Raw genomic sequence first — 576,716 nt, 5'->3', positions numbered from 1 at the left:
CTGCATGATTTTTAAACAAAATCGATAACTTTTCGATTGTCGACAGTCGATAGCAGTGAGAATTCGGCTCTTAGTGAAGTCAAAGTCAAAATCAAAATCAAATCATTTATCCCCGGTTTCTGGGTACATTTATATTGAATTTCAATAGCGTTTTTTATATGAATTTTAACGCTATCGAATAGATAAACTACTGCTAAATGTTCCTCAGAAACCGGGGGCTATTCATATATGTCAAATATTGACAGGTATGATAGTCGTTAAAATGACTGAATCTACCACTAGCTCGAAAAAGGGGGTAGAGCCTTATGAGAAGAGATAGTAAGAAACCCAGTGCCACTCTTTTCAATCGCTAAAAGATTTACAATTATCTAACGTATTGTAATTTACTTATCTTAAATCTATAAAAATGTAGGTCACATCGCAGGTAGCAACAACATAACCACAATATTATCAAGTTTGAGTCATACAAACAAACACGGTCGTCCTTCGCCGCCATGACACATGGTACATGGAACATAAATACCCCATACACACTATGTACACAGATGTGCGCAAATATGTGGCGAATATATATTATTTCTTTTTATTATGTCATCTTTACTTGTAGCCCAAGGTCTTGTAACGTGATTTTTTCTATAGTGAATCTAAGTAGAATGTGTTCGTTAGTTTCGCGAAAATGTTTACCATTATTGATTGCTCGACTGATTTTTGTAAACTGTTTTAGGTACTGTTTCTTAAACATACATGTCATACATGTATACTTATTTTTGGACGTTTTAATAGTAACTAGTCACAAAAAAGCCAATTAAATATCTTTACATTTACTATTTAAACCATGATATTTTACGTTTCTCCCTTATTCCCTTACCTTTTCCTCAGATATGGCTACCGGACTCCATACTCATTAATTCTTACCAAAAGAGATTTCTCCTTTTTCTTCTTATCGTATGGTTCGTGGTCAACCTATTGTCAAAGTTGTTCAAGCCTCCCAAAGGCCTTTGACTTTGAATTCAAAGGGTATAATAATATCTGTCTAACTATGCGTTCTTGTGCATTTCTTTCGACGCAGCGTTTCATTTAATAATCAATTTTAATTTTCAATTCTCCAGATTTAACCAAAATTCCTTAAGTTTAAGTTTCAAATGATAGTGAAATCCACAAAACAAAAGAAGTATTGTACCTATGATGATGAAACGACAAACAATAAAAAAAACTCTATAAATAATGAAGCAAATCAACATAATATATGACTTAATTACAGCTTCTACTTCAAGTCACGTTCAATCTCATCCAAATTGGTTGGTTTTCAACTTGTTTTCGCGAGGTTTGGCCTTGGGGCGGCTTAAATAGGCGCCGGCCCATATACGCTGTGTTTATAAATTTCCTGTTTTTGATGCTGCAGTAGGGGCCCGCTAACGGGTTATGTGTTCTCTAGGTCAAGCTGATACTGTTGCTAAGTATATGATTTATAACGTGGAGCGTCCGATAATATGCTAAGTGGTATTGGGAATTGCGTTGGACAGCTTAGGGTGAGATGGACACAGGTTTGGGGAATGTGGTAAAGACAAAGTAAGGTTTACACTCAGTACATGCTGATGATGTGAAAGTTAGAACATACTGAGTACTTTATAAATATAAATACTATACTATAGTAGCGCCACTGAATTATTACCGATTTGACACATGACAAATTGACAATATTAGTGAAGTGACTGAACCAGTAACCCTAATATCATTTTGGAACAGTTTGTTTTTAAATATTCTAGTATAGAGTGTAATTAAATAAAATCAAAACTAATAATAGTTAAAGACACAAGTTCTTCATAAGGTGGAGTATCCTTGATGAAATAAAATAAATATCCATATTCCTTATTCCTATATTCCATCAATATTCCTTGAAATAAAAATCATACCTACTCCAATGAATTCGGACCGAATACTATTAAGCACATCACTATGAAAACTAGACGCACGAATCCGCACGATGTAACTTTGTACAAGCGCGCCAAAGAACAAAAAATAAATGTTTTCATATTATTTACAAACTATTTTAAGTTTTGAAACAGTGTTTATTGGAAAATTACTTAATTCTGACATTTTGACATAAAGTTTTATATTAAAGAGGTATTCTAAATCATTCTGCAAATGTGTCGCTCGTGCAAGGTTATATCGATTAATTTAAAGAATAATCTGTCAAATCGGTAATTACTCAGCGGCCGTACTATAATAGGACAATAATTATTAACCCACTTACTTCTGTCCAAGTTTTTGTCTGCTTGAATAGACGTCCCGTAATGAAAAGTGCTTGTAGTAATCCAGATTATAAACTATCTGTGCATCAAAAGTCGAAATCTGCTCTTTTATTTTCATGTAATTGAGCAACACACATCCAAACTGGCGCAGTTTTAATTTCAGAGATATAGTAATCTCTATAAAAACTGAAAAATAATTAGTCTCAGGACCTACAAAAAAATCCAACTATCATTTCAACTCAGTTTATCGTAGATTTAGCTATAAAAAGCAAGTTACAGTAAAACCTAAAGTAATGAAAACACGCATCCCCAAGCGCAGTATTTTTGCAGTACTTTTTTACCTTTTTACCCACTCTTTTAACTTGTCCAACTTTTAATTAGCGTAGATGTAAAACGTTTCGCTTCCTGTCCTCTTGTCTCTGAAGAAAATTTAATTTCCTGTAGCTGCGGGAAACAGGGAAAACGTTCGCATTTTTAGGGAAATTTATTTTTTACGGAACCGTGTTTGGACCTTCGAATTCAGTGCTGATAATGGTTTATTTTGTATATTTTTTGTAAGTTAAGGGACAAATATAGGTACATTTTAAGCGATGTTGAATTAATATTACGGGAAGAAGATATTGTGAGAATAGGTTTAGTAGTAAAATAAAAATGGATTTATTATAAACTGTAGCTGTAGACGAGATCAAAGGCTTGTGCATGCTATCAGTATAAAGTAAAGAAATACAAAATATTGACTGCCTCCGTGGCGCAATTGTGTAGGTCACCACGCCGATACCACTGCGTCGGGAGGTCGTGGGTTCAATTCCCACACGGAACAATTATATTTGTGCGATCCACAAATAATTGTTTCGGGTCTTGTTGTGTTTTGTGTCCGTTGTTTGTATGTTTGTAAAAGTCCCCGCGACACAAGAGCAACAATTAGGGCGGAAGGTGTCTTTTTAAAAAAATTATAAAAGTGATAGTCAATGTTAATGGATGGCTGTTCGTTGTTAACAACTATCAATTCAATTTCAATGAAATTTTCTAATCAAGCAGTTTATAAATTGGATTAATAATATATGATACTTAGTATCCTTTTCACGCGAGTAAAGCAAGGTATAAAAGCTAGTTTTCAAACTAAATCTAGGAACTGATTTAAGTACTTATTTAATACAAGACTACTTTCTAACTACAAAGTACTTCCTGTCAGTTAGTTAACGGGTAACTAAGTTATAATAACTGTCATTTGTGAACATAATATTATAACCGGGTAGTAATCAGAGTTCAGAGGAGTTGGGTTACACTTATTCCTGAATAGAGAAATTTCATTATTTAAAAGAAATCAGTCGTTTCAGAAGGTATTTACCCAAACTCAAAACTTGTATAGAATTGTAAATAATATTTATAGATAACGAAATTTCGTAGAAGATGGCAAAATCAACGGATAATAGGCAAATTAATTATTAAAATAGTTTCCTGCCATTATCTAACTTATAATACAAAAAATCCTATGAAACTTAAAGCTCTAAGATACATTGTAATACCTATTAAATATATTTCAGACTCTCAGAAAATGCCTTTGATAATAATTTAAGCATATGATGAATACTCAAAATACCCCTAATACCTCCATTACAGGTATCAAACTCACATACTTAGCAATTAAATTAACCATACTTTACACTTAACGTTCACATTAAGACATTAATACAATAAGCATAAGGTAATTACCAAGTTGAATCGAGAAACAACTCGAATTCTAAGCACAAACTCGTAACAAGATCTATTAAACTCGCTCGTACACTCGATTTGACTATAAGAGTCGGGAACGACGTATAAAGCTTGCTGCACACATATCTATACTGCTATTATAAAGAGAGCGAGCAGTTTGTAGGTTAACGTATAAGACCTCTTGATGAGGGAATGAGATGTAGTCGATTCTCTACTACTATCGACTACCGACAACCGGCTAGCTATCGAGAAATTTTACTAAAAAATCTGTTTAACGCCTCTATCGGGCTCCGTAAGAACTATTTTGGCAGTACATTTTAAATGTCAAACTGTCGATACTCGATGGTTCCAATTGTAGAGAATCGTGCTTCTGTTCTCGTACGTTATGACGTGTCGTTGATCACATTGGTCAAAAAATACAGTGTTAATATATTTTCAATTGTATACATGCACTCCGTCCTCTAAACAATAGTTTAAAAAGTAATTGTCAATTCAAAGCGCATTTCGAGTCGCGCCAAGTCTCTCCTCGTGGCCGAGCTCGAGAGCTCTGTTTAGAGAAATGTCGCGCGTTTATTACAAATTATGATTCGGCGAAAGTTTTACTAAGCGTGTTACGAGACGGGCTAAGGGACGAGCAGAGAGCGATTTACCATCTAACTTGGTATTAACACTGGTAATACTGAATTACTCGGGATTTGTTAACAGATTTTATACGTCTTTGCAATGTTTTTCCATTAAACAAATACACACTAAAAGACAGAGAGCACGAAACAGGGTAATTATGGACAATGCCAGATAGTTGTAGTGTATCTGTTTGTCTTACACTTATATAAATTTTGTATGATATGGTTGAACATAGAGCTCTTTTCACCTAGTATGTACGTAAGTCCTTAATTAATGGCCTGGATATATTTTTAAGAGTCTGCTAGACACCGTGTCCGTATAGTCAGCGTCAAAAGTGTATAGTCACTTCATATTTTTAAAAAGCATTTTTACAATGAACTGAGTGAATTTATTACACGTACATTAAAATAACATTCACGTATAGTTCGCCGACAAATAGCAATTAAAACATATTTTCATACAAAAAATTACCATAAAAAATTCAAAAGTGTAACATATATTTTCCGCTGACTGTACACATAATGACCAACATTATACCTGTAAGGAAATACAAGTATGATTATATAATGTAAGTACAAGTTTTTACAAACAAACAAGTTTTATTACCATCGTAAAAACTTACTTAATATTCTAATACTAATTAACGCTATTCAAACATGAAAACCGCAAGTTAGGGTGAATACAGATTAGCACGTACTATTGTAACAGATACACGAACATTCTCTTTGAATTGGCAAATATTTTGCACAAAAATTTTGTACTAACTAAAGCTCCTGGTAAGATGTTTTTTGAAAATGGTAGTTTGATGGCAAGTCTGCGACTATACTCTGGCAAAATTTCATTAAAATCGGTTAAGAAGTTTATTTAAAGAAGCGTATTGAACAGATTGGAAGATTTACAGACGCTATCTTACTTTTCAAATAAAGATAGGTTGCTTAACTGAAAAATATCGTTTCGAATTAACTAAATTTACTTTATCCATCAGAAAATTATAGAACTTTATAAGAAACCAGCATATAAATGTAACATAACAATATTTTAATAATTAAATATACTACAAACGCTGTCCGGCCGTCACTCACACCGGAGCGCAACGTAAAGTCGTCGCGGCCCATTTGGCTCCATGATACGCGAGCACGCGCAACTTACTGCGTAAATGGCCCCTCGCTATCTGCGCCTCAGTTTACTTCGCGGTAAACTTTTAATCTGTCGGTTAAGACACGTTTAAGTTGTCAACTAATTATAACATGTTTATATTCTGATGTGCGAGCGTTTGAGTTATTGAGGGGGTTTAGGGGAATTAGGTATTTAGTACCATTTTGTGGTGGTAATTACTAAATATCTAAGGTTAATTTAGAAATTAACTTGAATACTACTTGTTTATCTCTCAAGCTACGTTTAATTTCAAAAGTACTTAATATAAAAGTTGCCTTCAAAGTATGTATACATAAAATAAACTCTTACTATGGCCTTATGGGAGTAGGCAGACACCAAAGAACGCAACTTGCAACGATATTTACAAGTTACTTACTCAGTTTTCTTTACTCACATTTACACATGAAGCTGGGATATCTTCTATATAATTAATTATTTTATCTACAGACCGCTGAGAAAAGACTCGTGCTCTGATAAACGTTCTTCCTAGTAACAGAAAGCCTAGACATCAAGATCAAAAAGTTCAAAGATCGATGTCAAAAGCCGGTCAATACAAACATACATACAAATAATCGTATGTAACGTGTCGTAACACGTGATACATCACGAGACACGGTGTGATAGACAGCCGTTGTTGTACTACTTGTACAGTCATAGGCAAAGATGGGGGTACACTGCCATAATTCAGCCTCTAGTTTTTCAAAAGAAATAATAAAATCTGTGCTGTTCTTCACCTTCTTGATAGTGTTTCAATTACTCAATCGAATGCAACATTACTCAATTTTATCTGATCATCCTCAAATATATTATAGTCGCTATACACGTAAAATGGCAAAAACAACATGATATATTCAAGTTTATTTGGTAGAGTGATTTAACATTCACCCAACTGTTTATTAAAATTATAAAAAAATTCAATAAATAAATTACGGAGGTCCTGTATAATAAAATGTATGGATGTGAGTGAGGCTAAGGAAGTTTGTAAGGGTCGTACCAAGTAGGATTCTCTGGTCTCTACCTACGCCTATGGAAAAAAGGCGTGATATTATGTATGTATGTAATAAAACAGCAGTCATACAATATTCTTATAATACATGTAAAATGTTATTAAATATTGCATGCCGTGTGACGGCCAAATATGTGAAACTGTATTATAAATAAGAACTCTGAACCATGTTTGTTGCAATAAATAATTTTGAATTTGAAAATTTTCATTTGAATTTGAATTCTTAGTACGATTTTTAGATTATTACACAAAAGTGCGTATAGTTATCCCAATCGTTACATATCTTAGCTGGCCACTGTACATACATAATTTTATTGCAATATCGCTTACATATTATGTATAATATGATAATTGTATCAATCACATGTGTCCGTATATCTATGTATCTGTGTTGTCACGTGGAGATGTAAACTAACTGGACCGACTGGTTTGTAAAACAATAAAATATATCGCTTTATATGATAATTTATTGATAGTGTTTTTGTAAAGGGATTTTTTTGATGGAGTCTATTTTTAATTTATGCTTTTGTTATCTCATTTGCTGATTGAAATCTTTCGTTTGAAGCTTTTTGTTTCCTTATACTATAACTAACAATGCTCGGGACCTCCTGATAATTTGAAGTAGTTTAATATGTCTGTGTGACCCTGGTTTAAAACTGTATCAATGCTGAATTTCATCAAATCGGTTTTTGTAGTTTAGCCGTAAAAGCACAGCAGACTTAATATTAATTTTGAAGAAACTGGTATTTTGAATTTGTTAAATTAAAATTATTGTAATATTTTTGCATAATTATTGTGGCGTTTGTAATATATTTCGGTAAAACACAAACTATGAAATTCGTAAACACAAAGTCATAATTATCTCTTTTATATTGTCAGAAAAATCCACCAAAACCAAATAAAATGCTCTCCTAATGATGCAATATAATTTTATTAACCATTAAAACCTCTAAATAGTTCTTAAAATCGACCACATCTTTAGTAAAAGTCAAAACAATAGCAATTCTTAAAATTTAAACCCCACATAATGAAAAAGGAATGCAAATTTTTCGAAACCAACTGGTCCTTTTCCATCCCTTACATTCCAAAAATCTATTTCCAAATAAAGACTTAACACTTGAAGTTTTACGACAATTACGACTTTTACGAGTATTCCGAGTTTTACGAGTTATTTGGCTAATAAATATGAATGTTTATTAGTAACAAATGTTGTATTGATGGAAGATGGCGACGGTACTTTTGACTGACAAGTAGAAGTGAATCATTTGTATTTCAAGAGATTTTACGAGCATGAAGATATGTTTTTATTTAGATGCGAACTCAGTTATTTCAAATGTTATAGTATTCTATCTATTTATTTCAGTATCCTACTACTTTTAGCTTACTATACTATCACCAAACCATTAATCATAAAAAAAATATATATTTACTTACTCATAACTCAATATTAGGACTAGGGTCTCCATCCAAATAAGAGAGGAGTTAACTTTTCATTCCACTAGGCTGACCAAGTATGAGTTGGGGCTGCGCCAGTTAAAATCAAAAACACTGCTCATTGCTTCTACATTCTTTAATATTAATTAAAGTTTGATTTGCCGCTTGTTTCATTACAAATTATCAGACAAAACCCTCAAACATCACTAGTATGTGTGTCGACCACACACAATACGGAAATAGCTATCGTATATCGTATCCCGGGTGTCCCGCACCAGTTTTATTACTCATAAACGTAGAAGCGACAAACAAACTACAAAGTCTACACTTATTTATAGATTATAACACCATATAACACTATATTTTTATAGAAAACTATACTAACTATACGTGTTTTGCCATATAAATAAAAAAAAAATGGTTACTTAGAGACATGAAAAATAGATGTTGGCCGATTCTTAGACCTACTCAATATGCTCACTAAATTTCGTGAGAATCGGTCAAGCCGTTTCGGAGGAGTATGGCAACGAAAACTGTGACGCGAGAGTTTTATATACTTATTACATTATAAAATATATCATACTTTTCTACTAATATTGACATAGTAAGGTGGGTAACCCAAGTAAGACCTATATCCTAATAACCAAACTCCAATCTACTATTGAGAACGATTCTAATATAAACTAGAAAATACCAATATTTTACTTTGCCTGACCCATTAATCGAACCAAAGACCTCAGGATCGGCAGTCCGATACACTATCGACCATAGAGGCAATTTATAAACAAAAATATAACTATTGAAGTCACACAAATACATTTATAAAAACCTTAAAAATACAATGTTAAATCAAAACTACTAAAATGTCGACAGATCATTAGTAACTGACTTATTACTAATTCACATTCAAACGTGTGGGTTTTAATAATATACTTACATAGTGTTTATAACGGGGTATTACCTCACACGTTATACCCCTGGGGTAAAAGTATTACCCCTTTGTGCCACGCTTGCTTGTAATGTTATTATGAAGTGCGTTTTGTTTTGGAAACTAAATTATAATAAAGCTAAATATTAAAAGTTTTTGTAAACATATTTCCCAAAAGCATCAATTTTGAAAACTTGCAAGCATGCTACAAAATGTCCTACCCCGAAACCGGGCATAAGTCATGTTGATCCTGAAAAAACAATATAGATGAACTTAAGCCTAACCATTAGACTCAGTCAAATACTAGCTAATTCTGCCTATGGGACCTCCATAACCCAGTTAACTGGATACCCGATACCCTACAGTAAGACTGGTTGTCAGACTTTCAAGTCCTGACTAGTAGGCTATTAACGACTGTCAAAGATCTTTGTAAATAACAGCCGGGATCCAAAATTTCCGACACGAAGAAACTCTCGATACGTATAAGATGGTCACCCATCCACAGAACTACCTCGGCTATAGTTTTCAGTTTAAAACTTAAATAGAAAACTATAATACAACAAAGGCCGCTAATACATTATCTAATACACAAACTATGTTCTATCAAATCAACCACATTACATAAAACATAGCCTACATATTAAATATCATGTACATATGGTATATAATATACTCATAACAATGGTTGCTCTTATATCTATTACTCATGCTTGTATTGTAAACACATGTGGTTTATGCCAAATGTACTTATTAATTGCTGTTTTATTTATATTATGTGTTATGTAAAATGTTTTGGTATGTTATGTGCTTTGTTTTTATGGGTATATAAGCAAATATTAAATGAGTATGTGCTGCTAACATGCTGGCATCTGTGTTTAAAACTAGCCTGTTTAGATGACTAAAACTTTCCTAGGGATAGGCAGAGTAAAGAACATCGTACAGCAATTTATAATGTTGGTAGATGTTATCTTCTTTAAGCAAAGTTATATTAAGATTTAAAAAATATTTTTTCCCGTTTTTGTATCATTTTTTACTGGTATTCTGCTCGTATTGGTCGTGCCGTGATGATATATAGCCTATAACAGCCTTCCTCGATAAATGGGCTATCTAACACTAAAATAATTTTTCAAATTGGACCACAAACAAACAAACAAACTCTTCAGGTTTATATAGATTATATGGGAGCTCATAATCAAGAGAAGTTTTCTCGACTATATTCATAGAGGCAACTTTAAATAGTAAACGCTTTAATACCCTCAGGTATACCTCACATTCTTCTTCTTCTAAGAAGAAAAAAGTACTTCACATTAAATCTAATTTTAGCGTACGAAGATTTGGACCTTAGCAGACATAATGCCAACTCTCAGACAAGACAAAATCTCAAAAGACACCAAAAAACTTTTTCTTGAAAATACCTATACTTTTCCCTAATCAATCTTGAAATAAAATCGAAGCAGCTACATCAAAATCGCACCATATCCCATTACATTAATTATCATTAACCACCTATTACTGTGCCACAGCTGATGTTCCAAGGACATAAAGCGACGTCACTGGATGAGCCTTCTACAACACTTCCTGTAAACAGAGCGTGGTATGTTGGTATCCAAACAAAGCGTACATAGCATCACACCACGCGTCACGTAACACCATGGATCGGGTGTCTGTTCTCTGTATCACAGTCACGCCTAATGATGCATCAAATAACCATCATATCTATACGTGACACAGATATTTAGTGTACTGGATATGACATGCCTTTAGACCCGGTCCCCTATTAGGACTCTAGCAGGGAAACGATAGATTGAGGATGAGGATTGTGCTTTTAACTGATGACCGTAATAAGACTTTAGCACGAAAAAGGATTGATTGAGCTTGCTGATGCTTTATCTGAGAAATTTGAGTTGTTCAAAGTTTAAGTTCAAAAAAATCCAAGTAAAGAAAGTCATGTTCAGTTTGACTTTGAATGAAAAAGTGTAGAGATTTGATACTTCCGATGGTGTGGTTAGTACAGAAATTTGATAAGTCAATGGTTGCTAGATGAGCAGTAAAAAAATATGTTAAATCGTCTAAAACTGATTAAAATTGGCTCACATCGCAAAAACCGCGGAAAGCCGTGACCATATTTAAAGCTGAAATCTATGAACACAGTTTTCTAAAATTACAATTTTCGAGATATAATTTTCATTGTCTGTCAAAAACATCAAACTCATTTCTAAAATAAAGTGTTCAGCTTATGGCTAAAAAACTGAACTTGTGTTATCTAGCTAACTTGATATCTTCGGTACACACCATTGACATAACATGTGGATTCATTCCTATATCGGCTGGCCTTGGGCCACACTCAATAATACTCCACACAAACATACATTTACCAAAATAACAACCCTTATAGCCCCATATATAGAGTCCAAATTCCTTTAACACACAGCAAAGGACATTGTTCAACCCAAACACGTGCTGGCCATTGTAAAGAATAAAAAATTCTAATTCTATTCTTAAATGCAATACTATAGTGACTATTTTCCTGTATCCAATCAGCTGGAACACATTTGTAAGCAATTTTAAACTCAATGGCGCGTGAAATAAGGCTGCATTTCCATTGTTTGGGTGGAGTAAACAATATTTTTGCAAATATCTCGAGGCCACGCTTCCTGGTTACAAACAAATTAACAAACATATATAATCTATGTATGTATTAATTACTCGTGATAAGTTGTAATGATGTCCTTATGACCCATATTCGGCTTCAGTGAATAATTTGATGAAAATAAGCTTCTGCGCCAGAGTTGTTTTTTAGAAATTAAGTCTTTTATTGCCACTTACTAATAGGAGGGTAATTTCACAAGGTTGGTGAAAGTTCAAGTTTAAGATTGAGAACGTTATCTTCCCTTAAAGGAATGGAGCTCGAAGATCCGAAGTTATAAAATCTGAACAGAAGAATTTCTTTGCAGGAAACTCAGGAATCATTTTTGATCGAAACATCTGTGCATTGTACCTATTCAGATAATCGTCAAATTGTTCCTAAACTATACTCTTTTACTTATTTTTACAGTTTTAAGGGAAAAACTTTATAAATATTCTTTCACGGATAAAATTAGTGCATAGGTGATACATTTCACCTCAAAAAATACTTTTTTTGAGAACAATGGCCATCGAGGTAGAATCACACCCAATATAAGTTAATAATATTATATCACCTAATTCTTTTTTCCCTTAACACGCTCCTTAAGGTCACGATGTAGTTTATTTCGGGTTAACCTTGAACAAACACGTTTAGTCGTCAGATAAGGAACGATGCCACGAGTAGATTGTTTTTATTATGAAATAGTTTAAACAGGGGCTCGGGAATGACTTAGTAGAATTACGAGTATTATTCTTCTTCATATCGTATGGTTAGTAATCAACCTAGAGTCAAAGTTGTTCAAGCCGCCCGAAAGGCCTTTGACATGGCTTACGAGTATTATTGACTAAGGTAAGATGGCTGAAAAATTATTTTGCATAATTTTACATACATACAAATTATCACCCCTTTTTCCCACAGGGGTAGGCAGAGATAAAAAAAAAACGCCACTTTGTATGATACTTATATTAATACATACATACGTAATTACGACTATTCCGAGCTCCAATGCAACAAAGGTTCTATTATTTACTATACTTAGTCTATCAGCTAACCTATATTTTATGAAACTGGTTTAATTTTTATAAAACAACTTGACTTTTAAATCCATGTAAAAATTAAATTATGCTGCATCCGGTGAGACTGGAAGCCGGCTCCAACAAAGTTTGGAAGAAAGGTAAGGCTAAAAAAACTTAGTATATTGAATTAGATATTAATTTCTAAAAATCTCTTAATTAATTCCACACTCATCAAAACAGACAAAACTTGTTTAACATGATATTCATCACACATCCCCTAACATAGTCCAAACAACCCCTATCCTACCCACTTATAACTTTGATGAACCTCAGATGACCCAATTAATTACGCCATCATCGTTACGTTAAACTTCTCATTCAATCAAAACTTGTCGATAGGGTTAACTAAAAATATTCTATTATTGACCCAATTTAATAACCACACTTGCTAGTACGAATGTGTAAGTATGTTTGTTTGTCTTCCTTTTATGTGGAAATTGCTGAATCGATTTGGATAAAATTTGACAGCTTGATAGATTATATTCAAGAAGAGCGTTTTTTTTTTCGTAACACAAATCTGCAGGCATAAACTAGCACTTACAATAGAATATAGAAATTTGTTTAGTTACGAACGCTTAACTCAGAAACGACTAGTCCGATTTGTATGACTATTTTGGTAGCTGTAAGTCACAATGTGCAGTGTTAGTTATTTCTAAAATTTTATGCACAATTTAATGCAAGTATTAATAGTAATTTTCAACTGATTCGGAAAAAAATAAATAAAATGATTTTACTAAAAAGAGATATTTTAAGCGGGTTTTTACTTACATCATCTACTCAATATAAAGTATGTATCCATTATATTTATACAAAGTAATCCCTAAAATGAGAATGACGGAACCCAAATCTAAGTAAGATAATCTCATGAATTAATTAATTAATTTGCGCACCCGCGCCTCTACCGCTAACGCCATCTCTTGAACAAATTAAGAGACTATTAACGCACATAATTATAGGAGGTTTGAAAACTTTTATACAAAAATATTCATGGTGTGTTTTGTTAAAAGTTAGTTAATTTTAGGGAAATAAGTTTTGTTAGATGTGTAGAGAATGAGATAAAAAGTTAGTTTAAATTTTAATAATAGCAATGCAAAATTTTACTGAAAATCGTGTTATTTGAGTTGAATTTGTTTAGATTTCAAATGATTATTTCTAAACAAATGGACGCTGATCGTGCTGTTTTTAGACTCTGTTTTTTGGTTTAGATTATGGATTTCTATGGACCCTGTAGATAGAATAAGAAATGTATGAATTCAATCACGAAGTTTTGGGTTCCATTCCTCAATTAAGTAAAGTGCGATTCGCACAGAATTGCACCAGCACTTAAAAAAATATTGTATGTACGTTTTCTAGCTATCTTATTTTTCAGCAAAGTCTAACACATAACCAAACAGTTTAAAAAATCTTAAATACTTTTCCCAACTTCTAAATTAAACTATCTATCAAACATATTCCGACTAATGGAGCCCTTTGTTATAATAACTGCATCAACCATTAACAAACTATTATAAATCTGTCGCTACTTCATTATAAGTGAAACATTATGAACATCAACAAATAGGTACCTACTCGCTAAGTTACAACATATGTTATTTGTTACATTGTTCTTATAAACTGTTAGTAATAATGGCTTGTGAGAAAAGGGCTAGATAAATATTTAGGTAATTTGATTGTTGGTTTTAATAAGTGGCAGGAAACGACTGGATTATAAGTTTTGTAGTTTTGTCGTGGTTTAAACCTGAACGTACGAACCATACATCTATACTAATATTATAAAGCTAAAGAGTTTGTTTGTTTGATTGTTTGTTTGTTTGTTTGTTTGTTTGAACGCGCTAATCTCAGGAACTACTGGTCCGATTTGAAAGATTCGTTCAGTGTTAGATAGTCCTTTTATCGGGGACGGCTATAGGCTATATATCATCACGCTACGACCAATAGGAGCAGAGTACCAGAAAAAATGTTACAAAAACGGAGAAAATTATGACCCATTCTCTCTTATGTGACGCAAGCGAACTTGCTCGGGTCAGCTAGTAAACGATATAATGTTTACTTTTGTCCCCAATATTACTGGTAAGGATTGTATTTATGAAAGATATTATTATGTAACTTATGACATTCCGATAAGAAAGTTCTTTAGTCGTGAAAAAGAGATGTTCAAAATATTATTAAGAGTCATGCGTTTATCTTGATTTTGCTTGACGTTCGGCACAGTTCACATTAGCAGCATCCACAGGTTGATGTCGTATGAGCAGATCTGTTAAGAAAAACGCAAACGAGGCCACGACACAATACGTCATTGTATAATATGATATTACTAAAGGGTACCTAGGGATTCATTTTCTTTACAATCTTTTTAACCAAACAGTGTAGGTCTGTTTGTACACAAACCAGTCTCAGTAGCAACAAAGTTGCGATATTCTCAGCGCCAGGATACAGCGGTCACCGGCCACTTCCTGCACTGAACTTTCTACAAACACACACACACACACAAACACACACACCATGTCGTTAACACGCCCATATCACTGCATGTGTCGTTTGTAATGCTCCAACCTGCTGTATCTTACATCCTTTGAAATTTTACCTAAGACCATAAGTTTTACATAAGATTTCAATACCCATGCCAATTCCAAAATAACTTTCTAGTTTGTTGTTGATTTCTTTCCTATACCTAGCAAAATTTCAGTTGATTGTAATTTTTCAATGATTGCGATTGCCTTCCAAATTGCTTATTGTTAATTGCCAATAAAATACATCGAAATTTGATCTTTAAATTACATCCGTTGTTATCAAACTGATGAGACATAGATAAAATAAATAAATAAATATTATTGGACAACTCACACACGGTCATTTGATTCCAAACTAAGCAGAGCTTGTACTATGGTAACCAAATAACTGATAAACATACTTATATACTTCTAAATACATAATTATATAGATACATTAACATCCAGGCTCAGAACAAATACTCGTGCTCATCACACAAAGATTTGTCCCGGGTGGGATTCGAACCCACCACACGCGGCAAAAAAAGATAAATAAATCTTTTAAACCTTTTGATCAGGCAGGACAGGCAGAGTGTTAATGAAAAGTAATAATTCGTTTGGATATAACGTATATACAATCATTTATATTTCAGCCAGTGCAAAGTCACATATAGATATTCAATAAATTAAAAATATATTTCTAAAGATCGAAATCGAATATTCTCCTTACACTCAGAACTTCAAGATTTTCCTTATTTTTCTAATTGACGAACAACATAGACTATCATAATATCATTCAATAGCATGATATCATTTCTCTTAGCAACTTCACCCACGTGCCAACCGTATCATTCTACAATAGCATACAAAAATAGCATGCAACATTTCCACATACAAACATAAAGCGTTTATTTACATATGAAATAACGACTCCTGAACGTCTGCCCATCCCGCTTTGTGGTGATAGACATACGATACAAACGTTATATACATATATATGTGTATATACAGGGTGTGGCGTAAATAATGGATAATCCTTTACCAGCGGATGGGCGACAACCCAACTGATCTAAATATCAAAATTTACCTCTGGCACAAGTATCATAGTTTTTGAGATTTACGACATTTTGTGTGTTTTTTAAGAAAGCGATTTAAGCTCGTTCTTTTTAATGCTGTGATCACAATTTAAGGCTCTTTTTAAATCCGTTTTTTGCAAATAAATCCTGAATAGATGTGCTATTGAATCTACAATCTTGTTTTGTTATTACTACATGTTTTTTATTTAAATTATGCATTCAAAGTTGAATATTATAATCTTTCACAACATTTGTGCAACTTTGAACACTTGTGGTGAAAAAAAAATGTATGGTGGCTTTACTGCCCACGCCATAAATAATTTCTAAATATTATTAGAATTCTAAATTGGTATAACATGCAGCATTAATCCCGATTATTGTCAAAATATTACAAAGAACTTAAATTATTAACACTTTTGCCGGTCGACTAATTTAATTTTTTCACGCTAAGCGCGTTCTAGATTCAATAGCACATCTATTCAGGATTGAATTGCAAAACACGGATTTAAAAAAAGTCTTAATTTGTGATCACAGCACAAAAAAGTGCGAGCGTAAATCGCTTTCTTAAACACACATAATGGCCAACATTTTTTGCAAATAAATCCTAAATTGATGTGCTATTGAACCTAATATCTTGTTTTGTTATTACTACTTGTCTTTTATTTAAACTATGCATTCAAAGTTAAATTTTATAATTTTTCAACACCTTTGTGCAACTTTGAGCACTTGTGTGCAGTGTTGAAAAAAAAAAGAAATACAAAACATAAATACTATTCAAATAATAAAGATAATTAGAAATCTAAAGAAAACTACTTTGTTGACAAAAAAAACATTTTTCATCAAATTGTAATACATTATTTTGAAATAGACTTGGTAGAAGCAGCACAGTTCCAATCTTTTTTATCATCTTAATAATCTTTAATAGTGTAATAACCCTATAGACATGAATATTTGAAAGCAAACTTAGCTTAAACGCGCTGATAAAATAAAATTTGTCGACCGGCAAAAGTGTTAATAAATGTGTAATATTTTGACAATAATCGGGATTAATGCTGCATGTTATACCAATTTAGAATTCTTATAAAATTTAGAAATTTTTTATGGCGTGGGCAGTATAGCCACCATACATTTTTTTTTCACCACAAGTGCTCAAAGTTGCACAAATGTTGTGAAAAATTATAAAATTCAACTTTGAATGCATAATTTAAATAAAAAACATGTAGTAATAACAAAACAAGATTGTAGATTCAATAGCACATCTATTCAGGATTTATTTGCAAAAAACGGATTTAAAAAGAGCCTTAAATTGTGATCACAGCATTAAAAAGAACGAGCTTAAAGCGCTTTCTTAAAAAACACACAAAATGTCGAAAATCTCAAAAACTATGATACTTGTGCCAGAGGTAAATTTTGATATTTAGATCAGTTGGGTTGTCGCCCATCCGCTGGTAAAGGATTATCCATTATTTACGCCACACCCTGTATATCTTGTAAACATTGCATAATGCCACGTGTGACCTTGTACGATATAGTATCAGTACATATGTACATTGTACAGACAAACACACATTTATGTATTGTGTTGCTGTAAAAACTGTATTTTTGTAAAGTCTAGACTTGACTAATATCTTCAAATTACTTAAGATTTCTTTCTTTTTTTCATTTTTCTTGCTTCACCTTTCGTTAGCTTTTAGTTTCGTTTGCCTAACAACTAAACGAAAGGACGCTTCTATTATTTTAAATTTATATAAGACTGCAAGGCTAATTAGATAATTTTTTAACAGTTACCATAAATGTCTATCAGTACAAGCATAGTTATACAAAATTATTAAGATAGTAGATCGGACTTTTTTCCGAATCTCCATATTAAATTGTCCCAGAATGGAACACCAAGGTTTCCCTCAGACTCCACTTGTCACTATTCTTGATAAATCTGGCCATCCAAGTGGGTGTCCATGTCACCACACTGACGATTTTTCGGCCAATTTCTAGTTAGAGTATTTATTATATTTTGGAAGAAAAAAAAAAGAAAATCTTACTATAACTAGAAATTACTCTTCTTGCCATATTTCAAACTTTTACAGTAACATACCATAAGTATCTGTGTACAATACAAGTATGTACGTGTGTGTAAAGAATAATCCAGAATGAGTAATTCTAATTATATGAATTACTTCTATAAAAATATACTTCTTGATTGTTTCATTCAATTCGTTTAATAAAATGGGTCACAGTTAATTGAGTTGTTATAAATTACTTAATTTAATTATTTAATTGTGCTAATTATATTATTTGCAACAGGAAACTGCTGAAATTGGCTGAAATGAAAATAAGGAAGGTAATTTTCTATTTGTAGCGCAAATATAGGTCACTAAGAGGTAGCAATAATACCTTTATTTAACATGATAAATACTAAAATCAAGCCAAACATTTCCCACAGCTGGGTACAGGTATTCTCCTACAGTAAGAGAGGGGTCTTGAGCCCACCATGCTAAAAAAGCTTTTAGGCATGTTCCCCCACGACGATGTCCTTCACCATTGCATCACACCATAATTTAGTTATGTTTAATACCTAGGTTTTCAACTTTCGATTACTTGCGTACAAAATGAAAGCTTAAATTAGTCATTATCTATTCATTAATCCTATATTTAGGGTCCAATCAATGCCTGCACGCATAAAATTTGTTAAACACATTTATTAAAGGAACGCACAGACCACAACCCGCACTTGGCCAGTGTGGTGGACTCAAGGCCTAACCCCTCATTTGGCACGAGACTCTTGCCCAGCAGTGGGACACTAATGGGTTAAAAAACGGCTATAGACTACAAGCTCGGTTATTACTAAGTTTATTAGCCCTATATGTGTCCCACAGGTGGGCCTAGGTTACTACTACTATGAGGCGCCCATAGCCAGTTGCGCTCACCGGTCGGTAAACGATCTGTGGGTTAAGCAACCATTGGCGCGGTCATTCCATAGATGGGTGACCGCATAGTGGTATTTGAACTGGGCGTCTCCGTGCTTCGGAGGGCACGTAAAAAGTCGGTCCACAAAGATAACCGTCGTTAAGCCACGTCAAAGGCTTCTCGGGCGGCTTGAACAACTTTGACACTAGGTTGACCACTAACCATACGACAAACAAACTACTACTATGTATTATAATGTATGTAAGTATGTATGCACGAGTAGATAGAGTCAATTAAGTGACACGTGCTGCCAACTACCCGTCGTTATTGTGTTGTTATATTGTTGCTATTGATATCATTGTACAGGGTGCTTCAATATGACTACCTACTGCGGTGACAATTATTGTTGTATGTCAGTTCGATAAGTCATTTAGTCATTTGGAGAAAGTCGATTGCAATAAAGTACGCTGAAATAATGTGAATTAGATTTGATTATGTGTAATAACTGACTAGCCATTCAACCATTTCACATATGTTTTGAATCAGAATACAAAAATCTGATCAGAAAAAAAGAATAGATATTTACTACTTTAACAAAAACTTATTCATATTTTACCCAAAAATTCGGAATATCAGTCAATTATTTAAGGCGAATTTCAGAAATCAGATTTGAAAAGTAAGTTACATGCTTGACCATTATTATTTTTTGAAAACTTGAACACTAAACACTGTAATTCATATTTAATTCTAGAGTACTGAATATTAGTAAATGAATTAAGGTGAATTTCAAAAAGTTACCTTAACTGAAAACACCCTGTATATGAGACTATACTACTGCGCTACGTAATGATATCATTAGATTATACTACAGATACAGCTGGCTCTGCCTGATTACTTGCAACCGGTCATGTATGACCACTTGTGATATTATCTAACTAGCTGCATTAATGTACACAATTGTGTTACCAACCCTTTGGGAATAAGAGAAGATAAATATAATAAAAACCACTAAATATTTGGCCGAGAGTTTTTAGCCTTAGCTGTTCCCACTCTATGTAAATAAAGTACAACAAATTCTTCTGATTGACACGGGAAAAGTCTACAACACACTTAATAGTCTAACTTTGAAATAAATTGCAAATCCTTACAACTGAACTAATTCACTATACCATATTTAGATTATACTTACACATATTATATTGTAAGATAAACAAATATAATAAACACTACATTACTATTTTATACAGTAAATACTCTATATACTAGGCCAGCCCACTGATAAGAGCTTCACTGATAACCCTCACTGACGCATATAGCCTTGAGACCGGTGTCTACTAGACATAACATTGCGACATCACGTCTAGTAGACAAGCAGAGGTGAGACTACTTAATCAGTCACAGGTTCATGATTAAAGGACTTTACGTGACTTATATACGTCTATTAGTTAACTTAAAAACAACATTATTTGATCGACTTATTACAGACAAATTTTTAGATCAGTGTTAGCCCTCTGAAGCATAGAGCTCAGCTCAAATAAAAAGCGACCATCTATGTATAGACAATCCGCGCGAGGGCTTGCTTAACCCATTGGTGGTTTACTAACCGGTGAGCCCGTTGTTGAGCCTTATAGGAACACTAGCTGACCCGCGCAACTTCGCTTGCGTCACATAAGAGAGAATTTTACCCGTTTTTGTAACATTTTTCAATGGTACTCTGCTCCTATTGGTCGTAGCGTGGTGATATATAGCCTATAACCTTCCTCGATAAATGGGCTATCTAACACTGAAGAATTTTTCAAATCGGACCAGTAGTTCCTGAGATTAGCACGTTCAAACAAACAAACAAACAAACAAACAAACTCTTCAGCTTTATAATATTAGTATAGATGAGTTTCACCTGAATAATAAAAAATAATTAACAAAAGTTACTTTAAAGCCGTATTTCCTAAATGAGATAAGAAGAGAAAAAACCTAAATCCAATCTTGTGAGCTTGCACACGCTACGCGTCCAGTACATTGAATGAAGTAATAAATTCGCTATTGTTTTTAGAGCATAATATATAAATACAACAAGTAATAAATATTTATTTTTAAACTGTTTACTTCTAGTAGTTTAAAATTGTAGTCACAATACAAATACAAACTATATCGCACTGTTTAATTGAGGAAAAGGAAACCGTTATCAATTAATTACAACTACTGCGCAAATTGGTTTTGCGTGGTTAAGCAATGCAGTTCAGGTTTGTTAAAAGATTGGTGACCAGGGTTTAATTTAAAAAAATGGGAAATTATAATGTATTTAGATTAAAACCATGTTGTTTACTTGAGTAACAAATGACAGTGAAATTTCAGGCTCGATTACTATTTTAGACACAGCTTAGTCGATTTTGTACATAGTAATTTTATTGTTTGAAGTAAACGAATAAAAAGTACTTGTTTAATTTAAATGATCTAAAATCTTTACTAGATTTACATAACTAAGCAATAACTGTAGTACGTTTCTATAGCAAGACAACTTAGTAGAGAGTCTTGGCATACTTAATATTGATTGTAATTAATATGCTGTGTATATCCAAAATGAAGTAGAGCCACTGTCAGTTAGTTTCTTAAGATTGCCGGTCACTAAGTTCCTAAATATATGCCTCCGACAGATGCGAGTCTTTTGTACAAAGTTCTCTACTTAGTTTTTGACTACCTATATACAATTCTGTATACGTCTTATTACGTCACTAAATCTCATTCTTCCGGGAATCAACACTTGTTTTTCTAAATCGGTGCGATTGAGAAAAACCATGATGTGCGTTAGGGCGGAAGACATAAAAATCAATGATGCTATAAATTATATCTGCTTTCACCCATCGGGAAAGTTGGCGTGATTGTACTTTGTTTTTATATCGCATGTAACATTTGATACAATAAGAGTTTTTGTGAGGAATTAGATGATTTATTATTCAGTTGTGCCAGTGTTTTCTCTTTACATAAATGGTTTATATCGACTTTAAAAATATAAAAATCTTGGTTAAGTTTCTCATTAGGTCTATTAGTTTGTGATCTCAAGGAAAAAACAATACTTTGCTGCTATGTTTCATTGTTTCGTTTTGTTTTCGTGATATTGTATATTTGTGTCAGATTTTTGTGCTAATAGTTTATTTGCACTTTTTGTACAATACTTGAGTCAGTGACTGTAGTCGGATTAATTTGTCCAAAACGTCGGGTAATAAATAAGATATCGTAACCTTTAAAATATTTACTGCGCAGAAGACTCATCTTAATTTTAAGCCGCGATTGTTTAAAAACGATCGAGGCGAATGATCTATAGTGACATTAATTTTCATCATTACAATTCCTACATGTATAGACCCTTTTTTAACTTGATTACTCTATCACAAGGTTAATTGCGACAGAAATCATATTACCCCAGTAATCGTGTCATCATCAGCGAGAGCAACTGGCTAGAGGGTAAGACTACACTTGTTCATCTTGTCTTAACCAATGTCTGTAGAAAACACCAGGAAACGGAACCAGTAGAGGAAGCAACTGCATAACTGTACATAATAACTAATGGTACATACTGACTGTTACGAGGCGTATTGTAACAATCGCATTGAGCATGAAACGTTACGTGTTACCAAGGGGTACCGTGATATATCCCAGGTAACTGGGCTGTGGAGGTCCGATAGGCAGTCGCTCCATGTAGAATACTGGTATTCAGCTGCAGCTGGTGAGATTGGAAGCCGACTTCAACATAGTTGGAAGAAAGGTTAGACTGATGATGATGATGAAGAGTTATGTCGTGTGTATATCCGTTTTAAACAGTCATATCACTCGCGTCAGCGCCTTACTGTGAACTGGTCAGTATCTATATACTTTTTAGCCTTCCTGAGTGTCCCGCTGCTGAGCAAAAGCCTCCTTTTCTTTCAAATCATTGTCAGTCATCCTCAAATGCGTCCAGGTCATCCCGCCATCTCCGTTTGTATCTTCTGCGAAGGTCATTCCGTAGTAGTCCGTTGAGTGCAATATTAGCCCACCTTTTCGAAGACATGTGGTTAACTTGGCTGGTCCAAACCCATTTTAACCTGGCAGTATTCCCCCCTACATTGGCTACCTGAATTATAGAGCGTAGTACGAAGTTTTGAACATACCTTTATAATTACAATAGTAGAATGAATAGTTACACGTTTCCACCGCACATACATTAACATAAAGTGCAGTACATTACATTATATAAGCGAGTGTTATATGCGCATTATGTATATGAAGTATTGTCTCAATGCATACACGTTTAAGATAATACTTATAAAGGACGATGCGTGAAATAGTCTTATCTGTTCGTGTATTAATTATTTTTGTTGCGTCAGAATATCTATTGGTTGTCCACGTGTTCGTTACTGCATAGGATATGAAAATGAGTCATTTTTATTACTGTAACAATGCGAAGTGCATTTCTTCTTTTAGAACATTAAGTAGGGTTAACGATGTAGGTACTGGTTTAAATATATACTTTCTCTTTTTATGGACAGCTTTACAAATACACTGTATGTTTTTGCTCAATTTGAACATTAAAACATATAAGTACAATTTGAACCTAAGCATGACGAATACAAATACATGTACCAAATATAATAAATCCTTCTAAATTCCAGAAAGATCTATTCAAAGACTATTATACCTGCATCAAGACTCAAGTCATGCACATAATAAGTTAAAATTTTACTAATATAATAAAAACATTAATTTTGCTTATAGCATTTCCTAATTAGACTCCTTTAATAAATGTATAACACAACTATTATCCCGGTACAATTTCAATAAATATCTACAAGACAATTTCACAACTAATCAACACCGTTACACACGTATACACGGCACCTAATATCATATGTGAGGCGAATAGGACTACTTCCTAATTGGTTATATTTACCAGAGAGCCGACCACCCCGGCTTGTGCGTGTGTGTGTGTGTGTGTGTGTGTGTGTGTCTGTCTGTCTGTGTGTTTGATATAAACATGTCGGTGGGCGGGCATGTCAACTGAAAGTTATTACTACGCGTGGTACCGGACTGATGGGGACACAAGTGATTTTGGAAAATTCAATTAGTTTAATAAAGCCTGAATATTTATCATTGTTGCAGACTTAAACTTCTTTTTTCGGTGACAATAGGAACAAATACTGTAACTGTGCGTCTTGCTATGGCTTTGTCTGTAATTTTCTTAAATCATTTCTTGATTTAGCTTGAATCGATTTTGTTTAGTACCCACATAATCAATACAAATAATAACTAGACCCAACACTGATTGTAAGTCAATTGAATAATACAAATCTCAAACTTTTAATTCGCTTGGAAAGTATACCTTTGCAAAATACTACTAAATACAGCTTTTTCATTAATTTATTTGAGCAATCAGTAATAAATTATTGGCTAAAAATATAGACATTTTTTCTTGCGTTTTTCTTCAAATATGTATTACTTTTGTATACCACTGTACCAAACTCTTGATGCAACTATGGAAACGTTTTTTATGGTGTTAGAAGATAAATATACGATGAGCCGTATGTGCCTGCCATCGTGGTGGCTTTATACCGTCACGACTAAATCATACGCTACTAAATATAGTGCTACAATAAATATATCGGTTTGCGTGCATTAACGCAACCTGTACGGGAAGTGGGTTACATTTAGACATCACTTATGGAATCGTGGCTCAGAAACAACAGCCGTGCGGATCGATCTCTGAGGTTAAGCTACACTTGTCTAGATAGTCCCGTGGATGGGTCAATATTGGAAGCCGACATAATTGGAAGAAAGTGTTGGCTGATTTACGTTCGCTTTGCATGGTTATTACACCTTCTTTTGTTTGACATTTTATCACAGACTGGGCCGTGGTCCGAGGCTCGCTATACACCTAGAAAGAACGCCCGAAAGTGAATTAAGAGATGTCTGGCATAGATACATTTTGTATTAACCAAAGATGAAGGATTACTGGGCACTCTTTTGAATCGCTTAATCATTTACAATATGGTTGATGCAATAATCACGCGAGGAGCTGCCGACAATCAGCGATGAAGACTAAACATCAATTATATAGTAAAGGAAACAAATATAGCTGCGTTTCTTACAGTCACACTAACGAAACCACCGTCAATTTTCCTTCTCCCAAACATTGTAACGAGAAAAACTACCTTTATTCTAACATTCGCTGACACTGCGGATATAATTCACGTGGAAATATAAAACAGTAGGACAGACGACAGAGGGGGACGAGGGGAGGGGGGACGTGGGGGGGACAAAGTTATCCTATCGGGATACTTCACTCGCGCCTCCCTTAAGAAATGAACTACAGGGCTGGCACTTAACTAGATGAGTTTTTAATTCTCTCCTTTGTAACGCAGGCCTAAAAAGAAGACAAAAGGAATTGTGACGATGAAGCCTAGAGACGAATTTGAAAATGTTTTTGGAGTCTGATTGTGTCTGTTTCAATTAATATACTCAAGGGATCTTCGTACGTAATTATGTGTTTTTTTAAGCCATTACTGTCCAACAACTACGCAAGGGTCTCCCTTCAGAGGCCTTGAGTCCACCAGGCTGATTATGTATTTAATGTATATTAATTCACAGCATGATGTGTGATGTTTTAACAATAGTCATGCCTTCTTCGTCATCAGAGTAATCGAAGGAAACAAAAATACGCCATTTGCAATAAATTTACAAAATTTTGCTTCATTCATATTTGTAAATCTAGTCATACGTTCCTGCCCAATGGAACATGCGCCTAATCTTTAAATAAGTTCCAATATGTACTTACCAATACCTTTACTTTAAACAGTATCCTAACCTAATCAAATATAATCATCTTTCTAAAACAAACGACAGCCCTAACACAAAAATGGCAAGAAAAGTACACGACAGAAGTTTTTATGTGTTTGTAAGAAACACACGATTTTTTGTACGAGCCCAGTAATTTATACACTTACTTGTTTATTTTTATTATTGTTCGTAATTTTTGAAGCCGCCAGTGGAGCCACCGACGGCTTGGCGAACAAACTTGCCGAGCTATTTTTCAGGGAAGATGGTACAAAGTTTCAGCTGAAAAAGGGAGCTCTTTCACCTGGAAATTGTGAAATACATCCGGGACTCCCTCGCTGTTCTGTTTTATGTGTTTTTGTATTAATTTGTCGTAAAATAAAGTTGAAAATAGCGTAGAAATTTTACTTTTATATTATTGAATGCCTACAGAAGCTGGTTTTGAGCTATTTTTAAATATCTTTTCACTTTTTGGTGAATTTTTGAGTCAGCTATTCTGTTAAAACATTTTTTTAACATAAAAAAAGGTATTTATTTTATCGATTGGAACTCTGTTAGATAAGTTATTTACAAGTTAATTTTACATTCAAGTTCATTTTGGTTGCTACATAATAACTTATTCCCCCATTGACTCCCTCCCCTAACTCACTTAAAAAAAACTTTTAAAAGTTCTCTGCAATATACAAATTTATTTATATCGCTAGAACTCTTAACTCAACCCAATCACTTAAGAAACAATCAAAGAACAATAAGAACGGCCATCAAAACTATAATCAAAATCCCGTTATGTATTGTATTATTGAAATCATTGGTATCATCGCGCTAGTTACACAACGAGTACCGGTTGTTATCTGCACACAAAGGGCACGGTCGCGGGGCGGAGTGCGTATGTAACTGTACTGTAAAGGTCACGGGTACCGTGCTCGGCTGAGGCAAATAAGAATTGTATTGTTGGTATAAATTGTGTGGATTTGATTGAGAAAGTGATTTTATTGACATTGGACCAATGCACATTGTGTGACTTCAATTTTATTCATTAAAGGAAATATTGGATAATCTACAAATATCTTAGATTTTGGTAATTGTAATAGTTTGGAAGTTTCAGTGGTTTCCGTAAAAAATATCGGAGTAACAAAATAATGTATAAAGTAGCTTTTGTATTTTCCCTTCAGTTGAAAACTTGACTTATTATATCAAGGATAATATTTTTCTACTTGTACATCGCAGGGCCACTTACTACGATACATAATCTGGCCATTCCTAGCTTCTGCTATTACAAAAGCAAAATAACAACTTTGATTCTAGATTGACCACTAGTCATACGATAAATAAATGAAGTTCTTTTACCACGTCATATACATATTAAGCTAGTGCTTACTTATACTGTTGAAAGTCCAGCTACCAGGTTACACATAGAAGTAGGCTAATATTTCATCAGTATTTGAGCGTCATGTGAGCGCAGTGCGAGTCAGCGTAATTGCTACCTACACCGGCTATACCAAATAACATTAAAACTACTATATTATGTTATATCAAGAGTTTAGTATTAGGGCTGCCATGATACTTAGATTATTAGAAAATATATTACTATCTTTCTAAGTACCTAAAGCACAGTCCACTACGTTGGCCCCAATATTTTGTTTGTTACCTATTCCATTGATGCGGCCTGATATTTTTTTTAACTTCGAAGGTAGGTTATAGGCATAAGTGTAGCAAAATACACCCATTTCTGGTTTGCCCTTTATATTGACAACACTATGACTAAATAGTTACTATGCATGTAACTGGATTTACTGGATATTTTAAATCAAGTTTTGGAATACGTAGAAATGAGAACAATTTCAACAAAAATTGTAAAATTACAATCCTTGCCTAGCCCCGGTGATGGACCAGAGAGCTCGTAATCCGCAGTCGCATACAAGATCGCTTGAACCAGTGGGTAGTAGGGATGTTTTCTGAAAATAACGAGGGGTTAGCTTAGCAAGGGGTCAAGCGTAGATTACGATTGACTCAGCATTTTTCTAAAAACTGTTGCAGGCAAGTTCCCAAGTATCCCTTGCCCTTACAGCAATTGACAAAATATCGAAATATCGAGTCCATGTAGATACTTACTAACCTTTTTTAACCCAGTTGCAGGGTTTGAGATTGAAAAACACAAAACTCCAGGATTATTTTCTCTGCCGAGTTAATTTAAGCTTAAGTTTGCACATTTTCTTTTTTTTTCAAATTTTCATATTACATTACAAAGTAACTTGTTACTTTGTCAAGAACTTATATGAACGACTGGTTCTTTTTCTCGCATTGCAACAAGTAAGTTATTTGAAAAGTTCATCTTTGTCAACAAACTTATTACTAGCAGGCTACTCTTGGCTACCGCCGTAGTCCAAAACACAGGACATGCTATCTACATGCATTTCTACTGGAGACAGAAGTTAATTAACTTGAAATGCCTTTTTTTTCGTCAGGAAGATGCATTACTGCATGTCCCGCTCTAGGGTGAAAGCGGGAGTTCGTCGGGCTCTCCCGCCGACTAAGCGTTCCGGGTTTAAATAGGGCATACCGACTAAAAACCTGACGGTGTTTCTTCAACAGTCACCATAAAGTGGCCAGGACGGCGGACGCGGTATTTCCAATCGGATACTCCGCGTCTTATATAATGCCCTAAAATCATTAGGCCAGCCCTATACAAGATTTACGCGTCTGCTAGGTCGCACTTTCTTCGACGCCGGCGCCGCCAATCATTAGAAAGGTAGCCGATACTGATGTATTGCCCAACGTACACCCTCCCCCTCCCCTCACGCCCCTTCACTGGCGCTATGCCCCGGGCACGGTGCGCACGCGCCGCTCGACCTGCGCCTATTGATGTGATTGCTATTGCCCTTTTAATGGCGGACTATGGTGTATTATGGTGTATTGTTCATTGTAAGGTTGTACGGTATAAGGTTGTTATGAATTGAGTATAAGTATTTTATCATTTTATTTTAAAATGTTTTGATGTGTACTCTCTTTCAAGAATTACCCAGAATTGAGACTATGAAGGGTGTAAAAATATGTATATTTAAGTTCTATCATGAAAAATGTAATTTCTCCTTTGAAACGAACTGGGCTTAGGTTTTAAATAGAATTGTACAAGTTTTAGCCTCTAGTTGATTTCATAGGCAGAATGTTATTTTCCTTACTGGATACTGGTTACCTAAAATAATGAAGGGTATCAGAAAAATAATAAATCCTATCACTTGGATACCAGTATCCTACAAGGATCATTTTTCTTCGTATGATACTGGTGGTAACTCTGGTATCATACACAGCCGAAGGGGTTTTAGCCTAGTATTCAACTGGGTATACATAGTAGGAACTTGAGTAGATAAGCTACAATAAAACTTTGACATAGCAACAGAGGTACTTCAAAAAGATAATGAAGTTTGTAATCTTATATCTTTTTTTTTCTTAGCCTGTTTGAGTGTCCCACTGCTGGGCAAAGACGTCCTTATATTATACCTGTCTAAAAATAAATCAGGAGGCGAACGCAGTAGTACTCGGTAATAAACCTGCTATACTTCAAAATCTCAGATAAATATTTAATTGCGATAATGCATTACTCGCATAAAATACCTGTTATCAATATGAATATTCATAAAACGTTTAATTAATTAGAAACACAGATAAACCTGTAATAAATTAGAAAATAAAACATTACGAAAAGCGGAACATCGAAATAATATACGAAACATAACATTTTAACTGAAAAAGCCGCTTTCAGGAATATTATCCCGAAAAAACATTACTCATTTGTTGAAAGATGTATAAACATTTAAGTAAAACTGTCTGTTTGTGTTGACGAAAACATAAATAGCTGTGTTACTTTAGGCTTAAGCTTCGAATTTTACCTTTAGGGAATGTTTTACGGACATTACCGTATGATAATAAAATTTTAATACTTTAAAGCTTCATATAAACACAATTACTGAATATGCATATTTTAATATACCTACAATCATCAGTCTTTCTCAAAGTTTCGTTTTTATGTAGGTAAGTCATAGACAGGTATATGATTAATGACAAACATTAAAATGTAACATTTTAGTGTTATTTAAGTATCGCCACTTAGAGTTTTCTTTTAATAATATTGGTTTTTGAATACAAGAGATGCATAAAGCCATGATCCATCAAGGCGGCTTAGTTTCCCTTTTCAATAATTCCTAGAAAACACCTTTGTAAGTATTGATAATACATACATAATATCGACTTGACGTATCAATTAATTCCTCTCTATTTATATCAGAATAAGATCTTAACAGAGCATTTATTTACACGATAACACTATATAATATTTACAATGACATTTTAAATTATTTACAGCAACAATAAACTAACTAATACAAATAGATAAAAAATTGACCTTAATAACCTACTTGTCAAATATTACTTTGTAATAAAACACCTTAATTATAAAAAAAACTTTTAATTACATATTATTTTCATGTTCTGTAGATAACGACAATTCCAGAAAAAAGTTACAATTGGTATAACAATAACCAGAAATAAACATATATGTACCGGTTACCCTCCGAAACATTCACCTAATTGCATTTGTTCCGGCTTGTGTCAACGTGCCCAATTTCCTATACAGAAAACAGCTTTCCGATTAAATGTTTGAACGCCTGACAAATTTGTTATAGCAATATGTAGTAATGAAATTTACTTCTATGTGTTTTCCGCACACGTTTCCGCAAATTGATGATTTTAATTTATTCTACGGTGCTGATTTAGTAACATAATTATTTTGATGTGAAATATTAAATAGAATATATTGAAAATTTTAGTTGAGAATTCACTGATAATGCGTGGCAATAAATTGTCTATTATTTTGTCAAAGTAATGGCCTAACATAAATTACAAATAATTTATTAAATTGACCTAAAAACCAGTATTAGCCGCTGTCCATTTTTGCGATTATAGAGACTAAATTGATTGATTGATCATAAAACTAAAATTACACAGTAAACTGTTACACACCGGTTCTGTGAGTTAGAAACGAGATTGAAATGGTGGAAAATTGTAAAATTACGCGTACCGCTTATAATTAAGTGATTGGCTAGTCGGGACCGGTACAACTCTCTTTTACTTGGAAAATAACAAGTTGTATTACCGGGTTTATTAGGCTCTTGTAGATAGTTGCACACACCTGTCTGTACATATTATGTCAGGTGATAAGTATTAGGTGCAGAACTTAGATAATGATGCTACCATCAGACTCGCAGTCTAGCATCATAGCATCTAGCATCTTAAAGGACAAAAATGTATGTGAGGCGTAGAAGACTAAATAAATTATGAAACCAAAAGAGAGTCCCTTTTGGTTTCATAATTTCTTTAGCGACCAAGTAGGTAATGGAAAGACAGACTGATTACATACGAGTAAGGACTTGATTCTTAAGAATCTTTGAGAATCCAATTTACTGATTTTGATTCATAAATTTAAGAATATAGTAAAGTTACTTTTATAATGACACGAAGCTAGCACTAACCAGCAGCCATTAAGCTATTGTGGAGATATCTTAGTAAGAATTTGGTTAATACGAGTCAAAGACGACTTTTAAACGCAAAATTCAAGCATTAGGTTTGCCACAGGGCAGACGGAAGCAGCTAGACCACTTTAACCATGGTTTACATAAGGTTTACACCGAATTTCACATATAAAACTCAATCTCAAAAATTCGTGACGTTACATAAAAACACATTAAAAATATGAATCCACATTTTCGTAATACAAACAGACAAATAGGGGTTGTAATCATATATGTATTTATTTTGCGCGCCGCCCGCCGAGGGGCATTGTAATTGCATTCCTGGTGTAATAGATGAGGCCGGGGTTCGAATATAACTTGCTAACAGCAACTGTTATGTGCCGGGACAAAATATAGATATCTTTTTATTAAATTCTTGCTCTATCGGTGTGATTAGTGGGCTCTTTGTAGAGAAATGACCAGTCAAGTGTAGGTTGTACGTACTGATCTCTAAGCAGTAAAAATATTAAAAAGTTCTGCTATTTTTGTCTAATTTTTTACTAAGTTTAATAATGCTTAATCAATTGCTTTCTTTTCCTAGTTGGTAACAGATTAACAGAAGTAAAATGTTGTTCAAGCCTGTAACTTTTGTTGACCATACTGTCACTAAACTGGGATTTAAGTCATTTACCAACTCTATCAATAGCTTTCTTTCGGGAAAAAGTTGTTCAGTATCCACATATTACAGCCGCAATTAACAACACACTATTTAAATAACTCAAATCAGTACGATCAAAACATGAAATAGCATTTAACTTACTCTCTAACTTAACTAAGAGACCCATAGCAAAAAGTCATTTCATTCGAGTAATACTTATAATAACATAACGAAGTAAAAGCTCTCTACTAATACAATAAAAGGCTGAACGTTTGTCAGTCGATCACTCCCTCAAGACGGAGCGACTTATCCCGGAAAATGTCTCCGAGGCTCCATGGGACTGGCCGAATTTATCGACGACCGGCCCAGATAGATAGTAACAATATACGAATAAAACTAGTTAAACTGCTATTTTGAATTAGACAGACTATTACTAATTTTATATGCTTCCTGATTTACGTTTTCAAATTTCATCTTCTATTCAATCGTATAGGACGTTAATTTAAAAAAAACATCCCAAATTCAACTATTTCCTTGCCAAGATATATGTCACTTCAGCGAAAGCCGTGAAAGCTTAACAAAACCAATGATTTTCGTCTTTAGGCATGTCTTCCGATTACTTCCGAAGACTTCACATTACTCTACACACAACCTGTTTCGCGATTAACCATGTTTGTCCCATGCAATAGGGGGCGAGCCTATTGCCAATCACCAAACTACTATTTCGTAATCACACTTTTTCCGGTCTGTAAATCGAACAAGAGACCTCGTGGTCACCACTAGTCAGTAGTAGACACTACGGACCACGCCACAAAGTCACTTTTTTAACATGAAACAATAACAAAGTTAAATCAAACCAAACGCTTAGCTAAACAAAAGTTTATTATCCCAACTAATAACCACATTCACATAATAACAACTAGAATAGCTGCAAAAAAGTCAAAAACACCATGAAACAAAGCCACTGTTCTAATAAAACACGTTTAAAACGATTGCGAACCATTTAGCAAAGCCACAAGGTCGAAAAACATATAAAACTTTATAATAAGCGGCCGTTGCACGATATTATAACACTATATTATTGTTAAACAAAGTCTGTTTGTTTGCACGCGAAAACCTCAAAAACTGCTAAATTCATTTTTGTAAAACTTTCAGAGATTAACGGCGACAATAAGTGTGATTGATGAAGAAGGTTTCGGTTGACATTTAAAGGCTCTTTTATATTTTCCCGTACAATACTGATCACCCGAGTGTACCTATAAAAATTAACCCTGTGTTCTAGGAAAGTTGTAATTTCTTTACCTAGATGCAATTCAATTCAGTTAATTAGTAATTTGATTACCAAACAGACAGACAAATTTACTTTAGTATTTATAGATATCTAGTATGAACTATAGATAAAAACACTTGTTTTCTTGTATAAAACATTCATATAAATCAATATATTTATTGCGTTATTTTGATACGTCTGTTATTATGTATCATAAATATCACTGTTGAATACGTTATTGTGCGTATAAAACTCATATTTCGTTGTTTTAGTGGTGTGAATTATGTACTACGGCTTTTTATATAATGAAGAACATTGTTTATTTCGCTACTTGATATTATTTGATATTTAGTAATAGACTAGTAGGATTACTATAAAATGGAAGTCTTATCGACTTCTTAGTAAATTAGATGTTTTATTTTGTTTCAACGGCATAGAAATACTAACATTACTTCATGTATTTATATCACAAATATAAAATAGAATCTATAAACCTGAGCAGCAGCTTAGCAATAAGAGTTACAATAATTTGAAGATTTCTTGCTAGAGCACATATACTACACTACACGGTGAAGAAAAACATCGTGTGATAACTATGCTCTGATGGTGCACTATATAATGTCCTCCTAGCCGATATACGGCTACGGCGGTCAGTTTCATTGAAACTGGCCATCTGTGCAGGACTTTGTTTATAGTGTCCAAGTGTGTGCACAATACACAGGTACACTCTCTATTCCATCACTCTCATAGTTTTGTGGGACGGATAACCGACACGACCAGTGAGAGGTCAGGCGCAGGACCGACGGCTTTACGTGCTCTCCGAGGCACGGAGGTCTTCGACCTCAACTTCCCAACTCCGGGCAATCTCTAAGAAATTCTTAACAGAAAATCTCAGAAAAGACTTTTTGGCCCGACCCAGGATTCGAACCCGAGACCTCTCGCACGGCAGCCGCATATACTACCGACCGCGCCACAGAGGCAGTTGCACTATGACTATGACATAGAGTTTAACTGTAGCACGATTCTCTATCTTTGTCTATAAAGGGCTAGTGATCCGGAATTTTGTAGAAAATCCGATCAGTGCCTCTACCGGGCGCCGCAGGAACAATTTTTGCAAGACATTTTAAATGTCAAGCTTCTGATACTCAATAATACTGACTGTAGAAATTCGAGCAACTGAAGACCTGGGGGCCTATCATGTATCTCAGTTGACAACTATTTCAAAGCCACCATGATGTATATTGCTTTCTCCGTTAGATTGTAGTGATTAACACGTTACGTCAATGCAGCAATGTACAGTATAGTGCCCATAAATTTGACGTACACTAGTTGTCAACTGAGATACGTGATAAGCCCGCTGATTTCAAATTCTAAAAGGAATCCTAAACGGAACATGAGACAAGAGTAACTTTAAATGACTAATAATACGTATAAATCACACAAGCCCTAATCCTTATTACCACCGCACGTTATCTACTAACTAACCCAATTTTCCAAATACCTTGCCAATTACCTCTAAAACTCTACAATAACTAAATCGTTCATTATTATAACTGGATTATAGACAAACAAATGGCCAGCTATCCTCTGAGGTTTAATTAAGTGAGCAATGGCGCTGTAACCCAAATTACTAGTGAAACGGCCGCAGTATGGGCTATACGTTAAATAATGACCGCTATTAATTAAGCCTGAGACCAGAAACTAGCCAATAACACGAATCTTCTGTGGTTAATATACGGGAGAGAAGTTGATGCGGCTACGTTAGCCTGAATCGTATTATTTAAATGGTGCTGAAATTTTTCGACGCCGAGAATAAAATCTTAATACCCCGATTACGATTTGGTAAGAAGGTAAAAAGAACTAACAAAGAAAGAGCGCTGCTACTTTTAGGTTTACTTTAACTTGAAATGAGCTTAAAGCAACATTCAAACATATTAAGTAATAATTATAATTATCCTGACAGTCATAACCAGTCTCACTGCCTACGGCTTCACCTGCAGTGTACTACAAGACTTTGAAATAGAGCCAATTCACAAGCAGTCCAATATGAATCCTTTCCCGCGCGTACATGTTTCCCATCCGTATGTTTACAGAAGGCGATCAACCTTTTCATCCCCACTGCCCCCACAATTCCCGACTATAACAGATGGACTTCCTATTTAACATCCACTGCCGTTTTAACACCAACTATTTCTCTAACCTCCACAGCACACCAGCAATGTAATGCAAACAAATAAATAAATCGACAAACTAAAGTAATATAAATTATAGCGCAATTTGACAAATGGCCGCCGAATATAACATAATGGTTAACAATTTATTAAATTTTGAATCCCCAAGTTTCGGGTGGATATAGAAATGCCTCCCAAGGTACCCTATAACGACTTCCTTACACCCCCAAACCCCTAAATGTGGCTTAATAATAGATATTTCGTTTCAGTTTCAAGGCTACCCTGTAATTGTTAGAACCGCGAAACAATTTTCGTATCGTCAAATTTGCGATGTTATTTCTGTTTATTTCATTAAGTTCGTTAGTATAATTGTCTTTGTTTTGACTATCTCTTTGATCCTTTAGTAAGAGTGGAAATAAAAGGGTTATTTTCAGACAATTTGGACTCGTTTAGAATGCCAACTCAAAGGTTAATGACCGGGAAAACGTTTTCTTTTAGCTCTTACAAAAAGTAACAGGGTACGTTCATGTTTGGTATTTTATTTGGGGAAATGGGAAAATGCTTTAAAACATAGTAAAACCCGACAATACTTTTTGCTAATTATTCACCGATTTCTAGACTTACAGCGCCATGTCTACTTAACTTAGTTATAAGAGTTATAACATAATTAACTTGGAATATATTTACTTCAAAGCCATGTAAAATAATGTCCCGAGTTCCTATTAAGTAAGTTTCAAAATTATTAAGAGTAATGTTGATTACTCATTAGTATTTCTATAATTACAATCATGATTGTAATCAGGAAACATATATTTATCTTGATCATTTCGAACCCTGTCTTCATTTTTCAATCTACTTCCAAAGAATTCTAGAAATCTATTATCCGTTGCTAGTACTGCCCTGTCTATTGACTACAAAAACAACGATTCACAGATCAATACACTCAACTACTTACAATTACAAGTAATTACATCACATCAATACAAACAGGAGGTATGTCAACAAATAATTACGTATTTCACACATGACACAAGTTCCGTGAACCAATTTGAACGGCTAACTTATTTAGCAGAGGGACGGGCGTCATTACCTCCGTGCTGAGGGACCCGGCCCTCTCGGCCCTCTCATATTTCTATGCATGAATGAAATGCAGCCGTAATAACTGTTGCTGAACACCTTTTAATTATTTTGCTGTGGATGTAAGGATTAATAATATAGGTCTTCATCTTCTGCTGTCATGTACCGCGATTTCCTACACTTGGTTCGATCAAGTTAAAATTACTGTCAATGGCTACTCGGTTACCTTTATTCATGGAGCTAAAAATCGCCTCTGTTTTGTACATTTAATTATATATTCTCAAATCAGTTAGTTAGTTTAATCATATATTATCTTTATATTTCCAAAATAAGTATTTTTCATTTCAGTAGCTGGAAATACGCAAGCTTGCTTTGATACTCTTTTCCAAAATGTCTATTGAAAAAGAGGAAATTACTTATTAATATAAAATTGCTTTAAACCATCGATCGACTGAATACATTCTTAAAACTTATTATTTCCTTAATCCTTCATTGTGGTAGGTCGTCGAAAATAACGATTCAAGAAAATATTAACGTAAAAGTAGGTACTCCAGCAACTAACAAGACATCAAATATGACAGTCAAATATACCAATAACCCTTTCTTCCCTTTGATTATTCCTCTCTCCTCGAGATGAAAAGCCTTGCAATCTTACCTTTGACTTGCAAAGAGCACAAATGATTCGAGGGTCAACTAAAGCACACTAAACCCGGCCTTCAAAGAAACCTTATAACGTCAAATGCCCATTTAGGAAATACTTACATAGATTTCCACGAAATAGAAATAATATTTGAGTAAGAATATTTTTTGGAAAAGGGTCGGGAAAGTACTTGATAATCTTTGTTGGGGTAGGGTCCCGATTTGATGTATCTACTTAATCAATGTAGGCGTACAGTACCGCAGATAATGACTTTTAATGCTATGTTAATCTGATCTTCTTATCGTATGGTTAGTGATCAACCTATAGTCAAAGTTGTTCAAGCTACCCGAAGGCCTATAACATGGCTTAACGACTATTATCTTTATAGACAACCACCGGGATCGACTTTATACGTGCCCTCCGAAGCACAGTGACGCCCGGTTCAAATACGACTATGCAGTTACCCGTCTATGAAATGACCACGCCAAGGGTTCTATGTTGTTATGAATTCAAAGTTTTCTTAACTTAAACATTGCTCCAATAATACTTTACCAGATATACAAATCCGGATTCACAAGATAAGCAAAAACTCCAAAATCGCAAGAAGTATTCCCATCAAAAATAGTCACCATCTGGTTAAATCCAATCGCTTCCTCATTTCAAAAACTTGAAGGTTTAAACAGAACAAACAAACAACTGAAACATTAATTTCAAACATGAGAAACTCGTTTATTTGCGAATCGATAAATAAATACACTTCAAGACTTCGCTCTGGGAAAATCGTCAAGTGTTTCTCGTTAAAATAAAAGGGAGGAAAAAAACGTTTTCAAGATTGACAAAGGGCGTTGGGAACGGCCACCCCTCACCACCGTTTCTCGGGATAAAAATCTATTTACGTCAGAAGATTTTTCCCTTTTCCTATCAAGTTTTTTGTTCGGTACGTTTGATGTGTCGGACCTTTGGCCGTTGACGGCTTTCTGCAGCTTTGTGTTTCCGTTCAAATCCCACAATTGTTGGAAAAGTGGTTTGTTTATTGACAGTGGACTTAACAATACGTGTCTAGGTATTTGTTGTTGCGAACCAAGTAACTAAGTGGAACTGTCGCAAAGCTGAATCAGTGAAACATCAGTTCGTATACTAGATTATCTTTTGAACAAAATACGCATTGAAAATAATTTCTTATTTGCAAAGGACAACAAATATAAAAACTTAAACCCAAATTACGACCTGATTAAAAATAATTAAAGTATAATATCATTACTAAACAGAAGTTGGTTGGGTATCGGCTATGTACCTAAGACCATTTTCGACCCGACACGTGCAATCTTTAAAAAGAAAACCTTTCATCAAACAGCCATTAAAATCAAGCAAAACATTCAATTACAGACAAAAGAAACCGTTCAATACAAAACCAACGGAGCAAAAACAAAACGCATCTCCAACCAGTTACGTTTCGTTGTTCAAAATGGCCGCTTTTATAAACAAACGAATATAGTCCTTTTGAAGACGAATGTAATGAATATATACATGTTCTTTCATGTCGCCTCGCTTCAAACGATAAACGAGTATTTATTATGGCGTGACGTCATCAGAGACAGGTCAGTTGAAAACAAATTGATCTATCTATACGTGGACGGAATGGAAGTTTGTTAGAAATAGTTTATTTGCATTCACTTAGGAGTCAGTGTAAAATATCACTATGTTTCATGAGTGCGTTTCAGTATGTGTGTTGGCAGTACGTTGCCGTGTATGAAATACTTTCAAACAAGGGCTTAGGTTCTATTCTGGGGTCATTCAGATTAATGTCGGTAGTGTAGAATCTTAAAGACTATATAATAAGACTTGGCTATAAATAAATTATTAGAATATGAAAATAAATATTTTTGGTGTTTCTATAAATAAAAATAAGTAGAATTCCGGAAAGTTTTTTTTGTAAGAAATTGTATCTTTTTCAGACATTCTATGAATAGAAGATTTAATGCCAGAAGCAAGAACTCGTGGGCGCAAAGATTTTCACTAGAGATTATTCATTTTCCATTTTCTAGGTATTTTATTCAAATATTTGTTGGAGACAAATAACGGAATATTATTTTTGTCGCTATATTCTATGCTAAAGGGTAAAAAATAGCCACTCCATTTACATTTTATTTTACTCCCACTCAAAGGATCACTATAGATTCGCCACATTCTGTAGTAAAATCTTTGTCTAACCTTTTAGTGATATATGTACATAAACATATATCACTAAATTAAACAAAAAATTACAACAATTTTATGATAACATTCGAAGTTAAAACAATCGCATAACTTTTCTTATACATATATCACAATAGTAGATACATGATAGCACTAATAATGATGGTCAGTAAATATACCCACGGAATAAGTACCAATCGGTTAATTTATCGAATGGTTCGAGTTGTTATCATCCATGTACTTACCGAAATTTTATCTATCGGATAAGTTATCCAACTATACAACCAATTATACAACCCTCACTTGGCCAGCGTGGTGGACTCAAGGCCTAACCCCTCCCACATTACGGGAGGAGACCCTTGCCCAGTAGTGGGACATCAATGGGTTATTTTTTTTTTTAAGTTATCCAATACTTACTTATTAGTTATGACACTACAGCACTTGCAGAAGTCTCCTGTTTTCGATAGCAACCATTATCCCTATCCAAAGTACAGTCATCCAAGTAAAAGTTCATCGTGTTATTCGAAATGTTATTTATTTGTGTTGGGGCCGACACTCGCGTTATTTATACCTTTCCATTCATATCCCTTAGTTCTGTGGATCTCTACTTACTGTCATAATAACGCCTTTTACATTTGAACGGTTGTGCTTCTGTGTTATGATATTTAGTTGGATTTCGTAAAAAAATCGTGAATGGCTTTAAAAACCAGCTTAATTTACAGACTACAGCAGATTTAACGAAGGTTAGAAATTGGGTTCGAGAGAAATTTGACGTAATCTTTTCTTAAAAGAATCAGTAATTTTTAACAATCAGATAAGCTTATTGCTACGTACTTACATGCCGTAAAATCGATTTCAAAGTGGCAATGCACAACGGTGAACAATTTGCAATACACAGCAATAGAAATAGCAAACAAATTGTAGACCCAGTTCCGCTTTCATACCTTCAATCAACCCTGGGTGAATAGCCAATAATTCTATACAAAAGACTGTCCATCCGACCCGAAGCCTTAAAGGTTTTCACTTCGTCTTTACATATAAATAAGTCAATTTAAAAAAATATATCCTCGTCCCTTCGCTTTTCGGATTCGTTTCATTTTCAACATGTCAATCTTGAATTCTATATTCATTCGTATTCTTCGGTAGCTTCACATTTCGTTCGTAAATCGCAGGCTGTATTGAAATCGGGTTGCTATCAGATTTCGTCAGGTCCCGGTAATGTGCCTCCATTCACGATGCAAAGATTTCACGAAATATCTGGAATATACGACGATTTTTCTTCGACATTGACAAATGTGTGGGGTGGGCACGTGTATTGGTTTACCGGGATATTTTGTTTTTGTTATGTAATGGAGCTATTTTTTAAACAAATGCTTCACTGATGCTGCAATCTTTCTTACAGCTGCTGAATAATAGCCGCGTTTGTTTAATGTCAATAAATTCTCGGAATCTCTAGCTAGATTATCGTGATGCATTGGTACAAGGATTTTAAAACGCTACTCCGACTAGTTACCAAATGGATCGACTATCCGTTTGGTAAGCTCTATGTTGTTAATTAGTTTGATAGTTGTTAGTTATTTCTAAATACCGTTTAGGGAATACAAAACTTTTGTGAATTAGGAAAATGGTCTATATAGTAGTATATAGTAAGTCTAAAGCCTAGAAAGGTAGGTAGGTAAGTTGTAGGTGAGACTTCGGGTACCTACAACGCGAATACTTAGACCATGTTGGTTATTAGTCCCTTTCTTCAATATTACTCAGTGATTCTTATATCTCATTGAGTGGACTCTGGGTATTTTATTATACTTTTTTGTTTTATTATAGGTACTCTTCGGTGGTATAAACTTTTTGTCCTAGAAATCCATCCTTAGATCATACCCAAATCAAAGAAAGTAGGTAGATGGTATCCCAACTAGCACACAAGCTGCTTATACAGTCGTTATACAGCCTGATAGTTGCATAAGAGTCGTTCAAATGCTGTACAATTCTCTATAAGTTGTATACTAGCTATTTAAAAAACCCTTTAACAGCTAGGCGGGACAGTAGCCGTTTAGTAGGAAACTAATGACTTATAGTGATATATGAGCATGTAATTGCATCGCTAGACAGCCTAGGGAAGTATAACTGAGTTAATGGAATCTTCTATAACACCGTTAACTGTATAAGGGGACTTTAGGAGATAAAGGAGTTTAAACGGAGTTATGCGTTGCGCGTATAGCACTCAAGAGCGTAAATAAGCTTTTTGTAATGCCTTAGGTTTTATAACAGATTTTTTTAGGGCTAGTGTATTACTCATCTATAAAAGAGTTGCGTAGGTCTTTAATAGCGCCTTGAGCGTTATATCAGATATTTATATGGCTTCTGTACGGCAAATAGATGTATAAGGTATCATTCGAAACATTTTTACAGCCATGGGGATTACAGAATTATGTTAAGCACCTAAAGCGCTATAACAGAGTAATATACCTTTATACTAAAGCTTAAAATTATTATCATAATATATTTACATAGGTGCACTGGTGGTTCAGTCTGTCAACTGTTTTTAAAGAATAAATAAAATAAAATAAAATAAAATAAAATAAAATAAAATAAAATAAAATAAAATAAAATAAAATAAATTAAAATGAAATGAAATGAAACGAAACGAAACGAAACGAAACGAAACGAAACGAAACGAAACGAAACGAAACGAAACGAAACGAAACGAAACGAAACGAAACGAAACGAAACGAAACGAAACGAAACGAAACGAAACGAAACGAAACGAAACGAAACGAAACGAAACGAAACGAAACGAAACGAAACGAAACGAAACGAAACGAAACGAAACGAAACGAAACGAAACGAAACGAAACGAAACGAAACGAAACGAAACGAAACGAAACGAAACGAAACGAAACGAAACGAAACGAAACGAAACGAAACGAAACGAAACGAAACGAAACGAAACGAAACGAAACGAAACGAAACGAAACGAAACGAAACGAAACGAAACGAAACGAAACGAAACGAAACGAAACGAAACGAAACGAAACGAAACGAAACGAAACGAAACGAAACGAAACGAAACGAAACGAAACGAAACGAAACGAAACGAAACGAAACGAAACGAAACGAAACGAAACGAAACGAAACGAAACGAAACGAAACGAAACGAAACGAAACGAAACGAAACGAAACGAAACGAAACGAAACGAAACGAAACGAAACGAAACGAAACGAAACGAAACGAAACGAAACGAAACGAAACGAAACGAAACGAAACGAAACGAAACGAAACGAAACGAAACGAAACGAAACGAAACGAAACGAAACGAAACGAAACGAAACGAAACGAAACGAAACGAAACGAAACGAAACGAAACGAAACGAAACGAAACGAAACGAAACGAAACGAAACGAAACGAAACGAAACAAAATAAAATAAAAAAAAATAAAATAAAATAAAATAAAATAAAATAGAATAAAATAAAATAAAAAAAATTACAAATGATTTTCAAACTATTTTAATATTCAACGACTGACCCCTAAAAGTACGAGTAAAATGCTGGTGTACGACCAAAACAGTTATATTGAAGCACTCCTATGCCACAACTGCAGAACCTTGAGGTCTACAACAGCAAACACTAGAGCCTTTGTACAGCTTAAGGCGCTAGAGCAGATGTAACCAACTCTGAGAGCTGCTTGATCGAGACGCCATTATAGCATTTGGTAAACATATTTTTTGAGGTTATTACAGTCTTTTGAAGATCATATAAATCTATAGCCTGGTAACGTTAACATAATTAAAATCATTTTTTATTACCTATAACCCTAATTAAATTATCGGTAACCCTCAAAGTCTTATTTATGTTCAAAATACAATTTCCAAATCCACATATCTATATAATTTTTGCACTTAAAACTGAATATTTTGAGGGCGCATGAAAATATTGACGATAATATACATATATATTGTCAGCAAACTGGAACTCGCACTTTCATATCACGTACACAAAGAAATAAAAGCGATAGACTACTTGTTATTATAGTAATCCAATCCGTAAAAATAAAATGTCTCCTCATTTGTCACTGATGATTCATTTTAAAAAAATATATTAAGTTTACACCATAATAAACCGACTATATTACTAATTTAGAGCGTTAGCATTTATAACCGTTACACAGTAGCGCTAAAATAAGGTAAAGGTGGTATAATCGCGCTGCAAGAGCTTTTTCGAACGCTCGTGGCGCTAACCACCTCTGTACAACAGCTGGTAAGCGCCACGAAGCTGCGAAAAAGCTCTTGTAGCGCGATTATACCACCTTCATCTTATTTTAGCGCTCCTGTATTACTACTATACTACGTACTATTATAATTACTATTTACGACCACTGTAGATCCAATGTCGAGCTATAAGCTGGACAGTATGGGCCTATTTGACGCTACAAGAGATCTGTAGCCGCTTATAGAACCACTATACTTCTTACTAAGGAGCCTAAGGCGTTATAAAAAACCTTTAACCGGCCATTGTGCAGCTTGTTATAGCGCTTGTGTGCTAGTTGGGATATGCCTGTCTTCGAAACAAACCTTATGAAATATCCTTCTGAAACAGTAGATAATATTTCATAGAGCTGCTGTAGCACACACCCTAGTCAGGTAGGTGTATGACATCACGTCCGGCGGCCATCAAGCGAGCACGTGACGTCACCGCCGCCATGACTTGTACGCGCCATGGATTCACAAATTGATGTGAAGGGAAGCTGTGGATAATCGAGTGTCGCTGGATTATTGAGAGTAATGCTCGACGTGGCGCTTTTTATAATGTAACCTTTTATTCAGCTGGAGGAAGGGGGTGTAGTGTAGGACACTGTTGTTGATATGTCGTAAAAAGCTGCAAGTGAAAAGAATTAGAAGGTTCATTTGGTTTCTTCAAGCTCCTGCCCGAAAGGTAAATGTGGGATCACGGAAAAAAACAAGCCTATGATGTCTTTGCCTGAGGGACTGCATAGTAACACATAATACGCAAGCTTCACAGGAAATTAGCGACTTATGTAGATGTTTGCTCGGAGAAACCTCGGTTAACAAACCCACACACACTTACTTATTTGATATTTTACATATAAAATTGAAAAGACCGATTTATGAAACACTTTTTTGTTTCCGAAGACGGATTCACTGAAAAGAATTGAAGTCTTACAAAAGTACACTTTGATTTAACCTAAAATCCACACCACATCTCTATCCTAGCTTTACTCGTCGTCATAAAAACGGTATATCAATCTTATAAGGCGGAATAAATCTGATACATGTGTAGTGAGTACCTCGGAGGTGAGTGCAAGTTTCCCATAAAGATCCGTTATGTGTCCGTTATTCATGGAAGCGCGGGTCCCGGGAGAGGCCGGGAGAGGTCCGGAGAGGTCCGGAGAGGTAGGGATCATTCATAATTGCCCCGTTGCTGATTTTATCGCACTCGGTTTACTGTTCTCTATCACGATGTTTGTATGTTCGCGTTAACTCACGATACTCTGCTACAAGTTAAACAAAAACTCATAGTCACAAGTCTCCTAGACAATGTAATGACTGCATTACTTTTTAAAGCATACCTAATTATCTTTGTTTGATCCAGCACCACGCTCTTGTACAAGCTAAGATAAAAAATAACCTAGATACTTATAAAAATTAGCACTCGCTTTAGCGGCCAGACAGACCGAAAAATCTTAACTTACACAGACATAATTACATGAAAATTCGAATACCTACGAATGACGATTACATAAAATTCTTCGTATAGCTAAAACTATAATTGATAACATAAGCGGCAATTAGGGAATGGGAAAATCTATTACAGTTTGAACGTCATTTGTACAAATAAATGTAACAACAATTGTACAGTCAATCTGGGTAACTTTGAATCATTTGGGTAACATTGACAGTGGGAATAAACCAACACAATTGATAAAAGATTGCAAAACTAAAATAAACTTTTATCATTTGTGTCGGTTTCATATGAAAAAATAATCGGAACTAGTTCATATTTCCACTGTCAATGTTACCCAAATGATTCAAAGTTACCCAGATTGACCTTAATCAAATTTTCTCGTAAGACAATGGACACGTGCATCGACACGTACCCGCCAGCGTTTTCTAACCTGGCCAGCAATTATACAACATAAGCAATTACTGATAAACGCGGCTACACTCCACCGGTGCCACCGATCTGCGCTCACTTACTATCGATAGCCGATAGTTTATAGATAACGAGCCCTGATTGTGAACCTACAGTTACACACTTTGTATGTCACTTGTATTCTTAGTGCTAATTGGAAAGCTTGTACGACATTTTACTGTTCTACTTACTATAATTCCATTTAGTAATGAGTAATGTGTAGTATTATTGACCTGCCTACAATTATAGGCCATTTGAAAGGTCTTAGTGGGCCAATAATACCAGGTGTTATCTTACTTACCTTTGCTTACTTGGCAACTTCAAATTGACAGTATATATAACTTCGGTTTAAAACAGTTCAAAGTTCTTCTGAAAGCAAGATCTGCAAGAAGTGCAACCGAGAAACTCTGGCTTATACTATATTTTATTCTGGGTTTGGAAAATCACTATTGTTTTAAGCCGTTTCCACTGATTAACATAGATTTAAATCCTGGAACATTAATTAACATTATCAATCCGAAAGTTGACGATGGATGTAACTTGTTACTCTTTCACAAAATCTCGCGAGCAGATTTCGATGGGCTTTCACAAACAGCTAGATCTTTTATATACAACCGTCGTGTCCGTATAATATGCTTATAATCTAACTACGCTATCAAAATGTAAAACTGAAATTCTTTAGGACATATTTTAGTCCTAGCCCTAATGGGACGTAAAGTTTTATACGAGAGATACGTATCAACAATATTATAGCCCAAGGCCTTTCAGCTACGGTCACTGATAAGATGATATCGTGTGACTTGGACTAAAACCTCGGGACTATTCGGGACTACTGGTGAGATGGTCGTATGGATGAAATGATAGCCATTTCTTAACATGAAGAAACATTTTTAAAAAAGCTCTTTTTTTCGTTTTGTATTCTTTTATCGACTCTGAGAAACACGCAGAGAAAATTAAGCATATCAGCGTATTGACATTTTATCACCACAGCTCTAATATAACTGTTGAAACTGTAATATGACTGTTGAAAAACTATTTTACAAGGGACTCTTACAGCAGGTGTGAATAAACATTATAAGATACCTAACTTGCTTCCTCCTTACTTTTACACTACGTAAAAAGTAATCTAATATATAAAATTCTCGCGTCACAATTTTCGTTGCCATACTCCTCTGAAACGGCTTGACCGATTCTCATGAAATTTTGTGAGCATATTGAGTAGGACTGAGAATCGGCCAACATCTATTTTTCATGCCCCTAAGTGACACTTCTTTATTATGGCAAAACAACGTTTGCCGGGTCAGCTGGTTAACTATAACTTTCACACATTGTCCAATAAACCCTTTTAAAATAATCACCCTCATAAGTGCATTTAATCTAACAAATCGCCACAACCGTCCACCCTGTTTTAGGCAAGAGGCGTGAAGACCGCGCTGACCCCCGGTACTGGCCGCGTCAACAAGACAGATGGGCTGACAGACACACAGACGGACAGAACACATCAATAATGTCTGACAGCTGTGGGTATGTTTTCAATTTAATTGCATGTTTACGTTTAAACTGGACTTAACATAGAGCTCATTGTAAAATGGTAGATTAAGCCAATGATTTTACATGTCGTGAAAATAGTCGTAGAACTTTATAAGGAAAATGTTGTTGTTTGCAAGTTAAAAGTAAGATTATTAGCCAAACCAAAACAGATTTAAGATCATGCTTAGTCTCTAACACTAATACGAATTAAAGGAGATCGTCCATTTTTGGCCCACAAAAAATAATGATATTTGGAGCAATAGTTAGTACGGCGCAAAAGTTGTAGGATGGGTTTGAACCAAGTTATTCAAGTTTGAAGATTCAATATTTTCAAACATATCATTTCTGAAAGTGCTGGGGTCACATAAAATTATGATTGATATTGCTATGATTCATGATTCACGATTCATACTTACCCCATTTTAACCCGTGTTACAAATAAGTTATTTCCCTTTAATACAAGTAAAAAAATAAAAACACAATAAATCCTATTCAAAAAGTTTCATTATTATTTCTAATACAATTTCGTGTTCTACATGATTGTTACTAAAACTAAAACATTCACAAAGTGTCATTATTTTTATAGCAATAAAGTTCACTTTCGTTTGACGATCTCTCCGGGAGGGGTGTCCACCTTTTCCGATGTTATTTCGTAGTGAGTGTCCAATCTGTAAGAGAAATAATACTTTGTAAGTAAAACCTTGAAGGAATAGGAATATTTTATAGACGGAAAATGTTTGTCTTGGTCTTTTCGATCACACCATAGTAAAATCTTAGAATAAAAAAAAGAAGCGTATAAGAGATTCTAAGGGGAGATACGGCCTATAGTGCCTAGCTGTAGAATTTTGAAGGATTGAACGTTCAGATAGTGATAATAATTAATCCTTAAATAGGTGAACTAAAAATATACTAAATTTCAAATGCATTTCCTAAACTCGGCCACTAAAAAGGATTTCTATTTCAGAAATAGGATTTCTTTGGTTAGAAGTTCAACTATTTAATATCTTCAAGACATTGTCAGTTCTGAAAATCAGGAACTTTCAAACGAATTCAGCAAAGACCTCACATGTACCAAATACATAGGCAGATTAAATCGACAGTCGATGAACCCACGGCAAAGAGCCTTGAACAGATTTTACTTGCTAAACTGCATTATCATACAACTATTTATACTTCTGATAACCGAATATAAGCTTCGAACTTTGCGATTTTTCGAAGGAAGACTGATGACTGACTTCACGTATTTTTAATGCGCTCGGAAATCTTACTGTTCCTAAAGTATACAATATTATATATAGGATATAAATAACATAATACTTTGGCGTTATTTAACTTTCGTTTCAATGGTATATAAGTTTTATACATATTTAAGCAGTAAAAAAAGTCCGACGAATTGAAAACCTACTCCTTTTTTTAAGTCGGTTCAAACCAGGTAGAAAATTGATTGATAAAGTAAGTCGATGTTGGTAAAGAAATGTAATCTTTTAAAAAACAACTTCGCAGTTTAAAGGTCTTCTAGAGCGTACCTTAATTCCGAAAGATTTGGTGCTATAGGCAAAAGAGGTATTATACTCAGGCCATTTCAAACGTGCGAACTAAGTCATGTCATTTTATCGGAGTCTCTCGCACTTACACATTGTCACATTCCTATGATTCTTTTGATTATGACGAAGTTCGCACGTTTGTAACGGCCTGAGCATAGTACAAGTAGCTAAAAAATAGACATTTAATTAAAGGTTACTGGTCCGAACCCTCAATACAAAGTTACCCACAACGGAATTCTAATGACACTTCAGTGGGTTTCAAAATATGTTAAGAACGGTTGGTTGCTGCAACCAAAAATATTCGAGCGGTGTCGAACAAGACACTTGACAAAATACAATACTCATCTTGAAAATTACAAAATATGGCTTCATAATAGGCATGTTACAAAGTTGCAATAAAAATTTAAAAGCCTCAATACCTTATTTGTTAGCAGGCGCTTCTACCGAGTTACAACGGCCGTTACATGATGTTCCGAAAGCTTTGCATAATTATTATAAAAAATCAGTTTTACTGGCGAAATATCTACGAAAAAAAGACATAAATCAAGAAACTCTGAGTGATATAGTTTATGGTTTTATGAATAAAGTTATTGTTAAATTATAATCTATTCTAGGGTTTTATCCAAAGAATCTGTACAATACTTCCTCTTATAAAAAGCGTCACATTTTCCTCTAAAAGTTAACGACCGATAAATCCGAAGGTAGAATACTAATAAATAAATTCGCATGCATAATAACCTCTATGGTTTTACATACCTATACCATAGACAAAACTAGACGTATTTACAATTCATGAGACTGTATAAATAGGTTAAATTCACTAAAGAAGTTGTTACATTATTTATTATGGCCTCTTTGGGTCTTCGATCATGAATTTCAGTGGGGATGAGGACCTAGAGGTCATTGAACCCAGGTCTTGAAGTAGTGTAGTTCACTTTTCATGACCCGGTAATCGATGGAGTCAAAGAAAGTGATATTTCTACTGAACAGTTATATTTGTGTGGTCGGTGTGGCCCTTATTTCCTTATTCTTTTTATAGTTAAAAGTTTAGGCAAGACTTATATTTAAGGCCCATTTACATGATGCCATTTTATTGCACAGAATAGAGTTATAATTGAATGCAATTATTTAAAGGCAATAATTGACCTTCAAGAATTGTAAGCAATTGTTTACACGTTGATAGTCGTAAAAAAATTGAATACAATAATTGAATGCAAATCTAGACAAGAAATAATCGCAAGTGTCTTTTGTTTACATACCATGCGATTATGTTTAGGCGACTATTGCTTTCAAGTCTTGACTTGTCTAAACATTGACTTGTAAGTACGTGTACCATTTACTGGCGACTTGCTTCAATTATTGTACGTATTTGCATTGGCAAATTTTTATTCAATTGTTGAACGTATTAGAGCAAAGGTGTTTCTTCAAAAACATGAGTCAAAAAGTGTTAAAATTCGGTTCTGCTGATTTAATTAAGTTTATTGAGATTTATCGCAGTCATGATTGTTTATGGGATACTGAAAATCTGAACTATAAGAATCGTGATGCACGTAATGCGGCACTAGCCGCATTTGCGCAGGAATTTGGAGTTGAAGGTTTCGGACCGAAGGAAATTACAAATGAAATCAAAAATTTAAGGACGCAGTATCATGGGGAAAGGAAAAAGATTAAAGATTCTATGGGAACTGGTTCCGGTACTGCTGATGTTTTTATATCTAAACTGTCTTGGTATAACCTAATGGATTCGTTTTTAAAGAAAAGTTCTGAACACAGACAAACAACATCAAATATGGTATGTATTTATGTAATTTTGTGAAGTACAGCTAGGTGCAATAGTGTACAATAAAGCATTCCTTAATTTTATCGTATAGGTACCTTAAATAATTAAAAAATGGCATTGTCTTGCCATGGTACAGCACCACCATGGTTAAAATAATGACAATAATTATCACGGATTCTTAAAGCTTCTCTTGTACTATGCCTATTATTCTGTGAAGTTATATTTTCAAAAGCCCCGCTTGAAAAATGTTCTCTCCAAGTACCAAGACGACCTCCACTTCTTGGACATTCTTCATCAATAAAACCTGGTGGTGTATAAGACGCTGGTGAGGTTTTCCTTAGCCAGTTGTGTAATGCGCATGATGTTTTCACTATAACGTCTACTTTGTCTATACTTGTAGTAATTGGCTTTTCGAACACTCGAAATCGGGCTGTTAATATTCCAAAAGCATTTTCTACGATTCTCCTACATCTACACAATCTATAATTATAAATTTTTTGTTCTCTTGTTAAGTCGTTACGACGAAGATATGGTTTCATCAAATAAGGTTTTAAGGGAAACGCTTCATCGCCAACAAGTACTGAATTACTTGGCCAATGTATTGTGTTTTCTTCGATGGCCTTCTTTAATGTGCAATTATTAAATATTCCACCATCAGAGTTTCTACCCTTTGCACCCACGTCAATATACGTGAAACAATAATCGTGATCTACACAAGCTAGTAATACAATACTAAATGTACTTTTATAATTAAAAAAGTCTGAGCCTGTGCAGGGAGGACATTTTACATTTATATGCTTCCCATCAATGGCGCCATTGCAATTGGGAAAATTCCATCTCAATAAAAAACCTTCTTGAATTTTATTCCAGTCCTCTTCACATCTCGGTACCTGTAAAATAATATATGTTTTCAGGATGAAGCTTTCTTCATATCGATAATACAGAAAATAACCCTAATATTCCGAATTCAGATGTACAAGTCCTCCACGCTCCATCTCCGATGCCCAAAAAAACGACCAAAAAGACTTCTGGTTATATAGAATCGGCTTTAAATAAGTTAGATAATATTGAAAAACGGACGAGACTAGAGAAAACTGATGATGATTTAGATAATTTTGGCAAATATGTTGCATCTTCATTGCGTATATTAAATACCGAAAATAGTATACATGCTCAAGACGAAATACAAGCAGTATTGTCTAAATTTAAACTACTGGATCACAAAGAAAAGGAACGAAAGAACTCTACTCCTATGCCAGAATCTCCATACTCAAAACAAGGCAGTAAAGATACGTGGTGGAACTCATAATTTTTCTATTTTGTAACTGATCAATTACTTTGTAAAACTAGTAAAATTATTATATTCTAAAGACAGCTACTTTTAGTACATACCTTTATATAATCTTCTAATGCTAAATAAATAGCTTCGATAACTTCAACCAAGAAAGTACTTATAGTACACTTAGGTACCCTGAATAACTGTGAAAGTGTACCAAGTGAATCTCCAGTTGCCAAATATTTTAATGTTATTTCTAATTTTATTCGAGCAGGAATAGCATTACGCATTGTACTATTTTGCCTTTGTATAGAAGAACCAACTTTATCTAACAAATAATAAAACTGGGTTCTGTTCACACGAAACATGTTCTTGAAGTCATCTTCATTTTCTATTTGCAACTCCAAAATATCTCTCCTTGCTATCCATTTTTTGATCCAACACCTTTTTTTACGTTTTTTTCTCAAAATTTCCTGCCTTAGAAGAGCAGCAACGATTAATACACCCTCACTCACTGCACTCATGTTTACAAATGAGAGAATATAATTGAATCCAAAAATTGCTAAGAAATTATTGTATGTATTGTTTATACCAAGAAAATTCTGGCAGGGAAATATTGCCCAAAAAAGCAATAATGTTGTATGTAGTTTAGACAATGCGAGTCATTTATTGCTTTGATATTATTGTATGCAACAGGCAAGAAACTTGCATCGTGTAAATGGGCCTTTACTTATAATACTTATGTACTACTTACACAGGTAGATTATATATCTACCGTTCTGTCAAAAATTCACAATAATTATATTAGTATACTTTTGTATGCATATTTTAAAGTTCTAAACCATCTACAGGAAAATAAGTTCCTGTATAAAACCACTGCAAAATCCTAAAACGGAAAATCGACCTTAGTCAATCCATTTAAGTGGCTAAAGACAGAAAAAAATGAAAATCCAAAAATGAATTTCAAATTTCAAAAATTTTACTCAGACTTCCTAATACGAGTATGATACTTTTCCAAAAAGAGATCTCTCCGGCGGGGAATCGAACCCCGGTCTCCCGCGTGACAGGCGGGGATACTGACCACTATACTACCGAAGATGATGAGCAGTGAGCCAAAATTAGCAATCGCTATTCGAATACGAGAGTTTTATCAAAAGTCTTATCATCGTTAAGTTATAGATACTTACTAAGTCTTTTTATACTCCGGATTATGACTTGATGATATTATAAGTTTATTACGCAGTTTCTAAAGTATTTGTTACTTAATATTATCTTTTACTTGTTTTCGATATCTTACAAACTTAATACTATGTATGAAAAATAAAAAATCTCTATACATACTAATATTACAGTCGCGGAATTTAGATGGCCTGTTGCATACAATTTGGTAAGATGACAGCCACAGACAAAATTAACTTATATTTTCAAAATTGATACTAGGTACCTAATTTATAATACGGACCTATGCTGACGCTTTAATCTCTAGTAAGTTAAGCAATTTTCAAGAAAACAATCTGTGGTTTCACCGCAATATACTCCTAATAATTACTTAACAAAATCAATACCAATCATGAAAAGAAAAAACCTAATCAAATAACGTTTCCTTTGAAGTCTTATAGAGGATAATTTGTAGCAAAATATACGTCACGGTAAAAACAAGATGTCGTCCCGTTCATTACAATTACGTAATAAGTGGAGGCTGGAACAATACGTGTGTGTATCGTAACAATGGCTACGGCTAATGCCAAGTTAATCTAATAACGATTAGGGAAGAAATGGGGAGAGCTAATAGTATGTGGCTGACTGTTTGCAATTTGCCGCTGAGTGTTTGCAGTTCGGTATTGACTAGTGTCGAATTAATAGCATAGTGTAGGGGCAAACTTGTACTTAGCAGATTTTAATGAAAAAAAGTATCTATGGCATGGGTATTGAAATGTCTACATATTAACGAAAAATCTATTAAAATTGTAAATTTTACTTTATTCAATAAAAACATGACGTAGATAAAATAGAAAGGTAATTATTGTTGCTACAAAACTCCAAAAAGAGATCTCTCCGGCGGGGAATCGAACCCCGGTCTCCCGCGTGACAGGCGGGGATACTGACCACTATACTACCGAAGATGATGAAGAGAGTGGCAAAATTTGCTATCTGTAGAAAATACGATAACTTTATCACAGTTTTAAGTGTATTAAAATCTTCGCAAAACACATGTATAATCTCTATGATATGTTAATCCATACATAATCGCTACATGATATTATTAATGCTAATCTTATATGCCGCTCTTAAGCCAAAACGACTGAACCGAGTTAGATAAAATCTTAAAGGGGTCTAACTTATACCCAGGGTAAGGTTATGCCACTATTTTCACCACAAAAACTGAGTTATTTCTATCTTCATTATATTTTGCTACAAATTATCTGCTTTCTTCGTAATTAGCCTTAAAATTGGACAGTATACAGAAGCAACCATGCTACTATATAGCTATGTTTAGTGAGAGCTGTACGACAACGAAACGACTTGTAATTGTTTTTTACAACATCAAGTACGCTAATGGTTAGTTAATCCAATAAAAAATACATTTGGAAACGACTGTGAGGTTCTTTGCATGCAACGACACGGACACGACACGACATTTTAAAAAGGATCGCCCAAAATTGTTGTCAAATAGAGTTTTCATAGCTTGAATATAGACTGGCTATGCAACATATACAATAAAAGCAAATATGTATAGGTGCATAGCTATTAATAGTTTCTATACAAATATAAGATAACAAGTAGCAAAATCTGTGATCTACACTTTTAGAAGTAAATGGTTAGGTACGTCTTTTTAATAAGCTCTAAATGCCTTTTTTATCCAAATTACATACAAGCTAGTTATATGTAAATTGAATTGTGAAAACTACATATTTTCAGCTGAAAGTTAAGACGACAGTTTTAATAATACAATTTAATATTATATTAACGAAATGTAGATTATTTTGGAACAGACGTCTAGTCGTTTCGTCCCATATAAAAGGTCCTTCGTTACCTAAAAACATCGCAATATTTATCTTAATTCCCTATTCCTTTCACAACCTTATATCCTCTCGCTATACCCAACAGTTTACTTCAACATCACCTCTATGGTACTTGTTATAAGGGTGATAATCGCATGTGCGAATATTTCTTCAGTATTCATGTTATGTTAGGGTGGCGACACAGTGTTTGTTTCTTAGTGATTTGTGACGTCATTCCTTATTGACTTTTATCGCGAATTGCTTTTTAGATGTATGAGAGGATGTGACTGCTCTCTCCATTTAATTATAACGATTAATATTCTCAAAACATACGATTCGAAGAGAGCATTGGGTAGTAGATTAGGTTAACGTAAAATATTAAACTTGTACTCGTAAAATGTTCATCTAAAAGCTCAGGCTATGTATTTTTTTTTCGTAAATAATGTTATAATGATAATTATTACCGCCTAAAACATGTACTAAAAGTGTGACGTCACTACACCATATTTTACATTTCACAAAGGGTAGTTGATTTGAATTCCCTAATGTAAAAATACTTAACCTAATAAAACAATACTTTTTAATACATAACCTAATCTATGGGTTTTAGAAAATACCCAAACGTGGGCGTCAGGGGTAGCGCATAGTATGATCTATAGTTGCCGGCAAATTTATCATCGTTGATGTAAAAAATAAAAGTTTCATACACATTTAAACGGCTATAACTTATCTTCAATAAAGGATAGGCACTACAGACTGTAAGACACTTACTTCCCTCTCCTTACTTCTACGATTACAACAGTTTAAAGTCCTTTCCTACACACAAACTATCGTCACTTAATCATGTTTAATATATCTATCGACCGTTGCCCCAAGTCTATTGATCTCTACCAAAGAATTCTATTTCTTTCAACATTTTTTCCTCAAACTCTCAATTCTGGAGCTAACCTACTCATCTCCATTCCCTTTCCTTCAGGATTCCAACATCGATAAGCTGCTGAGGTCAACGTCCTCAAATAACCTGACCCAAACCCCCTGGGACAGACACACGGACACTGATCACACCACTCACATCACTCAAAATACAATGACCATTCTTAAACAATTTAAATACATGTAAAGCAAAATACATACATATTTTCGTTGTATAATTCGCGTCGTTTTATACGGGATACGAACCTGGGACCGCGAGGTTAGGGGACGATCACCTATGGCATTGACTCGGTAAGGTAATTTCTGGAAATGATTTTTAAATTTGATGGGGGATGTTGATACATAAATGTATGTATTGTAATGTATGGATGAGAAAATTTTCATCTGACGAAAGAAATATTTATGAGATATCCTTTTAACTTGAAAGAGCGTTTACGGATGGTTTCTGAACGTAAAGATCAATATTGGTTAGCAATTTTACTAATATTATAAATGCGAAAGTTTATGAGAATGAATTATGTACGTTTATTACTCTTTAACGAAAAAACTACCGGACGGATTTTATCGAACTTTGGTGCACTGATAGCTTATAACCTATTCTAAGATATATAGGATACCTTTTACCCCAGGAAACCTTTTCACGCGGGCAAAAGCTAGTTTAATATAAAACAAAGCTTAGGAGAATCTCACTCGTTCTTCTTTCCTTCATTTCAATTGACAGTCGGACATCGTTTGGAAAACTATATGGTAATTTAAAGCATGTTATAAAAGTAAAAACCTAGAGCGAAATAACGGAGAAAAAACTGGTTATAATCTTGTTAAAACCATGGTGTATACGAAAACAAGTGAGGCTCTCAAGTAAAACGCTGAAGACACAAACATATGGGTCCTGAGGGAACATAAAAAATAACTTTCAAGGAGACAATCCCACGGTTTAGCTTTTACGAAGGGCTGCTTCACGCGCTTGTGTTAGTAATAAGTATATCTACTTTATTATAACCAAGGTTTTTAACCGACTTCTAAAAGAGAAGAAGTTTCTCAATTCTACTGTAATTTTTTTGTCGTGAGTTAGATGGAAACGAAATAAATGAGCTCTAAAATCTGTACGACAATTCTAGTTTTTGAAACAGGTACAAATTTCATTCGAAACTGCGGTTGAACTAGTTTTCCATTTATCTAAAGAAAAACCCAATGTGTTAGTAAAATTGTCGAGCGCGTATCAATTTCATTTCACAAAAGTTACAAAAATTACCAATTCGAAATTCTGTAGGTACATGTTATTTTAGAACGACTAACAATAAAGAGCGTGGAAATATTCTAGTTCTTATTATTCTGATGGCATCTTTAATTAAAATATTAAATCATAATGGTTTTATGGTTTGGATAACTGAATAAATATTATAAGAGATCTAGGTCACTGTCTATGAGATGAAATCTTATCCTGATATCCTGCCTTACCCCTGACCAATACAGAGGGTGAATATTATTAACACTGTTATGCCTAAACCTGCAAAAGTAACTCACGTCGATGAAAATACACATGCTTACGTTCAATACGCACGAAAATTATTTCTATAATAAGAAAAAGAGAAAAAGTATGTAGACAAAAAAAAACTTCATTTACAAGCTTTAGCTACGTAATTTTCTTACCTTAAAAACCTTTTTAAAACATAAATAAAAAGAAATTTTAATATAAAGACGTTTCTCCTTTTATAACTTTATTACAAAAAACTCTTTTCAATTGAAACCCCAATACGAATCAAGTTAAAAAACATGTTGTCGAATAAAGCCCAATACACACCGGCACAATAGCGTCGCATTCACGCAAAGAATCCTTTTAACTTAACAATCAAAATCCTATTTTAGCTTCTGCGATCAACCACAAACGCGAGTACATACAATCAATTATCAATCGTGCACGTGTGCCATACCACGATACTTTTGCGAGAAAAACACACAAATTTGACCCTTAAACCAATAGATTTATAAGTAAAACTGTCGTTTTTGGTGTGTATAAGATGGCTTCCATTCGGAAATTAGGGCAGGGAGTGAATGGTAGTCATTGTCGCAACTTCCCCTTTTGATTAAAACGCGTTTGCTGAGTGCGACTCGAGGACGTATTGTAGGACTCTTCGGTTCGTCGACGATAATTTAATGGACTTCCGTGTCAATGTGTTACAAAACATCTCCGAGTTGAGAAGGTTTTGTCTCTCACATAATTGGTGGTTTAAACGTATTCATTAAAATGTTTCCGAGTTTGAAAGCGATGGAATTACGGAGCCTGTTACAAGATACAATTATGTCCGCATTGAATTGGATCCCCCAGAATTATGTAGACGAATTTGTGACCGAATAGATACTTATTTACAAGTAAAAGGGGCTCTAAGTTACAACCACCAATTTGGAGAATTTCAAACAACTTTGTTACAGTCAATTCCTTAATTTCAGATACTTAGATCATTAACGGAAAGTTGAATCGGAATTTCGATAATTCGAAATATCTGGCGAGCCGCTTTGAACTTTTTAGCTAAATTACTCTTTAGCATCGCGGGCATTCTATCGTATTTTCATAACCTAGTTCATGTCCCATACACTCGTAAGGACAGTTAAGGGACTCTACATTATATAAATCGGCGGTAGAAGCTGACCCCTTACAAAACTACCCCTTACAAAACTTGAGGATATCAAACCAAAGAATCTATTAACATATTCACACAATGACGTCAAATTAAACACCCCAACTATTAACTACACTCAACATTCAATAGCTTGAAGTTTTACCCTCTATTATGTGGAGAACAAGGCAAATGGTAAAATGTGGTAACAGTTCTGTCTTACCATACGATGAAAACAGACGTGAAAAACATGAATACGCAAGCAAATATAAAATCACGCCTTGTTCCCATAATGGTATAAAGATACGAAAATAATGCCACTAAGTACGATTCGTACATACTTCTTTTACAGTCAAAAACTATACAGACTAAAATCTAAATCTATTTATTCCACTACATTAACTTTTGAAAAGCAATAAAAACCCTCTCTCAAAAAGACAACTGAAATGTACGAAAATAACGTAAAGAATAACGTATTTTCGGTACAAAAAGAAATAATTTCGAAATGTTAGCAAATGAAAAAACTTGTCGGGCCCGTCATCCATCATAGCTGTAACATTGTAACGAACAAAACCTTTTAGTGGTACGAGCCGCGGTACGAGCCGCCGCAGCGGGACCGCCGACATGTCGTGTGCAATCAGCCTTATTGCACGATACCCATCGTATTAAAATAAATTTTAACCTACATGTGTTTGTAGCCTAATTTTCAAGAATCTAATTTATTTACGTATTGTGGTGAACCTAAACTCCACCTAAACTCCTTCTACTCTATGGTAGATGCCATATATTAATCATATAACGATTTGGCATTCTCTGTCAATAAATATATCAAACACGTAATGCTCGTATTTTATTAATACATAATATTGGCGACGAGGAAAAACTGAACCTAAATGGAAAAGCTACGTAAAAAACGGAGCACCCTACGTGGGATGCTCACCAGACTCGATACCTACATCGAGCAGAGGGCGACGATGTCTGACGAGGACATCACCGCTCGCTCCGCAGCCTTGAAGGACACCATAACAGCACTGCGAGAGTTACAAGAGAAGATAGAAAACAAAACCATAGATGATAACGATGAAACAGCGTATTTACACGAACAAAATTACGGCTACGAATTCGAAGAACTTCACACTATTTTAGTATCAAAACTTTTAACAAAAAAAACCATTATTCAAGGTCAGCGACAGGAAGACCAACATAGAATATACCAATACCATAAGATTATACCAAAAATACAATTTAATCCTTTACATGAATCAGAAACGTTCAATAACTTTAAAAAACGTCTGGAAGTGTACTTTAGACTTAATGAAATTACTGAGCCCCACATGAAGACAAATATTCTTCTGTCTACATTATCACCAGAACTCCATGAAAAATTATGTGATTTAATAGCACCAGACGAACCATTGAATAAGACATTTAACGAAATTACTGAAACACTTGACGACTACTTAGACCCAAAACCTAGCAAATGGGTTCTACAACATAAATTTATATCGAGAACTCAAAAATCGGATGAAACAGTAGCGCAATACGCCGCAGATTTAAAAAAGCTCACTACCAACTGCGAATTTAAATGTCAACACTGCCAGAAAAACATTTCAGAAAGCTTTTTATCTCTTCAACTCATAAGAGGATTGAAAGATAGCGACGCACGTACAAAAATTTTACAAGACCGAACAGTATGTACATTTAAACACCTGACACAGATTGCAACATCTATTGAAATGAGTAAAGCAGAAAATACATCAATGCTTCCGAATGAACAACCAAGTAGTGACAATATCAATAAAATTTCCACTGATTCCTACAATAATCCAAAAAAATCTCCTTTTAGAGGAATCACACCAAGAGATTTAAAAGGGAAATGTTTCCGCTGTGGTTTAAATCACGAAACCAAGAAATGTAGCGCTATAAACATAACATGCTATAAATGCAAGAAGGTCGGACACTTAGCTAGTGTGTGTCTACAACGGCGCTCAGATGCGAAGCCCAGTAAGACTACACCGGATATAAATCAATTAAACGACTCAGCGATAAGCGATGATGATGAATGGAATGATATTAATGTTATATCTGGTGAAACATCCGAAAAATACATGATAACGGTACACATTGAACATGCTAAGATGAAAATGGAATTTGACACTGGAGCCACACTTACTTCTATGTCATTACGAGACTACAGAAAATTGAAAATCGGCAAAAGAATCTGTAAAACTAATATAAAACTCAAAACATACACCGGCGAAGTAATCGAACCTGCAGGTGTTGCATACGTTCAATGCAGATGCCAAGGAAAAGAATTCCACGGTAAATTATACCTCATCAACAACAACGTTGACCCCGTTTTTGGCCGGAGTTGGATGAAAGAACTCGAAACTCTAAATTTAGCAGACATAAAAACCTTACAGCAATCCGAAAATCTAGAATTAGACCAGCTCTTGGAACTTTACAAGACATCAGTATTTCGATCCGACTTAGGCGAAATACCCAATTACAGAGGACACTTAAATCTACAAGAAAACACAAGACCAATTTTTATCAAACCACGTAGAATACCGTACGCTTTAAAAACCAAAGTGGATGAAGAGATCGAGCGACTATGCAAACAGGGTGTCATCACGAAAGTCGACCACTCTGATTGGGGTACTCCAGTGGTACCAGTTGTCAAACCGAATGGGAGTATCCGATTGTGCGCTGATTATAAAGTTACACTAAATAAAGTCATACAAGATGAACAATATCCAATACCTATGATAGAAGATATATTTGCAGAGATGAACGGAGGTAAACTATTCTGTACACTCGACATCACCCAGGCATATCTCAACATGACAATGGATGAAGAAAGCGCAATGCTACAAACACTAAGTACGCATCGAGGCACTTTTAAGGTGAACCGCCTAATGTTCGGCGTTAAGGTCGCGCCGAGCCTTTGGCAGAAATTTATGGATAAACTCCTTCAAGATCTCGAAGGTGTAAAATGTTTCTTTGATGACATCATCATTCAAGGCATCAACAAAGAACAATTACTACAGAGACTTAAGCTCGTGTTAGACAAACTAAAAGAAAGTAACTTACGAGTAAACAAAAATAAGTGCCACTTTTTCAAAACAAGCATCGACTATTTGGGACACACTATCGACAAAGAAGGTCTACACAAAAACAGAGAAAAGATTAACGCAATAATTAAAACAGAACGCCCAGTCAACACCGCAGAATTGAGGACATTTCTTGGAATGGCAAATTTTTACAACAAATTTATACCCAACCTATCATCGATCACGAATCCACTGAACAACTTACTCAAGAAAGAATCTAGTTTTCGATGGTCTACAGAATGCGAACAGAGCTTTATACACATTAAAAAAGAAATTCTAAGCGAAAGAGTACTTATACATTTTGATCCCAAGAGGCCCTTGGTTCTTGCAACAGACGCATCTCTCCACTCCACTGGGAATCGGAGCAGTACTATCACATAGACTCCCAGATGGATCAGAAAGACCGATAGCATTCGCTTCCAGAACACTATCGGATAGCGAGAAGAAGTACAGCCAAATTGACAAAGAAGCTACTGCTATATACTGGGGATTGAAGAAGTTCTTTTATTATTGTTACGGTAGAAAATTTATCCTAGTGACAGACCATAAACCACTGACAATAATTTTCCACCCACATCAAACGTTACCAGCAATGAGTACAATGCGATTATTCCACTACGCTCATTTCTTATCTGGATTTGACTACAACATTGAATACAGAACTTCGCCTAACAACTCAAATGCAGATTACCTATCCAGGTTCCCAGTAGAAAACACAAAGGCAAACAAAATGGACCAGAATTACAGCTTTCAACTTCAACAAATACATACCATTGATGTCAACCCAAATATCATAGCGAAAGAGACAAGTATTGATTCCGATTATACACCATTAGTACTCGCATTACAAACTGGCCGATCACTTAAAACGCTCGGTTACAATGATAATGAATTTACTTTACAAGATGGATGTATACTAAGAGGAACGCGAGTCTTAATCCCAAAAACATTACGCGAACGAGTGCTGGACGAACTACACCTCGGTCACCCGGGCATTGTGAAAATGAAGCTACTGGCCCGCAGTTTTGTATACTGGAAAGGAATTGACAATGATATCGAAACAAAAGTTAAGTCCTGTAGAACATGTAGATTACAACAAAATGAACCAGAGAAAGCACCACTACACCACTGGGAACACCCAAAGGGCCCCTGGCAAAGGCTTCATATTGATTTTGCCGGACCTGTTTACGGATACTATCTTTTAATAGTTGTAGACGCATTTTCGAAATGGACAGAGATTATACCTACTAAATCAACGACAAGCTCTTGGTGCATCCAAAAATTGAAAGAACTATTTTGCACCTATGGAACACCTCTACTCCTTGTCTCAGACAATGGCCGACAATTCGTATCGGGAGAGTTCGAAAAATTTCTAAAAGACTGTATGATTTCGCACAAAACCTCTGCTCCATACCACCCTGCAACCAATGGACAAGCTGAACGATACGTACAAACAGTCAAGAGAATCTTACGAAGCTTAGAGGGAGAAAGGGGTAATCTTCAAGAGAAACTTGTTATGGTAAAAACTCGCCTCAGACGGACACCAAACTTGAATGGTCAGACACCTTATCAGTTAATGTTTGGAAGAGAAGTTCGAACAGCATTACACTGCATGTTTCTAAACACCCATAAGGAAACTACATCAAAACATCAAGAGATCAAGGTCAGACAGTTGGAAGTCGGCGAACGTGTACAGGCCCGTGACTACACGAGTGCTTCGCACCGTTGGCAGTTTGGTACTATCACAAGACGTCTAGGCCGACTTCATTACGAGATCCGCACCGACAACGGCGATGTCTGGCGCCGACACCTCAACCAGGTGTTGGCTGCATCTTATATTCAGAACAGCTAAGAGGTTAGGAGGGGAGAAATGTGGTGAACCTAAACTCCACCTAAACTCCTTCTACTCTATGGTAGATGCCATATATTAATCATATAACGATTTGGCATTCTCTGTCAATAAATATATCAAACACGTAATGCTCGTATTTTATTAATACATAATACGTATGAAATTAAATAATAAGATAACGACGTTTTTAATACTTTTTATAATGTTGATTAAGGTGATGTTGTCCTAAAAATATTAATGTGATCTTTCACTGCTCGAGATAAAAGCTATTATCTGATATCCTAAGTTTCAGAAATGATATTGGGTATATACTTATAAATCAGTTTTATAAAAAATTTAAACAAACTCATATGGCGCAGTATAAGCTTAGTTCTTTATATATTGTGGTCTTAAATACACTTAGATAATATAGAATAGAATATTTATATACCTATCCCTCCTTTTGCTCAAAATTCCTTCTCAAACGAATACACACAACAATTAAATCGTAATTAATTAGAGACGTCCTATAATCTACACCACTGTATAACGAGCCCTTCACTTTGATGTCGAAGGGCTAGATTAATTTATTTATTGTCCCGCTATTTAGTTTCACTCCCAAGATGGCAGGATCCTGTAATTGTTTATAAGCTCTCAAAGGTTTAATTCATGGATAGATTACGAACAAACCCTTGAAACTTAAGACTTGGTTTTCTGTTCGAAACAGGCTATTGAAAATATCTTTATGTAATGATAACATTTTACGTAGGTAAATAAGTTTTAGCCGTGAACATCTATGTTTTCATTTGCAGCCACCATCAAATTAAAAGGGTAAAAGATTTTTTTCATCTTTTCTTTCATTTAACTCCAAATCTAAACTTTTTTACAAAAACCATCTTTTGGCCGCGACTGAGTCTGAATAAAATTGTGTAAAAGGTATCCATTGTTAATCACCATTAAAAGTTGTTATTTGTAAATCCGGCCCAGCAATCCCAGTTATCACTCGTCCCATACAAACAAAGTAAACCTCTTTACATTATATACAAACAGCATTCAAAAGGCATTACAATAAAGCGTTTATAAATAGTACATTCGTATGCAAGCGAATCCTCCTATTTAATGGACACCATTTATAATACGAAGCGAAATAGCGCAAAACATAACATTGAATGGCCGACAGTGCACATCGAAATGCACAAAGCACTTTCCATGCAGGGTTGTATCACGGAATAAAACGGTGCGAGCGTTGACCTCTGCGCACCTGGGCCACTCGCGTACTGCAGGGCTGCCATTAGCATGTGCAGGGGACATAAATCGCACGAGAATTGCACTTGAGATCGAGAGATTTAATGGAAAAGTAAAGAGAAAGCTCTAACAATGTTTACTACACCATAGAATGCTTAACCTAAAAACTCATAACAAAAATTGAAAATGTAAAATGTCGTTCAGTTGAGAGACAGAGAATTGACGTCACTTTCATGAAATTCAACTGCGAATGGCTTAAATTGTGAGCACATAAAACAAAATGCAGAAATTACTTTTATCTGTTCGCGGTTATTGCACTTTCATTACACATGACTCAAGGTAAATTTTAGGGTGATATTTAAAGCTTTACTATTGAGAGCTATGATGTAACTGACATTATTTTCACAATTAAAGTATGGCTAATGACTTTTAAGATTTTATAAGCTTCTACCAGCGAGTTGAAACTACGTAAAAAATATATATTGGGGTAAAAGGTATCCTATGTGTAAATCTAGGTAATAAACTCTCTGTGTACCAAATTTCATCTAGCTTGGTGTGATTGTGCAAGAAACATAAATCCAAACATCAAAACTTTTACATGTTTATATAGATAGTAAGATTTGAAAAAATATCCTCGTTTAGCCAGCCCTATCAGTCCACAAGTGTCCAAGTTATCAACAAAGCCGTGTCCATAATAAAACGCATTGATTATCAGCTAGTTGCGTGCGGCCCCTTCAGATTAATTCATCCTTTGTGTCATTCAAATCCGACCGCTTTGTGAGACAAAGGGTGTTGACTCCTCGGTCGTAGTTCAATGACTTACTTTATACAGCGTGTTGCTTTCAACTTCATGTTCCATTTGCGTAATTCGTGCTAAATAAAAAAGTAATCTCAGGTACCTACCATTTTAATAGAGAATTGCTGTAACATTTTTGACGTTCGAGGAGCAGAAGATAGTGGGTAGAGTAAGTACCTACCTGGGCAAGTATAACGAAAAGTCCCTAATAAAAAGATTACATTCTTAGAGCGAGTGTAATTTTCTAAAGAAAATCTTTTCCGGTTTACCTGAAACTCTTAGGCCCTATTCCTCTGCGTTTCGAACGGGCACTAATTAGAACACGCTCTTCGACGTAAAATACAATCTAAGATTATGTGCATAGTTCATGTGCATAACATAAATATGTTTCTAATCAAAATCAGTGTACGTTAAATTACAATATAAGACATAAAACTGAATAATGTATTATTACGAGCACCTGAAAATAAGTAAATAAATAACAGTCCTTTCAAATAAATCCTCCCTATATGTCATGTCCACAATCCATAAAGTCTTATTGATACCACACTTTATAAACGCACACCTATTGACAACCGCTTCCATTGTTAATTTGCACGTGGCAACTCCATTTCATTTTCCCATGGCAACCCTTTATTTGCAGTCGCTTTATTCAGCCAGAAGCCATTATAAGTTATTCAATCGTAATAATAACAGGTTTATGTAATAATATACTTGTTTTTGTTAATAATTGATGCGAAGTTTCAAAAGGCCGTTTTGTTATAATGCAAATTGATTTCAATGTATTTACCGTTATGTTAATAAAGGATTTTTTCAACTTTCCCACCTGAGGGTGGTTATTTAACTATAGATAGAGGCGTTGAATACGTTATCGTAAATAATCACGGTATTTTATATCTTATTAATCTGGTTTCTATACTGGACACAGGCCCGCAAGGGATTAAACCACTATAAAAATAACTTAAATACTATGTAGTTTTAAAGGTACCTAGTAAATAAAATAAATTATAATAATATAATAGTAATCAATGTTCAAACCTGAGGTTCCTCAAGCGGCAGTCAGATATGATACTGATTCGGGACCTGGAGTCACCTACGTCCAGGGTCGGCAGACCTCTGCTTGGACGGGACCTAGATTAGAAGATATAATTAGAATATACCAGCCTAAAATAACGTTCTTGCTTGTTCACTTTTTCGCAAAAGCCTTCTAATTTTATGAGGATACCAGTAAAATTTGTATAAGGTTTTGATGAAACTTCAAACTCGTTTTCTATTTGTAGACTTCTTATATCTGCTTCATATACACTTAAACACACTATCATACACTTAGGGACTACATAAGTCGGAGACTGCAATCAAGTATATAGCTGTCCTAGAAAGGTGTAAGGATTGCTCACCCAATCCTGATGAGGCTCTTGCTCTTGTCAGTGAATCTACGTGGCCGGGGGCGTTCCACTGTGGAGTCACCGGCGCCGTGCAACGAACCGTCCACTGGAGTGGTAGTCTTCAACGCGCTGAACGTGGACACCTTCGCACAAATAATAATTAAATAAATAAGCATTATTGTTTCGCTGAAAACTTATAAAAATGTTAATGTCACAAAGCCAAAATTTACCTAAGGGAATCAAACAATAGTACGCAAAAACCCTGCTACGTCAAAGATTCTGGTGACGACCCGGATTCGGACCCGAGACATCTTGCTCGGCAGTCGCTTACACTACCGAAGTACCGACCGTGCCACAGAGGCAGTCGATTGACTTGTATATTTTTAAGTAATCCGAGTTATTTAACATTCCGAAATTTCCCCTTTCTACCGTTATCTAAAGTCGTAGTTCTCGTTACCTTAGAAAGCTCCTCAGTGCTATAATCAGTGACCTTCTGGAGCACTTCACTCTCAGTGCCGATGTTCTCTTCTGACGCAGTTTGTGTACTCTCGCTTGAATCCTACACAAATGATGAACAAGTTAGCAAACAAAGGGTTGATATGATTTTTAAATAAGTATCTCGATTTTTGTATGATATTTCTTCGTAACTCTAAATAGCGAAACGTGTTTGTATCTACTACACGTATCTAATACACGCACATTACTCATTATTTACATTGCTAACGAATGTGCCTATGAATTATGATGTTAGCTATCTATTTGTATGAGGTTTTTAGTGTTTACAAATAACTCCGTATGTCTATATAAATAATATGTAATAATTGTTAAATGGTTTCACATACATAACTAGGGCGCACTTCCATGTCCGTGTGACGCCGCAGCTCCATTGGTACGTTTATTTTTCCGGGGAACCTGCAAAATTAGCGTGAACGTTGAAAACGCGAAAGGTTAAATTATTAGTCCCAGTGTAGTTTCCATAACAAGTCCTTCATATACTAGGCAAAATTAAAGCTTTAGGGGCATCAGAAAAAAAAGGATAAAAAGGTAGTTTTTAAGAAAAGACGACATCTCATCTCTCCCCTCCCCTTTCCTGCTATGTAGATATCTAATGTTGGCAGTTTTCCTAACTTTTTTTTTTAATTCTCGCGTGGCAGCGTGCACACAACAACTATACTCAGGTCGCTAATAAGATGCAAACTACATCATAATCAAAAGACTATGACAATGTCTAAGTGCGAGCAAGAGACTCCGATAAAATGACATGACTTAGTTCGCACGTTTATAAAGGCCCTAGTATAGTTGTAGTAAGAGGGAGGTAAGGAAAGGTCTTTACCAATACTCCGAAGGTATTTCTTCCACGTGCGGCAGATCTAGGGATCTGGAACTAGACCACTTTTGCAGGCCTTCTTCTCTGGTTTCCTCGATGACTGCAAGGTCGTGTCGCGTCCAGGTGTCCTTGGGCGACGGGTCAGGTATCTGGTCTGGTATCCAAGACTCCCGACGTCGTGGTATGCAGCATGGAGGAAACGCGCTTGGATCCTCCCCGGGATCATGGCGGTAGAAATGCCTTTCGAAAATTTTTAAGTATCTTTGTTGAGTGAAATTTGAAATCTAGAGGGATTTGATATAGTGGGAGCTTCGTTAACCAATTAAGCAGATTCCAAACAAAAAACATTTTCATTTTTTTTAATAATAAGCTCCTACTGTGATCACCAAGAGACAGGAACGCCGATATATAAAGCGGCAAAAATGGCTGTTCCTATATAATTTGTAGATACTAAAAAAGTTAGCTGTAAAATACTTATCATTCTGAACCTGAATTTTGTCTATACGGTCAAAAACTAACAAGAATATCTTATTTAATATCTTTAAATTACCAGTCAATAAGTTTGAGCCAAGCTTGTGCAGTGCAGTGTGCAGTGAAGATAGCATTCTGTCTATCCATGTATTTGTTGTAGCAAATCTCGAGCGCTATCTCCAGGATTTCCTCCCTGATGTCAAACACCACCAAATCCACTTCCTCCCTTTGAAATATTTCAGCCCTGGACCACAAAGCGTAAGTTGATGTATTTACGCTAAAAGTACTAGAGGATGTATTAAAAATGCTTTGGCCAAATTCGGAACTAGATTGCAGCATCATATTCTAGGCCATTAACTCAAAACCTTGCTGAGTTATATACTAAAACACGTAAATTACTCTATCTATTGGTGAAAATGGCATGAAAATACGTTGAGCAGTTTTATAGTTCAACGTGACTAGACAGATAAACGCTTTTCTTAGTGGATGACACATCTAGAAGCTGTATGTTTGTCAAGATGAGTGACAGATGAGTTACTAATTCGAACTATGAACTACCAAACTTGTTTCCAACGACTAGTGGTTACGAGGAGTGGTCGAATTTCAGTAAGGATTTCTAGTAGTGCCTAAACCTGAAACTTGTGACATAATAGCTGTTAGCAGAATATCAGATTCTTTTAGGCCATAAAATATCTGTCTTTGCTAAACACCAGTTCTCTTTGACTTTGCCCTGAGGGTGGGATTCGGCAGGCAGCAGCAGACAAACTGTAGCTCTCAATAGACGGCGAACGCGCGTGCAGGTTACAATAGATATTATCTAAGTATTTTTTGGAAGACCGAAACCTACATACGACTGCAACTGTCGCCTGACAGATTAAATATTTCGTCGGTGCCGATATCGTTACCGGCGCCATTCTAGCTGACATTGCCGTTGCTATCTGCCGCTGCCATCTGCGGTCTTCTGCTGAATCATATAAAAACCTCACAAAAGATATTACCAGGTGCGTTCGGGAACATCTTTTGGCAAAGCGTTCAAAGTCCTCTGGTCATCCGAGATGTTAAGCTTCCGTCCTCTTCGTGATAACTTATATTTGCTTGAGCCACCATTCGCCATAGTGGAGGCTGTTAAATAATTATTAGCAAAACGATTTCCTTTTTGCTGAATTCGATAAAATAAAGTCAAAAAGATATAAACGACGCACACAACATTTTGATGTTTGGATACTTTTTAAAATACGGTCTCTTTTGTAAAATACCAAAATATCATAAAGCAGAAATGCATCAGACTGTTTGTAAATCAAAAAGGTTTATTACCTTTATTGAAACTGAAAACATACCATTTTTCCAATTTGTTTTACTTTCAAAATGAGATACCTGCGAACAATTCATAATTTCAGTTTATACAAGCTATGAATTGTCTAAGTTGACTATATTTCTGAGTACATACGTAGACTTTCGACTCCTTCCACTTCAGTAATTTTGCCATCAGGTATGGTGAGTTGGTCAGGCGAGCACACGAACAGTTGGTGGATGGAACGTGATCATTTAACAGGCACCTGGCGTTTACTGCAAATCGGCCAGATCCCTGATGTGCTTTTATGTCAACCCCTATTTTGCCATAGAAGCTTGTGGAAGACGAGAGGGTAAGTCAGTATATCGGAAGTACCTTCCTCGTTCTCGTTTCGCTCTCTGATTATCTGATGTAAATAATAATTAATAATTATCAGATAGAGAAGTACTTGCAACCCTTTTAATTTAAATACGCAATTCGTCATGTGTTATCTTGCTTTATCTAATCTGTCAGTAAGAGGATTATTCACCTAGGCAATAATTGGAATCAACATGTAGAAACGGATAAATTAATAATAATAAAATATTAATTTATTCACTGTTTCCCTGCAAAAAAATATTTTAAAAGCAAGAAATACGGAAACTAAAAGTGGCCAGAAACAAAACCCAACCATAAACACTTTTGATGGATGACAGTTTTTTGAAAAAGTGACAAAAACCGAGCGTACATTACTACAAGAAATCTCCGAACTAATTTTTACATTGAAAATATTCAAAGTGCAGAAATATGAGCATTTACAGCTATTAGAAAAGTGTACTCTATATCGAACGCTAAATAATGAGTGTATATTTTCTTCGTTTACTATTTGTTAACGTTTGATATCAAACATGTATACTTTGAAGGGTATCTTTCCCGAACCAAGTGAGTGTCGTTACATTTGATTTTCATACATCAGTGTAGTCATGGCCATCAGTTTTATTTGTTGTGACAACGTTACTAAGTTCTTTAACAATTCTTGCACAAGTAGCATAGTTACCAAAGCCACATAACTTGAATTTTGAACTGTCAATGTTTAATAGTCTGTTTCCAAATTTTACAAAAAATTTGTTTACACAATGAAGTTATGCATAAAATGTACGACTGCTTTTCATTATGCGTGATCGGCTATTAAAATTAATTTTGATATATTAACTTTACAGAGAAAGAGCAGAAAAAGAACTTTATCAGAGAAAACATGAAACAGCTAAAGTTTATTCAAAATAAATCACCTAAAGAACCCAAATATACAACGAAAAACGTCCACCCCCCACGGTTGACCAACCCAATAGCAGCAGGCAGCTCCTTAGGGCAGGTGAAGTCTACACCTTCAAACAAAAGTGGAAAAATGTCACCCAACCTGGGCAAAGGAAGTAGTACAAACACTAGGAAAAAATATCCAGATATACGAATAAAAAAAGGTGACATGGCTGAGTTTTTAAAAAGGAAGGAATTAAGACAGTCTAAGATAGAAGATGTCTGTGATGATGATGATGTGAAGTCTACAGAGTCTTCTGGACGTTTGCGTGATATTGGATGCCAAACAATAGAGTCCAATCTGTCACAGAAGTTGGCAGAGGGTGCAAAACTGACAATGTTGTACCCTAAAAAGGAGGGTGATGATACTGATGCTAAGATGAAGGCTAGTGGAGACAGTGGTCACCACAACAGAAGTCCTCCTCCTTCACAAACTCCACGCCGGGCTGGGGATGATCTACAGGACATGGAAAGAAACCGCAGCCGGTTAAATGCTATTCTTGAAAGGAAAGATAAGGACCCTTACTTACCATCAGGTAATATTTGTGTTGTGCCATTCCTGTTGCTTTAATTATGTGAGAAGAGATTATAGAATTAATACTGATGCTCTTGCTATTGTTGTTATTTACTTTGACACTATCTATTGCAGGTTACCAAAAAGGTGTGGTGCCAAAATACCTGCGTGAGCGCAAGGACCAGGGCCCGAAGGAGGCAGAGGGGGCAAAAGCAGATGACACCCATGCTGTGTGTCCTCCCGGACATGTCACACTGCCTGACACTGAGCGGAAGGAGACACTCAGAATGCTTAGGAATAGTCAGTATCTCATGTTTTTTTTTATTCTATTAATATGTGTCAGTCTCCTCCTGGGCAAAGACATTGGACTTCTTTAATGTATCTACTGGCCATTTTGTTCAATCCTACCATTGCCATCATTGGTCATGTGGTACGTAGTCACTTAATATCCATACTTATTATTCTCCTTAATTGATTAGAAGAAAAACTGGTCATTCCAGAATTTTAACAGAGTGTAAAGTCCTATACTACAACTTTTTAATGTCACGTCTTTCTCGGGACCATACTTTTCATAAAAATTTCAGGACTAACTAAGTTCTACTTAATTTTTCTAATAGAATCAACTGATTTAGAGCCTAGTCACAGGTGTCTGGATAGAGTTAGGTATCAGATGTTTAAAAAACTTCACAACTCATATTTTGTCCATTGTGTTTTCTGTATACAGGTTTTGCAGAACTAGTAAGTGAACTAAACAAACTGCCTGTCAAAACGGACACTCTAAAGATGCGAAACAGAAAGATGGAGCTTGAAAAGCAACTAGCAAAACTTGAAGAGGGTATCAAAGTGTTCTCCCGACCCAAGGTGTTTGTCAAAATAGGGGAGTGAGTGCCTTGCTAGACAATCGTTAGTAAATTGATGGTAAAATGCTAGGTAGTTGTGCAATCATATTTTGAAGCTGCACAACTAATCAGACACAGATAGCTGTCTTTCATAGTAAAAAAATTGAAAGTGAGCAAGGTGACATCTTTGTTCCTAAAATTTCTGTACATCAGAAAAGGTGTTAGTATGTTCCACAACTAGTCATGCTGTTTCGAAATGTGAGTGCACAGTGGTAGAGAATAAGTTCCGTCCAAGCCAATACTAAATTATATGTCACCTCAATATGAGGGTGCTAAATTATTGTGATCTCGCTCACTTAAGATAATCCGAATTGTTGTATGTTAGTATTAATTATATTATTGTATGTTATTCTGTTATTGTAACTAATATAATTTTTGTATGATTTACAGTGTTTCTATAACGATTTTGGTGATATAAATACAATTATTTGTGTTTTTAGTTATATTTCTTTGACAAATAAAATAGGTTGTTTTAGATAGAAATTATATTTCTAGTTGCAACTAGGTTACATAATTGTAGTCTTTTTATTTGAATTATACATTAATTAAACTGTTACAATGTTGATTTTAATCATATTTAAAAGCATAAACATTGTAATGCTAATGGAAGCCAATGTATTAACAAACTTGACTTTAAAGTCTACATAAGGCACCAACATGTTGTTTAACAATAACTTAAAAAAAACAACTTATAATAAATATTATTGTGAGAAAAACTCCACATTGAATGCAAGTTTAGTCACAGCATAATATGGTAAATTGAGAAAAACATTACACAAACAGCTTTATAACTCAATATAATTTTATTTGGTGCTCATGACTAGCTTACAAAGCTATTATTTATATAATGCAACAACAGTATCACATATTAGTTAAAATTCCTACATGTTGGCTGCAATACCTACTATTAGCATTCTGCCTGCCTATTAGCAGTAGGCAAAAACATAATTATATGTTAGCTTATATTAGTGTTCAACTAAATGCATGAATATCATTGTTTTGCATGTAACCAAAACAAAAGCTGTTTGAATGTGGGAATACTTGGCAGTCTTTTACTGTGTTTCCAAACTCTTTAGCCAATTAATTATGAGTTCAACACTAAGTGTGATTGGGCCATTTGGTACATTATTGACACTTGTGAAAGAAATAAGGCAGATAACTTGATGAAGGTCACTCATTTCCAGAGGTAACCCTTGATACTATAGGGACAGAACACTTCATGCAGCCAACAATATTCAACTATTTATCACTATAGTTCCTTGTATGCTATAGTTTCCTAACATGCTGGAACAGGTGCTTGTTAAAGATGATAGGGCCCTTTCGGAACAGCTCCTCATCATCACTGTGCCACCGGTAGAATGAGAAGTCAGGGAAGAAGAACTTTATCTCCCTTTCTGCTGATGATGGTGAATCTGAAAACACAGAAGAATAAAATAGAATATCTAGATGGAAAGACTTGCTGTGTACCTTACAGCTGCAATAGTGTTGGGAAGATTGGTAAAAAGATATCTACTGTCTCATAGTGACAGTTTCTTAGCCTGTATTTAAATTGAGGTGCACTCAATTTTTTTTAGAATCATAGTGATGATTTTGACATAGAAGGTACTTGCTGAATCATGGTATCAACATGATTTTCAAAGCCTGTTGAAGCAACTAGTTTGGTCATGAAGTATTAAAAGTTTGAAGTTGTTTCGAAAGTCAACTTCATAAAATCTCCTTACCTGAGCCATGAGCCACATTCCGAGTATCAGACAGACCAAACATGCCTCTCAAACAGTGAGGTTCTGTAAACTGTCCCTTGTATACACTGGTGGGGCCAAGCATCTGTCGCCATACTTCTATTGCATTGGTGTGTCCTATCACATGCAAGTCTATTGAACCACTGGAATCAAGAAAAAAATATTGTATTAAAATCTGAATAAAGTTATTTGTAGATACCTACAATATAATTTTGATTGAGATAAGTGTAAAACAAAATTGTAGCCGTCTTGATCAATCTAGGAAACAAGACTGCATGATTATGTGCTTCTAGATGTAGACAAATCACATGCTTTCTGATCTTACCTGGCCATAAATGTAACTAAACGGTTATAAAAGAATTTCCCAACATGTTCTTCGTAAAATTTACTTGCAGTTTCTTTATCCAGAGAAACCCTTTTCGTTTTCACAACAACAAATTTATTTTTTATAACATTTCTGATGTAAGATAGAGCGACTGGATTCTTGATGGCATGGGGTTTGATTATAGCCAATGTTAGTTCTAGTTTCTGCATTATGTCCAATTAACTACTGCAACCGCGCCAACTTACAGTTTCATTCATAATTAATTACTTTTCGTAATTGATAATTATGTAAACAAAGACACATTTCTGAATTTCCGCTTTTCCTGGACGAATGACTTTGACAGAAGAAAAGGAAGTGAAATGAATAATAGACAAAATTGCTAAACTATAGAGCAGATTTTAATCTTTCCTAAATTATAATGTCCTGTGTCCAACGTTTTGTTAATATAAATAAATAAGTTATACCATCCAGAAGGGCTTTATAAATATTCTTCTAACCTCGAATAAATTTACTTTAAAACTGCATTTCTATTCCAAGTGCTGAGGTCTAACCTGTTTCTAAACTCTGTGGTCTCGCGTCACACAACAACAACATTGGAGGTTATAAAATTGTTTCGATAATATTGCACAAATAAACCCAGCAAATATGCCTGAATTAGAGAAAAGGAAAGCGGATGAATTATCCGTCGTACCATCGAAACGAACTCGTACTGAAATATCTGTTGTCGGTACGAGAGAAAAAGCTGTGGTTACTTCCTCAGTAAGTAGATTATTCTGGCCGTATTCATTATAATTTTAACTTCGTAACTTGAAAAATACTATGTATAATCTTTCAGGTGCCTCGGACGTCGAATCTGTATGCTCCTATTATGTTATTAGAGGGTCACTTGGGGGAAATATTTACCGCTAAGTTTCATCCTGAGGGCAAACACTTGGCTTCTGCTGGATTCGACAGACAAATATGTAAGTATTTAGGTGACTTAATGCAAAGCAAGTCGATAAAATAACAAACATGAAGATGTAGTAATAGGATTTTTTTTTCTAAGTAGGTATGAAGCGAAGCTCAGGACAAAATACATACAGCCCAACATACTGGTAGGTCCAGGATGTTTGGCTGCTTCAAAAAATAAGCATTCATAGTCATGAATTGGCTGAATGTTAATTAAGTTTAATCTTTTAATTTTTCAGTTTTATGGAATGTGTATGGTCAATGTGAAAATGTGATGGTGATGAAAGGCCACACGGGTGCCATTATGGAGCTGTGCTTCTCACCGGATGGCTCACACTTGTACACCGGTGCCACAGACAATACAGTCGCAGTATGGGACGTGCCAACTGGGACTCGTATCAAGAAGTTAAAGGGACATGCTAATTTTGTTAATTCAGTGTCAGGTAAGTCGCCTAGTTTTATCTTGCTAAAATGAATACCTGACTGTTATAAACTGAAAATTAAAGCAGTAAGTAATTATAAACAGTAGGTTGGTAAGATTTGAAAATGGTTATTGAAAGCCAAGGAAAAAAGTATGTAAATAATTAAGATGGCATTTAAAAATTGATGTGCCTGTAAATTTTAATTAAGTGACGAAATGAATTGTTATTCTTTAATGGAAGCTATGAGTAATGTTTTAAAGTTGTATTACACCAGTTAAAGACCTTACCCCTTAGAAGGGGGGTCTCCTCTCGAAATGAGAGGGGCAGCCACACAAAGATGGATCACAATGGCTTGTATATTTCAGGTGCAAGAAGAGGTCCCGAACTCCTGGTCTCAGCGTCAGATGACAACACAATTAAGCTATGGGATGCAAGGAAACGTAACCCAATAGCCTCATTCGACAGTTCATTCCCAGTTACGTCAGTCTTGTTCAATGATACCGCAGAGAAGATCATATCGGGCGGCATTGATAATGTTATTAAAGTGTGGGATATTAGAAATAATCAGATTGCGTACAAGATTAAAGGACATACTGATACAGTTACAGGTAAATACATATAGTTAAAAGAAATATGTTATGAACACTACAAGTCTTGGTAACTAAGGAAGATTTAATAAAAATTATTTGCACATAGTCATTCTAGGTGCACATTTTATGTATTTAATTAATATAAAACTATGCTGGTAGTGTTTGCATTGTGTGCATTTGTGCTTCAGATCAAGATGTAATTAGACTGCTATGAAAGATTAGGTTTTTGCAATGCCTGAAACCAACATAATCTTTGTTCCAAAGCAGAAAGATGTGCTTACTGGTAACATCGCGCCTTTAGTATTGGAAGATATAGACAGAAGTGTATTGAATGCACCTGCATTCCGTTTACAATATAAGTCTTAACAAGAGCTTTCTATACCAGGCATATAACCAAACTGATATACTGTTGAGAATGAAAGAAAAAGCAGTCAGCTACTATTAATATTGTTATACTCATCTAGCAAAATTAAAATTTCAGGAATGTCCCTATCATACGACGGTTCCTACCTGTTATCAAACTCCATGGACAACACGCTGAGGATATGGGACGTGCGGCCTTTCGCGCCCTCAGAGCGATGTGTCAAGCTCATGTCAGGGCACCAACACAACTTTGAGAAGAATCTGCTAAGATGCTCATGGTCGCAGGATGGTTCTAAGGTACTTTTCATGCAAAATTATTTTTCTTTTCATATAACTTTAGAGGTGAAGTAGGTTGTAGGAACCCAGGGAATAAAAATCCGACGCGGCATATCGGAATAGTGGCATTGGTAGTAATTTTGGTTACAGGAGCCTTGTCAGTGCGATTGCCTGACATAGTATGTAAGGCATTCTCCCCAACAAAATAAGGTTTGATACCTATAATTATTAATGTTGGCATTGGCAAAGAATACACGATCAGCTACCGTATTTGCCCGTACTCGGTCCACCAACATGCCGCGCTCCTGCTATATAAGGCCAATAAACTGTGTTTCATGCTGTAATCTCTCATTTACAACCAAAGCAACAATTCTGAATCAATCACTTTCATCAAAATGAAAAGTATCTGACTAAAAAACTGTTCATAATAAACACTTGTGATTCCAGGTGGCAGCGGGGTCATCAGATCGTTTCCTCTACGTGTGGGACACGACATCGCGGCGCGTGCTGTACAAGCTGCCCGGCCACAACGGCTCTGTCAACGACGTAGACTTCCATCGTACCGAGCCCATCGTCCTCTCCGCCTCTAGTGACAAACAACTGTACCTCGGAGAAATTGACAATTAATTTGTGATATATTATGTACTGTAATTTATAAGACAATTTTCGCTAAGAAATTTTTAAGACCATATGCGTTTTCTTATTGATGAAGATTGTGCCTATCAATAAACCTAGTACTACATTTTTAGGCTATTGTTTGCCTGACTGACGTCGATATACACAATGTTTTATGGCACATTGTACAGCGTCACAGACGCACGACCGCGTAAAAATGCAGATTAGTCTATGATAATTTGGAAAAAAACGTTGCAACCTGAGAATAATGATTCTGCAGAAGGGCAATGCTAGTTTTCCTAAAGTTGATGAGTAAATCGACAGAAAAAAGTGTTTGAAAAAAAAATAAAGCTCTGATTTCGATTTATTTATAAAACAAGTTTTTTTTACTACAACTGTTAATAAAACAGTAATAATTATTACAAATATTTTAAATATTTGTAGTCCGATTGTGATTATTGTGGTTGCCATGTGTCTGGTCATAAAATATACTCAGAAATTTTTAAAATACATAAAAATAAAAAACTTGTACATAATAAGTCCTTATATTATCTAGAGGAATATCACAGTCCATTTTTAGTACAGATATAAAACAATGTTCTTCAACTCAGACTGTAATTTAATAAATAATAATAGATAAAACAACACAATTGCTTAGTAAATAACAACAATTTATTATTACTTAATCCTTATCATACAATTGCCTTTATTACTCAGTTAAAAATCTTAATTAAATCAGTTCATATTAAGGTTTATACTTAAGTTATATAATATTTATAAGTTAGGCCTTAGCTAGGAAAAAATATCAAAGACTATACTCCAACAATATAGTACAGGGCCTTGTGTGCAAGGTTTGTTGAGGTATATTTAAACATTCAAAACATCTGTGACCTGCAGGCTTAAACAGCAGATAGTAGAGTGACAAGACTGAGGCCAGATTTTGCATCACCAGTGGACAAATTACACATTACTGTGTGAAGTGAGTAGAAGATCCAGTGCTATTTAGTTATACACTGATTACTTGTCATCATTGAACCACTTTTAAAGAATTATGTTACATGTGAGACAACACAAAATTGATTTTTGTCAAACATTGACACGTGATGTTATTATTACTGAATCTATGATGAAATATTTTTTTTCACAATTGTTAATAAATTATACTACAGTGACACAATTTTCCACTTACGATAAGACCAGTTTGTATAAGTTATAATCTTTGATTAAAGTCCTATCAGAATCCTCTATAAGCACATAATTCCTGAGGTGGTGGCAACTCAGGAACAAAACCTAACTCAAATTTGTCACTTTTAAATGCTTCCATGTCAGCTTCAGTCAATTCTTCCACTTTGCTATAAACTCCAGGATCATTTGTAATAATTTCTTTGTTAGCTTGTCCAAAGATTGACGCAGGACTCTCAGTCTTCTGCCAGATGTTTGCTTGGCCAAATGGTGAACTATTCTGTGATTGAGCAAAGGGAGATGTTGATGGGGGCTGACCAAATGGTGATGAGTTTTGGGGTGGGCCAAATGGTGAACTGCTGGGTGCCTGTCCAAAAGGTGAACTATTTGGTGCCTGGCCAAATGGCGAACTGTTTTGATTTTGACTAAATGGTGAGGCATCTTTAACTGGTTGAGCCCCAAATATACTTTGATTAGCTGAAGAAAATATACTAGATGCATCAGTCTGTTTGGTATTTTGGACAGCAGTTGCAAATATTGACTGAGCTGATGCATCTTGATTTTGTGCAAATGCATTGGAACTTTGATTCTGTCCAAAAATATTAGAACTAGCCGCTTTTGCAAATAAATCTTTTGCAGGGTCAGGTTGTGTGTTAAATATACTCTGTTGTCCTTGGCTAAATATTGATGCAGCTGTATTTTGTTGTGGATTCTGCACTGCACTACGGAATATAGATGATGCAGGATCACTGGCACCACTGAATGTGTTCTGTGCTGCATTAGAGAATGGAGAAGCAACTAATTCTCCTTTGTAAAGACTTCGTAAAATTTTGATTATATTGATGTTTGGTTGCAGGAGCTGTTCATATTTCTGCCTTGTCTCTTTGAAGAGATTGTTCATGTAGGTAACCTGAAAAAAGTTAGAAATAATATGAGTACCTTTACTACAATGAAACAAAATGTTGCTTTTATCTCCAACATTAATAATTTAAGAACTTAACAATTGTTATTTCTAAATGACTACTTACAGCTTGTTCAATGTTATTATTATTTTTCGCTTCATAGATGAACAGTCTTGCTTCTTCTGGTGACAAATCACTGATGCCAGGGAATATAGGCTTCTCTTTAAACGGTGAGTAGCAGGAGAGTATCCACTGACCCCCTCGCAGGGCGGACTGCACGTCTGCTTGCACCTGGTTCACCAGTTGTTCGTCTGTACATCCTGATGGAGCCTGAGCCGGCGCTGCTTGCTGTTGCGGGCTCGCTAACAATTAGAAAAGGATATTTAAATGTACATTCATTTTCAATAACTTAGGCTCTATAATGAATAATAAGCATATAATTTGTGAAAACAAACTTACCGTGATAAGAGTACTTCGATCCGTAAATGTGTTCAAAGCGGCAATTCTGCCCGAACCGGCAGTTACCTTGTTGGAAAAATTTGCAAACTACCATTTTGTAATTATACGACACACCAAGCAAAATTCGTCGTTAATTAATTGGTTTTTTGTTTGATATTTATGTATTATGTTCTGAAGCAGAAAATTCAAATATTCAGATTAACTTAGGAAAATAATGACAATTGACAGTAACACAGTATTAATAAAATTACTGTCACTTTAAAAAGTATATAATGACACTAATTGGCTCGTTCAAGAACTAGAAACCACCGTTATTTAAATTTTTGTTGTTAAAATTCCAGGATATCGTCGGGGACTTTCGACGATTATCTCATAACAGATACTACATTATTATGTACGGAACAGCTATTGCAACATTTCGTATAGAATTTTCATTAGCCTGTCTGTAACTTTTACAATACCTTCATAAAATGGTAGTTTAACTTAACACTGTAGCCTGAAACAGACAAAATAAAAATCACAAACTTAAGTACATTCCTACATATCACAAAAGGACACAAATTGTGATCTTTGAGTCTCTTTTACCTCCTCTCAGCTCTTATCTCTACTTATCTCAATCCCATATACCTCCCTCCTCAGGCAATCAAATCAATTAACCCAAGTGTCAAAGTGACAGAAATTATTTTCAAAACTTTTGTCAATCTGTGTTTTCTGTTGTCTTGTCTTCTTGTCTTATTTCCTAGTTTACAAAAGTTGAAATGAGTCATTGCACAGTGCATTTGCTACCGGTGAAATTATAGCTTTGATAAAGAAAACGAATAGGAATGTGTTAACTGTTTTAAAGGCACGTTTCACGCTGGCAAGGAAATACACAGCCGATGAGAAAATAAAATATAGTTGATTGGTAAACAATATTTTTGAGGAGTTAAAGTGCATCCTATAATTTGAAAAAATGATTGAGAAAAGGTTAGTATCACATGACTCGCAATAGTAGGGGAGACGTGTTTAAAAAAGCAGTAAGCAGTACAGGTTTCATGCGATCGTTAGAGTTTAATTATAGACTTACATTACCCACCATTCTAAAATGGTTGTAAACATTATATACAACCGTCTCATTACTAATATGCTCTTTGTTTGTGTACTAGAAGTTGCATACCGATGATGCAGAATTCAATATATCTGAATGTGAACATAATTTTTGATGCTATACACATTTTTTCATAATCACTTGTATAAATGTTTTAATAAGCAAATTATGCACTTTAAGATAAAAAAACAAAGACACTTATTGTAAGTAAAACTTAAGTTAGTACTCTGGTACTCTTAAATAGTTGATAAGAAAATTGATAAAGTTTGTAGAAAGTATTTTTTTTATATTCTATTGTTTTTGCCATATTTCGAGAATCAAAAAGCAAGTTTGATAACAAAGACAATTTGCACAAGACAACTTTTTATATAATTTGGCAATTTTAACCAAACATATCAGAATGATCTTCATGATTTTCTGTATACATTTATTTAATGATGATAATTTGGCAATAAACAACAGATATACAAACTCATTTGACAGTATTTGAGATATATAACAATGTAAAAAATGTATATTTTGTTTAAACAATGTTGATTACATTGCCAAAGTAACATAATCTGAATTGTAGAGTATGTTTATGTGAATTGCACATAATAATTAGTTAAGTTTTATCAACACTTTATTTCGAGACTTTCTTGGAAATATTATATAACTTGTGTTCCAATAAAGATGTGTTGTGCAAACAATAATTACTTTAGTTCTATTATGTTCTTTATTTTGTATTTGGGCAGGGACACATTAATATATATACTTAATTATAACTAGGTAATGAGATGAACTACTGAATCTGGATGGATTTTAATGTAATTTAACACAAATAGTTTGTATCCTGGTTAGACACATCCAATATTATGATCAGTTCAACAACAGTAAATAGAACATTAACACTTATTTAATCATCATCATCATCATCATTGGCCTGTGTCCATCTATTGCAGATGATTCAGGTGGCGTCAGATAGAGGAATAAATTTTACAAAGTAACATCTTCGTTGGTGACTTAAAAGACCCATATTTTTATTTAATATGTACATAAGTAAAACATATTACTGTTATGAATATCAAAAAAGTGGTCCCTAAAAATTATTTGTTTCTTTATATACCTACAGACCTATCTGATTTCATTAATTTCCTTTTTATAAAGGTCTGTAAACATGGGCACTATCCTTTTATGATCTCATACAACTACATGGCGACCATAACACAATCAACATTTTCCTTATTTACTTGTCATTACTAATAATCATTTTGAAAACAAATAAGCCTTCTATTTGTTGCTTATTTTAGTTAAACTTACCTTTGTAATGTGGGCTTCATCGAACATCACCACCATTTTTGTAAACGTTTACAATTAGACGACTTCGACGGTCACCACTTATTCTTAAAATGAATATCTCACAACACAAAAATTCCAAGTAGTTATAAACTGTCCATATTAAAACTAAATAATATATTTGTTATTACAAATTATATTAAGCAATGAAAATTTTCTAACGTCAGACATCCCAAATACATACTTTCCTTTCATTCATTTCATTATTCCTGATTCGCACCTCTCACTTATAAGAGTGAGATGGAAAGATCTAATTATGTTTATTATTATTTGTAAAAATAGTTTTTGGGAATTACCTTTGTCTATTGTTGGACAGCTGTCAAAGACAATATAGGGGATTTTCCCTTCTGTCTGTATCAATTGTTGCCAGGGTAAAAAGAAGATTTTCAGCAGTTTTTTTTTTTTAATGCTAATTACCAGAACAAAATGAATGTCTTCTTAATATGTTGAACACGTGATGATAGGTTTCTTTTGTTTTATTTCAGAAAACCGAAAATGGACCAAAGCCATATCTACCTTATGCAAATATTATTTGTAGCTGGCATTACTTTTGGTGAGTATTACAAATACACAATACATATTAATATATTTGCTATCCACACTGTCATATTATCCATTTAAATCCTATAAATATTGTCAAATTGTGTCCTAAGAGAAATATGGCTGTAGTACCACTGTTATATGTTTAAAGTTTTTTACTTACCTGTATATATAATATAGAAATATATAATGATATAATATAAACCCATCCATACATTTTATCACGCCTTCCCATAGGGGTAGACAGAGAAGACAGAATACCACTCCGTACAATCCTTAGAAACTTCCTTCACCTTATTCACGTCTTTTCATAAAGGAGATAAATATTTATTAAATGAAATGATGTTAATTTTAAACTAGCAACATCAAACAGTGACATTAGTGACCCCAGCGTCTTATCACTAAGTGGCTTACAAGTTTTTACATGTCAGCCAAATGGTTTGCAATGGTCTGCTTACTTTGTTTATATTATAAACTAGCTGACCCGCGCAACTTCGCTTGCGTCACCTAAGATAATGGGTCAAAATTTTCCCCGTTTTTGTAACATTTTTTATTGCTACTCTGCTCTTAATAGTCGTAGCGTGATGATATATAGCCTATAGCCTTCCACGATAAATGGACTATCTAACGCTGAAAGAATTTTTCGAATGGGACCAGTAGTTCCTAAGATTAGCGCGTTGAAACAAACAAACGAACTCTTCAGCTTTATAATATTACTATAGATTGTAAACATCAATGCTTAGGGCACGGATAACAAGTAAACAGTTAAATTAATCAGTTCTAAGTATTGTGACACATAAGTATAGAGCTTTATTTCTATGGTCATTTATTTAGTTTTAGATAAATAATATTATAGCTTTGTTGATGTTAACACATTATTCGTTACGTTCGGTTCGGCAATATCGAACAGTAAAACCGACACGACTCACTTTTTCGTCTTGTGCCGATCGGGTTCATCTACACACATTTGGTTTTGACGCCCGGCGAGGCCGATTAATGCTGAACCGAATACGTTTGCTACACAACGTTTCTCATTCCTAAGAAATGCTAAAATCTTGTTTAGATCACCTTACTCTGTAGATCGTAAGGTGATCTAAACAAGATTTTAGCATTTCTTAGGAATGAGAAACGTTACATTCTCGGGAAGAAATCAGTTTAAAAATAGCTTTTAAATCTCTTTGAATTGAGGAAGAATTTATCGCATACTTAAAAGCTCTTAACAAATAATTCCTTTTTAAACACCTTATTATAATTGGTATCTGGTACACCCCAAGGTAGACTGGTAGAAAGTGACCCGGTAAGAAGTCCGCCTTTCATACAGTGTTGAATATGAAATTTAAATAATTAATTAAATAAAGACTAGGCAATGAAATAATTGCTTACCACAGTCTTATTGCCCAGATATTCCTAATTTATATTGGAAATATAAATTAATTAAATATTAATTACTATTTGACTATTTAAACTAATTTACTATTTAATATAAAAGAACAGTTGTTACCTAACTATAAGTGTGTCGTTTTAAAATGCCAATTATCGTAAGTGGTCTTGAGTCTTGTACTTTAATCGGTTTTCAAACAAAGATTTATTGTGACTGAAGCATTTTTATGTGTTTCAAGCTTTTGACGTGTTTCTTAGAAGTTTTTTTCATATAAACAACTTATTGTTAAATACATATCGGTGTAAAGTTACGAAAACAGTTAACATAAAAGAACGTTAGGCATTAGGCCTACTATGTTTCGTTACAATTTCGACACTGGACTTTCGCGAATGAATGTAGGTTTAGATGATTCAAATTTTTTTCAAACTTAGCTTGGAAATAATGAAAAAATGGTAAGAACCAAACGAAATAGTGTGCAAAATATTCTATACCGCCATGTCCTGCTTATTATAAATGCAAGAGTAAGGATGGATTATGTATATTTGTTAATAAACAAGACCTATATTTAACATAGATTGCCACAAAGGATTTTTTTTACCTCGAGAAACAACGCGACTTTTCAGTTTATTTTTAAGTATTTTTATTATTTACACAAGACTATTTCGTCACATTGCTGTCTACCGGGAACATTAAAAAAAACGCTGGCAGCATTGCCACGTCGCATTATATGATCATGGGAAGTTTCGACCAGGCGATTAGCCAACTCTTTGAACAGTAAGTTGGTGCCCCATGGTCCCTGCGTCTCAATCCCCAACCCCTCGCCGCTTGATGTTTATAGTTAGTTAATGTTTTGCGAGCAGTACTTACTACTTAGTTTATTTGAAGCTTATTATGTTTGTTAAACAAAGCAGTCCTGTATGCGTCGCCATAGCAGCATGTTGTCTATAAGGCTTATCGTTATAATAGCGTTCCTCTTGTTCATAGGCTCGCAGAGCTTGGACTTTAGTAAGAAGAACCAGTGGATATTCAGCGTGGGTGAGTGTTTTAAATTAATTATATTGTCCCCTTGTCCCGGATTTCTTTTCTCTTTTTTAAAGATATCTCTAGCACTAAGAATTGCTCTTGTGTCGCGGGGACTTTTACATACAAACTAAGGTCACAAAGTACACAGTCCCGAAACAACAATTTGTGGATCGCACAAATAATTGTCTAATGTGGTAATCAAACCCACGACCTCCCGACGCAAAGGCAGTGGCGTGGCGACAGCATTAAACACTGCGCCACGTCTATTAAAAAGTTATACGACCACGTCTGTTAAAAAGTTAAATTATAAATTAATGAATACCTTCCAGCTCGCTACGTCCTCTACATCCTCACAATCCAGGGTACGAAGTCTCTGAGCTTAGTTCTGTACGACATGGTGCACCACCAGCGCGGCTTCGACCACGACCTCCTGGCGAAGGTCAACAGGCACCAGCTCATGATGTACGGGGCCTCCATCGTACTCCTACTCCTCAATGACCAGAAGCTTTACGCCGAAGACTTTCCGTTCATCTTCATCGCGTATCTTGTTGTCAAGTATCCTGAAGTGGTGAGTGGTTTGTTTTTAGTAGCTTTTTTTACCCATTACGGTCTCACTGCTGGGGAAGCGTCTTCTCCCAAACGAGGGAGGGGTTATGCCTTGAGTCCACCATGCTGGGCAAGTGCGAGTTGGGGACTTGGCGGGCCCTCAATAAATGTACTAACATTTTAGGCATGCAAGGTTTCATCTCAATGTTTTTCTTCAACATGTTACTGAACAAGTGTTAATTATTTCTAATACACACATAATTTCGGAAAGGCGTTGGTGTGTTGCCTCGGATTCGAACCGTCGACCGGTGTCTTGCGTGGAAAGTGCCAACTTGTACCACTCGGGTATCACTGCTCTAGCCGTATGGTTAGTGACCAATAAAACTCTTTTAAGCTGTCCGTAGGCCAGTAACTTAACAACTAGTATCCTAATGGACAACTATCAGTATCGACTTTTAACTTACCTACGTAACGCCCAACTATGTAATGTTCGCGCTGAGACTGTAATTGTTAGCTCACTGATCGTTTACCGACACAGGAGCGCATTTAGCTATGACCGTCTCAATATACTTAAAAGTGTAAATCTATTATAGGAGAAACCTACTACCAAAGCAACAGTGACCTACGGCAACGGAATGGCACTTAGTTTCATCGAAGGCTACTTAGTACACATTCTACCGTCAGATGGAGCTGACCTCGTCGGCTTGCAGGAGAACATCAAACGCTTCGAGGCGAGGGACGGCGTCGTGTTCCCTGTCAAGAAAATGTTCCTTATTATTACTAAGTCTATGCATTGTCCCCCCGATTTGAAGGAGTTTAATGATAAAAGCCATAGAGAAGATGTTGCGAGGTTGGAAGCCTGTCAGGTCAGTTCATTGCTTTTTATGATATATTTTTTATGGTACAACGCGTTTTTTTAGTTTTAGAATTGCTAAGTGACCAGAAAAGAATTGTCTGTGAGAAGTGTACTAATTTTACAGAATGTTACATTATGTTTTTTGTTTAGATGTTTAAACTGCAATAGCTTATTATTGTTTGAAAAGTTTTCTTAGAGATTTCCAATCAGAATCCTCAAAAGAGTTGGCATAGGCTGGTTTTTGTGTCACTCGGACCGCCAGTAAAGTTCGCTCCACGCAGATGATCTGTAAGCTGTTCAAAAATAATGCGGATTACGGTCGGTCGTCCTTACGGACTCCGCCGGTTCAAGCGTACCTCCGCACTATGCAGCTAGCCGGAATGCGACCAGCCGTCTCAGTTAAATTTTAGTTCTTATTCGCAATGCGATGCTGTCAATCTGAGCGCCGCAACCTGGCTGACGGCCCGCCGGACGGGTGCATACACACTACCACGGCGGTTTGGAATCGCACCTTCCGGTTGGGGTCGCGTCCTGCGGTTGGCAGGACAGCTGACCGCATATCTGCTTGTATATTATGACGTCACATAATTTCCAGGTGTACTTATAGCGTGCTGAACTATGTAGTTCGGTCACGTCGTATGTTTGGACGAAGTGTACATTATATTGCAGCTCGAGGAGTCAGAGTGTGACGTGTTGCAGTCGTTCGAGCAAGTGGTGAAGGACGTGGCGGGCGTGAAGCGACGCCACTACAAGAACAGCGCCTACAAGATCACGCGGCCCGCGCGCCGCCCCGTGTACGTCGCCGCCGAGTGCGCCACGCCCATACACACGCTCTACCGCGTCATCAAGAACAGGGACCTGTATGAAGGTACAATCACTCACTCACTCACTCACTCACTCACTCACAAGATCACGCGGCCCGCGCGCCGCCCCGTGTACGTCGCCGCCGAGTGCGCCACGCCCATACACACGCTCTACCGCGTCATCAAGAACAGGGACCTGTATGAAGGTACAATCACTCACTCACTCACTCACTCACTCACAAGATCACGCGGCCCGCGCGCCGCCCCGTGTACGTCGCCGCCGAGTGCGCCACGCCCATACACACGCTCTACCGCGTCATCAAGAACAGGGACCTGTATGAAGGTACAATCACTCACTCACTCACTCACTCACTCACAAGATCACGCGGCCCGCGCGCCGCCCCGTGTACGTCGCCGCCGAGTGCGCCACGCCCATACACACGCTCTACCGCGTCATCAAGAACAGGGACCTGTATGAAGGTACAATCACTCACTCACTCACTCACTCACTCACTCACTCACCGACTCACTCACTCACCGACTCACTCACTCACTCACCGACTCACTCACTCACTCACTCACTCACTCACTCACTCACCGAGTCACTCACTCACTCACTCACCGACTCACTCACTCACTCACCGAGTCACTCACTCACTCACTCACTCACTCACTCACCGACTCACTCACTCACTCACTCATTCACTCACTCACTCACTCACTCACTCACTCACTCACTCACTCACTCACTCACTCACCGACTCACTCACTCACCGACTCACTCACCGACTCACTCACCGACTCACTCACTCACTCACCGACTCACTCACTCACTCACTCACTCACCGACTCACTCACTCACTCACCGAGTCACTCACTCACTCACTCACTCACTCACTCACCGACTCACTCACTCACTCACTCATTCACTCACTCACTCACTCACTCACTCACTCACTCACTCACCGACTCACTCACTCACCGACTCACTCACCGACTCACTCACCGACTCACTCACTCACTCACCGACTCACTCACTCACTCACTCACTCACTCACTCACTCACTCACTCACTCACGCACTCACCGACTCACTCACTCACCGACTCACCGACTCACCGACTCATTAAGAACTGTCTGATTAAATTATTTGTACTTCTTAATAAATACTTAATTGTCACGTAAGAAGCGAGTCCGTGGCGATGTAAGAATGAGGATTGCGAGTTGGAATGTAGGAACGATGACTGGAAGAGGTAGAGAGCTTGCCGATGTTTTAAACAGGAGGCGAATAAATGTAGCATGTTTGCAAGAGACGAAGTGGAAAGGCACGAAAGCTAGAGAGATTGGAGAAGGATATAAATTTTATTATACTGGAAGTGATGGTAAAAGGAATGGAGTGGGTGTGGTGTTAGATAGAAAACTGAAAGAATGCGTGACGGATGTAAAGAGAGTGAATGATCGAATTATGTTAGTTAAAGTTATGATAAAAGATGTAGTGCTAAATGTTATGAGTGTATATGCGCCTCAAGTGGGATGTGATGAAGTAGTGAAAGATAAGTTTTGGCAGGAATTTGATATGGTAGTAATGAGTATCCCACAGAGTGAAGAAGTCTACATAGGAGGTGATTTTAATGGACATGTAGGGAGAGCGAATGTAGGGTATGAAAGAATACATGGGGGGTGGGGTTTTGGTCAACGGAACCGTGAAGGGGAAACACTGCTAGAAGCTGCTTCTGCTTTTGATCTGGCCATAGCAAACACCTTTTTTCAAAAATTGGACCAACATCTAATCACTTACAAAAGTGGTCCGCATAGCACCCAGATCGACTACTTCTTGCTCAGAAGGAATAGCTTCAGCACGGCCAAGGACTGCAAAGTCATACCTGGGGAGCCACTTGTGTCCCAACATAGGTTAATGCTCCTAAAGATATGTATAAAACTGAAAACAGCGAAAAGTAGACCAAAACCTCTACAGAAAACGAAATGGTTTATGATAGAAAAGAAAGAATGTGCGGATGAATTCCAGAAGGGAGTGACAGAAAAGATGATAGGCATGGAAGATGATATACGGAAGAAATCCGCTAATGAATGCTGGAATGAAATGGCTTCTTGTGTAAGGAGTGTGGCGAAGAATGTTTTTGGTGAGAGCAAAGGGAAAAGAATGATTGATAAAGATACATGGTGGTGGAATGAAGAGGTACAAAGGGCACTGAAAGAGAAGAAGGATGCATTTAAAGACTGGAAAAGTGTGGACATATGTAACCCCATTATGAGAGAGGAAAAACGCAAGGTGTATAATGAAAGTAAGAAACAAGCTAAGAAAGCTGTGGCTATTGCAAGGGGCAAAGTCCAAGACAACCTATATAAATCCTTAGAAACTCCCCAAGGACAAAAGCAATTATACCGGTTAGCTAAAGCTAGAGAAATTAATGGAAGGGACATTACGAAAATAAAATGCATTAAAGATGAGAGTGGAAAAGTTTTAACTGCCGATGACGATATAAAAGGACGCTGGAAGATGTATTTTGAAAAGTTAATGAATGAAGAGAATGATTGGAGCAAGAAAATAGAAGAAGTACCGAGGAACTTAGGAATGATAAGGGAAGTAAGTATAGATGAAGTAAGAAAGGCTGTAATGAGCATGAAAAACGGCAGAGCAGTTGGTCCAGATGGCATACCATCTGAAGTATGGAAGTTTCTGAAAGAGGATGGATGTAAGTGGCTGACTTTATTCTTCAACAAGTTGTTACAGGAAGAGATTATACCAGATGAGTGGTGCAACAGTACACTGGTGCCTATTTACAAAAACAAAGGGGATGCACAAGAATGTAACAACTACCGAGGAATAAAGCTCATGTCACATAGTATGAAAATTTGGGAGAAAGTGATAGAAAAAAGAATAAGAGAAGAGTGCGAGGTAACCCAAAACCAATTTGGTTTTATGCCAGGACGGGGCACAACAGACGCAATATTCGCATTACGCCAGTTGTGCGAAAATTTTAAACATGCGCATAAAAACCTGCACATGGTCTTCATCGACCTTGAAAAAGCCTATGACCGAGTGCCTCGTAAAGTTTTGTGGTGGGCTTTGAGAAAGAAGAATCTGCCTGAGAAGTATGTAAGGATTGTATGTTCGATGTATGAAAGTGCTAGTACTCACGTCCGGTCCGAAGCTGGGTTAACTGACAAGTTCAGTGTGGCTGTAGGCTTGCACCAAGGGTCGGCTTTAAGCCCATTTCTGTTTCTTCTTGTCTTGGACGCTTTAACCGCCGAAATCCAAGGAGAGGCACCTTGGTGCATGTTGTTCGCCGACGACATTGTACTTGTTGGAGAAGATGCAGCCGGAGTACAGAGCAGACTCGAGCAATGGCGGGAGAGGTTGGAGAAGGTTGGACTAAAGATCAGCCGAACTAAGACCGAGCACCTCTACTGCGACTTTGGTGGTCCCTCAAACTTCTCCCCCATTGCTCTAAATGGCGTTTCCCTGCCAGTATGCTCCGATTTTAAGTACCTTGGCTCCCTCATTTAGAGCGACGGCGAAATTGACCGAGACGTGAATAATAGGATAAATGCTGGCTGGATGAAATGGCGACAGGTCTCTGGTACAGCGTGTGACCCCAAAATGCCTCTTAAGCTCAAGGGGAAAATCTACAAAACGGTTATCAGACCTGTTGTCATGTACGGATCTGAGTGTTGGGCAATGAAAAAGACGAATGAAAGAAAGATGCATACAAATGAAATGAGAATGCTAAGGTGGATGTGCGGTGTGACAAGAGTGGATAGGATAAGGAATGAGTACATTCGAGGAAGTTTAAAAGTTGCGGCAGTCACAGAAAAGCTAGAGAGTAGGAGGCTATCATGGTATGGACATGTCATGAGAAGAGAAGTAAGCCATGTTACGAGACGAGTGATGAATATGAATGTAAGCGGACATGTAAGTAGAGGAAGACCAAAAAAGAGATGGATGGATTGTGTGAAAGAGGATATGAACAAGAAAGGGGTGAATACAGAGTTGACGGCTGAAAGGGATGAGTGGAAGAGGAAAACATGTTGTGCCGACCCCACCTAGCGTGGGACAATGGTATAGAACATATATAATAAATACTTAATTGTTGTTTTAGAACTGTCAGACGTGAACGTCGAGGACATCGTATCAGACTTCATATCAACGTTGGACAACGTGTTGACCAAGAGTCCCGAGCTGAGGGGCAAGTGCGAACTCGTCTACTTTGATGGTAAGTAATATACCTATATAGGGTCCTCCCAGAATAGCTGGTGATATTTTGGAAGGCAATACTGCTTACGAATATGATCACGTTACCGCGAAAAAAAAATTTTGCAAATGCAACAAACATACGTTTGAGTCAAATGCTTAGTTTGCCAGATGTTAAGTTTGGAGTCAGATGACCGTATGTGAGTTATCCAATCTCACTTTAACAATATGTAATCAATTAATCATGTTACAGACACAAAGAATTTGAACCTAGCCGACGTGTTGCTCGATAGGATCAGAGAGTTAGAGCCCAACTTTGAAGAGCTGGCGAACAAGAGATACTGATCACTTATCTAACTTAACATTCGTATTAAACTACAGTAACACTGGACTTTATTGGAGCTTTATTCTGTTCGCGTTTGAAAATAGTAAATTTTTGTGCTTTCGCACTGTCCTCGATGTTTGGCATGCCGTTTTAATCTACATGTCTTAGGAGTTAAGGTTTATTTTAAACTGATTTATTTATCAGTATCTTCCCCGCCACTCCGCTGCTTTGCGTCAGGCGCATTGTTTAATCTTTTTGCCTAACCCTAGGCTTTATTCTTTATCTAACCAATCTTTTCCTCTTTTCCCTTCTATTTTCTACAAACTTTTTCATCGTATGCCGAACAGCTATTTATACTGCTGGTTAAGAATTTTTAAATAACCTCCCAGAGACGTAATCTTGTAAATGCTAAATAGCGTAAGTAACATGTGATTATAAAAGTTCCGGCGCCAGAGAGCACCACTAGCGCAACACGTGATGAAAGTTGATAATTGCATTTTATGTTTTAAATTGGTAATTTAATTTTATTGGTATTATACAGGGTGTAAATGACAGCTAACCGAAAACTTTACTGGTAAGTTTGTGACACTGTATGCGCGAAATTTACTCCAACGATATTTCTCGGAAATGATTGGTTCCCGAGTTAGTCATTTTTGAGCGTTCAATGTATAGTGAACAACGCGATGTATCTCCGCGCATGCCTACGAGATTTCTGGCGGCGGCGGCGCGCTGAGCGACGACATGTCGCGACGCGTCTTAGGTACATACGCGTACCACCACGTCTATGCGCTCACTAGTATGCAACGCTATCATTAGATAATAAATCTTATGTATCGTTTATGGTATCGTAAGTAGGCCCGTATGTTACAATAGCTCATAGTAAAATTGTAAGTAGGTAGGTACCTACTTGGCTTACGTGAAATCAAACAATAATAGCAAAACGTAACCAATAATAAGGAAGTGCTAAAACAAATTGTTATCAATGTCTATCAACACGCAAATACCTGGTGTATGGCGAGAGTTTGAGTACCTTTGGATCCGGACGTACAGGTGCAGAGCACGCCGTGCACTTCCACGTGCTTCACCATACATAACACATCAACATTTCTTCCTATTTACGAACACAACTGCACTTTGAAAACAATAACAACAAAAATAATAACAATAAAAACACTAACAACTCAAAACCGGAACAATAACAAGTAATAATAAACAGCAGTTCACACACGACACGACGAATAGGACATAACGAACGACACCGGTGAAGAGCTTCCGTCTTCCGCGAGCGAATTGCTCGAACTATCGATCAAAGAGAGCCGCCGGCGCGGGCGCCTCTCCGCTCACTCGCGCCGCCCCTCGCCCGCGCCACCCGCTCCCTCCGCGCCGTCCGCCCGCGCGCCGCCGATTTGGTGACGAGCGACGAGTTAGGATCCCAGCGAGAGATTAGATTCAATAAAATATTGATGTGGCATTACTATTTTTACTTGTCACAGTTGTTACTGGTTGCATTGTAGTTTTATTCAAATACCAAATAACATTACAAACATTATTGATGTAAGTTTAAAAAACTTTGATATTTATAACATAAAATCAGCTTAAAGTAAATAAAATAAACACGAAACGTTTATTTAATTAAACCATAAAAAATGTAGGTACATAACAATGATAACAATCAATATCCATTAATATTCTTATCAGAGAAACTAACTTATCATAATTCATAATCCCCGGAGAATTAGTTACTTAGCATCCATTTTGCCGCATCCCATCTATGTAACATCCACGCGCGGTCGCGGCGTCACGCGTCACTACGGCCATCTACTTTTCGAGTCGCACCGCGCTTGTATGAAGTATGAATGAGCGTGTAAATATCGAATAGAATTTTGCAAGAACAAATGGAACAAAGCGACAATACATGTTAAATTGTTTATTAGAGATTTTTATAGCGCTAAAGAATATCAATAGGATTTTTTGTTGTTCTGTATGTATTTGTACGTGTAATAATAAAATATCACACATTTTAAATCTTATGAATTTACCTTTTATCGGAGAGCGGGATAATTATGTAATTTTCATTTTTAACATAGAACAAATACTAAGTAACGCTGCATACTAGTGAGTGTGAGGTTGACAGCTGTGTGCGTAATCGTGTCTGTGTGGCGCGCGTAGGTAAGCGGCGTGACGTCGACCGTCCCGGCGCGGTGTCGTTGGCCGAACAGCTGATAGCGAATTTATACGTTGTTTTAATCCATTGCTGTTTTTTGTGAAAAACAGTAATATGACGGTTTTTTTTTCATATTGATGTTGCATTGTGTAGTATTAACGAAATAATACCAGAAAAAATAAAAAAAAACGCATAAAAAATCGGAAAAATCAAGAAAAAACCGATGAAAATTTTCTACGCCATAAGCACCAGAATCGTGTCTAAAGTCATTTTTTTTTCGTTTTCGGTAGGCTGTCGTTTACACCCTGTATAATTGGTTTAGCTTTCCGCCCGCGGTTTCGCCCGCGTGGAATTCTACTTCGTTCGGGGAGGAATTTCGAAAAATCCTCTCTTAGTGCTTCTCTCCTAAGGATCATACAAAATTTCAACTTTCTACGCTTGTGCTGCCTTGCGCTTGATGCTGCTACGGCTGTGCGTTGTCCATCAGTTAAAGTACATCGCAATAGAACCTTGACTGGTTTGATTCACTGTTGGACATTAATATATCATTATGTTATTGAGTTTGTGAATAAGAAATGGGTGTAGAATATATAATTTTTAATTCTGACTGATTGAAAAACTATTCAAATATCTTTAAAAATTGACAAATGGGAATTAATAAATAAAATATAATTAAGTACATACGTACAGTTTATACTTTGTTGTTGTAAGATAAGTGTTTTAAGAACAGAATGACAAGAACATCGGAGTGATTTTACTGCAATTGATCATTATTGTTCTACTTTCGATCTCCACCAGTAAGAGATATTATAGTAAAACTAAGTCTTATAGTGCCATAGGCATTTTTGTCTGTTTGTAGACGTTATTGCCTACCATTCATATTTGCTACTATAAGTACCGGTTTCACCATTCCTGGATAAATAGCAGATAAGGTGGAATTTTGACTTTTCTTTTTATACATTTGTCAAAACTTCCAATTTGACAATTTACAGTTTATTCAGCAGGTTATCTGACACTTATTACGCAGTTGCGCCCACCGGTCGGTAAACGATCTGTGGGTTAAGCAAACCTTGCCTTCATAGTAGTATTTGAACTGGACGTCTCCGTGCTTCGGAAGGCGCGTAGAAAGTCGGTCCCGTTTGTTGTCAATTAAGATAACAGTCGTTTAGACAGAAGGCCTTTGGGTGGTTTGAACAACTTTGACCACTAACCGTAAGATAATAATAATAATACAGTAAATCTGGGTAACTTTGATTCATTTGGGTAACATTGACAGTGGGAACATGAACTACTTAGTTTCGATTATTTTTTCACATCAAACCAACACAATTGATAAAAGTTTGCAAACTAAAATAAACTTTTAGTTCTAGTAGTACTGTCAATGTTCCCAAATGAATTAAAGTTACCCAAATTGACGTTTATTTTTCACTATGAAACTGGTCTTAAAAAAGGCAATATCAATCATGGTAGGCGGTATCTTAAGTACACGATGCTTAAGTACACGATGACTGCTAAAAGTGCTTTAATCTTAAGAAAATCATTTAATGAATATATTGTATTTCAAAATTTATATGTTTTATATAGTTTTTAATATATTGACAATCAAAGCAATAATGATAACTTAGGAACATTGAAGAGTTCGAGAGATTTAAGCGTTCAGGTTTGTGGTGCCGTCGCAATAGGGAACATGCAAATACGATATTTATGAAAATTTTATGATTAAAATGTTAAAAAAATATAAAAGAAGGACTACTTCAACATTTTTATTTTAAATTATGTTGATTTTTAACAATAATTACGAATTAAAATTACGTAAAACGAAACGCATTTCAAAACACCAATCAGCGTTCAGTGACGTCACTCTTGCTATGTCAACTTTACTTTGCGTGGGAAATTGATTATTAGCAGTGAATATTATTTACGTTTTTAATAAAAATGGAAGTTGGGTTTACCAAAGCAGACTCCAGGAATTTACCAAAAGTTAGTGTCGACATGGTAGTAACTTTTTTTGTCGTGAGTCCAGAGTTTTCAAGTGTGGAAATGAAGGGGACTAAATTACTACGGTATGCATGAATCATAGTTTTTAAACTTTGTTTGCATTTTATTCAGCGATTTCTAAACATAGCAGTTATATTTTAGCTCAACGAGAGAATCTTACGGCGATAACGCAATCGGTTATGTGCAAATTAAAAGAGATGGAGAACTGTCAAATTAAAAATATATTATTGAGAAGTTTTGTAAATACTTAGGTACAGTACCAGCAATAATAACAAGTATTCGCCAACTTACGTCAAAGTGGTCTTCACAGCAACGAATAATAGTCTTTGGAGAATAATAGTCATTCCTCTTTGCAGCTTGAAACCACTTTCTTCTCAGTTTTGGGTCAGAAGGCTCAGTCAAAAACAATTTATTTGGAAACTTTGTTGAAGTAGATGGACACATTGGCACAAAACATAAGTCAACACGACTTTTTATCGGAATTTTATGGGTATTATTGTGATCACCTGATGTTGATGGATACTCCATTTTAAATTATTACAAAAAAATAAGTAGAAAGTCGAGAAAATTTGCAATTTATGATAACCGACGTAGGCAAGCACGACCAGTGACAGATAGGAGTGACGTCATCGTGAGTGTAGGTCTGTTTTGGCGCGAAAATTTAAACGATCCGTTTAAAACCGCATTTTTTTACGATAAATTAGATTGTTTTAATTTTTTAATATGGTTATGACCTATTTTACATGGAATTCTATAAAATGAAATCAAAACTAACAATATTGCATGTTCCCTATTGCTCTCCGGCCGCCATCTTGGAAAATAGGGGTGCCAGGGGGGCCAGGGAACAAGAGTGGCGACCCCACAAACTCAAACCTAACCTTCTATTGACCCCCGCTACGCATTAAAAAAGAAATAGCGTTCCATAAATAAGGAAAGCAAATGCTTAAAAAAAATAACATGTCAATAGGCTACTGTTATTGTGTCTTCTTATTAATATGACGTAATTAATGTTATACCAATGGTACAAATACCTACGTCGTTAGTTTTAAGAATTAATTGGGTTTATTACTTAAGTAAATTTATATTTTTAATTTGTTTCTACTTGATCTTGTTTCGGAACATTATGTTATAGTTATAAAGCCACTACGTGATTTATATTATATTTTGCGAATCGGTATAGTCCGACAACTTCGTGGAGAGCCTTCGCATGCACAGTTTATGTAGATTATAACTGATAATTTAGTGTATTTCCAAAATAAAGTATCTGTATCAAACGGGGCACTGTCCATTACTGTCTGTGGGTCACTGTTGATTTTTAAAATCCTAAATTTTGTAAACCACAGTTAGCAGCGATCATTGCATACAAGACTCTACTAAATTGTTGGACTATAGTATTGCGCTACGGCAATAAGATTTTTTACGGGGTACTAAAACTATGTTTTCAACTCAGATAATATAATTATGGACACGTTTCACTTCTTCAATTTAAACAAAAGGTGTCATAAATGAAAGTAATTATATTGGGGGCTAATTACTGAACGCATCCGTTATCTTAACGTGTCTGAATATAGCAACAAGCCGCTGAGGAAAAAGGCAAAATCACAAGAGGAGTATACAAGGAGGGCAGGTGACGAAGGCAGATCGTCGTTATTCCGTCCCCATCACTCGCACTGCTTGTCTACGTGTCATGTATGTATCTACGTTTTCCTCTGCGCAGTGGCTTGTTACTCTATTCAGACACACAAAGTTAAATGGCGCGTTGAAGGTTAATAAAGTGTTGTGTAAAATTAAGTATGGCTCACAAATGAGACTTTTCAGAATATTTTTTGTTTTATTTTAATAAGTGGTACCTAAGAATATTTTTTCAAACACCAGAAATATAATACATAAATGATGATTTTAATTTTGAATTTTATGAATCAAGAACTACTTATTTGAAATCATTTGAAGTTTATTTGCAGTCGAATTAGGTTTATTTTGTTATTTTTTACTATTCTAAAAAATTTACATGCATGTGTAATTATAGTACTTAATTGTGATCAGTAATACGCATTTTGTACTTTTATATCGAAATAGTTATGTACTTAAAGTACACTTATTAATAAAATCATCAAAAAAAAATGCTGCTTTTTATTGACCCTTTACCTACATGTATCAATGAGAGAACATTACTCGAACACTTATGTCGTTTACACGGTCTTCTACAACACAGGTAGTAAAAGTATGACTAGAACTTTTATGTAGCTACTAGCTATAGAATTAGCTATTTCATGAATAAGTGGAAATATCGAACCATAACAAATTAATGTCGTAAGATGTGTAGTTGTGTAGGTACATACGAAATTCGAACCTATCAGTATAAGTTGAACGTTTTGTTACACGTAACTGAGTGTTACGTGTAACAAAACGTTCAACTTAAAAGACACGGTTTCAAAGTATTCTCAGTGTCAAAATGTCACTGTCAGTTTAAGAACCTTATCTGTCAAAACATTCTCACGTGTGTGCATTGTGCGGTGCCGTGTGTTTATTTTTTAATTATTCAATGAAACTTATAATAAATAATAATGGGTAAGCGTAAATATGAGAATGAGGACACGGAGGGCGAGAAAAAGGCTAAAACAAGTGAATCAGTGGATGAAGATACCGTAGACACTGAACAACCTCAAAATGATACGATACCGAATAAAGATGAGAGACATTCATCGAAAAGAGGCGGTTTTGATGTTAAACACTTCCGCAAGGAGCTAGCAGCAAAGCAGGGACAGACCATGGGTAAGACAGATCCAAATAGTTTTCGTAAAATGCCCGGTAAATAGCAATAGGCTCGGCCCCCTATTACATGCGAATAACATGGGACGAAACTTGGGTGTATGTTAATAAACTTCTGCCTACTCCTTCGGGTATAACAGGCGGTATTACGTATGTATGTATTAATACTTTAATAAAATCGAGTATTTTTTTACATCAAGTTTCGTAACAAGTTTTTTAAGCATTGTTTTAATGCTTCGCTGTCGATAAAGAGAGGCCCAAACACTCAGTATCAGTCTTTCAATATAATATAAGTGTATGTTATTGCTTCATATAAGTTTGATACACTTGATGGTAATTTTGATGTAAACACAAGGGTTTTTATTTATTCTATAATGAAGAAGAAATAACATCTTTTGTTTGTAACTATTTCAGTGCTCACACAATTCCTGCAAGTCTGCCTGAATCCGGACAATCAAACGGATTATCTGCTAGAGTACCTCAAAAGCGGGGGCAACTCTCATGAAATCCTCCGCCAGATCAACCCGGAGAGTAAGAAGAACCTCACACTGGCCACTCCCGTGTTCCATATATTTCATCTAATTATTGTCAAAGTACAATCCTCATTACCACACATGATCACAATCACGGAAGAAGCATGCCGATACTTCCTAAACACATTTATGTCGACCGTCGAAATCATGATCAGTGAGAACTCCGGTCCTCGGCACAGAAAAATAGTCCTTAAACTATTAACTTCAATGGTCACTTTGAATTCAGATTTGGGTATTGAAGTGTTGAACCAAGCACCCTTGACTCCCAAACATCTGCAGCATGTGGTAGAAAAACCAAATTTTAAAGAGAAAGACAATGTTAGAACATCATTTGTACATTTTATGACATCTTTCTTAGTAGAAGGACATTTACCGTTAATCAAAGCATTGTTAGAAAAGCAAGGTTTACTTGCATTAGTTATCCCTGGCTTGATAAGTGATGAAGCTGAAGCCACATTGATATTCTTGAACATCTTGAAAAAGAATGTTATTGATAATGCTTTGATTTCTAAAAGTCTTAAGTTAAAGACGTTCAGTCATCAAGTATTACATAATTTGTTCAAAGTGTTCTCGTGGAAGGGTCCTCCAGAACTGAGTCAGGACGCTAGGAGTGAGGCAAGACCAGAGATCATGGGCCTACTATCAGAAATAATACTTACTTTATTCACATCACATAGACTAGGTCTTTATTTTGTTGATAAATCTTTAGGAACTGTTGATGCGAATAAGAATCAGAATTTGTATAAAGCTTTGCTCACATTGAAGAGACCTTGGGAGAATGAATATGAGTGTGATGTGATGCTGAATATTATGTACAAGTGTCCAGACTTACACCGAGCATTGTTCAGTGTTATAGAACAGAGCTTTGAGCCACAACACTCTCCAATATGGGAGAGAACAGCAGACTTCACAGTGAAGCTGCTAAACAAGTTGAAACCAGAAGAAATGGTGTCCAGGATGTCCAATCTCAATGCCACTCAAGTTGCAAACTTTGTGAGATTCATCACACTACCTGTACCATTGTTAAAATTCATTAATTTGAATTTGGGAAAAGACCAAACAATTTCCTTGTACTGTGTCAAGGTTTTAGTCAAAATGTTGCAGTCACTGAGAAGATACTTACAAATATTAGATAACAGTGAAACATTGAGTGCAGATTTACGTAACAAATTGGATTATTTTATCCCAAAACATTTGCCTGCGCCGACCGCTGTAGTGGCATTGATTGACAATGTGATATCTCGGAAAACTGACAAAGAGACCACTAAAGATTATAGACTTCCTGAAATTAATGATACAGATGCTCTGACATCGTTAGTTGATTTATTATTGCTCTACAATGACATAAACCCGGCTTATTTCGAGACGTTAGAGGGTAGTATAGATATGAAGCAAATATTGGACTTCTCAACAACTCTTACAACTGGTCATGTAGCCCTTTTAAAGTTCAAAGTAGTATCTTTATGGCTAACACTAGACAGTTCCGCTGTCTCACTAAAGAATACTATGTTTAAAGATCTATTTCTCATCATGCTGGACGTTTATATGACTGATGATGACGACACGTGGATAGAAGCGAAAGATACCTTGCGCATGTTCTTCAAAAATACCGCCATATTTGAAGGCGATGAGGACGAAATACATCTTATTTTGTACACATTAAGAAACTGTAAAGTTAATCCACCATCTTTAATTGGAGACATAGTAGAGTATGTTCTGGAAAATATAAACGATTTGACAGATTATGTGAGAAATCAATTGGTCCACTTTGAAATTTCTTCAGAGAATAGTGAAGATAATTTGAAAAAACTGTTTAATGACTTAATGGAGGACAGAAATACGGAGGACAGTATATTTTTGGAGAGTAAAATGCCGTCTCCTTTTATCGTAGGTTGTATGCAATACTTACAGTCAAACAAGGAGGCTAAGAAGAGCCTGAAACAATTTCTGTCACTGTACATTGCGAATTTACTACATAGCAACTATTCCCCAGAGCTAACAGAAGTGTTAATAGGAGATTCAAAACTCGACGCAAGGAATTACGTCACTAGTTGGATGTCTACTCCTGTGCCGTTGCCAGAAACTATTACAGAACGAGATAAAGTACTCGAAGGCATGTCGAAATCTATAGTCGATAATAGTGAAGTACCTCTTACAGAAATATTTCCTTTCTTAGAAGAAGTTACTGAAGATGGTGATCTGACTATTGATAATGTTTTATACAAAATTGATGTGACGAATAGCGTAGACAGTTCGGAATTATTAATTTGGGCTAAATATTTGATCTACTGTACCATAAGGCTGACAAATATGAGTCAGTTGAAGCCAGAACAGCAGAAAAAGATAACTAGTTACTTCCAATGTCTTATTGCAACTGGTAACAAGCATTTACGAGTTGATGTGTGCCGATCGATAATACTTACGCTGTTTAAAAACCCATATTTCCTTAAAATCTATAAGCCTTTGAACACAGGCAAAGATGCATCAAGTTTGCACGCTACCGAATTTTTATTGGACGTTATAACTCGACATAAGGATATGGTACAATATTTGAATAATAAACATAAACTCCTAAAGTCGTATCAACAGAAGAATTATAATGAAATCGTGAAAGCGTTTATCAAGATAAATAAAAGGAAAAATGTCGATAGTGAATATACTATTAACGTTTTACAAGTAGTAGGACTGTCTAATGAAGATGATTTGAAGATATTTAACCTTATATTCGCGGCAGAAATCGATGCTTGCCTAAAAGACGACAAGGAACCGAGTCTCGTCCTAGAACTACTAAAGTTTCTGATTGAGAAATATTCCGAAACTGTTACTCTGGAATTGCAGCCAAATATTTTGAAAAAGATAATGACTTTGTACTATGATTTGCTGTCTAACAAAGATATGAACCCGAATTTGACTAATTTAGAGAATGCGTTGACGAAATACTTTGAAAACAAACCTCATCAAGTTTCACGCGTGTCCAATGAAGATTTCCAAAAAGTGTTCCAAGTGAATACGCTAAGGAAGTCTACAGCCAATCTCGCCTCAGTATTACTAAAGTTCAATGTGAAATTCTGTAAGATTTTCAAAGAAGAAATCGCGAGACCAGAGATCTTAGGGCAAAGGGAACTTACTTTACCTCTTGGTAATGCAATAATTACGCATAACCAGTTTTTAATAGACAATAAAGAATTTCTACATACAGTATTTAACGAGTACAAATCTAATATAATAAAAGTGCTTGAAAAGCCTCATAAAGCAGGACAAATCTACGTCTCTTGTTGGCAGTTTATCAGAAAACTTGTTATCGAATGTATGGATGTACAAGAAGCTGCTAAATTCTTTAACAAAGGTCATAAGTTCGAAGCTGTTGAAGAGAGCCACGTACAAATATTACAGAGTCTGTTTTTGAAATTGTGTATTAGTGAAAATGCAGCGAAGAAAGACCACTTGATTAACTACTTCCTTTCTATGTTACACTTGGCGATCATTGCACTGAAAGAGGCTAAAACAGATGTACTCAACGTGATTATAACAAACATTCACAACGTAATAAATGTTTCTAAAATAGTCCCCTTATTTAATACAGAGCAGAAACAGGAGTTTAATAGAGTAACGGAGAGTGCAATATGGCAGAATTTCTGCAAGGCTACACTTAAGGATTCCTTGAAAATTAAGACTGCTGATCAAGGCAATACTCTGGGACCTCAGCTGTTATCGTTACTCACGGATTTAGTCAAGCTTTTCTACACTGACAGTCACGATGATATAACAACATTATTTGACATGGTAACATCCCATTCAGAATTCTTAAACGTAATGTTGAGTTATCATAGCTCAGAGATCAAATCACGATTGATAGAATTCCTGTTCACTTTGATTATAAAGAACAAATCAGTGATGAAATCTCAACAGATACCAGTATACTTGAGCGCGTACCACGCTACAAGAAACCCTTGTGATAGGCTGATCGTAGCCATCTTACATCACTACGAAACAAACGGTTTACCAGTCAATGAATACAAACCTTACGTGTTTGGAGACTCAGCTGCTAACTTTTACGCTGTGAGGAAAAACAGATCGTCTTCTTTATGGTCCCATCCAACTCCCAATCAAGTCTTAAATTTATTTGATAAAGAGGTAATAGAGCGTACTGTAAGAAACTTCCCCGTGACACAAAAGTTCGACTACCGTTATGAGCTGAAGAAGAATATCGGAGTAGCGAGTGAAGTAAAGGACTCTGTTAGATCTATCCTTGATGAGATGTTGGACGATGGTGTACTCAAATCCCGTGTTAGCAAAGACAATGAGGCTTTAATCAAGAATTTGATAGTAAAATCAAAGTATGAAGAAACAGTGTCCGAGTTTAAAGGTGTAGATTTGTTAGGGACGTCTAATTTGGATAATGACGAAGGGATTTATGACCCGATGTTCCTGTTCCCTCTGTTGAGTCACTTGCTGGCGCCAGGGTCAGTGGCCTCGTGCTTCAAGATGTTGAGGAGTGGGCTCCTGTCTGTGCCGGTGATGGCGCTCAGCTCACACTGCCCTATGATGAGAGCTGCTGCGTATCACGTGTTACACAGATTCTGCATGCTACTGGAAACTGAGACGTAAGTTGATTTTAATTTGAAATATTAATTTATGTAAGTTAAAAAAAGACAACTCCTGTCACTGAAGATTGCTCTTGAGTGACGGGGACTTTTACAAACATGCGACAAATGACACAAAGTACAAACAGACGCGAAAGAACTGTCTGTGGATCAAACAAATATTTGTTCCGAGTGGGAATCAAACCCACGACCTCCTGACAGGTAGTGGCGTAGCCGGTGGCGGCCACCTTAACCACTGCGCCACAGCGAACATAAAAATAAATGCTTATTACGCGGTGGACAAAACATAAGCGCATTCTATATTTCTATTATAAATTCATAATTACTCTGCTATCAATGTGGTAACTAACCATTTCTACTTTCCTTTTTTTTCAGGAGACACAAGAACGACAAGCTGTTTCTAACAGACTTCATCAGCACACTGCGCCAAAGTTTGACAACAGCTATCAACAATTCAGAAGAATACGAACATAAGGATCTTAAAAACCCTCGCCTTCCTGCCGTAGACGCGTTATACCTTGCAAGAGCTCTCATGGTATCAACTGCACCTTTCGATCCTCTATACAAGCCAGTGAACAATTTCCTAATAGCTAAGCAATTCGTAGACTGTTCCCTAGTGCCAGACTTCCTCAGTCTTTTCCACGACAGTGACGTGGAATCAGTAGAACGCAGGCTCTGGATCCTTGAAGTCATAAAAGACGGGACCAAAACCATGACAGACATAAACGTGGTCTTCAAAACGATGTGTTTGAAAATGATTATGGACTTTTATTCTTCGGTATTAAGTGATAGAAGGACGAAAGAGAAAATCTTGAATGCACTTAGTTCTGTAGTTTCTGTTCCTAGAGCTTTTGAGATATTAGTTGAAGGACATGGGTTAATATCGTGGCTTCATTCCGTAGTCAGACAGACGAGCGATAGAGTGTTAGTCAAAAGTATATTTGGGTTCATTAAAAATATGGTCTACAGCACCATGGTGGGTGCTTTCTCGAGAAACGTTACAGCGAAGAACGGGACAGTCCATGAATTTATAGAACTAAGGACTAACAAAGATGTCGAACAAGAAATTTTGGTAATACATTACGATTTACTAAAACACATCGATGATTTAGACCTGGAAGATGTATGTGAATATTTGAAAATATATAAGTTGGTGTCGAAAAGGGCTATTAAAAGTTTATCGAAGAAACAAATGTTGTGTTTGGTGAATAAATTGGGTGTTTTACTAAAAGATTGTGAAGTAATCCGGTTGGTTATCAAAGCGTTACTAACTAACGACAGTGCTATACTCAAAAGTAGGAATATGGAGTCTACTTTCGATAATGAAAGTAAGTGTAATTTGTTAAATACATTGACAGAGGTTGTTCAAGTATATGTTGCGTAGATCATATAGATTATTCTTGTTAATAGGTTAAGAAGAAATTAAATATTTCTAATAATTATATTGAGTATTTATTTCCCTACATAACCTAATTGTGAGTTACGAGTAAATGAATATGACGATTGTTTAAAAATTTGAAGTAGTAATAAAAAGTATAAAAAAAACTAACTTCCGAATTCTGAGTACATTTAGCGGTAGTTTATCTATTCAATAGCGTTTGTATTGTATAAGTTTTAACGCTATTGAATAGATAAACTGCCGCTAAATGTACCTCGGAAACCGGGGGTAAGAAGACGTAATTCTCATCATAAAGCCTTAAGGAAAGAAAACCCTTCGAATACAAGTTGGTTAATAATGCAAGTATCCAAAGTTAGCTACTAATAAATTTTCATTACACAGTCGCTCCACTTAACCGTTTAAAAATAACTGAAACAGGTACCTACTTACTTCATTTTATCATCGTGTAGGCAGCACGCAAGTATCTCGCGTGTAGTGATGTTTATTAGTCCAGTAGTGACCGTGTAAAGATCGCGTGTTGTACACAACTGTCCAGGACGAATACCTACATATTACCTGTTATCTGATCGACTGGGTATATTTATGCGTCGATTTTAACACCGATACAAACACTTACATGTTAGATGATTGTAATTGCTATTAGGTTTTTTAGGTTCTGAAGGTCCATTTAGGGTCTCTAAGTGTCTGATCCAGCGGAGTTAACATAAAAGCTACAACGCTGTACTCCTGCATAGTGCTCATTAATTTGCCATGTACGTGTACACCGTGCACGTAACTTAGTTGACAACTAGTCAACAATATACATGATATGCATACAGGTGATAGTGAGACATTACATTTTAGAGCTCTATTCCCCGGTCGCGCAGTGTCATTACTATATTATTCTAATTTATGTTGCCATATTTCAATTACAAGTTAGTAGATTGATACTGTAACCAGCAGCGTAATTTTCAAAACAGACAGATCTATCGAGTTTCTAGTTTGAAATGTAATGCGAAATTGGTTTCTACAGCGCCCGCTAGAAGCGCTTACCAAATTTTCATAGAAATTTTTCGAGGTAGAGAATCGTAGTACAGTACCTATATCATAGAGTAACATAAATGTAGGTAACGCCAAACAGGCGATGGCCGGCATTGCCATCAGGTTGCGGTAGAAAAGGGTGTTTAAAGACAGAACCCTATTCCATTACCAAATTCTATATCGTCATTATTTTACAGAACCTGATAGATAAAATACATGGTAGGTTCTATCCACCTACTGATCCTATATCTATATAGCATCTGGATACTATCCTACCTATCAGTACCTACCTACATGCTTCATACTTCATGTACCAGAAACTAGCGAGGTCCTACTTAAACATATATAAAAGTACCTTTCACCTTATAATGTAATTAGGTATCGTAAATTTAAACATTTGTTTGACATCTGTATAAGCAGGCTTACATTATGAATTGATTGTAAGCCGTTGTCATGTCAAGTAATTATAATTGTTCTGTTCCAACTTGATTTATTGAGTTGTTAAGTAAATAAATCAACATTAATTGATTGTGAATGATCAATATTGATTGTGTTTCTCGAGATATAAAATATAAGTTTAAAATATAAGTGACTTATTTATGCATTAAACTTTATTACTTAATTAAATTATTCTTTCATTTTATCAGTTATTCTTAAAGTTAAATATTCTAAACTCATCGAGAATAGTGAAGGACTAGCCGCAAATGATTTTGAATTCATCATCTTACTTGAGTCTTGGGTCCCAATAAAGTGACTAATAGGCGTTAAAGCCTGCGACATATCGATCACCCTTACATACCTATCCTGACTGTACCCTATAATCAAATTCATCAATAATTTACAGGTGTACTTACAATTTATCGTCACAATAAGAAATGGTTTATTTATGCGACATTTTTGTTGGTTAAAGCTAAATTATATGGATGGTTGATCGATTTCATATATATTTCAGTATGCCATGTAAGAAAAATACTTTTTATGGAGATTTTATCGTGCCAAACGCTTGGGATTTCGTTCTGGAATGAAACAGGGACCGATCCTTAGGTCCACCACTCTGGACGCACCACCAAGTAGGTACGGATTGAGACGGAATTTTGTACTTAGTAATTTGGAGCAACAGTTTAAAAAGAGCACATTGTTATTGTGAAATAGGTACCTACCATGTTCCCAGCTACAATACGAAATCTACAACAAAATTAAATGTGGCATCTTTTTTGTGTCAAGGTTGCCCACATTATATTGATTACAGAAATACCCAGCCAAATAGTACCCAGCCAGAAGGTCACTCTTTGAATCTGTAATCAATTGCCTTCCAAAATGTATTTAATTTACATAATACAAGATTAAATTCGGATCACAATATGTAATTCGAGTGCGGGTGTGCACGCACATTTTATTCGCGATTTAGTATGTCACGTGGGAGTCGGTATGTTCCCACGACTGAGTTTGACATATAAAATAAAATATGTATGTATGAACTTGTAATAAAATCTTTTCTCTACACTAAAACCTCGATATTTGGGCACCTCACGAGCTCACAGAAAGAAACCATAGGTACATAGTACATACTATAATGCGAAAAGACTTTTTCCCCGACCTAATATTATGTAGTGACAGATAGCCTGAGTATTGCCTTAATCGTATAATTGAAGAATTGGAGAAGGTGTTTCTATAGCCTGTAGAGTAAGTTGCAGTAAAAAAATGTGTTCTAAGTACAAACGAAGTTAGGAAAATTTCGAAATTATATTTCGACCTTAATATTCGAGTTTGTCATAATTGTATATTAGGGACATAATGATGATTGTATCGTAGTTCGTAAAGCATAATCTGTGCAATTTCTAGACTGGTTGTAAAAAATATTTTATTTAACAATTAACGCTATAGTAACTCAGAATAAAGTAAAGATTTTTTTTCCTCAAAATTGTTTTGCTGAAAGTGGCTTTCAATGCTGGATAATACTGGCGTAGTTGCAGGCCATAGGTAGTATACGATATTCTTTGTGATACTGATAGGTATAGTACCTATATGGTGGTATTCAATATCTGTAGGAATGCGAGTTTTTTGTTAGGTTTAAATGAAACTAAAACTAGGTGTGGTTTTAAGTGACAAAATCTTTTAAAATGTTGTCATGGTGATATACCTACTTTAACCTTATTTATAGAGCTTCAGGTAAATGTTTTGTAAGTAAAATAAGTAATGTGGAATACATAGCGTCTGATAATTTTGTCAAAAAACTGTCCGTAGGTGTATATTTTAGAAAAAGTTTCGTTATGCTAAAAATTGTAACCTGAATTTTCAAACTGCATTTGTTTACGTCAAATTGTCCATTCATTTAGCCTTTGACTTGTGCACAGTTGATTGATAGTAAAGCGCAGTATTAAGGATATAAATAAAAAAAGACTTTCCTTCAAAAATCAGCAGTAAAAGTTAAACAAACCCGTAGGTCTATATCTTTTCTCTTATTTTATGGTAGATATTATTTTTCTCGGCGTGTTGTGTGGGCCGTGTCGCATTATAAGCGGCTTAGCTCTGAGCTATGTTAGGCGCAACGCATATCGGTATAATTAGACTTATTTTGTATTTTAAGACATTTTACATCTTCCTGATTTCAAATGTTGAAATACTTTATTTTACAAGAAGCTCAGAGTAGCCCTGCATCTCACAACTCTTTGTTGCGTGTGGGAATCGATTCCACGGCATTTGCCTGGTAGTTAGAAGCATCTTATTACCTAAAGTGCCAATTACATAGCCTCTGTATGTTTGTAAAACGCGACAGATAAACTATTTATTGAATTTAAACCTTTTCAATAGTGATGGAATGTCTTCAGTGCCGCTAATTATTACTTACCTACCAGTAACGCAAAAGAATATCTCTATGTATACGAATAATAGTAATCTGAAAAGATTGTTTGAACGCCCTAATCTCGAGAACTACCTAAATAGTCCATTTAGTGAGGAAAGCCAAAAGGTACATAATCAGGCTATGAATAAAATGAGAAGAGCGGAAATAAAAAATGTCGTGACAACGGGAAAACTGAACTCCACACGGTTATAAGCTTGTATTAATTTAAACAGAAAACTATATCATTGCACTGGGCATATGCCCTAACATTACCTTAGTTCATACCCACTAATAAGATTTAACGAATAAGTGAGAATGTCTCAACTGTGTCGTATTTGGAGTAATCCAGCTATTAAAGGCGTGGTATGTCGTAGACTGGACCTGTTGGCCGCGCGTTTGTTTGAGCACATGTCAGATTACTGTCACCTGCCGACACGGGGCGAACGGCTCGGAAATATTACCACAGATTATTGTATTTTATGTGGGTAGTAAAATAAATTTGTGTTGATGGATGCAGATTAGGTATAATGATTACAGATTTTCTTTTTGTTTTATTTAATCGAATGCTTGCTGAAATCTGAATTAATTCAAATCTCAGCATCAGTTGTAGCGTTTTCTAAGGAATCTCTTTGTAGTTTTCATGAAGCAAATCCTAGCAGGTTAATAATACAACACTGCTATCACATTGAACGTGACTTTATACTGAAAATGTCAAAAACATTTCGCAACATAAATTCAAAATGGTCATATTGTTTGATATCACTGATCGTCTAAGGGTCTAAGTTTATTTTAAGTGGGTTGCTGAAGAAATCTTATTTTATGCAGCTAGTTGTTAGAATAACCATTTCTATAAACAAAATATAGATACTTATTTTCCGAACGTAGTAGTACCAAACGAATATACATACAAACTCATAAGGTACCATGTGTTGTGTTCAAAAGTCCCTTTCGTACCTTCGTTTCAACTCAAACCGTTGAAACGGAAAGCGTTATCAAGATCCATCTTCAGAATACACAGTATCGTTATTATTCGTTACGTAGTGAGGTACTCGCATAAATAATTTAATTTGTACGTATACAGACTCGAGGACTTTATCTGACGGTGGTTATTTCAGTAGGGAGACCATGAGGAACTGAATTTTAATATTAAATTGCTAAACGGATCAAGAATTTTAAGGCTTTTCTATTGAAAACAATATGATGTAGGTACAAACCGCGATAGTTCCAAAATTTGAAATGGCTTGAATATGGTCAATTACTGCATGATAAGAATGAAACACTCCACGACCTTTCACTTCCACTATGGTAGTTGGCCACTTTAACGCAGTTCTAAAAATGTGCAGTTTCTACTCTCTAGAATACTAAAATGAGAAAATTGACCGCAGTCAATTAATTCTGTTGCTTTTTTGTTATTCTCACCATTAATGAGTCCAGGATTTTGTTAAGCGTAATCGATCGAAAATACATTCTAGGTGTATGCCGTCAATGTGTCATACTTCTGACACTAAAGTAGAGTAGTAATGAAAATTTCACTGGCATATTGAAGGGAATTTTTTTTTGCGAATCGTAGATCCTTCGTTAGAGCTCCATTAAAGTCTTTCCATGCAAAATCCATTGTAAAACAGATTCATAGCCACACATTCATTCCCGATTCGTTTCTCATTAGTTCCTTTGTGTCTGTCCGCCATTTTGCAAGATGGCGTCTTTATTCACCGCGGTCTTGTAACAATCGCGCGCTATCGCCACTCAAAGACTTTTATCAAAAAATAAATAAGTAATTGACGGAATCGCTTGCTTTACTGTCCGATTGTTGTTTTTAATTTAGCGAAAGATGCGGTGGTTTAGTTTAATTAAATAAAATAAACGTTTGCTGCTAAATTAATGTTAGTTTGCTGTAACGACAACCTGTATTAGGTAATTATTATTTTTCGCTCATCAGCTTGTTACTATTTCCAGACGCACAACTTTAATAGGCACGATTCGGACCTATATAAATTGGATTGCAAGTCCTACATATGAACTAGCTTACTAGCTAGCCTCCTAGCTTTTACCCGCGACTTCGTACGCCACCTGAATTTTCCCATGGGAATGCGTCATTTTCTCGAAGTAAAAAGTAGCCTATGACCTTTCTCGGGTATGAATATATCTCCATACCAAATTTTATGCAAATTGGTTCTGTAGTTTAGGCGTGATTGAGTAACAGACAGACAGTTACTTTCGCATTTATAATATTAGTATGGATGAAATAAACAGCATTTGAAATGTTGAAAAGGGTACCTATTCTGCGACAAGTTTTAAACATATAAATTTAATCGCTATCTTCACTGCTCATCATGTCTGTACGCGGGATATTTCTGCACATATCAATGTAAAGTCATCGCAATTAATCGACATTATACTTTCAAAGAACTTTACACTTTAGACTCACGTACTTCAACGCATTACTTGTTAAGTCATTCTTTAATCACTGCATAACCAATATATGTACTTGCCTACGTATACCTACGCTATAACCTTCCTATTTTAATAAGTATAAGTAAATTTTGCAGGTGTATTTGTTGGCTACTAAATATTTTATTCAAATGTTAATATTTTTATTTATTTATTTAATGCTAATTTTATTTCTAGACTGATATATCTGACTATCACCGTACATACTTCCTTTAACAGGAAATTACTATATAAAAGAAAGTTCCAAAATAAATTTGACGACCGTAACTTACAAAAAAAATCGCCAACCCATACCGGTTCAACACCTCTTGAGACTCTCCTCTCATTTCAGGAAAAACACCCTTAGTATCGAGTTAATTTAATAAAACAGTTTACTTTTCATTCAAATCAATAGTTAAAAAAACCACAGATAATCCCACGGGCACAATCTTTACTAAATATCGACCACTCATAGCGTAATAATCGGCTGGACTCGAACTGATACAATGATGGTGAAATGAAGCGGGCTGTCGTCCACCCGTCAGCTGCAAGTGCAGTGTAATGGAGTTCGTTCGTGCTGCCTTTATTGCATGCCACAGAACAACTTGTCCCACTGTATTGTAAGGTACTTGTGAACTAAACTGATCTTAATTACAGTCAAATAGTCACATATGCTTTTTTAATAAACTGTTTAGAATTATTTCAAAATCGATATAGTATTTTAAATTGATCGTTTCGGAAAAGATGTTGCTCGTGAGAAGGAACGGCAAGTAATGGTAAGAAACTCACGGCTTGCTCTTTTTTATTGTGAATATTTTCATTTAACAACGTTTGACTTATTTTTTACTTTCTACTACCAATTGTACCGGGACAAATCTTTGTGTGATGAGCACGAGTATTTGTTCCGAGCCTGGTTGTCAATTTATCTAAATAAGTATATATTTAAAAGTATATAAGTATGTTTATCAGTTATTTGGTTACCATAGTACAATTTTTGCTTAGTTTGGAATCAAATGACCGTGTGTGAGTTGTCCAACAATATTTATTTATTTATTTATTGTGTAATTACCGTATTCATTTAACCAAGGAACCAAAAAAGCACTCACACCTAATAAAAAATAACGATATTCAAGAGTTATTTATATAAATTGAGTAATTAAATAATTAAAATAACATATTTTTTATGATAAATTAAAAATTACCCAAATTTAGTCTTGAACAGTTGTGAACAGGAATGTGAAGTCTTAAATTGGAACATATCTGGCGTTGTGGATTCAAAGCCTAAAACCTCAATTTTTTTAAAGAGTCGGGAGACAGTTAATTTGGCCTGTGGAAAAAGGAGGCTATACGTAAAAAAATGAAGAATAACCTTTATTTTACCTGATTCAGAATACTCTTTCGCCAATCGATTCTGCTCTTTTGTCAATCGTTAAAATGAGAGCAATCGAACTACACCTTAACTCGTGCTTTCATCACAGACAACAGGCAGCAGTCTGAAATGTAATAAATTCTAGCTTTCTACCGCCTGACGTTTACAACTCAATACTAACAAGTAATTTGTTGTTCGATCTGTCAAGTTGCTCTGAATCAGCTGAGCCCACGACCGGCCAGACTTGTGTAATAGGAAGTGAGTTGACTGCGTGAAGCATAAATTGTAGTCTAGATTCTTAGATTTGTTAGTAAAAGTCATACTTAGGGATAGTCTAGATTCTTGTGGAATTTACAAATAGTATACAGTATTTAGTAGTTTCTGAGATAAAAGATCATTTTAACCCATAAATGTTGTGCTGGGCAAGGGTCTTCTCCCGGAACGAGAGAAGGAAGCTATGGGTCCGAAGTTTGTAAGATTATGTTGCAAACAAAAATTACATTCAACTTTCTGATTACTTTCATTTTTACATATCATTATACATAGGTATGTCTACTGTCTGAAGTGTTTGTTACGTGTGAGTGTTGTATCTGTAAAGCGATGCCACAACAAAAGTTCGGTGAATAATCTATCTATTGCAGTAAGTGAGTGTTATAACACACGTGCGGGGAATTTAAACTGCGACTGATATAGGTGCCACATAACAGTATGTACTAAGCCTACAAAATCAGTTCAAATACTACGCTCGCATTTTCAAAAGAAAATACGTTGTTCAACAAAATTATGTATTAAAAATGTTCCTTTGTTGCTGTCTTCAAATAAACCATTAAATTGCAAAAAAACAAACTCTTTAACATTTCACAAACTGCCACCGGACATTACAATCTTCATAAAAGTCATACAATAAAACTTAACTACGTGAAAAGCGTCGAAAAGCTGCACTTTTTTGCCAAAGTCAACCTTCATACTGCATCTCTTTTCACCTTTCACAAACTACTTAAGTGTGAAAAGAACAGTAAACTTTCTTGCGAAGTCGAGTTTGTGTTCCCCCGACATTCGCCGGAGACGCACGAACGCGCACGATCGTAAAAAGTTATATTTTTTAAATTTCGTGTAAAAATGTCACGTAGTTATTCGGTTTGATAAAAAATAGTGTTGTGTTTGTGGTCAAAGTGTGGTGTTTTGTGAAATAAGTTTTGGTGTTGATGGTGAAAAAGTACTGTAAGTATTGATAAAAACAGATCTAGTATAGAAAACTCGCTTAACTGTATAGAATTTATTGTTTTTTGATATAATAAAGTTCACGCCAAATAACATTATGAAAAAAATAACCATTTTGGATGTGCAACCCTGATTAACGGATGAAAAAAAAATGCAACTTTAAAACATAGTTTTGATCATACTTTTTATTGATACTTTTGATTTTCGTGTGATATTAAAAAGACCCTGTTTTTCATTGTTGTTTTTGAGCACAATTAACTTAGAAGATGACTTTTAATAACTTTATTAACTTCTAGTTTTATCGCTCTATGTAATGGGAGAGTTTTAAGTATTGATTAATCAAGTAACAGCATAAAAAGTATCTTCATATTTACAGTGATAAAGTTGTTTATCCTCCGACCATCCAATAAAATTGCCGCACACTAACATTAACAGTATTAACTTAGCAATAGAAAAATTTCTAGTGTTTTCCTGTTTATATATACCAATAATACCATTTATATTTATTGTATTGCAAAAAATAAATAAAAGTATCCGTTCAAGCAAAACTAAGTCTCTTTTTCAAGCGGTTTTTCCACAACAGCACGCTAGAGGCTAAGTCACGATTTTGTCATAATGCGCTTTGTTGTGGTAGAATACATGCTGACAGGTGCATTTTAATATACGATTTTAAAATAATACTCGCTTCTGCTCGCGACTTTGTTCGATTGAAAAGACTTTACAGGGTAAAAAGTATCTTGTGTTAATCCAAGTTGTAGACTATCTGTCTGGCGATTGAAAAGAGTAGCCGTAAGTTCAGTGCGACTTTCATTCATCAGTCAGATACACTGCACGCTACAGAGACGGAAAGATTTTAAAAATATAATCTTCTTCTTATCGTATGGTTAGTTGTCAACCTAGTGGCATAGTTGTTCAAGCCACCCAAAAGGTCTTTGCCATGGCTTAACGACATGTTATCTTAGTAAACTATAACCAGGAACGACTTTTTACGTGCCTTCCGAAACACGAAGACGGCCAGCTCAAGTACCTCTATGCATTCACCCATCTATATAATGACCGCGAATCCTTAACCCGCAGATCGTTTGCTGACCGGTGAGCGTAACTGAATCTTGGCGCCTTAAAAAATCATAACATATGTATGACATTTAGAACAAAATAAAGCCATGAACACAATTGTCGTGAGGACCAGCTCGTGACACAGCCTGTATCGATCGTGTGCAGTATTGTTTATAGTGGACTGTCTCACAAGTCGTTTGGGGTGAATAAAGGTCACGGTACAAGGTGTTATGTTTCGTGATGGGAATTTGAAGCTATAAGATGCAGTGGACTTGCTTTGTTTCGATGACGATGATTCAACGCCATTACTTTTCACTATCTATTATTAAATAGGGCAGTCGAATTGTGAATGTCCTCCTTTTTTTAAGTCGGTTAAAAACAGGGACTCCTCGTCGCGTCTTTCTGTCTGTTGTGTGTGAACTAAAACTCAACCGAACGTATTTTCATGTGGGTTTCACCAAAAGACCCGTTCCTGGGGAAGGTTAGATTGCATAATTTGTCAATGTTTTATAAACTGTAAAACTGATGCGGTACGGGTGGGCCGCTAGTTTATTAAATTTTCTCGTTTCTCTTTCGTTTGCTTGAGTTTTCGGCAAAAGTCCCACAGATCGTATGGAGACAAGCTGACGGAAGCTACCTCAGCGAGTTGGACTGTTTGTGAAGTATGTAAATAGTTTCTATGAAGTAGAAGATCAAAACAATTATTAGTATACAACGCTATCTTCTGAGAATACAGGGCACCTGACTTCAGCACGCACTTTCCCCGCGGCATGTATAATCACATGTTTGAAGGCTTAGTGCACGAATAACATTCTTTACATAAAGTATGGCTACTGCTTAAATCTGCTTTCCAAGTTGATCTTTAGTCAAAATTATCTTAGTTTCTGTCCGAGGATATATGTTTAATTATGGTCAATTTCTTGCAAATGGACTCAGGAGTTTCAAGAATAGAGATCTTGAAATATGGATAGGTCGAATACTGGCTGTATTAGAGGTATCAAAAACATATGCTTCATGTAAGATTTAACAATAACATTAAACCAATTAACAATTTTACACTATCACGACTTGTACACATAAAATAAAAAATCATAATTAATGCAACAGATCTTAAGGGAATAAAAATGAAAGGTTTCGTTACTTTAGTATCAATTTTGCAGATTTTAGTACAGAGTCTAGATTAGTCAGATATCAAAAGAGATTAACTATTTAATTTTCCGTTATCCTCGTGAACAGAGTCACAGTTACAGCTAGTAAATATTAATCTACAACATATAATAAAGTAAGTTGTGCGTGTGTCATTTTAACTACGATGGCGGCGCCACTCGTACTGTGGATAATTTCACGGCAATCAGCTCTGCCGACCCCTCAGGGGATAGCGTGAAAATACAGGGATGTCAGACAATATTTTTATACTATACGTTAGATTTTTTTGTGATAAAGTAGGTGACTTGAAGGACTACCAATAAAAGTCCTCAATCCGCATTTGACCAGCATGGTGGACTCAAGGCCTAACCCTTCCCTCATTCCGGGAGGATAAAATTAATAATTATGTTATTGATCTTATTATATAAAGTTAGGACAAGTGCGTTGACACTTGCGAGTGGTCAAGGGGTATCGTTACAGTATGAGGTGCATTGGCATGTGACCGCGTAATCGATACGTAGACAGTGCGACCGACCGTAGTGTTGTCTTGAGGTGTTGTGCTAATTTAATACAAGTGAAGGACTTCTACTGATCTTGGAGGAATTGCTTGTATGAAATCTTAGATTAAAGGATTTTTTTATCAACTATTTACTGTACAACTGCTGGACAAGCGTTTCCTCCAGAAGGAGGGAGGTATTACGCCTTAAGTCCACCACGCTGGCCAAGTGCGGGTTGGGGACATTGCTCGACCTCAAGAAAAGTTTTAAATAAATCTTAGGCATGCAAGATTTTATTATGATGTTTCAGAGCTTAGAAGATTAAGGCATTATTTGAACAATTAGTGTAGTCCAATATTTCATTCCCTTGGGCACGACATGAAATGAGCCTTTTTAAAAGGACGATTTTCGAAAAAGTAGCCTATGTTTGATTTCTGATCTTTAACTATATTTCATTTAAATCGATTGAGGGGCTTAGCCAAACCAAGACAATCTCTTTTTTAAAGATACTTACTAAACAGAAATACCACACATCGTCATTTATCGTCTACTATTTAAAAAAAACTTTAAACACCGGATACCAAACAAAGTTAACACCAAAAATTATCAGAAAAAAATGACAACAAAAATCCTAAAACTGTAGGCTTCGACCATTGAATAATATTTCAAATTCCCAGGAGCTTCATTAGTAAATACCGAAAGATCTTTTACACCGATATTTCTTACCACCGGCTTACACCACGGCTGTATCATAAAAACGTTATCGACTTGGTATTTAGTAATCATGGTGGATATGATCAGCTCACAGATATTTACCCGACTGCGCGAGGCAAAGGAGGCCAAAGTCATTCATAATGTTAACTTGAGGCGCTCATAGCCGGTTGTTAAACGGCCTATGGGTTAAGCAACACTGGGTGGTCATTCTATAGATAGGTGATCGGTTAGTGGTATTTGAACTGAGCTTCTGTGTGCTTCAGAGGGCACGTAAAAGTCGGTTTCAACATTTGTAAATCATTAAGCCATGTCATAGGCCTTTCGGGCGGCTTGAACAGCTTTGACACTAGGCTTACCTCTAACCATACGATAAAATGCTAATAAATAAACCGATACTCCTTACCACCGGCTTATAACACGGTTGTATCATAAAAACCATTATCGATATAGTATTAAGAAATCATGGCGGATTACGATCAACTCAGAGATATTTTACGACTGTTAACTTTATGGAATTTTAAACGACAAATCTGAATTTAGTTGCGTTTTAAAGTTTTTTTTGTGATTGTTGACTAAGTTGAAAGTAAAGGCATGTTTTCCTAAACTCCTATTTTTTTATCCATTACTGTCCCATTGGGCAACGGTTTCCTCCCGGAATGAGAAAGGGCCTATTTAATTTACTTACATTTTTTTTTAATGTAAAAGTGTTTTCCTTTTTCCTTTTATCATGTAAAAAGTTCTTTTAATATTCTTTTTGCATAATGTAATATATGTATGTCATTTTACGTTGCAAGCTCAGAATAATCTTTTTTTTTTATTAATTTAGGTCAAATGTTGACACTAATGAAAGTATCACTAGCTCGGAAACGGTTTATAGATACAAGCTTATCACACAAACATTTTTTTCTGGGTCTAACCTATAATAGTGACCACTTTGACTGCCTCCGTGGCGGAGTGGTTAAGGTCTCTACGGCAATACCATTGCGTCGAAAGGACGTGAGTTCGATTCCCACACGAAACAATTGTTTGTGCGATCCACAAATAGTTATTTCGGGGTCTGGTTGTACTTTGTTTACAGTATCTTACAATCAAAATGTCTACTACATAAAGAACATTTTAGACGTACTTAGAGCAAAAATACCGTAAATTATTTACAAGTCTTCAATGTTTTGCACAATTTGTCACCCCAATACCCTCAATAATTGGAATGAGAAGTTAAATTGGAGTTATCTATAGTTTTTGTATAATTTCACAGAACAATAGAGCAGGTAATGACTGTAGATGTCAGTTGTATTAAAGGAGAGAGGCAGCGTTTCTAGGTAAGTCGGATATCGTGTCATTGGATGATGAAGAGAGGGGAAATAGAAAATTTTTACGGCAAGTAACTTGTATTTTGTAAAATTATCTTTCTGTGACTTCTTTATTACTAGAGTAAAAAATGGGGTGGCAATAATATTCCTATAAATTTGATTTCTTTATTTTTTCGGAATAATCTAATAAGAAGACAATATCTAGGTATAATTTTTTTTATAAATCTATTGATATCTACTAGTATGATAATAATTCTCTCCAGCCATGGTAACAAATTCGACACTGGTGGAGGCGGTTTGAATAGCTTAATTTCTCTATTATTATGAAAATGTGAAATTACTATCATAAAGAAATACGCTTCTGCTTCGATTACTAACACTGTATACGTCTGAACTGAAATGGCCTAAACTACTTTTTTTTTCATGTTGAAAGCTTACCGAAATTGAAGAAAAATAATTACAGGAATTATATAAACTGGCATTCTCTGTACTTTTACTGCTACTATGAAACCGAGGCATGCTTTTATGTGCCTATTAACCAAAATATTAACCCTTAAACAAGGCATGATTTAATGTGTATTTACCAAAATATATCAAACCTGAAGTTATTTCATTACAGGTTACCATGTCAAGATCCCATTAATTCACAGTGTCGTGAAAATCGCGACGTGGTGCGTGCGAGTTGCGTCGCGATTTTATTGCGGTGTCTCGTACCATCGTGTACCGCGCTGTACCACGTGGAGATTGTGTAAGGTACAATATTGATTGTGTAGTAACTGAAGTAATTGTTAGTTTGATTGGCAGGTTAAATAGCGTGGTGAGGGGTTTTACGCTGATGTTTTTCTGCAGTTAGTTAACGAAGCCTTGTTACGAGAATTAGTTTGGAGTTTGGATGTCGATAGCTGTATCAGATGTATCCAAATGGAGCTTTTGTTGCCGAGTATTACTTAAGTAGATAATAATGCAATAATAAGAAAAAAGTGATATATTTTTAAAATAGGTACGTTTGGTAATAAAATTGGTTAGGTCAAAAAAAGATCAAATTTAATTAAGATCAAAATCAAATAATTTACTTGAAAAAAACGAATCGGTCAAATGCTGACACTTATGATAGTCGATGATACAGAGAGTTGGCAAACCAATGAGAAGAGCTGGCAAGAAACTCCTGGCCACTCTTTAATACTTTACAATAGATTTCATTATATACAATAACTAGCTGACCCGCGCAACTTCGTTTGCGTGAAAAAATATTGAAATGTTTTTTGGTTTCTGTGACTCTTCTTTGATCGCCCCCCCTATCAGTTTTTGGAAAAAATATTTAAGTAATGTACAGATTTTTTTTTGTCTTATATGTATAGATCAAAGTCGTAGTACCTACTTTTTAATATTATTTATTTTTTATGTACCGTTTTTTTATATTTTTTGATTTTTTTTATGTACTTACCTACTTTTGTTATATACATCTAACTATTATTAGGGTCGCTGCCCCCGCCGCCGCGGCCGGCCCGTACCGTGCCGCAATACTAATATCGTGATATCTCTTAAACTATATGTCTAAATAACACACTGTAAACTGCAAAAATAATCTAAATTAAATGCTCGTGATGATGAACTTACTTATTTTGATAAGGATATATGTATTATTGGTTATATCACCAGTTAAACATCACCCAACGAATTAAATGTTTTTTTAATACAGAAAAGTAGTTTTTGTGACTTAAATAAAAAAGCTGGATATATGTCATCGCGGACTTTTTTGTAGAACTAATAAAGACCAATGTTTTTGCTATACATTGTTCTTACTTGTATCCAACGGTATAAGCGGCGCACGCACAAATGCAATCTTCAATTAGATTTTTTTTCTGACTTCTTGGACATAAATCGCTATAACTCAGCTAATATAGTTTCAATGTATTTCAATTATATATAAAAACCTGTCGGAGAAAATACTCTTTCTATTAGTGAAAACCGCATCAAAATCCGTTGCGTAGTTTTAAAGTTTTATGCATACGAAGGGACTACAGACAAAATGGGCGACTTTGTTTTATACTATGTAGTGATGATACATTCCATTTACGTATACGCAAATGGTAGTCGTTATAAGTTTAAATTTTATTAATCGCTAGCTCGGAGAGCGAAAACGAGCCTTATGAGAAAAGGTAGCAAGAAACTCACAGTCATTTTTTCAAGGAAACTCTCAAGCAAATTCAATAAGCTAATTTTTCACTTCTGGTGTTGCGGACATTCGCATCGGCAAAGATCCGAATCATACATTCGCGAATTTCGAAAATCGTCAATCGGCATACGCCACAAGCCTTACTCAAGTATACAACTCAACGAAAAGCTCATTACAATAATTGCCCTAAAATATATTATTTCTATTTATAGAGGCAGTTGTTTCGATTGACATCGCGTGTTGTTTATATCGATCGTAAGCCGTTACGATAGCCTTCACGATACGAGTACTACACTACACCGGGGAATATACACAAACGATAATGATTAAAAGTAATATATAAGACAAGATAATTCAATTTAACAGCCTAGCTTTTTTTCTTACCAGTTGATTGTCAAGTAGTGTGAAAGGTTTATTTTAATTAATTTATATTTTTTGTATCATGTTACGTCTGTTACACCCGAACGTGTAGGCAGAGGTGTATAAAATGCACCCACGTTTCGCCATTAGCAATGTTATTCCCATTTAATAAATTACCCAACTCCGGGTTATTATTGAGATTTCCTTACACATATAAATAAATAATGAAAAAATACTATTTGTATGTTATGCCGCCGTCTGTACATATTATGTCTGTGAATCTCAACTTTAAAAAAGATTACTTGCTAAAGCTATAGTTAATCAACCGAACACCCACAGATTTCATTTAACTTGCAACTTCTTCCCGTTGTAAGTGATTGCTTACACAATAAAAAATTAAAAAACAGGGACTCCCTAAATTATAATAACTCAAACTTTACTTGTTACCTAATAGACCAATATCTCTGAAAGCACTTAACTGATTTAAAAAATTCTTTTACTGATAAAAACCTACATTGTCCTTGCATATCATAAAATACTTTTTATCCTCAAAAATAACCCTAATATACCAAAAAAAACCTTAAAAACAACTACAGTCGAGAGCAGTAGTTAGTGAAATAAAACCCACTATACAACAATGTAGCTATTCCCAGCTCCCTTACATTTTTATTCATCCTATAAATATCCACGTATCAGGTTGTTTAAGGCAATGTCTGAGAACAGTCGCGCAATCGTTCATGTGTAATTGGCCTAATAGTCGCGAGTGCGCGCCGCCCTTAAATTACGACCAGCGAGCGGCATTCTTGCACTAAATTATTTATTTAAAAATAACTTGTTTACTTTTCATATGGAAAACAGGATTTATTAATAAAATTACAATACATTTAGTTTATACCTAAGATTCTGAGACAACAAGGATTTATGTTCAAACAGTTAGTTAGGTTAGGTGCCTAGGTGGTCACCAGGCTGCTACCACTGCATCAAGAGGTCGTCGGTTTGATTTCCAATATTTTTGCAGTACACAAATAGTTGTTTCGGAACTGGTTATATTTTGTTTATATTTTAGTAAAAGTCCGCGCGACACAAGAGCAATTCTTAGTGCGGGAGTTATCTTTAAAAAATAAAATTCATCCCCTTAAAAGCAATTATTTTAGCCTATGTTTAACCCTTTAGTCTTCAACTACCTCCTTGTTAAATATCATAGATATCAGCGAAACAATTTATCTGCAAAAACGTTGTATAATCTCAAAAGTATTTGCACAACTTACAATACATACTAGTCGATATTTCCGCTAAACTACAGACCTAGTAAAACAGTTAATCTGAACATAAATCTTGTATCGTCAAATAAATATCAGTTTACGGTTAATCGCCCCGTATATCGCCGTATCGGTCTGTAATGTGCCCCGCCCGGGTTCGAACCCACGCCCAGTCTCGTTGTTCACGTTAATTGAACCGATGGAGATAAAAATCTGTTATCTGAAGTATTGTGATTTAATCTACTATTGTTTTGTGAACTGTTGTTATATTTTTATTGAAGATTTCTATTAAACATAATGTGGTTACATCATATCTTGACTGCCTCCGCGGCGCAGTGGTTAGGTCGCCTCGCCCGCCGCGCCGCTACGATTGCGTCGTGGGTTTGATTCCCGCTCGGAACCGTTAGTTATTTATTTGTGAAATCCACAAATTATTATGTATGTCCGGTCTGGTTGTACATAATTGTGGCCGTTGTTTGTATGTTTGTAAAAGTCCCCGCTATACAAAAGCTATTCTTAGCGCGGGAGTTGACTTTAAAAAGTGATTGTGAACACCTTGAGCTAGCGCCATAGTTTTAATTTGTAATTGATATCTGATGACCTGTCTGATAAATAAAAAGTCTGATAAATAAAAAGTTTATGAAGGAATTGTGAAAATTCCTTTTATAATCTAGCCGATTTTATTTATGTGGTTTTAGCCGACACTTATTAAAGAAAGAAGATTATTTGACCGGTCCTTAAAAAACAGTCAAGAATTTTCGACAGATTCAAAGAACTTATAAGGTCACTCGCCACATTTGCCACAATCTACTAATCTTATGAAATCCTCATTGATTGTCGAAGACACCTGAGCTTCGAAGCCTTGTGAGTGCTGAACTTGATACAAGGATAAAGCCGCAAAAAGCTTCATATTACATTGTACAATAACGTGATCGGTTTGGAGAAATTAAGAATCTATACTAATATAATAATCTATACTAATATAATAAAGCTGAAGAGTTTGTGTGTTTGAACGCAGTAATCTCGGGAACCGCTGGTCCAATTTGAAAAAGTCTTTCAGAGTTAGATAGCCCATTTATCGAGGATGGCTTTAGGCTATATATCATTACGCTACGACCAATGTGACGCAAGCGAAGTTGCGCAAGTCGGCTAGTGCCTTATAATTTTTAAAATAAAAATATGATTAAAATGGCATCATAAAATATATCCGCATCGCCGTCCTTGCAACGTGCCCAGAAGACTGGCAGCATTGCCATGTTGAATGCCAATGCTTATTCTTCGTCCTAAGGAAAGGTCAGTCCTCAAGTTATGTGTCACGCTGATGTTTGATTATATGTCTTAAAATTATATTATATAGGTTTTTCGAGGAACTCATGGCTAAGTAACAACTGCCGCGCGGATCATTATCTAAGGTTAAGCTACTCTGGCCGAAGTTGGTCTATGGATGGGTGATCATATTATACATACAAAGTTACTTCGTGTTTCGGAAGGCTCGTTAAATTATTAATCGTATTGGATGATTAGCAAGAAACAACCTAGGACTGAGGGAGGACTTTTGGAGCCGACCAACTGTGGCTCGGAATATGTTAGAAAAGTAATGTTAAGTGGCCAATTTAATGACAAAGTCGTCGCTACATCATTTTAATTAACTCAAAACGGAATGAGCCCTTTACATTCTATTCAAGCAAGTGGAAGCTCAATTCAATTACAGCTAGACAGCTACCTAGCTACGGAACTTCCGGGTTTTGGTTTCCTTTGAGTCTGTATAAAGCTTAGGACTTTGATGCCCATCTATTGCAGCATAGATGTCTACATCCTCTACTTCCTAACTCCGGGTAATTTACTTAGCATTTCTTGACTAAAAACAGAAGAAAACTATGTAGATTCAGATTCGAACTCTAGACCTCTGCGCGGTAGTCGTATTCATTACCAACCGCACCTCAGAGGCGAGGGAGTTTTCTTGTTCTTTTTATCGTATAGTTAGTGGTCAACCTAGCGTTAAAGTTGTTCAAGCCGACTAACAGGCCTTTGACGTGGCTTAATGACTGTGATCTTAATTGTCAATATCTGGGACCAACATTTTAGGTGCCCTTTGAAGCACGGCGACGTCACTCATCTACGGAATGACCGAGCCAAGGTTTGCTTAACCCAGAGATTGTAATCCCACCGGGAAGCGCAACTAGCAATGAGCGCCCAAAGAATAGAAAATGGGATGTAAAACAAACTAGTGTCATAAAGTTCTCTAGATCTAATCTTATAAAAACACGGTCCCCGTCCGTCTACCGCGGCTTCTGCGAAGAAAAGTCCCATATCTTTGAGAAATCAATGAAACGTAATATTCCACGGTAATCTCCATACGTCTAGGAATGAAAGAAAGCGTGTCAATTACTCAAGTGGTCACTGGTTCGAGTCCAGTGCGAGGCAGACTTGGAGCTATGTAGCTAGAGGCGACATTCCGATTGCAGTATTTATCTAAGAGCCACAGTTAATTGGATTCTAGTTAGAAACTTGATACTGTTAATTGCTGAACTGAACTTTTGAATTAAATCGATTGAAAAACTCTAGGATAAGTTTAATTATGTTGGATTATAATGTCCGATAAACTAGATATACGTTTAATTATCGATTCAAGACCTAATGATCCTCTAATTAACTTATGAATTGTTGAATGAATTATTTAATACTTTTACTTTTTATACACCTAGATAGCTGACAGCTACTAACTGGATAAAAAAATAAGTTATTATTGCAATTTTTTGCCTTTTAAGGAGTGGTAAAAATACGCTTAGTGGCGCTTAGGGCTCTTAATACCACTAAAGTTTATAGGTAGACTGGTAACAGTCATATTTTTTAACGTTCTGTGAATTCGTAAGCTCTCGCAATCTATGTTGAAATCTAAAAGCAAAAATATGTTTCAATGCGTATATGAATACATATAAAACTGCTTGTCTTCATGTAAATAATTAAATAACTATTAGTAGTAGTAAGAAGTCGTAAAAACTATACACTTACTTCCACTAAACACAGAAACATATATACATTTCTATATAATTTTCCATATAAGTAAGTACACAAGTGGATAGTGGCCGATCGGTTTGAATGGAAGGCATGCGACGCGCGGGCGCAGGTCAACGACCGCGTGCAATTCGTCAACGCGCCGTGTCACTGCACCCTCCCATGTTCGCGAAAACTTCACACACGCGAATATTTATTAAATTGTACACGAAACTTGTTGCAATAACTAAATTAATATTATCAATCTGATTGTGAATTTGTGTGGATTTTTGTAGTCTATTAGGCTATGCCCCTTAAAAGAACATGCACTAATTTAAACAGAAATACAGCTTGTGTGGTCCTGTAAGAAGAATCTAGACTTTAATTATTTTATATGTTTAAAAAGTTGTATTGACTATCCATACTAATATTATAAATGCGGAAGTAACTCTGTCTGTCTGTCTGTCTGCTACTCAATCGCGCCTAAACTACTGAATCAATTTGCATGAAATTTGGTATGGAGATATTTTGATAAATGAGAAAGGACATAGGCTATATATTATCACGCTACGACCAAAAGGAGTACCAGTAATTAATGTTGCAAAAACGGGGAAATATGTCACCCATTCTCTCTTATTGGACGCAAGCGAAGTTGCGCGGGTCAGCTAGTATACTATTTTGGAAACTATATTATTTGTCGTGAATTGAAATAACTTATTCCGGAATATTTGTCGTGCAGCATGTAGTATGAGAATTTCACAATGGAGACAAACTACAATCAAACTTAATATAATAATACAAGATTACATTAACTGTAAAGCTATTTAATCACTTATGTTTCACATGGTAGTGTGTACTTAAACCTTTTAAAACATTCAATAGGTTATACAAATATTGATTATTTAATAAACTACGAACGTGACTTATGAAAGGGAAATATTCGTACGTGATCAACAATAAAGAACTTAGGATATTGATTATATTATTTTATGAGTAATGTGTAGTTTACCGGCTGTCATTTCAAAGCTATTTGTCAGTCGTTAACAGTAGTCAGAAACTTGAAAGTCTGACAGCCAATCTTACTGATCGTGTTATAACCCAGGTAACTGGGTTGTGGAGGTCCGATAGGCAGTCGCTCTATGTAAAATACTGATATTCAGGTGCATCTTATGAGACTGGAAGCAAACTCCATAGTAACAACATAGTTGGAAGAAAGTGACTTCTAACATGTCGTACTCGTATGGCAAACTACAGTCGAATGAAGATAGGTTTTGTCTCAATTCACCCAAAAGCAATTACTTTAACATAACCCAAATGATTTGCACAAAAAACTTGTAAAGCAAGTGCTGACTTATTGATTGTGAGTTTTTACGGTTCCGTATATAAAGGGTAAAAGATCCTATTACTGAGTCCCTGCTATCTGTCTGTCTGTGCGTCTGTCCGTCTATCTGTTTGTACGTCGGTCTGTTTGTCTGTCCGTCTGTCTGATGGTATGTCTGTCCGTTTCTCATCAAGCTGTATCTCATAGACCGTAATAGCTAGGAAGCTGACATTTTCACAAATTATGTATATGCGTTGCCCCTATAACAATAAATTCTAATAAAAAAATAAACAACAAACGTAGGTTTTTTTTGGTACGGAACCCTTCGTGCGTGTCCGACTCGAACTTGGCTGATTTTTAAATAATTTCTCAGAACTCCGTATTGAGTATCGAGTCAATTCGAGTCTCGCATTCCACCGTATGTATTAAATACTTAATTGAGACATAATCGGCTATAATTAGGACAAGTATAGCCTATATCAAAAGTGGCTAAACATACGTCGGTGAGTCAACAGTTTAATTCCTGCACGTAACGCAATATTAGTTTTATACTCGATCGATGTATATTTTTTATAAGTATTAATTCTTACGTGTTCAATGTAATAAGCCAGCTAACTCTATCTTTTTTTAATAACAATTGAAAAAGAAAACGGCATTTGACTGCCTCCATGGCGCTGTGGTTTAGGTCATGCTGTTGCCTACATTTGCCTATACCTTTGTCACTATCATTGCCTATATTTTGTGTATAACAGGCGTAATATTATGTATACCTATAATAATAAATTAAGTCATATTATAATTGATTCAGTCATTATGAATATGCAATAGTCTCCTGTGGTTCCGCAAACAACAAAAGCCAACTTATTTTTATATATCTTTTTTATATATCTGGGAATCAAACTCATTAATGAATTCGTACATTACCACTAAACCGTGTAGGCAGTGACACAATTTCACCGTCTATTCAGCGAGTTACACATAAATAATCATTCAGATTGAGTCGGCTCTATAAATCTGTCAGCTGAGCTCACGACTAGTCTATAGCCTTATATGACTAGTCTATAAAATAGCCAATTAAGAGTTAAATTTTGAAACCTGCTTCTAATGATTGCTAAAGTGACAAATGTATACTGTTATTACATTATATCAGTGGTTTAGGTCGCCACGCCGTTACCATTGCTTCGGGAGATTGTGGGTTCGATTCCCTCACGGAACAATTATTTGTGCTGTCCACAAATAATTGTTTCGGGTCTGGTTGTGGTGGTTTGTTGTTTGTATGTTTGTAAAAGTCCCCGCGACACAAAAACAACTCTTAGTGCGGGAGGTATTTAAAAAGATAATACTTATTATTTAATTGTATTTTTATAGCTTGCAAGCTGAGGATCTGATCTGAGGAAAAGGATCTTTGAAGCCTACCATGCACAAATGTTTGATGTTTAAACCATAAATATTGATGGACAACCGTTTAAACCTATTTACTACAACCTCTCACGGCTTTCTTATACCCTCTCACTGCACGAAGCATTTATTTAAAGGATTTCTTATGAAAAACCAGTCGAATACATCCATTGTTTAAACCTTCCTTGAATTACTGACCATTACCACTCAGAAAAACGACTCTAACATACAATTACGATCATAACATATCCATTGCGGGCTATGTATGATGGGAAGAGTGCTGCAGTAGTAGTTAAGAAGTATTGTATATGAAATTTAACGATACTGTGATGTTATGGTTAGTGTTGTTGTATAGGTTTAGCCTGGGGGTACGCTTTCTCGTTTGTGGAGACGAGTGTAGTCTTAAGTCTGTAGAATGAAAGAAGTTTTAAAGAAATGCTTTGTAGTATATTTTAGAGGGCAATAAATGAGAAACAGTAGATTTTGTAAAAGATCCTGGGCCTGCTTAACTCCTAGTAGATATGGCCTAATCATAGTACCTAGTAAAATGGTCGGCAAAACTGAAAATATCTGTAATTCATGTAACTCCTTGTTATATCTGTTTTATACCATAATTTCTTAAAAACTACTGTACCTATATAGGTAAAAGTAAAGTAGTTATTATAATGTTTAGTCATAAGTAGATAGTAAAGGGTATGAGTGTACACCATTATAATTGGAAATGATACGCCTCTAGCTAATTTTGCCGAGTAATTTTATATCAAGAACTAGATAATTATGAAAGCGACGAGGTGTCTACACTTTTATATCATAATTATAATATATACATGTATAATAGTTATCATAAATTCCTATTTAATACATTTATTGAGAGTATGCAAAGTCCCCAACTCGTACTTGGCCAGCGTGGTGGACTCAAGGCCAAACCTTTCCCTCGTTCGGGAGGAGAACCTTGGCCAGCAATGGGGTAGAACTGAGTTTAAAAAAGGCTGTCTGTCTGCTAAACCACTAAACGGATTTTTATACAAAGCTTTTTTATTGTTATAAAAGCTACCCCAATATCACTAAAATGGTGGGTAAAATTCTGATTCATGAAGAAATACTTATAAATGTAAACGATAAGCGCATCTACAGTATTTATGTAGGAACTGTTTATTCATGTAAATGGTCAGCGATCCTAGCTATTTATCGTTAAATTTAAATGTCAAACCCTTGTTGTGAACGTGTCAAGGTCTTCTTCACCTAATAGAAAGATGCACATCGGGTCCCATGCGGGCTGAAAAGTCCAAAGGTTACAATAACTTATTTTAACTTATGCTTTAAGGATACAACACTTAGTAGCTACATCAGTCTGCCCGTGACCTCGTCCAATGCAACTCGGTCGAAACGTCGGGTTAGGCTTGTTACAAAGAGATAAAGACATGTATAACCCGTGGACATTGGTGTGGGTTACACGTTTACATAATTGGTATGATTATTACTATAGTGTTAAGTTTGAACTTGTAACTGTTTTATGTCCCAAATAAATAAATAAATAATATCTTCGGTTCAGCATTAGTCGACTTAGCTAGATCAATAAATAAATTATCGTAGCATTTTAAGCTCGCTATATCTTGTACCTTATACCATTCCCTAATAGCTTATTAAGGCCGTAGCTCTGATATTCCCCGGCGGCGGTCGACAGGAATGTATTAATACAAGCGGATCTCCCGTCGTCTCCCGTCTTTGTGCTGTCTCGCCCTGTCACGGGGGACGCGACAATTGCACACACACTTCCTACTCTTGTACACCGTGATACGATAAGCTAGGTACTGTTATCATGTTTGTTTAATTGCATGGCTTTCCGCTATCGCAGGGGCTCCCAAACTTTTCTTAGTCCGGGACCACTTTTGTATTAGTCTTGTTAGCAGGGACTACTATGTAAGTACGAGTAGTAGTAGTAGTATATTAAAAATAAAGTGTAATAATCAACCTGAACATTTTTAAAACATTCGCGGACCATATTTTGCCTTCCTGGGACCACTGGTGGTCCGTGGATCATTGGTTGGGTACCACTGCGCTATGGGTAGTTTTTCTTGTATTGTCTACCAATTTAGCGAAAAGTACTAAAGTAGTATCAAAGCTCTCATCTCATTTTCTGGGATTAGATGTCGTATTGTTTCTTTACTTTTATCAATCAAAAAAAGCAAATAATATTGAAAATTGTGAATTTAAAATTGAAGCAGAACATCCGTACCTATCTTGTTTTACAACTCAAATTCAAAATTCAAAGTGCATCAGAGAACTAACTCCTATAAAATTCCAGAAAAAGAAAAGTGCATAACTGTGGGTTTGTAATTGCTTTAGAAATAGTACCTAGCGCGATTTTCTGTCATCCATACCATCGAGTGGTAAGCGTTACATTAAAAATAACTTGAAAAAGTGCTTGCGGTAGTCGCTAGATTTATTTTTCGTGAAAAACTCGCCAGTTTATTTTCTCGATAGAAGTAGGAAATTGCTCTCAGATATTGCTACAAGAATTCCTTACAAACAAACCGGTCACATTGACATGACATGTTGTAGACCGCGGCGTTACTTATGACGAGATAACTAGACCACATGTAGGCTTTCTACGCACTATCTAGTACCTCACCTATTAGCTAGGAGACTTGTTTGTTAAAGGTTTGCCGGCGTAGGGTGATTATACTGTGATTTTATGAGCTTCCGCAGATAAAAAAGTTGTGTGTGAAACGAGGGTTTGTTATTTTTCTTTGTTGAAGTAGAATAGGTACAGTTTAAGAGATTTGATGTGTTACAAGCAAACGAACGTAGTGAATAACGTAGTGTTTATTATTGGACAGACTGTAATACAATACATACGTAAGTCGTCCATACATACATAAAATCACGCCTATTGTACAGGGAGGTGTGCAACACTTGCTACGATCCCGACAAACTTCTTTTGATTTATTTACATCCATAGATACTTAGATTATTTATATGTATCGTCACACCTGTTGTTCTATTGGAGGTTGGCAGAAATGATCACATCCAAAGCATTATTTCATACATAAAATCACGCATTCTTGCCATAAGGGTAGGTAGAGACCAGATAAATATTATTATCACTTCATTTACATTACATTTTCAACTCAGAAATTAAATGGTGGTGGTATTTACTCTCAAATCTTCCTTGAAATAAAACCCTACGATTTGTCTTACATAAAGCAAATTGTCACTATGATCACCGGCTATGTAATATTAAAGAGATGGGTGCGCACATACACTGCACAGCGAAACGCACCCAACCTCCGAGCCGTTCACGTGCGATAGAAAGTACGCACAATTATATCTCGACACCTGCTTACACACTAACAATATTGTGCGCTTTATGAAGAACTTATTAGTGACATGATGACGTTTAAATAGCATTAAAAGCTGTCATTTTAAAAAGTATCAGGGGGGCTATCACGTATCTCAGTTGACAGCCATTTGAAAGCCACTATGCTGTCCATTGTTTTCTCCCTTAGATTATAGTGATTAGTACGTTACATCAAAGCAGCAATGTACTGAATAGTGACCATAGATTTGACGTATACTAGCTGTCAACTGAGATACGTGATAAGCCCGCAGATTTGTTCAACAATTTGTAGATCATTATGCGATTATTGTTGTTTGGTTTGCTTTCTTACTCTTTCTTTCCTGGGGTAGATTGCCTAATGGTATTATTACGTTGCCTAGAAGCTGAAGAAAATGTAATTCTAAAGAGGATTATTTGTTTCAAAGACAAAAAGGAGACTTTAATTTTATACTTAATTTCTTTCTTAAGACAAAAAAAAATACTTTAAATGATAACTTCTAAGGCTACCTTTGCCCAAATATCCTATGCAGCATACAACTTTGAAAATTCAAGATTTCAATCCAAACCTAGCAAAGAACCAACTAGTAAGGTAGCAGTCTTTCAGCGCACTTAAATAATAGCGATATTATGTGATGTCTCACGAGAGTCTTTAAAGTATCTAAGAATTGGACCTCTCAAAAGAGGTTTTAATAAAATACAAAAACGCATACCTCAATAATAAGTGTTAATAACATTAGGTCGGTAATAACCGGGGAACCGAACCCACAATTTGGGAGTCAATTACATAATAATACCCACTAAAGAATGGCTCAAATGTGTTTAGTCATGGCACGTAATGTTAATGGTACGAAGATAAGGGAATTGACTTAATAATTTAATTTAAATCTATTAGTTTATAATGGATTCATTGTTATTGTTATCTTGCATTAATATATTACGGAAACTATTTTAAGAGAACATATTACTATAATAAATTATGTTATTTAAACTTCGTTTTGTTTTACAATTTTTTTTTAAATTTCTCATTGAATATGGAGCTACTACTGCTATGTTTGAGTTATAAATGAGATCTTAAACATAATATCATAAGTAGTTCAATCTTAACGATACTTTTCACCCCAGAAAATTGTTTTACGCGGACGAAGTCGCGGGCGGATGCTAGTTTTGTATTTATTTGCCATGGCATACGTTAAAATTTTATCGCTTTAAACTAATAGATCTGCTTGCAGCTTATTTTTTTGTATTTTAACTGTTTTTCTATTATAATAAATTAAATGATTTGTCATACAAACGCGAAATACCAACCGGCTGTCCTGTACAACAAGATGTAAGGATGTGTATGAAGGAAAGGTAGTTTACAAGTATTGTACCAACTGTTCTCTGGTCTCTGCCTACCCCTATAGGAAAAGGCGTGATTTTATGAATGTATGTACCAATGTGAGACTACAAACTAAAAGTTAATAAACAACACCTAACCGAGGCGTAACTGCAATTAATAAAATACCACTATATCAGAGCTTTCATAATAGTCTTGTACATTTACATATAAATTGCTCACGTAACTAGATACCTAGGTATCAAGTCACTGGTGTGACCTAACTGGCTGTAAGATACATTGTAACTAAAAGGTTTGGACAGCGCAATATACTGTCGTATTTCCAGCCTGATTTTTTTTGTTGTTATACTGCCTCTGTAGCGCTGCCGATAGAGTATTCGATTTCTAACAACGAGATTCCGGGTTCAATTCTCCGGTCGGACAAAGTGCTTTTGGTCTTTTTCTAATTTATGTTAGTTTATTTTTAATAGTAATCCGAAGTTTGGTCTCTTCTCGTCTCATCGTATGGTTAGTGGTCAACCTAGCGTCAAAGTTGTTCAAGCCGCCGGAAGGCCTTTGACGTGGCTTAACGACTGTTATCTTAATTGACAACAACCGGGACCGACTTTTTACGTGCCCTCCGAAGCACGGAGACGCCCTGTTCAAATACCACTATGCGGTCACCCATCTATGGAATGACCGCGCCAAGGTTTGCTTAAGCCACAGATCGATTACCGACTGGTGAGCGCAACTGGTTACGGGCGAAGTTTGGTAACATGGCCGGTATATTCTTTTTTTCCCTATAACTATGGCAATAGGCTTTGTATTACATGGGATTGACATTGTTAATGACAAAGCGCGGAAGTATTTCATACCCCTTCGGGTATAAAAGGCGTGATATTATGTATGTATGTATCTACAGCCACGATCACTACTCATTCTTGTACTACAAGTTAGAAAAAGATTTTCTTCATAACTTACCAGTTTCCACTATCAGCTCATGACCTCGGGGCATCATAAAAGTACTTTTGCGTATAAAACAGCGATGTGCGAGCGTACGAGAATATTGCTAACAACTAGATAGGTAATGTTAAACGCCTCGGGTTATATTAAATGCTTTTTACTGGAGTTTTCTTTTATTATGATAGAACTTTACGAAACAAAGTTAACTATCCAAGCATCTTAATGTTATCCAAGTCAACTCGTTTGAAACCTAATTAGCTTTGTCAACAACCATGTAACAAGCCAAATGATTCGGTTATCTCCGGCCAGCGTGGTGGACAAGTGCAAGGCCTAAACTCTCCCTTTTTTGGGACATTTTATTAAGAAAATGCTTTAGAAATATAACAAAGTAAATCGACTCGACTACTAGCCATTCTACTTGACTAATTTTTTGTTGTTCAGACACGTTTAGTTACTAATTACTAGATATTTGACTGAGTTACTAGGTTTAGTGCGAACTAGGATTTTATTTGACGAATTTACTTTGTCATAAAAACAAATAAATCTTATAAATTGGAAATAAAAACATGTTCACAACACGTTTCAGAACAGATTTATGCAATTATGAAATGCAAAAAATTCTAATTAGGCTAACATAAATGACTTGCAATGATAATAACACAGACATGCATAAACACAATTTTATTGTAAGTCATTACAGCTGCAAAATCACTTTATATTAATGACAATAACACAGAAATTAACACGATTCTTGCCCATTACAGCTGCATAATCACTTTATATTCTGCTTTCCCTTCGCAGTTAAGACCGTGAAGATCATATCTTTAAAGCTTGAACTCAGTGGATATGCGAATTGAACGACACACATGACGCGTGAGAATATCTTGTAATTAGACAGTCTACACACTGTGGAGGAAAATTTAATTGTTTTAGCACTGATAAGACAAGTAAAATGGACTTTTACATGTGTACATACATGCATAAATAAAATCACGCCGTCTTCCCATAGGGGAAATAATAAAATTCCCTTTCCTCATTCACATCCATACATTTTGTCATACAGGACCGTCGGTAACGAGTACGACGAAACAAAAAAGAATTAGAGAAATAGTATAATAACGTGCATAGAATGCTTCTGCTTCAGTCGCAATTATAGCCTAGGTACCACGATTGCTGAATAATCAGTCCTGGGTTCGATACTAGCCTTATATGACGTCATTCTTAGCTATTCCGTAAGACAATTCCTTCAGCAGCTCGCGTTTGGAATACTACTGGTTTAAAGCAGAAGAAAAAAGCTGCGGAAAAATCGTGAGAACCTAAGAAAAAAAAGCAGTGCAATAATCACACGCTATAAAAAGTTTTATGCATCTTCAATTAATAATAAAAACTGTATCGTTTACCATAATAATGTGTTTGGAACTTTAACAAGCCTAACAGATTCATGTGAAGCTGCGCACAATAGTGGTTAGATATCTCGGAGATACACGTGCACTTGTAATAAGCAGGTAGTAGGTACCGATGTGTGTCGTTAACAGTTGTGCGTACAACTTAATATGAAGCTATGAGAGTATGCGGGTAAGAGATTTCATTATTACGGTGTAATTTTAGTATGTATTAGAAATAATGATCATTTGCTTCAACGGTGAAGGAAAACATCGTGATGAATCAATGAATCAGTGAAACAGTTGTTAAAATTCGCCGTATTCCTGTTCCATGAATCCAAATGTATTACAAAATATGAATAATGAATTTATTACAAATAGCAGATGCATAATTTTGATACTTTGTAGTTACAGTTAGCACGAAATAATGTAAAATATACGAAAAATTAACACAAATGATCCAACTTTAAAACAAGCAAGTAATTTTTAAAAGGCACATCTCCACTTACCGAGCCACATACTTAAGCCCTTTTCTAAAGTACATATTCACTTAAACTTCAAAACTTAAATTAGAACTTGAAACTTCACTCTTTACTCAACTACTCAATTCAATTACCCTCAAAAACAAACAGAGAAAACCACCGTACAATCACGGCGGCCATTTTACTACCACGTGGTCAAGATGGCGCGCCTAAACATCAATTAAAAGGGCTATAAAGTAAATATGTATTAGTTGTGGTAATTTGCGCGTTAGACACGCCGGCGGAGGCTTTACGCTTGTTAGTTGAAAGTGTTATGTGGGTTTTGTGGACCTTTAGGGCGAGGTACCGACTTGGCAGAGAGTTTGCTGGCTGATTGTATGCGAGTTTAAGGGTAAAATTGAGACAATGTAGTGATTATTTATTAAATTACTATATGATAATATGCTTTTTTAGACTTTCTTGAATAGTAATACGAACTATGAAGCAGAAAAGATTTTGCCAGTGACTTATGCCGTGAGAAAAGATTTTCCAGGGTGAAAATTTTTAAAATCCGTCCATCAGTAAAATATTTGGTAGTAGTTCAGAAGAAGTCTTTGTTTTCAAAGCCATTAAAAAGATAATAATATTCGTATGATATAATTTATAAACGAATTTTCATCTTAACTACAAAATCCAAGATCAATATCAACAGTTAAATCTTTCATTTCATGTAGTAGTCATATTGTACTGGCGTACTGTTAGCCTAACGAGAACGTGTCCTTACACTATTAGGTAATAGCCGTGTCGCATTTGATCTATGGATCGCGTGAGAGACTTTTGGCGCCATTCATGGAAATGTTTCTAGGTGGCCCGTAATATAACTGTTGTATAACTGATTGTCTGTCTGCCATTAGAAATCTTCTTATCTAGCTTAACACTAGAAAGATGGTCTGCGTAAAATTTACGCATGCGTTTGCGAAATATCTCTTTAATATCTCAAATGCATCGCTGTGCGTTTCGGACATTTCACTGGTCACTGGGGGCTACTGTGTGGCGCGCGTGTCAATAAGGTAAGTTGCACTGATTTTGAAATATAACGACGGGCGTGAGTCAATTTTACGCATTAGTATCTTTTTGCTACTATAAAATATGATTATCTTTCTAGGGTTAATAAGATAAACTCTATGTTACCTCCAATAGGTAAGCAAATATGTTTACTTTCGCAAGCTATTTGAAACTTTGAAACACTCAGCTTAATTACCACTAACTGGCTATCCATTCATCCATGGAATGTTCACGTCACAGCTTGCTTAACCTACTTATTTCTTGATCGATTTAGTTTAAGTAAATAAACATAAAGGATTATTACTCCACAGATATAACCTTCCAAAATACATAATATAATTAATAACTAATTCATAAGCAGTGATAGCCGAGTGGTTTAAGTTGGCACGCAAGTGGTCGCAGGTTCGAATCCGAGGCAACAATGACTTTTAAAAGTTATGTGTGTATTAGAAATAGTTATCACTTGCTCTAACGGTGAAGGAAAACATCGCGAGGAAACGAGGAGACCCCTGTCCCTGGCCCTGCTGTGGGACAGGAAGGCTTTAAAAAAAACTATTTCATATGTCCTGCTTCGTTTAAAGAAGACCTGTCCAATGATAAGGAACAATCTTGTATACTAAACTATATAGATATACAAACTGCATGTTTGGCGCAGTGGTTTAAGTGGTCACCTCGCCGCAACAACCGTAGCGCCGCGTGTGGTGGGTTCGAATCCAACCCGGGACAAATCTTTGTGTGATGAGCACGAGTATTTGTTCTGAGCCTGGATGTCAATTTATCTATATAAGTATGTATTTAGTAATATACATATAAGTATGTTTATCAGTTATTTGGTTACCATAGTACAAGCTCTGCTTAGTTTGGAATCAAATGACCGTGTGTGAGTTGTCCAATGATATTTATTTATTTATTTAAACTACTGGACAAATTGGGTTTGTAAATCCCATATTCAAATAATACTGCCTATAAGCCTTTAAACAGATAATAGAAAAAGGAAATGCATACTTTACACAAACTTTCAAAATGAAAGCTCAAACAAAACCCTCTAATACAGTCTACACACAGAATCAATAAGGTTCTTTGTTTTACTTCACATACATACACAACATGTACTAAACACATACTCACACCTCGCTCTCACTCTTATAGACCTCATAGTCCAACAACTTAGTAGAAAGCCTTGGCATGCACGTTCTAACAGCTTACGCCTGAAAAACATCCTATTGTAAAAAGTAAATGTTAGAAGTAAGTAAACTTTCGCATTTATAATATTAACTAGCTGACCCGCGCAACTTCGCTTGCGTCACATAAAAGAGAATGCGTGAATGTTTTCCCCGTTTTTGTAACATTTTTTACTGGTACTCTTCTCCTATTGGTCGCAGCGTGATGATATATAGCCTATAGCCTTCCTCGATAAATGGGCTATCTAACACTGAAAGAATTTTACAAATCGGACCAGTAGTTCCTGAGATTAGCGCGTTCAAACACACAAACAAACAAACTCTTCAGCTTTATAATATGAGTATAGACTAGCTGACCCGCGCAACTTCGCTTGCGTCACCTAAAAGAATGGGTCAAAATTTTCCCCGTTATTGTAACATTTTTCGTTGCTACTCCGCTCCTAATGACCGTAGCGTGATGTTATATAGCCTATAGCCTTCCTCGATAAATGGGCTATCTAACACTGAAATAATTTTTCAAATCGGACCAGTAGTTCCTGAGATTAGCGCGTTCAAACAAACAAACAAACAAACTCTTCAGCTTTATTATATTAGTATAGATATAGATTAGGATAATGCTGTGTATCTCCAAAATAAACTAGCTGTATCAAACAGGCCACCGTCCAACTACAAAAGTCTGCGGATCACTGTTCTAAGTTCTGAATTTTGTACATCACCGCCAGTTGTAACGTGTTTTTGGACTATAATACAACAGTTACTTATGTTGTTTGTGTAATGACAGCTGTCAGATGTGTGCGCACGCGTCTCACACCGTTAGGAGGTTTGAAATTAGGTTGCAAATATCAAATGGCTAAGTTTTTGATTATAATTTTGACGAGGTTGTATGTGGCCGCTGTTTGTATGTTTGGAAAAGTTTTTAAGATACAATATATGGTTATTCTTGGGGAAGAAGATATCTTTACTAATATTATAAAATTGTAAAGTTTGTTTGTTTGGTTGAGCGCTCTAATCTCAGGAACTATTGGTACGAATTGACAAAATATTTTAGTGTTGGATAGCCTATTTATTGAGGAAGTCTATAGACAATATAACATACTGATACCAATAACATCACGCTACGACCAATAGGAGCAGAGTACCAGTAAAGTTGCGCGGGTCAACTAGTACATACATATTTGTTGATAGCACAAGTAATGTTATTTGCTTCGTGAAGGATTCGAATGCACGACTCTCTAGAGCTGTGGTAGTCGTACAATAAGAACCTACTTCATTTTCATGTACTTGCGTTAGTGCAGGAAAGAGATTTTATTCCTTTACTATAACTTGAACTTTTTACTCGTAGACTTTACGTTCTACTGCACATAATCTTATTTTTTATTTTACCATTCTTAAATTAGCGTTAAACCGCATTATTCTAAGTAGTTTTTTTAACACAGCACCCAAAAATACCACACCATTGGCAAAACTTCTTTGTTATAAACTTTAGTGCTACACGAATAAGATTCAATTTCAATTGTCAAATAAATAAGTAAGTTTGTATTGAAATTTCGCGAAGGAACTCTCTGACATCTCTATAGTGTATACAGTCGTTTTGTTTGTTTGTTAGTCGTGATAAATGTGCATACTTTATGTTTGTATGCATGAGAATGGCTCAGTATGGTACATTATCTTATCCTCGAGATCTGAGCGGACATACTTTTTCGATTTAAGTTGTGTCTGCAAGATGGGAGAGGACCACCCTTTAATATATGACTGAGTTTTTTAAAGTTTTGTTATCAATTTAGTAGCTTTAATAACTATATTTTCTAAATAGAGTATTAAAGTTTGTGAAATCTATTGATAAGTAAGATCTCTCTGAAATCAGGATGCCTTGACTTCTTTTGTTATGTTTTGACGAAGACGATTACATAATATTAATAAATCGTTATATGTTTTATTTAAGCTGACGGATGAATAAAGATACCTTAATCACAAATTATAATCAAACAGTATATTGTAGTACAATCGTACAGTCATAAACTCCTATTTTTCCATAAATGTCCAATCATACGGTACAGGCAACAGCCAACTTAGTATTGAATAAGGATGAAGCAAAGTAAGGAGTAGAACCAAATCTTGTAGCCAACATTCTGCTTATAGAAAAAGCTTTAATATACGTATTTATTTATAAATAAATGTAGTAAAAAGCCCTTTTACACACAACAATGACATCCGCAACACGATTAACACACACAATTACGACACTAGTCACACAGTGCAATCAGAAAGCGTGGCAAATCATACTGTTTTATGAGAGAGGTCCCATCGAACACGTGGAAAACCTGTTGTAATTTAGTTTAGTCTAGGTTCATTGGCTATTTCAATAAATAAAATGAACAACTGACCCCCGGTTTTTGAGTACATTTAGTGGTAATTTATCTATTCTAAAGCGTTTTTTTTATATGAGTTTAAACGCTAATGAATAGATAAACTAACCCTTAATGTTGTTAGAGTGATAACTTTAATAAAATGTATGTTTTATGTATTCTAAGTTGACGAAAGGCATATCAAAATGATAATAATCAATGTATAAATCACAAACCTCGCACATCCCGAGGCCGTACTCCTTGGTAAGTGCAAGCAAGGGTCCTTAGAATAAGTAAATATTATTTCTTATACATAACTTAAAAAAGACATTCTATTAATGAATATAAGATGCTAGAAAATAGTTTCCATAAGTGTTGGTATAATGCTAAATATTTATTTTATATTTGAACATTAGATAACATAGTGATATATGGCGGAAACGGTTAATTAATGATACAGCTCAGACAATATATGTATGTGAATAATAAACTATAACTAGTAATTTTATAAATTTAGTTTTACTATAAATGGTTGTCTAGACTTTTAATAATATACACATTCCAATATTATTTTATATTTGTATAAAATTGCATATTAATAGCTTATTTATTTTTTGATTTAAACATCTTCGATTTGTCTATAAACATAGTTTATAACTTTATAGAAATGACGCCTACAATATTTACTATTAATCACTGTGTCAAATCGGTGATGTCTTGCAAAAAGGTCAGGTGCGTAGTACTCGTAACTGGCGTATGACAAGATGTATGGATGTGAATGAGGCAAGAGATGTTTGTGAGGATCGTACCAAGTGGCGTTCTTTGGTCTCTGCCTACCCATATGGGAAAATGGCGTGATTTTATGTATGTATCACTGTGACATGCAAAGTATCCATACTAATATTATAAATGCGAAAGTAACTCTGTCTGTCTGTCTGTTACTCAATCACGCCTAAACTAATGAACCAATTTGCATGAAATTTGGTATAGAGATATTTTGATACCCAAGAAAAGACATCTACTTTTTGCCCCGGGAAAATGACACATTCCCATGGGAAAATTCAGATGGCGAACGAAGTCGCGGATAAAAGCTAGTAATAACATAATAGACTATGGCGATACAACTTCAATCGTGAGAAAGAGATGGCGATATAGGTTTAACATTATTCTTATTTATTAAGCGATCCGAATCCAGTCTAGATCGAGGTTAAATACACAAATTATAATAGTACAAATTTAGAGTACGCAATTTATTACATTTGTACCTGTAAATAGATCCAGATTATCCCATAAATACGGAATAATTATTGCAATAAGTAACTTGTCAATATAAGTAATTTAAATACATTAACAACACGTGCGAAACGATGTAATGTTATCATAAAGTTTTCTGTAAAAAAAGGTTTTAATCTCGCCACTTTGAGTGGGAGAGTTTGCACCTCGCTCAAGATATAATGAATGGAAGTAATGACTTGCCCATACTTTGGTATTTTGTATCCTGTGGTAAAGAATTATTTCTTAAGTGACGAAATAAATATTTCTATAAGGTAAAAATACAAGCAAGCTTTATAAAAATTATGGATCGTGATTTTATGCAAATTATATTACAAGAATTTTAATTGATTTTTAATGATTATCTGTAAATTAGCTTTTCATATTAATATTCATGAAGCATTTGGCTGCCTTAGTTTGTGCAAACATCTAAAACTTCATTGTAACTGATACCAGAGACACATCATTTTTATTTAAAATACTATTTTATTTTCGTATATACCCTGTGGCCTGTGTAAATGACAATGTAATGAACACAAATCTTAAATTAGGGTAAATTTTCCGTCGTCAGAATGACTACATTTGATGGTCAACTGTGGCATTTCGATAGGCTCCGTACATTATCTATCTTATGTATGATAGATAATATACATATGTACAAATAATAATCAATTATTCGACAAGAGCAAAGTTTACAAAATCTATACAAAATGGAATGTTGTCACTGTATTGTGGCTTAGTCCTAATTTACCGGTCGTTCTTTATCCAGAGAGGAATTTAAGTAGTGTTCAAATTAATTGCGATGAGTGACATGTTTTCTTTTTAATTTATTTATTACATGGTAACACTTAAGCTTTAATGTTCTTAGTCTTTGACAGAGATTAGTGTTTATGGTATTTAATTGGTTTTTTATTGCTTCCTAGATTAGATTAGTTTTATTGTCGGTAAAGGAGTTGAATCAGGGAAATACGTAGTTCAGTGTAATGCCTTTCTTTATGGGGATAGGCAGGTGCTACGATAATCTGAGTGATTTAAATTGCTAAGATTATTCTTACCTCTTTCAGTTATAGTAATTGTGGTAGAAAGATCATTGTGTTGTTGTTTCTTGTGTAAGTTAAAGGATCTTTTAAAAAAATAGAATCATTGTATAGTTATAATATTATGTTGGTTAGTTGTAAAATACAATTTCAGAAGTTAACTTTTAAGTAAGTAATTTGGAATTACACGTTTTTTATTTTTTTTATTTTATCGTGTTTTGTATGTATATTGAGGTATGAATAGCAATGCTTTTATTTATGAATAAGCTACATTTAAACTCAATAATAGGACAGAGTATATAAGAAGTTAAGTAACGCCTTATCTTAGCAGTGGGACAGCTATAAAAATCTATAAAATATGAATGAATCCACCAAAAGAAATCGCGTTAAAATCTATAAAACCTGTTGAATCCGACAATAAATCGATTGTTTGGTAGATTACGGTGTTTTAGTAGAAATTCTCGGCCACCATCGTATCACAATGGCTAATACTTTCTAATATAAAATATCTATGGAATATCGACAGTCTGTGGGCGAAATGTCATAAATTTAACAATATAGATGGCGTTAAATGCGTTTATATGGAAATTGTGGAAAGGTATTCATAAACTTAGAGTATTTACTTGAGTTTACGTTTATAGTGATTCTGCTCCCGTAGTGCGTAGCGTGATGGTAGATCATATATAATACTAGCTGACCCGCGCAACTTCGCTTGCGTCGCATAAGAGAGAATGGGTCAGAATTTTCCATGTTTTTGTAACACTTTTTACTGTTACCTACTCTGCTCCTATTGGTCGTAGCGTGATGATATAAAATATGCTTTTTTTTCACAAAAAATATTCTCAAAATTATTTATATCTCTTAGTATAACTAAGTCGCGCTAAGGCATATCTGCCATTAAAACAGTTGCCATGGCAACGGAATTTTGTTAATTCAATGTCATTATAATATTGATTTTTCGCGACTTCGTTGAATTTTCTGAATTTTCCAGGGAAATGCGTCATTTTCCCGGGGTAAAAAGTAGCCTATGTCCTTTCTCGGGTATCAAAATATCTCCATACCAAATTTCATGCAAATTGGTTCAGTAGTTTAGACGTGATTGAGTAGCAGACAGACAGACAGACAGACAGAGTTACTTTCGCATTTATAATATTAGTATGGATTTTGTAATTGACTTTCGTATAGGTACATAGAAATATTTTTTCAAATCTGATTGGTAGAGCCACAGGCAAGCAAAATAGATGTTTAGCTGTTTTGTGAATATGGAAAAGTAATATCAAATACGACATAATGTAATTACTAAGATGCATGATTGATTTAAATAATGGTAGTGTAATCATTTGGTCTGCAAGCTAAACACGACACACAACTTTGTTAGAATAAAGTAAACTCATTGGTGACAAATAATGGAAGTTTACGACTTTTCTTCTCTTAAACACAAATAATTGCAGCCTGTTTTATTTAACATATTTAATGTTAAGTAACTTGACTTCATTAAGGATCATTCACATAAAATTTGATTATAATTTTAGAAATTATCAATGCTTAATATATTAAAGAATATAAATTGCCAAAAGATTTATAATAACAGCTTTGTTTTCACATAATAAATTGTAAACTCTATAAATAACATCAAAAAGTGATACTTTCTATAGAAAGTATTATAATAAAACAATAATAATATATTAAGTTTGAGATCATCGTATCGGTAGAAAAACTAGCCGGTCTTCGTTATTTATGAATATAACCTACTGACCTTAGCTAGATGTATAAATCTTGTCTTAATACCGAAATATGCTTATTTAATAGAAACAGCTTCATAAGAAAAATCTGAAAAAACAGCATTTCGTTATCATATTATCAAAATTATAATTATAACAGGTTAGTTTGGCAATGCTCAGTTTATTGTAGAAGCATTTTTAGAAAACTTCCCACTAACCATTTGATAAGAAGAAATTAATACATATGCATTTCACCTCTTTTTTTTAATACAAGAGGTGGATAATTAGAACATTAATTTTGCCAATAATATTTAAAGTTCTGTGTAAAGGTAAGCCGACAACATACCGAACTCATAACTTACACAATTTAATGCTTACGTAGGTAGTCCAAATTACACCCTGTTTTCCAAAAAAACATTTTACTCAAAGTTAAAGCTTGAATACAACTCACTCGATACAGATTCCAAACCCCCACTCCGACCCACAAATACACATAAAGTTTTAAAAACACTCTATTTATTTAGTTATCAAGTTACAAATCGCCGCGCCGCGCCGGTGGTCGGGTGTCAAAGTAAAAACCTCTTTGGTTACGTTTGTCTATGGTTTCTATGCCACCGTGTTTATTAACTGTCAGATTGATTAGACTAAACCGACAAGATCCCCTTAAAGATTAAAGATCTTGTTTACTGTTTATTTTTGAGTAAAGTCAAAGAATTTAAGCCGTTAATAGTGGGTAAAGTTTAGTAAAAAGTATCTGTTACGGTGAAACCACATACCGTCTAAGTTTCTAAAGAAACCTGTAAAGTGTAAATTAAGTTGCGTTTGCTTGATTTAATTTCATTATTCAAACAAATTACTTAAATTTCAAATTACAGCGTTTTACAAAGTTAGCAATAATAATATAACTAATAGGTAGGTACACGAGTTTTTAAAAACATTTGAATATATTTGCATAAGTGCAACCTCTTTCGATAACAATTTGTCAATATCATTGGCCATTCGTGTTCGAAAAAATATATTGATGCCATTAAGATTTCTTTCTTTTTATTTATTTCTTTGTTAAATTATGGCTTTTGCATTATTTTTTTGACATATAACGGCCTGTATTATGTTTTATTTATTGTTTTATAATATTACGCAAACTCTTTAGAATATAACTTTTTTATGATACATCTAACGAACCAAATCGCGCGCTGTCAATAAAATAATTTGGACATTTTAATAATATTAGTAATTATCAGGGCTGTTATCATTTTTAGTATCTTATCTTATCTTATCTTAGGGGTGGGGGTGCCAGTTAATGACTGGCTGACACTTCGACCATTCCTGATCCTTTGTGTCACCCCCTCCTTTGCTGCTCTAGACGTTGGGGGGCAGGGCAAAACTTATCAGTTTTGCTATGCACCCCACCGGAAGCAGCCTGTAGTCTTCTGGTTTAGGGTAACCGCATCCTAGAAGATCCATTCTTTTCCTTCCTAAAGCATCACACTCGCACAGTATGTGTTTCATGGTTTCTGCTTCTTCATTGCAGTGCCTGCATTTGGGGTCATCTATGGCACCTATTTTGTTTAACATGTAGTTCGTGCCGTAGTGTCCTGTGAAAGCACCAAGTATTTTCTTGATGCTGTCTTTGCTGAGGTTTATTAGGTTATTACTCCAGCTTTTGTTGACGTTATTTATGAACAGTTTCGAATGGGTTAGTCCAGATATGGCTTTCCATTCTTTCAGATGCTGGTCCCTGGTGAAGTTGGTTATTGCCAGTTTGACTGTCGCATCAGGTAGTCCAATTATTGGTTCTGGACCTATTGGGAGTGATTCTGATCCTTTCCGTGCAAGTTCATCAGCTTTCTCATTCCCATCTATGCCCGCATGGCCTGGTACCCAAACTAGCCTAACGTTGTTTGTACGACCTACCTTGTTCAGGTTCTTTATGCAATTCAGTACAAGTCCCGAATTGACCTTAAAACAGCAGAGAGCTTTAATAGCTGCTTGACTGTCGCTGAGTATATAAATGTCGCGATTTTTTGTATCTCGTTTTATAATCTCTTGGGTGCATTCGATGATTGCGTGTACTTCTGCTTGGAAGACTGAAGCATATCTGCCTAGGCTAGTGCTTATGCTGCAGTCCTCCGAGTGAACGCCTGCTCCTGTGCCGTTCTGCATTTTGGAGCCATCGGTGTACCATATCTGTCTCGATTTGGTTTGTGTGTAGAGACCTTGACTCCATTCTTCTCTCGTCGGAATCGTCATCTTAAAGTTTCTGTGAGTGACTAGTATTGTCTGTATTTTGTCAGAGTTCATATCTAGCATCTCTTTTAGATGAGGTTTTATGCCCATGTTTGTATGGTTGCACGTCATCATCTTCCTTGTCCCGAGGTTTGCATCTTTGAGTCTTTTCAACGCATTGATTGCCTCTCTTTGGACTGTAAGGTGCAATGGAGTGATTCCAAGTAAGGTTTCCATTGCCGCCGTTGGTGTTGTTCTGAAGGCACCTGTTATAGACATGCAGGCAACCCTTTGGATTGTGCTGAGCGCTTTCTTGCATGTCTCTTTATTGGTTCTTGGCCACCATACTACACTTCCATACTTGATGATGGGTAGGATCATCATTGTGTAGATCCAGTATAGTACCTTTGGTTGGAGTCCCCATGTTTTGCCATAGGCCCTCCTGAGCATGCCAAAAATTCTTAAGGATTTATTGGTTATATGCTCCTGGTGTTTTTTCCAGGTCAGATCTTTGTCCAGTATGAGTCCTAAGTATTTGACCTGTGTCGACCATTGTAATTCTTCTCCTGCCATCTTTAGGCTTTTGAAGTTTTTGAGGTCTCTTTTCCTAGTAAAGTACATCGTGGTGGTTTTACTAGGGTTGATGGATAGGTGGTTTTCTCTGCTCCATCTTTCTGCTATTTTGATCGCTTCTTGTGACAACTGCGAGACGATCGTCGGAATTTTTCCGTTGACCATAATGGCTAGGTCATCTGCGTAACCTACCGTGTAGAATGGTCCTGTGTTCAGTTCTTTCATTAGCGAATCGACCACTAGGCTCCACAGCAGAGGCGACAGCACCCCTCCCTGTGGGCAGCCTCTGGTTGTTTTGATGTGGATTGTATCGCCAGCTAACGTGGAACTGATAACTCTGTTTTGCAGCATATTCCCGATCCATCTGCAGATGGTTGGGTTCACGCCATGTTTTAAAGCAGCATCTTGGATAGCTTCGAAGGTGGTTCTGTCAAAGGCCCCTTCTATATCTATGAAGGTGGCCACGCATATTTCTTTGCTTTCCAGTGCTGCCTCTGCTCGTTCTATCACTAGATGAAGAGCTGTTTCGGTCGATTTCCCTTGTTGATAAGCACATTGCCTATCGTGGAGTGGATTGTTTCTTAAAGGTCCGTCTCTTATATGTTTGTCAATCAGCTTTTCGATCGTTTTAAGTAGAAACGATGTAAGGCTGATGGGTCGATATGACCTAACATCTTCGTAGTTTGTTTTTCCCGGTTTAGGCAGGTATACTACTTTCACTTTTGACCATAGTTTTGGTATATGGCCATAGGCTAGGCATGCTCTGTAAATACGCACCAAGTGTGGTATTAACACATTGCTGCCTTTTTGTAGGAGTATGGGGTATATACCATCTGGTCCTGGTGATTTGTAGGGCTTAAAGCTGTCAATTGCCCATTTCAGAAGGTTCCCATCTACTATTTTCCTGGCTGTGTTCCATTCAGCCCTTGACGTCTTGATGAGATTTTCTTCGCTATGCGTTATATCTTCATCTGTCATTATGTTGATGATAGTTGAGCCTGGGAAATGTTCGGTAGCCATAATGCGTAGCGTTTCTTCCCCAGATTCTGTGAGTTTCCCGTCTTTGTTTTTGATACTGGTGAGCGGGCTCTCTTTGGCCAGCGATAGTGCTTTGGTCAGTCTCATGCTTTCTGGAAGCGAGCTAATTAGGCCGCAATGATCGGTCCAGGATTTGCGCTTGCTTTTCCTTACAGCTTTGTGATATTCAGTTAGCTTTTTTGAATAGTCACTGTAGTCATTTCGGGCCTTAGCTCTATTAAAGGCGATTCTGGTTTCGCGTTTTAGAGCCTCCAGTTCCTTGTTCCACCAAGGGACTTTTTTGGGTTTGATTTCTTTTGCCGGGCAGTTATCCGTCCAGGCCTGTGTGATCGTTTTCGATAACCGGTCTGCTTCAAGTTCTATATCCAGGGTAGAATTGAGCTTGCACTTCGGGTCACCTAGCAAGATCTTTAGATCTTTGCTATAGTTAACCCAGTCCGTGTGTTTGGGATTCCTTCTGATCGTAGCTGTGTCTACGCGAGTCGTCCCATAGTTAAAGCATATATATCTATGATCTGAAAGCGAGATTTCATTTGATACATGCCAGTTAGCGATATGATTGCTAGCAGTGTTAGTGGCTAGGGTTATATCTATTACCTCACCTCTCCGCGCATTGACGAAGGTAGGGCTGTTTCCTCGGTTGAGTAATTGTAAAGGAGAACTTACCAGATATTCCAGTACTTTTTCTCCCCTTCTATTGGTGTCCGAGCTGCCCCAGATCACGTGGTGAGCATTTGCATCGCATCCAATAATGATGTCCATCTTGTGCTGGATGCTGTGGTTAACCAGACCTTCAAGTTGTGTTGGGATCGGGTTAGGTTCCTCATAGGGAAGGTAGACAGCGGCAGAGATGATGGTCTTGCTGCTATCTTTTCCCCCTGTGTTGATCTTGACTGCCGTCAGATCCCTGTAGCAGAAGTCGTGCAGAGGCCATGCATTTACGCCATTCCTGGTGTATATGCACGTTCTCACACCGTTATTAGTGTTTCTGGAGTTCCATATTGTTCCTCCAGTGTCGTCTAATCCTTTGATTTCCCCTTTATATATGTAGGGTTCTTGTATGAGAGCAATGTCGAATTTGCCTCCTTTTAGGGCTCGTGCCAGAAGGGCCGTAGCCGCCTTGTTGTGCTGTAGGTTGATTTGAACGTACCTTAAACCCTCCATGTTGATGGATCATTTTTAGTAAGTTTTATATCAGAATATTTGGTTTCCCAATAATAGACATATAATCTACAAAAGACTCCTGAACACCATATACTTAGTAATTATGTACGAGTAACACCATTTTTTTTCTATTATATAAAAAATAGAGATCAGAAAAAAGTTTTTAAGACGCATCAAATACTACCTTATTTTACAATCTTTTATTCATAGACACTAGACAAATAACTGCACAATCAATGATAGCTCGCAATAACAAACAAACACATAATAAATCTAGCTCTGAACATACGTAGTTTCGAACTGAGACTGTAGATTACACACATTACGACTCGTATACGATCTGTTACAGTTATAAACACTACTGCTCACTACACGCCGATTGTAGGGGACATGGTAGTAATCACCAGTGACATTGTAAGCTTTGAATCAATATTTAATAGATTGCTACGGTGCAGTTTAATAATGGTTTTCGCCTTATAAAAATGTTTGGTTTGTCTTTAAGTTATATTTTTACATCTGAACTACTAAAACAATGTTAAATTTACCTAATTTTTATTCTACTACTGGACAAGGTTAAGTATTTTTTTTCGAAAATCATCTTTATAGTACTTTTTTTATATTACCTAAATTCTTTTAAGTGCAAAAATTCGCGAAAAAAGCTTAAAAAAACAATTATTTAATGTATAAATATTATTAATGGGTTCGTTATAAAACGTTAGAAAACGAACACAATCTAAATCATACAGAAATTCCGTCCCTAAATTAAAACTCTCTTGTCAGAACAGCAAGCGAAACCTTTCAAACTGCAGGCATATTAATTATTCGTATGAATTAATTAGGCTTTAGTATTAATTACTTCATTAATACGACGGTACAACGGCGGTGATACGCAGCAGGCGACGGACGATGTGTTTATTCGATCCCCGGTCACGACTTTAAGGCCGTGTTACATATGAACCGAAGTGTTGTAAGGCCGTAACAAATTAGTGATCAGAACGTGTAACTTGGTTTCTTGAAAGTTCTTTCTCGGTCTCTTTGAGCCTATTTTCTTTGATTGACAAGTGATATAATTTGTTTAAAATATTGCTTTGTTTTTATATATTTAGTGATACGTTGGTACCTCCTACGTAAGCCATTGCTATAGATAAGAAAATACCTAATGAAGGGCAAGTAGAGCTTGTGAAGAGTCACATAGAGTCACTTTGAAATAAGTTGCTGGTACTTGCTATTGCCCACTAGATGTTGTTACTACTGCTCTACACATATAATCATACGAGGTAGAGCAACTAGCAAGTAGAGTTTCTATATCTAGAGCCGCAGTCGCTTCTCATAAGTTGTGAGCACTTACTACTGTTCACTAGATATTGTATCTATATTCTACACATATAATAACACGATTGAAAACAAGTAGAGCTTCAGTAGAGTCACTTAAAAATAAGTTGCAAGCACTTGCTGCCCAGTAGATATTGTAACTAATACTCTCCACATGATGTAGAACAAGTAGAGGTGTTGTAGAGTCATGTAAAGTCACTTGGGCACGTGCGACACGTGACGATGTCCACGATACAGTATCAGTCGAGAACATCCTGTACTTTGGATGAGATATTGAGATGCTTGGGTATTGAATTTCATCTGAGCTTTTACCATTTTTAAAGTAATATTGTTACAACACACACATTAAGTAATATTACGCCTGTTATACCCGTAGGTGATGGCAAGGTTTGAAATACACCTTCGTTTCGCCATTAACAATGTAAGACACATGTAGCATAGTCGAGCTTATAGCCATATACTGGGCACGTTATCTAACCCCAGGTTACTATTGAGCATAGTCTTATATAAATGACAAACAGACCAATAACACTTTGTCTCGGTAATGGAATCCAGGACTTTGTGATTTCTGATACACTGCCGACTTTATTAATCTCCGAAATGTATAACTTTTGAACACCTAAATTGGATAATTCTCTTTATAATATGTTGTAACTGTCGGGACAATTTTTGTATGGCATCGATGGTAACAAAATTCTATTGGAAATGGAATCAACAGGATAAAGTTTTGCTATACCCGCCACCTGGACGAAGCCGGGCTCGTCCACTAGAGGTTGTATAAAAAAATCTATTTCCATATAAAGCTAGTCTTTGAGACATTAAACAGTAGTCGTTTCCTCGGTCGATAGATGAAAGACGCCGCGCCACTCCTGCGCATACATACGACGATTATTGACTACCAACTAGTTGCGGCACACGACTTTACCTGCACACCTGTGAGGATGTAGAAGTTCCTCCTAAACATGGTTATTACTTTCTATAATAAAGATATCAGTAAAAGTAAAAACTTTTAAACTTAGTTCTTTAAATTTAATGATAATGAAATAATTTGATGTCGATGAATGTCGGTTATGTCATATTTATAATATGATGTATCTCATGAATAATGAGCATTTTTTGGCAGATATAACCAGGATGTATATTTATTATTATTTATGCTTATTATTAAAAACGTTATGTATGATTTCTAGCAAAAACAATGCGCCTCAGTAATGAGCCCCAAATATTATTTAACAGAAGCATGCGGTAGATGCCTTAATAAAAAATAAAAAAGAAGAAAAAAGTTAATAAAAAATAGCTACTAAAAACCTATTGTTAGGGTCCCTCTCTCCATTCAATTCAGATACCCAAGAGTGGCCAGTAATGGGTTTAAAGTTTGTCACTTAAGTCTTAATAAAAGGACGAAAGCACCGAATTCTTAATTTTAACTACGATTTAAGTTTAATAGATATTACAAAAAATGCTCTATTTTGAATCATATTTCGTACACACAAATTCACAAACAGCAACTTAATACGGGTTATAAATACTCCGCCCCGCGGTTTTACTCGCCCGCATACTATTACACAAAAAGTTACAATTTCACGTTATATTTTATGGTTAGACCGTGCGGTTGAACCTGCGATAAATGAAAGAAAAAAGTTCTTATGGTAATGCTTCGTTTCGTATCATGAGAAAACTTAAATATATGTAAGGTTTAGATAAATCTTGCTTCAAATGTGTTGTAGAAATAGGCTACACTATAGGTCTAAGTTCCAATTATTATACTGTGTGCAGATTTTTTAAGTTATCTTAACGACATTATCGACGGCGAGATCTTCTCATTGTGTATCTATATACTATTAAATAAAAATGAATTGCTGTTCGTTAGTCTCGCTAAAACTCGAGAACGGCTGGACCGATTTGGCTAATTTTGGTCCTGAATTATTTGCGGAAGTCCAGAGAAGGAGTAAAAGGTGAATAAATTTGAAAATGCGCGATATTAAATACAAACAAGAAAGCGTGAGCGGAGCTGCGCGGGTCAGCTAGTAGTAAATATTTACTTATTAGATTCATTTAGTGTTAAATTTAAAAATAAATATGCCTGTAACTATGAATGAAGATAAAGTAAATAATATAAGATGCTTGACAATTGACATATAGAGATAGTAGCTTGAAGGCCCCTGTGGCGCAAGAGTATTTTACATCAAATATATTCGAAACAAATACTTGTGAGATTCACATACACTCTGAATATACTTTAAGTCTATTGATAGACCGATTTTAGTTCATGACGCGATATTGTTTTGATTATATTATTCTTTAAACTACAGCTGTCTTTCAAAAGACTATTTTTAGATGAAATCTTCACATAATCTTTCGTATAATACCTATATAACCTAAGCTCCAATCTAATATATAAAATTCTCGCGTCACAGTTTTCGTTGCCATACTCCTCCGAAACGGCTTGACCGATTCTCATGAAATTTTGTGAGCATATTAAGAAGGTCTGAGAATCGGCCAACTTCTATTTTTCATAACCCTAAGTGACACTATTTTTTTTATTATTTGGCAAAACGACGTTTGCCGGGTCAGCTAGTAAATGTATAAAATAAAGTATTGTGTACATAAAGTATCAGCACATTGAACTCTCCGAATCAGTATGCGCTCGGTAACTGCAGCGGTAGAGACGTAGAGTCGTTATTATCAGCTATTACTCGCAAGCCTGTGACTCTATCGCTAAGGAATTTTGTACACCACATGAATTATCACTTTGCGAATAAAGCCTTATTTCCTACCGAAACAGTTTAAAGGTAATATTTTAGATTATGTAAGCCAAAGTACGTTAAATTCCTAAAGTAGTTTTCTGCTTTAGGAATAAATGTTAAAAGGAACCTGTAAATTTTCTTTTTGCAATCTTGGTTTAGTTCCTTTATCCAATAAAAGTGTTACGCTATTTTTTAATTTTATCAGTTTTGTGATAAGAGACGACAATATCAGCTGAAATTACGTCAAAGTTTATTCGAACTCGAGACCTCTTGGTCAGCAGTTGGATAAAAAACTAATTGCGTCTAACATTGTTAATGGCGAATATTATCAGACTTTCTTCCAACTATGTTGGAATCGGCTTCCAGTCTCACCAGATGCAGCTGAATACCAGTGTTTTCCATGAAGCGACGGCCTATCTGACCTACACAACCCATTTACCTGGATTATAACACGATACCCTTTGGTAAGACTGGTTGTCAGATTTTCAAGCTTCTGAATATTATCAAATATCTTTGATAGCTGACCCGCGCAACTTCGCTTGCGTCATATCTATACTAATATTATAAAGCTGAAGAGTTTGTTTGTTTGTTTGTTTGTTTGAACGCGCTAATCTCAAGAACTACTGGCCCGATTTGAAAAATTCTTTCAGTGTTGGATAGTACATTTTTCGAGGAAGGCTTTAGGCTATATATCATCACGCTACGACCAATAGGAGCAGAGTACCAGTGCAAAATGTTACAAAAATAGGCTACCTAACACTGAAAGAATTTTTCAAATCGGACCAGTAGTTCCTGAGATTAGCGCGTTCAAACAAACAAACAAACAAACAAACTCTTCAGCCTTATAATATTAGTATAGATAATGGGTCATAATTTTCCCCGTTTTTGCAACATTTTTGACTGGTTCTCTGCTCCTATTGGTCGTAGCGTGATGATATATAGCCTATAGCCTTCCTCGATAAATGGACTATCTACCACTGAAATAATTTTTCAAATCGGACCAGTAGTTCCTGAGATTAGTGCGTTCAAACAAACAAACAAACAAACTCTTCAGCTTTATAATATTAGTATAGATAATGACAGCCACAATTTAACGCCACGAAACGGGTAAATTTCATACACCTCTGCATAAACTTACAGATATAACAAGCGTGTTATTACTGTATATGTAAATATAGCTCAGCAGCCAACAATTTATCAATATAATTTATTCTACCGCATAAATTGAAAAACTGTTGCCAGTGTGGTGTCACGAGTGGTTATCGTGAGTGATTTAGTGACAGAGGTGGTGGTCACCGGTGGTCATCGGTGGTCATTATGATAACTGTTCGTGGTCGCAGTTTTTTGCCGGTGCCTGTCAACGGTGGCTATTACCGTTCTTGTCTGCCTAGTGGTATTCAAATTGCTTTAGACTTTAGAATAGCTGTGACTTTTATGTGTGATTCTATTGAAAATTGTTGCAATTTATCTTAGTTTAAACTAAAATAGATTCGATGTAATGGTAGGTGGGTGTATGTGATTCCAAACCTTTGAGTTCAATAATGTTTAATTGTTAAAAGATACTCAGCAGAAGCTAAGAATATTTGTTATCATTCTTGATAACTGGATATCACCCACATTAAGAGATAATTACTTTTTCGATAACCACTAAGCCTAGCATAAAGCAAATGTTTTCTTAAATTGAAAACAACTTAAAATCCTAAAGTACTATAGTAATTAGTTCCTATTTAATCTCTGTTTCCTAACTTTACCTTGAATAACTCGACGATTCAGCGCGTCTGCCTGTGGTTGTAAGCTGCCGGCATACAGCTTAGATTCCCGTTTAATATTATATAATAAATATGCAACGCAAAAGTATAAGATTTATTTAACGTCACAGCTAGTTTAGTAACGATTTACGAGTCAAGTGTACATTAATAACGTCTATCTGTCATAGTGATAACATCATTGATTAGCAGTCTACACTACAGGGTGTTAGGCACGTGGTGGTCTAAACGATATCATATCACGTATCTCAGTTGAAAACTAGTGTACGTCAAATTGATGGCCACTTTTAAGTACATTGCTGCTTTGACGTAACGTGTTAATCACTGTAATCTAAGGGAGAAAACAATATGCAGCATAGTAGCTTTATAATAGTTGTCAACTGAGATGTGTGATAAAACGATGGTCGAGACTGTGACCGACAAGTTGGTACCAGTCAACTTGAATCAAGACTCGCCGTTTCGGAGATATGATACAGTCCTAAAATTGAGCATTTTCGTACTAGACCGGGCAGACTACATAAATGCATAATTTCAATATATTTGCTCAAAGTCGTGTAGCGCACTTGGCAAATTATTTGAAAGGGCATAAACTGAAGAAGATATAAGGACAGTAGAATCTAAGGAACCTACTGGTTTTTTTATGTGCTGAATATACAGTTTATTAAGGAGGAAGCAATAGAACGCCACGTTATGGCTTTAGGGCAGCAATAAAAATGAAAACTGAAAACGGAAAATCTAAAATCCACACGGACGAATTCGCAGGCGACCTCTAGTATTATAATATACTGCAAAGATCCGTTTTATTACAGTTTTAATAGCTTTATAATTTATTTTGAAATTTCTTATTTATTATTTATTACTACCATGCACACTGCACAGTCATTAACACTAACATGCAACGTTGAGATGTATGAATGAAAATGAAGGGAAATAAATCTGTATTTATCGTAACAAGTAAATTATCATAATCACTGTCAGCATGACAACAAAGCACGATATTATATACATATATTTTAAGTCATAAAATCGTTTAAATATAGCAAAAGATTACTTTGAAACTACCATCATATTCGTATTTGCAAGTAATCTGCAATGCATTTGATTACAGATAATTTAACGTCAATTTTTCAAATTAAAACTCTTACAATGTACTGTTTATAGAATGTTTATAACCGTCATACGTTGCCCCCTGTCTCTACATGTAGAGCCTACAAGACTCGATTGTCTCAGGCCTTCATAAAATTACAAATCAACTTTTTTGCCGAAAGCTTTCGCCCGTCATCAAAGTTGTATACATTAATCATACCTGTATTTCTGTCTCAGGTGTACAGGGGAGAGCGTACGAGTGTGAGAGAGACGGAGAATGAAGGAGGTGCGTGTCCGCAGCCGCCGCGTCAGTCGGTAAAAGCCTTCGGAAGGAGACGCTACGTAGAGTGGTAGAGTCGATTATTTTAACAGTTTTTCATGAGTGTTACAAAGTGATAAGTGGTTGGTGCTTGTGTTTGTGTGTTATGGTACATATATGTGTGTATTGTGTACAATAAGAGTGAAGTTTTGTGTACAGTTGAAACAGTCGTGTCGCTTCGGTGCTCATTGGATTTGCTCGAGGTCTGTATTTTTGTTTGGTTAATTTATTATTGTTGTTTTTAGCCTTGTAGAGTCCGATGCGTATTTATTCGAGATCGTGAGGTTGTATTTCTTATTGATAGCCTAACAAATATGCCAGTGCGTGTACTTCGTAGAATTCTTCGGCTCTACATGTGACTCTACACCAAGGTTTTCCTTATTCGAAGAGCTTGTATGTATAACAATCGATGTTTTTTTACCCCAGTAACTAATAATCAATGGAAAAACCGCCTTTTATACGTTTTTGGAGCTACGAATATGTTTTGCAAAGTGACCTCATAAATTAAATTTTATGATGTCATAAATTAAATACGTGTTTATTTTCTATATTTTATTATAATTTTACTTTAAAATTAAATAATAACAAGACATTTCGATTTAATATTAAAATACAAAAAATATCAACCAATATATCATTATTTTATTACTGCGAAAGTAGCTCTTTTTATGGGTCATAAAAGTGTATCAATTTTATGGCTAAACGCCTAAACCAATTTAGATGAAATTGGGCAAGGTTATAAATTATGTATTTAAGAATAACACAGACATCATTTGGCTGCAAAATACTTAGAAAATAAGACAAAATCAATGTTAGAAACTAATATACTAAAACAGAACTAAAAAAAAACAATGACATGACAATTTCATTCAAAAACATGTCACAAAAAAGTTATAGAGTATAATTGAAACGCTCTACTAAGAATCCAATTAAAATCAGATTACATACTCAAAATATTTGAAGCGCAAAAGCCTCACATGAACGTTATTATAAATATTTTAGATCATTAATCATTGGCTCTCTTAGAGATAACATCGTTACTGACAATAGATCGTTAAGTCTTAAGAAATACCTTTAGAAAAGAACGCATGCAAAAACGACTCTACGTAGAGTTTATCGTCGAAGTTATAATCTTTGAATTGATATTTAGAGATTTATTGAGGCGTTTTATTTATTGGTCTGTCATTTTTTAAGTTCTGTTTTGATCATGGTAATTAAATTATATTTTTTGGATTTGATATGTTGACCAGTTGTTCAAGTTTTAAGATGTCTGTATAGAGTAAGATTCAAGTGTTTTTTCTCCAATAAAATCTGAAAGATTAACTTTACGAGTCAAAACAATAATGATGTTTTATATATGTTTCCATATATGCCTTAAAGACCTGAGTATATTATGTATATTTTTGCTTCACAATAAATTCTTATAACTATCTAACTCTATCGAATAAAGCTTTTATTACTTGGGACTTAATACAAACATCTGACAAACGGTTCTACCTCAATTATTGCTCTACAGAATATATAAACTATGATTTAAAAGGGAATAACACATCTGCCTAAGCCTTAAGGCTAAAACAGACATGATATTATGTTATTTAAATTACAAACGCGAGCCGTGAGACAGCTCTACATGTACTAGGCTCTACAATGCGTCTTTGTAGATGTTATCTAAGAAAAGACATCAACGCGATCGCTATTATAAAGTTGCGCGCAACCAGTTTTCTTAGTGAGAGATTATAAGATTTCTAAAAGATTTTGTTATTTTTTCCAATGTTACTGTATTGTTGGTAGAGTATTTGTTTTTATGAACAAATATGTCTAACTTTGGTAAAGGAAATTTCACATTTAGTTTAAGCATAGGATGATGTAAGGTTAAGATTTTATTGTGATTTTGTAATTGTTTATTGAGTACTGTTTTTGAAAATTTTAACGCGCACGAGAGAATTTAAAATTCATTTATTTCTATGCTATTTTTCATCATAAACAATACACCTATTGTAGTTTATCAGGTTTATTACGTACATAGTTTCAGGACGCTACTATATAATTTCGAAAACCTTATAACACTGCCTAACACGGGACTCCGGGACACTTAAATACGTGTATAAGTGGCCCTTTGTATGTATAAGTAATTAGTAACATAACATAATACACCGTTATAAACACTAAAATAGATATATTACTTATGTATGAGTTGCACAATTACATGGAATTAATTCCTTTATTTAATAATTCATCACTTCATACATATTCATACATCTAGACTGGGAACTGTATGAACTATTATTTTCATGCAAATTGTTTATCCCGCGTGGGAATCAAACCTCGTCCCGTGCAACGTGAAAACCGCACACGATACACCCTCCATTTAAATATTATAAAGCCTTTAAACCGGAAACGGATATTATAACAATTGGCAGGATTATATTTCTACGGCCATTTTAATGAACGCTTGTAAATAATGAAAATCGTATGAATGCTCAAAGTAAGGTTATTATATTTTTTTCCTTTTAATTTTTACACTTGTTATGCATAATAGAAAAGGTGAAATACCTAGAAGTTTAGTATAAATAATTAGGCAAAACATTTTTGATGAATTTGATATAAATGAAATACAAAAATACAACGTGATAAAGCCCAAACCTGTTGCGACTCATTGCTATAGTGTAATAAAATTTATACGAAACAAAACGGCGCTAAACTGCACAAAAACCTTAAGCTTCAGTTATGAAAACATAAATTAAACTTTAATTGCGACTCTGATAACATACTTAGTAACTAAACCTTTAATAAAATAATCCCAACATAATGAAGTTGTTAATACTTTCAAACCTCGTAAACAAGGATAAATATGGCCTAAGTTATATTTAGAAGTACAAGCGTTTAAGTTAAAGGTTAGTACACACATATTTCAAGCTTGTTTTAAAACAACTACGACACAATTCTCTTATGAATAGAACACACGTCTCTAATGAGTATGAGGACTAATAGACTATTGGGAGTATTTTTTTAACATACAATCAACAGAAAGCAATACTTTCGTTTAAAACTAGCAACCAATCAGGATTCGCATAAAATAGGTAATATAAACGTACATAATAAGGCTGTACCCTTGTTGAATTAAAATTAAAAGATGAAGAATTAGGAGATAGCACTCTATATGCAAATTTACAAAGTTTTCTTTCTGACTTTATAATAGTAAAAAGCAGTTTTTATTCATATAAAATATTATAAGACAAATTCAGAGATATTATTATTTGCCTTTGTAAGATATTCATTCTTATCAGTAAAACATTTCAAATCTCTATAAAGTTACATCTTCAAGATAGCAAATACTATAAACGATTAAACTCGAGAAATCACTAGCACATCACCCATCATTGCAGCTGCAAAAAACTAAGCTAAGAAACACGGTACGTCTTTTGACTTTAAAATACCATACTAAAATATATATCGTCATAATAATCTTTTACATGAAGCTATGAAAACGTCAATGTCATCAATAAATGCGATAACAACACTGAATATAAACCTTTTTAAAACACAAAGAAAAACCAACCTTATGACGAAAATGTTACGTTTTAATTTTCCATAACTATTAATACAATATCGACCTAAGTTATAAGATGCTTTGAGATAAGTTGTCTTATCTCGTTATATAAATAAAATTTAAGTGTCTGACTGTGATTTCAATATAGCTAGTTATCTTGTATTGTTTTTTGAATAATGTTGTCTGTTTGTGTGTTTGTCTGCTTGTCCGTAGCAATCTTTAGAACGGCGTATCCGATTTTCACGGGGGATTCACTGGAAAATAGTTATTTGTAAGGCTACCTATGGGCTGCATTTTAAATCAGAAATATTGAGCCTTGGTTTTACTACTTCTGTATATTATTATGATAGCTTGACAGGAGGAATTTTTACATAATAATATATTATTAATATGTTTGCTGTTATTTTATCTATCGAATAGGTTATTGGGCACTATCCAATATCCACAAGCTATCAACCTAGCCTATATAGATAGCCTATATAGAAGGTAAAATTATATTATAAAACAGAGAATGGAAGTGATATAATCAGTACAAAAGTTCCCTCCTCATACGTTTCACTTTCATAGTTAATAATATATGCTTACCCGATGATGATCAAATTTCGCAAAGAGATAGTGTAAAACTCAGGGTCACACATAGGCATACTTTGTTAAACTCAACGCATACTATAAAGTTGAAAATCCAATGATAATTTTTGAGCACTTAGTATTCGCATCGGGTTCTGTGAAATTGATATGAAACTAAACACTCATTGTAATTTAAACCTTAAATGAATAGCGTTAAGGTTTAAATGCCTTTGTGACTAGTTAGTCGAGATATTTTTGTTGTTGCAACGTAAGGTGGTATCAGATGGTTATGTTTCACGTTAGTAATATGTAAGTGATAGGTTTAAGATAATACCTTGTTGCTTGTAAACGACGTTTTTTGATACTAAATATATCTTGTGTTGAAAGTATTATGAAAATTTTTAACACGTAGAGTATTTTCCATTTTCTATGTTCAGGTTCGAAGTAATTGCTAAAAATACACTTTTTTGTGGATTGTTTGTCAAATTATTGTAATTAGTTGTAATTCTTACGTAGGAAACAGGCTTTTTTGATATGATAAAGAAATCGCAACGAACTGAATATTCTCCGTTTTTGCAACTGTTCCGTTCTTACTATACCCAAAATCACACCAATAAATGATTTAATTTTTAAGCGGTTTTTATTATCATGTACTTCAGTTAAGTAACCTTCGTTGTTTAATTTAAAAGAACTACTCTATTTTACGGCCATTCTTAAAGCATTTCCTATCCAGCCCCGAATTAGACAACACCTTAAAATATGTCAGTATAACCATAGGTTTACTGAAACAACGAATATTTATATTGTAGAGTTTTGAACTACAAATACTGCTATTATGAATACATATTTAAAGAGCGTTTCATAAATAACACTAAATTACTTTTACATAAATATGAATGAAAAAGAAAATGAAAGTGCCATTAGCGTAGGTAGAGTAAAGGAAGAGAGTTTACGTCACTTGACGGATGTTGCGTCGACTCTACCACTCTACCGCGAGGAAGGAAGCAATAACTCTGTTTTATACAAGTACACGCGCTTTAATTTATAATGCATACTACACTTTTACAGCGACTCTACTTGTTAGTACAAATATTTTTATAAGAAGGTTTTGTGTTACGTCATATCATTTCATAGAGTTAAATTTTGTTAGTTACTTACATAGTTTTATTAAAGTTTGATCCTGAACTGACTAATGTGGACTCAATATAGTCATATATTTGCTAATTTTAAGGTGGTACTGGACACAGCTGCACAGGCGAAAAATGTAATTGTGCGAGCTACATGTTATTTCATTCAACTCTCTCTCGCACTTGAAAATTCCTATGATTATTTTAGTTATGACGTAATTGATACGAACGTAATATCCTGAAAATAAAAGGCCAGATTCACTAAAAACCTAGAATTAAAAATAATTTAAAGTAAAGTTTACGTATTTTCTTCAAACATACAAACGTACAACCGCTCTACATTCATTATATCAGCGGAATGAATATATCTGCTCTGGAATGTGCCTCGACAATAGAAAGTGTGTAACTCATTTACATTACTACCACATAATAAACTAAATTAAATAATGGCACTTGTCAAAAGATACAACCATTATGTTAAATCAAAGTAAAATAGTGATTTGAGCGTGCATGATTTGGGTTCGATACCCAAACGTGTCAATATTATGAAATCGATTGCACTGCCACTGTGGTCTAGGTCATAGGCTATATAAAGTGCTGTTGGTATCTTCTCATTTATATTGGATCAACAGTCCTCCCAGGTAACTGTATATACAGCCATAGGCCCGCCCCCTATAGCATGGGACTTTCATTATAAATGGCAAAATGCAGATGAATATTATATTTATTTATTTATTTCAAACTCTATATACAGGGCTGTATAAAGGCGGACTTAATGCCAGGGGCATTTTATGCCAGTCTACCTTGGGGTGATGCAGAGATTTTTATGAAGGTGTTAAAAAGAGGAAGGAGAGTGAGTTGAGAAAGGGTGTACAAAAAAATAATAATAGGTGTAGACAATATGAGGTGTAAATAAATAATAATATAAAGTATATACACACAAAATAAAAAATACAATTATACATACATACATATTAGCTACATATATATATAATAGGTATATATAAGAATATATACCTATTATACGCCTCTGCCTACACCGTATAATATTATATACACCAGATAACGCAAAATTTACCTATCTTTGAATTGGTGGTATTATTAAATTCAGTTCTTATATTATTTTGAACTACTATACTATCATCTAATGTGTGGATTGTAAAGTCTTCAAAACACACAGTGATCGTATCGTAGATCGTACTATCAGAATAAAAAAATAAAATAAATCAATATTATTGGACAACTCACACACGATCATTTGATTCCAAACTAAGCAGAGCTTGTACTATGGCAACCAAATAACTGATAAACATACTTATATACTTCTAAATACATACTTAAATAGATACATTAACATCCAGGCTCAGAACAAATACTCGTGCTCATCACACGAAGATTTGTCCCGGGTGGGATTCGAACCCACCACACGCGGCGCTACAGTTGATGCGGCGAGGTGACCGCTTAAACCACTGCGCCAAACGTGCAGTTTGAATGTTCGAGTGAACTCTACATAGCGACTCTACAATTGATTTGAAAGTGTGACGCTGACGCTGCACTTTTAAGTACCGCTATGATGCAACAACGGCACTTTCTGTACTGATGTTATCTCGTGCATATTTAACGTGTGGTAGAGACATCATTGACTTATGTGTGTAGCTCTATCAATAGCGATAATAGAGTTTTAACATACCTTAAGGCTGCAAGATTGCGTGATTTGTCTTCATCCGCTTAACATAATATTTTTTACCTCTTACTTTTCGTAAATTTTTTCAATAAAACTTATGACTAAATACTTAAAAAAGTGTGTTTAGCAAGTATTTGATAACACTTATAATGATCATAACATATAGGGTCAGTTTAAATGGTTGCGGATTCGTGTTTGATAACCTATCCTATGGATAAAGTGACAGCAATATATGAAAACAACTAACGAAAGTGTTGTTTGTTCCTAAAACCATCGTTAGTACATATTATAGGACTTTAATTACAATTTATCAATTAAAAAACTACACTTATCCTAACCTACATTATTATTACACACTACAATCCCTAATAACTGCCAATATCTACAACAACAAACACTAAAATAGCAAATCAATACATGTTGAACCACACTACAGTCTCGTTACTTCAGTACCAAAGTAGCCAATGAGGCCTTATTCGAGTGAAGTGCACCGACCACCGCCCACGCGCTCACACTGTAACCACTATTTACACAACACTCCAGAAACATCGTAATACAGACTAGTAGTTTATTACTTTTATAGTGCCGTTTGTTTAAGACTATTGTTAGGAGACTATGTTAGGCTCGTTTTACCAACAGGTCTCAAGGCGTTAGAGCATTGTTAGCAGTAAAAAAAACTCATCGGCTGTCCTAAGAAATGGTTTAGTTTAATATCTTGAGGTATTTTCGAATTACCACACTACGAATACACGTACACATTACAGTATGTGTAATGTGTACGTGTATTCGTAGTCACTCATGACGAATTACGCATTTTAATTCAGCTCCTTTTGATGACTACAAGTTAAGTTCCATATAATAAGAGTGAAGTCCTATAGCTTCCACTGTAGCATTTTGCCCGAAACGGGAAATAAATTCAAGACCTTGTTGCAGTGGCATACACTACTTAAACAAACACTAGACTGACATATTTATAAGCCTCAAATATCAGAGATAGATTTTGAAAAAACATAAGATTAAACCTTGTTTATTAAATTTAGCTGAGATCCATGCAAAATTCTTTTGTTTTTAAATACCTTACTCGTTCTTATGTAACTTGTCACAAATAAATCAAGTTTTTATCGCCAATAAAGATATCTCAATCGTATAGCACATATTTGGAATATACCAACAATTTAAAAGCAAGGTTGGACATAAAAATATTTCTATAGATATAATGACTATAACTTAACAGGAAATTCAACATAAAGATAGAATATTATTACAATAAAATATTATAAAAGTTTTGTTTTTTAAAACAGAATACATAAACAATATTTTAACATAGTTTTCATGAAATGTGTGTGGTCCATAATCTATACTAATAATTAATAATAATATAATAATAATAATATTATAAAGCTGAAGAGTTTGTTTATTTGATTGTTTGTTTGTTTGAACGCGCTAATCTCGGGAACTACTCGTCCGATTTGAAAAATTATTTTAGTATTAGATAGACCATTTATCGAGGAAGGCTATATATAGGCTTTATATCATCACGCTACGACTAATATGAGCAGAGTACCAGTGAAAAATGTTACACAAACGGGGAAAATTATGATTATCTTAAGTGACGCAAGCGAAGTTGCGCGGGTCAGCTAGTTTTAACATATTTTTCATGAAATGTGTGTGGTCCATAATGTATTTAAATGTTGTAAGTTCTTGTTAATACCATTTAATATATAAAATATGGTTTAAATACTTTACTGACTTACTGTTTTGATTACGTAACACGAAAATATTTGGACCAATTTGGTTTAATATCAAGGGCAAGTTAATAAATTCAGTTTAATACCAAAGGCAAGTTGCCAGATTTGGAAATTACAGTAACTGCTTTAGTTCAAGTTACTTGATCATGAGTATGTTTTGTGTCTCTTGAAGCACATTTTATGGCTTTAAAACACTCGATAAGATCGTATATTTGTTATAAGGTATAGTATCTTATGCTGTAACAATATCCTAGTAAAATAACTAACATAATTACGACTTATACGATTTCAGAAAATCGCAGTCTTTAACCTAAGCTAGGCGTTGAATATAAACCCGGAAAACCGTATCATATTAAACCCTTTATTCCGAAAAACGAGAATAGTAAAATATTTAAAAAGATGCCTATCTTAAAGATAAATACTATGATAATTTTAGAAGAACATTGTTTTAACGTTTAATCATTATTTAACCACACCATTCTTAACTTTCTGTACATTGAATCGATCTCTACCACACACAAGTCATGCAAACAGGACATGTAGAGCGCGAGGTCGAGAGGGAAGCAGGTGCTCTACCAGCTGGCCTGTGCCCTTTACATCCCCTCCAGAGCCTCGACGAGCACTCCTGCCCTTTGAGCACCACTCTATGTAGAGTATGTAGAGACACGGTGTAGGCATTCCTGTTGGAACAAAACTACAATATTATCGCGTCGTTGGGTATTTTTATGGACTGGCCTGTTTTCTTTTATGTTATAAAAAGAGAAAATAATTGCATAATAATTGTTTATCATCGGTTCGTTATAAACACAGACCGCCTCTCTCATCATTCCTTTCATATTCCTCTGTGCACTCCGGGCCACGGTTAACAGTTGCACTCAACAAATTCTATCTATACATGTATCGACACATATTATTATAATATAACAGTAAAAATGGCGTATCTGTACTATATTTACAAAATAATCAATGAGGGTTATATTGGGAAGGAACAGTAATAGAACACAAATCAACAAAAAATATTATCTGCTTGTCTGTATGTCTGTTTGTACATGCTAATGTCCGGAAGTACTAGATGGATTTGAATGAAACTTTTTTGTTGCATGACTATTAAGTCTAGTCAACATATAGGCTACCATTTATTTTGAGGAACCGGAAAATTACAACGCGGGCGCAGTCGTGGGCGTCCGCTAGATATTATAGTAACAAAACATAAATACAAGAATGAAACTTAAGGAAAATTCAATTAGTAATGTTCTCTACTTTTTGTCGACTTCAAGATCCTGTTCTTTATGTTAGCAAATACGCTATTACACGCTTATTTAATTTTTAATAAGTATTGCAAACACTACGGCTTGGGAACCTGTTTCTAAGTATGACTGTGTAATAAATAGTAATAACACAGAGTAACCACTAATTTACAAAAAAAAACCCTATTTTTTGTAAATTAGCGGTGAATTAAATTGTAATTTAAATAAATAAATAATTGAATCAAAGCAGTATCAAATTTATCCTCTGTACAGTGGTTAAGGTAAGGAAGTACTAGTATTGCTGTAGTTACCTGTTTTGAGTCTGTTTGTACTTTGTAAAAGTCCCTGCGACACAGGAGCAATTCTAGAGCAGGAATAATTTTTTAAAAAATATTGCGTTAAAAGACTCTACATAAATAACAACGATGTTTTTAAAAAAGGTCTGACAAACATGACGAGATTCAATAATATGGATAATATAATATTTAGAGTTTCAGCGATTTTACTTTTGCCTATCCCTGTTTAAACCAAGCATATGATATTTTGTATTTGAGGAGATAAAAATGACAGTCTCTACATACCTGTAAGGTAGTTTTATACGATCAAGCAATACAATAGGATTTCTTTCAACACTGTTGTTACCACACAAAGATTACAGACGAACATAACTCTATCTAACTGATTACGATCTAGAGTCGACTCTATTGTTTGGTCAATCGCCTCTACATACAGTTATGTACAAAATTTATAAAAACTACACATTTTTTTTTGCCTTAAGTTTCTACTATTAACTTACTTAGTCATTATTTTTTGAATAGGCAATAAAATCTATACAAATAAAATTGCTTAAATGGGCCACTAATCTAGGTTTGCGAATAATGCTGGATAAAAGCTATTTTACAGTATTAATAAAGCCTATCATAATTTTAATACTTTGTCGATTCGGACTAGTCATTTTAGAGATTAACGGTTTAAAACCAACATACAATCTTTGTAGTGTTATAAGATCAGTTTGGCTAAAACATTTTTGGTAGAGTTCGTCACATTAATACGTATCTTCTACAAACACTGCCTACGCAATCGTTTTCACTATTCATTTCACAGCAAACTGACTATTCTAAATTACACCTTATGTGTATAAGTTTAAGGTAAAAAATAAATAGTAGAGTTAATATTAGCTCTATAATTTCAAAACCCCATTGTGTAGAGTTTGTTCGTTGAAGCCGTCTGTTTGATTTGGAGAGAGCTCTCAGCTCTACTATCATATGTGCTTGCTCTACGTTTGGTAATGACAATAACTGTACTACTGTGCAGTATTTAACATAGAGTCTAGACCGATGCTTTTATAATTGTTATAATAATAAAAAAGTTTATATTTAATAAGTGTCCTCAAAAAATTAAAACGTTCTTAATCAATAAATACAGTCCGAATGTTTGCAGCTTACGAATACATGTTTATATAAAAATAATTGTAAATATTCCGCCTGATAAGCCTAACGATACCTAGCTTGGAATTTCTGCCTATTAGCAACAAAAAAATACCGAGTAATTGTGAAACATTGTCCTGTACAATTACGATAGTTTATGTTTTCTTATAAATTGCCTTAAATATGATGATGGCTGGCGCGTTACAATCTACACAACTTTTGCTCGGTTCACCAGCTATTTAATACATTTGATCTAAATATAGTAAATACCACTTATCAATTAGTACTTAACAAACTGCTCTATCAGCTCTACAAACGACAAGCGTGATATAAACCTCAGATAACCATCAACTATACAAGTTTGACATTTAACGTTCAATACAGAAACACGTCAGTTTCACAGTGACAAGTCAAACTGGTGTCAGTACAGTCATGAGCAAGAACATGTACTGTATGCAGCAATTAACTGCAAATTTTTGTACTCTCAACATAAATATATCCCGAAAGAACTGGTATAAATTCGCTTTCGGTTTTCGATTCAGAGATATATATGTGTGTATGTAATATGCGTTCTCTGGTCTCTACCTTAATATCTATACTAATATTATAAAGCTGAAGAGTTTTTTTGTTTTAACGCGCTAATCTCAGGAACTACTGGTCCGATTTGAAAAATTCATTCAGTGTTAGATAGCCCATTTATCGGGGAGGGCTATATAACATCACGCTACGACCAATAGGAGCAGAGCACCAATAAAAAATGTTACAAAAACGGGGAAAAATTTCACCCATTCTCTCTTATGTGACGCAAGCGAAGTTGCGCGGGTCAGCTAGTTCAGTATGATATGGAAAAAAGCGTGATTTTATGTATGTAAAACGTACTTGACGCGACTAGCTCCAATTACTTGAAACAGAAATCATTCTATGGAATAGATAAAATACTACGCTTTATTGATTCCAACAATAGCATTAATAGCGACAAGTCTATGCTTATTTTTATTAATAACAGTAAAATGCATTACCCAAAAGCAACAACATGGCAGTCATAGTCATAGTCATAGGCATAGGCATAGGCATCAGGCATAGTTTTAAACACATGAGGCGTATTTTCCCCGTGACTGTAGTCAGAGATATTTATTACTCGTATCGTATAGTTACGTGGAACGCTTTCCCTCAATATTTACGAGTGTCACTGTCGATATCGATGCCGATGTCGATGCGGAAGGTTCAAGTACTTTCTCATATATAACTATGTGACTTCATGCTATGTAATTAATAGAATTTGCTAGAACCAGTTGGTTTTAAAACTTTCCAGGTTTGTTGCAAATATAACGTAAGGTTCATATAGTATAGTTTTTTAAAGTCTGGATATGATTTTTTAGTCCTAACTGAATTGAAGTCTTACAAATGTATTAATAATATATATAATATAATAGTATTGAAAATTGACTACGATAATATGTAAGGAAATCGTCAGGAAAATATTTTTACCCGAAATCAGGACCAGTTTTGTCAGCAAAAAGGCATTTCTAGTTGCAATGCTCCACATATAAATAACCTGTTTAGCTCTCATTTATGCCTTTTAAATGGGAATTTTTGTATATGGTTTTTTTTTTACATCTTACTGAATATAATTAACTTACATTATAATGAACCCCACCCTTTCTGCCCACGTCAATCATTTGCTTAAAACCATCTCAAATTACAACACCGTTACGCTTTTCTCAATCCCACTGACTACTATAAAAGCTCTACATTTGTACCTCCTACACGCACCGATCATTTGTTTTCAACTAAATTGTAAACGCCCGCTGTGAGCCGTCATTGTTCATGCAATTAATTAAAACAAAGCCTTCTCAGACTCTACCTAGAGTTGTAGAGCATGTAGAGTCGCTGCAGGGCTCTCGTTGAGCCTTTGTGTTCACATTGTCCAGTTTTATTTAACGCGATATCATACTGAGTTATGAGAGCCGGATTATTATTCATTGTTATTGGTAGAGTCGTAATGGATGAGAGTTTATGTTGTGGTTTAACAAAGGATTTGTATGGGATTGCTGCAATAAGTCTGTTGGTTCGTAAACTTAAAACAGGTTTAGAGCTGTTACAGGTTATAGGATTGCCAAAGAGTTAATGTAATTTTATAACTAAGCGATATATAAAAGCACAGTAGTAAAAATAAGTATCTATATTGGTATAATAAGGGCTGAAATTCGTTCGTTCGTCGTTGACTAACTTAATTTGACAGATAATTTTGACAGATATTCAAAATTACTCGTTATTTTATACCAGACGGTTACATCAAAATGTCATGTAGTGATCACATCTAAATTATACGGACTAATACGACTATATTTTAGCGCCTTTAACCACAAAAACTATTTTTGCGGCACATTTTCAAAGTCAAACTCTCAGTACTCCTTAGTACCGACTGTAGAGAATCGCGCTATTGTGGTATCAGTCTAAGGCAACTACAAACGCATTATATAGAAATAACCACGAACTACAGCAGTTGTAAATAAATCTTTCGAGCAAACACCGTCTCTAATGACGGTGGATGCTCGAGAGATACATGTAATGATGTAAATAATGAAATCATTACATATTTCTATTACGATACCGGACGTGACGTAGGTATAGGTACGCGTCGTTGTCTGTATGTAGTGGAACTAATCGTTGTTATTATAGATAAATTAATAGTTTGGAGGTTGAATGACAAGGTCATAGTAGACTATACTGGCTAGACTTTTTAGGCAAGACTTAGGTTCGGCCTAAATAGAAGTCAAATGATTGTCAGCCAAAAGAGTCATTTCATTTGGGGAGTTCATTACTTGTCTTATATAATATGTAATAATAAAAAGTCGCAAACTTATTAGCGTATGCTGCAGCTAAAATTTCATAAAATGAAAGCGCCTAAATAGTATACTTATAGATTTTTTATAATATGTTTGGTTCGGTTTCCATGGTTACAGAATTATCAGGGTCAATAGTCTGCCCCCAAATGTTGACGGTAAAAATAAGTACAAATATTGATTCGGAACCTTTTATTTTAAAGAAGTTACAACTCATATGTATTATCAAACCTGTAAAAATATTTCTATCATTGTGGATAACATTCTTTTCAATCTAGTTAAGTTAGTAGTTTATATCTATTCAATAGTTTTTTTAACTATATGAGTTTAAACGCTATTGAATAGATAAACGTCCTCTAAATGTACCTCAGAAACCGGGGGTAAGACAAGGTCTTTGAACTTTGGCACTTAAGTAATACTACCTACGCATAGTCGGTAGAGCAGTTCAACCAAATCATGAAGTCTTAGCGTCATTTAATATTGAATAGACAAACTACCGCTAGACGTACTCAGAAACCGGGCATACTCCTTGCGATGCACACGAATATATTCCTCAACGGAATTATTCGTACAATAGCGTGGTACGAGGGCTGGAACAAAGGCGGTGTCATAAGCCTTGATCGGCGCGATGGAGCGGGGTCACGGGTTAATTGCGCCCTACGCTAGCCGCCGGAGCCCAGAGCCCGGAGCCCGGAGCCGCCCGGAGACGCCCGGAGACGCCCGCCGGTTATCGCACTGAACATCTCACATAACGCTATGGGAAATAGCGAAATGTTTTGTTTAAGTACTTGGTGAAATTTGCGGGCATAGACAGAATGAACACAAAGAATTGCGTATACCACTTCTGAAATAGTTAAACCACTTGTGAATGATCACTGGATAACTTATCAGGAAGAATATTGGCAGTTGTTTTCGTAAAGTTGCTGCCACTTTATCTGTCAGTTAAACTATTCAATACTTATCCGAAAGTTGTGAAATTAGTCCTTAGAATTGTAAATTAACTTATTTCGATTGCATAAAAGACTTACGCCTTAAATCCTAATATTTGGTAGTAACTTGTACTACTACTAGTAACATCAAAAAGAAGTTGAAAAACAGTCAAACAAAGTGTATAGAGTCATAAAGATTTTGTCAATTAAGAACAACAATTACAGACAACCTCCGATGGCTAAGAAAAAAATCAAAGACTATGCAGTAAAATTTTATATGTGGCTTCATTAAGCTTTAGAGCGACGCGTATTACCGCCACAAAACTCCTAACAACCACAACACTTTCTCCAGCAATATAAATAACACAATAAGTATGAAAAAGTGTTATAAATCAGTAAAACAATGCCGTCCGCCCACAGCTGATTTACATATTAGTGGTATTGGTGGTGTACCGTTATCGTGGTCACTGGTCAGTGTGGTCGCGTGTGGTCATCGCATGCACACACTCTGTGGTTTGTAAATTAGAAACAATTTGGGAAAAATTTTGTTTTTTTTATTTCATCGTATGGTTAGTGGTTAACCTAGTGTCAGAATTCAAGCCGCCAGAAAGGCTTTGACATTGTTTAACGACTGTTATCTTTATAAACATCAACTAATACTTACTTCATGTGGACCGGCAACAGGTCCAAAGTCAAATGATACATGCCAAAAATATGGTAAAACTATTATACTGTCCCATTGTTGGGAAAAGGTGTCCCTCAAAACGGCAAAAAAATAATCTAGTATGGTAAGGTGGGCGCTAGAAATTGTGCTTGATAGGAAGTATATTAAAGACATTGATGTTTTTGTAACATTTTTTACTGGTACTCTGCTCCTATTGGTCGTAACGTGATGATATATAGCCTATAGCCTTCCTCTATTAATGGGTTATCTAACTCTGAAATATTTTTTCAAATCGGACCAGTAGGTCTTGAGATTAGCGCATTCAAACAAACGAACTCTTCAGCTTTATAATATTAGTATACATAGGGAAACTACAATCTAATTAATTAATAATTAACTAATTAGATTGTAGTTTCCCTATCTATCTAAGACTATCATGACTACCGTTACGGATGTTTTAAGTATCTATTAAAGCACTAACTTGTAATAGTCTAGCACTAATTTTTTACCGACTAGTGCGTAGCTAACATAGAAATTGAAACATTAAGCTAAAATTAAACCAGCTTATAGTTAATAGTCTAAACTTGGTTATTTACGAGCCAAAGTAGGTAAACGAGAATAAATTAGCGCTAAAGTCTAGGTAATAAATCAGTCTTAATACTAGACGTTGATAAAGATAGATATTCAAATTAGTTTGATAAGAAATTCTTGTTATTTATCTGAATGATTTGTAGATAGAATGATCTTACATGTCGTTTTATATAAAAAAGTAAATTTCATTTTGTTTCGATTTGATGTTAATCTTTGCATTAATGGTATTAACTTTACTTGTTACTTTATCTCTAGACAAACGTATGGCTAATATTGGATATTATATAAAATCAATTAAAACAAATAAAATTTTAAGGTTCTTATGATAGTTTTGAATAGTTGTACATTGCCACGCAGGACTAATCAATGATCAAAAACCATCCTAGGTCCGTATACTCAGATAGTCACGTAATTAGGTTCTTATGTAGTTAAAATTAAACCCATGGTAGGACAGTGGCCACAATTCTTCTCCCTGAATTACACATGATTTTATCGTGGTTTTTGCCTCTGCGGAGGCCAGTAAAAAGATAGTTTGAGACCCGAGAAAGGACATAATATAATAGTTTGGCTTCCCTAAAATACCACAGGAACGTGAGCAATGCGGGTAGAAAGCCATATAACTATAGTCCACAGCTAGTAAGATATATACCTATAAACCTATTTATATTATTTTAATAACACCTTACAAAAACAGGTGCTTAATATCTCGCAAGTATAAAGAAACTCACTCACTCAAAACACTGACCACAAAAAGCTTTTCCATTTACCAATCACTGCTTCAACGATGCCCTTAAATCGAGTCAACTGAACCGAACAAACCGAATCTCAACGGGGTCAGTAGTTTGGTATGTAAATGTAACAAACAGACTTTCTTCCACATTGGCTGTATGATGGACGGTCGTAGTACGTAAGTAATTATAAAATATTCGACTCATTAATATCTGCTCTACATTCCGAAGTACGATCAACCCGGTTTCGTGTGTTTCAAATGGTAGGGCTGCCAATGATTAAGATAGAATGTTTATTATCTTACGCTGTAAGTATATTATTTAGGGTAAATAAATTTTTGAAACTAAAATAATAAGTTTGTTTTTTAAATGAGGTTAAATTCACTTGAATCGGGGTAATTTCGAAATAACTAATACACATAAAATAAAATCTGAACTTGTTTAAATACAGAAATCCAAAACAGATTGGTCACGAGCACGACATCATTTTCAAATAAATATCTAACCTTTTAAACTGGAAAATAAGTTAAAATTACCTATAACAATAAAATTTTAAATGAAGTTATCAAGCAAGCATTTCTGGCAATAAAAGCTAACTTTAGGAATATTATAACAACCTTCCAGGTGTGCTAAAATAATATAAATACGTTTCGCTTTACAACTGTTGTATGGCAACCCTGGGTGTAAAAATCCACCGCCTTATAATTAACGAGTCGGACATCGAACCGGCGATATTTTACATCCGAACATTCTAACATGACTCTCAAAATATGTATTAACTTTTTATATGATTCTCCTACCTGCTTCCATTTAATTATTACTATTTCTAAGAATATACTTTTTTGATATAGCTTGTAGTTAGCTGCATTTGATTGTCTATGAATAAATTGTAAGGCTAAGCTATAGATGTCGCGGTCATTTTGAAGATGGGTGACTACATTGGAATAGGTATTTAAGCTTGGATAGAATTGTTCTTTTAATGACTATTAAAAAATAAATTGAACTATATTAATAAAAATTTAATTAGGTTTAGGTTAATAAATAATCTACATTTGACATTAAGGTAAACAAAAAAGAATATTATGCTAGTTTGATTGATTCATATTTATTTGTACTTTTATAACAAGTGTTTAAATCTGAAAATAAAACGCAAAATTTTATGCTTTATGGTCTTCGGTTTAAGTTGCCATTAAAAAAACGGAAATATAAATTAAAACTAATTTAAACACAATCGTAATCGATACCAGACCTAAAAATACATAAAAATGTGACCAATTAAGTTGTAAAATATTTATTTTATTTGTTTCGGTCGAGGGCACGGCAGACATCTTTATGTGACGAAACTAATATCTTAATATTAAAAGTAATTTACGATTGTCTATTGTGTATATTTAAATGTGTTTTTAATACGCCATTTTTACGACATTTTTAAGGCATTTATTTATGTATTTTTTAGTTTTATTGCTTTACGGGTAACAAGATAATAATGTCAGAGGTCGTGTTACTTAAGATATGTCAATAAATTAAACTAATAAGTATGATATTACTATGTAAAATTATCTTGTAAGAAAATTCTTAGGGACTATTTTACTTAACATAATTTTGGATACATAGCCGATTCAAGATTAATTTCGGAAAAAAACGTCGTAAGTATATTTTGTTAATTTTGGCCCCATAGCCAGTTGCGCACACCCGTCGGTAAACGATCTGTGGGTTAAGCAAACCTTGGCGCGGTCATTCTATAGATAGGTGACCGCATAGTGGTATTTGAACTGGGCGTCTCCGTGCTCCGGAAGGCACGTATCCACGTCAAAGGCCTTCTGGCGGCTTGAACAACTTTGACACCAGGTTGACCACTAACCATACGATAAGAAGAATAAGCAGAAGTTAATTTTACGTAACAATCCATCGTAAAATTTTGGAAAACTTTACATACACATACAACACGATTAAATAGAAATGTCTGAATTTAGTACAATACTAAAACAATAACGATATAGGTACAAACTACAAAGCATGTATAAACTAGGCCAAATGCAGGCTGCATTCTTTCATGAACTGATAACTTGCTTCTCTTTAAACTTTCGCGTTGCATATCTATACTAATATTATAAAACTGAAGAGTTTGTTTGTTTGTTTGAACGCGCTAATCTCAGTAACTACTGGTCCGATTCGAAAAATTATTTCAGTGTTAGACACCTAGCCCATTTATCGAGGAAGGCTATAGGCTATATAATCTGTATATCATCACGCTACGACTATTGAAAGCAGAGTAGCAATAAAAAATGTTACAAAAACAGGGAAAAATTTCACCCATTCTCTCTTATTGGACGCAAGCGAAGTTGCGCGGGTCAGCTAGTTTATTATAAAATAGTTAAATATACGAGAAAAATATTGGCGTGTTTAAAATTTTAGCGCTAGTTACACAGGCCGTGATCACAAGCTGACTATTTTAAAACCTGTAAATTATAAAGACGTATTCAAAAACACATTTGTTTAAGTCAGCTTAGTATTATCCAGTTATTAATTCATAACCATGCTCCTTAAGTGTGAATGGCGGCGTTTTAAAAGTACAATTCATCCTACATATATATTACTAGCTGACCCGCGCAACTTCGCTTGCGTCACATAAGAGAGAATGGGTCAAAATTATTCCCGTTTTTGTAACATTTTTTACTGGTACTCTGCTCCTATTGGTCGTAGCGTGATGATATATAGCCTATAACCTTCCTCGATAAATGGGCTATCTAACACTGAAAGAATTTTAATGGGACCAGTAGTTCCTGAGATTAGCGCGTTCAAACAAACAAACAAACTCTTCAGCTTTATAATATTAGTATAGATTTATAGTTTAAAAACCTCTCTTAAAAAGACATACTCAATAAATTATTTATTTGTGTATGTCAGCTTAGTGTTATCGAGTTATTAATTCATCGCCACGCTCGTACGGTCGTGGAACGCTTAACAAAACAAATTTTTGCATAAGTATTTCAAATCGTAAATTCCAATCGAGTTTCAATAAAAATTCCGTTGGTATACCTCGCAGTTATAATAATCTATATCTAAACTAATATTACACATTATACACGCCAAAGATTTTTAATGTTTTTAACGCAATTACGCCGAAACTACTCAACGGATTTTGATGAATCCTAATTATTTTGTAGTTTAAGTTCCAGAAGAAGACAAACTAGTAATAAGTCCTATGTAGGCAAGATTTATTTAGATTGATATGAACGTAGCTATTTCAAACAGGCTACCGTCAGATGCATAGGAAGGTTTTATACATCCACGAAGCTTGCATACAAGGCTCTCTACAAAATTGCTAGATTATACCTCTATCTTTTACCACTTTATAAGCCACTAGCTGACCCGCGCAACTTCGCTTGCGTCACATAAGAGAGAATGGGTCCCGTTTTTATAACATTTTTCACTGGTACTCTGCTACTATTGGTAGTAGCGTGATGATATATAGCCTATAACCTTCCTCGATAAATGGACTATCTAACACTGAAAGAATTTTTCAAATCGGACCAGTAGTTCCTGAGATTAGCGCGTTCAAACAAATATTCTAGTTCAAACAAATAGATATAACTATAGTTCACGCGGACTGAGTCGTGAGCAAGAGTCTCTAGGCTATAAATATTTATCGATATAAAAGTTTTCGTGAATATTCTAAATATTTCTGTCAAATGTCAATAAATTGTTTCATTTTATGATCTATTTTGAATTGACTTGAAAGTTTTGTAGTTTGACTTCATTTAGATTCAGAAATAATAAAATAGTGTCATTGGACAGAAGTGTCAATCTGTAAAGAATTCTAGATTGATTAGTTTGAAATCTGTTTTATAACACCCGAACTTGTTTATTTGCATTTAAATATCAATGCTTTTTTATTTGATTTGAGATAAGTTATGATCGTCGATATCTATAGCCTAGTTTTCATTCAACTAACAGAAAATTAGGCATGAATACTTATGTGTTCTTTTATATCTATCTATACATACATTGTTACCATTTAATAATAATATTCTTATCTAAATTAAAAATAACAATTCGTCTTTCCCTAACTAAACTAAATGAATAAGTAAAATCATACGCATACAATTTCTTAACGAATAATCAATTTATTTCAAAACGTCTCTACATAAGCTTTACAGAAGTTTAAAAATACAAACTCTAGGTAGAGTTAAAATAAACAAATATCCAGACATTTGTAGTGGCGAGTGTCGGGGCTTGCTGCGGGAGTCTCTACAAACAGTGAATACAATACGCGGTTAATGGTAGAGCAAATAGAGTGAAATGTAGAGCTTGTGGTTATGTGTAGATGATCGCTTTGTTGATGCTCTCGCTTGTCGTAATATATGGGAAATGGCTCATCTCTGTTTGTTTGAACTCTACGTTGTAGAAAAAGGCTTGGTTTATATCAGACGCCAGTTAGCTTGGCTATCAGATGGCTTCCTAGATGGAATTTTGCTGACAGTTGTTTTACATACTTTTTTTTTTATTGAAATAAAAGTAATTTTTACATATGTGGTAACTGATAATTTTACTCGCCAAGCTTTCAAGCTTGTTGGCAAGAATCTTAACATATATATGAAACTAAAAATTAATACCTACCTACTTAACATTCAAACATAATAAAGTATCTAAAATATAATATAAAATATTTGATGTGATATTATCGAGCAGATAGGTTTTTTTTCACCCATTTCTGTCCCACTGCTGGGCAAGGGTCTCCTCCCGAACAAGGGAGGGGTAAGGCCTTGCGGGCAAAGTGCGGTTGGGGACTTTGCATGGCCTCAAGAAATTTGTTAATAAATTTTTAGGCATGCATCACGATGTTTTGCTTCACCATAGTGCAAGTTATATTATTTCTAATACACACATAACTTCGAGAAGGCATTGATGTGTTGTCTCGGGTTCGAACCATCGACCACTTGGAACCACTTTCTTGACCAGGTGGCAGCTGAAACTTGCCCTTACATTGACAATTATTATGATCGTGATACCGGTGTTTCTATAAGTTTGCATTTGTCGATGTCCGTTGTGCAGTGTTTTATAAATAAGGTTACCAAGTCGTGCCTTTGCCGCTGTGCGTGGTTCGGTTCCCACACGATAAATTATGTATTTGTGTGACCTACAAATAGGTTTTTGGGGTCTAGTCGGACCAACCTAAATTATTCCGTCAACACAAGTATTCTTCTAAAACGAATAATTATAATCGCACTTACTTTTTTGTTTATTCAACATTTTTTTTTCTTTCCTGTGCCTATATTTGTTACAAAAAGCACTAAGACGGTTTTTACGAGCTATCAAATGCCTTCAAGGCCTCAAAGTAGCCACACCTAAACAATATTTAACAACCGAAAATCACAATGGACTAAAAACCCATAACAGCCGCACCTTAAGTAAAAAAAAAACGGCCAAGTGTGAGTCGGACTCACGCACGGAGGGTTTCGTACAAAAAAAATCACGGTTATTGTATGGGGACCCACCTGTATATTCATATATTTTTAAATTTTTAGTATTAGTTATTATAGGTGCAACGAAAATTCATAATTTGAGAAAATTATAGCTTCTTAGCTATTACTGTTTATGCAATACAGCTTGATGATATACGGACAGAAGAACAGTCAGAGGAGAAGAATAGAATAGGGTCCCATTTTTACCCTTTGGGTACGGAACCCTACAAAACGAAACATTTTATAATGTCAAACGAGTTGTGTGTCAAACACGTCGGTAACGGTGGCGAGATGAAGTGTTAGCTATTGTTCTCTCGCCGTATGAGAGTTGAGACTGTTCTCAACACGCGTATTGTGAACTTGACTTATTAACCACTAGTGCTATGTTTAGGTTAGTTGATGATTGTAAGAAGAGTGTTTTATTCTGAAGGGTGACCAACAATTAAATTTTTTGGAGTTTCTGAAGCAGGGTCTTGATTTTAGTTCAATACCTCAAATGATGGTAAAGCAAAAAATTATTTCAGTGGCCGTTCGGTAGCTTTTATGTACCTATTAATATTAAATAAATTCTTAAAGTTCAGTTTAACTGTAGTAATTTTGTAGATACATGAAAAAATAATTAAAGGAGAACACAATGCTGAAATAAACATTTTTCCATAGATCGTTGTAATTAGTCTTTGTATTACACTCCTACGAGAATAAGGAATTGCAAAGCTTGAGCATATGCAAAAAGATTTTTTATCTATCTTTAAAAACTCACTTATCCAGTTGACATAACGAATTTATGCAAATCATCTTTTGATTTAAACCGATCATTATTCTCAAAAACATATTATATAAAATATCCTTATTCACACCTTCGAATAATCTCGTAATTCTTATTAATACGTTTATTCCTTTTCTATTTAAAATATGATTTATCATTCAGTCAAAACATAGATAATATATGTAGAAAACAAGTTTATAATTATTCATAAAATGTCTAAATTAGTGCCAACCATTAACACTGGTCATAAAAGTGAAAATTTGTAAGAAGTTTTAACGGTATTTTTACTATTATTATGAGGAAATTGTAATTTGTTGAGTGGCCGACGTTTTGTTAGTTGCTACGTGGAAATTGTGTCAAGTTTAAGTTATTTTAAGGCCTAATAAATGCGGCAAAGATACAAATAAATTCGGAAGAAACCATGTCGGAATGTGTCCGTCTGTTACTTAAGATTGAGTATATTATGCAAACTTAGTTTATTCGGTGTCTTCATATTTTTTTTTATCTACTGCAAAAAAAACATCAAAAAGAAGCCTGCCTACTATCATTTCTACTCCTTCGGTGTAATTTTAGATCATTTGTTCAATAAATCAATACTCGTTAACAAAAAAATTGCAAAGTTTATCATCGCCCTAGTATAAGACTTATTTTTGCATATACAACTTAGTAAGCAATAAATGATTTGAATTTAAATTGATTTACGAACAAATACAAAGATTTTTTAACACAAAATCCTTTTACCATAAATTGATGACGCAGAAACCCTCCACCCCTAAGGCACAAACGTAGTTTTAATTGCGAACCGTAATTTACTTAGTGAGAGGTTCAGAAAAACTGCATGCTCTGCAAGAATAATTGGAAGGGAAATGCAACGGAAAATCGTAGTTTGAACGGAAGTAAATTTTCGCATAACTATTAAAAGAACTTAGTTAAAGCTACACAATAGTATACTAAACACAAGCTACCTCAATAATTAGATATCGAGGAATAGGAAATGTAAAATATGTTAAAACGTTAATAAATTTCAACAGCCTCATTGCATGGGTACATAAATCTTACGAAATGAACTTTACTCAGAACAAATAATTTCGAAAAACACTCCACAGATGGGGATGAAATCACACAAAAAGAAACTAGAGAATTGATCACCTCCTTCTTTTTGAAGTCGGTTAAACGTCCTCTTATAAACATTATCCCGCTTAGTCTTTATAATACTCATACTTCTAAATGTCATATTCACACTACTACAAATCGAAACCAAACTCTTACATTAAAGGTGATCTCATAGATGAGATGAGACATTAGCGTATTTAAAAAAACAAACAACAATCATAAAACTATCAGAACACAATCAAAACATAACTCACGAACAATACATCAAAATAATAACGTATATACAATCACGAACAAACTTACACAACGATCTAGTGCATATAAAATGCATTAAAAACTAAATCTACAATGTGTAACAAAAAACCTCATTAAAATGCCTATTGCGCGTGCGCAGGCATGCGGAAGATGGCCGCCGGTAAAAACAATGATAGGCTATTTAAATTGTCTCTGGTGTGCACGCATTTTTGAAATGATATTCGCACTATGTCAATGTTTATTGATGATAGTTTAATACTCATGCATGTTGTCGGAAGATGATCGATTTGATTTGTTGTTAATGTCGTTCGTGATAGACTAGGAAATAATATAGATCATGATGTAGGATGTCATTTTACTAGGATATGAATGATTGTTACATAAAATATACTAATGCAACCCTATTTTTTATAGATCCGCTTATTTAAATGGGTTATGTAATCTACAATACGGGTCGTTTTTAGTGAAATTCGTTCACTATCTACAACTTTCGCATACAGAATTTTAAAGATGACTGTATAATTTTTTTCAAAAGTCAAAATTAAAATAATAATAATATTTTATAATTTTTATTTTTTATTCTACTAACACAACTTGCCCAGGACACCTACAAACGTCGCCTAATGTAAAAACGACTAAGTACATAAAAAAAAAAAACAGAATATTGTAAAAAGACTTGAACAGCTGCGGCAAGGAATGTGCTTGGTTGGTGTCGACTGGTCTGAGCTCGACTGATAACAGTAGCTACCATTAAGCCATGTTAATAAAGGAAATCTAGACCGGATAGTCGGCTGTATCTCGATCTAACCATCTAAAAACTCCATCTAACTTGGGAGAATTATCGCTTTCCGGAAACTAGTAGTACAGGTACAATGAATAATGTATCTGTGACAATTAACGCAAAGAATGTTTGTTCCTCTCTTTTTAGGGTTCCGTACCTAAAGGGTAAAACAGGACTCTATTACTAAGCCTCTACTGTCTGTCTGTCTCCGGGCTGTATCTCGTAAACCGTGATAGTTAGAATGCTGAAATTTGGTTGATGTATTTCCGTTGCCGCTATAACAGCAAATACTAAAAATGAATAAAAAAAAATAAGGTGGGTCCCTATGTACTTTACTACCTACCTAAGTTATTTGGTCACCATAGAACGAGCTCTGCTTTACAATCAGACAACTATGTTAGAATAGAAACTTTGATAGCCAAAGATGTTTTACTTGGCTCATATCTGATTCTATCCCAAATCCAACTACTGCACTTTTGTAGCTCTTTTACATCATAAAGGTCACAATATTTGAAAAAACAGCTTCATAGAAAACCAACTGACCTTGTACCGTCTCATTGAAAACTAAAACAACAATAGTATCCTTGAATACGGTGTTTGTTCACACACTGCGCACGAGTTTCCCCACTAATTAGCATTCTACATCTGTTTTAATTTAAGTGAATTTGAACTCTAAAGCTTGCGGATAAGGTGTGTTTTTGTGTCGTGTCGTGTTGGTTTTAATTATGGGTGGTCTATGAGTACGAAGATTAGTTGATATTGGGTAGTATTTAAACTGTGAAGTCGTGTTTCACTTGGAATAAATCGAACATTGTTCATGTGATAATAATTTACCCAATACACTATGTATTGGGTAAATTATTATTGATTTGTATTAAATATTGATACAATCTGTAAATAACTATTAAATACATACTGTCATTACATAACAGTCGCCCTTATTGAAACACTATTGATAAGGAAACGAATACGAGTTCTAACACGTCACTATGAAGATCGAAGTGTATAATAGACGAGTCCGAGTTTCCGTCCGCGGCTTTGCTTGTGTAAAATTTCACTTTTTTCGGGGTGGAATATCATCTTTCATGTTAACTTTCAGTTACTTGCCATAAGTTTCTTCGGCTGTGCGTTGTCGGAGAATCAGTCATTAAGTAATGGAAGAGTGTTATATTAACCTTATAATACCTAGATTTCAGTCGTCTATTTAAAAAAGTTCTAATCAAATATTAGCTTGTATGAAAAGTTGAGTAACTCTTTTACAATAAAAAGTAAAAGGGGCCGGCTAGCGTAAAATAATTAGCGGTATAATTATTTGAAGCTTTTTAAATGAAGTAATTATAATTATCTTTATTAGGTGTAAAATGTAATTAGCACTTGTGTAATAGACCTACTTATTGGTGTATGAACACTCGGTATTTCAGTTAGTGAAATTGTAATGTAATAAGAAAATAATTGGCTATTTAATTACGTTGCACATAACGTAATAAACTAAGAATTCAAAACAAATTACAACCCCAATGCTTTGTACAAAGTATTTGAAAAAGTCATATAGTTTTTCGACCGTTTCGGAAAAGCTTGCTTTGTTTGGTTGCTTGTGAGAAGAAACTCGAGCGAAATAATAACAAATCCATATGATATAAAATAATATTGACATATTATCACGCCTCCTATAAGCGTGTAGAAGTTGTATGAAATACACCCACGTTTCGCCATTTACAATGTTAGTCTTATGAAATAGAGGAGTCCATTGCCATATACTAGCCATGGAACTAAACTCTGGGCCTCTATTGAGAATAACCTAACATAAATAAAAACTAATTACATTTTGATCGACCCGAGAATCGAACATAAAACATCGTGATCAGCAGTTGCGTTCACCACAGCACAGAACCGAGAAGACCTCTTTAGCATAAATATCAACAATCAACTTTAGTTAATACACATTATCGCATTACCACTTGAACCAAAATAAGTAGTATTAACATGACAGTTAAACAGTATGTGAACCCAGCCGCCGTGACGAGCGGAAGTGACGTCATTACACTTACATATGCCACGTAAACATCCGTGTTTATCACGATATTTATAAGGGAGTTACCCTTGTATATTATGGCAACATTTGTCAATGAGTGTTGCCAGGTGCGAATGGACGTTAATAAAGTAAGATAAAGTCTATGTTATGTAAGGTATTTTATAGATTCGTAACGTATTCTAGCTGCAAAATATTTGTTTGTCTTAAGTTATCTTGTTGTATGTTAAATATATATTATAAGTCTCATACTAAGTCATGTATAAGAGAGCGTTATTTTATGCTGTGGACTGTCCATGATATTCATTATACATCAAACTTAGCGTTTAATTTTTTATAATACGTGCAAATTTTTTATAATAAATAACAATTTAGACAAGTAAATATTATGAAAATGTAAAACAAAAACTAGAATAAAAAGTAAAATTAGATAGACTTTTACAATATACAGTATACACAAACGATGGAACGCAACAACTATAAATTATCTATCCCTCAAATAAAACTCAACACCTCTTTCACTGCACAAATTCCCTATAGAATACCAATAGCTAATATACTAACTTGTACATAACCTAACAATTTTACGACCAAGTACAGTTCGAACGAATAAACTGCAGTGTATATGACAGCGCAACTAGCGCCGTGCGAATATAATGTCAGATGCGACACCTAGTGGACGTTTTATGTACTAGGCCTTTAGTATCGGTACTTAGTAACATATTTATTTGATAGTATGAACTTTGTATGTCGTAAGTGCGATATATTTTATAGAATAAGTAGGTGCTGTAATCCCTTTTAAATAACTCTTCACAGTTTTCATTTGGAAGATTTGCAGTTAAGTAGAGTTTGTAAGAAGTATTGGCAACTTCTTTAAGTAAAAAATGATCAACATTCTATGATTCTATGTCATACCTCAACCGAGATTGGACTCTGATTTACGCCATAATCATATTTGAATTTAGCGAGCAGTCTTTATAAACGTCATTAGGAAGAAAGAAAAAAAATACTTTTGATGCAAAAACACAATGCTTCCAAAAGACAAACAGACACAATAAAACAGATACGAAGAAACAAGAATAACAATAAAAAGCTTGCATCCCATTATGGCGCCAAAAGAGGATTGTTTAATGCTAAAATTAAATAAGTAGTTCCACTACCCCATCGGTAAGTAAAATCCGATTAACTCTACTAGCGTAAGCCCTACTTAAAATCCCTATTATAGCGTGAAGAGACCTAGCTTATTTCTCATTACTACATCTGCTAAACACATTGAAACCTCATAAAGCCACGGTACTTTAAATCAACATGCACTTAAAAACATCTTGATCTTCCGTCACGGCATTTTCACGCGCAATTACGTTCCGATGTACGGAAACGTTCATCAGTCGTATGCCTCGTATCAAGGTACTGGTAATAAAGTGGACGAGCCTATTACACGAGCCTGCAAGACATCGGAAGGGCCCGCCGACTACTGGACCGATTATAATTGTGTATTGTTCACTGAAGGATGTAAGGTTCGAGGTGTGTGATGAGCGGAGAGACTAGCGAGAGCGATTAGCGAGAAAATAAAATTTGATTGCGTAGTAAGTAAGTAGTGAGTTGATTTATAATTTTCCAGGTAGTTGAAATGGAGAGTGTTCGTAAGGTTTAGTAAATCTCATATTCACTCATTCAAAAAAAATGTTGAATTTCTTGTAATATTTGGATAAGTAAGTACTTACTATAGACGTACAATAGTCGGGATTTAGAGCTGGAATTATGTACTTCTTTTTATTTATAAAATTAACATGATTACCTGTCTTAACTCAAATTTACGAATAAACAGAATTTTCAGATAGTTAGAGATCCCGTAACAAATAGTAGTATTTTTCATCAATAAGATTTTATCGCACTAATAATGGACACAGAATTCCCTCTCTTATTATGCAATAACCTACAAAATGTTTAAACGGTCACCGTTTAATGGCATACCAATCACATAAAATTTGCATAAAACTCCGATGCAATCTTTACCAATAACTTAATCTATGTACCAATAGTATCAATTACTATAAAATGTTTAAAATAACGGCCCTTTTAGATACTATCTGTTATATTACAAACGTTTAATGCAATTTAAGTTTGATACCTATAATTAATATTATCTTATATCTTGATTTATTTAAGAACGTATCATGGTTTAATAATTCAATTATTGGTACAGATTTTATCTATATGGTCTTCATTGGTATGTAACCTTATTATAATGGGCGGAAAGCTATATCAAATACGAAACTATTAAATGTTATGTGTGTGAAAATGTATCTAGATTGAGAAAACATGGAAATTGCTGGAATAATCGGTCTAATTCCATATCATTAAAAGTTATGTTTACTTAATACTGGCTAATGACGCAGCATTTTACGACCTAGACTATTACGACTATTACTTGGCGGTACCTATATTAGTCAGACTATTTAGCAACCATTAACTAGATTATATTTTGTAAAGTTAACCGCAAAAGGAAACAGTAGTTACCTATATATCCTTTTAAATCTGTTTAAAATTTAAGTCCGTCAATGTATTGTTTTTACACTTTCTCTATTAAAAAGGTATTAAAATACGCGTTTCTAATACTACATAACTAAATAAGTCTCCAACTCGCAGTTGGCCAGCGTGGTGGACTCAAGGCCTAACCTCTTCATCATTACGGGAGGTGAGACCCTTGCCCTGCAGCGGGACATTAATCTATACTAATATTATAAAGCTGAAGAGTTTGTTTGTTTGATTGATTGTTTGTTTGTTTGTTTGTTTGTTTGAACGCGCTAATCTCAGAAACTACTGGTCCGATTTGAAAAATCTTTCAGTGTTAGATAGCCCATTTATCGAGGAAGGTTATAGGCTACATATCATCACGCTAAGACCAGTAGGAGTAGGAGTAGAGTACCGGTAAAAAATGTTACAATAACGGGGGAAAAAATTACCCATTCTCTCCTATGTGACGCAAGCGAAGTTGCGCGGGTCAGCTAGTGGGTTATATTTCTTATTTATTTTAAGTAACTAATTATTCTTATTTTCTTTTGTAAGATATCTCAGATTATACTTTCAGAACTATAAGCTTAAGTCTTTAGCAGAAATGAAACTCCTTCAAAATATTTTTTTCTAATTCCCCGCTCTCTCTCTTTCTATAAGCACAGTGCAATACTACATGAGATCAATATCAGCGTATGTTATACAAATACAAGCTGGTTGATAGTCATGTATTAGTGTCCGACTGTACGCGACCACGCTACGTACTGTCAACTCACAATTGACAATAGTGACATACGTCATCGCAACTTATGACATTCGGAAAACAAAGAGTGAGTTTTTTTTATCATTGACCACCTTTTTTTAAATATTATAAGTCATATAATACTACGAAATTTTCTTCGATGTATTAATATTTCTTGTTCTTATTGCAAAAGTTATGAATTATATTATAGTAATAACGTATTTTAATCATATAGATTGATTGGTCATCAGTATAGATTGGTTAACAGTAACTAAAGGTTAAAGATTTTTGAAATAATCTCTAAAGATTAACTAGTAGGCACTCTCGATAGCTTATCTATGGAGTAGAGCTGTTATTTTTCTTAACCACAGTTCTTGCGGATAGAATAACTTGGTTGCATGTCAGAAGTAGCTAATTGAACTGATAAAGATAGCCTTCTATAGCAACACATATTCATTAAATAGGTAGCCGTTAAAGGGACTGGCTGTGGAGGACGGATCGCCATTTTTGATGCGATATCATCTATGGTAACAGTTTTGTATTATTTCTTGCCGGCACTACAAAGAGACGTGCAATGGCTATTAGAATAAATTTTAGAACCGACTTTGCCTTTTGAGTATCGCATTAAAGTTATGCCATGAGATCGTATAATATTCAGTTATGCAGTTTTACGACGGAGTATGTTTCGTGTCATCTTGTCACATAAAGCTCATATCCTGGCGTACTCACTAGTCAGTCAACTATCAGTGAGTTATGGAGAGTCCGCTCCACTGTCCATGCTACGAAGGACACAAAGAAACATGGTGCATGCATGCATTTATGCTGGTTATTAAGGGTAACAGAGGCAATGGGTCTGAAGGTTACTCGCTTGGAATATAATCATTAATTGGTTTTCCCCTAAAATAATATTAATCGAGTCCCTTCAGGTTGCCAAATAAAGCTGCTTCAGGTTTCGATTTACTTATATGAATACAATATTTTTTGTATTTTGTAATTCATTCATCAATCTTTATGTGGCGTTCATAAGCATTTATGTTTCTTAACAAAAAGACTTCGAAGTGATTAAGTTCAGTCAAATGTAGACTGAACTTTACTCGAAAATAAAAAACGCTTCGATGCTAAGTAATTTGATTTTCTTATTTTTTATTGCAAAGAAAACATGTTTACTAGCCCTTATTCATACTTGCTCATTGCTCGCTGCAACATAGACAGACCTATAAAAGCTTAACTACAGATATTTATATTAATGTTATGGGACTGCAAACCTATGATTTAAGCCCGCAATGTCGGCGGTTACACAAAATAGCCAGCCTTTTCCACACAAATAGGCAGACAGCGTAGAATTACGGCGGGACCAGAGACTATTTGAACTTTAAGCCATAGACAAATACTTATCCCCCCTCACTATTTGATTCCGGAGTTTGGACCTTAGGCTTTGAGTATAAAGGCGGGAATATTATTTGCATTGTGTCTATGTTTGTCTGTGGTTAGTTGAATGGAGGTAGTCTGTAAACGGGATGTCTTATTGCAGAGTTATTTATCCTGACTGAGCATAATGATACTCATTTGTGAAAACACCGCGCTTTGATATAAATGACGGATTTCAGGATTTAATGTACGCTAAGGTGGATTACGACTTTATAATTGAGGGTTTCAGCGCGCACTTTGAGTAAAACGGTTTTGCTAGGAATGAAATACTAATATTTCTGAAGAAATGTACAGAACCACCAGTTTCCTTTTTAGTTAAATAATTTGAACGAAACGAAACTTGCAGTTCTTGAAATATAGAAAAACACTAAACCTTCATAAAGTTTATTCACCGATATTTCTAATTAGTTTAGCTATAAAGCCGACTATTTTTAACAACACTACCTAGCCTAGACTACTGATACAGTCGATTAGTTAGATAGCAATCAAGTTTCAAACTCGATACATTTATTTGCATATACATATAAACATTATCTGACCATCGATCGGATATCTGCGATGAACCAAGCTACATACTGAACAAATATGGAAGGATTTATTTATAAGATACTAGCTGACCCGCGCAACTTCGCTTATGGACGCATAAGAGAGAATGGGTGAAATTTTCCCCCGTTTTTGTAACATTTATTACTGGTACTCTGCTCCTTTTGGTCGTAGCGTGATGACCCAACTAGCACACAAGCGCTATAACAAGCTGCACAATGGCCGGTTAAAGGATTTTTATAACGCCTTAGGCTCCTTAGTAAGAAGTATAGTGGTTCTATAAGCGGCTACAGATCTCTTGTAGCGTCAAATAGGCCCATACTGTCCAGCTTATAGCTCGACATTGGATCTACAGTGGTCGTAAATAGTTATTATAATAGTACGTAGTATAGTAGTAATACAGGAGCGCTAAAATAAGATGAAGGTGGTATAATCGCGCTACAACAGCTTTTTCGCAGCTTCGTGGCGCTTACCAGCTGTTGTACAGAGGTGGTTAGCGCCCCGAGCGTTCGAAAAAGCTCTCGCAGCGCGATTATACCACCTTTACCTTATTTTAGCGCTACTGTGTAACGGTTATAAATGCTAACGCTCTAAATTAGTAATATGGTCGGTTTATTATGGTGTAAACTAAATATATTTTTTTAAAATGAATCATCAGTGACAAATGAGGAGACATTTATTTTTACGGATTGGATTATTAAAATAACAAGTAGTCTATCGCTTTTATTTCTTTGTGTACGTGATATGAAAGTGCGAGTTCCAGTTTGCTGTCAATATATATGTATATTATCGTCAATATTTTCATGCGCCCTCAAAATATTCAGTTTTAAATGCAAAAATTATATAGATATGTGGATTTGGAAATTGTATTTTGAACATAAATAAGACTTTGAGGGTTACAGATAATTTAATTAGGGTTATAGGTAATAAAAAATGATTTTAATTATGTTAACGTTACCAGGCTATAGATTTATATGATCTTCAAAAGATCGTAATAACCTCAAAAAATATGTTTACCAAATGCTATAATGGCGTCTCGATCAAGCAGCTCTCAGAGTTGGTTACATCTGCTCTAGCGCCTTAAGCTGTACAAAGGCTCTAGTGTTTGCTGTTGTAGACCTCAAGGTTTTGCAGTTGTGGCATAGGAGTGCTTCAATATAACTGTTTTGGTCGCACATCAGCATTTTACTCGTACTTTTAGGGGTCAGTCGTTGAATATTAAAATAGATTGAAAATCTTTTTTTTTTATTTATTTTATTTATTTTATTTATTTTATTTATTTTATTTATTTTATTTATTTTATTTATTTTATTTATTTTATTTATTTTATTTATTTTATTTATTTTATTTATTTTATTTATTTTATTTATTTTATTTATTTTATTTATTTTATTTATTTTATTTATTTTATTTATTTTATTTATTTTATTTATTTTATTTATTTTATTTATTTTATTTATTTTATTTATTTTATTTATTTTATTTATTTTATTTATTTTATTTATTTTATTTATTTTATTTATTTTATTTATTTTATTTATTTTATTTATTTTATTTATTTTATTTATTTTATTTATTTTATTTATTTTATTTATTTTATTTATTTTATTTATTTTATTTATTTTATTTATTTTATTTATTTTATTTATTTTATTTATTTTATTTATTTTATTTATTTTATTTATTTTATTTATTTTATTTATTTTATTTATTTTATTTATTTTATTTATTTTATTTATTTTATTTATTTTATTTATTTTATTTATTTTATTTATTTTATTTATTTTATTTATTTTATTTATTTTATTTATTTTATTTATTTTATTTATTTTATTTATTTTATTTATTTTATTTATTTTATTTATTCTTTAACAACAGTTGACAGACTGAACCACCACTGCACTTATGTAAATATATTATGATAATAATTTTAAGCTTTAGTATAAAGGTATATTACTCGGTTATAGCGCTTTAGGTGCTTAACATAATTCTGTAATCCCCATGGCTGTAAAAATGTTTCGAATGATACCTTATACATCTATTTGCCGTACAGAAGCCATATAAATATCTGATATAACGCTCAAGGCGCTATTAAAGACCTACGCAACTCTTTTATAGATGAGTAATACACTAGCCCTAAAAAAATCTGTTATAGAACCTAAGGCATTACAAAAAGCTTATTTACGCTCTTGAGCGCTATAAGCGCAACGCATAACTCCGTTTAAACTCCTTTATCTCCTAAAGTCCCCTTATACAGTTAACGGTGTTATAGAAGATTCCATTAACTCAGTTATACTTCCCTAGGCTGTCTAGCGATGCAATTACATGCTCATATATCACTATAAGTCATTAGTTTCCTACTAAACGGCTACTGTCCCGCCTAGCTGTTAAAGGGTTTTTTAAATAGCTAGTATACAACTTATAGAGAATTGTACAGCATTTGAACGACTCTTATGCAACTATCAGGCTGTATAACGACTGTATAAGCAGCTTGTGTGCTAGTTGGGGATATATAGCCTATGTCCTTTTTCGGGTATCAAAATATCTCCATACCAAATTTCATGCAAATTGGTTCAGTAGTTTAGGCGTGATTGAGTAGCAGGCAGACGGACAGACAGAGTTACTTTCGCATTTATAATATTAGTATGGAAGTATGGATTATGGTTTATAGAATGTATAGTTTTGATATAGAAGCCGTATATAGTTGATGTTAAAGATTGCCCTAGGATTGTTAGTTAGCTTATTAGGAAAGTTTGATGGTCCTATTTGCTTGTTTTGTTTGAATAAGCTTTTAGTTAAAAGATATAAATGAGGCAGATATTACTATGTTGCTCCTATGTTCATGTAATCGTAAAGTCGGTATATCTAGTAACTAGCTAATTACGACAACTATCTATTATTGTAGAATGGTATGTCATAATCCCCGTAGCTCTATCAAGTTAGAGACATCAGTTCGAATGTCCATTAATCAATGCCATATATTTGACCGTTATCCATTATAATCCATATCAACGGTAGTACTATAATCCATTTAGAGACTCTATAGGCAATTTTTTTAATGAGTATATTATTTAAGTTTTACATCTGGCAAATTACATGGAAAAAGTATATTTTTTCTCGTAATATTACGTTATTTGTTCAACAATATGTTTGTCTGTATTGTTTCAGTGATGGTGTGAGACCGCATGGGTCTGGCCGCGGCGCTGCTGGAGGCGGCGGCTCGCGGCGAAGCGGCGCGGCTCGCCACTCTGCTGCACGCGCACGCAGCACACGTCAATGTTACTGATGAGGTGAGCACTTGGCATATGCACCACCGTGTGACATTACTTACTTAACAAAAGTATAGAACCGTTTTAATTGAAGGCTCTATTGACGAAGTGGTTGTGGTGGTCGCCAACCCACCAATTATTTGTCGGGGACAGGGTTCGATTCATATTCGTTAACATTCGGGAAATATTTATTCCGTACCTAATTGTACTTTGGTTTTGGTTGTTGAATTATTATCGAAAAGTTCTCATGACACTACATTCGTTGTGTGAGGGGTTATCGACTGTAACAGCTATTTTAGTTCCTGTAGGATGCAACCATAACATAACAAGGCAAAAATTAAAAAAACATTCCACCTACTAATTCTGTAATATGACTAAAAATAGATATTCAAACGATTGCATGTAATTGAATAACAATCAATAACTATTAGGTCATACAACTTGGCTGTATGCGGTCCGAGTGCCGGTGAGTTATACGTCTAGACCGCTCGTCCCTCGGCTCTCTGTATAAAACGTGCATGTTTAATGTAGCAGTGTGTCATTTGACAACATTGCACATACGACACACACGTCAAAGTTTGTTTATTGATAGTCAAGAATAATATGCTGTTATTAAATCTATTAAAAAAAACTTATATATCAGTTTAGCCTTCTTTCCAAATATGTTGGATCCAGCTTTCAGTATCAACAGATACAGCTGAATAAAAGTATTTTACTTGTCGCGGCTGCCTATCGCACATCTACATCCCAGTTGCCTGGGTAAGAAAACAATACCATTTACCGGAGCTATAGCACAATACCCCTCGTTGAGTCTGGTTGTCAGTCTTTCAAGCTTAGTAACAAGCTTTAACGTTAACGACTGTCAAAGATCTTTGAAAATAGTATGTTGTTATAAAATGTATTGAACAAAAATCAGCATATACTCTAATCTGAACTATACGGAAACAACAAACTATCATGCATTTTGGATTTCTTGATGATTCGGCACAGGTCGCATTCGGTGGCAAACTCCACCAACTTGCGTTTTGAAATGATACAGCCGTAGTTTTAATAAAATGGTCGTAGCTTCAAATTTACTTTCATTCTAAAAAAAATAAGAAATATGAACGAGTTTTAGTCGGTAGTTTGTTTATCACTAGCTCCATTACCCATCCATTCATCTTCGTAAGCTGTCCTCAAAAGTTTCAAAATAATAAGCGTCCAAACATGTCACCCCACTTTAACAGGAAATGTTCGATAATATAACTATTCTGACCGAGATTTATCTTATTTGACAGAATAAATAAATGGATTACCTCTCTCGAAAAAACATAAAACATGTTTTTTAGTTTTTTTTCTCTACAACCCACCTACGCGCTAATAGGAATAAAGAGTCTCTACGTTTTACTATTTTTCATCAGGCAACACTACAGTGTTGCTATAACAAAAGTACAAATGGCAGGTAATAAAACCGTCATACAATAGGTAATATTTTATTCAAAGGGTTATAAATAAAAAAGGTATTTATGATAAATGGCGAAGGTTTATTAAACTTTAGCGCGATATCTCAGCGCTATGTCCGATACGTCCCGTTCTACTCAGTAGCTCGTTTAAAATGGCCTCGGCACCATACTGCGAACAAATTAATACTTTGCGAAATTAATAAACATCGATAGAAACGAATCTAGACCTTTATTTCTAAGTAATAAGGTTAGTTTTAAAATAGCGGTGAATGAAAGTAATTTATTGATAGTATTATTTGCAGCGTTCCTGAGGCCATATAGTGTCCCTTTATTAATCGATTAATAAATAATTAAAATGCGTCGATATATTGTAAGATAGAGCTCGATTCATCTACACTTGTCCCCACAGGCTGCTAATATTATCATTTATATGTGCTCACTTCGTTAAGATAAAAGATTACATCTCCTTTTTCTGTATTTTTTCTAGTTAGTAATTGTCATCTCACAGTTTCGTACCTTTGTTTTTTAGAATACATAGTTGCCTTTGTAATGTATATCCCGGTTCATCAGCCATGCTAAATTTCATCAAAATGGCTATACCTGTGAAAGGATCAAAGAGAGATAACGTGAATTGGATCAAAGGGTGCATTTGAAATGTTTCTTTTTTAAATAACTAACTTATTAAAAAAAAACATGTCAGCAAAAATATTTTTTGATAGAGATTGTTTTAATGACCAAGTTATTAGAAAATGGCCGGTCTCCAATAAGCAAAGAAGATAAAAAGTAAACAATCGTAATTGTCCTTATAGAGCGTTTATAAGAGCACTAATTGGATCCCACGGTGCAGTACCATCAAGTCCATCAATCAGAGCTAGCTCCCGGACTGGCCACTTTTTCTAATCGCATAGCGCCACGCCTATAGTTTTTAAGTATCGGATTAAAGAGCACTTATTACATGGGCCCTTACATTGTAAGAAGAAAACCTTTTTTTTAACCTTTATGTAATTGTCATAATATGTATAAAAAATCCAGCCAAGTGCGAAGGGTTTCGTACCATTTATAAATAAACTTAACCCAGTAATGCCCCACTGCTGGGCAAGGGTCTCCTCCCGGAATGAGAGAGGGGTTAGGCCTTAACTCCAAGAATCGTACCAAGTTCTTTGGGGAAAACGTGATTTTATGTATGTATGCGTGACTTTATAATACTCATTTATTTCGCTTTAGTGTGATTTTAAAATAATAATTCTAAACAGCTCAGAATCATAGCCAACAACAATTTTTTTGCTCTGCTATAGAATTATGAATGGATAAGCCATTAAAGTTAATTCTCATTTTTTGTTTATTTATCAAAATGGCCGTTGAGAATGCACCGTAAAAACAATTGAATTGTCCACGGTAATTAAGGATTCTAGAACATTTGTATCGAATTATTTCTTTATAATGGATACCGGAATATATTCATATTGTTCATGGCACATTAAGTCGTTAAGTTTAGTTTTTTGATTATCTGTGGGCGTAATAAAAACCTTGTTTTGTTTGCCTTGCGTTGTAACAACATAATTTATTAATAAAAAAGATGTTTGTATCATTAATTGTTTATTAATTGTTATTCTTTTACATTTTTACGGAAAACAAATGATTACATTGGTAATTTGACCTCGCAGGAAATCATAATTATAGTTAATTTGTAATACACAGGACGTATTACAAAGATACTAAACTAGATATTTTACGCATAACACGATTTCAAGAAACTGTGTCGCAAATACTGCAATAAATCTTAAAATTTAAATTCAGTAGCCGGCCTGCGCGGTGCCCGCCAATTCATATTGTTGACACAACACGTTTCGTGCGGAAACTAATCAAGTATTTCTACTAGTGATTGATCATGGCATCTATTTATTCAGCCTAGTCCACTCGACTTACGTTTGACATAATCACAGAATCTTGACATTATGCGTTTAACATTTTTAAGGTTCTGTATCCAAAGGGTAAAAACGGGTCTCTATTACCAATGCCCGGTTTCTCAGGTACATTTAGCGGTAGTTTACCTATTCAATAGCCTTTTTTTTATATGAGTTTAAACACTATTAAATAGATAAACTACCGCTAAATGTACCTCAGAAACCGGGGATATGACTTAGCTGTCTGTCTGTCATCAGGCTGTATCACATGAACCGAGATGGTTATACAGTTGAAAATTTTCACACATGATGTATTTCTGTTACCGCCATAACAGCAAAGACATAAACGGAATTAAAATATATTTATTTAAGGGGGGCTCCCATGTAACAAACGTATATTTTTTCCGTTTTTATAAATCATGGTACGAATTCCTTGGTACGCAAGTCCAAGTCGCATTTACCCCTTTTTTTATAAAACTGTATAAGATATAAATAAAATGGCGGTGTGAGATTAATATTCCCTCTTAATTATGTAATAAGACAGTGTGATATGAGAAGTAATTAATCTGGCGAGTTTTTCTAGTTCCTAACAAGGTACTTGCATATATAAAAATATTTATTTCATATATTCTAATTACATTGGCCGTGCCTTTGCCCTATAACTGCACACAGGTACATTAATAAAACTAGATTAATTTAAATTCTCAGGATATTTTAAAGACTGTACCTACCTTTATTACTGCGACTCTAATTACTTCATATGTACACCTCCAAGGTATTTAAATGGTGTTTGCGCTTAAGTGCCTTCATACGACAGACAGCTGGGTATTTCAATCAAAGCGACTATCTGTAGGATCTCACGACCAAGAGGACTATCACGTATCTCAGTTAACAACTATTAGAAAGCCACTCTGCCGTACATTGTTTTCTCCCGTAGATTACAGTCATTAAAACGTTACGTTAAAGCAGCAATGTACTGAATAGTGGCCATTTGTCCAGTGCCAATTTGACGTATACTAGGACTCAACTGAGTTACTGTACTACAACTGATATGCATACGAGAAATGTTTTTCTTTTCTCTATATTTGACCCTCAAAGAATTTACTTAGTAGGTACACTAACAAACAGCAGATTGTTATAATAACAGTAATACAGTCTGATAACTTCATAGAGAGCATTGTATGCAAGATTCTTGACTGGCGGTTTATATGCAGCAGATAATTGCCTGTTGCTCTGTTTGCTAGGTCCCCTTTTTTGGGCATACATGTAAATCTTCAGTTTATTCTAAATAAATCATGAATTTCAAGACTCAATACTAAGTTATCGGACTATAGCTCTAACTTTTACGATAACCAGAATCATATTTACGACATTTTCATAAAATACTCGTAAATTTTATACGTTTCACGGAGTGTGATAGATTATAAAATATTATATTTGAAATAGTCAATAATTTTCACTGAACACGAACCTTCATTCACTTACATTCTTGAGTTCTTTTATAGGCAGACATCTTAGTCGAAAGCCTTGGCATGCACGACTTATTTAGAATGTAATTGATAAATCAGTATATTTCCAAAATAAAATAGCTGTATGAAACGTGTCACCGTCAGCAGTATAGAACTGCAGGTCGCTGCTATTTTTAATTCTGATATTTGTATTAGGGTAGCTGCCAGTTTTTATTCCAAGCATCGGCATCGGCGCGGCGGCGGGCGGATGGGAATATCCGCAACAGCCCCTATTGGTATACCTCCGTCAGTCAGAAACCTAAATCTTAGTAGAGAGTCTTGTATGCAAATAAGACTCTCTGCTAAAATGTTGGAATATTGAAACTCTTTGAATATCCATTACTGTTCTGCAGTTAAGTATATCTATAGTTAAGCACCTCTCAGAATGCTCTCAGGATATTAGTTCCCTTAAGTCATAAAAGAAAATGGGAAATGAATACGTTCTTCGAAGCAAGAAACTACGATAAACTTAAGAGCGAATCGTTTTACACCCACGATTAACATTTGAAATCACTAGCAATGAAGTGATCCCATCTCACTGCAGTTACGTTTTATGAGCTTTCTTATTGATAATTTACGAGATAATTCGCACAATCCGCTAGTTATTATTCAATAACGTTATTCGTAGTTCAGTGTTATTTACCGCAAGCTTTTATAGTGTACTTTTTTAATACTTTTAAGAATTGCTTTTGTGTCGCGGGACGTTTTACGTTTTAAACATACTAACATCGGACATGAAATACAACCAGACCCAAAACAAATATTTGTGGATCGCATCAATATTAGATCCTTGTGGGAATTCACCCACCACGCATTGGTAGTGGCGTTGCGACCACCCTAATCACTGCGCTAAGGAGACCGTCGAAACTTAGAGAATTGCCTAATTCTTAACTGACTTACCCCCGGTTTCTGAGGTATATTTAGCGGTAGTTTATCTATTCAATAGCGTTTAAACTCATACAAAAAGAAAACGCTATGGAATAGATAAACTACCGCTAAATATACTCAGAAACCGGGGGGTAAAAAGGTGGAGATTCCCAATTCGGATTTATTTTTATTTGTTACTTGAGAATTCATTTATTAGATTCATATCTTCAAACTAATAGCGTGAACCATTTTATCAGCAAACATTCCATCAAAAACTACGCCAGACAAACCGTCTTCACACCAAAAAAAAAAACAGTTGCATTCAAAGATCTACTGACAGCGGCTCTCTATGATTTTTCACAATCGGCTTCGTTATCGAGCTGTCATCTATGAAGGCAGGCTCCCCGCGCTTGTCCGAGACCATTAAAAAACTAGTCCGCTCAGTGGACCGGTCCTCTTGTTACGCACACCGTTCATTTTGTTTTGTTGGACCACAGTTTTTATCTATTCTGCATCTGGTGTCAAAATAACTTGAGTTTTTGTAGGTGTTAAAATAATTATGTTGTTGTATCGTTACTTTGTTTAAACGAGAAAGCAAAACATTTATTCATTCAGGGCAAGTATTGATGCTATGATTGTTAAAGTTTATTTATTTCACACAGCTTACAAGTTGACTACCCAATAGTTATGCCTCAGTAAGAAAGAACAAGTATTGAATGTGCTATTACCATCTAAAGAGATGTAGAGTTTTTTTAATCACAAAATTTATTTCCTAAATATATATATTCCTAAATATATGTATATAATCCTAAACATATATATTTCCTAAGTATGTATTAGACTTTATAAAAATGTGCAATGCATTATTTTAAATGACATGTTAAAAAACAAAAAAAAATCGTCTCTTAGTCTACTTTGGTATCCATAAATATCGTTCGCAATTACAACCAATTATAATAATTAGAATAAAAGATATATTTTTCTGAAATAGCAGTTATTTATCGATATTTGAAAGTTATAGCATTTTTTTATAATCTGCTTTTTATTCAAATGTATTTTAATAATTCCTCCTTCTTTATGGCCTACCGTTATTTAAATATAACGTACATAATATATTAAAATTATGAATTAAGTACGTATTTAAGTGTATATTTATTACAGACCAGTTATCGGAACTTAAGAACATAAAATGTCGTACTACTGTAAGTGATTAGCTCTAAAATGATGTTATTTAAATTCAAGTATAGTTGAGACATAACGCGATACATAATTAATAGAAATCAAACTATTAAATAGTTATTATGTTGTTGTAAACTTGATTTTATCTAAGATCGACAATATTTTTTATAAAAACTTTATATTCTTGGCTTCTTCATTAGGAATACAAAATTATCAAGAAGTTTATTACAAAAATAGTCCGATAAAAAGTGAGCATGTTCCTTGTTCATTATCAGCCTAGTCTTCTTCCAAGTATAATTGACTTGGCACCAAATGCAGCTTAATTCAATATTTATCCGCGTATCTTGTTATCAAATATGTTGTAATAGTCCGTTAATAAGCTTCATATTGGTATCATAATAAACCAGTGAACTACGTTTTAAAGATGACCCTACACTTATCGCAAAAAGTCATAAGAACTACGAAACGGGGAAGGTAAAAATAAAACTACTTAAACAAACTAATACAAAACACCATTATATCAAGATCCCCCGTGGTTCCTAGTAACAGTAGGTATACCCAAAAAACACAAAAACAATCTTCAAACGATCAGCGACACCAAAACTGGATCAACGAACGACTTTTATCAGAAAATCGATTCGTAAAAACTAGTCCGCAAGTCCAATCTACTTTTACGGTAAATAAAATATCCACCCGAAAGAATGAAGAAAACAAAAAGTAGTTCGTTACGTGCTTTCAACAAGACACTAAATATTTTCAACGCAAGTATCATAGCATTATAATTATAAAAGATCACGATATTGCAATATCTTATCGATCAATGCATCGCAAAAAATCGACTACGACCATCGTGTACTCGACTATCTACTTTGTAATCGAGCTTTCGAATCGAGTTAGTTGCCTTCTCGATTAATGCAGACGCTATTTCTAATATAAAGTTCTTTTGCATATTCCACATAAAAGTTGTTGTATTCATTTTAGATTTTTATGTGCTATACTTTTTTATTAAAGCTAGAGGTAACCTCGATAATTTGGTGACTGGGACGTTGGCCATAAAAAATATTTGGGCTGAATCTATAAAAGAACTTTAAAATACTGTATAAATTACTAAGTTTTGTATGAAGAGTTACACTAGTCGTAGTTCTAATGCTACCATAGCTGGTGTAATCTGCGCCGGAACTGAAAAAAGCAATTCGCTATATTTTGGAATATTAAAACTATTATATAAAAGATGTAAGCACATCTAAAATGTAATTTATCTGCTTGCTCAATAGTAAACACCATGCATCTTGCAACAGATTTGAAAACTTTGTTATTTGAGTGACTCTACTCATCATTGTACTGTACCTATATCATACTCAACTTATGCTCAAATACATGATTAATCAATGCATTATGGGACTGTCCAAGGCATACAAATACTCTCATAAATGTATTTACAATACGTACCATGACTGTAGTTACAAATACGCGACAAATACCTAACGGTTTCTAAACCTTTCCAATATCACATTTTACTTTTAGAATGTCAATCAAATCGTAATTTCACGTTCACACCATAACGCATCGTCTTTGTCCTACATGGCGAAAACGAGACGAATTTATTTTATAAATGTTATTTAAACACAAACAAGAATGCGAATTCCCAAACTTCGATGCATATCAATCGAACACTGGCCGAATCAAATTTTAAAATGGCCGACAAAATGGCGTTCCGTCATTCTCAACGGTTAAATTTTGATTAACTTGTTAGTTTAATATTCAAACATGATCGTATTAATGCGGATACAATTCTATTTACTGTTACAATTGATTATGTTAACGATTATTTTTGAGGCTCGTTAAATATTGGAGGCTATAATTTGTGTTCAGCGGTTGTTGCTTATAATTTCAGTTATTTGGACAGATTTATGAGGTTGCACCGTTTATGTATGGACGGTTAGTTTGTATGAAGGTCAGATTGTATGAACATGGTAGTCAAAATGAATGTTTTGAGGCGTTAGATAGTAGCATACGAACTAAACTCGATGTAATTAGTGTAGTACATAAAAAAGCGGAGTATGCAATTGCCGATTAAGATAGTAATTTCCGGGTAGGACAGATTATACTGGTTTCGTCTGTCTAATAAATCATCCGAAGTAACCGTGCAATGATAAGTCAATTAGATAAAAAGATGCTTCTTTTATTCTAGAAATCAAGTCTGTTATGCAAAAGTGGCATTCAAATATGAAATCTGTCAATTTTAGAAACAAACATTAAAAACGGTACTAGAGCATTCCTTGGCATATATTCAGACAATATTAATTAACACTAGCCACGCATTTTCCTCCTTGCTTTTAAAATAGAGAAAAGACAACAAAGTATTTGTTAATGTCACAATTAGACATTTAGACAGTCTTAATTAACACTAAGCTACGCAACTTTTTCCTTGCTTTTATAGCTAAGAAAGAAACAAAGTAGGTACAAACGTCCAATATTATCGGGTTACTTTTCAACATCGCATTGCCGCCTTCGCTGCAGTCATAAGTCAGTTAAGTAAATTTACTAAACATTTACATCATGTTGTCATTGCTAGTTAGTTTATTACCTGCTTTAATACGACGCTTCCGTTATCGTATAACACCATTTGTAACTATTAGTGGGCTATTAAACACGTAAACTGGTAGCGAGTGGCAACACTGGCCACACTGGCAACACTTGTTTATAAGATAATTTGTTTTATCTGTTCGTTATTGAGGATGACGGTCTCACTATATCAATTGATGTAGTTTATTGTATTGACACTTCAGAATTAAACAAAATTACTTATATCACACATTTACTCTATCTTGCATGTCTGACAGTTCTTTAACATAGTTCATGAAAGAATACGAAATCCCCAACCCTCACTTGGCCAGCGTAGTGGACTCAAGGCCTAACCCATCGCTCATTACAGCAGAAGACCCTTGCCCAGCAGTGGGCCTAAATGTATTTTTTATTAAAGCCCTATTTAATGAAATTTTCTAACTGTGCACTTGTATATGTCAAAATCAAAATCAAATCATTTATTCATTTAGATAAAATTTTGACACTTATTATAGTCGTTGCAATATGTAACTGAATCTACCACTTATTTGAAAAGGAGGAAGAGCCCTATCAGAAAATCTAGCAAAAAACTCGCGGCTATTTTTTTCAATCGCCAAAAGATTTACAATGTTATTAATACAATAATTAATCAAAGTTTAATTTCGAAAACAAAAAACAATATCCGATTAATTTACACTATTTTAAGTTTTAAGAATATACTATAATTTGTTTGCCATCTACACGCTAAGAAGAAGAAGAATATCCGATTCTTACAGCTATTATTTTTCATATCTATTGAATACAGTTGTCCATCCGTACATTCTATAAGAACATACCTAATGATATTATCTACATATCAGGCCATGTTTGATTAGAATTTTGATTGAACTTCCGACGTTACTACCGAATAAATCATGGGAGTGTATTTTATCCCACTTAGCGAGTGAGATTGAACGGAAATCGACCGTGAGTACGCGAATTTTATGACTAGAGAAGATTTGTGGACTTACTCAACTAATTGGCAACAAGTAAACATAAATTTTAACGCGGATGTACTTAGCCATTAATATTTTACATGGTCATTTTAATAAGTGCCTAAATAAGTATTGAAAGGCAGAGGAGTGTTAACAAGTCGCAAATATACATGTATTAAGTTGTCGCCAAACAACACAACAAGTTTAAGAAAGCAAACAGAACGTAGACGCAGACCTGCAGAGGACACTCGGTTGACTGCACTCTGTTATACTTTTCGAAGCAGACCTAAAAATCATTTACTAAGATGTAGCGAAATATTTTAAGTTGTTCAGCAGCACCTATTCCATTCTCATTCACCGCATATGTCTTACTTAAGTTCAAAACAAGTTTTAAGAACTTCTGAACAGAAAAACTTATTCAGGCGAAGCAAAACTTTACTAAAAAACTTTTCTTTAAGAACCTACTGACTTGATGGCTAGAACTACATAACTGCACCATTAAGTTCAAAGGGAATGTTATAATTGGATTACAATTCAGAAATTCCTTGTTAATTATATTTGTTAACATTTTTAATGACCTTAAAACAGTTTACACAACAAACGAGGTCGTCTGTTACATTTAATGCATTCCTTTTTTTTGTTCAGCCACTTAATTAACACCAACAGTGTCACTTACCATTTCGCCGCGAAAAAAGAACGCGCGAAAGTCGCCATTTTGTTTTTAGTGATGAGGCAAAGACAGACCTCTATAATGTGTTTGATAATCTGACATAATGGCTATAAAAATGATTTACGAAGTTTTAATACGAGGGTTTTATATGATTTATGGTAGATAAAACTCAACACCGTCATGCATTCTGTATGATAAAATCATAGGAATGCGATAGTGCAATACTGACAAGACAGAGCATATATCTTTTTACGTATCTTTGTAGAAAAATATAATATAGGCATGGTATAGAAACCTATGATATAATAATAATAATAAAATAAACATCTCCATGAATCATCTACGATACATAAGCAAGTCACACGCACTCGACATCCGCCATAATACAGACATACAGTTTCAACACAACACGAATGGCTCGCGGGCAAAAAAGTTGATGAGAAATGGCGCGATAAAGCTCACCTTTATTGCTAAGATTCCTTATTCAAATAGAACGAAACGAGAGTAAGCACACCCGCAGTGAGACGACTTGCGTTTCAAACAACAATACCGATAAATTTCAGCTTAGACATAGAATATTTATCGACATTTTCACATCACTAGCTAGAGTCGTATCAGCACGACGCCTCGGGCACTCCGCTGCAAGAATCGTTTGCGTAACAATCGTCCCTTGTGAGCCTTGTCCGGGCATTCCACAGCTCACGACTCCCGGCTATTCAGTCGTGTCCATTCCCTTTCGAACACCACGTTCCGAGACAATTGCTTTGCGAAACAAGCAGTGTATATTAAACATTGGCACGAAGACGATGCGGTGCATATTCCCTTGTGCGATGATCATTATTGTCGGGTCTCAAAGCCGCGGACGACGTTCAAAAGCACGGCGGCCGCCAGAATTGCCGGAATTGCGAAAACAAAGTGCTTGTAGCTAAATGTAAAGGATTTAAAAGGAATAAAATGGCTTTGAGAATATCACGGTGGACTATAAAAGCAAGATTTAAGCGCAAACCTTAGTGCCTTACCCTTAACTTTTAACGACATATTGAAATCAATAGCAATAACTAAGTCTTTTAGAAAACTGTTTTGTCTGGTGCCACAAATGAAAGAACTTGCGATGCAACAAAAAGCTTGCACACGTACAGTTTCTATTCACAAATCTATTGCATCAGCGAAAGCTTAAGAAACAAAGACTGCGTCAATATTTACGTCCAACCGAACAATTCCTTACCGGGGTCTCTTACCTATAACCCTAGGAATCTATGACTTCTTCAACTCTTTTACAAAATAAATAAGTAAGTCTACTGTTTTAGACGTTTAACTACATACTTATTAAATTCTCTACGGCCACCGCGATCTCTACTAGCGCAGTGGTAAACTTGGTCGCCACGCCACTACCACTGCGGCGGAAGCGTATTTGTTCGAGTCCTGCTCGAAAGGAATATGTGTGCGATCCACAAATAGTTGTTTCAAGTCTGATTGTACTTAGTGTCCATTGTTTGTATGTTTGTAAACGGCCCTGCAACACAAGAACAATTCTTATTGAGGGAGTTGTCCTTAAACAACACAAATACCAGGGTGGTAAATTACATTCAATAGCGGATAAATATTTAACCGTGCACCTTCAATTTTGATTTACTGAAGGTAAATAAAGTATACTCTCACGTAGGTGTCCAAGATAAGCATGATTTGCTGCAAGTGCGCATGATTGCCGCTCTCGTAACGGAGGCTGATGACAGGAACATTCCGCTGATTACCACTTGATTACCGTGTGTACCAACGTGTGTTTCTACATATATTCTGAGAATATCGTTATGAGAGGAGTCAATAGATTTTTTGATTTGAAGCAGTGACAGCCGAAAGCCGGCCACCACAACATCACACAAAATCGAGAGTTTAATACACCAATTGTTTTTGAATAGATATAATAATTACCATATACGTAACGATAAGTCTGCGATAGAGACTGCAACGTTGTTTAAAACGGTCCTATTCATTCTCTTTCTCATTCAAGCAGTAGGGCAGTAATAGATTTTCTGTTAGCCGTTAGAAATATCCTACCACAAAAAGCCTATTGATAACCCTTTGTAGTTTGCGATCAAAAAAATCATCTGCCATTCTTTGTAATGCAATCTTTAAGTCTCAATCGATACGATACCATAAACATGTAAATTATAATAAACATAATGTACCTAATGGGTTAACTGTACTATCCATCAGCATCACACATCGTAAAAGTTCATAAGAAAACCATTGAATTGTGTCGACACTTCAATTCTAATAAGTAGAATAGCTTCATCCATACATTATACCTCATGCTCATGCTTTGAAATTGTTTCTCTTTTACTGCCAGCATTAAAAACACATAAGTTTTAAACTTAATAGGTCCTATTTATTAAATAATTCTTCTTAATAGTTCTCAGATATATCATTATCCTTTATTAAATGGTACATAAACGTAGTTTAATAATTTTTTTTTCATATTTACCATCGACTGTTAACTTTACTTTAACCTAACCTTACAGTTACGGGTTATAAAACTAGATAATATTTATTTTATGATATTTTCATCTAAGAATAAACCTAGTGACGAATCCAGGATCCTGTTTAGACTTGACTTTTGTAATGTCTTTCGATTTACTCCAGTCTTAAGAAAACGTGTGCGTGTACCCAATATAAGTTAAAATCTGATAATTTTGGCGGATTCGTATATTAATTTGGACATTTTGTAGCGCACAACTTCTTCGAAATGTTTCTGACAGGGATAAATTTTAAATGCTTAGGAATACGTCAACCTTTACGACACTCTTCACGTGTAATAAAATATAATGGCTTTACCTAGAAATCTATCAAGATCTAATATTGCAATATAATTGAAAACAAGATAAGTACTCTTTAATAATATACCTAATAGTACAGTATAATAATGTTTATTTCACGGTTCTACAGAACACACAGTTTAACCTGTACCCACCATTAACGGCGCAGCAATCCATCATCTTTAACTACTCAGATAAAATACTCAATTATGAAACAAAATGGCTCCGATGACATTTTTACAACCACTCTCGCAGGATTTAATTAAAAATGTCGAGAATCAACTTAATAACCGATGCATAAAAAAATAATGGGCATTTAAAAATTATAGTGCCCTTTTTAAATTGCAGATATAGTTCTACTGTGTTGCCGCTATTAAAATTGTGTTTTTTTGTGCGACGGCACAATAGAAGATGTTTGGACGTGGTAATTGCTGAGTTTGAAAAAGTGTACAAGTAGCCAGGAGTCCATTGGCTCAGTGTAACCAGTTAAACGCCTGCTGTCTCAATGACAACAGCCTTTATTTCAGATAATTCATGTTTCGTAATGAAGCCTGCTTTATGTAACGAAAACTATAAACATGTCACCAATCACTGGGAAAAAGATGTAAAACAAAATATTAGTTTACAATGTGATACAAGAATAAAAGATATATGTTCATCGGTACTCCGCTAACTTCGCTTCAGTCTCACGCTCTCGTCCTAACTTCATTACCGTTCGTTTGCCCTGAAGTACACCAACGTCGGAAGAACATACGTATCTACCTTATAATTAGCTATGTACTTCTTGTATGAGTTTCCTTTGATTCAAAAACACATAAAACCTCTCTTCAACAAGTCTAGCTGTGACATTGAGTAGCTGCAGGATCAATACTGACAATAAAAACATCGTCAAGACCGGTCTTCAAGGAGTCTGGTTCCCTGCATTCATTATCCAAACAGTAACAAGATTATGTATGGACGCGTCGTTGTATGACTTACTACTAATTGAAATGGCAACAGTTGATAAGATTGGTATACTGGATTTAAAATAAAAATGTTGTTTTATTGCTTGCGAAATTTTGTTATTCTAAAAAGATCTTCCGCGCTAAGAATTGCTCTTGCGTCACAGGGACTATCACGAACATACAAACAGCGGACACAAAGTGTAACCAGACCGACAACTTATTGTAGATCGCGCAAATAATTGCCCCGTGTGGGAATCGAATCTCCGGATCCAATGGGCCGTGGCGACCTTTACCATTGCGCCACGGAGGCAGTCATTTTGTAGCCTGTATAATCTTCTGGTTTAGGGTACCCGTATCCTAGAAGATCCATTATTTTCCTTTCTGAAGCTTTGCAGCGTGCATTAAGTTCCGGTAAATTAGTTTAAATAGTATTAAAGCATGTTTCGATGTATCTGTATCCGATCTACTTTATAAATAACAGCAATTTATTAGAATAAAACTTAACTATAAGTAACTTTTAACAACTAAACTAAACTAGAAATAATTTAAAAAAACTAAATATTTACAATTATACAATATATTTACAATATAAAATATGGATACAAAAGGAGTGCGTCACGCGTCGTAGAATTTCTCCTCACCATCGTCAACTGGTAACGTACCCAGAATGTTGGCAGCATTGCCACGTTGGATGGCAATGCTAATTCTTTGACCAAAGTAAAGGCCAACATTCTGGTCACGCGTAGCATCGACGAGACGCTTCGCAATCTCTCGGTAGTGACTACGAGCACTCGGGCCCCACGGTCCTAAGGTTTCAACCCCAAACGGCACAAATACGTAATTACCAATAATGTTACTATATTTGCGCCGCTTGAGGTTTTCTGCTGATGCGGCAGCAGCGCCCGCAATGCCCACCGTACCTGGAATAACAGCTAGTTTAGTTACGATCTAAAATCACTATTTGTAGTTGACGCGAACTATTACTTAGTTCATTTAATTTATGAGCATCGTCCCATACTTAGGCACAAAATTAAAGTATTTAAGACAAATTGATTCTTAATCTAACTTAAAAGATACTCTCAAACTAAGTTATTTATCATCGAATTAATCGCTTTACTTACTTTAAGATTTCGAATATCTATAAATAAATATGATTAATATTAAACGGTATTTTAATTAACTAAAAATGAATTAGTAATTAGCAAGAATAATACATAAATTATGATTATAAATCGAATAAAAACGAACGGTATGCTTTTTGCAATATTGATCAGTATTTTATTTAAAATTATGTCTTTATTTGGATTAAAATGAAACGAAATAAAGTCATTCAACATTGAAACGTAGTCTAGATCGATTTAGTATCCAATTAAAAAGCTAGCTATCTTATGAATGGATAACATAAATTATAGAGTAACGACCACAGACTGTGGATATTTTACGAACTAGATTTTAATGATGCATGTTTTTGTTTAAAACTTGTAAAGTGTGAGATGAGCTATATCTGCAATAGTTTATGTAACTATTTAGTTTTTTTTCTGTATAGTGTGCACTTGACTTTTTTTTTTATTCTTCAGATGTTTTTTTCTTTTTGGGTTCTTGACCGAATGTTCTTGGACTCAAAATCTCTGTTAATACATTACAAAAGTTAATGAAGTAAATAAAGATTGAGAGTACCGCATGGAGCAATGAACATTTTTGACATAAGCTCCAGCATTTTTCTAGACCTACATCTTTGTATTTCGACGTACGTATACCTAGATACGTAAGTATAGAACTAGTTACCAGTAATTAACTGATCCTGTCTATGGTTCTCACGTGTTGTAATTCATACTATTTATGGTAAAAAAACAAGAAATATTGACCAATTTAAAAGCGTTATAAGTTATTCATTAATATTACAAATATTATTAAAATACCCCGTGACTGCTAACGATGTCCCGGGGTCGTTTCCTGGGTCGAACAATTATATGCTATTTGTGTTTTTCTGTTTTTTTTAGATAATTCATAATAGTAGCCAGGAGTTTGGTAACGTGCGCGATATAATGATATAGCAAAAGGCTTACCTATTACATAGGACGAACATTGTCAATTACGAAACGCGGGTGTATTTTATACCTACTACTCTACCTTAACTTTTAGACAAAACAGGCGTGATATTATGTATGCATGTATGTACATCACTATTTCAAGAAGAAACAAAAAAAACACCTATTCGTTCATAATTCTAGACATGACAAAAGTTAGTTGAAGACTACGATACTTAGATAATATCTCTGTCATAAATCTTATTAACTGCCTCATTAATTAATTAGTTTATCTTTGAATTGCCATCGTAATTACGTATAGCATTAGTCTAACGCATTACGTCACAGTTGTTTATGGTTATTTCCCGCAATTTAGAAATTTAAAAAAATAAACTGCCAGTTTTGTCAATTATTATTATTTATTAATAATCGTTAAATTTAAAGTGTCAGTTTTGTTAAGAATTATTATTAATCGTTTTGGCAATAACTAAAGTTTTGAATTAAAGTTGATCAAGTTATCTGAAGGCCTTTAACATGGCTTAACGACTGTTATCATATTTGATAACAACAAGTTGGACTTATAATGCAACCCATCCAAAGTTTTATCTAAAGTGCGTAGCTCAAATGCTACTAAGCGACCACCCATCAATGGAAAGTTCGCGCCAAAGTTTGCTTCACAGCTTGTTTACCGGCCAGTGAGCACAACTGGCTATAGTAACGAATAAAACGCACCTTGTCTATAGCTAGAAAATTATCTATGACCTAATATGGCCGCCGGCCGTTAGTTCCCCTTAGTTATTATTATGTCGTCACTCCAGTTGTCTAATTAAAATTGCTCAGGGAGCAGTAATTGGACATCGCTACATAAATGTATTGAAGCCTTGGATATACTTATAAATATTAAATATGTTCTCAGTAGACAGACAATTGGAAATCGTATTTAGACAGACTAGTTAAATATAGCGTTACTTGTCACAAACATGTTATTTTGGACCACGAGTACCTACCTGGCTACAGTGTGACCAGATTCAGTATTTTAATACTTTTTCAGTATATTTCATCGATTTTGCCGAACATCAGTATATTTTCAGGTATATTGCTGGTAGTCAGTATTTTTGGGTATATTTTGGTTGAAGATTCAGTATTTTAATACTTTTTCAGTATATTTCATAGATTTTGCCGAACATCAGTATATTTTCAGGTATATTGCCCATCTCGTGTGAACAATTTTGGGTGGAAATTGGAAAAATTTCTAACAGTGATGGCATGTTAAAATACAAAAATATAACTAACTAGTTTTAGTAAATCTCTTCTATGTATACCGGTGTCGAATGCTGCATGCGAGCGCATATTTTCAAAGATAAATTTAATAAAAACGGACCAAAGAAACAGATTTATAAACAAAAATGTGTCAGCTATTTTAAAAACAAAGCAAGGTATTAAAGATGAAGGAGGTTGTGTAAATTTTAATCCTTCGAAAAGGATGTTAAAATATAATTCTAACATTTATTGTGAGCATGAATAAATAAAACGTTTTAAGAAAATCAGTATTTTTATTGGTATATCTGTCCTAACCTAACTACTGGTTTCCGTCTTTACATAAGCGTTTCTAAACCTTTTGTACGATCTCCTGAATGAATAACAATAAATGTAACTAAAGAAGCCAGAGTTTGACATTTGTTCTTTGTCAAATAAAAACTCTTTTCCATTTTCCGTGATAAGACCGGGAATCGTCAGAAAACCGCTCGCGAAGCCCTGGGGTTTTGCAGACTACGGGTTAAGAAACATTGCCTACCTAGTAGGTAATGTTATTAATTTACGGTTTCCATCGCTTAGTAGCGTAATGATCACCCCAATGCTATTACGCCCTGGATACAGACATCGTAGGTTTGAACCCTATCCGAAACAGCTTCGCCTTAGCAAATCTTATGCATAAACTACAAATTAAAACGAATTCAAATAAATAAAGAAGATCAGTGTCTGCGTACGCATAATCCATCGTAAATGAGCCAGCATTTGAGTCAGTAATAAAACTAAAACAATTCTATGACACTGGAACATGTCATAGCATTTCACACGCGCATAGTTACGTGGTACGCGGGACTATTGTTTCAAAACTTTTATTGGATAGCAAATGGATCGTTGTGGTTTGTAAAGTACAAACGTGTTTATTATGAAGGATAATATCTGTTTTAAAGTACTGTTTTACATAAATATTATGATATTGTTAAAAGCTCGAATAGTTTAGTTTTAGGAATTTGTATCTTTCGGAATAAAATAGTCATTTTAATGTCATTTTATGAAATTCAAAACGTTTTAAACTTTCGCGACACACCACATTACAATATGAATATTAGTAGTATCATCTTACCTTGGAATACCTGAGGTTGCGGCGCAGGTTCTACCGGCCGTAGTTGCAGGCTGGTTAAGCCAGCGATGTCAGGACTCTCCCTCTTATTTTGATTTCTCCAACTACCGTCACACACTACACTAACCGTGTCGCTATGCTATGAGCTAACCAATTGCAGACCATAGCGACGTTTTGTAACACTAATCACTGGATTCCACGTCGCGAAAAACTTAAAAGCGACTTCTCGATTAAATTTTTTATGGTTTTCATTTCCATCGCTGCACTAACCTTATCCTAAAAAGTCTTTAAAACTTAATAAAGTTGCCAGATAATTTGGTTGTACTTTTTCTTACCGATGCGATGCAGCAACGGAAATCGGTAATACCTATATGTATAGGTAATTGCTTTAAAATTCAGCGTCACCCTACTTACGGCTGCAAACTGCAACTTTTTTAATTTTTTTATCTTTGTCTTTTAAATGAAGGTATTAGCTACCTAGACTGTAGGTAGAGATAAATAAAGCTAGGTTCTTATAATGCACTTAGTTATAAAACTCACAAATATTACCGTGGGGGATTACGAGGTTAAATTATTATTACCGGCACCATTTTTACTTAAGCCAGAACTAAATACACCTGTTAGGTACCTACTTTTTTTAACGTTAAATATTTCACATTGTTTCAGAACGGATGCACGGCGCTCCAGCGCGCGGCGGCGGACGGTCACATCGAAGTCGTGCAACTGTTGCTGCAACATGGAGCTGATCCCAACAAGCAGGACAATGTGGTACGTATTTTATCGACAACTAGCTGGCCCGCGCAACTTCGCTTGCGTCACATAAGAGAGAATGGGTCATAATTTTCCCCGTTTTTGTTACATTTTTTACTGGTGCTCTGCTCCTTTTGGTCGTAGCGTGATGGTATATAGCCTATAGCCTTTCTCGATAAATAGGCTATCTAACACTGAAAGAATTTTTCAATCGGACCAGTAGTTCCTGAGATTAGCGCGTTCAAACAAACAAACAAACAAACAATCAAATAAATTAACAAACAAACAAACTCTTCAGCACGGAAACACGGCATGTCACGAGGCGGCGTGGAAGGGCTACTCGGTGTGCGTGTCGCTGCTGGCGCGCGCCGGCGCCGAGCTGCGCGCGCGCAACGCCGCCGCCTTCGCGCCGCTGCACCTCGCGTGCCAGAACGGACACAACCAGTCCTGCCGCGAGCTGCTGCTGGCTGGCGCGCCCCCGGACTTGCAGAACAATGTGAGTAGAGATTTTCACGTAACTTAAACTGTTTACAACTGTCTTGAGGCAGGAGATAGTAATTTTAACCTTGAATTATTTCTTATAAGCAAAGAAATACCATATTGGTTTACATAATACTGTGTGCTGTCTATTCTCTTTAAACTCGAAAACTTGTGTAAGATAAGGATATATCACGTATTGATATTGCATCGAACTCAAATATATAATAAATAAACTTTTGCATCTATTATTTCCAGTATGGAGACACATCTCTCCACACGGCGGCACGGTACGGGCACGCGGGCGTCACTCGCATCCTCATCTCAGCGCAGTGCAAAGTCTCCGAGCAGAACAAGAACGGCGACACGGCGCTACACATCGCCGCCGCTATGGGCCGAAGGAAACTCACCCGCATACTCCTCGAGGCTGGCTGCGACAAGTCCATACGTAACCACCAGGGAGAGACAGCAAGAGACATCGCCACTAGGAAAGGCTTAGAAGAAATCATTAACATTTTAAATACGCCCGTCTCAAAACAACCTAAGAAGAAACACAGAGATAAAAGTAAGGAAAGAGCCATCGATGAACCAGATGAAGGAAAAAAGAAAGACAAAGGCAAAGAAAAAGAAAAAAATAAAACTAAAAAGAACGTTCACTTCGAGACCCCGCCGCAAGTTCAGTGGTCGCCGTACGGCTGCCACTACTACCCCGACCCGAAGTTCTTCCCCAAACCAAAACTAAGCTCGTTACCCACCGAACCACTGAAAAAAGGCGAGCAGTACTACTTAGATTTGGCTGGAAATATTAAAAAGGGGCCAATAGGTGCAGGTTACACTTGTTACTGCGCACCGTTCTTCAAACATATGGAGGATAAATTGAACGAAGATAAGAAGGATTTGAAAAAGCACATTGACAGAGCTCATGAGAGGCTAGATCAGAAGGTCACAGATCTTGAGATGAAGACGCAAGGACAGATATCAGAACTGACAAGATTCGTCGCAGCTGAGAGAGCTTTATGTAAAGAACGGCACAAACATTTAGAGCAATGGTTGACGCGCGGTATGATGTTCAGACAATCGGAAAGAGTGAAGAAGCTAGACTTTAGTCCTAAAGGCTCCTTAGACATACCTCCACTGAAGAGAACTAGAAGCTTGGAGTTATTAGACGCTGATACGGAAGAATGGAACAAAGTGCACAGAATAATAAAGAGCTTCAACAAAAATTCTGAACAGTATGAGAGTCATGCCAAAGATCTGAACGATAGCAAGGCTACTTCGAAAAGTACTGAAATATTGGACAATCGTCAATCACCTAGTCCGAGGAGAAGGTATCAACTGAAGAACTCAAAGAGCAGTGATCATTTAGACGCTGGACCGAGTAGACTATCAGTTCCTCCATTTTCTAAACCACCAATACACCCGAACCATGATAGTCATTTACAGAACGTCACAGCAGAGATCCATGTAAAAGCTAATAAGATGTCGGTGTCACAATCACCGATGTCCATGGAAGTAGAGAGTTATAACCAGAGGTACTCGTCTCCTAGTCGACAGTCGGACGCCAAGTCGCCGAGCAGTAGTCACAAACATCCCAGCGATTTGGACGAAGACAAAAGCGCGAAAGACCAGAGTATACCTTTATGGAAAAGTCAGGTGCTGCAAAGAACCGCAGACGATATGAGAAAACGTGTCGCTCTTGAAAAGGAGATGTCTGATGCCATAGCCAGAAGTAAGTCTTTAGATATATCACAAGATGGATACGTGAAACTAAGAAAACAAACTAGCTATCAAGGTAAAGACGAAACTGAAAGAGAACAAAGAAAGTCTGTGCAAGAGTTAGTAGCACAAGTTGAACAGCAAAGAAGTAAATCACCTGATCCTATGCCGAGGAAGATACAGCCCACCGAAAACATAGAACCGTCCACAAGTCAAAACCCTGGCATCTTGAAAATGCCTCAACAACCCCAAAGACCAGCTCCTGTTTTAAAAGAAAAGCCACCGAAAAGCAAACGCTTTAGTTTACACAACCTTATACCATTTCCAACTAGAAAGACGTATCAAACGCCACCAAAAGAGAATGGGAACAACTCTGAAAGTAGCGACGAGGAAGACAGTCCTATCAGAAGTTCCGTACAACCTGGACCGATGAGGAATACCAACTTACTACAGACACTACCGATGCCTAATTTCGAAACAGTGTCTAAGTCTCCATCACCAGCTCCGATGTCGACACAAAACCCTTATCCTCACGAACTAAGGTCCATGATTCCAAAAGACGCTTACTTCCACGACATACCTAACAGGCAAGTGCCTTACATGGTGGACAGTGGACTACCAGTTCCCCAATACGCTTGTTCACAATACGACTACAACCAGCCAGGACTACCGAACCAGGTGCAAGCTCGGAACAGAAACCCTTTATACCACCATCAAACTGGAGTGTTCGACGCAATGATGCAGGATCACATCATGAGAGAAATGGAGCGTATACCGCACTGCTACAGCGACCACTTGGATCAGAATACTGAAGTGGAGATCGCGAATCAGAACGACTTTCGGTTATGCTACGACCCAACGTATCCGAATTTTAGGGGGAATCCGCATGGAATGACCAGAAAACCGAATCCTGACCATAGTTTGCTTCACAGTCGGTTACAGTCGTTGGCTATTAACACGCACTTGGCTGAAACCCAGAGTCAGGCGGATAGGGAGTCTCACAACGACTCGGGGTACAGTACTAAGGTGTATGGCAGCTCGCAAGGACCCTCGCCGAGCTTGTCAGGTCATGCGGATGGTTCAGACAACATATCTGGTCAGAGGGTGAATGTTATGCCGAATGGAAAGCCTATGGGAGGACAGATGGGAGCTTCGAGCTTAGTATGAAAGCTCTGTATACCTTCAAAACGGTTTATTACTTTGTGTCTTAGTGACTAATAGAAAGAGCTTGAGCTCATTAGAAATTAAAAATATAATCAAAAACGATGTGTTCAATTTGACTAATTAGAATCAGTAGAAAGAGCAATTGTTTTCAAAAGTATCTAATGTATTTTGATAAACGCAGTCTTATATTGTTGCTAGACAGCTAAAGCGCAAAAAGTCCTATATTTTAAACAGTTTAAATAACTGCATTGCAAAAAAATCTGCACAATTATCGTGTATGTATTTCTAAGTCACTCTAACATCACGACATCACATAAAGAATAACTGAATAATGAAATTTTACAAAGTACAAATTTAATGTAGGTTTAAAAGATGCCATGTATCACAATGTATTGTAATTAATTATAAGTTATATAAGTTTGTTGTTTTTCTTTAATTTTTAAATGTACAATACTCAATGTAATGATGTGTATGTCTGTATGTTTCTAATAGTACGAATAAACTGAGCGCTAATTACTTGCAAACAAAGTAGAAACAGTAAAAATTAATTACGCAGATTTCTTATCTGTATGCGTAAATTAAAAAATGTACCTACATAGTCTATAAATACACTGATTCTCAAATAAAAGGAACTCTAAAATACTCGACAAGGTCTAAAATGCTTGCATTCTTTTATCGTTTTTAAAATATGAAATCTGTCTGTCATTTACCATGTCATGTTTGAGAACAACGCAGAGGGCAGAGATGGCTCTACATAGGATAGTTTTTATTTTTATAGAGTGGAACAAACCTCATAATTGTATAAGAAAACTGCTTATATTTGCATCACTATAGCATTTTCATAAAAATGATAGGTTTCATAGGTGTCCAACCTTAATTGGTAATCAAACACATTAAACAAATATCGAAACAGAAATCTGATTCTGATATACATGCTTGCACTCATTTCACTTGCAAAATCAAAAACATTACTATCTAAAATTAATACTATGAGTTCCAATTCATGTTATGTACTCGAGAAATACTGGAAGCTGGATACTAAAGCCTGCGAAGGTTTAAACTTAGTCTCTATCATTATTGAGTTCTAAATTTCTTTTCCGACTGTCATATTTATGGCGTGATGGATAGCTCTACCAATCAATGATTCAAAAAAATATTACCTAATATCTTGAAAATCGAGCTTATTACGTGTTGATAACATTACTACCGTTTGGAAACTCAAGATTATTTCCTGCAACAATTTTTTTAAATAAAAATTATAACCGTTCGTAAGCTAAAGTAGCCCACTTGTATGCCACTTGTGTATTTAATTGTAAATTAAGCGTAATATAAACTGAACGTGTTTGTATTAATAAATGAAAGTCACAAAGTGTAGTCTTGTAATTATATTTATTGTGTTGCATCGTATTTGATTCATAACTTTGTACTGATTCATTCTAATAAAACGCACTTTTGAAGTGTTACAACTAAACTTGTCTACTTTATTTACACCTTTTTACAATAACGTATGAACTATGATCACTTACAAAGATCTCATCTTAACGAAACAGATATACATAAGTATGTCTAAAAACTGCTTCTGTGACGCATCGATAGTACCTGCGACTGCCGAGCAGCGATCCTGGGTTCGATTCTCCGGTCGAGCACTAAAGTTACTCCCAAGTGCCTTTGTCAAAAAAAAATAGATTGACCTGAGTATAAATGTTGAAATTGTAGAAGCAAATGTTTACTACATTTACTTCTACAATTTCAACATTTATATCCGAAAATAAATTAAAAATATACCTGATCTCTCACAGGTCATGTCGGATACAGCCGCACCGGTCTATGAGAGTGAAGGAATAAAGCGTGTAGTACCTGTGTATTGTGCACACATTTAGACATTACAAGGTCCTACACAGTTGTTTTCAATTAAACTGCCCGCTGTGTCCAAAAATTAGCTTAGACATAAGAAGATATTTACATTTTTGCCGCTCGCCTTTGCCCCCATTGATATTCTCTATAAAAATCACTCAAACTAGTATGATACAAAGGAACACCAAACAAGGTCGCTGACCTAGCTCCTACAATCTTCACAGCTACATAGTCACCCGGCTTCACCTGCCTTTTACCTCCATCCTCACACAACACCTCCGTCTGATCAAACACCACTCGTAAATACAGTTCATTTCTGCTCATTATTTTGCCAGATTTCTTGGCAACACCTTCGACGAGTACTAAGTGAGTGTTGCCAATTTCCGCTTCGTTTAATATTTGACATTTACGTTTGTAGATATCTAACATTTGGTTGTGGCGTTGTTTTTTTATGTGTTCGGGAACGTCGTCCTTGTAGCGACGGTATGCTGTTGTTTTCTGGAGACAAAAAATCAATAAATAGAAAATAATAATCAATAAACTATGTATATCAACACAGTTGTTTTTTTAATAGATATAGACAATCCTTGATCATGGTGTTTCCAATTAAATGTTTTCAAAAGACTACTATAATCTTTTACACTTTCTTTTCAATGAATAATCATAATATAAAGTCTCAACCTCTGAACCAGGGCTTAATCCGATGATATATTGATGAATTTTAGGTATAAAATATAAATAGATCCTTAATATAACGTATCACTAAAATATTCCTTGCACTTGGGAATCAAACTGACAAACTCCTGGTTAACCACCTGCTTACAATATGGCGACCACTATACTACAGACAACAAAAACAAAGTATCATATACCTCTCTCATGCTATAAGGGAACAGGAAAGCGACGTGGTAGTCCACCGCCTCCATCAACGTGAGCGTCTCCTGGAACTCCTCGTCTGTCTCGCCGCAGAACCCACAGATCATGTCCGTTGAGAAACCCACTGAAACAAAACATATTGATGATTTACAAATGTTATTTGAGGCCTGCATTGGGAACAGTTAGGCGGTTGGCACGCCACGCAATGTAATTCTCAGATGCCCGATGAGTTATGTCTCCACGACATCGGTAGTACAAACTCATAAATGTCAGTATACAGTGACATATCACTGAAATTTGTACATTTTATGACGTTATTAATCGCAAAGCAGTAGTTTAATATTTAAAAAATAGGCAGAAGTATTGCCCTACAATTTGTTGGGACTTTAAAGTTAATCAAGAAGCTCATTACCTCCAGGAATAGTATTCTTAACATGTTCGACCAGTGTGAGGTATGCTTCACGCGTGTATCCACGGCGCATGCGCTCCAGCACCGCGCTAGATCCCGACTGTGCCGGCAAATGTAACAATTTGCAGATATTCGGACGTTCCGATATTATTTGTAGCACCTGAAACAAGTAACATAGTCATTAGAAGGTAAGTAAAGTAAAAAAAAACTAAACCTAGAGATTGGGACTATAAAACACCTAATGCCATCTACCGAACAGTAGTGAAGTATTTTACTGCAGTCTTCTAGCGTCATCTATCGGGTACTAGCAAAACTTTTTCGACAAAACGCTTCAAATTTGCGTTTCTGACTAAAATAATACTTCTTAGCAGCGACTTGCGCCCATAATAACCATATGCGCACGCATAAAGTTCTTTGGCACTTGCATATTAGTGCCATTTAGGATCTATTATCTGGTTCGCAAACGTAAGTAAAACAAAATAGTTAACAACCGTCGTATTTAAAAAAAATAGAGGTATTGTATGTTACCTCATCAGGAAAGTCCTTGGGATGTGCAGCTGTGAATCTGATCCTCATCTCAGGGTCTACAGCTGATACTTTGTCTAACAGATCTGCAAACCTCATACCTCCCTTCTTGCTCTTGTATACTGTCTTAAATCCTGAAAAAGAAGTATAAAGCGAACTAATAACATTTATGTCGTCATTACCTAATAAGTATACTAAATAATCCGTATATGGTGGTGCTAGGAATTGAAGTTAATTCTTGCATTTTTTTAATTGCCTAGTTTTTCGACTTTATTATTATTTTGACCAGGATGGTAACTTAAAATTGTAATTGCTCTACTAATTGAACAGTGAGCTTAGCGCAAAATTTGGTTCTTTTGATTTCCTTGAGACATAGAGAGAAACAAGCTTTCTAAAGTTAGCCATACAATCTGTAAAAGGAGACTTTCTAATGAACATTAGCGTATTATGGTTCGTATTTAAACTTGAAGCAGTCAGTATCAGAAAAACATGCCTTCTTACTTGTACTATAGTTCGACCGACACAAGAAACAAGCGAAATTGCACGATTTTTCGTTGATTTCGTACCTTTAGCCATATGTGTATCGAACTTCTCAGTAGCCTGCGACACATCTCTATAACTGTTAACATTCTGTCCGAGCAGCGTGACTTCCTTAACGCCCTGGTCGGCGAGCTGGCGCACCTCGTCCACGATGGAGGTGACGGGGCGCGAGCGCTCCCGCCCGCGAGTGAACGGCACTATGCAGTATGTGCACATGTTGTCGCAACCGCGCATTATTGAACTGAAAAGAAATAATAAAGATCATGTGACGATTATTTTAGTATTAACTAGCTGACCCGCGCAACTTCGCTTGCGTCACATAAGAGAGAATGAGTCAAATTTTTCCACGTTTTTGTAACATTTTTTACCGGTACTCTGTTACTATTGGTCGTAGCGTGATGATATATAGCCTATAGCCTTCCTCGATAAATGGGCTATCTAATACCGAATTTTTCAAATCGGACCAGTAGTTCCTGCGATTAGCGCATTCAAACAAACTCTTCAGCTTTATAATATTAGTATAATTAGTATAATAGTATAATTGAATTGAAAGATGGATAAAAACAGAAATAATAAAGATCATGTGACAATTATTTAAGTATTTATAATTCCACTCAAAAGTACTTAGCTAGATAGTTGTGAAATACATGTAAATGTCTATATCTTAAAAGAATATGAAAATTTTTGAACTAATGGAGTTGTATGCATATACAACTATAGTCAATTAGTCACAAAGCATTACACACTCTGTAAACCACCCCTCTGGTGCCTGCAGCCTCACTATACTATCATAAAGGCACTGCTGCACTGGTAGTAAATTAGGAAATCTCATAGTTGTCAGTCTTACCACTTGCATAACTGACTAGTTATCTAATCTGAGTATAAATATACCACAGACTAAAGCCTAGGCCATACCAAACCTGGCCAGAAATTACTTTTCTGTATAATCTATTAATTAGTGAGCTTTATGTTATGTAATAACTAGGAACTTACATAAAAGCAGACACACTATCCTGGTTCAACCTGACAGGCACCACATCAGCATAGGTTTCATCTAAAGATAATAACACATTGACAGCGGGCTGACCATTCTCTGTGAGTGCTAGCAGTCTAGGTAAGTCTCTGTAGCTGTCTGGACCTGCCACTGTGGAAAGGTAATACATACTTGTTAGGTTTATCAATATTATTCACTATGAACAAAATTATTTATATGTTTGTTTAGTCTAGCCTACCCATATGGAAAAAAGGGGACATATAAACAAAAAGATATATGGAAACCACATCAAGAACATCAACCTAAATCAGGTTGAAAAGATAGTGATTTATTATATTCCCAATGTTTCAGAATAAGATTAAAGAATGGAGATACTAAAGAGTATAGAGGAAAACCTAAAGATTATCTATTTCAATTAATTGTTTATCAAAATATATCTAACATAGGGATACTCTACAAGACTATAAGAATCTAGCCCTGACAAATTAGTCTAAACATTGTATTATTTTTATTTTTCCTTACCAACATCAACAGCTTTCTCTTTCTCAATTAACTTCTCTTTCAGTCTCTCCGCCATACATCCTAGAATACCTATTTTTACAGCACGATCTTTAGCGCGCCTTTTAAAACCTCGTAAATGGTCTAAACGATGCCAAATCTTGTTCTCAGCTCCTTCTCTTATAGCGCAAGTCATTACAAGGAATATATCAGCTTCTTCTTCCACATCTGTCTTCTCAAAGCCTTCTTTCTTCAATATTGACCACACAATGTCAGTATCATTCAGATTCATTTGACACCCGTAAACATCGAAATAAACCTTTCTTCTCGTCTTCGTTTTAACATTTTCCAACAAGTACGGTATATGAGGACTGTCTGTGAGTACCGGTTCAGCATCTCCAATAATGAATTCTTTTAAACCAGGCCCTTCTTTTATTCTTTCTTTTATAGAAGTAACGCGAGCTGAGTTAGAGTAACATCGGCAGTTTATCGCAGAATACTTATCGATAAGCTTAGATAAACGTTGCACACGTCTTATAAATAACATTTTGGAAAACTTTTTATTTACATATCATAATAGATATCGAAAATAAACCTATAGAAATATTATAAAACCATAACATAACCTATAAACCGAGCTTTCAGCTGACTTATAATTCTGCTAAATGTAATAAGTTGTTTGTGATAGGACAATCCTAGAGAATTATGAATTGAAATGGGCTTATCATTTTTGGTAGCATTATAACTGTCAAAATGCTACTAGATGAACAAAACGCATGATTTCTAAAAATGTCGGATGTCATAAAAAATACGAGCCATTACAAATGTAAATCAATACCTGGACGTATTGCATAAGTAAAAGTTAATTAAAGATATTTCCGTGGGCTAATGACAGATAAAATCGAAATGGTTTAGATGATTTACAACAATTGAAGTGAATAAAACGTTCTCGTGACCCGAACAAAAAATAACAATGGCTGACTTTTTGTTAAGGAATTTATTTCAGTGAAAAATTAATATTTTCTTGAAATTCCGAAGAATTCATGATTAAAAGGGTGTCACAAACGAATCAACGATGAGTGGCCGTTTTCACAACTATGACAAAGGTATTAGAATGCCATGAAGTAAATCTTGCTGATAGTTCAATTTTAGAAGTAGCAAGTTTACAATACATTTTAGTTTTAGTATACTCAAATATGTATTTTTATTTATCTTTGCCAGTGTTTTCGCATTGGCAGGGTCGTCTCGATCCGCGCGCGATGATTCTAGGCCGCACAAGGACTACAACGAGAGGCGTGAGAGTCGGGAGCGGCGAAGGTCGAGATCGCGCTCCCCGCGGCGGTGGTCCCCGGGCAGGAGGCGCGACTACTCGCCTAAGAGATCATCAAGTAGCAGAGATAGGGACTATGACGGTAATTACCAGCATAAATCAATTGAACATAAATCAATTATTAGTTGACACAGTTATGCTTATTCCCTTTTACAGGAATTAGTAGCAAAACGTATTTCCTCTTGGCACCATTTCATTTATCTCCATGGTAATAATTAGTGCCAATAATATTTTAAACTTACTTCCATTAACTATTGTTGCAGATGGTAGACGTCGAAAGTCACCAGAATGGGATGAATCAGAGGATGTCCCGGCACCACCACCACCTCCTCGCATCACCAAGATATCTATTGACTTCAATAAGCCCAAGGCTCCTATCAAGATGAACTTGGGGGGTCCGGCTAAGCCTGTAGCCAAGCCTACGGTGGCTTCTGTGTTCAACGCTGATGATGATGATGAGCCTGAGGAGATGCCAGCTGAAGCTCGCATGAGGATGAGGAATATTGGAAGGTGAGGTGCTCTTGATACCCAAACGTATAGTGAAAGATATCTAATTGTTTAAGAAGGAATTTAGACTTCCAATTGGATTGGCCTTTAGTTAGTTAAATAAACAAGTTCAGTCACAAGCCTATAATATACATTTATAGAATAAGTTTTAAACATATTTTCTTTTACAGAGAAACTCCAACATCGGCCGGTCCAAACTCATTTGGCAAAACAAAGCAAGGATTCTGTGATGCAAAGAAAGTGTTTGAGAAGAACTTGAAACAAGCTCTCGAGATGGCCGACAAACCTGCCATACCAAAACTACCACAGACTATCTACAAGATAAAGGGTCCATGATATACAAATTAAAGGAATTAAGTGTAACTTAGCCTTTGCATAGTTTCATAGTCTATGATCTATTACCACTGTCTGATTTATGTTCAAAAGTATCTTGTAAAGTTTGACTTGTCATAATTTGTTCATCTTGCAATGGAATTGTTAAAACTGGTTTCGAAACCTTTAGCTAAGAGTTTTAATACATTTGTTGTCATTTTACTCAGGAACTCCAAATTTATAGAATTCTATTTATATAAGAGATATAAGCACTGATTGTTAGCAACTGATGACCAAAGTCTGTTATAAGCTAACAAAAAAAAATCTAATTCAAAATTAAGGTCTGTTATAAGGAATTGTCATGTAAAAGTTATTTCAAAAGTTTGTTTTCAAGTGTATTTCAAGTGTTTGTACTGTGGACAGTGGTATTTAGATTTTTAATCTAGTACTATAATGTAGCTTGTTTTTAAACCATTTTGCCTAACGTAAACAGTTCAAAAACTAGGAATTGATTCAACAATGATATACAATTCAATGTTTTGTTATCTTATCTACACTAAGCTTTACCAAATTTGTATGTACGAGTTAATAATTACAAACTCTATGGATTGTTAATTAAGTGTTACCAAGCTACTAAAATAATATTGTTTTTTTTTAAATTACGGTATGTTACCCTCACGTAAATACATTTTCTACTAGTTTGTTCACATTTTCTAATTACTGGCATGATTGTTTCTCCTTTTTTTTAAATATTCGTGTAATCTCAGTGAATCATAGAAATAGTTTTTTGCTAAATTATCAGCTGATATTTCAACTTTTAAATAATTTTCCTCAAATGTTTGTATGTCCTGCAGATTAATAAACAATGTACTGTAATCAAGACCTTTTATTTTGTACTTCGCCTTTATCCATACTATCCATACTAATATTATAAATGTGAAAGTAACTCTGTCTGTCTGTTACTCAATCATGCCTAAACTACTAAACCAATTTGCATGAAATTTGGTATGGAGATATTTTCATACCCGAGAAAGGACATAGGCTATATATCATCTCGCCACGACCAAAAGGAGCAGAGTACCATAAAAAAAAGGTTACAAAAAGGGGGAAAAATTTCATCCATTCTCCCTTATTGGACGCAAGCGAAGTTGTGCGGGTCAACTAGTTTTCAATAGGTTAAACATCAAACAATGCCACGATCCATCCACCTTCCTACATAGGTACTTAGCCATAGTGGAATTTTGCATGGCAATAAAATTTTAGTTCCGGATTTTATGAAAAGTAAAATATAGGGGACAGAAGACAGAACTTAATACGCGAGCGACACTACACAACTCGGCTGGTTCTTAATGTTTTCTAGATTGAATTGTTGAACCCATTTTGATGAGCTATGAAGACCAGGGGTCAAACAACGCAGCGGCATATCTATACTAATATTTTAAAGCTGAGGAGTTTATTTGTTTGTTTGAACGCGCTAATCTCAGGAACTACTGGACCGATTTGAAAAATTCTTTCAGTGTTAGATAGCCCAATTATCGAGGAAGGCTATAGGCTATATAACATCACGCTACAGTAATCAGGAGCGGAGTAGCAACGAAAAATGTTACAAAAACGGGGAAAATTTTGACTTATTCTCTTAAGTGACGCAAGCGAAGTTGCGCGGGTCAGCTATTACTAATACTCAGACAGCTTTTTGCGTGTACTATACAGAACGCTCTACTTACAATTTCATTGTGAAGTTACTGGATACCTACGAATATGTGGCGCGGTCGATACTGTATACCACTGCCACGCAGGGGTATCAGGTTGCAATCCCGGGTCAGGTCAAAAGTTGTTTTTCTGTCAAGAAATACATAGAAAATTGCGGAGTTAGTATGTGGAACTCCGTGCCTCGGGAATTCTCTGCTCCGGTATTAGAATTGAAGGTACATTGTGCACACATTTTGGAACTATAAACAAAGTCGTGCACCGTTGGTCGGTTTCTATGAATCTGAGTTTCCGTTAATTGGTTGTTCTTCCGACAACGCAGACGTTCAACTAGACAACTACCTACGCTCAAGTTGTTTTGTTTTACGTTCTGTTCAACCTAGAAATAAGCACTCATTGATTGATAAGGTTCAACGTATGTCTTCGGCAGGGCAAGAGTACTTTGGCATGCAGAGGTGAGCTTAGGTTGCCACCACAAACCACGTCTACCTGGACCCTAAACTTAAACAGTTGTGGTAGCAACGTTGCAAGCGAAGAATGCCAATGCTTTCTTATCGGTGTTATCATGCCTACCTAATGTAACTTGTTACGCAGCAATCGTCTAGGCAGTCAGCTCGGGTACACGGATTTCAACTCACTCCGTATAGTTTCATGCTAGTAACTAATGTTTCATAACGCCTACCGTAATTTCTGGACAGTACCTATCTTTTAGGTTAAGCCTCAGGAATCAGGATGCCACGGTAAATAAAATTATTAGGTACCTACTCTGTGGCTGGGTTGTACAATGACGGACTTGACCTGCAATGCTGTGCCTACTGTTCGGTAGTAGTCTTCACGTGAGGAATACTGTCAAATTGGGGTTTTGCCTTGCCCAATCATTCCAGATACATGCCTTCGTCGGAAGCGTGCCTAAAAATCTTTATCATGCTACTCAACCTGAAGACTACAAAGTCCCTGTTCAAAGCTATTTCCAAATTATACTAAGAACCTGGTATATTTTGTTTGTAGACTACACTGACTAATTCTACAAGGATCGCAATCACATTCTATCTCGCCTAGCAACTGCCATTCACCATAACTCGAACAACTTGGAACAGGTGCATAACACTGTTTGGTGTAAAGTCAATCTGGGTAACTTTAATTCATTATTTTTTCATATGAAACCAAAACAATTAATAAAAGTTTGCAAAACTAAAATAAACTTTTATCAATAATTGTTGGTTTCGTATGAAAAAAATATCGAAAATAGTTCATGTTCCCACTGTCAATGTTACCCAAATGAATCTAAGTTACCCAGATCGACTATAATGTTTGATGACTACCATTATTCCACCTGCTTTAACATGTACATGTCTACCCCCCGTTTCTGAGGAACATTTAGCGGTAGTTAAACTATTCAATAGTGATTATGCTGATATAAACAAGACAGTTAGAATAGATAACTACTGCTAAAACTGCCTCAGAAGCTGAACATAAAAGCAGGTAGGAAGACACTTAAAATTGTATATCAAAGGGTTAAATATAAACTATTATAAAAATGAAACAATAAATTGGGTTTTCTTATATTTTATTAAGAATCGCCTCACTTCCTCTGCACATTCTGTGGGCGCTGCATGTCCCTAGGGTACGTGCTCTTGGGTGGTGTGCGGATCCTCCTGTCCTTCTTTGACCTGTTACGCACTACTTTGCTGTGGATTGCGCACGAGACACAGTAGTGGAGCTTTGCATACAGCTTGGGGAGCTGGAATGCTGCGGACAAAATCAAATAATTAGTTGACTATAAAATAAATTTCCTATGTGTTTCTGAGATATTTTTCACTGGATTTGATTCGTTATCTTCAAAATTCTTGTATTAAAAATAGTATTTTTTCACTTTGTACAGCTTTCAGACAATTATTGACTTAATTAGGATTAAAATAGTGCACAAGCATGCAGACCCTGGGAATACTGCTCAAGGAAACTACAACATTTAGTATTGGAAGAAGGCATGGAGCTAAAATGCTACTTTAAATCCACTGACTTAAAATGGTAATAATTCAGGTATGCTTTTATCAGATACATTAATATGAATTGATATTGTATCTCTCCAACATCTACATATCTAATGATTCATCAGGAGAAGCTTGAACCAAACCTGCCTCCCAGTTAGTCAATCATTATAGGTTAGAATAGATCAAACGCAAAATAGCAAAACATTACTCATACTGACATTTACTGTAGTAGATTTTAGAGGTTATGAATTTGCTTTGTTGATTTCTTACACTAAGTAATTAGTCAGATTGAAATGAGTGATTTGTTTGAAATTTTAATGAATTATTCGATAAAAATTCACAAGAAAACTGCTTACATGCATATACGGAGGCTTCATTGATATCTCTGACGGCGGCCGCTTCGACGATATTCCTGATCACGAACTTTTTGATAGCCTTATCCTTAGGCACGCATCGCGCGCAGTTGGTGCACCTCACGGCCTTAACGTGGCCACGGCCGTGCTTGGCGCGTCCTCCATTACGGCGTTTGCGAGTCTGAAAACATAAATCGGGCGCTCTTCAGGCCACATGCTCAACTTGACAACGGTGACGCGTGCATTTCACGCATCCACAAAATCCTGGAAGTTTATTTAGCAACAATCCAATCGTATCACTTGTTCACGTATTTAGCCAGCATTTTGAACTAATTTGAGTGTTTTTAGAATATTTATTTCATAAAAGTTTACGCACCATGTTTCTAACCTCCGAATCGGTGAACGAAGAACGACGGAAAAGAAATTTTGAGCATAGAGCAGTGACCGACTCGATGACATTGAACGGTTTCCGTTCATTCAATTTCAATGTTGCTAGATACAAAATATTGAAAACAACAAGTTATTAATTAATTTATTCATCATTATTTATTGAATTACATGATTAGACGTTCAAACGCTTTTAGGAAGCATACAGAAACTATTTTGTTGTTCAAAAGTTGTAAAAGACCTACAAGCTCTCTAAAGTTATTGTTTGTGAGCAAATCCAAATAAATTCATAGACAATGCTAAGTTCCACGTTCCGAATATGCGAATGATCGAGTGACTCACTCATTCCATTCACCATCAATCAACAGAAAAAAAATAATCGTCTGTCACGAAGAATTTATTTCACTGTAATATTATTTTTGTTGCAAAATAATAAAAGCTTAGTAAAAAATTCCCTTGTTTTCCCGTATCGCGTAATTCAAACTATCATTACAAATATGTTCAGTATTTGTCCGTAACAGTCAATTTAACATAACTCCGTCATCGTGTGGTTGTTCCGAGTGTTCCGTGTCTTATTGAAACATTTGTGAAAACATTTCTGTGAACTGCGATGTTGTGCAGATAGTCAATTGTTGTGTACCGCGTGTGAAATGTCACAACATGGATGCCCAGAGAGACTGTCGAATAGATCCAAAGGGTATACGGATGATGGACCTAGTCAGCCTACGATGGAGGTTCTTGTGGAGACCCTCACTGGAACAGCATTTGAAATGACCGTGTTGCCTACGGACACTATATTTGCCATAAAGTCGAAGATATTCAGGGTTGAAGGTAAGTAGTGGTCGTGATCGTGTATTACACAACTGTGTATTTGACAGAGTAGGCTTGATCGTGCGTCATGCACGTCGACAAAGGATGTGGTGTTTGTGCGTCGTTACTTACGACACTCACTTGATAACCCAACTTACGTACACAATCGAAAACATATTATTACTACTACCAATACACTGTATAATAAAGAAACCTAAAGTTATGTAGTAAGTAAGTAATTCAATTAGAGTACTTATTGTTCAAGGAATCAAGCCAACACATAATGTAAACAAAGTAGGCATAGATAATGTAATTGTACTGATTAAAAGCAGGAGCTACTTAACATGAGTATATTTATCACATGAATAACTTACACAACATTCTACTTAATTAATTAAGTAAACATTTAAATTGTAGTTGCTTTAAAATTCACCCAATGTTTGGCCTCAAACATACAACAACACATGCATGTTCCCAAATAAATAATTCTAGGTGACCCAGTTTTGGCATATTGCCCAGGTTACTATAAAAAAAAATAGTGGTGTAGGTTATGATTATATGCCTAAAAGTGACAGTAAATCTAAGACCACAGGTTAAAAAAATAAACAGGATTATTTTTTTCTGAGTATTTGGTTGATGAATAAGAAAGTGCTAGAAGTTTGTCATGTGGTTTATCTTAGTTTGTTAAGTTTCATTGTGTTACTGTGCTATTTTTAGCTGCAATATAAACTGATCATTCATTATTGTCTCTTTCAGTGTTCAAGGTCCTGATTGATACATGTAGGAATTATGTTACACATAGAAGAAACATAATAGGCACATCTATTATTGTGCTATTTGTATCCTTCTAGCACATAAATCATTTTCAGTACTACATATTTTAAATGTTATAATTCCAAAATAAAATGCTAAGAAGCTAAACATGATAAAATATTCAATCATAATATATCTACCTAATAACATCTTTTTAGCTCCTAGATTAGCATGGACCAAAAGATAAAGAAACTAAATAAATACATTAAAATAGAAAGGTTTTGTTAGTAACATCAAGTTAAACTTTAATTAATTGTACTGTAATAGAGATTCAGTACATGTCTATTACAGTATGTTTCTCGTAATACCCCATCAAGATCAGCCAAATATATTTCATTTAACCTTGTAAAAAAAAGTTGTATAAAACTTTTTATCAGTTACATTGAGATGTCTTTTATATCTGCACTTCCTAATTTCTACAAGGACATCTCTTAGCATTTGAAAAACTAAGACAGCCATTATACAAACAGCCATTGTATTCATAAACAAAAAGTCTAGTTTTAAAGTATTGAACATATTTTTTTTTATTTAAAGCAATTTGTTTTTTCTTTTAAATTTTTGTCTATGATACATAATTCTCCAAACTTAATGCTTATTACGTAAAATAAATACTGTTATAGATAAATGATTTTGGGAAATACCCAAGCTGCTATTTTCCTGGTTATAATGTGATTCAGCTATAACAATGTCCATGTTTTGCACACAACACTGCATGGAATATAAATTAACTCTATTGTGCATGAAACTGTTTTACAAAGAAAGTGTCACTTGTTTTTAGTTAAAATATCCACCTGGGAGATGTTTTATTTGGTAAAGCTGGTTCTGAGGTCATCTTTCATTTTGTTCTACTAAAAAATAATGTAGCAAAAAAAATATGTTACATGTGTTTTACACTTTTACTAGCCATTTTTATTTTCATTATCATAATAAGTCCAGTTGAAATCTAAGATATCTACTAGATTTATAGAAATATATCTTTTTGATAACTAAATATACAAGGAAAAGTTGAACTTCTTTTGAAAGTTATAAAATAAGATAATTAATTTAAAAAAAAAGTTAAATATACCTACTGTTGTTCATTAATCACTAATTACGCATTATCAATGAATTATAAATACCTATTATGTTATCAAGACATCAAAAGGAAGTGATAATGAACCACATAGTACGCAGCACACATATCAATAACATATCAAGCCCAAACTAGGTCTCACTGATAGTATTGTGGTATACAAACTTATCATAACAAATCTCTAGAACTTTCATTCATTAGTCTGTTATTACATAATAATAATTTGTTTTGGATAATTAGCAAGAACTGCTCAGACCAAAGATTTTTTAAGTTACCATTTTACAAGTGGCTCTCTGAGGCGCTTGCGACTATTTGAGCTCATTAGTCAGTAAACGATCAGTGGGTTAAGCAACCTTGGCGCGGCCATTCCATAGATGGGTGGCCGCATAGTGGTATTTGAGCTGTGCGCCTCCATGCTGCGGAGGGCACGTAAAATCTCGGTCTCGGTTGTTTTCAATAAGATATCAGTTGTTAAGCCATGTCAAAAGCCTTCATGCGGCTTGAACAATTTGACACTAGGTTGACCACTAAGCATACGACGAACGAACGAGTGGCATACTCGTAATGCTATTGGTCTTATGATGTTTGTCTGTATTGCATTTGCTTGTAAAATGTAGCAGTAAGAATGAAATAAGTCACACAAATAATTTTATCAACAAATAACATTTTTACAGTAAATTTCGTTCAGGTATGTGGTTATCTGGCCATAAAAATTATATGTCGTCAATGTGCCGTTGTTGATTGCTTATAATGATTATATTTATATAATACCTAACGTGAATAGGTGCATTGCAAATTATTTAATCTTTAGATAACAATTCCTCGACTGTACTTCCGCCATTTAGTAGATTCTGGGAAGCAGCAAAATGCACGTTATCATGTAACAAAACAAAGGTTTTGTAGTATAAGATATAACTTATATTCGTCAATGCTCTCCTTCATACATTGTTAAGTTATGGTATCAAAACTGTTTAATCCACCTATAACACGGTTTAAAAACTGTTCCTTCGAACTAACTGGTCTTCTGCAGCACGCAGCTTAGCTCGATCTCCGGTAAACCTTCATGAACGTCAGCGTTAAAGGTAGCGTAAGCCATTGCTCGTTTTCCGAACGTTGAACGCAATTGGTCATGTCTGTCTGAAACCAAAGAAAAGTCGTAAGACGGGTAATGAACATTTCTTAAATTCTCAAACTCAAAAAAAAAACTCTCATATCGTTTAATCCACTTTAAAAAGCCGCGGCTCGCCCTTGCCTCACTCACAGGTCTATAAACGATCATAAAGTTAAACAACCCGTAGCTCGTCGCATAGTGGTATTTCCGATGGACCGATCATGGGAAACCTTTGGCTTAAACAACGGTAGAACTAGCACTAGGATGACCACCCACCACGCAAGAGAAGCAAAGTCAGCTTAATGTCTTAGCTGTAGTGTAACTCATTCTACAAGCATCCGGAATTTTCCCGGTATCGTGCTGAAGGAAGAATGTAAGACTTTTCGTGTTCATTGATTCAGTATCCGGACGTATTTGCGTGACCTACAATTTTATTTATTTTTCCGAGACTGGCTATTTCTAAACTCGTGCTAAGGCCTGTGTACATGTACTAAATAATATAATAAAACTAATGTAAAGAGGTAAGATGTTGAAAGCAACTGTAGGATTTTGTAATTATATTTTTTGCCAGAGACATTGGCAGACACAGAGTCGTCAAGGAAATAAAGCGGCTCCATATCCAGGTTTCTTCCGAAGCCATTCCACGGAAGTCTAGTCTTCTATTAGTAGAGTAGATACATTTAGTACTAACATTAGACTTGTTCATAATGCTCGTAAATTATAAATAGAAAGTTGCAAAGGTTTCTCTGACTATGATAGGTTTCTTTAAAACAATCTCCACCGTAATATATTATCGTATATCTTATGTCAATCTCAATTAACACGAGACCGCTTCGCCCACACACACTAATAATATAATTGAAGACGGCAATTTCAAAATCTGTTTTTCTGGGTTTCAATTCTCATGACCTAACAAATAAACGTAAATTCGCACTGGCCCCGTTTCCATGATACTGGATTGTGGGCTACTGTTTTTATTGTTTAGTCACTTGAAGGATAATCTAGATGTTATAATATGACACATGATTATTGTTTATCTGTTGATGCAACTGTTATTACAATGAAAAGACAACTGCTACTTTATTAATTAATCGTAGCTTCGCCAATAATCACGTTTTAGATGCATTGTAAAACTAGACTCGAAACAACTACCTGAAAATTCCCATACCTACCTTTACGGGGTGGTTCGGGGTATCGGTATCGGCTCGATGCGTAGAATCTGCCTAGAGAGATGAGCACTAATGAGCAGCCTAAGTGACTGTTCAACGCATCCTTTAATTTGCTATTAAGGAATAAACCCACCTATAAAATATTGAGAAAAGTATTATTATTATTTTTTTTTTTTTTTAATAACCCATGTCTGTCCCACTGCAGGGCAAGGGTCTCCTCCCAAACGAGGCCTTGAGTCCACCACGCTGGCCAAATGCGGGTTGGGGACTTTGCATGCCCTCAATAAATGTATTAAACAAATTTTAGGCATGCAAGGTTTCCTCACGATGTTTTCCTTCACCGTTAGAGCAAGTGATAATTATTTCTAATACACACATAACTTCGAAAAGTCATTGGTGTGTTGCCTCGGATTCGAACCTGCGACCACTTGCGTGGGAGGTGCCAACTGAAACCACTCGGCTATCACTGTAACCAAAAATTAATCCTCTTTTTTTTGTCCATAACAGGTGTTTCCTAATAGCCCCGTTAGTTAATGATAGGAATAGTATTTTTATCTTCCCACCTGGGATGGATCCCCGTCCGTAGAAGCCAGATCACGAGCTTGGAAACACAGCTGAAAATAATTCGTTTGTAGAGAGGAAGATAGCTTTAAGTATCGCTTCGTATAAGTTGTTCGGTTGCCCTCTACAAAAGTGAGATTATTTTTAATACAGGTGATGTAAGCGGGAGGAATCACCGCACTATGTATATCCTCAAAACCATATTCGTTTCTATTTTTATTATAATTACGTCCTTGCCGTCACGTAAAGCGACATAGAGCGTTTGTTTAATTACAAACATCGCTCAAACAGCTGACGCTATTCTGGGGCTCTTAAGGTGTGGTCACACTAGCGGGCTTTACGCGCTCGGGTCAACGAGTTTACAACTTTGATGTTTTGCCAAAACGATCTACTCGAGATATATGGTGTGTGCTCCCTCCGACTCATATCGTTTTATCGCGATTGATTTATTGCTATACGCTTTCAGAATTCGTGTAGATTCGGTTTAATGGCAGTCGATACGAAAATATTTGTTTTGATGTTGGCCACCTGTGTTTTGATGATGGATCATGGCTTGCTGTGTCGTTTGAGGGTGATTATTACTTAATCGTTATTTACATGGAGGTCGTGTATATTTTTAAAGCGTTATTTCAATGACAGTGTCGCACAGATTAATATATAGGTTAACACACTGCTAATAACGTTTTAATTGGTATCAATTGATACGTTGTATTAAACAATTGGCAAATGATTTGTACCTATATGTATAGGAAAAGGACTGCGTCGAGTTGGTTTATTAGTTGTAACACTCGATATAACATTGGCCAGCTAGAAGATGACGAATGATTTTCAGAATTAAGTAATTGTCAATTGAATAAATATTTTTACTCCTACTTTATAAGCAAAACAGTTTCTCCAACTTGGAAATGATTATACGATTATTCGTTGAATTATACGTTAACAGTTAAGAAAACGGAAAAAGGAAAGGAAAAACCTTATTCCTTTCTTCCATTCTTAAGTTAATCATAGTATCATCATGTTTAATTTATGTGAATAAAATCTTTCAATCATTGCCAATATTTCGGTCATATGCTTTCACTATTTAACACAGCTGTCACTGAAATATTTTCTCATATTTTATCTCGAAATCATGACAGCATTCGACATTCTCAATTGATAGAATCGTCTAGATAAATAGCACAACATTAGTCACTGACCATCATGCGCGTTTTTATATTTTTTAACGTCGCTAAAAGAAAGCAGCATTAGGACCATAGAGACAGGATGCTTTTCTTTTGGCGGGTATCCAACTGTACTTAGGGTTGCTAGGTACTATTTATACAGGGTGTCCCAAAACTCAACGATAATCTGAGACCGGATGAAAGGCGAAGTTATACCAGTTCTGGGAAAAATAAAAAAAAAATTCCATATCACTTAGTTCAACAGTAATAGACAATTTTCAAAAAAGTTGAAATTCCACACCCTTGGTCGCATTTTCAAGTCCTGTGATCACCAATGTCACAATTTCGCGGTGTTTTTTTGAATTTCGTGATCTTCAATAAATGTGCTATTAACCGTAAAACAAATTAATGCACAAAACATTGTTAGTTTAATAAAAAAAGTTAAGTTTTAGCGAGTCATGATTTTCAAAAATATCGTTAGTTAACTTTGACGCTTCATATTGAAAAAAAAATGTACTAAACTTCCCTTGGCAAGTTATTTCAAAAGTTGGCGCATTTAATCAAGATTTCAAAATGGTGCAACACTTGCCACTTTTCCTGGCATTAAAAATGTTATTTTTATTTAAACGAAGAGTATCCTCGCAGATGGATCGGACGCAGTGGTACAATTTTATGACTTTTTCGTTCCCCCGATCTAAATCCAGTAGATATTTGACTGAAAATGCATAAAAGAAAAAAGTCTATTCGAAATCAATGCGAAATCTATCAGAACTTCGCCAGAAAATTAACACAGTGTCAGAATAAATAAATGCAAGGAATTTTGCTTGACTGGTGAAAAGGTCTTTTGTAAGGCGTTGCAGAGCCTGTATTCGAGCCAGAGGAAAGCACTTATTTTTAGTAAAGAAGTAATTGAGTCCGTCCATAACCGATATTTAATGTAATAAACATAATAGGTAATACTCATTTAAAAAAAAACAATGAACGAACCATCGTTCTTATTTAATTATTTTCCTTAAAAAATAAAAGTAATTCCGAATTGTTTTCCTCTGGCTCGAATACAGGCTCTGCAACGCCTTACAAAAGACCTTTTCACCAGTCAAGCAAAATTCCTTGCATTTATTTATTCTGACACTGTGTTAATTTTCTGGCGAAGTTCTGATAGATTTCGCATTGATTTCGAATAGACTTTTTTCTTTTATGCATTTTCAGTCAAATATCTACTGGATTTAGATCGGGGGAACGAAAAAGTCATAAAATTGTACCACTGCGTCCGATCCATCTGCGAGGATACTCTTCGTTTAAATAAAAATAACATTTTTAATGCCAGGAAAAGTGGCAAGTGTTGCACCATTTTGAAATCTTGATTAAATGCGCCAACTTTTGAAATAACTTGCCAAGGGAAGTTTAGTACATTTTTTTTTCAATATGAAGCGTCAAAGTTAACTAACGATATTTTTGAAAATCATGACTCGCTAAAACTTAACTTTTTTTATTAAACTAACAATGTTTTGTGCATTAATTTGTTTTACGGTTAATAGCATATTTATTGAAGATCACGAAATTCAAAAAAACACCGCGAAATTGTGACATTGGTGATCACAGGACTTGAAAATGCGACCAAGGGTGTGGAATTTCAACTTTTTTGAAAATTGTCTATTACTGTTGAACTAAGTGATATGGAATTTTTTTTTTATTTTTCCCAGAACTGGTATAACTTCGCCTTTCATCCGGTCTCAGATTATCGTTGAGTTTTGGGACACCCTGTATATTGGACTAACTACCCGACAGGATGTTTACTAGACTCGACTGGTTTGCTAGATATGTCAATCAAAATCTAAGTAAACAGATAAACACAGCTAAAAGCAAGACTAAGCTGTTTTCAGCAAAACCAAAGAGAAGTAAACAACAAACAAAAAAAGTTTGTCTAAATATAATGCCTAGTCAGGCCTTTCTATTTTGGTAGCTGGCAACCCTATGCGTGATTCACGTTGCGCGTGCGTTGCTCGGCGTCACTTATCTGATGTTGGAGATTTATAAACTCATTGCCAAATTCGTTAGGCACCGTACGTAACACCTAGGTACTACGTGTTTGGACAATGATGTAATGAACTCGTCGCAAATTTCCAAGAACACATCGACGGATACACGAGTTGATTATTTTTAATTCTGAAGCTGAATGTTTTGTGAAATTTGATTTTCATCGGTCAGCTGGTACTGTCGTTACGTTCTGAAATGCAATATGGACACGAGTTAAGCTGAAAACTCCAGAAATTAGTAAAAGATAATCCACTTCAAATTACGGATTTTATAGATACCTAATAGCAGCCTTACAACTACAAAATTTAATGTGTTTCAACTCCAAATGATAAGAAAATTGTTATTGATTTTAGTATACTCCAATTTAGACAGTTTTACTTTTTGTTATTTATTGATTGACGACTACGCAATGAGGCTCACACAGGGCATTGATCCTTTATCCTTCCTTGTCATTCACTATGTATGGCTACCAAGCATCCAGGTCACTATTGTTAGTTATAATTACTATACTTTGGTCCGTAATGTACCTGAGTATTGAAAAAACTGTGCCAATGACATGGTCATTGGAGACAATTTTAGGAATTCTGTAACTTGTAACCGTTGTTCAGTGGCCCGGTTTAATTAAACCTCGACATTAGCGCCCCCTACCGGCTCCAATATTAACTGTAAAATCCAGGGATTAGAGTTTTACATAAACAAAAGTAATATGTCTGCATCAAGACTGCCTCCGAGGCGCAGTGGTTTAGGTCGCCACGCCGCTACCATTGCCTCGGGAGGTCGGGTTCAATTCCCACACGGAAAAAATATTTATGCGATCCCCAAATAACTGGTTTGGGTCTGATTGTACTTTGTGCCCGTTGTTTGTAAAAGTCCCCCGCGACACAAGATCAACAGAAAGGGGGTTGTCATTAAAAAAATGTCATCTTTGACGAATAATTTTCAAGGTATTGCAAGTTTTTCACTTTATTATGTGGTGTTGCAGGTATCCCAGTGTCCCAGCAGCACTTGCTGTACAACCTGAAGGAGCTGGACGATGCGTCGTCGCTGCGGGAGCACGCCATCAGCGACGGCGCGCGGCTGCGGCTGGTGCTGGGCATGCGCGGCGGACCCATCTCCACGCGCCGCCTGCCTCCGCCCCCCAACGCTGAACCTTGGAGGGACATCGAGAGGCTACTCGAAACTAATAGGTACATTACACTATATCTATCTATCTATCTATATAAAAATGAATTGCTGTTCGTTAGTCTCGTTAGTTAGTCTAAAACTCGTGAACGGCTGGACCGATTTGGCTAATTTTGGTCTGGAATTATTTGTGGATGTCCAGAGGAGGTGTAAAAGGTGAATAAATTTGAAATTGCGCGGTATCAAATAAAAACAAGAAAGTGTGAGCGGAGCTGCGCTGGTCAGCTAGTTGACCAATAAAGACCTTACACAACTTTACAGTCCTAATATGTATTCACACAAAAAATCGTACAACACGTCACTTTATCATCTAATAACATCTAACTGGATTAAATATCTTAAAATCAGTAACAAAACCTCTGCTCAGATTCATTCAAGCTTTGCCCGCGTACAGAAAAATATTTATTATATGGACAGATGACAGTTTCGCGTAGTGGGGTAGTTTACATGCTATAAGGATTCAAAAGTCCGAAACTACTTTTGAAATTGCATAAGAAAATATCAAAATAATAATAGTTCAACTTACCTGCGCCTTTGGCAACATACTATCGGAATAAACTAATCAAAACCTAAATTTGTAAGTGAAACGCCGCAGGAAGTGTATTAATAATCAATAATTATTTGTAAAACACAACGATTAACTTTCACTAGGCAATAAAAAAACTAAACTGAATATTTTGACAGAATTCAGTTACGTAATACCTTAATCTCAAAGTTTAATTTTCATAACTTGTTCTTTATTAGGAACGTTTAATCTAGTCTAAGAGCAAAGAGCAAATGGCAAGCGTACCTTAGCGTACACAATTCTAAACAACTCTTGAATTTTCTTTTATGTTTTTCAGTTTTATCGATGGCGTCATTGATGAGAATCTTTCATTTAAGATGTTATTTTATTGTTATATTTTAGAGACGACACAGAATGGGGCGGCAGTGGCTGCAAGGTGACAGTGCTCGTGTTCCGCGACGGCGAGCGAGTCAACATGCTGCGGGTCAAAGAGAACCATGACGGTACATACTCGCCGCTGCACCCCAACAAATGTAAGCACACTATACTCTGAGTACTATAGATAATTTAGATTGTTCTTTAAAAGATTACCATGAATAAATAACACAAAACATTGCAGTACCCTCACAGATCAATTTTTCAATTGCTATAAATGTAGAACGTAACATAATTAATGGAAAATTGCCGTTCAGATTGTTGTTATGCTGTACCGTGTGTGTTTCCAGACACATCGGCATCGACGTCGTTGTCGCAGCTATCCGAGCGCGAGGCGGGCCCCAGCTCCCGCGCCGAGCGGGGGGAGCGCGGGGAGGCCGGCGCGGGCTCGCTGCACGACAACGAGCTCACCATGGGCAAGATGATGGAGCTGCGCCGCCGCATGGAGAGCCTCTACGTGCAGCGCACCAGGCACTCAAGGACTGGTGAGTACATCTCACTACTTCACCTCATAGAATATTTTGACATATTAGACAGTCTATGGCCTTCAAAAGCAACGCCCGTTCTATATCATCCAAATGTTTGCGAACTTACTGAAGCAGAACTTCTAAAATGCTAGTATAAAAGCATTTAATATAAAATTCTTATTAAATGATTCCAGGTGACAAAGTGGATATACAGAAAACAAGGTCCGAAGAAACTCTATCCGTCCCTAGTTTGTTAGACGAAGGTCCTTCAGACGGCTTCGATCGTTCGTACGCGCCGTACAGCGACGCGGAGGACACGTTCGCGCCGCTGTACGACGGCAACTACACCCGATATGACTACGACTGCTCCTTCACCGACCGCTACACGCTGCTGCCGCCTATCGGCACGAGGGCCGACTCCGACCAGTCGGTGCAGGAGAGTGCTGACAATGAGAGGATCAAGTTGTCCGACGCATTAGCCGGCTCTATACTAGTGAAAGGGCGGAGGGACGCGAGAGACGAAGAGGCTGCGATATTGGAGGAGTGCTTGGACAGTGATGAGTGCCATCTGAGGCAGGACTCCCCACAGTTGGCCGCTAAGAGCTTGGCGCCTATACCTACTGCTGAATATGGTGAGCGAATTGATTTATTAAGAGATTGTGCTGAGTTAAGAAGTTGAGGTTGAAGATTTTTATGTTTCTGAGAGTGTGTAAAGTTGCCGGTCTTGTGCCTGACGTTTTACTGGATGTGTTGGATATCCGCTTCAATGGGACGAGAATGGGGGAATAGAGAATGTACCTGTGTATTGTACACACTCTTGGACACTACAGAGAAAGTCTTGTCGGTGTGGTTGTAGTTGTAGGTTTAGATAGATGTCGTTTCTAAACGGTGTTTGTGGTATAAATTTATACTGGTTGTACATGAGTAGGAGTAAGGAATTTTTATGAGTATTCATTATTATTGTTGATGGGAAGGGTCTTGGAGTGAGTATACAATGTGTATCCCCGTGCAGGTCCAGTGGTGTGCGGTGAAGGCGGCAGCGGCGCGGGCGGCGCGTGGCGCTCGTTCGGCGCGCGCTGCGCGGCGGGCGCGGCGGGGGCGGGGGGGGTCGGCGGCGTGGCGGGCGGCGCGCACTCGCACTCGGCGTCGTCGCTGCACGTGCGCGCGCCGGCCCCGCCCCGCCGCCCCGCGCCGCTGTCCGACGCGCTGTTCTCCTCCTCCACCTCCGACCTCGAGAAACTCAAGAGGAACAGGTCAGTGCTCTCATCGACTGCAGCGATTTACATGTTACCTGCTACGAATTACGATTTTATGCTATCGCAACTTAATAAACGAACTCCGTACACAAAGAGATACACAATATAGCCATTGTATACAGAATATGAAACATCGACCGCCTATTGGCTTAATCATACATCGGACAAGTCCGTGTAGCTCGATTCTATACACTTGATACTCACGTCACGCTATCGAGTGCCATACATTGTTATCGAACTACTCGTTAGAAAACTGGCAGCAATCCGACAGAGAATCACGATCTACTGAGTATCAAAAACGTGATATTAAAACTAAATATGAAAAAAAACCTTCTGATTTTTTTTCTGTAATATTAATTTTACTTGCAATAATTGTGTATATTTAATTTTAATTACATTACATAGTGGATAACAAATAATCATGTTAGGTATTAATTTCATAAATTATAATAATTATAGTCTACGTAAAGTCGTTTTATTGAAAATAAAAATACATTAATAATACGAAAACAGAATAATAATGATGTTCAAGAAAATAAACACAAAAAAAATTAGCGTTTATTTCTTTTGCCTCCGTTGAAGCAGGCAAAGGAAACAATACTCATACAGCCTCGTCTTCCTAAAATATCTAATATTACATAAATAATTTAATAAAATCAAAATAATATATTATTTTATTTACAATATTCCAGCCGCATCCTGCCTGCCCTGAGTCGACATCGCAACCGCTCGCACCTGCACCTGAGCGACTCCGGGCTGGACGTGTCCGTGGCGGCCGAGGACGACGTGCCGCCGCCCGCGCCGCTCGCGCCGGCAGTGACCCCGGCGCCGGCGCCCGAGGCTGGCGCGGCGGGGGCGGGCGCGGCGCCGCGCAAGGCCCGGTCGCGCTGCGGGCTGTGCCGCAAGCGCCTGAGCATCGCCACGCTGCACCGCTGCCGCTGCGGGGGCGCGTACTGCGCGCCGCACCGCTACGCCGAGGTGCACGGCTGCGCCTACGACTACCGCGCGGCGCCGGCGCTGGCCCCCGCCGCGCGCGTGGCGCAGCCCAAGCTGCCGCGCATCTAGCGCCGCCTACCCGTAAGGTCTAAATGTTCGACGACCCTCCGCCCGCTCCGCCCGCTGTGTGTGCCCTTTTCTTTTTCTAGTTAAAATACGAGTGAAAATCGCAAAAAAATACGTGCCCGCTCTAGAGTCGCTCGCGTCTAGTGGCGTCGAGGCGCTTCGTCGGGGCCGAGGTGCTTCGCTCGCGTCCGTCGCCGCCGGGTCCAGCGGCGCCGGGACCGCGCTCGGTCCGGGGGAGCCGCTCGACCCGCGGACGAACGAGACGTCCCCGGCGAGCTGAAATCGTAAATCCTAATTATTTTAAAAGAGAATCGCTAGTGAGTCCGCGTAATGTTGTAGCATTTTTCTATAATGTAAATCTCAAATGCATATATTTGTAAACTGTAACGATATTCCTAATGACCTTCCGTTCCTGGACTATAAAAGTATAAAAAGAGTTATGATATAGCCGCGCGCGACGGGTGACGCGGACTCGTTCCCTTCCCTTGTTGTTATACTGCGGACTCTTTTGAGTTCCTTGTTACGTTGTCTTTTGTAAATACTTTCATAATGTAGTACTGTCGGTACAGGAAAGTATCTGTATTGTAAACAAAAGACTGCCAGATGTAAAGTGATACGATGTGCAGTCCGCGTCACTCGCCGCCGCGGACACTTATATGAGAGTTGTTGGTCGCCCGGTGAGCACTCGGCCCGATTTGTTGTTGTATAATACATTGTATAACACTAGATTAATTATTGCTTAAACATATTAATTTTTTATTAAATATCATAGTTGCCCGGTTCGGTTATATCATTATTGGTGTCTAAGGCGCGTCGGAATATTGTCGGCCACCCGTCGAGTGTTGCGATTCGTTCGTGGAACTACTTTTGTGACGGTAATAAAAAAAAAATATGTTAATGTTGTTCCAAATTAACGTTATGTATCAGTAGAGGTTACTAACCAATTTTAAAGTTTAACATTCTGCTAAAAATGTGTATTACTTGTTGCATGAAAGTTATTCTGTGAGCGAACGTTACTGTTAAATGGCCTACTGTAAATATTCGAGTTGTAATGTAGTAGAACTATTATAGGTATATTTTATTGACATATATTTTAGTATATACAAGTGTATATGTTCGACAGTTGGCCGATAGTGTTGCGATGTTGGTTGGACGTACGGCGACCTCGCGCACTCTCCATTACTTGTGACATCTCTTGTGCTGTGTTGTCACCACTGCACATCAATATACGAGCATGTTATGGATATATATTTTTATGTAAATTAAAATTGAGAACTGCTCTAAGAGGTTGGCAGGATAGCTTATATATTTCGCTTTAATGTTGCAGTGGTTTTCCATTTTAGAGGCCTATATTATATAAATCATGAAGATATAGTTGATATGCTGTATACATTGATGTGCGGTGCGAGACGAGAGGTGTCACAGCGGCGTGCTGTCGTCTGTATGTGCTCGGTGCAACTCACTACTCATGAATCGTTTATTAATGTCGACTGGGTTTGCCAAGTTTTCGTATTTGATTGTATAATTTAAGTTTATAGTTAATCTTTATTTGGGAGAAATAATTTTGGCTGATTTCGATAATAAATATTTATAACGCGAAAGCGTAAACCGATTTATTTACATTTCACACTTATATAATAAATAAATATAAAAACTATTATTTGGATAATAAAATCTATTAAGTACTAAAATATTTTGACTTAGTTTGTCCTGAGAACAACATAAGATAGGTTTTATTGAGCATTTCTTACTGAGTAACAACATTACAATCACAAAGTAACACAAAGTTGTGGCATAATATATAACATTCTTGTTCTGGAAGGTTCTTTACAAATTCGTCCTCAAAGGCGTAGGCAGAGTAACATCTAAATAGCCTATATTTTTTACAAAAACGGTCAAACTGCTTAAATTTTTTTAACAGAAAACTAAATTTACTTTTTAATTTTAGAACCAAAACTTAATAGTTTATTAGATTTTCAAATCAACTCAGCTATGAACATTACTACCACATAATAAAAAGAACTTATAAAAACAATAAATTACTACTAAATTCTTTATACAATAACTAATAACTACAAGTATATTTTAAAATTAAATACATCTATTTAGTATCAATACACAACCTTTACATATAATTTTAATTACAATTTGACACATATATTTTCTTTAAATACAGTAATGGTAGTTTTAATAATATAACAATTTTATTCTTGATTCTCTGAACAATAATTACATTTATAATGGAACTGTAATATCGGAAATGCATTAGATTATATATCTTAAAAACTTAATGATTAATGTAGGTATTATTACATAATATTGTCTTTTTAAATGTCATTGATTGTAAGACTAGCTCACAAATGTCTTAGAGGACGGGTTCCCAACCTTTTCTTAGTCCGGGACCACCTTTATATTAATCTTGTTAGCAGGGACCACTATGTAAGTATATTAAAAATAAAGTGTAATAATTTAAAATTTTAAGATCATACACGGACCATATTTTGACTTCCACGGACCAATGGTGGTCCGCGGACCACTGGTTGGGAACCACTGTCTTAGAGGAAGTACAATGTGAAAGTACCAAGTCTCTTGTAAAAGAACAATAATAGTTTGATAATAACTTCGAGCACTTCGAGCCTGTAGAAAGTATTATCCGCCATGAGTGGTGGAATTTACAAACGCAATATAACAACGATATACCTACTTTACTCGAGTCTAATGTACAGGCTAACGTGACGCAGTTGGCATCATGCGTTCGTCACTGACAAACAAACCCACAGTCAGAGGCTCGCTTTCCTCCTGAGCTAAGCATATAACGTCTGTAGTGCACATTAGCGTTGCAGTGCAACATAAAACGTTATGCATATTATTATTACCAACGTCAACGTGGAAGGAAAGGTAGTCTTAAGCCCTTCTCCCATTACGATACGCCCGCGCGACTCTAGTCTCGGAGACTAGTCGCCACGAAGTATCTCACATACATTTGTATGGAGACTACCAGTATCGTAATGTGAGAGTCTCCATACAAATGTATGTGAGATACTTCGTGGCGACTAGTCTCCGAGACTAGAGTCGCGCGGGCGTATCGTAATGGGAGAAGGGCTTAATGGACCAAGTCGGGTAGTAACAACAGTCTAACAGAGTTGAGTCTATGAAAATACTATACTGCCACCTAGCGGCGATAGTCACAACTAAAGTCTACACATACAACAAACAAGTATCAAATAACTTGGTCATCAGTTTCTCTAAGAAAACACTCGAATATCTCAACGAAATTGTCAATACCTTCCCTGAAGTTGTCGTCTAATTCTCTCTCGTCCTCTTCATTGAAGAACGCATGAGCGAAGTCTATTACTTTGACCGTCCCCCACGGGTTAGGAGTGGGGGAGTCATAAGACAGCTGATCTAACATCGCCCTATAGTTCATTTTAATTTTACATAATTTATCTTCATAATTATGTTCAGCTGAATGGTTCTGACTGATGCGTTTTAACGCGTCGTTCCAAGGGGAGTTTATAGGGGGTGGGGGGCTGAAACTGTTTTGTGCAGTTGTCATACAAGATATAGGGACGGAGTGCACTTTGTGGTAGACGGGTCCTTTGGCGGAGATCTGTCCGCTGAAGTTGGAGCCCGAGCTGATGCTGTGCATGGAGTGTATTGAGGACGAGCGACGACGAGGCAGCGGCAGAGTGGCCGGACGACACGGTATGCGAGGCCTGTGGGGTAAATAAAATATTAGTTAGTAGATTTGAAGTTGATAAGTATTTAACTAGATAGTGGTACTGAGAAGTAGTAATCACACTGAATATACAGAGGATCAGTGTTTTTCTGAAACCTTTAAATTAACATTTCTGAGAAAAAAAGTAACTTTACAGAACTATTTAACTAAATCAACTATTATATAAATTTGATAATCTAAATCGAAGATAAGTATCTTGCTTGAACAAGAGAAAATTTTATATATTACTAGCTGACCCGCGCAACTTCGCTTGCGTCCAATAAGAGAGAATGGGTGAATTTTTTCCCCGTTTTTATAACATTAATTACTAGTACTCTGCTCCTTTTGGTCGTAGCGAAGCAGAAGAAGCATTCTATACTTATTTACTAGCTCGTTTCTGATCAACGCTTCTCTAGAGAAGTTACTTGTCGTTAGTATATCACACCAAACCATAAATATACCAAAAAGCCTTTAGCTCCAACTGACCCAGTATTCTCGGGCGCGCCGCAGCAGTCCCTGAGGCGGGCGGCGTCGTACACCAGCAGCAGCGACGTGCTGTACAGTCGCAGCGCCGACTGCCGCCGCGCCCACTTCTGGATCTTCCACAGTTCCGACAGAAACTGCAGAAGCAGCGCCCGGCACAGCGGCGTGCCTATACCGTTCAGGTAGTTTCTTATTGCTACAACAAAATATAAGGCCTTAGAAATGTCATTTTTTTTTTATAAGTTTTAAAGTTTCGCGTTGCATGATTATTTTAAATATATATGACCAACTGAACAAAGTGTTTTCGGTAGTGTGAGTAGCAGCTCCTTACATCATCACTGATTTATACCTAACAGAAATATTGTTAGAACCATTTGGCGATTAAAGAGTGTCCAGGAGTTTCTTGTCAGCTCTTCTCATTAGCCCTACCTTCCTAAGTGGAAATATTCACTTTCTGTATCATTGACTATTATAAGTGTAACCATTTGACCTAAATTAAAAAAAATGATATTGATTTTATAATAAAAAACGGGAATTGACGCGAACAACGCGTGTTCTATTACATAATATTTTCTTTTTAGTTTGAGAGCAGATGCGGTCACAAGTTCGAAATAACAACATGGCCACTCGATAGAAATCTATCTCATCTATAAAATCTAATTACTACCAATAATATTTATTATTATTAGCTCTGATAAGCAAGGCTATGAACATATTGAACATGACTTATAAAATACTATTGATATATTTTTTTCCTTATACCATCAATGCTTATAACCCACCTCACATGCACTGCGCTTTCAAAAACCGATTTAGATAAAAATTGGCGATAAATAGTAGAAAATATTATTAGAAAGACGGATATACGTTATTAATGCTTTGCCAAATAATTGAACATAGGTACTTAGGAACATAACATCAAGCCTGTTATTTTCGATGGTGAAGGCAGAGGTTAAAAAAGCGATATTTTACAACGCCACGTTACTAAACTACGGATTAATAATGATAATCCATACTAATATTATAAATGCGAAAGTAACTCTGTCTGTCTGTCTGTCTGCTACTCAATCACGCCTAAACTACTGAACCAATTTGCATGAAATTTGGTATGGAGATATTTTGATACTCGAGAAAGAACATAGGCTATATTATATCATCACGCTACGACCAAAAGGAGCAGAGTACCAGTAATTAATGTTACAAAAACGGGGGAAACCCATTTTTTCTTCTTGGAAAATTATTCTTCTACTTAAATGGGAAAAAACCAATAAGCACTGTACCCCAAAACCTCGTGATCAATACCTACCTATACACTCAACCACGCCACAGAGTTAGTAAAACAAATATGGCTTTAACAATTAATTAATACCAGAATAATACATATTAAATTAGTAGGTATTGTTAATTATAATAACCGTGCATTAAAGAAAAATAAAATAAAAAATAAATTTAACCCATTAATGTCCCGCTGCTGGGCAAGGGTCTCCTCCCGAAATGAGGGAGGGGTTAGGCCTTGAGTCCACCACGCTGGCCAAGTGCGGGTTGGGGACTTTGCATGCCCTCAATAAATGTATTAAACAAATTTTAGGCATGCAAGGTTTCCTCACGATGTTTTCCTTCACCGTTGGAGCATGTGATAATTATTTCTAATACACACATAACTTCGAAAAGTCATTGGTGTGGTGCCTCGGGTTCGAACCTCCGACCACTTGCGTGGAAGGTGTCAACTTATACCACTCGGCTATCACTGCTCATTAATCATAAAGAAAAATATTTCAGTTAAATAGAAAATAAACATACTCTCACTCACCATCAGTTACAGTATGTCCATGCAACCTCTTGCCATAGTCCTTGTTATATTTATGTAGTTTCCCAGTAGACAGCTTGTATACTTGGAACCCAGGGATACAGAAGCCAAACTGTTGCTTACACGCCGCGTATTTTGACTGCTCGTTCTTTATCTTCGTTTCTGTTGCTAGGGGGTCCCATGTTCTTTTACCTGGTGGCGACATTTTAAATTACGTTTATAGATTCTTTGGGAAAGTATGGTAAAAATAATCTAGATAAGTAGTGTAAGGATGACCATTATGTGCTCAAATTACTTAGTCTGGTTTTAGTAAATTTAAGTTTGTCAAGACCTTATTCGAACACAGTTACAACATGTACTACTTACTAGGAGGAGCTCTTTTTAAAGTCGGTAAAAATAATGTTAAGGATAGTTTTCTAGAAATGCTAAATCCATCTTATTCCAGCTAAGTAGGTATGCGTATTTGGGGTGCAATAAATTCTAATTTTCTATTGTCTGAGTTTAGGGTAAAAATAGTATAAAAATCTTAATTCATGTTCACTTCAATATAACAGCCAATATTAATAGAAATCTTAATTAACAAGCGTCAATTACAATCACAATTCTTATAAGGTACATAGGTACTCACCAATCTTAACATCCATAATACAGGGCTCCAGCATCCGTTCCGACAGGTCCTCCAATATAATATACTCCTGCTCATGTCCATTGTACGTGTACTTCTTACAGCCGAAGTACTTAGGTATGCTTGAGCGTAGTTCTACCAAGTCCGCGTCGTTAGAGCGAGAGATCCGATCGTAGAAGTCTACCTCTCGCTTCTGTGCCTCTTTGATGATTGGCTTGAGGATTGTGCCGTTGTTGCATTGGAGAAGACCTGGGGACAAATTATATGTTTTACCCCATGTACCCGTTTTAACTGCTCAGTAAATAAAATAAAGAGATAATTAAAGTTTTTGTTAGTTTGCACACATTTAAACTGCTAAACGGATTTTACACGCGATAAGAATTTTAAGGTACACCAATCATGGTAAGGGGTTGACATGATCGGTGTAAGTCATTGCCTTTTAGAGCCATTTGGCAATTTAGTATTATAAGATAAAGAAGTTTAGTAATAAGGAAGCGCGTTATGTAAAATACAATTGTGTGCCTTGTACTTGCCTTACTTGTTCACTTCAGCTATTGCTGATAATTTAAGTATTAACAGGTGTTAGTATTATTTGTATAGTGTTAACTAACTATTGTTAATTTTTATTTATAGAAATAGACAGAATCATAGTCAAGATTGAAGAAGAATAACCAAGGTCGAATCACGTCGTCGTTTCGACCTTTTCTAAACAAATTCTGGGCTGGATTTAAAACTAGGGCCGTAAAATAATATAGTGACACAAATGTAACCTGAAATATCACATGGTAGAACTTTCAGCTTTAAAAAGGCGCTAGAGACCTCTTGAACCTCAGTTAAGATTACGACCGAATTACAACAACTACTGGTAATGAATCACAATAAAACCCATTTTAGGCTTTCCTTCTTCCAACGCCGAGGCAGTCACGTACGACGGTTGCGTATTACATAGAAAGAATAACTACTATTCTAAAGAACTCTCAGGCATTGCATCACGATGTTTTCTTACACCGTTGGAACAAGTGATAATTATTCCTAATACACACATAACTTCGAAAGGGTATCGTGTTATAACCTAAGTAACTGGGTTGTGGAGGTCAGATAGGCAGTCGCTTCATGTAAAACACTTGTTCTCAGCTGCATCCGGTCAGAGTGGAAGCCGACTCCAACATAGTTTGGAAGAAAGGCTAAGCCATGACACATAACTTCAAAAATCATTGGTGTGTTGCCTCGGGGTCGATCCTGCAACCACTTGCGTGGGAGGTAAATAATATACTTAAACTAATTTTAAATCTATACCTAAATACTTAGTATCGTCAGTGCTCCTATGTCCTGCGACCTGCAGCGAGTAAGCCTGTATCTCGAGCGGCGTGGCGGGCGCCAGCAGCGGCTTGGCCATCACCTCGTCGTCGCGCCGCTTGATGCAGTAGTGCACCTGGTAGATGGACCGCTGACGACGGATGCCGCGGCGTTTGGGCTCGCTTGATACATCGCTCATTTAGCTTTATACCTAAGGGAAAATAATATAATTTATAGTATGAGCAGGTAAGTATGTTTTGACTGCCACCCGTGGTGCAGTGGGTTAGGTCCCTAGTGAGAGTCCCCACGCCGCTACCATTGCGTTGGGAGGTCGTAGGTTCAATTCCCTCACGGAACAATCTTAGGTTTAAGGTATCTGTGCGATCGACAAATAATTGTTTCGGATCTGGTTGTACTATTTGTCCGTTGTTTGTATGTTTGTAAATGTCCCCGCGACACAAGAGCAATTCTTAGTGCGGGAGTTATCATTTTAGCGGTTTGAGAAGTGATGGGTGGTGATAATGATGATGAAGAATATCGTAAAATACAACTAGGCAGAAAAACACTACACATAACTAGCTCTAAACGACATAGGTACTAACTATTTTTAACCAAATAAACCCTTACGTGTGCATGATAAAAATAGTGCGGTTTAAAGTAAATAAAAGCAATGAGGACATAATCAAAAAATTGTTTATTTAATTTTAGTTAGTACCTACTATGGATTTTCGATTTATACTTAACCCGGATGTTATGCTAACAAAATTTAACAGGAATAATAAAATTATAAGTAGGTACCTAAACGTATTGCGATAAACCTAAATAAACAAACACTGCATTGCATCCTAATCGGTATTTGTTATTAATTAAGTAGGTATATTTAAAACGTTCAAATAACACGTTTTAAGATATAAGACAAAATTAATTAATTTCTTGTGTCAAATATTATCTAGGTATTAATCAACTTTTTTTAGAAAACCTTTCTACCTAGGTATGTACACAGATATATTATTATAACTGCTGGTTAATTACGAAAGCAAGCAATCATTGTAAAGTGTAAATTAAATATTCCATGTTAGTTAATGTACAAGTAAAACTTGAAACGAGATGTGTGAAAAATTCCCTTTTGTTCGTGCAAATCCGATACGCATGTGATCGACAAACTTCCTCAACAATAAATCACTGTAAATGTTACCTTATGAGGTTTCTTGTAAATTAAACACTTTATCACCTTTTGTTTAATACAAATAACATATATCACTTATACACCACTTAAATACAAAGATATAATTGCAAACTGGTAATAAATAAAACAAAATGAGCGCGTAAGTAGCGAACATGTAATGCGGGTGTTTTAAAATTCGAATGCTGGTAGTGAAGTATAGATAAAGAGAATGACTTTTTTAGGCAATCACCGTACATGCAAAGAGCCACTGTTTATAATGAGTTGTGTATGTCTGTTCGCTAAATCTTTTGTAAACAAAAATTATGTTTTAGAAAAATAAGTTGTATGAGATTAGTATCTACTTAAATTAAATACCTGTCTAATTGTTATACCATAACAACCTACTAACTGTTCATATTAATTAGGCTAACTCTTTACATGTTATTCAAAATAATATATGCACAATGTAATTGTCTCCTATTGTTTAAAATATAAAGCGTTACCTTTTATTCGATGGCGATTAAACTGATAACAGAATCACAGCACAACAACAAAAATATTTCGAAATTGTAGTTGTAACAAAAACACAGTATACTACAATGAATGGCGAAGCACACAATGATCGTGAAAACCGCAAATGACCTAATGAAGTAACGTCGCTATAAATAAATAATTATACCTATTAAACTCGGACAAATTTATGATCTGTGTACTGTAACAGTACCAAAACGCAACTGATTTTTTTTTTTAATTCGCGAGACATTGGACAGAATTCAGGGATACGTTTATCTAATCAACACATAAATCAAGATTGACTTGTATTTATCAATAGATATATTTACGAAGTCCATAATATTGATAAATTTAAAGGTATGTAAAGAAAATATAAGATTATTTTTCTGATACGTTTATCTTTGTCGTAATAATGAGAAAATGTATAAGAGCCATTCAGGTGTTAAGAGTTAACCTTCATGCTGTATTGTTCCTAGTTTTCACTTTTGTATGGTTAGAGTAATTTTGGTTTATGATTATGCTTTTTGACCTCGCAAGTTTACACAGAAGATTTTTATTTCTGTATCATCTACTGTTCACAGGGTGTAATTAATTGAATGAAAAGAACACAAATATGTGCTCTTAAACGGCCCTCTAAAAAAATATATCAGACTGTTTCGAAAATACCTTACACTACCTTCTACATTTTTGGAACAAGATACTTTTGATACTTACTGTACTTTCTAACTAATAAGATAAGTCAAAGAAGGAGTCACAAGTTCGAAATAGCATGGACTTTGTTTTGATTTACTTTGAACCACATCTTTTACGTAGTTCATTCAAGACAATTCATCTTCGTAGAATTCCCTAACAATCATGGTATTTCACAACCAAGAAGGTTACTACTAAGAAATGTAACCTCAATAACAATAAATATTTTTTACATGACAAGCAAGTACCTACGCAGTACGCACGTACGGCTCGGGAGTTATCCTGTTTGTTTGTGAAATCCGAAACATACTACTATTAAGGATAAGTAGGTATTCGCGTCCTCTGTTAAGAAAGGAAAACCACATGCACCTTTCTAGAATCTTTTAACTTTCTTTCTTCTTACTATGATCCTAAGACGAAGTAATATGGTACTAAGTAGCGTCTGGCCCCAACTACGTCCACTTGAAAACATTTCCCAGGGAAAATTGCTTATGTGTTAACCTAGATATTATATGTGTACAAAATTTCATAAAAATTATTTCGGAAGCTTTTGCGTGAAAGAGTAAAAACATGCATTTAAAATATGAGTGAGATAAGAAATGTATACATAAAGCAGCGGTACTGATGCACTGACTGTTGTGTAAAGATGTTTGATTCGAATCCCAGGCCCAGCTAGTTTTTTATAGACTTGGTAGAGTATTACTCCTTCGTAGTTTGCTGGTAAGAAAGAAACTAATTTCCGGACCAAAGAGATAAATATTTGAATTAAGACAATGGGACGTTTTTATGAACAATATTTAATTAAATAAGGGTTTTTCTTTCTAAGGAAACTGTCACAGCATTATTAGTAATGTCAGGAAGTTGTCGAAGTGGTGAATCAATAATATCTTTAAGGTCATCGCTGATAAAATCTATGGATATCGACACTCCCTTACAACACTACAATAAAACAAAATATATATTAACAATAACAATTTATTATGTTCGATAAATAACAGCTTTTTTTAACAACATTTGAAAAACTACTCACAAAATACGATAAGACTCACTCTTGATTATTTGTGACATACATCTTCGAGAACATATTAACAAAAATACACCTGTTTAAGAAATACATTTAGGTAACCAAGTATAATCAACATAACCAGGGGGCTGTTCAGCAGTGGCGAAGGGTCATTTTTTATAAAAGGTAAGCCGGAGCTATAGGTTGTCTAGGTATAGTACCTACATCATATGTACATCGTAAGAATGTCGACGTAAAATTAGCGTATGACTGCATAATAACAATATGAGAGGATTATCTACATTCGACTACAGTCTCTTATTTCTCTCTCTACAGTCTAAGAATACATAGGTACTTACCATGCTACCTAATCATGTTTGTTTTGCATTAAGTTACTCCGTCTTCAGTAGTAACACGTAGGTAACACAACAGCACATATTTAAGATAATGTAGGTATATCGAACGATTGATGATTGTCTCGCACTGGTTGTTTAATAACATATTATACCATCAATTTAGAATGTATTCATCAACAATAAAATATCAAACACATAATGGATAAACGCAGAACACTTTTATAGAAATGAGTTTAACCTATAAATCTGGCAAAATGAAAATTTACTCGAATAGAAACATGCAAAACAATTACTATTGAATATACTGATACATTCACAATTATGCATAAACACATTTATTAAGGAATAATGTTGTGATAAACACAAATATTCTAATTTGTTATAGAGCGCGCGAAAGATGTAAACAGTAAACAAACATGACCTAATGTCAATTGTCAAACTGGAGAAGAACGCCAACGTTCCACTAATACTTATGCAGGATACTTAGCTTATATTTTCGCCATCTCGCTTTTGCACGCGGCTCGCGCCGCGACAGAAACATACGTCCGCCGCGGCGCGAGCGCTGTAACGCGCGAGGTAATCCGCTCTTCCTCCGGCTTGCTCGCCACTATGCAGCGCGGTGCGAAGCGCGATCCAAAAGGTCGTAAGCGACATCGCCGCCATAGTTTTAATTGTACGCGATTCCCGATCAGCGCCTACGGTTTATTTCATTATTATTACTTCACGTTGCGTTTTTAGCGGAGCGTAAGTTTTGAAGGGTAGGCGTTTTCGTACTGTTTAGATTAGATTAATGATTTTAGTTAAAGATTTCGGTTTAAATATTAGTGATTATTGATTAATTGTGCATTATTTGGCAATAGTAAACAATTAATTTAACACTAATATTAAGTCTGTCCAGAAAGGGAAGCCGGTAGGAATCGAGTTGTATGGAGCCTTCGCCACTGCTGTTCAGTTAAGAGGTGCTCTTACATCATAATACTACACCAAGAAGAAACACCTCTTAAAAGCGATTAACAAGTGGTTACATATTTCCAATTTCATGACTTTTTCTCTTTGATTAGCCATTGGTTACCTATTGTTTTTACTCTTTAGCCTATATATTCATAGGCACCCCGTGATGATCATCGGTACAACTTGACGAAGGCATCGGGCAAATAAAGTACGTTAGCCTTAAAAAAAACTTTAAACGTCTATTATATTGTAACAATAAATTCGTAAGTTGTATGAGCTAGTGGGAAAGTATTTTCTGTAATTAATTCCTATTTCTTCTCATACTTATAAAATCCCTCTCCAGTCTTTCTCCCCAGTTTTCCTTCGCCCACCATTTTATCCAAGAGCGTTATAGGTTTAAACACAGGATTGCCAGTCTTCTCCAACATAATATTTAATATAAACTTCTTGTTATCAAGACCAGTTAAATCTGACAGTTCTAGGGGTCCCATAGGATAACCAGCTCCTAATTTCATCGCGATATCTATGTCTACTGCGGAGGCGTCACCTAAAAAACAAAAAAAGCTGTAGTCATCATTTTTGAAAGACCTACTGATGTTACAAGTCATAAAAAATAATAATAAGATAATTTGGTAAGACCATTTTGTCAAAACAAAATGAGCTGATGATCTTCAAACGCCTGAATAACTGATCTTATGAGCTTATATTTAAATATCTCATTGACAGCCTGTAGTTTGCCTTGACCGTTTCTTTGGGGGGAAATAGCTTATTTAAAGTTTGTCATTACCAAAATAAATAGAAAATATTAAGTTACGCTCGTTGGGGGCCCCCGTGTAATTGATACGTAAGATACGGCTTTCCATTCAAAAACAGTCATGTATTTTTTTATTTCCTCAGAGGGTTAAAACGACCCCCTGGGCGAGTTTATTGCGACGCAATGCGCAAACTTATTGCTATTTGAAAAACAGTCATGTTATAAGTGGCTCATTCGGTATGGAGAGAGCTACGTTGCCACAAATAATTGGACATACATAATTACGATTCTCTTCTTTCGTAGGGGGTTAATGATAGTATTGATAGTGGATTATATTATTAATTGATGGAGATAGTTATCACATAAATGATGATTACGTAGATAAATTTGTATGTATTTGTATGAAGTCATCTTTTGTTTAAACGTAAAAGTGATTATGATCTACAGTTATGGTTGCCACCTTTACTTTTTAATAAAATAAGGGCATTTCAAGTAAATGTACTTTATACTTTACGAGAACGGTAAAGCACACAAAAATACTTGCTAAGCATGATTTTATATGTGTAGGAATTAGAAAAGGAAAGCATTTAAATTAATAATAAGGAAAATACCTATACAATATTTTTCATTCACTGCTTAATTGTTATTCGTTTGTTGTCTATTGTTGTTGATCATAGTTCGTAACACCTACTTACTTTATATAATAATTTCAAATCTCTTGTAAATAATAAAAAATACAAATACAAATCGTTATTTATTTAGACACTTGCGTACATTCTTTTCTTACATTTATTCATCATTCATATCGGTGATGTTTTGCAAAAAGATCATACGCGTTTTAGTCGTAATCGGGGACAATGTATGACACAATATACAGATGTGAGCCAGGGAAGTTTGTAAGGATCGAACCAAGTGGTGTTATAATGTATTATTAATAAATAAATATTATTGGACAACTCGTAGAGATTGTACTATGGTAACCAAATAACCGATAAACATACTTATATACTTCCTGGATGTAAATGTATCTATATATATTTACATCCAGGCTCAGACCAAATACTCGTGCTCATCACACAAAGATTTGTCCCGGGTGGGATTCGAACCCACCACACGCGGCGCTAAGGTTGTTGCGGCGAGGTGACCGCTTAAACCATTGCGCCAAACGTGTGTGAGTTATGTTTGTTAGTTATTATGTATGTATGTATGTCATGTATTCATCTGTGTACTTTATTTGAAAGAAATAAAAGTGGTAACCCTATCTAAAGCACCCATATCCGCTAATATTGCACAATATGTTACAATTCATTGACTAACTTAGCGCCATGATAAGATCCCGTGCCTTCTTGGTTTTAATCAAAGACGATTTCCGTTTTAGCGGTACACTATTCTTAACTACTCATTAGGTAATTAAAATAAATCATTATCCCTTTTATTAGTACAGGCTTTTTGTACACTTACTCGATTTTATGGTTTATTTATAACTAGCTGACCCGCGCAACTTCGCTTGCGTCCAATAAGAGAGAATGGGTGAAATTTTTCCCCGTTTTTGTAACATTAATTACTGGTACTCTGCTCCTTTTGGTCGTAGCGTGATGATATATAGCCTATGTCCTTTCTCGGGTATCAAAATATCTCCATACCAAATTTCATGAAAATTGGTTCAGTAGTTTAGGCGTGATTGAGTAGCAGACAGACAGACAGACAGAGTTACGTTCGCATTTATAATATTAGTATGGATAGTATGGATAAGAAAAAATAAATGAAAGTAAGTACCTATGCTTGAATTTGTGGAATTCACTTCGTCGGAAATCGATCCATATAAGGTTCTAGATAACCTACTGATAAAGTACCGGGATCGATTCTTTGTAAAAAAATATGATAGGTGTTATCCAAATTTCTATTAATATCTTAAAAAGACAATTTCTTAGCTGCATATGTGCCAAATAAGTTTTTATTATTTCTTTCAATCGATCATAGCTTAATCTTAATCCTATCACTGTGACGTAAGTGAACGGCCTACAAAATATAATAAATATAGAAAATATTAGATAAAACGTGCACTTACATAATGGAGAATGTTAACAAATTTTGATTTTTAGCACTCCTTATTCTTTGTAAAAAATAAAAAATACTAGTGAAAGAATTACTTCGATATCTCAATTAGTTTCCGATTTATAAGTAAAACAAGTTGTAACCGCACGACGCTTGCTCTCGGGGACGGTGTGACGTCACTCTACACTACGCTCAGTCTGGCTCACACAATCCGCTTGCGGTCGCGCGCTCGGTGCGTTGAAATTATACCCAAATACTTTTAAAAATGTTCAATTCAAATATTAGGAAATCATATGTTGTGCCTAAATGTAATTAAATTTTATGTAGGTAAGTATATAAGTAATAATAATTAACTTTATCTTATAATGAAACAATTTCTAACCGGATTGATCGCGAATTTATTGATTTTACAGTGGCAGGAAAAATGTAAAATCAATAAGTACGCGATTATTTCGATTAAAAATTGTTTCTTTATAATATGCGTGATCGTAAATATATAACATAGCTGACTCGCGCAACTTCGCTTGCGTCACATAAGAGAGAATGGGTCAAAATTTTCCCCGTTTTTGTAACATTTTTTATTGGTACTCTGCTCCTATTGGTTGTAGCGTGATGATATATAGCCTATAGCCTTCCTCGATAAATGGACTATCTAACAGTGAAAGTTTTTTTTTAAATTGGACCAATAGTTCCTGAGATTAGCGCCTTCAAACAAACAAACTCTTCAGCTTTCTAATATTCTAGTATAGATATTACAAATATGTATAATATACTAGAGGCCGCCCGTGACTTCGTCTCCATGGAAACCCTTCCCGTGTAAATCCCGATCCCTGGGGAACTCTGGGATAAAAAGTAGCCTATGTGTTATTCTGGGCCTTCAGCTACCTATATACCAAATGTCATCGTAATCGGTTCAGTCACATTTGCGTGAAAGAGTAACAAACATCCATACATACATACAAACATCCATACATACATACATACATATATACATACATACCTATATACATACATTAAATATTTCATTAAATATTAAATATTGCTGGACAACTCACACACGGTCATTTGATTCCAAACTAAGCAGAGCTTGTACAATGGTAACCAAATAACTGATAAACATACTCATATACTTCTCAATATATAGATAAATTGACAACCAGAACAATTACTCGTGCTCATCACACAAAGATTTGTCCCGGGTGGGATTCAAAACCTCCATACGCGGCGCTACGGTTATTGCGGCGAGGTTACCGCTTAAACCACTGCGCCAAACGTACGCAGTAAATAGTACAAATAAATAAATGGTACATACATACATACATGCATACATTCTCACAAACTTTCGCCTTTATAATAATAAAAAGGATTTCGGAGGCAACAAAATCTCTATTTGTTGATAAATAATGCGAAACCATTATTTTCATCTATTTTAGGTAGTTTCTCCGATTGCCCTTTTTCAAATCCTTCATCCTTTTTATTAATTGAATAATATTTACTATTACTACACTATAAATGTAATAAGCGGACGCAAACACAACAAAATACTGCGCAAGTTATTACACCAAGAACAACGGCTGGCAACTTAATACTAAGCGGGACGCGGCCCGCGCGGCGCAAGTGTTGTATGACGTCACAACCACTCATGCGGCCGTTAGCGGGACTAGATATTTTTCGAAACTTTGAATGCTTATAAAATCAAAACTATTCGGTATTTTTGACTGAAACAAAAACTAGTTTATATGTATACACACAGGCTATACTGTGTCAAAATTTAAAGCGATTTGGCATACCTAGTAACATTCTCCATTATTTGATTTCATAATAGCGCATTTAGAAAAGCAAGAAAAGATACCTCGTACAGTTTACAACCAATAAATTTAAGTCTAAAAGTTAGCGTATAAAATGGACGGACAAAAAATTTTGACGGCCTCTGTGGCGCAGTGGTTTAAGTGATCGCCACGCTACTATCATTGCGTCGGAAGGTCGTGGGTTCGATTCCCACACGGGACAATTATTTGTGCGATCCACAAATAGTTGTTTCGGTCTGGTTGTACTTTAAGCCCGTTGTTGATATAATATGTTTGTAAAAGTCCCCGCGATTAGTGTGGGAGGCAAAAATCCGTGCAGAGGGTAAATACTGGGTGAAAAGAATAGATAGGTACCTTCAAACATTTATTTAAGCGATAAAATATCCCCTCGGAACCATGGTTCTTATTTTAAGAGAAAATTCACCTAACGCTGTTTTATTGTAGGAAGTACCGTTTCCAGTTTTCCACTGCGGGTTGCACCAAAGTTAAGAGTTGAATAAAAAGTCGCATGTTTCCTATGTTCAGATAGGGAAATCGTATCTGTGGTGAACCTAAACTCCACCTAAACTCCTTCTACTCTATGGTAGATGCCATATATTAATCATATAACGATTTGGCATTCTCTGTCAATATATATATCAAACACGTAATGCTTGTATTTTATTAATACATAATATTGGCGACGAGGAAAAAAAAAAAAAAAACTGAACCTAAATGGAAAAATTACGTAAAAAACGGAGCACCCTACGTGGGATGCTCACCAGACTCGATACCTACATCGAGCAGAGGGCGACGATGTCTGACGAGGACATCACCGCTCGCTCCGCAGCCTTGAAGGACCATAACAGCACTGCGAGAGTTACAAGAGAAGATAGAAAACAAAACCATAGATGATAACGATGAAACAGCGTATTTACACGAACAAAATTACGGCTACGAATTCGAAGAACTTCACACTATTTTAGTATCAAAACTTTTAACAAAAAAAAACATTATTCAAGGTCAGCGACAGGAAGACCAACATAGAATATACCAATACCATAAGATTATACCAAAAATACAATTTAATCCTTTACATGAATCAGAAACGTTCAATAACTTTAAAAAACGTCTGGAAGTGTACTTTAGACTTAATGAAATTACTGAGCCCCACATGAAGACAAATATTCTTCTGTCTACATTATCACAAACTTATCACAAGACGTCTAGGCCGACTTCATTATGAGATCCGCACCGACAACGGCGATGTCTGGCGCCGACACCTCAACCAGGTGTTGGCTGCATCTTATATTCAGCAGAACAGCTAAGAGGTTAGGAGGGGAGAAATGTGGTGAACCTAAACTCCACCTAAACTCCTTCTACTCTATGGTAGATGCCATATATTAATCATATAACGATTTGGCATTCTCTGTCAATATATATATCAAACACGTAATGCTTGTATTTTATTACATAATAGTATCCTTGTACTTGCTACGAAAATACTCGTTACTTTTGATAATCCACACATTGTAATTTTAAATGGCTTCCAGATACTTCTTGAGTAACTTATCAATGTGTTTATCAATTCGACGTTGTCATAAAAGTTTATAGTTATTATACAATATACAGCCCCTAATCTATTTATGGTAAAATTTTCCAATTATTGAGTACACAAGTGATTAATGAATTCGTATCATTAGCACCCTACAATAAATATTATCGTAAAAATAATAAAAGTAGTGATAGGTTGTTGGTATAAAAACTGCTCTCACACAATGAGTGATTTTATTTTCCTACCATAGGGGACGTAAGTAACACACCTAAATGGACATTAATTATTATTGACCTATGTTGCCATTTCTAATTATTTTAAAATATTATATCTCTGAGTAAAGATAGCAAAATAGATTTCTTATGTGTGAATAAAAAGAGTTTAGAATAACAAATACTGATATAAAATTATTTCCAGTTTTTCTATACATCATTGCGTTCATTACTATACAAAAATGGTCAAAGTTCAGAAGGTATATTTAATAACAAAAATAACACAAATAAAAAAGAATACAAAAATAAACATTTAATATTCCATTTGCAACCAATTACTCTGTATTATAAAATAAACTCATTGTCATGACAATCAAACATCTTTAAAAACAAATCACTTCTTATTATACTTGTAAAATCCTTCGCCAGATTTGATGCCGAGTTTTCCGTCGGCCACCATTTTGTTTAAGAGTGGAATTGGCGCGAAAACTGGGTTGTTTGTTTTTTCATACATGACTTGTAGCGCGTATTTGTTTGTGTCGAGGCCGGTGTAGTCGGCCAGTTCGAAAGGACCCATCGGGTAGCCGGCACCAAGCTTCATGCCAATGTCTATGTCCTCCTTTGAGGCGTCACCTGGTGGCAGAAAAAGGTACTATATTTTTTTAAGAAATGTGTATAAGTCTTCTACATTATTTTTTTTACAATTCCCAAAGTGACTGACAATTCACATGGATATGGACATAACAATAATTTCCAACAGACAATTAAATGGTTCCTATATCAGATAATGGTAAAACAATTAAGTACGATAGTAATAACCCTTCCAGTAATAAATAACCATAAAAACATAACAATAAATATAAATAATTATTAAAATGGTACTTACTAATTAGCATGCATTAAATTTAACCACACACATCCACAACCGTTTAACATAATACGTCAGGAGTATTTTTGCAATTCAAAGACCAGGTCAGTGTGCAAATATAAGTATAAAAAAGATTCTTATTAATATGCACTAGTGTAATCTCGAAAGTTTGTTACTATTCATAAACAAAAATCTTCGTTCTTGAACTTAAATCGTACTGTATTTGCATTCAGCTAAATTCTTTTACTTTCCAAATTACCTCAATGCATATTAACTGTAGTGCTGGACCACAACCAACTGAAAAACGTATAGTTGTGAAGATATACACCTTACCAAAACCGTAAACTCATATTACAGGCTTTATATACCTTACCGCTCGTAATTTACAAAGATACGACTTGTACGGGTGGGTATAAGGCTTGCTTCACACATATTCTGTTCGGCATTAATCGGCCCAGCCGGGCGGCAAAACTGAATATGTGTAGATGAACCCGATCAGTGACCCGAACAAATGTATCGAGTCGGTTTGTTGTTCGGTAACTATTGCCGAACCGAACGCGTCGAATCGAATCCATGAGTAGCAAGCCTAATACTCGAACTCCACAAACCACGGTACTTTAAACCCAAGAACACACAGTCTAAACCAACCTCTTTCAAACATCCTAATAGCCTCAGCGCTGTAAGGTCCCAGCAGTCTGTTGACCACAAACCCGGGGGTGTCTTTACAAGTGATGCAGGTCTTGCCGACCGACTTGCCCCACTCCATCATAGCCTGGTAGGTCTCCTCAGAGATGTGGTCACCCTTCACTACCTCGAGGAGACGCATCACTGGCACTGGGTTGAAGAAGTGGAGACCACCGAATCTGAAATAGGGATATTTTGTTTGATTAGCTAGTGTTGTTTAGAAAAGTAAATAAAGGTGAAGAAAAGATCGATCTCCGATTGTTATACGCATGTTTAAGTTAGATTTTGTATGTGTATTGCTACAATTGGAAATATGATCGAAATTACCATGGTATTTGGTGAATTCAAAGGAAGCTCAATTTAAAATTACTTATTCCTGCATAAAAACTTTAGATAGCCAGAGATCAAGATCTATGAGAATATATTATATTATATTATAATAGATTTGGAAAATAAAACTGAAAGTAGTATTGTTCTTAGAGAACATCTCAGGAAGGCTGCATGATGTTTGAATACCTTTCTTGCAGTACCAGTCGATCGGTGAAAAGCTCTTAAACTGAAATGGCTTTTAACTTAATATCCAAGCCAAAGGTTAAATAGTTATGAGAAGTGCAGGTATCTAATAAGAAGCTTCTATACGTAATCGTACCTGTCTTTCCTTTTGATACCAGCTCCAATTTCGTTGATTGAAATAGAAGAGGTGTTTGACGCCAATATGGTATGCGCTGGACATATCTGAAAATAAAAAATGAGAACTTTGATACACAAGATACAAAAATAATCATTTGTAAACTTTATCTAAGATTGTTATCTGAGATACTGAGTTTTGTTAACTCACTTTTTCTACATACTGATACAAAAATTATTATATAATAAAACAAATGGGAATCAACTCATTTGTCCTTTGTATCATACTTAAGACTTCCAAAGAGAGAAAAGGTCCGAATTACTTGCATTAATTTATTCATAACTAGCTGACCCGCGCAACTTCGCTTGCGTCACCTAAGGGAATGGGTCAAAATTTTCCCCGTTTTTGTAACATTTTTCATTGCTACTCCGCTCCTAATGACCGTAGCGTGATGTTATATAGCCTTCCTCGATAAATGGGCTATCTAACACTGAAAGAATTTTTCAAATCGGACTAGTAGTTCCTGAGATTAGCGCGTTCAAACAAACAAACAAACTCTTCAGCTTTATAATATTAGTATAGAAGTATAGATATTACGACTGTAATACCTGAATGTGTAGATGTAGGAAATACACCCGCGTTACGTCATTTATAATGTTAGCACCATGTAACACAAGCTGAACCAAGTCTATTGCAATGTACTGGGCACTTTATTAAACGCCGTGGTACTATCGAGAATATTCTAACAAATATTTGCAAAGCTCAATAGCACTTTGCGCTATTCAGATATAAACAAACCCGAGAACACGTGATCAACAGTCGCACACACTACCACCCGGATCACAGAGTACTCTAACAACTATACTTACAAGAAGAAAACGTTAAATTAAATCTTACCTGATCAAGTTTATTAAACAGCTCCTGTTTAACATCAAGCTTCTCAACAATAGCTTCTACAACCAAGTCTACATCAGCACCATCTTCAAGCTTAGTTGATACTTTGATCCTATCAAAGGACTCTTTGACGAAACTCTCGATTTTATCGGCTTCAGTCTTGTAGATCTTCTTGCCGACCCTGGTTAAGTTAGCCTGGATAGACTTCTGGGCTTTCTCTAACAGTTCTGGCTGAACATCTATGATGGTCACGTTTTGACCGGCTTGAGCTGCAACCTTTAATTGAATAGAGGATGTAATAGGTAAAAAGTTAAAGGGATTGAAAGAAGCTGCTTTGTTGATTTAATAGACATGTTGTTATTGCAAAGATTAATGTCGTCAACGTCGAATTATACTGTTATAATTCCCTGCATAATTAATATTTATTTATACATGATCATGTAAAGTCTTGTAACACTTGTGAAAAACATCCTCAAGGAGATTCATATTTAATGAAAAAGTTACTTATGCAACACTAAATTGTAAATACTATTTTATATTAGAATATATTTCTTGCATTTATATTCAAATAGATAAACAATCTGCAATTTAACAAAATGTACAATTCATTTTAACTATTAAATCATTCAAATAAAACCATTGTATGCAAAGGTATTCAATGTAATTAGGAATCTCTTAAAACAGCAGTTTTATGATAATTCCTTATAAATTATTCTAAACACTAGAATTTTCAATTATCATGTTTAATGGCTTTTAAAGATGCCATGGAAACAGCATTTTCAACTTAAAATGTGAGAATCTTTTTTACTTTTACTATTTGATGTCTATTCTGCTGCCAAGTTAGGCACTTTGCCTGAGCTGGGAATCTATCCCAAGACCTCTCAATCGGCAGGTAATTATTTTATGATTATGACTTGAAATACTTTATATGAAGTTATGAATAAATATTTTGAATTTGAATTTGCCCTAATCATAAAAGCAGTTTAGCCCTGAAGCATTATACAGACATTTATACAGCTTAAAATAAATGGCTGAAAATACTGTGCAGTATTGTTGAGTCTGCCAATCACCTGAACAAAGGTATTAGAATGAAAAGGTCAAAAACATTTACATAATTTATGTACTGTTTCTATCTAAGTATTAATGTTAGGCACTTGTATGTCTGATTGATGACATGTGCTTTTAAAATAAGTGTTCTTTGAAATTATTGATGACTAACTTGATTATTATCAGGCAAGATAAATCCCTGGTCACTTTTAATATAGCCCTATATCTCTTTAATCTCTCAAATATTTAGTTATGTATTGCATGGGGTTAGAAATATGAGTTCATGTACTTTAAAATATAGTAAGTAAATAACTTAGACATTATCATATTGTATGATCATTTAAGTTGACCTATATTGCCCTTTACAACATAATTTTAAGCTAAAGATACCAAAAATGAATGCATTGTTTTAAAAATAAATGTTTATTTTACAAATCTAGGTAGTTCGATATCATTAATATTGATGATAACTTAATGAATAGAACTACCAGTGAATTTAGTTAGTTTTAGGTCATATTAAATATTGAGATCATAATAATTTGTATTTTCAAATAGCAAAAAAAAGGTTGAAAAGTAAATTGTTAGTAAAAGAGAGTTTGTAACATAGCACTTACATATAATAAGCGAAAACCTACCATTTTACATTACCCTCCAATTATGTGTAAGATTGGCTAACATTTACTAACAAGTAGGTTCAAAGTTATTTAATCAGTAGAAATTGATAGGTACCTATTTGTAGCAATTAATATGTATTAAACATGCTTACCTGAGCGATTCCAGACCCCATTAGCCCACCGCCGACAACTGTTACCGTTTTAATTCCATTTAAAGACGAAGAACTCGAAAAATTTCGAGTTAAACCTATTAACTTGTTCATTTTTAAAGTAAGCTTGTGTGTTGATTGAGCGAAAGCCGGCCGCGGAGTGAGGCGGGTGACGTGTCGGTGTAAACAACCCGGTCTTCGTACTCTCGACTAACAAACAAGTTATATCTATCGAATACCGTACGAAGTGCAAATAGTGATAATGCAAAGATAAAACAATATCGGACAGAACAGAATTAACTGAGTACATACCTGCCATAAATGGATTTGTCACTTGATATGATAACACAACACATTTTGATAGCAATGAGGTAAATAAGATGAAAATAAGAATTTATTTTTGATAAGAAGTTGAATGTTTATTTATAACTTTGCCACGTTTCTAACTACGGAATTTTAAAGAACTGTCAGATGTCATTGTCATTTCACTGTAGTAAAGAAAAACTTTGAAATTCATTGCGAATACGTAGGTATTTCACATGTCACAAAGAATATAAAAGCAGATAGTTCTGTAAAATATGATCATATTAAAGCAAAAAATAATAATAATTTTAAGATAGTCCCATTTCGTCCCAGTTTCGATAAGTATTTCGTATAACGAAATGGATAAACCACATGTTGAATTTGACGTATGAGGTCAGGAAACGTCCGAAACATACATAAAACGTACTATATATATTTTACAATACATCGAGATATTATATGTCACGTTAATTGGCAACTTATAATACCGTAAAACGGGGTGAATAGAAACAATTTTCAACTTTGTCCTAAAAATTTGTAGCGAATAACTTGTTATTTTTATTGTCGGGTTATTTTATATCATGTCCGGCGCCATGAAGAAAGAGTTAAAACCATATTTGTCCAAAAATATGCATAATTTTACGATATTTCATTAAAAATATGGTCAATTTCTATTCACCCAGCGATAGGGGTGAATCGAAACGACCAGAGGGGTGAATGGAAAAATTGTGTTTTAAAACGTTTTTTCAGTTAACAATATTGTATCTTTATAGATAAATATACACCTAAAGAGATAAACACTCCAAACAACTCATTAGAAAAGAAATTCCACTTTAAATCCAAAGTTTTGAAAAAAATGTATGGACCATTAAGGCATTCGAGGACGGTTGACTTTGAAGCAATTTTTGGGGTATAAATATCAATTTAAACATTTAAACAATTATGACACCGCAGAGAAGTAATATCGACGTGTAATCATTTCAAATATGAACAAAATTCTTAAACGAGGAGTACTCAAATATTGGGCTTGAAAACTTTCCTGATTTTTTTTCTATTCACCCCGCGAATTCTATTCACCCCGTTTTACGGTACATAAAATGTGTCATTGATCCTCTTGACCCTTAAAATTATTTTAGTTAAAAAGAACATTATTATGACAAAGAGCAAAACGTTACTGTGTGGAATATATTATTGGTTTCGAACGCACATTCTGCGTGGATGTGATGAACATTGATGTTTCTCGACTCAATATTACTTGAAAGTCGAAGAAAACTCGATTTTATTTATCTTTTTAAATATATTATTTTATGAATTTTTAGGGCACTGGCTAATATGACGATGATGAATTATTGTTCCTATGCCAAACAAACAATTCTAATATGAACAATTATGTTGGGATCATTGAATAAGAGTAAAAATCTAGATAAATAAAATATGTTAAAAAAACTAAAAAGCGAGTTTTAATTCGTAAACTCATGGTACCTGTCAATTGGTTTTTTTTTTATCTTACGAAGTGAACTTTGGAGTTTTAATTTTATAACTTTTGATAAAGTTTATTGAGCTTGAACTGTGATATAATTATTAAATAGGCAGCTAGAATATTATGAAAATGATCCAATTCGGGGTAATAGCTAGGAATTTCTCTAGTTCTTCAGCAGTACAGAGTGCTATCAAGAATGTTACCGTTATTGGAGGTGGTTTGATGGGCTCCGGCATCGCCCAGGTTTGTAATACTACAAATTTACTTTGAAATATTAATAGTGCGCTACCTTGAACTGTCTAAAATGTAAATATTGTAATACCCTTATGAGATGATCGAACTATCGGTAATCTGTATCAATTAATTTTAATAAGAGTTAAATAATCGTACTTGATCCAATGACAAGCAATCTTATTTTTTAAAGAAAGAACAAAATAATATTATCAGCAATTAAAAACCGAACTTCATCTTACTGAAAAGTTTGCTCACTAGATCCCCAGTTTCATGTCTAGGTTGACCAATATTGCAGGTTATTAAAATTATTCTAACTTTACAATGTTTTCAGGTGTCGGCTCAAGCTGGTCAGAATGTGACACTCGTGGATGTCAGTCCTGATGTCCTTGCCAAGGCCCAGAAGTCCATCGGAGCAAACCTTGGCCGAGTTGCCAAGAAGGTATACAAAGACAAGCCGCAGGAAGGAGAGAAGTTTGTCACCGAGGCTCTGGGCAGGATCAAGACATCAACAGACCCTGTAGATGCTGCCAAGACTTCGGATCTGGTTGTAGAGGCTATTGTGGAGAATATGGATGTCAAGCATAAACTGTTTAAGCAGCTTGATAGTGTAAGTATAAATATTTAAAAAAGTAGTTGAGTACCACTGTGGTGAGGGCTGTAGTGTAGCCAACGGTTAACTTTAGGTCTTAAGTTTAATTCCTGAGTTAGACAAACTTAGTCTTTTCCTATTTATATTGGGATAATTCTCAATAGTTATATTGGAATATTTCTCAATAGTTATATTGGAATATTTCTCAGTAGTAACCTAGACTTTGGCAATTGCTCTGCATCGGTTGTATTTCATACACTTCACTCCATACAATAGGAGTGATAGTTTTGTATATAATGTTATTTACTGTAGTTATTGTTCAGCAGTTGTATGTGACTATTGATCACAAGGTCCAAGGTTTTATTATTTGATCAGGTGATAGACATGATATAATAAGATAATATTTCAATCTGTGTTGAAATACCTTTTCTGATACAGCATTTCTAACAACCTACTGTGTCATGTCTGTTAAAATTAAAATGTCATCTTATTGATCACTAAACAGATAAGTTCCCTTTATCCAAGGATAAGTATCTGTAGTGAATAAGCATTGTTTTTCTGAGACATTAGAACAGATGTCATTATGATATTACCTTTGGACTGTTGTGAAAATGTTTAACGTCATTAATGGAGTCTACAACTCGCCAACTTTGCGACACAATTCGAAAACTTAATGACGGCGGTTCAGGTGCCGCCAAACAACTAGAACAATTTGCTACATTATAATAAAATAGTTTTATGTCTGTTTGGAAAGAATTGCAGGGCTTGGTAGTGTGAGCTATTGCACTTCGATTGCCCGATTGTTAGATCAGTGAACCTAAGTCTTCTGCCCTGGATTTTTGTTGAGTTTCTTAGAGGCTTTCTTACTTACCTACTTGCGTTCAAGTTGGTTAACAACACCTATAATATACTTTAAATTAATCATGTCGGCGTCTGGTAGACTATCATTGAAATTATATATCATATCATCATTGGACAATTAAGCTAACAATGAGTGTTTTGTATGTTTGTTACAGGCAGCTCCAGCACACACCATCTTTGCTTCCAACACATCATCTCTGTCCATCAATGAGATTGCTTCAGTTGTTAAGAGGAAAGACAAGTATGTAAACAGTTCAGAGAAATTATCTTTAAACTGAAACTTATGTATATAATTTTAAACAAATGGTGGTTCAAGTTTTGATCATAAAAAGACTAGCAGCAGAAATAAACAGCAGTTGCCTTAATTTTATACAGCAATTGATGTTTACAGCATAAACTTTCAGAACATTCCCCTACAGGAAATGATGATTGATGACTGTAAAATCACCCCTCATTTATTTCTACTGTTTATTATGTCACATTACCATAGCATGTTTATAAATTGTTTGATTTTCTAAGGTTTGGTGGTCTCCACTTCTTCAACCCGGTACCCGTGATGCGCCTCCTGGAGGTGGTGAAGGGTGCTGAGACCTCAGAGGCTACATACACCACCATGATGGAGTGGGGCAAGGCGGTCGGCAAGACCTGCATCACTTGCAAGGACACCCCTGGGTTTGTGGTCAACCGACTGCTAGTGCCTTATATCTGTGAGGCTATTAGGCTGTATGAGAGAGGTAAGCATTCAGTTTCTAATTCAATCTTAATTGTAATATTGTTCTTTTAAGCCTATTCAATGCTGTGACAAAAGTAGTAATATCCCGAATACTAGTCAATTGACTGAACCCCTTTGGTGTAATAACTATCAATTGATATCAATTCTATTGAGTGATGTTGTAACACCCTTCTACTAAAATATGCATTTATTCTTGGACAAGTGATACTTAATTTAACATTGCATTAACTTCGTAACACATAATAGATGGGTTTATTTGAATAATTTCCAGTCTTGTAAGCAAACTGAGTAATAGAATATTACTCAAAGATGCACTATTTTGTTATCAGGTGACGCGTCAGCCCGCGACATCGATACTGCGATGAAACTCGGCGCCGGCTACCCTATGGGTCCCCTAGAACTGGCCGACTACGTAGGCCTGGACACCAACAAGTTCATCCTCGACGGGTGGCACAAGAAGTACCCTCAACAGCCACTCTTCAACCCTATCCCTCTGTTAGACAAGCTCGTGTCTGAAGGCAAGCTAGGAGTCAAGAGCGGAGAGGGCTTCTACAAGTACGAGAAGAAATAAGTGTTTGTTATAAGAATCATGTGTAAGTGAAAATGTTTATTGATGTTTAGTAAAATTATGTATTATTTTTCAATTTGTAGTTTGATTTTTTGGTAGAGGGAAATATTGGTACTTGGAGTTCCTTGGCATTGGTTTTAGTCATTATTCAGCTCAAAACCTCTTGCACATATTGTTGACTTTAATTGAAGTAGAAAACAGTTTGTAAGGTATATGTGACATTAATTTGTAAGGTATGTCTGCTCGGCTAGATTTATTATGTAGAATCATTTTACTAACTTCACTTCCATTTTTTAATAAGCTTATTACACATATTATTATGTATATTATTGTGACGTAGCATAGTTAAAGGAATGTGGAGTAAATTGCATAAAAACACAACAAAGTAATAAAAAGATCTATATTATGAAATAAAAATTAGACAAAAATCAACCTTATTGCAATAAAAACAGCATACATTTTACGTGTCGTAGTCGTCATCCTCTCGCTTACGTTTCTGTGATGTTTGGTCATCCACCTCCATTTTGACAGGCATCTGAGTTGATGGACCTGCTGTCACTCTCACTGCAGGCTTGGCCACCACCTGATGAAAACAAAAAAATGTATAAGTTGGGGAAATTTTTAATTCAACATATCAAGCCTTTAAATAGGTTAAACTAGATTTTACTAGATATAACCATTTGGTAAAACAATGGAGAACCTTACCTTACTACCAGATGTGAATTTGAGCACAGGTTTAGGAACAACAGTTGGTTTGTTTGAGTTAACATAGACATTAGCGTTAGGCGGTCTCTTCACCACCAGGTTCGGGTTCGGTAACGTCTTGTTAGCCGATACAGTCTTAACGGTGGGCACTGCCGAGACTGTGGTCTTTGTGATCACCTTCTTGGTCGCTGGTTTGAGGCGGTAGTTGCATGATGAAAGGCAATAACTGTAAAAAGTAATAAAAATGTCGTTTTTTATCCTGCATTGTTTATTTATATTTGTTAAAGTAAGTGAAATTGCGTAATTAGCTAATTGCCTCATTATCTTTATTACTCAACAGGAAAAAATATTGTTATTTGTTTATTGAACTCTAGTTGTAGTTGGTAGGTATATGTTCTTAAAGTGTAGCCTGATTCATTTAAGGACAAAAACAAAATAGTGACTAACATAACTAGAATAGAGTTCACAAATTGCTCCAAATCATAAAGCCTACTAGCTGACCTATTTAATAGAATATATCTGGTACTCATTTAAAAAGAAACTGTCTCTCACCGGTCTGGCGGGAGTCGCAGTCCACAGTGTGGTTTAATCATCGGCAAGGGATTCACATTCTTCACTCGCGATATTTCCAACAGCACTTCTCTCGGCGGAGGACTTGTAAACGACTTATCCAACTGCATCTGTACCGCCAACCTTACATCTTCAAGATCAATAGTCTTCTTCTTCGCGTGGTTGGCGAAAACCCTCGCGTCGTCTAACACTGATGTTACGTAGCGGTACGTAAACTCCAGCAGCTGGTTCACCACTCGAGGCTCGTAGTCTGTGATACCAACCTCCTTCATAATCGCCATGATAACCTGGGCATCTTTCGGAATGTGTTTTGTTTGGACATTCCCCTTCGACTTGTCTTTCTCCGACATGACGGGAGTTTTAACTTATATTAGTAATATATAAATCTATTTTAACTTAGTCTTAATTTTAAAAACACCTTTAATATCTTATTTCTACATAAATAACGTTTATTTACGATTTTGTTCTCACTTCGCGTCTCGCTGCTCCATATTCAATTTGACAACTAATCGTAGTCCACCATTTTGGCTGTTTTGTCTTGGTTGTCATTTGTCATTTCGTTCAAAAATAACGTTTGAATTAAAATAGGTATACAACAGACGTCAACATGACATGACGTGATGATAGTTATATTAAGTGATATTTTTTATTGTGTGATAAGCACTTTCAAGTTGTATGTTTTACTGTCCTTAAATAATTGATTGTATTACCGCATGTTGACTGACATGACTTTGACCTTCTAGTATATTTATGGTTTCCGAACGATTTTTTTATGCTTGTGTTGCCATGTTAGTAAATTACTAATTTAATTAATTAATTATTCATAAGTAGTTTTTTCATTATTGAGAGTTCTTAACGATACTGAAGAATAAACCTATAATGTCAAATTAGTTTTATATTTTATCAGGTTAAAAACTTTATGTAACATGACTCCTATGTAAAATATGAAAATAATTCTTAAAATTATTTACTGAGCTGATTAGAGTAGGTTCACTTTAAATGCACATATCGGTTCTTTGTCCAGCTGCATAAAATATATATTCTTGCTGGAGTAAGCTCCCGCTAATTACCATAATAATTCTGCACGATAAATCGTTGCTAGAGTTTATCATTGTGTGAATAAAATACATTGGGTATTTACTAGGATTTTACCTATTATAGTACTGTTACCTATTGTAGCGCACCGTGTGTTGGTCGGGTAATTAAATATAAAACAAAATATAGGCATAGATTCAAGGCATTTTTTAGTATGAAAATTGACATGTGTAGAAGTAGGTTACGGGTTAGGAAAGGGAGTAGGACATCGCTACACCGTGCATTTATTTTGGGCTGGCTTAACTTGATCAGCCATCGGTAACATAGGAGATTATAATAATAAATCAAACTCATTTTATAATAACCATTTCGATTTTATTCAGTTAAAATATGAAATAACTTACGTGTACAGTAAAAATAAGTTGTTTTTAGATAGTCATTGAAGTGTTAACTCAAGTATGTATATCGCTAGAAGCCGCGCGGCCTGCGTCTCAACGTGGCGACTACCTTAACACCTTGTTTACCAAGTGTACTAAAATACATTCTAATGATTATATTATTGTAATTTGTATTAGGTACATTAACATATAAATGGACAATTTGGACGTACAGTTGTGGTTTTTATTTACTATAGTGATAAACAGAATGTCCTAAGGTTATACAGGATGTTCTCTTCACTTTCGTTCCATAGATATTAAGTGTTAATATTTACAGATTTACACTAGTCCTAAAATATTAAATATTATTGTATACTCTCCAAGATTTATTATAATTTCACTATGTACCGTTGTACCACGAGTGTGTTGTGCTTTAGATGTCGACCACGTCTCGGTACAAATGATGTATTATTGCAAGCGCGATGGCACAACACCGTACTACAGTCACGTTTAACATTGTTGGTGTAACCTATAACGTCATGGAACAAAAGTAAAGCGACACGTTCAAACGACCGAGCGATCAAATCATCATAATGAAATATCTTGTTAAAAATTAAATCTATTGTATCGTCCGTGATATGTTTAGAGCCGAAATCATTAAATAAACATGAACACTGATGTATGATCGCTCTCGAAGGCGAATAGAAAATGATGTATTATTGCTTTCATAATAACATTAACGATTATACAAAATGATGCGCACATCACAAACATGTTACCGTCCAGCTTTTATCTCTATAGCTAATAAATTGTGCTATTTGCTGAAACCATCCATTAGACTATCATCATTCTTTATTATCCTTATTCATAATTATATCACCTAGTGAGGTTTCAAACAATAACCTACGAATCCCTCACACGTTAAGCCTTTTTAGAAGAGTAAAACAAAACACTTGAGTGTCAAACAAACCTCTGTACTATAGAAACCCTATATATGTAGAAGAACCTGAACTATTGATTTTTATATATTAAAATCCCTAACAAGACTTATTTTGATCTACAAGAAGCGAGCCTTACTCAGGCTATAAACTTTCCACTTATGTAGACTACACCCGCGAGTGGGAACAACAACCTCACACGACCCGCGGCCACTGAGCGGCCGGCGCGTGTGATGCAAAACGTGATCGATAACTATGTCTATGAGAACTCGATGTCTATTACGTATTTCGATTTCAGTTCTCTTCAGCAACGTGTGAGGTGACCTATAAGAGACTAATTAGGTAGAAATGTACTTAATGATCTACTCTCGTACACTCAATACAATATTATCAACAACGTAACTAGGGTCTACTTACGAAAAAACTATGAACATCACAAAATCCCGAGTAACTATCAGACGATGCGTATGGCTAAGAAACAAATTATAATACACGTTCATGAATCACTCACTATTATTTCACAATTGCAAATTTTTACATGACGCACTCGTACTTGTACACAAGTATGTATGTACACTATGTACCTATGTACCTATGGCAAACAGCTTGTGAATGGCACTGTACTTATAATTCGTTTAGTATTGATTCATCAAGTTATTGGCAATTTGGGATAAGATCATACATTTGCAATAGTGATTTATTTAATTAATTAATATTAAAATATAATAAAAATGTATAATTGCACAATTATTGAACATAATATATTACAATAAAATAGTATAAGCTCAACTCTATATTATAATTAATTACGAATAATTCATTTAGTATTTAAATTAAAAGTATAAAAGAAACAATAAAGTTCATAGATAAAATATTGCATCATTAAACAGGAAATCACTTAAGTCATTTATTCATTAATGTATTTTCATTACAAAAATATTCAAACATATCAAAGTCAGTCAGTCCATAAGCTGAAAATCACCAACTTTTTATTAGCAATTCGCAAAAGGCACTCCTTAATGCAAATCAATTGTCCAAAGTCGTGAGGTCGGGTGGGCGTAGGAACCGATCATTCAAAATGTTGAGCTTATTATAAAAGCGTCTCATATCGGTGAACTAAAATGACGGCTTACTCTATTTATATCATAAGAAACAGGAAGAAACTACAAATAGACAAGTCGATAACGGTATTTAACATAATACAAACAAACCAGTACACAATAGAGTACAAATTTACTTCAGCTACGCTACGGGTTATTCTCTGTTATGCTGCCTAATTAAATGAGTCTCTGAAACATTCACTCTCCGTACACAAGAAAATGAACGTGTCAAATTACTTTGTTTAAATACTTTGCACTTGGTTTCATTCCGTCGAGTATTGCACATAACATTTCCACAATAAATATATACATGAGTTAGTTATCGTATGTATAAAGTGTTAATGGATCACTCAGCTCTGGCCCCGCCGGATCGGCTCCGACTCGGGCGGTCGGAAGCCGCGGCTCCACGACACATCTCGGTATATGGTTTGAAAAATGTCCTCGCACTGTGTTCGTGGATTAGATCTCGGCGGTCAGCTCTGCTGAAACCTGGAAGTGATCAATATTTATTTGTAATATTAGACGATGGCAAAACATAACTAAGAGAAATATTTTGAAACGAAAATAGTGTGTAGACAATATAGTGTTATTTTTGTATTGTAATGCATAATATTGGCAACATTATACTAAATGTAAAATCAGTAGAATTTCTACCAAACAAAATAAAAAATGTGAGCGTGTGACCTATGTGGTGAGCGCGGCTTGCGCGTGGTCGGGCGGCGCGTGCTGCGGCGGCGGCGGCGAGGGCGCGGCGTACTCCACCACCTCCTGGTAGATGAGCTGCTTGGTAGTAGTGTGTGTGTAGTACCTATGTGGTGAGCGCGGCCTGCGCGTGGTCGGGCGGCGCGTGCTGCGGCGGCGGCGGCGAGGGCGCGGCGTACTCCACCACCTCCTGGTAGATGAGCTGCTTGGTAGTAGTGTGTGTGTAGTACCTATGTGGTGAGCGCGGCCTGCGCGTGGTCGGGCGGGGTAGTAGTGTGTGTGTAGTACCTATGTGGTGAGCGCGGCCTGCGCGTGGTCGGGCGGGGTAGTAGTGTGTGTGTAGTACCTATGTGGTGAGCGCGGCCTGCGCGTGGTCGGGCGGCGCGTGCTGCGGCGGCGGCGGCGAGGGCGCGTCGTACTCCACCACCTCCTGGTAGATGAGCTGCTTGGTAGTAGTGTGTGTGTAGTACCTATGTGGTGAGCGCGGCCTGCGCGTGGTCGGGCGGGGTAGTAGTGTGTGTGTAGTACCTATGTGGTGAGCGCGGCCTGCGCGTGGTCGGGCGGCGCGTGCTGCGGCGGCGGCGGCGAGGGCGCGGCGTACTCCACCACCTCCTGGTAGATGAGCTGCTTGGTAGTAGTGTGTGTGTAGTACCTATGTGGTGAGCGCGGCCTGCGCGTGGTCGGGCGGGGTAGTAGTGTGTGTGTAGTACCTATGTGGTGAGCGCGGCCTGCGCGTGGTCGGGCGGCGCGTGCTGCGGCGGCGGCGGCGAGGGCGCGGCGTACTCCACCACCTCCTGGTAGATGAGCTGCTTGGTAGTAGTGTGTGTGTAGTACCTATGTGGTGAGCGCGGCCTGCGCGTGGTCGGGCGGCGCGTGCTGCGGCGGCGGCGGCGAGGGCGCGGCGTACTCCACCACCTCCTGGTAGATGAGCTGCTTGGTAGTAGTGTGTGTGTAGTACCTATGTGGTGAGCGCGGCCTGCGCGTGGTCGGGCGGGGTAGTAGTGTGTGTGTAGTACCTATGTGGTGAGCGCGGCCTGCGCGTGGTCGGGCGGCGCGTGCTGCGGCGGCGGCGGCGAGGGCGCGGCGTACTCCACCACCTCCTGGTAGATGAGCTGCTTGGTAGTAGTGTGTGTGTAGTACCTATGTGGTGAGCGCGGCCTGCGCGTGGTCGGGCGGGGTAGTAGTGTGTGTGTAGTACCTATGTGGTGAGCGCGGCCTGCGCGTGGTCGGGCGGCGCGTGCTGCGGCGGCGGCGGCGAGGGCGCGGCGTACTCCACCACCTCCTGGTAGATGAGCTGCTTGGTAGTAGTGTGTGTGTAGTACCTATGTGGTGAGCGCGGCCTGCGCGTGGTCGGGCGGGGTAGTAGTGTGTGTGTAGTACCTATGTGGTGAGCGCGGCCTGCGCGTGGTCGGGCGGCGCGTGCTGCGGCGGCGGCGGCGAGGGCGCGGCGTACTCCACCACCTCCTGGTAGATGAGCTGCTTGGTAGTAGTGTGTGTGTAGTACCTATGTGGTGAGCGCGGCCTGCGCGTGGTCGGGCGGCGCGTGCTGCGGCGGCGGCGGCGAGGGCGCGGCGTACTCCACCACCTCCTGGTAGATGAGCTGCTTGGTAGTAGTGTGTGTGTAGTACCTATGTGGTGAGCGCGGCCTGCGCGTGGTCGGGCGGCGCGTGCTGCGGCGGCGGCGGCGAGGGCGCGGCGTACTCCACCACCTCCTGGTAGATGAGCTGCTTGGTAGTAGTGTGTGTGTAGTACCTATGTGGTGAGCGCGGCCTGCGCGTGGTCGGGCGGGGTAGTAGTGTGTGTGTAGTACCTATGTGGTGAGCGCGGCCTGCGCGTGGTCGGGCGGCGCGTGCTGCGGCGGCGGCGGCGAGGGCGCGGCGTACTCCACCACCTCCTGGTAGATGAGCTGCTTGGTAGTAGTGTGTGTGTAGTACCTATGTGGTGAGCGCGGCCTGCGCGTGGTCGGGCGGGGTAGTAGTGTGTGTGTAGTACCTATGTGGTGAGCGCGGCCTGCGCGTGGTCGGGCGGCGCGTGCTGCGGCGGCGGCGGCGAGGGCGCGGCGTACTCCACCACCTCCTGGTAGATGAGCTGCTTGGTAGTAGTGTGTGTGTAGTACCTATGTGGTGAGCGCGGCCTGCGCGTGGTCGGGCGGCGCGTGCTGCGGCGGCGGCGGCGAGGGCGCGGCGTACTCCACCACCTCCTGGTAGATGAGCTGCTTGGTAGTAGTGTGTGTGTAGTACCTATGTGGTGAGCGCGGCCTGCGCGTGGTCGGGCGGCGCGTGCTGCGGCGGCGGCGGCGAGGGCGCGGCGTACTCCACCACCTCCTGGTAGATGAGCTGCTTGGTAGTAGTGTGTGTGTAGTACCTATGTGGTGAGCGCGGCCTGCGCGTGGTCGGGCGGGGTAGTAGTGTGTGTGTAGTACCTATGTGGTGAGCGCGGCCTGCGCGTGGTCGGGCGGCGCGTGCTGCGGCGGCGGCGGCGAGGGCGCGGCGTACTCCACCACCTCCTGGTAGATGAGCTGCTTGGTAGTAGTGTGTGTGTAGTACCTATGTGGTGAGCGCGGCCTGCGCGTGGTCGGGCGGCGCGTGCTGCGGCGGCGGCGGCGAGGGCGCGGCGTACTCCACCACCTCCTGGTAGATGAGCTGCTTGGTAGTAGTGTGTGTGTAGTACCTATGTGGTGAGCGCGGCCTGCGCGTGGTCGGGCGGCGCGTGCTGCGGCGGCGGCGGCGAGGGCGCGGCGTACTCCACCACCTCCTGGTAGATGAGCTGCTTGGTAGTAGTGTGTGTGTAGTACCTATGTGGTGAGCGCGGCCTGCGCGTGGTCGGGCGGCGCGTGCTGCGGCGGCGGCGGCGAGGGCGCGGCGTACTCCACCACCTCCTGGTAGATGAGCTGCTTGGTAGTAGTGTGTGTGTAGTACCTATGTGGTGAGCGCGGCCTGCGCGTGGTCGGGCGGCGCGTGCTGCGGCGGCGGCGGCGAGGGCGCGGCGTACTCCACCACCTCCTGGTAGATGAGCTGCTTGGTAGTAGTGTGTGTGTAGTACCTATGTGGTGAGCGCGGCCTGCGCGGCGCGTGGTCGGGCGGGTAGTAGTGTGTGTGTAGTACCTATGTGGTGAGCGCGGCTGCGCGTGGGTCGGGCGGGGTAGTGTGTGTGTGTGTAGTACCTATGTGGTGAGCGCGGCCTGCGCGTGGTCGGGCGGCGCGTGCGGCGGCGGCGGCGAGGGCGCGGCGTACTCCACCACCTCCTGGTAGATGAGCTGCTTGGTAGTAGGTGTGTGTGTAGTACCTATGTTGGTGAGCGCGGCCTGCGCGTGGTCGGGCGGCGCGTGCTGCGGCGGCGGCGGCGAGGGCGCGGCGTACTCCACCACCTCCTGGTAGATGAGCTGCTTGTAGTAGTGTGTGTGTAGTACCTATGTGGTGAGCGCGGCCTGCGCGTGGTCGGCGGCGCGTGCTGCGGCGGCGGCGGCGAGGGCGCGGCGTACTCCACCACCTCCTGTGATGAGCTGCTTGGTAGTAGTGTGTGTGTAGTACCTATGTGGTGAGCGCGGCCTGCGCGTGGTCGGGCGGCGCGTGCTGCGGCGGCGGCGGCGAGGGCGCGGCGTACTCCACCACCTCCTGGTAGATGAGCTGCTTGGTAGTAGTGTGTGTGTAGTACCTATGTGGTGAGCGCGGCCTGCGCGTGGTCGGGCGGGGTAGTAGTGTGTGTGTAGTACCTATGTGGTGAGCGCGGCCTGCGCGTGGTCGGGCGGCGCGTGCTGCGGCGGCGGCGGCGAGGGCGCGGCGTACTCCACCACCTCCTGGTAGATGAGCTGCTTGGTAGTAGTGTGTGTGTAGTACCTATGTGGTGAGCGCGGCCTGCGCGTGGTCGGGCGGCGCGTGCTGCGGCGGCGGCGGCGAGGGCGCGGCGTACTCCACCACCTCCTGGTAGATGAGCTGCTTGGTAGTAGTGTGTGTGTAGTACCTATGTGGTGAGCGCGGCCTGCGCGTGGTCGGGCGGGGTAGTAGTGTGTGTGTAGTACCTATGTGGTGAGCGCGGCCTGCGCGTGGTCGGGCGGCGCGTGCTGCGGCGGCGGCGGCGAGGGCGCGGCGTACTCCACCACCTCCTGGTAGATGAGCTGCTTGGTAGTAGTGTGTGTGTAGTACCTATGTGGTGAGCGCGGCCTGCGCGTGGTCGGGCGGGGTAGTAGTGTGTGTGTAGTACCTATGTGGTGAGCGCGGCCTGCGCGTGGTCGGGCGGCGCGTGCTGCGGCGGCGGCGGCGAGGGCGCGGCGTACTCCACCACCTCCTGGTAGATGAGCTGCTTGGTAGTAGTGTGTGTGTAGTACCTATGTGGTGAGCGCGGCCTGCGCGTGGTCGGGCGGCGCGTGCTGCGGCGGCGGCGGCGAGGGCGCGGCGTACTCCACCACCTCCTGGTAGATGAGCTGCTTGGTAGTAGTGTGTGTGTAGTACCTATGTGGTGAGCGCGGCCTGCGCGTGGTCGGGCGGGGTAGTAGTGTGTGTGTAGTACCTATGTGGTGAGCGCGGCCTGCGCGTGGTCGGGCGGCGCGTGCTGCGGCGGCGGCGGCGAGGGCGCGGCGTACTCCACCACCTCCTGGTAGATGAGCTGCTTGGTAGTAGTGTGTGTGTAGTACCTATGTGGTGAGCGCGGCCTGCGCGTGGTCGGGCGGGGTAGTAGTGTGTGTGTAGTACCTATGTGGTGAGCGCGGCCTGCGCGTGGTCGGGCGGCGCGTGCTGCGGCGGCGGCGGCGAGGGCGCGGCGTACTCCACCACCTCCTGGTAGATGAGCTGCTTGGTAGTAGTGTGTGTGTAGTACCTATGTGGTGAGCGCGGCCTGCGCGTGGTCGGGCGGGGTAGTAGTGTGTGTGTAGTACCTATGTGGTGAGCGCGGCCTGCGCGTGGTCGGGCGGCGCGTGCTGCGGCGGCGGCGGCGAGGGCGCGGCGTACTCCACCACCTCCTGGTAGATGAGCTGCTTGGTAGTAGTGTGTGTGTAGTACCTATGTGGTGAGCGCGGCCTGCGCGTGGTCGGGCGGGGTAGTAGTGTGTGTGTAGTACCTATGTGGTGAGCGCGGCCTGCGCGTGGTCGGGCGGCGCGTGCTGCGGCGGCGGCGGCGAGGGCGCGGCGTACTCCACCACCTCCTGGTAGATGAGCTGCTTGGTAGTAGTGTGTGTGTAGTACCTATGTGGTGAGCGCGGCCTGCGCGTGGTCGGGCGGCGCGTGCTGCGGCGGCGGCGGCGAGGGCGCGGCGTACTCCACCACCTCCTGGTAGATGAGCTGCTTGGTAGTAGTGTGTGTGTAGTACCTATGTGGTGAGCGCGGCCTGCGCGTGGTCGGGCGGGGTAGTAGTGTGTGTGTAGTACCTATGTGGTGAGCGCGGCCTGCGCGTGGTCGGGCGGCGCGTGCTGCGGCGGCGGCGGCGAGGGCGCGGCGTACTCCACCACCTCCTGGTAGATGAGCTGCTTGGTAGTAGTGTGTGTGTAGTACCTATGTGGTGAGCGCGGCCTGCGCGTGGTCGGGCGGGGTAGTAGTGTGTGTGTAGTACCTATGTGGTGAGCGCGGCCTGCGCGTGGTCGGGCGGCGCGTGCTGCGGCGGCGGCGGCGAGGGCGCGGCGTACTCCACCACCTCCTGGTAGATGAGCTGCTTGGTAGTAGTGTGTGTGTAGTACCTATGTGGTGAGCGCGGCCTGCGCGTGGTCGGGCGGGGTAGTAGTGTGTGTGTAGTACCTATGTGGTGAGCGCGGCCTGCGCGTGGTCGGGCGGCGCGTGCTGCGGCGGCGGCGGCGAGGGCGCGGCGTACTCCACCACCTCCTGGTAGATGAGCTGCTTGGTAGTAGTGTGTGTGTAGTACCTATGTGGTGAGCGCGGCCTGCGCGTGGTCGGGCGGGGTAGTAGTGTGTGTGTAGTACCTATGTGGTGAGCGCGGCCTGCGCGTGGTCGGGCGGCGCGTGCTGCGGCGGCGGCGGCGAGGGCGCGGCGTACTCCACCACCTCCTGGTAGATGAGCTGCTTGGTAGTAGTGTGTGTGTAGTACCTATGTGGTGAGCGCGGCCTGCGCGTGGTCGGGCGGCGCGTGCTGCGGCGGCGGCGGCGAGGGCGCGGCGTACTCCACCACCTCCTGGTAGATGAGCTGCTTGGTAGTAGTGTGTGTGTAGTACCTATGTGGTGAGCGCGGCCTGCGCGTGGTCGGGCGGCGCGTGCTGCGGCGGCGGCGGCGAGGGCGCGGCGTACTCCACCACCTCCTGGTAGATGAGCTGCTTGGTAGTAGTGTGTGTGTAGTACCTATGTGGTGAGCGCGGCCTGCGCGTGGTCGGGCGGGGTAGTAGTGTGTGTGTAGTACCTATGTGGTGAGCGCGGCCTGCGCGTGGTCGGGCGGCGCGTGCTGCGGCGGCGGCGGCGAGGGCGCGGCGTACTCCACCACCTCCTGGTAGATGAGCTGCTTGGTAGTAGTGTGTGTGTAGTACCTATGTGGTGAGCGCGGCCTGCGCGTGGTCGGGCGGGGTAGTAGTGTGTGTGTAGTACCTATGTGGTGAGCGCGGCCTGCGCGTGGTCGGGCGGCGCGTGCTGCGGCGGCGGCGGCGAGGGCGCGGCGTACTCCACCACCTCCTGGTAGATGAGCTGCTTGGTAGTAGTGTGTGTGTAGTACCTATGTGGTGAGCGCGGCCTGCGCGTGGTCGGGCGGCGCGTGCTGCGGCGGCGGCGGCGAGGGCGCGGCGTACTCCACCACCTCCTGGTAGATGAGCTGCTTGGTAGTAGTGTGTGTGTAGTACCTATGTGGTGAGCGCGGCCTGCGCGTGGTCGGGCGGGGTAGTAGTGTGTGTGTAGTACCTATGTGGTGAGCGCGGCCTGCGCGTGGTCGGGCGGCGCGTGCTGCGGCGGCGGCGGCGAGGGCGCGGCGTACTCCACCACCTCCTGGTAGATGAGCTGCTTGGTAGTAGTGTGTGTGTAGTACCTATGTGGTGAGCGCGGCCTGCGCGTGGTCGGGCGGGGTAGTAGTGTGTGTGTAGTACCTATGTGGTGAGCGCGGCCTGCGCGTGGTCGGGCGGCGCGTGCTGCGGCGGCGGCGGCGAGGGCGCGGCGTACTCCACCACCTCCTGGTAGATGAGCTGCTTGGTAGTAGTGTGTGTGTAGTACCTATGTGGTGAGCGCGGCCTGCGCGTGGTCGGGCGGGGTAGTAGTGTGTGTGTAGTACCTATGTGGTGAGCGCGGCCTGCGCGTGGTCGGGCGGCGCGTGCTGCGGCGGCGGCGGCGAGGGCGCGGCGTACTCCACCACCTCCTGGTAGATGAGCTGCTTGGTAGTAGTGTGTGTGTAGTACCTATGTGGTGAGCGCGGCCTGCGCGTGGTCGGGCGGCGCGTGCTGCGGCGGCGGCGGCGAGGGCGCGGCGTACTCCACCACCTCCTGGTAGATGAGCTGCTTGGTAGTAGTGTGTGTGTAGTACCTATGTGGTGAGCGCGGCCTGCGCGTGGTCGGGCGGGGTAGTAGTGTGTGTGTAGTACCTATGTGGTGAGCGCGGCCTGCGCGTGGTCGGGCGGCGCGTGCTGCGGCGGCGGCGGCGAGGGCGCGGCGTACTCCACCACCTCCTGGTAGATGAGCTGCTTGGTAGTAGTGTGTGTGTAGTACCTATGTGGTGAGCGCGGCCTGCGCGTGGTCGGGCGGGGTAGTAGTGTGTGTGTAGTACCTATGTGGTGAGCGCGGCCTGCGCGTGGTCGGGCGGGGTAGTAGTGTGTGTGTAGTACCTATGTGGTGAGCGCGGCCTGCGCGTGGTCGGGCGGCGCGTGCTGCGGCGGCGGCGGCGAGGGCGCGGCGTACTCCACCACCTCCTGGTAGATGAGCTGCTTGGTAGTAGTGTGTGTGTAGTACCTATGTGGTGAGCGCGGCCTGCGCGTGGTCGGGCGGCGCGTGCTGCGGCGGCGGCGGCGAGGGCGCGGCGTACTCCACCACCTCCTGGTAGATGAGCTGCTTGGTAGTAGTGTGTGTGTAGTACCTATGTGGTGAGCGCGGCCTGCGCGTGGTCGGGCGGCGCGTGCTGCGGCGGCGGCGGCGAGGGCGCGGCGTACTCCACCACCTCCTGGTAGATGAGCTGCTTGGTAGTAGTGTGTGTGTAGTACCTATGTGGTGAGCGCGGCCTGCGCGTGGTCGGGCGGGGTAGTAGTGTGTGTGTAGTACCTATGTGGTGAGCGCGGCCTGCGCGTGGTCGGGCGGCGCGTGCTGCGGCGGCGGCGGCGAGGGCGCGGCGTACTCCACCACCTCCTGGTAGATGAGCTGCTTGGTAGTAGTGTGTGTGTAGTACCTATGTGGTGAGCGCGGCCTGCGCGTGGTCGGGCGGGGTAGTAGTGTGTGTGTAGTACCTATGTGGTGAGCGCGGCCTGCGCGTGGTCGGGCGGCGCGTGCTGCGGCGGCGGCGGCGAGGGCGCGGCGTACTCCACCACCTCCTGGTAGATGAGCTGCTTGGTAGTAGTGTGTGTGTAGTACCTATGTGGTGAGCGCGGCCTGCGCGTGGTCGGGCGGGGTAGTAGTGTGTGTGTAGTACCTATGTGGTGAGCGCGGCCTGCGCGTGGTCGGGCGGCGCGTGCTGCGGCGGCGGCGGCGAGGGCGCGGCGTACTCCACCACCTCCTGGTAGATGAGCTGCTTGGTAGTAGTGTGTGTGTAGTACCTATGTGGTGAGCGCGGCCTGCGCGTGGTCGGGCGGGGTAGTAGTGTGTGTGTAGTACCTATGTGGTGAGCGCGGCCTGCGCGTGGTCGGGCGGCGCGTGCTGCGGCGGCGGCGGCGAGGGCGCGGCGTACTCCACCACCTCCTGGTAGATGAGCTGCTTGGTAGTAGTGTGTGTGTAGTACCTATGTGGTGAGCGCGGCCTGCGCGTGGTCGGGCGGGGTAGTAGTGTGTGTGTAGTACCTATGTGGTGAGCGCGGCCTGCGCGTGGTCGGGCGGCGCGTGCTGCGGCGGCGGCGGCGAGGGCGCGGCGTACTCCACCACCTCCTGGTAGATGAGCTGCTTGGTAGTAGTGTGTGTGTAGTACCTATGTGGTGAGCGCGGCCTGCGCGTGGTCGGGCGGCGCGTGCTGCGGCGGCGGCGGCGAGGGCGCGGCGTACTCCACCACCTCCTGGTAGATGAGCTGCTTGGTAGTAGTGTGTGTGTAGTACCTATGTGGTGAGCGCGGCCTGCGCGTGGTCGGGCGGGGTAGTAGTGTGTGTGTAGTACCTATGTGGTGAGCGCGGCCTGCGCGTGGTCGGGCGGCGCGTGCTGCGGCGGCGGCGGCGAGGGCGCGGCGTACTCCACCACCTCCTGGTAGATGAGCTGCTTGGTAGTAGTGTGTGTGTAGTACCTATGTGGTGAGCGCGGCCTGCGCGTGGTCGGGCGGCGCGTGCTGCGGCGGCGGCGGCGAGGGCGCGGCGTACTCCACCACCTCCTGGTAGATGAGCTGCTTGGTAGTAGTGTGTGTGTAGTACCTATGTGGTGAGCGCGGCCTGCGCGTGGTCGGGCGGCGCGTGCTGCGGCGGCGGCGGCGAGGGCGCGGCGTACTCCACCACCTCCTGGTAGATGAGCTGCTTGGTAGTAGTGTGTGTGTAGTACCTATGTGGTGAGCGCGGCCTGCGCGTGGTCGGGCGGGGTAGTAGTGTGTGTGTAGTACCTATGTGGTGAGCGCGGCCTGCGCGTGGTCGGGCGGCGCGTGCTGCGGCGGCGGCGGCGAGGGCGCGGCGTACTCCACCACCTCCTGGTAGATGAGCTGCTTGGTAGTAGTGTGTGTGTAGTACCTATGTGGTGAGCGCGGCCTGCGCGTGGTCGGGCGGCGCGTGCTGCGGCGGCGGCGGCGAGGGCGCGGCGTACTCCACCACCTCCTGGTAGATGAGCTGCTTGGTAGTAGTGTGTGTGTAGTACCTATGTGGTGAGCGCGGCCTGCGCGTGGTCGGGCGGGGTAGTAGTGTGTGTGTAGTACCTATGTGGTGAGCGCGGCCTGCGCGTGGTCGGGCGGGGTAGTAGTGTGTGTGTAGTACCTATGTGGTGAGCGCGGCCTGCGCGTGGTCGGGCGGCGCGTGCTGCGGCGGCGGCGGCGAGGGCGCGGCGTACTCCACCACCTCCTGGTAGATGAGCTGCTTGGTAGTAGTGTGTGTGTAGTACCTATGTGGTGAGCGCGGCCTGCGCGTGGTCGGGCGGCGCGTGCTGCGGCGGCGGCGGCGAGGGCGCGGCGTACTCCACCACCTCCTGGTAGATGAGCTGCTTGGTAGTAGTGTGTGTGTAGTACCTATGTGGTGAGCGCGGCCTGCGCGTGGTCGGGCGGGGTAGTAGTGTGTGTGTAGTACCTATGTGGTGAGCGCGGCCTGCGCGTGGTCGGGCGGCGCGTGCTGCGGCGGCGGCGGCGAGGGCGCGGCGTACTCCACCACCTCCTGGTAGATGAGCTGCTTGGTAGTAGTGTGTGTGTAGTACCTATGTGGTGAGCGCGGCCTGCGCGTGGTCGGGCGGGGTAGTAGTGTGTGTGTAGTACCTATGTGGTGAGCGCGGCCTGCGCGTGGTCGGGCGGCGCGTGCTGCGGCGGCGGCGGCGAGGGCGCGGCGTACTCCACCACCTCCTGGTAGATGAGCTGCTTGGTAGTAGTGTGTGTGTAGTACCTATGTGGTGAGCGCGGCCTGCGCGTGGTCGGGCGGGGTAGTAGTGTGTGTGTAGTACCTATGTGGTGAGCGCGGCCTGCGCGTGGTCGGGCGGCGCGTGCTGCGGCGGCGGCGGCGAGGGCGCGGCGTACTCCACCACCTCCTGGTAGATGAGCTGCTTGGTAGTAGTGTGTGTGTAGTACCTATGTGGTGAGCGCGGCCTGCGCGTGGTCGGGCGGGGTAGTAGTGTGTGTGTAGTACCTATGTGGTGAGCGCGGCCTGCGCGTGGTCGGGCGGCGCGTGCTGCGGCGGCGGCGGCGAGGGCGCGGCGTACTCCACCACCTCCTGGTAGATGAGCTGCTTGGTAGTAGTGTGTGTGTAGTACCTATGTGGTGAGCGCGGCCTGCGCGTGGTCGGGCGGCGCGTGCTGCGGCGGCGGCGGCGAGGGCGCGGCGTACTCCACCACCTCCTGGTAGATGAGCTGCTTGGTAGTAGTGTGTGTGTAGTACCTATGTGGTGAGCGCGGCCTGCGCGTGGTCGGGCGGGGTAGTAGTGTGTGTGTAGTACCTATGTGGTGAGCGCGGCCTGCGCGTGGTCGGGCGGGGTAGTAGTGTGTGTGTAGTACCTATGTGGTGAGCGCGGCCTGCGCGTGGTCGGGCGGCGCGTGCTGCGGCGGCGGCGGCGAGGGCGCGGCGTACTCCACCACCTCCTGGTAGATGAGCTGCTTGGTAGTAGTTTGTGTGTAGTACCTATGTGGTGAGCGCGGCCTGCGCGTGGTCGGGCGGGGTAGTAGTGTGTGTGTAGTACCTATGTGGTGAGCGCGGCCTGCGCGTGGTCGGGCGGCGCGTGCTGCGGCGGCGGCGGCGAGGGCGCGGCGTACTCCACCACCTCCTGGTAGATGAGCTGCTTGGTAGTAGTGTGTGTGTAGTACCTATGTGGTGAGCGCGGCCTGCGCGTGGTCGGGCGGCGCGTGCTGCGGCGGCGGCGGCGAGGGCGCGGCGTACTCCACCACCTCCTGGTAGATGAGCTGCTTGGTAGTAGTGTGTGTGTAGTACCTATGTGGTGAGCGCGGCCTGCGCGTGGTCGGGCGGGGTAGTAGTGTGTGTGTAGTACCTATGTGGTGAGCGCGGCCTGCGCGTGGTCGGGCGGGGTAGTAGTGTGTGTGTAGTACCTATGTGGTGAGCGCGGCCTGCGCGTGGTCGGGCGGCGCGTGCTGCGGCGGCGGCGGCGAGGGCGCGGCGTACTCCACCACCTCCTGGTAGATGAGCTGCTTGGTAGTAGTGTGTGTGTAGTACCTATGTGGTGAGCGCGGCCTGCGCGTGGTCGGGCGGGGTAGTAGTGTGTGTGTAGTACCTATGTGGTGAGCGCGGCCTGCGCGTGGTCGGGCGGCGCGTGCTGCGGCGGCGGCGGCGAGGGCGCGGCGTACTCCACCACCTCCTGGTAGATGAGCTGCTTGGTAGTAGTGTGTGTGTAGTACCTATGTGGTGAGCGCGGCCTGCGCGTGGTCGGGCGGCGCGTGCTGCGGCGGCGGCGGCGAGGGCGCGGCGTACTCCACCACCTCCTGGTAGATGAGCTGCTTGGTAGTAGTGTGTGTGTAGTACCTATGTGGTGAGCGCGGCCTGCGCGTGGTCGGGCGGGGTAGTAGTGTGTGTGTAGTACCTATGTGGTGAGCGCGGCCTGCGCGTGGTCGGGCGGCGCGTGCTGCGGCGGCGGCGGCGAGGGCGCGGCGTACTCCACCACCTCCTGGTAGATGAGCTGCTTGGTAGTAGTGTGTGTGTAGTACCTATGTGGTGAGCGCGGCCTGCGCGTGGTCGGGCGGCGCGTGCTGCGGCGGCGGCGGCGAGGGCGCGGCGTACTCCACCACCTCCTGGTAGATGAGCTGCTTGGTAGTAGTGTGTGTGTAGTACCTATGTGGTGAGCGCGGCCTGCGCGTGGTCGGGCGGCGCGTGCTGCGGCGGCGGCGGCGAGGGCGCGGCGTACTCCACCACCTCCTGGTAGATGAGCTGCTTGGTAGTAGTGTGTGTGTAGTACCTATGTGGTGAGCGCGGCCTGCGCGTGGTCGGGCGGCGCGTGCTGCGGCGGCGGCGGCGAGGGCGCGGCGTACTCCACCACCTCCTGGTAGATGAGCTGCTTGGTAGTAGTGTGTGTGTAGTACCTATGTGGTGAGCGCGGCCTGCGCGTGGTCGGGCGGGGTAGTAGTGTGTGTGTAGTACCTATGTGGTGAGCGCGGCCTGCGCGTGGTCGGGCGGCGCGTGCTGCGGCGGCGGCGGCGAGGGCGCGGCGTACTCCACCACCTCCTGGTAGATGAGCTGCTTGGTAGTAGTGTGTGTGTAGTACCTATGTGGTGAGCGCGGCCTGCGCGTGGTCGGGCGGCGCGTGCTGCGGCGGCGGCGGCGAGGGCGCGGCGTACTCCACCACCTCCTGGTAGATGAGCTGCTTGGTAGTAGTGTGTGTGTAGTACCTATGTGGTGAGCGCGGCCTGCGCGTGGTCGGGCGGGGTAGTAGTGTGTGTGTAGTACCTATGTGGTGAGCGCGGCCTGCGCGTGGTCGGGCGGCGCGTGCTGCGGCGGCGGCGGCGAGGGCGCGGCGTACTCCACCACCTCCTGGTAGATGAGCTGCTTGGTAGTAGTGTGTGTGTAGTACCTATGTGGTGAGCGCGGCCTGCGCGTGGTCGGGCGGGGTAGTAGTGTGTGTGTAGTACCTATGTGGTGAGCGCGGCCTGCGCGTGGTCGGGCGGCGCGTGCTGCGGCGGCGGCGGCGAGGGCGCGGCGTACTCCACCACCTCCTGGTAGATGAGCTGCTTCCACTGCTCCACCGTGTGCTCGCGCTCGTCCACCGAGTGGTCGTACGCCGCCGGCGCCGGCTGCGCACAAACAACGACACATCTCATTAAGAAAAACAAGAAATAAATGATTGCACAGCTTTAGAAAGGGCATTTAAAATTTGTCAATCACGGTCTTGTTGAACGATTTCTTTATTTTAACAGTTCACGGATCGGACAAATCGTTCGAAATCCATTTAACAGGAGGTAAGAAGTGCCATTACTTTTTAAAATACACATGAATAATTAAATAAGTTCAGGGGTGTTGAAAAATAATAGTGATTATTGCCATGGTCTTGGAGTTCGAAAACCGATTTAATGTCTCTCGAACAAATACCATAGGAATAAGACAAAAAATCTCTAGAGTCCGATAGTATCAAAATGTATCTGTGGCCAAATATAAGTTGTTGGCACTTACCGCGTTGACCTCTCCCTCGTCGTACCACACGTTGATGTAGGGGTGCAGCAGCGCCTCGTCCACGGAGATGCGGCGCTCCGGGTCGATCACCAACATGCGCGACAGCAGGTCGCGAGCCTGAGACGCCTGGAACACACAATAGTCTGACATAAAGTAGCTGCCAATAACACGAAATTGTTTTTTTTTACATAAGACAACTCCCGCACTAAGAATTGCTCTTGTGTCGCGGGGACTTTTACATACAAACAACGGACACAAAGTACAAACAGACCCGAAACAATTATTTGTGGGTCGCACAAATAATTGTTCCGCGAGGGGATCGAACCCACGACACACGATCGGACGCGTACGTTGCGGCGTGGCAATCCAAAACCACTGCGCCACGGAGCTAAGCTAATTTTGTAACTTAGTTGTTGCTATTATATTACCATAATCGCGAGCGAATACAAGTATCGCCACACTAAGTTACTATAAGCAACTTTAATTATAAAATAATCAGTAACGTAAATTTTTGATAAGTATAGGTCATGTCAAACCAAGTTAAATCCAATTGCGACTTGTGGATCCTTATTACTTGTTTTTGTATGACATCAAATATTGTAAACGAATCAAAAGAAGTAGTTGGAGCTTTGTAGTTCTTTTCTTTAGTCAGGATATGGGATCTTTTTCTGTTCTTAGATCAGGATAATATGGGAAAACGGCGGGATCTCATTTATTTATTTTATTTATTTATTGTTCTTTTACAATTTACCTTAATCTATTAATGTTGGCAACACGAAGTGAAGCTACCGGATAAAAAGAAGAAAAAGAAAAAAAAGAAGAAAATGGCGGGAACTTTTAAGTTTGGAACGCACGGCGTTGATTTACGTTTTGAGAATAGTTTTGGTTAAATGAGTTCAAGAGTTAATTGTCTTTGAGTTGCACTGTTATATTTAGTTTACGTTTATTTCATCTAATTATAATTGTTAAATATAACAATTGTTTAATTTGAAAGGCTCCGGTCGTTAGGAGAGAAATTTATTTTTAACATTAACTAGTTTATTTAAACGAAATCAAGAAAAATTGTTGTGTGTAGGAAGATAAGGAATTTTTAAAGTCAGAAAGTAGCAAAATAAATCTGTCAGTGACAGCGGTCAGTCAAGTATCAGTCAGTAGCTCTTACCGCGTTGACCTCTGTGTTGTTATTCATGCTAGTTATATTAATGACCATGTCGTACCTTGAGTCTGTTGTGTTCATTGCTGTCGCTCGGGAACAGTATGTCGGGGAAGAGTCGCTCGAAGCTGTAGCCGGTGTAGCGCGGTCTGTTCTCCACGTAGTTGCGGACTGTGGGCTGCAGCCGGGCCATGAACGCCGCCGACGGGGTGCCCAGTTGCTCTGCACAACGAAAACACACGGTTTCACAAGAGTTTCACATATAAGTAAATGTTTGCATTCTCTGGAATGAATAAGTATGCTCAGTCTGCTTCTCATATAGGGCTATATTGTCCCTTGGCACGTTATGAAGTTATTTTGATCGACCGAAGAAGAACGGTGTGATTGTGAACAGCACAAAAGTTTGTCAAATTTCACTAGCGTAGCTTGTCTCGCTTTACCTCCTTTTTGCCATTGTATTGTAGTTCAGCTTTTGCAATATCTTATAGTGTTTTTAGACCCTTACCCAAAAGATAAAATGAAACTTATCTGATTCCCCACCTTATTGACTTATGTATCAACTTTTTTATAATATCATTTGCTTAACAATGTCTTTGCGTCACTGTGTAAGTGTTGTATACTGACCAATAATCTTGTTCCACTGGTCGATGTGGTCCGTGCCGGGGAAGAGCACGCCGCCACGGATCATCTCGCCCATGATGCAGCCCACCGACCAGATGTCCACGTTCTCCGTGTAACCCATGCCCAGGATCACCTGATACATACATTAGTTAAAATACTGCCACAAAAATATTCAGTGCATTTAAAAGGAAAATGGAAACGAGAGGTTTATTTAAAAACTGATTCCTGCAAGTAGTATAGTCACAGTTGAAATTTAATTTTTTTAAAAGACCACTCCCGCACTAAGAATTGCTCTTGTTGTGAAATAGTTTATGAATAGATTTTTGATACTGGCAAATGAATTTGTTTTTCTTTACATTTGTTAACTGGTGTGTCGTCCTATAAATATATAGAATCATATACTATGTTATATATGTGTCGTAGCTACCTCAGGCGCGCGGTAGTAGCGCGTGACGACGTAGGGCGTCATCATGAAGGTGGTGCCGGCGGTGCGCGCCAGCCCGAAGTCCAGGATCTTCAGCGTGCAGTCGCTCTTCACCACTATGTTGGACGGCTTCAAGTCCTACACGATACAACATCATCACATTATTCAGTGTCAGCAACACTATCAGGTTTGTACTCAATCCAAAGTAATTTACGAAGCATGGTTAATATACACCAGAAATTAAAGGAAAGGTAATTATTATATTAAATTTTCAGTATTTATATTTTGTCGCTATTATTAATTGTGTCAATTAGCAACTTACTTAATGTTTGTATGAACTACGACCACTATTTTGCGCTTAAAAAATAATTGGTAGTGACTTCATCATCATTTTTGTTGTGGATTCAGGGAATGGGAGCACTCGTGAAAAGGCGACAGACGCAAAGACTAAAGGCGAAGCCAAGAACCATAAAAAAAAATGTCTTGATTAGGGATAAGTTCATACCCGATGAATAATTCCAGCAAGATGCAAGTGCTTGATGCCGCACAGCATCTGGTAGAGCAGGTAGCTCATGCGCTCGTGGTCCAGGTCCATCTGGATGACCTGGCACAGGTTGGCGTCCATCAGCTCCATCACCAGGTACACGTCCTGGAACTCTTCTAGGCTGCGTTGTGGCGTGAACGCGTTTAGCAGACCGATTATCTGGAAATTATAAACAAACGTTTATTTTTGACGCTTTTTGATTACCAACTGTACTAGGTAACTAGGTAGAATTTGGTTTTCTTGTTTCGTGAAAGATTATCTTGAATTCTCCAGATAAATCAAAAGAGGGTTGAAATGAGTTCGCATCCCTTTAAAAATCTTTAAAGAGATAGACGAGGGTTTTTTTAGACGTTATTCGTCACTCTTGTATCATATTATTGTTATACATTAGACTTTTAAAAAGTAGGTACAGCTGAAAGGTGAAAAGCGAATGCCTGGGGAGTGAGGATTCAAATCAATCTTCTTGTGCGGATGGCGAAGACCTCTAAGTTATAGTGGCAAAAGTTTATTTTAAACTTACATTTTTATGATTGACGAGTTTCATAAGTTTGAACTCGCGGTAGGCGCGTTTCGCGTGTGTCACATTTTGGAAGGGGCGCGACAGTTTCTTGATCGCGACGTTCTGTTGCGTCACCGTGTCATATGCCGCACTGTAAACAATCAACAACAATAAATTACTAACTAGACGAGCAATGGACAGCATCACTGTGAAAATATCAAAGTTTTGTAGTACTTTTTTCTTCTGGGGAGTAAAATATAATAAAGTATTTAAGAATCAATGGTAATGGCAATCCTTTTTACATGAAGCCATGCAAAAACCAATGTATATAAACGTTAATAGTTAGACTCCAGCCAAATGTTAGTCATCCGTATATTTCAGTTAGTCACAGTAAACAAGTATTTAGTTATAAGAAGTTTTGTATATGAGTCGTTATGATTAGTGAGCTATGCGTTTGGACATATTAAAAAGATTTGAAGACGAAACGAGCCTTATTTACGAAGTAATTAATTATAAATTTACTTGTTAACACCCGTCCTATGACTCATTCACAATTTACAAACATACAAATCACAGACACGAATGAAATGACACCAATAGTTGATAAATGAATGAATCATACAATAAAATCTATGTTATCTAGACCGATCGAAGCCCATGTACTTAAGCCCTGTCACCAACATACCTAGTCACTATGCACATTCAAGTACGGAGACTCCCCAACGCAAACAGTAGACAATAAGTATATAGATACAAATATAATTCCCCTATTTTCTGTTTTAATCTCCTGTTTAGTAAAGACTTGACCATAGGCTTAAATCTTTGATAAACTAAATTTCACACTCTCGTTTCCTATTAAAATGATAATGGAATAAAATAAAAATGAACTTAAAAATGAATATTACAACTGATCAAACTCCCATCACCGTCGCTGGAGACTTTTGACAGAACACACCCCCAATTTTCAAATCAATAGTACCATAGTTCATCGAGGCTATAACACATTTAATTGTAATTTTCTTTCCCTATTTTGAATTCATAAAAAAACCTGCGTAAAACGAACCTCAACATAACAAAAAAGGCACAGATCTTTTCAGGAAGGTATAGCGTCAAGCTTGTTGCAATGTGTAGTGTAATTAGTATTAATCCTAAACCAAAGCGGACGTAAACATTCAAATCGGCGGCCATTGAGCAAGATGGCGCCCGGTCTTACCACACCATTCCCTGTGCGCCTGCGCCGCGGCTCACTAGTTCCGTGTACCGCGTCGGTATTGTGAATACCGAGTCTCCAAGCGAGACTGAGTAAAACTGAACCATCTCTAACGGGATAAGATTCACTACTCGATCAGCTATAAAAGAAATAAATTATATTGGTGACTTGTATGAGCGTAGCCAGCGATGATTGTGTCATTATGTTATGAAGGAACGCGTATTTATGTATGGCGTTAGAATGTTTTAATTTTGAACAATTTTATTGATAGAAATGACAGGGAAACCGGAAAAATTGTAATTGGAAAAAAAAACTAATTTAGGTATCTTTTCTTTTGTCTGAAACATTTTATTTTATTTTTTAACTTCATATTAAAGGTATTAAGTTCTGGCTACGCGCATGACTGTAAAAGCATCTACAGTGCAATATAGTGTGAACAACCATCGCAAGACATATGATGAAATAATAAGAAGAAGAATGAAATAATACATAAGTAGTAATAATATAATATTATGAAGATTTGTGCAAATTTCTAATGACCTAGCTGCGCTACTTATTGATAAATTATCGATAACATAGATGCCGTTGAATTGATTTTGTTGTCAGTCCAACAAAATTATATGCACTCCATGGTATATAATTAAACTAATTAAGTGAGTCATACAATTAATTAAGTATCAATTGGCTTGTAATCGGTTATTACTTTAAGCTCTTTATTATATCTAGAATATAGATACATTATCTATACAAAAACAAAATAAAAGAGCGGCCTTGTCGGTCAATATCATTGACTCTGAATTTTTTTCAAATTTTAATATTACTTGAAATAGAATAAATAATTGTTATTATTTAGTAAGTCTTACTTTTGTTCTTAAGTTCAGTTAGCGGGCTGCTCAAGGTACAAACTTTGCGACGTGCCGCGGCTTTTACTTTACGCTTGGCTCTTGTCTTTCCATCACCATTGTAGCACCTCGAAGCCGGGTGGTCCATGCCACCACAGCGGAAACAATACACTCGCGGCTGAGGGTTACTCGGAATTAAAAACGTTTTAGGCGTCTTCGGCCTTTTCTTCAAGCGCGCGTTCTTTGATTTAAATTTCCGATTCGCGACCTTTTTGTTACGTTTCGAATTAGATTTTCCTGTTTTATCCACGATTTTAGTTGTTTTAATTTCAGACTGGTTGTCTTTTGACTCAATTGTGGGTGTGGGAGACATGGTTGTAGAAATAATAAAGAATTTATTCGCTAAAACGATCACAAGTTATCGATATCGCGGCAAAGTGAGCGCGTGCGCTCGTCGCGGGTTGAGACAGCGGAGTGACTCAGTGTGTGCCATCCAGAGGGACTACGGTGTCAGAGCTCTGTGAGTCATCGATAAGACAGGGCACCTAGACTGCACAGATTACTTGACATACATAAATTATTCGCGATTATGTTGAACGATAAAGATAATGCAGGTGTAAATACGCATTGTTATAAAACTATATTATTATTGTCATTTGTCATATGAAGAAACGGTTTACGACTGCATATTTAGGTGACTCGCTAAAAAGAAACATATAATAATTTTATTCGAAAAGACCAGTTTTTTGTTGTTTTAAGTTAATAAAGCATTTTATTGTAGTAACGTACGACTTATTTGGAAGAATTTTTACCTAACCGAATTCGGCAATATATTTTTTTGAATGTCTAGCTATTCCTGCTTCCATTTACAGAACGACGTGGGAGAGAAATAAAATAAAGTTTGCACAAATCTTCATAATTCTAGCGCAGATCTTAAATAAAGTGTGTTACATGCGTATGTTGCGTGCGAAAGGTGCAAATGATGTCCCTTGTGACAGTGCAGTATTTGCGTGCTAATAACTAAATACAGTGTCTAAAAGTTGTAAATAAAGAAGTAAATAATGTTCTGTGTTCAAGTAGTTGGAAAAAGAAATAGTGTAAGAAAGTTTATGAAGTTTTGTTTGATATGCATGCGTTTGTTTTGAGTTAACAATGTTGGTTATATAGGTCCAAGTCTGTATCAAAACGTATTATTTTCTGAAGATTTTCAAGTCTATCTAAGTTTTAAAGTGATTATAGTAATTGACAGCAAAATGGATCAGCTAAATGGCCAGGGCCAGTGGCCACTCATCAATGTTTTAACCGCAGCAAAGGTTTTTGAACACACTTAAATGCAGCACTTTAAATGCTATTTATTATTCATTTTAAAAATACCTACTTCAGTCTCACTGTCAGTTAGATCTTCACGGCTAAATCAATAGTGTATTATTTTTTACCCAATTTAAACACGAGCAAAGCCGTACGGGTTAACTAGTACTTAATTGTTTTTTGACAAAGACTCGGTGAACCAACATCATATAAAGGTCTCGAGATATAAATAGAGGTAATATTTAATCATGATAGCTGTCAAAGAGACCGCGTCGTATGTTCTGCTTCTTATCACACAACGTGACAAGTTTAATGTTTAATGTTTTATGTTATACGGGGAAGTCCCGTGCATACAGACCTGTAGTGTAACCAGTAAATAAAATGGAAATAACTTAGAGAACTTACTTAGTAACTTATTTAAGTTCGTTATAGGATTTGTAGGGTTACCAGCATAAAAAATACTTCGAGAGCAATTTAATGATAAAATGTGAGTATGCAATGGCTTAATTTAAAGGGTCCTTATGTGGTCTCTTAGCTCATGTTTCTTCTGTTACTCAATATGTAAGGGGTCGTCTAATAGGTAATCATTATTTGAAAATGGAAACCGAGACCCACATTTTAAAGTGCCATCCGAAACACGGAAAAACTCAGTATAAGTCAATAATACGGTCACCAATCCACAGACCAACCTCGGCTAGCCTAGCTTGACCTCGAGATCAGTTCGCGCGGCTACATAGCCATGAACTCCTGAATGAGTCATTTCAAAAAACAATCACACGTAACATCTTGTTAAAATAAATTTCAGTTTCTTTGCACATTATTGGTACAGTCAGCTCCATAAGTCGAGTTATACTTATTTTTTAAAACCTCTTTATTATGTACCAAATGTTAATAAATCCATGAAAAAAAATCAGATAGAATTAGTTGGAATTAATCATTTCAATCACCGTCAGATGTTTTCTCGATGGAATAATATGCAATACTACAATTATAGAGTTGCGAAAGATTGAATAATGTTCAGCGACTTTTGGAGTTCATTGTCCATGACTCATAACTGATGGGTATTTTAACCTATAAATAAATAAGCCATGAAGGATAATCATTGAATAATAATGAGAATGTTTTTAGAACGCGCTGCGGTGTGTGTGGTGATAAAAATACGTGACTCATTTGTTTAGACTAACAAAATGTTCAGTTAGTGTATTTCTGTTTTTAATTAGGTAATGTTTTATTGCATTCGCTAATACTTATATACCTTTATACATGGCATTAATAATGTATATCATTATTTTTTAAGTATATTCATGTTAAAATAAATGTACACAATGATTCATAAAACTTATTTTTTTAGGTATATGTTTAATTTTAAGTTTTTAAATACATAAAATCACGCTTGTTAAACTCTGAAGGTATAGGCAGAGGTGTATGAAAAACACCTTCGTTACTTTAGTTTGTTATGTTAGACTTATGGGCGATCCTTTTGCCATAAACGGTTTTAAACATTTTTATAACTTTACAACAAACTATAAACCAAAGAACAAAATACCTATAGTAAATTTTAAATTAACGACGTAACATGAAGTGCCCTCTAATTACGAAACTTGGTATCAATGTAGGTAGAACGTAAATCTGTGAAACTGGAGAGCTGTCAATCTCGCTCCGTTTCAGTTGAATTAACTCGAAACTCAAAGGAATTTAATACTTCAGAAAATTCTGTAGAGCGATGTAAATCCCTGACTTTTAGACTACTCTATTTTAATTACGACGTTGAGAAATAAACTAAAGTACAGTCACAAGCAAAAGAATACATTCCCATTTTCAAATTATTTTAATCAATAAATATAGTAAAGTTAATGTAATACGTATCTACAGGATTACCGAAAGACTGTTTGGAGCCATACATTTGCGTTTATTAATGAACAAACAGAGGGTCTATAACAATATTATTCATCGAAAACTAAATTTCTCATAAAATTGCCGCTGTTTCTTGCCATATTTCGCAAAAGTACGAAACCAAATATCGATTCAGTCGCATGACAGTCATCGAACATCGAATTTGTAACGAAACTTCGGTTTCACTCACAGTACAGGCCTACAGTGTTGTGTGTATACATTATGCTCATGACTTTACCTATATTGAATAGATAAAACCGCAAATGTGGTCGTTTTCAGTGTATTTTGGTAACGTTATTTTACTAAAAGGTCGAAGGTATTTATTAATAGTTTCTAAAGTGTGTTGTATGTGTAATTATGTGGTAAAGGATTTGAATAGTGAGGGATAAGACTCTTTAGTATGTAGGGTTGCGATATCAAGTATCTCAGTTGACAATTATTTGAAAGCCACTATGCCGTACATTGTTTTCTCTCTTAGATCATAATAATAACGAGTAATTTATAAGCAGTAATATACTAAATAGTGACTATCAATTTGACGTACACTAGTTGTCAACTGAGATACGTAATACGCATACAGGTAGGAAGAATGCTTAGTATATAAAATATACATTTTCTTATATCAAAAGGGTCTATATGTAGGTAAGTATAACATTATGAAGCGTATAGTGTAATTCAGTAGGTCCTTTACAGCTTTGTATAACTCGTAATTTATAAGTCGAACAGTTATAATTATTTATTCAGGTCATCCGGTGTACCAATAGATTTTTTCACGTCTGTGAGGTTTATTTTAGAGATATTTTCATATAAGGCTGTACATTTTGACAAGCAGCCAGTTCATGAACAACATATACAAATGTCATGTTGGAGTTTGATTTCTCCCGGGGTTTCAGCCAAAATTCACAGCTATGCGCGAGGAAACTCTTCATATAGGAATACTAATCGCATGGTGAAAAATATATCTACGAGTCAGCCTGTGACCTCGACCGTTGTAGTATAGTCTTTTCATAATAGCTGGAGATATTTAACTATCTGTTTTTTTTTCTATTTTTAGTTTAAGCATTTCAGTAGTACAAGTGATGATATGCACTCACACATATATACAGTGAATCGTCGCCACACTACGTGTGTCGCGCTGGTTGTAGCGCAAATAATGTATACAATAAATAAGGTACGGTAATAAGTAAGACCCGTTGCATTATAATATTATTTGTATGATCAGATCAGCGCTCCTAGAGTACTTTCACATGAACTATTTTCCAAGTAATTTTAGGTATCAAACGCCCGCTCCTATAAAGTACAGAGTCTCGGACATTTTGTTGTTTTTCTCGCGCATATACTTCAATAGGACCTTTTATATAGGTAGTTGTAATATATGTTTATATGTTACTCACCATACTATTCCCTGTGCTCCGGAGCCGATGGGCTTCAAGTTCTGGTAGCGCTTGAGGATGGTGAAGCGCGTGTCGCCGACCTCGACGGTGTAGAAGTGAGGGTGGCGCGGCGGGGCCGACATGGCAGAGGCTGGGGGCGCCGCGTGGGGCATGGACCACCCCTACCTGAGAAGAAAAAAAAATGTAAAAAACATTAAAATATTGCACTAAGATTTAACTCGTTCCAGTTGCAAAGTCTTAGTCTAGTCTATCTTCCAGGATTTTAGTGTTTTTTTTACCAAAAAAGTAACCTGTGTATAATCTCGATATGAGAACCAAGTGTTCAAAAATCGTGTAGCGGTTTAGAGGTGAAAGCATTATTGTCAGACAGACAGATAAACTTTCACCTCTATAAAATCATAATAAAGGACATAGCTTAATTGAAAATCAAAAATTTCGTCGTTTGTTGTAATCGAACTGACTATTAAAAGAAGATTATCGATGTATATATTGTTACACTCACAATATTACATCTACATTTTTCAAATACGTGTGATATAAAGGGGGCTATTTTTATAATAATGTAAAGGGTGTGTTATCTAAAATAGCCGCGGGTGAGCCTCGCTAAATGTCATACGCATTACTTTCATTTATATTCTAAAAATATGGCAAATCCTGTAATAGCGATTTACACCCACATTTAGTAAGATTATTTTTAGAATCAAAAGCTTTTTGAAACGTAGTCCAAAAATATTTTTAAAGGGCTATATAGTACTCAATTTAGTTAATTTCGCGGCGATTTCAAATGAAATTCACCTATCGTAATGGTAAAACGTCGTATCGACTACTACAAATACTGAATTGCACATGAAGAACACTGACACATTTTTCCTCAAATCGGGAATCGAATCAAGATACTTACTTTACGTAAATGTGTGTACAGAGAGCGCGGGCGCTGTCCATATATTGCACGCGGTGCTGTAGCCCACTGCGTAGCACTGGCGTAGCTCGTAGCTCGGCGTAGCGCGGCTCTACGGATGACTCACTCACGCGCACGCTTGTTTACGATTGTTTTGTCTGTAGAAGAAAACAAGATTAATAATACAGGAATAATTTCTGAGCACCTCTTATGATAACAACTAGTTGGGAAACTGAAGTTGAAGAATTTAAATATTATCATTTCATTTTATATTCCTCAGTGAAATGTCTCTTCATAATTCTTCGTTTTCTACTTCTATTAGGTCGGGGAAAAAGTCTTTTCGCGTTTAAGTATGTATGAACTTGTAATAAAATCTTTTCTCTACACAAAAAAGTTCGATATTTGGGTACCTCACGAGCTCACTGAAAGAAACCTAATGAACCGTGTACTCATTTGTGATCCTTGTAGCCAAAAATATTTTATTACAAGTTCATACATACTATAATGCGAAAAGACTTTTCCCCGACCTAATATTTGGGTTTGTTAATCTTTTTAACGAATAATATATTATTTTTAATTTCAAGTTAACTTTATTGTTTTTCACCAGATGCATACGTATATAAAACAGGCTATCTATTGACGGGTCGCTGCAAAGGCAACGAGTCATTCTACCACCTTGCTCAGGGTGATCAGTGAACTGTAAAATCACAAGAATTTTGTGACACTCACTCACTGTGGCCTTTAGGTCACACGTTATAGATATGTTTCTCTTTTTATGTAAGGGTTAACTTGATGACATGTTGAGTTAATTATAAATGATTTGTGTAGGTGTAAGAACACGGTATATCGGAAATCAGAACCTAATTTGTAAAGTTATATTCAGAGATATCTTTTAGGTACAAAAGTTTTACATATTACTCTTTAGAACAGCTGATCATGATTTGGTATTCATTCATGTTAAAGATATAAAAAAAACATCACTTATTAATAATGGCTTCAATGCATACAAGAAAAGTAAAAATTATATTATCAGAGAAAGTACATATATTTGGGAAAATAAACCGTAAGTGCCTACTTTTGACTATACGTAAGAATATGACTAGAATATTATATAACCTCGTGGCATCCATAAAGTTGGTGTCAAAATTTCAAGATGGCATTTGGCGAACGTCAATGAGTCACAGTTGTAAAAGAGTCGACGCGAGAGTTATAACTCCGAGTTGAGTGCGGACTGCGGACTCTCTGAGTCGAGTCAACGTCTGGACCAATCTCACTTGGTGTTTATTAACATCTCCACAACAATAGGCAAGTTTAAATGAGAAATGTTCCAGGAGTAAGGGCACGTTTAAACGAGCAAGGATTTTCACGCGGAGAGTTAAACGTTTAGACATTAAAGTTCTAAGAGATACCTAGGTATAAAAGACTTTCTTTAGTGCGGTTAACGGTTCAAGACAGAAGTTAAGTGTTAAAGTTAAACTGCCCCAAAGGACTTTTGAATGTGTTTATTCATCATTATAAGATCGCTATTTTTTTCAACCTTATCTAGGTTAATAAAAATCTAAAGGCTCAAAAAATAATTAAAAATAAACTTAACCCATTAATGTCTCACTCCTGAGCAAAGGCCTCCTCCTGGAATGAAGGAGAGGTAAGCCTTGAGTCCACCAAACTGGCCAAGTTGGAAACAAACATTACTAGAGCAAAAATCTATCAAGTATCAATTTCGAAACGTCAGTTATTACACTGCGCGTTAAATTCCCGCGTACAAACTGTACAAACTCATATCTCCGTAAACGTGCCCTTAGACATTGAACTTGAAGTAATGAGCGCCTGTGTTGCCAGACGAATTTAATCTAATTGAACACAGTATAATGCAAATTCTTTGTTACATTTACAAAGACGTAGGCGTGTTGCGTGTTGTGTGTCACGCTTTGTGGGCATTACACGTTACATTACATAAATTAACGTGTTACGAGCACACTTGAATTTGTGTCGCGAGTATTATGAGCGAATGTAATTATATTTTATGTAGAAATATTTAGGTACTTTTAAGTATACCAGTTGTAATTTGAGAACCTCCGCTTTTTTAAGTGGTTGGTTTAGGTGGTGCTACGATACTATCATTGCGTCGGGAGGCCGTGGTTTCACATCCACAAATAGTTGTTTCGAGTCTAGTTGTACTTTGTGTCCAGTGCCGGTATGTCGATTCGAGTGCAGGAGTTGTTTTTTTAAAGTATATTAAATTAATAAAATTACAGCGGTTGTAAAATTCTTGAAGGTTTAAAATCGGATAATAATGATTCGTTGACAGAGCGTGAAATCGATTTTCTTCGCTACGAGCTTTCTTTCATTGATAGTTAAGTTCTTTCAACTGTAAACCCCTTTGAAAGCTCAGCTTCGGATTGTGCGGATTTTATTCTTAAGAACTTTACAGTGAAGTTCTTCTTTCTTGTAGCGTGAAGTTTTTTACATTATGCAAAAAGTTTAACTTACTTAAGCTACTGCCTACAAGTGTAAGAAATAGTTATGATTAAGAAAGATTTAAAATTAGTTTGTTTTCCGTGTGGTTTAGAGAAAATATGTTTTTCACGCTATCAAAAAAATCGACTCAAAAAAATTTAGAGACTTAAGTACTTACACAAAAGTTATGCCACTGAAAACTTTGACTAACGCGCAAAGTTAAAAACAGTGATTTGCCAACGGAAAAATATTCTGGTAACTCCCAAGGAGTTGAAAACATCTGAAAAGCTATATATTTTAATTTAAAAGTTAATTTACAGTCGTCGCCGGCGGGCGGCGGGTAAGCGCCCTGTGCGGACCGCAACTGTCATATAAGTGTCAAGTGGGAACACAGATGTAACTAGGGTTGACAGACGACAATTCGTATGTACAATTGTACAACATACATACATTTTAAGAAATAAATCTAATTAGCCTGTGACTGATGTCGAGTTACAAGTATGTGTTTTGTGAAAATATTTGTTACCTATTATAAGCGAAATTAAGAAGTATAAAATTGGAATGTAGGTAACTCAACTATCCACATCAACTACTCGAGTACATATCGGCTACTTCATCATCAGTATTGTATGAACCTACGTCTGCAAATCAACAACAAACTAAAATGGTATCCTGTATATGAAAGAGACTGTTTCAAACATCTTTAAATAAACGGACCAGCTTTTCAAGATTACGTGAGGCCCTTGCGTTGCGTGCCATATTTCTTCCCACGTTGTTGGTGACAGCCCTATTCAGTATACAGTATGTTTTATATTAGTGGTGTTTATATTCCGGCATGTTCACTTGTCGCCGGTCACATTTGTACACGTTGACTAGAATGCGAAGCACGAACAGTATGCCGAGACGGCGATGTAAAAGAGTTATGTTACAATTTTGATTGGAAGCTTTATTTATGAACGTTGAATATTTTCTTACATTGTGAAGATATTTTCTAATTGTTTATACTTACAAAATAACTCGTAGATTTTAGCACCTACCCAGGGATTGCTGTCAGATCTAGTGTTTGAAGGACCTACACTAAGGCTTAGCTGAGTCTTTCAAGTAGTAGCCTACAGGTTCGTTTAAAAGAAAAGCATGATCCTTTTGTTTATTATAGTTGTTGCCCCACACAATCATCATAACTTTCAGTCAAACTCAGTTGTGTTATTGTGTATGAATGCATGGTCCTCATGTCCTCATTATACCAAAAATGAGGAAATCCTCGCATCCCCCAAGATCCTTTACAAAGTATACAACATGTGACTAAAAATACAACGTCAAACATAAAAACTGTATAAAATGTAGAAGGGGCAAGTGCGACTCGACTCGTTCCAATTACCCGGCGCACTCGCTCGCCACTCGACACGGTTGTGGCCACTCGACAACCGCTCGCCTTGTGGCCCCCGCCTCGTGGCCCCACACTCACCAACAAACATTACGCGCCAAAACTCCAAACAAAAATGTTTCACAAAATGGCGTCCGGTGGACCATAGACATTTTACTTTTTATTCAAATTTCGAAACACAAATGAAAGTTTACGAAGTCCAATTTATTGTTTGAAAGTTAGTTCACTGGACTGTTTGAGTTGCCTTAAAATAATTAATATCATCTGATCCCTCGCTGAAATTCTGAACCTAAATCTTTTTTTTTGTAAAATCAATAAGAACGAAGAACGTAGTTGAGATGATTAATGGTGGAACATCGGGTTTTTATTTCTTTCTCGTAAGACGTACGGCTGAAGTCTCGCTGGATTCGATGTTGCCATTTTTCATTCGCATTACAATTTATTATCCTCTCTATTGAATAAAATAATGCATTTTTATTACTCTTGTGGTTAGTATCTACTTTGTTTAAAATATAAGGGTGGTTTCACGAAGGCTGTTTGAAACGACTAAGATCTTGGAATCATAGAGAATAATTTATAGCCAGAATACGCTGAATATTGCTTTCTGAAGCTTATTTATCGAGGTCTAATTATGACAGCCAACGGGATTATTATGATAAATGGGGTCATCCTTATGCGATGTTATTTGTACCCGGTGAAATATGTCTTAAGGCAGTTTTGTTGGACAAGTTATGTGGCGAAAGATATCAGGTCTTACTCATTCATTAATACCAATATTCTCGGTATTTACTGCCCGAACTTACGTTGATTAATGTTACGTTTTATGTATATTTATTAGGCTTTTTTACTAGGTCAACAGAAAATTATTAAGCTTGTAATAGCAAAAGGTTAATTCAAAATGCTCACGCTATGCCATTTCTTGTTGTTATAAACGTCGAAATTGAATTTACAACGGACTGAAACATATGAGCAAAGATTTGATGTCAATTTCAATTTCTAATTACGTAAATAAATAAATGTGACCGAAAATACGACGTAGTGACGTCACAATGTCTTATTTTCTACACAGTATTTTTCGTCATTTCATAAAGAGTACCTGAATTGACTGGTAGCAAAACCGTATTCTGTACTGTTTGTATTCATCGTACAAAAACCTGTGGTTATCTCAGTGAATAAAATAATTTCGTGTGTTAGCACTGGCGAGCTTCCATTACCGTCAGTAGCGGCGTGAGTGAGCCCCTGGGAGGAGGGATCTCGCGCCAATCATACAACTATTACGTAGAGATGAACTCTCAATTGATTTGGTTAATACTTGACGAGATACGGTGAAGTGTACTTTGTATTGCGCGGGTTGGGGATCCAAACTTATCCTCTACTAAGCGGTTGTGTCTGTATATTACGTTTTGCAGATTAACTATTGAAATAAATTAATATTATTGGCCTCACACACGGTCATCTATTTAGTAGTAGATTCCAAACTAAGCAGAACTTACGTACTAAATAGTTAAGATTTCTTTTAGTAGTGCAATATTATATTTTGAAAATACACCTCGATCTGTAAGATTTAAATGGTAAAAAGGTACCAAGTTGTAATCTAAAAAGATACATATAGAGGTGCAATATAGTCTGTAGATCGACTGAAACGACTTCCATTCCCACATTAAACACATTATTTCATGTCTTCAATTATTTTATTGTTAGAACATTCAAGTTCCCCATGTCATAACAACAATTCTTAGTACTACATTATCTTATCATTTAATAGGAAATCCGGCACTTAACTGTCTATTTATCTGGATGGCTCTTCAAAATATTCCGCTTGTAATTAATTATTACTAATTGATATCAAATACATCATTGTTAAACATAGGATGTAAGTTGTTGAGGTTTTCTTATCTGTACTATCTTTATCACTATAACAAAGTTCCTCGACGCGTCTGCCTGTCAATCTGGCTGTTCGAAACAAACACAAAATGTTGAGTATATAATTATACTTATATAAAATTTGTTTGTTGTAGATGTAGATAAAAATTGTGGTCTGGTCTATAAATATTTTATTCAGGCAGTACAATGTTTCTATAACAAGCCATAGTATCCTTGTAAATTACGTTATCGTCAATCTACTAACCGCACAGTTAACCATTTAGAATAGCCAAAAATATATAAAGATTACCAAATATTTTATATTTATATTTTTTTTACAAATCCAGCTCCACACCAATATTGTTTTAGATAGAGAGACACAACCCTTATTTTCAAAAGCACCTCTCATTTGTAACACGACAGCCACTCCTTACATAACAATCGATTCCAAACTTCCAATTCGAATATCGCCTAAGCATATTGTATTCGCGCGTCACTACTAAAGGCAGGCGTACACTGTTGGCAGCCTGCCAGCACCCGAACTTTGCTTACACGATAAATGCGCTCGTGTACCCAAGGATCGCTTGATAAATGTTGCGGTTTAAAAAGGCAACACTGGGATTAAAGGAAAATAAAAACTTTTTAGCTTAGCGCCGTGCGTTTGCTGTACAAGGGTCAATGGCCGCTGTTTATTCAGTAAAATAAAACCTAGACTAAAAAGCTTCGTTGCTTTTTTAAGCGGTTAAGTTGTATTAAAATGTTAATATTTACGGCGTTTACTTAGCTTTATATTTTAAATGAGTTTTGCAAAACATAGCTCGACTTCAAATTAAAATATTTTAATCGATAGATTACATATTTTACGTTCCTTTCAAATATTCCTTTCGACACTGAAATTATTCTAGAAATAGTACTTTTTAGCATAGTAACGATTTCCAACGCCCGTTTATACCCATTACAGCTCACGAAAACACGAAACGAAAACTCGTTATTCTTGACAGCCGAAAAAAAATCAGATGCCATTCAGCCTAAAGTGCTCAAAAGACTCGGTGCCGTGTTGAAAAAATGTTGCCATTTCCGTCCTCAAAGCACTGGCCACAACTTGTAAATATGGCTGAACTTTGTGAACCAACTACCCTCTGGAGAGTGTTCTGTATTTGAATTAGCTTTGGTGACCCTAATTTGTAATTTCTGGGCTGTAAACTACGCTAGTTCTCCTACCGTTGTCCTGGGAAATGAATGCACAATGCAGAGAAACCAGGACGTTCAGCCGCAGATAAGTTTAGACTGTAACACTATAAGATTAAAGTCTAAATTACTTTGAACTCTAAGTTGTCTACGGAACTTGTCAGCCATTTTGTATTTATTTTTATTTGGCTTTAGAGACTGAATGGAATACTTTCATCCTGAAATAGGTTTAAGCGATTCGCTTAGGAATGTTGAAATGCTTTTAATTAAAATATGTTTTAAATAAGCTCCTTTGTAATAACGGGTAAGAATTTAATCTCATGTTCGTGATCGGGCTCTCGTACTCTTGGGTATTTTGAGGCAGCTATTTTAGTCCGGCATTATTTATGTTGAAAAGATCCTTTTTTAATCAAGATTGTCAGTGTCCATTGTCACGACAAGGAATAAGGGTAGCGTCCCTACGCGTAACGTGATGACGCAGACGGGAGGCATACATGTACATCCTATTTGTTAGCAGCGCGGGAAATATTACGTAACATAAAGGATTCGTGAAGGAGTATTTCTGTTATATACAAAAAAATATAAATAAGCACTTTTACGTACAGTAAAATCATGGATAATATTGTGTTTGCCATTGAAGAGCGGGACATCCTAGCGCAGGCTTATCTTTTACTTAAAAGGAGGTCTCTATGTAAGATTTGCTGTAAAAGTTGTACGAGCGATTTTTATTTTTTATTTAGCATTTTTACAATGGAGCATGTATATTTTATATGTCGTGGCTCATTTAGAAAAGGATTCTTTGTTTTAATAACACGAAAAAAAAACAATCTAAAAAACATACATAACGTATTTTTTTACTCTGCAAACTTTAATATTTAAATAAATATTAAATTATTTAAACGTGAATACAGCTCTAATAAAAAGAATTAAAGAGTTGCAGGCTTGCAATTATTATTTAAAACTGAAAGCAGCATAAATAAAAACATAAAGAAAAAATAACAATGGCGTCTGAAGTACAGTCAGATAACTTAATACAACTACACTACTAACAACCAAACTATAATAAAGAATTCTATGTATATTGTATGTATTTCATAAAGAAATACCTGTGACAAACAGCATACGGATCACTGATGATCTTAATTCAGATTTTTTATGCCTCCGCCTATTTCGAACGTAGCATACGTAAATCTATGCCTGATCCTAACCTCTCTGGGCAAGACTATCTACTAAGTTGTTGGACTATAGACAGGTTTAATAATAAAATAATTAGTGTACAGATGCTTGCCAATGCGTTTTAATAAGCAGCAATGAATAACAAGGTGAATTAATTAAAGCTTTGTGTTAATAACGAAGCGATTCAAAGCTAATATTAGATTAATTATGTTGCGCTTATTGGGACTTTGAAACTCGATATATTTAGAAAATTAATTAAAACGAGCTTGTAAATAATGTTAAACGATCTAGGCGTTTGCGATCGTTTTTAGAAATGTTGTAGCATATTTCGTGAGATAAAACGGCCTCATTCATATAAACTTAAAGTTATAGAAACGGTTTTATAGTTAGAACAACTTTGGTACTAAGAATAGATAACATTTATTTTAATTCAATCTCTTGAAATGGCCTCTTATTATTTACGATCACTATAAAACGTTACAATCTTCACTTTACACTAATTTAATAGTTTTAAATTTATCGCAAATATCTTATCGTGTGTCACAATTTGCGATAGTTAAAAAAAAAGCCTTATACTTACACATTTTACATAAATTTTCCATTGTACACAATCTAACCTACGGGAAGACGGAACGATACAATGATAACGACTGTTTCCTCAATACCACTCAATAATACACTACCCATTATAAGTTCCCAACAAAGTTATAAACTTCCCCTGAGAGTACAAACGGTACAATGAGAGAACGAACTCCAAAACTCAATACACGTTATCGTTATCGTTATAAAACTCGCCTCATAAATAAAAATATGTCGGAGAGGTCGCTTTACAATGGCGTCGTAGCTCTGATATTTCTGATAATCATCGATAATACGAATAAAGTCAGATTACATTTTGCAGCGAGCTTTGAAAAGGGAAAATAAATGATATTGGCGAGGCCAGGGCTGTGATAAATCGGCCCGTTAGGCAGTTATGTCTACGGCCATTTCTCTAACCACTTTTGCGAGCTGCGATGTTTTTGGAATAGAAAAAATGAGAGGTTATTTTTGTCATTGTTTATGGTCTACTATTACGCGGGAGTTGCTGCGATTATGCGTTTTTATTGTTTGACGTTTCGTAGGTAGTAGGTAAGTATAGAATACAGTAGTACTCTGTACTAAAGTAGGTGAGTAGAAATTGCCGAAAATTATGTTTTTATTATAATGAATCCGATTAGAACAATAGTATCCAAGCTAAGCGCGTTAGAACACGAACATTTTCAGCTTTATAATAGACTAACTTTACCTGCCAACTTCGTCGTCGTGCAAAGATTTATCGGAGAAAAGTAACCTACGTCCAGGCTATATCAATTTTATATACTATCTGTATATTATTAATTGCATTCAAATAAGATCAGTAGTTTTTGATTTTGTTCATAAAACAGTAACAAACATTTCCACAACCACAAGTTTTGCATTAAAACATAAGTAAAGTTACATAAAATTAACAATACAAATACAACGACCCAATATTATACCATGAATCCCAGTTGATTCACCTGTCCACTACAATGTTCGTGTATTAATTGTACAATAAATGACATGATGTATCGCCGATGATTAACCGTTGTCATATCATTTAAACGATACACGTTACACGGGATTACTAGATTTATCTGGCGGTTCATTAATTATGAAATGTGGTTTTGTTTATTTAGTTCATCTTTGTGTTGATGTTATCATTTTACGGCTGATATTCATTATGATACATAGCATGTACTACATACCAATATTTGTATCGTATTTCTTTTAATATTTTTATTTGACAGCTACTCATTGTAGATGGTGCCGGTGCGTGATATATTGTTTGACAGAGAATTTCATGTGAAAAAACGGTATTGTGTTCAAAAAAGTAAAAAATATAAGTTATTCGTTTCCTAACATTTTAATTGGAAACCAACAAATCAATTACGTGTATTGTGCAGATTTTTATTCGATTTCAACAGCAGGCATTTTGTCTTTAAGGTGGTAAGTTAAACTGTGTAAATTATGTGGATCGTGCATTTGAGGTTAAATTCACTACTCTGTCCATAGTCCAAAATGCCTAGAGGACGACGTGCGAACATCGGCCGCCGCACAAGACATGCAAGCCAGCAACAAGTGTATTCACAGAACTTAAGCGAAGTAAGACAAAATATAATAAGAGAAAATGCCCGATTAAGACAGCGCGTGAGCACACGAAGATCATTGGCATCATACAATCGCTTGGCATTCCAATATGATCCCACTGCGAACTACAGTAATGATGAAAATTTAGATATTGGACCAATGACGACTGTATGCCGATATTGTAATGCGTTAAAGTTTAAAAGAGAAACGGCTGGATTGTGTTGCGCAAGTGGAAAAGTCAAACTGGATCCATTACTTACACCACCACAGCCACTGAAACAATTGTTCGATGGAAGTGATCACGATTCCTACCATTTTCTTCAACACATCCTTGAATACAATAACTGCTTTCGCATGACTTCCTTTGGAGCTAATATCATTCGAGAAGGCGGCTTTATGCCGACTTGCAAGGTAAAAGATACAACACACAGAACCAATCACTCACACTAACAAAATGAATTGCAACAATAAAAACTACATATACACCAAACACTACACCATCACACGATCAGAAGTTACACCGTATTCTTCAACAAATGATTGTTTGCAATTACAGATACAAGGACAAATATATCATTTGCATGGTTCAATGGTGCCATCACCGGATGAGCCGCATCAATTTCTGCAAATATATTTTATTTCGTCGATGGTGGATCAGCTGAATGTGCGTTGCAATATACAGGGAACACAACAGTTAAAGAGACGAATTATAGAACAGTTGCAAGCATTTTTTCACGCTAATAACGCTGTGGTTAATATGTTCAAAACAGCATTGGAACAAATGCCATCGGATACGCACAAATTTGTCATAAGAGCGGATTGTACCCCAACAGGTGAACACGTGCGAAGATTCAATGCACCCACCGTTAATGATGTTGCTGCAATTATTGTTGGCGATCCAACTAAATCGCGAGACATTGTCGTTCAGCGAAGAAGCAATATCATGCATCGTGTAAACGAGACACATCGTTTGTACGATGCGTTACAATATCCAATCATTTATTGGCAAGGGCAAGACGGATACGACATCACGTTGAAGATGGTCGATCCAATTACAGGTAAAATATTCACACACTAATTATATTGCTATTATTGGTTTCTATTAACAATTCATTTAATTTTGCATTTTCAGGTGTATCAACGAATAAAAATCTAAGCGCAATGAATTACTATGCGTATCGTTTGATGATTCGTACACATGAGGAGAATGTCATTCTGAAGTGCCGTCGGCTATTCCAGCAATTCGCTGTCGACATGTATGTCAAAGTCGAGACCGAACGTTTAGCATTCATCCGATACAATCAGGCAAAGCTACGATCTGAGGACTATATACACTTGCAGAATGTTGGACGTCTGACGATTCTTCCATCATCATATATCGGAAGCCCACGCCACATGCACGAATACGCTCAAGACGCTATGACGTACGTGCGAAATTATGGAACTCCGGATTTGTTTATTACGTTCACTTGCAATCAGAAGTGGATGGAAATTGAACGTGAGATGGAACCGGGACAAAAACCGCAAGATCGCCATGACATAATCGCCAGAGTATTTCAGCAAAAACTCAAGGTTATGATGGATGTGCTTACTAAGTATCGAGTTTTTGGTGACACACGTTGTTATATGTACTCGGTGGAATGGCAGAAGCGTGGACTACCGCATGCTCATATCCTAATTTGGTTGCTGAACAAATTACATTCAAATGAAGTGGATGACATCATATCAGCTGAAATTCCTGATCCAGTCACTGATCCCCATCTACACGACATTGTGACGACGCAGATGGTGCATGGACCGTGCGGTGCTTTGAATCCATTATCGCCTTGCATGGCTGATGGAAAGTGCACAAAACGATATCCGCGACCGTTAGTTGCTGAAACAGTCACAGGGCACGATGGATATCCAGTTTATCGTCGGCGTTCAAAAGAAGATAATGGTCGAACTATTAAAGTCAAAGTTCAAAATCAAGAGATTGAGATCGGAAATGAATTCATTGTACCATATTGCCCGCTGCTATCACGAATTTTCGAAACACATGAAAACGTTGAGAGTTGTCATTCGGCCAAATCAATCAAATATTTGTGCAAGTACGTCACAAAAGGCAGCGACATGGCTGTGTTTGGTATTGCGTCGGAAAATGCGAATGACGAAATCAGCAACTTCCAAATGGGCAGATACGTCAGTACTAATGAAGCACTGTGGCGATTATTGTCATTTCAAATTCATGAAAGATATCCCACAGTTGTACATTTAGCAGTGCATTTGGAAAATGGCCAAAGAGTTTACTTCACTGAGGCTAATGCCGCACAACGAGCTGAGAGACCACCATCGACAACATTGACTAGCTTCTTTTCAATGTGTGAAACAGATCCATTCGCAGCGACGCTGATGTACGTTGAAATGCCCAAGTATTACACTTGGAATCAATCAATGGCGCTGTATGAGAAAAATGATTTTCTCTGTTTTTTCGCCTTTCTGTTGAATTTTTTCCTGAATTTTCTTTGCTATAAACCTCGCGGAGCTCGAGACCTTTCCAACGAATCCAAAACCGTGGAAATCGGTTCGTGCGTTCTGGAGTTATAGCGTCAGGAAGGAAAACCCGACTTATTTTTATATAGTAGATAATGATTGAAAAACCTAATGTTTATTTACAATAAAAGCAGTTACCTACTTTAGTCCTTTTAGAGCCCTTACTGCAAATCTAAATGAGTAAAATTTTTACTACTTCGGTACAGACATGTTTCAAACTCACTACAGTGATGTCACAGTTTTGGATCTTATTCCTTTCTATAGCTTTCTGTTGCTGTTTCAGGATATAGGTACTTAGAGTTATTTTTATTGACAAAAATAAGTAGGTAAGTCACTTCAAATAGCTGATGTCATTGTGAGTAGGTTTTGCCGCTCGAAATGCTTAGGTAAGCTATTAAAAGTTCATAATTTGCGATACACACTTTAGCCCTGTGTATTCACTATAAAAATCCAAGAATAAACCTTCTAAATATAGATATTAATGAATTCTTGAACTACCTCAAGAATCTTGCAAGAACTCAAGAGTCAGTTCACCATCAGTTTGCCAAGCGTATTCACCAATACCATAATATAAAGTACAATAAATGACACTCACCATAAGTCGCTTACATTCATGTTGTGACAAAATGGCGGCCGTTGTGTTCCCTCACCATCTGTAACAAATGTACGTTCCCATATGAGTTATGTCACTACTTAGTGGCTGCGTCATTTCACGGGAGGTTCGGGAAATTTGCCTGTGTTTGTGGATCTAGGTTGTTTTCCGAATATTCCTAAATTTTGCGTAGGATTCCCTATTTAAGTGATGGTAGTTCTAAGTAAAGAGAACGACCTAAATAACCCCGAAATAAATAGTATATTCCTCAAAAGTAATTCCCAAATAATTACCTTTCTACTAATTTATCTCATAAAACTAGTGACACTAAAACAATCACGGAATAGGGAGTTAAATAACATAATAGGACATTATGTAAAGACTTTATGATTGATTTTAACTAAGTATCCTATCAAATACGGACTAGGTAAACGCAAATTAGGCTTTTATCGACTGAACAAAATCTATGAGCACCTAGAGCTCGGTTTGATATTCTTTCATATTTTATAAGTCACGACCTGAAGAAAGTTTTCAGTACTATCCAAATATATGAAAGAGTGATATAAGTTCTTCGAAAGCGACAGTTTCGAAAGGTCGTATCTTAAATACTTTTGTTCTACTTATAGGTCAATTTGATACGGAGAAGGTCACAAAACTGGCAGCGGTTCAACGAGCCGGCTGACATACTTTCACAAATCTCATATATTCCTTCTACAATCATAAATTGAAACATAAAACTTTTTGCGTGCGAATTCCCAAAACTTTTCTAACGAATAGCCAAAGAAAAAATGTAATTGAGCCCTATAATTTTCGTAAAACAGGCTTGCGGCGGCGATTTTTCTATTTAATACGTATCCAACGACGTTATAGTAAGAGATTAAATCTGTTAACCGCGTGAATAACGACCAATGGACACGCGAATGAAAGTAACAGCCTGCACCCGTTAAACTTTGTATGATTTATGTGGATTCTTCGTGTGAAATGTCGCTGTGTAATTCTTGTTAATAGCGCCATCTGTTGGGTTAATTATACAACTTTTGGAATTACAATGTAATTGTATTAGATCTTGAATTCGAAGAGAATGTTCTAGGTCATTTGTAGTGACCTAAAAAGAATGTATAGATGTAGAAATAGTGAATGCTTGTGGTGTGAAGTACGGACATCTCGTATTGTGCTCAATGCGGTTGTCCTCGCTGCCTGCTGGGTTAATATCGGAGCAATATTTGCTATTGGTTTTGTATTGCCTGTTATATGACATTATTAAAATGTTATTTACGAAGTATATGAGATTTTATAGAGTTGTAAATACATGTTGTTTATTAATTTATAGAACAAAATATGATATTATTATGACAAATATATAACAACATATATATTTGTCTTATCAAAGATACCTCTCTGCGAGTCTGCTTGAATTAAAATGAAAAACTAGAGAATGGTACTGGTACTGAATTTTTATGTAGTTTTTCCACTTAACTACGTGACTTATGAAAGAAGTTAAATGTACATTGCGATAAAGTTTTATGTAAATTGGCTTAAATATAACGACATTCATAAGCCGCGTTTGTCTCAATTATAATAAACAATACGAATGCCTATAAAATGTAATCATGGTTACGAGTATTAAAAAGTGCAAGCAATGATATAAATAGCATATTTTAGTGCTATTTTAAATCAGCGTTCTATTATTAAACTGCAACTTGAGAGTGCAGGCGCCAAGATCTTTTAAACGTAGTTAGTAGCTACGCGCCACGGCGTAGCACTTACGTCGTAGACGACGTAGGCGCTCTACACACTAACGGCTCGCAATAAAATAGATGCTGCATTATGCAGATCTTGAATGCAGATGCGTCTTTTATTTTAAGATTATACGAAAAATAATGACTTTATCTTTTTGAGAGAAGTTTAGTTGATACCCGTTAGATTTTAGTGCCTTCAGAACATTTTAAATAAGAGTTAAAAAAGCTAGTAAAAAGCTACTGATTTTAATGATATTTTCAGGGAACTTTGTTACGATACGATCATATTTTAACTGAAACAACGAAGTACCTATAATCATCAAATTTAAACTACAAACGCCAAAATAAAACATAAAAACGAAACTTCCTTGACATCTTTCAAAAGCTGTATAAAGAAGTCTCTATATGCATCTCACTTAACATCGCTGACCTAAATCTCTGAGCGTGAATGCAGTTGCGAGAATGTGCCCGCCGTAGGCCTTCCTTGAGGGCCCGGAGGAGGGGGCGAGAGGAGGGGGGAGGACGTCACGACGATGTTTGTTCTGTGTAGGATGTGCTGAAAGGATTACTGAAACGACTCCTGTTATAGGTAAATGGAAACTGTTACGGTTGAAGTTCTTTACGGTGGGACGGTTTAAAGATTGAATGCGATTAGTACTTTGTTGGTTACAAGTTTCTAGGGCCTGCTTTCAATGTAAACTGATCGTAATTTTTGATGTTGTTATTAGCATGCAATGCAATGCTTTACGGTACTTAGTTGATAATAACAACATCAAAAACTCGATTTTTATCATTATTTACATCTCAATATTTTACAAACATTTTTAAATTTTGGTGATCTTAGTACCTGTCGATAACTTTATGATATCTCTTAACACATTCCCATAATCGAATAATATGAAAACCCTATTCAAAAATATGTTTTCCGCGTAGCAATAAAGTAATAATTTACTAGTTTTACTTTATAAATCTATACACTAAACCATATCCTTACTTCAAGCCCATTATCACAACAACCATCTATATTGGTATTCTCGAAGGCATATTGTCTCCATGTCTAGGCTATGCCAGCTATTGTGTTCATAATCCAGGCTATTATCACGACGCCTGGCCGTTACGATACGCTCGTGTTATTGCTAGTTGGTCACACATGGCTTTGATTACTAGAGATTGAAGGATACTATATACTCTATAAAATATCATCATTGTGAAACATAATTTTATGTAAAAAGGTTGAAAATATGTCATTGTATAACTGTATATAACTAAACATAACTTGCGCGGCGCGCCACATGATTTTTTTAATAACAAAAGTAGTAGTATGTGTATTCTTGTATCTCATATGTAGGTATCTATTGATGTCAAATTACACCAAATTTGTTAAGCCATTTTAATGTAATAGATAGGCAGTCTAATCTATAGCAGTATATATATTTGTGATGGTAATGGTCAATAAAGTAATTCAAACTTAGCGTAATTGAGATAAGTTTAAATTGCACTAAATTGTAGACGTTATTAATCTCAATTCAAAATTAATTAGAAAGTGCTAACTTAGATTAGTTTTGCCAAAACCCACAACTATCAATCGTTGCATCAAGACTTAATATTAAATAAACAATTTAAATAAGATATTGCAAGATTAATTTAACCAGACTTCATAAAGCACTATCCCCAAGATCAATGAAAAGTAATATAAAACAAAAACTAGCACGATTTTCTAAACTCTCAAATAACAAGCAATCAATATTTAAAATAACTTGCGAAAATAGTTCTAGCAATCAACGCTAGAGGCGCTGATCAATTTATAACACAACATAAATTTTTCAATAGACACTCCAATTATCGATTTTAGCAAATCTTTTCTCAGTGCCTCTTAAAAACAACAGTTACTTAACAAAAAAATATCGAGCACTCGATACAAAACCGCCATCAAAGCATTGTAGTGGGTAATCTCACAGAGCTCATGAAACAATAGCGTGGGGTGCAAGTAGTTTCTCTTGAAGCTATTTAGTGTTCTTTCAGTGAAGTAGCGGCGTATTCAGCGGCTCAAAGGCGCGGAGATTAACGCAAACATCCTCCATGGACCGCCGGGAAATAGTGTTTGATGAGACAGGGGTGACACGACCGGAGTGACGTTCTATCTTTACTAATAATTCCTTCTTCTTTTTACTTATTACATTAGTAATCTAGTATTAGGCGATGTCTTTTTTCTACATTTTTACTTATTGCTATCTCACTGTTGTGAACAGGTCGCCAGGAATATGAGCAGTAAGCCTTGTCGTAATAGTACATCACGTAAGGTAATTTAAGAACCGTACCATCTCTTAGGCATATATTTCCTACTTTATCATTCGTAAATTAAGGTTTGTAAACTAAGAAACAATCGCGTATACCTAAGACCGGTCCATAATATAGCTAATTAGCATTAGTAAATTGACATTTAATGTCTATTATTTTTATTTAAACACACATTTTTCCTTAGGCGTTAACGTTTTGCGCTATAATTACACCCTGTTTACGTCTTATTTATATCTGTTAATAAAGCCTCCGACGGAAGTAATGAGCTACGGATATCCTGTAACTTTATTTTGCTTTTTATTTTTATTTACTTTTATAAAAGGTCAGGCTTCTTACAAGATTGGTATGGACAGTTTTTCAACTATTTTAGATGGACGTAATCGGTTTAAGATAAAAGATTTCTAGGCGCCCATAAACATATTTTCGTGGCGTAGAAAAAGCTTTTAGTTGTCAGTGTGGGTAGAATCATTTTAGTGTATTTTGTAAAGCCTTTTTATCAAAGCCTCCAGAACAGTCACATAGTTTTAGGACATGGAGGCAAGATATCATCCAAAAGTTACGTATTTGCAACACAAAAATCACTAACAATTATCGCTAGAAGATAATTAAGAAATTAGTCATAATTATTTAATATAGGTATTCACTTGTCATTATTGTGCTCACTAATTATACAAACAAGGGCAAAAGATAAAACAGTTATTTTCAATCTCAATCCATCTAAATTACGAGGCCATGAAAAATACAGAACTTCAGTAAATTATACAATACAGAGGCTCTCACAGTTAGCGGAGTACCCTCAAAGTTGTAGAGGAAGGAATAACGGCGGCTAATTAAAAGATTCAAGCATCACTCACATTCTGCCAACAATAACAGTTCGCTAAGTGTAGGGGGCGATGGACCACCCCCTATCACCCCCTACTGCCCCCCTACTTGGCTACTTCGCTGTATATTTTATGATAATGAGCTGGAGATCTGCGGATCAGTCTTTATACTTATAGGATCGATTTGGTTGAGAATTCTTTGTTGTTATTTAATCTCGGTTATATGAAGAGTCGCGTTGTTTATTTCTTATTAGGAACGTAATATCCAAGTTTAGATTTTTAGCACACAGGTAATAATCTTATTACTTCTAATGTGGGAATCGAATTTACTATTTGCAATGGAAGCGATAATGATTGATGATGGACTTAATCTTGCGCTATTACCATCGTCTAAAACTAATAGGATTGTAATAATATTATTGAATTAATTCGTTAATTGAAACTTCATTATGTCACCACTTGGGGCGCTAGCTACCACTAGATACTGGACGTTAGCCATACTGTTTAATGTTTGTTCTAAATTACTAACGGATTTTACGAGCTTTGGTACCATTACGAATTCCCGCTGAATACATTGATTTTAAGTAGCTCATAAACACTGTTTATTAAAGTTGTTATAGTTTTGGGGAGATGACGATACTAAATGGACTATAAAATTTTGTTATTTCAATATATTAAAAGCTATCAGTGTATACATTAATGTTAAACAAAATCACAATTTTTATTTTTCTGGAATCCTTAATGTCTAAGAAAATATTATTGATAAAATGTCATCAAAATGTTTGACCTAGGAATTAAACCAAAAAACCTTATAATTAACAGTAGCATATGTTACCATCAAAACAGTTTTTTATTTTCAAATAATGTCAATTCTACTTCATGTCTAGCGATACCATAAACTTGTAGAACCACACATGTATGTAGTAGTGCTAATTCTTAATTCAAATCGCCCCAACACTAACCCGCCCTAGGGGAGCTCCAAGGCTACTCGGGTTATTTCCAGCGCTACCCGGCTCATTTGAGATGCACCCGCCGACCACGGCTCACTGCCTCGCCCACTGCCCATCCAATTTGGTTGGGTTAACACGTCAAAGAGACGCGGTCACTTATAAGTTCTTTGAAAAGAGTTTGTGCATTTTAGAAATCCTATTTCATGAGTTGGGAATTAAGAGTTTGTGAAATATTTAAACACTTAAGATGATTGCAGGAAGATTTAAATATGTGATACTATTTTATTTTGTTAATAATCTTGTACCATATTTTCTGTGAATTAAGATAAAATAAATTTGAAAAAGCACCAAATGCTTTATTTTTTAAATTACTGCTCTTGCCATCTGAGTACTGGTGTAAGAGTCTGCTTACCAAGAGGTCTACCATTCAAATAATTGGATTGGGTCAAATTCCTAATGCGTTTTCCAATATCTGTTAGAACATTCACAATAATAGCGCGCAATAGGAGTTCGGTAACGAGTTCAGAACCTTGGCAAAGCTTTTGATGTTTATTGAAAAAATAAACTGGTGTTAATTATGCTTAACCTTACTCAAATTTGAAATTGCGTCAATAAGACGTGTTCTTACAAAACCAGTCACTTAGACAATTTCTTCACTAAACATCACTAAAGAACATCGGAAAACGACACAGTTGGCTTAATATAGGCAATTTAATTTTAAGTGTAGGATATAACAAGCAGGCTTAAGTAGGAACACTGTGTGCCGAGTCGTATAATTGTTGGCTGAGCGCCATACAACGCGCACTGAACACTGGTCGCTACTGAATAGACTACTTTCATTTATGTTATTAAAGTTATTATTATAGTTTAAAATGTGAGTTACACAAGTTTAAACGCATCGATTTAACGAACAGTTTGCCAAAGAATACATGGACTAAATACCTTTATTACCAAAACCCTATTACTCTTTATTTTTAAAACAATTATAAAGCAAATTCTATGAGTTACTCTGATGTTAAAATGATTCAACTTCTAATTAATTCATTCAGCGTATACCACAGGAATGTTATCTTAAATTGGTAACAACTAGTACTGGCTTATACCAAAGTACGGTGAGGACAGTCTCTGCTTTAAAGTATGCTAAATTGAGCGCAAACTGGCTCTAGGAGTCTCAAATTGGAGCTTTTTCATAGGTAGCACGAAAAAATAACAAATAAGTATCTAATACAAATATCCATGTGCCTATCTTTCATTTTATCTAAACTTTTCAGTGTATAAGTATTAAGTACAATTTTTAAAGATAACAATTTTGAATAGATTTTATCTTTAATTAGCATTAGCCTAGTTGAAAATAATCATCATTAACGTTCATGGCATCAGCTCGTAATAGAAGAGCTTTTGATATCAAAGCCTGATTCATCTGATCAGATGTAAAGCTAGGCAGCCAATCCGCTAATGGCACGTTTTTGTTGATCAACGCAATACTCAATGAATTTCTGTGCAATAGATAAAACCTGTGTAGTTTTAAATTAAATTATTCAGGTAAAAAGGTGTGGTTTATATTTAAAAAGAAAGTACCTACCTATATTGTGTATTGTTTAAGATCATTATTGAATTTTATTTCAGGTTATTATTACTTACTTAACGTTAACTTAGCCGCGAAATTTTATACATCGGATAATAGTTTGTAAACTAATTAATGCAAAACTTATTACATTATATGTCTGAAAAATAACGAAGAAATTATCCTCTTCTACAAACCAACTCCTACCCTTTTTCCAATATTTATGTCATATCTCGCAAACAAAATCACTACAAACAATACTACAAGTAATAACATCCCCATAACTGTCCCGTTTGTATCGCCCGCGGCGTTCATTAACCCTCCTCCCGCTATCTATATGTAAATTGACAATTAGCCGGTGCGCGCGCGGTCACGGTGCGAATCTGTCCAAAAATTAACACGTCACGCGCTGATGGACGAGACGTGACAGTCGCGTGGTTTGCTAACAGACACGTTATGACACGTTTTGGCTTTTCAAATATATTTTTTCGTTGCTTTATGTTGTGTTGGTTTGATAAAATCGAAATATGCTTTTTGATAGTAACCTGTTTCATATGTAAATCTCTATCGCCAAATAATTTTGGATTTACTTTGAAGTCTAAAATCTTGTTTGAGAATAGAGACAAGGTTTTGCAAAAATAAATGTCTTCATATTATGATATAAACTTTAATACAAGGGATGAACCAAATGAGGCCTAAACAGTTTGAGCCATGGTAACTACATAGGTAGTTCAATAATAGTAGGCATAATTACGAAATACCATTGCTAACTGATTGGAATGACGCAGAATCTTATAACAAATAACCGATTACGGACAATCATAGGCTCAAGCCACCTCAATATTGTTCAATCGAACGTTTAATTTCAATAGCTATGTAACGAGCTGTTAAGATTTACAGGTGGTGCAATAGTGCATGCTTGCGGTGAGGGGACTCGAAGCGCAGTGACTAGGTTATAGCCTGAGAGAGTTGCGGTCTGACCACCGCAAGATGGCCGAACGCTCGATATGCTAGCTATTTATCAATTAAGTGAACCGAAGGAAGTTCGGTAACCGTTTGATTGTTTCTGTTAATTCTAGCTAACTTATACTAGGGGTAAATTTTATGTACAAAAAGGTTTACGGTAGGTGTTCTGTATGACGAAGATGTATGGATGTGCATGTGTATGTATGTATATAAAAGTGTGTTATTTGAATACCTTCAATTAATGCACTTACAGCATGGTAATCTACCTGTGTACAGGAAAATTCGCACCAAATGCTTAAATTTTTTAAAAAATCATGCTTCAAACGTATTTACATGGGTTGATAACGTTACGAATACTATTAAATAAGTTTGTCGTATGGATGTCAAACGTTTACAGTATTTTTTAAATCTTCACGTTTGTTAATTCTTCTCATTTTAATTAATCGTATTCTTATTGATGTTAAGTTAAAGCAAGTCTTAGGTTATTTAACAACGCTATATACACCAATCTATAAACACCATCAGTAATATTGTTAAGACAGGTATCGCATAAATTTACAGTACACATAGTTCTCGCACAGATTTATAGTCAAGAGACTTGCGGTGCTGCCGGCTGCTCGCAGTACGATTGAATCAGGGAGCACATGGTCTCCGTCGTGCACGAATCTGTTACGTGTGGACTGAGTGTCTGCTCATGTGATTTATTTGAATGTACTGGTGTGATGTTGTATGTAGATCGTGTGTAGTTATATGTAGGTCGCTTTTATAGAGTGGTTATGTAGAGTTTGTAACCTCTCATACTTATCATAAAATGAGTTAAGTAACCATTAGTCAGTTAGGAATAATAATATATCTAGGATGCTTTTGAAGTATTGGATACATTTAAAATTAAAATCCATCGTCTTTATCATAAACGGAGGCTAGTAAGTACTTTTCTTACGTCATTTCTAGGCACATGATAATTTTATGAAAAACACTCAAGCAGTTTCATAGTTATGAATGTTTTTGAGGCTTTGGAAACGGTTAAATCACTTATCTGAAAATAATTTCAGGTAGCGTTCAGTCGTTACCTACATTACGTGTTTTTGGACAAGAAAATTATAAAATAAAATTCATCTCCGTTAACAATATATTAAGTTCTTTATTAATAAAAGCTCAGTTAAGGTTTTATATAATGGTGATGAAAAGAAAGATAATAATACATTATTTTAGTATATACGAAAAAGTTTTAAAATATTGTTATTATAAAGGAGCAAAATCACGGCTTATTTTTCAAGGCAACCCCTCTAATATTACCTAAAACATCAAAAAAAATATATTTTAAAACACAGAACTGCAATATGTTATTGATTTGTGACTCGCTAAACTCACTCAATATTAAAAGGAAGGGGTGCATACGTTATGACATGCTAAATTATGTATTAGTTACTGAGTATACTATATGAATTGTAAAACACAATTTGTAGTACAAGTCAAAGAACTGTAGTATAAAATAATGAGTTTATTTACATATGCAGTGATAACCCTTCGATAATGATCTTTTTAATATCCCTCATCTGTAGGAAAAATCACGTAAATCTGTCGTTATGTTTTGATATGAATGAAGGAGAAACTATTGCATATTTCAGCATCCATCATTGTATTAGGATGGCTAGCGTGTATTCAGATAGCTTACATAGTTTAAGTGTAAAAAATCAAATAAATCAAAACAAATCACTGAATAGAACAAGATACGGCTAATAAAGTATCTGTGGATACGGCTTCTAAATTCTATGACAATAAAAATTACTCAATGCATGCATAATAAGTACTATTATTATATTAAAAAGTATGTATAAGTAAACACAGGAACCAATACATCGAGTGTACTAAAATACAACTGGACATAAACATCTATAGAAAACCACATAAAAGCTGAATCATAAATATTCGCAGTATTCATCGTACACCGCAGCATAATCCTCTCGATTACTCGCAGTACTGGCTGAATGGACTTATGGACCACAACAAAAACCTTTTAAAAATACACGCGTGCTCCGGCTATTTCCAGTTCAATCTAGTTAGTTATGGCTAGGGTAATTCCCCGTCTATATTGGTATACTATGGCAGCTACGGTTATGTCCAGTTTTTAGAGAAACGATTTAAAAATAGACTTGCTTCGTATTTATTTTGCGAGTTTTGATGCTTTTACAAGACAGTTACATTTTAAGGAATATATCGTTCACTCATGATTGTCTCATTAGGTTTCTCCTCCCAAATTAAGTCAGGTTTAGAGCCTTGAGCCTACTACGCTGGCCAAGTGTGCAAGTTTGGGGACTTTGCATACTCTAAAGAAATGCGTTACAAAAATTTTGTCTAGCAAGTTTTCATGATTAGTTATTCACCATTGGCGCAAATTATAATTATTTCTCACACTCACAAAACTTCGAAAAAATCAAGACATAAGTATACATTTTATTTCGTTATCGTTTTCATCACGAAGGTCTAAATTCTTAGTGATGTGAATAGCGTTTCTAGGCACAATTTGGCTAGCCCTGAAGGTTTCTTGTATACTTACGTTCAAGGGTGAGTGACGTGGGTTGACGTCACTGCGTCAAAATAAAGCCATTTGTCGGTAGGTCGTCGTGTTAGGATCGAGATCGCTATCTTAGGAGCTAGAAATGGACTAGAAATTGTCGGACTTTGATTACTGTGTTATTACGGTGTGGGGTGATTTTAGGTTGAGTGTACGCAATTGTGATGATGATGGTGATTTTGCATGTGATTCGTTTTATTATCGACAAGGTATAAAGTAAGTTATGTTTTCTGACAATTTTATAAACACATTTGTTCGTATTTTTTGGAACAGGCAAATTTATCATATACATACATTATAATAAGGTGTACGCAGAGGTGTGAGAATTAAACCCGCGTTTTACTATTCACATTTGTGATGATGACTCTGAATCAAAATAATTTAAAAAAATATCGGATGTCTACGATACAAAAGGTTAGGAATACAAAACCGGAATAAAACAGTTTGTTTCAGCTATATTTAACTTTAATGTCATCTTACATAGTATTTAAAAATATACCAACTAAACAAACAGCTTTCATCTGCGCAAATATGCATAATCTCCATTAAAACCTTCTTAACAGCAAATAACGCAACAACGTTAAAAGCAATAACAGTGAGCACAGCTATTTACATAACGTTATCGTTAGCTATAACGTGAAATAACATGTTATAACGTAACGTTGCGGTTGTGAGAGTAACAACTGCGAATGTTTGCAATCTTGGTTTACTGAAGTTGAGAAGATTATAGGGATGTGGAATAAGATTGATATTTTGTTACGCAATGCTTTTCATTTTTAACTTGCTGACCCGCGCAACTTCGTTTGCGTCACATAAGAGAGAATGGGAAGTAATTTTTCCCGTTTTTGTAACATTTTTCGTTGCTACTCCGCTCCTAATGGTCGTTGCGTGATGTTATATAGGTAGCCTTAAGCCTTCCACGATAAATGGGTTAATCAACGCAAAAATATTTTTTCAGTTGGAACCAGTAGCTCCTGAAATTAGCGCGTTCAAACAAACAAACTTTTCAGCTTTATAATATTAGTATAGATTAATATATCCCAATCCGCACTTGGCCAGCGTGGTGAACTCAATGCCAACCCCCTCCTTGGACCGTTGGCCACCGTGGTGGAATCAAGACCTAACCCCTCCCACATTACGGGAGGAGACCCATGCTCAGCAGTGGGACGTTAATGGGTTATATTTATTTTTATTGATTAACTGCGAAAATTTGTCTGTATTTAACGATTTTACTCTGCAACTCTGAACCGATTTCGATCTCTGACATTGAACTTGGAAAATCGTGAATGGTTACTGCTCTCATAGGCACCTTTGTAATCTTATGTCTCATTTTCTTTAGTGTTGAGGGGGTCTTTGTTAATAAAGGGTATTCATAGAGAATGTATGGCGGTAGTTTTGAACTTACAGTATTAGGTACATTTAGTTGCATCATTTAGCTGCTAAGCATGATATTGTGATGGTTAATTTTAATATAAATAAGTAGGTCACACATTTTTATTATGAGTAACAGTTTTGGAAGTGCTCATGATAAAATGTACTTAACAATGTGTTTACACAATCAAGCATAGTGAGTGCAATAAAATTAATTTGAGCGACCACCACTAACTTGTAAGAAGAATCTTTTCTTGTAATCCTTTTGTAATCTTCCGTAGAGAAGAGAAGTACAGTAATATTGACATGCCACGCAGTTTTGCAAAAACGGATAGTAACACCGTATGTTGTAGAACTGGATGACATGTTAACAAAACAAAATGGCGGTCTTCTTCTCTTCTTACTTCTTAGTTCTGTTCTGTATTATTACTACTAGAGCAACGACTCTGTGTGTACACTTTAGCGATATTGTGTTCTTACTTCTGTTCTGTATATAAACTACTGAAATAATATGTAGTGGCATAAAAACCAGAAGATTGTTGATGCACTTGAGGTCATATAGATAGGTGTAAGGTGCTATGTATATGGAGTAAGTGATAATGTTAGATGTATATCTGAGCTATCCATTCGCATATTAGATGTGATCGGTTCGTTTCTAACTTGATTCTCAATTTGGTCGAAATAATTTGAGATTATTTACTCCTAGATCCCAAGATATATCTCTATCAAATCATCAGAATTGCTTATATAATCGATATTGAATTAGTTATTTTATATGAAATACTGATCAATTCCATAATCGTCAAAATCGAACATACATTCAGGGTCAGCACGAATATGTAGGTGCCCAAATGAAAAGCCTCATACGAAAATCGAACTGACGACCTTCCAAAGAAGGCCGCACAATGCGCCATTTCGGTTGCCAAAATTAAAACAAAAAAGTGACCTTTCGGGCTGAAAACATATTGTGTGTGTAGATATTCTAGAAATATAGGTGGCAGAATAATTCCAAGGTTTTAACACAAAATATTTAAGAAATAAAATACTACTAATAGACTCGAACTAACTAAAATAACTTCCTACTTTCATAATATCACGCTTTTGTCCTATGAGACAAGGCTAGGCAGAGGCCAAAGAACGGGACTTGGTGCGAATCTTACAAACTTTTCTTGCCTCATTCACATTTTTTATTGAAAATAACTACTGCACTAAAAAATATTTCGAGTCGTAATAAGCATCAACAACGGGCGCAAATCCAATAAAATTGATTATATTTGTTAATGTAATAGCTAATATTATAAAAGCTATTAAAATTAAAAATAAGTCTGCTGCACAATATATACCAAATGCTATGTATTGTACAAGATCCAAAATATAAAACCATTTTCTATCCCTCTTCTACATTCTAAAATAAAAAGAGACGCAGCATAAAATACAGTATGCATCAAAGTAAGCACTATAATACTATCCGGGAGCTATTCAATAAACATTTGGCATCTTGTGAACATTTTCATATTTCGCGTTGCATTGCTGGGTGGAACGTACGCTAAATGTAAATGGGATGAGCTTGTAGCGCAGTGGAATAGGTACACACGTGTTATGGTCGTATGTACTGTATATAATGTACGTTGTATGTGAAATGAGTTTTTGGTGCATATTCGAGTGTAATGGGTACAATTCCGAGTCTTTTAAAGGGCAACAGTAAATTGTGTGATTACACATTCATTTTGTCATTAATGATAAGGTTTTCCTAGTTCTCTATGTATTTTAAAAATAGCTTAACACTTCTGAAAACTCATAGCTGTGACAAAATGTTATAACAAAATTGAACATGACACTAATAATAATATCTTTTGGGCTTACTTAAAATGGTGGAATTTAAAATGAAAAATGAATATATTTACGATAATCCTATTGTGTTTGTATGTTCATACTTCCTTATTCGTACCTTACTCTATACTTATTAGAAATGCGAAAGTCTGTCTGTTCAAAAACAAACTAATATAAACAATAACAAAAAATGAGATCTAATTACCAAACTCCGAAAACAAAAACTAAAACAAAAATTTTCAACAGCGCACAAATTAGCACAAACAAAAAAAAGAAAATACAATTTGGTAAATACAAACAGTACAAAAAGCGGAACAAAAGGCGAGTGAGTTTCGTAACAGTAGCAGTATAGTGAATGCGATAATGGGTCGTTTCGACCGGCGCTCGACACTACGCGAGGCGATAAGCGCTGAGAACAAATACTGCGTTATACCATTCGGCTTTTAATTTTAAAACTAGGTTATGTTTTTTAATGTGATTATTGATGTTTTACTTTAAATTGTTTTTTAGGCTAAGGAAGAAAGATATTATATCAGCTTAGCCTTTTTTCCAAACTACGTTGGAGTCGGCTTCCAGTCTCAGTCTCCAGTTTTCAGGTAAGGAAGAAAGATCAAAAATGCTATTTAAGTTTCCGTGCGGTGATAGACAATGAGGGCAACAGTAAATCGTGTAAATATGCATTCATTTACTTATGAATGGAGTAGCAGTATAGTGAATGCGATAATGGGTCGTTTCGACCAGCACTCGACGCTACACGATGAGATAAGTGCTGAGAACAAATACTGCGTTACACCATTCGGCTTTTAATTTTAATAGTAGGTTATGTTTTTTAATGTGATTATTGATATTTTATTTTAAATTGCAATTTAGGGTAAAGACGAACGAAAAAAAGGTATTCAGCTTTGGTGCAGCAATAGATACGTAAGAAAGAGAAACGAAACGAACGAAAATATTTGGAGAGCTTGGGAAGATTTTTGTTTACAACAGATATAATAAATATAATAGATTCTATTTTTTTATCTATTTACATAGTAATATGTATTTAGGAGTTCATAAGCATGTTTAACGTTGGTAACTGGCCGTTATACAAGCTCTGCTTTGTTCGGAATCAGGTTGCCGTTTGTAACTAGTAAAAAAAAACGTTCATAAAAAATAGGGACATTTGTAAAACATCAATTTGTGTACTATTTGAGCACTTAAAAGTAAAACATTTTTTTAAACTATGCTCATACGAACTATGTTAAATGTAGGCATAATTTTCCAAAAGAAGCTTCCACCAAAAAAGCACTACCATGTTCGTAAAACCCCGAGTAATAGCACAAAGCAGTGCTTACAATGCGAACTAGTCAACAGTGGGGACGCAGTAATGGGTCGTAGCGAGCGCGCGTGACGGTAGCGCGGTACAACGCCATCTATGCGATGCAGTTGGCAACATGTGCGCTGAGCACTTTAATATTATTGTTTATTATGTTACGGCTTTCTTAGAGAGCAGTTTTATCTGATATATTGTAAGCTATTAACAGTTATTTAGTTGTTTATCAGCTTCTACTACTTTCCACGGCTTTAATAACGTAGTTATTTCACTGTTCAAAATGTGGCCTATGTTCTTGTCAGATTAACTGCAAATCGGTTGAGAAATTTGGAAATACATCCCGCATAGAAAAACACATCATTTATAATGTTATTTTCAAGTGGTATAAAATAATTTTCAGTCATAAACACATAGTGCTTTTGCTAAAAATAAGAAACAACATTGTTTAACAGCAATTTGATAAGTCTTCTAGCATTTCATTTTGTAGCGCAAATGTAAAACTAAACATTTTTTTCTGGAAGGCAAATCGAAGACAGTAAAATAAACAAAATAATAACTTCATTAGAATATCAAAAGGTAAACTAGTTCAAATTGCACGACATCTAATTCACTGCCCGTATTACAAGAGAATGCAATTACTGACCAGAGCTTAGCGTTCAATGTACAATGTGCATTATAACAGTATCGCAGACCGTAAAGCATTCCTTATGTGCTTCGTAGCGTAAGGCTTTGGCGCTAGTACGAAGTCCTTTGTTTGAACTGCAATATGAGCCGTGTACCGTCTCTTTGCAAACCTTGTGTGTATAGCTTTTAACGTGTTATTGGTGTTTCAATGTTTATACTAATTTTAGAGTAAAATATATGAGGGAGAGAATTTGTTTGTGTGTAAGCTTTGCAGGCTAGCGTATTTAAATAATTTCTACATTCTAAGTAATCATTAAAAATGTTTGGGAAAAAGGGAACGATTTTTTGGTCATACCTGGGTTTTCAGTCCATGACCTTTACGAAACAGTCGCATTTACACGCTTTATATATTACAAATTTTCTTCTATGTGTTATTATAGAAGCTTAAACTAATACTAACTTTTTTTTTGTTTTATTACATAACAAAAAAATTGAGTTGCTAGTAAATGCACAAAATGATGTGTGGTTAATAACGTATTATTACATATAAATAAGATGACACGACGTTAGAAGATACAGCACTATAAAAATACTTTTCGATAAAGCTGAATCAGATTGTGAAAAGTCGAATATTATTGTGTAGTTTGCAAAATCTCGCATAATAGTAACAGTATTAATAAAATACGTAGTCAACGTGGCGTGTCAAGGGTATGTAAAAATGAACGGCGAGTCCTTTGATGTGTAACGGATAAAGGTAGAGGGTTTCTTGCTCCATTGCCTTTGTAAGATGTAAGGGAACCTGTTGTACCTAGGCCGGTTTTTTAGAAATATATTTTTTATTGTGATTTGACGTGCAGCACACAAATCATATTTGCATATTTTGAAATGTCAATTATTTGGGTACTCACCAAAAAAATATCAGAAATGTGTATTTTATATTTACATAATATTTTTAAATTTAAAAAAAAATGGGAAATGTGGCCAAGGTACAACATACCCTATGTACCTAGGCCAGTAGTACGTTGTACCTAGGCCATATTGAAATTTGGGGGTAATTTACGCAAATTATCAAGTTTTGTTAACTAAAATAATTTTATTTGACTTATTACAGTACACAGTATTATTACAGTATACAGTATTTAACAAAACATTTTAAAAATTCTCAAATGATCAACATTTAGAAATGATCAAAATTAAATTAATATTCATAGCTATTTTTATGCTTTTCAAACAAAATATTTAAACAAAAACAACTAACTTTTTGCCACCGTTTCGTTACATCACATCGCTGCGCCTGCCAAACTCCATAGGTGTATTTTGATGTTAAAAAAAATGAATCTTGTGTCCCAAATAAAAGAAAAAATTTTCCAAAATCTCACAAAAGACACATGTGGAACTTGGCAGGCGCAGCGATGATATCACATAATATAATATAGCAAATCAATATACCTATATAGCATAGCAAATGGAAAACAAAATATTGAAACAATTATCTTTACCTATATATAAATTATTATTTCTCTCTTCAATTTTAATCAGTCATTTGGACTAGCTATTATAAAAACACTATCAATAATGTAGATATATTATTCAGCCTTAAGCATTTAGTAGAAATCCCAGTACTTCTGTATCTCTGGAACATAATAAATTTCTCTGTTCTTGTTAACTTTTTGCGGGGTTTTAATTTTTTCGACAATGTCACTCATCGGGTACAGGTTTAAATCCTCTTTTTCAGGCCATTTCCAGTTTTTAAGTGATTTTTGCATCGATTTCTGAAATAATAAAGATATTTAATTAGGAATATTATTACGTAAATGTGAAATAATTTAATAAAATATTCTCCTGGCCAAAGTACAACATCCAGGTTGTACCTTGGCCACTGGCCAAGGTACAACTGATCGACAGTGACCGAGGTACAACACTACTCCAACTTCACTAAAACGGTGGATTTTATATAGTTTAGAGTTAAGTATCTCGTAAGTTTTTTATTGTGTTGAGACTTGTAAAATCAAAGAACCGATAGCATATAACAGTTAAGTGACTATTAGAAAACTTTTAAAACTATTAGACTTCAAAATATATTAGAAATACTTACTTTTTCACACAAAAAAGTTTCAGCGTCGATAACACCAAACACCGGCTTAATGGCGGTATGCGACTAACTGCACATTGAATAGTCTGTAGTGACGTATCGAATACCATAAACAGTAGAATTTAGTATCGCGCGAATATATGAAAACGAGCCCAGTGGCCTAGGTACACATAGTGCCAAGGTACAACAGGTTCCCCTACACGTGATTCTTGGGCTATCGAAACTTTATAACAAAACCGTTGAGTGAAAACACTTGTAAAAACATTATATAGAAGTACTTTTTATTATTATCGATATATAATTAAATAGAATTTTTCAATTCCTATTGAAGTATTCTTAATAGTAGCTCGGTATATGGCGATACTACTCGCCCCATACTACATGGGATGGGATACATTGGGAAATGTGGAAGTATTTCAGACGGGTTAAAGAACGGGTAAAGTATATGGTTTCAGAAAAAAAATGGTTTTGTTTATATCGGTAGGCAGATGTCCGTCCTATATTAAATTAAGAATCTATATTTCTTAATATTAGATACGGTAAAGAAGAAGTATTTCTTTTTAAAACACGCTTTCCAATGATTACAAAGACGAACGATTATTTTAAATAGAGCAGATTCTGGTCTAACAAAGCGAGGAGCTTTAACGTAAAGAGAAGGAGGATATAATGTAAAAAGCACTCAAGGAAATTATAACTAGTGCGCTTGGAAACTTTGTACGAATAAACTACTATGTAAAGAGCTCTTAGTGAAAATTAATCCAAAAAATAAGGAAGAAGCTTCTTTATAGAAGATTTCTATTAAATTTTAATTGTTACGGGAAAAAATAATGAGTGGATAACTAGATTTGACATCAATTACTTGTATTCATATGGAAAAGATCACGCTGCCCGCACCCGCCTCTCACACGCTGTAAATCGTCAAGCGTCTTATTTAGCGTAGCATAAGAGAGAATGGGTCAGAATTTTTCACGTTTTTATAACACTTTTTACTGTTACTCTGCTCCTATCGGTCTTAGCGTGATGATATAAAATATGCCTTTTTTTCACGAAAAATATATCAAAATTATTTAAATATCTCCTAATATAACGAAGTCGTGCTAAGGCATATCCGCCATTAAAACAGTTGCCATGACAACGGAATTTTGTTAATTTAATGTCATTATAATATTGATATCCGCCATTAAAACAGTTGCCATGACAACGGAATTTTGTTAATTTAATGTCATTATAATATTGATTATTCGCAACTTAATTCGCCACCTGAATTTTCCCGGGAAATGCGTTATTTTCCCGGGGTAAAAAGTACCCTATGTCCTTTCTCGGGTATCAAAATATCTCCATACAAAATTTCATGCAAATTGGTTCAGTAGTTTAGGCGTGATTGAGTAGCAGACAGACAGACAGACAGACAGACAGACAGAGTTACTTTCGAATTTATAATATTAGTATGGATAATAAAATATGTTAAACCTAAAATTATAGGTTCTTTAAACATTTCGAAATCGAAAAACAGAAAATCTCAAAAAAATCTCGACTATAACAAAATAAAGTGTAAAATTCCGTAAGACCACACTGTCTTTAAACAAACTAGAAACCTACAAAGCCTATCTTCCAATTCTCAAAGCAAATCTAATACAATATTATAACAATGAATGTCCCAATAAAATATGAACGCGGCCGCTAATTGAGTGAGTGAGCGTTATTAGCGGAGCGCCGCAGACTTAGTTAACTACAACTTTGTACAATGTAATTAGTAGAGATTAACTGAAACATTGTAGTCTGCTCACTGCATGTGGAGGCAATGTTTGAATCTCACTTATACTTTGTACTAGCGGCTTGTTCCAGTGAATAGAAAGGTAAGTGTACAATTGTACATGTGTTAAGGTTTTGTGTAAATTATATTATTTTACACAAACCTTAACACGTGTATACTTAAACCTTACTTAGGAATCTCTTTATCTGAAGAAAGAAATGTGAGAGAACTGTTCAGGAGATTTAGAATGTGTCACGAATAGATAGACAACCGTCGAGCTTTTTATAATATGTAGTGATGATTTGTTCAAACCTATCTCGTATATCTACGTGTTTTATTCACCAATACTTTTACTATAAGACAGTGCTGTTTGTTGATAAAAAAAAATACGTTTATTTCTTTTTGAGATTAACATATATAGTTCAAGGCAAACTTTTAACTATGTATGCTAAAAGTTAACTAACTACAACTACATTCTTAATTATTTTTATTTGTTCTCAAAAACCTATCTATAAGGTAATGCAATAAATAAACATAAGAATGAACTTATATTTACAACTTAGAAAAATCTAATCGGAATAAAACGTGTCTTTGCCTTTTTAACAACAAAAAATAACAAAGACCGTTTTCCAAGAATCAATCATAAACAACAAAAAAAAAGTAAATCCTAATACACACAATTTGTCTTAAAAGTATAAAAAGATAAAAATAACTCAATCCACTTTGAGAAAATTTAAAAACCGCGGCGGCAAATTGGTAACCGAGTTTCGCAATCATATTTCGTCGGCGAGATATCGACTGCGTCACGGGAGGGTTACGCGCTTATAGCGAAAAGCTGTGCAAATAACTGCTATATAGCAGTTATATAACGTTGTACGTCACATCTGCTTATTGTTCACCAACTGGATTTATACGTTATGAAGTTATTATGCGTGTCTCTGAAATATTATATTCTGTTTTCGTTTCGTATTCAGTTAGACATAAATCTTTTTGAAAATGGATGAAATCGGTTTATCAAATCAATAAAATAACGCATAATATCCATAGAGGTACGTAGACAGTACAAAAACAGTTCATTTAACATGCCAACACGTTGACCATCGCCGTAACTAGACAGCTGAAAAACACATTACATAATAATCACGAGTGAAATTCGAAACCTTACCAAGCGCAGTGTTTAAAAGCTGTGGCAATTATTGGTCTCTGCCTACCCATATAGAAGTATGTATAGTATACTATACAGGCATTTTAAGGTAAAATGCGTGTTTGCGTTAATTCCCGTATTCTATTATACATTAAACATGCAACGTGAGAATTTCAAAGTTATGAGTATACAATAGTTTTTTAAAAGCGTTATATTTCTTAATAACAAGTAGAACAGTTCCATGGAGGTTTATAGACCCATTACAACGGCACATTTGTTTCCAACAGTGTTGCTAGCCATAAAATATACACCATTACACACTCGCTATTAATAGGTCAATTAAAAAGATTCATGTCACGTGATTTCTGGGTTATTTATATGGTCATAATTTTACGTAGCACACTACTTACAATAGTAATATATCAATGGTGTACCGGGGCAGTAATGGGTTTAAATTATTGTTTTTCCCCATTAAATTAATAAACTAAGTTGAGGAAGACGACGTCAAGGATAGGGCGAAGTGGAGGGAGAGTGTAAGAAAGGTTGACTTTACCACCATACTTGTACGATGAATAGCCAGGAAGAGAGAGAGAGAGAGAGATTTTGTTAAATCGATGGTATAGTTTACCGGCTTAGTTGAAAGCGATTTAAAATTGTCTTGAAACTACTTCAATTTTATTGTTTAAAATACTGTGTATTAAGTATGTACATATATTAAATATACGTCCATAATTAAACTAGTTAAAAAACTAGTTAAAAGCTTGACGTTTGGGAAAAAAAATGCAAGCCATGTTGTCCAATTAATTAAGAAAACTGCATATACACTGTGACTGCTATGCATTTCATGCTAAAAATCCCGTCAAAAAGTTAGGTGTACGATGTCTTTTTAAAAATACATTTTCAGAGCATATTAAGCAGTATATTTTCTCGCCGTAAAATACAAGTTAATTTTAAAATGTTGCCGTCATTTTGGCGGATGCAGCGTTTGCAGTGGCTATACGTTAGAGGCGGAGAGTGAACAAGGACTCGCAATAAAATAATCTAATGCATACAGACTCCAGGTGGGGCCACTCTGAGAGGAGTGAGTGTCAGTGCGAGCGAGTGTGCAAATAGAGTGGAAAATTATATAGATGTGTCAAAGAGATAAATTATGACACACTTTAAGGTTAAGAGTTATGAACTAAAATGTGATAATATTGAAAAAACCTTGTAATTCTCTTAAATAAGTAGAAGTTTAGGACACTAAATTTAGCTCGAAATATAGCTGACAACACTCGGCATTATATCTGTTATCAACATAACAAGTTAGGTACCAACACTTATTCAAAGAAAAACATCGAAATTGAGTTAAATTACCGCATTATCACGATTCGCATTATCTGCAAGTAGGTATAATACTTAAAAGTAGAGAATCATAATACTTATAATGTAAAAACATAACCACTAAATAGTTACGAAGTTGTTAAATAACCAACATTTACATACTTTAAAATAATAAGCATCACTACAACCCGCTTTTATCGCTATCACTAACACCACACCTCGGTCAATCTCCCCGCTACAGCGTATGAATAGTTTGCCTACTTCCCGCGACCCCACCGTATATAAAATTAGTTTTTATGACAACTCCAAGAGATTTATACCGCCCTCCTACGTTTTATAATTTATTGTGACATTTTTATAACTCATAGTGTTATGGTTAATTGTACTGTTAGGGGTGTATAGGGTTTATGATGGGTTTGTAAGAGGTTAGAAACTTTGTTATAAGGTCGTTTATGTTTAAGATTGTAAATTAGGTCAAGTAAATGACAAAGTATACAAACACTTTCCGTTGCACTATTAGCAGTTAGCTTAACCGTCTTTGCATGGATGTTGTTATAAGTATAAGGTTATAGGCTACAGAAAACAATTACGACACAAAAGATATTTAAAGATAATATATTTTCACAAAAACTTTTCATAACAGTTATATAAAGTACAATAAGTATATTTATCTACATGATTCTCTCGTGTAAAAAAAATAACTCAGAGTGTAGTAATATTTCTTTAAAATCTATGAATAATGTTCTAATACTAGAAATATGTAACAAAGTTAGAATTAAAGTTAAAGTTAAAATAAGAAATAGCGTCCTAATTTCAAAGGATTTTATTAAAATTCCAAGCTACTTTTCTAAAACAGTTTTCTCTACAATTTTTCTTATTGTCCGAAGCACTTGGCTCAGTATGCAGCCACGCGTGAAGATCACAATCAATACAAATTAGACCTTATCTCAATAGCAATAAGACAGCAAGTAACTTGTAATATTTAAGTGAATTTCTGAGGGTAGTTTTATTGTTATTGCAGTAGATGTTTATTATGATTACTTTAGGAGAAGGTTGAAATAGTATTTATTTAGATATCGATATTGAAACTGATATTAGTGGTAGTAGTTATTAAATGAATTTTAGTTGGTTGAGATGTTTCATAACGATTTTTTGTGTCTAATTGCTACTTCGCACAAAAGTTGCTGCAATTATTTGTTTGTGAATTGTAAAATACGATTTCTAAGCTAGAATTTTTTTAAAAGCAAGGTTAGACAACTTAAGGAAAGCTTTTGTTTGTTTTAATTACGTTTAACAAAGTTTTCCCTTTCAAAAAAATCTTGACTCTGAAACTGTATCCAGAACCTTGTGATGTGCCTACTACAGAGTACAAAAATCAAACAGTTTAACTTGACTGGTAAGGCCCTTCTTACACAAGGCTACGTAGTCTTAAGGCGACAACCGCCGTACAAATTCATTGAGGCGACTCGCGTCACCGGTATACCTCCGCGACTGCATTTGCATGGTGGTAATCGCTTGAAGACTAAAATCATTGAGTATCGAATATTTGCTAAAAGTACGCAAATCTTTGCGACCCGCTGGAACTGTAGCCACATCAGCTCGCATTGTTTATGTCATTTCACACAGAGTACCGAGCCAGACCATATCTTGTCAAACGCCACACATAGCACCGCAGTCTGGCACTCTGACAACATCACTACAACACGGTACTAGCCGTAATTAACCGATATTAATAGCAATGGTATTGATCGGAATATTGTAATCTGATTCAAAATTATTGATTACCCTTATTTCTTCCAACTTTAATTGAATCGAAACAGGTATTAATGCCACTAAATTGCCAAACAGGGCTTAAACGCGTTCAGAATTTTAAGGAATTTTACGATACCTAGGTTTACCCGACGTTTCGATCAATTACATCGCTGTTGGTCACAAGCTGATAATATAAAGTAAAAAAAAACACCACAAACCTCAAAGACTTCGATTGCCGATTGACTTGCCGATTGAGTCGATAGACACTTTTTGGTCGGACCTTTTTAGTTTCTCCGTAGTAAAAGACTAAACTCATTACCGGTATAAAAAGGTTCTATTTCCGTTAGCCACAGACGTATAAAAACCTTAACTGTCAGTGTCAGGAGTGAGGCGTCACGTAATTAAATTAGGAAGTATTCCGTCTGGTCGGCCACAGGCGGACAGTCGCTAGACTGTGAGTGTCGGTCGTCTAGTGTGTTAGTGGCCAGACTGCTTGAAAATTGCAGGTGAACTTGGACATTTACTGCCATTAATGGCAACTGTTGTCTGGACAGTAGTATGTAACAGCTCACGAGGTCTCGGTTTCGATTCTCGGGTCGGATCAAGTGCCTTTAGCGTTTTTAAGTTATATTATAACTAGCTTCCTTCCGCGGAAAAGGTCAACAAGGTTTCATGAGGTAAACGTGCTAAGCCAAGTTATAAATTATTTGTGTACAATATTTCATCTAAAACTGTCGAGTAGCTTTTCGTGAAAGAATAACAAACACACCCATACATACATCCTCACAAACTTTCGCGTTTATAATATTAGTAGATAATTCTTAATAGTAGCTCAAAATTTGGTAACGTGCCCGGTATATGGCAATAGGTTCGCCTTCTATTACATGTGACTAACATTGTAATTGCTGAAACGCGCTAACACCTTCAGCAAGAAGAGGCGTGATAAAAAAAACAAGTAGTTATAAGATGTCCTTGATTTGATATCTCGAATTCAAGTCATATTAGCTTCATAATTCCAAATAGTATTGGTAAATTGAACTATCGACAAAAGGGTAAATAAATTGACCTTTTACATAATGAGTCTGGCGAAGTTTATGAACGAGCAGTGTTCCGTCATGAGACTAATATTTAATTTCAAACTTTAAAATTAGTTACTTTCTGGTAAAATGCTTCTTAATTTAAGCTTCTATTGTTATAATTATATTCTATAATTGTCGCTATACTCTATAGAAATGTTAAATGTACATTTTTTACTATCAATTCTTTTGTTGACCAAGTAATGTAATAAACTGCTGGAAATTTTTACATAAATATTTTACACACTCTCACACTCTGGAATCAAATTATTGGTTATAATAATATTATCTGATAAACATTTCTTATCCATAAAATAAACTTTGAAAAATTAAATGTTAATATCTAATTCTTTAATCTATGTTTTCTGAAACCCATTTTTTTCTCAGCGGTGGAAATTATCACAGATATAATATTTATTTTAATTTAACACGTGGATCACGAATTTCTATTCTAGCTCGATTTGTTCATAGATTTCGGCCTTGTTGCTGGTTGCACCGACCGACATCGTAAGGCAAATTAATTTACTACTTTTCCGTAAAAGTATCGCTACCAGAAATCTTTCCACGCGACAGCTAGTTGAAGATATAAATAGCTCCTAATAGACGTCCAATAAGTTGTATGAATGATGAATTTGACCTTACGAACAGTCGTGCGAATATGTGTTATTGCGTGTCGTGCGTATATAAATAACTAGGAATAAATGCTTGTGCTTTATTTCTCTGCATCAACATTTTTCGTGAATAATTCTTAATTCTATTTTATAAAAATAGCTAGTTTTGTAGGTTACACAGAGCTATTGTAGCAATGCTAACACCGCTTTTAGCTAAGCTAAGCTAAGCATAGTTTCATTATGGGTTAAAAATTGGAGGTGGAACTTTGTAGGCAGAAGAAGCCGCGCGGCTCAGGATTGCTTTGCTACACACATACTCGGTTCGGCACAAAATAATAACCTATGCTTCGTAAACTTCGTATAAAGATTTGTAATGGTCATACATTTTTTTTGTCCGTTTCTGAAAAGCTGGTTGCTCGTGAGAAGAAGCAGCAAGAAACTCACGGCTCGTTCTTTTAAAATGTCAAACCCGAATACGCGTAGCATAATAATATATTTTATTCGCGCTTAAGACCCGTAACATTATATTAATATTTGCACAATTATAACGTGCAAATAATGTAATTAATTAATTACCGCATTAATGGTTCATAACGGTTATATAAATAAACAATATATTTACACAGAGTAACACAATTAAATGGAGCCCTCAAACAGGAAGTAACCAATATTCGATTAATAAATAACGAAACCCGTTCAGTAATAAGTTTCGATCCAATTTACTGACCGCCATGTTTGAACAGGCTATGTCCGAATTGCCGCAACAAATGTACAGGCAACGACACTAGTATACAGCGTGTGTTTGATTAAAAACAATGAAATAAATAATGTATTGTGATAGGTCCTGTATTTTAAAGCTTTCTATGAGTCTTTCGCATAGATAAATAAGTGTTTGAGATGTTTAGTCCGCCCAAACGCCATTAACATAGCTTTACAATTTACTATTTTAATTGAGAACAAAGATGTTCTTCTCTGTGTTATAAAGTGTCGATTTTGATGAAGTGATAGCTAAAATATATTATGATGAAATAAACTGTAATTGCAAGGGTACGAGTGTTAAAGCTTTCAGGCAGCCTTTGAAAATATGATAGATTGGATAGCAAACGTTAAAATTCATCGCGTCATTTTTATTCACGAACTTGTTTGACATGTGCACGTGACTGTACACATTGGAGAGACGACGCGACGGGTCAAATAAATAAACATTTAAATGTCAATACAGCCATATTGATTGACTTCGTGTGTATTCAGTTTGTCAATAGTTTGTTTTTTAAACTTATTGGTCAATAAACGAAAATTGGTGTGTAACGGGAGTGTGTTTGCAGAATGTGTTTTATAAATCACTAGCTTTACATTTTAAAAATAACGGCTTAATATCATGCTGATGACAATATTTCTCTTGACTTTCTATTTGACTTGAATGACTATTCAGCTGATGTATGGGTCTTGTATCGCTTTAAAAAATAACGGCTTCACTTACTAATTGCGCTTACTGTCCATTCTATAATAAATTGTTTTACTATAAATCTTTCGCGATAGTTAGTGGATTGTGTATAGTCGAAACGTAAACGGTCATCAGTTTAACAGTTTTAACTTCTTATAAGACTAGTGAATAATAATGCGTCTAGACAAACTAAAATACTGTATGGGAAAGTTATCTATTTCTTTAAGCAAAAACAAAAGAAAAGAGAAAAAAGAAACGAGTCGCCACTTCGTCAGGACATCAATCATTCTTCAATCACTAGAGAATTGTCTTCGCTTTATGCTATTAACGACATTAACACAATGTAATAAAGTTCAATTTGCTTTGGCACTCAACAATAACGTAAGAAAACCCCGCAAGAAAGGTGAGTATTGGCAATGCCAAACGAACTTCAACTGAAAACTAATGTAAATAATGTCTAATTTTCAAATATACTATTTAGTTAGAGTAAGTATATGCCATTTTCAACTTTATTATCAAGGTGCTAAGATTTCGTTTCGTAAATTAGATGTGTAGAAATAGATAGAGCATTAGTTGATCTGTCCAATTTGAAGATAAGATGAAACATGTGAGGGATTGTGAGGGGTCTTGGGTTACACTAGAGATATCTGATTATATAGTGATAAGGTTTCTTATAATTTACGTGAAAGTTGCAGTATGGAACACAGTATTTAATTTCGTTGTCGGGCACTCGGGTTAATAATTATGAAGTGTCTAAAAACTATTATATAGATTTTTAACCTGAATTATTAATGACAAAGATACTTCTAAACGAATAAATCTTTCAGATTCAGAATAAATCTAGAATCTACCATTAAATTAATTCGGAATAACTATCTAACAATTAGTTCAATACAAAAAAGAATCATTTTACAAACTTAAAATAAGTAAAAGCGTGAAATATTTTGGAAACTAACACTATACTATAATTATTCTTTTGTAAACGACACTAACACTACATTTTCAAACCACAAATAAAACAAATGTTATTCACAATCTCTATCAAAGGAAAAAATAATTATTACCATGAAAATGAAAGCAGCTTCCGTGTGAAAGAGAGGCGAGATAAAATCCATACAAACGAGCGAGACGGAGATAATATGTATTATTTATAAGTAGCAATGAGGTTTGACATCAGAGGTGCAAATAACGAGAATTATTCATAGCGTTATAATGTCGGGGAGGATTTATCATGATTTAAGTAACACTGTTTAATATTTATAAAAATAATGCGATATTTTGTGATATAAGACACTATGTATAGTTAAAATACATGTTATTAAAGTGAGAGTTTGCCTGTCTGTTTGTCTGCCACACTTTCACTTATAAACTAACTTAATTTAAATTAGCATTGAAATAAATAGGAATAGTTGTGGACTCGAGCTCCAGATTTTTTTAAAATCAACCCTTACCTGACCAGATCCACACTGATTTAATAGTAATGACCCATGAAAATAGCATACATTTTGACATTTTAATTACTAAACAGTAAAAAAACGTGACAGCCGTGTTTACACAGGACTCCTAAAAAAATACTTTAAAAGTGTTTGTACCACAAAGAAACAAAGTTGAAAACTCTTAAGGAAAAAACAATCTCACCAAAATAAATGTCAGTCGGCGAACAAAATGACCTGTAACAAATAACGGTACATGTTATAACAATGTTTGTTTGTTCGTTTGTTTGCTAAACAATAAGAATCAACACAAATGCTTGAAATTAAATGTTTTCATGTCAACTTTGTTTTTGTTTAGTCCAGTTATTTTACGATTTATTCTCGCTTCTTGTACATTTAATATTATTATATAACGGGATTTAAATTAAAGTGTGATACTTTTACTTTGTTTACCTGAAGTTTCGATCGAATTGCATCAATCGTGGTTGAATGAATTTGTTATCGCCAGCAAAGCTTCTAAATTGAAGACTTCATTAGGATTGTAAAACACTGGCAAAGCGTAGCACACGTAAGTGTTACATGTTCTACGTAGCGTAGCGGCGTAGAGCTTCGTAGACACCTAGTAATCGTTACTGTTCAAGCATAACCTGCCAATAATTGAATGCGGTGGGCAATCAATCTAACTGTTGTGGGACTATTATTTTGTAATAAGAATTGGTTATGGATCATCTTGAAGTAAAATAGCACAACTAGTGACCCAATAAACTACATAAAGCTCTCAAATCACAAAAAAAACCTTTATTGTACGATCATATGTATCCTTAATTCTATGTACAATCATCTTTTCTATAAATAACTCAAACATAGATCCCATATATTCACAAGGCTCTGAGCAAAAAATACCTTTTTTGAAACCCCATACAATACCCTCAATCAATGCCAAAAAAAACCGTCTCCATTAATATTTACCCACAATGGGTAAACAAACCCTTTCCTACCCGGTCTATAATACCTTAGAATACAACCACTTGTGTTTTCAATAACAAATAAAGGTTTGAGCCAATCATGGGAGGCTTCGCGTGACGTCTTATATAAATAGAAATAAATATTTCCAAGTATTTTTTATTTATATACGCAAGAGCATTGAAGGCTTTTTCATTCAAAATGAATGCCAACTATAGAAAAGGTTATTCGATGTCTTAATGGATTTTAGCAATAAATATATTGGTTAATGGATACTCTATGAGAGGACGCCCTAGAAGGATATACACAGATTATATCGGCGATGTCTTGCAAAAAGGCCAGGTATATAGTACTGTCAAGTTTGTAAGAATCCTAGCAAGTTGCATTCTTTGGCCTCTGTCTACCTCTATGGGGAAAAGGCGCGATTTAAGGTATGTATGTATGTATAAATTGGTTAATATTTTGAAGTTACATAAATATGACATACGCGATGAGAATTAACGTATGACATTTAACATGTTAATTGAAGCCAGAGATGTTCAGTTAAAATACCACCAAGCCTAGGAATGACCGCATCAAGGCTGTTTCACCCATTTATCATGTACTGACCGCTTAAACAAAATATTTCAAAGAAGCACAGAGATGTTCAGTTGAAATACCACCAAGCCTAGGAATGACCGCATCAAGGCTGCTTAACCCATCTATCATGTATTGACCGCCTAAACAAAATATTTCAAATCTACGTATACTTTATTTTGGTTATAAAAAAAAAAGTATATTATGATGACAGCTCAACGTTTTAAATTACTTTAAACTAAATTTGTCATTAGTCAAAATTACATTCAAGTTAGACACGGGTCGTTGTTTAATATAATTTTGTATTCAGTGCTTTGTGTTCACAATTATAATAAAGTTAGGGATTATGTATGGAGGGTTATTGTAAAACATTTATATGTAAATTTTATGTAATATGTTGTTATCTTAATCTCATAACTTGCGACGGAGATTATATTGTTTTGCTAGCTTTTGCCTGCGGCTTTTACCGCATTTTTTGTTTTTGGGTATAGGGAATTTCCTCAGGATGTAATATGCTGCCAATCCATGACTTTATCTACATCAGCTCAACTGTTTTTGAGAAACGACGGAGAAACAAACACATAATAATCATGTATGTATTGTCTGCTAATGTATAATGTAGGTATGGATATACGACAGTATTTTTATTCAGAACGCATTGCAAGATACTAAATAATAAATAAAAACAGATAAAACTAGATTTTATTTAGATATATTGAATATTTTCGATAAATATAAAATGGTATGGATCAAAATAAGGGCACGTACAAAGGTCAGTGGTCTCGTTAAAAATACATTATGTATATTTGGAGCCAAGTTAAAATACACTCAGAAAATATAAATATGAAAAATATTTATCACAGATTTTACGAAAAAGGATCTAGTTTTTTTTAATAGCTATCGCAAATTCGTTTTACCAGTGTATATTTCGAACGATATTTATACGCAATTTAAATAGCATAACTACTAAAATAAAAAAATATTTCTATTAAAAATAGTCATTAGTGTCTGAGTGAAAATCTACGAACGTCTACAACTGCTACGAAACTACGTGCGTAGCGCATTGCGAAAGTGTGTTCTCAAATATTACGTCAGTCATTCTTCGAGGTTGTTGGAAATTATTTAATGAATCTTTAAATAAGCCAAATCTGTATCTAAAATATCCCAAGTGTATAAATTTCAATTCTACTTCTATCATTTTAGTAATAAATACACCCGAGTTGGCTCTTCGATCAAAAAGTTTAAAAACCTATTAATATGCGGACATAAAACCACACTCAAACTATCAAAACCACTTTATTTTGAGTAAACAAAAAACCATTTAAACAATTAACCGAACTGTCAGAGTCACAAAGTCTCGTCTGTTACACAACCGCAGCCGGGAGCGACCGGCTTGCATCACCCTCGCACTAGCACCCTCTACAATAACAGTGTGTGAGCTCTAGCCAGCAGGGATGGACATACAAACAAGACGTTGTTTTGATTGTATGTTGTATTGGCTATGTCGAATGTTTTAGAATATCAATATTTTTTGTTTTGGTTTTGAGTTATACACACTACTATTTGTTTTTGTTTTAATTTAGGATACAGTCTGTCCTGGTTGGGGTTTGATATTTTTAAAATTATGGGCTATTGAACTGCATGTTCTTGTGAGGATTGGATAAAAAAGAACAGAATAGCGAAAATCTTACAAAAATTCGCTGATCATTATGGAGACGCGGTCGACAAAATAATCTCAAACCAGCGCTTCTACCTTATTTTGGAAGAACTCATTTGCAATTTCTGACAAGTCACTTTCAATATCATTATTTGATATTACTAGTATAAGTACTCAATACTAATGCGATAACGTATAAACTAATGTTAAATTAATCCAAATAACGAGTAAATATTACGTATAAAGTTGTTATAAAACATGCAGATTTTGCTACCTCCTAACGAAATAAGTAATAGCAGAGATGATATTCAAATATATTTTCAAAACCCGTGTCAAGTATAAAGTTTATGGCCGCCTATAAAACATAATAACATCAATCTCCTTGCTTGCATTTTAATCAGATACTCACGGTTCAATGACCCCGGGCTCAGTTCGGCGAATCCTTTAATATCAGGGTTATATTCGAATACACGTGAAATTTTCCAGCGAATATTTCAGGAAAATTATTTATTGGTAAAAAAGTAGATTGGGTTGTTTTATGGTTTCTGTGATTGAATTAAAAATATCATTTTCACGTTATGGCTGCTATAGAGAATTAATTTCTAAAAAAAAAAATTACATATAGCTAATATGTAAAATAGAAAAAAATCTTTAATATGTACAAAAATTACATATTTGTAAACAAGAAATTTATTTTTGTATAAAAATGTAATAAAAGAAAACTCATCAAATTTATCATACAATCTTTACCACGTAGTTCAATTTTAAAACAGCACCTCACTACAAAATATAAGTTACATTATATTATAAGTTACACCGTTACTTATAACGCTATAACGATCGTGAACAGCTGTTCCGTTGCCAAGTAATGTCAAACACACGCAGTGACGTAGTTTGATGACGTCAGAGCTGAAGATTGCCTGCTCTATGATTATTACTGGCCGTAAATATTTCTAGGGCATTTTTATTTGATGTTGCTAAGCCGTAAGTTATAGGTACGGGTCGATAAGGAACTATTTGTTGGAAGTTGAGTGGATCGAATAAGCAAGTATAACCAGGTGACACTACAGAAACTTGAAGTGATTCACAACCATTTTAATAGAAATAAGCACTAGTTTTATGTAATAAGTTTTTTATGTTTAATTTAAGGCCGAAAACCGTCTGCCCAGGAAAGAATCCCATTTTTACAAAATATTAGCAAGAAGTTCATTATTTTATTGTTCTTTAAGTTATCCTTCTGCAGGGCAAGGGTCTCCTCTTAAAGTGAATGAAGTGTTAAAAGTTTGATACGCAATATATTTTTGAGATACAATAAATGGTTTTTGTAACCCCTGACGAACCTTAGACCTAGTATATCAGAGGAATTAGACCTTTCACAATATAAAATTTCCTTCTACATTTTCCACCAACCTAATAAACCTATTTATTCCGTAATCCACACAATGAATCAGTGAGGCATTACGATGAATTATTGAAAAGTTAACTATTTACCTGATGTTGATCCAAGGCCGCGGCCTTCATGTGTCACACAGACTGACTGATATCGTGACTGGCTTTGTGAAATATACTTATCGCTGGAATTTCTATACAAAGTTATACAAGTTATGTTTGATTTGGAATAGTTTTTAGGAATTAGATAGCGTTAAAGATATAGTTGATAGAGGGAAGTCTTGTGGCATAAATTGTTATCTTATGAGTTAAACAACAATAAAGAGCCATTGTTTCTCTTCTTTTTTTTTACAACTCGCGCACTAAGAATTGCTCTTGTGTCGCGGGGACTTTACATTTACGTGGATCGCGCAAATAATTGTTCCGTGTGGGAATCGAACCCATGACCTACCGATGCGGTAGTGGTATCGGCGTGGCGACCTAAACCACTGCGCCACAGAGCGTACCAAGTCACTTGAAAGAGCTATGTCTTCAAATACATCGTTTATCCGCTGATGACGTTTATGGTGCATAAAAATATGACGCTCGAGAAGACGATCGATCTACACGTTTCCCTACTGACGTAAATCCACTCCTTACAAAAGCATCTGAGTTTGTTTTAGTTTTAGCCAACCCATATAAGAAGGTTATATCTCAAAGCTACTAAAATTCAGCATCTAGGCAGCCATAAGCACTAAAAGCCTTCTAAGATAAATGTTATCATTTTTCTCACGACTATTCGAAAGAAAACTATTATGTCCTAACATTATTCTTTATTCTAAGCTGCATTTTATCCAAGATGGTATGACATTTTATATAAAATTCTCTCTTATTTTCTATTACAGAAATAAACCGAGCAATTTATAAGATAACACGCTTTTCTTAAAACTCGAACTGCAGTCGTATGCTAATTTGAACACATTTAAATACGTTTCAACTATAAGCGTTAAGTAAAAGTCTACGCATATAATTTAATCCTTTAATATATTTTTCAAAATGGCTGCCGAATGAATTTGCTGGTAGTTGGACATTTTTAAATATACATGGCTTTAACATAGTAGCTTGATTGGAGTTCATTTATGAACGCAAGCGATGGAACATAGATTACTTTTTCCTGACTTTTAATAACTGAAGTTTACAAAATGATGACGAATTACTTTGATGTCATCAAAATACGTCAAATAGACAAGATTATTTCTCGAATAACGATGATACGCTATAATCTTTAAGCAATAATAGACAAACATTTAGTCTTCGCCTAACTTATAGGGCACAAAAATATTAAACGTAATGTTTAATGTATTTACAAAAGCACAACCAGACACAACAAAAAAGTTTCGCCTTTTTGGAAAATCTCGGTTCCACTTCTCAAAATTGATAATATAATTAGAAATACACTCACCAAAATTCTCAATGTGGCCTTGGACGACCGTGCATGGCTTCAGGCTTCCTTGCCTATTCGTCTAGGAGGCCTCGGCGTCCGCAAAATTTCAGATATTAGTTTGCCTGCGTTCCTGTCCTCGGTCCACGGCACGGAAGAATTGACCAGGAAAATCTTAGCTCCTACACTGGTTAATTCTGAAGTGTCGTGTAAGACCGATGCCATGAACGCCTGGAAAATGGCCGCTCCAAACTCGGATTTACCTCGAAACTTGTTCTCTCAGAGACAGTGGGACGCGCCGCTCAGCAGTTTGATTAAGGAAAATATTTTATTAACATCTTCCACTTCTGCTGAGCGTGCTCGCCTTCTGGCTGTGGGAGAATGGGAATCGGGGCTTTGGCTTTAGGCTCTCCCTTCATTTAACGTTGGTACCATGCTCGATGATACCACGTTCCACATCGCCACATGTCTTCGTTTAGGAGCCTCGTGTGTTTCTCCGCATCGTTGTCACTGCGGGGAAGCTGTCGGCGAGCTCGGGCACCATGGTCTATCGTGTGATAAAAGTGCGGGTCGTTTCCCGCGTCACGCCCACCTAAACGACATAATTCGCCGGTCTCTTGCCACCACGGGTGTTCCAGCTCTATTAGAACCCAATGCTGGCGCGCGACGATGGGAAGAGGCCGGACGGTATGTCGTTGTTGCCTTGGAGTATGGGCAGGCCCTTGGTTTGGGATGCAACCTGTGTCGACACCTTGGCGCCTTCCCATATTCCAGGTACGGTGGGCATTACGGGCGCTGCTGCCGCATCAGCAGAAAACCTCAAGCGGCGCAAATATAGTAACATCATTGGTAATTACGTATTTGTGCCGTTTGGGGTTGAAACCTTAGGACCGTGGGGCCCGAGTGCTCGTAGTCTCTACCGAGAGATTGCGAAGCGTCTCGTCGATGCTACGCGTGACCAGAATGCTGGCCTTTACTTTGGTCAAAGAATTAGCATCCAACGTGGCAATGCTGCCAGCATTCTGGGTACGTTACCAGTCGACGATGGTGAGGAGAAATTCTACGACGCGTGACGCACTCCTTTTGTATCCATATTTTATATTGTAAATATATTGTATAATTGTAAATATTTTGTTTTTTTAAATTATTTCTAGTTTAGTTGTTAAAAGTTATTTATAGTTAAGTTTTATTCTAATAAATTTCTGTACATTTTACAAAAAAATACACATCTATATTATAGGTAAAATCTGATACACCCCCGGTAAAACTTTACTTGGAACTTTTTGTAGAAAATCGTTAAACTACCTTCAACTGCAATTAATTATGAAAGCGGTAAGACGACAAAAGACAATGGACATATTTTCCTATGAAAGTCAGTGACACCGGCAAAGGACAGAGTGAACGAACTCAAAGGTCAAAGCCAATTAAAAGGGTTCAAATATATAATAGAAATACCGCAGAAAACTATAATAAAACAAAAATAAATAAAGTGTAGATTGCGTGTATTTGATTTTGCTTTTAAATGCTCAACAGATTAAACACAATAAAAAAAGTTACCAGTCATAAACAAAAACATTTGAACTTCGCAATAATTCCAATTTTAACAAATGGCAACTCAAAGCTTGTGTTTAAAAAAAATAAACAATGCAAAAAGCCACCGACCTACAGCCGCGGTATTCCATAGAGAATTAACGTTAAATTTTAAATGAAACGTAAGCGGTGGAACGCGGCCAATAAAGCAGTACTTACACTGACCATTTTAAAATGAAATAACTTATTTATCGTTGTATACAGCTACTTAGTCAATTTAATATTTCAGTTATTAAGTTACTGAAAAACTGAAATATTTTAGTTTGAATTGTTATAGTTCAAAACTAGCGGCCAGCCCCGGCTTCAGCCGGTTTAAACAGTTATTTACCTTCCTCTTAAATCACCCTATCTATTGAATACTGCATAAAAATCCGGTGCGTAGTTTTAAAGATCAAAGCATACATACAAAAAAACATAGAGACAGCGACTTTTCTTTATACTATGTAGTGAAACACTATTTCTTAAGGTTATAAAAGACGTTTATCTGTTAAAATACTGGTAAAATTTCTCCGCACTTATGGTAGCGGGATATTCGCAGTGACGTCACGAGGCCCGCCAATCAATATCGCGGCCCCGACCACGACCGCCGAGCGCTCCGAGTGCTCCAACACAGCTGTATACAAAGTATACGTACTTTTTGTTTGGTGTTACACTCACTCACGCGAAACTAGATTAATTTGAGTTATTGGACAGTTCAATTTTGTTATTGAAGCTCTGAATTTCTAACTTCGTTAGTTTGTGACCAGAAATAGGTTCAAAGGTATATTTTGTTGCTTTTTTTACTTATCTTGCTTTAATTTTATTATATCTGATATGTTGTCAAACTAAAAGCTGGCTATTTTTACTTTAATTCAGGAAGACAGTGATACAAAATAACGAAATTGCAAATAATCTGACGTAAGTATGTACTCAGTGTACTCACCTTATAAAAAAAGAAATCATTTTAGTGCTTTAAAAATACCATAGATAATCAAGAGCTGGTTGGTAAAAGACCGTTGGAATACATGCGACCATAAAGATTAATTGCTGCTAAATAAAATAATGTATAAATACTAAAAAACAAACTCGCAACAAACGAACGAACTTTAAAATTGCGAAAGTTGGTCCGCAAATAAAACTGGTTGGAAACTAATATAAAATTTAAAACGTATTAAAAACTTGCATCGGTATAGAGGCGTCAGTCGATTGAAATTGTACATTTAAAATAGTTGTGATGATATAAATGGCGTCTGTTGGCTAGACGGCTCGAGTCGTTGCAGTCCGAGCTGTCTGAATGTATGTACGTTACGTGCCCCGAGGGGAAGATATACAGATTGGCGATGTTAGGGGAACTCCTTGCGCGTTTAGACTCACTGATACGGACGTCAGCGGCAGAATTACCTTAGTTTTATTTAAATGTTTCATGTTTGTTGTTTTGTAATTGGCGGTGTTTGTTTTATGGATTTTAAACTTTTTTTGCTTATTTATCAAATTCTATATGTACAGCCTTGCTCATAAGTATTAGGCACCCTATAATTTTGAGTCTTATGAATAATTTGGTTGAAAAATGAAACTAATTTGGTAATAAATATTAATTTATTAATAAATAATTATAAAATATACTAATATTTTGTGTGTCTGCCCTTTGCTTTGATCACTGCAGCAATCCTGTTAGGCAGGCTACGTAAAAGCTTCTTGCATTCATCTGCAGTGATGGCATCCCACTCTTCCATTAAAGCGTTTTTTAACGCCGATTTTAACGTTATGGTGTGCTCACGTATCTTGCGCTTTAATATACCCCAAAGTTGCTCAATGGGGTTGAGATCTGGAGACTGTGCCGGCCAATCTAGTAAGTCAATGTTGTTCTCTCGGAACCAACGCATTGTGACTGCCGATGTGTGACAGGGAGCATTATCCTGCTGGAATTTGACACCGTCTAAGTTTGTGTCGCCAAAAATGCGCGTCATAGAAGGCATCAACGCGCTTTGCAGTACATTTATGTACTTTTGGCTGTTCATGCGACCTTCACAAACGAACATTTCGCCCACTCCATCGGCAGACATGCAGCCCCAGATCATAATGCTCCCGCCTCTGTGTTTGACGGTAGGTACCACACAACTTAGGTGGTATTCTTCACCGACACGCCGTCGCACAAAAACTACACCAGGCGTCCCAAAAATCTGAAAAATTACCGAAATAAACTTGATTTAAAATTTGTCATATTTTTTCTAAAATTAAACTGTTGAAAGCGAAATGGTTGTTGATATTTAACATTAATGATATAAAACTTACTTCAAAGTTAGATTCATCGGACCACACAACATTGGACCAATCTTCCTCAGTTAAATGTTGGTGTCTCAGAGCCCATTCTAAGCGGCTCTTTATGTTGCTGGCGGAGAGCAATGGCTTCTTCCCCGCTTTGCAGCCTTTTAAACCAGCTTTCGCAAGTCTTCTTCTTACTGTTGGAGCACTAATTGATCTTCCAATAGTCTCTGAAAGATCTGCAGTGAGCTCAGAAGAAGTTTTTTTGCGATTTCTGAGGGAATTACGAATAAGTAATCGGTCTTGTCGCGCTGTAGTCTTATTGTTTCTACCTGTTCTCGGTTTGTCCGCGTGAGAACCAGCCTCGGCAAACCTTTTGATAGCAGTTTGCACTGCACAGCGAGAACACTTCACCATTCTGGAAATCTCTATCTGAGACTTGCCTTGTTCATGTAGAGTTTGAATTTTTATCCGATTTTCCACACTCACTTGAGTTAATTTAGGCATTTCGTAAAATAGACTGTATCTAATTTACAAATAAGTCGCAAATAATAGCCTCTTGACACTACGAGTAATGAAAGAAGACTGATTCAAAAAATAAAATTATTTGAAAAAATGACATAATTAACAAAATGTTGACCAGATGTTTTATGACACCTTAGAATTCGCTATCCTTTGTTTAAAATTTCCTATTGATAACGCCGCCTAGCATATTGATAAAAGGATTCGTCAATTTTTAAATACTGAATGAGTTGCACGTGTTTTATGGGGGTGCCTAATACTTATGAGCAAGGCTGTATATTGTATACTAGCTGACCCGCGCCACTTCGCTTGCGTCACCTAAGAGAATGGGTCAAAATTTTCCCCGTTTTTGTAACATTTTTCGTTGCTTCTCCGCTCCTAATGACCGTAGCGTGATGTTATATAGCCTATAGCCTTCCTCGATAAATGGGCTATCTAACACTGAAAGAATTTTTCAAATCGGACCAGTAGTTCCTGAGATTAGCGCGTTCAAACAAACAAACAAACAAACAAACTCTTCAGCTTTATTATATTAGTATAGATTCGAAAATTTCACACTATTTGAAATAGTTATGTATTTTAAATTTTTAATAGAATTGTTGTCTACAAAGTTACGTAGGTACATAAAATAATGACGAAATCCTTAACGCAATAACCTTTTACTTTATATAAATGCTATCACATATCGATGAATAACTAAACTTTGTGTGTTCGTGTTTCAATTCTGATAATTTCAGTGATTTGCCGCCATTAGTGCTCAGAACGTGAAGGTCGAAGTCATTAGGCAATATAATGTTATTACTTAGACTATTGTAGTGGCACTAGAGCCAATTAAACGCGATTACTCTCAGACATAATCAGATATTAATAACTAATTCACGAAATAACATTTATTTGGCAATCTAACAGCACAGGTAATTCCTCGAAATCCTTCAACATTTTCTGAGAAAATAAACTTAACCAATAAGAGTCCACTTTTCTCATGAGTAACCCAATTTATTGTCGTATTTCTTTACATTGACATGTCATCAATTTGCGAAAGCTTTACTGTGAGCTAAGTCAAAGTGTCCTTTGTCAGGGCGTATTATCGGTGAGCATTTGGCACGGGTGCCGACCTCCAAGGTGATCGACATACCAACGTCTAGACTCCGGGCGCCTAATAAATCAACTACACAAAAAATCTTTAGATACTTTTCGCCAAAATTCTCGTTAATTCACAAACATATTTCATTGTAATTTTTTCGTCGGTAAACACTGTCCTTTCTCAATGTCAAGCTTAAATTTATTGCCAGCCTTACAGGGTTTAGCTATTTGTTAATTTTAACACATAGTGGACTGTTATAAATAATAAAGCAGTTGGTTGGCACTGTAGCTAAGTAAAGCTTAGCCGGCGCGTGTACGCTGGCAACACCCACGGACATGCGTGAATATTTCATGTGTTGCCAGTTTCAACGCGAGAATGTTACCCTTCGATGTTAATGTTTATTAAATTTCAAAACGCAAATAACTCGAGCTTCGTGTGGTCGTTTTCAATTCGAATGGTTTTGGAAAATGTAATATCCTGTGAGTTTATTTTTGGTTATACGTTTTAAAACTCGGTAAAAATTTACAGTTATAAAATACAGCGCCATATTTCGTAAACAATAGAGTTCAGATGTATCGTGTTCGAAATATCGTCGCTACAACTCGTAACTTCTATGAAACTCTATATCGTTTTATTCTGTTATAAATAGTAATGTAGGCAATATCGTCCATTTTAGCCAGATTCGTTTATCGTATCTAAACCTTAAAGCGCCGAATTTTAGGTTCTAGCTATGAAACCAGATAATATACTAAACGACAGTAAGGGAAGGCTATAAAATATGAGGGTATCATATTTTATAGTGTACGATGTATAAACCTACTAATTCCAATAAGATTTAGGGCCTGTTTCACAGTTTCTGGATAAGTTTTAGGTAACTTATCTGGTAGATAAAATTACAGCAAAAATTTATAGATTTTGCACAAAATATGGTGTACTTACTAAAAATGTATAAATTGCTATGAGCTTTAACAATTTCCTGTAAAATATATTCGTCACATGTTTAAAACAGTTACCCAAACCACGTTATTTAAATTCATTCAAACTCCACACTCACGGACCGGTGCGGTGGCAGTTTACAAACTTTGACAATTTTAAAAACTTTTCGAAATCCATTCGTGGAATAGTGAATTTCAAAGTTTTGGGTGCATGTAACATTTTTCTTAGAACTGTTCAATCGAATTACTTTCCGAGACAAGCAATAAAAAGTGTTTTAGTAAATTGTAGCCCAAACAAGTTTTCAATACGGTTAATAACCTATAACTTAATAGAACAAAACCTACGCAAACACCATTGTAAATAAATACAGTTTACGAATACAAACTACACTCAAAATTCCTGTCTCAAGTATTTGTTCAAAGTTTTGGCTCCATTCGTGCCGACTACGGTTGGTAAAGATAGCGATAGCATAGACCTGTGTGCTGTATCTATATGTACGACGGTTATGTCTCGATACGTCACTGATATCGCTTTGTGGACGCTCGATAGAACGCCGAGTGCGGCGACGAGTTTTACGGTGCTTTGAGGCGATAGTTATTTAGGTATTTGTTCAGTAGACGATATCTGTTAATAGACTGAAATAGAAGAAAATATTTTACTGCAATCTTTGTATTGGTAAAAACTGTGAATGAAAATGACTATAAATGTTTTTTTGGTTTGCGCACATGGTACACAAGTTTGTATATCGATCGATTTCTTTAAATGTTAGCACCAAAATGCCTGAATAATTTTACATAGTTCGGCTTGTAAAACCATACAGAAAAAAATACTTTGATTAATTATGAAGCCAAAATTTATAGTAGCTGAAAATTAAGTTGTATTTTTTATCAGCAAGTAACGTTAATTTGATCAGTTTCGTGTTTAATCTAAAAAAAATATTGCTACCTTGTTAAATTTTAATCTTTGTACAAAGCATAAATTTTGTAACATAATTAATCTGTTATTACAGAAAAAATACTGTTTTATCAAGATTGATGAAACCTTTTTTACTTTAGTTCTTTAATATTTATTTTTTAGAAAACTCAGTAGACTTTTCTACAAAATATTATCCTTCCGTATAACAACTTCCGTTTTCCCTTTTCAATACTACAGTTTCTATATTTTTTATTTTGAATATAAATGTTTATTATCACAAATTATATTGCAGAGTATATTTTATATTATTTTCTCAATAACTCACACAATAATCACAGGCTTTACTGAACTTATGATATCTACGTAAACACAATCGCGACCTATGGAAGTTCAAAACACGTTTCGTAATAGTATCTTTTATGGTTTTCATCACATTTAAGCCACGTTAACATTGTAAAACTAATAATTATCTCATTGTAAGACTAAGAAACGTTACAAAAGAACCAACATTTATTTAACGACAAAACTTCAACTCTAAACAGATAAAACGTCCATTAAAACACGGAACTGTAAAATCAAACAGCAGGAAACTCTCGCTAACTGTCTGTAGACACTAGACGCTAAGTCAGATCGAGTCTAGTCGAGTCTGGGCGAATATCGAGTAATCACTATCGAGTCAATGTACCGAGTTACACTATGAATGCACTTCGGGACCGATAAGTGCACTTTAAACTATTGTATACCTTTGAATTTTGAATTGAAACGACGCTCAGCGGATATTATTATTAGTACCTACAATAGAAAGGACTTTTCTTTCGTGTTTACGCTTTTTATTGTGCTACATGAAAATACACTTTGGACAATATTAAAAATAGTTTCTTTATCCTCTCAAGCGCCCGGCCACCGTGTCACGGTTGAATGTTCTACCCCCGTCAAGCGCCCCGCCACCGTGGTACGGCAAAACGATCTTACATTTAAAAAACGTAGAAACGAAATGCTAAAACTATGTTTATCCCTTTCAAACATATTTGACATTGAAGCTGATGAAACGAGACGACGATCTAATGCACACACTTGAATAAGTGGTTGATATAGGCCAGAGAGCACCTTAAACAACATCTGATCCAACGACATGTTCCTTTATGACCAATATTGTAAATCCTTTTTTTAACTAATTTTAAAGATTTGAGTATATTTTACAGTTGGATTTTAATGTCATTATTCATTAACTACGCGATAAGACCTTTCGTCATATTATTTCTTTTGCCTAAAAATATTTTTTAGACTTTCTTCAAACACATGCCTAAAGCACAAAATATTCAGATTAAACCGACTATTGTACTACCACTATCAAATATTATTTGTGGTTTATATTTTTAATCTATAGCAAATTTTATGTAGATTTCAAATATATAAGGTATGACTAGGGTGTTAGTATTAAAATATGACGGAATCGGCGCTTAAACGCCAACCGCCAATTCAATTTCGCGCGCCATTTTTGGCCTGGACGCTTAACGGTATATTTGAATTTTGACGTTGGGGCGCTCGAGAGGGTATTCAATAAAATAAAAGCTCTACAGATGCTTAGTCGATAAAAGTACGACGTTATCAATGTCTGGTTTTTATTTTGGGTTACGAAATGAGGACTGCCTTTTCACGTCTAGAATTATCCAAAATATCCCTTGAATTATCCAAAATACAATATAACAAACCATTAATGACGAACTCATCGACTTACGCAAATGATTCTAGAATAAAATCTATCAAAAAATTAATTACGCTAAAGATAAACTTAAAATATCAATAACCTCCAAAATATTGATAATGTTGATCATTAATACTTGCGAAGTCAGTCTGTACATTTTGTACAGTCGGGCGATAAACCATTAATGGACTGTAATGGAAATATAAGGAAGATATGGGATAAAATTAATATGTTACTAGGAAGAAATAAAAAGTCTGTAGACGATATAATAATTAATAATATAGTTAAAGAGGGTGATATTAAACAGGTATGTGATAAATTTGCTTCAGCCTTTTCTAATGACATTGATCTTATTAAGCACGTGTGTCACGAGAAATGGCTGGATAGAAGTAGCTATGTAAAACAATCCGACGTATGTGTGAGGTGGCAACCGGTCAACAGTAAAACGGTCATGAATGTTATTAAAAACATGAGCAGTAAGAAATCTCCGGGTGATGACCGCATACGTATGTCGGATATCAAAATGGTGACTAATAAATTAAGCCCAGTACTTGCTAATTTGGTAAACTTGTCTGTTACTGGAGGCAGGTATCCAGATCCTTTGAAAAAAGCAATAGTTCGACCAATACACAAACGGGATGACCTTACATCACTATCAAACTACAGGCCTATAGCAATATTATCGAGCGTAGATAAAATTATTGAAAAATGTATTACTAATCAACTGGGAACCTACCTCCACAAAAACAAAATAATAGATAGTTGTCAGCATGGTTTTCAAGTCAATAAAAGCACCAATACTTGGTTATCACAGTTCACCGATGAGATAAATACCTACTTAGCAGAAAAAAAGTTTGTAATTGCAACATTTTATGATTATAAAAGGGCGTTTGATACTTTAGAAACCGATACGTTACTAAAGGCAATGGATGAGTGTGGAGTGAGCAAGCCATTGAGCAGCTGGTTCCGTGACTACCTTAGTTCAAGGTCCTACCAAGTTAGGGTGGGCGAGATACTCAGTGATGAGATAATGGTCCGTTGTGGGGTAGCTCAAGGATCCGGTTGTGGGCCAGTGTGCTACCTCATGCACGTAAACAGTCTACGTGGAGCACTGGGTCATTGCTCAGCGCGCATGTTTGCAGATGACTTGTGCACGCTGCGCGCGGGCATTGACCTAGCGGAGACTTGTCGCTCTGTCCAGGAGGATGTCAATGCAGTTGTGAAATGGTCACACGACAATGGAATCGTACTAAACTCTGACAAAACCAAACTCATCATCATTCACTCTCCATATCTTCCACCTGCAGGAACAGAAACTCCAGTGATCTCTCATAGTTACTCATGTTACCACAATAGATTAAATAATTGTAATTGCAAACCCATAGAAAAAGTTAAATGTATCACGTACCTAGGTGTAAAGATAGACGAAAGCTTCTCTTGGTCTAGTCATGTTAATTATATTTGTGATAAAATGAGGATACTACTGGGCAGATTTTATCATTTAAGTTTCAGAGTACCAATTTCTTTATTAAAATACCTGTACAAATCACTGGTCGAATCCATTGTGTCTTATGCTCTTGATTGTTATGGACTTACTTTTAAAACTTACATAGATAAAATAGAAACACTACAAATTAGATTCTTAAAATTATTAGTAAATAATAAAACCAAAAACAGTTGTAAAAATGACTATAAAAAATTATTTAAAATATGTAATATTCTGCCGGCCAGTTTAAAACATAAGTACCTATTATTAACCAACCAACATGGCAATCAAGAGCATAACCTGTCGCTCGTGTCGCATACACACGGCACAAGAACCAAAACCAGTGGTAGATACAATGTGCCTAGAGTTAATAATTATTATGGTGATAGAACTTTATCGAAACGCATACCATATGTAATGAACAGTTTACCTGTGGACATCGCAACAGAAAGAGATAAAAATAAGTTTTCTAAAAAATTAAAAAAGTATCTACTTAGTAGTTTATAAATATCTATAAACATACATACAAATATACATGTATAAAACACAAGCTACTGAACCATATAATATTACTCTTATACATACAATATAAATACATTATAATACATAAACTTATAATATATAATCAAAGCTTTTATACAATATATACATATATGTACATCTTAAGTACTGCTATAATTAAATGAGACTCGACCGTGTCCACAGACAAACTGTTCAAACAGTTTTGTGGACCATAAGTATAAGTTTCATGTAAGAAACACTGTTTTAATAATAATAAATAAATAATAATAATTAATGAATAACAACAATTAATTAGCGCGTCAAGTCGATCTCTCATCGCCAGCGGGCTCAGTCTCACGGCGAGACTGTTAATTGCTGTCCACGTTCATTATAACCAATGCTTTCATTATATTTTGTATTTAAAGCTTTTTATTCGAGTTTATTCCCAGTGTGGCATGGTTGAATAAAAATGTCAGTCTCGTATAAAATGAAGTATAACTGTGAAGTTTGGAAATAAAGACATGCGTAATCGGTCAGAACTTAGAGTTTAGGGTTAGATTAGCGATAACCTTTCGTATTTTAGTAATAATCCCTTCGACGTATTTGTTTAAACGAATACCGCTCAATAATTAATATACACATTGTTAAAGAACTTTCTGATCCAAATTAGAAGTATTGTTAATGTTTAACTTTACATATTTATAACGAAATATGCAGTTTCGAAAAGAATACATTGTCATGTCTTATCTATATGTGCCTTCTTCCCGTCTTCTGTGTGATATGTGCCTTTTTTGAAACTATATTTTCAGTTACTAAGACACAACCGAGTTGCTTTACAATATCCTAAAGTAAAGGAGACTTTAAATTCTCCCCCATACCATCAGAAAATGCGGTTCACTAACCCAGAATTCTAGCTGAATCTAATAAACATAAAATATATATCAAAATATGATCAATTCAAGGTCTACTTGGTGTTTATGACAGGTGACAAGTTGACTGATGACAGTGGTTGCCTAGCAACGGGCTGGGAATACATAATGGATAGCCGTTTATCTCGGCCCCTGGGCCCTCGCCGCCCGTGGACGACGGAATATCTATCATAAAGTGTCGCAGATTTAATGCTTGGTAGATTTTTACTTAGAAGAAATTGTGTGCGAAATGAAATGTGTAAGATATACCTACAGATTATAAAATATTTTAAAATTAAATCTAAATGTAGTCTATTTAAACTTGAGATAAGATCTTATTTTCTATAGAACCGATTGTATGACACTCAATTTTAAAGTCTTTTATTATCGCCCCATATTTTAAGGATTTATTTGCTAAGCTAAGGAATAATCAAGAAAAAATACCTTTATTTAAAATACTATTATTATGCAGCACTACGAAATACGATTATAAATACAACGAAAATCAATGCAACTAAATACAATACGATTTATAAAACCCTAAATGAGCTAAAATCGACATAATATAAACCGTCAAAACACGAAAAATTACTGCACAAATAGAAGCTGTAAGTCGCGTTAAAACCTCAACACATCTTTAAGATATGCAACAGTAGTCGTGATAGGGTAAGGAGTGCGGGATCGATTCCACATTATGCGCTGTGCCAAACTCGGTGGGGCATCGCCCGCTAGTGTGTTCACGTTATACCACACGACACGAGAATACGCGCTCGTTTTAAATAAAGTACATGCGATTTAGTGCAGTTTCATGCTGTTATAGTAGCTTGAAATTGTGTAAGTTTTATTTTTACACGTTTTCTGATAGCCTAGGACTTTTAGATACTTTTAGAGGTTTTATGTAAAGATCTCGCTCTCAAAATTTTACTAATATTTGTCACTTAAGGTTTTAACCTTAAGGGATGGTTCAGATCTGACCGAGTAAGGAATTCGCATCGACGCATCATCGGTTGAGTGTGAACGGTTAAGTATTTTTCTATACATTTGTCTGTTCTGGCGTGAACTAAAGAACTAAAAAACATAGATACACAGACTATTAAATACATTACCCCTTTTACGTTACGCAGTATTGAATTCCCATAAAAGCAAGGCAAGTATTCAACGTACCTATTTATTAAATGTACATAACTAAGGCCATTCCTACATCTAATACTACAAAATCAATAAAAAAACTACAAACTTAATCGTATCGTACAACAACGTACAATCACATCATCAACCCCCCTACAGCGGGGTGTACATGTGTAATTATTTGGCGTCGCTCCTACTCGAGCGTCTTGTGCAAACACGAGTCATTTAGCGGCAGGGTTAACGTTTCCATCAGCTGTGGGGTTCAGAGGGCGATAGTTAACTTGTCTGTCAGTTTCAGTTAGCTAATATTGTCATGGTTTACGTTTACGATTTTTGAACGCGATGCTTAAAGGCTATTCTAAAGAAATATATAGTGAATAGAATGATAAGGCATGGCATTTAGACAGTCAAAGGCCAGTTTCGGTAGATTAATATTATGATGCCCCGAAATACTAGTAAAAAATATAATTAACAGCTATTTCAAATTTGAATTTTATCTTGTGCTAACAATATTTGTTTCGTCGTTCGCCGATGTCAAAATACAACCATTTGTGTACCATATAACAAAACTATGTCTTATGAAAGCAGATGATAACATAATTTTAGATCGAGTCAATTTTGAAGAATAGTTATAACACAAACTTCTAAGAAAGTTATCTACAATAGCGAATATCTATTTAACAATTATTTTCACAAGAAACTCGTAAAACCAGGGCAAATCTAATAACAAGGTGTATTGTACATTTCAGTTGAATAAGGATATAATCTCTTAGATCCGATTACTGTATCATTTAATTTGCTCCGCCCCGCCGGCACCACCCCTATAATCTTTTATATTAAACTTCTACTTTCTTACATTATTTTTACGTTTTAACGTATTAAAAGGCTGTTTTATTTCTTTTTTTACTGTCGTAGCTTAGCAACGAAGCCTAATTGAGAGTATATAATAAGTTAAGGTCGTTTTTAAGACAGTGTTTCGGAAGGCACGTTTAATTGTGGATCCCGCTGTTATTTTCAAAAATCTTTGTCTAATTAGTAGTCAGAAGTTTAAAAGTCTGACAACAAGTCTTATTGAGAGGTACCGTGTTATAATGTGTCCAGATAACTGGGTTGTGTATGTCCGACAGACAGTCGCTTCATGTAAAATACTGGCATTCAGCTGGATCCGGTGTGACTGAAAGCAGACTCCAACACAGTTGGAAGAAAGGCTAGGCTGATAATGTGTATTTTAACGTAAAGCACGTCATATTTCTTACTACTATTAATGAAGATATTAACTATTATATGATTTAACAGCGAATCCTATTTGGTGGTTCATAACTAAGAGCCAAATATCTGGTAAATAATCTGACAGAAAATGTATGAAAACCACTGTTAAAATTCCATGTGATAAATATTTATTATATCTAGAAATTTCTATAAATAACGCTTAATAGACTCCATTTGCTCGTATAATAAAAACTTTCACAGACTTATATTCTATTATTGGAATAAAAATAAACTGATCGTGTACGTTTAGTTAGTTTCTGGGAAATATTTAATCTGTAAATAAAACGGGATATTATTTTCTCTTTCACGGAATAACGGATAAATCGCGGATTAAGTTTCAAATGGAAGCAATACTGCAAAAAACTATGTTGAATAATGAATATGCATCCGGTATTCAATTAAACACGAGATTTTTATATTCGACATCAATATAAAAAAACCGGCCAAGTGCGAGTTGGACTCGTGCACGATGGGTTAACTATATAAAAAAAATGGAAAATAAAATGTTTGTTCAATATGGGAGCCCCTTCACATATTTCTTTTATTCTGGTTTTTAGTATTTTTTGCGGTAACAGAAATACATCATCTGTGAAAATGTCATCTCTATTACTTTTACGGTTCACAATAAACAGCCTGGTGAACAAACACACAAGGAGACAGTGCAGTTTTAGTAAAAGGGTTCCCGTTTTAACGTTTTGGTACTGAACCCTAAAAAACTAAATTAAATTCCGAACCGTAAATTGAGGAAAACTAAATTAAACCGCAATCCGTAAATTCATGTAAACAATTGCTTGTATAATACAATAGTACGGTTGAGCGAACAACCTGTTCCGTGTTGGTTCTGCCTACACTATTTATGTCACAATAGCGTGATTGTAAGGGGAGTCCTTGTTCACCGACATTCGTATCCGGTTCACCTAAATACCTATAGTTTGGCTTTTTGAAGAGATATACGATGTTTCTATGAAATATTTTCTAGGAGTTAGAATGTCATTTTGTATGGAAGTAATTTCCGGATTCTGATTTGTACAATTCTTTTCATCGTTTGAAAGTATTCCGTCAAAATCTGTTCCCGGAATGACTTCTTTCGAAGAGAAAAGGTCTAAGGCATGAAACTATTTAAGTCATTTATTTCAGTTGATCATCTAGTTACCAATCTGTATAAGACATAGTTTCTTTTGAAATTTCCTTTCGCTGAGATGCTTGAATATTTTTTCCAAATTTCTGATGATATGTATATGAAATGTATGTAATGTTCGCCAAAAGTAACATGTTCAATAATATGCGTGTTTTCATTTGTATGTTGCTGGTTGTATTAATCTGGTTTCCGAGAACTTTTACATGTGTTCTCACTTGAATCAGATACCGTTGTACACCGATTCCCCGTAATACTAACATTAGCGTTCGCAGAAATTCAGTTGTTTAAATAACGCTACATATAAATACATTATATCGCACATTTAGATGAAAACTCCACTAAATAAAAAAAAAACATTATTTTCAGAAACTGATAAAAACTGATTGTCTAATATATACAAAATCAGTTTTTATTACTTTCTGAAAAAAAAGTTTTTTTTAATTTAGAGGAGTTTTCATCTAGAGGTGCGATATTTGCTATTTTTTCGCCAAGTTGTTTAGCTAATATGGGCACAAAGTACATAAGAATATTGCCTAATAATAATATTTCACGAATCAACAACACACTCCCTTGCGTCGGCACTAATTTGAGGACAACCCTCGGCGAGTTCACCCGAGGGTTGGCGAAAGTACCCGAGGGTGGTTCTTTCAGCTCATCGCCCGAGGTAGCAAGTAATCGTGGTGTACAGGAAATTGGGGTTTACTTTTAACTAGGAAGGGCGTGTGTTCGGAATATTTTCGCGTTGTTCCCGAGGGTGGGGTCTACCTGGGTTTACGATGAGCACGACGGAAAAACAAAGGCTTGTTTGGAGATTAGTGGGTACAGAGAAAACGCGATTATAATATGATTTTGAAGGGAAATTTGGCGTAGTTTTAATAGTTGATTATATCGATAGCTAATCCTTACTTCAAGGTAGTTACTATGAACATTAAACGAAGATATTATTGTTGTGTGTTCAATCATTTGGGTATGTACTTAAAGTTTGTAATGTTTGTTGTTGAATGGAAAGGCCATCCATTATATACAGTCCAAACATGTGTAAGTTATTGATCGCTAAGCTATTTTAGACAGTAAGGCTATTTAGAATGCGGTCTTTACCTTCATAGTCGTAATTCCCAGAAGGTTAGATATTCTAAATTGGGTAAAACAATACGTATAAAGATGGCACAAACAATTTCTATTTATAGTTTACAAAGCAGTTCTTTGTTAAAGAATGTTTAACCAGAAGCTTGCTATTTATATAAAAAGTAATAATACTCGTGTCAAAGTGAGTTAGTAATAACATTTTCAACCTAGCAGATTTAATAAAACCTTCCTTATAATATATTTTTATTTGTACTTGCAGATAAAAATAAATGTTATGCATAAATATTTCAATTAATTATACGTTTTTCTGTGTCTTATTTTATTGCTAAAGAAAGCCTGACCAGATGATAAAAGAGAATTTATTATTCTAAAGAAAATGAAATAGTAAGTCACGGCCTAACTTATACCACTATTTGGAAGAAAATTTTAACCCAGTGAAGGGACAGTATTAATTTAGTAAAAAAATTACCTTAAATTAAGCACTAAACCTACCAAAGAGCACCAACCATTTTCCACTAATCAAAAGAAGCCCAGTTTTCTCTAGCAAAAGATAACAATACCCCTTACAGGAAGTTTCATACTTCTACCGTGACAAGCTAATATTTGTTCAGTTACATATAACGATAGGCTCTAGCTGGCACGAGGCGAAGGTGGCCATCGATCAACTCTTGTTTATATTGGGGACCTGTGTCATGGTGACCACGCGTGTTCTGTTAACTAGATATAAATCTCGTTAATGATTTAGTTGAAAGTGTTGTGTAAGCTTGTTGGAGAAGGTTTTTTGAAGGTTCAAAATGAATACTGACGTGTTAACAACTGGTCATTGCTTAATAACGAGTATTTTGGGATCCTTGTTAAATTAACCGACTGACTGACTGATGGACAACGCTCAGCCAGAACTACTGAGCTAAGTTAAATTTTGGTATGGGGAGTTCCCCCGTAGAAGGCCGAAAGGGGTTTTTTTTTTATATAAAAACTAAAGTTTACGCGGACGAAGTTGCGGGCGGGTGCTAGTCTATAAAGTCAAACTATTTTAACATTATTAACACCGGAAATAGCAAAAAGTTACTAAAATACTACATTAGTAAATAAATAATCTAAGAAAATCTTACACTTATAAATACACTACTTAACAATAGCGAACGCGATCGGCTGCCGCTGAAACGAATCATTTTCAAGACAACAATGTATTATTAACATAGCTCTTTCTCATGTTTTCACAAAAGGTCTAATGTTTTATTTGAAAATGTAAACTATCACACTTTAACGTATAAATTATCACAAAGCATTAATTTTCTACGACACTTTTCATGCATAGAAACTGTGAAATAAAGCCTCCAAAACTGTCCTTGATTTTCAAATACTCTAGTTTTGTAAAGTCCATATAAAACCCCATTGTCAGCAGGTGAGTGAGGCCTCGACCCCGTCACCATGAGGAGCCGACCTTCTGTAAATATCGTGAGAACAGCCTATATGCAGGTATTTATATATAGGTATTATATAGCTATATTTGGGTAAAGGTCACAGCGGAACAGAGACATTCTATGTAGAGAACGTATCTTTTATTTTGATCTTGGCTATTTTTGTTTAATGGCATCTTATGTAACGGATATAAAGGGTTTCAGATAGCGGTGCTTACATAGAAAATGGGAGTTTTTATTTATGTTTGAAAATGTTATATCCGTGGCGAAAAAAATATATTTTATAATGTATTTGTATTAAAAAATTATTTCTTCAGTTAGCTAGGAACCAGGGCGTCTAGGCTACAGAGACCTAGTAAAATATAAAGTAAATCATAGGCGAAAATGCATAATAGGATTTATCCCCGCAAAATTGTTACCAAGGTAGGGACAGTTTCAGTATGCAACATTTTGCTTAAATTCCTACAACTACAAATGACAGTTGTTTACACTGATGAAAAGTAAAAAAAAAAGAATTTAAACGCGCGACTTTTCTATTATCAATCTGGGGATTCAAACGCGCGACCCTACATAATATATCTGACACTATAACTACAACTTGGCATACAGTGTACCATAGGTAACGTGACGGAAGGCCATTGTCATGTCCTCACCCAGGCATCAAACCTTGACTAGCAGATCACGCAGACACACGCCAGACGTCGGCCTCTATTACTCCGCTCATTATGACAGGGTAATTATCATCGCGTGGTGAATCGTTTACATTATGTGTCTAGACCGAGAATGTTTTATTTGCATGTATACTTTTGATGATAACATTATGAGTAATGAAAACCTTTATTTGTCTTAATAAATTTAAATAAATTTTCGTGATAATCCAACATTTGCACATAATAATACATAAAATCACGCGTCGTTCTTCTACGGATGAGATCCAAGAACATATATGTATTGCTACGACTAACATAGGACAATAAAAAAGACTAGTCGGGGTTAATTTTAGAAAAATAAATGTCTTTCTTTGAGTACAATACAAAGAAAACCCAATTATGTTTTTTTTAAACGTAGTCTATGATTCAGCCTGAGTCTTCATCTATCTCCATGTAAAATTTTATCAAATTCGATTGATAGTTTAACCGCGAAACAGACTTCCCAACTAATATTATAAACAACAAAATAAAGTGACTTTACATTTATTATATTTACCCACATTTACACATAGCATATCAATCAAATTCATTGTTATTCAGTACTTATCAATGACATCTATTTATTTACTCAATACTATTCGCTATACCACAATAGAAGCAGAAAATCTGCAACTTCAACAATATTTATCATCATTCATTTGATATACAAGTTTGCATTGAAATGGTTTCCTAGAATTCAATTGTAGTTTTCAATATGGAAGCGATGATTGATGCTATAACTTTTCTTTCTACTGCTATTTCTTTGCATTGCTATTGAAATACAAGCTTACGTCCGCGGCTTCGGCCACGTTTTTCTTTTTAGTAATTTATTCCAAGGGATAAAATCCAGTACTCTACCACATTTTAATTAAATCGGGTCAAACGTATTAATTTAAATGGAGAATAACAAAGAAACGTACATTCTCATTTATTCTATCATAACGTGTTTGAACTAAAAACTTCAATTGCTTAACTTAACCTAAATAAAAGCTACCAATGATTTTAAATATTAAAAAGCAATCCATTGCTCCATTTCTATAAAAGGAAACAAAACACGCGGTACATTAGCGGCATTGTACCATCAATAACACTTTGACACCGCACTATCCATTACACAGCGCACCTTTGCTAATGCACTGACTGTAATATGCCTCACGCAACTATTATGGGTAGTTATTAAAGTGTATATCTGTCTCTGTTTAATGTATTGCTTTAATCGGATGTCTCGCTCTACGCAGTAGTTAATGAGTATAATGCATCGGGGGTTAGTAATTATAAACTTAGCAAGACTTTGCTTTGCACGTTCGTCTGGGATACAAAGATGTTTTTGCATTCACAATGCACATACGTATTGTAGGTACTCGAGCCATTACAAACGTGCAAAGTACGATATAATAAAAAATAATCATAGACATGTGACAATGAATTAGCGTGAGCGAGAGAGTCCGATAAAATGACATGAATTTAGAAGTATTCCTCTTTGATAATTTTTTTTCAGCACCTACACTATCCCCTTTTGTACTTGCTGAAAGAGGAATTATTTTACACAAGCTGACACAATTTTATCTCTCTTTATAATAATAGTACAGATCTTCCTTGTGATAATAGTAAATACAAACGCATAAACAAACATACAGTATCCATTACGTGGTATGTTCGTAGTTCTAAACTCATCACGCGACTGCAGCTATCAACGTAAAACGTTTTAAAGCTGCCTTTAAACTGCTTCGCTAGGGGTGACAGTAAGCAAAATAAAAATAATAACCATGGAAAAATTAAACAGTTTTGAGCATAACTACATATTTCAACTTTTTAAATTTTTCCGAAATGTACAAATATAAAAGATACCGGATGACCTATAGAGCCTGTTACGTAATAGCAATAAAAAATATTTAAAAGAGCAGTGGCAATTTTAGGAGTGTAATAGCAATCAATTAGACACACATAAGTGTTAATTATTAGGATACTTAATACAATCGATATTACCACTCATGAATTCAGTGATACAATCGAAATATTCCTAAAAGATCATGTTATTTTTAAGAAGAAATTACTTCTCTAAGCCTGAAATTTCTATAAGTTGCTAGAGCCGTGTATAAGTTGCTTCAAGTTTTTTTTATAGCTTAGTAAACTTTCACCGCGTGACAGCCCTATCAAAACACCATGGTACAAATGGGAATATAATAATGACGTAAAAGCTTGTGTTTTTATGTCGCAACTTAAAACGACGTTACGACATATTTATCTGTCGTAAATCTGAAGGTTTACTGACCGCCACTCACACGACAAGCAGATACTAAACGGTTTAAGAGAAATAAATAAAGAAAATAATGTGTATTTATCTGGTACTAGCTGACCCGCGCAACTTCGCTTGCGTACATAAGAGAGAATGGGTCAAAATTTTTCCCGTTTTTCTAACATTTTTTACTGCTGCTCTGCTCCTATTGGTTATAGCGTGATGATTTATAGCCTATAGCCTTCCTCAATAAATGGGTTATCTAACACTGAAAGAATTTTTCAAATCGGACCGGTAGTTCCTGAGATTAGCGCGTTCAAACAAACAAACAAACAAACTCTTCGGCTGTATAATATTAGTATAGATGAATTAAAGGAAAACTGGCAGACAAACTTTTAAAATGCTTCGAGTTGTGAAGCTTCTAGAAAATCCAATAGCGCTTTTTCTCGAATGTAGAATCTATGTGAATCGTATAATATCGAAAGTTTGACAGCTCAAGAATCATAAAAAAAATAACTCTTAAGAAATGCGCTATGAGCGCTGATTAGTTGTTAAAACATCAATTATGAGAGTTACTTAGTTGTCGCCGTTGTCGGTAGTGATAGAAAATAAACATCTTTCAATTGGTTAAAGAAGTTTTTCATGTGATTGTATCACATGAAAAACGGCAACGCCACTTGCTACTTGTTTCCGACAAACTTCTTTGGCTTTATTCCCATTTTGTCTAACACATGTCCGTTACCAACAAACATGCATATGCATAATAAAGAATTAATATAAAATTAATTCATAACCAACAACACAATCCTCGTGAATTACAAAATACAATTTTCAGCAATGAACGTATTTCATTGATTCAAACAAATGCGATGTCATTAAAACGAATATAATATCGTTATTCAGAAATCATTGAATTTCAATAATTTCAATGAAATTTTACTGAAACGTGGATTCAAATTATTTTAATTAAAGAGAATTTACATGAAACTATTTATTGTTCGTGCTTTGCATTTGTGCTTCGTTTCGGTGAGTAAAATTATAATTAAACACAATCATGTTTTTGACATCGAATCTGTGTTTCATAACGAATATTTGCCATATTTATTTTCTATTATTATTTATTGTGGTTAGGTTTCATGTCAAATAATGTTATAAAAAATTATCCAATTAATGAAATTTCAAAGAAGAATGGAACTAAATTAATATGTTTGAAAATAGTGAAATGTATATGCTACATGAAAAACGCAAAATTTTATATCAGGATAAATAAATTTTACGATTACCAAGTACCATGATTACAAGTCCCTATTTATAACCACTAAGCTATTACTGAACACGTTATAGTGGCACTAACCAGCTGCGTCTAAAACTATATGCAATTTCATACTACGCCACATCGAGCTACGACCAACTTGTCGTAGCAAAGTGCTACGCTCCGTAGATGGTGCTACGAACTTTGTGAAAACTCTGCGTAGAGGCGGGCGTGCGCGAAATACAAAGTTTGTTTAGCGTTGATGTGATTAAATAGCGGTCGAAAGTATTGAAAATAACGGTCAAGATTTTATAAATGCTTACGTAATGATGATCAGTCTTCTTTTAGTTCGCCCTTACCTGTGAAAAAGAAAATAACATTAGTTAAGAATGTAACTTGAGTAATGAAAAATCGTAAATATTATAAAACGTGGAAAAAAGTAAAATGATTTCGACACATTTGACACACATATTCGATTCGGCACGTTCGGTTTGGCAATTCTTATCGAACAACAAAACTAACTCGTAGCAATTACTGCACATGTTCGGCTTGTGCTGGGTAGTTTTTTCGGGCACGATATTTTTACTATATTATGGCCAGTGTTGCCAAGCCAACGATCAATGCTGTCGATAGGTCCCATAAATTGATGAAAATATTGATCTACCAATTCACCGACGAAATCAATTTCAAATAAGCCACAGTACCATAGATTAACAATAATATTTCTTTTATAAAACACACTAAACCACTACTACAATTTAGTCCATCAGCAATATCAATTACCCGTGACCTATTCACGAGTCCACTTAACGTCCTATACAACATCATGTACAGTGTCGACGTAAACGTTGTTAGCGCGTAACGAAGGAGGTAATGGACTATCGGCGCTTCGATCATTCATTAGTAAGAGGACCTACTTTATTGTTCGGTACAGTTTATAGGTATCTTGGTAGGGGGTTTGCTACTTGGTGAGCACTGAGTGAGCAGTTAGAGGGATTAAAAATGTGACAGATAATTTTGTAAGCTGTGACTTTTGAACTGAGTTAATGAATGTTATTTATGACTAAATTTACATAGACAGATTACACTTTCTTTGGATGAATACCTATCTGGATGGCCGAGGATTGCGACCGACTTAGGAATTTGGTTTGGACTTAGTTAGAAAAAACCCTTTATCGAAACGAAAAAAACTTTATTGAGTTTAAAACCCATCCGAAATAACCAGTTCTTCATAATATATATTGAAAAAGGCACAAGGTTAAATACTTAACTCGTGTAGGCACTAATTAGTAAGTTATTTACCAAAAGAACTATACGAAATTTGAACTATTCAAATTCTTTCACATTAAACGGTAAGCGTGGGTTCAGTCTTCAGGCTAATTGTATGGTATAAAGTTAATAGAAGGTATAAAACACGTTTAAACATCAGAGAGACCGCCTACACGCCGTCTAACCGTCACGAGTCTCACACGCTGCGTGGGAGTCCAGATAATGTTACGATAATAGAATATGTTATCACAGATTTAGAGATTTAGGTAGTTGCTGGTCTGATTTACAATGTTAAACAAACAAAAAGTGGTTTAGTTTTGATATTTAAGTGGATCTATTGGGGACGATGTTTAACAATTTATTATGCCTACGTTGCGTGTATGCGTATGGGTTTTGATTACCAAAACCATACATATTTTTGTAAATTCGGTTTCGGTTCTGATTGTACTTAAGAACCGTTAAATGTTTGTAATGCCTCCGGGTCGCAACGCTCCTGAACTCTTCGTTCGAAAATCAATCTTGTACAGCGGAGACTATAACTAAACCACACCTAGTCCCTGTCTATCGAAAGAAGTCGTGATGTAATTTGGTATGTATGTAAGTTCAAATCAATGCTCAAATCGTGATTGTTTAAAAAGTATATTGTTGAAAAATTTCATTAATAGTTGATTTAGCGGGAGGTTTTAATCAGCCGAATTCATTTTCATATTTCCGTTATCTGATGATTATCGCAAAGATACCACACCATGAATGTAAAGCATATCACATTTATTATTTACAAACATTCATGAACTCAAGATAGTGTAGATAAAATATGCGTCATTTAACAACCAGCTGTCTATCAGACAGTGCAATCTATTCCAAGAAAATAGTATTACGTGCTTTAAAAGATAGTAAATATGAGTTATGGAGAGATGACACCGATTACAAAGACTGAAAGACGATATGAATTTTTAAACTCTCTTTAGATTTTTGATATAACTATTATGCGGTTCTTCCTGCCTACATGTTACATAAAGGCTTGGCCAGACTGAACACGCAGGTGCGGGTGCGGACGCGATGCAACGTACTTAAACATAAGAAATCTTATTGTAGAGTTCGTAGTGGACAGACGGGCGCGAGTTCCCGCGACCGCGCCGCGCTTGCATCCGCATGTTCAGTCTGGCCAAGCACTAAGAGTATATTATAAATAGCGGAATTACTATCGACCCTGGCATGTGATAACATCGATTTCAAATGAAACATATGAGCAATATGTTTCATAATCATGGTCATATTTCAAATAATTTACACAAAGCCTTAAGGTTCTATACACCTAAACCTTCCTTAAGAAACATCCTATCTACCGGTGTTAACCAAATAAAAATCCCTTTAATAGATTTTGAGTAAAACGCGATCAAACATACAGGTGGTAGATACGGCTAGAAGCTCTTATGAAACACTTTAAACAGGGAAAAGAGATGTCAAACAACACGATAAGTCTTTAAAAATAGTCACCTATCCTTGTTCTTCCCACAGAAGAGCGTATCTTCTGTCCTTCACATTCACAGATCGACACTCAATAGAGCACTGGTGGCGCTTACGAACTGCTTTCAAACATATGACTCAATGGAACCAAATCTTATCACCGCGCTGTTATCAGACTATGACCCGTTAGTCACAGTTTGTGTTATACGTGAGGAAATAAACTGTCGGTTTGTTGTCAAAATAATAGGCTTTATCTACTGTTTATTGTGACGTAATTTTGATAACTTTTGGAGATAGATTGAAAAGCAGTAAAAGCTGCAGGCTATATTCACATTGAATATTTTTTTATGTTCTATTAGTAACGTTATAAAAATTTATTAACTTCTGTAGTTCACATGAACTAACGACGGACTTACTTACTAAGAAGAACATATTGTCCTTTCAATGTATTTTTATTGATTCTACTCTGCGTCTCAAATCTGTACACACCATAGACCTAAAACTATAAAGACTGATGTTTTCAGACTTCTTGCAATGTATCACTTCGAGCAAATTGTAAATATTCTCCAATAATCTATACTAATATTATAAAGCTGAAGAGTTTGTTTGTTTGTTTGTTTGTTTGAACGCGCTAATCTCCGGAACTACTGGTCCGATTTGAAAAATTCTTTCAGTGTTAGATAGCTCATTTACCGAGGAAGGCTATAGGCTATATAACATCACGCTACGGTCATTAGGAGCGGAGTAGCAACGAAAAATGTTACAAAAACGGGGAAAATTTTGACCCATTCTCTTAGGTGACGCAAGCGAAGTTGCGCGGGTCGGCTAGTACTTTATATTCAAAGGCTAGTTTAAATAACTGACATCAAAAACAATAAAATTAACTTTAGACAGACACTATTAGCCATCAAACCTTCACAACAAAAATACAAATTCGACTTTACAAATTCCACGGGTTTTCCTAGTTATAAAACATCAAAACACAGAATGCAAAGTCATAATTTATCACAAATTATCTATTATAAACAATACAATAAATTGTCACGTAATCAGCACTCTGTGCGGCTTACGTGAGTCACGGGTGATAAGCATCTATTTAGTATGAGTGCTAATGTTGGTGTTTTTAATGATCGTTGCGGGAGTCATTGCAGAAAGTGGTAGAAGCAAATGTTTTCGTAAAAGTTTGGAATGTAGATTGAAAGTACGCGTGTATCGGGACAGAGTTGGAGATTATAAAGCCAATCCTATGCACGGAAAATAATACAAAGCTATAAATCCTTACGGTCGGTCTAGCTGTGTGACATTTTTATGATAAAATCTATCACTTGCGTAATTTATCCGAAAATATTAATCTCTTAAGTTTTGTACGTTATCTTAGAAAAATGTTCTTCGAGATTTTTGAAAGATAACGTGTATCGTGTTTTGAAAATTCATTCATATATTGGTAATGTACTAAGTATGTCTAAACTTGAAGCCAGTAGTTTTAAATTGGTATTGATTTTCTTTTAGATAAGCTTAGAGACTCCACCCAAGGTAGTTTTCATCTATATTCAGGAATGTCACTAACAAATACGTAATTAACAATAAGCATTAAAAAACATGTGTACATACTATCTACACATATAAAATTGCTAGCCACTTATTAATAAGTGTAGTAATTTCTCTGCAGATTTAGGTACGCTTCTAGACCTTGACGTCAGCCGATAGGTCGCGAACTTCTGACGACACGTTGACACTAATAAGGGAGGCGTGACGTCACCGCCTCCTGTACAACCTTATTTATGGTGAGCAAGATTAATGCTTGTGTTGTGTGCATTATTATGCTGGAAATTGTGACCTTGATTGTTTGAAGGTCGTTTAAAATGAGTATTGATGTTGCTCTTTAGGTTTGAATATGCATGTTATGTTATTGTAGGAACAGGTCATAAATAATAGGTTTGATTCTAAGTAGAGATATATAGTGCACAAATTATGAATTAGAAAGAACTCTTGGTTAATGTTTTGGAATTTAATAACAATTTTGTGGTAATGTATAACTATCCAGGATTTATCAAATGAAGTCCACCTGTGTTTAGTTCTATCAACCGCTATGACGACAAACATTATGTGTTTGAAAGTAAAAATACATAGAAATAAGTGCACTTACTACCAATATTAAATTGCCTATATAATATTAATAATGACGCACGATACTGCTGGCTTTTGGCCACTGTTGTGTGTGTCCACTTTGTTTATTCACTAATTACGATGACAAACTCTTCACTGAAAAACAATATTAACATGCAAGCACTCCAAATACAATATGAGTAATAAAATAACATGACAATATAGAATTCATAATTGCCATTAAGTATTTCGGAGAATATTTGTATTGCAATTAGATTCTTATCAAACTATGGTTAGTGGTCAAATTAAGCCCGACGCCCATTCTCAAGATCGGTAAGGAAAAGGCTTGGTCAGCATCCCTACACGCAAGCTAACACTACCGCAAACTTTGTTTTAGAATGCTTAAAGACTCGTCAACTTCCCTTTTGGGCGTTACAGCATATTTTGAGGCGCCCATAGCCAGTTGTGCTCACGAATCGATCGATCTGTGGGTTAAACAAACGTTGGCGCGATCATTCGATAGATGGGCAAAGTGGTATTTGAACTGGGCGTCTCCGTCCGGAGGGCACGTAAAATGTCGGTCCAGGTAGTTGTCAATTAAGATAAGTCATTACGCCACGCCAAAGGTCTGCGGGCGGCTTGAACAACTTTGACACTAGGTTGACCACTAACCATACGATAAGAAGAAGAGGCATGCCAAAGCATAGTTTCTGACAATGTGCGCTTGCATGTAGAAATGTTAAAGGATCCTTTTCTTTACCGGTGCCGATAATAGCCGCCGGGGCGTAGTGTCAAAGTTTTCAAGCCGTCGGAAAGGCCTTTAACTTGGCTTAGCAATTGCTATCACAGATGTCTTAAGACGCACAGTAACTCTCAAATATCGATGATGTTAGATAAGTTATCAACATCCTTCCCAATATACGTAGCTATCATGTAAAGATTTTATTTTGAGATTATTTTAATCCGATTAGGGCTTTTAATCAGCTTATTTACTACCACATTTAAATAAGCAAAATAAACAAGGTTGCTGCTCACACAAATGTTCACAAACGGTAGGGGGTGATTTCTTTATAATAAAAAGGAATACGTCGCCGCGTCGCGTAATTCCTAAGAAAGTGTTGGTTAAGTTATCATAACTGTTAGTCGATGATCAGTACTCAGGACTTATTCTTTTATCATAATTAAATAATTAGGAATAACCACTAATGCCAAGTGCCTAATAGCTCCAGAATGCTATGTCTTTGTATAGCAAAAAAAACACGATAGACGGTTTACAATGACTTTTAAAGCTTGAGTCAGGAAAAAGAAAAATACTTTGATAAACTTTTAAATCACTTGCTTTATTTTATCAAATAGTCTACTACTATCTTTACAAACCATAGTAGATAGTAAAGTAATTCAATAAAGCACCCCGAGTGGGCAGACTCAAAGTAGAGGCGGTGTAGCATGTAAGTAATTAAATACGCTTGCTTCGTGCACACAGTTTGACGGACGAGAATTTGCATCGGCGCGCCGGCTTGTGATCACAGTGTGTTTAGTCTGGGTTTACCCGACCATTATCGATAGAACACGGTATTGAGACTTGTATGCGATCTTAAAACTTCGTTTAGTTTAAATAATAAAGGTAACAAACTAATAATATATGAAGCAAAGATTGGCGCACGGAGTACAAAATCTTGGTTTGCTTGTCCCTTCTTAAATGGATGGTAGGTTGAGCTGGCCTCGGTCTCAAGCTGACTGTTCGCCGCGTCATCGTTGCAATTTTGACAAAATATTACATTATTTTCTTAAAATTTGTGCCATATAAAACTAGCACATTATCATTAAAACCATTATTTTTAAGCTAATTTGCTGCTACAGACTTTTAACTAAAAAAACTTAGCAAAATAACCCTAACGGTCCCTTGCGATGACCACAAAAGCAACTTTAAAACTAATTGAAAGTCCAAACATTAAATTCGTATACACACGTTTTCAAAGGCAACTACTAATTAAATAACAGTGCATGTACTCTTGTAAATTTGTTGACGATCACCGCTTGTATTGGCGCGGCGACTTGCAGCCACCGAGCAAACACAGTCTCGACTGCGGGACGGCCATTATCATGACAAAACACTGTGTAAATATACTACAACAATATGTGCAGGAACGCTTCAAAGGATGTGTAAGCATAATTAATTACATTACGTTGCAGTTTGTATACAGTTTAAATGAATGAACAATTGGTACGTTGACTTGGGAAAACTGATTTATTTTATTTTTGCATTTTTACGAACTATTGATTTAGATCAGAATACAACTGTAGCCAAAAGAATTCTGAGTACTTGAAATAAGTGTCTAATTGTAGTAATCATATTATATCTCAAGCCCGTTTCCAAAATTCATTGCATGATCCACCTAGCATGAGTTATTTAGATTATGAAACCACTCGGCTAAGTTCATAAAAAAATCTTCAAGGTCGCTGAACATACAAGCAATTTTTCAAGTTTACTAAAAAATAACAAAAACATTTTCAGACATTCAATCCTAATTGTAACAAACAGCTGACAGGTGATTTATGAATGTTTTTCTTTTAAATTATTTATGGACTTTGTTTTTCTTTTTAAGTTACGAAATTAGAACATCAAATAAATAAACCTACGTTTTCCTTGTTCCCAAAAAGTCACTTAAAAGATATCAGCACTTATTTTCGTTCCTATTAGATATGCAAAAGGAAGGTAACACAAAAGGTTCTCAATTTTAATTAAAAGACAAACATTAAGCGAAGTAATAAAACATCAAAAACGAGCAGCTACGCGCTACGCTTTTTACGTTCGTAGCTGTCTACGTCGTAGCTCGTAGAGGTGTCGTAGCACCGTAGACGGAGTGGGATTAGGTGTAGCGAGTGAATGAGCGTTTATTGCCTCAGTGACACGGCGGGAGGTCGCGGGCTCTCGACTCTAAAACATTGAGGATGATAGACGTAATTACGTTCAGTTGAAAAGACTTTCTTTAAAGGAGTAAGAAAAATATTGCTTTACTAATGTTCGGAGAGAGCTGGACTAGTCGAATATGTCATTAATTAACGTATTTGAGCTTTGTTATTTGTTAACGGATGTTTTAAAGCTTCACTTAAACATTTTCCCTTATTCACAGCCTGTATCATACACATAAGTTAGGCACAGGTAAACATTTAAAAAAAATTGCAGGTTACTGTTAAATTATTTACAAGACTAGCTTTTCTGCTCGCTAGTTTTTTATAATAAAAACGAAAGACACAAAAAAAGGTTAGCTCTAAAAGCAAGTTAAAAATGTTTCGTATATTCTTGTCCCCATTTCATACAGACGTACCAAAAATACATTTATACTTTTCTCTCAGTAGTACTGAGCTTTATTTCTTAGATAATTAAGAGTTGTTATACGATTCAGTTTTATTGCGTTACCTTTGAATATTCATTACGTAACGATCGTAAAGTGTTTCAGTTGTTTTCTTGGCACCAACTAAAATAAACTAAATAAAACGTCTCGACACCACCCAGTAGCGACATTTTGAACTGTAGTTTAATAATTTCATTAAAACAAAATTATACCTCTACCGTTACCGTCAAAACCTAAACAAAAAGAATTATCTACCATTGGAGAAATTGAATAAATATTAATTACTTCTTGACCCAAAGAAATCGCTATTTAGTCGCTGAAGGATAATCTATAACGTTATTCATGAAGGTTTTCTCGTTATTCGTGGTGTTTCAAAACTTGGCACAAAATATGATCTGTCATATTGCGCTAAGAGGCATACAAATAACATTTAATTGATAAAAGCAACGAATATTAATAAAATACAAAAATCATCGGAACTTAGGTGTAAAAAGAAAGATTTATAAACTGTTTCAAACATCTAAGAAATCTTTAAGACAATTTTCTTTAAAACCAGTTGCAATAAATCTGTGTGATCAAACCGCCAGTAACGTGAGTTAGTGTTGCTTACAGGGTGTTACAAAAACGAGGTAATCAGAGGGCGTGTCGGTCGTTAACGACGTCCGTTAGTCTTGAGGGCGAGACCACACCTACAGAGACACACATAAAACATCATCGTAGTAAATCAGTTAGTATTGTTTTAATGAGCTGAGTTAAAGGACTCAAAAACAAAAACGGATGTCAAAAAAGATAAGTTTTTTTTTAACATTTATTTTATATGATAATGAATAGTTTTTATAGCACAAAAACACAATTTGGAGCCAGACTTATCGTTCAAATGTTAACATGTCATTTCAAGTATTGTCTTGTACGGGTATTGAGTAAGAACTGCACTAGTACCTTGCTATGAAGCGATTGACTAGTTTGCTAATGAATCGCATTTGCCTTCAACATTAAGAACATGTGAAATAAAACAACATTTAGTATAATACAAAGGTAGATAGAATGCAAAGGGAGCTAATTTCCAATTTCATCTCCATAACAAAAATACCTCACGCGGTTAAACACAGCACATTTCAAAGAAAAACACTTCACGCCTACTCAAAGAATTTTCTATTATTTTCATTACTCGTAATAATGGTAAAGGAAAATTTTCCGTCGTTCGTCGAGAAAAATTCCATAGAAAAATGGTGGTTTGCGTGGGCTTGATCAGTTGTAACGAGACGCCCACGTATCAAAGAAAATATATTATTATACGAAACGTAATATTTTGTTTAATGTAACAAATATGAAAACATGTACATCTGATATCGCAAGTAATAAGTTCGGTAGCACACCTACACGTCAACCAAAATAATATAAATATACTGCCTTCTTTATTAACTGACACAAAATAATACATTTGTTGCTTGCTACTCACTCAAAGGTATTATAAATAATTCCTATATATTAGCCAACGTTGTTAACGTAACCACATTATCAGCATACCAAAATATAATTAACTAAAGTTTGATAATTTTTTAAAGATCTAAAGCCCTTTCTTATGATTTGTTACTTTTCTAAAGCCCAAAAGTGTTCAATGGGCTTCATTGCCTTCCCATGAAGACCGTTTTTATTCTAATACTCATTTTTTACCACTTACTACGCAATACAAAAATACAAACCATTTCAATATTTCTAAACATAAAAAGCAAACTATCTAACTTTTATTAACATGAAAAGCAAACTCTTTCACTAGAACCAATCATAAAATCTGCACACGAATATGAAATACATTCCATCATACCGAATGAAAACTAGCAGACTAGTTGATACATTCAAAAGTGGCCAATTACTAACGAAAACCAAACATTTTGACCCAAATACTTCGCAATTGGATGCAGTGCGTTTAAAAACGTTGATCAATCAGTAGAAAGGGTAGGGTTATACCCTAGCGTTGTGCCAATAACCCTGTTTGGGTGTCATTCCTCCCTTGCATTCCGTGTTCACCCTTTGGAAAGCGTCGAATATGTGACGGAGGATTACTGCCGCTAATGGCTTGTTTGTTGTTTTGTGTCAGTTTAAAGCTGTAGTTTATTGATATAAACGATTGAGTAACTTTTTTACAGCTGGGTAGGGCATAAATAAAAAGTCTTAAAGAAAAGTTGCACAGTTATGGTGACTAGAAAAATAAACACAGGCTTTTCATTTTTTTTTCACTCAGATTTATTATCTTTGTTTTATTATAGACTAATGATTACGACTGTCCTATTGTCTTCTGTTATTCTTATTTCCCATTCACTCTCCTCCACCAATACATTCCGGTCGCTCTAACACTATGTATTTTTAGGTCACAGTACACATTTTGCCATTAAAACGACATCTTTTATAATGCCGGTTGGACTTCCAAAGGTATTTTTCAGATAGCATTGATCAGTAAATCAAAAGAGCCGTTTCAAATGAACATATTTTTCAGCTAAAAATCACATAAAAGCTTCATTTCACTGAAAATACATCATTCCGATTGGTTGTATTGTGAGACTGAATGAGCAATGTTTTTTCAACAAACGTTGATATTTCTGAATGATTTACTTTTACGAAATACCTCATATATAAATGCCTCTATTGCGCAGTCGGTAGGATCTGGCTTCCTTGCAGAAGAATCGGGTTCAATTCCCAGATCGGGCCGAATCCTATTAGTCTCTTCTAATTTATATTAGAATATTTTTCAATAGTGGCTCGGATGGTGGTGTCGAGCCCGGTACATGGATTTAAGTTCGCCCACTTTGACATGGGACTAACATTATTAATAGCGAAACATATATTCATATTCCCCTGCCTACACTATCGTGTATAACTAACACAAATTAGTCTCTTCTAATTTATATTAGAATATTTTTCAATAGTGGCTCGGATGGTGGTGTCGAGCCCGGTACATGGATTTAAGTTCGCCCACTTTGACATGGGACTAACATTATTAATAGCGAAACATATATTCATATACCCCTTCCTACACTATCGTGTATAACTAACACAATTGACATGTATAAATAAATAAATGTTTCGTAGTTATAACATTTATAACCAAAACCTCATCTTCAAGATAATCCGACTGTTATACAGAAACTTGGAGATAATCCATTCATTAAATGCACCCACGTTTCACTCCACTTGCTTCCTTCATTATCATAAAAGAGGTTTTAAATCATCGCGCTAAGTATTTTCATGGTTTCAAAGAGTTCGCGACCAGTGAATTGAGTTCCTTTGAACTGAGCTCTTTTGTCGTTTAATGAAATGCTACGGATGTATAAAGCATACATACATACAGGACATAGTATCACGCCTGTTTTATACGAGGAGTATGAAATACTAGCTGACCCGCGCAACTTCACTTGCGTCACATAAGAGAGAATGGATCAAAATTATCCCCGTTTTGTAACATTTTTTACTGGTACTTTGCTCCTATTGGTCGTAGCGTGATATATAGCCTATAGCCTTCCTCGATAAATGGGCTATCTAACACTGAAATATTTTTTCAAATCGGACCAGTACTTCCTGAGATACGCGCGTTCAAACAAACAAACAAACTCTTCAGCTTTATAATATTAGTACAGATTGGGTATATTTCATACACCGCTACTTACACCATTATTAGTGTTAGTTCTCGTTAAGTCATTTAACAATGTTAGTTCCAAGTAACAAGATGTGAACAAATTGCCATATTTCGGGCACGTTTCCAAACTCCAGGCAACTATTGAGAAATATTCTAATATAATAAATTAGAAAAGACCACAAGCACTTCGCCCGAAATATGGTTTTTCAACTCTTATCCACGACCGTCAAACTGTTCTCTATGGTGCGTCGGTAGTCATATTACTTTTTTCCACTGCAAACAAAATCATAAATAAAATTGCACGTATCGAGTATACAAGTGGAAAATGGAATTGAAACGTAGATTGTATAACGTGAGACACATTTAGATTCAATTCAATATGCGCTCGGAATGGTCTAGTGGTCGACCATTTTGAAATCGTTGAAGTGCGGACACTATATAATAACTATATACGTTGGTATATTGACTTAGAATTCTTCGCGAACTGCCTCCGTGACCCAGTGGTTTAGGTCGCCACCATTGCGTCGAGAGGTCGTGGGTTCGATTCCCACTCGGAACAATTATTTGTGCGACCCATAAGTAATTGTTTCAGGTTTGGCTGTACTTTGTGTCCGTTATTTATAAAAATAAATGCACGTAGAACCGATACAAACCTACTGTGTCATTATAACCATTTATTTACTATATCAAAAAAATGTAATACTTTTATGCAGTAGAATGCTTGCTGCGCTCATTTACGTTTAAGTGTCTGCGAATCACTGTGAGATAATGGCGCGGGCTGCTGATATACCTTTAAAGAACTCTAAGACCTCTTTGTGGAACACGTCAAGGCGGTTCTAGTTGCTGTCAATACTGCAGTTTTTAACAATAGTTAACATAAGATTGATCAACTGAAGACAAAACGAATCGCTTTGTGATAACGTTTATAACGATATCACAAAGCAAGGTAGAATTCACTGTTTGGTCCATCAAAAGGGTTAATACATAAAGCCGGTCAATGTTCCGTTCCAAATGAATGCTCCCAACATTTTTAAATCTCGCGTAAGGATCGCCGTCCTTTCGCCCCCGATTAACATTCCCAGGAAAAATGTTTAGCAATTAAAATGAAACGGTTTGGCAAGTTAACGTTGACTAAAAGGCCGAGTCCCGGAATAATTCATTTGGATTAGCTATTTAAAAAAAGGAGTTAATTTAAACGTGGGTGTTTCTTTGTACTGACAGTTTACGGTCTGATTAAATAGATTTTTAGGGAAATTAGGGGTCACTTGAATAAAATTTATTTAAATTGTCACATATTAAATGTAAACTGACATGACCTGCATGGAAATCTCCGTATATTATTTAAAAATGTAGATAAAAAAATAACTAAACTTGACCAATACTGTCCCACTGCTGGGCAAATGTCTCCTCCTGAAACTATGCCCCTGGCGGCTAAGCCTTAAATCCACCATATTACCCAAGTACCGTTTGGAAACTTTGCATACATTCAAGAACAGGGGGGCTATCACGTATCTCAGTTGACAGCCATTTGAAAGCCACTATCCTGTCTATTGTTTTCTCTCTTAGGTTATGGTGGTTAATACGTTACGTCAAAGCAGCAATGTACTGAATAGTGACCATAGATTTGACGTATACTAACTGTCAACTGAGATACGTGATAGGCCCGCACTATGTTTATAGTCTTCTAATTCACCGTTGAAACAAAAAAATACTTTTATAAATAACTACTACTTTAACTTCTAAGTTATTCATTGATAGTATCCATATCATCGTATTTGGTGTTCAAAATACATACATATATGTATAACGATTTAGTTTCAGTAGCTCTGATACATAGTACAATATGGTTGAGTAACTGACGCAGTGAAGATTACGCACTATGCGTAAAAAGTCGCGGCTTAAAGCCTATAAAGTCGATTGGAGCTATAAATAGAAATGCCGCATATTTTCCTGCCGTTCACCATTAATTTTGAGCCTAGAAACTCGTTATATTTATGCTTTGTTATATCCTTTATTCACTTCAGTTTCTCCGTGTAGATATAGGCAGACTCTCAGCTGAGAAAAATCCCAGACTATTACTTTTTTTTATGAAATACGCAGAAATCCTTAGACCAGCAAGTTACTTAGTAAATTCACAACGATATATTCCCTAAGTAAATAAATAACTTACCAGGAATTGACGATTGTTAAATCAACCAACGTATTATGACTTATGACAAAATAAATAAAATTGTATCAATATATTTTTGTAGTAAATGGGAATACAATTTATTGTTTATGGCATTACCTATACACAATAAAAGAAAACGTTTTCTCTAGGTCCAAAATTGTCCTCAGTTCATCAAATCGATATTTGATTTCATGATAAAAAAAATACGAAATGAGCGCCTCATTCAAATTGAGATTTCAACGCGTTTGTCGCGGTATCCGTTCTAAACACCAACGAAGGATAAGAATAAATAAGTCTATGCAGCAAGAAAGATTTATTACTATAAAATACTCCACGATCACGTACGGATATAAATTTCTCAATAAACTTCTAACAGACGAGAAACAGTAGCTTAGTTGTGCGTTAGTTAACTTCTAAAGTACTTACGGGAAAGATAGCCTCAAGTTAGTGTTAAAACATCAATTAAAATAAATGGAAAAGCCCAATAATTGTTTCTAAAAAGATCTGTCATTTCCAACCGAAGGTACCTACATTCATACATACTACTCTATAATCATATAAAGTTACATAATAAACAAGTTTTTTCACGAAAGAAAAGTTACAAAACCATTACAACTGCAATACGGGCGCGGGACGCTAACGCCATCTATCGGCCTCCAAACATTCCCCATTTGCGTCCGAGCACGCCGCAAACCTTATTTTGTTGAAACTCACCAATAATGTATGAACCAAGATATTTAAACAGCAAGTTCACTGATTTGTTCTCGGCACTCACTGGTTTCGGTCAGGATATGAAGCACAGATGAACGAATAGACACTGGCACTGTTTAGCACGCGTGTACTGTAAGCACAATTAGTGGTGTGTGTGTGAGCGGCGGACGTGCGGGGCGGGCGCGCGTCGCGGCCGGACTGCCGCGGCCCGGCGCGCCCCGCGCTGCGCCGCCGGCATGCGCGCCATAACCTAACCCCGTTCCGAGTTTTCCGACACAAAGAATAGTCAAAAGATGTGCCACTGCGAACCGAATTCAAGTTCAATCTAACTTTGTTACAGCCTAACATTTTATCAAGCGCCGCATCCTTATCGAGTTTCAACTTGCAAATATTAATTTCGCTTCAACTAGTTCGGTAAATTGACGAAGTTTAGCTAAGTTTCTCGGTAATTCGATAAGCAAAACCTAATAAAGCGCTCACTTAATACCGTTTTAACATTAACAAAATGAAAGGAGCTACGAAATTGACAAAATCTTTGATGAGATCATTAATTCGGATCGCATCGTAAGAACAATAGGTACTAATGGACATTACTTCCCAAATTAGATTCAGAAGGAATTTCTTTTCTATTCTTCCTTGTTCGTTGTACGTAATAGAGTATTTTTGATGGCCAACCGATTTATATTCTCTGGCCGGCTTACAGGGGCCCTCATTGACCTAGAAAGCTTCAACTACACTTACGATATAGGCCAGGGATAGGGTCTAATGGATTTAGGCGAACTCGAGTCTGATGGAACTTTAAAATGGTTGTGTGCTCATCAAATTATGAAACTATTTGCTTAGAGCTTGTAGTAGGAGGACTCGTTAGACCGCCGACTGTTTTATGACTTGAACAACCTTAGCCTGGATAAGTAGAGAAAAGGAATACATTTATTGAACTAGTCCAGGGATACAAGCATAAAGAAACAAAGTATGTATCTTCGTCAATACGATCTATTTATATCAAAGAAAATAATCAGTCAATCCCTTACAAAGAAATAAAAAGCTCTATATTTAGTAACAATGTACGGTACGTTTACTTTCAATCTTCAACTCAATACAATAAGAGAAACCTTTCAAGTAATTCTATTAATGTACTGCTTGCGTCGCAAACATAATAATACGTCTTGCGTAGGAAACACCGCACTGGGAGGAAATGTACGTACAGTTACAGTGTTGACGTGGTCGCACTCGTGAAAGGGCTTTCAGAGAGCTTTCAAGAGAGAGAATGTTTTGACATTGGAAGAAGATATTAAGAGAACGACGACTGTTGCTATGCGAAATATTTTGATATATGACGTTTAGGAATTTGATGTCGGAAGTTATTACGGTGCATCGAAGTAGGGTAGTTTCGGAAACAGACTTAAAGGCGATATTCGACATCGTGGGGCTACTGAGGGAGGTAACATCTTAACTGTATTCTCCCGTTCCTTTCTGAACTAGTTTTCTTTCTTCAAACAATTTTATTCGAGATAGAGTTTACCATTTTTTAACAAAAATGTCAACATTTATTATCTCTTAAATCAAATTTATCAGACGATGGAAAAGCGCTCATTAGACATTTAACGCAATTAGGCCTTTAGCAATTGATCTATCAGTAAATTACCACAAACTAATAATAGTTAGTTTATCATCACTTTTAATAATACCCTGATTTATTTCTTCAGATAAATGCTTGTAGTTGCAGCAGCTCAAACAGTATTGTTAGCTTAACCCGGAAGAAGGCAAGCTACAATATCGGGGAACGGTCGAGATAATATCGATATCAAAGTCTTCCAGTCATAAAGCTTGAAGAGCTGTTGTTTTAGTGAAATAATAAGCCGGGGAAGGGTAGATAGACAATATAAATAATGCAACTTTGCTATAGAAAAATGATTTTACTGATAGACCCGTGGAATACCCGTAGCCATTCTTTAAAAAAGAAGTAGTCCTGGTGTGACCATATTCTTTTCAAGCCTATTTGCCCTATCAAATTCCATCTAAATTACTTTATCTTTGAAATCGAAGCATACAATAAGAATAACTTTAGCTTTTATAATATGAATATCATTTAATAAGAGTTGATACTTTTTTAATTATAACGAATTCTGAACGTCATATTACGTGGGCCACTACTTATATTTTGAGCCTAACTATGAAAAACGGTAAATATGTGAGTGAAAACTACTTTATCGTGTTCTCGGGTATTCTTATGCATGATCTAGATAGATTTTTATCTGATCGAAATATTTTTTTAATATTTTTTTTTCTTTCCCGAAGACCCCTCAAAAACAGGGTGTTTAAAAGCATAACCTGTTTCTTGTGCCGATGAAAAATCAAGGTTAATGCTATTTATTCTTGACGTTTTGGAACTAAATAAAGTCATTTGATGTCAAACTGTAGTGTATGGCGAGAAACTAATTTATTCGATTATTTTCGTGCACGTAACAGCCGGTTGTTTAACAAGATGCGTTGGAGCGGGCATTGTCATTATGGCACTCGACCTGTAGGATTCTGTGGCTTTTCCATATTTTAAACCAGTCTTTCGGTAAACTTTTGACTGTAAATCAATGAAAATTAGCCACTCTACATTTTTCTAAAGACATTTTGGGCCGTGACACAGTTTTTATAAAAAATCAAGGGACTATTTGTTTCGAAGTGCTTCGAGCGCGAAAAACATTTTCTGGATTTGGTTCATTTTAAAGCATCCATAAAGTCGACTGACGTTTACTTTTCGGCTCATGCGCATAGATCCTAGATCTGTGGTCTGTCACGATTTGATACATGTATTTTGAAGCAAAACGATAGAGTTTTCAAGCATTTGTTCGCACTAATAGGCGCGAGTACCTTTGCGAATTCTTGTAGAAAAAAATTGGCTCATTTAGAAAAAAACTTCTAAACGGAAATTTTCTCTCCAAATATTTTATATCTAAGAGTGGAAATAATGTATAGAATTTTATCGATCTATTGATGTGTCAGGAAACAAAAATGCATAATTAATTTTCGCACCGCATCGATTTTTCCGGATACAACTGGTGACCTTGGACGACCTTCAGGAATTTCATTGGTGAGGGAAAAATAATCATGATAGAACTCTACGTATTCGCGTTTTCAATTTTCAGAAGATCGGACTTTATCACCAAAATAATAAATAAGTCGATATAGACACGAGTGTTTCTATAAGTCACGTCGAAAGTCGTTAAAAAATATTTGCACGAAAATGTTAACATCCTAATACCATTTTCCCGCACACTTACAATTTTCGATCGACGATATTGAAAATATTTTCAGCACAGATTTCAAAACTTTCTTAGGAATGTAGTAGTCAAAAAGGCCAAACTTTACGATGAAAATACCAAATGGGGTCTAAAACATTCAGATTCGTCAAGGCTCAAAATATAAGTAGTGACCTAAGTATTAGTTGAAGTAACTTAAGTCTCATGTTGCTTTTAACTTACAAGCCTATTCTATTAGTTTTTAAAGCGTCACTTATAATTGAGTGTTTCAATATTCGTCGTCGTACACATTATGTAATTAACGATGCGGCATTTGACACTGATTGGCAATCTCATACGAGGATTGCAATGTAACACGATTATTGAGCTAATTATCACATGCGTATGAACTCGCGTTTACACATCGATAATTCAAATTTAGCTTAATGTACCGTAAAACGGGGTGAATAGAAACGATTTTCAACTTTGTCCTAAAAATTTGTTGCGAATAACTTGTTATTTTTATTGTCGGGTTATTTTATATCATGTCCGGCGCCGAGAAGAAAGAGTTAAAACCATATTTGTCCTAAATTATGTATAATTTTACGATATCATTTCAAATAAATGGTCAATTTCATTAAAAAAATGGTCAATTTCTATTCACCCAGCGATAGGGGTGAATCGAAACGACCAAAGGGGTGAATGGAAAAACTGTGTTTAAAAACGTTTTTTCAATTAACAATATTGTATCTATACTAATATTATAAAGCTGAAGAGTTTGTTTGTTTGTTTGAACGCGCTAATCTCATGAACTAATGGTCCGATTTGAAAAATTCTTTCAGTGTTAGATAGCCCAGTTATCGAGGTAGGCTATAGGCTATATAACATCACGCTACAGTCATTAGGAGCAGAGTAGCAACGAAAAATGTTACAAAAACGGGGAAAATTTTGACTCATTCTCTTAAGTGACGCAAGCGAAGTTGCGCGGGTCAGCTAGTCTTTATAGATTAATATACACCTAAAGAGATAAACACTTCAAACAACTCATTAGAAAAGAAATCCCACTTTAAATCCAAAGTTTTGAAAAAATAATATGGACCATTAAGGCATTCGAGGACGGTTGTCGTTGAAGCAATTTTTTGGGTATAAATATCAATTTAAACATTTAAACAATTATGACACCGCAGAGAAGTAATATCGACGTGTAATCATTTCAAATTTGAACAAAATTCTTCAACGAGGAGTACTCAAATATTGGCCTTGAAAACTTTCCTGATTTTTTTTCTATTCACCCCGCGAATTCTATTCACCCCGTTTTACGGTAAACTGTTTGATGGAAAATTTTTATTATATGATTTTCCATTCTCTTTGTTTTTTTTTCGATTTATTAAGAAAATCAAAACAGAATACTAAGTTTAATGATATTTTTAGGATACAGAGTGACTTTCTACATAACAAAACGCTAAGTTATTCGTAGAAGGACTGAGCTACAACTCAGTATAGGTTAGCGATATATAGGCTCTCAACTAAAAAATCTTCGCGTTAATTCCCACATCCTATTATATAATAACCATGGTACGCGATAGTTTAAAAGTTATGATAGAAGATGAACCAAACGAAAATATCAAAATACCTTCAAATTACACCTTACCTATTCATACTTAACGTGATACCTCCCATAAAACTCATCGTTTAGCCCACAACCCATGAGTCAGGTAAGGCGTAGCGCAAACCTCAGGCTCTATACATTCGTTCTAAAGCCTACCCCGCGTTATTTATGGACCAGTGGACAGTTTATCCCTTCCTGAGTGAGGTTATCAGGAGACATTATCCCTCCCTACATAACTTGCTGATGTATCGACAATTTTGCCGTTTTACTCACAATATTTGGTCGTTTAGAGGTTGCTCATTTCTGTAGACTGGATGGTTTTTCTTTAAATGTATATTATGAGAATATAGTTTTAATGTATTTTTATGTGACGTGTGTCTTGCCATAAGAATGAATCATAATAAACTGGGAATAGACTAAGAAATTGCGTATTATTGAAAAATGGTCGTCAATGGTTAAATAACGCCTTGAAATAAAATCAAATTTAAAAGTACCTAAGTAGGTGTCACTTTTGGTCTAGCGTAGTTAGCTACAATACATCATAAAATAGAAAGCGCCGTGGACTTAATCATGATAATTTAATAGTCAGATGCGCTCAGATTTTTCATACTATCACCCCGTACTATAGTTGCAATCTTTCGCTTTCAAATAAAGAATCCAGATTCTAAAATGTATTTGAATCGTAATGTCTCAAACATTGAAATGAGGTAGTCAAACAGCGCCAACTATCTGTGGATCACACAAATATTTGTACCTCGAGGGACTCTCGCCTGCATACGTCTATTTACACTGCAACATATCAATACTATTGCAACCACGTGTTTGTCTGACTGTTACGCATCTACAGCTAAACCACCAAACCATTTTAAATAAAATTTTTAAAGTGGGTCAGACGTAAACTCCTTAAAAACACAACCTAAAGAAAAGCGGATAAAAGTTTGTATGCGAGCGAAGCCGCGTGGATCAGCTAGTGTTAGTCTAAACTAACCAGACACTATTGTGTCAATGAATGCAGGCTACAGATTAATACACGAACGTTTAGCCACATTCATGCACCTTCTATAGTGCATAATTTTGAATGGGGTACCTTTTGCATGTCTAGACTGAAACACGATGAATAAACAGAATCTACATGTTAATTTTGTAGAAGAACATACATAAACTGTGTATATTTTTTTAAATGTTAACGAATTAAGTTAAAGGAAGAATTTCGTGTCTTTTGTAACACGGATATTGTGTTTATTTTTATCTTGTTATGCTCATGTGTAATTGGATTTTGTTAGAGATATTCATTCAAGGTAATTACCACGGGGATAAATACGTTACTTAGGGATGAGTTTACGATTAAATTTAAAATTGTGCTCATAGTTATTTTATTATCTATGGTTATATAACTACAACGATTTAATTTTCTACACATACTAAAGCAACAATTACAGCACGAGACTCAAGTGTAACTTTAAAACCTAAGTATAAATATGGTGCGAACTTAAGATTAAAATACATTTTTCTTTCATAAGTATTGTAGGTGATAATTTCGCTATTAATAATTTTACAATAGTTTACTTTGAAGTTTGTTTAACATACATATAAGAATTTTCAATTTAGTTATGTATTCTTGTGATTAGAAAAAGCCTTTTACGTACAACTATAACATAGTTAAACAAGTAAGGTAGTCGTAATCCTCCCAGTTTGCTTCAACCGTGATGATATTCCAATTAAGACAAGTCATAGTATTAATTGCTTGAATATTGTGTCTAACACATGTCATGTTCAGAACTACCGGCACCAGACTATTGGCAATTACGCATTGATTGATTGTATACTGCTGTTAATACTAATAGTTTAGTTATAACCAAATATAGTAGATATCGCTTTCAATAGAACTAGTCCTAGACTGATCAATTGCTACGAAATATATCGACGAATTTAGTAGTTGTAAATCATATCCTTTTATCAGATGACAGTAGTTCTGAAATCTATTAAGCATTGCCTTAAATATAACTTAGTAACGCTACTTCTAAAGGTCGGATTTGCATGAAAGAAACTACTTATTCGTATACGTAACTTACGCAGTCAAAGTTTACGTAATGTTACAAAAAATCTTTGTCAATGTCGTAGTGTTGCCATAAACAATAGACCGTATGTTTTTACATCGCAGATCTGGCCGGGAGCCAGAATTTTCCACTGTAACCTTTGGCCAGGCTCACACATCCCTGTTATTTTGAGCCACCCTTAAATATTCAACATGTAACTACCATTTCAACGTAAACTCTCCGACAATAGCCACGTCCGAGCGCTGCCAACTTTCAATACAGATATTTCAAACTCCTACTTTACTCGTTTTCAAACTTCATAATCATTTTTACGGCTCCATAAAGCCGGTACATAGTTCGGAAACTATAAACTTCAGACACTAACTACAAAGGAAACAAAGCTCCGGCAACATTATCTTTAATTAAAACAACCTTTGTTAAGATCGTTCTCAGCATTGGGTCCAGGTATTGTACTCAATCTGCAAAGAGAAGACACTAACGTTATTTTACCAAATTACAACGCCAGCAATCTTTAAAATTTCAACACTTCCTTTGAATAAAATTATTTAAGGTAACGAAAATTGTTCCCAGATTTTAACCTTTTCCAACGATACAAAGCTGCGAAAATTCATACCGAGCTGTTCCACGGATTTATTTGAACACACCGCCCCTAATAATTACATTTACATTTTCCCGTAACGAAATGTGAGGTAATGAAATCTAGATTTTCATAATACACGCAAGAAATATGAGGGGCGCAATATTCCGGCTATAAAAGGAAATCAATGTTATCTAGGAGACGACTATTGTCATAAAACTGAACGAAAAATATTGATGACCAACGTATTAGACCCTTCAGCGTCATCGCTTTGATGTCCGCCAGTTTGTGAATAGGCCCCGGGAGAAATTGGATTTTCAGCATCTCCGTACGATAAAACATCGCGTCCCTCGCCGCGCGCTGCCGCCGACGAACAAGAAACGCGGAAAAACCGCTACTCTTATTTTATTATTCGTACCCTCTGTTAGGGACATTCAAATAGCGACGAACGCACGCGTCACTATGTTCAACGTTACGCGCAGATTTACACTTACAAATAGCCGCGCTACAGACACGAGGGCCGTCTGCATTTGACAAACTTCTTTCGAGAACCTTAAAGTTTAATAATAAATTTTAGTTCGGGACGCAACTGTTACAGACGTTTTGCAGATAATTAAATTAATTTTAGAGTATTCTTAGTCGTGACATGGGTTTAACAAAACAAACATTTTCGCTCTCGAGTCGAATAGACAGATTTAACAGTTGTTGGTACATTTTAGATTGAGGTTAATAAGATTTTAGCACATTATACAAAATTGCGTAGCCAATAAAAGCGGGCACTTACCGTCGGCCCGTGAATACTGTTACTAAACCGATTATCCTAATTGACTGACTCATCAAAGTTCACGTCAAACTTGTGAAGTCAAACACGAATTTCAGGAAAGATATTATTGTAGTGGGGCGAGTTGATCGGACGGTATTTGGGAACAGTTCCCGAGAGAATCGACCAACAGATTGCATTTTATATTCAAATTGGATGCAATTGCTTCTGCTGCGGTGTGTTCGAAGGCTAAACATCATCAATTACGTACCAGTTTGGCCAAATTGATTCTAGAATGTGTTTGCGATAGACTGCAGTAAGTAAGCTTTAAAGCAAAACTTTCAAATTGCTTTCTAGAGAATTGGGTAGGGAGGACGTAATGTCGGAAATTCAGGACATAAAATGAAAGAGGCCCAGTCTGCTGATAACTGGTTTAGGCCTCGACACTCGACGCAATATGAATCTAAATTTTGACAATTTATCAAATATTCTTTAGGTATTTGCTCTAAGTAAATTTGTGTTCAATTTAGAAATATTTTTTACTCCCATTTTCACCTAGATTTTACCGCAAAGTCGCAAGACTAGCCACCAAAACTATGAATTAATAAAAATAACAGAACCCAACTCGTTACGTACACTATCCAAAATGAATTATGACCACCTTTCTATGCACTACTTCGTCCTAAAATTTGCTCAATCGTATGGCAAATGATCAAGCGCAATTCACAAATAAAAGGCATTAAACTACTATCAAAGTTGGACATTGACGTACGAGTGGTGTATAAAGTAGTAGAAGACAGCAGTTGCATCGAACTGTAAGATAAATGAGCGTTGGAATCCCGACTGAGTTGGCAACTGTGTCCAACTGTCGCTAGTGTTGGGAGCTCAACGACACCGGAGAGGATTTAAACAGGTCTTATTGAGATGGATCAATTGTGATTTATGGATTCGCGATCAACCAAAAAAATAGCTGATATATTAACTCATCTAAAGAAACACGTTCCGTTTTTGTAGGCGTGTGGAATAGTGGTGCACTATTTTCGGTGCGGACGAAAAAAAAGTGATTAAGAAATTAAGATAATTTATCAGAAGTATGACTGCAGAGAAGAAGAGATGAAAATAAAGAATTTACTAATAAAATTGCTACAAAAAGAGACAAAAGAAAAGAGCAAAGACGAATAATTTTGTCAAAAACGAAAGAAATTACATTAAACGGCAAAAAGTAAATCTAGTCGAAAGAGAAAAAACCAAGAGTAAACTAAAAGCAATTAGCGCAGCAATCCTGAGGGACTAGGGAGTGCAGTTGGCGTGACACTGATTGCGTTCAGATCGAAAACGAATCCTTGTCTTGCGTCTACACTTCTATAGCCAAGGTTTTAATACCTGGGGGTCTAGTTTAAATCGAGGAAAAACGAATATTTGATGAGATTCCATGGGTATTCTAAAAGAATTCCATTCAATCAGTTTTGTCTACATCACAGAAGACAGTAGTAAGTTGTTGTATGTTATTTTGATACCGCCTATACAGAGTGCATACATGGATACATAACGAACTACATACAATATACATATTATATAATGTCGCGCTTGTTATACCCAAAGGTGTAGGTTGAAGAATTTGAAATACACCTGCGTTTCGCCATCTACAATGTTAGCGTAATTCAAAAGGAGGCGAGCCTATAATTAAGTAGCATCAAAGACGAAAAACGATCAAAAGTTACAAAATTTCGAGAATAATTTGATCTAACGAAGCCTACACATAGAAAAATGATAGTTTAACTAAAATAACACGAAGAAGAAAAATAATAGACTCAATACAAAACAGTTAATTGAGACACCTACACGCATTTAAAGGTTAGATAAAAAATGTAACCTTTCATAAACATAATAAGTATTCATAATATTATAATGCAACGGGTCTTATACGCGATTGAAAATTTAAAGGTTAGGATACCTTATTTGCTGCCCGACGTTTCGATCGCATTACAACGACCGTGGTCACGAGCTGACTCACGTCGGGCAGCAAATAAGGTATCCTAACCTTTAAATTTTCAATCGCGTATAAGACCCGTTGCATTATAATATTATGTGTACTAGTCGCGAGAGTTTAAAAACATTAATAATAAGTATTATCTTTTAGAATTTCTTTGATATGATTTTAAGAAAATATATTGTTTTAATGAGCCCCCGCGATTGTACGCTCACGTGTCGTCACAGAGTTTACCACATCAATCAGTATCAAGCTGAGAGGAAAACTTCGTGTTATTCTAGAAATAACTGCTTCGTATTATGTGAGGTTGTTGAGTGATCTTTATGAAGTGTACAAGTTTTGATTTGTTTTGGTCGTTAAAAATGTCTGAAATGTGGGATAAGTTTCTGACCGCAGTATAAATCTCCAAGTAAACACTATTTTTTAGGACTTAATTAGCCTGGCGTATGGTAATGGTATTGTAAAGTTATACTTATAGCATTCTAAGGATTAATAATTTAAAACATAAGTTTGTTATTTGACCGAAGTTATCGTCTTCAAATATCTTTAAAAAAAGCTCCTTACTAAGTGTACTTATTACAATATGTAAGAAAAGAAATTTCAAGTGTGTAAAGGCACAAAAGTTTAAAAGGTCATGGGATACTACGTAAAACCACGTGCGTTTGTGTCAAATATCAACCCGAACACATTTACAACCAGTCCTTAAACATTGTACAATAATTTAAGCCATAAAATCCGCATTACGAATGACAGTAGAGATTATAGCGAACACTCGACATTATATTCAATTTCAACAAAACAACACAAACAAAAGTTCTACAGTATCAATCTTTTACTATATCGGATGTAGCCCTTAACCTTTCAACGTACTCTAAGAGACGGATATCCAATAAATACTGAGAGGTAACGGCCATTAGGGTTTTTTGTTCACATGTGACTCAAACGCCATCTGTTGGCAAACACTCGCACTTATATCATAAATAACTAACTACCCTCTTTCCAATTTGACGCTCTACTTTAAGACTAAGTAATGATTTTCTAGCTTAATTTATTTTCGAGTAAACTAAACTTTATAAGCCGTAAACTGATTTATGTAAGTTTACAGTTATTTTATTAAAACTTATCGTTAGTACTAAAACGAGACTTTCTTTTGAAGGGAAAACAATGAGAAATGTTTGTGACGTCACGCATACCGTTCTCAGAAGACAGGCAGACAAATAAAGATGGTGGTTATCTGAATGAGTTGACAACGCGATATAAATCCACTCATTGTTCACGAGACAGCTCGTTACTTCATTTGTTCGCGAGTTTATTGAACAAGTGTTTTGGCAATATTTTACTTTAGTCTTGAAGATTTTATTGCCTTTATTTGGTGTGAAATAATTTAAGTTAATGTTGGTATTCAAGTAAATAATGGCTGCCAAAATAGCCCGTCTCGTTCTGCTATATATAATATCTAAATAATCATAGGCAAAAACCGCCTACCCCTCAGAATCCTGTAATACGAATAATACATTTAACAACTTTTCCGGGAATCCGCAACTATCAAAATAAGTGAGTCATATTCACAAAGTTAACCGAACTCGCGCTAAGACAACAGTCTTAAACCATACTGATTCTATACGACTTAGAAAAACTCTCAAAACTCGTACAAAGTTAAGATTGGTGCTACTAAAAACATCCATCAATCACCTCCCAATAAGCAATTCTTATTGCATTAAAGTACCATTTAATAATTCCGAGAAAGAAAACCAAAGTCGTAAAAAGTAAAGCAATCTTGGTCCAACTTAAAAATGGCTCCATTTTCAACTGTCACACCGACTTCAAACCGTGAAAGTTCAAGCGTTTTACGAGCCGGCCGACGGGAGATACGTGAAACTTAAAGTCCGTTGGTGCACCCCTCTACCTATTACTGCAGTACTGCCCACACGAATATAACACTTAGATAGAACGACACAAGAGATATTTTACTTTAAAAAATACATATTTTTCGCATGAAGTGTTCGGCTCGGTCAATTCTTGTTTTTTTTTCGCCAGTAGCCAAGGTAAAGTTTCCGCCCGCTCTAATTGAATCTCCGTAAAACCCACCAGCGATTTGTTAACGACAGAAATAAAAACAGTAAAGAGAATATGAAATTAGAATTGTTTAAAGTAACGAAGACAAAACAGCCAGTACTTATGAAAATGTTCGAGAATTTTCTTCTAAATGGGCACTCAAGGAACACCTTAATCATAATCTTTACTGCCAGCGTTATGCGTTTGAATTTGTTTATTCTTTGAACAACCATTCGGCGATCGGACTTGTTAATTTAGTATTAAATATTAACACTTCCATTACGAAATAAATGAGGATGAATTATTGATTATATGAAGGAAATGGTCTGAACCCAAACGTATAATAATACGTCTAATTAACTGCCTAAGTATTCCAGTAATCCAAGTAGATGTTTATTCGAAACCTTGTAAAAAAAAAAACTATCTATCTAGAAATATACCAAACGTGGTGAACATTCCTCTGTAGCAACTGGGAATTTGAAAACTGTCAAAACAATAGAAAACTAGCTTGTATCTTGTCATACGTGAAAAACATACCAGACAGTTGTATCCACCGCTGCGTAAACGTTTCTTGGAAAAGACATGTAACGTTAGAGAAAAACTGTAGTTCGTCCCAAACTATCTCAATGTCATGAACTAAAGAAACAAGTGTATGATGTAGTGAAAAAGTTTGTCGCGTCAGTGTTGGGTCGCCACAAACAGTCGGAGTTGTACCATTAGTCGAGTACGAATACTTGCGTCGACGCTAATGAACTAACTTTGACAGTGTTTCAATGTGTACTGGAATTAGGTCGCTATAAGAGATGTAGTCTAGATTGTAATTCTACCAAATATTTCTAATTTTATTGTTATATTCCAGATGTTGAATTATTTTGCCCCAAAATTTGCACGAAGATATAAGGAGAAGCATCCTATGGCCGAAACTAAATACTACGCAAAAATTTAAGCGCTTATAAAACATTATATCATTCAATAAGTCCCAGGCCAGAACTCTAGATGGCGCCCCTAACGGCACATCGATTTTATTTTTCGGTAGTGCCAACCTTCAAAAGTTTACTGTCAAAATAGGTACGAAGCCACATAGGCACTTTTTCTTTCACACCATCAAACATAAACCCCATGTTCTTTTCAATAAGACACTCAAAGCAAAGGCGGGAACACCATTTAGGAAATCCAATAATAGAAAATATATGTGAAGTGCGGATATTCGGAATTCATTACCGTGCACAGAAGTACTCCGGATACAGAAATGAGAAATATGAGTCTATTGTAAGCACATCGGGTGAAAATATCGCCGGGGAAGATGAAAATTCTTATAAACGGGATGAAATTGCGTTCAAATGATTAGAGGTTCGAGCCTCGGGAGGACATCGACGGAATGAATTCTAAGAATTGATATCTTATAAGTGAAAATACAAATTGAATCGGAAAAGGGTTTTATTGAGCAATACCACCTTGTTGATATTGTTGATTTAATGAGAGGATTTCTGGTTTTGATCGTTGTATAATTTTATTTGGCGGCGTTTTTACGGAACGCGACGAAAAACGACCGAAAAACCGTTTATGGAAATGTCACGGTTACGGCGTAAATGCACTTAGCGGAAAATCCTGTGAAATTCTGCTCGACGTTGCGTATGTGAGTACAGTTGGCAACAAAACTGGGTTAACGTTTTTCAATGCATTCAATTATTTCAAACCGTGTCGTTTAATTGTTTTTTTGTATCGCGTATACATGCCACGAAGTATAAATAAATTGATTAACAAGAACAGATAGTTTTATAAGCTTAAATACTCATTGAACCCCGGATCGAAATTTCTTACGATACTAATGTATAATGCTGTGTAACTAAATAAAAAAAATCAACAAAACCTACTCCTAAAATTTGAAAAGACTTAAAAAAGCTCGTAGCCAACAAAAAAGTCTCATTTCAAAACTAGTCCATAGTTAACTGACATGGAAAGAGTATTTCAAAATAAAACCCCGTGTTATGTTTTTATTCACATAGCGACATCACAAGCCGTACATGAAAGCTGCCGATTGAAATGGCATTTGTGCATAGTGCTCAAACACGCCACATACGTTCACGGCACAGGCTACCGACCTACAAAGGTATTTCATTACCTACTAACTTTTATATAACAAGGGAAAATAGAAATGTGTTTATAGTTAGTGTTTTTTAATATTAAAAGTTAACAAACCATCGATTTTAATTACAATCGCTATCTTTTATATAAAGTTAACTTTAATACAAAACGAGTTAGTAGATATAACCTAGTTTATTTTTTTCTTGCATTTATTTTTATGTGACTAAAGCTGTCAAACGTCAGAAGATATCAGGGAATAAAGTTTAATTTAACTAGTAAAGAACAGTTCACAATTTATTATTACCGCTCCACGCAAAATGCTGATATTCAGCTGCATCTGGAGACTGGAAGCCGACTCCAACATAAATGGAAAAAAGGCTAAGGTGACAATGGTGCTGTATCTACATAAAAGTTATTATAACTACACCAAAAGAGGTTTCTCAGATTTTCCATGCTAAGCAGTCTTTTGCCAACGTCTTCATCTTCGTTTAACCACTTAATCAGAGGTGCAGGATTTAAAGCGCAAGCTGGAGCACTCAGCTGGGATAAGAGCGAGAGATTAATAGCTAATCTTCAGTAAAACTTTACAGCATAAAACTTTTAATGCACTATAAAGTGCTGCAAGAAACCTTCGGTGTTAAATAACAGAGCTTAGGAGGCGAATTTCATCAAGATACTGAATATAAAGTACACACGGTTAAAGCTTTCTATTTTCTATCAGTTTGTGATATAATCTTAAAGTAAGCAACTCTAACAAGTGTTCGTCACGCAAGGGTGTGTGTAAAACATGTATAAAAGTTTGTAAGATTTAGAAGTATCTTCCAACATGCCAATGTATTTTGAGTCGAAATGTCAAGAAATTCATAGTAAAAAGTTTGAACGCTTGTAAAAATAATAAACGCAACGTATTCCAAAACGTAATTATGTGTGTAATATTTCTAAAGCAAGACTAAGCCACAAGAGTGTAGTTCCTAATGGAAGCCGACTGTCCATTAGGTTATTGGAACTACAAATATAAAAATTAGAAAATTCTGAATTGCCGAAACTACTACACATTACACAAATATAGGTTTAATAAAGATTTTTTTTAAATAAAACATCAACTCAAAAGTCGACATATACCACGCAAGCGAATCCACAGCCAGTAGCTTTTAACAAATTATACTTTCAAATTCACGTCATCATCGTTAAGTGCGGCCGCCGGCTTAATATTAACCTCAAACGTTCAAGATGGTAGGTCAGCGGCTTATTAGCGCCGACTAATAGAATATTAATTGGATATCGCTAATGTAGGGAAATGTCCAGGATGTATGAAATATGCGATATTCCGTCCGATTCGTTTCTGCCGATTCCATCAGTTACCAAATCGTGATTTATTAGAGGGATGAAAGGGGCTTTTCAATTTGTAACTGCGTGATTTATACAGGATTATTTCAACTTTCAATTTTGGCCAAATGTTTTTGGATCTATTTTTATTTATTACTAGCTTTTGTCTGCAGTTTTTGTGGATTTAAAATCTCTAAGAAAATTCTTTAGATTTCGTTTTTCAATTACATCGCAGTTCGGTGTCCAATATTTGAAAAAAGAACATGTTTCTATTTTCTTTTTTTGTTGGCTTTTTTTGTTTTATATGTCATCGAAAAGGACATACAATTCAATAATGATTACGATAGTGATTTCAAAATCGCCAACAAAATAAAGAGAAAAAAATATTTACTCTGAACAAATACAAAGTTCAGTATAATAGGATAAAAGGACATTTCGCTGAGTAACTACCAAACATACTACAAAGCGTACAGGTACAAAATCACACAAGTAACGTGTACAATCTGTCTTACACATACTTATTTACAAAGAGTGTTGCTTCGTCAGCAAAGTGTATTACAAAACCTCGTTACAAACAAATAGATTTCAGCAAAACTAAGCGTTTAAAGAAAACCAATTCTTTTAGTAAATGATTTTACGAAATATATTTGAGTACAAGGTTTTAGACGCAATATTGAACGTGTGGAGTTCAGTGAGGTCAGAATTCATGCATTTTCTCGCCGCTTTAAGATTGAAAATGGTTTTAAATTAAAGTTTTTGAGAACATACTCATGTTTATATTAAAATATATAAAGACATTGAACTTTAAAAACACTTATGTTTTACATTTTATGTGTTACATTTTATTTTTCTTTGCAATAACACCTAAGTGTGAAGCTAAAAATAATATAATATTACATCGCTTAGCGTAATTTACAAAAAGGGAAAGCCAGTTAGCAAAGTACACAGGTTTTACCGCTAAAAAGGGAATTTCTTTATCTAAAGGTCTTCCGAATTTATCTTAGTAAATCCCAAAAGAGTATAATTTTTCACGGGGTGTTAGTAAGGTGAAGACATCTAGCGGCGAGCAAGGGAACTAAATGAGGGGTGGCTCGTTATTAACTATCAACTTCATATTACGAAGCTAATTAATTTTAGGGTTACAACCCTTTTGCCACTCGATATGTGGAGTTGATACCGCAAATAATTGCTAATAAATTATGTTTATTCGTGTCGTAGATATTAGAAAATTAAGTTTGCAAGAAGATATTGGCTCTGCCGGTAGTTTTAAGCTGGCGATGACTTCATTTACCGTTGATGACTATAAGTTTAAATTGTGTATTTTATTTTTAAATTGTAAACGACCATATACCATAATAACAATACACCTTAACCACTAAAAGCCATACTGGATCTATGTATGTTATATGCATGTTTAGTTACTTAATCATGTGCTGCGTAATATATTAAAATTAAACTAGAAATTCAAACCAAGAAAATGATCAAAATTAAAAAAAACACTGAAAAGTTTCTACTTTTGTCTGTTTAAGTGTGTGTTTATTATTTTTGTAACGGTTACTGTTTGAGTTCCTACTAAACAAACTATTATTTTTAACGTAAGCCTTATTGCAGAATAACCAAACTCTCAGTATCATTTTCTGACGGCCAGTCCTCATTCACTTCTCCCTCACTCATCACCAAGGTTAGCAAACCAACGCACTATTACAAAGGATAATCTCTACAACCACGCCTCTAATCTCTAGTAGGGTAGGCAGTATTATCGTACATCCACAGGTACACCATAGATTGTTATAGGGGTCACAAATACTGATGAGGCTATGGGACGAATTGCTTTTGCATAGAAATTGTTGATGGTTTTAATCTATAACTGTTATAAGGCTGGGCAAAAGGTTTTGTTTGGTTATAAAAAGGTTTACTTCATAGTCCACTATGTCGGTCAAGTGTAGACTGTAGATAACCATCGAATAGCTTCAATTACATACTCACGAAGTTAAAATAAAAATTGTTATGTAATGAAGACCTTTTAGGGGTCTTTTTTGTTAAAAACAAGTGACTATTTAAAAAAACGTAATGAATTGTAAAAGAAATAGGAAGATAAAAGTAGGTGTTTCAGAGTCTATGTGGCCTGTGATAACATCATACACGAATTATAATAATTATAGCATTACAATGACTTTTAAATGACAACACATGATCTTGATGCATCATACTTCAATTATCTTTCCTCGTACGAGACATTATCACATAAATTAGTCGTTTTTATATCATTCGAATCTTGTTGATATCTATGACTAATATATCAATTATACAATTCACTCTGGCATTTATTAGACAATGAATTGCAACCTATTCGGTCAAAAATAATCGATGTTATCATGTAATCGATTTGATTTTGACTCCTAAGCTGTTATGATTCAGTTTGTATCTAATTCATGATGGACAATAACAAATGTTATCTCATATCAACAATTTAATATATTTTGAGTCAGTATGAGTCATATAATACTATATTTTACTATAGGTCATTAAACTATGAGCTCATTGCACCGGGAGTGATGGCATTGATAAAGATATAACGTGTAAGGGTAATAAGAACGAAATCATTAAAGATTGGTCAGCCATGACGTTATTCGGGTCTAAGCAATGACATTTAATAGTGAATGCATGTTTGAGGAAAGTTCCAGGCTTATATGATTCGATCCTCAATTATTAAGATACTATTTTACACCTAATTTAATTCGAATTAAACATTACTGCTAGTAACTTAAACCTGGGATATTTGAAAATCTGATATGAAAGGGACAAAATTGACACTTCAAAGAAATCAGTGGAGGAAGAAAATAATAGTATGCAGTGTAACTTTTCTTGTCATGAAATGAGGTAAAGACGTATGTACGTACGTGTTGATGTATGATAATAGCAGTCTATATTGTAATTTATTTTAGAGCGAAGGTTGCCTTGAAAAAGAGCTTGTGAATATAGAAAAAAAAATATATTTCTTAAGCAAAGGTACACGTTTACCGTTTACGAATTAGTAACTAGTTTTTCCAACAGAAAAAGCTGTATATTTAAGCAGAACAATAATCTTTGTTTAGCCAGCGTTTTCACGAGCGTGGGAAGAAAAACAGCTGATGCCAATGTTTTTCTTTTTGTAAAAAGAAATCTGTAAAGACGTGTGTGTGTGTTTCGTAAAGCCTTCTACAATATAGAAACTATTTTGGCTAAAATAGCGTACGTTCGTAACATAACGAAGATATTAAGAACGCGTTAACGTCAGCTAGTTTAGGAATTGAAGTGGTCGCCATAGCCGAAATCAGTCAGAGGGCATCGTCAATGAACTACATACTTTTGACGTTCTCGACAGATTAGCCACGTTCATCCGTAAAAAATAACTAGACATTACTCTATATTAAAAACATGTATGTCTTACTAAACTAAACTACTTTTAAAGGTAGCAAAAATAAAAGATTACATAATAATAGGTATCTCAAATTGTTAGACGACTATCAGCGTTAAAACTCAGACATTGAAAATACATTATCATCCCGATAACGCGTGAGTAACACCCCTTTCAGTGATAATGAGATTAAGTGCAGCGGTCACCGACCCCGTGACGTAGCAGCTACCTGACGGAGGTTACGTTGAATTATCTATGAACGTGATACGAAGTGTACAACATTTGCCTACAATATTAACTTTGTTTTAGTTTTCACACACGATTGACATGTGTCAATGGGTTGGTAGTGCCTTACCTTCGAACCGCAGGGATAGATTTTGAACAGATATTCTGAGCGTCGATACCTTTTCTAACATTTACGGTTGCTTGGAAAGAAAAACTTGTATAGACAAATTCAGGGTAAATGATCAAACGAAACCTTATTTTTTCCAAGAACTTACGTAACCGACTAAACTAACAGTAAGAGACCAATTAACATCAGAAAATATTTTTCCTAAAATAATATACAAAAATAAACTAAAGAAACCTTAGAACAATAGTCAGCAATAATTCCCGCGACATTTTTATTAGGACAGACGAAAAGTAAACTTGAAGGGGGCGAAACGATAAAAATATTTGACAACCGCCGCCGTAATCAGTAATCAACTTTGCCCTTTACCTAACCGAGGGGGAGAGTGGGGTACATTTCACACCGAGCGGGTAAATTTTTAAATCAAAAACGCCTTTTCCCGTTTAAACGTTCGAATTGTGTTCAGTGACTTTTTTAGAAGGCGTTTTCTTTTTAATTGTAGCGTTTGGCGCTGTTTGTAGAGCCAAGGAATGAAGATTTAAATGTGAAACAAATTAAAATGGCTGATAGACGATATATTACAATAGATGCTGTATGAGTATGATTTAGATCTTTATAAGAGCTTTGAAACTTTGTACAAATGTTTATAAATAACTCTTTACTGATTACGGGAATTTCCTTTACAAAAATGTTTGTACTTTTTTATTAGGAAAATGTCTACCGTACTTCTTTTTAATCAAATTTTACCGGATAGATGTCCTAAGGCTAACATTTTCGGCATTATACAATATTAATTATTGAGGGTTGGAAATAAAGCTCCCTTTCCTCTCGTGGTTAGAGCCGGCTTCAATTCTGTGTTTGACAGAATTAGGTAACGTACCTAAATTGATTCTATTTATAACTTTACCTCAATACAGTTTATTGAGGGAGACTTACAATAACAAGGTAACCATGTAATTTGTGAGAGTCAGTTTTTTTCTCTCCTGAAAAGACTGAATCGATGTTTTTTTTGTAGCTATTTTGGTGTCCCACAACTTAAAAAAAGGCTTATATAATCAAAGATTTCAATCAACATCTTACCCAAAAATCTTATATAAAAAATACAGCCTACAAAAATTTGATATAATTTTCCATATTTTATTTCACAGACAACAAAAAATATACCACAGACAATCAATCTCAAAGAAGGTTCAATAAAATCTCACATATTGCATTCTCTTTTATTTTGACCATAAATATTTTACGTGCACTTCATATTTATGTTGATCCACAAAACTCTCCACACTCAGCCCTTCAGGGAAAATCATGATGGTCTCGTCAAACAAACTTCAATAACGTCTTTCGTTTTTTAAAAGTTAATTTCCGGAGAAGGTAAGCGATTAATGTCCATTTGGGAGGTTGTAAATTATTTTATTTCAGTTGGAACATATTTTACTGAAGAAAATTGTTGTATTAAAAGGACGTACAGAACGTCTAAGTCCCATTAAACAATTAAGTTATAAAAACTACATAAGGGTGGAAAACATGTTTTCTCAAATTAGTAAATCATATTACAATAGAAAAAAAAGCATATATTACGTATTACTTATTGGCCTTTAGGTCAGCAAACTCGAACCAAGTCAAGTCTTTTAATTTCCTGCTAACGTCCAAATAAAAGTTTCCACATAAATTTAATTCTGGTCATAAAGCTCGTTTTACTGGACCGACGAATATTAAAACGAATGGCGAAAAACCGTGTGCAAAATGTTGGGTAGTTAGTTGGAAGTGATGTGGGCGCCAACACGGGTAACTTTGTAACTCAAACATTGAGTAAGTTCGCCACGCTGCGGTTCGCTTGTTTAGTTAATTTGAGGCTGTAATATACCTACTGAGTTACACTTTTCGGCTTCTCAATTCAATATTATTTTTCGCTCTGCTTGTGTAATTAATATTAACATTGAGGTTATTTGTGAGTTCAAATAAAATCAAGATTCAATCATATTTATCAAGCTCTGGGATGTTTTACATCTGATTTCTATGTGGAAGTCTAGTTTCAGCATGTATAAAAGGAGAAAATGGTTTCGAAAAGCTAACAGCAAACCCATCGACAATCCATTTTACACACCGCAAACAGGCAAAGGAAACAAACTAAATAGGCTCATTTACAGCAATCGTGAGGTGTATCCGAACGCGGCCCGGGCGAAGGCGCGAACGCTCGGGCCACGCGACCGCTGCAGTGGCGGCGGCCGCGTGACGTCACACCCGCGATCAATGGAACTGACGTCGAGCGCTGGCGACGAGCTCACCCCCCTCTCACCACCACCCCGCACCCTGCCGGCCCGGGAACACCCCCGCATCCACATGGATGCCTCTCGGATGGGACACGACGGGAATTTATTGTACTGTTAATTAAGTTTATTGATAGAGGGTAGTTCAAAACTTTGCACTCGAAGAGTAATTAATAAAAGTTGGTGTAGATTTTTTGCATAGTTAGTGACGCGCAGGGTGTGCGGTAATAGTGTGCGGGAGTCGCGTAAGGTTAATCCGAGCGCGCCACTCGTAACCACTTAATTGGCGCGGTATTTTTAGATTACGTCGGAGTTTCGTAAACATACTTACGTCCTTGTTCACCCCCTGCTTCACGGGGTACGACTAAGTATGTACATTTTTATTCTATCTTTGTTCACTGAAACTTTAATATTAAGTAACATTAGACGCTCCACCTAACTTGTGTTTGACACATATTTTTTTGTTTTACGTGAGCGTGTGTAAAAAATATGACAGTCTGTACCTACCCTCATTAGAATAAAGCGTGATTTTACATACTTATGTAATTACGCTTATTTATCTATGATAAACATGACTATTCATTAATACCTTTATATAGGTACATCCACACAATACGATTAAAAATAAATGATAATCGGGCACGAGTCTTGGAGATACCATCGCAATTTCTATTATAAATATAAATAACTCGATAACACAAATAGTCATTTAATTCAGCTTTTATATACAAACAAGACAAATGTATCATGTAACATAATCGGAAACGTTAGAGACTATCGGATCAATAGCCATCAACATTTAAAAGACTCCATTAGCCGGTCACAAGTCCCCATTGACAGGGCGAGATGGGGAAAAGACAATGAAAACAATCCCACTTCTTTTTTTAAAGTTTGCAGTCGGAAATCATGGCTTTATGCCTTATATTTTTTTATCATACTAAGCTTTAGTAAGGAGGCCTAATTTTGAGGAAGTTTAATAAACATTTTATCTATTAGTTTATTTTTAACTTTTTATACAAAGGTGTATAAAGGCAGACTTAATGCCAAATGCATTTTATACCAATCTACCTTGGGGTGATGCAGTGATTAGAAGAAGTAGGTGTTTAAAAAAAATAAAGGAAGGAAATTACTTTAAGAAAAAGATTTACAAATAAATAATTAGTCAAGAACTTAAACCGGAAATTTGCTATGCGCCGGGTAAATACGTAGCCGGGTCATAAAAGCATAGCGATAAGTTTGTTCATTGCAAAACACGTTCCTAAAGTTATTATAATCTACAGAACTTGAAGTATGTGCTTATAAAAGTTAGAAATTATTCTCTATATAGAATGGTTGACTTCATAAAGATTTTTCGAAGCTTATAAGATAGTTGCGGTGAGTGATCGGAAAACGATCAGTAAGTTACAACACCATTTGGCGAGCTATATGGGATGAATAACCGCTTAGTGGTATTTGAACTGAGCGCCTCAGTGACGTAAGAAAAATGTACTTTAACCGAAATTTATTTGTATACAAACGAAATACCAGTAGCTGTTACAACAATTAAAACTGTAAGCTAGCAAAGATAAGGCAGGACAACGTTTCTTAGCTTAAGCTTAGATAAATGTAAAAAGCGTTTCTAGCCAGTTGCACTCGTTATCTGAAAACCATTACAAGGTTAGCAAACATGAACCTAACCTGTCCAAAGATCATCTCCTAAGAGTCTTCCACAATTCATAATGGAAAAGAAAACTTCATAGTCTACACCGCAAACAGTCTCCAAGTCAAAAGTACTCGACAGTCTTAAAGACATTTGACATTAATGGTACCTAAAATGTAAACATAGTGTCAACAATGTTTTGAAGCACTAACACAAAGAAAGTTGATGTCGCGGAAAAACATAAAGAACAATTTAGGTTTGCTCCAAAGAAACATAAAAAGTTAAAGTATTTACAGGAAAGACATACAACAGAACGCAAATAGCCCCGCGGCAATAGGAAACACTCAAAACATTTGGCAACAACTTTATTGGTCCGAGAAAAGGTCCAGATCCTTATCAAACAGGACCTCCTATTTGCGGATACTATACTAAATATTTAAGACAACCACTTTCAAACAACATTCGGGAATAGAAATGTGAAAATGCGAAATCTGAAGGTTAAACCCACTTTTAAACTTAAAGGTTATCTTGCAGAGGGAGATCTTTTATCAGGACTTGACGGTGCATCAAAAACTCGCAGTTTTGGTGTGCACCGAAATATGCCGATTTTATTTGCTGATCATCTCACTGAGCAGTTATGGGGATTAGAAACTTTTGAATTTTGATAGGGGTAAATACATGATTTGTTCGGGAAAAGTGAATTTTAGAGTAGCTATCTCTAAAAATCTAAAGTTGAATTCAATAAAACTTATCGCACAGTAGCTCGATTCTCTACCATTAACGGGCTAGCTATCGAGAAATTTTAGATGAAAATCTGGTTAGCGCCTCTATCGGGCGTCGCAGGAACTAGTTTGTAGAGGATTTTAAATGTTAAACTTTCGATATTCGACAGTACCGACTGAAGAGCGCGCTATTGGTCATCTGTTTTAAATTGACGTAATAGAGTATGACGTATTTGCAGATAAGTAAAAGGTAAAAAGCAACAACTGAATCTGACATCTGTCAAGCACATGGAGCATGATGACGTCAAGGAAATACGTCACGTTACAAACGATTTTCATTAACTTGAGCAAAAAAGCTAGCTATATTTATCTCGGCGCTTTAATAACACCTTTTATGCTTCACAGATTATCAGAATGATAGCGTGTCGAATAGTCCAGTAAAGTCCGAAACGGCAAGGCGAAGCTGTGTCTCGTTTCGTAAAATTAAAGCATCATATAATTTGCGTTTGTATAATGAGAGCTTCCCGAGCCACCCCTTGCCCCCGACGAGGGAGGCTTCACGTGATTCGAAGAGGCGTTGGTACCTTCACTTGGATCCACGTTTCAGGGCTAATAGTTATAACATTTAGGATGATTACTCATTAGTATAAGTTGAACTTTCACTTTGCAATTTGATTTAACTAAAACTTTCTACAGTAATAACGGAGACAGTGAGTTTCCGTCAGAACCAGCCTTCATTTTGTGATAGGGAGTTTAGTTCATTTATTAATTCGAGAGGTTAGTGGCTATCCGGGTCAATAAAAAACTACTGCCTTTGATTTGGGTGTAAGTCTGCCGCTTGGTCTTAATATTACTACACGATCAAACCACACAAGTTGGTTCGACGAAAATTCGATAGCAAATCACATTTATTTGCACTAGATTTGAATGCAGCTACCACAGGCAATATAGCCGATACAAGCTCAAGGAAACAGGAAAAGAATGTACGCTAACATAACCCCCATTATGATTACTCATCAAATTGCAAAGCATACATGCGAAAAGTTACGTAAGTATGCATTTTTGTGAGTGCGGTCCTTCGAAGCCGGATGGTGAATCATTTGTGCCCGCATCTCTGCAAGTGCGTGTCCATAATTACTTGGTGCACTAAGCAACATTCCTGAGGTCTTTGACCAACGTTCAGGATCAAGGTGAAAGGCATTCAATGGAGCTGGAATTACATTACCACGAGCAATGACTTGAGGAAAAAACTGCAACTATTTATGAAATGTAAACCTATCATGATATCAATTGGTAATTTGACCTTCTGCTAAGAGACTGAATAAATAAGCAGCTAGATGTTTTGTTACAAACATCAGGCCTTTTACACTGATTAGCATTTCAAATGGCGTATTTATTAACAAACGTTTTTTTTATTTTGTTAAGGAAGATCGGTCAGCAGTCACTGTTGCGAAAGTGGTAAATTGGGACCGTAATTTTCCTTGATTTCCTAATAGACGGAAAAAATAGTTTTGAATGACGCGTAGAACTCAAGTTTTGTTGTCTGGTTAATCAGTTTTATTATACTAGTTAAACCGACACGTAACAACCAAATGTAATAATCATATGGAATGTAGCAGACGCTCACCCAAAGAGAATAAAAAACGTATCAGCACTGCGGTCAGTTAACGCAATGAGGACGCGGTTAGCAGCAAATTAACTCAACGAATTAATATGCTATGCGGTTTAATTACCTACCAACATTTTATACTATACCGCAGAAACAAAATCGCTATCAAATGACTTGAAATTGAGATAAAGAAAGACAAAATACTTAGGGCATTAGAAGAATTTCTTAACATAAAATTCTTTTTGTGCACTGCATCTCACGATAGCTTCCGAACTCCATCTCAAAAGCTTTGTAAAACGATTTTATGAAGTACATTTTCAACTGAATATCTCCCTCAATCTGTTTCCGCCGCAAACAGTTTGCGCAGACAGACCGTTTCCTTAACAAGCCAAAGCGTTACTCAATCATATCGTACAAACCTCGTACACAAGAGCAGACAGGTATTCCGTCCGCGATATATTTAATACGTCTCGCTAATATTTTATTTACTAGATAAAAATATGTAGTCGCGGAATTTTGGCGCCGTTTTTTGGCACAGATTGTAAATAATTTCACAAAGATATGCGAAATGCGTGCGACGTGCAGTCTGGCTATTCGGAAGTTTTGAATTTAAAAATAAAACTTACACTGAGAAAATATGTAGACGGCTTTCATTGAATAAAATATTTGTTACAGACGCTCGTTGTTTGTACGTTTTATTTGAGAACATTGGCCGGTATAAGTTTACTTTTTCTGTAACCCTTTCAATACTTTAGACGTGTTGTAGAGTTGCAAATAAGGTGCATAGGTAAAGACCTAACACATAGAGTGAATAAATGCAATATATAATAATCAACAACATTTTCCGTATAGTCAACAAAACAAATTACCAGGCCACCTGCCGTATAATAATATGGAATAACCACAATACACAAAACCCGTTAAGCAGAAAGTAATCATTATAAATAGAAGTAAACTCATTATCGTGACAAGTCACAAGATTGACGGGAAAATGACTAGTTAGCTATACAAACAGTTTCATGCACGACAAAAACTACACGAGGAAATATAAACAAAATACACAAATAAACAATGCAGTACTATTTCAGTACATCGCAGGACACGAGTGATAAGCCGTATTCATGATTCAGTAAGAAAATATGCGCCGTTTCCGGACTTTATCTTCAACAAGGTCGAGATTACGATTGTAGAACAGATTATAATCGTAATCGTTGCTTCGTATTAAACGGAATGAGGTTGCACTCGTTTACACGTGTTACATAATTTTAAGTGATAATAAAAAGTAAGTCTATCACGTATCTAAGGTACATTCAATCAATTGTTCCCGTGTGAGTAAGGCAGAGATCAAAGAACGACAGTTTTATGATCTCAGCAAACTAGATTTGCTTTATCCACATTCATACATGTTGTCATACCATGTTCATTGCAGTGTGACAGACAGCATGTAATTTTTGGTAAAATTTAACAGCCTTGAAATGAACGAAATAACCATTGACGCATCAACCAGGTGAACTTTAGGCCCGACCTCTACCATTTTTAGGAGATCCGTGCCTAGCTGCTGCGGTGGGGCAATAAGAAATGTACTTAACCTTATTTAAAACGAATAATGATTCAGATATTACCAAAAGTCAATTTCGTATACCAATGCGGGCAAAAATACTCTTAAATTTTCTTCAAATCTAATATATAAAATTCTCGCGTCACAGTTTTCGTTGCCATACTCCTCCTAAACGGCTTGACCGATTCTCATGAAATTTTGTGAGCATATTGAGTAGGTCTGAGAATCGGCCAACATCTATTTTTCATACCCCTAGATGACACTTTTTTATTTAGGTATATGGCAGAACAACGTTTGCACGGTCAGCTAGTAATCCAATAAAAATCCATTTGTAAAGCAACTTAATCAACAGCAGCAGAAGATAGTCCTGTTCTAACACAGTTTATGTGTTAGTGAGTTAGCAGGCGCATAAGCTCAGAGTCTTAGTGCAAATCCGACAGGCGAGTGCCAAGTAGCTGCGACTTATGTGGCAGGACTGCTGCTACGTTTTGTATCTTGTATACTGCGGAATATAAACACTGTTTTGTAGGCACGAGCATATTTGAGATCAAAAAATCAAAATCAAATGCTGACACTTATGATAGTCAATGATACAGAGAGTGAATTTACCGCCAGTTCGGAAGGTAGGTTCGGAAGATGAATGTTTAGTTCATTCTTAATAAGTTATCTTTGATTAGGGATAGGTTTTACCATGGTTAAGTAAAAAGCAAAAAACTTGGTTTATTAAATAACACGAATGTTTGTTATATGAACTGTCAACTGCCTTTGCCAATGATTTATACATCAAAGCATGTTTATTTAAAATTATATTGAGTAACCAAAGTAGCTAGCGTAAAACGCTAAATTTCTTAAAGTAATAAATACTCTACGCTAGCTTTCAAATGAGTAAGCATATACTATAGAAAACATTTGCATACATACATAATGGGTATGTAAATCTCCACAAGTACATACGACCCTTAAACTTCCATACAACTGTGAACAACGTACTGCACCAGACAGAAAGCACCTGTATCTTCGAATGCACACTAACTTACCCATACGACCAAAGAATAACTTTGATAACCTCCCAAACTTACCTGACAAGGGTCTTAGATCTCTACCATTCATAAAATCGTGGTTTAGGCAGGAAAATCTAAATATAATTTCAGCTATTTAAAGCTATAGATAAATATTTAAATATCAAACTAGATTAGAATACTAATGTATTTTTTGACGCTTGAGGAAAAAAATGGACTGATATTATTTAACATTTTTCCTTATAAAACTTCAGAGAATAATAAAAATAACTATCAACTATAAGCTTTCTAGGTTATCATACGGATTAACCTTATTATGTATCGAAGAGGAAAATCGGTATCAGTCGAAAATATGAGCAAACAAAACTGCCATTCCAAGCTACCAAACACGATCGTGTCAGCTCTTTTAGAACAATTTATACCGTACAGCTCTTAACCCGTTAGTAGTACCAATATCCATTTAGCTAACACGTCAGTATCAGCTTCAGCCTAATTCCACAAAGCGCACCTCCATTCAGTATCTTCGCAGGCTCATTTCACGTGATTGCTCTATAAAAAGATTATCTTCGGAGGCACGGGCGCTCCGCAACAATTACCCATCGCTACTGCGCCCGATCCGGGAGAGAATTACCATGAATCTAGCCCGTGAATCATTTGCCGCATCGATTTTTTGCCGGAAAACGAATAATAGCTACCTAAATCTCGTGATTCATGTATCATTGTTGTTTTTTTCACTCTCGGCGACATTTCGGGAGTCTTTTTTTCCTGTAAGACCTTGCTTCAACTAGATTGAGATAAAAACGAGTGACTAAACTTTTTTGTGGAGACGTAGACGTTACGAGGTGGATAAGAAAAAGGATAACAAACTACCGGTAATGAAGTCGAAAGGTTCGGTTACTTTGAAACTGTAATCTTAGGCTTTTGGATAACATCAACGCTACTGGAGAATAAGGGCCAGTTTCAGGGCTTATGGATAATATATCCGATAGATAAAGAAGCAGCAAATGAATGAAAACAACCGTCAAAATGTTGACTAATAAGCTAACCGTTACATAAGATACAAAAGTGGTGGAAAAGAAGAGGTAAATATCAGTCACATTCTGCCAGTTAAATACACATCTTTGGTCCTAAAATGACAGCCTTTATAACGTCGATCGCATCTCACATTTTAAACTCGCCCACGGATTTCCAACTTGTACATTACTTGACCTTTAGAAGAGCTCGAAAGTTGAAGAATCTTCAGACTTTCAAGCGCAAACAACTGGCAAGGCGGCTAATTTGAAAACTCTTTACTAAATCTGTACTTACTACTTAGTTAAAAGTACGTTTAGAACCGACTAATTGATAAGTTTCGGATAACATACAAATTAAAAGAAAATTTATGAAAACGGTTGCCAAAATTCCACCAGATACGGTAACTAATACTTATTCAAAAATTATAAAATCGTGGCTAAACATCGTCCTAAGTGTTCTAACCCTAAGTAAACCTACATATGGGCAAGGTAACGCGGTTATATTTTCAGTACATTAAGTGAAACAATACGGCATATTGTCTCAAATTGCGAATATCACGGGCCAATTACTATAGTAGCTGGGATACATTCCTACCATTTCCCATGAAGGTGGAAGGTTGGGCCGTAAAAGAGGCGTAAGACAATTAACACCGAAGAAAACGAGATAAAAAGTAGCTAGTTCAATAATTTGTTTCTTTTCGTGTAAGATACCTTTATGTATCTTTAATGTGACAATCTCTGTATCACTTAACTATATAATTATTATTTACATGTCCTCTAGACCTTGGAGTTAAAAATGCTTTAGGTCGCTACCTTGACAAGAGAAAAAGCATTTTAGCATGCACATTAGGCCCAATCCATTTCACAACCCAAGGTCTCTGCTGCCGTTGAAACTTCCTATAGTAATTATACAAAAAAAAACAATTATAACTTATATTGCGACATTTTACGGATTAATCCTTTGATAATTACTTATGATTACCAGCTGGTCGAACGAAGACCAAATTCTACAGAAAAAGAGGATCTCAACTACTTTAAGCAGTTCACTTGATCATCTTCATCGGCCACTTGAAATCACCTACCTACGGTTCTTGCCTCATACACAATGCAAAACTCGTTTAATCTATTCTCATAATTGGTTATAAGCGCTTCAAACTCATGAATTCTAATAGAACTTATCACAATAGATGTTACCGTCATAAAACAACATGATACTTGGACAATTATCACTATTACTATATTTATAGTCAGCGATTATCTTAATAGAACTATATAGGCAGTACTGTAGATAATAGTATGAATGTACTAACACAGACGCATAGGAAGTGGTTACGGTGGTAGCCATGTCATAGTGACGAGAGGTCGTGGGTTCGATTCCAACACAGGACAATTATTTGTACAAACAAATAGTTGTTTCGGGTTTGGTTGTACTTTGTATCCGTTCTTTGTATGTTTGTTAAAGTCCCCGCGATACAAGAGTAGAGCGGCAGTTGTCTCTTAAAATTATTAATTACTTAAGTCATCTAAAATGCAATTTGAATGTGGGGAGATGTATGAATATAAGATGTAAACTACATAATATGCACCTATGTATGCAAGGTTTCGTTTACTACCCGTTGCATATTATTAAGTGTAAAGGGCGTGTAAGATACTTTAAAATCGTATATTACGTATTCGTGTATCATAAAGTTCTAGAAGATACGATAAAATCTGTCACACTTTTCAAGAGTTCCTTATACTTCAATGAGACATCGGACGGAACTAATCGAGTTCGACGATACGAGGAATCTTGTAAACGATGAACAAGTTTAGCAACAAATGCTATTACAAAATGTGTGTTCCAAAAACTCCTGAAGTAATCGTGAATCACTGCGTGAGACGGGATTTACGTATTCTTAGAACGATCAGAGCGCTGACAGCGGCGCGACAGTACGATCACGTGACAATATCCTGACCGCTCCTTCACGCCGCTACCTTAGGAGCCTCGCCTAAATTACATAACCCTCTTGAACGCGGCGCGGGGCGAGGGACGCCCCAACAATACCGAGCGGTATCGAGCGACGCGCGTCCCTCTCGCACGCACCTCTCCCTCCCACACTCCGCCTACCAAGACACCGGACATGACAACCTCGGGTGGTTTCGACGTACCCCATTCATTGCCGCCCCTCAACGCGTAACATAATAAACCTATGTAGGTGAACCACCGATGTATTTGTTACAATGAGAGCTGTATGAAAAGACATTGATTTCAGCGGTGCCGCGTGCGGCGAACGGGCATTGTGACGTCCGGTGTAGAATAAAAAGTCTTGTATATTGTGTCCCAACAATATCCTGAAACTGGCGAGGAAATGTAACAAATGGTTTCATAAAATAAAATGAACAATTGTTTGAAATGAACAACATTTTACACTACGACTATTCGAAGTATTTCCTCAATGTTGGAGTTCAGTTTCGTAGTTCCGTAAAATACAAATAGTTTTAAAATTAATGAATTTAAGCCAGAATCATTTTGATTACATACTTTGACCAACTATAAGATTCTAATTGGACTATGTTTTATTGAAAATAGAAAAGTATTTTTCGTTTTCAGCCAGCTCTTCTCAATAGCTTAACATTTGTAACATAAGTAGACTTCCACATTCACAATACTGAATATTATACTGCAAACATTATATCATCAAAAATTTATCACTTTGCTAACTTAAGACAAAATTAAAATAGATAAACCTTTAATAACAATAAGAAGATCAGTAGCCTAAAATTGAAACACAAAACTCAGAGATATGAATTATCTTTATACCTAAAATGCAAATGACGGTAACAATGAACAAGATAACATGATAAGACTGTCAATCTTATAACTTAGGGCACGTGTACTGAAAAAGAAGTTATCTACTCTACTGTACTCTTTGGAACATAATATATGTTTTATTCTTCTATCATAACTTTTTTCTCAAGCTTGCTAGTTCAATATTCTTGTGTCTGCAGAAATAAAAATATTGTGAAAATTGTGTAATAATATAGTTCATAGGCGGTCAAAAGAAAAGGAGGTTTTAAATAAATGGGTAAATTATTTGTTCTACACAAAGAGCTGATTCTTTCATTGTAAGATAATTTTATTTTAAAATAATTTTGTTGCTTTGGCAAATAGTACAAGAAATTTGTCTAGATATCATTATTGGTTGAATAAAGTTATCTCACAATGGAAAATAAGATCTTATTTCAAAATACATTATCTTCTTTTTATGTTGTCTATGGGCTCGACAAAATTTGCCACATAGATCCAGCCAGTATATCAGACATATGAAAAATTACACATTACCAGATTGACTCAACAAATTTTTAAACAGCCAAAAAACCCATTTACAAATAAAACTATTTCATAAGAGCATTTCATAACTCTAACACATTGGATGTGGGAAATTCCCAACACTGAAAACAAGGTGAGATAAGCTGAGCAATATCTAATGTCCATCTATATTTAAATGAACAAAATAATCTCTTATTATTGTTAAAAAATACTATTTTACATAAAAACATTACATAAGATCAGACTTGATTATAGTGAAGACAAAGTCGATCAATAAATGTAATATTTATTGGAGGTAATTAAGGATTATTAATAAATGCAAATGTAAAACATATAAAGGTTAAGAGTGACATCAGAGAAAGGCATATTATAAAACAGACTGCCTAATTAAAAGAGGATAAATAATTTAAATGATATCATACTGCACATACAGAGCAGGTTTACCTTTCTAGAAACTTGGATTAAAGAATTGAGGTGTCTGAAAAAACCATTCTGGTAAACGAATTAAATGGCTGAAGGATGTTCAGTACTTTTTTTGGTGATGAAGGCTGATCCAACATTGTTGGTGTTGTTTGAGCAGACTCATTAAAGATTATGTACTCTCAAAACCTGCTGATGCTATTTTCTGGTCATTTGTGTGTAAATTAGTGCAAGTTGTAATTACGATAACTAATGTACAACCTGCACAACAACAGATAAACTCAGGAAGTTAATGTGTTTAGTAAATGTTTCACAGTATAAATAGATAGTATGTAGTTTACGCTCCAGTGTATGTAGAAGCCGTAGAATCGCCGGTAGCGATTCTGTATCAGTTGACTTTCGTATCACAACACCGACCTCCGTATCGGTATCAATAGATCTCAAAATACACATACTTTATGTTTCCGACACATAAACTACTAAAGTTTTCACACGAGCCCTACCACGTCCACGACATCTGGATGCTGCTGCAGCAATTCACAATACAAAACTAACGCCGACAACACAATTAGTATTAGCGACAATAATTTAATAATTCAAAATGCCATTCGATCTATTTTCGCACCCCACGTTATCTGAAATTATCAAAATAAGTTCCACTCACCGTTAATATAGTGCTCTGCGCCACCACGTGGATAAATACAATTTCTCACAAATACACTGTTTTCACGAAAATAAATTGATTTTTAACTTGAAATCCAATATTTTTATGTGAATAGACGTCGACAGAGTGACGGATTTTGACGTTTGTTGTAGTTTTTGTTGCCATATGCAGAAATAGTTTTATTATTTTGCATCACAGTCCTTTGATTAGACAGCTCAGGCAGGCAGACAGATAAGGTTTGTAGTATTTGCAAAAAAAATAAGTTAGTTCTGATAACATTGACAAAAATAAGAATAAATAATATAAAAACATAAAGCTACAGTAGAGATAGAAAAGAAATTAAGTAAAAAAATAAGCTAACCCGAAATACTTGTATTACTCAAAATTACTAAATCTCTATAAATAAATATAAAAAATGTTGGTAGTTTCTCAATTTCTGTTAATTAAAATTTTGGTAAAATATAACCTTTTTTACAATATTTTTAATTCATCGTTTCATCACACAACAATTTTAATATTGCAACACTATTGGTCTATGGTGAAAAGGAAACGGATAGGAACGAAATGAAACCGGAAGTATTGTTTTGTGTCGTGTCCCCACAATCTCGGTCTTTCCATTCACCAGGTTTTCAGATGAACGCCATTTTGTTGTCGGGATCATTGTAGAAGTGGCGTGGAATATCTGTGTTAACACAATTGTGTGTCATTTTCTTTTATTGTGATTGATTTAAGTGTAGTCAAGCTGCAGGAAGGTAAGTATTTAAATATACGTGCTTCTGTTGTTTTATACTGTTACTTTTCCGGAATTGCGAACTTCCATTGTCATGGACGCTGCTGACTCATTTCGTCAAATTATGTATGCGTTTCAGAAACTAAAATGCCGGGCGCCGGTACTTTCAAAATCTTCGTCGGGAATCTATCCGATAAAACGACGGACGCCGATCTTAGACCGCTATTCGAAAAATACGGTACGGTCGTAGAATGCGATATCGTCAGAAATTACGGTTTCGTGCACATGGAAAACGAGCAAGTCGGCCGCGAAGCCATTCAGAACTTAAACGGCGAGATAGTTCATGGCCAAGCTATCAAAATAGAGGCGGCCAAGAGCCGAAAGGCGCCGTCGACGCCGACCACCAAAATATTCGTCGGTAACCTAACGGACAAGACGCGCGCGCCCGAGGTCCGCGAGCTGTTTCAGAAGTTCGGAACGGTCGTCGAGTGTGATATCGTTCGTAACTATGGCTTCGTGCACTTGGACGCGTCGGGCGACGTGAACGAGGCTATCAAAGAGCTGAACGGTATGATGGTGGACGGCCAGCCCATGAAGGTGCAGCTATCGACGAGTCGCGTCCGCCAGCGGCCCGGCATGGGCGACCCCGAGCAGTGCTACCGCTGCGGTCGGGGCGGCCACTGGTCCAAGGAGTGCCCTAAGGCGCTGGGCCCCGACCGGAACGGTTTCCGCGATCGAGCTTTCGGCCGCGACCCCTACCCCCCGCCGCCGCCGCCGCCGTTCCTTCGCGATCGCATGATGGGAGGATTTGGGGTAACGCGCTCTCCTACTGTCTTACTATCCGAACCGTCGGTTTCCATTTTAACCGTCTCCGATGCATCACGTAGGCCGAGGCGTGGATAATGTCTTCGCACGCGGTACCTAACTGGGCCGAGTAACTTGACCGGGCTCGGTGATGCTACAGTCGCTCTTTAGTTCCCTGACATTCACACAAACAGAACACATTTTAAGTTTTGAGTTTGATTCTATTTTTATTTTTCGATTGATTTGTGTATTGTTAACATGATCTAATACATATTTTAATGTGGGCAGGATCCTTATGATGGATACTACGAGCGTGCGAGGTTTGATTCACCGCGCGACTTGTTTGAGAGGAGATATCCAGTGGGAGCTTCGCGCGGGCTAGAAATGGGTGCATCTCGCGGCGGTCGTGGTGACTTCGTGTCGCCGCCGCTGCGCCGGGAGCCAATGCCGCCTATGCCGAGCCTGCCGCCGATGCGCAGTGGGATGGGATCTATGAGGTCGTCGTATGATGCTATGTACAGCAGGAGAAGTCCCCCGCAAGGACCACAAATGTCCCGGGGGTGAGAACTAACTTAGCATTGTTGTGTTTCCCCTTGGTTCTCTTTGATTTATTTGCACAAAATTTTGTTTGGCTTCAAGTAGCTGTATAAATGTATATTTAATATTAAATGTATCTACTTTCACTTTAAAATCAAAGCAAAATATGCTCTGTATGTAACACAACCTACATTGTGGCCCACTTGCACTATCATACATAGGTACATGTCATTGCATTAGCCTGAGAATCATTCATCATAACATAGCTCTATTAGTAAAGATCCTTTAGATCTAGAACTTTTCTCACGTCAAGAAGTAAGTGCTGTTCTAATATATTAACAATTTGTTTTGTTTTGGTTACAGAATGTATGAAGACTTCAGCCGAGACACATTTGATGACAGAAGGTGAGACAAATTACATTCTAAACTAAAATGATATTGAAGCCTAGTCACATTTTATGAGGTCAATGCTCTTTAAATGATAAGATGTCTAGATGCATACTTCTGAAATAATTACACATAGCAATTATAATTGTCCTCATTTGCACAAAAGATTAGGAGCAAAATAACTTAATTGTATGTAATAATGTACCATTTGTAAATTAATACTTAATTTCTTGTTATTCAGAAACCACTATATGTAACTAATTGTTTGTTCGCAGGCCGGGTATGCGAGGACCGTCGCCCTCAAGAAGATACGCGCCTTATTAGTTAGTGATAGGTTAGAAAATGTCCAACGCTCAGTTGCAATCATTTGTTGTGTACTACTGACTGGCTGACAAATTAACGTTAGTACTGTTGCATAGAAAATTATTTGTATAAGTTTTGGGTGGGAGTGACTGATTCTGCAATTTCCACAATGTGTGTGATTGGTATGGAAGCTAAATGGATGTATTTTGTGACTGAATGTAAATAAGTAAAATAAATATCATTTTAAGTACAAACTGATATTTTCTTTTTGCGTACGCACCGTTATCTGACCTTAATAACGTTCACCCACAAACGAAGTGAGTAATCGTCCGACCAATAACAAAACTGCCAACTATTGTGACGTCGCCGACAGGAATGTTAACGATTAGTTTTAAACTAGTTTTATCAGATGAGAGGATGTTACCATGGAACATATTAAATGTTAATACAAACCGATACATAAAATATAACATCAATACTGTGGTTTGTAGCTGACACTGCGCGGGTAAAAGTGCAAGCTTTATAAATAGTAATGAAAAAAAACATGATTTAAGTCTGCAATGAGCCAAACACCAAATATTCATTTACAGTCAATACATACTTAGGCAATTATTATCATGCAATACTTTTATAGTTATCCCACGAATACTAATTGTGGACGATTTAAGCCCCTAAAAAGTGACGCCGCAGTAAAGATCTGTAGAAGAAAAGTTGCAGTAGTTTATTAGGCGCACGCATTCACCGAAATTATATTTATTATAAATACAGTGATGGTGGTATTTACTTGCTTGAGTATCATGCATGCGTTGGACGAGTCTTTGCAATATCACTTCAAAGTGCCTAACCTACCTACTAGTTATCATTTTGTCGTGTTGCTAATATTTTATGTAAGGCACTTCGTATTTGTCAAGGTATTACTAACATGGCTGATTTGATACCAATTACACATCAGACATTTTCGCGAATTTACAAAGATTAGAATACAATCGATTTATCGGTATTTTGTTATTGCAAACGTATACGGCGTACACGTCGTGCGCTGCGTGTTCTCAGTTAGAACTTTGAATCCCAGTCTAACTAATTTGTAAAACTACGAGCCAAATACTCTTAAACTTTGTCTGGCAAAATCTACCAATATGCCGCAGGTATAAATTTAGAAGCAAAATATAATGATTATCATTCATCATTGCTACAATACAGGTTCTATACAAATACATACCAGTTTGGAATCAGACAGCCATTTGTGAACAGTCCGGTCGTATCCGCTATTATTTTTCTATTATAATAATAACAATATTAGAAAGGTGCTTATAGAAAGATCTGCTTTTTTCAATGTTTTGAATTTATTGTAATGCGTTTGTTTGAAATCAGTGTCCATCATTATAGTACAGTCAGCTCCAAAAGTAGCTGATCATACTCAATCTTTTGAAACCCTAAATACTGATGTGTTCACATGAAATGTTTAATTCTAACTCATGCTTCCTGATTTTGATCAGTTATTTATAAACGTTACATAACAGGTTTGGAAAATATGAAGTTGTTCAGCTACTTTTCAAGCTGACTGTACTCTTAAATCTATAAATTAGTAGATATGCTCTATTACACCTGGTTGTATTTTCAGGCGTAATAGAGCTTTCTTTTTGTCTTTGTTTTAATAGCTAGTATTATTTTTAAAACAAAACTATTATAAGTTTTACCTCGTATTTCAAGACGTTACAGCGCTGATTCACTGGCGCTACGTCACCCATATACTTACATTGCGATCTGTACAAACAGCCACGATAGCATAAAAGGTATTTTGGTGGTAAATAAGTAAACATAAACTATGTCCATTAATGTTTTATTTGTAACTTAACATGTATTAGAGACCTATGCAATGTCAGCTACCCGCTATATTTACAAAACACTGTACAGGGTGCTTTCGCACGAGTAAATGCTATGCGCGCACTTGGTCACTATCTTCCTACTTCATAATAAATGGGCCGGTTGTAAAAACTTCAACCATTGAGAGTTATGTAACAATGCAATTATTACCTTTATACATAGAAGCATATTTCTATTTAAACAATCGTAATTTCTAGAAACAGTTGTAGCGTATAACTCACTACACTTAGTGACTAAAAATCCAATACAGAAATACATATATTATGCAGTAAATTACATAATATTCAAGTGTGAATTAAATAATACTCGGAAGTATATAACTCGAGTGTTACCTAGAATTAACTCTTACAATAAGTGTTAACTCCTAAACAAAGGAAAACTTATAGACTGCGTGTTATTTATTTAAAACAATTTCGTACAATAAGACTTACACATTTTTTTCGTGTTTCTTTGTCTGCTTTACATTCAAAACGGCTTAACCGATTTGCATGAAATTTTGAGTAGAAGATAACAGTAGTTTAGTCTTCTCAAAAGTGATAAAAGCTATGTCACATAACCCACAATGACACCAAGGCACTCACAGACCGAAGGCACGTATGACCAAGCGTCGCTTCAAACAATTCACGTTAATACTAATAGTTGCAAAGGCATCTCATAAGACACTATACACTCCATAATTTAATACTCAAACACTACAATTAGTCTTTTTATCATCGTTTAAGTACAATCCACAATGGCTGCCTGTACCATGTCAGTGGCGTGATGATCTTTATAAGGGAAATCAAAACATAATAATCGACCATGTTTTTGAACGCTCGAAGTTACGATTTACTTACATTTTTTTTTAGTAACAGATAAAATATTATAGTTCATACAATATAAAAGTCTATTATTATGTTTGGATTTGTCTGTAGATACGCCACTGCACATCTTTATAAAAATGCATTTTCATGTCGATATAATTTTGAAATCAACACTGTTTTGTACGATCATAAAGGCGTCTTATTGTCAAAATATCACAATACACGTTGGCCACGTCGCGGCACATTCTGTTCACAGTTCACAATAGTGAACCATCGAACATACAGAAACTAGTAGAGTATTGCATCGTATGTACACTCGTAGCTGCCTCAACGCGAACACTCTCGATTGCTTACACGAACGGAAGACAACAAATTTTTCATTATAAAAACACTTCATTACATCTAAGTAACAATAATAAAATAAAACATTACTTTTAGAACAAAACTAAAACCAAAATGATAGGATCAGTTGGTGAGAGATTCCGACGGGAACGTTCATAAGTTAGTTTATACAATTACAGAATATTTCACTGGTGCGTCCACACCGACACCGAAACTTAACAATACTAATATTTAAACAAAAACGGTGGTCAAACTGAATTTTTCACATCGATGGGGCTCTACGGCTATGATTTCACGTGGAATCGTAAAATAAATAGAATATCGAGGAACTTAACTCGGAACCTAAACGACGGTCTGTCTCCGCGAAGCGTTCACCGCGCTACACTATAGTCACAGTACGTATTTACAAGAACACAGGACACGCGCACGCCGTCACACGAGCTTGATGGTGGTCTCGGAGTTGTACTTGGCGAGCGTCTTCTTGACGCGCAGCGCCGTGAGCCGCACGGGCGGGTTGGCGTGCCAGCACTCCGACATGACGTTGACCAGCGTCGACAGCGGCTCGGCCGAGATCCAGCGCGCCGGGATGGGCGGCCGCACGCCCTTGCCCACCACCACCGCGTGCATGTCCTCGAACGACGGGTCGTTGGGCACGAACTCGTGGTACGGGAGCGCGTACGACTCCACGTACTGCGCCTTGTCTCCCGTGGCGCAGCGCCTGCACATCTCCCACAGAACCAAGCCTAGAGAGTACATGTCGGCCATCTTGAAGGCCTCGAAGTTGGTGACGTCGAGGTGTTCGCTCAGCACTTCGGGCGCCATGTACCGGCGGGTGCCGACGCGCGTGTTCGGAGCGATGTCTACTTCATTCCGTTCGGCGACGAATCGCACCGCCAAGCCGAAGTCTGCGATAGCGCACTGTCCATTTCGTTTGACGAGAATATTTTTACTCTTTATATCTCGGTGAGCGATGGCCGGTTTTCCTTTAGTGCCGAATATGTCCATGTGTAGATGCGCTAACCCGCTGACGATCGAGTACACCATGGTCATGAGTCCGTGCGTGTCCAGCACGACGGTCTGCAAGTAGTCGTGGAGCGAGCCGTTCTCGTGGTAGTCGGTGATGAGCAGCATCTGCGTCCAGGAGCCCGTGCCTTTGATGTCGGCGGCGATGAAACCGAGGATGTTCTCGTGACGCATCAGGACGGTCTGGTATATCTCAGTCTCGCGGAACCAGGAGGCTTCTTCGGTGGTGAAGAACACTTTAACGGCGACGCGTTCCCCGCGCCAGCGCGCGAGCCACACTTCTCCGTAGCGTCCCTTGCCGATGGACTCCACCATTTGTATTTGTTTAGCGACGGTGCGTTGTACGAGGAGTGGCAGGCCGGAGCCCGAGCCGGAGGACACGTCTCCGGTGTGTGTAGCGGGTGGTGAGGGAGGACGCTTGCCGGCGCGCCGCCGCCGCCGGAACAGCAGCAAGAAGGCGGCGAGGAAAGCAACAAGCGCGATGCAGAGCGCGGCACCCACCAACAGAGTGGGCGTGTTGCCGCCCACGCTGCGCACTCCCGGCGTCTCCGTCGCATCGGGCGGCGGCTCCGGCAGCTGTGGCTGTAGTCGCCTGTTGCACAGATCCGTGTCCATGCAACATTCTATCACCTTTGGGTGTTGGTGTGGCACCTGGGAGCTTTTACACTGAAAATAGAAAAATAGTACATTAGTCACGGTGTTTACTGACAAGTAAACTAATGGCAAACAGTATTAAATAGTATAAAGCATTAGTTAGGCACGTTATACTCACTTGCATAAAGCCAGACTCATCTGGCGGCAGGCAGCCCGCGGTTCTATCGAGCACGACGAGTCCATTTTCATCGAGGACCTCCTCTACGGCGACGAAGCAGTAGCCGCCGGGCTGCGTGACGCAGGTGCCGTTGGCGGCGCCGCCGGGACACGCGCTCGCGCCCGCGCACTCGCACACTAGCCCCCGACCTGCAACACACAACGTACATACTTAATTATGCACGCTTCCTAGAACGCTGCTATATTTGTATACGATTTCAATCAGTCTAGTGACCAGTATTGTGTTTCCTGTGTTCGATTGAAGAAGTTATTTCTCGTAATTGTTGGGAACCTACACAATAGTAAACCAATATTACGATTACCTTTTTAAAAACCCTAATAGAGGTATAATACGACCAAATCTCTTACACAACGATAGCAGTTATCAGATAACCATTTTTTTAAGGACAAACGCAACTAAGCATAAATTATTCACCTGTTAACGTATTTATATCAAAATATTTATTTTTGTCTGAAATGAATCGATATCTTCAATATCACGCCATGACAAAGGCGTAAAATCTTGACAGGAAATATGTCCGATAAAATAACAATTAATTATGTTATAATAAAGAAACGATCAGCGATATCATTGTCACGTAATACAACGATGTTTATATATGAACAGCTGAGAATCATACCACACGACGCGGAAGGTGAACCGAACTGGATATAAAACTAAAACAATAGTTGAAAGCTATAATAAATTACAAAACTAAAACAATTTGTGGAACGAGAATGTTTGGAGACATGAAATGTCAAATAGAGATCAAATAAAGTAAGAAAAATGTTGTTTTGGAAGCAGATTGCTTGTAAAACGAAATAAATTCAGACACAATTGGAATAAAAAAGAGTAGAGAAGAAAAGTTGTACAAAAAAGTAATTGGAAATTGCTTTCCGCAACTCCCGAATTCAGGAAGACTGTTAGTTCAGGAATTGAATTGAAAGTGTAACTTCCTAGTGTTTTGTATCCTGTATGAGTTGAATAACAATCGATTACTAGAATGCTGTACAAAGATCAGAGGGTCACGGGTAATGAGTTTGTACTGCGTTACTTCCTGTAAACACTGAATGATAGTATGAAATAACTTACGAAGTAGGTAACACGTCTCATTCTAAAGGTGATAAAGGAGATTTTGTTCGTCGCTTTGAGTTAAAAAACAAGGGAAGACACAAATCCAATCTTAAAAAACCCTCAGCATTTGGTGTAAGAACAAAATGAATAAATGATATGGTGATATCAAGTTAGTTAATTCAACAAATAATGGATAAATCTTGATCTTCGCGAAGTACCTAATGCAGTTCATTTAAATGTTCGACGTCTAAGTGATTAGAATGTCCAATCTTTGAACGTTCTAATGACTCCTACGTAGGTCTCTAGTCAAATTAGGTGCGCCTCACTAAATCTGGTTCCATTAATGTGTTTTGAATAGTAATAGCAACCTGCAGGTGTTTGATGTATTTGCCATTTTAACATTCATCAATATCTAGATCGACGAGTTTGTATCGATTACTACGCTCCATAATTTTTATTACGAGTCAACTTATCTTCGCAATTTCGGTATCAAAATAATAATTAGGTGAATCAATAGATTGCAAATTCAAAATCATAATGAGATTACTTCCAAAATTATTAATTATCCCAACAAATATAAAATTACAAAAGAAACTAATCAGGATTATGAAATCACAGCGGTAGGGCCGTGTTCCGCCAATCTGAAGATGTTAACATGATAAGGTATGTTTGAATGTGGATACAATAGAATTATGAACAGACGTATAAATATTAATGCCATTAAACATTCATGGTGCATTGGAGCACATATTTTTTGCAAGCGAGCAACAGGTAACTCCTCGGTCGACACCCGACGCGCTCCGAAGGATACGACGTCCTCACCACAATAAAAGCAGGTAAAAGTGTGCTCCACACTTCGGGAGATAATCACTATCTTCTAATGTTTACTAGTAATTATGTTTATAAATATTTACTCGTAGAGACGTCTAGACAGGGAAAGGCTACTAGACATGATAATTAAACTATCAACTTTAATGGAGCCAGAACGTCAATCAAGGGAGAAATACATACAACTTGGACATGGAGAGAAGTGGTTGAGTATACATTACACGGACTGTTATTAGCATAACTCGGAAGTAATAAAGCTGCGGTTTATCATGTTGTTGGCTAGTAGCTCGAACAGAAATCTGAGACCTGAGCTCATACAATTACACATAGTAGAGGTACACGTATCCACTGTGAATCAACATATCCGTGAATGACTTACGCAAACATTGTACTACCAATACAAACATTGGATTTTCACAGTGATCCCAAATAGACTCATAAGATAGTATTTACGTTGATGAACACATCAACACACCAGTTTACTTACGAGCAGATATCGACGGAGAAAATACGAATACAATAAAGACAGGAAACAGTGAATGATTCAACGTCCACATCCTGAGCTCGTATGCAATCCAACAAGCGGAAACTGAACCACGTCTAGATCACAAGTAGCTGAGGCGAGATGCAAACACTATTGTATACAACGAACTGATGCACAGAGCAGACATCGTCCAGGTGCGGCGCGGTGACAACCTTGGAACACTTGCGAGGAAACACAATACGGAGGCTTGCGGGTGTCGGCTGTAGCTTAGATTTATGATCTGGTTTAGGTGTCGGACTAAGGTGTTGCACGTACTTCGTCTCATGCCGTCGTCGGAGAGCGTTCGAGGCGAGCCCGGCCCCGCGTCCGCGCTATCATTTAAATATAACTTGGGACGCCGCCGTCTGTCGCCGGCTTTATTTTTACACCACCGAGATTATATGTGGCGAGTCACACTGCACGCTGTCTCACGGGACACGTTATGGTTCGCGCGCGACACACGGCCGGTCGCACCACTACACGGAGCGGTACTAACTGGACTGAGGCAACGTGTCGCTCGAGCGACGCCCACAACGCGAGTGTCGGGCGGAGCGCGCGGCGTCCCCCTGCCTGCCGCCGCGCCCCCCACCCCCGTGCACTATGCACCGCTGCACAGCCTCCACATGGCTCCGGCGAGATAACGCGAGCACCGAGCCGCGATCACGCAACACTCATCATAGATACACAAATGCGGCGCGCGATGCGATTCATTGACGCCAACTGTTTATTATGATCTACTCGTAAACATATTAACTGTACCTCTACTACTATATTACTAGTATATTAAGTAGCAATAATAAACTTATTGTTGACGGGAAAATTATCGAACAACCGAATACGATAACTAATATCACAAAGTACGAACAAAGAGCTTTAGAAAGAAACAAGGGGGCATTATACGAATTTGGGGAAAATTATAGGCGATTAAGATAAAACATTTGGGGAATAAAAAGTCTCTTGTGGAGCTGTAATCGCACCGGATGAAAAGAACACGCATATAAATTTAGCAAAAGTCATAAATTAGGTAGCAGTTCTCGTGATCCAACATCTGACAGAAGCGGATGCTTTTTATAGTTTACGAGCAGCGTTAATACTCTTACTTCCACATGTTATTAGAGACGAACGCAATAAATCCTTACTGAGCTAACTAATCAGAACACTATCAATGCGTCGCTTTTACGACGCGCTCATTTCGAATTTCCTTCCTATGTTTTAGTAGACGGGTGTGATCGGTGTGTATGTGGAGCAAGCGTGACAACAATAGCATCAAGTATATTTGCAGCAAGATCGTGTGTTGGTGGTCCCGGCACTGCCGGCAGCGACAGATTTGGTCATGTGTCGGTGTTATCTCGAGTTGCAGGAGCGGCGCGATTTCTCTGTGGCCACATGTGGTCCACGCGCCTCGCCCGCTGCACTCCATATACTCGATAAGTCGATACACTCGATACGCCCGCCTTCAATTGATCTACTACCAATTATTGCATCTCAAGGATGTCCTCAAACGTGAGCGACTCTACCGTGGGGCACCGGCTACTGGGCACGTGTCGATTGCCAAATTGTATGTAAATGACTGTTATGAATTCAAATGACACATGTAAAGAAACGACACCATTGTTCTCTGGTTCGTCTATGACACCAATTTGCAAATAATCGACGCTATTAGGCTAATATGGTTCGCGATTAGGGTTTTCATGGCTCATTTTCGGCTTATTTCGGTGACATTTAGTCATAATGGCGTTCCGTGCGACAGTGTATTATCAGACGATCTGTACGAATGTTTCCCGTGGGAAATCTCCTGATGTTTGTCGAACACGCCATCAGAACCTCATCAACAGCATCAAAGTCAAGTACATAAATCATAGGCCAGTAGAAAACTACTTTCTCGATGTTTTGCAGCATCGAGCACTGATTGTTGATATTATGCGAATAGGTCGCGGCGTCTGTGTGCGCACGTGCAAAACTCGTTACTTAGATTCGGCAAACGGCGCAGATGTTTCTCGTATCGGTTAATGTACACGAGAACGAATCGACACTGCGAGTGCTGCAATTGCAACCGATCGTATAAATCGATTTGTTAAAGATACCAGTAAAAGGGCAATCGATCAAGATGTATTCGATGTAGAGCACCGCATCGCACTCAATCTTGTTTTAGATATGAGCGAACTCAACTGCTGTTCTGCCGACCAAATTGGATTAAACGATAACCATCACGTAGGGAGGAAAGCGAGATATAATGAGATCGGACAGATAGTGATGATGAATAGTGAAAAGGTAATTAAAACAAACAGTGTTTTGCACGCGAGCTAGACCCCAGTTATCAGGCGAACGGTTCTGTCGTGACTATTTCAAATGGCATTCGTTTCCGATCATGCTCCGGCGGGGCGAGAGGTCATCATCGCACAGCGCGCAGGCGCCGGCGATCTAGCGACCTCTAGGATTATCCAACTCGATCGATAAGGTCCCGAGGGGTTTGCGCGGGGCGTGCGGCGCGTGATACGGGCCAAAGAACATAATTTATTCGGCGGCAGAGTGGCGCGCCTCGGAGGTGCCGCGGCCCGCTCCCGCCCCGCGCCGCATCTCCTGGCTCTTTCCAAACAGGATCCCGCCACTATTTTTTGTGTGTGGGGATTAAGGAGTATCGGGTTTAAACGCAGGTTACGTAATAGTTTTTACACACCCTTAATCTTGTGGCGCGGGGACGAGGTTGTAATTTAATCGTTTTATTTTGATGCGTACGCGGGACATATTTCACGAAGCTGGTGTGTTTGAGCATCACCTGCTAACGATGCGGCGCGGCCCATTTGCGCGATAAGAGCTCGAGAGCGACAATATTTGCGCGTGCGCATGTCACTCGCTCGTAACCACTTAGTACATCACTTGATGACTCCGCTTCATTATTTCAACGAATCTATTTTATCAGATTGCTCCACATAAGTTTTAAGGCCAGGTATGCACTGGCGAATAAAATAAATATTAAATTATTAACATAAATGATTTAGAGCGACAATGTGGGCGGAAACAGCGGAAGAGGAGTGTTGTATAGTTTTAATTATCCAGTTGATCACCATAATCAAGTGGAATATTAGCCAATAGGTAAACACGCAAGAATGTCAAATATGCATATTTTCTCCATATCAACAAAGCGTTAGTTTTTGTCGTCATTAACATAGTTGTGATATTCAATCTGTTCGGTTACAATTTCTACGATGTTAAGAATTAAAGCGGTTTCGTTTTACGTTAGAAAGTTGAATTGTTTCGGAACCAAACTAACGCGTCATTGTATCTTGGTTAATCAGCCCTAGCCCCTAACATTAATTTGTAGAGACAAATATGTTGGCATCGAGCTCTAATTACGCATGAAAACATTCGCTATGTTCTATGTAACATGCACTAGTATATACTTTTAATGTAACTATGGAATCTTCATCCAAATAGGCACTTTAAATTAAGGGCAAAGAAAAACAGAAAATCTTTTTTGTTTGCTTCAATAGCAATATTTTTCAATCAGTTTTCATTTTACATTTATGTTTCAACTTTAGTAGAGTTAGTAAGTTGTCGATGCAAAGTCACAAGCTATTCAAATTTCTTCACATCAGATGTCTGATAGCGAGATCCCAGTTCATTGAATGTATGATAGCGCAGAATCAATATTTACCAAAAATAAACCAGTGTTGTTATCAGTCGCCTGACGTGAGAATTACTGTGTACTTTATCTGCTATCTGCTATCACAACTGCAAGTTTAATAACCTGTAGCCATGGAGGTACTATGCGAAATTTACCTGTCGTCGTCAACTTACGAATTTGTTTATTTTGAACCTCTTTTCATGTAACGTGTTGTTGTTTTCGAAGAGACATTACCAGAGGAAATTATAAGAAAAAAAATAGAGTTTTGAGTTAAATTTTTTTTTTTCATTACAAATGTTATTTTACTGCCTGGGTGGCGGTCGTAAAAATCGTCACTGAAGTAAAAAGAAAGGTAGAGCCATAAGAAAAATGGACTGAAAAGTTAGTCTACTCTACAAAGTATTAATTCGGTAGCTTAAAACACACGAGGCAAGAAGAAAGGCACAGGAGTAAAATGTAGTGGCAAAAGAATAAAAAAACCTTATTTACGCATATAATGGTATGAAAACTACATCAACCTTTGACAGTACCTACTTTAGGTAGAGCCAATGAGAAGAGCTAGCAAGGAATTCTAACGCACCAATCATGGTGATTAATGATTTAATTCTAGGAAGATGCTCTTGGCTATGCGATTACTTTAACTATGATACTTATACAATATGAACTAAGCTATACATTCTGTAATTGTAAGCTGTCAACGCTGGGCAAAACATTCCTGGATGAGATTAAAATCCAATGGCAAGTTTTGATGCAAAAAATAACAGTAAACTGAAATGTGACGTGATGTTGTTCTGTAAATGTATTTTTCAAATCTTGTGAGATTGGGACTCTAGTTTGAGATGATATTTGGAGAACTTTAAATTACGGAAATTGGTTCTCAGGTTGAGGCTGTGTAGCATTAATAAAGCCTTAATTAGGCAATTTTGTATGGATTTTGATTTGAATGAAGCAAGGGAAGTTTGTAAGGACCGTACCAAGTGGCGATCTCTAGTCTTAACGTTTGGGAAAAAGGCGTGATTTTATGCATAGTTAATAAATATAATTGGACTTCTACATGATTATGATAAAACGCTCTAACAATAAGTCAACGAAATCATCACAAATTAAAAGAAAAATTACGTTTAAAACATAATTATACCGAAACATCGATATTTTTAAAGCTAATCATCATTATCTTCGACGTAAAGATAACTCGATGCAGAAATAGTACAACAATGTATTGAGAATTAGGGCGACGCTACGTGACCGGTACCACGATTTATCCAATATGTTAATTATATCGATCAGTATTAATTTAAATATCGTGTTGTGAAAAATACATGCACTTATGATATTCGCATTAAATATTGCGACTTTTGATACGATCGCATCGACTACTTTCAATTTGCCGACGACCTCGTACCAATGTTTAATGATAAAATTTGCATGTTGCGCGTAAGTTTATTCATGCTTCAGAAGAAAATTGCTGCTTCTATTTTGATGTGGATTTAGGTACTTGATATATGAAGGAAGCTGATAGTGTAACTTGTTAGTTCCGTTTGCAATACGCTTTAGTGACAGTTAATATTATAATATAAAATTATTCGAGACTTTATTAGAAAGTTATGTACCTAGTGTAACTACCCAAAGATTTAGCATAAAGCCTAGTACTAATACCATGTTATGAATACATTAGTTAAATTACGTTTACACATATTTCTTGTAATATTGCCTTGGGCCTCTCTATCATGTTTCATACCCGAACAATTATCAACAATATAACTTATGAATGAATGTTTGTATATAAATCAATCGCATGCAAATGGCCGAACAGATTTATGTGTACGAAACGCAAAATTTGCGCGCGCGCCCAGAAAATCAGTTATACGATGTCAGCGTAAATACACTGTATGGTTAATTTGCGCCACGGGCAATGAGGTGACTCGTATTTGCATGTTGATAGATCTCTACTGAATATTCATGCGCGCACGCAGATCGCAAGTACCTCGGTAAAGTCGTTTTCTATGCGCGACCCACTCGATTGATCGAGGACCGTTACCCCGACGTAACGCGGCCACATTGTACCTGATACTTTATAAATTCCCGCTTTACGATAAACAAAATATACACGACGACAACGTAAATATTATCGCGCGCCAATAAAAGTGTCATACCCCGAGGCCGGTGGAACTCACACCTTATTTTTGAACGTGGACGTACAAAAATAGACGCGTGAATAACCGTGTTTTTGTCACTATTGTGCAACTGAGGGCATAGGTCCAACGCGTAACAGTGTAAAACGCGATACCGCGACGACGCCGCGTTCTAATAAACGAATCTATCAAAACAACAACATATTGGTACAGTACTTGTAGTGAATGGACGCCGATCCGTATCCATTGTACAATACATTATACGTTTAATTGTCAACACTCGAGTCGTCTATCGATAACACCTATCGATACCAGTTACTAATATCATTGAGTATACTTTTCACACAAATGTTCCACGCATTCCTGAGCGATAGCGCGTCCTAAATAATCCACATAATAAATTCAGTAGCGAAAATATTCCACGTTGGTTTGTAAAATTTGAAAGTATAACAGCGCAATTTGAGGCCGCGTGTAATCTTTTAATCACTGCCTGATAATCTTAATAGTAGGGGCGCGGCCGTTATCATCGACGTGGACTACGTGGAGAGCACGCTATCATGTGTCTAGCTATCAACAGACAATATATTTTGGTCGAGTGATAGGTCGGCGAGCAGCGGAGTTGTGCAAGCGGCGAGACATGTCGCGCATGACAAATTGACGACAAAAACTCTGATATACGAGCACGAGGACCGCAGTATAACAAACAACGCCGGTAAACAAATACTACGCACTTATATTTCGGAAGATATCATATCTACCTGCGATACAGAATACAAAAGATACATAATTTGCTTAGATACAGTAACTTATCAAGAGATTACTGTAACGGATTACGGGGGCGACGCTGATCGGACTCGGAGAAACAAACGAATACAAATAGTCTTGACAGTTACAGATGTAATTAATGATCTGTCAATGAAACGTTGAGATGGATGAAAAGATAACTATTGAAACGTACAAATTGGACGGTGGGCGCTAGTTGGACAAATAAACACAGATTGAACGTCACTCTCGTGTCAATGTCGCTATTTTGCGTTTGACAACAGACAATCGCGGTTAATGGCTGGAACAAAAACTGCATGTAGGCGAACCAGTAACGCTGAACGAGTATGTAAACTAAACAAATGAAGCATTACATTCAATACGACGACGGAGCAACGTTCCAATGGAATTATACAATACTGTATGACTTAGCGATACCGACCAACAAAGAGATTTAAAAGCTAAACCGATAAGAATAGTCGACTCGTATATTAAATGACATGGAAATAATGAAGCAAGTTTTTATGTGTAAAACAGACATCAACAATACACGGTTGAGTGGCAGAACAGTCAAATTGTCTTTAGAAAGTGATGTTATGAAACGATTTTAATGAAACTCGAAGTATAATGAATGCAGAATCTTTGGACGAGCTAGATCCGAGTCCAATGAGCGATGTGGGCGAGACCTGGCAAACTTGTCAGTGCTTGTGATGTGGTTCTTACGTCTATATGTTTAAGATATATTATGTTAAGGATAGTTGTGTAGTGTGCGTGTCGGGTGGACACAGTAAGGCACGACAGGTGACGCCCACAGCCGCGTGAAAGTGTTGTCGGTCCGAGTGCGATACATGGCCCCGGGGGTAGCTGAGTTATTGGACTATCTCGTCTCGACAACAAGCTAAAAGCTAATGAACTGAATGCTAATGTTCTAATATAGAGTTACGATTAAACTGTCCTGCTTGATTAATAACAATTTCAAACAAACTGACATGGAAAGTGGTATTATTGAAGCAAATTTTATGATCGCAAAGTACTCGGTGATAAATCTGTCGTATGGTTCAATTAAATCAGTGGAGGGAAACAATATAAAACGTACACCTACGTGCAGCAGTTTACGTAAATAAATAACAATTTTGTCGCAACTCACGTCTTGATACATGAGCGACTCGGCGTTAACAACCTTTTGGGAATAAATATCTTCCATTTTCAACTTTATACGTTCAAGTTAAGACATTTTGTGCAAATGGTCCATTAATAATGAATAACGAGACGTTGGCGAGGCGATGTCGAGGCGTTGTCGAACTGAAATCAGTATAAATAGTGAGTCCAGAATTGGCGTGGGTGTGCGGGCGAACTTTTGACCGGCGCGGGCGCAGCGAGATGTGTGGTCTTGCGTAACATCGAGGCCTTCCTCGTTATATATTTACGAGCAGGACAGTTCATATTTGTTTACATCTTATGGTGACGCGATTTCAATATATCATTTAGCGAAAGTCCCTAACGTAATATAGTGTACTTTAAGGCACCACATGATGTTCCTTATTCATAATCACAATGTCATAGATCTTGCCTTGCAGAAGGAAAGGCAAGTAAACTTTATAATCTTGAAAAATACGAAAACACATAACATTTACAAGTTTAAAGTAGTAATATCAAATCTCAGAAATGTATATTCTGAAGCAGCTTTTAAAAGCTTTCTATTTCATTTTCCAATCTACAACGGAAGTAAAACATTAATTAAAAGAACGATCACATAACGATAATAAAGTAAATCGCGGAACAACGGAACTTATCCAACTTACGACTTTTAATCGCATTGCGTAGGCGGGGTTCCGCGACAATAACCGCTGGATACAAACATTATGCGACATTAAAGTCGGGCCCACGACATCGGCACGACACCCATTACTATTATAATTTTATATAGTGCCTCCCAACATAGACGTATAAATCGAAAAATGTTAACATTTCTCTTTTTGTAAGCGATAAAACTTGACCGGAGTAGAGGTGAAAATTTAAATTATGGTTTGAATGAATATCGGTATATGTAATAAAATGTTGTAGGTCTGTATTATTATGATTATTTTATACAGATAAGTCTTTTAGTTTAAAAAAGGTGTTAGTAAAATGGATTTTTGTTATGTGTAGAGGACTTGTAGTACCAGTGGCGTAGCGTGCATTGGCGGAACCCCGTATAAAAAATTGTTTGGGGGCCCTCATATTGTTTGGGGGTAAAGATTTCAGATCAAAAGAAAATTAATTTAAATAATAATAAAAAATATTATTATACTAATTATTATTATTTGTTTTTCCTTGCACACTTTTGGGGGCCCCCGTGGCCTAGGGGCCCTGTATAATTGATACGGCAGATACGGCGGTAGCTACGCCCCTATGTAGTACTAATAACTACTAATACTTACTAAGTACCACCTTAAAGGTGTCAAATTTGTAGTAAGGGTCTAACAGTTCCTATCCAGGCCATTCATACGATATTTAATCGCATATACTTATACATACTTAAATCACGCTTTTTTTCCATAGGCAGGCAGCAAACTAAACTAACGACCAACACAATTGATAAAAGTTTGCTAAACTAAAATAAACTTTTATCAATTGTGTTGGTTTCATATTTCATATGAAAAAAATAATCGAAACTAGTTCATATTTCCACTGTCAATGTTACCCAAATGATTCAAAGTTACCCAGATTGACCTTATACTAAAGAAAAAAAAAATTTGTAACTGAATCTACTTCATTAACTTTTAAAATATTCCTTTAATCCGTCCGCGACTGAGTCAAATGTATATGTAAAATAATATGATGATGACGACGACCAAATTTGTAATACGATATTTTATCACCAGGGCGCGTTCTATCCGTGACGAAGGACAAAAAAACAGTCAAGTGCGAGACAAACCACTTTTTTGTGGCTACTTATAAAAACTTTAGGAAAGTTTATAGGAGATCGAATTCTCTTTAAAAAAAAGTAATTAAAACGCCCGTGACTTTGTTTGTGGTTTTTCATTATAATTGTCAAATTATCTCGTTTCGTGGGAAAATAAGATTTAGACGTATTTAGAGATTTTAGGATTTAAAGGATCATGCATTACTAATTCACAGATAAATCCTCGATCGCTATTTAAAGCTTTTAAAAGAAATAAACATTCACTTTACCCATTATTTTGTAGCAATACCTTCAGAATATACCTTTCCAAACAGTAAAACAGGTTGATAAAGAACATCAACGCAGAGATCTCCAAAGCATCACATCCCTCACATAGAATGAATGTTCACCGTTTTTTACTGAAACTGTACACCACAACACATCGACAGCTGCGTTACTCCTCAGTCGAGTGTAACCGACACTAACGATTGTAAAAACCTTCGCCAAGTAAACAACATTATACGGATTGAAGTGTTTAGAAGCAAGGAAACCACGTAATGTACCGTGGGCGGTCCACGGCTAAGCTCTCCTGTTGAATTATTCAGCATTATGATCTGTTTGCAACCTGTTTAAAATCACTAATTCATGTATTGAATAGATTTGACCAAATCTCCGTATTTACGTATATGTTGTTACGTATATTGTGTATACTATGATACTTGTGGAAGAGCTTTAATTCTGTTTTCTTTTCTAATTGTAATATTATTCGATTGTTTTCGTAGACAGTTGATTTCAAAAACTTGCCCGTTAGAATCTTCAGAAAATCTAAGACATGTCTTGATAATAAGTGTAATAAATTCTGGAAAGCCATAATTTTTAGGCAACATTTAATTTGAAATCCAATTTCATTCATTTGTTACTCGACAAGTTGATATGTATGCAACATCTGGATAGTACGCGCAGACAAGTGAAGTAATTTGCCAATCAAAAGACAAAAGATAATCCAAAAATCATAAGCACAAAGCATCATAAAATCGATACGTGGTCGTATGAATTAGATAAGCACAGCGCATCGGCGCTAGAAAGCTGCGCCCACGCGTGGCGAGAGGTCACCAACACCCACACACCCTTACGATCACTATTGAGTAAGAGAACCGAGCCTTCTCTAAGGTGTTCGGCCAATTACCACTATAATTGATGATCATTGCAAAATGATGCCGGTATCGGTGGGCGAGCCATTAGCGATGCGCCGACGGAGGCGTGCCGACGACATGACGGATTGCACCAATAAAACGCTCAACAATATACTGTAACGGCATCCGATAAAAACTGTAAATAGAGAGTTGTTTGTGTTTGAGTTTTTCTCGGGATACCACCATTATCGTGATGCATCAATGTCAGGGCGTGCTAATAAAACCTTCGCCTACATGCCGCTTTATATTACAAGAGTTGTATACAGTCCATTACCTAGCAATTACTTTTATATGAGTAATCGCTTTTAATTTCTTGCTTTATTTGAATTTCCATTAACTTGTAGTATTTCTACCCCGTAGTGTGGAATTATTAAATCTATTTTTTGTGTTCATCAATCCTTAACAATGCATTATCAACAATTGATAGACATTTATTTTTTACAGTACTACATTTAATTTAAAAGGTAACTGTGCAACATCTTTTGAAAATTGCAATCGTGACTTTGGACCACGACTCGTATACTTGTAACAAATAAAGGTGCACACGAGACGTGTACAAAAAACCTAATTACTGTGCTAAGAAGGAAAGGTGTGCGTAATTTAGAATACCTACGTGCGTACGAATTATGAAGCAAATTGATACTTATCGATGTTCGAACGATATTCGGTGGAGAAAAAACTAATGTGTATGATTGAAGACGTAATTTGCAACACGTAGTCATATTAGGGTTATCAGAGAAGGCGGTTTTAACGATGGGTAGATTTCATACTTTAATTAATAACACATTATTTTTGTGGGTGGTACAAGGGAGAAATTACTTTTCAAATTATAAAAGATGCATTGCATTTTAATACGCTTCTATTGCAAACAGCATAAAAGGGGAGCTTGGGAACTTTAAAATGAAATGTAATGATAGGGTTCTGAAAGAACTCTAAAGGAAAACAAATCACCCTCCACGACACACGTTCGCTGCCCCCGACGCGTATGTGCGTTTCGTAAAACGCACATACGCGTCGGGGGCAGCGAACGTGTTAAACCCGGCTCCCTTCTACGCTATTCTTTCACTCACAGTTCACAGTGAGTGGCACCCCTAACTCCGATGAAAGCATCAGTTCCCTCGAACAATAACGTGGAGTTAATAATAACTTATAATTACGGATGTGGTATCATCAGATGTGCAAATCGGATGCGCTTTCAATCGTCGCCTGAATCATAAACAAGCTTTTGTTCTCATTTAAATTTGTACCGAGTCAATATCAGTATGCTTAGTGTGTACAGATCGTTATCTTAGTGGAAAGCTTGAATTTTCTAATTTTGTTACAAATAAATAAATTACACTTTCGTTGCAAAGAGACTTGAGTGATTTTATTTCGTTGCCGTAAAAGGTATTTTTTTTAAAGAAAAGAATGTGAGTGTTAAGTTACTAATGTATTTTCTTTTTATCCACGTTTACAGTTAGATAACAAGAAAGTATAATCTAATTCAAAGACCGGATTGCTAAGCCAGAGGTTGAGTTCAAACCGAAGTTTGTGATCTCTGACTTATTGAAATGATGTGCGTATTAGATAATCTTTAACGACATGTGTATACGCTTAAGCGGTGAAATAAATTGAAAAATGGTTTTTCCACAAGATCAAAGTACGAATCTAAAACAAAAAAAATCTCATACATCATAATTAAACCGCTTATGGACAGATAAAAATTATAATATTAATTGAAATTAGTTTCGATAAGCCTCTGTATCAATTAACGGCATCAATTTATTAACACTTATAAAAAAACTGATTCTAAAAAAAAAATTATAATTAATAAATCATGCGTGGACGATAAATTGTGTTACTATTAAGAAAAATATAAAAGGATCTGTGTATCGTCCTGCTAATATCTTAACTCTTAAGGGCAAGTGCAAACTACGCAATCATTTTGTTACTCAGTATTTCTATCTATCCAATATCTACCACTATCGTTTATTGAGAAATTTCGTATTAGATCGGCGTCCGTAATACGCAAGAACTCTTTCAAGTAATTTTACACAAACACTTAATACATGGGATTGTGGAAATTCGCGTTGTTCGAAATAGTTTGTGAAAACAAACTTTCGTCAAATATTGAAGGTGTTTATAACCTTTTTCTATTCTATTTTGATACGGAGTAGGCAGTATCGGATAAGCATGCCTTAAATTCTTGTAGCATAGTTCGACTGACATTTCATATGGGACAAAATTGTTTTAAAAATTAACGAAATTCCAACAAATATTCGTGTTTGATAATTATAACAAGGCCTCAGTTTAGTAGCTTTCAAGTTCCATAATACAGGTATGAAATGTCATGTTCTACGTAACTTTAATAACAAAATAGACCACGAGGCCCCTAATTGGATAATTATTATAGAACAGCAATCACACTTTCTGCAAATTGTTAGTTATTGTCTTTCTTCGCGTACACAACGTAATCTACTACTATTTATACAGTCTGCTTTGTACGAACCTGTCCTTAGCCACGATAAGGTAAGGTTAAACGTACCATTAACCCTTCGCTGGATAAAATAGGAACAATTGGCCCACTGTGGTCATTTTTAATGAGTCTTTTAACGTAAAACTTGGTACTTTTATCAAAAGTGTCGTTAGTCATATGTTGGTTAATGTAAACATGACGGGCTGTGACGTCAGTTTGGCATATTGTATCCGGTAATTAGATTCCTTCGAGAGTTCATTATGTCTGTGTGTGTTTCAAAGCAAAATATGGAAAACTTTTTGTATTTATAATAAGCGACGCCTGAAACAAATTATGTTGTTTTTACAATATATTTGTATTTTTTCTTGGAGAATACATAAATTTTTAGTATCGTGTTTTAAAGAAAACCGATGGAAAAATATTAACAAGTTGTAAGAAAAAAAAATATAGTGAAGTAGATTTTTATTATTTATAAATAGCGTGATAAGAACAATAAGTCAGCGATTTCGCTAATTACAATCGTGGAATAAAATGCAATCTGCATAATATTAATAAGTAACTTTCATGAATAAAAACATTATTTTCCAGGTGTTAGAAAACATTACGTTGTATAATGTGCTTATCAATCATTGTTTTTTTTATTTTCTATCCTTACTACTCGTTACCAATAGTTGAAAGTCTGACTACCAGTCTTACCGAGGGGTATCGTGTTATAACTCAGGTAACTGGGTTGTGGAGGTCTGATAGGCAGTTGCTCCATGTAAAATATTTACCCAGCTCCATCTGATGAGAGCTGACTCCAACATAGTTGGAAATAAGGCTCGGCTGATGATGATATGTGATTCATAAAACACCATTTAAAAGAAATCAGACGCTATTTAAAATTTATTACTTCGTAATTAAGATAAACAATTATCGTTATTTCGATTTTATTCGTTATTTTTACAATAATTATTAAAATATACATTTTCTAACATACCTCAACCTTTGACATTGATTAACATCATTAATTAGGAAAATAAACTCCGTTGGGGGTTCCTAATTAATTAACGGACAACAAATAACACGAGTAGTTTACGTGCAAATCAAATAGAACGAGTTTTTACACAAATATTTTCGAGTCGCAAGAAAACAGGCCGTTTTATTAATTAAGTATCGATTATAATATACTAGAGGCCGCCCGCGACTTCGTCCGCGTGGAAACCGTTCCCGTGTAAATCCCGATCTTTCAGGAACTCCGAGATAAAAAGTATCCTATGTTTTATTCTGGATCTTCAGCTACGTATATACCAAAATTCATCGTAATCGGTTCGGCAGTATTTGCGTGAAAGAGTAACAAACATCCAAACATACATACATTCTCACAAACTTTCGCATTTAAAATATTATATAGTAGGATTGGAGCCCACCAGAGTGACTAATAAAATAAGTGGTCGGAGGTAAACGTACGATTTTACCGTTGAACCGGTTCAAAGGTGATGTGATAACGATCTTTGGAAATCGATACATTAACGTATAATATCACACCTCTATTAACCCGGAGGGTTGGGCAGAGGTGTTAAATGTCGGCTCGCTTTTATATTGAAAGAGAGATTGGAGAAATGCAGACAACATGAAAAATGTTTTTTTTATTTACTTTACTGCTTTTTTCACTTTACAAAAACATAAAAAGTAAAGTATTGTAGAGTCATTAACACATTGATTGTCAACTGGACCTATTATTTCTTTACTTTTTCAAAAATAAAAATAGAATAGCAGAAACAATTGAATTAATAAATACACAAGAGTATATATATCTTGGAACGTAATGGAATAACTTATAGATATACGATTCTTTTTATATAAAACATTTTACATAGCTTATTATTTCAAAATATACTAAAAATATATATAAAATAACACTTCTAACAACAGTATTAGTACATTCAAAAACCAAAAATCATAAAACAATATTTGTAAACGCAACCTCAAAACCAACACACACATAGACACACACGCACGTTAAACAAATAAAATATCTTAGCCAATCAATGTACAGCTATAACGAACTTTCCACGACATGAATGAAACGGTGATCATGTTGTTACTATACAGTGTTTATGCAAATAGCGCGGTCCATTGATGGGGCCCATTGACTTGTCTATAACGGGCCAGACTGGTCTGCAAGCAGCGCCAACCGGCAACGGAGGCAGCCGTGTGCCGGTTATCATCGTAACGTTGAGACATGCATGTATTATCATTTTAGAGATTTTAAACTAGGCTTCTCTTGTGAGGTTTCGATAATAATTATTAGATTAAAACGAGTACTGTTAATTTCTCATATTATTTACGTATTCATTTAAAGTATTAATTTGACATTTCTGATTTGGAGACTTAGTATTACAACTTAGTAGAGCCTTGACGTGCAAGACTTATCTATATTGTAACTAGTCTATACATTTAAAATTGAAAATTAAATTGAATGTAACCCTGTCATGTCTCACTGTAGGGCAAGGGTCTCTTCCGTAATGAGGGAGAGGGTAGTACTTGTAATTTTATATATTTTTAAAATAAAATAGCTGTATCAAACAGGCCATTGTTAGCTGCATAAGTCGGCAGATAACTGATGTTCTAAATTCTGAATCTTTTTTACCTCTGCCAGGCACGAACTTTGCATACAAGGCTTTACCAAGTCGTTGGACTTTAGTAGATATCGATTGCTTCTTATCACATGAATATTTCGAACTTAAGCTGATAAAACAAAATGACAGTAAGTGAAAGAAAAAAATGCATTGCACGTTTATAAGGAAACTTCATACCATTAATTACTTTCAAAACAACAGCTGATGATATTTTTCGTAGAAAAAAAGCTATATTTGCGCCGATCTTTATTTGTCCACAGCACATACAGTAATCAAAATAACTGGCTGCGAAAAAGTCAGTTCTCAGAACTAGATATTAGTAATTACTGGTCGAAAACAGCAGACATTTTTATTGGGCACAGGTGTTCGGCCGTGACAAGTGTTTCCAAAACAGATAGATGTCTAGATTCTAAGAGAAATTGACTTTAAATCACTTTATTCCCATCAAGTTTTCTCATAAAATGCGATGTGGAGAAATTCTGTTGACTAAAAATCGTGATTCTTCTATCCTTGTCTTGCTTATGACCATTTGAAGTATAACTGGCGGTAGGCAGTTCAAAAAGTGATTGACATCAATCAATCAAATAAACTTCCTTTTAGTTTAATGTTACTTGACTTGAAGCTGACCCAGTAATTGATCACTAACGGGTATATTATGGACATTTTATTTGTATTACTCTAAAGTACCTAACAAGTTCTTAATTAAGTTAAGTTTAAGTAGTGTATTATAGCTGATAATACTAAAGCATTTATCTTAATAAAAAGCCTTCTCTACAGTAACATATTGTAGTCTATACTAATATTATAAAGCTGAAGAGTTTGTTTGTTTGTTTGTTTGTTTGAACGCGCTAATCTCAGGAACTACTGGTCCGATTTGAAAAATTATTTCAGTGTTAGATAGCCCATTTATCGAGGAAGACTACAGGCTATATATCATCACGCTACGACCAATTGGAGCAAAGTACCAGTGAAAAATGTTACAAAAACGGGGAAAACTATGACTCTCTTATATGACGCAAGCGAAGTTGCGCGGGTCAGCTAGTTACTAATAAAATATGCACTTATTATTATATTCAGCTTCATTAAACATGAGCAGTGAACATCAAGTGGGTCAAAATAGACTTGCAAAATCTTATCCGACGGACCGTTAGCAAGCTGAATGGAAAACAACATTATAAAACCTAGACTCAACAGTAATTTATGTGTTCAACAAAATCCTTCAGACGCGTATATTATCTCAAAATTATACAGAATATTGTTAAACGTGTCTGAATTAACAAAAGATTCCAGTAGTCCATACATCACGATATTATTTCAATTCAAATACCACTTAAACTAGACTCTGGTATATGTAAGACAGATCATTAATTTGTCCAGTTTTTGGGTGTGTTGATTTTAAATTGCTGTATAAAGAAACAAGTTTTATTTGTCGTGACCTCTTACTTTTAGACAAGTTGCGACTAGTCGGGATGGAACTTTCTTTTTGATAGATACTTTAGGCTATGTTTGAACTGTACGGATGATTTGCTGCTAACTGGTTTGTGGGTGGAGTACATAATAAAGTAATATGAAATGAGCACGTAGCACTGTTTTTATTGCAGACTTAGGAGGCCTAAGACTTACATAGTCGAACCACTGAATAGATGATTGGCGTAATGGGAAGGATGAATGCATAAAAAGCAGTAATATTACCTAATATTGTAATGTCAATTACTGAGGGAGCATAGATTATGTTAGTAAACATCGAGTCTATTGTATACATAGTCTGTTTTAAGTATAAGTTGATTAAGCTTTTAGAGCAAAACAGTAAACTACAAACGGTAAGCCGATTCTAAATAATACTGTTCATGTTATTAGCAACTACATTAGCGACAGAAGGAATATCTTATCTAATTTAGTATTTTTTTACGCAAACTTACCTATAACGACTATAAAAAATACGATAATTAAGTCAGTTTTATTAGTAACGGAAGCCATCTGTCACTTTCAACACACTGCGATCGAGAAACCCGAAAATCGCGTTTACTTAATTCCCAAGACAACTTAGTTATACGTTTAAGTAGACATTTGTAATCGTTAGTTGTAATCGACGATATAAATCAATGGGAGCATGAATGAGAAGTCAATATTTAGATAATACCACGGGAAAACACAAGCACAACATAATATATGTTCAACGTGCGAGTTTCTAATTGGTGTAGACGTTGTAGAGGCAATAAATTATATTAATATTACCGAGCGGAGGAAACACTACTTTATATCCTATCGATAATGTTATAACATATTTATAACTTAGCAATAAGGTGATTATATTAATATAAATAGAGTGGACTAGTTAACCAGAATAAATATTGAACAACAATTTATTAAAGTGCGCGATGTGTGTTTCTCAAATAGATCAAACGGACAATATAGTTCGGCATACATCGGACACAGATAATTTGCACATCCTATAGCAATCAAATGATATTATCATTATTACTCTAGAACTCTACATGTGTACGGCCACAATAGACCGAACTAAACTAGATTCATAGTCGAAACGTGATGGAAGTATCTTGGAACAATATATAGGGAATCGAGCGTATTGAGTATAGAAATGACTTCATAATTTCACTGCGCGCGCGCACCCATGTGCGAGTGTGTGTCGTGTGTGACGTGTGAGTGCACTCACACACACTCAATATCCGGCCGCGTCTGTGAATGACGCTTACGCATGTTTACTACCGCTCTGTGGCCGGCTGTCGATCATTTCGGTACAGCATTACGTCACCACTCATTACAGTACCAATTTCCACGTCTATGCGCGCGAGCCAACGCTGTCAGCGTTGACCTTTCTGTGCTGCTTTGTTGGATACTTTTCAGAAGCCGTCATATCTATTGCGCACTTTACGACAGGTTAACACATTTATTTTTATTCGGCGACCCATAATCATCACAGATTTGAATATTTATTGTCTTGACGCTTTTGTCTACATTATTAAACGTTTAATATTTGTATGGCTACTGCTCTACGTGATTTTTTTTGTATCAATAAAATGCTATGGACGTGCCACTTCAACAGTTCAGATCATTGATGACACAATGTCGTCTGACAAAATAATGTGAAATAAATTAGCATAAGTATTTACAGCCGAATCGCTCGTCCGATCGTTTAAAAGAATTGAATTTAAATGCAAATTGGCTTCTATTACAAACATCAGGAGTTCGTGTCTACGAGACCCTTAGAACACGTCCGTGGAATATAAAGTAGAGGAGCTTCCTGTGCCCAGTACCAACTGATTCTCCACAACTGTTCAGTTGATACAATAGAGGTAGTTGAATTCTGGCTAAAGGTATTTTTAAACTTGATCCACATTAAAGTATCAGCTTATTAGTCTGGTCACATTCCAGCCAAGTATTGAAAAAAGTTAGAGCTTGATTAGAATGGATGGTGTGAATAAGCTCACAAGTCCCTTCATATAACTCGAGCGCGCCGTGCGCAACGATTTAGCATTAATATGGGCTCAATATTGACCGCAGGAATTCGACCACAAACATAAAACATGGCGATGCTTGCAACAGTGTAGAACTCGAAGCTGTTACTACGTTTAATATCGTCTTTATATCGGGACTAATTTAGATAATTTTAACTGCTTCCGAGATAAAACAACTTGTTCTGCGATACGTAGAGACAGACGCTATAAATCTGGGTTCCTTTTACTATGAAATAAGAAAACGGTACTTTGAATAACTAAATTGTGACTTTAGTACTAATAAAGACACATTAAAAACTGCCTCCGTGGCGCAGTCGTTAAGGTCACACACCGCTACCATTGCGTGGGGGGGTCGTGGGTTCGATTCCCATACAAATCAATTATTTGTGCGATTCACAAATAATTGTTTCGGGTCTGGTTGTACTTTGTGTCCGTTGTTTGTATGTTTGTAAAAGTCCCCGCAACACAAGAGCACTTATGAGTGCGGAAGTAGTCTTCTTAAAAAAATAAATAGATTAAAAAAGACCATTTAAGCTCAAGGAAAAGTGGCGAGTTATCATTTTAAGTCAAATAGAGAGCAGCTTTGATTCACAGATTCTTGCTCTATCAACCCTACAGCAACAGGTGGGCCTAGATCTCGATATCAATTTAGATATTACTAAGAAAATTGAGAGCAAGGCTTTCATATCAATTATATCAATCAAATAGACCGCTTCATAATCAAGAATAGTTCCAGTTATTTATACCGCGTTTAATTTCGTTATCAAGGTGCAATTAGATGAATTTCGCAACATGTTCATTAGACAGCTCTTTGGCGCCAAATCGCTTCATGTAAGCAAATTGCTCGCTCATTACAGTAACATTCGCTATTTTAATTACCTCTAGTCGACGTACTATGATTAGCAATTGATTGGATTGAGTGGGCCTAGTTAAAGAACCTATGAATCGATCAGAAATTAAAAGTATCTACTCTGACCCTTCAAAATTTAGCAGCAGATATTTGATCCCATATTTCTTTATCTGTTTCTGATGTGCAACTTATTCTAGATCTCTTGTTGGGGACCATATTCGTAAGTAATGAAAAACATACTTTACTCTTGGTAAACACAGCCTAATTTTTTTACTCAAAGAAATAGTCGGAAGAAAGAAATAAATCAAACCGAACTGCAGAAAGCAGTCAGAGCAAAATTAATCAAGTTCAGGAAATCCGAAGGGAGTAAGTAGAGAGCACTGTGTAGCGTACATAGTTGGACAACTTTATAGATAGCCTTAGCATGTACGATTTACATGGATTGTTATTAAAGATTTGGAAACGTTCAAAAATAAAATAACTATATAAGACAGTCCGCCATCAGTTGCATGAATCTCATCACTGAAGCTAAACATTTTTCAATACCTCCGTTAGCTGCAATCCTTGGAGACAACGCTCTCCACTAAGTTGTTAAACTAAAGTAGGTACATTTATCTGAGGTCGATATCCCCGATGTTTCACTGATTATCGTGAGCGGATGATGTCATAAATATCTACAAACGTTACTTCCGACGGCAGACGGCTCTCCCCTCGGGCAGCGCACATACACACGTGTATCTCAAATCTGCAAACTGATAATTCTGTTCAATGCCCGCTAAACAAGATTTGATTACAGTTTGTAATAAATCAAGTACTTGGCATTTTATGAGTCGTGTAAGAGCTTTTTTTAAAAGTATGACAAGAATCAGTATGATAAGTAAGTATGCTCTATACCAATACTTGCTTGAGCTATCTATCTATCGTATGGTTAGTAGTCAACCTGGTGTCAAAATTATTCAGCCGACCGTTTGACATGGCTTAACGACTGTTATCTTAATTGACAGTAACCGGGACCGACTTTTTACGTGCCCTTAGAAGCACGGAGACGCTCAGTTCAAATGCCTCTATGCGGTCACCCATCTATAGAATGACCGCGCCAATGGTTGCTTAACCCACAGCTAGTTTACCGACGGTGAGCACAACTGGCTATGAGGGTTTTGACTAAAGAATCAAAGCTAATATTGGCAATTGACACATGCTTCTGCGATGACCATTTTAAGTATCTACGTTATTAATAGTATGTTGAAATTTAAAATAAAGTTCATTAATAAAATGAGATCGTAACAAGTTTATCACACAAAGGTGTACAGAATACAGTAGATCTATCATTAAGTGAACACAAATCTTCACATCACAGGCTGTCAAGCAATTTCCTGAAGAGTCGAATCTCACCGTGGGATCGATCCGACATTAGATACCGACAACCAGTTCTATCGAGCTAAATCACTAGACGTTATATCTCACCTAGATATTAGTTAATTAAATGTATTCATTAGTTTCATTACACACCTGCGAAAACGGATGTGCGCGATACTAAATGAAAAAAAGCTGAACGGTTTTATGCGAGACGGTTACTGCATGGTATTAATATTTTATTTTATGAATTATTATCGTATATTTAATTAAAAGGACAAGATTAAGAAATTAAATCAGCAAATCTATTTTATTGAATATAAACTCTATGTACAATTTACATCTGCGATAGCCGTGTGAATAAATTTCGTGATGCTTCTACTTTTATATTTATATTTTATACGCTATACGGCAGGTCCCGTCAATATTGTTAGATACTTGGTATATCGGTTAGATTTTTCGTAGATTTGTATTTTGGCAGATTGATAATTTTACCGTAAAAAGAAACAAATTAAATTGTTGTTGTTGTTTAATTGATGTAGGGAAATATTTCTATCTGTAAATTATTTTTTTTTTATTGCTTTGGAGTCAAAGTGGAAATAATGTATGGGATGTTAAAGTTTAGAGAACAATGGATTTGGAGTTAAGTGGCATAACCCAAAAAAATACTCTGTTCAATAATACCATTTTTGAATATCGAACAAAAATAAAGGTTTTTAGTTGTCACGTTGATCATGTAAAGAGGCGAGTTATCCATAAGCTGTGAAACTGACCTTATCTTTTATTACTCTTTCTACACCGTAACATAATTCTACAGCAACAGTCAATAGATCCGACAAAGATACAAGTAAATTCCTGTAGCAATCATCCATCGCATTAAACAGGCATTTTACGGCAAAATTCCGCAGTCCGTCAGATACGACACGACGCAAGAGAATTAGTACCCGGTGAGGATAACGGTACAAACGAACATTGTGACCGCACATTACATGGACACAGACGGTATCGCGTTACAGCCTCTTTCAATTACCTTCCATCAATATTGACCCCTGTTAACCGCGGTTTGCTTTAACGTCGTGAATCTGGACTTAGTGGACTTGTCGCAGAGTTTCTCAATCGATGTGACTGTTGGACCGTAACTTTGAAATTGTACCGCTACATAAATATTTAAATAATCAAAGTCATGAACAAAATCTATCGATTCCTTAAAAAAACTTTTATGAACATTTTTTTTTTCAGTTAAGTATTAGGCGGCTTACAACTGTCTACATCCTGAACTTAATGCATGACTTATGTTTTTAACAAACCCACCCGAATTACTCTTTCTTTAACTAATCCCAGTTTATGGTACTTATCTTATAATCTGATTAAATCACTGGCTTCCTTTTTGTTCATGATCTTGTCCAGAAGAAACCAAAAAAAAAACTCAACGTAGCAAGACATTGTACAACTCTGTGGCCTATAATGGTACTTAGCACCACGCACGCCGCTAACACGCGTTTAGATACAAGATTCATACAGTCGAATTTGTTCCTTTTTGATAAGACAACGTTCAGTTCATCAAATTCATGAACTTTGCCGGGAAAGGAAAGAGCATGTCTAATATAAAATAAGATATAATGACACCTGTCATAAATTACAGCTAAGACGTTATAAAAAACCATATCAATAGCCCGATAAGATTTGCTTATTCATACGCCATGTTTTTACGAGCGGTGTGCAAAAGCTTGAGAGCTACTGTCCTAACAGTTATAGTAAATCTCTTAGGCAGTTGTTTTAGTGTCAGTCGTGTCAGTGTAGATACGGTACGTGGGGGTAGACAGAAGTTACGTGGGAATATGCTAACTGAACAATCTGTACATGTTGAAGTAAATGGGAGTGGCGGCTGACCGACTTTGCCGTGTGTGGGACGACACTTAAACCTCACACTATTATTTATTCCGATTCTGACTATCGTTTAAATATTCATCTTTAGATAATGGCTACTGAAGAAGTTTATTGAGTGCCGTATGAATTTGACACGATCAAATTTTTGTGAGATTAATCTTAACATGTTTCCGCTGTATTTGAAAAGTATATGATGCCATTACGAAAAAAATAAATACGTACATATAATAACTTTGCTTTAAAGGCCGCTCAAAGCAGTAAATAGAATCTGAAAACCTTTCATCAGTTAATGGAGCCTGCACCAACAATACAACCCCTTGCTTGCTCCTTTAGAATTCTATTTAATGGACGCAAGGGTGCCATTTAAGTCCCCATGAATAAAGCCATGCTATACACACTGAGCAATGACATAGAGCTTTTGCTCGAAAGCTTTTATGGACTTTAAGCTCCTTCTTTGAATACGAATAACACCATTGAAATGTGCAAGTTAATAAAATTGAAATATGTAAGGTGCATATAGTCATAACGCATGACTATAAAGTTTGTGAACGTGACTCAAAGTTAAAACAAAGTTTAAATCAACAATATCACGATTCTGCGGTTAGGCCGAGCCCTCGTGAAAATGTCACCGGGCGGTTTACTTTCCAAACACTTCTACAACCTACTGAACTTTGAATTAAATAATATGTTTAAAAGTGAAAACATATTATTTTAAACAGTTAACGATATTGAAAATTATATAAATGAAAACTACCGGTGTACGAGGAACGACAAAAGTCCTCAGAAAGGCTCATAAAAGGTTGAATAAATCAACGAGAATACTTTGACAATTTAAATCTGTTTCCACTATCTGTGATCGAGATTTCAATTTATTAGGCAGGTACTCTGATATTATAATTCAACTAGCATTGCAAGTCTAATTGCCATTAATTGGCAAAGCAATCAGGGCGTGGCATCGTCGTATGTTTTGGCAAATAGACCAGCTACGCAAGCAGACAAATGCGTAAATAACGTGGTTTCTATGTGGTCGTAGTGGTCACTTTTCATTCTGAAATGCAGTATGCATAAGGTGCAGGTGTGTCGTGGTAGACATAACTGGCGGCGACATCCGCGCTACGGTGCCAATACTAGGTATATTTAGTGTACCACGCGCCGGGCCGTCTCGCGCAAACTATGCGACCGATATACGAATTATCTCTTCATCTGATATTCCCGCCGGTCATTTAATTTGTTTCTCTTTCATGTGGACTTGTGGCAATCTGTTTTAATTTGTATCATACTCGAAACCCATCAACCGAGTAATGTGTACTAGTTTTCAATGCTATACATTATAACGATGTCCTGCATTCTCGAGTATTCTTTCTAAGAAATCCCTCTCTCACGTAACCACTAGTGTATTCTACAGGCATAAGTCAGCATTATTCATAAATACTAGATCTAACTGACTTACAAGTAAACGATAATTATATCTCTATATCGGGGTAACATTCCGTGGCTACTGCTAATAACAATTATTATGTATTTACGAAATACGTATTCCAGATAAGATCGTAATTACTAACCGCTTTGACAGTTTACAGCCATAAGAGGGCTGCGGCGGATTGAGCACGAACTAATTAAAATTTACTTGGTATTCAGTTAGACCGGTCTTGTTTTAAGACAATAGACTCTAAATAATTTATTGGCAATTTAGAGTTATCATGGTCTATGTTTGGTTTTATGTTCCTTATCGGTTTATTAACTGATAATGGAGGGTTGGACCAGAGACAGTTACAGTAAAGTTTGTATTTAACTTGCTTCAACCTTTTGAAGTCATGTCAGAATGGGAGTTTAAAAAGTACGATGAAGCTTTTAAGCATACCTTCAACTACGAAAGGGACTGAACGGATATAAGGTTATAAAAGCTAAATGCAAATAATAACGAATATTTTTCTCACAATAAGATCTTTATATATTCATCCATATCTCAGCACCTGCTTCAAAGCATTCCGTTACGTCATTCAAGTGTAAATTCACCTAACAAAAGTAAACTAATCATTGCAGGTTGTAAAACTACACAATGGTATTGTAGCGCAACCGGCCAGTGCATAAAATCCATACAATATGCCACAAAAGGATCTATTTTACGAGCTAAGCCCGCAGGTATAAAATCCTCGAGGCACATGTGGGACAACAGTGAACATTGGATTTCTTAGAATATCGTATTTTTCTCACAAAGCCGAGGCATCTGCCAGACACGGTGTCGTCAACTCACAATAGACCACTGGCCGTTTAGAATACACCTTCGGTATACTACCTGCATGGTACCTGCGACTCTATTGTGTAGTTCTACTGCGAATCGTAAATAACAACCTCCTTTTAATGACCAACATAAAATGAAATAAAATATATATTAAAATATAATGGCCGTTTGTAATAGGCATGAGAGAGGATGTTGAACATTTATTACTGAAGAAACTGTGAGAAAAAGTATCTGGTATGATTTTTTACCTTTAAGTGAACATTAAACCATCCCTATTTTTATAGACCTTAAAATAAATAATAAAAATAAATAAACAAAAATTCTATAAACCAACTTCAAAACTGGACAACGGTCTACTTGCTAAAAACTCATACGTTAACAATCTACAAATTTCACAACTACAAATAAAGATAAGTAAAAATATTTCGTACCCATTCGTCCTACGTCGAAAAACAGACATGGTCTAACCACTAAGGTAATTGCCAAGCACAAGATCACGTTTCCGCATATAAAAAGTAACGGGTAGATGCAGATCACATCGTGAGGACAGACACAACAGCATTACCTAAATCATAACGAGCTTAGTAATTAGACCTCAAGCCATTGACCCTCAACGGCTTGAGGCTTGTCGAGTTCCAGGTACTTCACAATACCTCGTTCATCGTCACACGAGAACTCAACACTAAACTTTAAGTGCATACTGGAACTAATTCCGCAAGTCTGTCGCAATTTGCGTGGCAACTACAGCTTGACATTCCTGAATGTGCGTTGAGAAAGGCTTTTCCATTAATGTGCAACTGATTAGCAAATAGTTTCATTGCTAGATGCCCCTTTTAAAGTTACTCATTATGCTTCGATAATTTTCATTTCTCAGGGGACTATGGCAAGTAATTTTATCAGTTCGTAATTCAATATTTTAATATTACACCGCACTTAGAATAGTCCCACACTTTTGTCTATGTAATCAGATCACATGAGTTATCATTGACGCGCAAATTACTAATGATTCGTATTACAAAGGTGTTGTCGCATATTTTAAACATACCAACGATCAGGTGTCAAGTAACTAAACCTAATCTCAACTATGAGAATTTATTTAATACCTACGCGGACAGAAATAGCTGACTTATATCGAGAAATATGACGATAACCGCGACAAATGTGACAGTTATAAAATTATGCAGTCAAGGTGTCGACTAATGACGTCGTTAAAGCGCACACTGATACTGAACGTGCACCGATGAAATCACTAACACACACGAGATTTATAGTCAGTCCAATTACATTTTCGAGACGGTACCGTATCTTGATTGATGTACGAGAAAATAATATTCGGTAAGACTAATGACTCTTATGTTCCATCTCATGTAAAAAATGTGGAATCAAAATTCGGGAGTCAACCTCAAAATGAGCTCATGTCCAAAATCAGTCGTAACGAGCAACTTTAGTGGGGAGGCGGATCCTTTGATAAACCATTAATTATATTCACACCTTTGTCGACCGCGACCGAGTATTCGAGTGAGTTTTTTTCTACTGTAAAGCGACAGTTCTCGGAAAGATGGCGGCGCGACGGTGCAGCAAACAAAAAGTTGAAGCGCGAGCACGAGCGACTCGGATCTCGACGAATGTTTTAGAGGTCGTGACAAATACAGAAACATAATAAAAGAAAAAAATATATGCTAACGAATCGATTTTCAATAATAACTAGCTATGTGGGCCACGACGATTCTGGCCATTTAAAAATAAAATAATGGTTTAAATAACGATTGTAGTTTTTGATTCATTTGAAAGTAATAAATAAAAGAGGAAAGACACGACATGGTCTGAAGACTGTTGCAAACATGAATTTTATTTTGAAAAATTATCATAAAATAAGAATATTTCAAGAATAAAAATATGTAAATATGTTGGCGAGAGCTAGACGGTGTGGTTGTTAAGATGTGAACTAGCGATGACCCTGAAGATCTCACCTCGGTGGAAGTTTTAAGAATTCCGTGGCTCGCTGAGACGAGGCGACAACAAAGACTGAATTCCATGAACACGTACCACGGGGGAGCAGTTAATTCTAACCCTGTCACACTACTTTTTGTTGTAACCATGTTTTCTCTGTAAAGGCAATTTATTTCACACCAATTTGAGGACGTTTTACATAGTTAACATTTAGATGTTCCAGGTCTGTTTCGAGGTATAAATATTTGTTTGTTCTTTGTAGGTTTGTTAAAAAGTAGAGTTCAAAAGAAATAAGTTTAATTAATTCTAAGAAGACATTAGCGAAATTGCATTGTAAGAATAAAATAGAAGACATTGCAATAAATACTTGGCACAAATCACAGACGCATTCGATTGCATTCCGCGAAATAGATATTTGATTCGACAATTTCTTTTTTCAATGATTTGAAAAATGCTGAACTCTTTCAACCTAACGATAATATCAAAACAATCCGAGTACAGAAAATCATCAAAACATTTTTTTTTCGGGGGGAAATATCCCTTCGGGAGTACAGAATGCCTACCGTCGTAGCCATAACTAGCCTAACAATTAGAGCCGTAGATGTTCAATGATGTTCATGTGCACATTCCACGAGGGAGACGAATCTTCGAATAACATTTTCCTTTCGTGGATATTCTGGAAATTGTTCACCTATCAGTAGTGGTTTATAGAAGTTAATTGTAAATGGTGGTCCATTGAAGCGCATCAGGTTCAACGTACGAAGTGGGGCAGAGTACGGTAGGCGCTGTGGTCTAGATCGCCGCAGCCGATCATGACACGCTCTGTCGCCCGCCTCTGAGCTTACCGCACCTATGTACGGATCATATTATATTACTGATAATAGCGATTATTTAGATAATGCCATAGAAATATTAAAATACGGGCAATATGTTATTTTTAATTGCTAAACGCTAGAAGGATCCTAAGTCCTTGAAGACTTGGGGAATTAGACTTTATTTACACGTGAGTGAAGTAATAATATAAAAATCTATCCCACTTCTGGATATGAGTCTCCTACCGGAATAACAGAAGGAGCAAACATTCCTTCAAGAACTATTCGTATCGTAACTTTCAGGCATACAACCCTTCTCACGATGTTCTCCTTGAGCAATTGACAATTATTTTCAAAAATCATAGGTTGGTACCACGACTTGACATGAATCGAAGTAAATCTATACCGGTTTGTGGAAAGACACAAGTCTGACCATCATTAACGTTGACTACTTGATGCTGCAGGCAATATCGTTTTCTCTACTTAAAATTGTACTCTATTAATCAAATCTGTTGGCACGATCTGCCTTGAGGAACAATTATTTATTCTCTTATTAGTTTCAATTGAATTAATATTAATATAGACTGAAAACAAAACCTATTTATGGCTGTAGAATCGGAAGAAACGATTTCCAAATCATACTGAAATTGGACTTAACCACAGAAATTTTCTATCAGCGTTAGATGAATAATTAAAAAGACATCTTTTTTCCAGTTCCAATAATAATTTGGGGAATCGTTTTGATGATTTTGAATATCTTATAATTCTTTCTCGGACTTAATCTGTCAAAAATAGTGACCATATGTGAAAAAAACACGACAGGACTTTGAAAAACAAAGAAAATACAATATAATTATTTATATCTGATCGATTATTTATCACTTAGGCACACTTGTCAACGGCTCATAGGTCAAGCGTCGCGAATGTGCCGCATTGGTCACGGCACTCGATCCGTCTCTGTTCTATGAGAACCGCGATCGACACTGTGCCCGCACCCTGGAACCGGTACTCAAATGTTGCACACTATTAAATCTTTAACAGTTCAATGAGTACGGGTTAAATACTCATTTTAATAAACGTTGTATATTCATTAAAGGACTAGTATAGAAGGGCTGCGTGGTGGTGATTCTTAGTATAATGGGCATTGTTGGCGAAATGGTAGCCCATGACCACGGTCGATGCAATTCGATCGAAACGTAGGTAAGCTATCCTAACGTTTAATTTTCAATCGCGATTAAGACCCGCTGCTTTATTATATTATGTGTAGAAGTCTTGTTTAAAATCGTTAAAGATAGAGAAAATAACGAATAACTAAAATCTGATGTATCTGCTAATAAGATAGGTATTAGTAGGATTATCCGACATATCAAATTTCCAGCTAAGGGATTAAATAAAATAATCCCAACGAATTGATGTGATTATTCCCACTATAGCAAAATTGTAAGCTTAGCTGCTACAACAAGAACTCGACGGATTAATAATAAAAACATACTAATCGATCATTTCCACAAACTTGGCGAATCTAATCAACATTTGCGACTAAAATATAAACTTTATCTAGCAAAGACAAAATTAGCTATCGCGACTTAAACACCGGATATAATTGCTTACGACTAATCACAGTAATTTACCGTCTAAGAAATAACTGTTACTTGGTAAAGTTAATGAACCATTATATAATATTATTGAGTAGATAGCAAATAGACATCACAATCAAGTATCGTAAAATCGCAATTAATTGTCTGCAGAATGCATGTAATAACAAAGGTACGCAATAAACTGAGTAACGGCAAGTTAAAGAACTTGTATCATATGAAAATGTTACTTCACTTATGATGATAGCTTTGAAATTACATAACTACATTTCGAATGGCTATATGGAAAATGAGTATCCTTTCAAACTATGTAAATACAAAAACCATTGTTATGTATTAATTGCAAAGTCTGACAAACCCTTGTCAAAAATATGCACTATGCAACTTAATTTTTAATCTCTATATGTGTACATGAGTATGCTTCTTATGTAACAAACACATTTTGCTTGAACTTTGCTGACACCCTGATTTACATAAATTACTAAAAAGTCAAAACAAGTACAAACATTTAGTTTTTACTACAAAAGTTAGAACCAATCATGTCTTTATCATATTTATTTTCTTTGCTTAAAGAAAATTGTACGTAGGAACAGTACGGAAGCATTCCTGACACGTAAACTATGCATAATAACGAGCCGTCTAGACAATGTTATTAAATAGGCCATTAAAGTGAATTATTCAATATATTAATAAGACTATCAATCATGGTATCTGTTGAACAGTCGACACAGAACCAGTCTATTACCACTGTTGTTTCAAATCGGCTAATCTTTTACATTAACAATGCTTGTATAACGCGTGTGCACATTGAACCATTTATTTATATTATAGCAAAAAATAGAACTTATATTTTAAACTGATTTTAAACTAGGATATATGGGATTGTATAAGTGTGGTCTCTTTGCAATATTTGTAGAATTTTATTATTTTTCGTGATATATTTATGAATTTCAGACTTCTATATTTTTGACAAGATTGACTTATTTATTATCAGCTTTGCTTTATACCACGGACATATCAAGCAAAACACGTATTTTTTAAACTAAGTAATCGCAGTATCCTTCTAAATAATGAGTAAGAAAGGCATAGAAGTTATGGTGGCATTTTCATTAAACTTTAGCAGGAATGCTACATTACAAGTAAATGCCAATAGTTTGTTGTAACACACCTTTAGTTATCAGCTATGAATGGTTAGATGCCTGAAATAGTATCGTGAGTGGGTCGACACGACCGGCACGCAGCGCCTTTCTAACGTCCAACTGTTCGACAATATTGTTACACCTACTGTGATAATACCTACTTAACGACCATATTTCGAGTTTACTATCTAACTAGAGACCACGTTGTAAAGCCTGGCTTTATGAGATAGTGGTATCTTCAGTCGTATACTGAGCCCGCTCGCAGAATGGCCGACAAAATCTGACTAATCTGCTCTAAGTTATCTTGGAGCGGAAATGTCCCGAATTTATTAAAATATTAATACGCAATTTAAGTTCCGGTTTTGATAAACGGGTCTGCTATCATTAATTATTATTTGCAACGTGACGGCTGCTACTGTTATTTTTAATGAAACATTTGGGCATGTATGACAAGATTAATGAATGTGGATGAAGCAAAAGAAGCTTGTAGGGATCGTATTAAGTGGCTGTAATTCTGCATACCCCTGAGAATATGGCTAGGCTTTTACACAAAATGTACTTAATATCAAACGACTAGCAGAACCTTAGACTCTAAGGTGAGCTACATCACTGTTAGATTCAATGGCTGATGTAAAATAAAATATCTAAAATTCACACGTAATTCAAATACCATTTACGTTGCGATTTCCTAGACGAACACTTTCCGGTGCCGAGACAAGATGTGGTAACAAATTGTAAAAGGAACTAATTACTTTTAATTCTTAGTACGTCCCGCCTTAAACGACCGTAACGTTAGCTATCTATTTCCCAGCTACAGTCTAGATTGGTCTCAACGGGAGTCTTTTCTGCTTCTTTTTGTGTCTTATCAGTGAAACCTATCGCCCCTGTATTCAGGCAACTAATCAGATTCAAATGTATTCTACTCGGAACACAATCGATTACGTATTGGTCACAAGAAAGCGTGCAACTTTTTTGTACTATCACAATAGATTTGCAGCTTCAGTAGCAGCCTAATGGGGTTGCCAAATTAGTATGCGGCATTGAAAAATACTTTTTGAGATACGGATATTTCTTTGTTGTACTCGACATTTCTAATGTGACCTACTTTTCTAACTGTAAATAGTATCTTTGGTGATTACTCCAAAAACAGTTAACCTAATAAAAAGTAATATGTATCACAAGATCATCAACCCCCGGTTTCTGAGGTACATTTCGATAGTAGTAGTACTGGTAGTTTATCAATTCAATAGCGTTTAAGCTCATATAAAAATGTCAGTTTGAATAGATAAACTAAAAACCGCTGAATATGCCTCAGAAAACGGACATAGATCAGTTACTCCTGCTTGACATTCTACACTACAATTTCTTTCGATATGTTATTTAAAAACCACTGCGAGGCCGTTGGAGCGAGGCACAAACAATGTTATTTGCGTAGTGCAACGGTATCGGCGAACCGGACACAATTACGATGTGACAGTCGCCTCTAATGAGCACATGTAACAGAAAAAATGCACGCATTTGCATCGATACAGTTTTGCATAACATTATACAATCTTGTGATAATTCCAATTGATTAATTTATTATCGTTATAATGCTGCCAGTCTTCTGGATACGTTACCCGAAGACAGCTATGCGGAGATATATTATTAGGATGCTTAATATTAATATTTCCCTTTCATATTTCAGTTTTGTACATACAATTATATTTAGCTTATTGGTGTAAATATTATAAAAATAAGTTGTGCAAATAAGTAGTTAAATAATATAAAATGTTCTATAAAATCCCGCATTATCCTGTTGTTATCGGAGCGGGAATGTTAAAAGAATTTCACAGAAAATGCGGTCATTATACCAAAAAATTATTAAGCTTTTTCTTGTTTGAGTATCGTTAGCGGGTAACCTTGTGACTTGGCTTAACGAGCGCACTCTGATAATAACTGGCGACTTTTTTGTTTGGCTCAAAACATACACGCATCTTGAATATCACTACAAGGCCAGAATCACACTTATCAATGGCAATTTCCATTTTATTCATACAAAAAACCTTTCTCATTCAATTTAAAGTAGAATGCTACTATGAGCGAGGTGGTCACCACCACCAGCGCGTCGAGAGGTCGTGGATTCGATTCCCACACGGAGCAATTATGTTATTTGTGCGATCCACAAATTATTGTTCCTGGTCTTGTTGTATCTGTTGTTTGTATGTTTGTAGAAGTCCCTGCGACACAAGAGCAATTCGTAGGGCGGGAGTAGTCTTTAAAAAAAAAATTGTGATTAACTGTAATTGAGACCCAGCTGCTGTTTATTTAACCTCGCCGATAGATTCACACTATTGTGTGCAGTAATTTATTTCTAACAACTTGTAATAAATATTTCATAGCATTATTAAAATGACGAAGAAAATATAATAAATCACATTAATGAATTTCCTAGTTTCTTCAACAGCTTAGGCAACGTACTAGCTTTTTGATATAACTATGCTCTAATCAATATAATGAGGCAATTATTTTCAAGTCCATTTTTCTTTAAACTTATTAATAATTTACGGACCATTTACCATCACACTTCCCTAACTCCATCTACACGACAGTTAATTTGCCTGAAATCAGGCATACATAATTTTCTGATTAGTATTAACAACTGAGTTTATGATTGCTGTGCTCTTAGAGGCAGGAAAAAGAACATATTGTGTAGTATTTTTTTCCGAAGTTTCGTAGCTAAACCTAACAATTTCACCAAACATTATTCTCTATTTTAAAAAAACATTACCCGCACTAAGAATTGCTCTTGTGTCACGGGGACTTTTACAAACATACAAACAAGGAACACAAAGCACAACCAGACCCGAAACAATTAATTGTCGATCGCACAAGTAATTGTTCCGTGTGGGAATCAAACCCACGACCTCCCGACGGTAATGGCATGGCGACCTTATCCACGGCGTGACGAAGGCAGTCACACGGCATAACACAGTCAACCCTAATACACGAACTCCCATGGAAACCGCTCGAGTTACATTTGTGCAGTGGTGTATTCAAATTAGCGGCCAACCACAACAAACATTGACATCTGACCCCTCCCACGTACTGTGCACCTTTCTAATGTTACCAATCAAATAACGTTGGACATTACAGAGGGAATGTTATGTATTATAGAGCAATCAATGTAATTTGGAAATGGAGGAAGGTTTAAAATGCTTGGAGTGTACGCTTAGCAAAGATTTTGTTGCGGTTACGCAATATATTAATCGCTTAGGGTTTTAATAAGTAGATACTAGTTTAAACAGCCGCGACGGTACTACAATATAGGAGAAATATAGGAGTCTTGAATGTGAGTTTTATATAACTGATTAAGGTTTTAGAAAGTCGCCCTTAAATTTAGACAAAAGCAGCCCAGTTCAATAATATAACAAACAATAGCATTTTCAAAAACACGTATTGTCTTACCAAATACTTTTTCTACTGGTATCTGCCCCAATACCTTCGCACACCTTTCTTAGGACTTTTTATAGAAAAGAGTAGTATCTAGGGAAGTCAATACGTTTTAAACATGTTTAAGGACGAACAAAGAATACTTCTACCAGATTTATCTAGTAAGGACTACATCACGATAGATCGCCCCCAGCTTGGCTCGCGTGCCTTTCAGCCAATTAACGTGAATTAGCGCTACCGACTTAACATTCTTGTAAGGTAAAAACTAGGATGCCTAGGAATCTTTATTTTTCCTTAATCAGACATATTGCTGGAGCTGCGTTTGTATGTTTAAAGTAAAAAATTGCTCATTACACTTTACGATCAGTCCTAGGACATAATGAGCGTAAAAAGATTATGGCGAACCATTATATGGATGAGTGAATGTCACAAGAACAGATTTTATGCAAAATTATCTCCTTAAATTCATCGAACTATGGAGTGTGTGAATACATTGAATAGTTTTCGAACTCACGACCTGTTGATCGCCGGTTCAAAGACTTGATTATCGATCCGATGTTGACAAAATCAATGAAATATCGATTGTTTTGACCCATAAATCCACAGTAAGCCTACCGTTTAAGACAACTGTGCACGATGAACGCATAAATAACTTTTGTATATAGTAAATTAGGCACATAAACGCATAAAGTAATACGTAAAGATTAGATTGCACATTGTTTACATAAATATATAAATAATAGCATATTTTTAACATTTAAATTCTTACTTTATACGTTTATGTAAAATTCATTATTTAGAAATATCATTAACAACCTTTTGTTTACATAGAACTTTGTAGAAACACGAATATTATTATTAGAACCTTCCAGTTAATAAGAATCATACGAAGGAACAATCGCGAAACACCGAGCGCCGGCGATCCTTCGATTAAACACGCCGATCGTTCCCGAAAGTACAAGAATAAGAAAGACGTATTGGCAAAACGCGTATGCGCGAGCGAGACGGAAAATCTCTAGAACATCGCGCGGCGCGACACGGCGCGCTTGATCTTTCGCTATGATTCTAGAAGCAATGTTTGTGAATATAAATATGGACGCGCGCCGAGTAGCGGCAGTTTAAGTTTTAAACTCATCAAGTGAAGATCGTGAATAAGTAAAGTAAAGTAAAGTACATAGTGAATAAACCGTACATAGTAAAGTATATGAACAGTGTATAGTAAATAGTTTTATAATACAGTCCACATTGAAGATTGAAGAAAATAAAGTAAATATATTACTTCGTCAACCGGTGTTCTTATTGAAGAATAGTAATCCTCCACATTGCTGGTCACTTCGAGCGCCGGATTGGAACAGTGCAAGAACAAAGGATGCCGGTTACGCGAAGTTATAAAGGAAGAATAATCGAACAGTTGGCGACATCGGAGACTACTACTGCCCTCACGCCAGCCACAGAGATACTAAGTACTGCGACCGCGTCGGAGTCAGCGACCTTGTCGGGGTCAGCGGCCGCGACAGTACTCGGGTCAGCGACCGCTGATATGAATACGATTACGGCTCCAACCGCGAAATCTGTCCGCACAGTGAAGACACGAAGATCGTCGCGTACAACAGGGTCTCGATCAAGGCGAATTATTGAGGCAGAAGAGGAAGTTGCCGCATTAAAGCTCGCGCTCGCCGAAGCTAAATTAAAGCGACTGCGCGTTGAGGCAGAGGATGAAGACGATGACTACGCTCCTTCGTCGGTTGCGGATGAGGAAGAGGACGACGCACCTAGCCGGGTAGAAGAATGGCTGAACAAGGCCACGCTTCCCAAAGAAGTGAAGGATCCGGAATGGCGAGGACAGGACACTATCAAGGAAGAAAATCAAGAACACAGGAAAGAAGGTGTCCCTGCGCGTCAGCCGGACGTCACGTCATTGGCAGAGGCGCTCACACAGGCAGTGCGAATGTCCAGAGACGCACCGAGGTACATACAGGAGCTACCAGTCTTTAACGGAGAAATTAGTAATTGGTTGGCGTTCCGCGCCGCCTATCAGGAAACAAACCAAATGTTTTCGAGAATCGAAAATATTGCCCGCATAAGGAAAAGTTTAAAGGGAGCTGCTCATGAAGCAGTGAGCAGTATGCTGATCAGCCAGCCGGACCCACAAGCCATCTTGGATGCTTTGGAACGCCGATTCGGAAGACCGGACGCACTGGCTATGAACGAGATACAAAAACTAAGAAATCTGCAGAAAATTAATGATGACCCACGTGACTTATGCATATTTGCGAATAAAGTGTCTAACATCGTCGCTACGATTGAGGCTCTTAGAAAACTACAATATTTATACAATCCAGAGCTAGTGAAGATTGTTCTAGACAAATTCACACCAATACTGAGGAACAAATGGTACGACTTCAGCTACAGCTCCAAAGAAGATATACCAGATCTCAAGAGGCTCGCCGTATTCTTAAACTTGGAGGCTGACAAGTGTGGTGTATTCGCGCAACCCGAAGACGTCACCGTAAGGACACATGAAAAAACCTTCAAGAAGAGGGCGGAGCGCACCTACACAGCCAACGAAAGAAAACCTCAGTGTCTGGTATGCAAGAAGGAACACCAGCTTACCGACTGCCGACGATTTCGTAGCGCGAGTGTTAACGAAAGGTGGGACATAGCAAAGAAGAATAAAATATGTTTCCGCTGCCTACTTAGCTCACACAGGCGCGAAAACTGTCAATCCAAGGCATGTGGTGAAGACGGATGCGACATGGCTCACCATCGTTTGTTGCACCACAGAAAAGATACTGTGAAAGGGCAGCCAACAACTACGGCACCAGTAGAGGTCACGTCAGCGGTAGAAGTTGTAAAAAATACTAACGCCGTAAGAAGTCGTCAAGCCCTGCTGAAGATTGCGCCGGTTACATTGGTCGGTCCAAATAGCACCAGGGTCGACACCTACGCACTGATGGACGACGGGAGCACCATCACCCTGATCGAAGAAAGCCTAGCGGAATTATTAGGTATCGACGGCCCGCGAGACGACATGTGGGTGCAAGGGCTTAACGAGACGGCGAAACACGAAAACAGCAAGAGAGTGGACGTAACCATACGAGGCCGATACAACTCCAATGGCCAACAGTATAAAATGCGGAATGTACGGACTGTGCAGAAACTAATGTTCACGCAACAAACGATTAGCCGAAGAGACGTCGAAAACTGCGCACATCTGAAGGGTATAGAAGACCAGCTAATATACCAAGATGCTCGACCAAAAATCCTTATTGGACAAGACAACTGGGAGCTGTTAGTAGCGCTGGACATCAGGACTGGAAATCGAGACCAACCAGTAGCAACTAACACCAAATTAGGCTGGGTCTTACATGGATGCCGAACTTCTAGGATAAGGACAGTTGACTTCTGTGGATACACTACTAGCCCAGAAGAAGATGCAAAACCCATGGAGAAAATGATGAAAGAATTCTTTGACCTGGAAGCACTCGGAGTAGAAGCAAAGAAAAGAAGGAACGACCCTGACGAACGCGCCTTGGAGATACTCAATGCACACAGTAGACGGTTGCCCGAAGGACGTTTAGAGACCGCCCTTCTTTGGAAGAATGAAAACAGAATAATCCCGAACAATTTTGACAACGCCTTCAAAAGGCTGGTTAACCTGGAAAAGAAACTGGACAGAGAACCGAAACTTAAAACACAGTATGAAGAAAGGATTCAAAACCTCCTTAACTCAGGATACGCGGAAATTGTGACCACACCTGCAGCGCCTGGAAAAACTTGGTACCTGCCTCACTTTGCTGTATGCAATCCTGCTAAGCCTAAGATACGACTCGTGCATGACGCGGCTGCTAGATCACACGGAACAAGCCTAAATGACATGTTGCTCTCTGGTCCTGATCTCTTGCAACACCTGCCTGGAGTCATCATGCGATTCAGACAACACGCTTTCGCAATCTCGGCCGACATCAAAGAGATGTTTATGCAAATCAAAATAAGGGAAGAAGATCGAGATGCGCTGAGATTCCTGTGGCGTGGAGACAATAGAGGGAATAAAACACCGGAGGAGTATCGGATGACATCTGTGATCTTCGGAGCCACATCATCACCATGCACCGCGCTATACATCAAAAACAAAAACGCAGAAGAACATCGCGAGACGTATTCTCAAGCGGCCAAGGAAATTATCAGGAACCATTATATGGACGACTTTATAACAAGCTTTCCGACCAAAGAAGAAGCTGTCCGCGTGTCGAAGGAGGTTGATAAAATACATAAGAAAGCTGGTTTTGTACTTCGAGGATGGACATCGAACGATCAGTCTGTGTTACAACATTTTGACACAGATCAGGAAAATAAGATTTTACCAATCGGCGGTAACACGGAGAAAACATTGGGCCTACTGTGGGAGACCGGTAAAGACTGCATCAGCTTTCATCTGAACGAAAATAAGACGCCACCTGAAGTACTAAAAGATACACGTCCCCCAACGAAAAGAGAAGCTTTGAGTATCATTATGTCACTATTTGACCCACTTGGTCTGGTCTCTCCTGTAACAACACCAGCAAAGAGATTGATGCAAGAAACGTGGCGATTTGGCACAGGATGGGATGACCCCATGCCCGAAGAATTACAACCTCGCTGGTCAACGTGGTTGAAAAACCTGCTGGCAATCAAGAGCCTGAAGATCGCACGGTGTTACAACATCGGCCCGGCGATACAGGAAAGGGAATTGCATACCTTTGTCGACGCCAGCGAAGAAGCGTATTCAGCTGCCATCTACATCAGGATGCTGCGCGCCGACGGAACTGTACATGTGGCATTGGCAGTAGGGAAGAGTCGCGTCGCGCCATTGAAGCCTACCTCAATACCTCGACTCGAACTTCAAGCTGCGCTGCTAGGCGCACGATTAGCACGCACGACGGAACAAGAACACGACTTCGTGTTCACCCGAAAGGTGTACTGGAGTGACTCCCGCACAGTACTGGCGTGGATAAGAGCTGAACCACGCACTTTCAAGACGTTCGTTGCGCATCGCCTGGCAGAAATTGAAGAGCTAACTAAGGTGAATGAGTGGCGGTGGGTTCCAACAAAGGAAAATGTAGCTGACGACGCAACCCGAGATACACCCGCAGACTTCAACTCAGGACATCGATGGTTCCATGGTCCCGACTTTTTAAGAAAACCAGAAGTGGATTGGCCCTCAGAAGAAGTCAAGCCAATTGTCGAGAAAACAGGTGAAGAAAAATGTCTCGTCACGCTAGAAAGAGGCACGCCAATGAACTTGCCGAACATCGAGAATATCGCTAAGTGGCAAACACTGATACGCGCTACAGGAAGAATGCTGCAGTTCATCGACCTGTGCAGGAAAAGAAAACACGTTGCAGCTGTAACTAGAAAACGTACCAAGGAAAAGCTGGAAAATGACCCAACCTGGAAGAAAAATGAACGCAGGAAGAAAGGGAATGAAACATCAGTGAAGACTGAAGAAAAGAAAAGGTTGATTCCCCTCGATGCAACCTATCTACAAAGAGCTGAAAATATGTGGATACGAGCGATGCAGGATGAAAGCTACGCACAGGAAAGGACAAGGATAGAAAACGGTAAAGCGCCGACTGGAAAAGATCGACTAGCCAATCTAAGCGTTATCATCGGCGAAGATGGCTTGCTGCGTCTACGGGGAAGAATTTCAGCTGCACCCGGAATTAGTGTAACCACGACCAACCCTGTTCTGCTCGACGGCCAACATCGATACACGAAAATGTATATCCAGCACGTACATGAGAAAATGATCCACGGCGGTGTAGAGCTGGTTGTGAACGAACTGCGACAGCCGTGCTGGGTGACACGAATACGCCCGACGGTAAAAAATGTTATAAGAAATTGCCAGAGATGTAAAATAAGAAGAGCAAAGCCGACTAAGCCTTCGACAGGAGACTTACCAGCAGCTCGACTAACTCACGGCACAAGACCCTTCTCTTACACAGGGGTCGATTACTTTGGTCCAGTGGAAGTAACAGTAGCCAGACACAGAGAAAAGAGATGGGTAGCTCTCTTCACCTGTCTCACTGTAAGAGCAGTACACTTGGAAGTGGTGCCGTCGTTAAGCGCAGACTCGGCTATCTGCGCGATAAGAAGATTCATCGGGAGAAGAGGAATGCCGACAGAGCTGTGGTCGGACAACGGAACTTGTTTCAAAGCAGCCGACAAGGAGCTACGAGAAGCCTGGAGAGCAATGCAGGAAGAAGCGAGTGTACACCATATAAAGTGGCGCTTCATACCCCCTGCCTCGCCTTTCATGGGAGGGGCATGGGAGCGTCTAGTACGGAGCGTAAAAGAAGCCCTTCGGGTTACACTCCGAGAAAAGCATCCCAGCGACGAAGTTCTACATACGCTCCTGGTCGAAGCCGAGAACATTCTAAATTCGCGTCCTCTCACCCATGTGACGGTCAACCCCGAAGAACCGGAAGCTCTAACGCCAAATCACATTCTACTGGGTCCGAGCTGTCACGTGCCTGCGCCTGGCAGCTTTAACGAGAACAATGAGGCCACTCGAAGTCTGTGGAGACGAGCGCAGCAACTAGCAGACACATTCTGGAACCATTGGGTAAAAGAATACAGGCCGTTACTCCAACACCGGCGGGAGCCGCACGCATCTGGTACACCCCTGCGTGTCGGCGATGTAGTAATCAACTGCGATTCCAACCTACCGAGGAATGTATGGCCAAAGGGACGAGTGACACGCGTCTTCCCTGGCAAAGACAACGAGATACGAGTTGTGGACATCACTACCAGCAACGGTCATGTCTTGCGGCGACCATGCAAGAAGGTCATCGTGCTACCAGTTAAATCGCAAGATGCGACGGCGGGAGAAATGTGCACGATGAACGCATAAATAACTTTTGTATATAGTAAATTAGGCACATAAACGCATAAAGTAATACGTAAAGATTAGATTGCACATTGTTTACATAAATATATAAATAATAGCATATTTTTAACATTTAAATTCTTACTTTATACGTTTATGTAAAATTCATTATTTAGAAATATCATTAACAACCTTTTGTTTACATAGAACTTTGTAGAAACACGAATATTATTATTAGAACCTTCCAGTTAATAAGAATCATACGAAGGAACAATCGCGAAACACCGAGCGCCGGCGATCCTTCGATTAAACACGCCGATCGTTCCCGAAAGTACAAGAATAAGAAAGACGTATTGGCAAAACGCGTATGCGCGAGCGAGACGGAAAATCTCTAGAACATCGCGCGGCGCGACACGGCGCGCTTGATCTTTCGCTATGATTCTAGAAGCAATGTTTGTGAATATAAATATGGACGCGCGCCGAGTAGCGGCAGTTTAAGTTTTAAACTCATCAAGTGAAGATCGTGAATAAGTAAAGTAAAGTAAAGTACATAGTGAATAAACCGTACATAGTAAAGTATATGAACAGTGTATAGTAAATAGTTTTATAATACAGTCCACATTGAAGATTGAAGAAAATAAAGTAAATATATTACTTCGTCAACCGGTGTTCTTATTGAAGAATAGTAATCCTCCACAACAACAGAGGCATAAAGTTTACGCATTTGAATAATAACACAGAGAGCTGCCAACATATTACACTAATAGTATAAATGGTGTATTATAAACTGCTTTATCGTTTGATTACTGCATAATTTAATAAATTAACAGATCGAGAACAACGAACGAAACTAAGCAGGGAACCGGTAACTATACATAACCTTTTAAAGTAATAAATTTTAATGGGTGTAATTATACCATAAGCGATGGAAACAACCGAGATGTACATACCTGAAACAAACAATAACACGGTATTAGAGTTAAAGTAAAATATAAACTAATATTGTGTTGAAATAGCGCATTTTGCAAGAGTGCTTTATTTTTCAAACGTGAGATAAAGATGGACTATAGAGGCTACTTTTGGGTTGCAACGAAACTATCGTCATAACTCATGATCGATGTAACTAGTGGGTGATTTGTATCTCCAACTAAAGTTTGTTTGAGTTATTTATCTAAGCAGCTTACCATAGGGGTTAGATGAAATACAAAAATGTAAAAAGAAGGCATTCCCAAAGAAAGCCACAAAACGTGATCTTAACAATCGACATCTTGTGTAATGACAGCTCCGTGTCAAATACGACTCACGTTTGGATTGAGCACCTTATATAGAAGACAAAAGAAAAGCACAGAGATGGAGTAAACCTGTCCGGAGATCACGTACGGAACAGATAACCCGCGCAAACACAGCGTCTGGGCTCATTGGACTCAACAAACACACGGACCGACCGCTGTTTGCTGTGCGCTTTACGCGTCCACACCACAAATATTTGAACACAATTTGAAGGCACGCTACGTGTGTCAATTACAGCACCGGAGACAGAGCTAATCCCGCTAAGTTAGAGCACACATGAAAATTTATGTGAGGCAAAGAATGAGTACAAAATATGAATTACAAAGAGGCCGTACAATACATTGGTGGATTTATAAAAACAGGCACCACGGTACTATGTTAATGCGTCCAATCGGGCGCATCTGTACGTACGGGAGCGGTGGCCATGCGCAGTTCGAGTTCGCATCTAGATATGGCCGCCGCACACCAAGACGCATTTGCTATTCAGCCGCCGCCGCGACCGCACGCCCTGGCGCCGACGCCCTTGTTAATCCGCTGTCCATCGCACAATGCCCGCGACACAAAACAAAACAACACACACCACCGACCACATGAAATAAGAACAAACGTAGAGACATATTTTTATAAACCAGATTTAATACAATGGCTGAACTCCTGCGGCTCATGAATATTTCGAGTCGACAGGTGTATTATCAAAACTGTTCAATAAAATTCAAGACGACAGTTAGTAATGCCCTTTTCATAGATAAAAGTGGTTTAACGAAAATTGTGCAAAGCAATTGTGGTTGAAATACTGCATATTATTATATACTTAATCCGCAGAAAGAAATAAAATCCCAACATCGCGGCGGCGTACTTTTTGAATAGGCACTTGAAGTCTTGTAATATTTCTCGCTCAGTGAACAAATAAAACGCGTCCCGATGGCTCGCGATTGTGATCGGTACGCTCGTTTAAATTCCCGGCGACAAACCGAGGTGGGAAATGGTCCACGAGAAAAACGACAAACGACACAGAACTCACAAAAATGTAGAGAGCAAACCCTTGTAGGAATGTTAGTGACCACACCGACGAGAATTAAGGGGACACGTCCTTATTAAGAGCTCGCTTTGAACCGCTGCCGACCGCGTGCCGTATTACCATATAAAATAAATTAAACGTAGTTTTACTTTATTCGGTCGATCGTGCCGGCTATCTAGTATCCAACAAAGCACTACAAATATGTCATAGAGTCGGACAGAAATGGATAGTATTACGAAATACATTGTTAGCATTCGAACTTCCACCCACAACAGTAAGTAGATACCATTTTATTGTATACCAGAAATAGTCGGAGTTACAAAATCCCTTGTTATCCGTACATAGGGCGCAATAAACAAGAGACTTAAAAGGCGGTGTCCGAATACGAGAGCGGAAAGTAAACAGGACATTTCCGCACACATGTCGGCCGCCCGGCCGCGGCTGTCTTCCCAGAAAGGATAAATCTCGCTCTTTTGAGATATCCAACACGTTTAGAGCTATCTCCGTCTCTGTACTTTTATTAAGCAATAATTCAAGTTAAATTTAAACATTAGATTCTTCATGTTATGATCGGTGCGTGAGAGTCCGGTACGATCGAAGCGGGGGTGTTTTAATAAGCGTCCACTCGCCGTGATTTATCGACAAAAGAACTCTCGGGTGTGATACATTGCACCTCAGAACCATAGTCTCGGCATTTAGACATCGTGATTTATAGACGATTATCAATAAAAATATTGAGAAACGTGTAATAAAACGTTCCTGCTGCACGAACGCCACGAACCTGCGTTACTTTACGATCGGAAATATTATTTAAATTGGATTACGAAGTCTTTAACTATTTTATTGTTAGACATTATTGATGTGGTGAGACCTTCCAAAACTTTATAGGTACCATTTATATGTTTCTTGTGAACAAATGTTTCTGTGTAGGATTCTATTTTTATTGCCGGCGCGAATTTCGCACTTCCCGCGCCGCAGGAGAATAAAAAAGCCGCCGTTGGGGGGATTGTAAAACATTCGCCTTTAATGTGGTCGAGCCGCGCAAAGGAACAGGAATCCACGGAGCTTTCAACAAGTGGATCGCGTGGCGTGTGCGACCTCCATTAGTCGGCGGAAATGTTACAACTAGCCACAATAAATGAACACATCATATTTACAGAAACTATAACATACCAGCCGTGTTTGTTAATTTTCATACGCTGTTCAATCTCATATTTATGCAGGACATTTCTTCTGTAATCTATTTGTAGGGAATAACTTACTGGAGTTGTTGTTTTTTCTCGTAATCTTTCTCAGATCTATTAATTTTCAATACCATATAAGTCAAAGAATTTATTCTACTACTGTTTAAGCGAACGTTTATAAAAACTGGTACAGTTTATCGAGTAATGTCGTCTCTACGAAACATTGTTCTTGTCTGAGCTGGAAGTTGAACAAAAGTGCACTTTTGTGCGCGCGCGACAGGACAATGGCTGTATTGGATTTATACACGCCCCGCAGCGCCAGCACTTTCGTATCCTTTATACATATATTCACACATATACAACATATTGTATGTCGTTTCCTTTTAGCAGACTCGCAAAAACGCTCCAAAGGACTTGTTAGCACTTCGCTCGTTAAAGCCCAAACACGGGAATCTTGATTCCAAATTTCTGAGAGCGCGATTTTGCCATGTATTTTTGTGTAATGAATTCGACAATCGTATTTCAGTTAAGTTTTACGAGAAACGTTATGAATATTAATGAAAAATTATATCTATTAACGGAGAATTTCCAGCTGTGCGGCAGATAAATGGTTGCGACACCTAATAAAGTCTTTAATAAAACGCAAACGGACAGGTTGAGAAGGCAGTCGTGACGTTATAATCTTTGGAATTAGTTTAGAAACGGTAATGAATCAGGCTCACGAGTCGTCCCACGCAAATCCATACAAATTGCAATAATTTAGTATAGGCTGTCAGTACGCAGCGTAATTCCATGTTTGGTGTCGAGTTGGTACTCTGGATCCTGTTACAAATGGGCCAGCCCGCGAGCCAGCAGTACTGGCCGTCATGCGAGTACTGAGCCCACTGTGCTTAGCTAATCAGAGGACAGAATTAAACTACTTCATTACAAGTGCGGAACAGGGATGAACTCAATGTTCTATACAGCGGGAATCACAATAAATATCATAATATTGATGCTGCATTAATTGTAAATGTTGTATTCTTTATGTTGCCCATAGACATATTACCCAAACGCACATAGTTTCTTACTTGTTTGTTGTTCTATTACGTGCTGCTAAGAAATCTTTTTATAATATGCAAGTTGTTGTGAGCTTTCTTACACATTGCAAATGATAATATATGTAGTGTATATGATAAATTTGTTACAGGTTACAGCAACACAGCAGCTGACGGTAGTCAGCCCTAATTCAGCGTAATGACAGAACGCCCGCAGCTAACTCCGCACCTTGGTTGAAACGCGGGGAAAACTGCGCAACGGAAGATACCTATTAAATAACTATCATTTAGTTTTACACTAATATCCCCAATTCAACTAATAGTTTTATTTTCTCATCGTTAATCTTGTAATTTAACGAAGATTTAAGACAAGAAGAAACTGAGGAGTATAATTGTCTTTACAGAATGCAATGAATCAAGACTTGATTGAAGTAATCTGGAGAATTAAGATTTATCTAGATCTAATTAACTTATAAGTGCACACCAGTAAAGCCTTGATCTGTTCATGCCTATAGTTATAAGTTCAATACAGTATTAAGTTGGGGTGGAAGGGGGTCTCTGTATTGCCTTTAACGACTGCAAACTCTCGGGTTCAACTACGAAAGATTAAAATTAAATCATAAATGCAAATCTATGCGATTGGCAATAACAAGCACAAAACAAGACGATACATTGCAAGCAGTCATATCAATTTACAGCAATCTCGGCCCCTAGCGATTTGTATAAGAGCATTTATTGAGCCCGCATTCACTCATACACGTAATAGAATGATCGCAGGAAACTGATCGCAAGGGTCCATCAGAACGACAGCATACATCATCATCACCAGAGACATTCTCAATTGACGCCGTTCAACTGGTCACACTAAATTGATTCAATTTATTGAATTTGATTATCCTGTTCCTTCGATTTCGAGATTCGGTATTTATCCGTTCACTTGTACTGAATATTAAATTATAGTTGAAAATGTTCTCGTAGATCACAATTACAGACAAATACTGACAGAAATGTCTAGCTGAATAGTTGTGGAGAATTCTGGCAGATTTGTGAAAGATTTCATTTATCATAAATCCAGGCGTTAGGCATTTCGTAAATAAAATGGGAATATTAAAGGAACACACACTAACAGACTACGAAGACCTTCATAAGTAATTTATATGTCCGCTTGCTTGTAAAAGTTGTGTGTCTGTAAAAGTCCCCGCGACACAAGAGCAAATCTTAGTGCGGGAGTTGTCTTGTTGACAATTAAATAAAGAGTAATTTAGCACTTAAGCAGAATATTAAGAGCGAGATTGCTTTCTATTAAAAATAATGGTTTATAAATTTAAAATAAATAGAATTAATTATATTACAAACTGGTACAACTGTCATAACCGGTTCTCTTTCACATCAAACTAAATAGCCTATTTTATTGGAGTGGACATAAAAATTGTAAAACACTTATGCTTTTATTCCCATCAAATGCAACGTAGCATGAATAATTTTTACGAGATCTGTCTGCTTCAACAAACGCCAGTGATAAAACGAAAAGTCGTAATCATAAAATTCATCATAGATATAATAAAAAAATATTTTATACAGCCACTTTAGCTCTTAGCTAACGATCGCGAAATGGGAAACTAATCTCCATGGGCGTTTTAAATTGTAATACGATAAGCGTAAAATGTAATATACTTTTTGCGTTAAAAGAACTGTTAATAAAGAATACTTTTTAGAAATTTTTCTTATAATGAGAATGACTCTCCCTCGTAAATAAGATTTACGAATATGACCGAAAATGTTGTCCGACCATTTGCTTTTATGGTATCCGTTAATGACTATGCTTAATGCGTGTTCGAGATTTCACGTCATGGAAACTTTGCCAAACATGCTCTCTGAACAATCATTGCGAAATTACGCGTGTCTTTTGTGAAAGATAAGTGAAGAAGACCGCAATAGTGGAACGCATTATTATCTAACAAACAAATTTTAGTTTCGTTTGGGATCTGTTCCATATCAGTACATTTGTGCAGTTACCTCAATTTAGCACCATCGGACATAGGAGGGAAACGTAAACCTGCCTAACAAAGTTTTTATCTAACTTGGATATATTCGGTTACACATCAATCAAGTAATACAAATAAAACGAAATCCTAAAATTAAATTCCCAACACGTAATCCAACACACCAAAGCAAAAGACACAAATTAATCGTCACACGTCAACGTGCGCAAGCGCATCGACAATCGAAATCGAGTACGAAACAAGAATCGACTAACTATCCAACAGTCGACACCTCCGATGTAATGATTAATGGATTAAGTTAAACGATCTCAATACGATCGTGTTCCTTTGTAGTAATAACATTTGCATCTGTCAGATTGCTGAGAGACAATGTCTGGATGCTGACGGCTGATAAATGATTAGAAGGATTAGCAGAATTGTTCCATTTACTATGTCATCAATATCGCTCTTGTCAGACTCAAGGTGATCACCGACCGTTAGACATCGAAGCAGATCTTAATATTCAAAGTTTGGTGACCGCTCAGTGGTTTTAAACTTAGTGATAAAAATAACGATCCCGTCTGTTTTGCGGTAATGTGCGGCTTATTTTTATTATGCCTGCTACACACCGATGAATGACGCTGATTAAGTAGAAAACTCGCTACCAAACCAGCTCATAATATTCAATCACCACACTGTATAGGCCTTTATGCCTCGAGCCATAATTTCGTAGCAGCCAGTCTTACAAATTGGCAGTATGCTTGATAAAATTTGCATATTAAAAATGATGAGCTACCGTAGTCTCGACGTCCGACACTTATTTGGCTATCATCAAATCTTAATGTCAGAATAGATTAGCCGCCAGATCAGACCATTTTTATAAAAAGTATTTAGGTCGAAATCAGCAATTATAACTTACTAATTTAGGAGCAGATGCTAATAGTGGCCGACATAGCCTACACAATTTTTTTATTTGGATATTCAAACAAAATACAAAGATTGCGACACCACGTCTACATTTAACTGTTTAGTAAGATGATGAAATCGACAACGGATATATCGTGGACCTACTAAACTAGCCAAATTTCAAAAGCAGGGGGAAAAGCCGGAAGAGCCATTAAAATGAAAGAGTGATGGATAGACGACAAGCTCCAAGAGGAGATAGTATCAGAACGCAACCGGAAACTTATCAATCGAGATGGCGTGTATAAAATGACGTGTAAACCACTATATCCGGCGGTTCGAAGCGCGCCGCCGGCCAGTGTCGGTTTCAAAACATATCCGACTGGGTCACGATATACAATTACATGATTCGAATGATTCGATATGTCGTTCAACCGTATCGATACTATCGATTATATCTCGCGTTGTCGCAGATCTAGTTTCTCACGGTGACTCATACGAGTAGTAGAGGCGATGTTTGCGGAAGAATCAAGACATTCAAGAATGTGGACATACTATTACGATACTTGTATTACAAAAATGTCAAGTTCATCTACCAAATCAAGAGCGTTCAATATGTATGATTTGTCACCTGAGTTTATTAAGTAAATGCAAAGCTAGAATGAGTCTTCACAACTACCGCATATTATGTGATGGAACTATTTTTCATCAACTACATTAATAATATGAGTTAGATATTTCTCTCAGATGATAAATTCAACGTCACTGTCAGTACACTTTTCGAAGCAATTGTAGATATCGAAGCATTTATTTACAAATTCAGAAACTTCGCGTTTACAACATTTAAATACACTCTAGCCTCAAATATCGTGACATTAATAAATCGCATAACAATATACAAAAACAAAGAGGAACTAATTATTTGATCACGCAATACCACGCATTCGTCTAGCTACAAGACATTTGATACGCATCAGCTAACCCAATAGATTTAGACGCACACGACTTAGGATTCGAGACAGTGCTTATCTCACGACACCCCGTCATTATCTGTATGCTACTCTACATGAGAAATGAAATGACCCGTGTCTTTGTACTGATGCAATTTCTCTCAGTTTCCGAACATTGCTTATGATAAGAAGTGCTGATGTAAGGTGTATGATACAAATATCATACTACATTTCAAAGCAATTTAAAGGGGACTATAGAGCATTTCAGAATAGCGACTTTGTTGTGTAATTTTAATTAACCTCTTTGCTTCCTGCCTTTTGTAGTCACTGAACGTTACACGGTTACGTTAAACGGGTCACCGCCGTAGTTATCTCCCTAAATATTAATATTTAAGAAAAGATACTCATTAGATTTAATTAGATTAAATAAATTTAAAATGTAAACTTACACAATACTCAAATTGTGACGCGCGTTCTACATATCTTAGTTTCGATTTCAGTTAAATTTGGTGTACGCGAGTAAAGAGTAATAATGAAAATAAAAGAAAGAAGCCCAGTCGTCTCTCAGACTTCGTGGTGCAATAAACTATTCGGTCCGAGACGCTGTTTATCTGAAACAAGCATCTATGTGGACCGTCCTTCACCGCGACTGTTAATTTTGAACTCATTTGAATTTAGGTTGACTGTGCTTGAATTATCAATGTTTCCAGGTTGGGAAAAAGGTCAAAGACTTTGGGAACATCAAGAGTCTTTTATTCAATGTAAGTAATAGCTACTGTTAATTTTGTGTGGCGAGGCTCGCATTAAATTTCATAAGGTATATCAGCTAGAATAACATTATGTCCAAAACAATACTAACGAAATAGAAACAATTCATTCACCGACCGTCAGTAACAAGAATTGTCAACGATTTTGGATTCAATAAGGAATATCTGAACGGATTCCAAAAACCTAACAACTCATATATTTTTTGTCAATCGTTTAGCGATTCTTGAACCGTACGCTGATGGAGAAAATACATAAATATTTCACGTCTCCGGAGTTAATTTCTGCGAATTTAAAATGTAACTGATGAGTGTTCGCAGATACCTAGTTGTCGGAATTAAATCTAATGCGTCGTGAACGAATCGTTGACCTGCAAACGTAGCAGGAATGTGTCGTCAATCGATCAGACAGAGACCACTCCTCTAAATGTCGAGGCGAGCGACGTCTGTCCATCATCTTACAAATACATTATACACTCGTGTACTAGAACTGTTATATGTACATTGTACAGGCCTTTATTCTCTGAATCACGCATTGTACGGATGACATGAACATTGTAAAATATAGATCAACCTCTTTGATGTACGAAGATAAAGATTTGACACGAAATAACCAGTCAACAATAAAACAAAAGATTTGAGGTTAATAAAGATAGCTATTATAGTCAATACATACTCGAAACATGAGGTCGAATTTAAGATCGTACAATAAAATATAACAATAAAATAGAAAGGGGTTATAAAATAGTACAAAAAGCTATACTAGATGTCTGGTGCGGTCTTAAAGACATCGGAACTCGAGACGATAGAGCATTAGAAATTATAGTAAGGCCATGACAGTCACAATAAACTTATCGTCGTAGTTAAATCGTAAGATTCAAGCGCAAGATTCTCTAATAAGCAATTTACTGACCTCACGTTAGGACGCTTATGGAGGAACCGGTCGTGACGTGGTCCTTAAAAGTCCATATCAATAAATATGTTGGCGACGAGCATTAAGCTAAGTCTTATAGACTATGTATCTAGTTGAAGGTAACTCGTTCACTAAGCGCATAAGGAAACAGAACTTGGACTCAATAAATTCAAGAGTTCGGGTAGTCGTAAGAAGAGGTGGTAACTCTGGTGCCAAGACCAGCAGTCTCTAATCACTCCATTAAATGTGTCAGAGTCATTGCTATAATTGCTGATTTTGTTATATCATTCAGCGAAAGTATGCGTTGAAACAGTTTCTTGGTGAACAATTAGTTGTACAGATAAGATAGAATGCGTTTTGGGCTGTTTTCGATGGCATATATTCGATCGCGTGTACACAAAGTACGCGCGGACCCTTCAAACAGTCCTAGTACAAACCGATGTGACCTCAGTACTCGGACCAAGTTAACGGGCTCTATATTCTAAACTTTATTCGCTCGTTTGTCACTGTCTCGTGGAACCATATATTAAAGAGATTCATAGTTCTTCTCATCTGTGTATTTTGTTCCAAACGTCTAATTCCATCTCATTGCAAACGAAATAGACCGGACGCTGTAATAACAGTTTCTGATAATATTCGCACTGTTTAATGTTGGTGTAATGTTTGTGCAAAAAATATTTGTAGCTCATTAAAATTTGAAATTATTTCGGAATAACATGGCAGACATCCGTGTACATAATTTAGAATAACATTACTAACAAGTTATGGAATATAGCACATTGCTGCTACGTATATCGGTCGAATGAATTTAGTTAGCTACATAATTTTCTCAGTCTCAAGGATTTCAAAGTTTGGTATTAGTCAAAGGTTTTAAGTTATAATGGTGGGTGATTTCCACGGGTGCGGGAACATCGCGTCACAATTCGTCCCGTGACCGATCGCTAATCACCGTGGAGTGCCGTTGGCACAACCGCTGCTTGCTGCGCCTGAGTGCCCCGATCGTGTCGCAACAAACAATTTGCGAACACCTGACATATTTACTGATATTTAAGTTTCAATACGATATTTCAGTCTCAATTAGAATATAGAGCAATCTTACCAACGATTATGGAATATTCAGTGCTCTTTTGATATCGGCCAATCAAAATAACTTATTGGGAAACATCAGAGCGAAAATCATGAGCAAAATTTTTGAGGAGACAGATCAAGAATTTTGACATGTGATGAAGTAATTATTTTTAAAGAATATGTTGATATATGTGATAATTTACAGCGCAAGAGGTAAAATTACAACATTGTATGTTAAAAAGTTAAATTGTATGTAACATGATCGCTTCAACGTTCAAACGAGATTACACCATGAGATATAATAATAAAAAACCACAATCTGTAATCGTAGTTATAAATTATTTAATTTGCGCAGATGAATAGATAATAGGGATGTTGTAAGTATGTCAAGATATAAAATATAAAGGCAATGAATTCATGCTCATTTAAAATAAATCATCCATCTGTGAGATTCTGAAGGCAGTTTTTTGTCGCGATTAAATAAAAACTACAATACTGACGTAATAATTATGACAGTGCATTTTAGCTGACAAACAGCATGATTTTATTAAAACCCGGTTTTTGAAGTACATTTAGCGGTAGTATATCTATTCAATAGAGTTTAAACTCATATAAAAAACGCTATTGAATAGATAAACTACCACTAAATGTAGCTAACCCAGAAACCGGGCATAAATCATACAGGCGCAATGCAACCTTCTCCAAAACAAAAACTGATAACATATCATGATTTAAACATCTACGACATAAAATCAAGGTATTTAACGATTTGTTACTTCCTAACACAGAAATATATATTATGCAAAATGGGCTACCACAACTTGTTTCAAAGGCGGTAATGTTATAATCTTTGATCAGTACAAAGCTTTCGACGTGCTCTACCACAAGTTATTCAACATCTACGATAAAGTAAACAGCGAACAAAAACTAGAACCTAATAAATAAACAACGTTGTTGGAGATTTTTCGTTATCAACAAATTGTATCGGAATTGTTATTTGTTGAATCAGATCTGATAAACTGAGCAAATGGATACCACATAAATGAATCAGTAAATCGAGAAAAACATTGACACCAAATATGTATGTTTATGTGTTGAGAGAACCTTGGTATTTTACAAGAACAATTTTACAATCTATATCTCTGCTTGTTTATTTTTAAGGGAATTCTCAGAACAGAGAGACTTGGTAGTAATAACAAAATGTTAAAAAGACACAACTCAGATTTTTATCTCCATTTACAGTACCTACTTGCGACCTAACAACTTCTCAATGAAGAATATGTGAAGACTTAAAATTCAACAAACTTAAAAAGAACCTGACTTTGAAAACGAAATATAAGGCAGATCAATACGTTAGTTATGGATAAGTACTAAATACAAACGATACTTGTTTTGGCGACTGACTATCGCGAAAAATATACGCTACGCAAGAAAGAAACTACACAAACAACTTAATACCAAGAAACAGCGTGACGTTCACAAAACTGCAAGCAGTCAATAAATCACCAAACAGACATCAAACCTAACACGTTCTTCATCAAGTATTCTGCTGGGGACACGTAGCGGACCATTCATGAGTGTGTGGTGTACATTACAATTAATTACTTGCGGGCGTCGACGCGTCCTGATTTCCACTCTAATTGGTCCCGTTGAAACAAATGTACGGCTAATTGTTCGTAAACCAACAGATAGTGGAGCTGTATACTAGATTAATTGGGGACTTGATTGCTAGGTATGAAGCAAAAACTGTTCAATATGAATGCGATCACTTCCAGAATTGGCAAGGTCTTATAATTATATAAAATAAAATCAATTTATTGTCATGTGATTAGACATGTCTTTATTAGGACACAGAACTGAATATAAAGAAATAAAAACGACTGATACATTTTTGGAGTAGAACTAAACAAATCTTACACTTATAAGTTTAATTAATCTGGTGAAAAAAAAGAACAAAAAAACAATGTAATTAATAAAGTTTCGTTAAATAATGAAGTACCTTTAACAGCAATAAAAAAGTAATCAATCGACGCCAAAAGAAACCAATTAACTTAAAACATACGACCGCAAAGCAACCAACAAGAAACAACTCTCTTTAACTTAAATAAAAAGTGGTTAATCGTAAATGTCCATTTCTGATGTCACTTTACATAAAGAAGAGATGCGTGTTTCTAGTTTTAGGTATCAAATTAACATCGATAAAACAAAATTAGTTTGAATACTCGGACATAATTCATATTGAATTTAAATCACTTTATGGCAGACGAGCAAACGGGTTTCGCTAATTGCAAGATTCGACACCTGAAGCGAACATCGTAAAACAAATTAATTTGAACTCACTTATCAATAAAATTCTCATGTTAACGATTTCGCTTACCGCTCATTAGCGAAACCGTTTTATGAGTAAAAGTATCCATTACATCGCAGGCCTCCACTTTAATTCTAGCCATCGTAATGTAAGAAAGTGGTTTCTAATAGTCCTAAGCGATAAAATACAAGTAAATATATAGTACTAGTAAAGTAATATAATGTTATAAAGATATTTTTTAACAAATCCACATTTTCACACCAACAGCGCAAATTTCAACAGTCAACGCGCAGATTGAGATCATCATGATATTTGGACAAGAACGTATAAGAAAAATAGGTCGCATCTATTTAAAATACGACTCAGACAGACCGACACGTAAAATATATATACGAAATAAACGTCTTTTAAATATTATTTACACTGTAAATAAAGACACGTGTTACCTTAATGCATTACAAACGTTTGTTCGCAATATTTTCACGCGGAAGCGACTAAGGGACTGTTTATTATTTTAATAACGGGCTAAGAGGTCGTAAAATTAGTTTTATTGTACATACAAATAATAAATCTCGGTTTCCGGCGGTTAAGTGTACGCTTCCGGAATAAAGAAATTAGTAAGTGTGTACCGGCAAAAAATAAATAATTAGCTTCGTTAGCTTTCGACTCGTCTATCCGATCCAATGATAGGTAAGTCATAAATGAATAAACGGCTGACATCAATCAAAGGCGTAATTAATAAATGCACATAAAAATGTCACAAGATGAAAGTGCGGCTGCAATGAATCAAACGTTGCAGCTATTACGTATGTCGGCGTGTCTGTCGGTGTGTCTGTGGCGAAAGCGTCGCGTGCGCACCTCGCATCTGTTATAATTCTAAAGATAAAACGAATGCGGTCGGGCACCCGGCCCTGTTCCGCTCAACGCAATAGGACCACAGAACAACGCTACGTATCTATCGATCGTCCAACTAAAATATGATACCGGCTGTTTAATGTGTATCTAACAAATAGATTCCGATTTCACGCTCGGAATTATTGAGGCTGAATTGTCTTTATTTACTTAAGCGAGCTTTTAGATATAGACGTTCAGTGGGCTGTATCATAACAGCGCTAAAAGCCCTATAGACAACGCATTAACGTAAAGTGATCCATATGGATGTTAGCTATCTTTTAGCGTATGAAAAGAAACAAACACTGTGAGATTGGCCACCGCGGTTGAGCTTGATCCGTCCATTTATGTGCTCTGTGATTGAATTAAACAAACGCGAGACGACGACAAGTAATAAAGTTTAATGGTTTTATAATGATTGTCCCCCTCAGCGCAGTCGGCAGGACATCGGACACTGGTACCATGTATGGGAACCTGTCTCCGTATTACGCATAGCTGCCAATGTCCACTACACAATAATATCGAACAAGGGCAGCGATTGTAGTTAAGATGTTTATCTACACAAATGAAGTGGGCGTTTTTCGATTATTGGAAATTACTCGTAATAACAAACCGCTGTCTACAAGCGCGCTTACTGATCCTGGGTATGATTCCTAAATTAGGCTATCTGGGTTTTCCGTTGGGGAAATTCCAGTGATCAAATATTCTTTATAATACAAATACATCACCAAGAGACATTTATATTCGTAAATAGAAGATTGATCTATACTTTCGACGTAGTATATAAAAATCTAGTAAAATCAATGTTAAAATTACGTGTTATCTTTGCCGATTCATTTATCGTTCACTTTGAAGCTGTGTAGTCATCGTCTCGGTAAAAAATAGAAGATAACATTGATTTATATTGTTTTTAGGAAATCCCTAACTCTACAATTCATATTCTATTTTCGTACGTACCAGTCATTGTTAAGTTCTTCCTCTTGTAGTTTTATTTTGCAACAATCACTTTGCAGTCAGCTCTTATATTTGGTATTTGATGGTCTGTTCAGACCGTTAAGTACCAAATATTACATTTTAAATGCATTTTTTTTTTACCAGCTACAAGGTTTATATAACGCCGTGACGGCTTTATGTGTGTAATATTTTAAAGACGAGGAGGATATCTTGGTAGATGATCAGTGTTCACCCATCGATCTATCTGTACCGTCGCCAATTCATCACGAAGGGCGTAACGACGATGCTATTAAAGAACAAGAAATAAAATATAAAAAGTTTTATGTGAAACGATAAAACCGTCTTAATCGTCACTAACTTATAGGAGTTTGATGCGTCAAGAATTTTTATTAGGGAGGCACATACCAGCGCATTATAATTACGCTGCAGTAGTTGCAACTTTATGACAGACAAGATTTACACAAAGGAAACAAACAGACTCATTCGTTTATTATCTCGGCCGATGTTTACTGTTGCGTACGATACTAGCGCCGCTGCGCAGGCGCCGCCGAGACGCCCAGACGTTTGGATAATTCATAAGGGCACGAGTTTCCATCGAGAGCCGGACCTGTAGTACCACTCTTCCGGGTAAGCGCTCATTGTTCACCCAAAATGGTATCTTAATAACCTTTATAGATATGTTAAGTCGACTAGTTATCTCCGTCAGCTGGCTCGCGCCGCTTGCGTAAGCTTTTGTTCTCCCACTGAGCCTATAGTTAGTTTCTAGATTACAAAACGATTGTTCGTTTAGAAAGCTTAATATTGAGCACCTGAGCTTTATGACGGGCTAAATAACAAAGAGGGTAATAGCGATCCGTCATTCGCCATTGAAGCGCGAAGTTGAAAATCTGCCCACCTTAATGGTCCATATTGGAATGGAATAAAAACTGGTCGTTTATATATGACGGCGCAGGCAGGACCGCTGGCGCCGGCGCATGCTCGTTTTGTTGTTCCACCCGACAAGTGATGCTGGGAAATTATCATATTTCACTATGGCACTCGCGCCTGACTTTTATGGGAGATGAGGATCGTACAACCCAAAAAATATATTAAAAATCGTAATTGAGAATGACCTACAGACTTATAAACTCCACAAACCGTTGACAGAAATAATTCCGTGAACAACATTTTTACGAGTTTCATGATTTTAATAGCTAGTTGAGTAACGTTCATCTGTAATAAAATAACATGCCGGAAATTTATATGCGTTAGTCAAAAGTCAAATATTAAAGACATAAATAATTTTGATCAATCTAATGTAACGGGGAGCTTTCGAGTGAAATTCCTGCGTGTCGGCCGATGTTTTTACCGAGCACGTTTATAATAAGAAGCGCGACATAACTCAATAATCTGTAAATGGTGCGGAGTAGGTAGTGACGGTCGGAATCATGCATGCGCGCTCAATCCCATGGCACGACACGACTCGGCTCGGAGGCAGTCGGCGACAGAAAAAATCTCACTTGCCTAATAAGGACCTAGTACGTGCTCGGACACTACCGTTTGCGATTATCTCACGGTCCGCAGAACGGGGTCATGTGAGAACCAAATTGCTGCTTCTGTACTTAATGACCACTTTTAAAATAAATAACCCCAAGTTGGAGTCACGGAATCCTTTTGAGTCGTGTACGATGTAAATGATAAGGTTTTTTTGCGACGCGCCGAAGGAAACAGTAAAACTAGATAATAATATTTATGTGAAATGAGAGCTAAGGGAAAACCAGTTGTCAGTACTCCATGGAGAGAATGTTTTGAGTCGCTTAGCGTAGTAATTACGTCCAGCTCAGACAAATTATATCCTTAGTGAGGACAGTAAGCGGTGTAATTTGTGCATACTATGCGTCCCACAGCTCCAATTATGGCATTTAATTAAAATCTACTACACGCTGTACATAAAAACATATATTTACAATGACTCTATGTATTCATGTTAACGCAAGGATCGTTCAGTTAAAGGTGGCATTGAGTTGATTAAACAAGTATGAATAAGCACTGCTTTATGACGATACTTGGAAATCCCTTGTTGACTGCAAGGATAATCTTTACAAGAAAGTATGCGACATACGACTATAAGAAAAACAAACGTCGTTCGTTACATAAAGGAAGTGACTAATTAATTGAATCGTCTGTTTCTAAGGAAATATATATTTTCTGATAAACACAACAAACATAACTGACCATACAAGATAACAAAACAGCGATAAAACACCTGCTAAAATAATAGCCGATTTGTTACGAACGTTAAAATTAATAATTGCGTTGAATCCCAGATTAGGAATCCGGCATGAAGCCGTCCTCGGAGTTGAATATAAAGATGGTCGACCTATAAACGAAAAGCGAACCGGTTAGTGTAATCGATGGCGAGCCGCGATAGGGGGCGAGGCGCCTGCCCGACGACCACCGCCGGCAGAATAATTGGACACCACAGGACTTCACACCATACACACAATGAGCACCTCGGACGGACAGAGCGAGATGGATAAACGCTACGCATAACAATCGTAATTTCACAAATAAATTGTCTCGGAGCACTCGAGTTTCGGAATGGAGAATTCGAATGCACGTTATAAATGGTACAGGAATGGAATTTGGGGACGTCGACGCTTAATCGAAACGTTTTCATCTCGTCGTTATTGCGTGTTTTTGTACAGATAAAGAATTCAACTCGGTATATGATATTAATGTGGACGAGCGAGATTCGAAATGACGCGACGGTAATGAAATTGGACAAATTCAGAGTTTTAAACGGTCAACGCGTGCCGTAGGAGGCAAAACTAATTTTCTCTGACGAAAGATATGCGACTCTACGATTTATTTACAACGAAATGTTTGTGACATCTAATTCTGTTCATCATGATTGTGTTTTCTTAAAACAGTCCCTTAAATTAGTTATCCATTTGGTATCAAAAAGCCTATATACCTAAAACGATTACAGAACACTATCTACTCCGACTTCAATCTGACAACTCTAACAACAATCACAATTCTTATTTCCAAGAAAAACAACATCAAGAAACTTAATCCTCAGTTTTATTAAGGCGCCGATTAAGAGCGAAGATAAATCCGCAAATCCTTCACAAAAACACCTTAATCAAGGCAAACAATCGGCAAAAGGTTTCGTCCATAAACTGTAAGGTATCACAAACAGATGTAAAGGCAATGTTATCATTGAGGAGCGTATCTCATTACGGGTTCGTTCACCCACTAGACGTCGCGGAATTTAGCGAGCGACGTGTATTTCGGTCCGGGGCTCGGGCGGATGCTAGTAGCCTTCCTACCGACAGTAAATCCACAAATATATAAATAAACGTTTTCATACTGCCAACCGCAACTTTATGGACACTTTTACGACGAGTGCCGTCGATAAGGATGCCCTTTGCGAGGACGATTATACTTTAACTACTATTATAGAATCGTGCGATCTTCGAAAATAAACATAAATACAAAACTTAAGTAAAATACTTAAGTATTTTTAAGAAGAGCTTTTACCTTTACAAAAGTTTTGTACAAACCCTAAGTTCTTTGACCTTTTGAGTACCACCGATCCCGATTCTGCTTTCCGTTTGTTTAAAAACATTAAAGCGAAAAGGTTTCTTGTAATCCTACCCAGCTTTGTAGCACTTCTAATAAATTCTCAATTCAATTAGCAGCAACATACTAAAACGAGTCTCAACAAGCATATTTCAATGCAGTTTTCTTACACGTACTCATTTGCAATCTCTTGCTGCTCTTGATATCACTTTAATCTGAAACAAATTGCATACATTGTAGGACTAATAAGAACCTACAAGCCGTGTATCGCCTACAATGTAGTTGTTTTAACGTATACTTGGAAGTGGATTGTTATGCTTCAAAATATCACTTGATGAGGCCGGCGCATTCATAGAAACTATTAGGAGGCCTGAATACATCTTGCAGGAGGGTGCGAAATTCTCGAGAAAGCTGCTTAAGCTCCGCGAACGTTTACCACTATTTATAGAATTTCGCCGAAGTATGTCAAGATGCGAAAATAATTTTCACCATATATAGATTTTTCATGTTCAAATATAGTCAACCTCAAATATGTTGTTAACTTTATTATTGGTTAAAATTTCACGGTACCGCCTATAGTTCTGTTCACCTAACATTGTTAAAGTGCGTGACTATACATATTTATTCCAGCCAACTTAAACAGCAATCATGAATGTAAACATTACTTGTTGTTTTAGCGCAGTCGGTACACTACTTTTTGGTAAAAGCTTTCCGAGAACTCGTAAAGAAAACAATGCTTGCTTAATCGGGCTGGAAACTTGACGATCAATTAAATACCGATTAAGACAGAAAAACAGGTAAATAAACTGCTTAATAAGTCAATAATCGATTTTATCTGTTTCGAAGCGAATATGAGTCAATAAAAAGGTTGGGTGCGTGCATCGTTTCGCGTGGGAGAGGGACGACGCGTAAGGTGCGCGCGCGCAGACACCCGCTAATTAAAAGGATTTTGTTAGCTGTCAACGTGAGATAAAACCCCGCTTTGATGTCGCCGCGTACCGCCACACATTATACGTTGATCGGGGTTATTAAAACTATTTATAGGATAAAAGTTTCTTATTCAACTATGGTATAAATCACTACGATTTACTGATATGGTCATAAGTCGTTTTTAATGTTGCAGTTGATATAGTATATAGTCTGATAAATATAATATAGCCTGATAGTTTTAGATGTTCCGCATTTAAAATATTTGGGCTAATGTTTAGTAATTCTTTGACGTAGGTGGCTTTTATGTGACATGAACAATATTTATTAGTGTTCTATAATGTTCAATGAGTGACTTCAAGATAGCAAAAAACGTTTTGTCAAGTTGTCACCACCAACCAAAGAAATCTATTAGTTTCAAGACAATCCTTTCTAGGTGATAAGAGAAATGTAGACAAAAATTGAGTAACATATTACAGTCAACTATTACACTTATCATAGTTAATACTATGCAACATACTACAGAACTTTCCACTACAAATTGAGCTATTTTTATTAATAAGACTGGTAAAAACACTTCGAAAGATGTAGGTGCAAGGTTCTAGCTAAGTGCAGCTGTTCAATGTTCACTGGCGTCACTTATCATAATGAGTTAAAAAGCATGATATCACCGCATCGCGATCGCAATAACAATCGACTCACACTGACGAACACTGGCGATTCTCTCAATTGTCGCTCATTTCCTGTTGAGGTGCTGATCAAACTGAACATTTATTTGTAACTATACAATGTTCTGATTTTGCTGCAGTGAAGAACGAGTAGAGTCATGATTGTAAAAAATTCTGACTATTTAAAAACATAACGTGAATGCATTTGTAGTTAGAAGATTCCTTGTATATTTTGAGATACTATATTGTATGCCATCAACTGTTTCCCAGGGACTGGTGTTGCTCACACGGGAGACCCAAACTCAGATGGTAGGATGACGCAATTCCACTGATAGGGTGATTTTGAAGGAAAGGGAGAACTTTGCTTAGCAGTAGACTAAGAAAAAATGAAACTTACTTAAAAGGTACTGTAACTGATGTGTACGATTCGTTAAAATGTATAAGTTTTTAGCAGTTAAATTCAATAGTAGTTTATCATCGCCTAAAGCTAGAGACTAGCTTTATCATTCGCTCCGAGCTATGCACTGCGGCTGACTGCATAATGACTGGTTTCAGCAGCTGGGCTGTACTATACTATACAAATGTTCATACTCAACATAAGTAAATATTTTAATGCAACGGGTCTTAAACGCGATTGAAAATTAACCCCATATTTCGATAGAATTGCATCGACCGTAGTCAGTGGCTGACTGATGTGGCTGGCAAGCGCCGAGTTAAATAAGGAAACCTAATCTTTCATTATCATTCGCGTTTAAGACCAATTGCATAATATATTAATGTTATGTAGTAGTTGTTCGTCAAAATAACCTTAGTATGTCGCCATCCTCAATGTGCACAATTTGATCGTCTGAGTGCGTTGTCACCACCGAAGTAAGACTCGTGGTTGTAGTATGTCACATGAATATTTATTGATAATATTGTGGGGTTAATATGGTGTCGCGTGATGCTGTACACTCGTGTAGACATGTCCTATGACTAGGAATAGTGCGGTCAAATTGATACGATCACTGTGTCACAATCAATTGTTTATTATGACTAGACTGTGTTTTGGTTTAGTATACCGTATCAAACTTGTACGTACTTTTAGGATCTCCAATACGATGTTATTGTTTTTATATTTGTTTAAAAACGTCGGCGGAACTAACAAAAGGACCCATTTACAATAAGACATCCTCCGGCTAAGTCGGACATATTATTATTTGCAAATTTATAGCTTTGCCCAACGATATTCCTTAACTATAATTTATACCCCTATAAAATGGTGGTAACAAAATTAGGCAACCATTATAGTAGCCATTACTTCTGAAAATAAAAACAATCAGACATTAAAATATGGTCAGCAGAAACTTACACATTCATATCTCATCAGGTCATAAATCTACCTCTATATTATGACAACCTGTCACTAATTAGTATCTAGAAAGCCCTAAGGCACATCACCTTATATGCCAACTAGTATGGACTTACATAAATTAAAATAGAAAACTAGCAACAACTTGATGTGAATACTTTTTACCGTAGAATGGAGGATCAACAAACATGGAGATGGACTGAGAGCTACTGGAAAATAAACAACAGACTCAAATGAAGTTGTAACGTCTCCTCCATATTCAGGCGAAAGCAAACACTCCGCGGTTAATGAGATATTAACACAACAAATACTTGTAATGGCTCCGTAGGGCCGAACTGGAGAGGTATAAGTTCACTACCACAATAGACCTCTAACGAAAGGATTAGACCCGGTGTCGGATTTTGTTAATGAGCCCCCTTTGTGGGACGCCTCGGCTCACCGACGGAAATCATTTATTTAACCGTAACCAATTGACATTTCCATTTTTTTTATTTTAATTTATAACGTGGCACAGGTTTGTTTTTAAGCCGTCGCCTACGCTAGCTTAACAAACTGGTCACGAACACGAGAGCTAGTTCCAACTGTACTGTGTAGGATGCCTATTTATGTACTACGAGTATTTAAAACAAGATGAGTGGCCGTTACTTGTGATAGATTGCATATCTGAGCACTGAATTTAGGACTAACGGCGACTAATTTTAGCGTTAAACTTTCATTACGTAATAAATTAAGCTAAGACGGTAGGAGCAGACTCGAGTGGTATGTGGTAATAAAGTATCGTTCGTTTTGTACGAGAAGTGCTCGTACACCATCGCTGTATCACTATAATCAATAGAAGCAGATCTGAGCGGCGCCTGCCGTCAATCAAACTGACTGACACCAAATCATTCCTGGGTTCCTTAACAAAACACGTGTGAGTAAACTTGTGAGATTCAAAGCTTCACAGTTTATTTATTTTGGAAAAGTCTGACTGAGTATAGTTATTTCAAAGAAATATAAATTAATGGAAATAAATATTTATAGATCGGATGTTACCGTAGGTGTCAATGGGTAATTTGAACGCACAAATAATGAACAAAAAACCAAACAAAGCCGTAATAAATCGACACAGGAAATCGTAATTGGTGAAGAACCAATTTATTCGTTCAACAAGAGGTATCTAATGACAAAAAAGTACAATCGCTTTTGGTCTGAGCGTTAGCCCCGAGAGAGCTCAAAGGGTCAAAGCGAATCATTTTAGTTCGCCCACAAGAAATATCACACGTCGTAAATGGAGATGAGTTTGTATTATGAGGCGAGGGAGAACCACAATGGAGTGAAGAGACGCCTAACGAAGTAACCGACACGTCAATCAACTCACATTGATACTGACAATACGAATTCAAAAATGTGCTCTGTTATTTTTTTAGATTTAAATTGTTTGATTTGTAATTTACATTGAAAAGATCTAGTTTTTTTATTCTACCATGCACGCCTGTCTTACAAATCAACGCCGCGCTCTCTAACAAAAAGTAAAAGGATCACCAAGGAATAAATTCGAAATCTAGTGTCCAGAATACACTAGGACCACCAAAGAAGTTATGAAACCTAGTCTTAGAACATTGAAAATTTGCCTCCGGGGTACATAAAATAAAACGAGAGGAGAACAGAGGTTTCCTCCACATTTATCCTGACTTCTGGTTTACACTCTTGGGGGCTAATAACATACTATTAATTTAAAATGTTCGCCGCACGACCGGAAACAGCCATGCCTGCAGTTACACGGACGGGACTTTAAGATACGCTTAATAGCTAGTAATGAGAAAAGGATACTCGGTGTTAGGAGCTATTTATTTTATATACTTGCCTGCCTGCGACGTCTTTCACGCTAAAACTCTTTTTTCAAAGTAATTTTTACGTATATTCCTAACTCGTATATGAATAACTCACGAATTGCCATACTTCTCAGTATACAGCAGTAGAAATTTTAAAAGAAAACAACACATTTCATGTTTAAATACCAAAACGCCACGATCATCAGTTAAGATTACGAGCGCTAAATTAAAGGGACAGTTATTTTTTTAATGAATACATTTATATATAATAGTAAACAATACATAAGTTTAACAATGTTTATAAAATCACAGTTGTGCGATCTTAACGAGAAAATTTGAATATATAAACGATAATATTCAAATAGTGAACACTTCTCTGAGGAAACGCTCTACGATAAAGATCACTTAAACGATCGTTAAATAACTGTTAGACACGTTCAAAAATAGAACGTCTCGCTATATCCGGTGATGATAATAGTAAAAGCTTGTTTAGTAGCACTCTCAATGAAAATTATTATGTCCAAACATTCCGATTTTCAATTCTGGCAACACTATTAACATAAAGTTTCAAATTTCATTGGTTAATTTGCAATTACAATTTTATTGTAAAGGTATTTCCGGGGATAGACGAAACTAATTCAATGGCGCCTCTTTAATTACTAACTTTTTTTGTCTTTTTTTATTTAGCATAATGGCTTCGGGCAAATGGCGAGATTCTCGTAATAGACAGCAAAAAAAGCTATAACTTTGATTCAGCCGACATGAATGGCTAGACCAGAAGACATTAAGAGAATTGGAAATATGAATGCACAAATTAAAATGATATAAAAATATTTTACGCGTGATAGGGTATTTAGAAAAATAATGGCAGTTAAATGGTACCTTATTTGGTAGATAAATCATAGAATTAAACTTGATCGTATCTCACTAATTTTGAATGCGACTGGGTGTCAAGTTATTACAGATTTAAAACATTTGGTATGCAATAAAAGGATTATAATAATAAAATAAAATATCCTTGATCCTAATTTATCGATACTGAGTAACCTCACGCAAATACATATTCATTAAGACCGTCCATTTTTTTTTCTTTTTAAAGTCAAACCTAAGTTTTGTGTAAATGGCTTTTAATCATCGAATGTCTACCTAAGGAAACCCTCATCATTCGAATGCAACACCTAATGGCAATCACAATTAGGATGGAACCGCCTCAACCGTCAGCCATTATTCATTACTAAAAAAAACACTATATTTATCCCATTTGTTGCTGTATATTTGTCTAAAAACACGCATTCGTAGGGCACACCACTGAGGCGAATATGATTTATAAGTGGACAAGCTCATTTTACTTGCGAAACATTCCAAAATAAACCTTATGCCACTTAAAACAAGGAAGGTTGATGGAGTATCGTGTATTTATTAGAAGGTCGTCGCAGGCGCCGCGAAGCCGCGTTTTTTCATGTGGAGATTTTATTTTATTATCCGAGGTCGGATAGGAATACCGATTGGTTGAATAAATACTTGACGAGCGCAGGTACAGCCGGGATCATATTACGAAACATATCAATCATAACATATTACGCAATTTGAAATATGTATAAGAGAATAACATGAATATTAATTTCTTTATTCCTATTTTAGGCGAACACCTGAAACATGACGTCATTCTTTATTATTTTGTAATCCACACCAGTCATTTGATACGAATAAATATATTTTCGTACATGTGTCCTACAGCAGGTAAGTTGATATCTGTTTTTAATAGATTACTGGCATTAACCGATTAACAGACACGAGTAAAGCAATTAATCCATAATTATAAACAAGAATCAAGATAATAAATTAATTAATAAACTGGAGTATTAAACTGGCGGCTGATAGTGGGGGTCACGATTACGGTTAAGCACTAAAGAGTTTATTTCAATTAACGTTTTTAATGTTTAGGTACAGATGATTTATCTTCAATTTCTCGGAACTTTGATAATAGTCATTTTAGTAGGTCCATGACATCATCTAACAGATTGAAATAAGACTTGATTGAAATTAGTTTCGTTATCGCGTCGTTTGTACTCACAATACTATCTAAAGCAATGACATGTAATCTTGAACGGATTCTCAGAAAGCATCCTTCGATTTATAAATCCAATGCCAAATTCGTCAACGGAGACTAAAATATCGTTGCTATCGTTTAATTTATTATTCCAGACAGAAAATTCTTAGTAGACTTAAAACAAATAAATGTAATTACAGTTTGCACGTACTCTCAGAAAACAAGAGTTTATCGCTAAAATGTATATCGTAACAGAATATTCTAGTGCTAGTAAATATCTCATGTAGTTTAAGTAAATATTAATACGTTGGCCGCTGGGAACTTGGCAGGTATACAGAGTGCATTTAGATAATAACAGGGTTAAGTGGCGCGGACGCAGCCTCCGCCGCTGCGCGCTCCGTGCCGGTAGCTATTAGCGTTTACACCTATACATTTATTGCTACAAATCGATGTAATTGTATCTAAGAATGGGATAGGAACGCCGTTAGTGGATAATTTAGGTGCAACGTTTGTTATTGTGAATTGGTAGCACGATCATCATTTTTGTGAGATGTAGGGTCTTCCAATTAAACTTTAGAAGTGATCATTTTTACTTTCGATGCCATCTGACGGACTTTAATTATAAAAATAACTAAATCGAGTTGAGGTGTAGCCCAAAAAGATTTCAACCAAGGACGTCCATAATCGATTATGAACGGTGCGACAACGAAAATTAAACGACACTTTTGGGTGGACAAAACACGAACGCTATAAATCGGCCTTTCCCGGCACAAAAACACGCCCAAAAAGAGTTAAGCGTTCGGGAGATCGTCGAATACAGATTACCGGGCGCAGGTGTTAAATAAAAATAATAAAATTCGACGCGGAGCATGTTAAAAAGACGAGTGTGAGCGGCCGCGCGGCGCCGAACGACGCGTAATTTCGTTTCCAACAAAAAAGACGTGTACCATCGAGTTAACCACGACCCGCACATCGCCAATATTCACCATTCACAGTCAATCCACACGCTCTCGGCGTCTATTTTAATGCCTTATAAGAGCCGCCGTAACTTCCACGTGCCTTTAACAGCGATCGGCCCTTATAAGAACAGGATTTAACACAGTATGCGAGAAAAAACGTCGAGACACGATACTTCCAATAATGGCCGATATCAAGATTCTAAAACGAAACAAAGGGAGTTCAGTTCGTTCAACTTTAGAAATATTCGGTTATAGATTACACGGAGAAAATGACGGGGCAATCAAGTCACATTAAACATTTCCAGGCTCGACTGACAAATTGACCACTTCCGAGAAGTGAATTCAACGCGAGAACCAATACGAAGTAAATAAAATGGTCGACGCAATGCGCGCAAACTGCAATTAGGGGAAGCAATTCCTCTTCGCACGTACGAACAAATTGCAGGCAAGAGGGCTGGCCGGCCGACCGCAAAAACTTCATGTACACAACACGCACAACGCAATACGATTGTAAGTGACGCTGAAGACTCCCCTCAGGCAGCATCGCATCACTAATCACACGACGCGTAATGCTCACCGAGGATATAGAAACTCCATCAACTGCTCTATTTGCAGCAAAAGAAATGTAAGTGCATCCCAATGATTGAAGCGCCTTTATTAAGGGGTTTTATACGTTTGGAGCGGCGTTCCACGAGGACGATAAAACCTCAAGTACTCTATATGACAAAAAAATAAATACGAATTCTTAAGAAACCATTGAGAGTCCAAATCGGATTTAAGGACGGAAAGGGATCATTAAGTCGAGCTTAAAGTTTGTAAAGGAATCCGTGGGGTAGTTTTGTAGTACCCGAAATAAATACCATGAAATGTGTCAGTTGGACGTTAAGCCCACGTTTAATTAAGGGCACGGACAGGATGAATAAATAACAGGATTATCGTACCATCGCACATGTGATCCGACCATCCTTCAACGCGGGATTTACGATTTGTTTTCAGTTATGTAAGACGGTGTAGGTGTAGGCGGTAGTTTCAAGGCACCTAGTTATTATACAGTAAGGTTTGTAGCTAGTTCACTGGGTGTAATCACAACTGACTCTGTTTAGAATCAGTGCATTGGAAATAGAACACATGTGTCAGTGGAAAGATACAGCCAAGGCACGGTTACATAAGACAATGCTCGTAACGTAAAACTATCGTTTAAACAACTCGCATTATAATGTCGTATCTAACCATCTATACAATAAAAAATAAGTATTTCAGTCGTTATAGAGCGAAATATCTTATACAAAACGGAGAAAAAAGCTGTCCGACACTAATATATTTCGAAAATCTGATTCTAGATTATAGGGTCGTGAAAAAGGCGCATCATCTCGTGGTCGTAAGTTACAATAATTGTGGTTGAACAAGATAGTTACTCACATTACCAGGAGGATATTATCGCGAGATCTCCCCCGCTCGTGGGTATTAATTCCACCGTGCTTACTCCAACGCCTACGTTATTACTGATTTCAATACATCGATAGGGACTTGAGAATACTATTAGAGTGAACGTTATGTGCTATGAGTGGAAAGCGACCGTGGAAAGTAATGGTACTCGTATTTATCGACGATGTTCATCGAAACGACCGGGCGTGTAAATGTGCAATGAGTACGCATGACACGATGTACACATGATCTATAAATTATCTTATTCTCTATTAAAAACTGATTAAATTTGCATAAACAACGCAAACATATTAAGTTATTGACGTTCGTATTGGAAATACTCAAGTAGCAGTTAATTAAGATAGTAGTATAAAATACACGTACAACCTGCATCCATGCAACCTTTTTGGGAATTTGTGTTAAGAAACGCATAGTAAAGGAGTATGTATTCTTGGAAGTTTGCCAAGTCTAGCAATCATTATGCTCTAACTATTCTTAAAATGAGAGAAAATCTGTGTAGAGACATTATTAAAAATCGCACCAATGAAAATATCAGACACGTAACTCAGTCTAAACTCAATAAACCACAGCTTAGAAACTACTATCTACTTATTGTATATTTACGCTTGCTCTCCAATATTACTCCTGACCAGAATGAGATAACACAAAATGTAACAATATACAATTTTCCTCACAGCTTTCTTCGAGCCCATACATCAAAGTACATTCCATGTCTCGCCAACTGTCAAACAAGTCTCCTCGAAATACGCCAAGTAGACTAAACTGACAAATACGGCGCCTACAATGACCAAATTAAAGTACACTAGTAAGGAAACACATAGGAATGCGATACATTGTTATAAACCAAACAACACTTGTTGTTAAACAAATAGCTCATTTTAGAGGGGTAACGCCCTAGATTGTAAACTGTGTTATACTTCCAACAATACGTTCTTAGTATTTTCCGTTCAGGTCAGCGACTTGTAAACAAACGTGTCCGTGGATTCGTACAGAAATAATGTGTAACAAACTCGTGAGAAATTCGTGACGTACCGCTTTATTAATATGGGAATCAAGATATTTTTGTATTTTATACATTTTGCCTTAACTGCAGAGCAATGACACGGAAAAATACCAACTTTAAATCGACCATCAGTCATTTTTACTTCTGAACTCATCACCGTTCTCATGTCATTGTGAAGAAAAATACATAATTTAGTGTCAAACATGTTATCCGATATCACTGAGATTGTGCATATGCATAACACATACAACTACACAAGTGCGTGATTGGATTATTCATCCTGACGTCTCAAATACTCCCATCATACAATCGAATGGTAGGCGTTTATCTCGCAATCAGACCGCCCAAACGTCCATTACGACAAAAGCAATAATACTGAGTAAAAGATGTAACGATAACTCTTCAAAATTAAATGAATTTCCGAGTGGCTCTGATGTGAGATAGCATAGAGTCACAACTTGAGGCTCTTAGCGACAACAATAGCAACGATTTAGTATCGATACCGAAATCGATGCATCGATCTGTGCTTTAACATCGATTCATTGTGTTTTATGATGAGGCTTGGCCACGAAAAAAGCGATTATAGAGAGACATCGGAATTATAAAGGAATGAAATATCGAGTTGAAAAAAGTAGGCATCTAATGCATCTATGCTCAGATCATAATCGAGGCTTTATATGGACACGAATTATGATCGTAGGACGATATGATTTTTTTGTAAACGATCAGATTAAGAATATTCAGAAATGAATCTCGGTCGAGCTATTAGTTGTTCGAAAAACTTCTACATTGCCGGTCAGATCAAGGTGTATGTTTCGGCTATGGAGTTCAAAATTCAGTTTTTAAACAGAGTTTTGCGCTCACATGATGAAAATATTTAATCATTAGCGATGTTTAATCGACTAAATTTAAGTAGAGCAGCTGCTTTTGTTACACAACTGTACAAACCTTATAGAAATGACTGGCACAATTTTGTTTATCTTCAGAAAAAGAATGTTACTAGTTACTACCTAAAAAGCTGCGTCTAAAAGGCCGTCTACTCTAAGATATTTGACTTCTCCGCCGTCTTTAGAGCCGTCCAGTAAATTTTCCTCGGTGTAAAAATACTTGTACATTGGCGCCCCGATCGTTGCAAGGGAATCGTTTTGATACGTGATCACATTAAGGCGAGTTTCCGATTCGTCACGCGCCATCAGGACTCAAAGATGGACGATATTACATTTCTATATAACCACTGTGGACGCTACAACATAATCTATTCACTAATGTATACTATTGAGTGTTTTTTGCTGTTTGTATCATCAAATCTAATGGTTGCGTCTATGAAATAATATAACAAGTCTGGAGATCATAAAATATGATGTTGGTAAAATTGTACGAATGGTAATACAAATCTTTTTGAATAGAGGATTGTGTGGGACAATGGATACTTTTATAGCGAAGATTCTTTCTATCGTGTACTTAGTGCTTAAGCTTTAGTCCTGGTTTTAACGCAGCCCTATTGCCCGGCTGTTTAGACTCATAGGAATGTAATTTGTAGCCCGTAGTTTAACTGTTACAAAATATACTTTCGCTGGGTTTCTAGAAACTGTTGCCCACATAAAGCAACTCGCAATTTTATACTGCATATGCGCTTAATATATTCACAAAATCATTATTGATTGTGATAAAAATGTAATCTTAAATGCAACAAACAAACTGCATAAGTACACCTTTAGATTTTAATAATCATATATCAACTAAATAACATCGATAATTTGAATGATAAGCCAATGCCGTCGCTTATCGCTCCAATTTTATAAATACGAAAGTTTTATATGTCAGGGATCCACATTAAATCGGCTTAAGCTAATGATATGAAAACGTTACTATCTGATAAAGTAAATTAGATTTGTAGGATTAAATAATGCGCCGTTGTTTTATGCGCGGTAGCGAGATATTACATAATTATTGTTTTTATACTATCACATGACTGGCTTGTTCTTGTTTTTATGATTATTTTATACCTTATATAGCTGCTGTGTTAGCTTAAGTTAACTTTAGGTTTAAGCCCTGAAGCTTTCTTATGAAAAATCAGATTATTTGCTGAATCTATAAAAACTAAGCCAGTTACTTTGGTAGTCAAATAAATATAAGATTTGTAGCAATAATTATGATGCGCAAATTCGTGAATTATATCTATAGAATCATGACGGAGATTTTCCGCAAACCTTAAACAGACATAGATATTAACACATTATAATTTTCCCACAGATAGTCATAGATAAATTCCTAAATATTACACATCAGTTTGTTACTGGTAGTATTTAAAACTCATAAATAAATAGTGATACACATTAACATTACATAATAGAACGTAATGGCATCATTGTAAAACTATGGCCCGCCTACCCACATACCTGACTGACATTATTATGTGAGTGGAACTTTTTGACATATTTACCTACAGAAGATAAAAAGATAACAATTAACTAGTATATTGTACTCCGATAACTAAGTTGAGAGCCTTGGCATACACGATTTGCCTAGATTTTAATTACTAATTCTGTGTACCTCCAAAATAAACTAGCTGTATCAAACAGGCCATCGTCAGCTACATAAGCGTGCGGGTCACTGATGTTCTAAATCCTCAATATTGTATTACTGAGCTAGTCTTGCACACTCTCTACAAAGTTCTTGGCCTATACGTTACTACGAAATTGTTTCAGGTCTTTAGAAATGGTATAACGAAGAAATAGATAAGTATGTTTATAACGCCGGGGAGGTGCAGTAAAACGTCAATAAATCACTTGCATTTGCATACGGATTATTAAGGATAATTATGCAAAACCTTATCAAATAACGTAAGCTTGTTATGTAAAGTCTAGATTTAAACGATATGATAGTTAAGTGTAAAAGAATTATCATTGTTAGCCTACGCCACACAGCAGAGGCTATGTAGAAGCTTTCCACTGCAGCCTGTATCCGGTGGGAATGAAGAATTGGAATATGGAAGTAAATTATCTTTGTCTGTTTACCTTCTTCATTACTTCAATATTCTTATTATTTTGGTGAAACTTGGCAAAGAATAAAGGATGTGGGGTACCGCAAAAAACCTTCGAACGCCTTTTTTAAAACTTAACCTCCCTGAGCGTACCCACCGCGCATACCCACGGAAGCATCCCCTTTTTAGCTTGTTTTATAAAGCATTCCTCTTTGTGTTTGCGTATATCATTAAAATATAATCGTCATTGTAACGACGTGGGTGCCAGCAGTACTCGCGTCATTGTCACCGCTGAACCTTATACGAAAACTGTATTTATTATGATAATGTACCATACAAATGTACGGGTACGTTCCTCAAGAGGATGCACCCATATTATTTCGTTACTACTATAAATGTTATTAACTGTTTATTTACACTTCTTCAATTTCTAAGCTGATAAACCAATTTTGATGAAACTTGGACTATGAACAGATAATTAAATTCCAGCCGGCCTTATCACTGTCTCATTTTACAACTAGTGTTCTTCGAATTGATGGTCACTATTAAGTACAATGCTGCTTTGACGTAACGTGTTAGTCACTCAAATCTAAGAGAGAAAACAATGTATTAATAGCCCCCGGAACCCTGGAGCCAGTAGTCAAACATTCTTCTTAAAACAGGCTTTTTCATTTTTTTTATATCCAAACGAAGGAAGTTGCGGGTATAGCTATGCTTAAGTGTCTTATCTCCAAAATAGTCAATTAGATATTACTAAAATTTATAATTTGAAGTGTGTAACGCAATGGTGGTGGCCCATTGCATGATTGATATGAATCACGATCGGAACAAATATTGATGTGATACACAGATAGTTGTTTTGCACTTTGAATTCATGATTTCTTGTCTATAAAACCGTGTGGAAAAAGAAACTTAGGATGATCGGATGTAGGTACTAATTAGTTGTACGCATAATGTCGTAATTTTGTTTGATGTTTAGATAATATTATTCCTTAGTAATTATTACTTTGTAAAAAACATGAAAACAAAATCATTTTACAAGCTGTGATGGGTGAGCAATTGGATTTTCACGCAGGAGTTTTAAGATCAAATTCAGAGGAAAACGTCGTTTTTAACTGTGGCAAAAGATAGAGCTACCAATAAAATTGTTTAAAATGTTCTGATGGAATAGCTACTATGTATTTACTGGGTGTACAGGCTTACCTTCTACAATTTCAATACTTCTAGCCATAAAGCCTTTTTTACAATCATTTACTTTTTTTATCACTACACTATAAAATAACGACGCGTCTATCTTTTCGCAAAATCTCGTAATCTACAGAACGGATTTTCATGCGATTTTTACTAATCGATAGATCCATCCCTAGTAAGGTTTTAGTGTAGATTATTTAAAGTTATCCCGATGTAACGCGGACGAAGTTGGGGCGGGTCGCTAGTTTAAATACAACGACAAACTGACCTCATAACTAAAACATTACGTTTACTACAAAGGCAAGTCCATTGAGTAATATACTCCAGGAAAAATAATATGAAATATTACGTATATTTTTCTTAGTAAGTCCACAAATGGGTCAATTTACATGAGCAATCCTAATGAGGTATCGCAAGCTGCGTGGTTGTATTAATAATATAGCACCTTTAACTATTTCCATAGAACTCATCTTTATACATTAAATTATACTTCATCATACATATTGTACTTTTCCTGACAATAATGATAATTGGTTACCACAAAAAACTAGCTTGTGCCCGTGACTTTGTCCGTGTCAGTAGATTTGTCAGGATATAAAGTTTCCCCTGTGTTAATCCTGGTATTAAATAGGTATGTGTGTACCAAATTTTATCAAAATCTGTTAGGACCTTTTGACTAACAAACATGCATTCAAGTATCTAAACTTTCACATTTATAATATTTGTACGATAAATATACGACTTTGTATAAAACGAACGATTTTCTTATTAATTAATGCAATGATCGCTTGTTAGTTTTTCTATCACTTTTCTTGTTTTTATTTACATAAAAAATAGTCTAGATAATTTCCGAGATGAACTAATACATATTTCTATTAGCTTAATTATTCAGGAGCCCTGCTTACTTTTCTGATTAAATCTATATAACTGAGTACTACTGATAAATCTTATGCTTAGAATCCAACCGTACCAAGAAAAACGATAATCATACATAATTTATTCAAATGAAAATAACCTTAACCAGCTTAAGGTGTCGAGATTCACGCTTGAAAAAGCAATAAAATTTCTTTTTTTGGGCTCTAAATAACCACTAGTAAGTTACGAAAGCTATGTCCGAGTTGGTGGAGCTTTAACGTAACAATAGTCATGTCAGTTTGAGGGCCGAGGCCGGCGCGCCACTAGCGCCATTGTCACGAGGTGTCGGGCTTCGAATCCCGACAGGAGAAAAAGAAAAAAAACCTGTAGGACACGCTGCTTGAGCTTAGGGTTGGCGCTTTGAGAAATGAAAAGTTTTGAGTCACTAACTTTTATACACTTTTTTACTAGTAAACGCTCGTGTAAGCTTTGATTAGTTACAACTTACACAAACATTTGTCAAAGCGTTTGTTTTTCAATTAATGAAAATTGAAACTGAATAAGAGTGAAAAAGGCTAAATACTGTAAAGATATTCCTGCTTAGACAACGTTTATTAGTAAGAGAATAGATGTATCGCATGTAAGTATACTGCATACGGTACCTATCTATAAAAACACGAATTTATTGGTATAAATCATATAGCCCTTTACTATTTAATTATCTGTCCACACATTAAACGAGCGGTTTCATATTCAAAAAGAGCTTAAAGTCGGATTAACATAATAGAATTCTCCAAATACAGAGCATAAATATTTATCTTGGTAATAATGGCGTCACATACCAAATTTAATTAAATATGAACACAAATAGTACATCGCAACATTCATAATTATTCATAGACTTAAAAGTTAACAGCTCAAATTGAACTCTGACACCATTACAATAAATTTACGTGAGTCACAAGAGCAAAGCAAAACAGCTTTCCATAAGACCACTTCAGTGTGTCATTTTAATTTGTGATTTTTAAGGAAAACCACACCTAGGACTAGGTATTCAGTCGGATAATGATTCATACAGTTATATAACAAAACGGGGATTATATTTATTTACGTGACAACCCTACGTGGGATCCATGCTATTGTTATTACAAAATGACCCATCTCAATGTCGGACGGTTCTTGGAACCGGGTTCTTCGCGGTCCAAATTATGTATAACGTAAGCGCCTTTGAGCATTTTATAAAGGCTTATTTCTGACACCTTGGATGAAACATGGCGCATAACGAATGCGTACGCGCATCGACGGGATGAGCCCATAAACGTGTACCACACAAAATGGGATACCAAATTGGTTACAACGATTTATGTACGGATATTAAGTTAAACGCTTTAGCTATGTCTAATCTATATGTATGTGATATTGGAAATGTATTTTTGATGTGTGAGAAGTGATTTTATATTAAAAATATAAAATTAACATGAATATTTTATACCATAACTACTGTCTATTACCCCAAGCTTTTTCTGTATAAATTAACGCGATTCAAGAAAAAACATGACTAGCTAAACAGACAATGTTCTGTAATGAAAAGCGAAGTAATGTTACTCCCTCAGTATCATTTATGACTAACAGGAAAACAAGATGATACTTCTGCGTCTTTTTTCGCAATAAGTTATGCAAAATTCCAAGTATCATACACGCAGTGTGCTATCGCATACCTACATAACTAACCGATTGAGAAAACCATGGGGAATATGGACGTCAAATGGACTCCATTTCCTTCATCGTTAATTCTTATTGGTTAAGCGCAGAGCTTAGCATTTATCAAGACATTTCGATTTCATTTTACTATAATTAGACACGAAATTACGTGATATCTGTAACGTCCAAGCATTATAATACAATAAAGCAGTAATACTGCTTTTAAATACAATTAACGCGCAACATTTGAATGGTCGAAAAAAACTTCCATAATCTGAACAACATTAAGTTAATGGAATAATCATTTTAAGAGGTGCCCCAATCAGGCCAAAGGCTAAGCTGTTTTATAGACGTTGGCGCCTTTCGGTGAATTGGTAAGCAATTAATTAAATCAGTTGAATCGATTCAAGATCTATAAATTCGACTTCTTTTCACGGTTGAAACATAAAAGTGTCTATGGAAATATGTTTTGTTCACGACTTTTGCAAAATGGTCGTTTATAGTCCTATGAATTCTATTCAAAGCAATAAATATCTAGACAGTAACGTTTCATAATCGGCGTAGAAAATTAAAACTAGTCCCTAGCGCAATTTTTGTTTTTCTATATTATTATTTTAAGTTCATCACACCGAGATATCGGCTTTTCAGCTGCAGAGAGAGAACGCCTGTATTCGGCAATACAAATGTAGTATTTCTTTATTTAATACATAGCACTTAGAAGGAGCATGGGTTATGGTCTCAAGAAGTACGCATTTAATCTAAACCACTCTATATGTTAAGAGATCGTTCAGTTAAATTTGCATCATTAGTTGCGCTAGTAAATTCTTCTTACAAACCGTCGTAGTTCGGTATAAAATTGTCACGATCGAGCCTCAGAATCGGACGGTAGCCGGATCGTCGAGCAAATAAAGGATGTAAAAATCACGTTATCTTAAGTCTCGTTTTACTATTAGAAGTAGGTATATTAACAGACGATAAAACTGAAGAACTCAGAGGTTCAAGAAATCACGGGTTCTATTCCCGTCGTTATGCTGCCAATCTATCACTATCCAAATCTGATAAAGGAAAAGTTGATCGAAAGTCTATTATTGGACGAAAGTAGAAATTGGCGAAAACCCGCAATCGGCATTTCTTGGGATCTGTAGTGGCCAGTGCAGGCACAGCAGATTGCAGTTTGGCGTTATATGTGTCTCATACCCACTACAAGTTTCCTACTAGAAAGACGAAGGAAATGTAAACGAAATCCTTAGAAGTTTAGTTATTGCGAAAATAGCACCCCATCAATATCGGTTCAGCAATTTATTAGTTTTAGTCAAACAAGTAGCGGCATCTTTTGAAAAATATTTGAACTACTAATAACATACAAAAACACTTGCAAATACAGAATACACATATTTTATTCATAGAAGATTATCAATAGTGCAGAAAATCTATAGTAATTTTAAGGATTTCATAAAGAATATAATAAGATAGAGCAGTATTGGTGTCTAACTACATAATCGAACTGGTGTGATCCGAAGAAAAATATACACTTGTTTATATATGCGACAATCTCGGATTTTCAAGCCAGCAGCTCAATTAACTTGTAATGAGGTTCATTATACATACAACATAAATCTAGATCGAGAGGTTGTTGCATTAATTATTTCTTGTATACTCTCATTCATCTCATCGCACTTCATAAACATCTGACTACTTATCACCGTCAGTTGACAGAATAATTAGAGCAAAACACCAAACATTCCGTTACAACATTGGGGATAGAATAAATTATCAGAAAACTTACCCATATTGTTACGAAATCACTTTAAAAAGCACTTCCAATAATTCTAAACACAGAAAATTATCACCACAAACATTAAACATGAGCAGCCATTTTGGTTTTGCTAGAACAATGTTGCCAGACTACAATTGCTACGTTTCGTTACGCGATAAGTCGTACTAAACTCAAGTTCATACTACTATTATTATTTCTCCTGTTAAAAAGAAGTTATATTAATTTTAAATAGTTTTAAAAAGTTTTTTAATAGGTACCTACCGAAGCTTCGGTATTATGGAACTTTGTTCTACCAAATATTTTATGTTCCGCTACTTCTAACCCCGCAGTGGGACGCAAGGTCTTTCTATCAAAAAACTTCCTAGATTTTAGAAATACCTTGTTTGTTAATATAAAAAGCTTTCAACTACTTTGAAATCCTGTCTTCTTTATTTTAACGGTTGTTATTTAAGAAGGGAAGGAATCTTAAAGAATTAATTTGAAAAAGAGGGAATAAGCAATAATAGATATCATCATGTAAATATTACTTAATCTGTGGTAATCATAAAAGTTGCCATAAACAAGATTGTTTTTCTTTTCCTGTCAACAGCTGTCAAAAAGGTTGGGATTTGTGTGTTGTAAAATAAAATATATAAAATCTATCCTAATCTTGTTAAATTCATGAGAAATTTGAAATAAACTTAGTGAATTAAACAGTGGGAGACGTGCTAATTGTAATCTCTTTCATATTTCAGCTTCAAAATGGTACAGCGGCTTACGTTCAGACGACGTCTGTCGTACAATACAAAGTCAAACCAGAGGAGAATGTGAGTATTTTATGGTGATTTGTGCTATAAATGTGCTATTTAATCAACCTTAATTCCTAAGCGGTGCCGGTGAAATATCTTATTTACAAGATTCTTAATGAAAATAAGTGTTTACTGAGATAACCTCAAATATCTATCATGATTGTGTTTAGCGACAACTCTTAGTAGTTAGTCTACAAACTGTTCAAACATTGATGTTTTAGATCTGACAATATCATAACTTATTGCATTAGTACTCGTTAGTTATTTAATTGGTATTTACTGGTTGCAAATTGTGAAGTGTTTACAAGGGAAGTGCTGATACACAAGGCATAGTTAGACTTGACACTGGTTTAACTCTTTATTATTTCCTCGTTGATCTACCACATGTACAGAAAGGCTAAGCTATCCATTTATCAAGCTTCATGATAATTATGACTTGTGACTGACAAGCTGATCCCAAAACATGGTTAGTTGACAACTACCTTCAATGTGTATTCACTTAACTAGTCTACTACCATAATACATAGCTTTAGGATTTGATTGTATAATGTTAACAGTTATTTAATCTCAATTTTCATATTCTGCATGGTTACTATACATATTGCCTTCGTGAGAAACTAGTGTATACCCACATACACTACACCGACAACCAACTTGTTTTATCATATTATTCAGAAAGGTTATGATGGCATATGTTATGCATAGTGTAGAGGTAATAACATTTATTTTGAAAACCTTGGTAATAAGTATCAACTAAACTTTTATTGATTACTAGGTTATTTTTATTATATCTCACTTGAATGGATGGAAAGTTTACATGAAATAGTTTTTTACCATCATAAACTGTTAAGTCCTTGGTATGGAGCATTATGCTCTCCATTCACAATCATGCCTGGGACCACAGCAAGTGCAACCTGCGCCGAAACGTTAGGCATTTTAAGGTAAAATGCGTGTTCGTGTTAATTCCCGTATTCTATTAGACATTAAACATGCAACGCGAGAGTTTAAAAGTTATGATTCACAATCATGTAATAGATAATATCTTATTGAGCTAGTGTGGCCATATCCTACCACTATACTAACGGCACATTTTACAAGAATCATTTTCTTTATTTATTAATTAATTCTCAATGGACTGGAGTTAATCACTCCACAGATAATACCCAAAACATATTACTGCTATTTAATTATATTATCTCTACAGATATTTATATGGATATCAAAGAACTATTTAACTTTTTATTTGGTTACAGTTAAAGTTTGTAGACAAAATACTTTTTCATGCTTTTAATAAACGCTTACAATTTTTAAATTTTCATACTGAATAAAACATTAGGTACATTTGAGAAATAATTCTTCCAAAAGTATTGTGAAAACATTTGATTCTTGACAGTTTTTGTAGCTGTCTTAACTGAAAACAAGATTATAATGTCTGTGACAAAAGGTTAGGTTAACACTAGGGAAAAGTGGGTGTGACTGGGTTATGGTACATCTGTCAAAAACCTTAGACTAATATAATTCTTTCTCTTAATTTCAGAGTAAGAACCCCTGGTGGACGTCTGGTCTATCAGTACGTCAAGAAGCCCAAGAAGATCCCGAGATGCGGTCAGTGCAAGAGCAAGCTCCGCGGTATCCAGCCTGCCAGGCCCGCTGAACGTTCCCGCCTTTGCTACCGCAAGAAGACCGTCAAGCGCGTCTACGGCGGTGTTCTCTGCCACAAGTGCGTCAAGCAGCGCATCGTCAGAGCCTTCCTCATTGAGGAGCAGAAGATCGTCAAGGTCCTCAAGGCGCAACAGGCGAGCGTAAAGACCGGTGGAAAGAAAGCGACAAAGTAAATGTTAGGGCTTAAAATATAAATATAAAAATCAGTTTTGTTGTTTTATTTGTATTTTCATGTGAGAACTTTTTCTTGAACAATAGCCACCTTTATACACACGCACACTATCGCGTAAGAAACAACAATCGCTCATGAAAGAGCGTGCGTATAAAGGGAATGCAATGGGAGAGGAGAAACCACGCGTTCGTCAGTCGTGCCCGGAAAGAAAATCGCGGACGAAGAGCGCGCTGGCGTTCACGCGCGTAATCTTGTACGCTCCTAAAGCACGCGCGATGGAGTGTGTGTGTAAAGCTGGTCAATGACAATAAAATATTGTGAGTAGTAACACATCGTAATACTGTATTTATTTATACGAATATCCGAGAATTTCTTATTGATATGAGAAATGGACTCAAGACATGATCAGCCATTGCAAGGTGCTTAAGCATATAGTTTCTTCAGTTTCATTAGGAAGTTATTTATATAAAATCTTGTCCTTTGTTATGGATGGTATGGTTTATGATATGGTTTAATATCACTTCGATGCACGCCTAGCGACAAGCACCGTGTGAAGCCAACCTACCAAGAGAGCCATCAGCGCACCCAGCGCCACAGCCAACTTCGAACCCAGCGGCAAATTCTAGCAAGCTATCTAGCAGCAAAACAAGCGTCGTGTGCGTTGGGCTTAAGATATTAATAAAAAAATATTTGCAATTAAAATAAAAACGATCTGTTATTTTTTTAATTCTGATTGCTCGGGAATTTTTAATACTAGCAATATTGTTTTAGTGTTACGTCATTTTCGTTGACATAGACTGACAGATTAGATTGTGACATAGTGGTAAGTGTAAACAAAGACGCTGATATTAAGCATTAAATTATACCTATCTCCTTTCTTCACATACACATTTGGTTTTCTGTCCTTACTATTTATAATACAAGTCGTAACTTGTTTCACTCATTGTTTCATTGTCAAAATTGTCAGACCAAAGAAAGGTTTGTGTACGTCCGTCGCTTGTTTCTATTGAATAATATTGTGTAATAAATTTAACTTATTAAGTTATTCTCATTATTGATCTAAGATCTGTGATATAGATTTAAAATAAATAACACATAATGTCGAACCCCTGGAAGAAAATCGCTGCGCCAGCAGATGTACAAGATCTTACAGAGATCATGTCGGAAGAGCTCGCACGAGGGCTCCAAGTGAAGGAGGAGATTAAGTTTGCTGAACAACTCTCCGATCAGCATGTAAGTTCATCAAACGACATACCGCAAGAGTTGCTGAACGATATAGAACAGTCCAATGTGAAAGAATATTGCGACTCTGACGCGATCATTGCGAAAGTATTGCAATGTCAATTCGACAGGGAGTACGACGACGAGCTGAAGATGGTGGAGAAGAAGAAGAACGGTGATGCTAAAGTATCAGTATCGTATGATAATTACCTCAATGTTCCCAAACATTTGATCTATGATTCTGATTCAGAGACGGAAGACGTCGTCGAAAGGAAAGATTGGGACCGTTTCGAAACTAACGAGAAGGAATTTGCGAGTCTCCCTAAGCGCGGGTTTGTCATGAAAGATGGAGAGATGGTCACTAAACACGACAGTGTGATCAATGGCAGGAGGAATGCCTGTAAAGTCATGGCATTCCCCCCGGAGGTTTGTACTGGAGATGGCGCAGGGTTCGACATGAAACTATCCAATTCTGTGTTCAATCATTTAAGGGAGCAAACCAGGCACCATCATTCTCGCAAGCATAAAATGTTGGATCGTAAGGAGAGCCATGCTACTGCTGAAATGGGCCTGGATGAACCAACAAGGCTCATTCTATTTAAGTTGATAAACAATGGGTTGTTGGAGGATATCAATGGTGTTATTTCCACTGGCAAAGAATCTGTTGTACTGCATGCCAATGGTGATACCTCCTACCCAGATCTAACAGTTCCTAAGGAGTGTGCAATCAAAGTGTTTAAGACAACATTGAATGAGTTCAAAACTCGCGATAAGTATATTGAAGCTGACTACAGGTTTAAGAATCGCTTTTCTAAGCAGAATCCACGTAAGATTGTTCACATGTGGGCTGAGAAGGAGATGCACAATATGATCCGTATGAAGAAGATTGGTTTGAATTGCCCTGATATGGTTTGTTTGAAGAAGCATATTCTGTTGATGTCTTTCATTGGGAAGGACAATAAGCCTGCTCCTAAGTTGAGAGATGTTATTTTGAAGGCAGAGAAGTGGCAGAGTGTGTACAATGAGGTTGTTGAAGCTGTACATAAGTTGTACAATGTTGGTCACATGATTCATGCTGATCTATCAGAGTACAATATTCTGTGGTGGGAGAACAAGTGTTGGTTCATTGATGTGTCCCAGTCTGTGCAGCCTGATCATCCTAATGGCCTAGAGTTCTTGCTGAGAGATTGTCGCAACATTGCCAATGTGAGTAGCTATGTTTATTTTGATACATGATTAATGTTATGCAACATTTATGAGTCATACAATAAAACAACTTGAAGTTTCAAAAGATTATTCAATTAACTATTTCAAGAAGTCATCAAGTAATAAATTTCTCTAATGTATTTTTAATATTTTAATATGCTAGTAATTAATGTCAATACTTTATATCAAAAATAGTTTGATATTTACTGTCATTCTTATGTTAATTTCCTATATTTATATTTCCAGTTCTTTGAGAAGAAAGGAGTAGCAGACATGAAATCTGGTGAAGATCTGTTCAAATCCATCACTGGCTTTGAGGAAATTGATGTGAACTTGCTTGAAGGTGTTCATACAACATACAATGCACTCTCATCTCGTTTTGAGATTGCACCTGATGATAACAGGAATGTCAGCTATCCATTTGAGTACTGCTGGCAAAAGAGCAATGAGAAGCCCAAGAGTGATAAGAGTGCTGATGAAGATGATGATGATGAGGAAGAAGATGAATTTGAGGAGATGTGGACTCATTCTATCAAGAACAAGTCTGTTGATACAGCTGCCGACTTCGGCAATGAGATTGAACTGAAGGAGGAAAGTGGGTCAAGGGAAAGTGTCCCACCAGTAGTGGACAAAAAGGTTCATTTTGCCACGGAGATAGAGGCAGTTGTCCCTAAGTTAGACAACAGTAGTATTGATAAAAAGTCTTAATGTCTTCTCTGTAACAACTGTGTTCACTATTATCAAAGCACATTAGATGTTTTTTACTGTGTTTAAAAAGAAAATACAAAAAATAATGTTTGACAGCATAGCTAAAATATAAATACTATGCCTATGAGATTGAGCAATAAATTGGGTGTTAAAAAGATATATTTTATTTATTTGATAATATGTAACAATTTTATTTTAAACAAATTACACTAAACATCAAATATACAATATACATTTGTAATACATTTATACAAGTAGTTGTATCAATACATAATTAGATTCAAAATCTGACTTTTTCTATCAACTATACAGAAATACCTTATATTTTACAAAGATTGATGCTTAATGTACACAAGCTGTTCTTCCTGATTAGCTATTAGTTACTACCACAATGAGTACCTAGTTTCTTTGACTAGCATTAGATAGTAGTATTTCTGATGCAACTTAATTTTTTTTTCACACTATTCACGATAGAAGGTGCTATCAATCGTAGATATTTTGCACATCAGTTCACCTTCAGCAAGTGGCGTATCCTTTGCTTTGGCTGTCAGCAGGATCGAATATGATCATAATGTCTTTTGTGAGAGTATTCCATAAACAAGGTAGTATAAATGTAGCATCAGAATTAGTCACCGCAAAGTCTACATAGTATCTAATCATCTAACTACAAACAAATGGATATTGACTAACAAACAGCATGTTCTTTTATCAATGCATGTAACAGCTCCACCTGCTGCATGGTGAGGAACTGCTTCGTGTCGGCCGCGACGCTGATGAGGGAATGTATGTCTCCTGCCGTGTGACAGATGATGATGGATTGCAGCTTCAGTCTTATGTCTGTGTTTAATGGAATAGCTGAAACAAATTGCGTAATATTTATATTGTGCAATAGTGGTGTTCATCTGTAGATGTTGTGGGTTTGTATAATTATATCTATAAATAATATATTATGAAACTATAAAGGATATATTTGGATGACTCATAGTCTTGCTTCATAATAAATAACCTCAGTGGCATTTCGTAGTAAATCTGTCTTGAGCTTGCACACCCAAAATTAATTGAATTAATTGAAAAAACAAACTGCTCACAATTTATTCTGAAGGGGTACCATTAGAAAAAGATGTGAGTTGGCATTATAAATTAAAAACAATATATTTTTGCGTAAGCTGCAAAATAACATACATACCATTACTTTCATTATCATTCATGAGATCAGTAAAAAGTTGTTTCAAGGAAAGAGGTTTACTATCTTCTGGAGGCTTTTCAAGTAATGTAAGAAGTATCCTGCTTACTTGGACCCTGTAGTCAGATAAAACATAAATGATAAACATCCCATCACATTAGATATATTCACTTATTTTCTTTTAATATAGAAGGTGGGTGGACACAATGCCTTCCTAGTTTGGGAAAAGACACATGCCCAGGAGTGGGATATTAATGAGTTAAAACAAATAATTTAGAAGGTAAGAACTAATTCTTCCACTGATAGACAACTTTATCAGAAGAAAATATTTGTTAATTCTGCTTAGTGTGTCAGATGTGTTCAATAAATTAAATATTTATGTATTTACTTACTCAGCAGTAATAGCTTCAGGTATATTTAAATTACTGTCACATATCTTGTTTGCTATTTCTAGTGCTACATCATATTTACCTATAAAAACAAAACGGTTACATAAAATCATATCACTATGTACTAAAAGATATTATCTTTTTAGACTATGCTTAAAAAAGATGTAATTTTAATACAAACCACAGTCAATCTTCAAGTTCAACAGGTTCCTCATACACATAACCTTCATGGTAGACTCCTGGACCATTTCCAAAGCCTGTTCATAATAAGAGGCAGCTTCACATTTGTGGTTCAGCTCTATGAGGTCACTGGCCAGTTCCATCAGAATAGAGGTCCTAAGTGGAGACTTGTCTGGGTATTTTTGTAGAGCCTGAACGTAACATCCTGTAGCCGCCTGAATAAAAGCAAAGATTTTTAAGACACCATAAACATTTGTATCTGAGAAAATATAGTTTTTCAATCATGACATTACAAATCCAGTTAGAATTTATTATATTACATTCTTTTAGAGTCGAAACTAAACTTAATAGATGGAAGTAACAAACAATAAGAAAATTGCAGTATAATTAATAATAGTTGCTTTAATTACCTCCAAATTTTCTCTATCACCACTGTAGAACTTAAGTGACTTTAATTTCTTCTCAGCCTTCATAAACTGTCTGGCCGCAGCTAAAAAATGTTCTGCTTCACCGAGGAAATTACCCACGGAGGCTTCACACTTCGCTGCACCCACATACGAATGCCCTGCAAAAGCTGGCTGGTCGGAATGCTCGCACTGTATAGCCAAAGCTATGAACTCATTCGTCGCCTCTGATACATTTGGCTTCCGCATGAATCGCCTGTACAATAAATATCATGTTAGGAGCGTCAATAAAAATAATAAACTGTTGTTTTTGTTAACTTACTTTTTCATTTTTGTGTTTATATTCATGTACTGCTCGTTAAAGCTCGCGCTAAGATCTGTTGACATTTTGAAGAAACTATGATATGCACTTAATCCACCAGAAGTATTTTTTTGTTTGATTATTAACAAATAATTGTAATATTTTGTTTTATATCAATACCACAAAAGGCAAACAGCAATGCAGTACATTGAAATGTCAAAATATGACAGTGACAGGTGACAACCACCGTTAAAAAACCAAAACAATAGCATAAAAGTTTTAAAACAGATCTAATGAATTATTGACCTTAAATTCTTTACATTTACATGCGACGAATACTAACATAGTTGCTTTCTTAAGTATAAATATTAATTATTTAAAATTAGGAAAAGTTCGTTTATATAAGATTAACATCTAAACGTTACCTAGCTTTACGCTCAATACTTTAGAAAGAAAAAGAACCAACAAAACGTTATCCATGTCTGTCAAAAATGCTTTGACGTGTCGAATAAATGGGTTGATGTGATTTTCCCGAGTTTTACTATTTTATGCAATGATTTCATATTAATAAGATTATAGTGTGTTATAATTAGAAACTAGTGGTTTGTGCAAAATGGATTTTCTGAAGAGCGGTCTGAAGACCGTGCTGGGAGCGCCGGAACCTGGTCACCAGCCTACGGGAGCGGAGACTGTGAGTTTTCCATTATTTACTTTCTAGAATAAAGCATAAGCTGACCTATTTATAGTGAGCCATGGAGTGCAGCTATTTCGTATCTATAATTTTAGCGTGGGAGTGTCCAGACAGTGGAGAATTGATCCTATATTGTAGGAATTTGTCAACACAAGTGTGCATGCACTCGACTGTTTTCATAGAGCTGCAATATGTCTAGATTGCACTTAATTTAAAGTTCGCTTATTATTTCATTTATTTACCGGATTCGTGTTTTTAAGTCCTACAATAATAAATTATTGTAATTTTCTCTCACATTCAAGCCGTCTTCTGTTTATTAACTTGATTAGTACCTGTCCACTTACAAGTTATCAGTAATTAATTCGGATTATTATTACTTTTCAATTATCAAATGTTGAAAAATAAACATGAAATCTGTTATCAGAAATTAATTATCCTTTACAAGGTGGAGCTATGGAATTTGTGCTAAAAATTAAAACATTATTTTTGTTATCTATGTTATTAATTATTCCTTCAGGAGGAGACGCTTACTCAGTAGTGGGACAATAATGGGTAAAAAAGAACTTTGCTGAGCAATGTTATGTTAAACCGTTGTAAAGCCTTTTTGGGTTCTGTTAAGTAATTTATAAATATAGTAAAAAAGTCCTTACTGTAAAATTTTACCACAGGGCATTAAACTTTTTTATTACAGAAAATAACAGATAAATAATTATTCTCATATTCATCTTCAACTATCACTTATACTCCAATTAGCATGCATGAACTTTCATTACATTGAAATTCCACAAAGGTATGCAAATTACCTTGGAATCTATTCAGAACATCTGCTTTGAGGAAACAAAAGCAACAACCATGACATAATTATATATCATTGACAATTTTAATGGGTGAAATGCCAACAAATTTAAATATTCTACTTCTAAACTTTACTCTTGACAGGCAGTATGTGAAATTATTTCAAATGACCATGCCTCAGTAATTGCTTATTTAAAAAAAAAAACATTATCACAGACAATTAAATGTCTGCTCACTGCTGCTTAACTTGTTTCAGTGACCACAACTAGTATGTTACTATGTTGTGGCTTTCTGTAAAATAAATCCTGTAACTCTGTATGAAGGATGTGTTTTAAATTTTATACTGTCCGTTAGTTAACAAATGGGTAAAGAATAACACAAAATATAAGAACAGATGTTGTAAAATACACCTGAGTAAATATACAACTTTCTGTTCATATTATATGACAAAGTTTATCTCGCAATAAATATTTCAAAACACAACTATCCTATAATCTACATAATCCTATGTAAAGTGTCCATAAATTCTTGTTTTAAAATCACAGAGTTAATACCTTGTGGCATCCAAATTATTTTTGATACTATGAGGAACCAATAAGAGAACTTTAAATATTTTTCTTTCTAGGTGGAGCGGTTAGTAGACCGTGTTAATAACTCGACTCTACTAGAAGACCGCAGAGATGCTTGTCGCGCGCTCAAAGCGATGTCGCGGACGTACCGCGTGGAAGTCGGTGCACTGTGCTTGGACACGCTTAAACAGGTTGGTTATATATTAAATTATAATTTGGAACTGGAATAAAGCAAGACGGCAAAAGATACTAAAAATATAAAAAAAACATATCTATAAACTTTTCTAAAGCACGAAAAGATCTTAGATGACTAGTCTACAAAGCCGATGCCCATTCATAGACTTTCTTACTCAGGGCACTTGAGGTATAATGGTACTGGTTCCATACGATTTGTTGCTGCAATGCATTAAAACATACATATGTATTAAGCAATTAGTTACAGGTAGGATAATATTCATAGGTACTTCTGTATAACTATACACCTAGAAATTGAGCGTCGTGTGCCACTGCGACGAGTCATAGAACAGCCTCAATGGATACAATACTGTGTTTATTCAGACTATATTGATTCGTATTTCCGCTCGCCTCGATATCACGAACAAAAGGTTATCATGTTCTTGGAAAGTATTGTTATCAACGATTTCTTCATGGTCACATAAAATAGCTATTACAAGCTCAAGTAGTGGCAATATCCTGCCAGCAACACGTTATGAAATCTAACTTAACACTTGTTATGAAATATTAGAGTAATTGTCGACAATAGTCTTCTGCGAAAGTCTTAAACAAAAGACTACACTGTGTAGGCCAAAGTACGCTCAGTCAATGTGTTTGTCTGTATACCGATATATTCCAATGATCAAAAGTCTTTCTCTTTTTCTAGGTGCTAGAACTAGACAGAGCAGACAATGAGACAATAAACTACGCATTAGACACAATCAACAACATCATGTCGCCAACACAGTTCGAGGAAGAAGAAGACAATCCCCGCGTACCAATGAACATAGGCGAGCAGTTCACAGAAATGTTCATCAAAGATCATCACAACATACAGCTCATATTAGACCTACTAGACGAGTACGACTTCAGGGTCAGACTGTCCGCTGTACAGCTCCTAACATCACTACTAACGAACAGACCGAAAGACATCCAAGAAATCATATTAGTCAAACCTATGGGTGTCTCCAAAATGATGGACTTATTAGGAGATACAAGAGAAGTCATCCGCAATGAAACACTCCTCTTACTTATAAAGTTGACTAAAGGAAACGCTAATATACAAAAAATAGTTGCCTTCGAAAACGCTTTTGATAGACTGTTTGAAATCGTTTCTTCCGAAGGTTATTCTGATGGTGGTATTATTGTAGAAGATTGTTTATTGCTAATGTTGAATTTGTTGAAGAATAATAGCAGTAATATAAATTTCTTTAAAGAAGGTAGTTATATACAGAAGATGTTGCCTATGTTTAATACGCCTCCGGAAGACGCGGAAGACTCGGGCTGGTCTCCGCAGAAGGTGTCGAACGTGCACTGTATGTTGCTCATAGTTAGGACTTTAGTATCGCCGAGTAACTCGGCACAGATTATATCAAGTTGTCAGAAAATTATGAAGAAAGTTGGCTTGCTAGATGCGCTGTGTAATATTCTTATGTCTAGTGGTGTCCCAGCTGATATTTTGACTGAAACGATTAATACAGTAGGAGAGTGTGTGAGAGGTGATGTAGCCAATCAAGAATTTCTCGGTAATGTGATGGCGCCTTCAAACCCGCCTAGAGCTTGTATCGTTGTGCTGTTGATGTCTATGGTGAATGAGAAACAACCGTTTGCGTTAAGGTGAGTGGTTATTTGCGATAAATTATAATTAAACTTTATCAGCACTGCTGATATAAATAGGGTTTTGACTCTTAGTTTTCCTGGTACAATATTTTGATAGCAGATCAGAATTAAGTCGTTTGCATATTACTATTGGGGAAATTAGATGCCAGAGATATGTTCCTCACGACACGTGTCGCCGACGTCAGATGAAGTGAAGAATTGGAGCTCTTAAGTCTAGCGAAATTAACCTTTTGCTTCACATTTCCGCACAATCGAGAGGTTTTTTTTTATCGTACTCAGCAGTCCAAGTCAAAGGCTTTCCATTACCATCTTCTGTAACGACAGTTAAAGCAAGATTATATCTCATAATAATAAAATTTTCCCTAATTCCAGATGTGCAGTCCTCTACTGCTTCCAATGCTACCTATACCACAACGAAACAAGCCAAGCAGCATTAGTCCAAACCCTGCTTCCATCATCAACAGAAATGTCCACACTATCCAGTGGCCAGCTACTTTGTGGAGGCCTGTTCTCCTCCGATGTGCTTTCAAACTGGTTCTCAGCAGTCGCACTGATGCATGCGCTGATTGAAAACCCGGTGCAAAAGGAACAGCTGTTAAGAGTATTATTGGCTACTAATATTGGCACGTCTCCCGTGTCGCTGCTGCATCAGTGCACGTTGTTGTTGCAGCAGACTACGAAGTTGAAGGCTAAGGTTAGTTGTAAGATTTGTTATGGTAAATTAGAATCTGATTGTGAAGTTTTGTGGTGGTCCAAGAAAGATCCCTTGAGATACACCAAATTATTTGAGTCCATAATTTCATTTATCCGATTACGACTGGAACTGGACTTTTTATTGTTTTATTTTCTATATTGTCTGTGTTTAGATTTTTTGTAAAAGTAAAAAAAATAATATAATTCAAATATGAGGAAACAGCATTGTTTGCGATAAATTGTCGTTGGACTGAACAAAACCATACCCCAACTTGTAAAACTAGTTACCCAATGCATTTATTTTAGGTGAACATTTCTTAAAGGCTCTTTCGGTTTTCACATTATTTTTTTAAGGGAAAATGTTAATATAAAATCTGCTTAATTTATGTATAATCTCTGTATTATTTGCTATCAGGTAGCGCTGCTCATGCTGCTGTGCCAGTGGACGTCGCAGTGCCCGGCGGCCGTGGCGGGCTTCCTGCGCGCGCCGGGCGGCGTGGGCTGGCTCGTGGCGCAGACGTGCGCCAACGAGCACGACGACAACGAGTTCCTGCTGCAGGGACTCAGCGCCTTCCTGCTGGCCATCTGTATACACTTCAACGATGACTCCGTCGATGACTACTCTAAGGTTATTTTACTTGTAATATTTTGAAGATGGTTTAGTATGTTCTGTATGGTTTGAGGTTTAGATTGTTAGTGATCTGGATTTTAAAAGTTAATTGTTTGGACATATTTGAAATATCTAAAAACTAGTTATAAATAGCACCATTATACCGCTTCCTCTTTCTTGTTTCTAATTTGAAGGAGTCCTGAAGGATTTAGTTCATATGATGTAAGTTTGTTACTTATTACTTAAAAACGTAGAAACTTAATTAATTTTAAGACACCAGCGACGTTTAGCGCAGCTTAAATCCGATGTATGTAAACCTCAATATTGCAACACATAAAAAAAAATACTAATTCCAAAATACTACAACAAACTCTCACTGAAAAAAATACGTAACTTGAAATTAAAATATTTTATTTACTTTCCAGGAATCCCTCCGCCAGCTGCTAACTAAACGCATCGGCATGGAGACGTTCACATCTAAACTGAGCGAGGTATCGCGTCACGAGCTGTACAACAAGGCGGCCAAGCATCCGCAACTCCGCGCGAAACTAGCTGCTGATGTACTCATCGACTATGAGTTCTGTAGACTGTTTAAAGTTCTTGAAAGTGAGTATTACTGTAAAATTTTTGAGTCTGCGCCTGTTATCAATGGAGGTGTATCAAAATATTAGGTCGGGTAAAAAGTCTTTTCGCATTATAGTATGTATGAACTTGTAATAAAATCTTTTCTCTGCACAAAAAAGCTCGATATTTGGGTACCTCACGAGCTCACTAAAAGAAACCTAATGAACTGTGTACTTATTTGTGATTCTTGAAGCCAAAGAGATTTTATTACAAGTTCATACATACTGTAATGCGAAAACACTTTTTCCCCGACCTAATATAAAACTTTTCACCATTTTCGAGTTATCGGGCAAGCTTATTGTCAAATACTAGACATGATATTTGTGAGCCAGTAAATCAATCGCAATTTACCAACAACTAAAACGGGTTAAAAAATATCTTATGTAAATTAGAAAGACTCAAAACGGTTTACATAGCCTAGTAGGGACCTAACTTTATTACTTTTTATTAGGTGGTACATACTAACTTTTCCCATGCTACTCCTATAATGGTTTTAGATCATCTGAGTATAGAAAGACAGGTAGCCTGGTATTGCATTAACTTCTACAATATTTTAACACTAATAAAGGCAATAAGTAACAACATTAATTTGTTTCCTTTCCAGGTGTGCTAACACAAAGTCTGACAGCGTCCCAGCAGAACGGGTCCGGGCCGGAGGGCGCGGGGCGCGGGTCGCCGGAGGGCGGCGCGCTGCAGCAGTACAAGTCGCTGATCCGCCAGCAGGACGCGCGCCTGCAGGAGCTCATGGCGCAGGTCGACGGCCTGCTGCAGCAGAACCAGAGCTTGCAGGTAAATAAACAAACAAGAATTACAGGTAAATAGTTATCCAATAGTCTGGTAATAGCATTCGTATTCCGCTCTAGTGGTCGAGATTTCGAACCCCAATGTGGCTTACTAATGACATTTCGAAGTTATTGGTATTTTTCATATTGTCTTTGTTGATCTAATGGTTAAGAAAAGCATTGAGATCAATTGCATTGCATGTGTTCTGTAAAACTGTTCTTGAAGAGATGAATTAATTGCACTTGGCCATCGTAAAAGACTGTAGAATGGGCCAGAAATGGTTTATAATACGGATACCAGATTCCCTCAAAATAGTTTAATTTTCTTTCTAAATACATTTTTTTTAAATTCCAGGGTGCACTAAACGACTCAATCGCCTCAAACTCCCACTTAAAAGACGAGAACACGCTTCTAAAAGCTCAAGTGTCTGCTTCGAAGACATTACCTGGACCTCCCCCACAAGTCCCTAGTCAAGAGGACCCGAGGATCAAGCAGTATGAGGCCAGGATCGAGGGTCTCACAGCCGAGGTGGTGAGGTTACACGGCGAGCTGGAAGCCAGTCAGAATGGACAGAAGGCTGCTAATGAGGAGTTAGAGAAGATAAGGAAGGATCAGGATGATTTGTTGGAGTTGCTCGCTGACCAGGTAAATAGTTTATTATGAGTACAGTCAACTTGGGTAACTTTGAATCATAGGGGTAACATTGAACGTGAACACAATTGATAAAAGTTTGCAAAACTAAAATGAATCTTTATCAATTGTGTTGGTTTCATATGAAAAAATAATCGAAACTAGTTCAAATTCCCACGTTCAATGTTACCCAAATGATTCACAGTTACCCAAGTTGACTGTAGATTTTGTGCATAATTTTATAAAACAAATACCAGTATTGTTGCAATGATATGTTAGTTACTGAATGGTATTGGAAGATGAACGCTTTGCGTGATAGTAAAAGTAGGATTTACGTTATAGTATCTATTGTGACGTCAGTTTTAAATTTAGTTTTTATTACTAAAAGTTTGAATGGTTGCACTTGCTTGCTAAGTGCTTCATAAGCACTTTTCTCTATGTATATTTCGTACAATACTAACAATTTATTTGTTTTTCCAGGATATGAAGTTAAACGAATACAAAATGCGTCTAGTCTCGCTCGGACAGCCCGTAGAAGATGAGCCTTCGGAACCGGCGCCAGAGACAACCGCGCCGCCAGCAGAGTTTCAACAATTAGTATAGAATTAATTACAGAGGATTTAACACGGCGTTATGTGACAAGACTATACTTAAAAACCCCACGAAAGCGCTTTTGGCGTAGGTAATCTAGACAATTTTCGACTTCTTTAAGTTATATTGAAGTCATAATGATACTATCCCTCCTGTTTTATGCAAAATAGCTGTTGGGATTGAATAAATATTCGTTTTAAAAAAAAATCGTTTATCATTTTTGGGGAATTATTACAAACTGTGTCTGGATGAAGAAACAAATATCACGTAAAAATTAAAAAACGTACATTTCGCACGTTTACGTAGCAAAAGATAAAGCGATAAAACGACCCAGGTTAAAATCAGAGCTACTTTAATGAAATTTATATTACGATACATATTTAACAAGTATGTCTTGTCACATAACCTAGTTAAAAATTAATATATTGACTTGTAATGATGTGATTCGAATGTAAAAATGTATGAGTAAAGTTATGCTTCTTTGTTTGTAATCGACATTTTTATCGAGAGTGCGTAGAGTTAATTAATATAATATATTATATATTGCCTGTCTGTACAGTGTGTAGTACGGCATAGAGAACGCCTTTGTAAATTACTTTCTGTTTACTAATAATAAAATACTGCCACTAGAACTAAGTCTTTTCAATATTTTTATAACCTTATCAACCCAGCGCCAAAGTTTTCTAACCGCCTTAAGTCTGTTATCATAAAAGACAACAACAGGGACTGGCAATTAAAGTGCTTCCCTGGCTTCCATAACACAGGGATACTCAACTCAAATGCCGGATACTTAACTACTAAATAACCATCGCAGTTGCGCTTTAATTCAGATTTCAATTGCACTAACTACATAAGCTTTCCCCCAATCAAGTGATATTAGACAATTTCCATAAAAATATGCCATTTATTCAATAACCGTTATGCATTTTAAATAAGCTAGGCAGAGCTGCCTAAAGGCCCTAAAGGGTAATGAATAACAAAAAATGGATAAAGTTCAAAACGTTAAATACACTTTATTCGCGCCACCTGATACACTTACAATAAATATTTGTCTATCTACATTATTTATAACAGTCTCATATACATGATAATACATTTGTGTCTTTATATTTTACAAGCGTTTTAAAAGTAAAGTTAGGAAAGCATTTGTTTTACCACTGAAACCTCGATGTCCTATTTTATATAAACATAACTTTGTATAAAAGAGCAAGAGAACTTAATATTTTTGATGATATAAACATAACTTTAACAAGTTTATTAAAATGTATATCGGTCAGATTTATTTGACTTATGATTTTTCAGTATTTTGTCAAAAGCTACTCACTTTAAACACGGATTTGATGGATAATAGTTTAATGATTAAAAGACAAAAATACCCTTACTTCTTAATAAGACTAGCAAGAAGTAAATAAATAAAAAACAGCAAATGCTTACGTTTTGCAGTAGTATAACAAATCGATATTGTTGTGTAATAGTGCTTAATAATTCTCTCTCTTCTATGTGAGGGTAGTTAGATAAAAATAACCTAATTTATAAAATTGCTAGATAGACTTTTCTTTTTATACAGTGAGCATTTATATTAAGTTTTAAAAGAACAATCTTAGCTTTATATAATGATTTTTCGTGGTTCAAAACGAAAATACTGTTTAGAGATATGTTTATTATAATTTTCGGAACTTTCTGCTAACGAGGTAGATAACTGACGGCCATCTGAAAAATGTTTAGGATTGCAATTTCAGCATGTTTTTAACTTTTTTATTTTGTACATCTGTCAAATAATGAAAATTGATTTTCAAGTAAAACTCCTGGCGATAAGAAAAGGTTCTAAAATAAATAAAAGTATAATTTTCTAATAATTTCTACGACTAGTAACAACAGTCTGGGGGTAAACCACAAAAAATCATGACGCAGCGGGAATGCTTAGGACAATCACAATAGCTTAACGCTAGAAGCAGCTTATATACCTATAGGCCAAATATTAATACTAAGCAACAAGTAAAATGTCTGTCTGCAAACATCCTACAATATTTTTAAATAGAAATTTACAAAAAAATATTAACGTTTTCTTATATGATCCATTTAGCGGCGTTATTTTACAATAAAATAATCTCATTAATTATGTTTTAATTTCATATTTACCACCATCAATTAATTAACTATATAGTGAATAAACTGGATAAACAACGTCTGTCAAAAGCTTGCATTATAAACCGCACAAAACCAGCAGTAATGGTAACTGCTAAAATCCACATTGGTTTTATTGCTATACATAGAAAGGAGACCCTTAACCTTAAAATCAACAGCCTAAAATGCTTTATTCTTTCAACCAATAAAGAAAATATTTTTGAATGCTTACAGACAGATGCATAGATGATATTTGTGTGATAAGTAATGATTATATTACATGAGACTCTAAAGGCTTTGTAACAGTGTGTACAACCATTGGATAGATTTAATTCTTAACATCAACTATTTGCACTTTTCATGATATTTTACTTACAAGGTCATTTTTATATGGGACTGTAAATAAAAAGAGAGATATTAATTTCCATTTCCAAAATAAACAAATAAATACCAAATCTAGTCAAAATTTTTATAAACATTTTCTTTTCTGCAAATAGATAAAAAGTGTATGCATTTCATGTTCATTAGTTCTTTGTATGAATCGAAATTAGTGTGAACCATTCAGATAATATTTCTGACATGTAATTATATGCCGAAATTATCGTCGAATTTTTAACTTTAACTTCAAAACAGTCCCATATGAAAACAGCCATACACTTCCTTGCTACAACACCGACTCACAAACAGCGAACACCGCCCGAACGAGAATATACACAGTTCTTCAGAACTCTTCACTGGTTCACTTCACTATTAGGGGTATAGATGCTACGTCAGAGAGAAGTACACCCCCACGAGGAGCAGCACGCCCAGGATGAGGAACACCATAATCAGCACGAACCTGTCTTGAAGCGCGCGCATTATCATTGAGTTCATGAGGCGAGTGGACCGGTTTAGTTGTTCATCTGTTTCTCGGAGCTGAAAGAGAAAAAATAAATATTGGTACAGGTGCCGCCAAACAATTTGAAAGTTTTCGCTATTACACAGTTAACGATTTTAAGGTCTGTTTGAAAAGCGTTGGTGGCGCAAAAGCGCTTCGATTGCCGACGAAAGCCAACCAAAAGTCCCTTGCACTGAAAGTTAGACACTAGCAGAAGCTGTTTTATATTATGAAATTACTTTTTAGATTGCATTTTTCCATAGATGCAAGACACTTTTTTAAAGTTTAGGACCAGTTCCACTGGCAGTAGTATTATAGTCTTAAGGTTTTTTATTGTAAACAGTGAATAAGTGTTTCTTACCCGTCCCCTAGACCTCTGTATGCTCTCCCTCTGCACACTCAAGTCCTGCAGCACAGCAGCTCCAATCTGTTCTGTCTCGAGCACCACGCGGTACCCTTCAGTCAGCGACTTGCCGGTCCGCTCGAGGCGTTCCGTGTTGTCCAACAACTTGCGCTGCTGCTCGTTCGCTCCCCAGTCGTCGTATACCTCATCTGTGTCCATGTTATCTGGAAACGATAAAAAATATTTGTTAACTTTGGTAAAATTATTTTGCTGTTTCTTAAGTTTGATTACTTTATTTAACGTGCATTGTGAAGCATGGCGACTATCGCACTGCTAACATACTTAAGAGGTCACCCATAGAGGGTCCTCGCCAAATATGCTAAATTTTAGTCAATCGCTCGGCAAAATTGATGACAATGAAATATCTGACTGCCACAAATTTTCTAGTAAATGTAAATTTGTTTCATGCAGTGTATCATAGTAATGGTAACTTACATGTAGAAGAGTTGTTACCGACGGAGCGGTATTCCTCTCGTACTCGCTGTAACTCGGCACGGTATGCCGCCACGCGGGACCCCGCCCCAGCGCCACGGGACTCCAACTCAAGTTGCTCCAACTGAAATAAATTACGAGTTAGTTTTAGCATACGTTAAAATTCTGTTTTTATTTCCTCAGACCATTATTTTTGTACAAATATATAACAAGGAAGTAAAGAAATTGTGTGTATAAGATATCCTTACTTTGTAAGCCAAAATGAAGAAAGTGTTTGCCAAAAAAGTTGTTTCCAAATATAAGCATGACAGTGCATGTTTGGAGGTCGATTTAATGCTATAAATAGGATCTCAAAGCCACATTCCTCATTCAAGTAACAATATGCTAACAATCATATCTTTTTTCATCTGATTTTTTTTTTCACTTGCATAAGCAATTGAAAATGGTGGGTTCCTTGAAGTAGAATTTTTTTATCAGAAATATAAGATAACAATATTTTACAGGTATTACAAAACATTTGTTATGTCCCCATATGTACAATAATGTACATCAAGTTGATTACATAGCATTCACTACATTACATTTTTGTAATGTCTAATCAACTTATTAGATTTATGGCTATTGTTTCCTGCTAAAACAATTATATAATTAACATTATGTAACAGGAAACACAAATACAAGCTTAAAATAATAATGTGTTATCTACTAATTGTGTGTTCCAAATGATAATCTTAATAGCAAACATTTGTTAAAGATAACAAGTTAGTGTGTGTAGTCTTAAAGAATTGAGGAAGACCATGTTCACACATCTTCGTTTCCATTGAAGTACTTAAAAAAAGGTATTTGTGATGAGTAGGTACTGAATTTCAAAATGTAATCATTCTTTTGATTGAGAGATTGATTGATGGATGTTTGAAAAAGACCTTTTGCTTAAGGATAGGCCAATAAGTTCCAATAGCAGATTAACTTTCTCTAAAAAAAGGGCCAGTTGACACATAAGTTAATCAGCCAGATTGGAACAAAGACTAAACAGCAATCATGATCATAGTCTAAGCATTTTTTTTTCCTTTTTTGTTTTACCATGCATAGGCAAAGGTACCACAGTGATAGAGCATATTTAAGTAAATTTTATTGCATCATCCAAATGGTCTGAACATTCACACACTGGCACAAAGATAAGCTCAAACACAAGTAAATATGACATACACTTGTAAATTACAAGTGACTATTGTGTTTAGGCACTCTACTTGTATTGGGTACAAGGTTAATTTCATATTATCATCTCAGTATTATTATTTGTTTTAGCCATAATAATAACAATAGGCTTTTTCTATTGAATAGAATGGAAATAGATAGTAAACAAATGAATAAGATATTTTATTTTAAAACTTTTTAGAGGGAAAGGATCCTAATCTTAATAAATCACATTGCAATACAATAAATAATAACTAGTCATTGATGAATTTCTAACAAACTTACCAAGTCATTTGCCTCTTCAAAATTTGCCAATATTTCTCTGGACAACTGATCACGGTTGTCTGAAATATTAAATATGAATAAAATTAGATTAAGACTAGCATAGAACATTGATACAATTATGATACTACACAAGATCTCATTATAAAATATTATTATTTAATTTGATATATCAATTTCATCATAATACTATATTAAAACCGGTAAGCAAAACGTAAAATAGATTAAAAAATAAATAGCACATTACCTTCATTGCCTGTTTTCAGACGTCCTATTTTTGCTGTTATGTCCGCAGTCAACACAGAATATTGCTGCTCATACGACTGTATTAATGTAGCCATTTTCAACACAAATAATAACTGACCCAGTAGGATCAGTACTTAATCAATAAGGTATTTTTAAAATAAAACACGTAGAGTGAAAATCATGACTGCACAACACAATTGAACTCGTTTAGCAACTTAATGCATCAAATTATCAGTAAAAGTGTGAGAGAGAAATAGAACCATAGTTTTCATCGTGTGTTGGAAAGAGTACGCTTCCATGAATGACAGCCTCATCATGTTTAAAATGCTACAAATAGTCCAATTCAATGTTTGGATTACCTTTTGACAGATACGAGGCGTTTCGTTTTTACTCGTAAGTTAAGTTTGCAATGAAAAACAATAAATCGTCACTGTACGTCCCAATAGCGGGGCAATTAAAATTGTGTTAATAAATGTTCTTTTATTGGGTAACTTATTATTCTTCTTCTATTTTATTTTTACCGAAAAGCATTTATTACATAATTTAAACAGTTCTGTTGTTTTATAATCTAACGTACATTCATAAACTAGCACGGGGCGTACAATGCTTTGGAATGTTGTTGGGGAATGTGTGAAACAAGCGATTTGTAATCCGAGTTCAAGCAAGACGTTCAAGTGAATAAAACTTGATGAAGAAAATAAAAGTTGTGATTGACTGTCGTATATTACTTTATTGTGGTTTAAACATGGAAAGTGAAAGTAAAGATATAAAATATGAGCGTATAATGATCCGGTTTTAACTTACGAGTAAGTTTTGTTAAAAACTTTTAAACTTTTGTGATGTCGATGTACGAATGCGAGCCACATAGTTCTATGATAGTAATAGTTAAATGGATTAACTAGTGTTTAAGTACAATATGACTAATTCAATTGATTGTTTGTGTGATGAATTTTTCTGTGTAATACATTGTAAATAACTATTTACTAATACTTTCTACAAACATGCTCGTTGCTCGCATATTTGAATATCTAATGTCCGTTTAGCGATCATGTTTAATTTAATTATAACCAATAGAAAACAACGAGATAAGGCATACCTATGCTCGAAAAACGAACAATAATTTATAAAAAGATCTTAATGTGTGAACTTATGAATGCGTAATTATAAACACTTTCGATTCTTCGTAAATATCTCGTGTCGCTCAATTAGTGGTTGCATTATCAATCAATTAGTGTCAACAGTTCATTCACACGTATTGTTTTCTTTTCAGCACAATGCCGCGAAATTGCGACGAAGACTCGGGGCGTAGCTCCTGTTCGGCGGCGTCGATAGGGCTGAGCCCCGTCATGGACTTCAACATAGATGAAGACATGCACTATGTGAAAAGACGACATAACAAAACTCAGGAGGCTAGCACCAACACAGAATTAAAAGTCAGTGTCCGTCCAAGAAGCTGTGTGGGCCTCATCAAGTCACCTGATGAAAGAGACCCATTCCCAAGCTGTAGAATACCCAGGAACCACAGAAAACCTGTGTTCAATCTATTTGATACACCCAGGAGAGGTGGCCTCAGTAATGCCCATTCTACACTTGAGATAGCTTGTAGTACACAAATTGAAGAGCCTAGGATCCCAACTAACACTGTGTCTATGACTGCTATAGCCTTAAATGACAATGTGGGCAAATCCCAACAGCAAATAAACACTAATTTTAGGAGAGGCAAGCCAGTGCAGAGAGCTGCTTCAAGGCTGTATAAAGCTGAATGTGGATTTAAAGGCAAAGAAGGTTGTATTGGCCCAGAGTTCATAGTTAGAGCATCTCAACCAGCGAAACATATAGACCTGACCCTCTCAGCAGTTTGTGATAAAAGAGTTATTACAGTAGTTCTACTGAATGGACAGAAAGTTGAAGTGTTATGTGATCCACATGTTATAACTGCTGGACAAATATTTGAAGCACTTGTTCACAGTGAGAAATATGAACATAATTTTATGCTTGGTATTGCCATCCTAATGGGTGGAGACTTTGTGTTCCTACCAGATGATTACAAGATTAAAAAAGTAGCTCCAGAGAGTTGGCACAAGATGAATAGTAAGAAGAAAACATTAGATGATGTAACACTGACATTATTTTTGAGAATTAAATTCTTCTTGCCAAAAAATATTGCCAGTAATATACAGGGTGGAGAGTGGAGGTACAGAGTGTATTTACAACTGAGAAGAGCTACACTCGAAGGACAACTTACTTCAACAATTCAGAATCTCATATTATTAGCTGGATATGCATTACATATAGAATTTGGAGAGTTCTCATTCAGAGAACATGGAACTGCTGACTATTTTTTACTAGAACATTATCTACCAGAGACAGTTATTACTAATGACATGGCTGACATTAAATTGCGTATGAAAAGGGCGCACGAATCTCGACACGGTCTGGAAAGAAATAAGGCAATAATAAATTACATAACTCTGGCACAAACCTTCAGAGATTATGGAGCACATTTCTATTCAGCTATCTGGGCAACCAGAGATGGATTTTGCCGAGATATTTGGCTCTCTATTGGTCCAAGGGGCATTACCCTTTATTCCCGAAATAATCATTCCACTGATGACTCAGGGACCAATATGAATAGAATAGTTCTACAAAGTCTACCATGGCATCATATACACACATTTTATTATAACAAAAAGAGCCTGTATATTATGCCCAACTCTTATTCAGGACTGTCCAAAATTGGAGTAAAATATAAATTGAAGATGGTGGACAACAGAAGTTATTTTACATTCTGGTTAGCTTCTTTACATCACAGATTGTATTTAAAACTGTATGCTAAAGAGGACTTCTTGAATTACTTATCTGGGGAGATAAACAGCCCATCAAGTACTGCAGAAAGTCCCAAAAAGTTCAATGGAAGTAACTATGAAGATAGTTATAATATGGCTGTAAGGAACCCCATCAGGGTGAGGAGACCAACTAGAAGAAGATTCAAAGTGGATATTTTTGGGGAAAAAAAAGTGCAGAATAAGGAGAATGAAAAGCCCAATACAGAAGAACTCTTGAGACAGATTTTATGTGATAAACCACAAAGTGATGAGAGTGTCCTCAATGTGTCAAGCATTCATGCTCTAGAAAATTCCTCAAATGATGGTCTATCTTCTTCAGAAAGCTGCAGCATACCAAGAAGACAAGGAGTAAAGATGGGCACAAGAGTATTCAATGGCATGAAGTCTGTCACAGATGGGAGGTACCCAAGATCTCCAGCCAGAACTTCCAATCCATGTCTAAGATCTGAAGGTGACCTGACAATGACTCAAAGTGACTCTGATGATCTGAGTAGTGAACAGAAACAGCACTGCAATGTAAATAGTATGAAGTTGTTACCAGAAAGACACTACAACCAAAATATGTCGAGTGCACCAACTGCCTATGTGATAGAATCTCCTAAAGTATACCCAGATGTTTTTAACTATAATGCTGCTCATAATGAGTCATGTATGAATGCATCACTCTTTGAGAAACTTGACAACATGGAGTGTGTGCAGGGTGAACGGATATTTGTCACTGCTGTGTTAGAAAGAGATGAAATGAATGCTCTAGGACTGCAAGTGGCTGAAGGATCTGATGGCAATGTGTACATAAAGTCCATTACTTCAGGAAGTCCTGCTGATTTATGTAAGAAACTGTTGCCAGGAGATCAAATCATATCTGTTAATGGCAAAACTTTATTAAATGTTAAATATGATAAAGCCTTAGCTATGTTGCAGTCTGCACCACACACAGTGGAACTCATTGTTCTCCAAAACGCCAGCAAAGCCTGCAGTCTAGAGTACCAACATAACATTGAAAACCAACTAGAAGATAGCAAAACTGTACCAACTAAATGTATAAGTAATAGTGTTGCAAGTGCCTTAGATGTACAGATATCAGATGATGAATTATTGAATGAAGAAGCTTTAAAAACTATATACGCTTTAATAAAGTTAACAAAAGATAAAGTTATAAGCAGAATGAAAGATAAATCTAGTAGACAAACTACGCCTAATAAAAGTAACCTACAGAAGTGTTATTCAGAGAATAAAGTTTATGAAGAATCTGACATAGGGAACTACTCCTCTCAAGAAAACACTCCTCAGAAGAAGAATTCCCAGAAATTCAATACTTGGCGTGGCCAAATACCAAATGCAAGGTCGAAACGACGACCTTTGAGCCTCAGTATTCCTGCTGATGTAGATTTATCTGATGACTACCTGAACGACAATTCTAGCGATTTACTAAAGAAATCGTCATTGAAATCCATTCAGTCATCACTAAACAGTTTAGATAAATCTGTTAAGAGCAGTTCATCAAAGAACGTAGCGTTACCACGTAATTTTGGCCTGAGCAGGCGGTGGTTGGGCCCAGTGAGATACCCAGTAACTCCATGTAAAAATAGCAATGTAGAGACTGAACCGAGTGCAATCGTCAATGAAAATGTGACGCGAAGACATTTCGTGTATGGTGCTGGAGATTCAGACGAAGATCAGATATTTTTGTAAATAATATTGTATTTTTATATAAGAATTATTTTACGTTATGTTTAAGACAAATTTATTAAATGCTATTACGTAATACATGTGAATTTTAACTTGTACAATAGTCAAGATACGATTTATTTCCGTAGTGATGAAGTAAAGATAAGAGATTTCGTTGATAGGTAGGGGCATAATATCAGAATAATGCTTATCATTCCGCGCAAACTTCAAGGCACGTCTGATGAAAATGGGTTAAATAACGTGCAAGTCACTCAACTGTGACAGAAACTATTTTTTTTAAAAGTAGTTACTACCTAGGCAGGTAAATAAATACATAAGCAAAGTTAAACTCATTGTAATCGAGAACACGTGACACGCCTTGCAATAAGCGCAACGTTCCAATCTATCGCGCCTATTCTCCGCTATTTTCATACACATTGCTCTAGCTACTTTGTAGTTGTACGATGAACTTTGATATGAAGTTGTTATCAGTCGCGAAGTTGACAAGTTATTAACCCAGTCCGCATTTTTATCGAGTTTCGTGTTATGTAATTTACATGTATCTTATATTATCTCGTAAGGCCTCGAAAATTCTAGATAGCTGAGCACATGGCATTATGCATGAACCAGCCAAACGTAAAGAGGTCAGCGGAAAACTGGTTTTCTGTCACTTTAAACACACACGGCGTGAAAATAATATGATTTGATTGATGAAAATAAGTAAGCATTGGTTGTATAGGTCAAGTAACCAAGAGGTTTATGTTTATGACGTTAATAATAGTAGGTAATTAATTGTGATATTTGGCCAGTGGATCTATCATTTTTAATGATAACTGAGGAAAAAAGAAAAAGCCAGAATACAAACATTAATCATTTATTTTAAAAATAACACCTTGCTCGCTCTATTCAAGCAAATAAAACTAAATATTCTAACAAGACAGAAAATTGCCTTCCTACTTTTGTAACTCAATCAGACTCGAAATAATGGGAAAATACACATTCACTCCACAATTTGTATAAAATCAATCAAACTACAAGATATCTTGCAATACCCATAACAGTGATATAACTACTATAACAGTTCTTTTTACACAATAAATGCATTTAGAAGTCCAGGGGGTTGGTTTACATCATTCCACCCATGCCACCCATACCGCCCATGCCTCCCATACCCGCCATGGGGTTAGGTTCCTTCTCTTGTGGGATGTCGCAGATCACGGCCTCCGCTGTGGTAAGGAGAGACGCTACCCCGCTGGCATCCGTGAGCGCCGTCCTTACAACCTTGGTGGGGTCAATGATACCCTTCTCAATCATGTTTACATATTCGTTGTTCAGGGCGTCGTATCCGAACTCAGGGCCCAAGTCCTCGACCTTGGCGACTACAACGGCGCCGTCGATTCCTGCATTGCGGGCGATCGTCATACACGGCATTCTGAGGGCCTTTGTGACGATCTCAACACCTGTAGCTTGGTCAGAGTTGGCAGTCTTTAGCTTATTCAACTCTGGAATACATCTGAGGAGAGCTGAGCCACCTCCGGGAACAATACCTTCTTCAACAGCTGCACGGGTAGCATTTAGGGCATCATTGACTCTGTCTTTCTTCTCATTGACCTCCACTTCACTGGAGCCACCGACATGTAAGACAGCAACTCCTGAGGCGAGACGGGCCAGCCTCTCTTGTAATTTTTCCTTCTCATACTCAGAGTTAGTTTCTTGAATCTGGTCACGGATCTGTTCAGCTCTCCTGTCAATGTCAGACTTCTTGCCCTTACCCTTGAGCAGGAGAGTGTCATCCTTAGTGATGATAACCTCACCGACCTGTCCAAGATCTGAGAGCTGGACATCCTCCAACTTGATCAAGTTAGCGTCATCACCAAATACAACACCACCAGCAGCAATGGCCATGTCACTGAGGGTGGCCTTACGGTTGTCACCAAAGCCTGGTGCCTTCACAGCTGCAACCTGAAGACCAATCTTAAGCCTGTTCACAACCAGTGTGGACAGAGCTTCACCATCAACATCCTCAGCAATAATTACCAGAGGCTTTCTTTGTTGGTTTGCCATTTCTAAGGCAGGAATGATGGTCTGTACGTTGCTGATTTTCTTCTCAGAGAACAGCACCAAAGCATCTTGGAACTCCACTTTGGCACCCTTTGAGGAGTTGATGAAATATGGTGAAATATAACCTCTGTCGAACTTCATACCTTCGATGATCTCCAATTCGTCGGTGAGAGTTTTACCATCCTTGACGGTGATAACTCCGTCCCTGCCGACCTTCTTCATTGCGTCAGCGATGAGCTGACCGATGGCGGTGTCACCGTTCGCAGAGATGGTGGCGACTTGTGCGATCTCCTCGGGCGTTGTTACCGGCTTAGACATGCTCTTCAGCTTGTCTTTGACGCAGTCTACAGCGAGCATGACTCCTCTTCTGATCTCGATGGGGTTAGCACCCTTCGAGATTTTTTCGAAGCCCTCCTTAGCAATAGCCCTGGCGAGAACTGTGGCTGTCGTTGTGCCGTCTCCGGCCTCCTCGTTTGTGTTATTCGCGACATTTTGTACTAATTTTGCGCCAATGTTCTGGAATTTGTCTTTGAGCTCGACACCCTTAGCAACTGTCACACCGTCTTTTGTAATCTTTGGTGAGCCCCATGACTGTTCCAGAATGACATTTCTGCCTTTGGGACCCATTGTGACTGCGACAGCGTCCGCAAGGACATCTACGCCCTGCAACATCAGGGCTCTTACATCAGCACCGAACCTCACATCTTTGGCGTAAAATCTTGAAATTTGATGGGCTTTGTGGAATGAAACTGTTTGACGAACAACACGTGGTAGGCGCAACATCTTGGTTTTGATTGGAATGATATTTCAGTATTTCAAAATTGAATTCCAACCTTCTTTCTCGAAAATTCTCGCCGGGATCGCAAAACGTGATCTTCCGCCGGTTGTAGGTTATGAAATACTAACGCGGTAGAGGAACTAAGGACGATCTTGGTCTATGGTTTTTGGAACTGAACTCCATTGAAGAACAGAACCAGCCTGTAACATTATTTTTTCTCTCTTTTACTCTATAGTAAGATCTCAGTGCTATAGAATGAGAAAGAACATAGAACGAATGAAATTCTAGAAAATAAAAAATGTGTCTTTGCTACTAAATGTTACCATTGTAAAAAAACATTCAGCCAAGTCTGAAAGCGTTCTAGTGCGTGTGATATTTGACATTTAATAACATTGCTACGAAAGTAAACACTGATGGTAAAGTCTTTGGACGTGTATCCAAACGAAACAAGTTGTCATATTTTTGACATTTAGCTCAATTCACAAAATTTGGCATATCTTGCTTGCAAGTCGCAGATCGCGAACACGTTTTACGATTCTCGTAACAACAAAAACATGCGGTAATAAGTTGCCGAAGGCAAATAACATCGTTTATTATATTTTCGACTAAAACCGTGTGCAATATCTTGTTTAGTATTTTTTTCTGTGCTTTAAAACCAATATTACATAATGGATTCATCTAGGTAAGATATTTTCATCTTATTATTGAACTTCCTCTGACGGCGGCTGTTTTAATTTGGTTAATTCGACGGAACGGTCATTCTATAGCGCCTAAGACCGGCAAACATGATAAGGAGTTAGTGCGGCTAGGTTACTGAATATTACAACCGCTTTTTAGATGTATATTCTCACATGATAATTTAACGTGCTATAATAAAAGCGTTTCTATTGTTATTTACGAAGTCATAACCTCATGATTCGTTTTATGGCTAGTTCCCATTCAAAATAAATTATCGTCAAATAATTTTAGTTCAGTATTATTCTGTAAATTAACATGGATTGCATCTCATTATTTTCTTTAAATTTCTAAAATTTAATATTTAAAATAAAACAATTTTTTATGAGTTATTTTATTCTAAAACTATAAATATTAAGCTGTAGTTTAATGGCATATAAATTAAATTATTTTATTCTTATAATTCAGGGCAGAAATTGGTAGCTGAATTGTGATAATACATTTAGACTAGCAGGTTTAAACCTGGACCTACTACCTAGCTTTAGAGCTCGCTCTTGCTCTGTTATTAGTAAAAATTCTAAGCACTCATATAATTTGTTTAGGATTTGTCGACCAGATTCTAGAATATGTCGGCAACAATCACAAGAAGATGGAAAGCCTCCTAAAGCTCGCTGCATTGTTTGGTTATTATTTTGTTCTCTGTTGTAGTAAATATTTACTTAGCCTACTAGAAATGTTAGTCAATAGAATTCACATTAAGTAGATTTGAGTTTTAGAGACCCAATATTACATACATACATAAGACCAAGTCTTTTCAGATAAGGGTATTCAGACCACTTTGAATGAACCTTCAAAACTTCCCTTGCTTCATTTTCATCCATACGTCTTGTCACACTTGACTATCCGTTACAAGTACTATGCTACATTACTATCTAATAGCAAATTGTGAAAAATTATATTTATCATTATATGGGCTCTCCTAAGGACAATCCCTTAGGCCCTCACATAGAATGTGGCAAAGAAAATAACACATAATCTTAATACAATGTTTTTTATTGGATTAAATTAGATAATAGAAATGTAATCTCTAATTAGTGATAGATTAAACATAATCTAGAAGCATTAGAAATGCTTAAGCATAGGTAAAATGTGGTTTCAACAATAGAATTTATTTAGTCACAGTTGGAAACTAATTATTGTTGATCAAAGTAATATTGTGTAAGTAATTTTACATAAGAGTTATAACAGGAAAGACGTATAATATCATACAAAAGTGTTTAGAACTATATTATTCAAATAAAACCTATTATGCCATCAAAATTTTGGTAAGTTAGAGCTGAGAAACCAGTTTTTTTCAAAATGTTAAACTTGTTTTTTAAGAGGAATATCTTTTATAAATATTTGTGTGAGTCACCTGTAGTTTTGTTTGACTATTATGTATATAAATAAAATTATACTTCACATTGGATTTACTAGTGTATGAGTTAGTTAGTTACATGTTATTCAAGGAAGGTACTCCCATTTCTAGTCACACAAAATTTGTTTTAAATCCTTAATGCTGATGAGACAAATGTTGTAAACATAATGTTAACCTAAAAGTTATTGATTCATTTTGGATAAATTATATCAGTCTTCACTGCAGAATACCCGCTGATCCCTTATAATGTATACTGTATTGTGACATGTCTATAAATCGTGTTATTACTGATGTTAAATCTCTTATATTTGTTGTAGTTTGTCAGAAGGCATTCTTGTGGGTATTGGTAACCCACTGCTGGACATCTCAGCATGTGTGGGAGAGGATCTGCTGGAGAAATACGACTTGCACCCCAATGATGCCATCATGGCAGAGGAAAAACACATGCCTTTGTATCATGAGCTTATGGACAAGTAAGTTTGAAGACACTACTGAAAATATTTACTTCTATTTTTGGTGTAGTTTAATAAATGACATTGTTTCGTTTTAACATTATAGTTTTCTTCGTGTGTTTCTAATTCTGCACGTGTTTTATAATATTTGGGTGTCAGACATTTTAGAATTTCCCGATAGAAACATATGAAGGCAAGGTGTATATTACACTTGCTAAAATACGTCATTTTCTACGATCCGAATGGAAAATCGTTGCACAATTTTCCGGGCAGGCAGTTTAAAGTTCAATATTATTTATTAACTGCACGTGTGACGAAGTGGTTAACGTGGTCACCTTGCCGCAATATCCATAGTGCCGCGTGTGACGGGTTCGAATCCCACCCGGAACAAATATTTGTGTGATGAGCACGAGTATCTGTCCTAAGCCTGGTTGTAAATTTATCTATAGAAGTATATTTATCAGATACTTGGTTACCACAGTACAAGCTCTGCTTAGTTAAGAATCAGACAACCGTGCGTGAATTGTCCTATGATATTAATTTATTTATTTACAGTCCAGGTATTTTTCTTCAAGAGTTTTATTCCTACTGTTCCTTACAGATACAACGCAGAGTTCATAGCTGGCGGTAGTGTACAGAACTCATTGAGAGTGGCACAATGGATCCTCAAGAAGCCCAACATCTGCACGTACTTTGGTTGTGTTGGTGATGACGACTACGCCACTATCCTGAGGGAGAGAGCCACGTGAGTCTTGCAATTAGTTGCTTTTTATTAAGTTAGGTAAAAATTCTATACAATCGTTCTTGTTCGGTCAGTAGGCTTTAAATCATTACGCATATGGTTTTGTTTAAATCTGTCGTACTAGCAAATCCATTGTCCAAACTAGGTTCAAGCAAAAATGCGTGTTTATTTGATAACTGGGTCAAGCTTCGACTTTATCGATTATCGAATTCGAAAGCATCTTCCAATCATTTTTTTTTCTAAAAGTTTGGAGAAGACTTAGAAGCTGTGAATAGATGATAAATTGATTGGCTTTTAGTCTTCAAACACAACTATTGATGTTCATAATGTTACACAAATTCTTACAAAGTCTTGTTTTATTTGCGTAAGATACCACTATCAGCACTTTCCTTATGATTGACCTCCCAATGTCAGGGTGTAAACAAACATTATTCAATAAAAACATCACATTGAGTAAAATTACTTGTTAAGTAAGCTTTGGTCTCACTGTAAGCGATTTAAAAATCGCTGTCAAAAAATAATCTAAGATTATTGTACGGAAAATCTTTTTACGCGTACCATTTATCAGTTGTGACCAGGCTTTGGGGAACTTTTAATTCTTTCGGGAAAGTCTGGAACTTTTTGAATGCTTTGCACTTTTCTCCATACCTTGAAGTGATTAACTTTGATGCTTATGTGAGCAGACCTCCCTGGTAGATACTCACCTACGATTTCCGAGAGTAAGCCAGCTTATTGTATCCTGTAGAACGAAGGTAGGTGCTAGTAGCCTTTATGATTTTCGGGGATAACAACGGCTATCAACAATGACTGATGGGATATATTTATCATTATTTTTTATGAACACAGACATTTTTATTCTACCAGTAGGTAGTATATTATTATCATAAATTACGTTACGGCCTTGGCTAACGTATTATAATGCTATTGTTATATAATATTTCACGATAAGCAATTAGTTTCCTTTTTATGTTCAATGGAAAATAAACATTCACATTCAAAATAATGATATTTTAAAACTTTGTCGTCGTCTGACCTAACATAGTTACAATCTAGCATCATCAGGGCTAGCATAAACCTGCGCGCTAATAAAATTATGAATACTAATACAGTCGCAACATAGAGTGGGTGAATATGAATACCGAACTATTTGAGAGCGTACGCCTTAGCGTAAGATATTGTGATACATAAAATAATACATATATCTTACGCCATACATACAAAAATGTTTAGTGGTATCTCAATCATAGATTCCCAATGCAGGGGTAATACGGTCCCCTAATAGGCGTAAGAGCATTTCGTTGTGGTAGAAGGTCCAAAGACAAATTGTAAATGAAAAAAGTATAGAGTATAGCCTTTATGTAGCGCTAGATTCTCCATCCTTAGGCCGTATACTATAAAAGGGAACCTATGCAAAATGAATAAAAAAAAAATACTTGAAATATGCTTGAGTCAAGAATTCATATCGCGTCAAAAATAAATTAGGTCAGCTACGTAAGCATTAACTACATTTCTACAAGAAGCTTGTCGATCGTATCTTGATAGATCTGTTTCCTCAATAGTTCATGTTCTTAAGATTATCGCTATGGGAACGACAATCGTCTAATGCTACCTGCCAGCTCATCTAAGAGTTACCACAGATATGTCAATTTAACTTAATTTGATAAGACAAGGATTTATTCTAGTTGAAGATAGATCCAGATATATAGACTGTAGAGATTATTTATCCCCGATTTCTGAATACATTTAGCGGTAGTTTATCTGTTCAATAGCGTATAAACTCATAAAAAAACGCTATCGAATAGATAAACTACCGATCAATGTGCTAAACCGGGGGTTAGACAGTTAGATAGACACAGTTATTGTCGTGAAAATCATTTATTAGCATAAAAAATAGGTACCCAAACTGCAAAAAATTCTTGACTATAAATGGGTAGATATAAAAATCTTTGAGTATACTTACGGCTTTTTAGATTATTTTTAAAGCATTGGTAAAGATTGTAATAGATTCTTGTCGGAAAGTTAAACACGCACGCGCATAGGTACAACAAAAGTTTTATTTTTGGCTCATTGTACGAAAACCGGTTCGTTAAACGATTGATATGATCTAGTTTAACAATGCTGATTCAACATATTAAAAGAAATATCATTTTGACTGCCTCTGTGGCGCAGTGGCTTAAGGTCACCACGCCGTTCAGTCAGGTCACGTCAGGACGCTTCAAATCCCACACGGAACAATTTTATTATTTGTGCCATCCACAAATAACTGTTTCGGGTCTAGTTGTACTTAGTGTCCGTTGTTTGTATGTTTGTAAAAGTCCCCAAGATAAGAGCAATTCTTAGTGCAGAAGTTAAAAAATATAACGAATATTATTTCGAGAAATGGATATAACTCTTCAGGTTGAACAAAGAGTTTCGATTGCAATAGTGTCGAGTTTATTATAGGCCGTTTATTCTGTAGATGGTTCATGACAAATAATCGAATGATTCGCGGTTTATATCATCGTAGATAGATATAACTTCTCAACATGACTTGCTTCTGTTATCAATGTTCTGTGTGAGATAACGTCAGTCATTGTGACGGGATCGGGCCACTTCAATCACGTAACGCGTATCTCATGTGAAAAATACTAACCTATTTTATTTTATAGGACTTTGGAATCATACCTATGCATTCAATACTGTAATAATTCGTTACTGACTGTTTCAAATACTTTGTAAAAAGTTTACGAAATAAAGAATATTTTAAATTTGAATTTCAATTTGAATACGTTTGTATTCAAAAAGTATAGAAATATTATTTTTATGTAAGAATAAATACCTATATGACAAATCAGATTTTTATTCTTCAAAGACAATAACAATGGTGGTCATTATAACATGATAAAATCTTAATTAAATTGTTTACATAAATAAAATTGACTAAATACCACTCTGTACTTTTTTATACGAAAGACCACTCCTGTATTAAAATGTCGTAGTATTAAGTGAACATAATAAAAAATCACGAACGCATTAGATATCATAAATAAAATATTTTGGCGTAGTCCAAATCCACGATCACAGAACACCTAGCAAGAAATTTATCAAGAATTCCTTGAATGTTTCGAAATTCTGCGCCCTGTCCTGTTCCTCTAGAGATCCTTTCGGATCCTTTTCCCACCCTCTTAAAAGCCGTCTATTGAATCAAACTCTCAAGTGTACTCTTAAAATTAAAAAAATCTAAAATTCTCAAACAAAACTATGTGTCCGGCAGCTAGGCGATAAAATCCATCCCTATTTCGACCTATCAATAAACTGCACTTTAACGGACAATCGTCACAACTGATTGACACGTCGATTAATTACGCTCACTCAGACGATTAGCATGATGTAACGAAGCTGAAGATAAGCCTTCCTATCTGCATGATAACATATGACCTGTCTGTCTGTTTCTTATCTGTGGTTGTACAATGCCCTTTATTCTTTGAACAAAACTTTTTGGACACAGTTTAAGACGTTCGTTTTGGAACAGTGCTAGTTTATAAACAAGTTGCTTTGGGCCTTTCATTCCCTAATAGTAACTAAGTTGAAGGTGGCCAGATATTGAGAACAAATCTAGACAAACTTGGACCACCTTTGGTGGTAGAGATTTAAGTACTGAAAATGGTGTTCGAAATCTTGTAAATTAAGCCTTTCCAATTCCAATTCCTAGAAAATCTCAGATACCACGGTGTTACTTTGCAAAAATGCTTGTAACACGACTTGTTATAATAATATGAATTTTCGCCAACGACAAACAAATTTATTACGATAGACATAATACTTTCAAGTTTGCTAACGCATTATTTTAATTCGATTTTAGAATTTTTAACGACGCCACGGTTGGAGGTATTAATATGATACATTTTAATACTGAAATGTTGAAAAAACACGTCATTTTTCACACGTTTGTTTGCACAGCTTCTATCAGTACTTACGTTCTTATCTCGAAGATTCAATACGAACTCAAACAATGACCTATAAAGTAATTTTTATAGTTATATCTAGTGATATTACATTTTACTTTTACTTATTTATTATTTAATACATTGCTATTGGACAAAAAAGTCATGAGAAGTGTTAATGGTATGAGAAAATTCGTATTCTTTTGTGTAACAAATAATTCCTAGTAAAATGAACGTATTAGAAGTAGCGACTTCAAAATGCAAGTATGTATGCAAGCGACTTACTACTTTCTGTTCAGAAATCTTCGTGAATAGTGAAAGATTTTCGTGAAAATGCCCGATCACTTTGTCCAACAGAAAATCTTAAAAAGAAACACTAAAAAACTTGCTTTACTTACGAAAAGAGTCACAAACAACAGAAATGTTTGTCGCCTATTTAGATGTCTGAGAAAGTGGTCCTATTTTTACAAACATAGTTCGTTTAGTGAAGAAGTCGCATAGTTACCTATTTCCAAAGACGCGATAGAGTGACAATCAGATAATTCTGTCAAGAGTATGCATCCTGTGTGACATTCCACTCTGAATACACACCTCTTGTATTGTGTACAACGTCTTTTTTATCTTTACTGTTTAAAGATGGATAAAAGGTCAATTAAAAGTTGTGGTAGTTACGATAAATAAGATAAGTTCCTATTTTAATTTTGATAATTTGTGTATCACGGGATCTTGGTCCCGATTAAAAGGAAGGCAATAGTTGCTTTACGGCCAGTTGCTCCATCACAAGACCCGAAACAACTATTTGTGGATCGCACAAATAATTGTTCTGCGTAGAAATCGAACCCACGACCTCCCGACGTAATGGCAACCTTAACCAGCGCATCTCCCAAAAGTATCCAAGGATAATCTTTTATCAAATGTTTAATATTAAATGTAGGTACACGCAGAGAGAGCTAAGAGACATTGCTTTGCATGACCTTTGACCGTGAATAGTATTTCTGAAGCGCCCCAATGACCCCGTGACCTTTTTAAACTTCGCTATTTAGGTTGCTGGTTCTTGCTTCGAATTTGTGTTAGTAAAGTGGCAACGTGTTAAATCAATATATTGTTACTGGGACTAGTAGGTACGGATTTATGTAGTGTTGAAGGAAGGTCTGCTTTTATATACAAGTCGGTTTTACACTATAAATGGTAGCGTATTTCTTGATAAGCCCTTTAAATCGAGTGCTGCAGATTTTGCTAAGCTTAAGTATTGTCTAACTAGGTTTAAATTTTTGTATTAAACTGTTTTAAAAAGCTTTTCCTGTGTCAATTTATAAACACCAAAGTATATTTTGGGAATACCAAAGCTGATTTGGGGAGCTCTAATGGTGGACTTTGAATTTTTTTGCTTTGCTGTGGTCCTATTGAAGGTACACGTGTTTCAATTCGAGTAGATATGACAGAACAATATGAAAGACGATGGCAATATAATCGATAGTGTTGAATATTTCAACAATGCATGTAATTGGCATGGAGCAGACGTCGTCCGCGCAACGGCTGTCTATATTGATTGACCACTTATACGCAATCTGTTGCTGCATACTTTGAATTATAAAAAGATCACCTACCCAGAGTATTTTTATTTACAATGGTATTAAAGTTCTCAACGACGTTTGTATTTTAAGTCTTCTAATTCTATCTCCAAAAAATTCAAAGAACCTGTCCTCTTTTCCTATATAATTCAAAATTTTCTCACTTCCCTATACGTTACCAGTAGCAGCCAATATGCAGAATACCTGCTAAATGCGATTTAAAGTTGATTCATCAAATGGTTTTATGTAGCGATTCAAGGAAGGAAGATAAACTATTAGGTACCTATTCGCACAGCAAGCCACTGAACGATATAGGTAACCTAAAGGATACTATTTGTTATTTAATTAAGTATCTTGATCGTCCTAAAGTCATTCAGAGAAGAAAGAGAAAACTACGATATAACTATACAATCTTATAAACTTAGCAGGAAGAGGAACAGACTACAAACGTTCTCGAAGTACATTTATAAATAAGCACAAGTCTCGTGTGGTTTTCCACATAATTATCATAACAGTGCGGTGTATAATTAACGCATAGATATTATCTGTGTGCTAGGTGACGTCACACTGTCGTTTGGTCACACTGATAGGTACAAATAGCATCTATGAACGAATATTAAAGGTATAATTTAGAGTAATAGGATCAGAGTATAATAGAATACGAACAACTAACGCGAATACGTATTTTACCTTGCAATGCCTGAAGTTTCGGTGCAAGTTACACTGGCCTTTGCACTCTGCAGCGGTTAATAAACTTGCATCATATAAATCGGGCTTTAATTACTCAACTTCCAATGCTTTTGGAAAACAGCTTATCATTTTTTGATATTGATTTACAATGGACGCCGACTTATTTATTTTCTTCACACAATATCAAGAATTTCCTTATAAAATACCTTTAATCCCTATAAGCTTTAACTAAGCATTTCTATTCGTACAAAAAACCACGGTAGACAGGAAAAATGTACAGGAATCGTGCTTTTTCCTTATTTATTAAATGTAAGTCATAAAAACATTTCTTGCAAACATCAAATAGTGTTTGAGTTTTTACAATGTCTTAGTAAAACCTCCTTGCGCTAATATCCACCACTCTCGTACACTCATGTCTGCCTAAAGTATAGATTTGTTGAATAACTAAACTAAGAGGAATATTAATAAAAAAAATAGCGTGGGACAGTCTCAACTCTGGTCTTACCTGTGCTACTTAAACGAAACAATATCGACAACATAACTTTTGCCGGAACTATCGCATGTATTTTATTTCCAAGTACTTATTATTTTTTAAACAAACAGGTTTACCCCACTGCTGCTAGCAATAATAATATTCACAATTTTTCTTTACCCTCAGTGCGGACGGTGTGAAACTCTGCTACCAGGTATCAAAAGAGGTGCCGACGGGCACATGTGCTGTGCTAGTGACGGGCACCAAACGTTCCCTGTGCGCCAACCTCGCCGCCGCACAGAAGTTCACCGCAGACCATCTCGCTAAAGAAGAATCGAGGAAGGCTATTGAAGCTGCCAAGTGCTTTTATGTTTCGGTAAGTTGCATATTAAGTGAAATAAAAAATGTGATAGGAGAGTTAGTAACGCAAGGCAATCATGTTTGACATAAATGGTAATTATAATATAGTTTAAAAACGCCACCTAGCGGCGTCCATTAGGACAAACTAGAGTCACCACAGTCCTGGATCGCGTAAAAATAATTACATTTTCACAATGCTATATTTTGATCGTTTTTTTTTTACAACTTTTATATTCTGGCGTAGTATGTTTATAATCTGACGATATAGGGAACACGTAGTAACTTTTTTCTTTAGCACAGGCTAAGGAAGAGCCTTCTTATGTAACGCAGCCTTCTTATGTAAACATTACTTATATTATACTATGTGGGTAGATGCTCCCATCATGCTTCCAATACTATTTATATCTTGTTTTTTAGCACCATAATATATTGATTTATTTAAATTATGTTATGACCAAAGTGTGTTCGGTAGTGTTGGTAGGTAGCAGCTACTTACATCATCAATGTTTTATACCAGCATAAATATTGTTAAAATCATTTGGCGATTAAAAAGAGTGGCCAGGAGTTTCTTGCCAGCTCTTCTCATTGGCCCTACCTTCCGAACTGGCGGTAAATTCACTCTCTGTATCATTGACTATCATAAGTGTCAGCACTTGACCTAAATGAATAAATGATTTGATTTTGATTTTGATTTTTAACGCCCTTTTTCAAGCTGGATGAAAGACTGCTTTAAGACGCCATAGGACATATTCCCCTGCTCCTTTTATCACATTAAACATGATTATTTTATTCGTTCACAGGGTTTCTTCGTGGCAGTATCACCGGAGTCAATAATGCAGCTAGCGACGCACGCTCACGACAACGGTCACAAGTTCCTCATGAACCTCAGCGCGCCCTTCGTGTCACAGTTCTTCAAGGAACCGCTGGAGAAGATCATTCCTTACGTCGATGTACTCTTTGGAAATGAAACTGTGAGTTTAGATTTTTTATTGATATAATGAATAATACTAACTAGAATATGTAATGACGATTTATGAAAGTAATTGGTACATCAATTAGGGAATTTCAAGGGTTCCCAAGAAAAATGCCTAAAAACTGCCTCCTTGGCGATGTGGTTTAGGTCACTACACCGCTACTTTTGCGACGGGAGGTCGTGGGTGCAATTCCCACATGAGACAGTTATTTGTGCGATCCACAAATAATTATTGTTTCTGATCCGGTTGTATTTTGTGTCCGTTGTTTGTAAAAGTCCTCGCAACACAAGATAAATTCTTAGTGCGGGAGTTGTCTTTTTTAAAATAGAATATAGATAGGTTTAAGTAATAAATAAAATATAATATTTAAATGGACGTATTCAAACCGTATTTTCGATTTGTGCTTCTGTCATTTCTATTGTGTAATAATGAAAACACGCTTTTTTATCATAAAAACAAATGTATTTAGATAGTACTATCTAATCCAATTAATAACGGCTAATAACCGTGTGACAGATTTTCTTTAAAGAGGTATCTAATACCTACAAACTATAAGCTAATGAAATGAACGATAATATAATTATTTACAAGAGGCTCCCTTCTTTTTGGACATTTTTAGCATAAAAACATCAGTATTTAGAAAACAACAAACTTACAAATACATTTTTTTATCTTTACAGGAAGTCGACGCCTTCGCAAAAGCTTTCAACATCCCCGGCGCGAACTTGGAAGAGATCGGCGTGAAAATCTCCGAAATGGCTCAGACCAATGCAAAAAGCCCTAGAACAGTGGTCATCACACAGGGCTGCGATCCAGTCATCCTAGTAGAAAACGGCAAAGTAACTCTCATACCAGTCCCTCCTCTCACTAGAGAACAAATCATTGATACAAATGGCGCCGGAGACGCGTTCACGGGAGGATTCATTAGCCAGTTCGTACTAGGTAACTCCTATAAAACTTGTGTCGAATGCGGTATCTACGCAGCCAGACATATTATACAGCATTCTGGCTGCGCATTCAGTGGCGATAGCGACTTTAAACCAAGCAAGGACTGCAAAGAGTGCTAGTGAAACGTACGGACCAGAGTAGTTGTTCAAAATATTGTACAAGATATAGAATCTGTTATACAATTATACATATTCCAGTTTAGACTGAACTCTTTATATTGTTTATGCAAATATACACGTTGAAGTTATCTATGCCCATGGATTTGGACAAATATATTTCAACAGTTTTGTTTCTATTTTTGTATTGTCTATGGCAACATCTTATAATATTTCGCAGTATATGTGTCTAGATTTTAGAAACAACTGAGATTATTAAACTTTAAAGCAATGCTGTTGAAGTCTTAAAACACCCTAAGTCTAAATTCATGGTAATAGATCATTTCAATAAAAAGTACCAAAAGTTGTAGTTCAAAAAGTAGTGTCAAAGCTTTACTCCACTATTAAATGTTATGTTTTGTCCATGTCTTTGATAACTGTTGACTTAGTTCTTCCAGTAGGTAATGCATCGCTGCAAATGTACATAGTGTAAGTATATATAAATATCAATAGTGACGCACAATATCGATCATTGACCATCACATATTCAAGCACTGACAAATCACAGTATTGGCGCCAAATTGTGCTTGATGTCATAGCAAGTCTATAGTTTGTACTCTATTTTATAATGTTTGCTCATTTTTTTCTATTATTGACTTTTTTAGATAACAGTTTCTTACTTATTTTCTACAAGAATGTTTTTTAGGTTACTTTGTTCTTCCCACATTGGATCAATTTATTATTTACATACTTAGTTATTTTTATATGATCATAACTAGGCAGCCTGTGAAAATTGTCTTTGAACTTTAGGCGCCTAAAATCTTAGATTACTGTTAAAAATATTATTTAAATTGAAACATCTTAGTCCAAGCACATAAAATGAAAGACTTCTCATTATTCATTTCAACATTTTAGTATAGAAATAGTTCTCAACACATGTAACTGTAATAGTATTATGAATAGATCTGATGTCAATTATAATGTGTAACTCGATATACTGTAACAAAAATACCACACAACACACCTGTGCATAATATAATAATATGTAATTTGAAGCCTAGTCTGTTGATATTCTATCTACTTTTAAAAAATAACTTGTGGGAAATGTATTGCAAAATTAACTGTTGTATATAAAACTATTTTAATAGTTACTTTCGACAAAATTATTCTCACTTGTTAACTTTATAGTATTTATACTATTCAGTTAGGTACTGCAAGGCAGAAAACATAAATATCAGTGCTATGTATCAGGTGATACACTGTCTTGTACTTGTAAAATTAGCAACAAACAAACCTTCAGGCACCAGTTTATTTTTATGGCAATAATTAATTTTAAGGGTTGCTTTGTTACATTTTTATTGTTAAAATTTATCTGTGTCATCTTAGCAGATAGGAAAATAAAAGTAATATTTTGTAAACATGTTTATTGACAAGTACCTCCAGGGTTTATCAACATTACAATGGTCAACATTATTATTGAAGATTACAATACTTTTAGATTATGTTTATTAAATTATTTGTCAATAAGTAGGAACTATAGTAATGTCAACTCATAAAGCATTAATGTTTCCTTATATCATACAATAAACTTATAAAATAGTAAAGAAATACAGTTTTGACTGTAAAACAATCAACTGGTCTAAACTTTTCAAACATAAAAATAAATTCTGAAATCTAAATCCTATACTAAAAAATCATAATGCTACAATTATGTTACAAAAATAGAAAAACAAAATAATAGTTTTAACCTTTTGGTAATTTTTTATCAACATAAACTATAGAATAATGTACAATATGTACATTCCAATTTGGGACTTTTTCTTCATCTCCAAGCAGAGGCATACATCTATAGTTTTCTAATATGATAAAGTCGTTAGTACCCTCAAGAACCCTTTTCAAACGCCGTGTAACCCTCATGGAGTCTAGGTCAGTGCATGTGAACTTAATTTTGTCATCCACACAAGTATTCCCTCTGCAGATGACACAGCCAGGCTTGGGTATTGTTCTAACTTTGGGCGCCCTGTAAGTTGTACATAAAGCAGTTGTGATGTACTTATGTTTGTAATTAATTGTTGTGTAATAAAGATTTTTGTATACATTTTTGGTTTTTATTTGAAAAACTCACTACCGAAATAATCCTACTAATAAATGCAAAAGTATGTGAGTATGTATGTATGGATATTTGTTACTCTTTTACGCAAATACTACTGAACCGATTTCGATGAAATTTGATAGCAGGCCCAGAATAACACATATGGTACTTTTTATCCCGAGATCCGAGGTTCCCGAGGGATCGGGATTTACACGGGAAGGGTTTCCACGCGGACGAAGTCGCGGGCGGCCTCCAGTAATTTATATTTCTTCTTGTCCTCCCTCGTATTCGTATGATCCCGTATGAGCGGCTTTGTTCATTTATAAAATGAGTAAAGCTTGAGTGTGCCAGCTTTTATAATAGTATAACATACTATTATTATAAATTTGGTTTTGGACAAGTAACAAGACGAACTTACTTCATATTTCCGCTTAGAAAAGTTTTTTGAAGTTTTCATAACAAAAGTTGGTGTCAAATTTCAAAGCGATCGAATTTGAATACTGGATCGTTACTGCCATTTAGTTTGTTATATCTGATTTCGACTAATAAACACACCATAAATAAAACAATGTCAAAAGCTAGTAAACAAACAAAATTAAACTTTTGAGCATGTTTTCCAAAATACCCGCTGACCGCGCTTTTTCTCTAGCGTTCGAAAAAAGTTATTGCCAGTAAAAAAATTACAAACTTAAGAAGCGTTCCAGTTTCGTAGGTACCATTTATGCATTTCTCCGAAACATAATAATATAATATGGTATAGGTACTCATTCTATAAGTTTATTCAGCGGAGGCCTTATCTAACCGAAAATGTTTTTCTTGTAAACCAAGAGTATTATGTCCTTAGGTAGGTATTTACTATCCTGCTGGTTCGGGCTAAAAGACGGAGCACAAACTGCTATAAACTCTTGGTGGAAAGCATGAGGCTGTTCCGGGCATAATTTTTCGCAACTCTGTAGAGTGTAGGTACCAATAGGTTTTGATCATTAAAAATTAACTTATTGTTGTGTCATGTATTATGACAACGAACTCCAATTAAATTATAATATTATTTTATAACCGTTCAAGTTCATGAGTCGTGATAAATTGTGAGCTTTGCCTCAAATCTCTAGTTCCTGCTGCAGCTGGTATAGGTGACGAATGCAATCCCAAGATGCAAATTGCAATGACATTTTGAGAAATATGAAAAAGTACGATTAATTTTGTTTATTACAACATGTATGATATATTTATTTTAGGATAGTCGAATGATAAAGAAATAGTTAAACTTGGTTGCTAACATTGTTGAAATTGAACTCTTTTATGGTAAAACAATGATGTTTTTTTGAATGTTTGTTCTTATTGAAATCGTTGAAGCACTAATATTAACGTGACGGCTTTAATCTCATTTATTTTCTTAGCCAAGACTAGTTCCAACATTACACTAAAATCAAAACCATAGACTATGATGGCAATGATTAGTTCAAAATTATGATATAATTCTAATTAAAATGGCAATACAATGTGACCGACAGGATATCAAAAATATTTTTTTAACAAGGCAATCTAATTGATAGCCATTTTGAAGAGCCTTTTGTTGGTGTTTTGTGAATGTTTTCAACTAAATTTTGTAAAATTTCTATGATATGAAAGTGTTTTCAACACGTAGATCTCACTGTTAGGATCAAGTATTAAATCAGTATACATTAAATTACAGTGTTGTTTGTTTGGTGGAGGCGCATTGTGGATAAAAAAAACCGGAAAAGGACTCTGCCGTATTTTAGTTTGGTGAAAAAATTCTCGTAAAATAAACATATTTCCTGTGACAGTGGATAGCTTTATTTCAATTGATGTTGTTGATAAGTTAAGTTAGATTGTTAAAACGGTCGTTATTATTTACGTCGCGTGTTTTGTTCGCTACGTAAAATTTAGATCGCCACAAGATGGCGGACGTCGGATGCCCGCTCCGCCAAAACCCGCTCGCGGGGCCCGATGTGTCATCGGGTTGCGAGGGCTTCGGTGACATGCTGTAAACCGGCGTCTCGCACCGCGGCCAAAATTACCGGCTGCATACGGCGAGGTTCCATTTCATAAAATGGAATTTCGCTCGAGGCGCCAAAATGCGATGGGTGTTGACATAAGTGCAATACCGTACCGTTACTCAGGCGGCAGTACGTAATAATTATTGACGAAGATGTGCGAGCCGGACGACGTCGGCAAAGATGTGTGGAAGCGATGGATCCTGGAAGCGATACACAAGATACGCTCTCAGAAGCAGCGGCCCAGTGTAGAGCGGATATGTCACGCTATAAGACAGCACCACAACTATCACGAAGATGTGGTGTCGGAGCGGCTGGAACGGGCGGTGCGCGAGGGCGCCGTCTTGAAGGTGTACAATAAGGGCCAGAGCTCGTACAAGGATCCTGGTGGACTGCAGAGTAAGCTTCTAAGGATAACGCAAGATGTTGACTTATCGAGAGCTGTCGCGAAGGCAGTGCGTGAGTTGGGTGAGCGTGACGGGTCTACGCTGAAGAATATTGAGAGACATTTACACACAGCGTATCAAGTGTCAGTGGAACCTGAAGTGGATGTGCGTGCAGTGTTGCGAGCTGCCGCGAAGCGCGCCGTGGCGAGGGGTCTGCTCACGCACCAGGCGGGAGCGTACAAGGCTACCGAGAGACCCCTCACTACGTCATCGGACCGCAGCTCCAAGCAGCGGCCGAAGAGTGCACAGGACTCCCCTGAGAAGGTAAGCTTAGTGAATGTAGTCAAAACTTGTATTTACATAACATAACTGTCATGGCACACAAGCTCAATGGCTTATCTGTTACACTTCACTCTGTTTGTAAACAACTGATAAACAATAACAAAATGAAATGTAATATATTTCTGTTCTAAAATCTTGTAAGAATACAGCACTAGGGATAGTAATCTGTAGTAAATTAATATGAAATATTATTTGTAGTTGTTAACATTAGCTTTCCATATTTGCTTCAGTAAAGTTATTGGTAAAGCAGAATCCTAACATTGTGTTTTAAAACAGCTGTTTGGAACTCTCAAGCATTTGTGTTTTGCTACATATGCATACATCTATTGATATGAAAACCTTTGTAAAAATTGTCACAATACAAGGCCTTAGTTGGGTCTTTGTTTCGAAATTATAGCTTAATTGTTAATGATTGTTCTTTTTTTACTTCAGGAAGTAATTTATCAGTTTCCTCATCTGAAATGTCATTACAATTATTCTATGGCAGTAAAACATATTTTTTGTAAACTTCAACAGTAATGATACTAGATTTTTCTTATCAGATTGTGTAATGACACTTTTCAATAATATCCTACCTATAAAAGTTACCTACTTGTTCCTACATAGTGTAACTAACATGTATTTCCTTCAAGCAATGTGAATAACAGGTCATTGACCTTCCTGCAAGCTTTCATAACACTACTATGTTGGGTGATAGTTGTACTTTAAACTTTTTCAATTATAATATTTACCTTACATTTATAATTAAAGACAAATTTATACTGATTGATATACTAAAAGTTTGTTCTATAGTTGTCCCCAGTGCCTGTATAGACAACAAAGAAACAGAAGGAATAAAGCCCTTTAGCAATGCAAAGGGACAGTAATTATAGTATAAATAATAAATGACTTTAGTTGATTGTCCCTTGGCATAATTAAATTTGTTCAGGATTCCCCAGAACTGTATTATGACTACTGTATCAGAGAGACTGTTGAATCAGATAATATTATGTATGTTCTAAAATACATAAAAAACTTATTATACTAAACTTATAAACTAGTCTATGTACAATGTATTGGATTCTCAGAAATTCAGTTCCTGATTGAGTGACTCACATATACTTCTTGATCTTGTTGTCTTGAAAGAAAATTTCATGAGTCACCAAATATTTGAGTTAAATATTGCACAAGTTTTCCTAAAATTATACCACATTGAAACTAAAATAGACCATTCAAATCACACTATTAAGTTTTTTAAACATACATTAATATTTTATACCTAGGTAGTTTTTACTGAGATTTTTTCTTTGAGCTTGATCTTTTTTTTATATGCTAGTTATTGTGTTAGGAAATCAACTATACAGCCTCATAATTATCCTCTATCAATTAGCATAAACAATATCAACAACAATCTTAGGCTTTGTTCGTAGTGAAATAATTGTTTTTTTTTTGCTTCCAACTTGTGAGGAAGTTGATAATGATCTCTTAAGTGGCTATAATGATGAATATGATTTACATTATTACGTCCATTATACTTATATTATAAATGCGAAAGTTTGTTACTCTGTCACAAAAAAACTACTTTACAGATTTTAATGAAATATTGGTATATTGATAGCATATCTTGGGATTTTTTACCCTGGGAAATATTTTCATGCAGACAAAGTCACAGGCAAAAGCTAATGTAACATAAAAGAAACACTACTAGTATTTTTTCTTTACTGAAATATGGCCATTTGTGACACTTAAGTGCTGTAACAGTCAGTATCAATGGTGTATGTTCATTATAAAAGTATGAGATAATCCATAGATAAGGAAACAACACTACCTATTAGATAAAGACATTCCACATGATGCTTAAAGCTGATAATGTATGCATACATAATATAAAAAAATTAACATGTCATGTGAATGATTTTATGAATGAAAATTCTAATAAATATCATTGTCAGACATTTTAAACTTATGTTACATCCTGGAACAACATAGTTTCCAAAAATACATTATGTTTAAAACATCTGTACAACACATTTCCTAAAACAGGAATTGTAATTCACACCTGTCACTTAAAAAAAGTTGAAAGCAAGGGTCAGTAAAGTTAAGCAACTGGTTTTTTAATTTGTTAGACAAAGGAGGTTGGGTCATTTTTGTATTCATTGTTTTTTTTTTCTGGCTTATTCCTTTACAAACTACCAGACATGTTTTTTTTTGGTGCATAGACCTATACAATAGTCAATTTTATTTCTTTGTGACTTTTACAATACTTAACTAATCAAACTATAGTAATTATAGGCTGACCTTTTCTAATTAGTTCCACTGTCCTACCCTCCCTTGTCCCATATAAACCTCATAAATACCTTAACCTATATAATAAATACAAAACAGTTAACCATCCCATGTCAAGGTTTCATTTCTATGCTAGTATAATAAAATCAAGTTCTTTATGTATATAAAAAAAATATATTGGACAACTAACACACAGTCATCTGATTCCAAACTAAGCAGAGCTTAAAATATGGAAACCAGAATAAGCTTAACTTTTGGTGACTTTAGGAAGGTCATATGCTATTAACTTTACATTGTATAGATATGTGGTAATCACTATAAAGACAGGTGAAATTGAGGCACAGCTAGTAAGCATAAAATTACACGAGTGATAGGTTATGAATAATAATTGGAGCATAAAATATAATTATGTAACATAAACTATTAAGCAAGAGGCTAACAATGGTCTATTAAAATGAATGGGTTATAGCTGTGTAACTGGTCATTCAAACAAATGAAATACATGCTGTTATGGATGGCTAGTTATGATAGTTATAATGTTATCCTTTCATCACTGTATTAAATGATTATCTTTTTACAGTAGGTGTGTGAACAATGTTTTAAAGGTGGTATGACACCAACTACCCCTCATTTGTATTGAATATATGAAAATATGAAATATATTCATGAATTTTGATAAAATTTATAGGTAGGAAGTTTGATTGAATTAGACAAGTAATATAAATTATTTTTTCAGATGTTTCAGGTATTCATTGCTTGACATTTTAAGTTAAACCAGTAACAGTAAAAAGCAAAACGTTTTCATATAATTTTTTTTATTGTCACAGAAACCAAATCAAAATCAGGGAGGAGTGCCTGTATGCATAGAGTGCCTTGGACCTGATGCAAGGAACCGCCTGGGTGCAGTGGAATCACTGATCTCCTGCCACCAGTGCAAGTCCTATGCACATCCTTCATGCCTCAACCTTTTGGATAATAACCAATTACCTGTTATTAAGGTATAGTATACATTAGGGATGTATGTTTAAACAGCTGTAGCAATAATTCCCCCCCTCTGTAGTTGCACTTATGTTACAGTGGTCCCAATTTCGTCGATTTATAGGTCTCTTTGAAATAGCTGCTTTGATTTTTCTGTTCTGTGTCTGCAGATGTTTGTATGATTTTTTAGGCACTGATTCATTTATTTAATTAGATGGCTCTTGTAGGTAAAGCTAAGATTTCTGGTTTATAGATAGATCATTCAAGGGAAATCCTTCTCATATTAGGTGAAAAACTGCTCCAAAATGTAAGCAGCTATTTCAGGAAAACTTGCCATAACTTATATTAGCAGTATACTAGACAACCAGAATACACATTTTTCTTATTTTTCCAAAGGTCTAAAATATACATGAACCTGGGATCACTAGTGAGTTGTATGAATATTAAGGAGTAGAACTGTTACCGTACCCACTATTGTTTAGTTTCAAATAGTAATCACTCCTTAACCGGCAGGCGTCGTTGTGAAACATTTTATTGCAATACTCAATTACAAAATTATTAATAAAATGTACTGTGAGCACATCATTAATTAATCGTCATAATAACGAGTCATCATTGAATATTGCCATAGTCGGTCGCACAACACCCTAGCGGAAGACATAATCGTATGATCGTACTAACGCGTCGCCTCGGTGTTGCAGTCGTCCCGCTGGTCGTGCGGCTCGTGCTCGTGGTGCTCGCTATGCTCGGCGCGCGGCGGCTGGGCGGCGCGCTGCGGCGCCTGCAGCAAGCACGCGCACCCGCGCTGCGCCGCGCCGCCCTGGCGCTGCGAGCGCTGCCCGCCCGCCGACTGCACCGCGCCGCACGCCACCACGCCCAGCAAGCGGTACGTCGCCTTCCAGCCCTCCGCCTCGCCGTCCGCTCGCGCCAGTGTCTGACCGGTGCTTCTCTTTCCAGGTCTTCGGTAGCGGGTACGCCGCGCGGCAGGAAGCCCCGGACGCCGGCGCGCAAGGCGGAGTCCGACGACGAGCCCTCCGACGGTAACGAAGTCCCGCCCGGCACGCGCCCCGAACAGAGAATGTCGCGGGAGAAGCAGAAGTTCTTCAGATTCTCCGCGTTTAACCTAGTGAACCGGCGCCGGCGCCGCTCGTCCTCGGGCGAGTGGGAGGGCTGGGGCGGCGTGCGCGTGACGCGGGTGCAGCGCCTGGAGCTGCGCCTGGAGCGGCGGCCCGCGCCGCGCCGCGGCCCCGCGCCCGCCTCCTCGCCCGAGCCCCTGTCGCCCCCCTCGCCCCCGTCGCCCGCCTCGCCCGCGTCCCCCGCGTCCCCCGCCGCCCGCGGCTCGCTGTCGGGCTCGCGCGCGTCGTCCGCCTCGGCGTCGTCCAGCGACTCGGAGCCGCCGGCGCCGGCCGCCGTGTCCACGGTGTTCGAGCGCCTGGCGGCCGACGAGGCGCCGGGCGGCGTGTGGGGCTTCGCGGCCGAGGCGCAGAAGCAGCGGCGCCTGGAGCCCGAGCCGCCGCCCCGGGAGCCGCCCGACCGCCGCCGGGTCGCGCGCCGCCGCAGTCGCTGCGGGGAGAGATTGTTGACTACGTTGTTCGACGGGCTGTCAGAGTTCTACTCGGTGCGGACTGCGTCCCGCTCGCAATCGCGGCCGCGTCCGGTCCGCGTGCCGGAGCCCGAGGAGGACCGTACGGTGTTGAAGGAGACGAGGAGTACGTTCCGTCGGTATCAGGCCGAGTTGCGGCGCGCGCGTAGTCGGACGAGAGAGCCGGATCCCGAGCCGGAGCCGGAGCCCGAGCTGGAGCCGGAGCCGGAGCCGGAGCCGGAACCGAAGCCTGTGGCTAAGGAGGAGCCGGTGGTAGTGGCGCGCTCTAGAGAGAGAAGTAGATCGCGAGCGCGAGTCGATAGACGGGTGGTAAAGAGCGAGGCGGAGAGCCGGCGGCGGAGCATAGAGGCTAGTCCGGCGCGTAGAGAGGTAGAGGAGCCGCGGCTGTCGGCGTCGCAGCTGGTTAGGACGGCGGCGGCCGGCAAGCACCGCACGGTGTCGGAGGACTCGGACAAACTGTACCGCGGCTTAGCTTTGGCGGGTCGGCAGGGTGGCGTCGCGAGGCCGGCCACCAATCAGACGGGTAAGATCGGTTCGTGAGGTGCGGTGAAAGTGTCGTGGTGGATCTGACCGTCTCGCTCGCTCTGATTGCTGGCCGGCGCTCCGCTCTCGTTGTTCGTATCTCTGTAACTCTGTTCGGGACGGGTGAGTGAGCCGCGCGCTCTCGATTATCGCTAGCTTCTCCATTCGGACACCGAGCGCCGATGACAAAACATTTGTTACTCGGGTTTCGGCAGTATCCACACATGCACTTTCGCTCGCGCCTCCTGCAGGCGACACAAGAGGGAGACTCGAGCACCCGCAGGTCTCGCGCCGCCCGCGCGACACGTGCGGGTCCTCGGGGCGCGACATGCTTTACTTTTACTTGCCGTATTCCCTTGTTTATGTTTTTGTTTTCTTTTTGTAGTTATCAGGTTTGAGTATCCGAACGGACGTTCAAACCGATCACTCTTATGCTTTCTTCTTTTATGTTTTCGCCACGCAATCATTTGTGTTCCATCATTAGAACGACATTTACGCAGCGTAAACTAATAATCTAATTCGTTTTATTACAGCGAAATAAATTTCGTGTCACGTGACGGACTATATATTTTCTACAAATGAATTATGTACACTTATCGTTCACAATAAATCACTCCCACTAAAATCTTAATTTCGAGTTATAAAATGCCTCGTATAAGTTGTAATAGTGGTGTAATTACACAAATGATAACACATGTTACAATAGACAAACGAGTTCAGCCCATCATTTAAAGTGATATTTTTTTGCATCACCTGTGGCCTCGAATGTATATTAAATGACCACGGCCTAGGCAACTTTTTTATATTTGAGAACTGTCGTGTGTTATTGTAACAAGTGCAAGTCCGTCAGTAACGGTGTGTGGTCCGGCAGAGGGCACGCGGCTGCCGGCGGGCGTGTCGGCGGGCGACGCGGCGCTGTTCAACGCGGCGCTGGCGGCGGCGGGCGGCGCCGAGCCGCAGGCGCAGGTCCCGCCGCGCTGCCCCTCCGCCATCGAGTTCGGCCAGTGGGAGATCGACACCTGGTACTCGAGCCCCTTCCCGCAGGAGTACGCTAGGTACGTACCTCCATACTTTACCACTTATGCTCTATAAATGTCCAGGTTGTAGCTGATCCTATTATCAGTATACAAAAATATCTCCTTCTCACTTATGTAGCGATTCTGATATCATGAGAGTAATTATACGATGTTACGTTCCAGATTGCCGAAATTATTCTTATGCGAGTTTTGTCTCAAATACGCGAAGAGTCGGGCGGTGTTGATGCGGCACTTGGACAAGTGTCTGTGGCGGCACCCGCCCGCCACCGAGATCTACCGCTGCGGAGACATCTCGGTCTTCGAGGTGGACGGCAACGCCAACAAAATATACTGCCAGAACTTGTGCCTACTCGCTAAACTGTTCCTCGACCATAAAACGTTATACTACGACGTTGAACCGTTCCTGTTCTATGTACTCACGAAAAACGATAGCAAAGGATGCCACCTGGTCGGCTACTTCTCCAAAGAAAAGCATTGTCAGCAGAAATACAATGTGTCGTGTATTATGACGATGCCGCAGTACCAACGCCAGGGCTACGGGAGGTTTCTCATCCATTTTAGTGAGTGGTGGAATCTTTTACTGACCACTTTTTATGTTACCTATCTGACAAACATGGCAAAGCAATCATGTTATTCACGTTTTGGTAGACAATGCATGTTATGATCAATTTCCTTTGTACCTAAGTGTACATTTCTGTGTAAGCAATATTTTGATTGCTCTTTCGTTTTTGCTTCGCTATTTTTGTCAAATATTAATAATATTTTAATTTGAATATATTTTAATGCATCTTTCTTTATTCTCAGGTTATCTGCTATCAAAAGAGGAAGGACAACCAGGTACGCCGGAAAAACCTTTGTCAGATCTAGGAAGAGTGTCGTACCATGCATACTGGAAGTCTGTCATACTGGAGTACCTCTACGATCATAAAGACAAGTCCTTCACCTTCGAGGATATCGCGCACACCACGGGAATGCATATGAACGACATCGCAATCACCTTCCAACTACTTGGCTTTGTCAGATATATACCCAATAACGAAACAAGCAAATTAGGTCTTTGTGTCGATTGGAACAGAGTCGACAACCATGTCAAGAAAGTCAAGAGTAAACCTCGGCTGGAAATTGACCCAGAATGTCTAAGGTGGACTCCTTTGTTAGCTCCTACTGTGAATCCATTCAGATCGCCCGAGGAGGCTTCCGGAGGCGACCAGGATACTGAAAACGACGAGTTGAAGACTGAGAGCGAGGATACCGCGACTGAGAATGAAGCACCGACGTCTCAGGAGGAGACTAAAGAGGAGTCTGTAGAAAAAGAAAGTCCTGAGGCGCCTGTTGAAGTGACGTCGTCGGGCCGAAGACGAACGAGACCACTCAAGTACAGCGAAACTACCTACCAGACCACGCCGACACTCAACGAAGGCAACAGGAAAAGAAAGCGAGAAGTCAGCAGAAAGATCTCCGAGTCTAATTTGGACGAGGAAAAGAGTAAAGAAGAGGAAACTCCTAGAAGACAAAGAAGTAAAAGTGTCGCGAGAAGATCTTCTAGAGTCATTCAGAATGAAAATTCTGAAGATGCTACTCCTCGGAATAGAAGACAAAGTATCCGGGAAGCAGCTTATGCTTCCGATAGCCAGGAGAGCCAAGAAAGTATGGACATCGAGGCCGCCACGCCGACTGTCAATGCCGTCAAACCTAAGAGCAAAAGAAAAATTGTGCGAAAGGGACGACCGAGAAAAAGGCAAAAGGTCAACAAAGCAGATGCTAGAGCCACCTCACCCGCGCCTAAGAAAGCTAAGCTCGATGAAAGTAAAGCTGATACCAATGATTATAAAACTGACGACTCCATGGAAGACCCGGCTAAGCCTGCCGAAGTTGTGGAAACGTCACCAAAGAACAAAAAACCTATTGAGGAAAAGACGCAAGATAAAAGTAAAAATTCAGAGGCTAGCTCTGAAGATTCTTCAGGCGAGGCTGATGATGAGATGGACGTTGAAGAAGGAGAAGAGAGGAAACCTGTCAGCAAGCCGGCCTCACCGCGACATATTGAAGAGAATAGCACGGACCATCACACTAGTGATATGGAACTTGACAGTATACACATGGACTCGCCTAAATCTATTGCAGAGAAGGACCAAGTTATCAACGAAGCTAATGACAAACCTGATGAAGGGACAACAGAGAATACTACAGATGTGGGTCCAGAGAAGCCTGAAGAACCAGCCAATGATACTTCAGAAATGAAAGACGACAAACCAGCCGAACCAAGGAATGGAGAAATGAAGTCGCCAGCTAAACCAGCACTAGATGACAAAGAAACTATCATTATATCTGAGTCTGATGATAACAACAGTCAAAGCTGCCCCTTGCCTTCCCCCAAACCTAACTTAGTAGCACCTGTACAGCAAAATAATGAAAACAAACCCAAAGAAGTTGAGGAAAAAGAGAGTCCGTCTAAAGTAATACCTGTTGTCTCTACAGAAAACGCACATATAGTTCTCGATCCTAAAGTGCAGGAAGATGTTAACACGACGAGACCTGTGGTAGATTCGATACTTCCAAAAAGTAATCAAATAGAAACAATAGTGGTTGAAGGTGAATCTGACAACGCGAACTCACCGCAGACGGGTGTATCGCCTAAGAAGAATGACAAGACGGTCATCAATGAGTCACCGAAACAGCGAAAGTCTCCTGAACGGATGAACATGGAGATCGTTTGTGAACAGAAAAAGTGTGAAGTGAGAAAAGAAACGGTGATACAACATCAAAACACCGACGATGTTAAGAGCGCTGAAAAGAAATCGCCCAATAAAATAGAATCTATCATACAAACCTTGGACTCCTCGAGAGACTTGCCTAGTATGAAAAAGCCTGACCCCATCAAAATAGATAGTTTTACTGAAATTGATACTAGGAATAAGTTACCCAATCCCATTGTAGGTAGAGATAATGAAATTCCGTTTCGCAATGACTTGATGAACAGGAAGGACGAGATCGTGATCACGAGAAACATAATAGAGCAGCCGTCGCCGCTACAAGCGTACCAGAGCCCAGTGACTAACTCTATGACCATACAGCAGATAAACACTGCGCAACATTCGTTCCTCAATCACCGAGCGAACGTCACTAAGGAGTCACAGGCGGTCCAAACTGACAAAATCTTAATAAAGACCAGTGAACAAAACCGCGTGATCAATAACAGTTTAGATCCCAGTCCTGTGATCAGTAAAACTACGACCAAACTAGAAGTGCCTCACCCGATATCGTCTCCAGTGATAAACCCAGTTATACCGAAGGTCCCGAATGTGACAGATATTAATTTTTTACCTCGCTGTCAGAGTGCTAATGCTGCAGTCAACATAGGTTTAGATAGACCCGACTTGGACAACAGCTTCGCGAACAGTAACGCGATACAAAACTCTCTAACCGGGTCTATGAACATTGTTCAAAGTAATTCCCAGGATAAGAATGATATGAATCAGAAGCCAAGGGAAAAGAGTAAATTGCGTGATGTGAGAGTGAACTCTGCTCACAGTAAACTGGAGAAAACTGACAAGAAAGGCAAGGACACGCCGCGCAGTACGCCGGAGCCAAAGACGTTTTTTCAAGAGCAAAATACCAACGCGAGGAAGCCAGAGACGTCAGTCCCAATAAACGTGATCAACTCCGTGCCGGTCACGAGCAAAGTTGAAACTAAAACTACCAACGAAGCGCCCAAGAAACAAGATTTTTTTAAGAAAGAGAAATCAAATGCTTCCAAGTGTGACTCCAAGAACGCGTCGGTCAAACATGACAAGAGCTGTACCGCTCAGTTGAATTTGAAAGGTGATCAAAACGATCTGAACAAAGTGCTACCCAAATTTAAGTACGACAACGAGTTGGTGCCGAAAGCTGACTACGCGATGAATCAGATCCCTAACTACCACACGACTCACGGTCAGTACCAGTGGCCGCCGTGGGACCCCACGAGGATACAGGGCACGTGGGAACACAATAGAATATTCGACATGAAGAACAGTGTCAGTGACAAAAATTATTTAGATAAACTCCAAGGATTCAATCTTCCACATTTAGACCAAGTTCAGAAATCACCTCAAAAACTTCTTCCGAAATACGATCAAAAGGACTTCCATAATATAGCTTACGGTGCGTTGAGCGGCAGTCTGTACGCAACGTCTGGTTTACCGCACTTCAAAGATACAAAAACACCAACGTCTAAATCTGAGTGCTCACAAAAGAATGAGTGTAAACCGTCGAAACAGTCTAAAACTACGACGGCGTGCCAGACGCAGTGTGAGCCTAAAAAGTCACACTCGCAAAGCACTGCGGAGCAGATGAAACAGATGATGCAGCGGCAAGTGAACAAGCAACAAGACGTGGTGACGAGCTGCGCCGAGTACCGCCAGCAGAGCCCGCAAGTCATGACGTCTTCCGGCTGCAAGACGCCGTTCAATCAGAACGGACCGTGCGGCCAGGAGAAGACCGACATCGAGAAGAAGTCTCGACAGCAGTCGAAGAAAGAGGAGTCGCCTAAAGACAGTAGCAAGGAGGAGCTGTGCGAGGCGGTGAGTCCCGCGCTGCAGTCCATGGGCGTGTACACTCCCGATTCGACGAGCAACTCTGTGCACTCGGTGCAGTACCCGGCGTGCGAGCTGGACGTGAGCCAGCTCGGCCTGGAGTCGCCCACCAGCATCGGGTCGGACCTGGCGTCGCCGTGCTCCATGATGCACATGCACCCCGCGCCCAGCCCGCAGTACTCTTCTATACACATTCCGTCCATTATGAGCCAACCGAACCAACCGCCCAAGCAGCAGAAGATTAACAATAGAAATAGGTACGTAATCGGTTGAACTTTGCGTTTTCGTTACAGTGTTCGTTCGATACTCGATAGTCACGGCAAGATATATTATTCGAACCGTCGTGCATTTAAACTGATGTGTATATCGTGTGCAGGAGCAGCGGCAGTAGCGGCGGGTCTGGCGGCGGCGAGGGCGGCAAGCCGGGCGCGGCCGCGGCCCGCGCCGCCGCCACGCCGCCCGCGCGGCGCCAGGCCACGCCGCCCAACATCCAGCCGCACGGTCAGTACACCGCGCTATGTACGTACACCACTTCACTACATTACATACACTTATTTATATCTTTACTGGTTCAGCTCTTGCGAATCATTTCGGCTCTATTTCAGTCCGAGCTTACCCGTGTGAATGTTAATTTATATCGTTTAATATGTGACGTTTGTCGTGTTCGTCAGGTGGCAGCGTGATGCAGGGCGGCGGCGGCTCTGCGGGCGGCTACCAGGGCGGCTACCTGTCGTTCCAGCAGCAGCAGCAGTACCACACGGGAGGCTGGCCACCCTCCTGCTCGCTCGCCAAGTTGCAGCAGATGGCTGAGGCACCGCAACACCATCCGCCGCCTCACCAGGTACACTTCGTCACTAAACATTTCTACGACATCGACGTTCCGTACATATTCTTTGTGTTTCGTATAATTAATACAAGATCACATATCTATTACATTGTAATACAATCATTTTGTATACCTGTTTGCAGTACGGCCAGCAGTCGTCGACGCCGCCCGCCACGCCAGCAGGACACTACCACGCCGCCGCCAAGTACTACGCGCCGCCACACAACCAACTCGATTCGCCGCGAAACACTAGGAACACGACAAGTAAGTAGCATTGATTCATGCATTTACTATCGTTTGGTTCTATAACTAGTTGCAGAGTTCTTTGAGTTTTACCGCAGTAAACTAAAGCGCCTAATAATGATGTTTGCAGGCAACTTGAGCCCGATGCAGCACATGCAGATGGCGCAGACGTCGCGCATGTCGCCCAACCTGAACACGCACATCATCAGCCAGTACGGGCTCAACGGGTACCGCGTGCCGCCGCAGCAGCAGTTCAACAACCTGCAGATGATGACGCCGGCCAACGCCGTGCAGTACCCGAGCGCGGACCCGCGCGCGCAGCAGTCCAACGTGTACGCGTACGGGTACATCAACCACCCGCCGCCGCCGCCGCTCGCCATGCAGCCGCTCAACTCCACCATGCGCCGGTAGCGACCGCGACCTGCCGGACCCACTCGCCACTTTACACCTTGCAGCCCCCGTTACGCACTTTATAGTAGTCATAATTTTTTTAAATCAATGTTGTTGACTCACTGATTCAATGTTAAGTTTGTGTTGTCCATTTTATTTGAATGTTAACTTTTGTCAGCCCTTTGTTCGTAAAACGATCGAGTGATGATGTAACCAGGTAGTTTGGAATGCTTGGCTAGCTTCAGAGCAATATATATATATTAACAATAGGGCCGCCTCGAGGGTCCGAAACTCGGTAGTGTTCCTAGACAGCGGTTAGAGTTAAGTCGTCGTTCGATCGTTTTGATTATTGGTTAGGAGTTAATTTTAATGTCAATTTAAAACTTGTGCAATTTGTAAAGAGGGTCGTTCGTACGTCGTATCCCAGTGACTGTTGTTGTGTATAGTGCTCCAGTGCCGCGAGCGTACTTCAAATATTCAAAATACTCACTTGGCATTCCACACGAAATTATGTTTTTGGCAGTCCCCCTGTCCACTTAGATGCTCGGTTTATAATGTTGACCAAAAACCAGATGGAGTGTATTATATATTTAAGTAATTAAGGCATAGTACAAATAAAGATTTGCTTTGAAATGTTAAGTGCTAGTTTTTGTATATAGAGATAATTAGTAAGTATCGAGATAACAGTTGACACCAGTTGAGTTGCCTTATCCTCTCCGCGCGTCGGACCGCGAGCTGGCCGGTCGCGGCGGCAGCTATGTTGTTGTTTTTGTATCATATGTATGTAACTCAAGTTTTATTTGTCATTGATAGCGCAGTACCCGGTAAGCTGAATAAAAGTACAAAATTGCAGATAAAAATGTATTTAAATCTGTTTTATAATAATAATGTCTACGTCAGTGAAATGTAGCATAATTATATAGTGCAATAATGATATGTACACTGTAGTATCTGAGTTTTGTATCGGTGAAGAGTTAGTATTGGGGCACTCGTGACACTACTGTGATAATCCTGCGATTGGACAGTTATCATGGCGCGTGCTTAATTCATAAATTAATATATTCTCGATTTCCAAAGAAACAATATAATGTGTAAGGTCTTTGGTTATGATAAGTGCAATGTTTTTACTGTTCGTACTGCGTACTAGATGATAGAGAGGTGTGAACATTGGTTCGGAACTGTGCTCTTTTATATGTATATGGTGTTTACGTTTCGGTGTATCGTATTCGTATCGTATCGTGTAAGGCGGCTTCGTGTCGTTGTACAGTCGACGTGTAATTATAATTTAACGTAGGATCCTAGTTTGTCTCGAATCTGTTCTGAAGTGCCTCTCACCCGTCTCCCGCTTGACGCCTCGACTCCGTGTAACATATTGTAAATGTAATCGCTTTGGACTTTAACAAGGCTGTATACATAGAGCTGATAAACTTAGTATATTTGTATCATAGGGTTTTTATTTGATCAATGTGATAGTGCGCTAAGAGGGCGGCCCCGCTCCGCTCACGTAACGTAAACAGGCCTAAAGGACGGATTATTTTTTAATATTTTATATTCTTTTACACTGGTAGGTTTTAACGTTTTTATAATTGCGATGATAACTTTGTTTTTAACGCTTCGCTTAAGGATTATTTTCGTGTTATCCCAGTAATTTATTGCCAAATGTTATTAACACTTACGTTTACTATAATTGTTAAGATTTTAAGTATTTTAGTTAGGTCACGTTTAGTTTGTCCTGTCGCACGTAGGTATTACAGCCGGGGGCGCGCCTCGCCGCGGCGCCGCCTCCGTCACTTATATTGTAAGATCTGCTCCTCTAAGGTTATGAATGTTATTTGTTACTAATGTGTAGTATAAAATATTGTAAATACAATAACAGTAAGAAACATGTAGCAGGTGTTATCACACAAAATATAATTTTGTGAAAAATGACTGTGTTTCATTTATAATAATACCTTTTAAATGAAAATTTGCTGCGACGTGGTGTTTTAATCATCGTACAGCTTGTCCACTACAACTTTATAAAAAGCGTAGTTATAACTAAGAAGTAATTAAACACACATACTAGTAAAACGTTTTATTGGCGTATAACAGCCTTCTAATAAATGGAAGCATTTCCAATACAATTTTGACACAACATTTTTCACTAAACAAAAATAATATCTGCAAAAATAAAATTAAATAAGTATTATTTACACAAGCTATTAAATTAACGATCGGTCATGTATGGCCATAATGAAACAACTTCAGATATTATTATTAGACTAGTTATCTTACGGTCAGTCGATTGATTTATAAAATTGTTATAAATGTGTTTGTTTCTTTTCGTATCAATGGCAATCAATATAATATCAAAAACAGTTGTCAGAGGTTTACAATTTCGTCACATTCATTTTATTTAACTCTACCACTAGTTGCTATTTATAAACTAGTCTTCAACTTTCTAATACAAAATCAAATAACACACTGTGTCTTTTCAATTTCAGTGGAACAATTTTTCAATCACACCTAAAATAATAGCACTATATACAAAAAATATGTACTTAGCAGCAACAATAAGTATTTAATAACATCTAAACTACAATATAAATATTAAAAACTAAGAAACATTTAAGAGATTAACTTTTTAACTTGATATTTGCACGCAACATCATAATAGGATGAAATAATCACAGAAACTTTTCTTTATACACATAACATTTCACATTTACAACCAATATGCAACTTATATATAAAACAATAACTTTATAACATCAACACAGTTAATTTCTAAAACACTAGGAAATACAGACAAGTTAAGCTAGTATAAATTCCAGTGACCTATGGGAGTGCTCCCATAGCATTAGGTTCCATTGGGAATATCAACTTGCACTTGGTAGAACCAAACATCTGCTTCAACTGGGAATTCAACCTGGATCCTAGTGATCAACCATTGCACTATACATTCAATAAATAAACAATTAATTAAGCTATCTACTTAAGTAAGTGTCGTTTGAAAAGTGAAAATCTAGCCAATTTTTTTGGTCCATGATTCGTAATTTTAATTTATTTTATTTCTTTAAAATTATTGAAATCTTAGAAACAAAAGAATAGAAAAATTAGGCGGGGAATTATTTTTGGCATTTTATACTAAAAAAATAATACTATCCCTATTCACACAATCAATCGATGACGAATGATTCCGTCTCTCTAATATCAATTCACACATTGCTTTCATTCACGCATCTTAGGGCCCCTCGCGCCTCGGTAATAACTGTGCCTTGATGTAATTTTTTCAACTATCCTCATTTTAAATAAAACCTGCCATCTACAACAATTATATGAGCTTACAGGAATTTTCTTTGTAAATACCTAATAGCCCAATCGGAAAAAAAAATAAACCAGTCTACCTATAATATTCCTACCTACGCGTATAATATTTTCACGATCTCGACGCCCCGTCATATCAAACAAATATATGGCATAATAATAATATGATAATGGGTTAATATTGTATGCTGACAGTGAATTTCACCTTAGACAAATATGAATTTTAAGTGCGTACTTTTCTAGAATGGTTACATAATGTGACACTCATAGACTTATATACTTGGCAGGTAATAAGTGGGTCATAAAATGTAGATAAAATAATATCTTTATGTGTTTGTGTGTATCTAGAGCATTAGTATATTATTAGCGGTAGCTCAAGGTTAGTTTATGATGTTATTTCTTATGATTAGCAATGTATGAAGATACACAATCGAATTACTACCTATAACACATTTACACAAAGTTAAAATTTTCTTAAAAGTCTCCTCTATACTGTAGTCCCTAAAAATCAAAAGAGAGACAATGATTTTTATTTTCAAAAGCAATTTTTCACTTACTCATACTATGATAATACTACAACAATTATATTATTAGAAACAAACATAATTACTATGTTTTTATATCACATCAAGCATATTAAAAGATAATTGTGCTAGCTTTAATTATAATTTACATATTAAGCAAATATGTATATAAACAACACTCATATTTATTTAGGCTAAATTAATATTGGGGCAGAGTCAACGCGTCACAGAGCGACATTTACGGAATATTGAGATATTAATTCTCTATAATACAATACCTCACTCTTTTATATATACATATTATACATGCATCAAGTGATCTATTGGGAGCAGGCAGAATAATAGAACGACATTTGATCTCATCTACGAACTTCTTTTCCTTCAGGTACTGAATTATATAAATAATATAATTCTTAGTGCGGGAGTTGTTTTTAAAAAAGCATATTGAAATTTGTGCAGTGTATCAGCTTTGCAGACTCAGCATGATATGAAACAACATTTGATGTCCAAATGTTTCCAATGTGTCCAAATTTTGGACCCTGCCCCAATATAATTTAAGCCTTAGTTAATTAGGTCCAATGTAGCATGATTTAATTTAATAGATGTTAATCAAAATTTGCTGCCCAAATTTTTAAGAATATTTTGCACCCACTCTTGGGCCTTTAAACTACTTTACCTTAACTATTACAACATAATGCTAATTAAAATTATTTGATTAAGTCAGTTCAAGCTTCGGAAGCAAATAATTTTCAACTAAACCATTATTGTTACACTAGTGTCATTATAGAGAACAAATAAAACTGATATAGAATTTTTATCAAAATATGAGAATGTTCCTTACAAAATGAATTTATTTATATTGTTTTAGTAAAACGTTTGACATGGAAATTTAACAATACCATGTGAAATTAGAATATACTGTGTAAAATTTTACAGTACACAACATATACTAGGATTGTTTAACAAAATAGGAAAATACTTGGACAAATAATGCTACAATCTAAGTAGCTTGATAACACACAATGGGTAAGATATAAATAGTTTTTAACAATGACTATTAGTCATAAAGCGTACACTAGGGTGGTCCAAAAAAAATTTTTTTTAGTTATCAATTTCGCCACGGGCTTAATTTGTTACATGTATTCAAAATAATAACGTTGCAAAATTTGAACAAGGTAGCTTTAGTGGAAGTGGGTGCTCAAAGCAGTTATACTTTTAATTTTTTTGTGAAAAGTGCAAATTTTTCTTTCACTGTTACAGGTCTATTTTGGGTATTAAACTAAGCTTATTAATTATATATATGACTGTTTAAGTGTTTAAAACTAAAAAATATATTAAAAAGATGTGTTTTGATGTATAAATTAGGGACAAAATATGTTCAACAACTCGACAAAAACACGATATTTTTCTTCTGGGTTGTTGAGATGTGGAACCCTTATCAAAGCCCAATCAACCTCTTACTCTTCGGCAAGTTTTGCTTTGTTATCACTACTTAATTATTGAACATATAAATTTGATAAATTCTGCGCGCGGCCTTATTAAAAACGTGGTGGAAATATGGAAAAAATCGGGAATTCCGACAAGACAATTAAACCATTGCGTAGAGAAATTTATTAAAAATCTTCATAATTATAGCCATAATCACTGTGCTTTGGTCAGTCAAGCTCTCCTCAAATACCAATATTCAATAGATTCAGTGATACATGGGAGACTTTTACGAAAAAGCAGTATGATAGTCTGATAGTTAATTCGGATACGTAAAATTTCGCCCTGAACACACTTGAGACTCTTACCATCGTAAAGGCTGGGGAAAAACAAGTTAGCGATTACTACAAGGAGTTAATTGAACTCACTATGATCGTTTGAACAAACCACCTTCTAAATTCATTGGCTGGCCCCAGGTCCAATACACAACGCTCGATGGATATCTAAATTGAGTTATGCTATGAAGATTTTTCTTTTCAGGAATTATTTACACAGGCAGTTATTATACAAATAATTTCTTAAAAGAAAAATCTAACTAATTAAAAAGGAAGAACAACTAATAGTTCGATTTATTCGTTTTGGTGCACATAAATACACCAAAACTTGTATTGAAACGCCTTTAACAACAGATACACCAAGAAATGACCTGTTACTTTAAAAGAAGTTATAATTGTACGATGCCATTGATTTTTAAATAAGTAAAGCTGCAAGGAAGGTCTTAGAGCGTCACCTGTGGTATTTGCCTGACGAACTTAATATCTTTGCTCTGTTTTCCAACAAGCTTTTTTGTGGCGAGAAAATGGCCACTGTTCATCAAATGAATGCTGATCGTAGTTCTCGTCCAGTACGAGGTGACTGTCGTTAACTGTCATTTGATTCTACATTATATACTTCTGCGTCGGAAAGATCGCTAAAAACATATTTTCTACTAGATTTAAGGACTTTTTTTTTGCTATTACCATCTGAAGTTTGGAATGAAAATGCTGATTATCTTTAAAGCAAAAGTTGCATAATTGCTCGTAATTAAAGAGGCTGCGGAAGGGGGTTTGAAACTATTCGAAGACTACAATAGCTTGCCCACTAAGGACGAGAAAGAAAAACAATATATTATTACATGTAGTTGAAAAAAACATGCAAATTGTGTCTACTGAAACTTCTAAAAAGGAGTTAACTAACTTAGTTTTAGATCGATTATAAAAATTTTTACAATAATATAAATAGGTTTTTGCTTTGTTCATTCGTTTTATGTGCCTTTTAACTACTTATTATAATAAAAAGTCTTACTTTGATGTACCTGTAGTGAAATGTTTGCTCATACCCTTTTTGAATATTTTACTAAAATTTTAATATTTTCATCGCCGTTGAGCATCCACTATTACATAAGATAGAAAGCTGATTTTTTAAATATATAATAATTATGATTGGTGTAACAAAATGGGAGGGTGGCGAAACTTCTATTTGAAAAATATTTTTTTCCCCTACATCGGTGGACCACCCTAGCGTACACAATAGGGTTATTTCCCCACTGACTGACGGAAAACAGGGGAATGTACAAAAGCTTTTTGAACCTAGATGCCACATAGGTAGTTATGTACTAGAATTATATGTTCATCCTGATAGCTGTTATATCCTACGACATTATAGGAGTAAATTACAAGCTTATATAAGCTGTATACAGCCAGCATACTTTGTATTAATTTTGGCACTACAACTTATTCACCTCTACATTTAAAAGTAGAGATGTCATGATGGCATAGAGTAATAATGTTATCACAAATAATTACTGGCATGTTACAGTTACGTAACTAAAGTGATACAATGCCTGCTCATACCGAGAATCATACACAACAACAATTATCTATAACTAACAAATAACAACCATTAAACCTGTACGTAGACGGGAACAGGGAGAGGCTCCGCAGGCCTCCGGTCAAGGTGCACTCGGTTCCTCATGAGTTTCAGGCTGTTTTCTGTCACTTTTACACACCCTCTGACTAATAGGCCTTCTAGTTTAGGACTATGTTGTGCCAGTGACCTACAAATAAGATGGCTTATTATTCAATGGTCAAATATTAAATATATGATTGATTTCATATAGGACTCTAATAAGAATGATAAATTATGATCTTTTGTCTTACCTAACACCTTTATCAGATATATCTATGCATCCGCTGAGGTTTAACATCTTTAATGAAGTGCTGTACTTAGACAGAGCGTACAGACTCTTGTCTGTGATCTGCTTGTTGCCCTCCAAGTTTAATGTTTTCAACAGCCTGAACTTTTTAATGAATATTATTAAGCAACTCTCAGATATAGACACACAGTATGACAGGTCTACATCCTCCAGCATGCACTGGTGCAGCGCCAGCGCTTCCATCGCTCCGGTCGTCAGCCAAGAACACCGCGCCAACTTCAATGTCCGTAAATTATTACAATATAAAATCACTGGCTGCAAACACTTAGCTGACAAACTTTTACACTGACTCAGGTTCAAACTGAGCAAATTCTGATTCCTCAACAACATAGGTATCAAATCAGCATCGGTTATACTCGCGCAACGACTCAAATTCAATATTGTCAGCCTATTACATGACACTGTAAACACCTGGAAAAAACATTTTTTTTCACAAATAATCACAGCTCAGGATAGAAATTTAACCTTTGCACGGATTACTTACACTAAACGTGTGAGGTGAAAATCCCTTGTTCATCAATTTCAACGATTTCAGCTTAGCAAAATACATATTTATGATTTGCAAACAAGTTTTAGATACACATCGAAAATTAAAGCAATCTTTGATAGATAAATTTGGAATAACCTTCGCAACTATTATATCTTCCCAATACAAATCAAATAATTGTGTGTTTCTCTTCATATTTATTCTAGTTTATTTAAATTTTGACGAAAAATTATTTTGGAACATTCTCGCACTAAAACTGCCTGACAACCGCGGTTCACGTAAAGCAGTGTTATTTCGTACATCCATAATTACTTTTCTCTTTCTTTTGTTCCAATTTAGAGCGAGAGAAACATATCAACAATCGCTAACTGCTGTAAAATAGACGATTTTATTATTGAACGTTTTTGAGAAAATGACGTTTAAAACGTTTTGTTAGTGCTTTAGATCAGCAAGAAAAAAAAACCAAATATAATTAACTATAATTTAAAGTTTATATTCTTATTACATTTGACCAAAGTAAATGTTGAATGCTGAGAACCCGTAAATATTAAGAGACTGTAAATCTTCTGCAAATACCACTATAATTCGTAGTCCTTAAGATACTGTCTATATCAAGACCTCTATATTTGGTTTGTTTAAATGATTATAATAGGTACCTAAAATATAGCCTTCAAGCGTTAAAGCATTGTAAATTGAGTTTATTGTTGTTAATTTAAAATGTAATTGTAAATATTATTTTCTTGTGTCAATACAATTCTAGAGTATTAGGTAGATACTAGATTCTAGATATTATTACAGACGCCTGTTAAGTTCAAGGCAGAAACAACGTAGATTAAAGAATAGACCGCCGGCGCAAATTCTCCACAAGGCATATTAATGTACTTTTTCTCGCAGTGCTAAGTATAGAAAAGATTACATGTTTAGTGTTCTTAAAATGGCTGAGATGACACTTTGTTATCATATTATTGTTTTTGTGTCAACGGCAATTATTACCAAAATTGCATTATTTAGCCAATTTTTGACTGTAACTTCCGTGAAATAGACAACTAGATGTAATTATTGTTTTATGACCAGCACGAAACCATAGGTATAGTCCGTACATATTTACCAGGTTAAAAGAGGAGCTAATAGGTAATGCAGGTATGTCAACATTCCATACAAAATACCAGCCTTCTAGTTTAAACGTGGCCCCGTTTTGTTTGTGTATCGGGGGTGTATGCTAATGCAGTGCCTGAGCTTTCCAGCAAAGGTCTTTGTACAAAGTTGCACATACTGTATTGTGCCTTCGAAATACGCACGAATTTTGTGTCTCGGATTTTGATTGGACATTCGATATTTTAGTTTTAGGTACATATTACTTTTGTACTCAATATCGATCTCGATCAAGTACTTACCTGTGGAAAATCAATTT

At 36.6% G+C, this 576,716-nt stretch overlaps 31 protein-coding genes, 1 long non-coding RNA gene and 2 other non-coding genes across 61 annotated transcripts; 17 read left to right on the top strand and 17 right to left on the bottom strand.

The window, feature by feature from the left end:
- Positions 1-47,174: 47,174 nt before the first annotated feature.
- On the top strand, positions 47,175-72,979 carry LOC142979171 (uncharacterized). 3 transcript variants are annotated; one of them, XM_076123958.1, is made up of 5 exons: positions 47,175-47,273; positions 70,087-70,240; positions 71,088-71,717; positions 71,831-71,995; positions 72,420-72,979. In XM_076123958.1, the coding sequence occupies exons 2-5, from the start codon at positions 70,186-70,188 to the stop codon at positions 72,578-72,580; spliced, it is 1,011 nt and encodes a 336-aa protein (XP_075980073.1). In that variant the 5' UTR covers positions 47,175-47,273; positions 70,087-70,185; the 3' UTR covers positions 72,581-72,979. The 3 variants fall into 3 exon arrangements, with proteins under 3 accessions (XP_075980073.1, XP_075980074.1, XP_075980075.1); XM_076123959.1 differs by lacking the exons at positions 47,175-47,273; positions 70,087-70,240 and adding an exon at positions 70,529-70,809; XM_076123960.1 differs by lacking the exons at positions 47,175-47,273; positions 70,087-70,240 and adding an exon at positions 70,854-70,966.
- LOC142979172 (uncharacterized) lies at positions 47,766-69,842 on the bottom strand. The gene is made up of 8 exons (XM_076123961.1): positions 69,596-69,842; positions 68,677-68,841; positions 68,133-68,366; positions 67,642-67,711; positions 67,257-67,358; positions 66,812-66,942; positions 66,453-66,545; positions 47,766-47,947 (listed from the first exon to the last, which is right to left on the bottom strand). The coding sequence occupies exons 1-8, from the start codon at positions 69,709-69,711 to the stop codon at positions 47,875-47,877; spliced, it is 984 nt and encodes a 327-aa protein (XP_075980076.1). The 5' UTR covers positions 69,712-69,842; the 3' UTR covers positions 47,766-47,874.
- Positions 50,023-51,912, top strand: LOC142979597 (uncharacterized). The gene is made up of 2 exons (XM_076124626.1): positions 50,023-50,619; positions 51,575-51,912. The coding sequence occupies exons 1-2, from the start codon at positions 50,256-50,258 to the stop codon at positions 51,910-51,912; spliced, it is 702 nt and encodes a 233-aa protein (XP_075980741.1). The 5' UTR covers positions 50,023-50,255.
- On the bottom strand, positions 52,906-52,977 carry TRNAD-GUC (transfer RNA aspartic acid (anticodon GUC)). Its single transcript has one exon. It is a non-coding gene; the product is annotated as a tRNA-Asp (tRNA).
- Positions 53,931-54,002, bottom strand: TRNAD-GUC (transfer RNA aspartic acid (anticodon GUC)). The gene has a single exon. It is a non-coding gene; the product is annotated as a tRNA-Asp (tRNA).
- A 129-nt stretch (positions 72,980-73,108) lies between the features above and the next one.
- LOC142979173 (nucleoside diphosphate kinase 6-like) lies at positions 73,109-75,021 on the bottom strand. The gene is made up of 3 exons (XM_076123963.1): positions 74,659-75,021; positions 74,316-74,476; positions 73,109-74,006 (listed from the first exon to the last, which is right to left on the bottom strand). The coding sequence occupies exons 1-3, from the start codon at positions 74,865-74,867 to the stop codon at positions 73,861-73,863; spliced, it is 516 nt and encodes a 171-aa protein (XP_075980078.1). The 5' UTR covers positions 74,868-75,021; the 3' UTR covers positions 73,109-73,860.
- A 114-nt stretch (positions 75,022-75,135) lies between these two features.
- Positions 75,136-77,946, top strand: LOC142979169 (U5 small nuclear ribonucleoprotein 40 kDa protein). The gene is made up of 6 exons (XM_076123957.1): positions 75,136-75,417; positions 75,494-75,620; positions 75,846-76,049; positions 76,394-76,636; positions 77,100-77,278; positions 77,705-77,946. The coding sequence occupies exons 1-6, from the start codon at positions 75,304-75,306 to the stop codon at positions 77,882-77,884; spliced, it is 1,047 nt and encodes a 348-aa protein (XP_075980072.1). The 5' UTR covers positions 75,136-75,303; the 3' UTR covers positions 77,885-77,946.
- Positions 77,947-78,154: 208 nt separating this feature from the next.
- LOC142979168 (uncharacterized) lies at positions 78,155-80,677 on the bottom strand. The gene is made up of 3 exons (XM_076123956.1): positions 80,416-80,677; positions 80,083-80,318; positions 78,155-79,964 (listed from the first exon to the last, which is right to left on the bottom strand). The coding sequence occupies exons 1-3, from the start codon at positions 80,507-80,509 to the stop codon at positions 79,107-79,109; spliced, it is 1,188 nt and encodes a 395-aa protein (XP_075980071.1). The 5' UTR covers positions 80,510-80,677; the 3' UTR covers positions 78,155-79,106.
- A 402-nt stretch (positions 80,678-81,079) lies between these two features.
- On the top strand, positions 81,080-95,370 carry Sting (transmembrane protein sting). 3 transcript variants are annotated; one of them, XR_012959818.1, is made up of 8 exons: positions 81,080-81,381; positions 83,323-83,390; positions 85,743-85,793; positions 86,111-86,349; positions 86,921-87,193; positions 87,853-88,466; positions 92,107-92,220; positions 92,452-92,476. XR_012959818.1 is itself a non-coding variant. In XM_076124039.1 (8 exons), the coding sequence occupies exons 1-8, from the start codon at positions 81,368-81,370 to the stop codon at positions 92,541-92,543; spliced, it is 1,050 nt and encodes a 349-aa protein (XP_075980154.1). In that variant the 5' UTR covers positions 81,084-81,367; the 3' UTR covers positions 92,544-95,370. The 3 variants fall into 3 exon arrangements, 1 of the variants encoding a protein (XP_075980154.1); XR_012959819.1 differs by having other exon boundaries at positions 81,081-81,381; positions 87,883-88,466; XM_076124039.1 differs by having other exon boundaries at positions 81,084-81,381; positions 87,853-88,051; positions 92,452-95,370.
- A 3,815-nt stretch (positions 95,371-99,185) lies between these two features.
- LOC142979268 (nucleolar pre-ribosomal-associated protein 1) lies at positions 99,186-106,033 on the top strand. The gene is made up of 3 exons (XM_076124099.1): positions 99,186-99,457; positions 99,869-104,591; positions 104,967-106,033. The coding sequence occupies exons 1-3, from the start codon at positions 99,250-99,252 to the stop codon at positions 105,973-105,975; spliced, it is 5,940 nt and encodes a 1,979-aa protein (XP_075980214.1). The 5' UTR covers positions 99,186-99,249; the 3' UTR covers positions 105,976-106,033.
- An 8,665-nt stretch (positions 106,034-114,698) lies between these two features.
- Positions 114,699-218,272, top strand: dgo (ankyrin repeat domain containing protein 6 diego). 4 transcript variants are annotated; one of them, XM_076123863.1, is made up of 7 exons: positions 114,699-114,872; positions 120,215-120,348; positions 157,355-157,639; positions 193,349-193,470; positions 213,377-213,478; positions 213,759-213,956; positions 214,196-218,272. In XM_076123863.1, exons 4-7 carry the CDS (start codon positions 193,366-193,368, stop codon positions 216,818-216,820), a joined length of 3,030 nt encoding a protein of 1,009 aa, XP_075979978.1. In that variant the 5' UTR covers positions 114,699-114,872; positions 120,215-120,348; positions 157,355-157,639; positions 193,349-193,365; the 3' UTR covers positions 216,821-218,272. The 4 variants fall into 4 exon arrangements, with proteins under 4 accessions (XP_075979978.1, XP_075979976.1, XP_075979979.1 ...); XM_076123861.1 differs by lacking the exon at positions 120,215-120,348; XM_076123864.1 differs by lacking the exons at positions 120,215-120,348; positions 157,355-157,639.
- On the bottom strand, positions 194,908-197,886 carry LOC142979575 (uncharacterized). The gene is made up of 3 exons (XR_012959829.1): positions 197,527-197,886; positions 195,408-195,491; positions 194,908-195,060 (listed from the first exon to the last, which is right to left on the bottom strand). It is a non-coding gene; the product is annotated as an uncharacterized LOC142979575 (long non-coding RNA).
- LOC142979113 (mitochondrial tRNA methylthiotransferase CDK5RAP1) lies at positions 218,188-223,185 on the bottom strand. Of its 2 annotated transcripts, XR_012959811.1 has the most exons (8): positions 222,538-223,185; positions 222,015-222,165; positions 221,048-221,262; positions 220,485-220,615; positions 219,960-220,116; positions 219,544-219,671; positions 218,603-219,169; positions 218,188-218,483 (listed from the first exon to the last, which is right to left on the bottom strand). XR_012959811.1 is itself a non-coding variant. In XM_076123866.1 (7 exons), the coding sequence occupies exons 1-7, from the start codon at positions 223,058-223,060 to the stop codon at positions 218,777-218,779; spliced, it is 1,698 nt and encodes a 565-aa protein (XP_075979981.1). In that variant the 5' UTR covers positions 223,061-223,185; the 3' UTR covers positions 218,188-218,776. The 2 variants fall into 2 exon arrangements, 1 of the variants encoding a protein (XP_075979981.1); XM_076123866.1 differs by having other exon boundaries at positions 218,188-219,169.
- Positions 223,186-223,459: 274 nt separating this feature from the next.
- On the top strand, positions 223,460-225,538 carry LOC142979114 (PEST proteolytic signal-containing nuclear protein-like). The gene is made up of 4 exons (XM_076123867.1): positions 223,460-223,619; positions 223,752-223,925; positions 224,107-224,353; positions 224,521-225,538. The coding sequence occupies exons 1-4, from the start codon at positions 223,589-223,591 to the stop codon at positions 224,684-224,686; spliced, it is 618 nt and encodes a 205-aa protein (XP_075979982.1). The 5' UTR covers positions 223,460-223,588; the 3' UTR covers positions 224,687-225,538.
- A 2,381-nt stretch (positions 225,539-227,919) lies between these two features.
- On the bottom strand, positions 227,920-229,221 carry RpS26 (ribosomal protein S26). The gene is made up of 3 exons (XM_076124365.1): positions 229,090-229,221; positions 228,717-228,894; positions 227,920-228,118 (listed from the first exon to the last, which is right to left on the bottom strand). The coding sequence occupies exons 1-3, from the start codon at positions 229,090-229,092 to the stop codon at positions 227,952-227,954; spliced, it is 348 nt and encodes a 115-aa protein (XP_075980480.1). The 5' UTR covers positions 229,093-229,221; the 3' UTR covers positions 227,920-227,951.
- Positions 229,222-229,445: 224 nt separating this feature from the next.
- LOC142979516 (uncharacterized) lies at positions 229,446-244,348 on the top strand. Its single transcript, XM_076124456.1, has 7 exons — positions 229,446-229,931; positions 238,816-239,020; positions 239,923-240,053; positions 240,246-240,440; positions 240,617-241,054; positions 241,435-241,675; positions 242,371-244,348. The coding sequence occupies exons 1-7, from the start codon at positions 229,751-229,753 to the stop codon at positions 242,741-242,743; spliced, it is 1,764 nt and encodes a 587-aa protein (XP_075980571.1). The 5' UTR covers positions 229,446-229,750; the 3' UTR covers positions 242,744-244,348.
- A 1,425-nt stretch (positions 244,349-245,773) lies between these two features.
- Positions 245,774-267,040, bottom strand: Ipk2 (Inositol phosphate kinase 2). 6 transcript variants are annotated; one of them, XM_076124458.1, is made up of 6 exons: positions 266,907-267,040; positions 250,670-250,880; positions 249,377-249,622; positions 248,752-248,940; positions 246,945-247,137; positions 245,774-246,456 (listed from the first exon to the last, which is right to left on the bottom strand). In XM_076124458.1, the coding sequence occupies exons 2-6, from the start codon at positions 250,866-250,868 to the stop codon at positions 245,961-245,963; spliced, it is 1,323 nt and encodes a 440-aa protein (XP_075980573.1). In that variant the 5' UTR covers positions 250,869-250,880; positions 266,907-267,040; the 3' UTR covers positions 245,774-245,960. The 6 variants fall into 6 exon arrangements, with proteins under 6 accessions (XP_075980573.1, XP_075980577.1, XP_075980574.1 ...); XM_076124462.1 differs by lacking the exon at positions 266,907-267,040 and adding an exon at positions 254,400-254,536; XM_076124459.1 differs by lacking the exon at positions 266,907-267,040 and adding an exon at positions 252,514-252,578.
- On the bottom strand, positions 253,995-266,817 carry LOC142979518 (putative 3-hydroxyacyl-CoA dehydrogenase B0272.3). Of its 2 annotated transcripts, none has more exons than XM_076124465.1 (5): positions 266,598-266,817; positions 264,788-265,060; positions 263,912-263,997; positions 263,227-263,441; positions 253,995-255,894 (listed from the first exon to the last, which is right to left on the bottom strand). In XM_076124465.1, the coding sequence occupies exons 1-5, from the start codon at positions 266,706-266,708 to the stop codon at positions 255,656-255,658; spliced, it is 924 nt and encodes a 307-aa protein (XP_075980580.1). In that variant the 5' UTR covers positions 266,709-266,817; the 3' UTR covers positions 253,995-255,655. The 2 variants fall into 2 exon arrangements, with proteins under 2 accessions (XP_075980580.1, XP_075980579.1); XM_076124464.1 differs by lacking the exon at positions 253,995-255,894 and adding an exon at positions 261,999-262,343 and having other exon boundaries at positions 266,598-266,810.
- Positions 267,041-268,388: 1,348 nt separating the features above from the next.
- Positions 268,389-271,438, top strand: LOC142979437 (hydroxyacyl-coenzyme A dehydrogenase, mitochondrial-like). The gene is made up of 5 exons (XM_076124340.1): positions 268,389-268,620; positions 268,943-269,218; positions 270,217-270,302; positions 270,581-270,795; positions 271,124-271,438. Exons 1-5 carry the CDS (start codon positions 268,501-268,503, stop codon positions 271,363-271,365), a joined length of 939 nt encoding a protein of 312 aa, XP_075980455.1. The 5' UTR covers positions 268,389-268,500; the 3' UTR covers positions 271,366-271,438.
- Positions 271,439-271,748: 310 nt separating this feature from the next.
- On the bottom strand, positions 271,749-273,155 carry Taf9 (TBP-associated factor 9). The gene is made up of 3 exons (XM_076124468.1): positions 272,620-273,155; positions 272,068-272,293; positions 271,749-271,945 (listed from the first exon to the last, which is right to left on the bottom strand). The coding sequence occupies exons 1-3, from the start codon at positions 272,985-272,987 to the stop codon at positions 271,823-271,825; spliced, it is 717 nt and encodes a 238-aa protein (XP_075980583.1). The 5' UTR covers positions 272,988-273,155; the 3' UTR covers positions 271,749-271,822.
- Positions 273,156-274,022: 867 nt separating this feature from the next.
- Positions 274,023-420,052, bottom strand: bsk (mitogen-activated protein kinase dJNK). 8 transcript variants are annotated; one of them, XM_076123934.1, is made up of 14 exons: positions 419,895-420,039; positions 371,849-371,884; positions 343,619-343,650; positions 314,739-314,796; positions 301,399-301,553; positions 300,498-300,662; positions 293,872-294,001; positions 293,313-293,510; positions 292,811-292,945; positions 292,387-292,516; positions 291,827-291,984; positions 290,610-290,735; positions 290,072-290,233; positions 274,023-276,576 (listed from the first exon to the last, which is right to left on the bottom strand). In XM_076123934.1, exons 6-13 carry the CDS (start codon positions 300,647-300,649, stop codon positions 290,072-290,074), a joined length of 1,191 nt encoding a protein of 396 aa, XP_075980049.1. In that variant the 5' UTR covers positions 300,650-300,662; positions 301,399-301,553; positions 314,739-314,796; positions 343,619-343,650; positions 371,849-371,884; positions 419,895-420,039; the 3' UTR covers positions 274,023-276,576. The 8 variants fall into 8 exon arrangements, with proteins under 8 accessions (XP_075980049.1, XP_075980048.1, XP_075980046.1 ...); XM_076123933.1 differs by lacking the exon at positions 419,895-420,039 and adding an exon at positions 386,239-386,443; XM_076123931.1 differs by lacking the exon at positions 371,849-371,884 and having other exon boundaries at positions 419,895-420,050.
- A 438-nt stretch (positions 420,053-420,490) lies between these two features.
- Positions 420,491-422,909, top strand: lark (RNA-binding protein lark). Of its 3 annotated transcripts, none has more exons than XM_076124120.1 (5): positions 420,491-420,646; positions 420,764-421,437; positions 421,717-421,925; positions 422,329-422,370; positions 422,628-422,909. In XM_076124120.1, exons 2-5 carry the CDS (start codon positions 420,772-420,774, stop codon positions 422,674-422,676), a joined length of 966 nt encoding a protein of 321 aa, XP_075980235.1. In that variant the 5' UTR covers positions 420,491-420,646; positions 420,764-420,771; the 3' UTR covers positions 422,677-422,909. The 3 variants fall into 3 exon arrangements, with proteins under 3 accessions (XP_075980235.1, XP_075980234.1, XP_075980233.1); XM_076124119.1 differs by having other exon boundaries at positions 421,717-421,928; XM_076124118.1 differs by having other exon boundaries at positions 421,717-421,988.
- Positions 422,910-424,478: 1,569 nt separating this feature from the next.
- On the bottom strand, positions 424,479-508,920 carry tkv (serine/threonine receptor kinase thickveins). Of its 2 annotated transcripts, none has more exons than XM_076123910.1 (3): positions 508,783-508,920; positions 427,480-427,667; positions 424,479-427,373 (listed from the first exon to the last, which is right to left on the bottom strand). In XM_076123910.1, the coding sequence occupies exons 1-3, from the start codon at positions 508,784-508,786 to the stop codon at positions 426,117-426,119; spliced, it is 1,449 nt and encodes a 482-aa protein (XP_075980025.1). In that variant the 5' UTR covers positions 508,787-508,920; the 3' UTR covers positions 424,479-426,116. The 2 variants fall into 2 exon arrangements, with proteins under 2 accessions (XP_075980025.1, XP_075980024.1); XM_076123909.1 differs by lacking the exon at positions 508,783-508,920 and adding an exon at positions 430,220-430,501.
- Positions 465,122-475,974, top strand: LOC142979566 (uncharacterized). Its single transcript, XM_076124565.1, has 2 exons — positions 465,122-471,861; positions 475,901-475,974. Exon 1 carries the CDS (start codon positions 465,721-465,723, stop codon positions 471,241-471,243), a length of 5,523 nt encoding a protein of 1,840 aa, XP_075980680.1. The 5' UTR covers positions 465,122-465,720; the 3' UTR covers positions 471,244-471,861; positions 475,901-475,974.
- Positions 508,921-509,293: 373 nt separating the features above from the next.
- LOC142979438 (large ribosomal subunit protein eL34-like) lies at positions 509,294-511,429 on the top strand. The gene is made up of 3 exons (XM_076124341.1): positions 509,294-509,373; positions 509,508-509,579; positions 511,099-511,429. Exons 2-3 carry the CDS (start codon positions 509,515-509,517, stop codon positions 511,394-511,396), a joined length of 363 nt encoding a protein of 120 aa, XP_075980456.1. The 5' UTR covers positions 509,294-509,373; positions 509,508-509,514; the 3' UTR covers positions 511,397-511,429.
- An 888-nt stretch (positions 511,430-512,317) lies between these two features.
- On the top strand, positions 512,318-514,816 carry LOC142979272 (serine/threonine-protein kinase RIO3). Its single transcript, XM_076124104.1, has 2 exons — positions 512,318-513,822; positions 514,069-514,816. Exons 1-2 carry the CDS (start codon positions 512,494-512,496, stop codon positions 514,528-514,530), a joined length of 1,791 nt encoding a protein of 596 aa, XP_075980219.1. The 5' UTR covers positions 512,318-512,493; the 3' UTR covers positions 514,531-514,816.
- Positions 514,679-517,200, bottom strand: LOC142979273 (40-kDa huntingtin-associated protein-like). Its single transcript, XM_076124105.1, has 6 exons — positions 517,009-517,200; positions 516,693-516,942; positions 516,284-516,497; positions 516,106-516,184; positions 515,717-515,829; positions 514,679-515,385 (listed from the first exon to the last, which is right to left on the bottom strand). Exons 1-6 carry the CDS (start codon positions 517,071-517,073, stop codon positions 515,216-515,218), a joined length of 891 nt encoding a protein of 296 aa, XP_075980220.1. The 5' UTR covers positions 517,074-517,200; the 3' UTR covers positions 514,679-515,215.
- A 268-nt stretch (positions 517,201-517,468) lies between these two features.
- Positions 517,469-525,438, top strand: p115 (General vesicular transport factor p115). The gene is made up of 9 exons (XM_076124197.1): positions 517,469-517,678; positions 519,099-519,233; positions 519,923-520,872; positions 521,248-521,569; positions 521,984-522,196; positions 522,604-522,784; positions 523,407-523,591; positions 523,940-524,230; positions 524,696-525,438. Exons 1-9 carry the CDS (start codon positions 517,601-517,603, stop codon positions 524,816-524,818), a joined length of 2,478 nt encoding a protein of 825 aa, XP_075980312.1. The 5' UTR covers positions 517,469-517,600; the 3' UTR covers positions 524,819-525,438.
- A 356-nt stretch (positions 525,439-525,794) lies between these two features.
- On the bottom strand, positions 525,795-530,593 carry LOC142979250 (vesicle transport through interaction with t-SNAREs homolog 1A-like). The gene is made up of 5 exons (XM_076124077.1): positions 530,366-530,593; positions 530,122-530,180; positions 528,646-528,766; positions 528,169-528,374; positions 525,795-527,845 (listed from the first exon to the last, which is right to left on the bottom strand). The coding sequence occupies exons 1-5, from the start codon at positions 530,457-530,459 to the stop codon at positions 527,696-527,698; spliced, it is 630 nt and encodes a 209-aa protein (XP_075980192.1). The 5' UTR covers positions 530,460-530,593; the 3' UTR covers positions 525,795-527,695.
- A 351-nt stretch (positions 530,594-530,944) lies between these two features.
- Positions 530,945-534,977, top strand: LOC142979249 (tyrosine-protein phosphatase non-receptor type 13-like). The gene is made up of 2 exons (XM_076124076.1): positions 530,945-531,170; positions 531,635-534,977. Exon 2 carries the CDS (start codon positions 531,639-531,641, stop codon positions 534,900-534,902), a length of 3,264 nt encoding a protein of 1,087 aa, XP_075980191.1. The 5' UTR covers positions 530,945-531,170; positions 531,635-531,638; the 3' UTR covers positions 534,903-534,977.
- A 759-nt stretch (positions 534,978-535,736) lies between these two features.
- LOC142979125 (heat shock protein 60A-like) lies at positions 535,737-537,879 on the bottom strand. Its single transcript, XM_076123881.1, has one exon. It carries the CDS (start codon positions 537,720-537,722, stop codon positions 536,004-536,006), a length of 1,719 nt encoding a protein of 572 aa, XP_075979996.1. The 5' UTR covers positions 537,723-537,879; the 3' UTR covers positions 535,737-536,003.
- A 319-nt stretch (positions 537,880-538,198) lies between these two features.
- On the top strand, positions 538,199-552,134 carry Adk2 (Adenosine kinase 2). 2 transcript variants are annotated; one of them, XM_076124107.1, is made up of 6 exons: positions 538,199-538,399; positions 540,127-540,282; positions 540,863-541,006; positions 547,846-548,035; positions 548,820-548,990; positions 549,674-552,134. In XM_076124107.1, exons 1-6 carry the CDS (start codon positions 538,386-538,388, stop codon positions 550,058-550,060), a joined length of 1,062 nt encoding a protein of 353 aa, XP_075980222.1. In that variant the 5' UTR covers positions 538,199-538,385; the 3' UTR covers positions 550,061-552,134. The 2 variants fall into 2 exon arrangements, with proteins under 2 accessions (XP_075980222.1, XP_075980221.1); XM_076124106.1 differs by lacking the exon at positions 538,199-538,399 and adding an exon at positions 539,652-539,717.
- A 1,524-nt stretch (positions 552,135-553,658) lies between these two features.
- LOC142979361 (uncharacterized) lies at positions 553,659-567,948 on the top strand. 3 transcript variants are annotated; one of them, XM_076124226.1, is made up of 11 exons: positions 553,659-554,853; positions 557,964-558,134; positions 558,816-559,000; positions 559,072-560,240; positions 561,111-561,294; positions 561,439-561,836; positions 562,081-566,107; positions 566,227-566,351; positions 566,522-566,691; positions 566,820-566,940; positions 567,050-567,948. In XM_076124226.1, the coding sequence occupies exons 1-11, from the start codon at positions 554,299-554,301 to the stop codon at positions 567,328-567,330; spliced, it is 7,386 nt and encodes a 2,461-aa protein (XP_075980341.1). In that variant the 5' UTR covers positions 553,659-554,298; the 3' UTR covers positions 567,331-567,948. The 3 variants fall into 3 exon arrangements, with proteins under 3 accessions (XP_075980341.1, XP_075980340.1, XP_075980342.1); XM_076124225.1 differs by having other exon boundaries at positions 566,227-566,369; XM_076124227.1 differs by having other exon boundaries at positions 553,660-554,853; positions 559,072-559,154; positions 566,227-566,369.
- A 1,422-nt stretch (positions 567,949-569,370) lies between these two features.
- jet (F-box and leucine rich repeat protein jetlag) lies at positions 569,371-575,560 on the bottom strand. The gene is made up of 3 exons (XM_076124370.1): positions 575,303-575,560; positions 574,763-575,229; positions 569,371-574,659 (listed from the first exon to the last, which is right to left on the bottom strand). Exons 1-3 carry the CDS (start codon positions 575,498-575,500, stop codon positions 574,506-574,508), a joined length of 819 nt encoding a protein of 272 aa, XP_075980485.1. The 5' UTR covers positions 575,501-575,560; the 3' UTR covers positions 569,371-574,505.
- Between the last annotated feature and the right edge of the window lie 1,156 nt (positions 575,561-576,716).

The sequence above is a fragment of the Anticarsia gemmatalis genome, chromosome 16, assembly GCF_050436995.1.
Source record: "Anticarsia gemmatalis isolate Benzon Research Colony breed Stoneville strain chromosome 16, ilAntGemm2 primary, whole genome shotgun sequence".
Taxonomy (NCBI): domain Eukaryota; kingdom Metazoa; phylum Arthropoda; class Insecta; order Lepidoptera; family Erebidae; genus Anticarsia; species Anticarsia gemmatalis.
This window is presented reverse-complemented; position numbering and strand designations above follow the sequence as displayed.

Excerpts from the sequence above, each read along its gene's own strand:
- LOC142979597 (XM_076124626.1), top strand. The coding sequence starts at position 50,256 with ATGAGTCAAAAAGTGTTAAAATTCGGTTCTGCTGATTTAATTAAGTTT. Across the intron at positions 50,620-51,574 it reads AACAACATCAAATATGGTAT|ATGTACAAGTCCTCCACGCT; the intron begins GTATTTATGTAA and ends TTCCGAATTCAG.
- LOC142979172 (XM_076123961.1), bottom strand. The coding sequence starts at position 69,711 with ATGGCGAATGGTGGCTCAAGCAAATATAAGTTATCACGAAGAGGACGG. Across the intron at positions 68,842-69,595 it reads GATGTTCCCGAACGCACCTG|GGCTGAAATATTTCAAAGGG; the intron begins GTAATATCTTTT and ends TTTGTGGTCCAG. Across the intron at positions 67,712-68,132 it reads GAAATACCTTCGGAGTATTG|GTTCCCCGGAAAAATAAACG; the intron begins GTAAAGACCTTT and ends CTAATTTTGCAG.
- LOC142979171 (XM_076123958.1), top strand. The coding sequence starts at position 70,186 with ATGTGCTTTTATGTCAACCCCTATTTTGCCATAGAAGCTTGTGGAAGA. Across the intron at positions 71,718-71,830 it reads GGACCCTTACTTACCATCAG|GTTACCAAAAAGGTGTGGTG; the intron begins GTAATATTTGTG and ends TATCTATTGCAG. Across the intron at positions 71,996-72,419 it reads ACTCAGAATGCTTAGGAATA|GTTTTGCAGAACTAGTAAGT; the intron begins GTCAGTATCTCA and ends TTCTGTATACAG.
- LOC142979173 (XM_076123963.1), bottom strand. The coding sequence starts at position 74,867 with ATGCAGAAACTAGAACTAACATTGGCTATAATCAAACCCCATGCCATC. Across the intron at positions 74,477-74,658 it reads TTAGTTACATTTATGGCCAG|TGGTTCAATAGACTTGCATG; the intron begins GTAAGATCAGAA and ends TCTTGATTCCAG. Across the intron at positions 74,007-74,315 it reads GAATGTGGCTCATGGCTCAG|ATTCACCATCATCAGCAGAA; the intron begins GTAAGGAGATTT and ends CTGTGTTTTCAG.
- LOC142979169 (XM_076123957.1), top strand. The coding sequence starts at position 75,304 with ATGCCTGAATTAGAGAAAAGGAAAGCGGATGAATTATCCGTCGTACCA. Across the intron at positions 76,050-76,393 it reads TTTTGTTAATTCAGTGTCAG|GTGCAAGAAGAGGTCCCGAA; the intron begins GTAAGTCGCCTA and ends TGTATATTTCAG. Across the intron at positions 76,637-77,099 it reads ACATACTGATACAGTTACAG|GAATGTCCCTATCATACGAC; the intron begins GTAAATACATAT and ends TTAAAATTTCAG.
- LOC142979168 (XM_076123956.1), bottom strand. The coding sequence starts at position 80,509 with ATGGTAGTTTGCAAATTTTTCCAACAAGGTAACTGCCGGTTCGGGCAG. Across the intron at positions 80,319-80,415 it reads ATCGAAGTACTCTTATCACG|CGAGCCCGCAACAGCAAGCA; the intron begins GTAAGTTTGTTT and ends TCTAATTGTTAG. Across the intron at positions 79,965-80,082 it reads ATAATAACATTGAACAAGCT|GTTACCTACATGAACAATCT; the intron begins GTAAGTAGTCAT and ends AACTTTTTTCAG.
- Sting (XM_076124039.1), top strand. Across the intron at positions 85,794-86,110 it reads CCAGTGGATATTCAGCGTGG|CTCGCTACGTCCTCTACATC; the intron begins GTGAGTGTTTTA and ends AATACCTTCCAG. Across the intron at positions 87,194-87,852 it reads CGAGGTTGGAAGCCTGTCAG|CTCGAGGAGTCAGAGTGTGA; the intron begins GTCAGTTCATTG and ends ATTATATTGCAG.
- LOC142979268 (XM_076124099.1), top strand. The coding sequence starts at position 99,250 with ATGGGTAAGCGTAAATATGAGAATGAGGACACGGAGGGCGAGAAAAAG. Across the intron at positions 99,458-99,868 it reads AAAGCAGGGACAGACCATGG|TGCTCACACAATTCCTGCAA; the intron begins GTAAGACAGATC and ends TAACTATTTCAG. Across the intron at positions 104,592-104,966 it reads ATGCTACTGGAAACTGAGAC|GAGACACAAGAACGACAAGC; the intron begins GTAAGTTGATTT and ends CTTTTTTTTCAG.
- dgo (XM_076123864.1), top strand. The coding sequence starts at position 193,366 with ATGGGTCTGGCCGCGGCGCTGCTGGAGGCGGCGGCTCGCGGCGAAGCG. Across the intron at positions 193,471-213,376 it reads ACGTCAATGTTACTGATGAG|AACGGATGCACGGCGCTCCA; the intron begins GTGAGCACTTGG and ends ACATTGTTTCAG. Across the intron at positions 213,479-213,758 it reads CCAACAAGCAGGACAATGTG|CACGGAAACACGGCATGTCA; the intron begins GTACGTATTTTA and ends CAAACTCTTCAG.
- LOC142979113 (XM_076123866.1), bottom strand. The coding sequence starts at position 223,060 with ATGTTATTTATAAGACGTGTGCAACGTTTATCTAAGCTTATCGATAAG. Across the intron at positions 220,616-221,047 it reads CGATACACATATGGCTAAAG|GATTTAAGACAGTATACAAG; the intron begins GTACGAAATCAA and ends CTTCTTTTTCAG. Across the intron at positions 220,117-220,484 it reads CCAAGGACTTTCCTGATGAG|GTGCTACAAATAATATCGGA; the intron begins GTAACATACAAT and ends TACTTGTTTCAG.
- LOC142979114 (XM_076123867.1), top strand. The coding sequence starts at position 223,589 with ATGAGTGGCCGTTTTCACAACTATGACAAAG. Across the intron at positions 223,926-224,106 it reads CAGAGATAGGGACTATGACG|ATGGTAGACGTCGAAAGTCA; the intron begins GTAATTACCAGC and ends CTATTGTTGCAG. Across the intron at positions 224,354-224,520 it reads AGGATGAGGAATATTGGAAG|AGAAACTCCAACATCGGCCG; the intron begins GTGAGGTGCTCT and ends TTTCTTTTACAG.
- RpS26 (XM_076124365.1), bottom strand. Across the intron at positions 228,119-228,716 it reads TGAAGCCTCCGTATATGCAT|CATTCCAGCTCCCCAAGCTG; the intron begins GTAAGCAGTTTT and ends TTTTGTCCGCAG.
- LOC142979516 (XM_076124456.1), top strand. The coding sequence starts at position 229,751 with ATGTCACAACATGGATGCCCAGAGAGACTGTCGAATAGATCCAAAGGG. Across the intron at positions 229,932-238,815 it reads GAAGATATTCAGGGTTGAAG|GTATCCCAGTGTCCCAGCAG; the intron begins GTAAGTAGTGGT and ends GTGGTGTTGCAG. Across the intron at positions 239,021-239,922 it reads AGGCTACTCGAAACTAATAG|AGACGACACAGAATGGGGCG; the intron begins GTACATTACACT and ends GTTATATTTTAG.
- Ipk2 (XM_076124458.1), bottom strand. The coding sequence starts at position 250,868 with ATGAGCGATGTATCAAGCGAGCCCAAACGCCGCGGCATCCGTCGTCAG. Across the intron at positions 248,941-249,376 it reads TATTATGGATGTTAAGATTG|GTAAAAGAACATGGGACCCC; the intron begins GTGAGTACCTAT and ends TGTCGCCACCAG. Across the intron at positions 246,457-246,944 it reads GGCGCGCCCGAGAATACTGG|GCCTCGCATACCGTGTCGTC; the intron begins GTCAGTTGGAGC and ends TTTACCCCACAG.
- LOC142979518 (XM_076124465.1), bottom strand. The coding sequence starts at position 266,708 with ATGAACAAGTTAATAGGTTTAACTCGAAATTTTTCGAGTTCTTCGTCT. Across the intron at positions 265,061-266,597 it reads TGGGGTCTGGAATCGCTCAG|GTTGCAGCTCAAGCCGGTCA; the intron begins GTAAGCATGTTT and ends ATTCAATTAAAG. Across the intron at positions 255,895-263,226 it reads TATTAGGATGTTTGAAAGAG|GTGACGCCTCCGCAGTAGAC; the intron begins GTTGGTTTAGAC and ends TTTGTTTTTTAG.
- LOC142979437 (XM_076124340.1), top strand. The coding sequence starts at position 268,501 with ATGAAAATGATCCAATTCGGGGTAATAGCTAGGAATTTCTCTAGTTCT. Across the intron at positions 270,303-270,580 it reads GTTGTTAAGAGGAAAGACAA|GTTTGGTGGTCTCCACTTCT; the intron begins GTATGTAAACAG and ends TGATTTTCTAAG. Across the intron at positions 270,796-271,123 it reads TATTAGGCTGTATGAGAGAG|GTGACGCGTCAGCCCGCGAC; the intron begins GTAAGCATTCAG and ends TTTTGTTATCAG.
- Taf9 (XM_076124468.1), bottom strand. The coding sequence starts at position 272,987 with ATGTCGGAGAAAGACAAGTCGAAGGGGAATGTCCAAACAAAACACATT. Across the intron at positions 272,294-272,619 it reads CTGCGACTCCCGCCAGACCG|TTATTGCCTTTCATCATGCA; the intron begins GTGAGAGACAGT and ends TACTTTTTACAG. Across the intron at positions 271,946-272,067 it reads AATTCACATCTGGTAGTAAG|GTGGTGGCCAAGCCTGCAGT; the intron begins GTAAGGTTCTCC and ends TGTTTTCATCAG.
- bsk (XM_076123930.1), bottom strand. The coding sequence starts at position 296,275 with ATGTCTCCCACACCCACAATTGAGTCAAAAGACAACCAGTCTGAAATT. Across the intron at positions 293,511-293,871 it reads AACTCGTCAATCATAAAAAT|ATAATCGGTCTGCTAAACGC; the intron begins GTAAGTTTAAAA and ends TATAATTTCCAG. Across the intron at positions 291,985-292,386 it reads CCAGTGGAACAAGATTATTG|AGCAACTGGGCACCCCGTCG; the intron begins GTCAGTATACAA and ends TTCGTTGTGCAG.
- lark (XM_076124118.1), top strand. The coding sequence starts at position 420,772 with ATGCCGGGCGCCGGTACTTTCAAAATCTTCGTCGGGAATCTATCCGAT. Across the intron at positions 421,989-422,328 it reads GGACCACAAATGTCCCGGGG|AATGTATGAAGACTTCAGCC; the intron begins GTGAGAACTAAC and ends TTTTGGTTACAG. Across the intron at positions 422,371-422,627 it reads GACACATTTGATGACAGAAG|GCCGGGTATGCGAGGACCGT; the intron begins GTGAGACAAATT and ends GTTTGTTCGCAG.
- tkv (XM_076123909.1), bottom strand. Across the intron at positions 427,374-427,479 it reads ATGAGTCTGGCTTTATGCAA|TGTAAAAGCTCCCAGGTGCC; the intron begins GTGAGTATAACG and ends TTCTATTTTCAG.
- LOC142979566 (XM_076124565.1), top strand. The coding sequence starts at position 465,721 with ATGCCGGTTACGCGAAGTTATAAAGGAAGAATAATCGAACAGTTGGCG.
- LOC142979438 (XM_076124341.1), top strand. The coding sequence starts at position 509,515 with ATGGTACAGCGGCTTACGTTCAGACGACGTCTGTCGTACAATACAAAG. Across the intron at positions 509,580-511,098 it reads AAGTCAAACCAGAGGAGAAT|AGTAAGAACCCCTGGTGGAC; the intron begins GTGAGTATTTTA and ends TCTTAATTTCAG.
- LOC142979272 (XM_076124104.1), top strand. The coding sequence starts at position 512,494 with ATGTCGAACCCCTGGAAGAAAATCGCTGCGCCAGCAGATGTACAAGAT. Across the intron at positions 513,823-514,068 it reads ATTGTCGCAACATTGCCAAT|TTCTTTGAGAAGAAAGGAGT; the intron begins GTGAGTAGCTAT and ends TTATATTTCCAG.
- LOC142979273 (XM_076124105.1), bottom strand. The coding sequence starts at position 517,073 with ATGTCAACAGATCTTAGCGCGAGCTTTAACGAGCAGTACATGAATATA. Across the intron at positions 516,498-516,692 it reads GTGATAGAGAAAATTTGGAG|GCGGCTACAGGATGTTACGT; the intron begins GTAATTAAAGCA and ends GCTTTTATTCAG. Across the intron at positions 516,185-516,283 it reads GAACTTGAAGATTGACTGTG|GTAAATATGATGTAGCACTA; the intron begins GTTTGTATTAAA and ends TTGTTTTTATAG.
- p115 (XM_076124197.1), top strand. The coding sequence starts at position 517,601 with ATGGATTTTCTGAAGAGCGGTCTGAAGACCGTGCTGGGAGCGCCGGAA. Across the intron at positions 517,679-519,098 it reads AGCCTACGGGAGCGGAGACT|GTGGAGCGGTTAGTAGACCG; the intron begins GTGAGTTTTCCA and ends TTTTCTTTCTAG. Across the intron at positions 519,234-519,922 it reads GCTTGGACACGCTTAAACAG|GTGCTAGAACTAGACAGAGC; the intron begins GTTGGTTATATA and ends CTCTTTTTCTAG.
- LOC142979250 (XM_076124077.1), bottom strand. The coding sequence starts at position 530,459 with ATGGCTACATTAATACAGTCGTATGAGCAGCAATATTCTGTGTTGACT. Across the intron at positions 528,767-530,121 it reads TTGAAGAGGCAAATGACTTG|TTGGAGCAACTTGAGTTGGA; the intron begins GTAAGTTTGTTA and ends AATTTATTTCAG. Across the intron at positions 528,375-528,645 it reads CGGTAACAACTCTTCTACAT|ATAACATGGACACAGATGAG; the intron begins GTAAGTTACCAT and ends TATCGTTTCCAG.
- LOC142979249 (XM_076124076.1), top strand. The coding sequence starts at position 531,639 with ATGCCGCGAAATTGCGACGAAGACTCGGGGCGTAGCTCCTGTTCGGCG.
- LOC142979125 (XM_076123881.1), bottom strand. The coding sequence starts at position 537,722 with ATGTTGCGCCTACCACGTGTTGTTCGTCAAACAGTTTCATTCCACAAA.
- Adk2 (XM_076124106.1), top strand. Across the intron at positions 540,283-540,862 it reads TATCATGAGCTTATGGACAA|ATACAACGCAGAGTTCATAG; the intron begins GTAAGTTTGAAG and ends TGTTCCTTACAG. Across the intron at positions 548,991-549,673 it reads TACTCTTTGGAAATGAAACT|GAAGTCGACGCCTTCGCAAA; the intron begins GTGAGTTTAGAT and ends TTATCTTTACAG.
- LOC142979361 (XM_076124225.1), top strand. The coding sequence starts at position 554,299 with ATGTGCGAGCCGGACGACGTCGGCAAAGATGTGTGGAAGCGATGGATC. Across the intron at positions 560,241-561,110 it reads GCCGGCCACCAATCAGACGG|AGGGCACGCGGCTGCCGGCG; the intron begins GTAAGATCGGTT and ends GTGGTCCGGCAG. Across the intron at positions 566,692-566,819 it reads ACCATCCGCCGCCTCACCAG|TACGGCCAGCAGTCGTCGAC; the intron begins GTACACTTCGTC and ends ACCTGTTTGCAG.
- jet (XM_076124370.1), bottom strand. The coding sequence starts at position 575,500 with ATGAAGAGAAACACACAATTATTTGATTTGTATTGGGAAGATATAATA. Across the intron at positions 575,230-575,302 it reads TTTCACCTCACACGTTTAGT|GTGTTTACAGTGTCATGTAA; the intron begins GTAAGTAATCCG and ends TGTTTTTTCCAG. Across the intron at positions 574,660-574,762 it reads ATATCTGATAAAGGTGTTAG|GTCACTGGCACAACATAGTC; the intron begins GTAAGACAAAAG and ends TCTTATTTGTAG.